General features: G+C 46.0%; 1 protein-coding gene and 1 pseudogene across 2 annotated transcripts; both read left to right on the top strand.

Annotated features, from left to right (window-relative positions):
- Nucleotides 1-14,846: 14,846 nt before the first annotated feature.
- On the top strand, nt 14,847-380,010 carry LOC138580291 (pleckstrin homology domain-containing family G member 6-like). 2 transcript variants are annotated; one of them, XM_069650704.1, is made up of 16 exons: nt 14,847-15,204; nt 71,075-71,705; nt 199,996-200,145; nt 223,293-223,457; nt 298,301-298,396; nt 299,567-299,617; nt 301,017-301,166; nt 302,341-302,451; nt 304,290-304,439; nt 308,115-308,252; nt 319,970-320,089; nt 321,211-321,343; nt 324,609-324,724; nt 326,927-327,075; nt 333,403-334,686; nt 377,116-380,010. In XM_069650704.1, exons 2-16 carry the CDS (start codon nt 71,421-71,423, stop codon nt 377,123-377,125), a joined length of 3,108 nt encoding a protein of 1,035 aa, XP_069506805.1. In that variant the 5' UTR covers nt 14,847-15,204; nt 71,075-71,420; the 3' UTR covers nt 377,126-380,010. The 2 variants fall into 2 exon arrangements, with proteins under 2 accessions (XP_069506805.1, XP_069506806.1); XM_069650705.1 differs by lacking the exon at nt 333,403-334,686.
- Nucleotides 227,380-227,497, top strand: LOC138581561 (U2 spliceosomal RNA; annotated as a pseudogene).
- Nucleotides 380,011-501,880: the final 121,870 nt, after the last annotated feature.

Genomic DNA, 501,880 nt, shown 5'->3' with positions numbered 1-501,880 from the left:
CGGACATGGGTTCATTTGCTTCATGTACATTGGGGGTGTAACATGTGATTTCCATTTCCATGTGGGTGAATGGGTTACTTGGTAGGTCTTTTTGGCTGTGGAGGATGACCATTACGCACATGATTGGGGATTGTGAGGACCTGGTGGGGGCTGCACATGGTGGCAGGGGGGTGGGGGTGCAGGGGGACATGAGTGGGGGCCTGGTGGAGGTTGAGCCTGCACTGCTGGGGGGTGGGGGTGGTGGGAGACATGAGTGGGGGCCTGGTGGAGGGTGACCCTGGTGGCTGGGGGGTGGGGGTGGTGGTAGACATGAGTGGGGGCCTGGTGGAGGGTGACCCTGCACTGCTGGGGTGTGGGGGTGGTGGGAGACATGAGTTGGACATGGGTGGGGGCCTGCTGGCAGGTGCCCCACAGTGCTGGGGGGTGGGGGTGGTGGGAGACATGAGTTGGACATGGGTGGGGGACTGCTGGCAGGTGCCCCACAGTGCTGGGGGGTGGGGGTGGTGGGAGACATGAGTTGGACATGGGTGGGGGCCTGCTGGCAGGTGCCCCACAGTGCTGGGGGGTGGGGGTGGTGGGAGACATGAGTGGGGCCCTGGTGGAGGGTGACCCTGGTGGCTGGGGTGTGGGGGTGGTGGGAGACATGAGTTGGACATGGGTGGGGGCCTGCTGGCAGGTGCCCCACAGTGCTGGGGGGTGGGGGTGGTGGGAGACATGAGTTGGACATGGGTGGGGGACTGCTGGCAGGTGCCCCACAGTGCTGGGGGGTGGGGGTGGTGGGAGACATGAGTTGGACATGGGTGGGGGCCTGCTGGCAGGTGCCCCACAGTGCTGGGGGGTGGGGGTGGTGGGAGACATGAGTGGGGCCCTGGTGGAGGGTGACCCTGGTGGCTGGGGTGTGGGGGTGGTGGGAGACATGAGTTGGACATGGGTGGGGGCCTGCTGGCAGGTGCCCCACAGTGCTGGGGGGTGGGGGTGGTGGGAGACATGAGTTGGACATGGGTGGGGGCCTGCTGGCAGGTGCCCCACAGTGCTGGGGGGTGGGGGTGGTGGGAGACATGAGTGGGGCCCTGGTGGAGGGTGACCCTGGTGGCTGGGGGGTGGGGGTGGTGGGAGACATGAGTTGGACATGGGTGGGGGCCTGCTGGCAGGTGCCCCACAGTGCTGGGGGGTGGGGGTGGTGGGAGACATGAGTGGGGCCCTGGTGGAGGGTGACCCTGGTGGCTGGGGGGTGGGGGTGGTGGGAGACATGAGTTGGACATGGGTGGGGGCCTGCTGGCAGGTGCCCCACAGTGCTGGGGGGTGGGGGTGGTGGGAGACATGAGTGGGGCCCTGGTGGAGGGTGACCCTGGTGGCTGGGGGGTGGGGGTGGTGGGAGACATGAGTTGGACATGGGTGGGGGCCTACTGGCAGGTGCCCCACAGTGCTGGGGGGTGGGGGTGCAAGGGGACATGTGTTGGTGTTCAAGGAGACATGTGCCTTTGCTGGGGGGCATGCCCATGTTGGGTGGGCTGCCTGCGGGACATGACCAGGGATGCAGGGTAGTCCCCTGTGGTGTGGGCTGCCTGCAGGGGCCGTGGAGGGTGTACAGGGTACACCTGGGAGGACCCACACTGTCAAATCACATGTGGGACTCCCCGGCACCCCTGAAATACACGTACCGTGCAGAAATCGCGTGTAAAACTTCCCGCGCACCCCTGAAATACACGCGCCCAGGCTATTCGCGTGTAAAACTTCCCGCGCACCCCTGAAATACACGCGCCCAGGCTATTCGCGTGTAAAACTTCCCGCGCACCCCTGAAATACACGCGCCCAGGCTATTCGCGTGTAAAACTTCCCGCGCACCCCTGAAATACACGCGCCCAGGCTATTCGCGTGTGGAACTTCCCGCGCACCCCTGAAATACACGGGCCCAGGCTATTCGCGTGTGGAACTCCCCGCGCACCCCTGAAATACACGCGCCCAGGCTATTCGCGTGTGGAACTTCCCGCGAACCCCTGAAATACACGCGCCCAGGCTATTCGCGTGTGGAACTTCCCGCGAACCCCTGTAATACACGTAGCCTGCTCCCCCAGGCCCGATCGCGTGAGGAACTTCCCGCGCACCCCTCAAATTCACGCGCCCAGGCTATTCGCGTGTAAAACTTCCCGCGCACCCCTGAAATACACGCGCCCAGGCTATTCGCGTGTGGAACTTCCCGCGCACCCCTCAAATTCACGCGCCCAGGCTATTCGCGTGTGGAACTTCCCGCGAACCCCTGAAATACACGCGCCCAGCCTATTCGCGTGTGGAACTTCCCGCGCACCCCTGTAATACACGCGCCCAGCCTATTCGCGTGTGGAACTTCCCGCGCACCCCTGAAATACACGGGCCCAGGCTATTCGCGTGTGGAACTCCCCGCGCACCCCTGAAATACACGCGCCCAGGCTATTCGCGTGTGGAACTTCCCGCGCACCCCTCAAATTCACGCGCCCAGGCTATTCGCGTGTGGAACTTCCCGCGCACCCCTGTAATACACGCGCCCAGCCTATTCGCGTGTGGAACTTCCCGCGCACCCCTGAAATACACGGGCCCAGGCTATTCGCGTGTGGAACTCCCCGCGCACCCCTGAAATACACGCGCCCAGGCTATTCGCGTGTGGAACTTCCCGCGCACCCCTCAAATTCACGCGCCCAGGCTATTCGCGTGTGGAACTTCCCGCGAACCCCTGAAATACACGCGCCCAGCCTATTCGCGTGTGGAACTTCCCGCGCACCCCTGTAATACACGCGCCCAGCCTATTCGCGTGTGGAACTTCCCGCGCACCCCTGAAATACACGCGCCCAGGCTATTCGCGTGTGGAACTTCCCGCGAACCCCTGAAATACACGCGCCCAGGCTATTCGCGTGTGGAACTTCCCGCGAACCCCTGTAATACACGTAGCCCGCTCCCCCAGGGCCGATCGCGTGAGGAACTTCCCGCGCACCCCTCAAATTCACGCGCCCAGGCTATTCACGTGTGAAACTTCACGCGAACCCCTGAAATACACGTAGCCCGCTCCCCCAGGCCCGATCGCGTGAGGAACTTCACGCGAACCCCTGTAATACACGTAGCCCGCTCCCCCAGGCCCGATCGCGTGTGGAACTTCCCGCGCACCCCTCAAATTCACGCGCCCAGGCTATTCGCGTGTGAAACTTCACGCGAACCCCTGAAATACACGTAGCCCGCTCCCCCAGGCCCGATCGCGTGAGGAACTTCACGCGAACCCCTGTAATACACGTAGCCCGCTCCCCCAGGCCCGATCGCGTGTGGAACTTCCCGCGCACCCCTCAAATTCACGCGCCCAGGCTATTCGCGTGTGAAACTTCACGCGAACCCCTGAAATACACATAGCCCGCTCCCCCAGGCCCGATCGTGTGAATAACTTCACGCGAACCCCTGTGATGCACGTACCCTGCAAATCGCGTGTGACACTTCCCGCGCACCCCGGTATACATGCACACGTATTTTTTGTCAGCGGGTGTCCGTGTTTGTGGGTACCCCTTTGCACGTCATTTTTCCTGGAGGGCCACAGTATGGGACATTCATCATGGCAGTATATAGGTGCTATTTGTTGGCGCACCTTTTGGCGCACATTTCTTACAGCCGCAGAGACGCTACCGCCTCCTTTCTTGTGGCGGTCGTGTTTGTGCCTGTGCGCTGGTTTGAGCGTGCGCTTTTTTCCCCTATTCTATTCCATGAATACGTGTTGTAGGCGAGCGTGTGGGCGTTCCGCGCACTTGTGCCCTGTACTTCCCCCGTGACGCCCACGTTTTGGCAAGTTGTTCCCCATTCCGAGTGTTACGCCCGTGTTCCGCCTACTTTTATTGCGTGCGCCGCGCTATGTGCGAATTTCGCTGTGGCCTGTGCGATTTTCGCTGTGACCTGGCACACGCTGTTAGATGGCCTGTGCGCCAACGTGCGCCAACGTGCGCCGCGCACTTTTTTTTCGCACATCCGCTGGTTTTCTCGCGCACGGCCTTCCATGAATCGACGTGCGCTGCTTTTCGTGCGATTTTCGCACGTTCACGCTATTCCACTGCGATTCGCACGTTTTTGCCCACTTGCGCCGCGCTAATTATTCCATGAATCGGCCTCACAGTCTTGTTGTGGCTTGCTCACACATGGGTAGTGTCATACCATGTACGTCTAGTCTGTCTGTGGCACAAATTTCAATTATTGGTTGCATTTCTTTATTTAACATTATTTCATTGAATGTGACACAGCTTGCAAGAGTTGGCATTAAGGCCATACAATTGACATTTTTGTGCGCTAATTGTTCCATAATATCAGTAGCACATGCATTATCGCTGTAAGGTGCATGAATGTGCCGGTTTTTCAATATTGCTTGTGCTTCCTGCGATAGTACACCAACTCTAATATTTTTCAGCATGTTGGCATAAGTGAGATCTGCAGATTGCCGCATGTTTTCTGTTAATTCTCTGTATTGGAAATGTTGCCAAACGTTGACATTTCCTATGATGTCAACAGTTTTACGGCAGAGTTTGTGTCCTACGGTTTTAAAAATAGGTTCCCCTTTCACTGGTGTCAATTGTAGAAGATCTCCCAAAACGATAATGTGTTTTCCTGCAAAGAGTTCTCCGTAGTTTGTTTTAAGTACTTCTTGCAATCGGAGGTGAATTAAAGCTAACATTAGGTTGGAGACCATGCTCACTTCATCTATTAGTAGCATTTTTATTTGTTTTAATACTCTGCGTAGTTCCATTGCAGCTTCTGCAGAAAATGTGCAGTAGTCTAATTTGTTTTGGTGTTCTACTGGAAGAAGTAGTAATCGGTGTAAAGTGACACCGCCTATTTTGTAGGCAGCTAAACATGTGGTGGCAGCTACAACAGCTGATAGTTTGTTGTTTGTCAATTGCTGAAGGAACTTGCTGATGATTTTGATTAACAATGTTTTTCTGACCCAGCTTCACCACTGACGTACAATAGTATTGGTTTGTAATTTTGGCAGGTACATTCTTTATTTTCGTGTTCTACACCATGTACAATCTGTTTTGTTACGTCTTCAAAAATGGTGCGCTGCTCTTTGTTAAGTTTTGTTTGTTGTACAGTTAAGTCTTCTATATTTTCTTGATAGTGACACACGGTGTTTTCCACTTCTGTCATAGCTAATTCTGCCTCATTTGCTATTAGTGGCTGTCCTAGTGGTTCTTGACTTCCTGTTACAGAAGGATGACTGCTGTCGGAAGAGTCCTTATCTAGTTGGGCCTGAAGTTCTTCTTCGTGTTGCTGTTCGTTGTGCAACATTGCTTTGTACGGCGTGAAGTTCACATCAGTGATAGTACTTCTGTTTGCTTTGAAAGCATCTTCATAGCAGTCATAGTTATCTAGTTATCTTCCTCTTTTCTCCATGGTTTAAAAAGTTGTAGTAGAGACATGTAATACAGTTCTTTCTGTTGAGGAGTTTTTAATGACAATTTAACATGATTAATCAAGCTTCGTTTTGTATGTTTCACTAAGCTGCCTTCACAATCTGTGACTGTATATCTGCCTTTGCTTTCATCGGGTTTTACATTATTTTTGTATCCAAAGTTTTGAGCTATGTGGTATAGACACATGCTTTCCAAAGTGCTACTCCTGTTCGGATAGTATGTGTCCAGTAAATTGTTTTTGAAAATGTCTTGCCTGTTGGGATCATTTCTGGCAATTGTTTCTATGTCCTCATATGATTTCAGAACTCTTTTTCTAGATTTAGCAGGACCAAGACTTAACCATACTATGTTGTCTGATTTTCCGTACAAAGCAGTACGAGTTAAATGATCTGCCGCTTCATAGGTCCACATTCTCTATGAGAGAGCATTTTTATGCCTAGGCTGTACAATTTCTGAGATAGTGTTTTGTCTGAAAAGTCATCCCAGAGATGTTGAAGCTCTGTTTTTTCAGCTTTTGTTAAGTAGGCTGTAACATATCGTGCCACAGCAGTGGAATTGTCTGCAATGTACTGCACATCTATGTTTGTATTCCATAAGAGGGCAATGATTCATTGTAATCATTGATATATTTACATTCTTTGGTTCTTTTTATGTAGTACGTGTTTTTAGGTGATTTACCTTTCACACTATGTCGAACTGAAGACATGAAGTTGTTCACTTCACCTGTTTCTGTAACTGGTCTAGGGAAACTAAACCGCCATTTGGTGTAGTATTTCCCTTTGTGTTTGTATTTGCAATGACAATATTTGCTACATTTGTGTCTTTGAAATTGCAAAATCTGCCCGTGCAGGTCACTATGTGTCCGTTTTGAAGGGATTTCACAAGTGACATATTTTTGGATGAACTGCAAAACAGTGGCATCAGTGTCCTGACCAAATTTAGGTGCACCTTTGATCCATAAAAGCATGTGAATATGTGGTGCTTCTCTCGCTTGGTATTCTTTTCTCCCCGAAAATTGCTGCACTTCTCCGAGGGAAGGAACAGTTTTATTGCAAATAAAGTGTAGCATAGCAATGAAACAATGATGGAAATATTTTGGCACATTAACTGGATCTAGAGAGCAAAGTTCTCCAGGTGTTAATAAATGTATGTTGGTTTTGTTTTTGTTTGATATGCGTAGCAACTCATGTAAATCTTCCCATGCATATTCTGCACAACTTAGTGTAACAAACCAAGTCGGTGGTACAAGGTTTCTGATCATACAACGTACATCTCTGTGTCGTCGGAACCAGTATTCTTTTTTACCACGCATGTTTGCAAACAAATTTGTTATACTTGACTGTAAACCTTCATCTTTATCTTGTATTTTTTGTATTAATTGTGTAGCTGACATATTTTGAAAGTGGGTTCCACATTTCAAAATGTGTGCAACTCCGTAACATAGGGTTGCTAGTTCACTTTCGAAGAGTAGGTGGAATATGTATTCCACATTTTGTCTAAACCTGGGATCCTGGGAATATATTCGTAATGAGGGGCATTCTCATGCCGTAATCTGAGTGGGTCTATCATCGTACCTTCCACCTTTGCCAGTAGGAAATAGCAGTGGAAAAGCACGTGCTTCTATATTTTTTTCCCATATGCTCATTGGTGAACCTTTGGTTTGTTGCATTTGGTAAGTTTCTAGTGCATCATCTATGCTTTCCTTGGAATGCAATGGATGAATTTTGTACTTGTCCAAAAGAGTGGATACTGCAGCAGGATCCATAAGTTCAAATTGTCAAGTTTCTGCTGACTGTTCAATTATTTCAGTTGTTTCCCTTAAGCTTTCTTCAATATGTATTTCCTTGTAGTATTTGTTATTGTCTTATAGATATTGCAAGGCTTGTCTAACTTTATGCAAGTCCACCAGTTGTTGCCAAATTGTTTTGTCTTTGGTTGGTACACCATTTACCAACACAATTAAAGAATGTTCTTTTGAACGTTGCAGTCCTAGAGTGTGCACATTTTCTGTATGATCTAATAGCAAATAAACTACTTTGCCGCGAATGCCTTTCACCAATTCGGAGGGAGGTAATTTGGCTGTGTTTGGGTGAAGGTGTATAATTGCTTGAAATGGATGAACTGTTTGAATTATGATGCTCTCGTACAAATTGAGTTGTTGCAAGGTTTTTGGTAGTGGGAACAATTCCAAATTATTTGTGATAGCATGTGAAGGACTTTGATTGTTGTCTAGTTTTGTAGTAACTACAACATATTAGGGGTTAACTTATTTCATATTTGTTTTTGGCTAAAAGGTAGACAGCTAATTCAAACCATTTGAAATCTTCATTGTCTTCTATTCTGTATGCTATGTCTACATGTTTTGTGTTCCTTTTGTAAAACGTTCTGCGGCAACACAAACACACATGGTTTGGTATTTCAGCCGATGCACTTTTAAATTTTAGTATTTCTTTTTTGTATGTGTGTAATAGAAGGTTGCTATGTGCAGAAATGTTGGTAGTCCGTTCTAAAACTATTGCATTTTGTAAGTGACTTCCACTTCCAAAATATTTTCTCTGGATACGGTCAATTTCTTCTTGTAGATACTTGGGTGTACCATGCAGAAGAGTCTTATTTAAATTGGCTAATTCTGAAGCTGGACTTTTAGCATAGTATATTTTATACACTAGGTTTCTTACTTTTGAATGATGTATTGATATCCTTTTGATATCATGGAAGGTGCTTTTGCAAATAGGTCCAGAAATGCAGGCTAATTAATGTCCTTGTAGTCCTGCGTATTTGCGCACTGGACAGATATCCATATTTTGCAGCACTTTCATTTTAATTTTCTCTTTACCTTTCACATACTGATTGAGAAACTGACGTAAAGATTTGAAAGATTTATTAGGAATGGCACACATTGACGTGCATGGCCATTTGTACACTGGATGGTCCGATTCAGTTGAATCGAGAGGTAATTCTGAGTTTTGAGGGGATACTTTTGTAAGCAGTGTTTCTTGTTCCATGATGGTATTATTGTTTTTTTTCATATCCTTGTCCACTGCTATGCATGGCAATTGTGTTTGTTTGATTTTGTTTGTATGCTTCTTCATTAAAATATGGTTCTGTGGTAGTTGTTTGACGCCATTCACCTCCACAAATTTTTAAGAAGTTGTTTTTGTTCACATTTCTTTTATTGATAAGTTTCTTTTGCAGTTTGGTACTTAGTTTTGTTAGTAGTTTCATTCTATTTAACACCAATATAAACAACTTCCTTTTGAGAATGATTGCACTGTCCACGAGAGCTTGTGAGATTGTTTTTCTACGGTAGGTTTTAAGGGGTGTGGATGATTTTGGTCCTCTTCTTATTAGATCCTGAAGGTCTCTGTGGTGAAAATGTTTTGCTAAAATATTTTTTTTTACTATAGGTTCTTGTTACTATATCAGGATTAATAGGAGCATTGTTAGCGGTACTGGTAGCCGATTTTTTGTGAAGAGTTTTGTGCTTTGTGCCACATTTTGTTGGAGGAGGTAAAGTTTCGGTAGTTGAGTCTTGCTTTGTTTTGGTAAACGAATGTATTTGCTGTTTTGTTCCAACATTCTCTAGAAACTCTGCTACAGATTGATGCTTAGGTTGGAAACTATTATTTTTATTTGCTCTACTCTGCGTTCCTTTCTACGAACTTGTTTTGGTTGGCATTTTTTGGGGTATGTTGAAGAAAAAAAAAGGCATGGTTCGGTCTGTTGTACAATGTATGTGTGCTGCGTGGTTGTGTGCATGAGTTTGCTGGGTAAGCACTTTTGTGGTGGTGTGTGAATGTGTATTGGCCTCTTAAAATGATTTGGGAAGTCTAGTTTTCTCTTTACATACTACTACAATGTGCTTCAGATGAGAGTAGAAAGTGGGCTAGTGGTGAGGAGAAGCATTAATAGTGAACGTAGTGGCATAAAATTGAATCATAGGTGGAGCTATTGTATGGGAAGTGTCAAATGGTGATGTTATACTGAAAAATACTTTCCCATTTATGTGTCAGTTATTTTGTAGAGCTGCGGAAGCAGACAAAGTGCACAAATTAGTCCACACACTCAGCGTGGGTGTGGTCACATGATGACGTCCTGTACACATCCGCGAGGGAAAAGCATGGCTGCACAACAGCAAATGCAAACTAACACACGTGCGCATGCGCGCTAGTGTTCTACAAACAGTGGTCGGGTCTTGCAACTAAAAGTGTGCCACAAGTGAGATGGACAGTTAGGGACAGGCGGGATGTTCACAGTACTTATGGGTGTATAATTGAACTGCAGTGCCAACACATGCTGGGGCCAAAAGATCCCACTGCCGAACTGGTCGCTCCCAACAGGCCGCGTCAAACTGGTCACGGCGAAATGGGGTGTACCGTGCTTGATTTCCTTAAGGGCGCAAATTTGGTTAAATGTCATCCCCTTGGTGACAATATCACTGTATACCAAAAAAAAAGAACAAATGTGGCTTCCTTGCCGTTCTGAAACCATGTTACAGGTATGGGAGCAATGGTGCACTTCCCAAAAAAGCAAGGGAACGTTATACCATTTAGTTCCGGACTTCTAGCCTCGCTAAGTGTTTTTGACTACAATGTCTATCAGCAGTAGCAGGCATAGCCAATAGACAGGGATCTTGGGATTCATAGACCAAACGCTGCAGAAGAGCCGCAGGTGGCAGCCAGGGCCGTCACCGGGGGCTGTTGGGGGATGGGGGGCAGAATGGCAAACTGCATCTGAGCTCCGGCTTTGGAGCGGACTTGTGGCGCCCTCACTGCATCTGAATGGAAGGCAGCACAGTCCACCTGTGTTTTTTATTGACATGGGGGGCGTCCTGCCTGACTCTCAGCAGTGTACCGTTCCGGGCAATTAATTTGTTTTGGTTTGTTTGTATGCTGAGCCGTTTGGCTCTGCAACAAACTAAGAAATAATGAGAGATGGCGGGGCTCAGAAGTGAGCTCCGCCACCTCTCATTATTGTGCCAATGAATGACAGGATAGATGCCTCTCCTGTCAGTCAGTGTGTTCACGTTGCACAGACCATGTATGTGCATGTATATGTTGCTGTCAATGGTGTGTTTGTTTTTATGTAAGGGTGCATCCAGGGGGCCACCAAATTTAGGGGTGGGGACTGCTGAGTTGCGTTAGCATGGTAAGTGTGTGTTTTTTAGGTTTAGAATTAACTGTGTATATGTGTATTTAAAGTAACTGCGTATGTATAAGTGTGCGTATGTGTGTGAGTATGTATGTGTCCATGGTGTGTTTCATTTTATGTATGCGGGCATGGAAGGAGTTGTATGACTGGTGGGTGAAAACGTCGTTGAAAGTGTTGTGTGACTGGTGGGTAAAAGCGTGATTGAAAGTGTTGTATGTGCCAGTACCCACCCCTAAAATTAGCAGCCCCAGGCATCACTCAATTTAGTGGTGGGGGCTGCTGGACCCTTGATGCACAGATCCATGCATCAAAGGTAAAACAAACATAAAGGTAGAGAAAGGGACAGCATCAGGACCTTTCAGCCTTTTCAGTTGAAAGGGGTCCTGATGCTTGGGGACCCTCAGCAACTTCCCCATGTTGCCAGACAGCAGTCTTGTAACACAGCAATATATTCCTGTCTGTATTACTTTTGTTCTGGGGCTTGAAATGAATGCTTTGAAGTGCTTGCATTACAAGCTGTGCTTCCATGAGCTCTTCAAGCCCTTCAGGCTGTAACTTCCCTATGGAATAGAATTGTCATCACCTTGTTTTCTTTTAACACTGGTTCCTCCACATCAGCCACTTGCTGACAAAGAAAGATTTAAGGTTTTTCAGTGGGCATTTAGTATTTCAGCTCCCTTGCTGGCTGGCCATCTCGTGATAATCGGCTATTAATGGCTGGCTGTATTTCTTTGTCCCCACAGTTCTTCAGACTGTTTTTTGCTTTGAGCAACAGGGGGCCTCCAACCATCATTTTCAAATGGCCCCTGCCCACCTTCAGCTAGGTCTGGGTAAGAAAAAACAAAGATGTTATCAGGTGGCTAGACTGGCCTATATTGAATATCGTCCACTCTAGCCAGTAATAGCACTTATGGTGCACGGCCAGACTGGATATACTTTCTGTGGCATGGTATTTATTACTTGCTGTGAGTCCTTGTATGACAATACTGGCATATATTGGTGCAGCCTGCATGGACATGTATGGGAACAGCCAACATGAAAATGTGTTTATACTGGCACACGCTGGGAAGGTTGGCATGAAAAGCATTAGAAAACGCTTCTGGCACAGTTGGCGACTTGCATCTATTGGGTTTTACCCAGAATTGCATCTATTTACATGTTTTACCATGTGCTGCCATACAAAGCCAATTGCTTTTTACCCAATTTGTCAAGAAAGTGATGTAAAATGCACCATTTTAATCCATTCTTTCAAAAATGTTCTCAGAGTGAGAAACCCTCTCAAGCACCCCTTGCTTGGTTTGGGCTCAGTCACTGTGCCCACAAAACTGGTACAAACATTTAAGCCTCTCAAGTTCAAAAATTCACCAACCGCCACTGAGCATCATCTACCTGTCACTGTGTATGATGACTGTTTTAATGCACACACAGGGGCAGGGCACTCCTTAATGATGGCGTCATGCACCACTCGCCATCATGCCATCCCACGTTAATTGATTCATATGACAAAACATTAGTCTCTCCGAACAACCCCTGCCTCCATTAGTCTAGAATAAACCATTCTTCAGTAGAGAAACATACCTTTGCTGTAGCTGATTTGCTGTCATGATAAAACATATTTGTTTTTCCCTGCGCCTCTAAAACTTGAGCCGGGCCATCTGAAGTTCCGGAAGCAGCTCAAACCCTTCCTAGTGTAGAGGAGGTGCCAAGCTCGATTCACACTCCAACCGCCCATTTGACGTACCACGAATGTTCACACCGAAACATGTGACGCATGATGAGCAAATAAACCAGCAGAGAGCGCAGTTGGGCTCTGTCCAGGACTCATCAGACTGACAGCACCTATTGAAATACAAACACCTAACAAAACCTAGACAATAAGCTATCCATTTAGAAAACCATATCGACACATGAGACAGAATGACGATCGTCAGAATACAATACCTGAAGAAGATAAAAAGATACTAAAGGAAGACGAATGGTGACATCATAAGAACCCAAACTGACTCACATATAGAAGATATGACGATCTGAGAATGATAAAAGAGACGAAACACCATGGATAAGTGACATCCTGAGCCTAAAAGTGAAACCGTTGATGTCAAGATGTAAGAAATTATGCCACATGCACGATGAAGATATTCAGTTAGTTTAAACGTGTACATATGCAAGGAACCGCAATGAGCACAGAAATCGTGAGGCTTGCTTATGCTTAGTAATAAGATATAGATTGCAGCAAGCACCCCCTTTACATATCTACCTCAAAAGGAGCACTTTATAAAGTATACTTCCACTATGCACAAGAGCAGAATCGGCCAAAGGTTACTAAAGGGCTCAAGAGGAGAGCTTTGCAGCAAACAAATCGAGAATTAAAGACGCAGAGAAACTCAGATGAAGGAAATCATGCCAAGAAGCCAAGGTCATATTGGATGAAATAGACCAACAGTGGATACCATTAATGAGAAGAAGAACAGAGTATCCTGTTCAGAAAGGTCAAGATAAGCCACAGATGGCAGACGACTGACAGAATTAAATCAAGCAAGAGGGGATGAAACTGTCACACCTACGCATGGACCTTTGCCATGCACAGATGCCTTAACTTTCCCAGACCAAGAAGCAGACTCGAGGACAACCACAAAGAAATAATTGACATATGACCACTGAAGTGATGATTGATTGTAGCAATAATTGGAGGGAAGCTGGGAGCGCAGACAAACTCCCTGCACCTGGCTGGCTATTCTGCACGCTGCTAAGCAAGTGGAAACGTATTAGTGGGGTTGATGCCAACCCAATCATATGGACCATGTAATCTAGGGTCCTATAGTTATTTGAACCAATGAGACATCATAGATTTAGTGACATCTACAGTAGCCATTTTTTAAGGAAGGGCTTAGATGCCCCACCTGACATTGTTTATGCAATCCCCTCTCCCCGTTACCATATACAGATATAGTGCCTATATTAAAGTTACCTTCCTAGAACCAATGAAGTTGCATGCTAAGTTTTGTGCGTTACACGTCAGTAATGACAGGTTTTTGGTATAAATTATGTGTTTTTTCTGAAATTAATTGGAGTTGAAGCGAGAAGGAAGATCGAGCTAATGCTGATATTCATGAACTCCCCGTTTTTTGTACTTGTCATTAAATGGGCTCCCTTTGCCAAACTATTGAGTTGTCATTATTGATTTGATGTGAGAGTATTAATCTGCATGCCCATCCATCTCAAAGGTGCTGCTACTCATCTTAAAGTGCTGTTTGGGAAACCCACAGTCCTATGGGCCAGCTGGGGTCCCTACTGCACACTTTTCTCCTCGGCTTTCTCTCCCTCCCCTGCTGACCTACCTGTCTGCTGCGCCGACTGGTTGCTTGGTCACTCTCCGAGTCTCACTGGGTACCTGGCTCCACTTGACCGGTCTCGCCTGCACTGCCTCCGGGCCTGCCGCACACGAGGGACTATATCTGTAACCTCTACAGTACCCGGCCCCCGAGAACCAAGCTGTCCTGGCTGCACTTATTCAGAGCAACGCTGCCCTGATTGCAACCCCCCCTTGCACTTTTTTCGTCCCCTTCCCATGCACTTTGCGTTCTGCACTTGCACGATCGGAATGACACAGGGCATAGTAAGATTGTTTGTCTTGTCCTCCGTCCGTACCCTCCCTTGTCTTGTCGCACCTAGAAACACTTGTGTACAGGTGCGTTATGAATGACTTATCACATCATTTCTCCACACCAACTCAAGGGGAGATTTCTCGCATCTCCTGTTTGCGGCGGCCCCGCTGCTGGCCCAGTGCAAAAAATGGTATGGGGGCCTCACCAAATGTTATGCCCCCGGCCTCACCACACCTTATGACAGCCATACTCCTCTGCTCTTCTCTCTCAAAACATACTCTTACTCCCACAGATAATCCACAGTGTCTGGTGTTCTCACTCCACAAAGAACAGACACAACCCTGCCCTTGCTCATCAAAGTTCCACGCCCTGCACCTTTCTAAAGTCAGACTCAGACCTCACCCTGCTCATTCTCTTACGTTTTCTATACTGTTTTCTTCGGAAGAGTTTCCACACGTCACTCCTTCCAGGCCACAGTCTCCGTGCCGTTCTTCCTCGTCCCATCCAGTCCATTCGACTTCTATTGGAGCACACACCATACCACCCTGCCTCATACTATGATACACAACCTCTGCACTGTCCGCCCACCTGCGCTGACAGACGTGTTCTGCACCTCCCCAGAGCTCTCCTGTCGCTGCCTCCTCCCTGTGTGGTGAACGCCCTCCCTCCCCACCTGTCACCGGTGATGGGAGGGAGCGCTGTGACAGGAGAGCCTCCAGCAGATCAAACAAACTTAGACAGAGGTGTACAAAGACTGGGGCAAGCGGCCACTGAGCCAGGACACAGCACAGGGAGACCCAGGACCTAACACTGCAGTCCCGAAATAGCCTCGGCGCAGGGACGCAGCACAGGGGTGACTAGGCGTCGCGTCTGCGTCCTGAAACAGCACCGGGGAGCAGGGGCTTCCGTACTCAGCACCAGCCTCGGCGCCCAGTGCAGGACACCGGCCTTTGATCACCTTGACGAAGGCCAGTGATTAGGGGTCGTGACCAGCCCCTCCTCAACATCCCGGGAAGCGTGCAGAGGGGGAAGCTGAGGTGAGCATTATAGGTCAAGCACAGCTGTCGCTGACTCCGCCTAGTTACCTGCTACCGGTTCTGTGGGACTTTCAACTGTTTTCATAACACCGCGTTACAGGGAAATGGAAACCGCCTGTGCTACACCCATGGCGAAAGGAGAGTGATACCGGCTGTGGGTGCGGGGTGTTTCTGCGTCCTCATCCCTTCCCTGCGCCCTCGGCCCTCTTGACTGGGAGGTCGCCAGTATCTGGCCATTCGCAGACCTGGCAATGTGTCCTCTTACACATCAATTTCTCATGTAGTCCTGGTTGTTTCATTGGATTCCGCAACTTGTAGTTTTGTTTTACACAAATTCAACGGGGGGAAAAAAGTTCGGGGTAAAATCCGTAATGGCCCAGAACGGTACCAGGAACCCATGTGCTCTGTGGCCCTGGGTTCTCCTGGCAGCGGGGGCTCTTGGCTATGGGGGCACTCTTGGTTTATCACATTTTACATAAGTTCGTTTCGCCCTGAATTCAGGTGCTTCTGTGTCCTGGTTGTGGGTGCTACTGGCTTAGGACCCTCTCGGGGTGCTGTCAGCAGAGAATACTTCCCCAGGACCCCCCGACTGTGGATGCATGCTCCTGGTTCCTTCTAGCACGCAGATTCTCCCTCGCTGTACCTGCTGGGAGCTCTTGTCTGTGTGTGCTTTTTTTGCCGGTGCTTCCAAGGCACTCAGCTGTGATTTCTCCCTGGCAGTGGGTGCTACTGGCCTAGGACCCTCTCTGGGTGCTGTTGGCAGAGAATGCCTTCGCAGGACTCCCTGACTGTGGATGCATGCTCCTGGTTCCTTCTAGCATGCAGATTCTCCCTCGCTGTACCTGCTGGGAGCTCCTGTATGTATGTGGTGCTGGTTTTGGGTGCCTTTCTCCCCGGGTGCTTCCTAGGTACTCAGTAGCTGTGACTGCTCCCTGGCTGTGGGTGCTACTTAGTTAAGGCCCTCTGTGGGTTATTTTGGCAGAGAATGCTTCATCAGGACTCCCCGACTGTAAATGCATACTCCTGGTTCCTTCTAGCATGATGATTCTCCCTCGTTGTGACTGCTGGGAGGGAGCTCTTGTCTGTGTGGGCCTTTTCCCCGTGGGTGCTTCCTCAGTAGCTGTGATGCTGCCTGACTGTGGGTGCTACTGGCTTAGGACCCTCTCGGGGTGCTGTCAGCAGAGAATGCTTCCCCGGGACTCCCTGACTGTGGTTGAATGCTCCTGGTTCCTTCCACCATGCAGATTCTCCCTCGCTGTGCCTGCTGTGAGGGAGCTCTTGCATGTGTGTGCCTTTGTCCGTGGGTGCTTCCTAGGTACTCAGTAGTTCTGATTGCCCCCTGGCTGTGGGTGCTACTGGCCTAAGACCTGCTCTGTGTGCTTTTGCCAAGAATGCTTCCTCTGGCCTCCCTGACTCTGGAACATGCTCCGGGTTCCTTCTAGCATGCAGATTCTCCTGTGCCTGCGGGGAGCTCGTGTCTGTGTGTGGTGCTGGTTTGGGTTCCTTTGCCCGTGGGGGCTTCCTGTTCACTCAGTAGCTGTGATTTCTCCCTAGCAGTGGGTGCTACCTGCCCTCTGTGGGTGCTGTTGGCAGAGAATGCTTCCCCAGGACTCCCTGACTGTGGATGCATGCTCCTGGTTCCTTCTAGCATGCAGATTCTCCCTCGCTGTGCCTGCTGGGAGGGATCTCTTGTCTGTGGGTGTTGCTGGCCTTGGGTGCCTTTGCCAGTGGGTACCTCATCAGTTCTGCTCTGCTCTTGCTCCCTGGATGTTGTCGGTCGGTGTGCCTTTTCCTAGATGTCTGAGTCGCTTGCTGTGGCAGGCTATGGCTACCTTATGCCGGGGAAGTGCCTCCTGGATTGCGTCCCTGGTTTTGGCTGTTCTGGCTTTACTTGCTGCTGTGCTGTGGCTGCTTCTTGCCTGTGGTTGCACTGTGCCAGTGAGAGCTTCTGGTTTTGGGTGCTCACTATGCTTGCTCGCTGGCTGCTTAAACATCATGGGTGCAGTGGCGCTTGGTAGCTTTACCTTAGTGTCATAGGGGAGGCCACATGTGCTGCAATATATGTGCAATGCCACAGACAACTTGATAGGTGTCATATGCCAAGTCAAAACTATTCTGTGATTTCATACACGAGGCCAGTGGTGATCTCCTCAGGGGCGGTGCTTGGGGTGCTGTGTGTGGAGGATTGTTGGAGGTATTGCTGTTGCGTTGCTACACAAAGGGTTGTCCTTGTATCTAGTATATTCACTGCAACCTCAACAGCACTTATAACAATATTCTAAGAAGCATTTTCTGTAAAGGAACGGTGGGTTTTGTACAATAACATCTTTATATGGTACGAGAGCAGAGGTATATTTTTATGAACACACAAAACTGTGATTTGTATCCAATGGCAGTTCAAACATGAAAGCAGTCATCACAGGCACCACCTTCTGGAATGTTTACCCATGTATTCCTGTTTGAAAGTTCGAAATCTGAAGTAAGTTTTTAAGAAACTGAAAGTGCCAAACTGAAAGTTGGATTTCAGTATTTTTTTAAATGTTTTCCTAATCTTCCCGACGATTTACATCTGAAGTTTTTTTTGTTCAAAATTCTAACATGAAAACAGTTTCAAAAATCATGTTTACGATTATTTTTACTTTCAAATCTTCCCAAAAGCTTCCACGCACAGAAACCATACCTGAATTCCGAGTCTTCATATTTCTAGACCGAAAGTTTGCCAGAAATGAAATTTCAAATATTGTGACCGTTGACTCGAGAAACCTTCCTGCAATTGCTGACTTGCAGAACATAATCATTATAGTAAACAAAAGCCATAGCAATGGTCGCTGAAGCAGTAGTGGGGAAGCTTTTGGTGCTGGGACTGTGGACGTTGGGTGGGGGGGGGAAGGGCGCCAGCAGGAGGCTGGGTGGCGCACTGGGCTTCATAGGGGGGCAAGCATTGGCGTGGTGGGGGGTGGGCCAGGGGAGACGGTGGCTACCCCCAGCCTGGCTCCGCCACTGGGTCAAAGGCCTGCAGGGATTACTATTGCAAAGCACCCTTTTCACACACTTCGAAATACCATGCATTCTCTCCATGCTCACACAATATAGTAACGTCCGCAGGAGCTGGGCACATGGTGTTTCTAGTGTGTGTGAAGATGGGTAAAGGATTTCAATTGATATAGGTTGGGGAAGAATGTAATAGTCAGTGAGGGCTCTGCTATGACGTTAAACCTCTCAATGAATGATCTTAACGTGGCTCGTGGTGGGCTACTTACGGACACTAACCTCCACACCCAACCGGAAGTAATGACTCCAGCCTCCTTCTCCTTCTGTTTTTATTGACCTTCGCTTTTTTTGATTTCCTTTTTTTGTCATTTCCCTGGAAGATGTTTTGGCCAAGGTTTGCTTAGGTAACTCAGCCTTTCTCACCTTTCTTCTGTGCACTCCTATGATTCCTCGCTAGTTCTGACAAAAAATCCTACTGTTCTAATCGCATATTTCCATATGCTCCTCATCTACGTCGTCATTTCCGTCTCCTCAATCAAATCCTCTCTCTCCTCCCGCCCCCTTGTCCCTCCTCGCTTTATCTCTGTCAGACTTTGACATGTTCTTTTCTGACAGTCACTAAGCTTTGCTGTTCTCTTTCCACCGTCTACTACCCCCTTCATGCTAGCCAGCCTGTGTCTTCCTTTTCCTCTTTCTCATCTCTCTCAGAATCCAGAATACTGCTCGCTTTCTTCCCGTGTTTATCCAACTGCATCCTCTTTAGATCCTATTCCATTTGTACTTGTTCTCAAAATCCATCCTTTGCTTCTCTCCTGCATGACTGTGTGTATCAATTCCTCCCCCTCCTCTGCTATTTTTACTTATTTCTTTAAGAAGGCAATTATTATTCCCATCTTAAAGAAACCTCCCCTTGATACTCTTTTGCCGTCTCTTTATCGTCCTATTTCTCTTTTTCCCTTCCTATCTAGGATACCCGAACATGTGGTCTATACCCAAATGTCCTCTTTATCTTGATTCTACTTTCTCGTTCCCAGTTGGGTTTCCGCCCCCATCATTCTACGGAAGCGGTTATTAGTGTTTCCAACTCCCTTCTCGGCATTCTAACCTTAGATCAAGGAAGATAAGACGTGAGCAATCAGCTGTTTTCGACAGTGTGGACCATCTCTCTTTTCTCTGTACTCTCTCTTTTTTCAGTTTCTCTGCTTCTGTTCTACACAGGTTTTCCTCCTATCTTGGTGGCCGCTCCTTCTCTGTCTCTTGGGCTGGATAATCTTCCCCAATCTATTCTCTTTTTCATGGTGTCCTTCAAGGCCCAGTCCCTGGCCCTCTTCTCTTTTCCCTCTATGTCACTTCTCTGTGCTCTCTGATCTCATTTAGGTTGTCATCCCACTTGTATACCAATGACTCCCATATCTTCGCTTCATTGTCTTAATTTTCTGGTTCTCTCTACTCGACTATATCATCCTGTCTTCTAGTGGTCAAGTCCTGGATGAATTATCACTTTTTTTTATCTCAATGCTAAAAAAAAACAGAAATACTTTTATTCCCATCTTCCTCTATCCCCCCTCCTCCAATCTCCTTCCCCCACTCTTTTCTCTTTTTCATTCATTCTGCTCGTAACCTAGGCATCATCTTTGACACCTCTCTTTCTTTTGCTCCTCATGTGTCCGCCATTGGTAAGTCTTGCCACTTCCAGCTTTACAATATCCGCAAGGCTCGTCAATACTTGACTTTTCATGCAACAAAAATGCTATTTACCCTTCTTTTCTCTCTGCTAGACTGCTGCTCCTCCCTTCTTCTCGGTCTTCCCTCCCACTGTCTTGCTCCTCTATGCTATTTTTTCAACTCTACTATCCGTAATCTTTGTCTCCGCTCACCGCACACCGGACTCCCCTTCTCTTCTCTCTGTGTCCTGGCTTATTTTGCATATCCTTTCACTTTCTTACTATTGTTTATAAAAGCACATATGGTCTTGCCCCTCCTTACCTTTCTTCTGTACTGGCATTTCATGTTCCCTCCAGGTCCTTTTGTCCCGGAAACCAGTGATTTGTCGCATTTTATTACATGGTCACACCCAAGTCAGGGAGCTTGTTTCCCTACTATGAATGTGTTTGGTAAGGCCTCCAACCCGTATCACACACAACCCAAACAAATACCTGGTGCCAAAATGGACTAGGAACCAGGCCGGTGTGTATTAAGAATATATTTATTTATTTATTTAGCCAAGTATCACAAATAGATGACATCATCCACCAATGTTGTGGCAAAACAAGAACAAAAGGACTTCCATAAAAGGCACTAACATAGAGACACGCTGTCAGAATTAATTTCTTTTAAATCACCAACCAATACAAGAAAAGAATAATTCAACAGACACAGTGATTTCAAACAAGGTTATGCTTTTCTCCCAGCAACCCTCACGCTCCAAACATCAATTTGACTTGACTCCTCTGAATGGAAGGCAGTGGCTGAGAGTGGGAACACAATGGAAAAATTGGATTTGGGGTCTTAATCACAGAAACAATATGAAAGAAAGAAAAGCAATGGAAATTTGTTTTGCCACACCTAAAAAGCATAGGTAGGGGTTTAGGGTTTTAGTCAGAGCCCAATGGGGAAACTCATTTTTTTAGATTAAGCAAAGCTGCAATGTGACAGAATGAAAATGCAAATGGGAAAATGTGTTTTGTCACACCTACCAAGAACAGGTGGGCCTTATGGCATTTTCGTCAGAACAGAATGGGCAAATCGGTTTTGGGTTTGAATCACAGAATCAATATGGGTGACAGAAAAGCAATGGGAAAATGTGTGTTGCTACACCTAATAATAACACACAGGGATTTGGGTTTTTTTTCAGAACAGAGTGGGAAAATCGGTTTTGGGTTGGAATCACAGATTCAATGTGAGAAAGAATGAAAAGCAAGGGGACATTTGTTGTGCAGAGCACAATGGGTACACAGGGGCAATTTCGTTTTGCAACTTGCATATGCACAGGCACTACTAGGCATTCCACTTCTGATTTAACATGAAGGGGATCAATGGCGAATTTCATTTTTACACCATGCTCACACACGTGGAACAGGGCTTGGGATTAATTATTTTGGCAGTTCTTTGTCTATACGGGTTCAAAACACACTGGGAAAAGATTATTGGTTTTGAATGCCAACAATACAGATCCTGTTCATTCAATAGGGGAATTAATTGATTTACTTTGATAAATAGGATGGGGATATACACAAACAAACATGATATTTTCAATGGGGAGATAACTAACACAACACTGGAAGAATACAGGGCCTACACAGACTATGGCCTTGAGGTGGCTCTACTTACAGGAGAGGCCTTGAACTGGGCATCAGGAAGCTCAGTGTTCGCCAGATTTTAGCAGCAGGTTGCCTCTTGGAATTTTTGGAAGAAGTCCAGCTCTCATGCAAACTGACTTATTTAGAGGGCAAATGACATCAGAAATTTGTCATGATTCTCGCAAAAGGGATTGGTTGATTATCACTACCCCCCTTCCACCTGTGTGCTGATAGGACAAGGGGATGGGGAGTGCTTTAGGTTAGCTGTGGGAGGAGAAAGTTTCATCATCCCACATTGACAGATGAGCTCAGTCAAGTTGTTGAACTCAAAATATCTCAACATGGCAAGTACCCTTCATTTTCAAATGTTTACATGTATGAATACATTTTTGAGAACTATATTTTAATAATCAGATGAGACTAGTCTGAACTCTACATGCCCTTTCTATGCAGATATACCATTTTTCTTCATTTACTTAGGAACCATATAAGGGACAAATGTGCTAATTTACAGTCATCATATGAATTCTTACCGGCAAGCTTTTACCAACTTTCTCATCTCTTGTAATCACGGGACGGCCCAAATCACATTTTCATTAATAACTTTAGTTGTGTTTATCCCACCCAAATCGTTTTAGCATGATTAGAAGGGGGTGACTGCCCCCTTTTAATAAATGCATGGAATGAACATAGTAACATGTACACTGCCCATGTTATGCAATAAAATGTATTTCTCCCATTTTCATCAAGCTGCAGTTTCGCAAGTCTCTCTCACTAGCTACCCACCTTTTTTAAAGTTTCATTTCACTTTAGACATGTGACTAAGCAGAGCCTGGTGTGTGTTTAGGTTTCAACTCCCCCTTCAAAGCCCAAGAGCCACTAATGGATTTTCTTTATGGGACTTGTGACCAGAACAGACCTGACTTAAAGGTATTCTGCTTGTATTTTTAAGGAAGGGTCTGATGGATGATGACAAGCAGGCCTGTCTTCAGGACAGCAGAGGGAGGTCCTGGAGTTTAGTTTCACATCAGGAGAAATGATCAGCAGCACCTGACCTGTAAACTCGTACATAATTGTAACTTTACACAACATTTTATAAGGCTTTCACAGTTTCAACCTACATGCATGTTGCTTTGAAATTGTCCATGTGGATGAGCTGGTTATAGGCAGAAACCATGTCCACACTTTGAAAAGTGTAGTGAGCATTTTGCTGCGCATATTATCAAGTTGGAGGGAAAAACGAAAATGACATTCTTTTATCTAATACACATGAAATGCTCTGTTTCACTGTAGCTGCCTGGAGCATTATCTGGTATCCCATTGAAGATACTGTGCACTGTGCTTTCTTGATTTCTTGTAAGTGCAGCTCTCCACGTCTTTCTTTTCCTTCCTGAAAGGCGTTGCGCACATCTTTTCACTTTTTGGAGTCAGGCCCACTTTCTTTCCTTAGATTTTAGGCCTGTTTTTGGTTCCATAGGCCTTGTGTCAGACCTCATTTCTGTGCTGGCCTCTGTATTTCGGGTGGGCATGCACAAGTGACTCTAGCGTCTTTATTTCTGGCCTTCAGGGGCTATATTTAACCCCACATACTACCGTCTGTTCCAAAGCCTCCATGTGCCCAACCCTGCTTCCGCTCTTTCTCTTTGCTGGCTCCAAATCTCAGGAACTCTCCTCCTTTTGATGTCAGATTTTCTCCATCATTCCATCTTTTCCATTCCCGTCTCGGACCTTCCCAGCTTAGCTCTGATTTGTAGTCCCTTTATATTTTCATGAACTTCAATAATATTTCCATTCCCTGAATTTTCTGCCGCTTCTTGTTGTGCAGCGCTTCAGTGAAAGGGCTTTATACATTTAATAATATGCAAATAGCCGTTTTTCCCTGTTCCCACCTTTTTACCCCTTTCCTTCTGTGGGTGCTTTGGTGTGCAGCACATTATAGAACCCTGGAAAGTAAATCAATGACTTTGGAGCAGCTGGCGATCATGCGTGTTATAAAAACAAACAAATCCACCCCTCGCCACAAACCAAATGCAATAATTGCAAAAAATTACTTGGGGTGATGATTACAGGCAGCGCTCACGATAAGCAGCATATCTGTACGTTGTACTTATGGCCAAGAAAAGAAAAAAAGAGGGGACTAATAACCCCCAGGCATCTGCCACTTGATGCCACCTGTGCTGCTCTGTTGATGCGTTCAGCCCATCGGTATCCAACGAGCAGATCACACTGAGGGCCTCTGCAGATGTGTTTCATGGTCCTAAGATGGCTGTGCATTATTGTACAAGAATAGCGGAATTCAAGGACGGCATAGATTATATTTGGGATAGAGAAGTTTTTGTTTAAACATTTCAAATGCTATCGCTTCTTGATGCTCCATTCAATCATTTTAACAACTTTTTGTATTAAGTAAAATTCCCTTCTAATTTTAACAATAAGTAAAATATAACTGCCTGAAAATCGTATCTGGGGCACCGATTGGAGTGTGGCACCCAGATGAGGGCTACATACCAGCAGGGGTGGGCAAAATAACTACAGGCGAACGGAATTGTCAAAATTCACCAACAATACCGTTCCTCCAGCTGGAAGACACATCTTTGGCTTGATTTTTTGCGTACATTTTGTTGCCCCCCAAAATCACTGTTTTAATGGTGCCCGAAACACATTTTTTGGGAAAAAACGAAACTTAAAAGGGTTAAAACAGCCAAATGTTCTGTTTTCACAAAACAAAATCTTTAAAGATGCATTTTTGGTAAGGAAAAGGTCAAAAACTGTGAAATCCACGCCGCAGGTGAAATTGGGAATTTTGCCTGGAATTCTCTAATTTTCCTGTGGGATGAAATTGATCAATTTTGCCCATGTCCTTTTTTGTATTTCCTTGTAGACCGTGTTTGTAGTTTATTTTCATGGTCGTCCGGTGTGGGACTGTTGCTGTACGCTGCTTTCACATTAGAACAAAAGGCCACAATAACTTACCACCAGGGAGGAAGGCTCAAGAGTGTAAATTGGCCCTGAGCCCTCATCCAGGCCATTGCTCCACTTGAGCCTACATTAAGCATGCGGCGGTGGGCGCTCGCATGCCCTGTCTGCAATAATACGAACTCTCTCGAGAATCGCCACTTTTAACCACGTTGTGTTCACATTTTGCGTATACTATGTGACATTTACTTGTCCCACGGCCATCATACCCTGCTCACTGGGTTCTGAATTTGCATTTAGGAGTGTCAGCCGTGAACCCGGTACTCTGACAGACATACGTGGCACGTGCATGGAGACCTGGAGCCAGCCCCCCACCTACATTGGCAGCTGTGTGTATCTGCCAGAGCCAGTAACCTTAAACAGTTTTTTTAAGTTCTACCTCAGATGTGAAAAATGTACTGAAAAATACATGCTGTGTATTATCATTTCCTTTCTGGGCCCAACTGTTTGAGAGGGGGCATTTCAGATGCATAGGAAAGATGCCATAGAGGGGGGCAATCCCACAGTGCACCCCTTTGTGAATATATATATAACATGCACTCTGCGATGCACTTTCCACATCGCTACACATCCATTAAACTAACAGTTAGCATTAGGGACAAAATATATTCCCTAACACAAAAAGCATTTGTGTTTGCAGTTCACACACAGGTGATAAAATCTGCCCCTGTCTCAGACCATATGTCTCTCCCCCACAAGTATCATGCCAGTGCCCAGAACCCCCTCAGAAGACCTATATCTGCAAGGCACCCTCTTCTGATGAGCTGTGTCCCTGGTGTGTGCACTTACATCAATAGGCCAGAACCAGTGGCCAACTATTAGAAACATGCTTTATTCTGTTCCCAACAGGGGAGGAAAAAACAAAAGGGGAGATTTTACTGGACACTGGGAGGAGAGAGTAGATTCAATCATATACCTGGGGACCTTGTGTCAATCGGAGTATAAAAGAGCGAGGGTGGTATTTAACCCTCAGAACTAATGTTAAGAGTTTGGCTGCCCAAAGGGTGGTCTTACATAAACGTTATGGTAAATATACAACTACCCCAATCCTAAACCTTTGTAAACGGAAGGTGGTACCAGTGTTAATTTATGGAGCCGAGGCTATGACAAATCTGCCTTGGCAAACATGGCGGATTCTAGAAGGGTGGTTTTGGAGGCGTGTTTTGAGGCTCCCAAAAATGATGCCGGTGGTTATGATTCGAAATAAGCTGAGACTCCAAACCATGGAATCCATTGTACTAGGGAAATCCATTTCTTTTTTTAGGAAATGTATTATGGCCGACCACTTAATCCCGTTTGAGATTTTGAGGAATCCAAATAAAGGAATTTCGGATTGGGTTTTGGTTAAATGGGAAATGGGATGCATGGGCTGTTTGGAATTTGTGTATGTTTCAGTAGATAACATTAAAAAAAAAGAACTTCAGGATTGGATTGGCACCCAGGACAGAAGATCAAAATTCAAATTGGCTTTGGTTCTAACATTTGAAAAGAGGGCTTTGAATCAATTACCAGTGTATCTTTCCAAATGTCCATGCCCTCTCTACTCTGACATGTTCATGAGACTGCGCTCAAACATCTTGCCAACAAGAGAAGTAGTACGTGCCCGGAAACAGCACCCGTTGATGTCTCCAATATGGAGATTCTGTGGAATAGACTGTATGACTGAATAATCATATCACCTGGTGCTGGGTTGTGGAGAATTATCAGAGGTGGGAACTCGATACTTGGAGTACTTCATTAAAGAAGTAGAGACTCTATCGTCTAAAGAATGGTGGGAACGTTTTTAATTGGGGAGAGTCCGAGTTTGATTTATGCAGCTATGAAAATTATAGATGAAATTCTAAATACTGAAGTGGATAAGAATGGTTGAAATGTATTGGAAATGTTAAAGATGAAAGGTGATAAGTGAAATGCTGTTTTTGGAATTATGAAAGGTTTGTAATCAACCAAATAATAATAATAAATATATGATTTGTACCGGACACCACTGCCATTTGCACAGTCTCCAGGCGCTCACATGGCTCTGTAGGCAATGTGCGTTGGGGGGGTTAGTGAGGGAAGAGGGATAGGATTGAAGATGTGCTCTCCTGTTGATGCTTGCAGAACCAGGAGAAACTGGCCTCTGTGCATGGCAGCTTTCTGGCTGTGGTTTGTTGTGTGCACTGGCCTTGTTGTGTCTGGAGGGGTAGCGTCCAGTGTCTTGGTTGTTTATTGTTTACTACTGTTTGGTCTTGTGCCGTGATTAGCGATGGGTGTGTGTTTTGTGTGTTTTTGAGTGTAGTTTTGGTGTCCCTTTTGGGCATGTGAGGTACATGAGAGGCATGCAGGTGTGGAAAAGAGGGGGGTGTTAGATGGTTTCTATTTGAGTCTGGGTGTGTCCAATAGGAACTGACCCGTCACATCACTCCGCATGCAGAGTCAATGCGCATACATGCCCGATTTTATTCTGAACTGCAGGTAGCGGATGGGAGGCTACTTAGGTACGGAAGCCAGCGGAGAGCACTTTGTCCATGTTTGAATTGGGTACAACTGGTTGAGTATTAGCCGAAGGGAATAGGTGGGAAAGGATATCAGTCGCATATTTGTAACCATCTCTGCTCTCCACTGCAGGCATGTTAGGCCTCTTAGAAACACCACAACACTGGTCTTAATCCTTTTAATCAGTGCTGGAAGTGGAAAACAATTATTCTGAGAAACCCCACACACCCCTTTCTGTCAGGGGAGAGTTATGTGTGAGGGCCGGAGGGGTGAAGCCCTAGCCCAAGTCAAGCAGCACCCTATCTCTTCAAGGGACCTAATCGTGGAGATTTACATAAAATCTAAGAACATTTTGGGAGCATAAAATGACCACTTAATACATTTTAAATATCTTTGATAGTGATTTAGCATGAAACCCTTCTGAACAAGCAATGCAAATTAGGCGCTCTGTTCCAACTCCACCCCCCCCCCTTTGTCTTAATACTCACACTAACAGAAAATGTCTGTAAATAGCAAGAATTATATACCCATTTGGACAGCTTGCCCACGGTGAGGCTTGGACTATTTTTGCATGGAGCTCATGAGTTAAACATTCAGTCCTGTTTGCCTGGAGTCTTCTGAAGCCTGCTTGTGGCTGAGAGATACTAAGTCCAGGCTCCAGAGCAAATTTGCGGACTGCTGTACTATCCTAGCCCAGGGCATTTGTGTTGTGGGAACAAACAGTGCTCTGGCAAGACACATTTTGCCGGTTCTCTGTGTTGTTCCGGCCCGTTTCCTAACCTGCCTATGATTGGCTTTTGAGCAGAGCTTCTGTGGAACTAAGCAACATTTCAGGACAGGTCCTGTGCCTAGGGTGATTCAATCTGGACAGTTTATCAAAGTAAAAACCAACGTAAGAAGAAGGACCTCAACGGCTGAACATGCGGCATGATGGGTGGGTGTGTCAGCATTGTCTAAATGTCAGGAATACATGAGGTATCCTTTCATTGTACCCATTCTTCTTTGTATCCTCCCCTCCTTCCAATCGTTGTTTCCCCTTTTACTATTCCACCCCATTTAGGGTGAACAGATTTTCAAAATAAACTAGCATTGTCAATGCCAACAGTTTGGGCTTTTGTGTAGGCATGGGGATGGCACTGTGGTACTGGTATTAATTGGCTAGAGATGGTAGCAGCTGCAAATTGGTGCGAGTACACAGGCATACAATAGCAGTGCCTGGCAAATGCCCACTACTTATACACAAGCCAAAATTGCTGTATTTGCCAATGCTTGTTTTTAACATGACTTCTTTGAAGGGCAGGCATAGTACTTATATATCGAGTGGCTGAAGGCAGACCTGGTTAATATTCCTATTACACCAGTAGCGCATTTACAACTCCAATTAAGCCATTAACTCGCAGAAGACTGCTTTGAAAAAACACTGGCAGGCACTTTGAGTGCAAAGTTGGATGGTAAGGTTTGATTAAAGCAAGTTCAAAGAGTTCCATTCAGGAGGTGTTGTGAGTGGGAATGGCCATAGGGATTAGCATGGCCAGGCACAGTCAGTGGGTGCACAAATAACCAAACACCTACAAGCTTTGTGTTCCTCTTCCTATGCTATTATCCTTATCTGTAATGCAATAGTTTCGTCTTATAGGTGGTGCTGAAGCTCCACCCAATAGCCAAACTCAGAAATGTGAAAGGGCAAGACCATAAAGGTTGGACTAAAATCTGGCAGTGGCTGCCAGGATTATAAAATCAGTAGTGGGAATAGGAGTGGCGGTTTGGGTGGGGGAATTCCAGAGATTGCGCTGGACATAAAGTGTGCAGATTTAGGACTGACTTTAAGCATACTAAACACTAAAGAGCTTTCGGATTTGATATTCTAGGCCTGGCTGTGTATCGATGTGGCAATCATGTCAGAAACAGTCCCTGTTTTCTATGGACAGGGTTTTGAATGAAAATAAAGAGTTTTCGAGACAGGGGATAGAGGACTTGATCTATTCCATCCCATCTTCTCCCCACCATGTATTTGATCTCTTGTTTTCCTGTGTTGTGTATAGACACATGATTCGCAGCCAGTGATCAGGGATGTGTTCTTCTGTTGCATTGCCTCTACTTCCCACCAGGCTTTCCCGACTCCTGCAGCTGGAAAGTACTGGTCTTCAAACTTTGTTGGCCTGGCCCCCCCCTGAGAAAAATGTGGGCAGGCCCTCCAAAAATGCCAAATGGACAGTATGTACTAATGGATATGAACTATCGCGTGCTGTCCCTGCACCCTACTCCAAGTATAGTCCCTGGGCTCCCCCACCTGCTCCGATCACAGTCGCTAGGCTCCATCATCCCACTCCTACCCAGTCCCAGCCTTTTCTTAAAACTGGGACATTTGACTATTTCGCAGAAATTTGTTTGGCACTGGGACATACAGTAAAAACCAGAACTGTGCCGGCCTCCCACAAACTAGGACATCTAGTCACCCTATTTCACTTTCATATTATCCCTGCTAAAACAAGAATCAATCAAACTTAATGAAAGCCACAAAGTAAGCTAGACCTTGACTGCTGCTTATTAAAGTCCTTGAAAAATCAGTGAAATGTCTATGTACCTTACTGACTACCCTGCACTGGATCAAGGGTGCATAGATGGTGACCTTGCTATCCATAGTTTGGGGTTGTGCCGCTTCGCTAAGCACTCGTGGCTTTTGCTGTGTTCCATATGTGGTCACAACCATACTAGAAGTGTACACTGTTGGTGCTCTCCGGCCAGGTGCCACGCTTTGGGGCAGAATGGTCAGGTGGGCAGAAGGAACAGCTGCTGTAGCCAGTGGGGTGTAACCTCCAGCAGCTGACACTGTTTCCTCCTTGTTGGGCTTACGTAATAAGCCACAAAGCTGTTACATGACCCCATATGTACTTGTAAAGGGTTTTGTGACATTCTCCCTCTGCCAGCTCCCACAGGCCGGCTATATCTTTATTCCGGAGCCATTGGTTAAAACATTATGGCGACTCATTTTGTTCTTCCCTAATCCAAACTCCATGCTTCCCATTGCTTTTAGATCTCCATTTTGGTTGGATTGCCCATAGGGGTATCATGTAACTCATCTTGTGATCAGGAGCAGTGCTCAAGAAATGTGTGCTTGCACTGGACTCTTTTTGAGCGTACGCTTAGAGAATTGATTGTGTGTGCTAGATCCCAGATTGCAATGGCGGGACTCAGTCTACTCAGCTGCCACCTGTGGGGGAACGAGATTTGACCCGGAACCTCCAAGCTTTTGCTGTTTTGAACGCAAGTGTCAGTTTAGTGTACTCCGGAGACCCACAGCCGGTCCATAGAGCCGAGGTTTGCTCCGAAGTACTTTAAGACGAGATAGCTGCACCCTTGAGATGGATGGGGGTGCATATTTATTACTCCAACACCAATCAATAAGGACAACTCAATGGTTTGGCAAAGGGAGTCTGTTTAATGACAAGTACAAAAAACAGGGAGTCATGGAAATCAGAAGTGATGCGATCCTCCTTCTCGCTTCAACTCCAATGAACTTCATAAAAAGCAGAGCATTTATATTGAAAGCTCGTCATGATTGACGAATAACACTCAAAAGTTAATATGCAATTCTATTGATTAGGAAAAGGTAACTTTAATATAGGTACTATATCTATATATGGTAACGGAGTGAGGGGATTGGGTAAACACTGTCAGGTGGCCGTCTAAGCCCTTTCTTCAAAGATGACTACTGTAGACGTCACTAAAAGGACGATGTCCCATTGGTTCTACTAACTATAGGACCCTAGATTATTTGGTACATTGTGATTGGGTTGGCACTTTGCTTAGCAGCACACAGAATGGTCAGCCAGGTGCAGGGTGCCCCCTAGTTACCCGGCCTTTTTTTCCAATTAAGGTTACAATCAATCATTGCTTCAGCAACTATGTGTCAATTATTTTACTGTGATTGGCCTCGAAACTGCATCTTCTGTCTGGAAAAGTTCTGATATCTCTGCCTGGGCGGATGCCAAGCGTAGGTGTGAACCCGTGCTTCTCCTCGCTCGGCTGGTCACGTGCTTCCCACACCATGAATTCGTCTAGGTTCTCTCTATATGTGCATTTGATTCTTATTCAGCTTGCCACCTGCTTACGCCTCCTTATCGTGACCTTTCAGAGACAGGATATTCTGTCCTTAAGTTTCAATTATATGTAGCTACTGTTCATTCCTTCCATTGGTATGACCTTGGCTCTCCTGGCACAAGTTGCATCTGTCGAGTTTCGATTCAGCCGTCTCTTCTCGTTTTGCTAGAATATGAATCTCTGCTCATTTGGCCTTTAGTAACCTGGGTTGATTCTGCTTTGTTTGCAAAGTGCAATAACACTTAAAATACTGTGCTTCGTTTTGAGGTAGATTATGTATAATGGCACTTGCTGCACTATTCTTCTACTTAGCATTGCAAGCCACATTGTTTTCTTAGCTTTCTTGTGGTTCCAAGAATATGTACAGGTGTTAGCTGGTTGAATATCTTCATCCTGTTTATAGCTTAAGCTTATTTGTATTTCAACATCGTTCTCCCCTTTTAGGTTCACAATATCCTTATTCATGGCGTTTCATCTCCGAGTGTCATTCTCGGGTTGTCATTTCTTCTACTTGTACGCAGTCCGGGTCCTCATGACGTCACCATTCATCTTCATTAAGACCTTTTTGATTTCTTCCGGGACTGTACTTGGGTAATCTTCATTTCGTCACATTTGCTAGTAAGGTTTCCTTAATGGATACCTTACTGTCCATGGTTTTATTGGTATCGGTACTTCAATAGGTATTGCTCTCTCAATAGGTACTGTGAAGAGCCCAGCAGCGGCTCTCTGCTGATTTATCTGCTCATCATACGTCACATATTTTCATATTTTGGTGTAAACGTTCCTGGTACTTCAAAATGGGAGGCATGGAGTGCAGGCTTTATTTGGGACCTCCTCCACACTAGGATCTCAGAGTAGTCAGGCAGCGCCCTGAGAGATAGATTTGGTAGGGTGACTTGTTGGGTTATTGTGACTCTGAAAGGAAGCAGATGCTGGGGCCTTGCTGTGCGGTGTTGGATGCCGTTGAAGCAATACAGTGTCATAGATCTGTCCAGAGCAAGCAGTGTGAAATATTGTCAGTGATCTTGCAAGCACAATCTAGTTATGCTGTGCTGTGAGCCCGCCGTTTAGAGTCCACTTGAGTGGTTTGGTGGACTCCTCCTGTCATCTCCTCATGACAATCTTCTACAGAGGCTTCCAAGAGCTTTGGAAACGAGGGAGGGACAGCCTCTGGTCTCCAATCAAGTTCTAGGAGACCTCATCTCTCCTGGAGACCCGTTGCGAGGCTGGGTTTCCTGGACAGTGGAAATCACTCTTCTGCAAGTTGAGGCTACTTGGTTTGAGGGTTTATCCGCCTAGCTCACTGGCAAGTTATGTATGCCTATAACCCATGCTGCCACAACACTTATTTTCCACAGAGAGTAGCGTCAGGTAATTTCGAGAAGGGTCACTTCATGCTACACAAAATCTCCAAGTGGATTTCCTGCTCATTCAATGTGTTGACTTGAAGGCCTCCAGTGACAGACTCATTTAAAGTTCTATCGTTGCCACCATTAGGATCAACTGTGAGACCAAAGTACCATCAACTTCCTGGTAGGGTGGATCCAGTAGGTCCGTTGAATGGGTTCACACAGTACTACACACCTTTGCTTGTGCCAGTGGAGCAATAACTATCTTGTCAAGTGGCATACATAGGGGGATGGTTATCTGGTAGTTACCACAGGACAGGAACAACTACCAGGACTTTCCAAACAATCCAATGTACATGAACCCATTGGGGCTGGAATTAAGCATTACATTATTACCTGGCTGTCTTGGTATGCAGTCATTTCAAAAGGACCAATTTCAATGATGGTCCATGCTGCCTAGTTGTGTACCCATTTGTTGCTGCCATAGTATGTACCGGGATGAATAGCCAAGTGGAGGAGCGGGGGAGTTAATTTTCCCATTTTGTGATTTCAGAAATGAACAAACGCCAGCAAAAAAATAAAATTAAAGCAGATAAGATCTGTATCCATTCAAGAAATAGACAGAGCCTTACCACTGAAGTATTAACCCCCTTTTTTTAAAACACACTGCACAATCTGGCCCAGTGTGAGTCAGCGGTGGAGCCGGCTGAGTTAGACAGTGGCACCCCCACACATTTTTCATAGGGGTGGCCAAACTAGAAATCTTGGGGTGGCACACCAAAACCATTACACATAACTGAATGGGCTGGTGGGGGCGGGGACAGCTTTTTTATAAGGGTGAACGTGGCCCCACCTGGCCTGCCCTTGGAGGCGCCCCTGGAGATAGATCAGGACATGATGCTCCACGCAGCTGACACTGTGGCTCCAGAGAAAACTAGGTTGGTTTGGGAAAAGAACTCCAAAGTTTGGTATTCTCCTGAAATCCATGATCTTGCGATCCTCAAATGCAAAGCCTTCAATACTTGTAAAAAGACAACACAGCTGGAAATAGATCCCGCTACACTCTTGCAGTCAAGAAACATTAGACGGCTATCATACTAGCAAAGAAAATTATGCATAATCATAGGATCGAACACGCCAGATCTAATACTAAAGAGCTTTTAAAAGTTCTTCAATAACTGGAAGATCCATGCCCTTTGGCACTAGTTGTCAATAAAGACAAAAGCTGGTGTACGTCCATCCAGGATGCTATGGCTAACAATAGTGACAATATCCAGAAGGATATCGCTAACAAACGAGCTGCGTGCATCACACCACGGTTACGTCCAGAAGTGATTGGGGCGGACTGTAACATCCCCATGTTTGAGTTCTGCCAGGTTACAGAAGTGTAACTATCAGTTATACTTCAACAACTAAAAGCCACTCATTGCAAGGGAGATGTGTGTCCCACCACGACTGTTAAGGCATGTGCAAACCAGCGTGTTCCTCTGATTACCAAATGTATTCATGTTTCATTCAGGGAAGGCATCATGCCATTGTGGACTTAGCCGGCATGGGTATCGCCTCCGATTAAGAAACCTTCACTGGATCTTAATGTCACCTCCGACTATAGGCATATCACCAGCTCCCCGTTTTTGTTAATCATTCTGGATAAAGCAGCCCATATTCAGGTGTAGGATTTCTTATCCAAATATAACATCCTGGGTGTGAGGCAATCCGTTTCCCGCAATGCCCATGGAACAGAGTCACCACTGTTAGATCTGAAGGCTAGCATTCTCCAGGACTTTGAGAAAGGCGGAACAGATGTCTAAATGCTTCTGGATTTATCAGCAGCTTTCGACCTGGTTGGCCACTAGGCTATCACACTCTGCTGCTTTGCTGTGTCAAATCTTTCCTAGCTAGACAGTCAGCTAGAGCATTGAATTTGATCCTTGCGGTCACCGGCAGCCAGAGGAGAGATTTTAGGGCTGGAGAGATGCGGTCCCTGGACTTAAGGCCAAGGATAAGTCTTGCCGTCTTATTCTGGATTAGTTGAAGGTGGTGAAGGGAGGATTTAGGCTGTTTGAGGAAGAGGCTGTTACAGTAGTCCATCCTAGACAGAACCAGGGCCCTGGAGACGTTAAGGTTCGGGGGGAAGGTGAGGACATGTAGAATGCCCCTAAGGAGGTGGAGCTGAAAGTTGGACTTCTTGGCAAGGTCCGTGAGGTGTAGATAGAAAGATAGAGAGAGGGGCTCAAAGATGAACCCAAGGTTTTTTGCCTCACAAGTGGGTGAGAGGAGGGGACCCAGGGAGGCTGGCCACAGGGGAAAGACTCGAGGGTCCTTCCCCTATGTTGCAATGCTGGAATGCTCTTCCACCTGAGCTGAGGTCCTGCTGCTCTCTTACCAGGTTCAAGCGTGGCTTGAAGAACTTGCTATTCCAGTAACTCCTCATGTTCCTCTCCTGCTGTCCGTTCCACCCTCTTTCACTTTGATGGTTTATGTTCTTCGAAATCTGTCTTGTCAGTGCTCCGATTCCTACGGGTCTTGTCTCAGTTATATAAACAATAAATAAATAAATAAATAAGCTAATTGGATATTCTAGCTACCACTATGCCTTGTGGCGGTTGGTAGGTCATGGCTAAATGGGAGAATGCAGTGCACCTGTCTGATTGTTTATGTGCCAGACTCCTGTGCAGCATATGCAAGGCAACCTGTACCAAGGCTAGAGACCGCCCAGTATCCTCAAGGAAGACTAGCTAGCTACAAGGCTTCTGTTTATACAGTTTGTCTGACAAGGTCTGCGAGGCGGCACAGCACTAGATATCTGCCTCGGGTTGCTTTTACTGGAATGTGTGTACTTTTTTAATCATGTATGGTGGCAACCCGAAATACTGCTGCATCTACCCTTTGCCAAGATCAAAAGGGGTGCAGCAAAAAACTGGGGGTGGGCAGAAGAGCAGACGTATCTTCAAACAGAGGCCAAAGTGCACTTCTGGCTGGTGCTGTATTTTTTTTCCAGACTGGCAAGTGTGAGTGGGCAGAGGAAGAGAAGATCGAAGGTGAGCAGCCTTCAGCCTGCATGTCATGTGTCCACTACCTTCACAATCTAATCCGGGGCGTTTCCGGGAGATTTGGGTCAGCGTGGGATTTGTAGGGTGCTAGCCAATCGCTCTATGCAATGCAAACTGGTTGGTACGTGCAGTGATGGGAGGCTCACAGTCCACCCCTCTGCTCTGGACGCAAGTTCATTGCCCGCAGAACTGGACTTTGAGCCGTGGAAGGGAGGCAGAGCAGAGGTGGGCGTGGCACCGGCCCTCTGAGTAAACACTGTGCACGGCAGCGCCCCGGTGTTGTGAACTGATGAAGCACAGAGCAGTGAGTCAAAGGACCTGAATGTGCAGCTGCATCGGCGGAGGACCCTCCCAAAACAAGTACTGACTCGCCTGCAGCCCAGGGAGGTCCCGATCTGCGACCCTTTCCACATGTAACATAACGAGAAAAGCGAGCAGGACATACTCACTCTCCCCTTAAAGCTGCAGGGCCTCACACCCGACCCGGATGCCGGTTTTCTCGCGAGATGATGGGGAAACTAATCTCTGCCTGGCGCATTCTGTTTCGTCTGAAAGATGGGTCCCTTCTTTAAGAGGAGGAAAAATGGCCTGCCCGGTGCTTCCCCAAACACCTCCTTCCACTCCATTTAAAACCTATGTATAATTTTTTCATAAAACAAAGATATAAAAAAATGGAAAAACATGCATTTGAGTAGTACAAAACGCGGGCATTCTTTCATGCATCAACGCAATGTTTTGGGGGGCTCACATAGGTCACAATTGTACCTTAATTTAGAACAGGGGCGTTGGGGTCTATTTATCCCAATGTGTTTCATCCTCCCTGGAATTATAGTACTGTAGTTGGAAATTATTCTCCTTTTTGGAGGTGCATTGAGGTTGTGCACCACATTCTGGCATGCTGCGGACGGACCTGTCTCATGCAGCTCAAACACTAGCCAGTCTTGTGTCTCCATTATGAAGAATTGTTGGGCTGTGTTAATGCAGACTGTAGAAGCCGCTTGCATGCAGTGCATATCAATCTTTACTCTGCAGGCCCCACAGGCAGCCCCGCCGCAGTTCGCAGGGAACACGCAGTCGTCTGCTAGTATTATGCAGTGCAGTTTCAGATGTGATCAGGCTCGGACCGGCCTATAGGGATATAGGGCAAGGCCCATGCCAAAAAAGCATCATTCTGGTGTGGGACAGTTTTTGTTGGTCAAAGTGGGCCACTTCTGGCCATTGTGGGCCAGTTTGATAAGTTACTTCACCATGCAGCAAGTAGTTTTGACCAGTGTTACTGAATTAATATTCTTTAAAATGCACAATTTACATCACATTTGATCAAAAACCTCCCCCTTGGGTAGTACTCAAACAGTCTGTCACAAAAGGACTGAATTGCCACTTGCAACTGTGGGCCACTTTTTCATTGGTAGCCAAGAAAATGTTCTGCCCCAGTCTGACCCTGGCTGGGATGGTGCTATCTAGAACCCCAAACAGTTAGTGTGGTATAGACCCATCTTCTGCAAGTATTAAGGATCCCCAACATGAGTGAATATGCTGCAGGCCCACCATCGTGCAGTAGGGGGGAGCGCGAACACCCTTCAGCCAGTAGTGTGCCATCCTGCCATGATCCTGTGTGCAGTCCCCCCCATCAGCCTACACTGTGCAGTTCCCCCTTTCGGTCAGTAACTGTCCCCAACCATTGTTGTGTAGGCACACCCACCAATAAACCCCTGCCGCCCCTTCATTCGGGGCACTCCTCTTTCACACCAGCCATTATTATTTTGCACCCTCTTCGTCCAGTATGGCACACCTCACCTTTATTCAGTTTGATCAAGACCCTGACAGAATTGACTACTTACTAATAGACAAACAACTCCTACCACAAGTAGAGACGGTGTCTTACTTGGGAAGAACAATATCGGGCCACTCCCCACTCCTTATGGAATGGACAATACGGGGGCCCAAACCACCTATACCGATGTGGCGAATGCCAACAGAAGCCCTCACAGATTGTGCTTTCAGGGAGGGCCTCCGGGACAAGATACAGGAATATCTAGACATTAATGTGGTGAGTGTAAAGGGATGGGACACAATATGGGAAGCAATAAAAGTGGTGATCAGAGGGGAAGCCATCGCCAGTGCCGGGGATATCAGGAAAATCCTGAGGGATGAACTAGAGGTGGGAGAGAGGCGGATCACACAGCTTGAAACCATTGCACTTAAAACAAGGGAGGCAGAGGAAAAACTCTCAGCAGCTAGGAATGATTGCCAGAATGTGTGGGCCAGATTAGCAAAGTTCGATTACATAACCAAGACCATTAGAGCACACGCAAAGTCGATAAGCCAAGTAGACATTTATCGTGGCTATGTAAAAAAGAACACCCCAAGCTCCTGATCACTGAAATTAAAGACCCCACTTGCGGATCCCAGACATCGCAACTAGAAATTAACAAAGCATTTGCGCAGTTCTACTCCTAACTGTACAGCCATGCAACAACGGTACCACAGAGGGACATATTAGACACACTAGAGGAGATAGGCCTGCAAACACTGAACGAAGCCCAGAAAGCCACTCTAAATGGGGACCTGTCTGCAGAAAACATAACCTAAACAATTAAGTTGCTGTCCACTGTTAGGCAGAATCCTGTGCAGTGCCCTTAGGGACCACTACACACAATTAAGACTACAAGTGGTAATACAAGTTCACCTTTGGTGCAAGCCCGTACTACACTGTTAAAGTGGTAGCAGTAGCGGAGCAGTCAGACTTATCTCAAGAGTAAATGAGCAGTAGTAGAGATTACACAAAGGACCACAATTACTGTGACTCAAGCAAACACTGACTCAAGGTTTCAGGTATAAAATACAAGTACATTTATTTTAAACCCTCTGTTCACAAAACACTTCACTTCTATAAATTGGAAACCACACATAAAATGCATGGTTCTGAACATGATAATCTCGACATATCTTTCATTGTTAAAGTTTCAAAATGGGCAGCCTCTGGTGATGATTTAGAGTCAATGATCATTGTAGCCAATGTGTAATCCCCAAAAACAGACTGGGCCAAAGGAGAAGCAACCCCAATAGTATTATCACTCCAAGACAGGTGATTTAGTGACGAGGTAACCCGCAAGAAACAAGTAGGAGCAGGACTCGAAAATGTAGCTCTGAAAATACAGACTCGCACTAATGGGGAAATGGTCACTTTCCTGTCGTTGAAAGACACACATATCTGTGATCAGGGATGGGGCATTAGAAAAAAAGATGTCATCTATAATACAACAGCAGTTGTGCCCGATTCTCGTGAACTGAGGAGGTGAGTCAGAAGGATAGGCACCATTAGCCATACTAATCCCAGCCATATATAGCAAGTGAGCCAGCCCAGTTAGTCCCATGTTACAAACTTTATGTAGCCTATCAGGTGGTGGGGGTGAGGATGAACAGTCCATCTCTTGCTCCCTCATGCTGACTTCTCTTGGAACCCTGAAGTTAAAATCCCCACGGATCATAGCAGGTGCCGTGCCAACCGTGGTATAGATACATCCTTCCACTTCCTTAGTTATAGCCTCATGGAGACCTAGGTAAGGTGGATCGTATATGTTGATGAATATTATTTCTCTCATTGTGGGCTGAGAGGATTCCCATGAGTGCAACACTCTACCAAATAAGACATTCCGAGATACACTAGGAATTGCAACCAAGCCTAAAGGTTTCCTAACTCCCAGCGCCAAGCCGCCTTTAGGGCGACCCCTAGGTCATCCTAAAGACGACCTAATGCTCACCTTTAGGGGCTTTTACCAAACCGAAGTATTCGGGTCAAGCCCTAAAAAAGGTGGGGGACTCATTAACATACGCAATGGGATGTGAGGTCACCAGAAATTAGCACATCAAGGTGTAATATGCACATTTCATACAATCGGCTTTGCATAACCATAAACATTGCACAGGACGAATGGGCATGTATTTGCCTTTCATAAAATCAACACAAACAAAAAACCAAGGGAGTGTCTTTTGTTCTAATAGTGTTCGAAAATGCAAAAAAGTGTGCAAGTTTTAAACCCCATGAATCAATGCCAATGCTTTCCCTGGTGAGTGCTCTCCTGAAATTTGACTTTTCACCTTTAGTTGTTCGATTTGTTTAACCAGATATATGGAGCAGTGGTGAAGGGCATGGTGTCTGAGCCTGGAGACAGCAGTTCGAATCCCCAAGCTGCACTAAAAATAATAAATGCAAAAAAGACATCAAAGTGTACAGCTTTACACATGGCATCTAAAATACCAGAGTGATGACGTCCGCCCTCTGAAAAAAAATGGTTGGACGTGGGCACTTACCCTCAACTTGAGCCCTGATCAGGATGATCCATCTCCTTAGACCAGTGATCTTTAAAAAAGTGTTGGCCTGTGCCCCCTTCAGCAAAATGTGGGCAGGCCGACCATCCCCCAAATAAAATGCCAAATGGACAGTAAGTCCAAATGGCTATGAACTATCGCTCTCTGTTGCCGCACCTTGCTCCCAGTATAGTCCTGGGGCTCACCCACCTGATCCCATCACAGTCTCAGGGCCAGCGGCGGCTGGTGAATTTTATAAGTGGAGGGGCATAAATATTTCCACCAGATATGTCATAGTGACCAAGCATAGTGAGGGAGCTCTAACCCATCAAGGAGGGTTCTTCCCAGGAAATTTATTTTTTAAATAATGGGTTAAAATGTGACATTTTAGAGCAAACATTTTACAAAAATTAGGTAAAAATCCAAACAGTTTGCAATTTGCAATTAGTGCTGGGGAGGGAAATGTTGGATATGTGTTGATCAGAGCGCACAACGCTTATTGGTACATTCCTGATTTTGATGAAACTCAATTTAAACAACATAAATTCAATCAGGAGAGCACCGTTAGGACATGTGCCTGCAGTTTCGATCAATATATGTCCATCTTTGTTCAATTAGGCTCATTTTTCCTAAATAAACAGCTGTGTTCCACAATATTTTACATTTTTTATTTTAAAATAGGTATAATGAAAACAGAATCATTGAAAATGTCCTAAATTCTGCAGGCTTTAATCCCTCTTCCACCTTTACCCAATACTATTATGCACAATACTCACAAGCCCATAGCATGGCTTCCGACAATATTGGACCGCTGGAAGGGTACACCAAAGTACAGTGTGTGAGTCCTTGAACTGTATAAACATTACACGGCGCAATGTATCTCAAGTTCCTTTCTTACACACTGCAAACAATCGTTTGCCTGTGAATCCCTAGTCAAGCAGATGGGTAGATGCATATTGCAAAGGCATGATGCAAAGGCAGTGCTTGGCTGTGTTGCGCAAGCGCTGCCTTTGCATCCTGCCTTTGTCAGACGCTGCTTTCAAGATGTAAACACAGCATCGAAAGTAGCTTATTACTGAGAGTCTGAAAGCAAAGGCCTGCCTTTGCATTGCCCCGCCACTGCCGATAAACGCTGATCGGCTTGTAATTGTTCTTCAAGGTGTGGGATGGGCCGGCCTCCCCTTCCCCCAGCAAGGTGAAAGGTGCCGCACCCCACCAGGGGGGCGCGCCCCACAGTTTGAAGAACACTGCCTTAGACCAACCCAGTTCTTTCATCCACCTGGGTGATGCCCTCAAGATCTTTCCTTGTTACCCGGGGCTCACAGGCCTTCCTGTCCTTTTGAATGTTCTACCCAGACCTTACAGTTCAGAAAGGTGTGTTGGTACCCTTTCCACTTCTTTGGGAGTTGCAGCCATTGGGGCTTCCTGAACCCTTCTGATGGTTGTCCTGTACGCCAAGTTGCACTCTGGTGAATAGCTTATCCAGCCAGCAGAACAGTTGGAGTAACTGGCAGTGAGGGTGGGAGGGGTGTCTGTTAAGGTCATCCTTAACCGGGGACTTGCCTACTACTCTTCTTGCCTCTTGGATCTTAACGTACCTCGTTGGCCAACTCTCGTTCCACCTTTCACCATCTTCTCTTGCCTAGGGTGGACATGACCCATGGGAACATTCCTATCCAGCAAACCAACTAGACTATTCTTCTCCACTCAGTCCCGCCTTCACCACCCACTTACTCCTCTTCTGTACTACCCTCACTTCTTGGTGTTACCACGTCCTTCTCCTCTTGTGATGTCACCACCTCCTTTATCCGCTTTGCCACTTGATGTTTCAAGTTCCTCTCTGCCACTGCCACTACCATATGTTACCACCTTTACCTCCTTTGAACCCCTTCCACTCCTTGATGTTGCCACCTCCTCCTGTCCCCACATCTTACTCTCCCCACCTTGGGTCTCTTTGCTCTTACTACCTCCTCCTGCTCTCAACTGTTGTCAGGTCTCCAAGGTTCTCCATCTCTACAACCTCCCTCTTCATGCAACCCTCTCATACCACTTCCAAGCTTGAAACGCCTCCTCCAACTGACCCCTACTGTCTGGTATCTCCACTTTTATAGTTTTCTCCGTCCTCCCTCTGGTTTAGGATTCCGGTGAGGACCGACACCTGTGTTTTGTAATTCAGACATGTTTAGGATTTGCTGCTGCTGGCCTCATTTTGTGAATATGGGCCCAGCCCAAGCCCTCGTCTGGCCGTCCATCACCTTGGAGCACACTGAGAAAACTCTTAATAAGATGCGTACATTCCCTGCCCGTCTACAGAATATTGTGCCATGGGGAATATGCAACATTGTATCTCCAGTGAGGGAGATACGATGGTCTCGCAGTGGACAATGATTTGATCTTCTTTTATATCAGATAATTAACTCTGCAGCTGGGAAATTGTGAGCTGCCAAAATAGTTTCGAGCATTGATCTGTGGACCTCCTGGAGTGTCTCACTGGGGTACAGCAATGACTTCTCCGGCTCAGCAATGACTTCTCCGGCAGTTTGTGTTAAACTGTAACACTATCAAAACGAATACCACTGGCATTCAGCGAATGACACCATCTCTGGTTGAAGGGTAGTGTTGTTCTTCCTCTCTATGATTTTGATTCAAACTAGACTTCGCGCACTCTATTATGTGGAGCATCGTAGATAGTGCGTCTGCCTGATCTGGACTGCAATGGGCCTGGGAAAGGTCCGGGCTGGCAAGACTGTTTGGTACTGGTCTTCTGGAATGCATGGCATGAGCAGGGCTACCCAGGCTGTGATTGTCCCCTCCCCTGTGATGGGAACCCCCCCAATACCACCTCGACCCAACATGCACTGGCACGGTGTGGCACCGGGCACGCTAACTCAGGCCCTTGGGGGTCCTTAAAACTGGGTAGGGTCATTATCACAGTGTCCAGTGGAGCTTGAGCTCCAGGAAGCTGCACACAGAGAACCAACACTAGAGGCCTGCCATTTAAGTCAGTGTATTAGTGGGTGGGTGCACGTCATTTTTCTGCTTTTGTCATTAGCTGTCTTCACCCCCACTGTAGCCTATAAACCTCTGTCTGCTGCGTTCACGGGGCTGCTGCTGCTGGGATGTAGTCAAGGCTGTGGAGGCAAATCTCAAATGCAGACTCTGATCAGTTCTCCTCTGGGTGCTTTCTTTCCCTGGATGTCTTTTAAGTCCCAGGGATCACTGGCCAAGCCTTCAGGCACTTTGTGGCCTGCCCTGACTGAAAGTTCCAGTCCCACTCTAAGGCAATTAAACACATTAATAACTTTTCTAACCCCCCACCCCATAAACGTACGTGAAGATTCAGGAAAACTTATTTTATCCCAGCCCCCATTTACTTGCATTATAAAAAGTAAGGAGACTTTTTTGAACTTCTGTTCTATAGATTTCACCTAAATTCTTCTTAGTTGATAAATGTTCCCTATTTATATACATAAATGACATACATTGAGGAGCCCCATTATAAGTAGAGCAGTAGCTGTAAAAATCGCCAATAATGAATTTGCCTCAATTGTTACTTAGTGCCATATTCCAACTTTGGCGTTAAGTTGGTGGGTACAACTTGCAGCCCTTTGCTGGAGGATTATCTTTTGAGAAATGAAGGAATTATCTCCTGTGAAATTGCTTCAGCCTCCAAAGGAATGCAATGGGTTTATATTACTGTGAATAGGACCATCATCCCACCATTCACAACACGGCACATTGACTGCCAGAATGAGTGATGGTAACAGTGAACATGTCTGGCAGCATTACCCCTGGTAGAGCTGCCAAACTGGTAATGAGAGCCCACCTTCTTTATTCCTACACTGCTTTTCAGTTCTGATTGCCATCCTTGCGTCCCCTAGTCCTCTAAGCCTTGAAATTAGCCCATGCATTCATGAGTGACGGAAGGGTACCTCAACACAGTAGTACATGGATTGTAAGTGTTTGGATGGACAGTTGTGGGGCCTGCACTATGGTGTGTTGAGTCAATAGGCAATCTCAAAATTTTGCTCTCCCAGTTCCTTCCTCGCGTCCACTATGTGATGGCAAATCTTCATCTGGTATCATGCATCCTCCATCTCTTCAGGTGTTGCTCAGCTGACATTATCCCCTATTGCTGTGCTTAGCTTCAGCCAGCATTCTAAGGCCCTCTTCAGCCTGCACTGTGGAGCCCACCTTCAGCTAGGAACTTTATTCAGTGTTTTGCAGCACTCTATAGCCAGGGTTGTGAAGGCTTTGTGCAGCCCCATCTTCCCCACGAATCGCATGCGCTATAGTCTACCCACACAGAGGCCCCACTTCCACCCCCAACGATTCCTAATATTAAACAGCTGATGCCTTGTGGACCGCTGTCAATGACTGAATGATAGGTACTCCTAAACAGAATTACTCATGATTGCCCTCAAGAACTTTGTATCCTCGACCATTATGTGAAGTATACCCACACTAGTTTCTCCACTGGCACCTGGATTGCGAGCACCAAGTCCACCTTCTTAGCAGGGTCAAACCCTTCACCCACATAACCTCCGAGAGTGAAGGTTCTTGGTCCAATCACTTGCACTCCTTAGACTCCACTATGGAAGTGCCTTGTTTTCTGCCCTCTGTGGCGTATGTGCCGCAGCTCAACCCTTCGACAGATCCTCATCCTCCAAGCACATGGCCACCATTTTGATCTTCCTCCATCTTGGTGCCTAAGCTCTCCTCAAATGTGATAATTTCTGTGCAAAGCCAACCTATGCAGGTGAAAGAAAACCTTGACATTCATGGCACAAAGGCATACTTCAAAGAGACAAACCTGCCATCCAGAGTCCAGTTTTAGCCCATTCTAAGCACCCCAGTCTTTTAACGGATGAAGGAAGAGCGTCACTGGGTTAGAAAGTGATTTGATTTGTGCCCCACAAATGGAGAAGGCTAGTTTAGAACGTGTGTCCTGTGGTTCCATTGTTGGCAATTATCTCTAGGTCTTGCTGCAATTGCAAGACTGGCACAAGGATTCCCTAGAATTCTCCTCTATTTGAAGCTTTAGACTTAAGAAACCCTGAATAAAGGTTCGTCCAGGCTTGGTCTACTCATTAGCCACGAGCTAGAACTGGAGCTGGGTCACCCAGGAACCATTGCTAGATCACTGTGATAGTAAATAGAAGATATGACAGTGAGACCCACTCTCTGCAAGGAGCCGCAACACCAACTATAGATTATTGATGAATTGTCCTTCATGAAGAGTACCTTGGGCAGGCAGCAAGTTGACGACACTCTTCATAGTGCGGGACTCCCAGACGATTACTTGGAGTTTCTGTAACTGGGCACACCACTGTACAAGCTTAATCCAGCCCATAAAGCAGTCATGACTTTGGCCGCCCATCACTCCAGCTCCTTCCCAGGTCCAGGTTTTGTGTGGGGGCAATGAGGGAGCCTGATGCCTTTGTCCAGCCCGCTGGAACCATCCCTTTCTTTGGCCAGCCATAGAATTGTATTTCTGCTGGTGTCGCCAGACCCACCATCATCTGGGCATGCCTAGACTCTTGCTTTAATGACTGTTGCCAAGCTATCTGTTGTTGTCGTTCTTCCACAGCTGAGCTGAGCCACCTCTGTAAATATTATTTTCTAAACTCCAGAGAAAAGAAAGAAACTTTGGGTAATCGCATCATCTTTCTCCTGGTCTTAACACTTCATGGTTGTCCTTTTACCTGGGACTCCACAATCACACCCCTGCACTTTTGCTTTTCCCTGGCATGCATGGACAGACTTTGCTTGGCCAAGTGTCTCCTCGGTGTGTGTCTTAGCCCGAGCGACTGCCTATACTGCTTCTCTCTTATATACAAGAGCCTTTGACCAACTGCTGCTTTGCTTCCTTGTACCTTCCAAAAGCTGGAGTGTCTGATTAGTTCCCCGCCTTCTCTTGAGTAGAATAATGTCTCCTTTGCCGCCATTTTTATAAGTTGATCATCAGTGGAGTAACTTTGCTGAAAATGTTGGTGGGGACATGACATCTCAAAATGGTGTGCCACAAAAGTTGGGGGGGCAAACACCTTCGCCCCCCTAAAATTGCCCCCATGTTAATCAAGTTTGAATATAGTTTCATTATGCTCTTTGGTACCATCCACACCACAAAGACTATTCTCTCTTAATAAAAGCATTTGTCTGCAACCTCGTGGCTCTATATTTGCATTGGACAACAACTCCCTTCAGTCCTAGCCAGCATAGTCAATGGTGAGAGATCATGGGAGTCATAGTCTAAAACATCTCGAGAGCCACAAGTTGCAGACTTAGTGTCCTCAGGAAAAGTTGCCATCTTTGCAAAGCCATGCCACTGAATTTCAGGGAATTAGCAGACTATATTCGAAAGCGGGGCGCCTCCACTTCTGCTAGGTCAGGGTTTCATGTTCCTCTGGCCATGGCTGCCGAGTATTGGGGGAGGGGCAACTGCCCCCTTAATTCTGTAGCAACAGCGGACAAGAAGCACACTTTGCCCCCATAGAGATGTTTCCACATTTCAGCTGCTGACTGCACTTCCCAGTTTGTAGGGCACACGCCGAGGATGGGGGGATGGCGTCCTCGCACTTGTTCAGAGGGCGCACTCCATCCCTTTTAGGGGTTTCAGGCTTGGAGTAAAAAAAAAAAAAAAGCAGAGTGCACCCAATGGGGAAGTACAGAGCAGGATTCAAATCCAGATTGTCTTGTCGAGTTTGCAGGTATGAGATATAAACCCTAAATTAGAATTATTTTGTCAATAAAAACTCGTATTACAATGTTGGTGTGAAGGGACCACTGCAGTACAGATTATTGCTTTAAACATGTTTTGGGTCATTCATATTTTGCGAGCAAAGTTATAGGAAAAATCTCATCTCCCTGCGTAATTTTTTTTAGTGTTAATTATTCGTTTGATGAAAGAAAGGCACTGGTTTCTCCTGGTGCACGTTCGTGCATTAAAGTCCAATTCAATAAACTCCACTACACATTTCACTCGAAGATGGGTTGACTTCCTGTGATGTCACTTTCCATTTCGTATATTAATAAGGCCCGTTACGTTTGGGGGACTTGGGTCATGTTGCAGGCCTTGCCAGTGCTGCAGGAGATAAAACACGAGTGGCTTTTTAAACCATGCACTCGAGCTGCACTCTTGCTAATGCTGCGCGTTTGCGCAATATCACGGATCCACATGCAATTCTGAAATTTTTTAAGTTGAATGACAATCCCCAAAGACGAAAGCTGTTGGGTAGTACAGCAGTTAGGTGACTAAAGGTAGCAGAGATTTCTGTTAACTGTGTAAAGTACTACAGGAGGTTAGATAACTGTAGCTGAGATGTCTGTAAACTGTGTAAGGTAGGACATCAGGTTAGGTGACTGTAGCTGAGAATTCTGTAAAATACATAAGGTAGCACAGGGGGTTAGGTGACTAGCTGAGATGTGTGTAAAATGTGTAGTGGTGTATGTTGAATGGTGTATTTTATTAGGTCCAGCTCCACGTGCACAATCTCAGCTACAGTCACCGAACCTGCTGTGTAAGGTAGTACTTGAGGTTAAGTAACTGTAGCTGAGATTTGTATAAAATGTGTAAGGTAGTAATTGAGGTTAGATGCCTGTAGCTGAGATTCTGCACGTGGAGCTGGACCTAATAAAATACACCATTCCCCTTGGGGGAAGGGACACGCTGCGTTGCTTGCTCATAATTACGGACGATAGTTGTGCATTTGCGACGGTAGTTAAAATCAATGGCAGGCACGCGCATGCACCTGGCCTTGTAAGAGATTCTGATGGGGATCCCAGCAGCCCAAGAGTGGACGTTTTGCTCACCGAGCCGTCAAGTGCAGCTGCTAAGCGGCCGGATGCCAACACACCAAACCTGACCTACTGGTGGGGCTGGGTGTGTGCCTCCCAGGAACTGGATGGAATGCACAGTGGCTATAAAAAGCGCAGAACTTTGTGACGTCCCTGTCACCCTGGGCCCTCCAGTCTGTGACTGCGGCGAAGCGGCGCAGGCCTCGCCCAGGGGCAATACCCTGTGCACGCCTGCATCTACTTTCTGGGTCATTGTTGCGCGCACCGCGCGTCGCAGTTGCGTCATGTGACTGCTGCGCCTTCTCCTCCAATCGGCTCAGCTTGCGCCACAGGGATTGGCCAAAGTTTCCTGCACATGTAGGATGCAAGCTGTACAGCCCGTGCAAATGCAGAGTCACGAAGGCATCATGTTGGCGGGTTAAATGTCACGTTCTGCAAGACTTGACGGGGTGGGCGAGCACGTTCAAGGGATCGTATAGAAACCATCATGCAGGGACAGGAGAAAGTGCAAAATATGCACAGATCCGTAGAGAACTGTCCTTTCAAATCCTGGAGTCGGCCTCTTTAATCACGGGGCCAACATAAAGTTGGGTCCTTTCAACACTTGCAACTGAACTGGGCTCTACACCTAGAGTGGGGCTGTGTTGTGGCTCAGACAAAGTTTAGAAGAGGTCTGCAACATGGGCTGTCCAGTTTAGTTGGACTACACCTCCTATGATCCATCACCATTGAAAATGCTGGGCAGGGTTGCTGTTTTTTTTGTCCCAAACTTCTGGAGAGACAACAGTGGCATACCCCAGTTTAGGTGGCCATTTAGGCTTCAGCTCACCACTGTCTGTCTTCGTTTGTTCTGCTGCGCAGAGGCAGATGAAAGTGTCCAGTGATAATCCACCGCTAATGACTCCTTCCCGCCATTCCTGTACCTAGGTTTTTTCCACAGAATGAGATCACAAGGTGGGGATTTTGGTATGTGCATATTCTTAAAAGAGGCACAAGAGTTCACAAACAAGTCTGCCTGCATTTGCTGCACAAAGTCCAACCTCTACAAAAGGCTTGAAAAAAGGCACTATACTCCCCACCCCATGGCAAAGTGGAGTGAAGTGGTGTTTGCTGGTGTTGGGGCTGCTTCTTGCTGCTGTCCCACCCTGCTATATTGGAACTGCTTCCCCTTTAAATCTGCAGCCACTGCCCAGAAAACAGGAAGACCAAAGGGTTAAAACCCAGCCTCCTACGCGAAGCGTTGCGAAGCGTTGCGAAGCGTTGGCAAGTGGTGTTTGCTGGTGTTCGCGTGGGGAAGCAGCTTTTCTTCTACCTTAACCCTCATGTTGTACGCAGCGTTCGAACATGGTCATCAATATAAACAACCCGGCCGGGGCTAGAACGAGACAACAGGTGAGACGAAATGCCGTACCAACCGTAAACATAGACTCCCCCTTGGTCCCGCCTCCACTCTCCCTGATCCACTCACTAAATCAGGCACTTCTAACCGTGGGGAATGACCGGGTTTGTGAAGGGCTGGAAGACCCAGTGCCTACGGAAGTTTGTGAAATCGTTAAGAATGGAGTGGAAGAGGGGATGTCGGAGGGACACCTAAACGGCATTGCATGCAGCGATGTTGGAGGAGAGGCGGCAGCACATAAGGCCGGTGCTGCATGGGGGCTAAAATAACGGTCATTGCAATTAAACCAGCAATGCCACTGCCCATTTTACAACCGAATGGCGAGGATGAGGTAGACGTTTTTTCGGTGCTCCAAACATTACCGAATGAGGCTTTCGCAAATTTGTTATTAGTGAGTCAATATTCCTTAGAAGGCTGGGTAAGCGCCTAATGCCTAAAAACTGTGAATGAACTACATCAAATAGATGCCAATCCACAGGTTGAGAGGAATATGGATAAAAGGGTGGAATTGGGCCTGGAAAAATACATATCACTGCATTTGGGAAGGTACAAAGTGCGAAAATTCTGATGTGGTGGTGCAGCGGTCAAAAGAGCTCACGGAACTCACTGAGAAAATTAACTAAGAAAGGAGGAAATGTCTCTCGACTATTAAAGATCGCTTGGCTGCATTAAGTTCTGAGCATCAAATCCCAGAGAGCTGTGTTAGGCAGAATCACCTGCAGTACCCTTTGGGAACACTACAGGCAATAAGGACCACAAGTGTAAGCACAATTTCACCTTTGGTAGAAGCCTGTACTACACAGCAAAATGGTAGCGATGGCTGAGCAGCCAGACATATCTCAAGAGTTTAAGTGAGCAGTAGAACAAGTTACACAAAGGACCAACCAATACAGTGATTCAAGTAAACACTTACTCAAGGTTTCTTAGTAAAAGAATATACAGTTATTTACTCAATCATTTGTAAAACATTACACTAGCACAAGCAGCTCAATATCACACAAAGATACACCACAAAAATCCAACCGGTAAGTAACTGAACAAGTTTAGCTCAGAAATTAAGTAGGAGCAAAATGGCACTTCAGAGACTTATAAAATGGAGGAAATTACAAGGTTATAAGAATATACAGCCAAAATACATTCATAGGCAGGGCAAAGGGTTTCAGTTAAATACAACCAGCAATTCTTCTCAACAGGACTGAGCCAAAGTCAATGGTTCAAAGTCTTTTGTATAGGACAGCACTGTTCTGGTATATAACAGTTAAGTCTTTGCCACAGATTTTTCAAGAATTTGGGTAGGCAAAAAGTTTGACGAATGTTTAGGGAAGGACAAGCCTTTGCAGTTGAGGAAAATTTCACACACTTTCTCGATGGCCGAAAAGATTTCCGGACCGCGTTTGCACAGTACCTTTTTAAACGAAGAAAGCTGTAGCTGAGGCAGTTGTTCCTGGCAGTTCGAGCAGATCTCGCTGTTCCATTGCTTCAGTCGTGGGGACAAGAAGGAGGCCGTCGGGAGGTTCCTGCACTGCCCTGGGAAGACGCCAAAAGCTGTAGCAAGACGTTGGTTTTAAGGTTGGAGTGCCTTAAAGTCCCCCTGGTTTCCTTCCCTATGGCTATCCGGTTTTCAACAGCACTCTGCTGAAAATTTGACCAGAATAGGACGGTGTCCAGGTGGCTTGCAAATTGGTTGTTCCCACCAAACTCAAGGGAAGAAGTTAACCTTGAAGAGCTTCTCTGTCGTCGGAGTTTCAGGCAATTCGAACCTGCAGCAGGGCTTCACCAGTCGTCCAGGAGTTGCAGCTATCCTCTTCCTTCCTCTCCTCTTTGGTTCTTTCGTTCCAGTGATCGACTCTGCTTTCCAAGTCCCAGAGACCCGCTTTAAACAGTTTTCCCCCATTCATTCAGCCTGGCTGTCACTCACCCAGCAGGGTTAGCAGTCCTTGCCAGACAGTCAGCCAGCCTATCATACCAGAGTGCATTCAGGTCTCCTAGGAGACTAAGCACAGGGAGTTTCGGGCACCTCCCTCATATCCTGTCCACCTCAGACACTCTGGCACCAGAGGAGGGCTTCAGCACAGAAACTCACCAAAGGGCACAAACAAAGGGACCAAAACTGGTTTGGCGCGCAGAGTTACACACAAGAAGGACTTTTCCTAAAAGAAATGGCAAAAAAAGATGACAAGGGTCTGTTTTTTACAGATAGGTGTGGGGCACCATATTGAAAAACATGGCTACCCCTGATTTTGAGTTACTGTTGTTAGCGGTCGCGAAAAATCACGGTAGTTGATCGAAACCACTGCCACCAGCCATTTAAAATAGGAAAATGGTAAAATGGTACTGTTACATAAGTTTTTAACTCAGGGGAAGCTAAGCAACCCCTCCAGCACTGTATAGTAAGGGTAAATTTAAAGAGACTAGTAAAGTCAATTTAACTTTACATTTCCTGAGAGACAGTAGTCATTCTCAGGGAAGGTATTTAAACCTTTGGGGAGTCTGAAAAGACACCCCTGTGGCAATGCACTGAAGGTGCTGTGTGACGCACAGAAAAAGATGATGCCACTGGAGTTGTTTAAAAACTCCATAACCAAAGAACTCAAAAGTAAAACACACACAAAATACATGGAAGAGTGTGAAAAAAGACTCACACTCTTCCCAGGTAAAAAATCAAATTCTAGAAAACCAGCAAAGTTGCTGGGGGTCTCAAAAGGTAAGGGAAATTAGCACATTTGGAGAATACTTCCTAAAAAGCTGCAACACTGATAGTACACAATCTCCCACAATAGATCTATTGGACAGATTACCAATGAGCAACGTACCAAGGACAGCAAACTGTGAAGACGAAAATGACCACCTACCACCCAGTATATCAGAGAAGCAAGATGAAAGAAAAAGGGCAAACGAGGGATGGAGAGGAAGTGACGAGAGACATGAAAGGAGACAAAGATCGGTGGGTGAAGACCCGTTCTACGAAATCACAGGAGTTAGTCACAACTCTGTCTCATCTGACAGTAGACCCCAAAATCAATGTAATGAAGCTGGGGGAGGCCAGAAATGAGGTGGAACCTTAATTATAAAAGACCTGGGCGACATCCAAAACACCATGATGGCCACACTCGCTATATCGATGGTGCCCTTTTGCAAGCTATTTGAAGCAATCAACTCTACATTGCAAGACCAGGCTACGTTGATTGCTATGGTGCACACAAAAATGACAACCCTAGAAGCCTTTGTAAATAAGGGAGAATCAAAGTTAAATACAGAAACCAAAACTTCCTCTTAGTGGCAGTCCCGTCTTTGTGATTTGGCTAGGCAGGAAACCATGGTTAAAACCACATTGATGGAAGCCATAATGGAAGACAGTAAATGGATGCGGACCCAATGGAAGGAGAATCAAGGCCAAAGCAGTGATAGAGTTCCACTGAAACATACAGAAAAAAAAACAACAACCCAAGAGGTTTTAAGTTCAGCGCTGTATTTGGAAGAGGAGTTAGAAAATAGAAGTATAGTGGCCGAAGTTACAACGAGCCAAGTCAATACCTTCTTGATATTTAAACCAGCTAAACTACAAGATGTTGGAGATGGAAGCCAAAAAAGGACAAGACTAGCTGGATAAGAAATCTAAAAACATAAAATCAGTACGGAAACGAAAATCAAATGGGTCTAGAGCGTTTCTGAGAAACATATAATAAAGCCAATACGAGAGGAGCTTAATCAAACATCTAGAAGGCCTCGAAGAGAATTAATGATACCTAAATAAGCGCACCCAACCAAAAGTCACCAATCAGCCGCCATGTGTCAAAGCTTAAATCAGACAGGGGAGAGAGATACCTCCTAAGAGACATGTTTAATAGAGATTATGGACAGAAAGGGTGACGAGGGTTGGAACAATTTGAGCAGATCAGACTGGATAGTGATTGAGAGACAAGAATCTCAAATGGTCCCAAACCCTGCAGTCATAAAAGGTACTACAGAGGTGGAAAAGGGGGGCGAAGACCACCGCTAAAAAAATAACACCTGTTTTCCAAACCCTGGAAGAAAAAGGGCTTGCCCAAGTAGAGATTGGCCGCTCTCAGAACTGTATCAAACAAGGTGTGATGTCCCAAATGGTACTAATAAAGTCCAAATAAGAGAGAGAAAACATTGGAATATGAAAACCTCTGTTCCCCCGTATAGAAATAATGATCTGAGAGTATTCTTGGAAACAATATTGAACTGGAGAAATGTAATGAAGCTTTTGCAACATATCCCGGCACTGAGGTATACATCAACAGATGATGTCAGGGTGGAGGAGTTTGTTATCGAGAAGCACACTGATTCGATCAATCTTCATCTAGATTCCCATTTAATCAAAGAAGCACTACTGGAATGAAGCAACAAGCTATTACCCATGGGCTACGAACTTAGTGATTATCAGAAGAGTGAGAAATCAAATCGGAACTGCCCTGAAGTCAAACTTGCTAAGCATATTCAACCGAAGCAAGTGAATGAAGGAGTAGGAAAAAGGAAGGTGAAATCTACCAAAGTAATTCAACTGAGATCTGCAATCAAAAACCTCTCATTTATTTAATTTACTATGGAAGGTCGACCCCAAAATAAAGGTACTGAACCGCCTCAAATCATCATCAACAAGGATATATGGAAACAACTAACTGGAACTAGCTTGCAGGATCTTTGGGGAATCCGAAACAAAAATATACTGATGGTATCCAGAGGAAGTCAAAAATCTGGATAGGATCTTGGAATTCAAGAGGTTTTAAATTCATGTTCACTGAGGAATCAAAGGTTCTGGGCCAATATGATACTCTTTGCTTTCAGGAGATGAGGTTCATGTCTAAACCCTGTTGCGGGGGCTATGAATCATTCTTAAATCCTGCCTGTAAGGGGATTTTGGGCAGACCATTTTTAGCCTGTTAACATTGATTAAGGTGGACAAGGGTTTTATGATGGCAAGCCAAACAAACCTAAACCCCTATGTGCAAATGCTAACATTGTGCAGGAAGTCTCAGTTGGGGGAATCTAATCTTTTGCTGATAAATGTTTATCGAAGTGTCAACAAACTCCACATAGATGTGTTCATTAAATCAATTATGCATATGGTGGATGAAGTCCTAATCGAACGGGCTAGAAAATGGTTATGCGAAACAGTGTGGCATGAACTGTTAATGCTAAATGGACAGACAGAAGGTGACAGGCCAGGGGCTTGTACATGGGGAAAATGGATCTCATAAGGCCTGTCTAGATTATAGTTTTGCAACCGGAAATATTGTGGAGAGGGTGGAGAGGTTTGAAGTGGTGAAACAAACCCAAAGTGATCATGATCTCTTGTCCATCACACTTATAATTACCCAATTTTGCACAAGACAGAGAAAATGCCCTCAGTTGATCTCTCCTGGGGGGAAAATAGATTAAAGATAAACCAGAAGGAAGTTGCTAAAATCCCGAGCCTATATGAAGATCCCATAGTCAGAAATCCAGACAAGGTGGAATATGTATGTGTCTTGAAAGATTTTAGACAAGTAGTAGGTAAGGTGGGAAGGCCTTCATTATACCCAAACATGCCTATGACAAAGATCTAGTGAGGGCAAGAAAGGCTTTCAGATCGGATGTTAAAGGGCTCAAGAGGGAGAGAGGCCCAGGGATGCACGAAAGCAGACCAGCAAGGAAGGAACCTCCCTGCTGTACACGTGGCTGGAGCCAGTTTCCGTGGTACACCTAAGAGAAAGGTAAGCCCACAGGGGCTATTAGAACAGCAATGTGTTGCAATTGTCCGTCCGCTACACAAGAGATGGAAAATTGAAAGCAGCATTGCCTCCGTTCTGCGATAACACCCTATTATTCTGATATCTGTGCGTAAGCCCTGCACACACTATATCGGGAGAAGCTGTTATTTTCCTTCATTGCGATTTCAGTAAAAAAACCCGCTCCAAAATGACTGCCGCCGTGCTAGCAAACGAGTGATAACTATATTGGAGTATCAGTAGCATTGTGATTGAGCAGCATCTACTTTAAGCTGCCCAATCAGTGAGCTGGCAGGCGAATGCCGTCCCCCCACCTAAGACCCACACTCAAGGCCCTATCCCTAGCCCGTCTGCGCCAGGAGAGCCCAGAGGCCATAGCCCCTTAGGCTGTCCACGTCCTGTACTCGCCGACAACTCACTTCGGTAAGGCCCAGATCATCCTGTCTTGATCCTGCCTACCTACCCCCACCACCACATTGTTAGATCATACTGCAACCCCTGGCCCACACCCCAAATGACTCCGATCACACCGGACATAACACTGAGCATGTCAAGCCCCTCAAACACTGTACTAATGCAGCTGTTACCATCAGCAATCTAATGCCCCTCTGCCACTATTGGCCTCAAGTAGTGTGCCCACTGGCACCGCTACAACCACAGGCACAGGCAAGGATAGCATCACGTCCACCACCACATCTAGCAGAGCTCCATTAAACGTTGGTCAACTCACTTACATCAGCCTAGCCAACCCGTCACCTCCTACTACCATGCTCACCTCTCTTAAATGTGCCCTCATTAATGCCTGTTCCATCCCTGCCTATGCTGCTGACCTACACAACATGATCCTCAACCATAACATGGACCTATGTGCTGTTACAGAAACATGACTGAATGTAGCCGCTGGCCCTGCCCTGGCTTCTGCTCTCCCCATTGGCTACACTATCTACCGTCAAGATCGACCACTTTCCAAAGGTGGCGGGGTAGCCCTTATAGCCAAAGACAGCATTCCCATTAGGAAAATAGAACAACCCAACACAGGCAACTGCAACCTCTTATTCCTCAAAATCACAACATCTCACAACTGTACTATTACACTGCACATTGTCTACCGTCCCCCAGGTCCTATGACCAACTTCCACTCCAACATCACACACCTATCAGACAACCTCAAGACTTCCTCCAGAGTCATTCTGGCACGCAACCTCAATTTCGGACTACACAATCCTAATGATGCCCCACTGAAAGCACTAGCCAAAGCCTTAGCGACATTGGGTTGCTCACATGCCATAACCAGAGCAACACACAGTAAAGGTCGGACCATCGACTAGCTATCACACCACAACTGCCCGCCATTTGTAACAGCCAACTCTCCCCCCCCCTTGGACAGACCACCACCTCATCCTCTTCACACTCACCCTACCGAAGATCCTACAACCCATCGTCTCACCACTCACCCCTTCCTCAACTAGAAATGCACGCCTCCTCACTAAATAAAGGCTAATCCTGTACCGCTCGGTGCCTGCACTATCAGCACCCTTCTCCAAAGACCACAATGAACTAGCCACCTCCCTCAATTCCATACTCTCGATTGCAATTGAAGCCATTGCCCCCCCTAACTATCCGCAAAGCCAAGCACACCAAGCACTCCAATTTGTGGTTCACACCCAAACTCCCGGATCTGCGGACCAAAAAACAAGCAGCCTTATCAAAGTGGCAATCCAACCAACTTGCCTCTGACAAGCTGGAGCTCAACAAACTATCAAACAAATACAAAAAGGCCATCATCCGCGCCATGGCTCAACCAACTACCCACACTGACGAGACTCCCCCACCCCCCTTCACAACACGCTTCTCATTCAGAGAGGTTAATGAGACTGAGGTAGCCACTATCATGAAGAATTTCAAACCATCCATGTGCAAGGGGGATATCTGGCCAGCCTCCCTCAGTAAGGAATGCTCAGACCTGCTTGTCTCATTCATCACAGCTTTCATCAATGCCTCCTTTGCTTCAGGAGTAGTTCCCCCCCCTCAAAGAAGCATGAGATCACCCATAGCTAAAGAAATCCTCTCTCAACACTCTCTTGATCCTTCCAATCCCAATAACTATAGACCCATAACCACCGTTATTTGCCTTGTTAGACTTTTCGCATTTGTATGCTGCTACTGCCCTGCAACTTGGGGTAGGCACCGTGTATTTTCTTTGATGTACCGAATGTAGTTCCCTGTAACAAGTGGCAAGCTCTCCCAAGTATATTCTCTGCACCCATTATGACGTAATTTGTACCAGATGTAGCTCCCTGCTACAAGAGGCGAGCTTTCCCTAGAATATTTTGTTCTACATATCATGTCTTCATATGTACCTGTTGTAGTTATTTGCATAATATGCAAACTTTTCCATGTGTGTATTCCATTGCACTACCCAGGCCTAATGTATGCCTGCTATATAATTGTTGTACTGCACTTATTGTAACCATATTCTTAAGTTAAGAGCCTAGATGCCCCAGGGCTTTGTGTGCTGTACAAATAAAAAACCAAAGCAAACAGTCCTCTTCCTACTTAAAATCCTTGACAAAGTAGCTTACCTGCAAGTCCAGCAATTCCTTGAGGCAAACAAAATCCTGGGCTCTCGACAATCCGGATTCCGGCCGTGACACGGAACTGTGATGACACTACTGGACCTTAATAACCAAATTGACGATATCAGAGACACAGGCAAACCTGCCCAGCTCCTCCTCCTAGACCTCTCGGCAGCATTTGACCTGGTGGATCACAAAATACTGTGCCAGCACCACTCCACCTCAGTCTTATTCTCAACAAAGGCAATCACTTGGATCACATACTTCCTTCAAGGAAGAGCTACGCGTGTCTTCTTTGACCAAGCAGCCGCAACCCCAGCCACCATCCAATTTGGAGTCCCTCAGTGCTCTTCCCTCTCCCCACTCTATACAACATATTCACCATCTCCCTTTTTAACCTACTTGACTCGCTCGGCATCATGTACACCAACTATGCCGACTACACCTAAGTCCTCATTTTCTTGTCTGGTTACTATGAGGCTGACTCTAAAACCATTAATTCCATTTACAATACTATCCACACATGGATGGCTGAAAACTGGATCTGCCTCAACGGGGACAAGACTGAACTACTACTACTAGCTCTAACCGACTCTCGCATCAAACTTGACGACCAGTATCTATCCTTCTTCATTGACAACACCATCATCCCTGTATCCCAATCAGTCAAAATCCTAGGATTCTATCTAGATGCCAACCTAACTACGGCCAATCAGTTTAGCGTAATTGCCAAATCGTCAGCATACTACTCCGAACTTCTCAACGCTGCAAGGCCTTTCCTCTCCACCCAAAACTGCCTACCCATTGCAGAGCCTTGATAGGCTACAGGCTGGACTACTGCAATGCCTTATTCACAGGAACTTCGGCAAAAAACGTGGACAAACTCCAAACTATTAAAAATAACGCGGTGTGCGCTGCCTTGGGCATCCCCAAAAGGGAACACATTACAGCAGCCAGGCAACAAGCGCATTGGTTGCCTGTTCGCCAGCGCATCCTCTTCAAAACCCTTGCAATCATGCACAAATGCATACACCACCAGGCACCCTCATACCTTTCACACAGAGCCACCCTACACCACACATCCACACCACAAGAACACCTTATCCCAACCTACTGCCCGTTTCTAGAATCAAACGTGCCAGATGACGGGGTTCAAGCTTCCCTTTCATTGCTGCCAAGCACTGGAACTCCGTGCCAACGAACCCTCAGAGCTGATCCCTTTCATCTAATCTTCCGTAAAGGAATCAAAAACAGACTGTTCGCACAAATCACCCACCTCATACTGCCACACATAGCCACCTGATCTTCGACTACCAACACAAGTTGCCTACTGACTTAGAACGACTTGTAAGGAATATACATGTATCTAATCACTCATTGTCAGATACACTTAGCTAGGGGCCTATGTAACCCAGCCTCCTACCTAAGCATCACAACTCATACCTGCAAGTCTCGGCTAATGTAACCCAGAGCCCACAAGTCTGTATAATGTAACTGTGTGTAACTAGGACATCATCTTGTAACGGCGCCTCGATGCCCCTGGCTGTGTGTGCGCTATACAAATGGAAAGAAAGAAAGAAAGAAAGAAAGAAAGAAAGAAAGAAAGAAAGAAAGAAAGAACGAAAGAAAGAAAGAAAGAAAGATGAAAGAAAAAATAAGGATGCGTAGACAGAAATATAAAAACTGGGCAAAGGCAACAAGAGTGTGGAGAATGCAAAAAGATGCGGAACAAATGTTGAAAGCTGTCTGTGGTAAAAACACAAGAAATATGTGAGATCTGATTAGTAATGGGGGAACTTTGGAGAGATGCATATGATAGGTCAGGTGACCGAAGAGGGATGGGTAAACCACTACTCTACACTTTTTTCCAGAGGTGAAGTTAGGACTCAAGCAAATGTTACTAAGAATAGATCACCTACCGGTGCTCGCAGTAGTAGGTTGTGAAAGAAAGATCAATAAAAATGAATGCTTCTGTCATGTATGTAAGAACAGCAAGGTGGATGAAACCGCTAAGCACGTGCTTACAGAATTCCCTGAAATGGGCAAGATCTACATTAAATACTACAGTGGATTTGTCCATCAATTAGAAAAAATTACTGGTCCTTGGTTTTGGTGGCAAAATATTAATAGACGAAACCGTGTTTTTTTGATGGCACTATTTAATGTCTGGTCTGTGATTGAAAAATCTTTAAATATATATCTAAGTGCAAGGCGCTAAAACTTCAAACCTTTTCCCATAACATATGTAACTGTTGGATTTTATCAAAGTATCAACAGACACAGTATGGCAAAAAGATATGGCTCTTATTTCCCTAATGTATGGGCTGATGAAATGATCTATGATATGGTGGGAATAATATGATATTACTTATATATTGATTATATTGGGTATTGCATTTTGCATACTCCAATCAATCTTTGATAGATACCTGAGTCAGTGATTAAGCTTAGAATTGAGGGTAGCAAACTATGTTGATGCTATTAGTTATGATTTTACCAGATATGATTGTATTAGTTATGTATGAACCTTTTGTTGTGTTAGATTGTATATGTTTTATATATTCTGTAAACTGGTTTCATTATATGATTAAATTATATGATTTATTATGTGTAAAGTTTCTTAGTAAACTAAATCACATTAAATAAATAAATAAAAAATAAATGTTTGGGTAAGTGTTGGTCATTTGAGTTTGACATGACGGAGGCTAGGTGGATGTTGAATAAGCTTAGCTCATCTAAGGCGGCAGGCCCAGATGGCTTATCAAACCATATCCTGAAATTAAATATATTTGGGCAAAGTTGGTGGTAGCATTGTTTAAACAAATAATGACAAACAGACAGGTTCCACGGTCCTGGAGAGAGGCCATTGTGGTTCCCAAATTCAAGAAGGGCGAAAGGGGCAATCAGAAGCACTTTTGCCCGATCGGCCTTCTTGATTCTTTGGGGAAGCGTTTTTGGCCGATAAACACTGGCATATTAGATCCCAGGCAGTCGGGGATTTGTGAAGGCATTAAACCTGTTTATCCTCAACATGAAACAAAGGGCGGTGAAGACAAAATCCTGCATATTTATATGGCCTTCATGGACTTAGAACAGGCCTTTGATAGGGTACACAGAGCGCGCCTGTGGGCCAAATTTAGGAGTTGGAATTGTCCGACAGACGTGTTACAGGCCATACAATCACTCTACACGGGTACATCTATTCAAATAAGGCTATCAGCCGAAGGGACACTGTTAAGGAAAATCTATACCTTTTGCGGGCTAAAACAGGGGTGCACCTTAGCGCCTCTGTTATTTAGTCTGTATATGTCGGACCTCGGAAAATCACAGGAGGGAATTTGAGCTTTTCCACCTAAGATAAGTAATTCTGAGGTCCCTTGGATCCTATACACCGACAACATAGTTTAAGTATTAACATACGGCGCCAAAGCCTTATTAAGTCTCCCATGGAAAGTGTGGGTGTTGTTAAAAGGCCATTTTTGGCGAAAAGGTTTGAGGCTTTCAGATTCGCTCCCAATGGTTGACATACGACATGAACTTCGACTTCAATCTATGGCTTCCATAGTGCTATGGAAAACAATATTGCTATACTGGAAATGTGTTATGGTGGATGGCATGCCCCCCTTTGGCATCCTGAGAACGCAGGAGATTAAAGAAGAAAGGGCCTTGAAACAATGGAAAATTAAAATAAGCTTTTGCATCACCATAACATTGAAAAATGATTTACTTGCTGGCAATCCATATAAAGTGAAAGATAAACTTGAGAAGTTAGATTGGATTGAAACGATTGAAGCCAGAAGTAAGGATATTGAATTATCTGCTGTGGAAAGAGGAGAGAGGCTTGAATAACTGTGACGGAGTCAGTCTCTACATGGGTAGTAAAATATAGACATTAGTACATTCAGGAAGACCAGGAAGCCACAGATGTATGGACTTTCCTCTAATGTTTTTCACTCTGTTTGGGGTTGCCTAGGTAACGGCTCGTGAGGAGGAAAAAGCGGAGGACGACGGTTTTGAGTGGGCTTACTGATCAACGTGAAGAGAAGAGAAGATAAAAGTTATAAAAAGTTAAAAGAAACCAAGTGGCGCCGTTGCGCTGAATTGGGAGTTTGGTTATTGTGCAGCTTAAAAGCAATCGTCTGATTAGTTAGTTTACCGAAGGGACGGAGAAACGAATCCTCGGATGCAACTGGGAGGCACAGTGGCAGAGCCGTTGAGGGAAGGCGTTCAAGGGCTGGTGACTTGAACGGAGCGGCGAGAAGCGACCAGACCTTCAATCCCGATAGGTCTCTGTGTGAACGGGAGAACCTAGTGAGCGACGCCGAGGCAGGAGACACGGCTTGTTTGTTTACTCAGCTGAGGGGGCGGAGACGGAGAGCTGACATCGCTGACGATCGCTTGTTCCTGAAGGGGGTGGAGTCGCTACCCCTTCAAAGGCCGTTGCCTTAACAGCTGTTCGCCGGACGATCACGGGTGAGCCGTGTATCGACAGAGAGAGAGAGAGAGAGAGAAAGTGCTGTAAGGGAAACGGAATGGGTGAGGACTGGTGAAAGCAGAAGACTGCTCATGAAGGAGGGAAAAATATACTGTAAAGTGAAAATAGAAAAAAAAGACCCTTACAAGGCAATCTGGTATACAACGTGAATAAAGAAAGAAAGATTGAGGAGAAAGGTTTGACACATCAGCCCAGAGAGTCATGTTAAATGGACTGCAAATAAAGGAAGACCTCTTACTCGAGAACGTGATGCCACAAGACTTAAGAAACACTGTCATATTGAAAGGACAAGAGAGGAGAGATTAAAGCCTAAAAAGATGTGAAGGAGTTATAACATAGAAAGTACTAATTTAATAGAGCAAGAAGAAACCAAAAGAGACATAACAAGACGTTGAGTTGCAAAAGAGGAGAGCAGAAAATAAAGTAAAGAAAGAGCGAAAGACCTTGAAAAGGCATTTAAAGACTTACCTGAGAAGAACAGTCCAAGAGTGTTCTATAAGAAGGTCTTGGGTTTCAAACCTACTGCAAGGGAAAACGTATCCTTTTCAACCTAAAAGAAAAGAGAAAGAAAACACTTGTTAAAAATAAAAAAAGAGGATTCTCGTTGTAATTCTCACCACCTACGTATTGGCTCTGAGTCTCATTCATGTTTTAAAACTATATATTGTTACAAGTGGTGTCAGAAGTGGGATCTTGAGAACGTCATGGAGGACCTCATTAAGACCCTTTCCGAGGGACAACAGATGCTACAACAAGCCATACAAATGCAGAATCAGCAAGCACAAGCAGATAGATTAGCGTTTCAACAGGCATTACAAATGCAGCAAGCGCAGTTGTTGGAAGTCACAAATATCAGGAATAATCCCCAAGTCCCTACTTCCGTACTACAAAAATACTCAGTAGGAGAAGACCCATCCCATTTCTTCGTAAACTTCGAGAGGGTCGCTCGAAATGCCCAATGGCCTACCGAGAGATGGTGCCACTACATCGCACCATTGATGACCGGTGAGATGCAGTCAGCTTATCAGACCGCAAATCCCACGGGGGATACCACATATGGAGACATGAAGAAGGTGGTCCTAGAACGTATGGGACAAGATGAGGAGACCTATCGTATTAAGTTCAGAGAGGTTAGACTGGGGGGAGAGGAGACCCCAAGACAGTTGTTCTACCGAGTGAAGGAGCTGGCCGAGAAGTGGTTACAACCCACTGTGTCTTCACCGGCTGAGATATTGGAAAAGGTCATCTTGGAGCAATTCATAGAAGGACTACCCGGCCCAGTACAACGATGGGTCAAACAACACCATCGATTGTCGTTGTTAGAGGCAGTGGAAGTAGCGGCAGCGTATCAAAAGGCAGGACAGGGCCGGGTGTTGACCTACGCATCAAGTTCTAAACCACACGTCATGATGAATAAACCCACACCCCAACCAAGATGGCCTCATTCTATGTTGAGGAAACCCGAAGGGGAGAACCTCCGGATCAGACCTAGCAGTGAGGGACCCTCGAATTATCGTACAGCGACAACGTCTATTCGAGGCCCACAATGCTTTGATTGTGGAGAATGGGGGCACCTCACCAGATTCTGCCCAAAGAAACCAAAACCAGAACCAATGGATGTGAGTGTACTAGAATCTATGAAAGAAAGAGACTACCCGGAAACTATACACAGAAGACAGTCTCAATATTTATATACCTGTGAGGCGGAGGTCGACGGGAAGCCTACCACTGCCCTAGTTGATTCAGGAAGTCTACAGACAGCGGTGACATCAGAACTGGTAGGTGAAAGTCCTCATTCAGCAGGGGAAATTCCTATTAGATGTGTGCATGGGGATATAAAAGCGTACCCTGCAAGAAAGATACAAATTAGGGTGGGTGGAGAAACAGTCGGAGTGAAAGCAGCGGTACTACCCAGTCTACCGAAGCCCTTACTGATTGGCTCCGATCTGCCGAAATTCTCTAAACTAATTCATGAGATTGAGAAGAGCTGGTGGGAAATGGCCCCTTTTCATGGTGAGGAAATAACCACCCCGTGCCCCAAACCTCAGAAGAGTCGGAAACTAAGGAGGAAAATGAAGGAGGAGTGGAGAACTAAGAATGTGTGTCCAGTATCCGTAGATTGGAGGTTGGATGAGGAGGGCGATAGTTTCAGAACCGCTCAGGACCTAGATCCATTACTCCAATATGCACGAGAGCGGGCTAAAGAGGGTTCACCTGGAGAAGGACCTCATTTCATCAAGGAAAAGGGGCTACTGTATAGAGTGAGTAAATCTAGGAGTGGGGAGGTGTTGAAGCAGTTGTTGGTCCCAAGCAAATATTATACAACGGTTCTAGAAGTCGCTCATTTACAGATCGGGGAGGGACATCTCGGAACCGAAAAGACTTCTAAGAAGATTTTGGATAGATTCTACTGGCCAGGGATATACCAGCAGGTGGCTAGATTTTGTCAGTCATGCGAGGAGTGTCAAAAGAAAAATAGAGCGAACATCAAGAAGGCACCTTTGCAACCTATGCCGTTGGTACTTGAACCCTTCAGCCGAATAGGAATTGATGTTGTCGGACCCGTGGAGCCGACCAGAAGAGGTCATAAATACATACTTGTTATCGTAGACTATGCTACAAGGTATCCGGAAGCTTTTCCCCTAAAGGCAACAAATACGCAACAAATATGTGATGTCCTAGTTCCCTTCATTGGACGAGTGGGAATTCCTAGAGAAATTGTCACGGACCGGGGAACCAACTTCATGTCCAACGTTATGAAGCAAGTCTGTGAAACCTTAAAAATTGAACATTTAAAGACAGCAGTATATCACCCACAGACTGATGGTTTAGTGGAACGCTATAACCAAACGATCAAACAAATGTTACGGAAGACAACCTCGCCAGAGAACAAAGACTGGGACAGAATGCTACCCTGGATATTGATGTCCCTGAGGAACACTCCCCAGTCGTCAACAGGGTTTTCCCCCTTCGAACTGTTGTTCGGGAGACCTGTAAGGACTCTATTAGATGTGTTGAAGGAAAAGTGGGAAGAGCAGTTGGATAATGAGGTGTCGTTGACCGAATATGCCTCCCAATTACGGGAGAGGATAGAGAAATTGCAGGCTATAGCTAGCAATAACCTTCTCCAAGCCCAAATAAACCAAGAAAGATATTACAATCAAAAGGCCCAGCTCCGTACCTTTAATATAGGAGATCAGGTCTTGGTACTACTACCCACTTCGGACAATAAGATGTTGGCTACCTGGAAGGGGCCTTTTGAAATTCAAGAAGTTTTAGGACCATTAACATACAAAGTGAAACAACCTGGTACGAGACTGTCGTGCCAAACATATCATGTCAATTTACTAAAAAAATGAATACCACCCATTCAACCTATAGCTATGATTTCTAGTGAACCCTCATCGGAGGAACATTTTCCCCAGCTTAAAGAAAGAATAGGAGTTGAAAGTTTGAATATCAATCCTGAACTGAAGTCTGCCGAAAAGTCTGAGCTGGACCATCTCTTGCAAGAGTTTGCGGAAATCTTTTCTTCTCTTCCAGGGAGAACTAATCTAACATGTCATCACATAACCACCAAACCCGGCTCTATCGTTCGTCTCAGACCCTACCGAATCCCTGAATCAAAGATACAAGCTATCAATCAAGAAGTGAAGGAAATGTTAGATTTAGGGATCATCGAACCTTCATATAGTGACTGGAGTTCTCCGGTGGTCTTAGTACCGAAGACAGACGGCACCGTAAGATTTTGTATGGATTTCCGGAAAGTAAACGAAGTTTCCAAATTTGATGCCTACCCAATGCCACGAATAGAGGACCTCTTGAATAACCTGGGGAAGGCCAAGTTTCTGACTACCATTGATCTAACCAAAGGTTATTGGCAGATTCCTTTGTTACCATCGGACAAAGAAAAGACGGCGTTTGCAACACCTACTGGGTTATATCAATTCACGGTACTACCCTTTGGCCTACATGGGGCTCCGGCAACCTTTCAGAGGTTGATGAACCACCTAGTAAAAGGACATGAAAGTTATGTCGGAGCATATCTGGATGACATTATCATTTACAGTCAGAGCTGGGAGGAGCATCTAATACATATAAGGAAGATGTTTGAGACTCTGAGAGGGGCCGGATTGCACATAAACCCCAAGAAAACTCATGTGGCAACCTTTCATACGAAATATCTGGGGTATTATGTGGGTCAAGGGATGATAAAGCCACAAGAGGAGAAACTGAAGGCCATAAAGCAATTAAAATTCCCTGAAACCACGAAGCAAGTAAGGGCCCTTCTGGGGTTTGTGGGGTACTACAGAAGGTTTATTCCACATTTGTCCACGTTGGCTTCTCCTTTAACAGACCTATTGAAAAAAAAACGCTGGGAACCGAAAAGCTTGGAAAACGGTTGAAACCCTAAGGGCCTTCAATGGCTTAAAAGAAGCTCTAACTAATCAGGCGGTTTTACACTGTCCTGATTTTAGTGCACCATTTGTTCTACAAACGGATGCCTCAGGTACAGGTCTTGGGGCAGTACTTTACCAAAAGGAAGAAGGAAGAGAAAGGCCTATCCTATTCATAAGTAGAAAGTTGCTACCTCATGAACTAAGCTACCCAACCATCGAGAAGGAATGTTTGGCGGTCAAGTGGGCCATTGAAACACTTAGGTATTACCTACTTGGTCGAGAGTTTACACTGATAACTGACCATGCACCGTTAGTTTGGCTAACCCGAAACAAGGACTCGAACCAACGAGTGTTGAGGTGGTTCCTTTCCCTTCAGCCCTTCTCATTTAAAACTATTCACCAACCGGGGAAGATGCTTTCACGGGCTGATTTCTTGTCCAGAGCAGAAACCCTTCCCGAGCGTAAGGGCTTAGTAGAGGGGGTGTGACGGAGTCAGTCTCTACATGGGTAGTAAAATATAGACATTAGTACATTCAGGAAGACCAGGAAGCCACAGATGTATGGACTTTCCTCTAATGTTTTTCACTCTGTTTGGGGTTGCCTAGGTAACGGCTCGTGAGGAGGAAAAAGCGGAGGACGACGGTTTTGAGTGGGCTTACTGATCAATGTGAAGAGAAGAGAAGATAAAAGTTATAAAAAGTTAAAAGAAACCAAGTGGCGCCGTTGCGCTGTATTGGGAGTTCGGTTATTGTGCAGCTTAAAAGCAATCGTCTGATTAGTTAGTTTACCGAAGGGACGGAGAAACGAATCCTCGGATGCAACTGGGAGGCACAGTGGCAGAGCCGTTGAGGGAAGGCGTTCAAGGGCTGGTGACTTGAACGGAGCGGCGAGAAGCGACCAGACCTTCAATCCCGATAGGTCTCTGTGTGAACGGGAGAACCTAGTGAGCGACGCCGAGGCAGGAGACACGGCTTGTTTGTTTACTCAGCTGAGGGGGCGGAGACGGAGAGCTGACATCGCTGACGATCGCTTGTTCCTGAAGGGGGTGGAGTCGCTACCCCTTCAAAGGCCGTTGCCTTAACAGCTGTTCGCCGGACGATCACGGGTAAGCCGTGTATCGACAGAGAGAGAGAGAGAGAGAGAGAGAAAGTGCTGTAAGGGAAACGGAATGGGTGAGGACTGGTGAAAGCAGAAGACTGCTCATGAAGGAGGGAAAAATATACTGTAAAGTGAAAATAGAAAAAAAAGACCCTTACAAGGCAATCTGGTATACACGTGAATAAAGAAAGAAAGATTGAGGAGAAAGGTTTGACACATCAGCCCAGAGAGTCATGTTAAATGGACTGCAAATAAAGGAAGACCTCTTACTCGAGAACGTGATGCCACAAGACTTAAGAAACACTGTCATATTGAAAGGACAAGAGAGGAGAGATTAAAGCCTAAAAAGATGTGAAGGAGTTATAACATAGAAAGTACTAATTTAATAGAGCAAGAAGAAACCAAAAGAGACATAACAAGACGTTGAGTTGCAAAAGAGGAGAGCAGAAAATAAAGTAAAGAAAGAGCGAAAGACCTTGAAAAGGCATTTAAAGACTTACCTGAGAAGAACAGTCCAAGAGTGTTCTATAAGAAGGTCTTGGGTTTCAAACCTACTGCAAGGGAAAACGTATCCTTTTCAACCTAAAAGAAAAGAAAAAGAAAACACTTGTTAAAAATAAAAAAAGAGGATTCTCGTTGTAATTCTCACCACCTACGCATTGGCTCTGAGTCTCATTCATGTTTTAAAACTATATATTGTTACAATAACCCACCTAAGTACCTCCAGATTTTTCCATCAGCATATTACAGAGATCGTTTGCTGAGATGTTGTTTGAAGAGTATGCCTACAAAAGAAGTACAACTGAGGAGACGACAAATAAAGGTGGAACATTTGCTCTGTAGTTACTGTGAGGAAAAGGGATTGGTGGAAACACTAGCCCACTTAGCTACCACTTGTAAGGCACTGACTGAGCTCAGAACACTCTATTTAGGAGATCAATTGATCCAAATAAGATCATTGACAGCAGAAGAACGGTGGAGTTGCTGCTATTGGGGGAAAGGGTTAGTTTGGTATAGGCAGCAATGACATGTGTTGAGATAATCTTAAGAGAAAAAAAGACCAATTGAGGGAATGGCTGATATTTTTAGGAAGAAGTTATCTTTCTCTGTTTTTAAAATGTAAATAGGATGGGATTTTAGATTTTTCTTAATTAAATTTTTCCTGTTGGGTCTGATTTTCTCTTCCTTTTTAATTTTTTTGTAAATGATGCTAGGCATTGGGAAGTGTTGTTATGGAATATATTGAGGAAGTGAACGTGAACAAAAATGTTAAAGATTTCTTTTTTTTCTTCTATGTATGTTTGTGAGAAACCAATACAACAATAATAAGAACAAAAGGCGTTTAATGATCACAGACATGTTCAGCTCCTTGTTGCGTTTAATGATCACAGACATGTGCTGTCAGCTCCTTGTTGCGTTTCATGCTCTCAGCCCGTTGTTGCGTTTCATGATCACAGACTTGTTTTACCCTGCTCCCAGCCCGTTGTTGCATTTCATGATCACAGACATGTTTTACCCTGCTGCAGCTCCATTTTGCGTTTAATGATCACATACACGTCTGCCCTTCTGTCAACTCCTTGTTGCGTTTCATGATCACAGACATGGTTTACCCTGCTGTCGGTCACTTGTTGCGTTTCATGATCACAGACATTTTCAGCTCCTTGTTGCGTTTAATGATCACAGACATGTGCTGTCAGCTCCTTGTTGCGTTTCATGATCACAGACATGTTTTACCCTGCTGTCGCCCCCTTGTTGCGTTTCATGATCACAGACATGTTTTACCCTGCTGCAGCTCCTTGTTGCATTTAATGATCACAGACATGTTTTACCCTGTTGCAGCTCCTTATTGCGTTTAATGATCACAGACATGTTTTACCCTGCTGCAGCTCCTTGTTGCGTTTAATGATCACAGACATGTTTTACCCTTCTGTCAGCTCCTTGTTGCGTTTAATGATCACAGGCATGCTTTGCCCTGCTGTCAGCTCCTTGTTGTGTTTAATGATCAGACATGCTTTGCCCTGCTGTCAGCTCCTTGTTGCGTTTAATAATCACAGACATGTTTTACCCTGCTGCAGCTCCTTGTTGCATTTAATGATCACAGACATGTTTTACCCTTCTGTCAGCTCCTTGTTGCGTTTAATGATCACAGACATGCTTTGCCCTGCTGTCAGCTCCTTGTTGCGTTTAATGATCACAGACATGTTTTACCCTTCTGTCAGCTCCTTGTTGCGTTTAATGATCACAGGCATGCTTTGCCCTGCTGTCAGCTCCTTTTTGCGTTTAATGATCACAGGCATGCTTTGCCTTGCTGTCAGCTCCTTGTTGCGTTTAATGATCACAGACATTTTTTACTCCGCTGCAGCTCCTTGTTGCGTTTAATGATCACAGACATGATTTACCCTTCTGTCAGCTCCTTGTTGCGTTTAATGATCACAGGCATGCTTTGCCCTGCTGTCAGCTCCTTTTTGCGTTTAATGATCACAGGCATGCTTTGCCCTGCTGTCAGCTCCTTTTTGCGTTTAATGATCACAGGCATGCTTTGCCTTGCTGTCAGCTCCTTGTTGCGTTTAATGATCACAGACATTTTTTACTCCGCTGCAGCTCCTTGTTGCGTTTAATGATCACAGACATGTTTTACCCTGCTGTCAGCTCCTTGTTGTAGGGTAGTGAAAATAGTTGGAGAATAACAAAGTTCAGGGTGGGCTCATGTTCTGCAACCCCAGGGATAAAACCATAGAAATCGCCCATTGAAATGTGCCTTAGGAAGCATTGTCCATTATCAGGGTAAAAATGTCAAGGCACAAGCTTTGCCAGGCATGAAATGTCACTCACCCCCTAAATTCTTTGCATATACCATTTCCCACTTAACAAGAGTCCGTCATCACTCACCAATGGCTAGTTAAGTGCACATATTGAAGGCCGCCATTACATGTGCCACACAATTGTCTCCGCCACTGACATCCTTCATCTACCCTGCACTAAATTCATTCTTCCCATTCCCTATATTCTATATTGATTGGGGGCTTCGATGTGTGCTCCTGGGATACAAAACTGCACCAAGTGTAACAGCTCGTGCCCCAACAACCTAGTTACCCTTGTCCTCTGCCCTGTTGCTTTTGCATCCCTTGATCCACGCCAGGATAATGCAATGTTACTGTAAAAATATGCAGGCGGGTTTCCCCAGGAGTATGAAAACGTCCATTTTGAAATGGGATACCACACGCCCCATATCTTTACCCATCCTGACCCTCCGGTGTCCCTTTCTTCCAGCCCATCTGGTGAGCTCCCAAGGGGACCAAACCAAAAGTGAACGCGAGAGCCATCTTCTCGGCAGAGCCCCTCCCATTCTTGGGTCTGGCTGGTAAATACTTGGAAACACTTGACCTGAAGTTATCGGATGAAAGAGAAATAACAGTAAGGGACGATTGGGGAGTTCGGGGGTCAACCTCTTCTTCCAAGCCTTCAACAAATGAGCAGCTGATTATTCTCGTTAGTGACGGGACACGTGTTTACTGAACAATACAAGTGTAAGCGATGTGCTAAATCATTATTATCCCTGTCATTCACGTTCCTTTTTCATGACCAAGCCTTCATTCAGTAGTTCATTATACATGACCAAGCATGCGCAAAACCACATACCATCATGCAGGAATGCAATAAACGGCCAGCCTCATCTGACTAGGCATGCATTAAGCAGCAAACACCCTTTGACCTAACATGGCCAAAAATAGTCTGTAACCAATGAGTAGTCATGAGCGCAAAGGTGTGGTTTGCATCTGCCGTTTTAGCTAATGATGTGTTCTTTGTTTCAGGGAACCTCGCTAACTGTTATGGATGAGGATGAAAGGGAAACACCTGACAACTCTCCGTTCCTGGTTGGTTGTGTCGAAGACCTCCTGCCTGGGGCGTTGGCCCTTCCAGCACAACCTTTGTGACGGGATCACTGTGCTTTAGAAAGGAATTGTGATTGGTTCTCAGGACTCTCGCTGCTGTGGTCAGACCTTTTGATATTGGATAACTGGAGCCGCTCCATTGCAGCAAGGACTTCCATAATTGAACATTAGGAGCTTGGGCCCTCTTCCCCAGAGTTGAGGCCTCTATGATCGGAACTGTGGACCATCTTGGCCAGAAATGGAGTCTCTATGATCAGACCACATTATGTTGGGTTTCCACAACTCGAAGTCCTGGAATGTTCCTCAGGAAGTTCCCAAAAGCCTATTTTATGATGTGGGTATCCTGGGGTCACCGACACAGCAGGAGGGCGAGGACAACCTGGATCTCGAGGTGAACCCCTCCACAGCTGAGCAAGTGGCAACGGGGATTGGAAGCAATGAAGGATTTGGAGAATTTGGGTCAAAAAGTGCCCCCAGCACCCCCCGGCTAATCCCAGGTGATGACCTAGTCTTTAGCCATCGTGCCAAAAGCAAGACACTTGAACAGCCGGTAAGGAACATCTTCCTAGGAATACATGTTGTTTTTAAGTTGCCTCAAAGATTCTTTGGGTATGTTAAGGTTCACAAGATGTTTGGTGAATCAATATGTAAGAACTTCCGACCCTTGCGTAGCCCCCATTGTTGGCAGGCAGCGCTGGATAAGTATTGTGGTTGATGCGTGACTAGATGCGTGTGCTTGCCTTTATAAGAGTTAGTAAGGGCGGTCTGAAGCATCGGATCAGCGAATAAGGAGATGTAAACTGAAGCTTGAGATGAAAATGCAGAACATGAGGTTAAAGCCCCTGTGTCAAGAAGGTGGAAATGAACTGATCAGACAGGGGCGTACCCAGGAGCTGATGGTAAACTATGCCCAGCTAGTTGGGCTGCAGTCTTCCTTTGATTAGGAGAAAATGTAGTGACTTCCAAGCAGGGCTGACGTGGTTGTGGTGTCTTAGTCTACAGATGGGTCAGGCTGTGAATGTTTGGACTTTCCAGCACTTGGAAGTGACCTCACGGGCCTTGTTAGATGGTGTTACTATAGTCCGTGTGGGAGGAGAACATTGTGAAGGTTAGGGCAATTAAGGGTAGCGCTTCAGCGGTGCGAGGACATCTGTAGAAAGGAAAGGCGATGAGCCTCTCTTTTAAGTGTTGTCTTTCTGTGTAAAGGAGGAGTTGCTGTCAAACAGAAGGGCTTTGTTGCATGCAGTCTTTAAGTATGCACCCAGGGGAAAGCTCCATATATTCTGGACCCATGAAAGGGAATAGCCAAAGTTCATCACACAACTGCGCTTCCACTAATTCTGGTACTTTTATTTCCAAGGCACTAGAAACCAGCACCCTCCCTGGGGAATGCTCAATACTACAAGATGGCTTTTTGCCCTCTTTCTAGATCCATCGCTTCATCTGATGCACTGGCTAGCATTATACGTTCACCCCATTGTTATGGCTTATTTGCCCTCTTTCTAGATCCATCGCTTCCTCTGATCCACTGGCTAGCGTTATACGTTCACCCCATTGTTATGGCTTATCTGCCCTCTCTCTAGATCCATCGCTTCATCTGATGCACTGGCTAGCATTACACGTTCACCCCATTGTGATGGCTTATTTGCCCTCTTTCTAGATCCATCGCTTCATCAGATCCACTGGCTAGCATTATATGTTCAACCCATTGTGATGGCTTATCTGCCCTCTCTCTAGATCCATCTCTTCATACGATGCACTGGCTATCGTTGTACGTTCACCCCATTGTTATTGTTTATTTGCCCTTTTTTCGAGATCCATTGCTTCATCTGATCCACTGGCTAGCATTATACGTTCACCCCATTGTTATGGCTTATTTGCCCTCTTTCTAGATCCATCTCTTTATCCGATGCACTGGCTAGCGTTATACGTTCACCCCATTGTTATGGCTTATTTGCCCTCTTTCTAGATCCATCGCTTCCTCTGATCCACTGGCTAGCGTTATACGTTCACCCCATTGTGATGGCTTATCTGCCCTCTCTCTAGATCCATCGCTTCATCTGATGCACTGGCTAGCATTATACGTTCACCCCATTGTGATGGCTTATTTGCCCTCTTTCTAGATCCATCGCTTCCTCTGATCCACTGGCTAGCGTTATACGTTCACCCCATTGTTATGGCTTATCTGCCCTCTCTCTAGATCCATCGCTTCATCTGATGCACTGGCTAGCATTATACGTTCACCCCATTGTGATGGCTTATTTGCCCTCTTTCTAGATCCATCGCTTCCTCAGATCCACTGGCTAGCATTATATGTTCAACCCATTGTGATGGCTTATCTGCCCTCTCTCTAGATCCATCTGTTCATACGATGCACTGGCTATCGTTGTATGTTCACCCCATTGTTATTGTTTATTTGCCCTCTTTCTAGATCCATCACTTTATCCGATGCACTGACTAGCGTTATACGTTCACCCCATTGTGATGGCTTATTTGCCCTCTTTCTAGATCCATGTATTTTGCGGGCAGGAAAGTTGTCGCACTTGTATGGATTTCAGGGGGTAGCAGATATTGATAGGTTAACGCATGTGTTGCACTCAGAAGACATTTTATAGATTAGCAGATGTATTGCATTTGAAGAACTGTGAAGCCTAGCAGATGCACTGCCCTAGAAGAAGTTGGGAAGGTAGCACATACATTGCACTCAGAAGATCTGTGAAGGTTAGACGGATCTGAGGGTGGACAGTGTGCTGCACTTAGATGGACTTGGGTGTGGGCACAAGTGTTGCACTTTATAACGTTAGCCTGTTCAAGGCATTTAAAGATTTATGATGATAACCTATCCATTGCACTTAGAAGATCTATTTGTTAACCATTGTAATACATAAAGATATATGCAAGTATCCTTCATACTGCACTTAGAAGAGCCTGAAGGAAGCCCAATATAGAACCTAGAAGATATATAGTAAGTCTATAAGGGTAGCCTGTCTATTGCGTTTAGAGAATACTATGATCACAAGATCTTATGGTAGCCTGTCTGTCATGCCTAGAACATGTACTAAGATGGCCGGTCTAGTGTGCTTAGAAGACCTTCAGGGTAGCCTGTCCATAGTGCCTAGAAGAACCTATGAGGGTACATTCACTTTTTACACAGACACTAAGATCACACAGTGAGATAAAAGAAAAACTCCATCTGAGCTTAAAGTACGTATAACAAACTACTTAGTTGAACACTTGCCGTATGCACAGCTATCCATCCCCACACATTAGAATGCAGCTACGTCTTTGACACATTCGGTCTAGCTGGACACTTAAGTCTTCGCCTCCTTACACCAGACTTGCCTCAACACCTGTGCCATTAGAATACAGCGAGAACCTAAAATAAATTCTGTCTGTCTGGCCCCATCACGTGTCTCTTGTAATAGTGCACTCTCGTGATCTCCCATCTCCCTCGGCACCCGTGCACGTGCCTGACCTCTTGGGTTCCTTACTGAAGCCTAGCCAGACAACCTAATTCCTAATCTTTGCCAAATGCGCTCATGCATTCTAAACCTCTGTGAGAATGTCCTATGCTCTGCACTGCTGTCCCCAGGGGCGTTCTCACCCACAAGCGCGTCGAGACTATAGTAATGGTAAAATGGGCTATATAAATGACAACTGCAATACAATACAGTATTTGTTCTCATACATTTTCTGTGGATTTTTTCAAGCAAATCTTGGGACAAAAGAGGCTGATCTCATCACACAACTTTTAAACGTTAACGTATGTTTTATCGGGAGTTGCTGTGTCACAGAATGTCGTTTGCATGCAGTTTTGAAATGAAACTAGCCAAATGTAAAAAGTGGCATTTCCTGAATGCTCTAGGCTGTTTCAGCATGCACGGAGTATTCTTGGAATGTATGTGTCACCTTTTGACATGTGAAGTTTAGGCAATGAACGTGCAAATAGGCGCCACGGTGAATTGTGACTAATGTACGGAGAGGAGCGAAGCTGGGGCTAACAGAAATCACATTGTTGACAACTCGGTGGGGAAGGCAAGGAGCCTTCCTGTGGAACCACTGGGACGAGGAAGAATAGGAGAAACGAAGAGTACCGGTAAGTAATAGCGGCAACCTGGCGTATCGAGAGCAAGGCAGGTGGCATCTGTGTGGGAAGACGGACACATTGCTGCTGGCAACAAAGCGGGTTGGCATCTTGGCTTACAGTGACATGTGACAGACAAATCCTGAGGAAAAGGCTGGTAACTTCAAAGGTTAGTGCGATTGCCTACAATTCTAGGCAATGGTCTGCAACGTGCGGCTGCCCTAAAGCTCTGAAGATCCCTTACCATTGGCTATGCTGGATAGGGCTGATGGTAGTTGTAGTCCGAAGACCACAGAGCATGCTATGTACCAGTAGATGGCTTCATGGCATGTCTCTTCTCTCTCCCCTTTCTTTTTTCTTTCTCCGTCTCTTTCTATCCTTCCTTTTTTCTATCCCTTTATCTTCTTCCTTTTTTCTCTTTCTCTCCCCCTCTCGCTCGTATTCTCTTCTTGCTCTTTCTTTATGTCCTTTGCTCTCTTTTTCTCTTCTTTCTTTTTTCTTTCTCTCGCTTTCTCTCTCCATGTGTCTCTTTTCCACTCTGATTCTCTTCTCTTCTTTCTATCTTTTTTCCTTTATCTTTCTCTCCCTTTCTCTTTTTCTCTTCTTTCTTTCTCTCCCCTCTCTCGCTCATATTCTCTTCTTGCTCTTTTTTGTCCCTTTCTCTCCTTTGTTCTTCCTTCTTTCTCTTTCTCTCCCCTTCTCTTTTTCTCGTCGTTCTTTTTTCTTTCTCTCATCCTCTCGCTCGTATTCTCTTCTTGCTCTTTCTTTTTGTCCTTTTCACTTTTTTCTCTTCTTTCTAGTTTTCTCTCCTCTCTGTCTCTTTTTCACTCTTATTCTCCTCTTTCTCTCTTCTTTCCTTTTTCTTTCTCTCCCTTTCTCTCCTGCAGCCCAGTCAGCAGGGCCGCCAGCAGGCTGGACACTGAGAAAGAGATGGCTGCGGAATGAACCCGGCAGGAATGCGGAGAGACCTGAAACCACAGGTGGGGAGGAGCGGGATCTCTGGGAATGTTGCCTGAGATCGGTCTACGGCGGGGGATGCCTCTGGGATGTGACCTTAGAAACTGCAACATAACTCTAAGCTCTCCCTCACTTGGACGGGTTGCCCTCATTTTCTCTTAACTCACAAGCTTAAATAGGAACTATTCTGCTGTGACCCACTAGTCGTCCAGTCCAGTTCATTCCTGTGATGACACTGATACTGCTCTGCTGCAGGAAAAGGGCGTGCAAGGGCTTTGAACGCTCTGCCCAACCCTGTACTTAGCACTACAACAACTGGGCCAAGTGGTGTTTCGGTCTAAAGGTAAAAGTGGTAGAAAGTGAAGTTCACCGCTCATTCATAACAGGGGCCGAGGGACGATCAGAGTCACCAGCAGAGGGCTCTACCCAACAATAGTACACTAGATGTCACAGAAAAGTAATATCTGAGAATAAGTGTGTACTTTACTTGAACACAGGCAACTTACTAAACCCGACCCCTCAGGGCAAGTACACAGATAACGCAGGCAGGGGATATGTAGACTATAGACTCTGGGTAAAATACATCAGGCTCCCGGTGTTATGCTATTTATGCTTGCACTATGTCTGTCTGTATTTACCTGCATGTATTCTGTGGGCATTTTATCTCCATGTATCCACTTTCATTTTTTTGCTGTGCAGAAAATTAAGTTGTGACTAGTATTTTTGCACATTTATTTTCTTGAAAGTTCTGGTTTTTTTGCATTTTATACATAAATACTGAAAGGAAAGCGACTGATCTGTCTGTATTCATGGCTAAAAATCAGTAAAAACAGAAAGCAGCAGAGAAAACCCTGAAGGCAATAATGAATATAAGAGTGGAAACATCAAATAAATTGGTCACTTTTAGAAGTGTCTTTGGGAAAGGGAGTGACATGGCACCTAACCAGTCTCTAGTGCTCAACCTAAAAGGCAAGGCGGGTGTGGGGGTTGGGGGGGGGGGCTAGGGAGGGTCCAGTTTCCTCGAGTTAGTAATGGAGCATCTAGCACAAAAGTTCACCGCCTTGGTCTCTTCAAGCAGGCTCCTCGGTGTACCTCCCTCTGGCAGAAGTCGAAGATTCTGTGCATCCCACTTGGGCACCAATTGCATGTAGCGTCGGGCAGTTCCATCAATGGTCCAGAGGCGGCATTGCTGCTCATCTTTCTAAATGAAATGCTGACTGACCGCATCAGCCAGGAGTGGGGCCCTTGGACTGAGAGAATGTCCTGGGTCCTTTTGCCACTCTCCTTGAAGTGCTGGGGCTTTTTTCTGCTCATGCCACACAAAGAAGGATGCCCAAGGTGCTTGGGGAAAGCTTGCCGCATGAAAGGCACCTGACTTCCTGGTTACTACTATTCTCAGCAGCAGGCAGGCTCTTGGTCTTCCAGCAGGTCACCTCCCCTGTACAGCGGAAGTCAACGGGGAAATATGTTTCCACTCTTCTGCGATGCTTTGATTCAGCCTTGCAAAGGCCTCAAGAACTGGATTGCAGCCAACAAGGTTCTACGAAATGGAAGAATCTCATCTCTTCTATCGGCAAAGCCTGTCAGGAGATTGGTGTGTTTCCAGACCTCTCGCCAGAAGCCAACCACAGTTATTTTAACACAATGATTTATCTCCTTTGCTATCTTACTCAGAGCTCCAAGTGTGCAGAAAAGCAGGCGAGGCCAGGTTCAAAGCGTAAGAAAAAGGCGAACTCCCGGATACCTTGCACTTCTTGATTGAAAGGATGGGTATCTGACACCTGTTTCGACCTCTAGGGTCCTTTTCAAGGCTGTCATTGGACATATATGTGTTATAGCGGTGATTGTGAGAAGTAGAAATGTGTGACATATGTGCACAGCAGGATGGGGACGGACCCATTTGTCATAACAACATAGAATGGATTAGAGTAGATCAGTCAAACAGTGTTTGACATATGTTGCAAAACCAGAGATATCACATCTTATAAACATCCAAGTTTTAAGGTTCAAAACCAAATCAATTTGCAGGAGTGGTCATGGGGGAGAAAGAAGAGGAGGGGAGAAGAGAGTGTATAGGTTATTCTCTTGGGGTTTTAGGTGCATGTGCCAATATAAATGAGATTGTTTAACCTGGTGTTCTGTCTTTGTCTTACCTAAAAGTTGCTTTGTCGTGCCCAATATGATTCCTGAGCTGGTTGGCCTCCTGAATAGGCTAGAGCAATGCTATTTCTGCCCTCTGTGATTCTGGGCTGGTAGCTCTTCTGGATAGGCTGGGAGAAAATGTGCAAACGTCGGGTCAAATGGGTGGAGGGCTATTTCCATCCTCCTTGCCCGTGTTCACTGGTCCTCCATGTGCTGGTGTGGTGACAAAGATGTGTGATTAATCCCGGATGAGATCTAGAGCGTCATGTTAATGACCTCCTTTACAATGAACTGAGGCGGTGATAGTGGTATAGTGGTGGGGTGCTGGATGTGGGTAGTAATGCCCTATGCCGTGATAATGTAGTGCCTGAAGTGGGACGTGAACGTGGCGCCGGTGGCGAAGCTATAAATTGTGCCCTTAACCTGCATACCCATGTCTAAATTGAAACGTGTATGTCACGGACATCCATGGCGGTGAGTCAGGAGGCATAATGGGTGGAAGGGGCAGTGTTTCTCAGTTCAGGTTTTTGTTCAGCATACGGCCAAAGTATTGGGATCATCCAGATTGTAAGTGCTGCCATGCTTTCGTTTATGGGAAATCAACCTGTAGAGTTTGTAGTACACGTGCAGTGTGCCTGGTGCCGGCAGGGAGGGGAATTGCTTAGTGTGGATCACTGGGGCTTACTTTTGTGTTTGCTGCTCCGTCGCTATGTGTTCCTACTCCTGATGAGATGACTACGACTAAGGTGCCCTGGTGCACCAAAAATTGACATTTGACATGCGCGAGCGTGACTACACACACCCACATGCGCTGTTACTCAGCTAGTGTGAGTGAGAGCGCACATGCATGTGTGCCAGGTCAGGTATTACAGCGGAGACAGTCCTCCTATGCGCTTGCCTGTAGGCGTTATATAAATAACACATCATTATCATTATTAGTAATACCTGATATTAGGATGAGGTGGGGATGTGTGGGATGGACAAGGGTTGGGGGCGGGTTAATTATGTGTGGTGCAGATGCTCCTGGGGTGGGAAACAATGGAAGCGGGATTAAGGAGGAGGGGGTGATTACTCGAGTAAGGGTCGCTTGGGCAGCCATGAGTAGTGAAAGAGGTCCAAGAGTAGCATGAGATTTGATTAATCAGTCCAGGGAATGTTTCTCCTTTTCTATTGTGTGGGTGACCTTGTCTGAAGTGGAAAAAATTATCGGGTCTGGTGAGGTGCAGGTAGTGGTGGTCCCCATAAATGGTTGCATTGGGGCCTTCCCAGTGTGGGGTGGTTAATGTACTAGTTAAAGGCCCATTATTGCCGGAAGACAGACGTTTGGGACATGTTGACCTTATGCATGAACATATCTTATAAAAATACATTAAGGTCATGATCCGTGTTCAGTCCTTGCATTACACATCTGAATCTATAAATCATCAGCTTGCACTCGCTGTTGCCACCCCTGGTTCTACATTTTCACAGTTTGTATTCCCACGAAGCGGATCTTCCTTTTGTCATCAAGCTGATAGTTCTGTTGCCAATGGGTCCCCAAATGGAGCTTCTGGTCTTGTGAGTGTATACTGTTCAGTTCAGATGTTCTCTAATCCTGATGTGCATTTCCCTGATAGTACTCCCAATGTATACTTTCTCACAAATGCAAATGATAGCATAGATCACATATTTGGTCCGACAATTAATGTGCTCTTTAATAACAAAATAATTTACAATCCTGAGTTTTTCTGCATACCCACACATGGAACATGTTCCACATTTTGTGAATCCTATTTGTATACTTTCACTACGCCAGTCTGTTGCAGAGATCTTTTTCTGAGCCATATAAGATGGGCTGAGGATATTGTACACGTTTGGAAGGAAGGTAGCAAGTATGAAAGTCGAAGGGAAAAGGGATCAATCCCTAGCACTTCAATCAAAAAGCGAAGAAGAAAATCTGTTCATTCATGAATGTAGAGCAATGTCCTTAAGTAGACTGAACTTAGACAAATATGAGGAAGATAATAGTCACACTAGTTGGGGACAAGACATATCAGATGAGGAAAGAGAATCTACCCTTGAGGTAGGAGGAGGGACCACGCGCGCCCCTGAAGGAAGCCTGCAAATGGAAAAAGAAATAAGATGGTCAGATCTGGAATAACTTAAGGATAGGATGCCAGATTCCATAACATATCCTTAGCGTCCCCGAGGACGATCGTATAGTGAGAAGGGAGAATCGCACCATATGTGAGCAGATTAAGGTTGTTACCGACAAGGAGACAGACAGGGATGATCGTTCCTGCCATGGATAGACTAATAATGGGATCCGACTCTGGGTTGGGGTTCATGAATGAAAGGCTAGAGTAAGGTGTGAGGTCTAATCTAACATCTTTGTTCATGAGTAGTAGGGACCAGTGTTTATTCAAAACATTTTGTATTCCGTCACTATTGCAATTATTTCTGGTTACAAATCTAAACATTCTGTCATCCCATTGTTTCTTTTCCTTTGGTATAAGGAGGGTCTGCCTTTCCATTGGTAAAGTTTTCTCTTTCGCAGGTTTCAAATTGCTCTCAGTGTAACCTCTGTCCCTGAATCTTTGGTCAGGTAGTTTGCACTCCTGTTCCAATCCCTCCTTAGTATTGCAATTGCACATCACTCTGATTTATTCTCCTTGCGGGTGGTTGGTGATGACCAACCTTCTGTGGCAGCTGGTTGCATGTAGCACCAAGTTTACTTCTGTTGGTTTATGATAGATTTTCGTGAGAAGTTAGTTGTAATTGACCATGATTGTTAGGTCTAGGGATTCCAGTTGTGCTTCGCTTGTATGGCTAGTCAGTTCAATCCCGAATTTGTTGTTGTTTAGATATTGGACATATCCATCCAGTTGATCTTTCGTTTCTTTCCAAATGAGTATTATGTTGTTGATATATCGATACCATTCTGCTGTGTGAAGTCAGTATTGATCATGGCATGCTTTTGTTCATGAGAATGCATTAAACAGTTTGCCAGTGAGGGGGCATAGATGGCTCCCATTGCTATGCCCGCGGTTTGTCTATAGTATTCACCTTTGAACAAAAACACATTTTTGGTTAGTGAGATTTGTAGAAACAGTAGTGCAAACTACTTGACCAAATATTCAAGGACAGAGATTACATTTTCAACCGCCCTCTAATTATTCCATTGAAAGGGTCAAACGTTTAGGGGTTGAGAAACCCATAGAAGAAGAGAGAGACTGCTTTCACATGCCATCAAGATGTTAGCTAGCTCCAAAGGACACATGGGCACTTTTCACTGGGGGCTATGCCCCCGTTATTAGACATACATGAGTCCCAAGCATCTCCCTGGACCTGCCTTCGGAGTATTCCTTATCTTTGTGTGGGTTTGATCTACTGGTCCATCTACAGTAGAAGGACAAAAATGAGCTTAAGCGATTTCAGGTAGATTGGTGCCCATATTCCTCAAAAGGAAATGCCACAGCTGCAAAGACCCCTGACCTTTTTAGCTTCCTGTCCTGTCCGTTCCACTCCACCCCAATGACTGCCTGAAAAACATGCAACTGTTCTGTACTAGACATCAAAATACTAAACCACTATATCATGCAAATAATCCACATTCCACTCACAGAGCTCAATAGCTCCGGGCTATCTGCCAATGGGTGACATGTGTTTGACAAATGATGAAGTTTAACATTTGTTTAGAGTTCAAAAAGTGTATTTATAAACAGATTGTCCATTGACTGTAAAGGTGAATCTGTGTTTCTGGTTTGGCACAGTGCTACTTAACAGAAACCATTATTCTTGAACTCCCAACCTATTGTATTCTTCAAGATTGTCAATGTAACAGACTTTTGGTCTTCATTTTAAGTTGATAAGCCTTCTCTATATGTTCAATTTCTCAGGTTCTCTGGGGGCTTCGTACTTCACGTCTCTGTAAGCAATGTTTCTCTGTATGATCACTTCTTAATGCCTCATTGGACTGGACTTAAAGTCCACAAGATCCTGTGCTTCTGTGCTTGCTTGGATTCTCAGTCTGTCTTGATATTCTGGACTGCAATGTGCCTCTGATCACTGCACTTCACTATGGTACCAGGCACCTGAACCTCAATTTCCAGCATGCAGCACTTTTTGTCATGCCGCGTTTATCCTCTGGAAGCCTCCTTTCTCTTTCTCAGTCCCTTGCTTTAATTTCTTTGCCAGGGTAGGCATTACCCTTCTTCAAGCAGTGCTGAGGGATTTGCTCCTCTGTGGTGTCCGGTGTGTTCAAGCCTCTCTCCTACTCCAGGGTTTCCACTGTACTCCATCTCTCCTGTTCCTTCTTACATACCTCCTCCACCACTCAGACACTGCCCTGCTTTGGAACATCCTCTTCTTCTCGCCTCAGCGGCTTTGCATCGCGTCATAGCTACTACACTGGGATTCATTGTCGGACATTAACCATTTCTTCTTCTTGCAATCAGCATAGATTTACCCTTCACAACTTCCTCAGATTTTCAAGTCCACTTTATCAAAACTTTGCTGGGCTTCTCTCCCTCTTTGCTCCTCCTGCTCACTTCCCCTTCCACTCAGAACAGTTCTAACCCAGGGAGGCCGCAAACTGTATTACATGTCCATGACCAGGCAGACAGAATCCTACTTGACCTTTCTTCTCCGCCTTGTCAAGGACATTCCACTACACGCTCTCTGTAACTTCAACATCTCCTCTTCATTTTCAAAGAGAGTGGGGAGGTTAGACAAAAATATATATATTCAGGTGTTTACTTCTGCTCCAGTATTCTACAGAGGATTTAAATTGTGCTAAATGTATACCAGAAAAAAGAAGGGGAACTGGTACTCTAGGGAGGGACTGGGTAGACTGGAGGGGAGCAAGGTGCAACACATGTGTCATCCAGTTGCTGCTGAGGCAGGTTCACAGCCAAGTAGGTGGAACAGTGTTTTCCATTTCTTTTTGGTCAGGCAGTTGGAACATTTATATATCGCCTTTGTGAAATCAATCACCTCTACTCGCTGATCTCAACTCCGCTGGAACCCATACTTGATACCTGTGTGAAGATGCTGCTTCAACCGGGGCCATCAACTAGAAAATCCTGCCCTCTCATATAGGGAATATGGTCATTTATTGCGAACACTAGGTCCACTTGAGACTCATACCACCTCTGGTTTGACAGCGAGTTCTATGGATGAACTAGTCCGTGATCCTTAATAGGTCAAAGGTTCACGCGTGGGATATACCATGTGATATTATCCTTCAGGGAGGCAGAGGCTGCCCATGGAAGCATTTGAAGATGTTGCAGGTCATTTGAAGCTGAATCCTCTATTGGAAGCTAGAAGTTCCTGCAAGCATCTTGAAAATGATCATGTAACCAGTAAACCAGTAAGATCTGAGCCATCTGGAGTCAGCTAGTAAGTTTCCTTGGCGTATCCCTAGGAATGCATTACAATAGTCCAAGCAATGAGTTGCTAAGTTTCCTCGCACCTAGAAACACTTGTGTACAGGCATGTTATAAATGACTTATCATATCCTACTAAAACTGCACACATGCACTTATCCAGTGGCATAAAGGGGGAAATTCCACATACTCACCTGATTAAAACAGCGTTCCTTGCAAATGGCCTTCATTCTCTATAAACATTAGTGTCCAAACATTTAACCTGGGAAAGCGATTTGACATGATTTTCAAAAATCGGAGGGCGATGGTGTATGAAGAGAGACAGCTTGGTGCAAGCATGACCTTTTCCATCGTCCCCTGGCCGAGACAAAGCCAGCCAGAGTCCAACTAGGCGGAGACTGACCATACATTCACAAATCCTGGATGCAGACATATTTCAGTTTAGCTGTAATGCTGTAGTGTGTTCAAATGAAGCGGTACGCTTTAACTTCAAAAATAGCAGTTCAGGAAAGATGGTCAAAAATGGTTCTTAAAAGTGTACACCTGTTAATAGTAAAAAAAAAGTGGAACTCTGTTCCTGATAGTAGGCATTCACTTCTACCACTTGTTCCAGCTGTCGTAAACCATCGTAAAATCCAGTTGTTCATATATTTGTTCCACTGTTGGTGAGATTTAGGGTGATGATTTGGCCAGAAGTTGAGCATAATGCTTCCACCGGCCTGAGCACCGATGTCCTACCTCCTTTATTGCTTTACTGCCGCAGCCTTGCATGCTGCTTACAGCCCAGAAGGCATGAGTTTCATAGTTGGTTGGATCCCTTCCACTGGTTCCATGTCATTTCATCGACAGAGATTGCTTTGTGGTCATTTACTACAAAGTAATTACTCCGAAATCTTACTTCAAATGTTTAGATATTTCTTTTATTTTGTGGGGGTTTTCTCCCCTCGTCCTCTTCAATACTACCAATACCAAAACACTCCCCATCCCCTTTTCACCCCTTAATCCATAAATACCCATATTTGTCAAAATAATTTTGAAGTAAATTACTTTGTAGTAAATTACCCTAAAGTAATTACTGTCGAGAAAGCAATGGGATACACATCTATTGTGACCCAGCATACTTTTCAAAACACTGCTGGATTGGTATACTGCCAACGGTGATAAAGTTACCCCATTGTTCACATAGAAAGTGTAGAAACAATATTCCTTTCCCTTTTCATGGAGACCCAAGCCTGCAAGCGGAGCCGTGGGTCAGAGAGATGGAAGTAGACAGAGTTTGAAGAGGAAACTTCTCACAGTCAAAATAACAATCTCCCACTCTAGTACCCTCACCATTCACCTCATCTACAGGCCCCCCGACCCCCCGGAGATTTCGAGGAGGACATAGTTACACTGCTTTCTGACAACACTAAACCTACGTCGCAAATCTTAATACTTGGTGACTTTAACTTAGGCCTATCTGACCCTAATGACCCGGCTGCTAAATCACTGGAACAATCGTTAAATGAACTGAATTTCATACAGAGAATTAATGAACCTACTCACATAAAAGGTCAAACATTGGACTGGTTGGCAGACCACAACTGCCCTACGGTAATTACTACCATTGAACCACAATCCTGGACTGACCATTCCCTCATCACCTTCACCATTAACGCTAATCATTCAGCCTTGAAAACCAAGCCTATTGCGCCTCCTTTACTTACGCAAAACAAGCGTAATATAACAGCTGATAAATTAGCACCTCTACTGATCCCAATACTTAATGCCAACAAATCCAAGGATGCTGGGGAACTAATTAACCTCTTCAACAACACTATGACATCAGCCATCGATGCTATTGTCCCTCTGAAATTACACAAAAGTAAACCCAAAGAACACCTTAATTCTTGGTATACTTCACAACTCAAAGCCTTGAGGGCAAAAAAAAGAAAATGCGAGACAACATGGAAAAACCTACCCTCTAAAGAAAACAAAAACATAGGGCCTCATTACACGGTAGGCGGTAACCATGGCGCTATTAGCGCCATGGTTGCCGCCGGTACCGTACCGAGTCCGCCTTGGTGGATGGCGGAATTACCGCCCTACTCCAAGGTGAGCGGGGCGGTAATTCCCCAATCCCCATTAACCCTTCCCCATTCCCATTTTTGCCCCATAGGCCATAATGGGAATGGGGAAGGTGCTAATTACGGTACCGCAAATTGCGGTACCGTAATTAGCTCTGAGGTCCCTTTGCGGGTCCCGTCCTTAACGCCTGGAAAAACCAGGCGTTAAGGGAGGACCCGCAAAGGGACCTCGTAGTAAGGCGGTAAGGGTTTACCGGTACCGGTGCCCTTACCGGTACCGGTAAACCCTTACCGCCTACTGTGTAATGAGGCCCATAGTCACAGAAATCACTGCTCATTACAAAGCAGAGATTATCAAAACTAAACAAGAAACTTATAATGATAGGATCCAAAATGCCAGTTCCAGTATTAAGGAACTATTTGGAATCCTAAATCCCCTATAGCTCCTGACGACTCTGACCCTAAAGACAAAGCTTGGTGCACGGACATACAAAACGCCCTTGCCAATAAAATCACTACCCTCCAAAAAAGATGTGCCTCTAAAAGACTCAATATCAATGGTTTCGACACAGTGCAAACCTTAGACACCTCTACCCTCACTAACACTCTACCAGCATTCAAATTTGCTCAAGTCTCATGGGCCGAGGTCGCTAAAATCATTAACTCTCTGAAACCCTCACGTTGCCAAGGAGACATCTGCCCTGCACAAATTATAAAAGATTGCAAGAGATCTCACTCCTTTTATCACTAGACTAATAAATGCCTCTTTTAAATCATGTCAGGTTCCCACTAACCTAAAAGATGCATGGGTACTACCTTTGCTCAAAAAAGCCTCTCTCAATCCCACCATCCCAACCAATTGCAGGCTAATAACCACTGTCCCTTTCCTCCTCAAAATTAACGATAAGGCAGCCTACCTCCAAATACAGTCATACCTAGAGATCAACAATCTACTAGGGCTTAGACAATCAGGATTTAGACCCTTGCATGGGATCGAAACAGCCTTGCTAGACTTGAAAACACAAATAGACCTGATAAAAGACAATAGACAATGTGCACTACTTTTGCTTCTAGACCTTTCTGCAGCCTATGATCTGGTTGATCAAAACATACTCTGTGAACACCTATAATCGGCAGCTAACTTCTCCCCGAATGCTGCAACCTGGGTCAAATCATTCTTAAACAACAGAATGATGAGAGTATTCTCCCCTTAAGACGCAGCTGACCCTATCCCCGTCTCCTGTGGTGTCCCTCGAGGCTCCTGCGTCTCCCCCACACTATACAATGTGTTTACCAAACCTGTATACAACATACTGGACCTTCTGGGTGTCATCTACACCAACTACGCAGATGACACCCAGATACTGATCCCACTTTCCAGCAACTACGACTCTGACAATGACAGACTAAACAAAATCTATCGAGTCATTTAGGCCTGGATGGCCACCCACAGCCTGTGCCTGAATGACGATAAGACCGAAATTCTTATATTAGGCGCCCCTATTCAACTAAATAAACTGAACCCTAAATACATCTCGTTCAACATAGATGGGAACCTGCTCACCACGGCCAAGGAAACTAAAACACTAGGCTTCCATCTTGATTCTGCCCTGAACCTCAAAAAACAAGCCAATGCCACTGCCACAGCGACCGCCTATATGTGTAAACTGATCCTTGCATGCAAAAATTATCTCTCCACCAATAGCTGCATGATTTTAGCTCGAGCATTAATCCTGTCCAAACTCGATTACTGCAATGCTCTATATGCAGGTGCGAACAAACAAGTTCTCAACGAACTCCAAACCTTGCAAAACAACACACTAAGAACTGCCTTATGCATCCCACGGAAAGACCATATATCTGAAACAAGAAGAAGCTACAAATGGCTATCCATCAAGGATAGAATCTTCTTTAAACTCGTCTCCATCTCCCACAAATGCCTTCAGAATGCTGCCCCTAAATACTGGAGTGACAAAATTGTCCTTAAAACTTCAGCTAGACCTACAAGATCAGCTAACTCCCACTGCATCATTACGCCTCGCTACAACCTAAAAAGAGCCGGAGGGACCAGCTTCCCAGTGCAAGCAGCCTTAGCCTGGAATGCCCTCCCTCTTAATCTACGCATGGATGACAATCTCAATAGTTTCAGGACCAACACCAAAGAATGGCTCTTTACCAAAGACACTGTACTCATTGCCTGACATGACACAATCTCGCTTGTAACTGCCTCTGCACTGACAGATGTATTATTGTATACTTTGCTGGCGAATGTAACCTTGATTCCAATGTTTTTTTTTCCTTCGTTTTACCGTGATTAATACCTTTTTTATCGTAACCTCTATTAATACCTCTTCTTATGTACGTATGTATACTAAATTGTCTTGAAAAGCGCCCAGATACCCTAGGGTGTGGTGCTCTGTACAAATAATAAACAAACAAACAAACAAGCAGGAAGAGGACTTGAAAGGATGCAAAGCAGTGGACTATATTAAAATCTGTTGAAAACACTAGTGGGGATGGCAGTGGCAGTGCAGAGGCATCAAGGATGTTCCCTATCACTGCAACTGTGAAAGAGCAAGGGCCTAATTTACAGAAGCATTTTAAAATGGCAAAACCCCATTGGAAACCGTTCTGTGAATCAGGGCCCAAGAGTCTGTATAGTTGCTGATTAGGTTCCAGTCCATTGAGGTTCTGAAACACCGTCTGCTTCCACAATAGCAGGGAAGGGGAGCACAAACTCTTGATTTTGTTGTCCCATCTCTCTTTCTATGGGAAAGCAACTCGGCATGAGAATGGCCCAATGTCCCCATTTCTATTTCCATTGACTAGCGGTCGGTTGGGAAGCAGGGATACGTTGGAGTGGGGGGCTGGGGGGCGAACGTGGTCCATGCCACTGTCTGAAGAAGACACAAATGGCGACCCAGAGAGAAGCGCTGGAGGTAGTATGGAACACTTGCGATCATTGACAGGTTCAGTCTGTATTCCCAGCCTCCAAATTGGCCAGCGCCTCTCCCCAGGTGCTAACATGTGCTAAATAAAGCTTGGCAAAACTTGTCTCATGTCCATGCTTCATCCCTTGCCTGATTTTATCAATTTCGCACAGAAAAATACACCAAGGAAACCAAGGTATTTCAAAATGTATTCATCTATATTTATCAGCACAAATGGGAAACGGGCAGCCATAATTTTCTATAAAGAATTAGTGCCCGTGTCCATGCTCTATGACAAAAGTCTGCTTCGTGACAGTCCTCTTCGTGTTCCACATACGAGAAAGTAGGCTGCTAATGCAGTTAGTTAACAATGAATTGTGCTGAAATAGTAGTCTTGCTATCAGGACCACTTCAAAGCACTAGGACAGGGAGTAAAGATAGAGGGGAGAAGATCAGAGTAGAACATGAGATTCTGGACGGTAGACAGAGCCAACGTGATGGGTTTTCAGACCTCTTCTAATCATCATGTAGTCCAACTCAAGGCTGAAAGGAACAGGAAGTGAGGCCTCTGGGTAGCGTGCACTGCAGAAGATCAGACTGTAGTGCAGGTCATCGGAAGCAACGTAGAAAGCTGCATGCAGGAGGCGGCAGAGGCATTGTTGTTAAAGGAAAAGAAGGGGCCACCGCCTTCCGGCAGGGGGCAGTAATTAAACCTGAAGGGAAAGACAGGAGGAGGTGAGGTGTTTGGGGGGTAGCAGAGGGGTTGGTCCTCTCTATGGATCTGAGGCATTCTAGCTGACAGTCGGGAAAGTTGAATGCCAAAGACATAAAATAGCGATGAAAAATAGTGAGGGACGTGAGGTATCATAGTACAGAGCAGGGCTAGGCGATTGCAATAGGGAAAAGTGTTCCATGCAGGAGGGAGGACGACTCATCCAAGACTGAGAGCAAGAGGTTCACTACATAGTATGGGGAGAGGGGGGGGTGATGGAGGAATGCAGCAGAGAGAAACAATAATGCAAGAGACCTGCGGGTGAGCGAATATGCATAGCAAAGGAAAGCATGACTGGCATGCACAGCAAAAGGCTGAATACAGAAAAGAGTAAATCGGAAGAAGTTAAGAATGAAGATGAAGAGGTGTGCTCCAGTGAGGCCAAAGACAGTTTGCCACCAGAACTTGCAACCACCGGAATCTGCAGGGTAATTGGCGAAACTCACAAACTCTTAAGAGGTTTGGATCTAAAGTTCAGATTACGTTCATGTCAATTGCAGATAGAGGATGATTAGTTAAAAAGTGGGTGGAACCAGTTTTTTTATTTTATTTATTTATTACCAATGAAGTTAAAAAAAAGTGTCAATTGCTGAGCTAAACGCTTGCTGCTCCTTAGCAGTAAGTCTCAAAAAACAAAATGAGCTCTGGGCTGTCAGCAAGCAAAAATAATTATTAAAAATTCACTACACAAATCTTTGTTGTGCTTTCTCAAATCTCTGAGGCCCCTAAATACAGTCCTCGACACCTCAGCTTCTATAGCCCAAAGTGGAAAAATAACCTTGGGCTATAGAGAAAGTTGTGTAAATACAAATGTGTGAAGGGCCGTGAGGATAGCTCGGGGACAACGCATTCCCAGTCCTGCGCTTAGAAACTGGTCTCAGGTATTGAGCACGTAATAAAAAGTCATTAATTAATTAAAGGATACCAGTACACTCTCAGTTTGATGTGATAAACTTTAAACAGAAAAGGAAATGTAAACTGAACATTTCTGCAAGATTATTAGTCCTGGAAAAATTAGTAGAAAGGGAAAAGGGAAGCTATGCCTAATTGGGAAAGGGAAAGGGTAAAACAAACCTGAAGACAACCCATGGAAGAGGTTTAGCACAAGTTTGTTTGTTTGTTTTGTTTATTTATAGAGCGCACCGGACACAAGGGCATCAGGGCGCAAGCAGTAAGGATATGTTCAGCTTGGTTACATGGTTACATGAAATGCAAGAATATGGATAGGTACATGAGATACAGAGGTATAAATACGATAAGGATACAATCAGTTTGGTTACATAGGAACAAGAGAAAACATAGACATGGGTAGGTGCCCGAGATATAAGGTATAAGTACAATGTGCATAGCGTGAGCGGCTGGATGCAAAGTTAACGCGTTACAGCGCGACACGGAGAGGGAGTCCAGAGGGACTGACACATAATAGGTGACTCAATGTGTGGAGGGATATGCGGTGACGGGGCAAGTGGATAGTCGAGTGAGTGTTAATCAGGAAGTTATTTATCATTTGCTTTGAACCAGTCTGTCAGGTTCTGTCTAAATGTCTAAATTTAGAGAAGGATGGGTGTTCTCTAAGGCCGGGGTGTAGGGAGTTCCACAGTTGCTCAGCCTTAACTGGGAAGCTGTGACCCCCGATGGTAGAGAGTTTGAAGCGTGGTACTTGGAGGCAATTGGAGTTGGCTGTTCTTGTCGGTCTGAGAGAAGTTTTCCTACTGATTCTGTTAGTGAGGTTTGGTAGTGCTCTATTGTTGAGGCACTTGTAAGTAAAGGAGGCGATTTGGACTTGGATTTTATCAAAGGTGGATAGCCATTTGTATTTCCTGGAGGAGATGTGTTCATTTCTGTTGATCTTACGTGCTGCTCTCAGAGCATTGTTCTGGAGAACCTGTATTTTCTGGATAATCTGTTTGCACCAATGTATAGTGCATTGCAGTAATCCAATTTGGAGAGTATGAGTGCTCTTGCAAGGATCAGGCAGCTGTCAGTGGAGAGGAATTGTTTGCTAGCTCTGATTAGTTTGCACGTATATGCGGTAGCAGAGGCTAGGGAGTTGACCTGTTTCGTGAAGTTCAGGGTGGCGTCCAGATAGAAGCCTAAGGTCTTCACTTCCTTAGCTACTTTTATGTCGTTTCCATCAATGGTGAAACTGGCGTAATCTGTGCTTGGTTTGGAAAGGTGGGTCGGGTGCCTAGGGTAATAAGCTCAGTTTTGTCATCGTTCAGACATAGTCCATGGGTGGCCATCCATGACTGAACGATGCAATAAATACTGTTCACCAGAGCCAAGAGCCAAGTCTGCTACGTAGTCTCCGGTAAGAAGAAGGAGGATTTGGGTATTGTCTGCATAATTTGTGTGTGCGATACCCAAATGGTCCATTTTGTCAAAGAGGGGCTTGGTGAATAAATTGTAGAGTGTTGGTGACACACAGGATCCCTGAGGTACACCGCAGGTTATCGGGATAGGGTCTGCTGAAGCCGATGGTGAAAAGACTCTCATGGTCCTGTTGCTCAAGAACGACTCAATCCATGTAATGGCCTCTTTAGAGAAGTGAGCTGCAGAGTCTAGGTGGCTGCATAAGACTTTGTGGTCAACCAAGTCGAATGCAGCCGAAAGGTCTAGTAGGAGGGGTAGGGCTGATTGGCCCTTATCTCTAAGCTCGTCTATTTGAGTCTTTAGATCAATTAGAGCTGTCTCCGTACCGTGTTGGGGACGGAATCCGGATTGGCGAGAGCCTAGTAGGAGGTTGGATTCCAGGAAGTTTTGTATTTCGATGTAGGCCACTTTATCTAGGATTTTAAAGAGAAATGGCACAGTCGTGATGGGTCTAAAGTTGGTGGGTATGGCTGGGTCCAGAATTTCCTTTTTGAGTAGCGGTAGTACCCATGATTCTTTTAAGTTGTTAGGCACAGTGCCGGATGTGAAAGAGGAATTGATAAGTTTGGTTATGAAGGGAGCAAGTTCTCTCGCAGCGTCCTTAATGAGTTGTGGCGGGCATTGGTCACCCTTGCAATTGGACGATTTGAGTCCCAGTATGACCATCTCCACCCCAATGACAGAAACTTTGGAGAAGCTGAATCGCGTTTCATGTTCACTGTGTGTCAGAGGGGATGTACTGTGAGTGGTTTGGGGTGCTAGGGAGGCTTTCTTGTGGGCAATTTTAGTTTGTAGGTTGAATACTTTGTTAGTTAGGGCGTGCTGGATACTGGAGCACCACTTTTTATCTTTGGTACAGTTTTCTTGCGGTACGATGGGTGTTTCCAATTCTTTAAGAATAGTGAATAGTTCTTTGATACTAGATTTGGATTGTGCTATTCTATTGTCATACGTCTCCTGTTTAGCTAGGAGGATGTCTTTCTTATATTGGGTTGAGATGTTGGTGAGGTTTAGTTTGTTTTCTGCTGAAGGTGAGAGTCTCCAGGCAGTTTCCAGTTTTCTTTTGCGTAGTCTAAGGTTTTTTAGGTGGGGGTTGAACCAGGTGTTAAGGTGTTTTTTGGGTTTGCTCTTCCTTAGTTTGAGGGGTGCAATATTATCAAAGGCCGAATTCATGATTACGTTGTACTCTTCAACTAGAGAGTTGGGGTCCATGTTGTCTGGTCGGGAATTGAGATTAGGTAGTTTGTGGGGCAGCAGTTTGTCAGCTGTCATAAGTTTTTTATTCCTCGTGAGGGTGGGTGGAGCCAGCAGGGAGGTCTGGACTGTGGCAGGATTGGTTGCCAGAGAAAATGTTAGGAGATGGTGATCCGTCCAAATCTGGGGGGCGATGGACGTGGTATTGACCTTACAGTTGTGCTCTGCGATCGAATCTAGGGTTTGACCTTTGTCGTGAGTGGGTAGGTTTACTTTCTGAGTGAAGCCAAGTTCTGTCAGAGTTGTGGCGATGACAGAAGAGTGGGTGTCCTTAATATCATTATAGCCCAGGTTGAAATCACCTAGCACTAGTGTATGGGAGGTGTTTTTTAAGTTGTTGGATAATGCTGTGGATAGGTCTTCCGAGAAGGATCCAATATGGCCTGGAGGTCTATAGATAAGAAGGATATTCAACGTTTGGGAGTTAGCAGTGGGTAGTTTGACCGTAAGGCATTTGCAAGATTTCAAAGGGGGTGTTGCAGCTATTCTCATATCTAAGTTGGTTTTAGCTATAATTGCTAGTCCTCCACCTCGAGAGCTGAGTCTGTCTGCTCGCAGGATGGTATAGTTATCAGGGGCTGCCAGAGATAGGGCAGGGCCTGCAGCATCATACAACCATGATTCTGAGATGGCCAAGAAGTCAAGGTTATCTGTTAGGATAATGTCAGATATTTCAGTTGCATGAGCAACTAGGGACCTGGCATTTATAAGAGCGCCTTTGAGATTTAGTGGGTGGCTTTCCGATGCAGAAGTGGCACTGGGGCTTTCTTGGGTCATTTGTCTAGGATGGTTAGGTTTCGGTTTTTTGCAATTGGTAGGATAGTAGTGAGCTCTAATTCTGCTTTATGAGGTAGGCTTCTTTTTAGGAGGTTTAGTTGCTCAATCTTTTTTGCTGGTAGTTCATATAGTTTGGATAGGCGAGCGCGCAACCTGTGTTTCTATCGGTGGTGCTGCATGGAGCCTCTGCGATAGAGTATTCTTGTTGCAGGCTGGTTCTGTGTGCAGTTATGCACTTTTGTTTGCCTGTCATTATGGGGCAGGTATGAGTATAATGGGGGGTCGTTTTACAGGAGAGCGTGTTGGAGCGAGTGTTGGCAACCAGGCTATTGGTCTGTGATGCTAAGAGGAGGGAGAGGGCAGTGTAGAGTAATAGCCAGGCTAGCTTCGGTAGGGCACCGGTTAGGAGTTTGTATGACGAATGGGGGTGCATAATGACAGTAGGTAATGAGCCTATGTCCTGGTTGGGCCTGAGAGGCTAGTCGTAGGCAAGTTCAAGGTAGGGGCTTGTGAGCTATTGGATGCAAAGTGGGCTAGCCGCAGTCGGGTACAGCCATTCGCCTAGGCTAGGTTAAAGCTAGCAGCACAGTCGATGCTGGTGCAACAGGAGAGCACAGCAGTGGCCACAACAATCATGGGAGGGTAAGGATAATGCAATGGAAGCAATCGTCATGGGGAGGCAAAGGCTGGTGTAATGGCAAACAATAGTCAATGACAAAGGCAAAGGCACAAAGTCGAAAGCAAAGGCTAATGCACTGGCAGCAATGGTCATGAGGAGGCAAAAGCTAAGGTGGTTCCAACAAGCAAAGAGCATGGCTAGTGCCATACATATGGCTGGGCAGTTGTATTGCTAAAGCTCAGCAAGTTAACTTGAGACAGGGTTAGAGCAGTGACTGCAGCAGAGGTGAGGCAGGCTGTTGCTATGTGGCACAGCTGCTGGTGGCAACAGAGCACACTACAACGCGATTAGCGTGGGCATTATAGGCCAAGTAAGCAAGGAGGAGGTGGTATGCACTAGTACATGAGGCAAATAGAGTTTCATATATCGCATAATAGAACTAATACATAGCATATGATAACGACAGGATAGAGTGTAGGCACATATGCAATAATCAGAAGTTCAAAAACTGGCCTCTACCAGGTCTCAGAGTTCGTGTTTGATGATGTCCTGAACGGGCGGGTGTTGCACTGCTTGGCTGTGGGTCCTTTGGTTTGCAAGGATGGCGGGTGGGCAGGGCACGGAGTAGGACTTGTGGCCCAGGGCACAGAGAGGCTCACGACAGGCGCTGAGCCTTGGTGAGGGCCTTGGTGTGGGCCGGCCCTCGAGCCTGCCGGCTCACTATTGGCTGTATAAGGAGGCTGAGGGCCAATAGGCACGTAGGATGGGGCTGGGTGCTCTTCACAGCAACAAAGACATCAGGCAGAGATGCGGACGGCCATTTTGTAATGGCTATTTCCTCGTGGTGAGGAAACTTAATAAAGGATGTGCAGATGGTTGTGGCACTGTCTGCACGCTGTTAGTGACATCAGAACGGCTGCAGAATGAAGGTAAAGGTGCCCAGTAAATTTAGAAATATTTTACCAGGATCGGGCGACGCACCTCCTGAAGTGGCACGGGTGGGCGGGCAGCCAGGTGAAGATCCGTGTGCATGCCTGATGCACTATCCGGCGGTCCATTGCTCCTGCAGTTGGATGGGAGCTCCAGCTCCAGTTGAAGCAGGCAGAGCTGTGTGAGCAAGTGAATGGCGAGCTAGGCAAAGACTCCAAAGGAGCTGAAGTCTTTCCAAGGGATCCAGCAGAGAGATCTGCTCAATTCGAAATCTGACAAACAATCCAGGTAAGCAAGCCCAAATTATCCAAAAAACACAAGGTCCAGTGTGGGTTGGGTGGGGGGAGAAGCTAAGTCACCCGAAGCAACATAAGGAAAATCCAGGAGAGCAGGTGTGCAGTAGCAACATGAACATCCCACCCTGGAGTCCAATGCAGGTAGTGGCCTCCATGCAGCAAAATGGTCATCATTGCTGCAGTTTAAACATTCCAAATGGTCATGCATCAAATGGATGTCCTCATGGGAAAGCAGTTTAACAGCAGTGTTTGCGTATTGTGTCGTTTTTGTAAATATCATGTTATAGGTTAAAGGTCCTTGTACCGGGCACTGTCTGGGCGCACTTATGGGGAAACACCTGTATGGCCATACAGCAGCTCGAATATGAAGGGGCACGCAGAGGATCCTGCTTGGTAAATGGCATCACCTGCGTGTTTATTAACATCACTGCCTTCTCAGAAGGTGGACATGATGCCAAGATAGGCACACTTACTGGGCAGTCACAGGTGCAATGCATTTCTAATAGTTCCTCTTTAAATTACATGCCTCCCTCCCTGTAAGGAACGTCGGAGGGGGGGGAAGGCTACCCACTACATTCTTGGCATGTAACTGACTCTACTCCATTGCAGCCAGTCTTTGCAGTGATATAAACTCTTCTACTTGTAATGTTCGCGATTTTAATGCTCAATAAAAGCAGCCCTCTGGATTGAAAACAGAGATGTTATAAAATGGCATATTAATCCAAATGGATTCTGATACAAAACAGGTTGCCCGAAGTGTATACTGTTTTTTCTTGAATTTGTTTTAGTTAGCAATTGATTGCCTATTACATATTCCTATGTTTTTCTTGTGAAGTTTTGTAATCTTTGTATTGTGGACCGCTGAATTTGATCATGTTTTTTTCAACTTGCCCATTTATTATTAAAAACTGTGTGGTCGTTTTTTATATGCGTCAGGTCCGTTCTGTAGGTCATATTTCTTTGTGACCAGCACCTGTACATGTATATCTGTCTCTTACTTATATATTGACTCAATAAAAGCAACCTGGGACATGCAGCTAACTCTTACTTGGCACTACTGGGCTTTTCAAGCTAAATGCTTGCCAGCCGTTTACTATCAATATTGTAACATTGCCCACCTTAATGGCACCTCTTCACGAGGATGAAAAGCTGCATTACGCCGCGTGTTTAGCATGAGTGATTGCCCCAGCCTGTCCAAACCTTTTACAGGTAAATGCCAGCTCATCTGTATCAATTGTACACTCTTCAGTGGTATTCCTTTAATTACCCACGAAGGATAAAAATGTTACCCCACCATGCCTGGCATTTGGACTCTCCTTCAGATCTTGCCATGAAAACGCATAATTATCCTGCTCAGCTGTGTTTATTTTGTCAACTTCATAGGGATACAATCTGATGTTTTCCTGCCTGTATTTGAACCTCTGAACTGAAGGCTACATGCATCTCCTTGAAGCAGGTACCTTAATCTCCTGAGATATCTTTTTTTTTTAAAGAATTTTATTAAGATCAATAGGCATGTAAGATAATCAATTCATAACATAGAACAAATTAGACTATACAAGACAAATAAGAAATAACGTATCTAATATATAGCTATACATTACAAGAGTCTTATATGGTGGTAAAAGCCATAGGTAGTCTAATGCACAAGGTGCGGTGTATAATGAACTAATAGTTATAATATAAATTGTTTGATGAATTTTAACAGAACGGGTGACTGACAGGACAAACATGAACAAGAGGGATAAGGCATTTACTAAGATAAACAAAGTAGGAAGGTGTAATCATATCAATTAAATGGACGTATTTTCTATAAATGTTAAGAATGGCTGCCATTTCAATTCGTATTTGAGCTGTAAAGATGGAGATGTCGCATAACAATTTTCCATTCTGTGGACCTACATACAGAGTACCACCATATTTTAAAGTGTAGAAGCTTAACATATTTCCAATTGGAAGTGACAGCTTGAATTGCTATAACAATGAAGAGATCAAACAAGGGACATTTCTTTTTTTTATCTAGCAGTGGTTGTACAAATCCACTTCTAAGATACAGAAATCTAAGACAGAAATCTTTCTGTATGTTAAAAATGCTTTTAAGAATTTTCCAGACTTTTTCATAGAAAATGTTAGTATACGCAAACTCAAAAATAATGTGTTTAAAGGATCCTTGAGTATGAAGGCAAGTCCAACAATTATCATTTTGTAAGACCCTTTCTTTAAACAGCATTACTGGAGTAATAAAGGCTCTATGATGGAAGAAGTACAAAGTTTGAAGTAATTCTCTTGGTGATGTTTTTCCATAAAGGGGGTTATAATAATTGGGTATCCGTTAAGGAACAGTCTTGCTTCATTGTTACTAGGCATTTCCATGCATCTTTCTTAGTTAACAGTGATATAAGAATCTTATTAAAAATGGAGGCCATAACATTTGAGTTTAGCATATGTTGCACTCTTATCAGCCTGAACGATGGTAGCTTCACATATTAATAAATCATAATGTTCCATAATAGCATCAGTCAAACTCAAATGTTGTTACATATAATACATCGGCAGATGGAAATGAATTACAGTCTCATTGAAAGTGAGTGGAGAATCTTGAGTAAATCGCTGTTTAACATATTTAATACCCAAAGAGAGCCATGGTTTCCAACAGATAGTATTTTTATTAATTTTTATTAAAGGGTACATCCAAATATATTGTGAAATGAATATATTGTGAAATGAACTGGATGTTTTTGTGATAGATGGGCATAATTAAGATCAACGATATTGAACAGAGATTAATGCTAACACTAGCAAAGAGTTTATTATTTCTCTTAAAATTGGACCAATAAGTTAGAGTATGGGGGGAAACCAAAGCTCTCTCTAACAGGAGCCAGTTCGGCACATTAGAAATAGTAGGAGTAAACCACAGTTGAACATGTCGTAAAACAAAAGCCATATGATATTCTTTTAAATCTGGGAGGCCTACCCCACCATGAACATGTGGTTTTTTTAAGTTTACAAAGCAAAATTCTCCTTTTTTTTCTAATATAAATGTGAGAATACAGGCATCTCGTGATTTAAAAAAAGGGGGGAATGGATTGGGAGCATGTATAAACAGTAGAGTACAATTGGGGAGATCATTTTTTTTTTTAATTTAACTGTTTGAAGCCTACCCCGCCATGACAAGAAAAGAGGGGACCACGAATTTGTAAGATCTTTAACTTTATCTAGAATAGATTCAGTGTTTTGTTTAATGATATCTTTTGTGGAGGAAGATATGTGAAAACCCAAATACTTGATTCCTGTGGGGCACGATTTCATACTTAAGAGTTGAGTGTGGTGCTTAGTACAGTGCGAGTTGAGTGGTAGGTTTTCTAACTTATCAATATTGAGCTTATATCCTGAAGCTAGGGAAAACTGTGCAATGATGTTAAGTAAATATTGTAAACATGTGTTGGATGTATTCAGAAACAATAATATAGCATCTGCATAAGCAGCATCCTTAATCTGAATGCCCCTAAACTGTATACCTGTTATATTATCCTCTTCTCATAATGCTTCTAGGAAAGGCTCCAGCGCAAGTATAAAGAGAAGTCTAGAGAGGGGGGCACCCTTGACGCGTACCTTTTTGTATAGAGAAAAGAAAGAGGACATTTCACCATTTATAAAAACTGCTTTTTTAGGATTAGAGTACAATACTTTGATCATGGATATGAAAGGATCATCAATCCCATGCGATTTTAACGCATTAAACATGTAATTCCACTCCACCCTATCAAATGCTTTTTCTGCATTAAGGGATATGGCCGCATTCGGGTCAGTGGATTTCTGGATGATATCCAAAAAGTCAAAAGAAATCTAATGTTAGATGATGATAATCACCCCTTAACGTACCCCACTTGATCATTTTTAATAGGATTTGATAGAATAGGTAGAAGTCGATTTGCTAAAATCTTGGCAAAGATTTTGCAGTCCGTATTGATTAGGGAGATCGGTCTGTAATTCTGGGCAAGTTCAGGATCTTTATTAGGTTTAGGGAATACGATTAGCATAGCTTCTGAAAAGGTAACTGCAGCTTTCTCATTGACAATTAATGAAGTGAATAGTTCATCAAGTTTAGGGATTAAGAGATCATTAAAGTGGGCAAAGAAGTAACTGGGAAAGCCATCTGGCCCTAGAGCTTTGCCTTTCTTGAGGCTTTTAATGGCTTTATATATCTCATCGGAGGTAATGGGGGCCTTTAGCGCACAGAGATCTATTTTTGAATATGAGTCATGGTGAAACTGGTGAAGGAAATCTTTATCATGATTATTGTTTGGCACAGCTTCAGAAGTATATCATTTTTGGTAGAAATCTGAGAAAGCCTGTGAGATTACTTCATCTGATAAGACTCTATTACCATTATGGTCTTTAATAACAACAATCTTAGCTCTATCCTTTTTAAATTTAAGATACGCTAGATTTATTAGCAAAGTGATATATTTTAGACTCATGGTTTAGAAGATTGGTGCAGGAGTATTGAGTGGCCAAATTATTATATTGTATTGTAAGTTTAGTGATTCTCTGAAAGATCGATACAGAATTTGTTTGTATATATTTCGACTCTAGAGATATTTAACAATCTTCAGTATGTCCTCCATTTCTTGTCTAAGTTTTTTCTTTTTATTGGGGGCATAGGAATTTATATGACCTGTGAGAACAGCTTTATAGCAGTCCCAGTTATTTGAAATGGAGGTGACAGCACTTGGATTTTCTGATAAGAAATGGGAGTGTTGTTCTGGATATACTGTGTTAATTGTTCATCTTTTAAGAGAGCAGGATTACATCTGCATCTACATGATTTATTTACTTTTCTTAAATCAGAGAGTTGAATGTGAACAGGTGCATGATCCGACAGGGAGTTAGAATCCAAGATAGAATGTAACAGATAATCTGTCAATGAATTGGAAATTAAAACATAATCAATTATCGAGAAAGTGTTGTGAGTATTGGAATAAAAAGTGTATTCCAAGTCGGAGGGGTGAATTATGTGCCACGCGTCAGTTAGACCTAATTCAGGAATAAAATTGGCAAATTGTGAGTGAGGTTTGGTTATCTTGTACAGTACAGTGGATTTCCTATCTAGATAGGGATCTATAATCTCATTGCAGTCTCCATAGACAATGAGATTGTTGGGATTTGCATTAGTTGGGCCATAAACATTTAAGATAGAATATTCTGTGGAATCAATGAGTAATATTACAAGACACCATCTACCCAAATCATCGGCTTCAGTCGAAATGACTTTACATGGAAAGTGTTTATTAATAAGCGTAATGACTTCATTCTTTTTCCTGTTCCCTCCAGTAGGGAAGACCTGGCCTACCCAAAAGCGTTTCAGTTTAGCAGCTTCGGGATGTGACAGATGATATTCTTGTATACAAGCGATAATTGGTTTAGCTTGATTAAGATGAGACAGAACTTTCTGCCTTTTAATAGGAGTATGCAGTCCTTTAACATTCCTGAGGTTATGATAAATGACATAAAATACAGACGAGTAGTATACACAAAAACATGGTCTCCCAAGAAAAAGGATTATGCACCGGCGTATGCAATTTCCGATAATGGAAAGCAAAACTAAGTGATAGCCATTCAGAGAGTAATGCTAGATTAATTAGCTGTTGCGTTAATTGACTAAAGGGAGAGATACATAAGGAAAAGGGGTAGACAAACAAAAACAACATGAATTTGAATAACTTCCATATAGAGTCGATAACTTTAAGAGGTGTAGTGGCTAACAGGAAACAGCCACTCCAATCCATGTTAAGATATAGACAATGTAAAGTGGGGGTGAAGGCCAGATCCGAAAGGGCACCCTCAACGCCCCTCTCTGATGATATCGTTGCAAGTTGACGTTAGCTTCATACAACACAATTATGTTCAGGTAGTTGGTTTGGAGATATCCATTCCCTCTCTTCTGTGGCTTTGGATGAAGTTGTACAGATCCATTGGATTTTGAAAAGTGAAAGTATGCCCAACCTTAAGGATAGCTGGATTCCATGTCTGGTGTTCAATTGTCTTAGAGGAGGTCTAAAGTCAATAGTTCTTTTCTTCTCCCTGCAGTGGCGTTGGATACATCTTGAGTAATAACAATGTTGGAGCCCTCCCACACAAGCTGCCTATTTTGCTTTGCTTTATCCATAATAAGTACAACATCAGTATAATCTAGTAAGGAAAGATTAGAGTTCTGGGAGCATTTCGCACAGAAATTATGGGTCCAACCAGATGAGCCCTTTGGATGTTGAGTTGAAGGGATGCTGGAAGCTCCAAGAGTATGGGAAGCATGTAGTATAAAAACTGAATGGGGTTATCTTTTTCAAGGCCTTCCGGAAAGGTCCACAATCTGTTGGTTATTTCTCCTATCCGTATTTTCAAGATTTTCTGTTTGTTTCTGTAGGGTGCTAACAGTGATTTTAAGTGAGACCACTTTACCTGTAACATCCTCAGCGTCACAGACTCTTCTCTCAACTTCATTAATGCACGTTTCAAATGTGGCCCTTTTTTCATCCATCATTTGCAATTTTTCATTCGTGGCTTCCATGAATGGTTTAGGAGCTCTTATCTCTGTTAAGATGGTTTGCATAACTGGGTCCTGTATGTAATCCTTAGGGGTAGGCGTATCACTTTTGTTCCTTTTTGGGGCATTACTCATGGAAGGTAAGGGCACTTCCTTGGGTTGCCCTTTTGTTGATGCCATACTGGAATAATAAAGTGGCACTAATACTGGAATAATAAGGTGGCAGTAAATTCACACACTGTTAATGGCTAAAACTTAGGTTAAAAACCTAAAAGCCACGTAATTTGAAAGCTTTTTATTTCCAGTTACCACTAAATAATAAAGGCAGCTGTGTGCCAAAAGTTCCTTGTTTGCTGTAAGTCACTTAATAGGACCCTGCCACAATGTAATACATTAAATAGGCTTAGCCTGCTTATAATTCCCTGTATTCACTCAATTAAATGTTAGCCATGTGCCAAAAGTACTTTGCTCACTGCAGAATGATTTAAAATGGCCTAAAATGATCCAGTTGCCATGTAAAATAGTTAAATAAGCTCAGCCCACTTATATTTCTTATATTTATTCAATAATAAGGGCAACCGTGTGCCGAAAGTACCTCGTTTGCCGTCATTATGGGTTGAAAGCAGCAAGTGTGGCCTTTCTATGAGAGAATTGTACTCCCATGAGATAAGCGGCAGCTTCTCCAACGCTTAGCCGACCAGCTGACGGGAAACGCTGGCCTCCTTGCTACGCCACTCCGCCGCTGCAGGCCGCAGCTGTGGCCGCTTTCACTTTCCCTCTCAGGCTCTGCTGCAGGATGAGGTAGGCTCCTCTGTGAAGCGCCACCACCAGCAGGCCCAAAAAGCACAAAGAGCACGGGTAGCGCAGCGTTTATTTAAACTTGTGGATTAATTCCGCAGAGCGGAAGCCCAGAGCTACGTGTCCATTCCGGTCGGCACTGAGCCACGCCCCCCTGTGCTATCTTATCAGGATAACACCAACAACTATGTCACCCTTTATTAAACCCTGATCCAGCCTCAAAATGTGTTTCCTAACCTCTTTTACCAACTTTTGGAGCTTTTCACCCCTTTTGAAATGTCCCTTTCAGTTTTTTTATTTTTTAATATAAATCTCAGCATGAAATCCAAAACACCCCCCCACCCCCCTGTCAGCTAGAGATTCCGACCTCTGACCTGGAGATTCGGGTGTTGTACAAATGCGTATCTTGTAAATGGATCCGCGGGTTAAACGCTCGTTGCTGGGATCTGTGTTTGATCTGCAGAGTGCAGGTTAGAATCCCGGCAAGGCCAACTCAGCCTTTCATCTTTACGAGGTCGATGAATGAGTACCAATTTCGATTGGATAATAATAGTAATGTATGCAAAATATATCACTTTATATTAAGGAACTTAATAAATGTAATACTTCATAGTTTCATGGCCAATGTTGCGTAAGCAGACCTGGTAATGCCAAACTTTTCTTTAGTATGGGCAACTTCTTTCTTAGCAGCTAAAAATGTAATTCCCACAAGGTTTGTTTTATATCAATCAAGAGCAGGTTTTTAAAAAATACACCCTAGATTAATGCGGGAAAGGCGAATGGCTAATATATGTACACTTCTAAATTCTCTCACTCCTTCTTACTCTGTGAATTCCCTATAGAAGCCCACAGTATCATAGTTAATTACAGGAGTGTGCAATCGTTGGCTCATCGTTAGTTGTGGACTACAACCCCCATGATCCTTCACTATTCACTATTACGGATTGGGTTATTGGGAGTTGTAGTCCAAAACATCTGGAGGACCAAAGGTTGCAGCGCCCTTACAGTACCACGTCAAGAAAAGTAATCAACAGTCTGCATACACTGAAAGTGGCACCACAGCGACCCCACACAACGGAAGACTGGAGTACATCAGAACAACTCAACTACAGGAGATGATGGAGAAAGCAAAAAAAAAAAACAGGTTTCTTAACTACGCTGACAACTACAGCGCATGCAGTCTGCGACAAGGCATACACATCTTGCTGCAACTGCAAGCATGGTGTGCAGGAGCAAAGGCAGCAAACGTGTAGCCCCCAACGAAAGCCATTCATACTCTCCAATTAGAAAATTGCACACCGGAGGCTGTTAGCATTAGGGCTAATACAATTAATTGTAACCTGACTAAAAAATATTTCGAATATATACTTTTCTCAATAACACCACGCACAAGTATCTTGCTCCAGTGCAAATGTGATGTGCTGCCCCTTCTTCCTCAAATAAAATGCAACTGTTCTAGTTTGGATTGCACCATTCCCTCGCAACAATTATACAACAAACCAGGGCGAGGAAAAACTAGAACACCCGGCTCCTCCACCCATTATCCCCCCTGTAGCCGGCAGTGGCAGCAAGTTCGTTTTTAGGGCACACCTGATGACAAATTGAATTCCGGTGATGCAAATCTACAGGCAAGGACGGGAAGATGGTGCACCCTATGCTGGGCTGGCCAATCAGTGGTGGAAACGGACTATTGTTTACTAGTGTAGGGTTAAGGGGATGGGCTCAGCGCATAGGGGTGGGGGGGGGGTTGTTATAGTCACCCCCATAAATATCTGCCTCTAGCCCCTCAGAAGATGAATCATGCACACCTGGAAAATGGCCACGAAAAATGCACATCAATATTCCCAGTGTAGTGCAAAACTGGCCTGGGATTTCGAGCACTACTGCTCAGACCCGCAAGTGGTCTTGTGAGGCAGTGTCTCGCCTCTCAGCCTGGCGACCTCGGGTCATTAAATGTAAAGTGCACTTGGATTCCCCTGGAGAGGGGAGCCGGATCTGGGATCCGTGCAGACATTGTTTGCCGGATCCCAAATCTGGGAAGATCTGGCCCAATGACAGCACTGGCAGGCTTGACGACCAACACCTAGGGGGTACAAGGACAGGCTTACACCGGTGCTGATGTCCCTATGAAACACAAGAATATCTTTCTAGAAGCAGCAGAGGGGATGAAAGTAAAGGCGATAGAAGTGACAGAAACATCTATTCCAACCAATCACAAAGTCCGGCGAGCTTTACGAACTCCTGGTGAGCCTAGGCAAGGACAATGCCTTTGAACCCGTCGAAACCACTGAATGGCTCAACCCGAGAGTTACCGCGAGGACAAACAAAGAGAAGAAACTAAGGCTATGCCTCCTGCCTAACAGCACAGAGTTAACATGTATTCTGCAAAGTGAAATGTTACACCAAGTTGAACTCGAGGAATGCGCACTACCAGGAAAAACTACATCCCAACTCCAAACACTTGGTGGCTGCGTTTTCGCCAAAGGAGTGAGTGTTGGCAGACTGCCATCAGGGCTATTATCAGCGTCTGTCTTCATCACATTGACCATTTAATCAAGGGCATTGCCCTTCTGATATACTTTCAGGATGACATACTAATGCACAGTATTACACAAGAAGAACACAAACAGTGCTAGGCCAGGTCCTGTGCAAACCCCTTGACAGTAGACTAGCACCATCTAATCTGAATTCCTACAACAACAAACTCAGTATCTGGATTACTGCATACAATATGAAGGGGAGGTTTAAAGGAGATCTCTGTAAGAGGCATTAGCAATGCACTCTAACCCAAGGAAATTGAGAAATTGCATTCCTCATGGGGCTAACTGAATACTACGCAACATGTGTATTAAACATCTCTACCCAATATTAGAAAATGCTCGAACTATTGCAGGAAGAAGATGGGATTATCACCCAGCTTTCAGACCTTAATCAGATTCACCCTCATCACAACCCTTTAAGCTGAAGCGGGAGACCTAGATCATTTGATGCCATTGAATTGGCCTGTGAACATAGCCCTGCAACTAGTACACTACAAAATTGCAGTGTTTTCTTCCAAATTCATGAGTTCCCATATGAGAATGAAATGTAACGACGAAGTGGGGAATTTAGAGCACTGGGGTATAAATATAGGGCACAGCCAGTAATCCCAAAACAGGACACTAAGACCTTCATATACCTTCTGGTCCCAGGATGCACTAGGAATGCAACGTCTTGACTAGCAAGGGTGGAAGCCAATTTCCAGGAATTCATGGATCAGGTTGAGTAGGACCCTAAGGCTGAGACTGATCTGATTCATTGGATGACTTGGTGATCAGCATTTGTTATTGAAGCCTTGTGACAAAGTCCAGAAAGGGGAATAGCTTGCCAGAATATGGATGGATGGATGGAACCGTGAGCCTATGAATGAAACACCGACAATTTTAAGGCCACTCGAGGGGAATATGTCCTACCATCTGAAGGCACACCTCTGAGCGCTCACTCAGGAAAAATACAATACGCTAGGGATAAAAGGCCTAAGTCGCTGTTGTAAGGATGCCTACTTTTAATCTCACACAAAGATGAGAGCAACAGCAAAGAACTCTCACACAAAGATGAGAGCAACACCAAAGAACTCTGCTGCCAAGAACGTTCTGTCAAAAAAAGAGTACATGCAGAGGCGGAAGAAAAGACACATAGGGCCTCATCACGACTTTGGCGGTAACCCTTACATCCGGCGGTAGCGCTATTACCGCCGGATTTAAGGGTCCGCCAAATCAGGACTTTGGCGGATTTCGCCCCAGCTCTTAGCTTGGGGGAAATCTGCTGAAAATTCGTGCTCATACCGCCGGCGGGAAATCCGCCGGCGGTATTAGCGCAAAATTTCCCCATTGAGCCCAATGGGGAATGGGGCATTCCCGAATGGGCTCAATGGGGAATGGGGATTAACATTACTGCCGAACTCGTGATCCGGCGCTATTAGCGCCGGGGAGTTCGGCGGTAGGGCTAATGCCGCCGGCGGTAATACCGCCAGTGTTACCGCCCAAGTCGTGATGAGGCCCATAGTCATCATGACGCAATACCATACAGTAAAAACCTGTGTGACGTTGTTGTGCGCCTATACAAGTTCTGCCTGCCAGGTCATTGGTTCAATTCGAGTCCATATGTCTTCCATCACTTGGGTGCTGCAGAGATCATCTTCTTCTCACCGACAAAATTCAAAGAACAAATTAACTACACTCCTAGCACAATGCTCCTTCATCATTATACTTTGCACCTGGCAGGTTTTAAGACTGGCACAAAGGAGGTTCTCGGGCAGTCTGACTTCCACACACAGATTTCACTCACTCCCTTTTACTCCATCTGGCTCCAAGGTCTCCACCCTCATTTTGAACTATAATGTCCGTTCTCTTTGAGCATTCAAGTCTTGTTACTTTTAGGGTTGGTGGTCGAGGATCACCTGGTGCCATGGAATTCAGGGATCTTGAGGCTTAGTCAGTTATATGGGCTATAACTCGTGTTCGCCTGGGAGTGGGCCGGGTCATGCTTTGGCCAGTGTGAGATAACATGCACATCAGGCATTGGTCTATGATCGTGGCCTTGTGCTCACATTCCTTTCAGGTAAAAAACAAACATCTTTGCAACACTCTTGGAACAATGAATGAGCTTTATGGCGGTTGGGGTTGTGGGTTGTCCTCATGGGAGCTTGGGCATGGCTGGAGGTTTCTCTCATCTCACAATTAGGGCCTAGTGCATGAAATGCCATGTTTTGCCATGCAGGCCTTGTCTCCAAACTATGGTTACTAACATCTACACAAAATGGCAGCCTTGCTGGCGCCCCGCGCTACACTATGTGGGTTGATTATATTGGGGTGGGGTCCTAGCGTCCTATTTCCCCATCATAATGCTTCAAATGCAGCTCACCTTACTCTAAAGCACTTATGGGGGGGTCGCCCCTTCCCAACGTTCCTCCATTTTGTTACTTCTACAGTAACAAACTCCTTAATACTTCTATGCTCCCGCTGCCGTCTCTCTGCTTCCATGTACGGATGTGTTCCCTTTATTGGCATGCAAGCCCAGCATACTGACCGCAAATGCTGCCCCCTATGAGCATATTCCTCAGGTGAGCAAGTCATAAATATGTATCGCACATCCCCGCCAGGTCCACCCAAAGCTTTGTGTAATTCTCTAGATCCGGGGATGGAGTATTGATAGTGTGATATAGGCGGTCAACTTCATCTCCATACTGGATGGGGAGCATTTCATACTTATGGCCACTCTGTCGGATATCAGTCTGTACTTCACTATCTTGTCTTGCGAGGTGCTTTTGGAACTCCAATTGATACCATCATTCTTGCGCTATTGGGTGCTGCGCTGGCACAACATCGGAGGCCCAGTGGCAGGTGCAGAAGATAACGAAGGTGAACACGATAATGGGCATCAACATCTTCATGATCGCCCCGAGCCAAGAAGGGGCCCAGTTAAAGGCTAAGGTGAACCAGTCACTCTCCTGTATTCCTCCCTAATTCTTCATGCGAACACCCATACAATGGATGGCTGAAATGATGAGGGCTAGCAAAGTATTCTCTGCATCTTCTGAAGGCCCAAATGTGCAGCAGGAATCAGCAAACCTTTTTTTTGCAAACCCCTCCTTCCATTGCTGTTAACATATCCAGCACATAGCGGTTTTGCATCGTCATAAATCCTAATGCTCGCAGCTTAACCTTGATCACGTTGAACGCGTTCTCTGTGTCATTTGCAAGCTGGACCAGCTCCCGGCGCACCATTTGCAGCCATTTGCAGCCATTTGACATGGTATTTCAGCCAGCAATGCGGAGGGATCTTTGGATATGTAATGCAATCTTTTCTTCCTCTTTAGTTGTTGCCAGTGCTCCCCCTTCAGTTGTTCTTCTGGGATTACTAGTAGCGCTGAGTGCAGCATGGCTAGCGAGCAATAGCCCCTCCATAATGGGGGGGAGGTGGAAGTAAACTTGTTGGCCACAGACCCAGTAGTAATTCATCACAGCTGCCATTCCCCTCTTCATGTCTGGAATAAGGAGAGTCTTATTGCAACGTTTGTTCAAGCCGTCAAAGACTGTCCCCTTGCTGCAGAAACAAAGTTCATATGCTTCTTCCCTGTGCACTCGCACTAGCTTTTCCATTGTTGCAATCCACGTCAGATCTGTGATATGTTCTGTCCATTTTTGTGCACAGAAATTGTCCACCTGCACTCACTTCCTCGTCATAGGTACAAGTCCTTCTCCAGGCAAGTTAGTGTGGTGTCCTGTCATTTGTTAATGACATAGGTACGCACTTTCACCATCAAATAGGGTAGGTCCATACACTTGATGGTTTTTGGATCGTCGTTGCACTTCAAAAGATCTGGACCCACCATTTGCAGTTGCACACTGTGTGCCTGGAACGGTCCTTTTATACTGCATAGCGCAAGAGGAACTATAATATTTTAGACTGCTTGCGGTACTAACCCCTTGTGAGCCTCTGAATCGTGTGGAATGAGTGAACACACATAACAGCTTCCATTCACAATGTTTGTTCCCATGCTACACATGTCAGTATACCAACTGTTGGTAAACTGGGGGTGGCGTATATCCTCAATCGCATCCAAACTCAGCCTTTGATATATATCATACGTCTTTCATATGTCCCTTTTTATTCTTCTATGCACGCTCTCAGGGGTGCCAGCCTTAACATTGCTATCAAAAATGTCATATTGTTTTGAATTATTAAACAGTCCGTGAATTACTGGAAACAAACTCTTTACTATTACCCACATTGCCGTTTGTGCACACACGCTCGCTGTCATGTTGTTCCTGCTATAATCAGCACCAATACTTGTATCGCTGCTATCCCTACTCCTATATGTATTTCCATAATATTTTTAACATTAATGCTGCTACTAATATACATAAATCCCCTAATATTGTTAACATTTATATGTATTGTCCCGTTTAAGTATACAGTCCCATTCCCCTCTTTATATGACCTCCCCCTTTAACATACTGTCTCCAATAAAACCCCAAGAATACCATCAATATCTAACAAAACCTGAAATAACGGCCATGCCACAGTAATAGGCACAGGCCCATATATTATCAATTGTGCATCTACACTTTGGATCCCTACTTAATGAACAGTTATTTATATTGATGAGGTTCATCTTCCTCTCTCCTGAAATAGACGTAGAATGCACAGAACAAAAAAAAAAGGAGAGACGTACGAGATATACCTTTACACAGAGCGGGACATGGAGAGGGAGAGGGAGAGATGGAGAGGGAGAGAGAGAGAGAGAGAGAGAGAGAGAGAGAGAGAGAGAGAGAGAGAGAGAGATATGGAGTTAGCCGCTGAGCTTTGGCCCGTTAGAGGAGTCTGACACCACACACCTACTGTGCTATACAGGCCGGTGAAGTAGATAGGGTGCAGGTCTACTGCCACTACTCTGAGATAACTGAAGTGACCACATGCTGTCTTGAGGTGCCCTGCAGACTTAGGAGAGGTGAACCCAATATCGCAAGCCATTTACCTTCACAGCAAGGGGAGTGCAAAACACCACCTCGTAGGGCCCGTGCAACCGACACGAAATTGCAAATGTACACAAGTCACCAGACAGAAGTGGTTATGTGGCCATGCACTCAGATCTGTTGCTGTTGTGGTTGCTACATCTGGTGTGTCTGCTGTCTCAATTTGGGGAGGCGCAATCTGTTGGGAGACACATTTAATTTCCTGTACTAGTGTGGTCAAATAACCTTTTAACTCGTCACCTAACACTGCGGCTGCCCTCTGTGCATCTGAAGCTCTTCTAACAGAAGATAGGGGCGTGTGCATACGCTGACCAGTGACCACTTGTGAGGTGGCAAATGGTCAGTGGTTGAAGTGGGCAGGAGTGGTCGGGAGCGGTGCTCCTATACTTATTTTAATTAAGTTTTACCGTTCCTATACTTTTATTTTAAAAAGAAACCGTTCCGGAACAGTTTCGTTTTAAAATAAAAGTGTAGGAAGAAGTTGAAACTTGCACTTTCAGTGCACTGCAGAGGACATTTCCTTAAAGAGCATGCACATGTTTTTGGGGTTTTTATTGTGCATGAGAGGGGGCACGGCAATGGGGTCTTTGGGGAGCGGTGCAGGCCAGTAGGGAACATAGTTCCACTACTTCTTTTTGTACACTTCGACCACTGCAAATGGTGGTCTTTGCTGGGCTGTGTGCGTAAACTGGAGAGGGCCAGGGACAAGCAAGGCACCTGTTTGGACAATTTGCTTTTGAGGAGCCCATTGGTCCTCTCTGAAATGCCTTTGCCCTGTTTAATTTGAACACATACAGGGCCTAATGCCCAGTAGTATTGTGACGTGATGAAATGGTGCATTGATTAAATGTGTGCCATTGTCTGACCTTAAAACATTTCACACACCCGATATAGGGAAAACCTTGCGTACCACAACTCTAGCATCACATTTTGCATCTGGATGTGCAGAAGACCCTGCTTCCACCCACCTTGAGAAAGGGCAAACCTTTACTATGAGGTACCTGGTCCCAATCTATGTGTAATTCATGGAACAGCCCAGTAGAGTTGGGCAATGTGCCCTGTATCGTCCGTAGTGTCATGCCTGTACTGAAACCTTGACATGTTGTGCAATGTACAACCATTTTGGTGATAGTCTCCTGTATGTGTGGTATCAACCAGTCCTCCTGTATGTCTGCTGCGATGTGCTGCTTAGAACTAATGGATGGGTAGTGTAACTGTTCAAATGCTGCTGCTAGCAGCTCCGGGGGCATTACTGTCTTCCCGGAGCTCTCTTCTCTCCACAATAGATCTGTTGGGGATTGCTTGCATCCCCATCATAGCTACAATTCGTTCTCCCTTTCTGGCGCCCTTCCTTTTAATTCAATTATCTGGGGGTTGGGAATGATGTGTAAGGTACTGGATGTACGCATGCTGGTGGGGTGGTTACAATCTACTCAGCAGGCATTTTATTTGGCAGACACGCCACCATTTTGGCTGCAGTGCCGGCGGCTGCATTCCCAATAGATATTTTGTCTGTCCCGTTACTGTGGGTGGCACACTTGATGACCGCCAAAACAGATGGTTGGGATAGCCAGGCAATAGCCTACTACTTCTAGCGTACAAATACATTAGTATTAAAAAAGGAAAACTAGTCATGCCGGATCTACTCCGAGCGCTAGTTTACATCCTAACCTGCATCATCCAGTGTACTCCAGTGCCACTAGTAGCCACCTTAGTCCAGACCTTCCCACATACCATGGACACCTTGATAAATCCTAGGAACTCCGTCACCTGCCTTACCATGGCATCTTCACATCCAGCCTCAGCCACCATACCACCATCGACCTTCCTACAAACAGGCCTGTACCAGGACCAAAAATACCCTACTAGGTCACACTCTGCTATACCAACACAACAACACACATGCCTGCCCCCATACACCTCACAACCACCGCAAACTAACATACTCACCAGCCCACATACCACTCCTTGCCCACTACCACTTAGAAACTGCAGACCTGGATCCCGTTTCACTAAATACCACACCCAGACCAGCAACAACTGCTCTAGCTTAGAACCTTTAATCACAATGAATCCTGCCCGCCCATCCCAAGCAACCAAGACAAGACCATCCTCACCAAATAAAACGCTCCCATTGCCACTATTAGAGCTGGCCTCATCAATGCTAGATCACTACCCGCACATGCACTAGACATCGCTGATTTCATTACACTTCATGACCTCGACTTCATCGCCATTACGGAGACATGGCTCCATGCAGCATCTGGCCCCTCCCTGGCTCTAGCCATCCCAGATAATTACTCATCCGAGCGGACAGAGAGGCCAACAACACTAACCATACCAAAGGAGGTGGCACCGCCTTTATATACAAAACAGCCCTCGGCCTAAGAAGATCTAATAGCCAACATATACCATCAGCAGAACTACTCTCCGCTAAACTGTCCACATTTCCAACAACTACCACTACGATACATCTGATCTATCGACCACCTAGCCCATTATCCTCATTCGAAAATGACATATCAAACTTATTATCAACTAATTCTAAAAGCAATTCCCAAGTCATTATTATGGGTGACTTTAACCTAGGCCTCCTAGATCCAAAAGGCCTCAAAGCTGCTGCCCTTATGGATACTATCACCAAATTGGGTTTTACACATATGATGCAAAACCCAACCCACAAAAAAGGAAGAACACTAGATTGGATAGCGGACCCAAATTGCAATATTGACATTCTCTCTAATACATTGTGTGCCTGGTATGACCACCACTTAATCACCTTCTCTATCAAAAAGATTGAGATACAAAATACACATACCCTTGCACCGGGCATGATGACAAGAAACAAACACAATTGAACTTTGGAGAACCTCCTGCCTCTATTGACACCTATCACCCACCCCACCTCTTCGTATACAGACATGTCTATTTTAGTGGACCTATACAATGAGACGCTGCTCAGGGCGATTAATACCATAGCACCTCTGAAGCTATGAAAATCCAAACCCCGCACACATCTCAATAATTGATATACTCCACACCTAAAAAGTCTTATAAAACTGAAAAGAACAGCTGAAACACATCGGAAAAATAACCCCTCACCCATCAATAAGGATGCCTTTACTGCAGCCTCTGTCAACTACAAGATAGCAATTATCCAAGCGAAAAAAGATAACTTTAACAAACACATCTTTAAAGCAAAATCTAGCACAAAGGAATTATTCAATATTCTGAAAAGGCTGGAATCTCCAGCACCACCACCAGACACCTGTATTAAAGACACCCATTGGTGTATAAATATACAAAATGCATTACAAGACAAAATATCCTTAGTCCAGAAGAAAATAGAACACAAAAGAAGGCTCATAACTGACTTCGACCCGAGCCTTGAGGCTCACAGAGCCACTACAAATGACCAGCCGCAATTCAAATTCACTCCACTCACAAATAAAGAGGTCCAAACCAGTATGCAGAAACTCAAACCTTCCAATTGCAAAGGCAACATCTGCCCAGCCCATCTTATCAAGGAGGCCATGAAAGAGCTTGCCCCTTTCATTACTAATATCATCAACGCCTCCTTTAAATCCAGTAAAGTTCCAACCAACTTAAAGGATGCTTGGGTACTCCCTTTATTAAAGAAACCATCACTAGACACAAACAACCCCTGCAACTACCGGCCGATCACTACGGTACATTTTCTATTAACAATTTTAGACAGGGCATCCTACATACAGATTCAACGACATTTGGAATCTAACAATTTGCTAGGACTAAGACAATCAGGCTTTAGACCCAGACATGGGACAGAAACAGCGCTCATTGACCTAAAGACCCAAATCCAAAACGCTGAAGGACAAGGGCAAACTAGCATTGATTCTCCTTCTTGACCTATCAGCGGCATTTGACTTGGTGAACCATGATATCTTATACAAACACTGTTCAACTGTGGCGCACTTCTCGGTCCAAGCGAATCCCTGGATTAAGTATTTTCTTGACAACAGATCTATGAGAGATTTGCACCCTCAGCATCTGCCTCACCTACTCCAGTTACATGCGGAGTACCACAGGGATCCTGCGTGTCCCCTATTCTCTATAATGTGTTCACAAAACCGATTTTTCATAGACTTAATGATCTGGGAGTCATATACACAAACTAAGCTGATGAAACCCAGATACTAATACCTATCACTGGGGACCTCATTACAGACAGTAAGACACTTAATAACATCTACACCATCATACAAGCCTGGATTGCGAAACATGGACTGTTTTTGAACGACGAGAAGACCGAGTTGCTCCTTTTAGGGTCCCTTTCTAAACTAAACAAATTAGGAACAACTTTCAACTCCTTTAACGTCGATGGTAACCTAATCAAAGTTGTCAAGTCAGTGAAAACATTAGTAATCCACATCGACGCGGCACTCACGCTAAATAGACAAACTAACACATTGGCTTAATCCACAGCACAGATATGCAAGTTAATCACAGCCTGTCACCCATATTGGTCCACACCCAATTGCACCACAATAGCCAGAGCTTTAGTATTATCCAAGTCATGCAAAATAATGCTGTCAGATTCCTAGGAATCAACATATCACTGCAGCAAGACAAGACATCAAATGGCTTAACATCAAGCAAAGAGCTGATCTAAAATACTTTCCACTACACCTACGTGCCTAGCTAACGAAGCTCCCATACCTATCCAATACTATCAGCAGACATGCCTCCACCAGACCTATCAGATCTGCCCAATCTCATTGTGTCACTATTCCTAGATTCAATCAACAATGCGCAGGAGGGGCTAGCTTTTCAGTACTAGCGGCTAGAAAATGGAATACATTACCTGTACCTTTGAGAGAGGAAACTGCTTTCCTCCTCTTCCGCAAAAAAGTTAAAACCTGGATGTTGGTGCAAGCGCAGGCATAATATACAGGCTCACCCTGTAGATATGTAAATGCCGTCATTACCTGCCACAGTAGAAATAGGTTCTACTGATACTGTCATGCCTATGTAAATGTACATATTGTATATACATGTGTAAATCACTGCATGTTTGTAACTAACTACTATGTTCTATAATTATGCCCCTTGTTTGACTGCTTGACTGTAACATGTACAAATAGCGCACAGATGCCTCCGGGCTGGGTCCGTGCTTTACAAATAAACAATCTATTAACTATAATGCTTCTATCAGTGTTTCTAGAAGTGCTGCATGCTGCACTGTAGACCCATCCGCCCTCCAAAACCCCCTCCTCTTGCAACGGAATAGATCAGCGTGCACAGTTGTTGTGACATATACTGAGTCTTAATATATTGTGACATGGTACCCTTGGGACACTCTCAATGCTTCAATGAGCACTATGAGCTCTACCGCCTGTGCAGAATAATGCATGGGCAGTCTTTTCATAACCACTGTCGCGTACTCCCCTTCTTTGAGTTGTACCACTTCTGCCCATGTATGTCTCTGTCTAGTCTCTTGGTCAATTATTGATAACCCGTCAACAAACAGTACCCCATCCTCCATAAATGCGCAATTTTTTGCTTTGGGGATGTCATCCTCCTCTCACTCGTATGTGGCACAATCGTGCACCGTTAGATCTTCGGCAGTGGGCATATCTGTCAGGAAGGTGGCAAGATTCACTGTTTTACATATAACCACATGAATGTGGGGCTTTGAAATAATCTCATACGCAGAAGATCTCTGTGTAGTCGGGGGGATTTTGACCTCTCCAGGATGGCAACTAGAGAGTGTTCCACTTACAATGTAACCGAGGACCCCCATTACAAAAGTAGAACATTTTTCTATTGCAAATAATGCAGCTGCTAGTGCTTGTTCACATGCAAACTGCCCTTGCATCACAGAATCCGGTGTGTCGCTGTAATAGGCCAATGGCTTATGGCCGATAGCTCTCCTCTGTGTCAACACTGCAGTCATGAGCTTGCCATCTGAATGTGAGAACAAGTACAATTCCTGTGTGTAGTGTGGGTTGGCCAGTACAGGTGCTGAACTAATAACTTCTTATAAATCCTCAAACTGTTTGATCATATCTGCAGTCCACTGTAGTTTATGATCCTTTGTTTTTGTGCTTCCTTAAGGGCCTTCAGAAGTGGCCTTGTGTATGCCGCGTAATCTAAAATCCATGCCCTACAATAGTTGCACAGCCTCAAAATCTCCTGCATTTCTTTAACTGAGGCGGGTTTGGGGGTGGCGGGTACTGATGCTGCCATATCTGGTAGTATTCTTTTACCATTCGCTGATATGAGCTGCCCCAGATAGAGCACCTCCTGTTGGAAGTATTGCAACTTAGCCTTTTTGACCTTGTACCCTTATGGGCCGGCAATTGTAGGAGTATGATGGAATACCTTCGGCAGGGCTGCTCACTGTCACTGCACACTAGCAGATAATCCACATACTGGATAATTGTGCTGGTTACCTGAATGTTCCATAAATCAGCATGCAGTATTCTGTTAAAGGTGCTCGGGCTCTCACAGTACCCCTGAGCTAACAATGTGTGTTTGAAATGCAATTAGCCTTGTGTAAATGCTGTGAGGTACCTTGACTCAGGATGGAGTGGAATCGAGAAGAATGCATTCCTCAAGTCCACAACAATGAAGTATGTGAGTTCTTTGGGGATACTGCATAGAATTGTCGCCAGATAGGGAACGTGAACACATCATTGAGGCAGCATAAGTCCTGAATCATTCTCCAATGATTAACCCCTGTTGATTTCTTTGTTGGGACGAACTCCCAGGTATTCCAGAGCAATGCTTGCAGTCTGCAGACTTGGAGTGTGCAACTCCCTCCCCCAGTATACACAGAGGACTCGGTCAACAGCAAGTTTAAACTGCGGTTTATTACAAATACAACCACCAGGTATCAATAGAAGAACACAGGTGGATTCCAGTACTTCACGACGTCTCCTGGCTCACAGGCCAGTTTTACTCTGTATTCTAAAATTACGTCACTACTCAGTCATCACTTGGAGCCTTTCCCAAAAACCTATCAGTGTGACGGATTGGCCATCGGGAGTCTAATAACCTTTATGGTCACCTATACGTGTTATTATATTGGCTCTTACATGTCAGGTGGCTGACCTGTCCCATCGCCAATTCACTATCTAGTGCATTGTTGCAGAGTAGCGGGTTTACCATTGGTTCTTGTCCATCGCCATCCACCCCTGGGATACTAAACTATGATTGGCTAGAGCTGATCCCCCGCAGGCCTGAGACTCGAACGAGTTCTCAGCTCGTGGTGTACCTCTTCAAGGAAACGTGAACGATTATGTGTCTGTATTGTAACTTGTGTACACCACCTTTGCCTTATGAGAATATTCTCCTAACGGTAGCAACACTTGTTGCAATCTGCATCTGGCTTCTGGGACTGGCTTCTCCTTCCCACCATGGAAGTCTGTCCATTGTTTCATTCAGTTGTACCACGTGTTTAGAGACCACACAATCAAGCTCCTGGCAGGTGGTCCCTTTGTTGTCTTGTCTGGGGATTGGAATGTCTTCATATCTATTGACCTTAGCTGTGGGGCTTGTCTCACGCGTCTTGCTCTCTGTCCAGCCTTAGTCAGCTCTGTTTGTCTTCTGCTCATGGATTTGAGAATGCCAATTTGATCATCAAGGAGGCTGACAAAGGGGGCAACATTGTTGTTATGAATAGGAAGGATTACATCCAGATGGCACAAACCCATCTGGAAACACCAGGATGCTATCAAACTCTACCCAGCAATCCTATCAACAAAATCAAGGAGCAGTCAATCACATTGATTAAAAAATGGCACACTAGAGGTCTCCTGAAGGATGATGAAGAGAAATATCTAAAAACGTATCATCCTAGTATCCCTACTATATACTTCCTCCCAAAAGTGCACAAACTGTTTGTCAGCATACCAGAGGGCAGACCAATTATGAGTGCAATAGGCTCTATCAACGAACCCTTAGCCAAATATATCAATAATGTTATTGAAAAGGAAGATCCCAAAATCCCCAACTATCTGCGGGACACCATGCACACCCTGGCTGTGCTACAAGAAATTGCATGGAAATCCAATTACTTATTGGTTACCCTTAATGTCAAAGAGCTGTACACAGCAATAGAGAATAAACATGCTTTGGATGCAATTGATTATGCATTTGCACAAATCTCTGCCTCTCATTACCAACACCTCACAATGGTCAAGGAATTTCTTGAATTCTCTCTAGCCAACAGCTTTTTTCTGTTAAATGGAACATACTATAAACAAAAGAACGGCATCACTATGGGGGCAACCTATGCACCCCCATTGCGAATCTATTATGCACAAATACGAACAGATTCATGCTTTCAGAGAAGACAAATATAAGATTCACAATTTAAAATGGTATCACTTTATAGATGATATTCTACTGATTTGGACAGGTGGTAAAACGGCCTTAGATGAATACAAGGCGTATTTGAACTGCAACAGCTTTGGAATAGAGCTAATTGAAACGGAAAGTGACCACACCATCGACTTCCTTGACATCAGGATAACGGCTACAACCGCTGGCCTAGAGACCAGAACTTTCAGAAAGACCACTGAGGTGAACTCGGTCCTCTACTCTACTAGCTGCCACAAAAAGAATGTGATTGAGAACATAACTAAAGGTGAAATAATAAGGGCTCGAAAAAAACTGCTGCACAAGCGACTCTTATAATGAAGAATGTGAATTACTACGTGACAGATTTCTGAAAAGAGGATACAAAGCATCCAACATTTTGAAAGCTATTGACTAAGTGACCACATCCCCAGAAATGAGCTACTGCATACGAAACAGCATGAAAACCCTGGCAAAACAATGAATGACACCCGCTTTGTAACAAAATACAACAGGGATAGCTCACAAATCCCAAAAATATTCCAAAAACATTGGCATAACCTGGGAGTAGACCAGGACAGAAGAGAATGGATATCGGAGAAACCTAAAATCTCCTATTGCCGGGCACCCACACTAAAAAGCATGCTCAGTCCCTCATTTATGGAACCCAGGACAAGCCCAGAAGGGAAGTGGCTGACCAAACAAACAGGGGCAGGGTTCCATAAATGTGGAACCTGCACAATGTGTCATCAAACCATCACAACCGACCGAGTGCTCTTTGGAAGTATCCATGAGAAAAGTATAGGCCAATTCATAAACTGTTGAACTAAATTTGTTGTCTATGTGATAACATGCATATGTGGACTCAAATATATAGGCAGTACTATACGTGAACTGCGGACAAGAATAAGAGAACATCTGCACTCCCTGAAAACCACAGTAGCAAGATATCTGCTAGCCACACACTGGCAAGAAAAACGCCAAATGGACAATCAAAGAGACATCAGATTTGTCGGCCTGGAGACGATCAAGCCTGATGCCAGAGGAGGGAACAGAGCCCTGAGACTTTAACAAAATGAAGCTAGACTCATCTGCAGAACTAGAAACACAGAGCTTGATTTAAATACTGAGCATGAGTTAAATGTTTTCCTGTCAAATGCAACTGTAACTTTCTTTTTCCTGACAGTAGCATATACCCAGAGCAACCCAATGACACAAGCCTTTATGCACAAACGATTTGGCAACCTGTCACATGTCCATAATCTCATAACGCCATGGCGCTCCTGCTGATGACCCAACAGTAACCATCATTGACCATTAGGCACCCGGGGCCCCAACATATTCCTCAGAACTCCCTGGCACCCGCCTTGATACTCTTACATGCACAACCAATGTTTAGCCCCTAGTCACGCACTCACCATCAGGTGACTCCATCCAAGCCAACTATCACCAATCTGGGGTCACCTGGCACCATAGCGCAAGCTTTATGCTTGTCCACTGGCAACCTTATGAAGCCTATCAGTGACACCCATCTAGGAGTATGCAGGATTTTGCCACTGTGCTCCCAAAGTATGGCCAATTACCACATGCCTACCATCCCCAAAACCATACACCCGCCTACCCACCCAACCACCCAGGCCCTCCGGGCACTGCTACATGATCGATATGCACTCACAATTGGACATACCTGTTTGCCCACAGTAATACGGACTAACCTACGTGCACATGTGTGCACAATACCTTGACAACATTAGACTTTCACAAAAAGAAACGCCACAGCCGCATTCAGCTGTGCGCAGGCACCAATCGGGAACACTAGCTCAATGACCAATGGGAAATCATTCCATCAGGCCAATCACTCAGGGTCTCTTTAAAATAACAAAACCTCCGGATTATTTATTCATTTGGAGCTTGCTCAGTACGCGAACCAAAGGCGTCAGCAGACCATGCACGCAAGGTAAGAATTGCTTTAGAATATCCTCTACATCACTGCCTTTCAGCAAAGGCCACTTGACATTAGAGATCTTGCCGCATTTATTTTTGGCAAGAATTGTCTATGCAAACCCGCTCGCAACAATTTCTCCCGGGGGGCAATCCCCTCTCTCTCCCCCCGCATTCCAAACCACTCTAATGCTTGACCCTGCTCCCCAATCTAATTAGACCTGGGAGGTTCCAGGGAAATAGGCACTAGGATACCCACTGAACTCTCTACCACCACCCACCATGGACCAATGTGTCAAAAACGGTGGGTCCGCATAGTTACCTGTATATGACTAACTAGAATGCACTGTCCAATGTATTATGGGCAACTAGCCCACCAAGCTAGCACAGTCAACAGCCAAGGACCCTTCCCGCATCCTTCTTAGGGGCACACTGAGGGAAGGGTCCCCGGGCACCTGTGCCCCTATTTTCAGGACCGCAAATGGACACCACCCTAATCCAATAATGTCTCTGCTTTATGGCCCATGAATTACTGCACCCAACGGCCTAATTGTAGCAGCACTCAGCCAATCTGCACCACCAGATAGGATCACACCAAAGCACGGACCACTCACAGGTGGGAACCAAAATGGAGGCACCTAGCACGCAGCTAGACTATCCAAGTCTCATTCTGCTGTACCTCCTGCCCCAGCAAAAGGGCGGGAGCTCCTGCCAGCCATTTACCCAAAATATTTGTTCTAACTTTCTAGGCATTGACCTATGAGGACTATACAACAGGGCGTTCTGCAGCTCCCAACCACCCTAAAACCCAGGACCAACTGGGATAACCAGACGCATTTGCAAAATATATATACACAGACCCAGATAATCACCCACCAGGTGAGACCTACCTATATATAGATGCTGTCAACCTTTAAACAATGCCAATCCAGGACCTATCCTAACAATCATGTGTAAATATTCTTCTCTCCTTTTCTACCTCTTGTTCACGAATCTTTATTATCACTGAATTATGACCTATAAATATTAAGCATGTATAAAATATGCAATTGAATATATGAATAATAAACCCTGTATTAATACAATGTTATATTGGACACTATGTCACCTCACTGGGAATGGCCACACTCACGTAATTTTTAAACAATTCACACCATGTCAATGTAATCACAAATGGTGGATGCCCAACTCGGGGTCCATACACTCACCATATATTTATCCATTGTTATGTACAAAAAACTAAATTGGTAGCCTAGAAAAAGACCTTTTTAGGTTGAAACACGTGTCGGCATCACTTGCTAAACCATCATTGGATGGACTCAGGAGAATAAACTTTTGAAACAATGAGAACCAAAAGCTTTGTGGGCCTACATTCTTCATGCACTTGAAATAAAAAGCAAAAGAGTAAACCTGAATATACCAAACAGCACACACGCCCAATGAGTGGAAACTAAAACAAAATCTCTCTTGATATACACAATAGGCACCGTGAGTATGGGCCTTTTTTGTGTTTCCACCAACTGGCTGCTAGTGCCCCCCCAAAAACAGAGATGAGGGCGTGGCAACCCATGGTTCCTGGTGCTCCTAAAAATATAACGTGATCTGTGAATGATATTGTCATATATAATTTTCTGCGCAGGTCCATGTCTAGCAAATTAACAGGGGAACCTTCAGAATATAGTAAGGGAGCCTGCACCACCTTCCCTCCCACCTTTATGTCCAGCTCCTCAGTGTATGGAACTGTGGAAATAGCCCCAGAGAATCCCTGCATATCAAGATATTTGCCTGATGATGGGAAATTACCGTCCATGATACATGATTTTGTTGCACCTAAGTCCACCATAAATATGAACTGCTTGTTTCCTATCTCCGTCCCCATCAATGGTTCCTCTTCAGGGTGATCGTTGACAAGACCGGACACATGCGTGCTCTCTGTGGGCTGTCCTAAGCAGGATATGTGTTTGTTCCGGGGTTCAAAAAGGGGTTACCCCCATCACTGTTGCTCCTCGAAATGGGGTGCCCCCGGTATTGACCGGGGGCAACACCAACCAGCAGTTGCTGTGGCATGTGCTGCACTTGGATATCAGATGCTTGAGGCTGCTGGTTATATGTTTGGTGTTGCCCCTGTAGATACCCTTGATTCTGATACCCTTGACCCTGTTGCACATACCCTAGCCCTTGGGGCCCTTGTCCCTGCTGCTCTGACCCATAAGTATACCCCTTTGCAGACCTGCTCCTGCATTCCCTTGCAAGATGCCCCCATGTCAAACAATTCCAACATTGTGATGGTCCAAACCCACCCGTCTGGGTCCAAATCCCCCTCTTGCTCCTAAGAAGGCCCCTCTTCCTTGCTGGTATCCTCCTTGCTGCCACTGTGTGCCGGGATACTGTTGCCCCTTGCTCAACTGTCCTTGTCCTCCTTCTGTCCAGAGTGTAGCAATGGTGGCGCTCACAAGCTGTTGGGTGCTCTCTGGCCCCTCTCCTGTACTGGCGTTAACACAGGTGCCTGGACAACAACATTTGCCAATTTCTTTTCTACCAGTTTCACTTCCTCAATTTGACGCCTTTGGGCTGTTTCCCTGTTCTGCTCCTTGATTCTTTTGCAATGGTGCACTATTATACTCTGTATCTCTGGCCACCTCTTTGCTTTGATACCCACAACCTTATTTAATGCATTCTGCACTTCCTTTGGCATGCCCCTCTTTATAATAAAACAAAAAACGGTATTGAACTATCCCACGGCCCTCCCGTTTCAGCTCTCCCCATCTCTTGTAATTTAATAATAAATCTAGCTGGGTCCTCATGAACGCCCAATGTACACTGCATCAGAGACTGTAAATTGGGGGTATCTCGGAAAGCCCTTCGTAGCACATCCCACACCTGTGCTCCAATTCCGTTAAACAAACTTCCATCGTGTGCATCATCCCTCAGGGTTATTCCCAGATATCCAGCTTTCACCCACAGATCCCTGGCCTGGTCCCCAATTATAGCAACCATCAAACTCTTGATATCATCCACTGCCAGGGCACCCCTGCTGTTTGCTTTTCAAACTCATATATCCACTTACTCAGCCCTGCCGTGAGCTGTGGGAGAGCCTTAATCAAGTTGGTTTTATCCATCTGGGGCCCCTCCCTGTCACCTTATGTATGAGGGGCATCTGCATCTTTGCCCTTCTTCATACTTCCCCTTTTCCTTGCTAACGCCATCCGGCCGACCCTATTCCTCAACCACCCCACCCCACAAGCCTCGTACTTGGGGGTGGAGTGGGGTATTCTCAGTCACCTCTTCACCCCTTCCTTCTTCTTCACCCTGTCCCACATCAAATGTGCCATTGTCATATTCCCTCTCATGATGTCCCAACACTGTATTCTCCTGTCCCAAGAGTACCCACCCATGCTTTCTTCCCACCTTTTCAATACATACATTTCTTATTTCGTCTTTATACATCCTGAGCAAGAAGTCGCCTGATTTCCATTCTTCTGATTTGTTTTCTGACAGCCCTACATCCCTCACTTCTCTTGAGGATACCCGCACCCTGTGTAGCTCTGCTCACAACTCTGCCAACATTTCTTCGAACTCTCTATGCCTGACACTCACGTGTGCTGATATTTCAGGTGGGTGTGATAAAGTGGGCACATAGGTTGGATTTGTGTACCGTTCTGCGAGACACGCTGTCAAGGGATACAATCCCCTGTGCTCTGCTGGCACCCCACCCTCTCCTTCACCCCTCTTGCACTTTCCTTTTTTCTGTGTCTGTGCCCCCCTCCTTCCCCTTGGTGCTCTATGTCCTCCAACATTTGCCAAAAGTCCAAAATGTATTTTCTCTTCTATAGCAGTTTCCCCTTATACTTAGCTACTAAGAATGTGTACATATGTTCCAAGACGCTCTTATAGTGGGAGCCATGCTCTGGTCACGGGTAGGGCATCCCCCTCCTCCTGTCTCCGCGATCCACTGCTTATGGTATTTTTCTACCCTGTCATGATACAGTGGCAGGGCCCTGTACACATACCCTATTGGTGTTTCTCCCCCCTTGCTGGTGATGTCTATGTCTTACTGAGCTTGCAGAGCCCCACTGACGCGCCGCGCAAGCTGCCGCTGCTTGTGATAACAAACAAAAGAAAATTAACCTCCACCCATTTCTGTCCTCCTCCCCATGTAAGCACACTACTTCACACAACCATCCAATGCCACAACACGCTGCGACACACACAATTAGCTCCCCTCCTAGGGCCTGTTCTTCATCCAATAAAACATGGATACAATAAACTAAAACAACCAGCCAAAGTAACAACAACTACTTATTCCAGGCACTGGGCCACTACTTTTATTCTCGTATTCCGCCTTTAAATAATATATTTTATCATGGTACCACCTTCCCTCCTCCTTTGAGGAAGGTCTCCCTGCCTTACCTTTGCCTTACCTTGTAATTCCTTACCAAAATAATCTCCTTACAATCCAAACACCAATATGAAATAAACCAAACCACACCCACATCACACCAACAACCTCTCTCACCACCTGTTCACGCCTCTCACACTTCCCCATGCATCTGTCCCCCACTTGTTATCGCTTATAAGAGTCTACTCACATGTGCATTCTCACCCGAACTCCTCCGTTACAGGGTTCCAACACCGGCCTGCACTCTCCTCAGAGCGGCACCAAAGAGCAAAGAGGACGTCTCTTAAAATGGCTCCTGCTAAACCACTCGGAACACGTGTTTGTTTCAGGATTGGGTGCTGTAGGTGGGCGCAGCTCCTTTTGGAGAAGTGGCCTGGAAGCCTCTGCAAATACGGGGGGTGCTGGAATCACGTCGGGATCACCAATTGAAGACATGCCCCTGAACATTCACACCAGGAAAAATACAACCCGGTAGGGAGAAAAGGCCCAAGTCACTCTTGTAAGGATAACTAGTTTTAATCTCACACAAAGATGAGAGCAACAGCAAAGTACTCTGCTGCCAAGAACATTCTGCCAAATAAGTGTACAAGCAGAGGTTTGAGAAGAGACACGTCATTGTGATGCAATACAATGCAGTAAAAACCCACGCAGCTGGTTGGTGTGCGCCTATAAAAGATCTGCTTGCTCCATAATGGATGCCAGGTCATAGGTTCCAGCCCAGTCCATCTGTCTTCCATCACATGGGTGCTGCAGAGATCATCTTCTTCTTACCGACGAAGGTCAAAGAACAAATTAACTACACTCCTAACACAATGCTACTTCATCATTATTCTGTGCACCTGTCAGGCTTTAAGACTGGCACAAAGGAGGTCCTGGGCACTCTGACCTCCACACACACATTTCACTTACTCCCTTTCACACCATCCGGCTCCAAAATCTCCACCCTCGTTTTGAACACTAATTTATCCCTCCCAGCACCTTGCAATACAAATCGGATGATTGTAACTCAAAGATGTGCAATGTCTGTTCTCTCTGAACTTTAAACGTTTTTACTTTAGGGTTGTTGGTGGAAGGTCACCTGGTGCCATGGAATTCAGAGATCTTGGGGCTTAGTCAGTTATATGGGCTATAACTCGTGGTTGCTTTGGGGTGGGCCGGGTCATGCTTTGACCAGTGTGAGATAACATGCACACCATGCTCCGTTCTATGATCGTGGCCTAACACTGTTAGAACAATAAATTAGCTTTATGCCGGTTTGGGGTTGTGGGTTGTCCTCATAGGAGCTCGGGCATAACTGGAGGTTTCCCTCATCTCGCAATTAGGGCCTAGTGCATGAAATACCATATGTGCATCACAGGCCTTGTCTCCTAACTATGGTTACTAACATCTACACAAAATGGCAGTCTTGCTCCCGCCCTGCGCTACACTATGTGGGTTGATTATATTTGGATAGTGTCCTACCACCTTTGCCCCTCCCACTGGCCCATCAAAATGCTTCCAATGCAGTTTGCCTTACACTAAAGTGCTTAGAGGGGTAGGACGGGGCCACCCCCTTCCCAAGATCAAACCAGAACTCATGGTTGTGTCAGACGAAATTCCATATTCACCAAGGTCGTGTGAACGCCATCTTTGTCAAACAATCTTTTCTGCCCGATACCTTTCAAATAAAGCTTGAATTGGCAGCTGTAATTCAAGGCTAAAAAAACATCTCTTGAACCACCTGTCCCTTCAAACTTTTCCCCAATGGCTGTATTTCCATACTGGCCTTAATCTGTGCAAGGAATCATCCAAGATACAGAGAGGTAGGATGTCGGGCGAGTATGCAGATACTCCCCCTGGTTGAACCAATGAGCCACTCCTAGCCTTTTACTTTAATTTGTAGGGCGTGTATGCCTATTAGTATAATGGGAGAACAAAACGAAACATCCCAGAATCGGAAGTGAAAATCCAGGATTGGCTCAACATGTCACGCATGGCATGGGCCACTTTACAACTAGGACTGTTTTGATAAAGAGTACTTTATAAGTGGAAATAATGTTGATATGTAGACCTATGTTGATTTGCTTAATGTGGACGACTTCTTGTTCAGTGAAAATATTAGCTTTGTCATGTATTTCTAGTGATGTTGCCTCTTTGCTGAAAAATTATAAAATCATATTTTATATGGTGCCTTGTGCCAGATTTCTCTCCCGTCAAAGTTCTCTGATACTACCCAATGTAACGGCATGCAATGGATGAGCCGTGATTGGGTGAAATCTGTGTGTGTCTTCCTTGTGTGGTGTAGTCTGAAAAATGAAGTCTGGGGCCAGAGCATAACTCATTTGCCATGATACATGTGGGTGAACTCAATTTCCTATATCTGAGGGTCAGCTTTTTTTTCTTCTTAAGTTCTGTGAGGCTCCAGGAAGCTTTATTTCTGGACCAACGCATGTTTCAGCCATTTTATCGAAGCAATCAATAACAGTTTATTTTGGATTGCATGATCCCTAAAAACTTGCAGTAAAGCATACAATACATGCTGTGTAAATAAAACTCTTAAAAGCCAAAATCTAAATCTGGAACACATACATTCTTTAGCAAAACCTAGACTCCAAATGGAAAATTATCAAGTGCCCGCTGGTCTCCTCTCCTCGAGCAGGAGCTTTCTAGTCGCTACGTTATTAACAGCAGGAACAATTACTGGGCCAATTAGAGACTGTGCTGAGGCCTGGGACCTGCGAGATGCTGCACTAGCCCTTGTCTTCACTGCCCTCAAGAACCCATTCTTGCCCCCCAGCGGGAAGATTGACAAGAAACACTGCTCATGTGGTCATCCTCGTCATGTACCCCCTCCAGAAGGTCTTGTGCGTTCGGAAAAACACGGGGCCCAGCCCGTCCCCAACCACCCGTGCTTCTACCCAAGCTTGGAAGCTGGTCAGCAACTCAGGTTTATTAACCTTAGTGCTGTGGGGAGGTCCCGCCTCTTGATATAAAATGTGCAGGACATCCTTGGTCATGCCTTTTATAGTCTCCATGTCAAGCTCCATGGCTTTTACTATTACCTAGCAATGACTAAAAGTTGCCTGTAACAGTCCTTCTATTGTTGGGTTACTAAGCTTTGTGCAAGGCTCCAACCGATCCAACCGCTGCCACCAATGTGATGAATCAACTTGGTCCTTGGATGAATATCGGTTTCTAAACCATCAATCAACCCCACATCTCTAGTCCACCAGAACGGATCCAAACAGATTGGAATACAAGTGAATTATAAGACCTCCTTGTCCAATTTTGTTAACGTAGATGGAACGTAGGCTTTTCTCTCCATGGTTGTGGATTGTTGGATAGTTGCAACACAACAAATATACAATTACCCAATGATAAAAGAGACTTTCCAGTTGAAGTTGTATAAAAATATCTACTTTATTATTACTACAACAGACAGTTCTAGCACACTACAAAATACAACCACCCTGTAAAGAAACACGGAGGACAGACAGTTTCACGAAGGAAAGGGATGCACTCTGGCTACTGACAGGAGAGTAGTTGGTAAAGTAATCAGTCTTACAGTTCAAGGTTATTCAGTTTCATCACCAAGTGGGAAAAGGGTTGTAATTGTCTCTAGGGGCTATTGGAGAAGGACCAGGGGGGGGCAGAAACACAATGTACCTGGTGCTGAAGAAGTTCTTGGTGCGTGACAGCATTGAGGCGGTTCTAGGGCGCTTCACAGCCCTTGAGACATAGTTAGTGGTGGGAGACAGATGCTGGTACCAGGTGGCAGGCAGTTAGGCAAGCAAGGCCAAACGGACGTCTGCAGGCTGTCTGGTGCAGTAGCTTGGGTCCAAGAATCATTGTCTCTGTTCTGGTTGGAATGCTGGTCGAGGCAGATTGGACAGCTCTTGTGACTGAGATGTGACACAGACAGCAGTGCTGCCGGATGCGGTTTGAGGACTCAACTTTCTCGAAAATGTCCTTAAAAGATAGCCACTGGATGATGCTTGTGTGGCACTACTCCTAGCTTCTTTGCAGGGTTTGTGTCCTTTCAAGGCAGACGGCCAAGGCTCAGGAGAGTGATTGCAGGCAGCGGCCTTGCCCTTTGTCTGTAGACTCTCTGGCATTTCCCACATGGGAAGCTTGCTGGCAGAACCTAGCGTGCACGCTGTGTGCTGGCTGGATACTGGTTCTAGAGCTGCTGGACGGGTCCTCTGAGTCTGGTATCTCCCTCTGTTGCCTGGGAGATGGTTAGGGGAGGGATATTGCTTCCCTCTTGGAACTCTTGGCTTTCCTTCACTGAGGGACGATTTAAGGTAGACTGTACCTTCAGCTCTGGTCCAAATGAGTCATTCTTACTCCTTTCGAGGTCTTCAGATGATCTGCGAAGTGAGGGGTTCAGCCTTCTTTTAAAGTCAAATGGGACCCAGTGATTGGTGCAGGCTAAGCCCACCTTGATGAACCAATCCTGGGTTCCCACAAAAAATCTTCTGTCACACATGAGGTCAGGACCAGGGTGCTCGGCAACGGGACAGACAAGGGGTGACAACATATACCAAAGTCCCACCCATCTTCCTGTCTGTTGTAGATCAAAGTGTCTCCCTGGTTAACTCCCTCTGTGACTCTTGACTAAAGTGCAGAGTTTCCTTGAAGTTTGTACTGGCAGCAGACTTACTGTCTCCCCTAAACTACATACTTCTCCCCTCTGAAAGGGGTCAGCTCTGCAGGGGTTTTTCTACGGTAAGTGGTGGACCCAGACATGCATTTTACTGCCTTTCATACAGAGGGGTGGGATCTAGGTTAAAGTTGACACATTGCATGCCAAAGGGGTGATAGTCCCTCTTTCCTGTTGTCTCTTCCGGTAACCAAGCCCCTCCAGGCTTGCTTCAATTATCTCTCATTAGTATGCACTGCCACCAGCTGAAGGACAAAGGAAAGCAGAACAATGGAGCCTTTGATATTTACATTAGGCTGCTCATGGCTGGAGGAAGGTGTGCCTTCCCCCTTCTGGAGATGCTTTAATGCTGAATATGACATGATAAGCCTGCACCTCTAGGCTGTATCTTTCAGAGTAGAAGTGACTTAGTTTTGTGGGAAGCAGATGGACTGTGTGCAGAATGGCCTTACACAGTCCTTGGAGGTTGATCTCCCATCATTTATTTTTATTTATCAAAAAATCAAAAGGCCCAGGAGAACGTGCAATCCCCGTGCGGATGGCTGATTTCCTCACACACCGGTAATGAGGGCATATGGGCAGAGGGGGAGAGGATGCACCCGGATGGCCTCCAATGGAGAGCAGGACAAGAGAATGTTTTTTATTTTTACCCACATCATCCGTCATGGAGGGCATGTGCGCCTAATATTCAGTGGTTGAGCGAGGAGCACCGGCTGCATGTGGGATGTTAGCGCATGCCAGCGCTGCCTGTTGGGGACGTGGAATTTGATCCTTTCCTTCGTTGCCAGTGTTGTAGTGGGGAGTTTCCCTGGAGCTGCGTACCTCGTGGTAAGTAGACAGGAGACAGGTTGTAGGCGTGGATGGCATTCCCTGTCTCGTACTGACCCAGAAACCCAGAGCTGCCTTTCTTTTATTCTCAAGCACCACTGCCTATGCACAGCGACATGTCAGAAGTGATTGAGGGGACGAGGGATACAGCATCATAATATATCAGCTGCCTTCTGTGGCGCTGGCTCTCGCGGTACTTGAGAACACTCAGAGGACTTGGCTCTGTGGCAGTGTGCTTGATATGATATGATATGATTGTTTATTTATATATATAGCGCCTATACACAATGTGTTTCAAAGCGGTTCAAGGCAAGGGAGGGAACAAGGGAAAATACAACCACATTCTTACAGGCCATGAACAGTAAGGATGTGAAATTAACTATCGTACTCGGCCTGACGACATTTCAGATAGTGCAAGAACTAAGACATAGATAAGGAAGGGAGGGGGAGAGTGGGAAGGAAATGGAAACAGACAGGCGACTACCGTACTAGGCCTGACGACATTTCTGGTAGAGCCGGAGAAAAACAAAAGGTGAGGGAGAGGGGTGCAGAAAGGGAGGGGAGGAACAAAACAAGCGACTATCATGCTAGGCCTGACGACATTTCAGATACTGCTGGAGGCGTGGTGGGGAGGAAAAAAACAGTAATGGGAGGGTGGAGGAAACAGACAAGGTTGCTATCATGTTAGGTCCAGGGACAATTCTGATAGAGTAAGTGCATAGAAGAAAGTAAGGGGAGGAGATAGGAAAAGGGAGAAGGGAAGGGAGGAGAGAAAAGAGAGTAAGCAGTCAAAAAGAGTGGAGGAGCAAGAGTGGAGAGTGAATACAATTGCAGAAGTCATTAGTAACACATAATGTTGCAAGCCAGGATACAAGATGAAGATGGGAACAGCATGATTCAGGGCCACCATGAGTACAAGATGCAAAGGAAGTCCAGCATAAGAGTTGAGAAAGAGTGACGCACCGTGAATGAATGAAGTCCATAAAAGTCAGATCCAGCATTGGCCACAAGACAGTGATGGTGAAGGAAGGCACCTGGTGGGCGGGGCTTGCTAAGTGGTGAAAAAGAGCAGCAGGTAGGAAGGTACCAGGTGAGCGGGGCTCAGGCCAGGTGACCTAGATCCACTTGCACCTGCTCCCCATCTGCAAAGGAAAAGAAGCTATTGACAGCAATACCGACACTTATTGCCTTCTTTGGCAGTGTGCTTGACACCAATACCGACACTTATTGGCTTCTTTGGCCTTATCGGTCAGGTGCATGCCTAAATACGGCAAATGGACTGCCACCCCTCCAGGTGATGGATGATATGCTTTACATTGATGATGGAAGAGATGCCTGTTTGAAGCTATTGCTGTATCTCTTGGCAGAATTTAACGCGGTGGCCCATCAAACCCTGTTTTGCACATCAGTATTGTGGGTGTTGGCCTCGAGTGGTTTAAATCTTTTCTCTCTAGCAGGAAGCAAGCTGTTTAGATGGAGACCGGTGGCCTAGTGGTGCCAAAAGTAGGCCTGAGAAAACGTTTTGGCAACAGTCCCGGGTTTAATCAAGTGCAGCACTGTGCATTTTTTTTAATGACCTAAACACCTTTTGTATTTCAAAAGCAAATGTAATGTAATTTTAGGTTGCAAATGTGCCTTTTGAAGGTCTATTAAAGATGTTGCTGTCATGAATTTAATATGTATAGTCAATCTGAAAACATATTATTTTACACAATATTTTAAATAATACATTTTTACATTCCTGTCAGGCAATATGTGGTCTGCATGATATGATATGATATTTAAAATGCGCCTGTACCCAACTGTTTCTAGGCACGACAAGGCAAGGATAGGGAAACAATGGAGGACAAAATAACAATCTTACTAGGCCTTATGACATTCAGATGGCGGAAGTGCGGGGAAGAGGGAAGGTGAAAGTGCCAGGGGGGAGCAGAGGAGTGCAGTTAACACACAAGTGCAGTCAGCGGGTGGCTCATAAGTGCAGAGAGAAGGGACTGTAGGGTTGCAGATACAGACTATCAAGTGCTGGGGAGCCCAGATGCAGTGCCAGGGCAACTGGACATGCAGGAGCCTGGGCCTGAGTTCAGAGGGTGACCAGGTGACCAGTGCGCATTGCAGCCAGGTGCATCAACAGGGGAGAGGAAGACAGAAAGCGGAAGCGAAGAGGAAGATACTGAGTTGCTTCCGGAACCAGAGGAGTTCTGCTCAAGTTTGAGAGAGGCTGGGAGGATGTTCCAGAGGGAGGCCCCAGCCGAGGACATAGATCCGCCCACAACTCTCTGCTTGGAGAAGCGTCTGACCCTCAGAGAGTTGGAGGTGGATGAGCGGAGAGCTTGAGAAGGAAGATGTTTTGGAAGAGAAATTTGGAGGTAGAGTGGGCCCAGGCTCCAGAAAGCCTCGTGGACAATGCACAGGGTCTTGGAAGTTGATTTTCGCCGCCACAGGAACCAGTGAAGAGATTTCAGAGCTGGAGAGATACGGTCCCTGGTCTTGAGGCCAAGGACAAGTCTTGCAGACCTGTTCTGGATAAGTTGTAAAGGTCGAAGTGTAGAGGCAGGAAGATTGAGAAAGAGGCTGTTGCAATAGCCCAGACTAGAGAGGACCAGAGCTCTGGAGAAATGAGCTTCTGTTGGAAAGGGAGAAAAGGAAGAATACCTCTGAGGAGGTGCAGATGATAGTTTGACTTCTTAGAGACGTCGGAGATGTGAGGAGAAAAGGAAAGCATGGAGTCGAAGATGACATCAAGGTTCTTAGCCTCACAGGAACGAGCAGGAAGAGGGCCCAGAGTGAGTGGCCAGAGAGAGAGGAAAGGAGGGATAGGGTGTCCCAATGAGGAGGATCACAGCCTTACTGGCATTAAGGCAGAGATCATTGGTGGCACACCATTCCTGAATTGCAGCCAGACAGTCTGGTATGGTAGAAGAAGCAGAGGTGGCTGAGGGGAGCCTGAAAGAGAGCTGAGTGTCATCTGCATAACATTGAACATTGGAGCAGGAAGTAGAGATGCAGTGGGCAAGAGGTGCCAGGAAGTGGTTAAAGAGAGGTTAGACTCCTGGGGAACACAAGAAGAGAGAGGGATAGAAGAGAAGAAAGACCCCAGTTGGACCTGAGAGGGTTGGTCGGTGAGAAAGGAGGTCAACCAGGCCAGACCCTGATTAGTAACGCCAAGGTTGTCCCGTAGACGATTGAGCAGGATGGCATGGTTGACCATGTCAAAAGCAGAGGCTAGATCAAGGAGAATGAGGACAGATGGCAGGTTAGAGTCAAGATTGGAGAGCAAGTCTTTGCGGGTGTTCAGGAGAGCAGTTTCCATGCTTCTGGCAGCTCTGAAACCAGACTGGTCGCCATGTAAAATAATTTTGGTTGAGGGTGCTCAAAGTGGGTTGGAAATCATAAAGATATTCTGTAGATTGTGTGAGAACAAAGAGCATTTGGAAACACTGGAGTGCTTACGGAATGCTCGGCAACATGGTCTGTTAGATGCAAGTATTTTAGCGCATTTATTTTTGAACAAAGAACCTATTTGCGTGAGCATTTCTGGAATAAGATATTAATTAGTTTCGAAGTCTCTGTAAATAGCAATAGATATTTTTGTTAATTTGATGTCTGCATGGTCTTGATGTTTTATGGTTCTGAATATTTAGGAATGTTTCATGTGATAATTCTCTTAAGGACTTGACATTTTATGACTTTGAGTATCCATGAATGTTTTGTATGATTACTTTTTACTTGTAATTGTAAATATGGAATTGGTATGAATTGCATGAAATTATAAGATGAGATGTGTAAGGTTTATATTTAAGCCATATGCTCATCATTTCTGTGTTGTCAGGTATTTCAGTTGAACGCCCACCCAGGTACTCGCATAACATGTGAAGTATTAAAGGTCAACTAGACATTTTTTGGGAGAATTCTCAAGAATGTGCTAATTTCCCTTACCTTTTGAGACCCCCAGCAACTTTGCTGGATTCCTAGGATTTTATTTCGTCTACCTGGGAAGAGTGTGAGCATTTTTTTCCCACTCTTCCATGTATTTTGATATGTGTATTTCTTTTGTGTTCTTTGGTTATGGAGTTTTAAAACAACTCCATAGGCATCATCTTTTCCTGTCTGGCACACAGCACCTTCAGTGTCTTTCAGACTTCCCAAGGTTTAAATACCTTCTCTGGGACAGACGACTGTCTCCCAGAGCATGTAAAGTTAAATTGACTTTACTAGTCTCTTCCTATAGAGTGCTGGAGGGGTTGCCTAGCATCCCCTGAGTCAAGACACTCATGTAACAGTTACATTTTCCTACTTGAAATGGCTGGTGGCAGTGGTTTAGATCAAACTACCATGATTTATCCCGACCGCGAACAACGGTAGTTAATAATCGGGTCAGCCAGGTTTTTTCAACATGGCGCCCAATACCTATCTGTAACAACTTTTTTTCACCATTTCTTTTTGGAAAGGACCTTCTTGTGTTTAACTCTGCGCATCAAACCAGGTTTGGTCGCTATGTTTGTTGGCCTTTGCCGGGCTTCAGTGCCAAAGCCCTCCTCTGGTGCCTGAGTGTCTGGGGTGGACAGGATGTGAGGGAGGTGCCCGAAACTCCCTGTGCTTAGTCTCCTAGAAGACCTGAATGTACTCTGACGTGATTGGCCGGCTGACTGTCCAGCAAGGACAGCCACCCTGCTGTGTGAGTGGCAGCCAGGCTGGAATCAATGGGGGAAAACAGTTTAAAAGCAGGTCTCTGGGACTTGGAAAGCAGTGTCGACCACTGGAACAAAAGAACCGAAGACAAGCTGAAGGAAGACGACTGCTACAACTCCTGGACGACCGGTGAAGCCCCGAATTGCCTGAAACTCCATCTACAGAGAAGCCCTTCAAGGTAAACTTCTTCCCTTGAGTTTGGTGGGAACAACCAACTCGCAAGCCACCTGGACACCGTCCCCATCCTGGTCGAATTTTCTTCAGAGTGCTGTTAAAAACTGGATAGCCAGGGGGAAGGAAACCAGTTTGTGGACTTTAAGGCACTCACACCATAAACCAAAGTTTTGCCAAACTTGTGGCCTCTTTCATGGGCTAGGCAGGAACCTCCCAATGTCCTCCTTCTTGTCCCCATGACTAAAGCTCAGGAACAGTGAGATCTGCTCGAACTGTCAGGAACAACTTCCTCAGCTACAGCTCTTTACACTTTAAAGCAAACGCGGTCGGGAAATTGTTTCGGCTGCTGTGAAAGTTTGTGAAACTTTCCCAACTTCGAAGGCTTGTCTTTCCCTAAACCAACATCTAACTTTTCGTTTGACCAAATTCTTCTAAGATCCGTGGCAAAGAGTTAACTGTTTACTAACAGAACTGTACTATCCTATACAAAGACCCTGAACCATTGACTTTGGCCCTTGCCTATGAATTGAATTTCTGGTTGTAGTGAACTGAATCCCTTTGCCCTGTCTATGAAAGTATTTGTGCTGTTGATTCTTATAACCTTGTCTTTTTACCCCTTTTTAAAGTAACTGAAGTGCCATTTTGCTCCCACTTCAGGGGAGCTGAACTTGTTCAGAAACTGATGGTGGTGTATTGTAGTATATTAGATTGTGATATTGAGCTGCTCTTACTAGTGGAATGTTTTCCAAATGACTGTGTAAATATATGTATATTCTTTTACCAAGAAACCTTGATTAAGTGTTTGTTTGAATCACTGTATTTTCTGGTCCTTTGTGTAACCAGTTCTACTGCTCATTTTACTCTCGAGAAAGTCTGGCTGCTCAGCCACTGTTAACACATTACTGTGTAGTACAGGCTTGTACCAAAGGTGAAATTGTACTTATACTTGTAGTCTTAAATGTGTTTAGTGTTCCCAAAGGGTACTGCACATTATTCTGCCTAACACTGGTGTACAGTGGTGAGGGTAAAGTATACTTGTTACATTTAGAGTGCTACTCTTACCTTTGTTCAAATAACCCTCAAAAAGCTAAGCAACGCTAGTAAAGCAATTTTTTTATCATGACTGATACGGAAAGCTACAGACAGGAGACCCTAGTGATTTTAACAGTTGATCAATTGAGAGATATGTGTAAAGCTAGGAATCTCACTGTAAAAGGCAAAAAGGTTGAATTGATAGAAAAGTTGTTAGTATAACAAAGTCTGAGGACTCGGTCTGAAACCCCCACCCCTGCAGCAAATGTGGAAAATGTTGATGAGGATGATATGTCAGAGCCCATCTCTAATATTGTTGATGATTTAGATGAGGCAGAGGAGTCTCAGAATGTAGGCCCTGTCTTACTTCTACCTGCTCATACACCTCAACCTTTGACCACAGGCACCCCATCAGGTCCAAACCTATGTCCTGATTTTGTCTCACTTGAAAAGATGAGACTGGAGTTAGGATTTAAAAGAATCCAAGCTCAAAATGAAACAAAACATCAAGAACTTAGACACAGAGAAATGGAATTGAACCATGCACTAGAAATTAAAAAGTTGTCTCTTGAAACTGGTTCTCTCCCAGAGTCCTCTAGGTCTTCCAGTCCTAAGAGGCCTTGCATGCCCAAAGATGCAGTAGGTATGTATGAGGTTAAGGTTGATATTTTGGATTGGTTCGCTGCTTTTGAATATAACCATGGGATTCAAGACATTACAGGGAATCCTTTGAATCCTTGGCTTTTTTCTAGGCTACCCCCTGCTGCAACTGATGTGGCAATGGAGTTGGGGGATATAGACAGAAAGGAGTATGGAACTGTGAAGCTAGCTTTGATAGCTAGATTTGGGAAGACCCCTTCTCAGTATCTTAAGAAGTTTAGAACCCTCAAAAAGCATGATGGTACCCCTTGGGCTACCTGGATGTGTGAATGTTTGAAAAACGTAGATGTTTGGGTTAAGGGTTACAGAGTTAACACTTAGGAAGGTATAATAAATCTATTATTGTTGGAAACCATGTTTGATGCCTGCTCTGCTGAGCTGCGACAGCACTTGGCTGACTCTAAGGAATTAGATCAAAAAAAGTTAGCTAGAGCAGCTGACTCATAGGTAGCCAACAGGGCCACTCATAAGGATTCTGAGGCAACTCCCAAAAAGGATGGGGGGAAGCAGCACAAAGGTGAGAATCTAAATCCACCCAACCAGAAGAGGCCCCCCAAAATAACCAGGGTAAGCCCTATGGGAAACCAAATAGGGCTAGTGAGTCCTCTGGTGCCCAACCAGAGGGAGGTCAGCAGAATCTCCCATTTCAGAGAGCATTTGGGTCAACTGACCATGTGAAAGGAGATCCCAGATGCAAGGGTAAACGTGCAGGAATCAGAACTGCCTCCTTAGCCTTCTCCCCAGAGGAAGAAGTACAAATAGCCAGTGCCCACTTTCAACTATTTGCTGAAGCACCCTTGGGTCTTCAGGCCACTGTATCCTTAGAGTCCATTGGTCTGGGTAAGAAACAACAGAATATGGATGTGTACAACTCCATTCCAGAGAACTTTAGAGGGTTTTATAATGACAGTGTTCTTGTCAATGGCCAGGATACACTTGCCAGGAGAGACACCGGGGCCAGCAGCAAAGTAGTGGATGAAAACTTTTTCAAGCTTGAGGATGTTGCTAAGGCACCCAAAGGTCCCACTAAATTCTCTGGAGGCCCTGTCCAGTTGGTTCCAATTCTACGAGTTCTCATTCAGTGTAATAATATGACAGTGAGGATCCCTGTCAGAGTCTAGAATGAGGTGCCTGGGAGAGGCTTGTTGGGGGTAATTTAAAATCTCTAGGAGTAGTCCAGTACCCCCAGGCCTCCCAGTGAGAGAGAACAGAACAAAACCAAATTGGCTAGAGAGGCAACCTTAAGAGGCCACTCCGAGCCCGTGGGAACCTCTACAGAGAACCCCACTGCAAGCCCTGGTGTTAGTAAGTTGACCTCTAACCCAGGCAAATCTGAGGCTTGTATAGCAGGGAAATGGGAGCCCCAACCAAGCCCCACCATTGCCCATCCATTTGTAAAGTCCTTGACCCCCCCTGTGCTTCTGAGGAAGAGGTGGATAGACAAATTGGACCACTCTCTAGTCCTGTGAGAACTGGTAATTCTCGAAGCTGGTGGGAAACCAGGAAAATGGTTCTAAGGCTAAACACCTTAAGACTGTTGGAGCTTCTACTGAAGACTCCAATGTAAATCCTAGTATTAGGAGGGAAACTTCTAAAATAGGTAAGCTCACATCTCAGAGGAAGTGGCAGCATGTACCTTGCTTGACCACAGCCCCTCCAACCAAGATACCTGAGACCCAACCTGCTCTTGAGAGAGAGGTGGTGAGGAACCATGGAGGCCCCTCCATATCTAAGGGATTCCTTTCTAAGGACCCCTTGAAAAAAGCCCATTGTAGGATCAGAGGTTGTTACAACTTCTGAGGGACTGTTACATTAGATCCCCTATACCTTAAAAAAGAGAGATGTACCACAGCAGGTTTGCAGGTCCTATAGCTTACAAAGGAAAACCACTGATAGAAAGTTTCATAGCAAGGGTTATAAAAAAGTTGCTGGTGTACTCAGCAGGCCATTTAACCGACTTGCAACAGGAGATCCATCCTGGTGGGGATTAGATTCTCCTGTCCCTTAGTCTTGTGGGGACAAGTGTTAGGGAGATTTCTCACACAAGTGCTGAATTCCCTCTACCTTAAAGCCCTCGAGCTATATATATATTTTGCTATATTTTGGGGCTTTGAACTTTTCATTTTCAATGTGTTTTACTTTTGTGTTCTTTTGGGTATGGTGTTTTAAACAAATTCCATGGCATCATCTTTTTCTGAGTGTCTCATAGCACCTTCAGTGCAGTGGCAGAGGGGTGTCTTTCAGACTTCACAAGGTTTAAATACCTTCTCTGGGACTGACTACTGTCTCCCAGAGCATGTAAAGTTAAAATGACTTTACTAGTCTCTTTAAATTTACTGACCCAACACTCACTATCTTCCTATAGAGTGCTGGAGGGGTTGCCTAGCTTCTCCTGAGTCAAAACACTCATGTAACAGTCAAATGATACCCTTTACTACTTTAAATGGCTGGTGGCAGTGGTTTAGATCAAACTACCATGATTTCTTCGCAACCGCAAACAACGGTAGCTAAAAATCGGGTCAGCCATGTTTTTGAATATGGCGCCCAAGACCTAACTGTAAAAACAGACTCCGGCCATCTTTTTTTGCCATTTCATTTAGGAAAGGACGTTCTTGTGTTTGTCTCTTCGCGCCAAACCAGGTTTGGTCCCTATGTTCGTTGGCCTTTGGCGGACTTCATTGCTAAAGCCCTCCTCTGGGTGTCTGGGGTGGACAGGATTTGAGGGAGGAGCCCGAAACTCCCTGTGCCCATTCCACTAGGAAAAGCAGCTCAATTTCATAATCTAATACACTACAATACACAACCAATCAGTTTCTGAACAATTTCAGCTCCCCCGAAGTGGGAGCAAAATGGCACTTCAGTTACTCTAAAAAGGGGTAAAAAGACAAAGTTATAAGAATCAACAGCACAAATACGTTAATAGGCAGGGCAAAGGGTTTCAGTTCATTACAACCAGCAATTCAATATAATAGGCCTGGGCCAAAGTCAATGGTTCAGAGTCTTGTATAGGAAAAAACACAGTTCTGGTAGTAAGCGGTTAAGTCTTTGCCACGGATGTTAGAAGAATTTGGTCAGATGAAAAGTTAGATGTTGGTTTAGGGAAGAACAAGCCTTCGAAGTCGGGGAAGTTTCACAAACTTTCTTCGCGGCTGAACAGAGTTCTGCACCGCACTTGCACTGTACCTTGTAAGCGAAGAAAAGCTATAGCTGAGGCAGTTGTTCGTGCAGGTTCCTGCAGATCTCGCTGATCCTGACCTTCAGTCATGGGGACAAGATGGAGGAAATTGGGAGGTTCCTGCACTGCCCAGGGAAGAGGCCAAAAGCTTGGCAAAACGTTGATTTAAGGTGTGAGTGCCTTAAAGTCCATGAGCTGGTTTCCTTCCCCCTGGCTATCCGGTTTTCAACAGCACTCTGAAGAAAATTTGGCCAGGATGGGGACGGTGACCAGGTGGCTTACGAGTTAGTTGTTCCCACCAAACACAAGGGAAGAAGTTAATCTTGAAGGGCTTCTCTGTCGATGGAGTTTCTGGCAATTCAGACCTGCAGCAGGGCTTCACCGGTGGACCAGGAGTTGCAGCAGTCGTCTTCCTTCAGCTTGTCTTCTGTTCTTTCGTTCCAGTGGTCGACTCTGCTTTCCAAGTCCCAGAGGCCTGCTTTTAAACAGGTTTCCCCCCATTCATTCATCCTGGCTGTCACTCACACAGCAGGGTGGCTGTCCTTGCCAAACAGCCAGCCGGCCAATCACAGCAGAGTGCATTCAGGTCTCCTAGGAGACTAAGCACAGGCAGGTTCGGGCACCTCCCTGACATTCTGTCAAAAGTTTGTGTTGTTTTACACCCAATTGATTTGTGATGCAATACGCTAGCCCTGATGAAGGAATTGGTTTTTCCGAAATGCATTGGCATATTATGTCTGTTTTACACAAGAGTTGTGATAGCCACTTCCTCACTAAGAATATATTAGTGACCGTTCTTTATTGAGATTGTTTCTTTGATAAATGTCAATTTTTTGAAATACTACAAAGACTCATTTCATTTGAAGATTTGCATTTTTTTGGATACTTTATTTATACATTGAATAACCCCAGGTTGAAGATCCTGTGTAACTCCACAACCCAGGTTGGGTCCAACGGAGAGCGGCTGTGTGACTTGGTATTTTTCCCGGTCTCCTGCTTCACATATTTTTCGAGTCAGGGTGTCCCCAGACTCTTCACATGTGTTCTCTGAAAGACACAGGGGACCCCACACTCTGGGTAGGAGTATTAATATAACAATTAATCACGGAAAGACATCCAGAGGATATAATTCAAAGGTGTGGTATCAAGGATTTTTATTGAACCTGATAAAATTTAAATATATGAATCAAATCATGATTTTAATCTGCCCTTACGGCAACAATTTACATCGCAGGAAGAAACATTTTAAGAACACATCTAAGTAATAAAATTCACACTAGTCAATCATTCAAGCATTCATCCACATGCATCCGTCATACAATAGTCCACTCATACCAAACTTCAATTGGTGTACAATATAAAATCTATAAAAAACCATGTCATATAATTCATCAGAAAGGATTATTTATAGACAGAATGTTGGGTCAATATGTGGGGCCACAATAGGTACTGCAGGTGGCCGAAAAGTTGAGATGGGTCCCAGAAGTCTCCGGACCTCATCACAAGTTTCACAGCCAGCTCCTGTATATTTTCTTTATCAAGTTGTAAACTATAGCATTTTTGTACTACTGAATTTAAGCAGATTTTTACCAAGTGGTGCCCACTTAATTTTTTCTTTGCTCCTTCTTTCTCCCCCTGCGAGACACACGGAAGTGGAGGCACACATTTGTTGACTTTAATACTATATCTGAATCAATATGTCGTTTGAAGATATCGAAGGACTTTCATCAAAATGTACTAAAACCCTAGGGTTCTCAACAGAGGAAGCAATTGCAATTCTCAAATTGATCAGCGAAACGTCAATTGGTGCACATGGGACTACACCTAAAGATCCAGCAAAACGGATCAAACAGTTAGAATATTTAATACGCAAAGAGATTAACAGGAAATTACATGCAATCACTTTAGGTCGCTATTTCAAGAACCAACGGATCACAAAAGGTCCACGCATACACTCTGTCCCACCTTATGTAAGCAGAGCAAAGAATTTGTTCGCAAGTGGGAGGCCATTTTGAATAAATGCTCCTTGGACCTGATTTTATTGACCATTCAAGAGCTTTCAAAAAATGTGACTTCTCTAAACACGGAAATCCAAGACATTGAAAAAGAACTGGTCAGCTCACTGGGGAAAGAGGAATACGACATTATTTTGGCAGATATCAACACTAAACTGGAAGACAACAAAACCGAGTTGGAACAAAAGAAAGTCAAGAAATTGAAACGTGATACTTACGATTACATCAACAAAGAAGTATACACGTAGATGGATAGATATGGACCAGTAGCACTCAAAAAACTCTACAAATATCCATCGGACAACACATCCAGCTCTGACTGAGAGGCACAGAGGGACTCTGAGACTCACACAGGACAAACAACGGGTAACTCCACCGTAATACTAGTCCTTCGACGCAAACACCCTCAAATTCAGCTTTTTTAGGGGCCCGCCCAAAAGAACCCAAAGGGGGAGGAGGAAGTCTAAGAAACAAACCTAAAACAAGACTGCAACTAAAGAAAACTCGGAAGAAGACACACTACAGAAAGGATTAAGCTTTGTGCCTGCGTATGGCACAACATTATTCGAGACAAAGGTCGAACTGTACAAATTTGTCAGGAAACTAAAACTGAAGGTCTTTTTTAACGAATTAGAAACTCAAGAGAATCCAATAAATATCCCTGACTTCCAAGAATTCGGGGCAAAAAGTGGATTTATACCACCCATCACGGTACCATCAATTGACATTTTCCAGAAGCTTGTTACCAGGGACCTTGAACGTATCAGCTACAAAACTCCTCCGCATAAGAATCTCAAACCTCATGAGATGAAACTTATTAAGGATCTCTACAGAGACAAGAACATAACGATACGCCCAGCCGACAAAGGTGGCGCTTTGGTTATCATGAACACTGTTGACTACGATCTTGAGTGCATGAGACAATTACAAGACCGAACTACGTATGCTACTTTGGATTATGATCCTACCGTTTCAATCAAGCAGAATTTGGAGACACTATTAGACTAAGCCATGGAATTAGATTGGATTAATGAACACACTCACACATTTCTGAACAATAATCATCCTAGAATTCTGAATTTTTATACATTACCTAAAATCCATAAAGATTCAACCAAACCACCTGGAAGACCTTTGGTCGCAGGCATGGGCAGTATCAATCAACCACTAGGAGTCTACATTAATTTCTTTCTTCAACCTTTGATACAGAAAACCCCCACTTACATCCGCGACACCACTCATTTCTTGCAGAAGGTTAATACCACGACTTTTCAACAAAACCATCTGATGTTCACTATTGATGTCAAAAGTTTATACACATCCATACGACATGATCTCAGCAATGAATCCATTGAATGGTTACTACTACAAGTACCAGAAGTTTGAGTGCAAAAATAATTCATATTGACCCTTCTTCAATTTATTGCTGAAAATTCATATTTCCAATATCGCAATCAGTTTTTTCTACAGATCTCCGGAACATCGATGGGTGCCATCATGGCACCAACATATGCAAATTGTTTCATGTACAAATTCGAAATGGATTATGTACTTAACAAACAGAAATGGAGTAAGAACATCCACCTCTGAGCACAATACATTGTCAAAATTATTGGAGTTTGGACAGACACTGAGGCAACATTTAATGTTTTCTTTGATTACCTGAACAGCATCGACAGGCGTATTCAATTCACCAAAGAAATATCACACGACATGATTACCTTCCTTGATGTTAAGATAGAGAAGAAAGAAACTGGTTACAGCACTTCCCTTTTTCGCAAAACTACCGACCGCAACAATTTGCTGCATCGTCTGAGCTCACCAACCAAGCTTGCTCAAGAACCTTCCGCACAGCCAATTATTATGTGTCAAGAAGATCGTCAGTGACCCGGAAGACTGAATTGCGCAACAACTTGAGATGAACGAAAAGTTTTTGGAACGTGGCTACAAGAGAGAGCAATTGGATTCAGCAACCTTAAAGGTTAACACTCTTGACCGAGATACTTTATAGTCTACTCCCAAAAAAACTAAGAGAGAACTCAAATCGCCAGTATATGTTTCTAAATTTTCGGTCCAAAGTAACAAAATCAAAAAAACTATTAGAAAGCATTGGAGCATTTTCAAGAATGACGCGAGGGTACAAAATCTGAATTAACTACCGGTGTTTCCTTATCAGAGGAGTAGGAACCTACGGGACAAACTGGTACACACAAGACCGCCAACCAAAGAACCCATCACACAACGAACCGGAACATTCCCTTGTCTACACTGCACCAACTGTAACTTGGTAATCAAAGGCAACGTCATTTACCATCCACATACAGGCAAGAAGATTTTCCTCAAAACATTTGGCACCTGTGATAGTGCCAACATTATTTATGGTATCAAATGCACGTGTGGTAAATATTATGTGGGCCAATCCACCAGAACGGCCAAAACACGTTGGAATGAACATCGTTCCTGCATTCGCAATGCAAACCCTAACTCTGCAGTGGCTCGCCATTGAGTCGAAAAGAGCCACAACTTAACACAAATAAGGTTCTTGATCCTCGAGGTTCTGTCTGAACAAAATCCACACGAAGATTTGGGCTTACGACTGAACCGAAGGGAAACATTTTGGATTGATAAGCTCGGCAGCCTGGCTCCTAATGGTCTCAACGAGGAAATCAACTACCATTGTTTCATTTGAAATCTGATGTATCGCCTGTTGTTGAATTGTATTTCGCTGTGCATAATGTATGAGCATTATTTTTACCTTTATTGCATTTCATTTATTGCAACTACTATTGTTTCATTTGATATTTGATGTATCGTCTGTGTTACTCACTGTTTTGATTCAAGCTGCAACAGAGGTCATTATGTTACCATATTGTGCAGTTTTTTGTTGTTGAATTGTCTCCCACTGTGCATAACGTTTGGGGATTGGTTTTTACCTTTATTGGATTTCAATTTTTCTCCATGGAGTGTTAATTGCATGACATCCGATTCATGTTTTGTTTCAGCATTATTATCACCAGTACTCCACTTTTTGCTCACTCATTTTCCGTTTCCATTGCTTGATTCCTATATGTAGTACAGTAACATGATTATGCTACCGCACCATTGTCGCATATCCTGGACTTTCAGTTAGGACCCAATGTGCCTCCTATTGAGGCCACCACCCGCGACAATGTTGCCTCTTTCTCACCTAACCTGCTATTAGGGTCCCGCCCACTAGCATCATCTGTACCAGATTTATCCTCTACTGACACGTTTTCTTATTAATTATTTTTTGTATATTAAGTATCTCTTCTATTTCTATGATACCGTTTTTTTCAGATAATCCATCTACAATTGGCAGAATAACAGTACTGACACATATAAATGATTGCTTTGTTTTTAGAATAGCTATTGACTTCTACAACAGCATTTGTACTGTGACTCTGATTCGCGCCATTCCGGAACGCGAGGCGGTCACATGGTATTTAATAACTCCGTTGCCTTAGCAATGTTTGCATGGCAGACCTTGGCTGCAATCACCCGCACACCGAGGATCTTCAGCTTAGATCACTCGCGGATTTCAAGATATGTCCACTACAGATTGATTCATTCAATACATTGAATAACCCCAGGTTGAAGATCCTGTGTAACTCCACAACCCAGGTCGGGTCCAACGGAGAGCGTCTGTGTAACTTGGTATTTTACCCGGTCTCCTGCTTCACAAAAGCCTAGGCACTGACATGTTCTCCTCACAAAACCTCCCCCAGGAAGACGGTGATCTCTACTGCAGTCAGTCAGCAAGAGACATGCCTATACGGCAGCTGATTCAGATGGTGTAGCTATAATATGAACCAGCACCGTAAACGGCAGCCTTTCTTCGGACCCATCGTCCTCTCCCTTCTTTCTGTGTGTTACTATCAGTGCCCAAAGCTCGAGTGAGTGCTACAATCAGTGTTCATAGCTCACGTGCCTACTACTATCAACCCTCCAAGCTCAATGGAATTATTTCACCCCGCTACTCAAGCCTTGAACCTCATTCTACTGCTGGTGGAGAGTGAAACTTGGACCCTTATCCACCATTAGTATCAGTAGGCACAGTGCTTTCCCGCGTCCATTCCTGCGCCTACGCCGTTAACGGGCACCAGCCCCCAGCCAGTGACAAAATAAACTGGACAATGCGTCTTTTTTGTCGTTCAGCAGCATAGCCTTTCTTATGCAGGATGATGAATTTCAAACTGAAAGACCACCAGTCACCTTGCAAATCTGTGACAGTTAAAGCCAGCAACACAATAAAGCACCATTTGAAATATTTGTTCATACCCATAATGTCTAATAGCTTGATTTGCTAAAAAGTAAAGTTTGCGTTGATGTCCTTAGTTGAATGGTCTTAAAACCATGCATAACATGCTGGAGGTTTTTGACGAATCTCCAAACTTAAGTGTGTTTACTACACAACTTCTTTTGTTGTGAGTCTTAAAGCGCTGAAAATAAAGTGGGTAAATAGTTTGCCTTTTGCATCTTATAGTTTTCCATTCAGGATGTGGAAAAAAAAAGGTACTGTGATATAATTTTAGCTCAACATGCTGATATAAGGATTTACATGCTGTCATGATGCTATATTAAGCAATTTCTGTATTTTGCAAGTAAACTCTACAAGACAGTATTATTGTAGGCCTCGACTCACAAAACTTTATTATTTCTTCCAAGTAAAGTGTGGAAGAAGGTGGTCGTGCCTAAATTGGAGAGTGGGTTTAACTCCCTGCTTCGCTGTTTAGCACAAGCGTGTGATCCTGGGCAAATAATGCAATCTCACACTGACTTCAACTGCACAAATTGGAGTGCTTATCAGTGATTATGTTTCACCCTTACAATAGGACAGTTTTAATAAGTGTAGTGACAGATTGGTATACCCTGGTTCTCCTCTGCTAGTGGCTCCAATACTGTCACATATCATGCTGCACTGGCCCTCCTCCAGTCTCCAATCACTTCATTTGACAGGCCGACAGTCTCACCAGCCAGTCGATGCACCAGAGTTTCTAGTATAGCAGACTAACTATGGTTTAACCAACATTACATTTTCTCCCCTGTTGCTCCCAGCCACTGGAGTTGCTTGTGCCATCCAGAGTACTGCACCCACACTCTGCAATGTCCTGTTATGATATGATATTGAATCTGTCATTGCACACCCAGGGACGTCATTTCACCAAAATGCCAGGGGTAGCGTAAGTGACTTCACACGACACTTAACCGCAGATGGCATCACAGGAAGTGATGTCATTTGACCCCACCCTAAAGTGACATCACAGGAAGCAATGGAACACAACCTTTCACCACATGACCAAACAGGAAGTGGCATCACATTGCATTGTTTCTAAGTACACTACGAAAAATATGGTTATGATATCACTGTAAAGTGATATACATTTATACAAGAATGGATCACCATATGTACCATTAATATCAGCTTGTATAGGCCCATATTACCAAATTACTGTGAATGCAAGCAGATGTCCAGGACCAAAAGATAATGATGTGTTATTATATAGCACTTAGACGTAATCACTTCATAGAGAACAAATATACATACAATATTACCCAACCTGTGTTGGTACTCATTTATCAACCTCAGCAGGTTGAAAGGCTCAGTTGACCTTGCCGGGAGTTGAACCTGCAACCTGCAGATCACACACACACATTGCAGCAGTGAGCGCTCAACACACGGAGCTATCTTAATGGCTATAGCTATCAGAAAAAAGCCACTACAAAAAAAAAAAGAGCTACATGCTGCTGGTACAGCCCAGGAGCCTCCATTTAATTGTTATTTTAAAGAAAAAGAACACGTTTTTCTTTTTTTTTTTTAGAGGTAGCAAGGGAGACCTCAGGAGACCCCTGGCAACGCCTAAATGACATCCGTGTGCACACCATCTACCATTTTCACACTTTCTAGGAGCTTCAGAATCTGGAAGTAATAGGGTAGGGGGCTAATGCAATAGCAGATTGCTTTGTTACAATATTGATGTTTGCAGATCTTAAAAGATATGGCTCTGTACTGTGAACGTTCCAGATATTTTGTTAGCTGTGTGGAGCACTGGTTATGTGGATTTCAGGTTGCTAAGGTACTTGTTTGTATGATTGACAGAAAATGGAAGCGTGTTGCTTCTCGTTTTTGCCACCTACTCACCAGAGAGCTAAAGACCAAAGGAGGGAGGGACCAAAGGTTTGCCTGCAAGGGAGCCAAGGACCAGAGGACAGTTCACCAGAGCAGCCAAGGACCAGAAGGGCAACTGACCAGAGAGGTTCACTTTTACCTTGGTTTTACTTCATTCTATTTTTTTTTTGTTGTTGCTGTAAGCTAAAACTATTGAACTGGAGTACAATTAGGAAGGACAGGACTTGTGAGGAGGGACACTTGAGGGCCTTTCATTTACCAGCCCACTGACTTCACATGGCCATGCTAATTTCCATGGCCAATCCCACCCACTACCCGAAGAGTAAGAGTATTCCTAAAAAAGTCCAACTTTTGAACTGCCTGGGTTTTTTTATGCACACTGGCAGGTGGTGACTTTATGTGGGTTGTGTTCCTCAGTGAAAATGAAAATAGTAAAGGAAAGATGTGTTGCTCAAACTTACAAGTAACATTCTGAAAACTAAATTGGGGATAGCAGAAGAGCTTCCATTTCAGAAACTGAAAATAAGCCTTTTGGTAGACCCTCATTTTACCATCAACCTGACTTCCCTAAGATTCTTTTGCGGAGACCAATGCGTAAACAAAATGTACCACTGGGTGCATTCCCATCATAAATGCAGTCCAATGGCAAGATACATCTAGTATTCTATTCCTACATAAGTGAAAACCCTGCTGAGTGTACCATATTCGATAGACATGTTGGCAATTAAAAACTTGTGAGTGAGGATTTAGAGGATTATCTGGCATGATATGATATTTTATTTGTATCCAGTGACATTGAGAACGTGCAAGTGCAGGAGGAGGCAAGTGGGGAAAGTGCAAGCGAGAGGGGAAAAGTCGAAAGTGCTGAGCAAGGGGTACAACAATACAGAAGGTAGTGCAGCCAGCAAGGTGGCAAGTGCAGGTTTTGAGCGAAGACAAGGGGTGTCTGGTAAGTGCAGGTAAGGGGAGTGTAGTGTAACAGATACAGACACAAGTGCAGGTGCTGCCACGGGCAGTGCGGTGAGTGGCTGGGTGGGCAGGTACCTGGGCCCGAAATCAGTGGGAAAACCAGGTGCATTTTGCCAAAGCAGACAAATCAGCAGGGGAGAGGGGGGGTGAAGGTAGAAGCACAGAGGAAGGTCTTGAGGTGCTTCAGGAACTGGAGATGGTTCTCCTCAAGTATCAGAGTGGCAGGGAGGCTGTTCTCCTGCTGAGGAAAGGGATCTTCCACCAATTAGTTGTTTGGAGAAGCGACAGACCCTGAGGGAGTTGGAGGTTGAGGAGCCAAGAGCTTGAGTGGGAAGGTATTTACGGAGGGAAAGTTGAAGGTATTTTGGACCCAGGCCTCAGAAAGCCATGTGGACAATGCAAAGGGTCTTGAATTTAATCCTTGCAGCCACTGGGAGCCAATGAAGAGATTTCAGGGTCGGAGAGATACGATCCCAGGGCTTGAGGCCAAGGACAAGTCTCGCACAAACAGGATTGTGGAACTCAAAATGTTAACTGTACTGGTGCTAGTCTATGCGCATCAAATATATACATAGTTTTCAACTGGGCTATATAATATATCAGCATAATAGATTTCCTGAAATTCAGTTATGTGTTTGTTTTGGTGTGCCACCCCAAGATTTCCTGTGGCCTCATCAGGCCACCCCTATAAAATAATTCTGGGGGTGCCACTGCAGGGACCCCACCAGGTCCGGTCCAAAATTATGTCCTGAATTTGTCTCTTTAGAAAGAAAGAAACTGGAGTTAGAGTTTAAAAGAATCCAAGCTCAAACTGAATGCAACCATCAAGAACTTAAACTCAGAGGGATGGAATTGAACCATGCACTAGAGATCAAAAAGTCGTCTGTTGAAACTGGTTCACTCCCAGAGTCTTCTAGGTCTTCCAGTCCTAAGAGGCCTTGCATGCCCAAAGATGCAGTAAGTATGTATGAGGTTAAGCTTGATATATTGGATTGGTTGGCTGCTTTTGAATATAACCATGGGATTCAAGACATTACAGGGAATCAGTTGATTCCTTGGCTTTTTTCTAGGCTACCCCCTGTTGCAACTGATGTGGTAATGAAGTTGGGGGATATAGACAGAAAGGAGTAAGAAACTTTGCAGCTAGCTTTGATAGCTAGATTTGGGAAGACCCCTTCTCAGTATCTTAAGAGATTTAGAACCCTCAAAAAGCAGGATGGTGCCCCTTGAGCTACCTGGGTGTGTGAATGTTTGAAAAACTTAGATGGTTGGTTAAAGGGTTACAGAGTTAACACCTTTGAAGGAAAGAGGAATCTGTTTTTATTGGAAGCTATTTTTGATGCCTGCTCTCCTGAGCTGAGACAGCACTTGGCTGACTCTAAGGAATTAGATCCAGAAAAGTTAGCTAGAGCAGCTGACTCATGGGTAGCCAACAGGGCCACTCAAAAGGATTCTGAGACAACTCCCAAAAAGGATGGGGGGAAGCAGCACAAAGGTGAGACTACAGATAAACTCTAAATCCCTCCAACCAGAAGAGACCCCCACACATAACCAGGGTAAGCCACATGGGAAACTAAATAGGACTAGTGACTCCTCTGGTGCCCAACCCGAGGGAGGTCAGCAGAAACCCCCATTCCAGAGAGCATTTGGTAAATGCTATGTTTGTGGGTCAACTGACCATGTGAAAGGAGATCCCAGATGCAAGGGTAAACCTGCAGGGATCAGCACTGCCTCCTTAGCCTTCTCCCCAGAGGAAGAAGTACAAATGGCTAGTGCCCACTTTCAACATTTTGCTGAAGCACACATGGGTCTTCAAGCTACTGTATCCTTAGGGTCCATGGGTCTGGGTAAGAAACAGAATATGGATGTGTACAACTCCATTCCAAAGCCCTCTAGAGGCTATTATATGGACCGTGGTCTTGTCAATGGCCAGGATATCCCTGCCATGAGAGACACTGGGGCCAGCAGAACAATAGTGGATAAAAGCATTTTCAAGCCTGAGGATGCTGCTAAGGCACCCAAATGTCCCACTACATTCTCTGCAGGCCCTGTCATGTTGGTTCCAATTCTACCAGCTCTCATTCAGTGTAATAATATGACAGTGAGTATCCCTGTCAGTGACCAGAATGAGGTGCCTGTGAGAGTACTGTTGGGGAATGATTTAAAAACTCTAGGAGTAGTATCCAGTACCCCCAGGCCTCCCAGTCAGAGAAAACAGAACCAAACCAAATTGGCTAGAGAGGCAACCTTAAGAGACCACTCTGAGCATGTCGGAACCACTACAGAGAACCCCACTGCAAGCCCTGGTGTTAGTAAGTTAACCTCTAACCCAGGCAAATCTGAGGCTTTTATAGTAGGGAAGTGGGAGCCCCAACTAAGCTCCATCATTGCACATCCAATTGTAAAGTCTTTGAATCCCCCTGCTTCTGAGGAAGAGGTGGATAGACAAATTGGACCCCTCTCTAGGCCTGTGAAAACTGGTAATTCTCAAAGCTGGTGGAAAACCAGGAAAAATAGGTCTAAGGCTAAACACCTTAAGACTGTTGGAGCTTCTACTGAAGACTCCAATGTAAATCCTAGTGTTAGGAGGGAAACTTCTAAGCCAGGTAAAACTAGATTTCAAAGGAAGTGGAAGCATGTACCTTGCTTGACCAAAGCCCCTCCAACCAAGATACCTGAGACCCAACCTTCTCTTTAGAGAGAGGTGGTGAGGAACCATGGAGGCCCCTCTAGATCTAAGGGATTCCTTTCTAAGGACCCCTTGAAAAAGCCTATTGTAGGTTCAGAGGTTGTTACAACTTCTGAGGGACTGTTAGATCTGATCCCCTATACCTTAAAAAAGAGAGATGTACCACAACAGGTTTGTAGGTCATATAGTTTAAAAATGAAAACCACTGATAGAAAGTTTCTTAGCAAGGGTTACAAAAGGTTGCTGGTGTACTCAGCAGGCCATTTAACCGACTTGCAACAGGAGATCCATCCTGTTGGGGATTAGATCCTCCTGTCGCTTAGTCTAGGGGTTGGGGGTGAGTGTTAGGGATATTTCTCACACAAGTGCTAAATTCCCTCTATCTTAGAGCCCTCAAGCTTTTTTCCTAGATATTGGGGCTTTGAACTTTTCATTTTCAATGTGTTTTACTTTTGTGTTCTTTGGTAATGGAGTTTTTAAAACAACCTCCATTGCATCATCTTTTTCTGTGTGTCACACAGCACCTTCAGTGCAGTGGCACAGGGGTGTCTTTCAGACTCCCCAAGGTTTAAATACCTTTCCTGGGACTGAATACTGTCCCTCAGGGCAAGTAAATTTAAATTGACTTTACTAGTCTCTTTTAATTTACTGACCAAGCACAAACTATCTTCCTGTAGAGTGCTGGAGGGGTTTCTTAGGTTCCCCTGAGTCAAAACACTCATGTAACAGTAAAATGTTACCTTTTCCTATTTTAAATGGCTGGTGCAGTGGTTTAGATCAACTACTGTGATGTTTCCCGACCACTAACAATGGTAGCTATAAATCAAGGGTAGCCATGATTTTCAATATGGCGCCCAAGACCTACCTGAAAAAACAGACTCCGGTCCACTTTTTTTGCCATTCTCTCTCACTATACCCACCCACCCACACTACCACTACTCTCTCACCCCACCCACCCAACCACCACCTAAAAAGGTCCAGAGGCTCTAGCTTCCCATGGTGGCCCAACTATGGAACACCCTCCCTCATAACATTAAATCTACTTCTACATTCCTTGAATTTAGAAGAAATGTCATTACCTGGATACTTAGCAAGAACCAGACAACAGTAACATAAGACTTATCACCCTAACACCTGATTTCGTTAACTTCTATCCCACTTGTGGACTCCTATCTCTGACTGCATATGTACCACTTACCGTATGTGCACATGGTAACCTTTATTTGCAGCCCTCATGAATATATCTTTGTATCGCGACAATGCATCCATACATTCTGCAAATGTATTGTTTATGTATTCTTCTGTACATGCCGGTTATTCTTTGCATATCCTGTATACATGTTATGTTGTTATGTTATTTTGCAGTTGTATAGTGCCTCATGTATCATTGGTATGATCTCAAAGCGCTGGTAGGTTGAATGCCCTCGGGAACCGCAGTTCAAGTCAGGTGAGAGAGAGAGAGAGTCGTAAAGTGCGTGGGTGCACCAGGTGTGTGTGCAGCTGGTGTGGTTGTTGCATGATAGCTGATTCTTAGCGGTAGGTGTGGTGCTGAGGAGATCAGTTGAATGTGTTCAGTCTGGAGGGTGGACATCCAGACTGAATTCTTGCTGCAATAGGCCTGAGGAGACGCCTAAGCTAGCCAGTATGTGCTAGCTAGCTGTGTTTTATTAGGATGATGGGCAGTTTGATGAGTCATGTTAGTATGAGAACAGCTTTACCGAATGTGTCATAGTACTGCTGTGTTCTAGTTGAGTGGTGGTGTGTAGGAGAGAGTAAGCATAGTAGTGTGATATTGTGGTAATCCGTAAAGTGTATGCGACCAGGCACAATCAATGATGTTGGGAATACCTTCTAAATTCAACTTTTAACACAGTGACACTATTAGGGAACAGTTAGTGATGTTGGGAATACCGTCTAGATTCAACATATCACAGTGACAATATTAGGGCACACTTTCTAAATTCAACTTTAACACAGTGACGCCATTAGGGCACACTTTCTAAGTTCAACTTTAAACTGTGACGCTGCTAGGGCGCACTTTCTAAGTTCAAATTTAACCCAGTGATGTTAATGGGGCACATTTTGTAGATTCAACATTAACACAGTGATGCTATTAGAGCATACGTTCTAGATTCAACATTAACACATGACTATACCATTACTGTATCACTTTGAATGTATTCCTTTGCCTGTAACCTCCTATGCTTTAAAAGCGCCCAGTTACCCCAGGGTCCGGCTGCACTATATAAATTCAATAAACAAACAAACACGCAAACTCTCTCTCACATCACCCAACCACCCTACCACCACTCTCTCACCCCACCCACTCACTCTCCCACCCCTCTCTCTCCCCACCCACCCTACCACCACTCTCTCTCACCCCACCCACCCTACCACCACTCTCTCTTGTCCCAAACCGCCCACCCTACCACCACTCTCTCTCACCCCACCCACTCACCCTCCCACCACTCTCTCAACCCATCACTCTCCCACCCCTCTCACTCCACCCACCCATCCTACCCCCACTCTTTCTACTCCCACCCACCCCCTCCCAATTTTTCAATCCCACTCCCTTACCCCCAGTTTTTTGACCCCCACTTACCCTACCTCCAGTCTTTCAACCCCCCACCCGCCCATCTTACATAAAACCCACCTGACCCCCCACTCTTTCTATACCCACCCACCCAACGCTGACTCTCTCTACCCTCAGCCGCCCTACCCTACTCTTTCTACCCCCCCCATCTTACCCAACACTCTCTGCCCTCACCCACCCCCTTCATCAACTTTCTCTACCCGCACTCAACCAACTCTCTCTACCCCATCCACCCAGACTAGCAACTCTCTAACCCCACCATTTCTACCCCCACCAACCCACCCCTACTCTTTCTACCAACACCCACCTGCCCCCACTTTTTCTACCCTCATCCACCATACTCGCAGTTTTTTTACCCCCACTTACTCTACCCCACACTCCCCATCCACCAAACCCCCACTCACCCTACTCTCTTGATCCCCACCCTACCCCAGTCTCTCTACTGCCACCAACCCTAATCCCACTCTTTCTACCCCCACGCAACCTACCCCACTGTCTCTACCCCATTCACCCACCCTGCCCCCACTTTCTTGCACAACCCACCCGCCCTACCACCACTTTCTATCGCAGCACCCACCCACCCTACCACCACTTTCTCTCACCCCACCTACCCACCCTACCACCACATTCTCTCGCAAATCATGGCGTCCAGTTAAAGTACCTAATAAAAAAGGATCGAATGCCAAAGGGTTGCATTTTTTTTTTTTCAATATATTTTTTGGGGGTTTCTGTTTTTGAAAAAAAACAGTTGTACCACAAAAATGGGGGTTTGAGGGGACCCCACAAAAAAAATATATTTAAAAAAAAAAAGAAGAAATTCAACCCTTTGGTTTTAGGTCCTTTTGATTCGACCCTTTTGGCATTCCATCCTATGCATTCGAAACTTTCACCTATAACCGCAAACCACCACTTTGTCTCGCCCCACCCTGCCACCACTCTCTCACCCCATCCACCCTACCATCACTCTCTCTTGTAGCACCCACCCACCGTACCACCACTCTCTCATCCCACCCACCTGCCCTGCCACTGCTCTCTCTCACCCCAACCACCCACCCTACCACCATTTTCTCTTGCCCCACCCACCCTACCACCACTTTCTCTCACCCCAATACCACCACTTTCTCTCACCCCACCCACACTAACATCACTCTTTCTCTCACCCTACACCCATACTAACACCACTCTCTCACCCCATACCACCACTCTCTCGCCCCACCCACCCAACCACCACTCTCTCGCCCCACCCACCCAACCCCCACTCAATCACCCCACCCACCCAACCACCACTCTCTCGCCACACCCACCCGCCCCACCACCACTCTCCCGCCCCACCAACCCACCCACCACCACTCTCCCCACCCACTCCACCACCACTCTCTCCCCACCCACCCGCCCCACCACCACACTCTCACAAAACACCCACCCATCCCATGACCACTCTCCCGCCCCACCCATGCACCTCTCCACCACTCTCCCGCAGCACCCACCCAGCCCTCCACCACTTTCTCTCACCCCACCCACCCACCCTACCAACACTCTCTCACGCCACCCACCCTACCACACTCTCTCTCGCCCCACCCACTCACCGTACCAACACTTTCTCTTGCCCCACCCACCCCACCACCGCTTTCTCTCGCACCACCCACCCACCCCACCACCGCTCTCTCACTACACCCACCCACCCCACCACTGCTCTCTCGCCCCACCCACCCCACCACCACTTTCTCCCCACCCACCTGCCCCACCACCACTCTCTCAACACCACCACTCTCTCCCCAACCACCCACCCCACCACCACTCTCCCAACCACCCACCCACCCCACCACCATTCGAACCATCACCCACCCGCCCCACCACCACTCTCTCGCCACCCACCCGCCCCACCACCACTCTCTCATATAACCACCACTCTCTCGCCCTGCCCAACCGCACCACCACCACTCTCTCGCCCCACCCACCTGCCCCACCACCACTCTCTTGCCCCACCACCACTCTCTCGCCCCACATACCCACCCCAGCACCACTCTCTCACCCCACTCACCCGCCCCAGCACCACTCTCTCACAAAACACCCACCCACCCCTCCACCACTCTCCCGCCCCACCCACCTACCCCTCCACCACTCTCCCGCCCCACCCACCCACCCCTCCACCACTCTCCCGCCCCATCCACCCACCCACCCCTCTACCGCTCTCCCGCAATACCCACCCACCCCTCTACCACTCTCCCGCAACACCCACCCACCCCTCTACCACTCTCCCACCGCACCTACCCACCCCTCTACCACTCTCTCATACCACCCACCCACCCCTCTACCACTCTCTCATCCCACGCACCTGCCCTACCACTGCTCTCTCTCACCCCAGCCACCCTACCACCACTTTCTCTCGCCCTAAATACCACCACTTTCTCTCACCCCACCCACACTAACACCACTCTTTCTCTCACCCTACGCCCAAACTAACACCACTCTCTCATCCCATACCACCACTCTCTCGCCCCACCCATCCAACCAATACTCTCTCAACCCACCCACCAGCCCTACCACCACTCTCTCACCCCATAACCACCACTCACTCGCCCCACCCACCCAACCCCCACTCAATCACCCCACCCGCCCAACCACCACTCTCTCGACACACCCACCCCACCACCACTCTCTCGCCACACCCACCCACCCCACCACCACTCCCCGCCCCACCAACCCACCCACCACCACTCTCCCCACCCACTCCACCACCACTCTCTCCCCACCCACCCGCCCCACCACCGCTCTCTCACTACACCCACCCACCCCACCACTGCTCTCTCGCCCCACCCACCCCACCACCACTCTCTCCCCACCCACCTGCCCCACCACCACTCTCTCAACACCACCACTCTCTCCCCAACCACCCATCCCACCACCACTCTCCCCCCACCCACCCGCCCCACCACCATTCGAACCGCCACCCACCCGCCCCACCACCACTCTCTCGCCACCCACCCGCCCCACCACCACTCTCTCATATAACCACCACTCTCTCGCCCTGCCCAACCGCACCACCACCACTCTCTCGCCCCACCCACCTGCCCCACCACCACTCTCTTGCCCCACCACCACTCTCTCGCCCCACATACCCACCCCAGCACCACTCTCTCACCCCACTCACCCGCCCCAGCACCACTCTCTCACAAAACACCCACCCACCCCTCCACCACTCTCCCACCCCACCCACCCACCCCTCCACCACTCTCCCGTCCCACCCACCCAGCCCTCCACCACTCTCCCGCCCCACCCACCCCTCCACCACTCTCCCGCCCCATCCACCCACCCACCCCTCTACCGCTCTCCCGCAATACCCACCCACCCCTCTACCACTCTCCCGCAACACCCACCCACCCCTCTACCACTCTCCCACCGCACCTACCCACCCCTCTACCACTCTCTCATACCACCCACCCATGCCTCTACCACTCTCTCATCCCACGCACCTGCCCTACCACTGCTCTCTCTCACCCCAACCACCCTACCACCACTTTCTCTCGCCCTAAATACCACCACTTTCTCTCACCCCACCCACACTAACACCACTCTTTCTCTCACCCTACGCCCATACTAACACCACTCTCTCATCCCATACCACCACTCTCTCGCCCCACCCATCCAACCAATACTCTCTCAACCCACCCACCAGCCCTACCACCACTCTCTCACCCCATAACCACCACTCACTCGCCCCACCCACCCAACCCCCACTCAATCACCCCACCCGCCCAACCACCACTCTCTCGACACACCCACCCACCCCACCACCACTCTCTCGCCACACCCACCCACCCCACCACCACTCTCCCGCCCCACCAACCCACCCACCACCACTCACCCCACCCGCACAACCACCATTCTCTCGACACACCCACCCACCCCACCACCACTCTCTCGCCACACCTACCCACCCCACCACCACTCTCCCGCCCCACCAACCCACCCACCACCACTCTCCCGCCCCACTCACGCACCTCTCCACCAATCTCCCGAATCCACCCACGCACCCCTCCTCCACTTTCTCTCGCCCAACCCACCCACCATACCAACCCTCTCTCACGCCACCCACCCTACCAACACTCTCTCTCCCCCCACCCACTCACCGTTCCAACACTTTCTCTTGCCCCACCCACCCCACCACCGCTTTCTCTCGCATCACCCACCCACCCCATCACCGCTCTCTCACTACACCCACCCACCCCACCACTGCTCTCTCGCCCCACCCACCCACCCCACCACCACTCTCGCCCCACACACCCGCCCCACCACCACTCTCTCCCCACCCACCCACCCCACCACCACTCTCTCAACACCACCACTCTCTCCCCAACCACCTGCCCCACCACCACTCTCCCCCACCCACCCGCCCCACCACCACTCTCCCCCACCCACCCGTCCCACCACCACACTCTCATATAACCACCACTCTCTCGCCCTGCCCAACCGCACCACCACCACTCTCTCGCCCCAACCACCTGCCCCACCACCACTCTCTTGCCCCACCACCACTCTCTCGCCCCACTCACCTGCCCCAGCACCACTCTCTCACCCCACTCACCTGCCCCAGTACCACTCTCCCGCCCCACCCACCCACCCCATGATCACTCTCCCGCCCCACCCACCCACCCCTCCACCACTCTCCCACCCCACCCACCCACCCCTCCACCACTCTCCCACCCCACCCACGCACCTTTCCACCACTCTCCCGCACCACCCACCCACCCCTCCACCACTTTCTCTCGCCCCACCCACCCACCCTACCAACACTCTCTCACGCCACCCACCCTACCAACACTCTATCTCGCCCCACCCACTCACCGTTCCAACACTTTCTCTCGCATCACCCACCCACCCCACCACGGCTCTCTCGCAAAGCAACCCACCCGCCCCACCACGGCTCTCTGCATCAACACCCACCCACCCCACCACGGCTCTCTCGCATCACCCACCCACCCCACGACCACTCTCCCACCCCACCCACGCACCTTTCCACCACTCTCCCGCACCACCCACCCACCCCTCCACCACTTTCTCTCGCCCCACCCACCCACCCTACCAACACTCTCTCACGCCACCCACCCTACCAACACTCTATCTCGCCCCACTCACTCACCGTTCCAACACTTTTTCTTGCCCCACCCACCCCACCACCGCTTTCCCTCGCACCACCCACCCACCCCACCACCGCTCTCTCACTATACCCACCCACCCCACCACAGCTCTCTCGCAAAGCAACCCACCCGCCCCACCACGGCTCTCTGCATAGACACCCACCCACCCCACCACGGCTCTCTCGCACCACCCACCCACCCCACCACGGCTCTCTCGCGCCACACGCCCACCCCACCATGGCTCTCTCGCTCCACCCACCCCACCACGGCTCTCTCGCCCCACCCACCCACCCCACCACGGCTCTCTCGCCAAACCATCACACACCCCACCACGGCTCTCTCGCCCCACCCACCCACCCCGGCTCTCTCGCCCCACCCACCCACCCCGGCTCTCTCGCCCCACCCACCCACCCACCCCACCACGGCTCTCTCACCCCACCCACCCACCCCACCACGGCTCTCTCACCCCACCCACCCCACCACTGCTCTCTCACGACCACGGCTCTCTTGCGACCACGGCTCTCTCGCCCCACCCACCCACCCCACCACGGCTCTCTCGCCCCACCCACCCACCCCACCACGGCTCTCTCGCCCCACCCACCCACCCCACCACGGCTCTCTCGCCCCTAAACCATGGCTCTCTCACCCCACCCACCCACCCCACCACGGCTCTCTCAAACCACCCACCCACCCCATCACGGCTCTCTCGCCCCACCCACCCACCCCACCACCCCACCACGGCTCTCTCGGACCACCCACCCACCCCACCACGGCTCTCTCGGAACCACCCACCCACCCCACCAGGGCTCTCTCGAACCACCCACCCACCCCACCAAGGCTCTCTCGCGCCACCCGCCCACCCCACCACGGCTCTCTCGCCCCACCCGCCCACCCCACCACGGCTCTCTCGCCCCACCCGCCCACCCCACCACGGCTCTCTCGCCCCACCGGCCCACCCCACCACGGCTCTCTCGCCCCACCCGCCCACCCCACCACGGCTCTCTCGCCCCACCCGCCCACCCCACCACGGCTCTCTCGCCCCACCCACCCACCCCACCACGGCTCTCTCGTCCCACCCACCCACCCCACCACGGCTCTCTCGCCCCACCCACCCACCCCACCACGGCTCTCTCGCCCCACCCACCCACCCCACCACGGCTCTCTCGCCCCACCCACCCACCCCACCACGGCTCTCTCGCCCCACCCACCCACCCCACCACGGCTCTCTCGCCCCAAACACCCACCCACCCCACCACGGCTCTCTCGCCCCACCCACCCACCCCACCACAGCTCTCTCGCACCACCCACCCACCCCACCACGGGTCTCTCGCCCCACCCATTCACCCACTCACCCCACCACTGCTCTCTCGCCCTACCCACCCACCCCACCACCGCTCTCTCACCTGACCAACCCATCCCACCATCGCTCGCCCAACCCACCCACCCCACCACCGCACTCGCATACCACCCACCCACCCCTTTACCACTCTCCCACCCCACCCACCCCTCCACCACTTTCTCTTGCCCCACCCACCCACCCTACCAACACTTTCTCTTGCCCCATCCACCCCACCACTGCTTTCTCTCGCATCACCCACCCACCCCACCACGGCTCTCTCACTACACCCACCCACCCCACCACGGCTCTCTCGCAAAGCAACCCACCCGCTCCACCACGGCTCTCTCGCATCACCCACCCACCCCACAACCACTCTCCCGCCCCACCCACGCACCTCTCCACCACTCTCCCGCACCACCCACCCACCCCTCCACCACTTTCTCTCGCCCCACCCACCCTCCCTACCAACACTCTCACGCCACCCACCCTACCAACACTCTCTCTCGCCCCACCCACTCACCGTTCCAACACTTTCTCTTGCCCCACCCACCCCACCACCGCTTTCTCTCGCGGCACCCACCGACCCCACCACCGCTCTCTCACTACACCCACCCACCCCACCACTGCTCTCTCGCAACACCCACCCGCCCCACCACTGCTCTCTCCCCCCACCCACCCGCCCCACCACCACTCTCTCCGCCCCACCCACCTGCCCCACCACCACTCTCTCTGCCCCCACCCGCCCCACCACCACTCTCTCAATACCACCACTCTCTCCCCAACCACCCGCCCCACCACCACTCTCCCCCCACCCACCCGCACCACCACCACTCTCTCGCCCTGCCCAACCGCACCACCACCACTCTCTCGCCCCACCCACCTGCCCCACCACCACTCTCTTGCCCCACCACCACTCTCTCGCCCCACATACCCACCCCAGCACCACTCTCTCACCCCACTCACCTGCCCCAGCACCACTCTCACAAAACACCCACCCACCCCACGACCACTCTCCTGCATCCACCCACCCACCCCTCCACCACTCTCCCGCCCCACCCACCCACCCCTCCACCACTCTCCCGCCCCACCCACCCACCCCTCCACCACGCTCCCGCTCCACCCACGCACCCCTCCACCACTCTCCCGCCACACCAACCCCTCTACCACTCTCCCGCCCCACCCACCCACCCCTCTGCCACTCTCCCACCCCACCCACCCACCCCTCTGCCACTCTCCCACCCCACCCACCCACCCCTCTGCCACTCTCCCACCCCACCCACCCACCCCTCTGCCACTCTCCCACCCCTCTACCACTCTCCCACCCCACCCACCCACCCCTCTACCAATCTCCCACCCCACCCACCCCTCCACCACTTTCTCTCGCCCCACCCACCCACCCTACCAACACTCTCTCACGCCACCCACCCTACAAACACTCTCTCTCGCCCCACCCACCCACCCCACCACGGCTCTCTCGCCCCACCCACCCACCCCACCACGGCTCTCTCGCCCCACCCGCCCACCCCACCACGGCTCTCTCGCCCCACCCGCCCACCCCACCACGGCTCTCTCGCCCCACCCACCCACCCACCCCACCACGGCTCTCTCGCCCCACCCGCCCACCCCACCACGGCTCTCTCGCCCCACCCGTCCACCCCACCACGGCTCTCTCGCCCCACCCGCCCACCCCACCACGGCTCTCTCGCCCCACCCGCCCACCCCACCACGGCTCTCTAGCCCCACCCGCCCACCCCACCACGGCTCTCTCGCCCCACCCGCCCACCCCACCACGGCTCTCTCCCCCCTAAACCACGTCTCTCTTGCCCCACCCACCCACCCCACCATGGCTCTCTCAAACCACCCACACAGCCCATCACGGCTCTCTCAAACCACCCACACAGCCCATCACGGCTCTCTAGCAACACCCACCCACCCCGGCTCTCTCCCCCCTAAACCACGTCTCTCTTGCCCCACCCACCCACCCCACCACGGCTCTCTCGGAACACCCACCCACCCCACCACGGCTCTCTCGGAACCACCCACCAACCAAACCAGAGATCTCTCGCCCCACCCGCCCACCCCACCACGGCTCTCTAAGCCCCACCCGCCCACCCCACCACGGCTCTCTAAGCCCCACCCGCCCACCCCACCACGGCTCTCTAAGCCCCACCCGCCCACCCCACCACGGCTCTCTAAGCCCCACCCGCCCACCCCACCACGGCTCTCTAAGCCCCACCCGCCCACCCCACCACGGCTCTCTCGCCCCACCCGCCCACCCCACCACGGCTCTCTTGCCCCACCCGCCCACCCCACCACAGCTCTCTCGTAAAACCAGCCCACCCAACCACGGCGCTCTCGGCCCAACCAACCCACCCACCCAACCACGGCGCTCTCGGACCACCCACCCACCCAACCACGGCACTCTCGGGCTACCCACCCACCCCACCACGGCTCTCTCGAATCACCCACCCACCCCACCACGGCTCTCTCGAACCACGGCTCTCTCGCACCACCAACCCACCCCACCACCACTCTCTCGCCCCACCCACCCGCCCCACCACCACTCTCTCGCCCCACCCACCCGCCCCACCACCACTCTCTCGCACCACCCACCCGCCCCACCACCACTCTCTCGCACAACCCACCCGCCCCACCACCACCCACCCTCCCCACCACCACTCTCTCGCCCCACCCACCCTCCCCACCACCACTCTCTCGCCCCACCCACCCGCCCCACCACCACTCTTCCGCCCCACCCACCCGCCCCACCACCACTCTTCCGCCCGACTGACCCGCCCCACCACCACTCTTCGCCCCACCCACCCGCCCCACCACCACTCTTCGCCCCACCCACCCGCCCCACCACCACTCTTCGCCCCACCCACCCGCCCCACCACCACTCTTCGCCCCACCCACCCGCCCCACCACCACTCTCTCGCCCCACCCACCCGCCCCACCACCACTCTCTCGCCCCACCCACCCGCCCCACCACCACTCTCTCGCCCCACCCACCCGCCCCACCACCACTCTCTCGCCCCACCCACCCGCCCCACCACCACTCTCTCGCCCCACCCACCCGCCCCACCACCACTCTCTCGCCCCACCCACCCGCCCCACCACCACTCTCTCGCCCCACCCACCCGCCCCACCACCACTCTCTCGCCCCACCCACCCGCCCCACCACGGCTCTCTCGCCCCACCCGCCCACCCCACCACATATCTCTCGTCCCACCCGCCCACCCAACCACGGCGCTCTCGGCCCAACCAACCCACCCACCCAACCACGGCGCTCTCGGAACCACGGCACTCTCGGGCTACCCACCAACCCCACCACGGCTCTCTTGACCCACCCACCCACCCCACCACGGCTCTCTCGAAACACCTAACCCACCACACCACGGCTCGCTCGAATCACCCACCCACCCCACCACGGCTCTCTCGAACCACGGCTCTCTCGCACCACCAACCCACCCCACCACCACTCTCTCGCCCCACCCACCCGCCCCACCACCACTCTCTCGCACCACCCACCCGCCCCACCACCACTCTCTCGCACCACCCACCCGCCCCACCACCACCCACCCTCCCCACCACCACTCTCTCGCCCCACCCACCCTCCCCACCACCACTCTCTCGCCCCACCCACCCACCCCACCACCACTCTTTCGCCCCACCCACCCGCCCCACCACCACTCTTCCGCCCGACTGACCCGCCCCACCACCACTCTTCGCCCCACCCACCCGCCCCACCACCACTCTTCGCCCCACCCACCCGCCCCACCACCACTCTTCGCCCCACCCACCCGCCCCACCACCACTCTTCGCCCCACCCACCCGCCCCACCACCACTCTTCGCCCCACCCACCCGCCCCACCACCACTCTTCGCCCCACCCACCCGCCCCACCACCACTCTTCGCCCCACCCACCCGCCCCACCACCACTCTTCGCCCAAGCACCCGCCCCACCAACACTCTTCGCCCCACCCACCCGCCCCACCAACACTCTTCGCCCCACCCACCCGCCCCACCAACACTCTTCGCCCCACCCACCCGCCCCACCACCACTCTTCGCCCCACCCACCCGCCCCACCACCACTCTTCGCCCCACCCACCCGCCCCACCACCACTCTTCGCCCCACCCACCCGCCCCACCACCACTCTTTGCCCCACCCACCCGCCCCACCACCACTCTTCGCCCCAACCACCCGCCCCACCACCACTCTTCGCCCCACCCACCCGCCCCACCACCACTCTCTCGTCCCACCCACCCGCCCCACCACCACTCTCTCGTACCACCCACCCGCCCCACCACCACTCTCTCGTCCCACCCACCCGCCCCACCACCACTCTCTCGCCCCACCCACCCGCCCCACCACCACTCTCTCGCCCCACCCACCCGCCCCACCACCACTCTCTCGCCCCACCCACCCGCCCCACCACCACTCTCTCGCCCCACCCACCCGCCCCACCACCACTCTCTCGCCCCACCCACCCGCCCCACCACCACTCTCTCGCCCCACCCACCCGCCCCACCACCACTCTCTCGCCCCACCCACCCGCCCCACCACCACTCTCTCGCCCCACCCACCCGCCCCACCACCACTCTCTCGCCCCACCACCACTCTCTCGACCCACCCACCCGCCCCACCACCACTCTCTCGCCCCACCCACCCGCCCCACCACCAATCTCTCGCCCCACCCACCCGCCCCACCACCAATCTCTCGCCCCACCCACCCGCCCCACCACCCTCTCGCCCCACCCACCCGCCCCACCACCACTCTCTCGCCCCACCCACCCGCCCCACCACCACTCTCTCGCACACCTACCCGCCCCACCACCACTCTCTCGCCCCACCCGCCCGCCCCACCACCACTCTCTCGCCCCACCCGCCCGTCCCACCACCACTCTCTCGCCCCACCCGCCCGCCCCACCACCACTCTCTCGCCCCACCCGCCCGCCCCACCACCACTCTCTCGCCCCACCCGCCCGCCCCACCACCACTCTCTCGCCCCACCCGCCCGCCCCACCACCACTCTCTCGCCCCACCCACCCGCCCCACCACCACTCTCTCGCCCCACCCACCCGCCCCACCACCACTCTCTCGCCCCACCCGCCCGCCCCACCACCACTCTCTCGCCCCACCCGCCCGCCCCACCACCACTCTCTCGCCCCACCCGCCCGCCCCACCACCACTCTCTCGCCCCACCACCACTCTCTCGCCCCACCCACCCGCCCCACCACCACTCTCTCGCCCCACCCACCCGCCCCACCACCACTCTCTCGCACCACCCACCCGCCCCACCACCACTCTCTCACCCCACCCCCCGCCCCACCACCACTCTCTCACCCCACCCACCCGCCCCACCACCACTCTCTCACCCCACCCACCCGCCCCACCACCACTCTCTCACCCCACCCACCCGCCCCACCACCACTCTCTCACCCCACCCACCCGCCCCACCACCACTCTCTCACGACACCCACCCGCGCCACCACCACTCTCTCACCGCACCCACCCGCCCCACCACCATTCTCTCACCGCACCCACCCGCCCCACCACCACTCTCTCACCCACCCATCCGGCCCACCACCACTCTCTCACCCCACCCACCTGCCTCATCACCACTCTCCCCCACCCACGACCACTCTCTCGAAACACCCACCCTACCACCACTCTCTCTCGCCCCACCCACCCACAGTACCACCACTCTCTCTCCCCCCACACACCCTACCACCACTCTCTCTTGTCCCACCGCCCATACCACCACTCTCTCTCACCCTGTTAGGGAGAATTCTCAAAATGTGCTAATTTCCCTAACTTTTTGAGAACCCAAGCAACTTTGCTGGATTTCAACGATTTGATTTTTTTTACCTGGGAAGAGTTTGAGCCTTTTTTTCCCCTACTCTTCAATGTATTTTGATGTGTGTTTTACTTTTGTGTTCTTTGATTATGGAGGTTTAGCACAACTCCATAGGCATCATCTTTTTCTGTGTGTCACACAGCACCTTCAGTGCAGTGACACAGGGATGTCTTACAGACTTCCCAATGTTTAAATACCTTCTCTGGGACTGACTACTGACTCCCACCGCCTGTAAAGTTAAATTGACTTTACTTGTCTCTTTAAATTTATAGACCCAGCTATCTTCCTATAGAGTGCTGGAGGGTTGCCTAGCTTCCCCTGGGTCAAAACACTCATTTAATAGTTAAATGTTACACTTTCCTACTTTAAATGGCTGGTGGCAGTGGTTTAGATCAAACTACCATGATTTTTCCTGACTGGGAACAACGGTAGCTAAAAATCGGGTCAGCCATGTTTTTGAATATGGCGCCCAAGACCTATCTGTAAAAACAGACTCCGGTCAACGTTTTTCGCCATTTCTTTTAGGAAAGTCCTTTTTATGTTTGTCTCTGCGCGCCAAACCAGGTTTGGTCCCTTTGTTCGTGCCCTTTGGTGGGCTTCTGTGCTGAAGCCCTCCTCTGGTGCCAGAGAGTCTGGGGTGGACAGTATGTGAGGGTGGTGTCCGAAACTCCCTGTGCTTAGTCTACTAGGAGACCTGAATGCACTCTGGTGTGATTGGCCGGCTGTCTGTCCGACAAGGACAGGCACCCTGCTGGGTGAGTGGCAGCCAGCCTGAATCAATAGGGGGAAAACTGTTTAAAAGCAGGTCTCTGGGACTTGGAAAGTAGAGTCGACCACTGAAACAAAAGAACCGAAGACGATCTGAAGGAAGAGGACTGCTGCAACTCCTGGTCCACCGGTGAAGCCCTGCTGCAGGTCCGAATTGCCTGAATCAACCCTTCTTGGGACAGTGAATCATATTTGAATGGGTTGGCTGATTTCCAGGAAGAGAAAGGTGTACACTCAATTTGGATTAAACCGTTGGCCATTTTTACTGTGAAATGGATTACAAATCAATGTGACAAATGCTGTTTGCAAAAATGCTGCTGAAGAGGCAATATGTTTTCTTTCAGTGTCTTCTCTAGCAGCAAGTAAGGAAGAGATACCTTCTGCACTTTATGATTGTAAATAGGATTTTATTTTCTGTTGAAGCACTGTTTTTTTTAATGTTTTTTTTTAATTGGCCTTTCCCCTGGGGTGTTATCGGCAGTTGCAAATGTACCATAACTCCTCTTGGCACCTTAGTGAATCACATTAAAGTTGCACCTTAATTTTACAATATATGTAATTACATTCAGATATCATTGAAAAAATAAGCAATAATCATTTTCATTTCTGTAACAAATTTGTATTTGTGAACTGCAAAGTCTATAGTGAATTGCTGAGCTTGTTTTGTTATTGTTATTTGTAGTATGTTAGCAGAAAGGACACTAAACTACTGTAAAATGCATTATCTTATTAAGTCCTCAAGATGATTTTATCTAAACAATTTCGGAGACTATTTTCTAGTTTGGTAAGTTGTGTTGTCATGCCGTTTTTAGACATGTAATATTTCTGCATCAACGGGAACTGAATTTTCTATCAAAAGGCGGGCTCTACAAGGCGCGCCCCGCGCACTGCCTACTACCCTGCGTTACTGACGTTTGCTAAGGCTGTTGTCAGGGCGTAAATCAGGGACATGTACGAGTGGATACTTTGATATCAGGGAGTCACTTTCTTTCTCTCACAGAATATGGTGCTTCTAGAAGGAAAAACAAGTTTCTAATTTTACACAGACCTCTGAATCAGGACCTCATTCGGACCATTAAGTGTTTGCAAGACCAAATCCATACATGCCAAAATTATCCATTCCATTCAGGAGATGCTAGTCCAGTCCTAATTTAAAAAATGCATTTTAGGGCTTGTAGTCCTGGATTTAGAAAGCACAGTTAAAACCAGGACTCGACTAGCATCTCTCAAATGAAATATGTTGGAAGGTATGACAGAACAAGTCATTGTCTGCAAACCTTTTTAACACAAACATGCCTGGGATTGACTGGAACAATCCCTGGGAGACAGTCAGACATATCGGACCCTCAGCAAATCTTCCAAATCGCGAAGGGCCGGTCCACCACTGATGGAGACCTCAGAGTCGTTACCCCAGCTCCGCTCCTTCGGCGTCAGATGCTACTCGTATGCCGACGACACTCAGATACGGCTCCGATTAGACCCCGATCAGGCTGGAGTGTCGTTGTGCCTGCGAGAGTGTCTGGCAGCTGTTGGAGATTGGATGAACTGCAATTGGCTCAAGTTAAATGGAGATAAAACTTTAGGATCTCTTCCGATCCGGTAAGGAAAGTGAAAAATCTGGGTGTTGTTCTCTCTGCATCACTCTCTATGGACCAACAAGTTACAGTGGTCTACCAGGCTAGCCACTTCCATCTGAAAATATTGAGGAAGGTATTTCCCCTGATTCCTGCCATATTACGTCCTCCTGTTGTAGCGGCCATGGTTATATCAAGGCTAGATTATTGTAACTCTGTACCTGGCCCAACCTAAAGGCTTGATTCAATGGTTGCAACGTTTACAAAATCTAGCCAGCCGGGTGTCCAATGGCACAACTTTCAGAGCACATATCTCCCCTGTGCTTCGGACTCTCCATTGGCTTCCGGTGGCCCAGTGGGTCGAATTCAAGTCATTATGCATATTTTATCGCGCCCTCCACTATCAGGGTGCTGAATATCTTCAATCCAAGTTCACCCGCTACTATTCCACCCGTAGCCTTCGTTCCGCAACGGCCGAACAACTTGTAGTGCCAAGATACAAACGGTCTCGGGTTGGAGGCTGTGCTTTCTCTGTCGCTGCAGCAGTTTTTTGGAACGACCTTCCACTTTTCATCAAGAAAACATCTAATTATTTAGCTTTTAGAAGGTTGGTGAAAACCTACTTATTCTAGTCTTGCCTGAAGTTCTCAGTTCCCACTCTCTCTTAAAGCGCCAAGATACTTTTGGGTGACCGTGCGCTCTACAAGAATTGGTAACATAACATAACGTGTTGGACAGCGATCCTGGTGTCCATCCTATCGCCAATAATTTTTAACCTATAGCTAGAGATGCTGCAGGATCTTGTCGCCAATTTCTGGTGTTTCCCTTTCCTTTCCCATTTTCTTCAAAGTTACCCCACTGCATTGCACCTGTGCTGGCAGAATCAACGGGCTCGGATTTCTATTATAGTCTCGCCTCTCTCTGAGGCCCGTGCTGCTATGGAAGCCCAGTTTGCACAATATTCTTTTTCACTGGAAGGCCTTTCCTTTCAGTCGCCATGTTTAGATTGACAGCTCAAGCGCTTGTGCTGTCGCATGTCAATGATGGGAATACAGTAGATCAGGAAGCCATAGTGGGGAGCCCCCTCCTACAGGGGGCCAACTGTTAGGCAGAAACCTGTGCAGTTCCCTCTGGGACCGCTGCAAAAGATTTAGGACTACAGGTGTCTAGCAGTAAACCCACTTGGTAGCAGTCTGTACCACACAGATTCACTTGGTAGCTGTGGCTGAGCAGTCAGACTCCCCTCAAGAAGAGTTAGGCAGTATGTGGAGTATACAATATAGGGCAATCTACACAGTAGAACAAGCAAACACGGAACAAGGCTTCGGTGTAAAGATATAAAGGTATTTATTTATAACAACACATCTATGGAAAACACTCTGGCACTAATACGGCAAACAACTTCACTCACAATTACTATACGAAGAAAAAGATCAATCCTCCTAACAATAGTTTAACAAGTCTAGGTTCACCGGCATCACTTATTTGCAGACAGAGGTGTATGCTTTAACCTAGATGGTATTCTAGTATTCGTTAGGACGGGAGAGAAAAATAAGGCAGGTTATGAAGTCAACTCGGTACCAATACTTTTTGGACAAATGCAAGGCAAGTAAGGCAAGGTCTACTGCAGATCACAAAGTTCAGAGGCCATGCCCACTCGGAGAGAGGCAAGGCGATATGTCCCAAAAGTGTCTCAGTGGAAATGCGCTTCGGGTCTTTATCGCAAAATTGTTATGGAAAGATTGGACCAGTTCAGAACAACACGTTAAAGAAAGCTTGGAGGCGACCCAATGGAAAGGCAAGGTTTAAGACACCTCACTCGATCCGGCAGAAAGGGAAGCCAGGCGGACACGGTACCTTGTTTGTGGGGAGACAGCTCCGGCAGAGGCAGTTGTTCCTGGTGGTGGAAGCACGTCGGGTCTTTGCCAAGAGTAGAGATGATCTCGTCGTCGAAGAAAAGTGAAGTCCGGTGCACCACCAGGGAAGAGACCAGCCGTGGAGTGCTCCATCACAAGGCACCACCTTTTGGTCGCGGTACAGGGGTAGTGGCTATCCGGTTGCTGAGGTGCTCTGCACGGGCAATTCGACAACTGCGTCCTGGATCGAAGAAAAAGCAAAGGGGACTGGTTGTTCCCACCAGTCAGGGGAAGAGACTCTCCGGCAGGGAGATCTCCTCTGTCATCGGGAAGTGGTGAGTCGGTTCCGCAGGGCTCCACCGGAGGTGTCGTCGTTGCAGGTCGGCTCAGCGTTACCCTCGTCAGATTCTTAGATACTGTGGCGACTTCTGAAGATCCAGTCCCAAAAGCCCTGCTTTTATGCAGAAAACCCTCATTCATTCAGCCTAGCTGTCAATCACAACACGCTAAGTGTTGAGCGGGGTGGCTCACCACTTGGGCCAATCACACCAGAGTGCGACCGGCAACTCGGTCCAGGGTGCCTAAACCCCTTCCCACACCCCTGTGGTAACCCAGACAGAATGGCACCACTTTGGAGGGTCTCTGTACAGAAGCCCGCCAAAATTGGAACAAAGGGCTCACCTTTTGGTTTAGTAGTCACAGAGACGAACACAGACGCCATTTTAAAAACCGAGTTCTGGCAGAAAATACCATCCGATAGACTTATTTAAGATAAGTAAATCGGTGGTATGTTAGAGATTAACGAGAGAAAAAGTATTAATCTCCAACAATGGGAAGAATCCCATAGGGTTATATTCGGGGTCGAATATAACAAGTAGTTTCCACTGCCACCAGCCAAAACTCGGCGAGGGGGGACGGGACAGTGCCCCCTCGAATAACAGACCTAGGACTAATCGAATTACCCCTACTACCACGTCCACAATAAGATGGTGTGTACTAGTTCTGTTAGTAAATTTAGATCTAGTAAAGCCAATGGTGACTTTACATGCCCGGGGAGACAGTAGTCAGTCCCCGGGTATGGAGTCTATGATGGAGGTCCGCTAGGACGCCCCAGTGCTACGGCACGGAGGGTGCGTTGTAACACACATAGCAAAACATATGAGACCCTATGGAGTAAAAGACCCCATAGCCCATAGAACACATTGACATTCACACATTTATGTCCAAGAGTGGGAGAAAAAGAGTCTCACTCTTGGCAGGATGGAAAAAACAAACTCCAGAAATCCAGCAAAGCTGCTGGGGGACTCACTAGGTTAGGAACTTCAGCCTAAACAGAGAAGTCTCCCTAACACTCGCCCCCCCCCAGACTAAGGGACAGGAGGATTTAATCCACTCCTGGATGAATCTCATACCTCTAGTCGATGACATACATCCTAGAGAGACCATCAGCATTTTGGTGGTGACACCCTGACCTGTGCTCAATGGTGAAATCAAACCCTTGCAGGCAGATCGACCATCTGAATAGTTTCGGGTTTTCCCCTTTCATTTGCATTAACCATCTCAAGGGTTGGTGGTCAGTCTGAATGACAAAAGTAGAACCATACAAGTACGGCCTAAACTTCTTCAGAGCCCACACGATAGCAAAGCACTCTCTTTCGATTGTTGCTCACCTTGTTTCAGGATCCTTCAGCTTGCGGCTGATGAAGCAAACGGGGTGCTCCCTACCTTTCCCATCCAGTTGACTGAGTACGGCACCTATTCCTACATTTGAAGCATCTGTCTGCACAATGAAGTGTTGGCGGTAATCAGGAGCTCTGAGTACTGGGGCTTGGCAAAGAGCCTTTTTCAGGTTTTCAAAAGACGGATTGCACTCCTCGTTCCATCTAACCTTTTTAGGAAATTTGGGCGAGGAGATGACATTCAGTGGAGAAGCTATGGTCCCATAGTTCTCGATGAAATTCCTGTAATACCCAGTGAGACCTAGGAAGGCTCTCACTTGGGTTTGAGTAGTGGGCGTTGTCCAATTTTGCACAGCTTCAATCTTACTGAGCAAAGGCCTTATTTCTCCACCTCCTACCTCATGTCCAAGATAGACTACCTTACTCTGTCCAATTTGGCATTTACTTGCCTTTATGGTCAGATTGGCTCGTCCAAGAGCCTGCAAAACATCTCTCAGGTGGGTTACATGTTCTTCCCAGGAATTGCTGAACACTGCAATGTCATCCAAGTATGCCATGCAGAAGTCCTCCATCCCATTCAGAACCTGGTTTACCATCCGTTGAAACGTAGCAGGTGCATTCTTCAATCCGAAAGGCATTGCAGTTTTCTCCTTGGCATGGTCTGTCAGGGCTATTTGCCAATATCCTGACGTCAAGTCAAATGTGCTGAGGAACTTGGCGGCGCCAAGTTTATCCACCAACTCATCTGTTCTTGGCAAAGGGTGGGCATCAGTCTTGGTGACTGCATTAAGAGGTCTATAATCCACGCAGAATCTAAGCTCTTTAGATCCGGCCTTTGGTACTAACACAACTGGGCTAGACCATGGACTAGTAGAGGGCTCTATTACCCCAAGATCAAGCATCTTGCTGACCTCACCTTTGATGTGGGTTCGTACGTGTTCTGACATTCGGTATCCTCTGCTTTTGACTGGCTGTAACGCTCACCTGACTCCCATGGAGGCGCTGGCCTGGTTCGCGCTGCTGTGACCTCTTCTAAGGTGATGCGCAGGGTTCGGAAGACGGACTGGACCGGGCCCCCAAATCTGGCTTGTCTGGCTTGCAGAAGTATCCTTCTGTAGGCGAAAATAGGGGATTAACTGTCTGCGGGGTAATGCAATCGGCCTCCCACTTTCCCCTCTCACCCTCCTCCAAACCCTTCTGTGATTCCTCGTAGAGTCTCACCTTCGGGTCTGGAAGGACGAGCTCTCCATCCTGCTTCTGATGCAGGGGCGCGTTGGTATCCAATTACTTCACTGGATTTTCGGATTGGTGAGAACCAAACTTGCTTGGCTTCCAGGTAAGTTTTTTGATAAGAGGTTCCCCTTGTGTCCATGCATTAATGTACTAATGCTAGTGTCTTTTTCCCCATAGGGGCCGGGGTACGGAATGCCGGGGAACAGGCACCGACCCGAGATGAGAGGTGAAATCCTTGTAGAAATCAGGTAGGTCTTTAATGAGCGTTTTTTGGTAATGTCTTTTCATTCGCTCATTAATGCTGATGTCTGTTTTTTCCCCTTAGGGGCCGGGGTCCGGAAATGCCAGGATGCGACGCAGACCCGAAATGAAGAGGGAATGAATCAACAGGTAAGTCTTAACATGGAGATTTAGCTTTCCTTATTCCCTTCTCTCTCTCACCTTTTGTTCTGGTCTTTTTTCTCCCTAGGTGCTGGGCGTGGCTGCGAATCCGGATGATCGCTGCTGAACATTGAGGCGCCCTATAAAGGTGAGTGGAATGCGGCGCTGCAGGGATCAACGCGATGAGCTTTTAAATAAAAGTCTTCCTTTTCAGGATTGTCGGCGAGATGTCTCTGGGATGCGGATTTAGCAGGTAAGGACTTTTCCTTCTTCTGTTCTCTTCTTCTCTTCCTTTGCAGGTGATCCAGGATGCTGGCAGGCGTGGCAGAAGTCAGGATGCAGGAGCAGACACGGTGAGCGTCCAGCTGCTAGATGCAGAACAACGCGAAGCACGTGTGGCTGTTCGGGTGGGGTTTAAATAGCCTTGGAAGAAGTTCCAGGTATGCTTCCTCCAATCAGGTATGTATCCTTCCCTGACCACGCCCGGATAGTAAATTAGTCCCACAGGTAAAGTAGTTCCTGTCAGGCCTCAAGGAGGCCGGGATCCTGCAGCATGGTCTGCATCAGGTATGTGCACCCAAGCACTCCCATAATGAGCCTGGCGCCTATGGCGCCAGGACTGATGTCTTTTATTAGCCTGGCGCCATAGGCGCCAGGACACTGTCCAAAGGGCCCCTATATGGGGTTGCTGGGTCCTTCCTTGGGGACTGGATGTCCGCTTTCGGGGACTAAGGGCTTGAACCGGCTCCCCGGGAGCGGGCATCATGACAGCACTCCCCCCCAAGCCCCCTCCCAAGATTGGTCCCTCCGGGGGTTTTGGTTTGTCTGGAAAGAGTTGGTGGAATTTCCTGACTAATCGAGGTGCATGCACAAGGTCGCTGGGTTTCCACGACCTCTCCTGAGGTCCGTACCCCTTCCAATCAATTAGGTAGAACAGTTTTGACCTAAACATTTTTGAGTCTAAAATGTTCTTCACTTCGAATTCGGGCTCCCCATCTATTAGAATAGGTTCTGGAGGTTTGAGTAGTCGGGTTCCGGGTACCACTGGTTTCAGAAGTGACACATGAAAAACAGGGTGAATTCGCATACTAGCTGGTAAATCAAGTTTAACAGCCACTGGGTTAACTATTGCCGTAATAGAATAAGGTCCCAGATATTTTGGGTTAAAAGTTTGAGGCCCTTTGAGTGGTAAATGTCTGGTAGCTAACCACACTTGATCCCCAATCTGATACGGAGGTGCTTCACTCCGATGTAGATCAGCATTCTCCTTGTATTTTCTCTTGGCTTGTTGTAAATGCGTAGTTGCCTCTTTGAAGGCTTGGGTAATTGTAGAATGCAGATGTTCTACTGCAGGCATTCCGAGGTTCTGAGGTGAGTCAAGGTTTGAGGTTCGAGGGAGATGCCCAAACAAAGTATAAAAAGGACTGTGGCCAGTTCCAGAGTGTACCAAATTATTATATGTGTATTCGGCTATCCCAAGAATGGCTTTCCAGTTGCTTTCAGATTGCTGTAACATACACCGTAAGTACTGCTCAAGGGTCTGATTTGTCCTCTCGGCCTGACCATCGGTCTGAGGGTGGTGACTGGTCGATAATCTTACCATTTGACAACATTTGCGCCAGAAGTGGGAAATGAATTGGCTTCCCCGGTCAGAGATTAGTATAGATGGGAATCCATGTAGCCGAACAATATTTTCGAGGAATTCTTTGGCTAGGGCAGAAGCTGAAGGTAAACCTTTCAAAGGAATAAAGTGGGCCATTTTGGAAAACATATCCACAATTACCAGAATAGTATTGTACCCCGAACAAGGAGGCAGGTCCGTAATAAAATCCATCGATAGGGTGTGCCAGGGTGCTGGCGGTATGTCTAGAGGTTGAAGGAGACCGGCTGGTCTTTTCTTTTGACTTTTATTTTGGGCGCAAACACCACAGGACATCACAAAAGATTTAACATATTTTCGCCAAGAGGGCCACCAAATTTGTCGTTTCACCTTTTCCTCTGTCTTGGCAATACCGGGGTGTCCCTCTATTAATGTATCATGATAACCGGAAATAACTAGTTCATGTAATTCCTTATGTGGCAGGAATAAGCGTCCTTGGAAATAAGGTAAACCATTATCTATGGTAAAGTCTGATCCCTTTTGTATCCTATTCTGTAAGGTTGTAGGGTCCAGGAGTTGTTTCAAACTGGCTTGAATGTCTTCAAGCGTCTGTAACAAAGTCATACCTAGAATCCTCTGTTCGGGAATTATTGGTACTGGTTCTGAGTTTGTATCAGATTCTCCCATTCCAATTCGGGATAAGGCGTCTGCTTTGCCATTCTTACAGCCAGGTCGATAGGTAATCACGAAATCAAATTCAGCAAAAAACAAAGCCCATCGGAGCTGCCGTGATGACTGAGCCTTGGAGGTTTTCAAATACTGTAAATTCCGGTGATCAGTGATCACTGTGATGGTCTGTCGAGCGCCAAGCAGATAATACCGCCAGGCTTTAAAAGCAGACTTAATGGCTAACAGTTCTTTGTCCGTGATTGCATAATTAACCTCGGGTGCCGAGAATTTTCTGGACCAAAATGCTACGGGATGCAATTGGTTGGTTTCGGGATCTCTTTGGGACAGGACAGCTCCCATGGCTAGGCTGGATGCGTCAATCAGTCTCGACGACATAAGGGAAATCTGGACGCGGGTTTTTCAATATAGGTGCGGAGGTAAACTTAGCTCTTAAATCCTGAAAGGCCTGCTCAGCTTCTTCAGACCATTCAAAACATTTATTTTTCCTCAGGAGTGCAGTAATGGGTTGTACCACGCGTGAAAATTCCGGGATAAACCTGCGATAGAAATTGGCAAAGCCGAGCATGCTTTGAACCCCTTTTACAGAGCTAGGTGATGGCCATTTGAGGATGGCATCCACTTTTCTTGAGTCCATTCGGACTCCTTTGGGTGTCAAGATGAAACCTAGAAACTCAACTTCTGTGGTATGGAAAACACATTTCTCTAATTTAGCAAATAGTTTGTGTTGGCGCAGTTTTTCAAGTACTGCCCTGACATGTTTTCTGTGATCAGATTCCGAAGAGGAGTACACCAGAATGTCATCGATATATACGACAACACAAACATCGATGAGTTCCCGAAGGACATCATTCATGAAGTATTGGAAGGCAGCCGGCGCGTTACACAATCCGAAAGGCATCACCTGATACTCGAATAATCCGTATTCAGTACGAAAGGCAGTTTTCCATTTGTCGCCTTCTTTAACTCGTACCAGATGATAAGCCCCCCGGAGATCTAACTTGGTGTATATGCAAGCGTCCTTCACCTGGTCAAGGAGTTCAGGGATCAGAGGCAGAGGATACCGGTTTTTAACCGTTATCTGGTTCAATGCGCGGTAATCGATAAAAGTTCTAAGGTCGCCTTCTTTTTTGGGCACGAAGAACAAAGCCGAGGATGCCGGGGACTTTGATGGGCGAATAAAACCATTAGCTAGGTATTGATCCAAATATTGTCTCAAATACAGATTCTAAGGTTCGGTAAGGGCATAAATCCTGCTACAAGGGGGTTGTGCACCGGGCACCAGATGGATTTGGCAATCGTACGATCTATGAGGAGGTAACGTGTTGGCCTGTTCCTTTTGGAAGACGTCCTGAAAGTCTTGGTATTCCGGAGGTAGTTGCATGGAGGTAGAGGTTACAAATGCTAGATTAATCTTCAGGTTTTCTGGGTAGCAGGTTTGTGTACAATCCGGGAAGGTTATTCTCTTAGCTCGCCAATCAATTTGAGGATTATGTGTCTCTAACCAAGGGATTCCAAGAATAACCTGAAACTGTGGAGCCTTGATTACATCAAACACAACACCCTCCCGATGGCCGTCGGGACCAATAAGAGTCACCTCAGTAGTGGAATGTGTTACCGGTCCAGAGGCAATTTCAGTTCCATCGACTGTGGTGATGACATCTTTGCTGGTTTTAGGACGAAGAGGGAGGTTAATCCTAGAGACCAATTCACGATCCACATAGTTTCCAATAGCCCCACTATCGATGTATGCCTTTATTGCATGCAACCGCTTAGGCTGCTCTGGATCTACGAGAACCATTGGCACAATGAAATGCGAGGTCTGAGAGTTAGTTTTCAAGCTCGGCAAGCGGACCCCTACACGTGTCGGGCGGAGTCGTTTCCCAAAACAGAGTCTTCATGGTTTTTATCAGCAGTTCCTACCGCCTTTCGGGCCGGTTTTGCCGGGCAATCTCGTAGAAAGTGTCCAGAATTCCCACAATAAAGACATCATTTTAACTGCCGCCTCCTTTCACGTTCCTTTTGAGTTAAGGGTCCTTTAACCCCTCCAATTTGCATAGGCTCAGAGGCATCAACTCCCTTGGGATTAGCATGGGTCTTGACCAACACCCGGGTCTCAAACCTGGACCGATCTGCTTTACTGTTTTGAAGTCTGTGATCCAATTGGACCACTAAGTCTATATACTCTGTGCATTCTTGGGGCGGATTTACAACTTGGGCCAAGACATCTTTAAGTTCTCCGCGTAGGCCTCGATAAAACAACGTGACTCTTTTATCCTCTGGCCATCCCGTTTCCACAATTAGTCTATTAAAGGTTGCAATATAGGATAGGAGGTCCTGATTGCCCTGTCGCAGGGATAGAAGTTCGTCATCCAGAGCCAGCCCCTGAGAGTGTCGAGCAAATAACCTTTCCATGCTTGCTTGAAACCTTTGAAAATCACGAGAGAATCGGGTCATCTTGAGTAACCAGTGGAACTGACCAATCGGCAGCGCAGCCGCTGAGATATGACAATACAAAGGCTACCTTGGTCTGATCATTAGGGAAGGCCCCAGGTCTGCATAGGAAGTGCAAACGACACTGATTCATGAATACGGAAAATCGTTTGGGGTCCCCAGCAAAGCGTTCGGGTGGGGCCATCGGCATGTTTCCAGGTCGATTAATCTGCACAGGGTTACTGGAAACCACAGGAGCGGGGTTCCCTCCGGAACCGGGTAGAGGAGTTTGCCCAGCTTGACCTTGCAAAAGCTGTCTGGCCAGGTCATCAGTTCTTTCCTTTGATATTATTAATTCCCTCCTGAGGGCATTAGTCTCTTGACGAGCGGCATGTACTTCGGCCCGTAATTCCCCCAGTAATTGGGCCAACTGATCAGTCTCAAAACTTTCCATAGCGCCTGGGTGGGAATTTGTAGGAAAGCTTCACGTTCTGTAACGCTCACCTGACTCCCACGGAGGCGCTGGCCTGGTTCGCGCTGCTGTGACCTCTTCTAAGGTGATGCGCAGGGTTCGGAAGACGGACTGGACCGGGCCCCCAAATCTGGCTTGTCTGGCTCGCAGAAGTATCCTTCTTTAGGTGAAAATAGGGGATTAACTGTCTGCGGGGTAATGCAATCGGCCTCCCACTTTCCCCTCTCACCATCCACGAAACCCTTCTGTGATTCCTCGTAGCGTCTCACCTTAGGGTCTGGAAGGACGAGCTCTCCATCCTGCTTCTGATGCAGGGGCGCGTTGGTATCCAGTTACTTCACTGGATTTTCGGATTGGTGAGAACCAAACTTGCTTGGCTTCCAGGTAAGTTTTTTGATAAGAGGTTCCCCTTGTGTCCATGCATTAATGTACTAATGCTAGTGTCTTTTTCCCCATAGGGGCCGGGGTACGGAATGCCGGGGAACAGGCACCGACCCGAGATGAGAGGTGAAATCCTTGTAGAAATCAGGTAAGTCTTTAATGAGCGTTTTTTGGTAATGTCTTTTCATTCGCTCATTAACGCTGATGTCTCTTTTTTTCCCCTTAGGAGCCGGGGTCCGGAAATGCCAGGATGCGACGCGGACCTGAAATGAAGAGGGAATGAATCAACAGGTAAGTCTTAACATGGAGATTTAGCTTTCCTTATTCCCTTCTCTCTCTCACCTTTTGTTCTGGTCTTTTTCTCCCTGGGCGCTGGGGCGTGACTGCGAATCCGGATGATCGCTGCTGAACATGGAGGCGCCCTGTAAAGGTGAGTGGAATGCGGCAATGCAGCAATCGACGCGATGAGCTTTTAAATAAAAGTCTTCCTTTTCAGGATTGTCGGCGAGATGTCTCCGGGATGCGGATTTAGCAGGTAAGGACTTTTCCTTCTTCTGTTCTCTTCTTCTCTTCCTTTGCAGGTGATCCAGGATGCTGGCAGGCGTGGCAGAAGTCAGGATGCAGGAGCAGACACGGTGAGCGTCCAGCTGCTAGATGCAGAACAATGCGAAGCACGTGTGGCTGTTCGGGTGGGGTTTAAATAGCCTTGGAAGAAGTTCCAGGTATGTATCCTTCCTCCAATCAGGTATGTATCCTTCCCCGACCACGCCCGGATGGTAAATTAGTCCCACAGGTAAAGTAGTTCCTGTCAGGCCTCAAGGAGGCCGGGATCCTGCAGCATGGTCTGCATCAGGTAAGCACTCCCATAATGAGCCTGGCGCCTATGGCGCCAGGACTGATGTCTTTTATGAGCCTGGCGCCATATGCACCAGGACACTGTCCAAAGGGCCCCTATATGGGGTTGCTGGGTCCTTCCTTGGGGACTGGATGTCCGCTTTCGGGGACGCAGGGCTTGAACCGGCTCCCCGGGAGCGGGCATCATGACACTGGCAGACAGTCACCAGTGAGTATGTCATGCTGGCCCCAAGGGGTCAAGCCTGGTGAAAGCGAGAACAGAGAGGCAAACTGATTCAACATGGATTTGCACTCTTCTTGTTGCTCGGGTGTCAGATTGGAGGAGAGATTTACTCCTTCAATTTGTTCGTCTAAAGGCAAGCCTCTGAGGAGATCCGGAAGAGCTTCACTCTCTTCTTCTTCCTCGGATGATGCTAGAAGCAACGCTCCTACATCAGGTCGTGAGACATACGCTTTGAGTCGGTTGGTGTGGAAGACTGTCAGAGCCTCCTTGGGATTGCCCAAGTCCACCAGATAGTTAACCTATCCGAGTTTACCCACAACTCAGAAGGGTCCCATCCATTTGTCTTGCAAGGCCCTCTGCCTTGTTGGGATCATAACGAGAACGAGCTGGTCTTGAGTGAACTCAACCATGTTAGCCTTTTGATCGTGCCAGTGCTTGACCAATGCTTGTCCAGCTTTCAAGTTATCGCTTGCTTCCGTCATCATGTGTGACATTCTCCTACGGAGACCTATCACGTAGTCAGTCACTCTGACTGGCTTGGGGGAAGGAGCACTCTCCAACCCCTCCTTAATCAGGGCCAATGGACCTCTGACGGGATTACCATAGAGAAGTTCGAAGGGAGAATAACCTACTCCCTCCTGAGGGACTTCTCTATAAGCAAAGAGAAGGCATGGCAGTAGAAGGTCCCACTTACGCTTAAGGGGTTCCTCTAAAGCACCTATCATGCTCTTCATGGTTCGGTTGAACCGTTCTACCAACCCATTGGTTTGTGGGTGGTAAGCTGTTGAGAACTTGTAAGTAACTCCACAGGTTTTCCACATGGTTTTCATGTAGTGGGACATAAAGTTTGACCCCCTGTCAGAGATTACTTCCTTAGGAAACTGGACCCTAGTAAAAATACCAAGGAGGGCCTTAGCCACAGCCGGGGCTGTAACAGTCCTCATAGGAATTGCCTCAGGATACCTAGTAGCATGGTCTACTACAACAAGTATAAACTTGTTGCCTGAGGAGGTTGGAGGATCAAGGGGACCAACAATGTCAATCCCCACTCTCTCAAACGGGACTCCCACAACTGGGAGAGGCGCTAAAGGTGCCACATTCTTGGAGCCAACCTTACCAGAGGTCTGGCAGGTGTGGCAGCTCCGGCAGTGTTTTTCCACTTCGGCCCCCATCTTCGGCCAATAGAAGTAGAGAGAGAGCGCCTTTCCTTAGTCTTCTTGAAACTCAAGTGACCAGCCAAAGGAATCTCGTGGGCTAACTGCAAGAACTGTGGTCTGTTCTCTTGGGGTACTACAAGTCGCTTGTAGTCTCCAGGTGCAGACTCGGTCGGTTCACTGTAGAAGAGGCCATCTTCCCAGTGCAACCTGTATTTCCCAGGCTCTTGCCCTTCAGTCTAAGCTCTGCCTGGTGGCGAAGACCTTCCAGAGTTGGACAGTCTCTCTGTCCCTTACTGAAGTCTGCCCTGCTGAGTCCACCTTCTGCCAGTAAAGACTGCAGCTCAGGATGGTCAACAGGATCCAGATCTCCAATGAGTTCCTGGCCTTCCATTAGCTCTTCCTCAGAGTCTAATTCTACCACACAGGGTTGTACCTCCCTCTCAGCCTCAGCTGGAGGTGGAGTTATGGGTGTAACTTTGGACAACCGCGGGGAAGTCCGTGTTGGCTGCACTGAAATGCTGGCTGCTGGTTTCGGGGTAGAAGTCTTAGGTTTCCCTTTCGCGTCTGATTTCTTTGAGACAGCGGCCGACAATTCCAGTGGAGCAGGAGTGAGTTCTTTCTTCCTCATCTCCGGGAGAGTACCGCGCAAAGTCCTCTCTCTTGCGGGTCTGGTTAGCTCCTGTAACCGTTTACTAGGAGGTCTGGGAGTATGCGATACAACTCCGAGAGTTTTCAAATCGTTACCCAACATTTCGCGTCCTGGTATCTCACTCTGTATGCTGACAGGTATCTTCACAGTCATGTTGTTACACTGGATGAGAACTGGTAATTGGGGAAGCATCTGCACAGGCCCTCCAGCTAACTTGGTGAGGCGTTTGGGTGCCTTAGCAACATCCTCAGCCTGAAAAAACGATTTATCCACCACAGTTATGCTGGCCCCAGTGTCCCTAATGGCGGGAGTCTCCTGACCATTCACCTGGACACTGTCCTTATAATACTTTTTAGTATTATCGGGGATGGAATTATAGACATCTAAATTCTGTTGTTCCCACAACCCCAGAGATACTAAAGAAACGCTGGCTGAGACTCCAATGGGTTCGTCAGCTAGCAGTAGAAAGTTTCCACTTGCCATTTGGACTTCCTCCTCTGGAGCGAAGGCTAAGGAGACAAGCTGGACCCAGTAGGTTTACCCTTACATCTGGGATCTCCTTTCACGTGGTCAGTCGAGCCACAAACAAAGCATTTACCGAATGCTTTTTGGAATGGTGGCTTGTTCTGGCCTCCTTCCGGTTTGACACCAGAAGAGACACTATTCTGCTGCGGTTTTCCTTGTGGCTTACCCTTCTGGTTTTGTTTGGGGCCCTCTTTGGAATTTGAGTTATTCGAATTCTCTTTTGAGTCTTTTTTAGGCTGTTTTCCCTCATCCTTCTTCTGAGTTGCCCCAGAATCCTTATGAGTAGCCCTGTTGGCAACCCATAAGTCAGCAGCCTTAGCTAGCTTCCGGGAATCCAATTCCTTCGAATCAGCCAAGTGCTGTCTGAGCTCAGGAGAACAGGCATCATAAATCGACTCCAACATAAAAAGATTCTTCATACCTTCATAAGTGTTCACTTTGTAACCCTTAATCCATCCCTCTAAGTTTTTCAACCCTTCACTCACCCAGGTAGCCCAAGGGGTACCATCATGCTTTTTGAGGGTTCTAAACCTCTTAAGATACTGGGAAGGGGTCTTCCCAAATCTAGCTATCAAAGCTAGTTTCACACTTTCGTAATCTGTCTTATCCGCCTCCCCCAACTCCATTACCACATCAGTCGCAACAGGGGGGAGCCTAGAGAACAACCAGAGAAGTAAATCATTCCCGGTGATGTCCTGGAGCCCATGATTGTACTCAAACAGTTTTAACCAATCCAACACATCCAATCTCGGTTCATACATACCCACTAATTCCTTCGGCATCCGGGGTCTTTTGGGACTGGAGCTCCTAGAGGAACCAGAGGAGATAGAAGCATTTTCCACAGAAAAGTTTTTCATCTCTAACTCATGATTAAGTTCTATTTCCCTGAGTCTTAACTCAGCTTGCTTCTGCTCAGCCTGGGCATTCATCCGTCTGAACTCAAGCTCTTGGTTTCGTTCAGATTGAGCCAAGAACCGTTTGTATTCTAATTCGAGCTTCATTTTTTCAAGTTCAAAATAAGCAGGGTTACATGTGGGACCTGGTATGGGCCCCGTAGGTACAGCTGGTAAGGCAGGTAGAGGAGCAGGGGAGACAGTTTCGTTAGCCTCTCCTTCCTCGTCAGCCTCTTCATCACTATCGTCAGAATTACGATTAAGATCAACACCATCACTGTTATCTACATCTGCTGGAGAAGTTGGTTCCTCTGAACCAGTACCCAGACTTTGGTTTTCCAGCAATCTCGCTATCAGTTCTAACTTCTTGCCTCTTACAGAAAGAAACTCTTGCCTACAGAGAGCTCGTAAACCCTCAGTATTTTCACCTGACAAGGATTCTTGACTGTAAGCTTCCATAGTAGACATGTTTTTTGAAAGTTGCTTTTTAGTGCTAAGCTTTGTGGTTAGTTATCCTAAAGTGTCGAAAAGCACTCTAAACTGTATACTCGATACAAATCCCACCGCTGCAACCAGTGTTAGGCGGAAACCTGTGCAGTTCCCTCTGGGACCACTGCAAAAGTTTTAGGACTACAGGTGTTTAGCAGTAAACCCACTTGGTAGCAGTCTGTACCACACAGATTCACTTGGTAGCTGTGGCTGAGCAGTCTGACTTCCCTCAAGAAGAGTTAGGCAGTATGTGGAGTATACAATATAGGGCAATCTACACAGTAGAACGAGCAAACACGGAACAAGGCTTCGGTGTAAAGGTATAAAGGTATTTATTTATAACAACACATCTATGGAAAACACTCAGGCACTAATACGGCAAACAACTTCACTCACAATGACTATACGAAGAAAAAGATCAATCCTCCTAACAATAGTTTAACAAGTCTAGGTTCACCGGTATCACTTATTTGCAGACAGAGCTGTATGCTTTAACCTAGATGGTATTCTAGTATTCGTTAGGACGGGAGAGAAAAATAAGGCAGGTTATGAAGTCAACTCGGTACCAATACTTTTTGGACAAATGCAAGGCAAGTAAGGCAAGGTCTACTGCAGATCACAAAGTTCAGAGGCCAGGCCCACTCGGAGAGAGGCAAGGCGATATGTCCCAAAAGTGTCTCAGTGGAAATGCGCTTCGAGTCTTTATCGCAAAATTGTTATGGAAAGATTGGACCAGTTCAGAACAACACGTTAAAGAAAGCTTGGAGGCGACCCAATGGAAAGGCGAGGATTAAGACACCTCACTCGATCCGGCAGAAAGGGAAGCCAGGCAGACACGGTACCTTGTTTGTGGGGAGACAGCTCCGGCGGGGGCAGTTGTTCCTGGTGGTGGATGCACGTCGGGTCTTTGCCAAGAGTAGAGATGATCTCGTCGTCGAAGAAAAGTGAAGTCCGGTGCACCACCAGGGAAGAGACCAGCCACGGAGTGCTCCGTCACAAGGCACCACCTTTTGGTCACGGTACAGGGGTAGTAGCTATCCGGTTGCCGAGGTGCTCTGGACGGGCAATTCGGCCACTGCATCCTGGAGCGAAGAAAAAGCAAAGGGGACTGGTTGTTCCCACCAGTCAGGGGAAGAGACTCTCCGGCAGGGAGATCTCCTCTGTCGTCGGGAAGTGGTGAGTCGGTTCCGCAGGGCTCCACCGGAGGTGTCGTCGTTGCAGGTCGGCTAAGCGTTAACCTCGTCGGATTCTTAGGTCCTGTGGCGACTTCTGAAGATCCAGTACCAAAAGCCCTGCTTTTATGCAGAAAGCCCCCATTCATTGAGCCTAGCTGTCAATCACAACACGCTAAGTGGTGAGCGGGGTGGCTCACCACTTGGGCCAATCACACCAGACTGCGACCGGAGTTGGCAAGGCAACTCGGTCCAGGGTGCCTAAACCCCCTCCCACACCCCTGTGGTAACCCAGACAGAATGGCACCACTTTAGAGGGTCTCTGTACAGAAGCCCGCCAAAAGTGGAACAAAGGGCTCAACCTTTTGGTTTAGGAGTCACAGAGACGAACACAGATGCCATTTTAAAAACCGAGTTCTGGCGGAAAATACCATCCGATAGACTTATTTAAGATAAGTAAATCGGTGGTATGTTAGAGATTAACGAGAGAAAAAGTATTAATCTCCAACAATGGGAAGAATCCCATAGGGTTATATTCGGGGTCGAATATAACAAGTAGTTTCCACTGCCACCAGCCAAAACTCGACGAGGGGGGACGGGACAGTGCCCCCTCGAATAACAGACCTAGGAGTAATCGAATTACCCCTACTAGCACGTCCACAATAGGATGGTGTGTACTAGTTCTGTTAGTAAATTTAGGTCTAGTAAAGCCAATGGTGACTTTACATGCCCGGGGAGACAGTAGTCAGTCCCCGGGTATGGAGTCTATGATGGAGGTCCGCTAGGATGCCCCAGTGCTACGGCACGGAGGGTTCGTTGTAACACACATAGCAAAACATATGAGACCCTATGGAGTAAAAGACCCCATAGCCCATAGAAAACATTGACATTCAAAGGAATTACACACATTTATGTCCAAGAGTGGGAGAAAAAGAGTCTCACTCTTGGCAGGATGGAAAAAACAAATTCCAGAAATCCAGCAAAGCTGCTGGGGGACTCACTAGGTTAGGAAATTCAGCCTAAACAGAGAATTCTCAATAACACCAACCTCTTGCCAGTCAGCATGGACACCACAGCCAAAGAAGAGATTTCTACCCTGCGCTCATGCTTACGTACCCAAAACTTCAAGAACTAGCAAGGTTGGATTGTGAAAACATGTAGAGGAAGCACAGAATGACAGGGAGGACTCCCGCCCCAAATGCAACCCTCAATATTAGTTAGGGCTGCATACTACAGCTCCACCTGCAAGAGTGTAAGAGAAACAGACCTCCATTTCCCATAATTCATTTATATTTTGTATTTTATTTGTGTTTTATAAAGCACCTTAAGCCAAAGCGCTGAATATTTTAAAACAGGGTAGGGTACAAAAAAAAATGGTTAAGCAGTTGAACAATCAAATCCAGGTAACAATCATTCAGGGATGTTGAAGGAGGTAGGCTTTCAAGGAAGTATGAAAGAGAGAATAAACAGTGATAGAAGGAAGGAGGAGAAGTAGAACATTCTAGTTTAGAGGAGTAAGAAGCTGAAAGGATCGGAAACGAGACTGGGCACCCGGAGGACGAGGACCACAAGTCTAAAGAGAGAGAGGGAGACCGGAGAGAATGAGACGGAGTATAGACAGATAAAAGCTCTGCAAGGTAGCTAGGTGCAAGTCCATTGAGGGATTTGAAGACAAGGCAGAGGAAGTGCAATTTGATTTGAGAATGGAAAGGTAGACAATCAAGTGTAGCGAGAGAGGAGCAAACAGAAAGAAAACCCTGAATGGATCCGGATGGTTCCAAATGGGGTTCAGGAATGGAAAATCACTGCCACAGAATGACCAAATGAGGGAGGGAGGGGGGATACAACTCTTTCCCATACAATGATGGTAATTGCAGGGAGAAGCACCATTCCTTCTCTTTGCTGTAACACACTGAAAGAAGCCACAGCCCTCTCCCTCACTCAGACCAACTTGTGGATAGGAAGAATGTTTCTCCCCTTTGTAACCACGTCTCAGATACCCCTACAGCCAAGAAAGCCCTAGTTGTTCCTACCCCATTGAAGTCAATGGGAGAAATATTTCCTTTCCCCCCATGTTACAGAATATGGGCTTCCTGCTACAGAAACTCGCCTTAAGTGGACTCAGAATGCAGCAGGTGTATTTCCCGGGCATTGGGAAAGGCCCACATGACCTCAGAGCATGGAACACCCACCGTGAGCCTCAAAGCAGGGGAGTCGGTTAACACACACTGTTGTCCAGCCACACCTTAGTCACAGCTTGGAAGCATAGAATTGGGGAAATGCGGAAATGCATCTAGGATTGAGAATAACCCTTATAGGAACTCTCTTTCCTTTGTTAATGTTAACGTTAAAGGTATTTGTACCGCACACCCTCACCAACGGAACTGGTCCCCAGGCGCTCTAGCGGATGTGATAAAGGGTAACTGGCCGGTTAATAGGATGTAGTGGGAATAGGACGGTGAGAGTTGTGATTTTCTGTTGGCAGCTTCAGTTCAGTTTTCACCGTTCGCTGAGCTTGGATGCAATTTTCGTTCGGTGCCAATTTCCATGTGCTATTGTGTCGGTTTATGTGTTTGTCTGTTGTTACCATGTGGTGAAGTATATGCGGATTGCTATGCAGAGAAGTGGTCATGTAGGCTTCTGTATGAAAGGTGTATGCAGAAAGTTTACATTTTAGAGTTGGGCAGGGTTGGATTGGCCCCTCAGCCTTTCGGCCCGTGGCCGGGCCAAAATCGTCCTTGGGGAGTGGGGGCCGGTTTCTGGCCATGCCTGGGCCAGTTTGTAAAAAAAAAAAGAAAAATGAAAAAATATATATTTTTTCCAATTTTTTTTTTTTCAAAAAGCGTATCATCAAACTTAGGTGGATAAATGAGTACCAGCAGAGGTTGGGTGATATTGTATGCAAATTTGTTCTATAAAAAAGAGCTTAAGCATAAGTGCTATACAATAACAAATTAGCATTTGGCCATGGACCTCTGCTTAGATTCACAGTAATTTAGTGTACTTGGGAACAATGCTATTTGATGCTACTTCATGTTTTGTCAAGGGGTGAAAGGTCGTGTTTCATCACTTCTTGGGACATCACTTACATTTATGTCATCAGAGGTCAAGGGTCGTGAAGAGAGGGGTGGGCCACTGTTTTGAGGCAAGGGGTGGGCCACATTTTATTGTGTGACCGGCCCTATTTCTTGTCCCAGTCCGACCCTGGATGGAGTTGAGTTAGTTTTATGTAGATGTCACGCATGCTAAACTTCAACAGCTCTATATAGATGTAACGCATGTTAGACTTCAACAGTTCGTTCTAGATGAGACGCATTCTAAACTTCACAGTTCTATCTGAGTGGCGCATGATGAACTTCACAGTTCTATCTGAGTGGCGCATGATGAACTTCACAGTTCTATCTAGAGTGGCGCATGATAAACTTCACAGCACTATCTAGATGTGACGCATGCTAAACTTCAGTTATAACTAGATGTGACGTATGCTAAACTTCACAGTTCTATCTAGATGTGACGCATGCTAAACTTCAGTTATAGCTAGATGCCAAACTACAAAGCTTCATACCATTGGGATTCCTCTGGTAGCCCAGCTGACTAATCCAACCAATTAACAGATGCCTGGAATCAAAGTGGGGCAAAAAAGGTACAGCTTGAATATCAACTGCGGGCCATCATGTTGAAGACCCTGTGAAACCAGCTGTACTGTGACAAGTCCACACAGATCATCCAGAAATCCAACCAATGACTACACATTCAACCTGAGAGGATGGAGTAATGAGGCTCAAGCCTCGGTATCCAATAATCACTGCTGATGGATAAAATTTGTCAGAAAAAGAAGAAAGAAGCAGCCTCAGTTTGTCTCAGCACCAGGAGGAGGATGATAAACTGCAGATCTCAAGAAGTGACAGGAAGAAGAGGCTCAGGAGGAAGCATGCTGCCAATGTAGCACATCGTCACTATCTGCTGGTTGTACTACCCAGACAGGTGTAGACACCGCAGGAATAGCTGGCCAGTGACAGAAAACCATTTGGCCTATGAGTTCCTGCCCTGTGGCTCAAACACAAATTCGGTCTACAAGGGCAAACCCCATGGCTGGAGTGGGAAACCTAAGCCTAACCAGAATACCAGAAGGTAAAACAGCCCTGCCCATCCTCCCTGAACCCTCCCTCCGGGGCGTGAAAAGACGACTTCTGGCACAGAAGAGCAGCCTTCTAATTGGCAGAATACCGTGAAAGAAGGAGACTTTAAAGGATGTGAACTTTTCTTTGTAGATTGAGAATTTAGGGGTGGACAGTACTGCAATGGTTAGGCTTTGGCGACTTTTGTTTCGTGAGACTGTTCTTTTTCCCGGACTTGCGTGCATAGACCCTAAAGACACTATTATTTTATCCCTGCTGTCACCTTCATTAAGATATAGTTGCATCCCTGGTTCCTTTCGTAGGTACCCACTCTCTTCTGGACACCTTTTCGAGCATTTACTCAGTTTGGTCCACGCTTATTCATTTATTGAACATTTGTGTAGTGCCTATACAGCAAAAAAGTGTTTTCAGGCGCCACAAGACAAAAGGGGGTGGGGCAGAGGAGAAAATAGCAATAACGGTTCTTCTAGGCCTAGCGACATTCGGATCGAAAGTACAGTAACAGGAGGTGCAGGGGCAGGGGGCAGATCAGGGCAAAGGGAAGGGATGGGATAGGGAGAGGAGAAGAGGGAGCAGTGCAGGGGGAGGGGCAGGGGCTGGTTAAGTGCTAAGGGGAGCCCAGGAGGGCATGTGCTCTGGGAAACTAGTGATGGGGATCTGCTAGTGCGATGGAAGGGGTGGACCAGACTCAGTACACTAGTTGGGGAAAGATGCCAGAGGGCAAGTGCTTGTAAAAAGGGATGAGGTGGAAAGCCTGGTCGGAAGAGGACCTGGACCCAGTAAGGCTCCTAAGGGATACAGGCAACCAGATGTAGCAGCAGGTGAAGAAGCAGAGGGAAGGTGAGAGAGAAGGAGGAGGAGAAGGAGAAGTTGAAAAGAAAGGTCTTGTGAAGCTTCTAGAACTTAAGGAGATCCGGCTCAAGTCAGAGAGCGGCAGGTAGGCCTTTACCAAGGGAGGCTCTTGCCAATGAAAGAGATCTACCCCCACTCTCTGCTTGGAGAAACATCTGATCCGCAGAGCAGTGCAGTTAGAGGGCTGAAGCACTCTAGAAGGGGGCATTTAGGGAGAGAGAGTTGGATATAGTGAGGTCCCAGGCCCCAGAAAGCCTTGTGGATGATGCAGAGAGTCTTGGATTTGATCCTTGCAACCACAGGGAGCAAGTAGAAAGATTTTAGGGCTGGAGAGATGGGGTCCATGGGCTTGAAGCCAATGATAAGTCTTGCAGTTCTATTCTGGATTAGCTGAAGAGGGCGGAGGGAGGTAAGGGGTAGATTAAGCAAGAGGCTGTTACAGTAGTGCAACCTGGAGAGAACAAGAGCTCTGGAGACATTGAGTTTCTGGGGGAAGGTGAGGAAAGGAAGAATGCATCTGAGGAGGTGAAGCTGAAAATTAGACTTCTTGACCAGGTCAGCGATGTGAGGTGAGAAAGAGAGAAAGGAGTCGAAGATGACACCCACGTTTTTAGCCTCACACTAGGGTGAGGGGAGGGGGCCCAAGAAAGGCGGCCGGAGAGTAAGAGGAAAGGAAGGGCAGGGGTCCCAATGAGAAGGATCTCAGTCTTACTGGCATTAAGGCAGAGATTGTTTGCAGCACACCAGGCCTTATTAGCAGTCAGACAGTCAGGAATGGGAGAGGAAGGAGAGGAGGAAGAGGAGGGAAGCTTAAAGGAGAGCTGTGTGTCGTCAGCATAACATTGGAAATAAGAAGAGAAGGTGGGATCAGGTGGGTAAAAGGAGCAAGCTAAATGTTCAAAAGCCACAGCAAGAGGACAGAGCCCAGAGGGACGCTGCAAGTAGAGAGTGAGATAAAGGAGAGAAATGGGCCCAGTTGCACTTCAGAGGGCCGATTTGAAAGGAAAGAGGTCAACCAGTCCAGTGCCCGGTCCATGATGCCCAGGGTATCATGTAGCTGATTTATGAGGGTAGAATGATTGACTGTGTCAAAGGCAGAGGACAGATCAAGAAGGAAGAGGATGGGCGAAGAGTTGGAGTTGAGGTTTGAGAGCAAGACATCACAGGTGTTCAGGAGAGTTGTTTCCATGCCACTGGCTGCTCTGAAACCAGACTAGTGGTTGTGGAGACAGCCAACAGATTCAATGTGATGGATTAGTTGGGAGATGACCAACTTCTCCAAGAGTTTGCCCAAGAAGGGGTAGTGGCGATAGGGTGATAGTTAGCCGGGCAGCAGGGTCCACGGGTGGCTTTTTTAGGAAGGGGTGCACAAAGGAGTGCTTGAGGGGTGATGGGAAGGAGCCAGTGGCAAAAGAATGGTTACAGAACTCTGCCAAGGGGGAAGTGAGAGAGGCGTTGTTGTCCTTGATAGTTCTAGAGGAGCATGGAATCGCCTGTTGGAGGAGACTTTCATAGAGCACACTGTATTGGTGACCACATCTGGTGCTATGATATGATATGATATGGCATTTATAACGCGCCTATACAAAAGTGTTTCAAGGCGTGACGAGGCAAGGGGGGGAACAAAGGGAGGACAGACAACGATCCTACTAGGCCAGGTGTCATTCAGATCGCGCAAGTGAATGGGAAGGGGGGAAGGAAAAGTGCGTGGGGGGAAGGGAGAGGGGAAAGTGCAGTACATGGGAAGTGGAATAAAAAAGATAAATAAAACACATAAAACAGCCAGCTGGTGGCAAGTGCAAGGAAGTGCAGACATAAGTGCTGGAAGGGGGACTGAAGGGATACAGAAAAAACGGTCCCCAAGTGCAGGGGTTGCCAGGGAGGCAGTGCAGGTGAGCAGTTGATGGGGCCTGGGCCAGAGATCAGAAAAGGGTGGCCAGGTAACCAGTGCAATTTCAGCATGGATGAGAAGGAGGAGAGTATGGGGAAGGAGAGGGGGGGCAAGGGAGGCCTGGATGCAGGGGAAGTAGGGACAAGGGTAGGGTAAAGAGAGGACAGGAGGTCCTGAGTTTTGGTAGTGAAATGGGTGGCCAAGGCCATGCAGATGGCCTGGGAAGGAAGAGGAGAAGTGGAGACTGCAGTCGTATTGGCAAGTTCCTTACAGATTTTGAAAAGTTTCCGGTGTTGTATGTCGACAGGTCAGTTTGTCATAGGATGTGCTAGAAGCCAACTATTTCTTTTCAGTGACTGAGTACTTAAGTTTCAGCAAAGCTAGATCGGAATCATACCAACTATTTCACTTGGAAGCAGGCTTCATGCGGATCCTCATGGCAGGGGAAAGGATGTCATGGGTGTTGAAGATGGAGAGGTGAAGGTTAGCAAGGGCTAAGTCAGGGTCGGAGTCAATAGCAGGAGTGGGGGGGAAATGAAGGAGGTGGCAAAAGCAGCTACTCACACTCGCTTCATCGGTCGAATGACAGAAAAGGAGACTGGCAGTGCAAGCAGAGGCTTAGTCGAGGATCCCAGGAGCTCCAGATGGGAATATAGGAGAGAATGGTCAGACCAGGAGAGAGGTGTAGTGAGAGGGTTAGAGAAGGAGATAGCTGAAATGAGCACATCTGAGGTGTTCCTGGCTGAGTGGGTTAGACCGGAGGGAAGAATGGTGAGGGAAAGAGAGTCACAGAGGTTGTGGAAGAGTAAAGTGGCTGCATCAGGAGAGTCTAGTTGAATATGGAAGTCTCCAAGTAGGAGAAGATTAGAGGTAGAGGTCAGAAGAGAAGAGGCAAGCTCGGCCGACTGCGAGAGAAAGAGGGCGATTGGCCCAAGGGTCCTGTAGATGGTAGCAAGAGTGAGCGAGAGGGTAGGTGAGATGCACAGCTTGCAAACAAGACATTCAAAGGAGGAGTAGGATATGACGGAAGCAGGGACTCATTCAGGGAAGACAAGCGCCACTCCGCCTCCAGACCGGTTAGACCTGGGCATGGAGAGGATATTGTAGCCCTCAGGAAGGAGAATGTCAAAAGCAGTGACAGAGCTGGCACTGAACTACGTCTCAGTGAGAGTGAGGATGTCAAGGTCAAAGTCATCAAGGAGGTAGCAGATGTCAGAGGAGTGTTTGACAGCAGAGCGAAAATTGAGGGGGGCTAGGTGAAGCAGGTTGCCAACTTTAAAGCTCTTCCAAGGTGGGGTACAGGGACGAGGTACATCGTTGGTGGGGGTGAAGAGAACCGTGGGGTGGCAGAAAGAGGTGTGGCAATAAATGGGAGGAAGTTAATGAGAGATGGAAGACTCCTGTCAAGTCGGAGGAGGTTGGGCTGAGAGCCCTGGGCCATGATAGTGCCAATCTGGTAGGCATGTATTTATTTATATTTATTGGTCATTTATATAGCGCCTATACACAAGAACAAGTGTCTCAAAGCGCTCCAACGCAGAGAGGTGAGAAGTTAAGAGTTAAAGGTGATTGACATTCTTAATAGTCATTGGAACATTCAGAATGGTCAAGTGCTATGCATGTAGAGTTACAACATAATACAATGGAATACATACATTATTACAACATAAAAACAAACATTATTGTACGTGCCCGATGGTGGTTTCAATAATATAAGAGCTCTACACACAGAAAGGAGAGGGGGAGGGGGTTAGGGTAGAGACGAACAGAACAATAAGACTAACATACGGGCCTGACAGCGTTTCTGATGGTGAACTGTCATGCTAGGCCTGAAGGCATTTCAGAAAGTGCAAGTGCCATAAAAAGAGGAGAGAAGGGAGGAGGGAGGAGAGGGGGACGGGACGGACAGGATAGTGAGATAGAGAAGGGTAGCGAGTTGAACAAAGGCAAATAGATGATGTGCAAGAGGAAGTTGCAGAGATGTGAAACACACCAAAATTCGGATGTCCAAGATCACACAGATGCAGTGCATGAGGAAGGTGCAGAGAAGTAAAACACACCAACATTCTAATTGTAGTATGAAGGAATATAGACCAGTGTAGGTTGGTGACCACCGAAGAATGAGTGCAGTGAGGTACTGATGTGAATTGCAGTGAAATGAAGTACTGTAATCCAGTGGAGGAGTGCAGGGCATCATGGAATGGAGGTGGGTGGAGTCAAGAGGGATAACACATGTGGCACTCTTACCTTGTGCAGCACTGAGACAATAGAAATGCATAGGTGCGCCTCAGAACAGTTAAAGGCTGCCAGATCCGGTACAGAATGATTAGAGGGCTATTGAGGCCTCTCAGGCCTGGACAGGGCCAGACAGGGAGAGCAATGGCCCTTAAAGGAGGACCTTTGAGGGGGCCGGTGGTTGCTTTCCGACCTTGGTTCACCATCTACTGATGTTGTAGAGTCTGGCCAATCACGGCAAGCCTCCTCTGCAGGCTGGGAGGAAAAAAATAGTTGATGAAAGTTACAGCGAGGGGCGGCCATTCTGGAGGGTCCCTCGGCGGCAAGTAACAATGGTGGATGCACCGGAGTGTGCACATGGTGGTGGGGGTAACAGCAGAGCAGAAGGGGAAAAAAGGGGGCCCACCCATCAGGGAGCGAGATTTTATATGCACGGCTCTTGAGCAGGCCGGCAGTCACCTGCTGGCTCTGGTTCTCCATCTGCTGATGTTGTGGAGGCTGGCCAATCACGGCAAGCCACTCAAGAAGTGTGCCAAGAGCACTTCTCATCCGGTTCCACCATTAATAGGCGAGGAATAAAAAGGGGAGAGGATAGAGACCACATGGGGAGTCCATAGGTCAGGAGATGGGACAGCAAAGAGGATGTCTGTGATAGTCAATGATAGTCTACCTGGAGGAAGCATTGACGTGTCAGCAATGGACAATCCTGGGTTGGAGACTACACTTCAAGAGAGGGATTGGAAAGATGATAGAGTAGCAGTTTGAGTAGAAAGGAGAAATGGAGAGCACCATCGTTGCACGGGGGGAGGGGGGCTGGAGAGCAGACATGGGGACTGCACAATGAATGCAGAACTCCTCAGGCAGCCAAGCAGTAAACCGGGCAAAGAAGAGTCAAATGCAACAAATGAAACAGTAAATTAAAGATTAAAGAGGGATAGGGCCTAGGTTACAATAGGCAGCAGAGAGCACACTCATTTCACAAGTATGGAAGCACAGCCAGTACAATGAGCAACCACAAATGATAGTCAAGTTAAAGGAAGGCCTAGCAATTGACAGAGCATTATTTTACAAATAGTACTCACATTTGAATTTCACAGAAAAAGAAAGCCTAGAATGTTAATGCAGCTAACATGATTTCATTTACAAAATACAGTCAAAATCCAACTTTTGGGTAAAAAGCCAGCAGATTCAAAACAGCTATACTTGATACTCCACAATACAGTCAAAATGCAGGCAATTGAACAGAGCCAGAAGGCCCAGCTTTGGCATTGGTAGAGAGGTACTAAAATTAAAATCAGCCAGTAGATTGAGGTACCCAGAAATGTGCTTAATAGGAAAGAGGTGAAAGGCATCAAGGATTGATTTAGATGTCTACAATAAGCACGTTAAAGGGCTGAAATGTAGGTAGGAATGAGAAATGGAAGAGTGAAAAATCATGCCCATGAAAGCAAATGGGATGAAGTATATTGTCAGGTGGGCAGTGAAAATAGTACAGAGCAGTCCGATGTGCACGCATAGTAAAGCAGGTCCTTCAAGACTCAGCGTAGACTGTCAGGGGGGGTGTAGAGACTGGTGGGAGTTAGCCGGCATGTCAACAGTTTCTCCTAAACTTCTAAAGTCACAGTTACTAGCTGGCATGTCGCCAGCATCGTCAAGGCCTCTAAAGTCACAGTGACTAGCTGACATGTCACCATCCTCTTTTAAAGTCACAATTACTATCTGGCATGTAGCCACCTCTCGTAGGCCGCTAAAGCCACAACTACTAGCTGGCATGTTGCCAACCTACCCTAGGACTCTAAAGTCACAGTTAATAGCCGGCATGTTGCCAGTTTCTCCTAAGCTTCTAAAGTAACAATTATTGGCTGGTGTGTCACCAGCCTCTCCTAGGCCTCTAAAGTCACAATGACTAGCTGGAATGCCACCAGCCTCTGCAAATGATAGTCAATGATAGGTCTCTAAAGTCGCAGTTACTATCTGGCATGTAGCCACCCTCTCCTAGACCTCTAAAGCCACAACTACTAGCTGGCATGTTGCCAGCCTACCCCAGGCCTCTAAAGTCACAGTTACTAGCCGGCATGTTGCCAGTGTCTCCTAAGCCTATAAAGTCACAGTTACTAGCTAGCATGTCGCCAGCCTCACCTAGACTTCTAAAGTCACAATTACTGGCTGGCATGGAGCCAGCCTCTCCTAGGCCTCTAAAGCCACAACTACTATCTGGCATGTTGCCAGGCTATGCCAGGCCTATAAAGTCACAATTACCGGGATGGATGTAGCCAGTCTCTCCTAAGCCTCTAAAGTCACAATTACTGGCTGGCATGTCGCCAGCCTCTCTGAGGCCTCTTAATCCACAACTACTAGCTGGCATGTCACAGCCCCTTCTAGGCCTCTAAAGTCACAATTACTAACTGGCATATCACCAGCCTCTCCTAGGCCTCTAAAGTCACAATTACTAGCTGGCATGGCGCTAGCCTCTCCAAGGCCTCTAAAGCTACAATTACTAGCTGCTATGTTGCCCGCCTCTACAAGGCCTCTAAAGCCACAACTACTAGCTGTCATGTTGCCAGCCTCTCCTATGTCTCTAAAGTCACAACTACTAGCTGTAATGTCACCAGCCTCTCCAAGGCCTCTAAAGCCACAATTACTAGCTGACAGGTCATCCGTCTCTCCAAAGCTTCTAAAGTCGCAATTACTGGATGGCATGTTGTCAGCGTCTCCTAGGCCTCTAAAGTCACGATTACTGGCAGACATGTGGCCTGTCTATCCAAGGCCTCTAAAGGCACCGCTACTAGCCAACATGTTGCAGCCCCTCCTAGGCTTCTAAAGTCACAATTACTAGCTGGCATGTTGCAGCCTATTCAAGTCCTCTAAAGTCACAATTACTAGCTGGCATGTTGCCAGCCTATTCAAGTCCTCTAAAGTCACAATTACTAGCTGGCATGTTGCCAGCCTATTCAAGGCCTACTAAAATCGGTCTTTGTGCGGCATCCAAGGTTGTCTGTCCTCCGTCCGACCCTTAGCTTCCCGTGAATGCTTGCATTCTGTTTAAGCTGAGATGCCTGGCGTTTTACAACAAGCCCATGCCATACCTTTTCTGGGGAAAGTACTGCGTCTCGGAGTAAAGGTTCTCTACTCCTTGAAATCTCTGGTCTGAATAAGTCGAGGATGCAGAAACAGGCCTTTCCATGGGTAATGCCTCGATTTTCGAATAACTCTCAGTCTTCTGTTATTCGGAGGTCAGTAGAACATGTTTTTGTTCTGTGAAAAACGACCTACTTTGCTCTTTCCTGCATGTTGTTCCGTGATGTTATGTGTGTGTTTTTTTAATGTACAGTTTTATCAGCCGTGCTTGTTCATGTATGTGCTTCGTCAATACTTTAATTACATGGATTTTTTAAAAAGATTTTAAACAATTTATTTTATTCAAATACTTGATTACAAATTCCCCACTGGAATGGAATGCGCTCTATTGATTCCTCCAAATCCGAGTTTTTTAAAAGAAAATCTATGTTTTGTTTTGCATCTAGTTGCGGGTAAAAACATTTTTTTCACTTTTTTTGCAATATTATTTGCAATATTTTTTTTTTACACTTTTGCAACATTAACCTTGCGTTAAACTTATTAAGACCCCCATTTCTCAAGGTTTATTGAGCAGGTCCAATAAGCTTCAGACCGGCCAGGCCCCTCTTGGCAATCCCTGCAAGACCCAGAAGAGCACTTTAATGCACTTGAATGAATCTGCAGCTTTTTCTAACCTCCCATAAGCTTGCATTGGGACTGGATGAAATGAATGTTATCACTGTCCGCTCTGGCTTATATCCTAAAATGCTTGGCTGTGTTTTTGTCCTATTTCTTTTTTGGATTTTACATTCTAAGCAAAACATGAATAAACTGTGCAAAACTCAGAATGCATTCATTGGGATAGGCAGGCTGCAGGAAAGAGCGCTGGTCGGTGCGGTCTCGCGCTTTCATGCACTTTTCATCTGTCTCCAAGCACTTGATGGAGACGGATCATTGAATGACTCTTGCATGCAGCGTGGCACCTCCTGGATTTCTGCATCCTTCACTGCATGCAAGAAGTCATGCCGGGCTGACCTGTCCATCACAATTTTCCATTGGTTTGCACGGATTGCTGCTAGTTTTTGCATGCACAAGAAAACAATCGTGATGCCAATCCCCAGCGGCATGAGGCAGGAAGCCCACACGCTGTTCCATCTGCCATGCAGACATTACTCATGGTTCAAAATCTTGCTTTGGGTCAACCCAGAGAAAATGTGCCACATTCAGCAAGACTCTTATTTTGTCTAAGACCCTCCATCACCATTCTTTGTTCTGTTAACAAAGACTATGTTGAGGCTTGGGAGGATACCATCGGTAGGCAAGGGGTATATACTAAAGGTGCAGGACCACATTCAGGCTATCAATCCCATGGTGCTCTGTGTTCGCCCTTTCTGTAATATCATGTGCCGTACAATATGTGTCTATTCACAATATTCACTTACCATCTCTTGGTGAAACTGGAATGATGAACAATGCCTTGCTTGTGGGTGACTGAAATAAAGTGGAGACAATGTGACTTCACCTATTTGGAGCTGTTGTAGTCTTCACTGACATGTCGTCTTTTCTTGTGTTAAGGGGGCTCAGAAGCGAAGGAAACGGTTGCCTGAATATGTGACCTTCTCCCGGGGAAGCTCTAAGGGTCTGTCAGTTTCCAACCCATCGTTCAACGATATGGAGTCGGAGAAGAAAAGAGACTTAATGGAGCGAAGGTTCACGCACAGCAAGGTAGAGTATTGAGTTTCTCTTTAAAGTCTAACACTATGAAAGTCTTGCGTCCGACAGATCATTTATACCATGGCGACACCATCATTGAAAAGATAATCGGATGAAATCATCACTGACAAAATGCCCAGTTGACCTCCTTGCTGATAAACCACCCTAGTGTCAAGAAGGCTATCTGACTGCAAGTCACCATTAATGAAGGCTATGCTTCAGAGTAATCTGACCTAGTAGAACCCCACTCAAAACAAGTCCCGGCCCGTAACAAGTACAGGGAAGTTCTGGCTCTTTTCAACATTCATACACTTCTCAGAAAACAGATCATACCATCAAGAAATAAGTGTTACTGGATGTTGGATCCTTTGTATGCTTCATCAATGACCTCAAATCGCTTCTATTCTCCAACTCCTTCTCATACAACGAATCAAAACTCCAATTTCCAAATGAAATGTAAAAATCTCCTAGAAACAAGGCCTATCCTGATGCACACAACCCTCCCAAGGACTTGATGCTTACACATAAACTCTTTGGATGAAGTTTCCCATTATAATCACCAAGTCTTAGAACCTGCCCTCTGAACTATATGGGATGGGAACAATTCATGGCTCGATGTAACTACTGACAGATGGTAATGATCATTCAAAACAATACACAATCAAAGATATGAGATTTGTTGTTTTTGTTTTTTTATTGTGAAATTGATCAAATTTTGATCTTACACACATTTACAATTCTTCATTTCAAATACCTAAATGAAAATTTATTAAAAAGAAAAAAGAATTAATCACAGAATACATCACATATTTTTAAAGCAAATTTAAAAGTTATCAAAATTTCCACAGGGCAGAGCATTTCATGGGATTCTCTGCCAGAGCCTTCCTAGCTTGAGATCTTACAAAAATCACCAAGAAATATAGAAACAATTGTCCCTTCCTCCATGGACAACTTCCCTCCACTCTACATGTCTTGCATTTGGCTCCCCAGCCAGTCCAGCTAGCATCTGAATTGATAACATAAGTGTTTAATCCAAAAATGGCTTGCCCATTCTGAGACTGAACTGCCACTCTAACACTGTGAAAGTCTCCCATTAAGGAAAACAATGCTCTGTGCTCAGACCATGCAACACATGTTGCACCTGATGCCTCTATAGTGTCATGTCATGGTCCCCAGAAGATGGCCTAAATCAATTACGATAATAGTCCCACAATCCTGGCCAAGTGCCTACACCATCATCCCCTCAATGTGGCTGTATACTTTTGTGTTTGACCTTCATTTGAGATTACAGGGCTCCAAAGGATTGTCTAACAATGAAACATAGGTCAAAGGGTAGGAACTAGTTCTGCCTTATCCCAATTGATCAAATACCACCTCCTAGAGGGGGGCAGTGTGTCTCTAAGCAGAGATGAGCTTTGCGCATCTGAGAAGCCTGGGACATGAAGACCATTTCATTCAAGCAGATGCGTATCCTTTCTACCTACACTTTGAGTGCTGCTACCATATTCTTCAGCTTCTTGAAACTCCAGCTGGAAGAGGAGACAACAAAGAAGGAATGCTTGCAAACTCTCAGACGCATCCCTCCTTTGGAACTGTATTACGCTCCTTTAGAGGGCGTGAATGGCAACTCTCAAATAGCCATCCTTTTGATCGGAGTGCACTAGCCAGTCCCGTTTTTGAAAGACATCCCTGAGCACATGGATGCCATCTATCTTGAAATGGTACCAAATAGTCCAGCTGATAAAATCTTGCAGGTCCAACCAAGCCCACATTCCCTTCATATGGAGCAGAAAGAAATCGCTGGGACGTCCCTCTGTAAACCCAATAGGCCCTTCCCTTGCAAGGCCTGCCACCTTCTTGTCCAGTAGTTCTCTTTCCTCCTAGAACGTGTGCACCAACGTGGGCACCTTTCCAGGAAATGTGAGCCTAGAAGGCCATCTAAAAACTGTCCAGGCATGCCACAATATAGCCCCAATTTATTTCAAACATCCTTCTCTGACTGTCACCGGTTTGCACAACCCAGCTAACAAGTGCCTCAGCTTTATCTGGGACAGCAGAAGAACCTAAGAATGTAGCCATTCCTTCTCAACAGGGGCCCCTAACAGAAGCCCTTGAGTTCAGGCAGCCTGCCTCTAAAGAAGTCAGTTCACCCAATGATTTTATTCCAAATACATATGCGCTCCATGTAGAAATGTCGCAGCTGCCATTGACCAGAATGCATACCAACTTACATTCAACTTCAGACCATCCCTTAACTGCGCACAATTAGTTTCTTATTATATACTTCACAAATTCCCCCTATTTCCTAGGGAATTTTCCCCCTAACTTATAACATATCTGCACAAATTCCATTCCTTTTGTGAAATGTATTTGAACAACTTCATCTTATTTTCTTTTGCAATACCACAAATACATCCACTGATTTACCAAATGTATGGTGTACCTCAGTTTCTGCCTAACAATACATACTTAGCCAAGGCATGTATTTACCGTGCATTTGTTTAGTCAATATATATCATGCCTAAATCCCTGCCATTACCTGTTCCACTAAAGTGTCCCATTGATTTATGTGGCCCCTTGTGAGCTTCTTCAAGGCCGATTTAGGTTTAGCACTTGAATCTGTATAGTTAAATCTCTTTGTATCTTTTCTCAAAATTAGAATCCAATGTTACTTCCACCTTTTGGTATTCTCACGCTTTACTTGTCTTAATACTTTGATACACATAGAGCTATCACACTAATGTGAAGAGTCTTCTTTGTTTCCCCATTTACATATCTTCCTCATAGCTGATCCACTGTGTCTTGAGAAACACGTGTTTTCAGCGTTTGCTTCCAGAATGCATACTGCCCTAGATACCCACCACGCCAGGATCATCAGATCTACCATTTCACCTGTATCCCCTGCCCTTTCAGAGAGGCCATCATCTGGGCCATAAGCCCCAACAGGTCAGAAACGCCATTCAAATGTAGACTAGTAAGCGGGAACTCCTCTGCTGGAAGATCGGCCAAGAAAGAGAATAGGCCAGGATATGAGGTTATGGGCTAAGTAAACAGAGAGTTGGTCATTCAGTAGCACATGTTCTTTGATGTTAAGAATTAACGGTTCCCTTTTGGGAAGTGTGTTTGTTTTTCACGCTGTGCTGCTGAAAGCTTAAGTTAAGTTATCAGACTCCATTCCTTATGTTTAAATAGAATGAGCACTTCATCAAGAAAGTCATTTGGGGTAGCTTAGGGTAGCAGCTGCTACCCGGGGAGACTCCCTTATGAACCCTGGCACTACCCTTGCATTCCCTAGATCAGTGTTTACAGGGGCCGGGCAGTAGAAATGAAGATAAACCTGGCTCTGATTAGATATATTTACTGGTGAGAGTTTGCACCCCATGCCCCTCCCATGGCCCCTCATCAGCTTCTTATTGGCTGCTAAGACTGGGGTATTTGAGGCTGTGCTTGTTAGGGAGAATTCTCAAAATGTGCTAATTTCCCTTACCTTTTGAGACCCCCAGCATTTTTGATGGATTTCTAGGATTTGATTTTTTACCTGGGAAGAGTAGGAGGCTTTTTTCCCACTCTTCTATGTATTTTGATGTGTGTTTTACTTTTGTGTTCTTTGTTTGTTTGTTTGTTTATTACTTGTATTGCGCGCCAGACCCGAGGGTATAAGGGCGCATAGCATAGGATCATACAAAGCTTAGTTACACAAGAAGTATCCAGACAAAGTAGTTACAAGGAGTCAGATACAGAGTTTCAAATATACAGGGTATTTACAATTTCAAGTATACAGGGTATTTACAAATAATGTATTTACAGGTCAGACATACAAACTTAGGGCTTATGTCAGTGTGTGAGGTGGATGGCAAAGCAGGTAGAAAAGGGTTTATGCAGTGTATGAGTGACTAGTGGATAATGAGGAGAGTTTGACAAGGTGTCATAGGTTCGCTTGGAGGTCGGAGTCCTTAAGCCACTTGATTGTGCATTGTCGGAATTTATGATAGGAATGCTCTGTTCTGAGATGGGGGGCGGGAGCGAGTTCCAGAGCTGTGCTGCCTTAACCTGAAAGCTGTTGCCCCCCCACTCTGGTTAGTTTGAATCTGGGAATTAGGAGGCAGTTTGCATTGGAGAGTCTGGTTATTTTAGGCACAGGTTTCGTGGCAATTCTGTCCAAAAGGTAAATTGGGGCTACTTTGTTCATGCATTTGTGCGTGAGCGAGGCGACTTTTAGTTTGATTTTATCTACGGTGGATAGCCAATTGTTGGCTCTTCTTGTCTCAGAGATGTGTTCTCTCCTTGTGATTTCTAGGGCAGCTCTAAGCATTGTTTTGCCGGACTTGGATTTTTTGGGTAATTTGTTTGTTCGATCCTATGTACATGGCATTACAATAGTCGAGCTTTGAGAGTATGAGTGCTCTGGCCAGGGTAATGCAGCTGTCATTAGAAAGGAAGGCTTTGCCTGCTCTTATTAGCTTGCAAGTGTAGGCTGTCGATGAAGCCATGGAATTTACCTGTTTGTTGAGGGAAAGGGTGGCATCCAAGTAGAACCCCAAGGTTTTTACTTCCTTGGCAACTGTAATGATGTTATTGTTGATATTGAAGGTTGAGTAATTGGGACTCAATTTTTTGAGGGATGATGGGGTGCCAGGATAATGATCTCAGTCTTGTCATCATTCAGGCATAGTCCATAGGTGGCCATCCATGCCTGGATGATGGGATAGACCTTGTTCACCAAGGCCAAATCCTTTTCATAATCGCCAGTAAGGGGCAGGAGGATCTGGGTATCATCAGCATAATTAGTGTAGGTAATAGCCAGATCATCCAGATCATCGAAAAGGGGCTTGGTGAAAATGTTATATAACGTGGGTGAGACACAAGATCCCTGGGGCACACCGCTTATGATAGGAATGGGGTCGGCTGCTGCCATGGGGGAAAAGACGGTCATGGTGCGATCGCTAAGAAAATATTTTATCCATGCTATGGTGTCAGCGGAGAAGTATGCTGCCGTGTCCAGGTGGCTGCATAGGACCTGATGATCGACCAAATCAAAAACCGATAAGTCCAAGAGTAGAAGAAGGGCTGAGTTTCCCTTATCTCTCAATTCATCGATTTGGGCCTTTAAACCCAATAGTGTGGTTTCTGTCCCGTGCTTAGGTCTGAACCCCGATTGTCTAGATTGTCCAACTATAGTGATGGGACGGTAATTGGTGGGAATCAGTGGGTCTAGTCTGTTTTTTTAGTAGGGGAGCACCCATGATTCCTTGAGGTTGGTTGGGATGGTGTTGGTCATAAATGACACGTTGATAAGTTTAGTGATAAAAGGAGATAGATCTCTGGCGGCATCTTTTATAAGTTGAGCGGGCCAAGGGTCGCCCTGACAATTGGATGGCTTAAGTGATAGTATGTTTTTTTCTGTTTCAATTATAGTGACTTTGGCAAACTTAAATCTAGGTGACTCGTTGTTAGGGAGGTCTGCTGAAGTTCTGCTAGGCATATTGCAAGTTAATGAGGCTTTTTTGTTAGCATTTTTTTCTTTTAGAGTCGCAACCTTATTTGCTAGTGCTTGCTGAATATTTGAGCACCAGAGTTTATCTTTTGTGCAGTTATCTGACACAGGGATAGGGGCTTCGAGCTCTTTAAGGATAGCGAAGAGTTCTTTTGTGCCGGATTTAGCTTGGGTTATTCTCGCATGGTAGGTTTCACATTTTGCCAGGAGTATTTCATTTTTGTATAGGGAGGTGATGGCAATAAGCTTGGACTTATTTTCTTCAGACGGTTGTGTTTTCCAGGTTGTTGCGCAAAGCCTTTCTTTAGTGTGAAGTGTTTTCAGGTAAGGAGTGTACCATGAATTGAAGTGGGCCTTGGGTTTGCTTTGTCGCACTTTGAGTGGTGCTATATTGTCTAAGGATGAAGTCTTTGGTTATGGAGTTTTAAAACAACTCCATAGGCATCCTCTTTTTCTGTGTGTCACACAACACCTTCAGTGCAGTGACACAGGGATGTATTTTGGACTCCCCAAGGTTTAAATACCTTCTCTGGGACTGCCTACCATCTCCCAGAGCATGTAAAGTTAAATTGGCTTTACTAGTCTCTTTAAATTTACTGACCCAACACACCCTATCTTCCTATAGAGTGCTGGAGAGGTTGCCTAGCATCCCCTGAGTCTAAACTCTAATGCAACTGTCAAATGTTACCATTTCCTACTTTAAATGGCGGGTGGCAGTGGTTTAGATCAACTACCGTGATTTTTCGGACCGCTAACAACGGTAGCTAAAAATCGGGTCAGCCATGTTTTTCAGTATGGCACCCCAGACCTATCTGTAAAAACAGACTCCGGTCATCTTTTTTCACCATTTCTTTTAGGAAAGGTCCTTCTTGTGTTTGTCTCTGCACGCCAAACCAGGTTTGTTCCCTTTGTTTGTTGGCCTTTGGCGGGCTTGAGTGCTGAAGCCCTTCTCTGGCGCCAAAGTGTCTGGAGTGGACAGGATGTGAGGGAGGTGCCCGAAACTCCCTGTGTTTTGTCTCCTAGGAGACCTGAATGCACTCTGGCGTGATTTGCTGGCTGTCCAGCAAGGACAGCCACCCTGCGGTGTGAGTGATAGCCAGGCTGGAATGAATGGAGAACAACTGTTTAAAAACAGGTCTCTGGGACTTGAAAAGCAGAGTCGACCACTGGCACGAAAGAACCGAAGACGAGCTAAAAGAAGTGGACTGCTGCAACTCCTGGACGACCGGTGAAGTACTGCTGTCGGTTCGAATTGCCTGAAATTCCAATGGACAGAGAAGCACTTCAAGGTTAACTTCTTCCCTTGAGTTTGGTGGGAACAACCAACTCGCAAGCCACCTGGACACCATCTGGTCGAATTTTCATCAGAGTGCTGTTGAAAACCGGATAGCCAGAGGGAAGGAAACCAGCTCGTGGACTTTAAGGCACTCACACCTTAAACCGACGTCTTGCTAAGCTTTTGGCTTCATCCCCGGGCAGTGCAGGAACCTCCCGACGTCCTCCTTCTTGTCCCCACGACTGAAGCTCAGGAACAGCAAGATCTGCTCAAACTGCCAGGAATAACTGCCTCAGCTACAGCTCTTCTTCACTAACAACATACTATGCAAACGCGGTCTGGAAATCTTTTCGGCCATCACAAAAGTTGTGGAACTTTCCTCAACTTCAAAGTCTTGTCCTTCCCTAAACATTCGTCAAACTTTTCACCTAGCCAAATTCTTCTAAACTCTGTGGCAAAGACTTTACCATTACTTCCAGAACTGTGCTATCCAATACAAAGACTCTGAACCATTGACTTTGTCGAGGCCTATGAGATGAACTGCTGGTTGTAGTTTACTGAAACCATTTGCCCTGCCTATGAATGCATTTGTGCTGTTGATTCTTCTAACCTTGTCTTTTTTACCCCTTTTTAAAGTATATGAAGTGCCATTTTGCTCCCACTTCAGGAGAGCTAAACTTGTTCATCTGCTTATCGGTTGTGTATTTGTGGCTTATTCGTGTGTGATATTGAGCTGCTCTTGCTAGTGTAATGTTTTCACACTGACTTTGTAAATAAATGTATATTCTTTTACGAAGAAACCTTGAGTAAGTGTTTGTTTGAATCACTGTATTAGTTGGTTTGTTTGTTTGTTTATTTATTTGATAATGCGCACCAAGACCTTGGGCAGCTGGGCGCAACAGTACAAGTAGACTCAAAGCTTAGTTACAGTGCCTGACACAGGCTATTACATACAAAAGTAAATTACAACAAATAGTACAGTGCATGCAGGGTCATATAGGGTCAGCAATAGAAGAAGACGATCTTAACATATGCATAGCGGGATCAGACTGGGGAGGGGAAGTTACATATCGTTGGTGTGCAGCCATTTGAGAGCGTTGCTTCTAAATCTGGTGTACTTTACTTTACTTTACTTTATTACATTTGTATGGTGCACCATAAACCCATAGGTGTGAGGGCGCATACAAAAACATAGAAAAAATAGAGATAGAGAGGCCGAACAATCTAACGGAAAGAAGAACCGCAAACCAGGGGCAAATATTTGAAGAGGAAGGTTTTAAGGCCCTTCTTAAATGTATTCAGGGATGATGAGTTTCTCAGTTGGTCTGGCAGAGTGTTCCAAAGCGCCGGTGCAACAGAGGCAAAAGCACCACATTGTGCCTTTTTGCCTTTGACTCTGGGCTGCTGGAGCAGGTTCCGGTTGTTGGACCGAAGGTTTCTGGCTGAAGATTTTATTCCAATGTACCTTTGCAGGTAGGTGGGCATCTTGCCCTCAAGGCATTTAAATGTGATGACCATAAGTCTAAAGGAGATTCTTGAGTCCACAGGCAGCCAGTGTAGTGCTCGACGTGCCTCCGAGACATGTACCCTATATGCAAGACCAGATACCACTCTAACTGCTCCATTCTGAACTACCTGAAGGCGTTTGATGATTTTTTTTACTGGAGCCTGCTAATAAACTATAACAGTAGTCTAGTTTGGAGCCGATAAAGGCTTGGGCGATGGTCTCAGCGTTGGATTGGGAGATGTACGGACGCAGGTGGGACAGCAATTTAATATAATAGTTGGCGGAAGAAACGGTACTGGCCACATAAGAATTAATCTTGAGTGATTGATCCAAAACCACGCCCAGGATTTTAACCTTAGGAAGTGTGGAAATTAGAGCGTCTCCCAGCTGGAAATGTTTGTAAATTGGGTCTAGTTTGGCTAGGGTAATGGGCGTCTGAGGTCAAGTGGGTCAAGTGGGAGTGTATTCCATGATTGTGCAGCTTTGACAGGGAAGCTAGATCCTCCCGCCGTGGTTAGTTTAAATGTAGGGATTTCGAGCAGGAAAGTGTTGGCAGATCTCGTAGGTCGATTTAAGGGTCTCCTGTTGATTGTTTCAGCTAGGCACGGGGTGCTAGATTATTTAGGCATTTAGATGTGAGAGAAATAGTTTTAAGGAGGATTCTGTCCTTTATCCTTAGCCAGTGGGCCTCAGTCCGGTATTTAGAGATATGCTCTCTACGTGGGATATTCAGCGCTGCTCTTAGGGCGTTATTTTGTAATCTCTGGAGTTTGTCCATTACCGACTTGTTGGCTCCTGAGTATAGGGCATTACAATAGTCCAGTCTAGACATGATAAGAGCATTGGCCAAGGTGAGGCAGCTGGCACTGGACAGGAATGGTCTGGCAGCTTGGATGAGTTTGCAGGTGTAAGTAGTTGTAGAGGCGAGAGAGTTCACTTGCTTTTTGAGTGTGAGAGCAGAGCCAAGGTAGAATCCTAGCGTTTTAACCTCTCGCATAACCTTAATAGTATTGTTATCAATATTAAATGATGCATAGTCTGGGGTAAGTTTATTTAGGTTATGGCCTGATCCAAGGAGCAGGATTTCAGTTTTATCGTCGTTCAGGCAGAGGCCGTGGGTGGCCATCCATGCCTGAATGAGGATGCATATTTTATGCTCCAAGGCCAGGTCCGCTTCACAGTTGACCGAAAGGGGTATGAGGATCTGAGTGTCGTCTGCATAATTTGTGTAGGTGACACCCAGTCTGTCCAACTTGTCAAACAATGGCTTGGTGAAAATGTTATACATAGTGGGTGAGACACAGGAGCCCTGTGGGACTCCACATGTGATTTGGATGGGATCAGCGCAGGTAGAGTAAGAGAAGACTCTCATGGTCAGGTTGGCTAGAAAGGATTGGACCCAGGCTATAGCTTCCCCTGTGAAGTTGGCAGCGAACTTGAGGTGGTTGCATAAAACTGCATGATGCACCAAGTCAAAAGCTGCTGACAAGTCTAGTAGGAGTAGCAGTGCTGTTTTCCCACTGTCCTTGAATTCCTCAATTTTAGTTTTAAGATCTATCAGGGCTGTTTCAGTGCCATGGAGAGGCCGGAAACCCGATTGGCGCGAGCCTAGTAGATGGTTGGCTTCCAAGTAATCTTGAATTTGAAGATAGACTACTCTATCGATAATTTTTAGTAGGAAAGGTATGGTGGTGATAGGCCTATAGTTGGTTGGGATAGATGGATCAAGCGTTTGTTTTTTAAGTAGGGGTAGGACCCAGGATTCTTTTAGGTTGGCCGGTACTGTGTTGGATTTGAAGGAGGAGTTGATGAGCTTCGAGATTAACGGGGCTAAAGCTCTAGCTGCGTCCTTTATTATTTGTGCTGGGCAGCTGTCGCCCTTACAGTTGGATGGCTTCAGTGAGAGGATGACCTTTTCAGTGTCGATAATAGAGATGGGTTTGAAGCTAAAAGGCGGGATATTATTGGGCTCAGTTGCTGATGGTGCTTGTTGATCAGTAGGGGGGAGGGAGTCATTTTTATTAGTTATTTTGTGTTGGAGGGTGGAGATTTTATTCGATAGGGCATTCTGTATGTTAGTACACCATCAATGGCCCTTGGGGACAGTGTCAGTTGGTTGAATGGGGGATTCCATTTCCCGGAGGATGGCGAAAAGTTCCTTAGTGTTTGATTTGGCATTAGTAATTCTGTCATTGAATACATTTTTTTTTTTGTATTGATAATTTCTGTCTTTTAATGTTTGGAGAATTGGTTTAAATTGGCTTTATTATTGTCAGTGGGCGAATTGCGCCAGATAGCTTGGAGTTTTCTTTTCTGCTTTCTGAGATCCTTACGTTGGGGTGTGAACCAGGCATTAAGGTGGGCTTCTTGCTTGGCTTTGCGTAGTTTGGGTCGTGCAATAGTATCTAGTGTGTGAGACATAGCTGTGTTAAAGGTGTCTACTAGGGTATCTGGGTCAGTATTGTTCTACAGGCCATTAATAGTAGGCAGGAGGAGCGGGATGAGTTTTTCTGTAGTAATGTCTTTTTTACTTCTAGTGGGGAATGGTGGTATCAGTTTGATAGTTTTGGGGCTGAGGAGATCAAGTGTGGCAGTGAAGTTTATTAGATAGTGGTCCGTCCATGGTTGAAGGATGATGTCAGTAATGGTTATGTTGCAGTTAAGTTCAGATACCCAGTCAAGGGTTCTACCTTTAACATGTGTGGGGGAGAGGACTTTTTGGGTAAGCCCATGGTCATTTCGTAAGGCTGTTATAGAATGGGCATTTTTGTTATCTGGCTCATTAAAGCCAATGTTAAAGTCACCCAACAGCCGCGTTTGAGAGTGGTTTTGGGTATTATTAGCTATGAGGGTGGTAAGGCCATCTTCGAAGGTTCCCAAAAGACCTGGGGGCCTAAAGATCAAGAGGATGGTTAGCGTGCAGTTATTAGAGAGTGGCAATTTTGCTGAGAATATTTCACAGGATGCACAAGGAGGTGAGGTGGTTGGTCTGATAGGCAGAGTAGTTTTAGAGATGATGGCTAGGCCACCGCCTTTGGTGTTGGGTCTGTCTACTCTGTGGATCTGGTAATTGTCAGGTACAGCTAGCATCAGGGTGGGTCCTGCTGCCTCGTGGAGCCAGGTCTCTGTTACGGCAAGAAGGTCGAGGCTGCCGTTGTTTAGTATGTCAGCAATTTCAGTGGCATGGGCTACCATGGATCTGGCGTTGATGAGGGATCCAGTTAATGTCAAAGTACTCTTAGGATTGGGGTTGCTTACAGGTTTGTCTGTGTGTTTATTTCGACTCAGGTGTTTCTTTTTGTGAAAGTGAATGGACATTGGGGTCAGAGTTGAGGATTTTGTAGCTTGAGTTTGCTTATCCAGTTGAGTCTGTGTAATCGGGAGTCTAGCAGTCTTATTTGCATTATTTCTTTTCGGTTCATATATGCAAGGTAGTTTTGCCCTAAGTCTCAAGTTTCTGTCTGTAGGAGGGCTAGTGCTATAAGGAGCAAAGTCCATGATTGTAATGAGGCCAAGTGTAGTTAGGAGGGTCAGGGAGGTCGGGATTCTACTCATGGTAGTTAGTGTAATTATAGGTCTAGGTTACTTCACTTACTTCGCTAAGGGTTGTCTGACTAGGGTGTCACAGTGTGGACTGAGGGTGGGTAGTTGTAACAAAGGGGTTCACCCAGTAATATAGATAATGGAGTATGCTAATAGGGCCGCGTTACAGGTATATGCTGTTTCAGCATTGGGTGTTTGCTTAGATAAAAAATAAAAATAAATCACAGCAGGGTTCTTTGTGTAACTTGTTCTGCTGCTCAGTTAAACTCTTCATATAAGTCTGGCTGCTCAGCCATCGCTACCACTTTACTGTGTAGTACAGGCTTGTACCAAAGGTGAAATTGTGCTTACACTTGAAGTCTTAATTGCATGTAGTGTTCCCAAAGGGTAATGCATGTGATTCTGCCTAACACTGGTGGCAGCGATGGGATAAAGTATACTTGTTACATTTAGAGTGCTACTTTTACCTTTGTTAAAATAATCCTCACAAGGTTAAGCAACACTAGAAAAGCAATTGTTTTATCATGACTGATATTCAACGCTACAGACAGGAGACCCTAGCCATTTTAACAGTTGATCAATTGAGAGATATGTGTAAAGCTAGGAATCTCACTGTAAAAGGCAAAATGGTTGTATTGATAGAAAGGATTTTAGAATACCAAAGTCTGAAAAGTGGGACTGAAACCCCCACACCTGCAGCAAATGTGGAAAATGTTGATGAGGATGATGTTGTTTCTGAGCCCATCTCTAATATTGTGGATGAGTTAGATGGGGCAGAAGAGTCTCAGAATGTAGGCCCTGTCTTAACTCTACCTGCTCATAGGCCGCAACCTTTTACCACAGGGACCCCATCAGGTCCAACACAAGTCCTGAATTTGTCTCTTCAGAAAAAATGAGACATGAGTTCGAATTTAAGAGAATCCAAGCTCAATTTGAAAGCAAACACCAAGAACTTAAACTCAGATAAATGGAGTTGAATCATGCACTTGAAATGAAAAAGTTGTCTCTTGTAACTGGTTCTCTCCCAGAGTCTTCTAGGTCTTCCAGTCCTAAGAGACCTCACATGCCCAAAGATGCAGTAAGTATGTATGAGGTTAAGCTTGATATTTTGGATTGGTTGGGGTTGGCTGCTTTTGAATATAACCATGGGATACTAGACATTACAGGGAATCAGTTGATTCCTTGGCTTTTTTCTAGGCTTCCTCCTGTTGCAACTGATGTGGTAATGGAGTTGGGGGATATAGACAGAAAGGAGTATGAAACTGTGAAGCTAGCTTTCATAGCTAGATTTGGGAAGACTCCTTCTCAGTATCTCAAGATGTTTAGAACCCTTAAAAAGCTTGATGGTACACCTTGGGCTACCTGGGTGACTGAATGTTTGAAAAACTTAGATGGGTGGGTTAAGGGTTACAGAGTTAACACTTATGAAGGTATTAGAAATCTGTTCATGTTGGAGTCTATTTATGATGCCTGCTCTCCTGGGCTGAGACAGCACTTGGCTGACTCTAAGGAAATTGATCCAAAGAAGTTAGCAAGGGCTGCTGACTTATAGGTTGCCAACAGGGCTACTCAAAAGGATTCTGGGGTAACTCAGAAGAAGGTGGAGGGAAAGCAGCACAGGAAAGAGAACAATGAGAATTCTAAAACTTCCCCTCCAAAAGAGGGCCCTAAACATAACAAGGGTAAGCCACAAGGGAAACCGAATTAGGCTAGTGTACCTCCTGGTGCCAAACCAGAAGGAGGTCAGAACAAACCCCCATTCATAAAGACATTTGGAAAATGTTATACTTGTGGGTCAACTGACCATGTGAAAGGGGATCCCAGATGTAAGGGTAAACCTTAAGGGATCCACACTGTCTCCTTAGACTTCTCCCCAGAGGAAGAAGTACCAATGGCAAGTAGAAACTTTCACTTACTGGCTGAGGAACCCATGAAAGTCTCAGCCAGTATTTCTTTAGTATCCCTGGGTCTGTGGGAACAGAACTTAGATGTCTATAATTCCATTCCAGAGAATACTAAAGAGTATTACAAAGACAGTGTTCTTGTGAATGGTCAGGAGACCCCTGCCATCAGAGACACTGGGGCCAGCATAACTGTAGTTGATGAATCATTTTTCAAGGTTGAGTATGTTGCTATTGCACCTAAATGCCTAACTAAGCTTGCTGGAGGCCCTGTCCAAATGCTTCCACTGTTACCAGCTCTCATCCAGTGCAATTACATGACTGTAAAGATACCTGTTGGGGGATGACTTAAAAACTCTTAGAGTTGTATCAAGCCCCCCCCCCCAAGCCTCCCAGCTAAAGGAAACAGGAGCAGACTAGGAAGGCCAGAGAGCGTACCTTAAAAGGCTCTCAAGAGGAGATTATAGAAGAGAATATAACTCCCAGTCCACAGGACTTACTGACTGCAATTTCAAGGAAGAAGGAGGAAAAGGGGAAACCTAAAACCTCCAGGAAGAAACCAGCCAGCACTCCTGTGCTACCAACCAGGACATCCCCGAGAGGACTGTCCAAAGTCACACCTGTGACTCCTCCACCAGCGGAGGCTGAGTGTGTGGAACATGCAAATAACAAGGGGGGTCCTGTGAGACTCTCATCCAGACATGAGTCCTGGTTACAAGAGCCTTACCCAGAGTCTTTAGCTCACTATCCTTTACAGAGAAGAAATATCCCAAATATATCAGTCTTTGTCCTGCCCTGGGGCAGTCCAGCACCGAAATGCTAGCCAATTCTCCTCTGAACAAGAGTACCAACAGCAACCCCAGACACGTGTTTCAGTCTGGTTGAACCTCATCAGTAGGGTGTAGCTGTGCCTCTCTTAGAATAGTGAGCAAGGGGTCCACATCTGGATTCCCATACTAACTTAGGGTCAGACCCAAAGTTACTTGAAATATGCAAATAACAAAGGGGGTTGTGGGAGAATCTCTGTACCAACAGCAACCACAGACATGTGTTTCGGTCTGGTTGAACCTCATCAGTAGGGTGTAGCTGTGCCGCTATAAGAATAGTGAGCAAGGGGTCCACATCTGGATTCCCCTAGTAAGTTAGGGTGAGACCCAAAGTTACTTGAAATATGCAAATAACAAGGGGGGGTCCTGGGAGACTCTCTGCCAGACATGAGTCCTGGTTGCAAGAGCCTTACCCAGAGTCTTTGAGTGTGTGGAGTAACCTTGTGTGGTTGAATCAGATGCTGAGGAATCAGAGCTGGAAGATGGCCTTGCTCCTGTTGGAGATATGGATCCTACAGACCATCCTGAGCTGCCGTTTTTACTGGCAGAAGGTGGACCCTGTAGGGCGGACATCAGCAGAGGTCAAAGAGAGTGTCCTACTCCTGAAGGTCTTCGCCAACAGGCAGCTTCCCAGCTGGATGGGCAAGAGCCAGGGAAGCATAGGTTGTACTGGGAAGATGGCCTCTTCTACAGTGAACCAACTGAGTCTATACCAGGGGAGTACAGAAGACTTGAGGTGCCTCTTGAAAGCAGACTCCATTTCCTACAGTTAGCCCAGGAGATACCTTTGGCTGGTCACTTAAGTTTTAAGAAGACCAAGGAAAGGCTCTCTTTATATTTCTACTGGCCTAAGTTGGCATCTGGTGTAGATAAGTACTGTAGGAGCTGTCAAACTTGCCAAACCTCTGGCAAGGGTGGAGGCAAGAATGTGGCACCATTGGTGCCTCTCCCAGTGGTTGGAGTGCCTTTTGGGAGGGTAGGAATCAACATTGTTGGTCCCTTAGACCCTCCAACATCTTCAGAAAACAGGTTCATCCTGGTTGTAGTAGACCATGCTACTAGGTATCCTGAAGCCATACCTATGAGAACTGTTACAGCTCAGGCTGTGGCTAAGGCCCTACTTGGTATTCTTACCAGGGTAGGTTTTCCCAAGGAAGTTATCTCTGACAGGGATCTAATTGTGTCCCACTACATGCAGGCCATGTGGAAAAACTGTGGAGTAACTTACAACTTCTCAACTGCCTACAATCCTCAGACAAATGGATTGGTAGAGAGGTTCAACCATACAATGAAGACCATGATGGGTGCTTTAGAGGAACCTCTTAGAAGAAAGTGGGACCTTCTACTGCCATGCCTTCTATTTGCTTATATAGAAGTCCCTCAGGAGGCAGTTGGATTTAGTCCCTTTGAACTTCTTTATGGCCATCCAGTTAGAGGCCCCTTGGCCCTGATTAAGGAGGGGTTGGAGAGTGCTCCTTACCGCAAGCCAGTGAGAGTCACTGACTATGTGATAGGTCTCTGGAGGTGAATGTCACACATGATGGCAGAAGCATCAGATAACTTGAAAGCAGGTCAAGCTCTGGTGAAGCATTGGCATGACCAAAAGGCCAACATGGTTGAGTTTTCTCAAGACCAGCTTTCTCAAGACCATCTAGTTCTAGTTATGGTACCTACAAAGCAGAGGGCGTTACAGGACAAATGGATAGGATCCTTCAAAGTTGGGGATAAACCTAGAGAGGTTAACTATCTGGTGTACTTAGGCAATCCTAAGGAGGCTTCCAGAGTCTTTCACACCAACAGTCTAAAAGCTTATGTCTCAAGACCAGAAGTAGGAACTTTGCTTCTAGCTTCAGCCCAAGAGGAGCAGTAGGAGGAGAGTAAACCTCTACCTGACCTACTCAGAGGTCAGCCTTTAGATGAGAAAATACCAGTTAATCTCTCTTCTAATTTGACACCTGAACAACAAGAGGAGTGCAAGTTTCTGTTAAATCAGTTTGCCTCCCTGTTTTCGCTATGACCAGGCTTGACCCCTTGGGGCCAGCATGATATTCTCACTGGTGACTGTTTACCTGTTAAAGGCAGAGGTTAGAGGATGTCAGATCATGTAAGAACCCACATAAAGGAGGAGGTTAACAAGATACTTGATCTCGGGGTAATAGAGCCCTCTACCAGTCCATGGTCTAGTCCAATTGTTATAGTACCAAAGGCAGGATACAAGGAGTTGAGATTCTGTGTGGACTATAGATCTCTTAATACAGTCACCAAGACTGATGCCCACCCTTTACCAAGGACAGATGCACTGGTGGATAAACTCTGTTCAGCAAAGTACCTCAGTACATTTGATCTCACTTCAGGCAATTGGCAAATAGCCCTGACATACCATGCCAAGGAGAAAACTGCATTCTCAATCCCAGGCGGCCTCTACCATTTTAAGGTAATGCCTTTTGGACTAAGAAGCACTTGCTACATTCCAAAGGATGGTTAATCAAGTTCTGAATGGAATGGAGGACTTCTGCATGGCATACCTGAATGACATTGCAGTGTTCAGCCCTACATGGAAAGAACATGTTGACCACTCAGGCTCAGGTTTTGCATGCTCTTGAGCAGGCCCATCTAACCATAAAGGCTAGTAAATGTCAAATTGGTCAGAGTAAAGTGGTCTACCTAGGACATGAGGTAGGAGGAGGTGAAATCAGGCCATTTCCTAGCAAAGTACAAGCTGTACAAAACTGGGCCACCCCTACTACTCAAACCCAAGTGAGAGCCTTCCTAGGTCTCATTGGGTACTATCGGAACTTCATAGAGAACTATGTGACCATAGCTTCTCCCTTGAATGTGGACTCCTCTCCCAAATTCCCTAAAAAGGTCAGGTGGAATGAGGAGTGCACTCAAGCATTTGAAGGCCTAAAGAAAGCCCTTTGTCAAGCTCCAGTCCTAAGAGCTCCTGAATATAACCAAACCTTCATTGTGCAAACATATGCTTCAAATACAGGTATTGGTGTAGTCCTTAGTCAACTGGATGAGAAAGGTAAGGAGCACCCCATTTGCTTCATCAGCAGGAAGCTGAAGAAACCAGAAACAAGGTGGGCAACCATTGAGCGTGAGTGCTTTGCTATTGTGTTGTCACTGAAGAAGTTTAGACCATACTTGTATGGATCTACTTTTGTGATTCAGACTGACCACCAACCCTTGAGAGGGTTGATGCAAATGAAAGGGGAAAACCCAAAACTACTGAGATGGTCAATCAGCCTGCAAGGGTTTGATTTTACCATTGAACACAGGTCAGGGTGTCACCACCAAAATGCTGATGGTCTCTCCAGGATGTTTGACAGACTGGAGTAAGGAAATTCATCCAGGAGTGGATTAAATCCTCCTGTCCCTTAGTCTGGGGGACGAGTGTTAGGGAGGATTCTCAAAATGTGCTAATTTCCCTTACCTTTTGAGACCCCGAGTAACTTTGCTGGATTTCTAGGATTTTATTTTTACCTGGGAAGCGTGTGAGCCCTTTTTTTTCCACTCTTCCATGTATTTTGATGTGTGTTTTACTTTTGTGTTCTTTGGTTATGGAGTTTTAAAACAACTCCATAGGCATCATCTTTTTCTGTGTGTCCCACAGCACTTTCAGTGCAGTGACACATGGATGTCTTTTGGACTCCCCAAGGTTTAAATACCTTCTCTGGGACTGACTACCGTCTCCCAGAGCATGTAAAGTTACATTGGCTTTACTAGTCTTTTAAAATGTACTGACCCAGCACACACTATCTTCCTAGAGAGTGCTGGAGGAGTTGCCTAGCTTCCCCTGAGTCAAAACACTCATGTAACAGTCAAATGTTACAGCTGTGGTGGTCTCTTTTTCAGGCTTCTCGGTGCAGGTTTAAAGTGTCCCGAACCCTATTTCGGTAAAGCCCAAACTGTTTCCTTCTGGGCCGCTGAAAGGAAGTGCTGTTTCTCTAGCTGAGGGTCTGGCTCAGGGTAGGCCCTTCCAGGCATGCTGGGTTCTTTATCTTGGTTCGCCAGTATTTCCTGCTTTTGTCCAACCCTGTCCCAGTCACCTCCCTATGGTAAGATCCCTCCTCATGGTTTCACCATGGTTCATTCCTTCTCCACTTCTAATGCCTCCCTGGGGCCAGCCTAACCATGTTGAAATCTCCTGACATGCTTGGATACTTAGGGAGATCTAAATCCATCTTCTACTCCCCAGCTCTCCCAGTCTCGCCACTGCATCCTTCTGATATCTTTTCATTTGTTCTGTTTCCAGCTCCTTCAACCTTCTAATCTCCACATTCTCTCTTGAGCTCTTTCAACATCCGTATGTTCTCCTCTGCTTTTTACCTCAATATCTAACATCTCTTGGTAATTCCTCCTTGAGCTCTTCCCCAATCTCTTCCTCTGAAAACACAGCACTCTCCTCCCGCTCCTTCTCAAGTTATCACACTAACTCCTCTTCTATGTTCTCCTTTCCCACCCTGATAGGTTTTCTTCACCCACCTCTACCACTATCCTCAACCTCCTGGTTATCTCCTCCAACTACCACCTAGAGGTCTTCTTTTATTTATCTGATATGTTCTCTCACAAATGTTCTCTCTCCTTTCTCGTTTTCCTCAACCACAGGTTGTGTCTTATTACCTCCTGTTCCTCAGTCACTGTTTCCTCTTTGCTCCTCTGAACCTCCCTTTCCTCCTGCCTGTAGACGATCTCTTCAGTAATTTAATTCTTCACCTGCTAACTCCACTGCATAACCTCAATGCTTCTCCACCACTTCTGTAGGGCTCTTCTCCTCCACCTCCTTCAATAACATTACCTCTTTAGTCTTGTACTTGGTTTGGAGTTGAAAGACAGAGTAAAAAATATTCTAGGGAGAAAAGACCAAAGATTATTTTTTCAAAATAACCTTGGTCTTTTCTCCGCTGAACATTTCCGACTTAGCCAGACCACCACCCACACCCCCACACCCCTAGTTACCTTGCCTCCGACTTGCTGGTCCCTGCAATGCCAGTTTCCTTTCTCTTCCGTGATCGGGAAACAGCCCTGCAGGGTCCTTTCCTTTTTGTTTTAATTTTGTTGTTTTTTTTAGACTGTGACAGCAGCAGGGGACACCCCCACAATTCCTGCTCACAGTATAGTTTGCAGGGGTTGTGGGGAAAACACTGGCAGCCCTTTCTTTGGTCTTTTTCTTCGGGACTGCAGGACACCCCCGCAGCCCCTGCAGCCCCTCTAAATGTCGAACTTTTAGAAAGTAGAACATTTGGTAGTATCTTATTTAGGACTTTTGGTTTGGTAGGTCATTTCTTTTTTGTCTTTTTGCCTAAACCTTCTACTTTATATCTTTACCCCCAACCTTCTGGCCCACATCTGCCTCCTGCTTAGATTCCATTGAGACTTTTCCTGGATCTTTCACACCTCCTCTATAACTTCTGAAGGCTACACAGGCTCTTTTGCCACCTACTCCAAAGTAACCTACTCCTCCACCTCTTTACCCTCACCAATCTCCACCAGGGCCATCTCCACCTCTGGGCTGATGGCTACTCCTCGGCCAGTACCCTTACCCAAACATTTTCTAACTCCTGCTCTGACTGCCTTCCTCCAAACTCCCATACTCACAGACTGAGACTGTGGATTTGTACCATGCCTTGGCCCTGCCTTCTAGCATTTCTTTGGGGAAATGGGCCTCCGGCATGCAGGGTATAGGAGGATTGGGAGCTGTGGTCCTCCATTCCTGGATGCGTCTCCAGTGCATGCTGGACCTCAGCCTCTGGAACTTCATCTGCCATCTTGGAGTTTTAAACTCCCACTTCCTGTCTAGATTGCTGGTGTAGACATTGGTTGGTAGGTCTCTCCCCTGGTGGTAGCTTCCAGTTCCGAGGTAGAGCTTGGGGTTGGCTGACTGCCTCCCAGGTTCTGCAGCCTAGCTCATGTTCCTCTCTTTGTAGACTTAAGAGCGGATCCTGCACCTGCGGGAAGGTTTCCAAAAGCTTGCAGGTGCTGTAACCTCAGCAGATCCACTGTTCCTCGATTCTCTTAAAGGAGCCCACCAACCTGCCCCTTTGGTTGAGCTGGGGCACAGACAGTTGCTGCAATAACCCCCTGGTTGGTGAAGTGAGATCCTGTCTTCATTTAGCCATTAATGGGCCAGCGTCAAGAGTGGGTGCTTGATTAGCCCTCGGGTGGTCTCCTTAATCAGCAGCTTGGGCAATGAGCATAGTTGCATAGGGTAGACATTGTATCTTCTTCCTTCCATCCAAATGGATTATTGGACTTGTGGCCATGTGACTGTCCCCTACTATGCAACCAGGATTCTGGGTGGTTTCCAAGTAGATACTCTGTATATTTCCTCAAAGGCCACCAACCTGGAGCCTCAGGGTGAGCCGCTTCATGGCTCTAGAGCCACCACACTGCCAGACCTCATCACCAAGAAATTGTATTAGTGTATGGACTGTGTATGCAGTGTAGAAATCTAATATGTATATTGTGGTAATGTTTGCTGAACAATAACTAGGCATAGAAAAACAGACTCCCTGTGCAAGTACAAGCTAAGCACTGCAAGAAATACATGCACATTGTTTATACGGAACATACAATATTAAACAGAAACATAGCATAGGTCACAAAGAAGACCTACAATTCTTTGTCATAGTTCAGTCCTTTATGGATGGCTCTGAGGTGAAGTATCCAGAAAGTTTCTCTATTTCTGGAGTACCGCACCCCATTGCCTTCTCTGCTGGTCATTACTGTAATGATTGATTCTTTATATTTTCTAATAAATGGTGGTGTCAGATATATTTTCTATGCATTACCTGATCAGTTGTTTTGCCAAGTTAATAATAATTAATAATTTATTTAATGTGTTACAGTTTAGTTAATAAACTTTACACATACAAAGTAATAATTAGTCAAAAATTAATTCTAAAGTCAAACTATTGTAACATCAAATTAGATGACAACAATACCGTAAAATAACAATTAATATCTACTTATAGAAAAATAAGGTTAAACAATAAAATATGTCCGGCCTAAACCTAAAACATGTCCAAAATATAACACCTTAACTAACAAGGAGTAGAACGTTAACATAGATTAAAAAGCACAATACAGAATATTAAAAGAGAGTGATAAAACAAAGCAAAACAAAACATTATGATACACATATTGCCACGGTCTTCAGAGATCCTTGGAATAGACAGGGACAAAGGTTGTAATGTAATGTGGACAACCTATTCAAATCTTGATGCCTAGTTTTCCCTCTTTCCTAAACCAGATGTTATAAAGAGCGGTCAGGACTCGTATATTCTCTGAATTTAAGCAGTGATGCCAAAATAATGATTCAGAGATTGCTGCCAGATCATGAGTATACTTTCCAATATGGTGATGAATTACGTCAGTCATACTTCCACATTGTGTCAAAACATGTTGTACTGACTCCAAAACATTGTCAATTTTACACAATCTGCATATACGTAGTTCCGCCAGCATTCGCTCTCTCCTGCCCGTGACCCATTGGGTCGGGAGTTGGTCCAATCTTAATAGAAGTATAAAGCGTTGCAATCTTTTGGAGGGGCATAGGTTGAGGTAATCCTGCGGTTTCATGAATGAATAAAGCCTATATTGCACAAAGTCGTAGCTTTTCAATGAGCTAAGGTGGGCAAAATTCTCCAGCCAGTCCCACATTTCAATATGCTTGTCAAGAGCCATCTGGATCTGCTTAGAATACCCCCCTTCTCGCCAAGACCATCCTACATCTGCAAGATATTTTAACATTTTGACAGCGGGTGAGAGGGGATTTTGCTTCTTGCATATTTCCTTGTTAACTGCAGTCAGTAGACGGTTTGTTGTACCACTGCGCATTTTCATGAATAACCCAGATCTGTTTTTCATGACAATAGCTTTCAATGATGGTATACCCAATTCCAAACGTATAATTGCCAAGTTAATGCTTGGGACTGTTTGTAATGGTACAATTTTATGTGCGTTTTTTTTTCTTTTCAAGGCATTCTTTTATCACTATATGGCTCCTTGGTGTCAAGCCTTCACAGAAGCTGTGGGCCACTGCAACGTGCACAGATTTCAATTAAATGGCTGAATTAACCATTAAGGATTAACCACGTATAATAATGTATGGGCATGGAGATGTCTCTCCATAGAACACAATACTAGGGGAAAGACATTTTGCCATAACTGCGAAACTGTTCACCCCCTCCCACCTCAATGGCCTTACATAGACATGTAACATTTAACAATAAGTATTGATCTGATCTCCAACAATGTGTAGGACTGTATGTTGTAAACTTCATTGAAAAAGTGGGAATGTATTGGTGGTCACACTGCGTGCCAAGGGAACTGTCCTTAGACTGGGTTAGTGAGCAGCTGCTGTCAGAAGTCAGGCCCTAGCATTCTGGAAATGTTTGAATGGACTCCTGGGCCAATTCCTAGTCAATAGTCGTTGCATCGCCCATCTGCGATGTCATTCGAGCTGGGGTCACTCTTGCTCCACTGGAGGCCAGAGACAGAGGTGCGGCTTTGAACGGAGCGTTCAAGTTAAAGCATGCAGTTAGAGACAGAACTAAGTCAGGGTCTTCAACTTGTAGATTCTAAAGGCCTTATTTCTTTGCTGCAGGACTCCAGCGAAGCTGCACAGCTCCGGAACAAATTGTCCATTTACAGCATGTATGGCCTTCCGCGACTATCACGAGACATCCGCATGTTCTGGGAGATCAGAGAGGGCAACGAGACCAGCATCCGACTGGAGAATTCGTGGAGAGACATTGTCAGAGGCCACGAGGTAAGAGGTGTTGTGGGGAGTATGCTTATAAACCTAAACACTATACACAGCAATATACACACACATGCATATTTACACACCCAGCAAAATATACACACACAGCAATATTCATACACACACACACACACCAACACCAAGATATGCACACATACAGCATCAATATGTACACATATCCTCACAGATATTAAAACTCATAACTGTTCTGGGAGAACTAAGCCATTCAAAATGCCCTCATTACATTGAAGTCCTGGAGGGAAAACCTCATGTCACCCACAAGTACTCACCTCTTCCAGATCCCTGCATACTATCACCACATACATATGCACCCAATGGCCAAAGACTGCGTTAGACTAGTTTCGACATTTTTAGTGTAGCTTACATCTGCTGTGGCCTCACTGTCCAGTCTACCTGCTCTACTTGTCATTACGCCATCGCAAGCGTATCCTGTCCCGTCTCCACCCCCCATTCCCACCACACACTCCCGGCACTACCCCCCTACATGTGTTCCAAAAGTCTGAAGCCCTCCACTCTAGCTGTGAACTCTGCCTAACCTAACCGACCCTTCTGTTGCATCTTGATGTGGAAACGCTTACTTTCAACTCGTTTGAACATTGTGTAATAATTTTGTTGATGATTTCAATTACAGTTGCTAGTAGAAAGTTGTATGATTGAATCTCAAACTTTACTCATTAATTTGAGGAATAGGAAATCAAAGTTGGCAATTTGGTTACTATTTATAATTAACACATTGTGATTATCGGAGAGGATGACGTAAATCTTTCCTTTTTACTCAAATTGAATATCATGTGGTATAATTGAAAAAGATTGACTAAAAATTGCACGTTTGTTTTTACAATACATACTGGGTGTGCAGGGGACGGGAGCGCTCCAAAAAGGTGTGGGCATCTACTGTTTTCAAAAAACACCCACTTTCCTGACATGGCTCAAATCAGATATAAAGATTCCACTAATTCCAGTAGAGGTCTGATTCAGAGTGAAAATCCTAATGTTCTGGACCCTTTGAAGGGCGAACAACTATGTTGCTCCACCCCAGAAATCCGACCGTGAGGCGCGGGCTTTAAGCCATTGATCTACTCGAATATTTTTTACCTTTGCACCAATGTATAGTTGATCCCACAGGCAGTTTTGGGCGTACACTGCACATCGGGGCTGCACTTAATAATGCAGAGTTTGAGGGTGTTACCTTTATTGCCATTGCTGATGATTGGGGTGAAAGGGGACCAGTCATGAGTGTGCTGTCTTTTCAGTGGGATCCTGCACCAACTCAGAACTTGCGTTCCCCTCTGGGAACAGTTTCCAAGGCCAAGCTTATCCTCTGAAGCTGTGTCCCTAAGCTTAACAGGTGGTCTGGTTGGTGCGCAGGAGCGAGCCAGTCACAGGTGAAAATTAAACAAAAGGCAGGAGAGAGAGAAAAATATGGCTGCCTGCAGGAATGTGGAATCTGTCGGGTTCTTTCCCACATGTCTCCGGATTCTTGCTGCTCCACATTAGTGAACTGCTTCTCATCAGCGGAATCACCAGGGAATTTGCCAAACCTTATACGCAGAAGTGGTTGTGCCGTTCCCAGAGTTCTTGGATGTGGGCAAAATTACAAGAGAATTCAAGTCTCTTATCCTTGTGAATCTGCCAGAAGAACAACTGTGGCTGCACTTTATGCAGTCAGCATGCCGCCCGCAGTTCCATTCTGGTTGTTACGCTTTGCCCATGGTCTTGCATGCACAGCCACGGACCTGTGTCCACAGGGATGTCTTTCTAGCTTTCCTCTTACCTTGAGCCCCAGAAGCTGCCATTCTTCCACCCCTACCCTGAAAATCAACGTAACCGTGTGTGCGTGTGTGCGCCCTCGCATCTCTGCCTGCTTTCCCTCCTGGATGTTTCTGGTTTCTCCACACACCCCAGGATGCAGGCTGTTGGCATTTGTTAAAGTGTGACTGGTCGAATCCCATTGACAGTTTGCCAGTTTATTAGGGTGCTGGTGTATTCACACCAGTGTTTTTTCGCTGCGATCAAAGCTTGGTTGCAGTTGAGGCAGTTTGTACATTTTAAAAACCCTTTGCATTTAATGAGAGCCATATATTTGCCTGTTGCTATGCGGAGAAACTAGTCCATCAGTCGTTTTAGTTCAATAGGTTCCTATATTTCACCCCAGTGGTTGGGCAAATATAATTCAACAAGTGCCTCTCTGACCATAATGAGGTATGTTGCTTTTTTCTGTTAGACCTTTGGCTGCACCAACTTACTCTAGTTTATACTTTGATTAATCGTATTCTGAAAGTTTTCTGGTTTCCTGCATTATCTGAATTTTAGAATTCTTGGCATTTGGCGACGCCGTCAATGCTTTGCCATGGATGGATTTGCTGTTGCCCCTACTTCAGACTTTGGTGTTTTCTGATATATGATCAGCTTTATAAAACTGTTAGCATCAATGGCATCTGCCTACATTTCAAATTGGCGTGGTGCAAATACCTGCATTGAACCCGAGGAAGCGCCCGAATGTGTGCAGTCTGCCCCATGAATATTTATCAATAGCCTGAACTTGGGCATTTTGCAGCCCACTTTTCAGATGAAACCTAATAAAAAATCTTTTTTTTATTTTTTATTTGCATTAAAATTGAAACAACCATTTCTTTTAGCAAGACCTAAGAGGATGATATGAGATACTACAAGTAGTGTGTTTTGTGTTCTCTGTATGGTGTATGGTGATTGCAGACACTACCGTTAAGAGAATCGTCTCTATCTTTCCTACCACTAACTCCCACTATCGGGCTGATTTTTGATGTGTAGACGGGCGACGAACATTGATAATGATTCGTCCGTGACAAGGGCGTCCCAACAGTGTGGATCTTTTTTCGTCTCGCCACCGCTACTATCCCCTGAGCTTTGCTAAATAATGCATACACTAGGCGTTCGAAATGTGCTCTGCCGAAGTCATACGCGGTACACGTGGATGATTAACGTTGAGCTGCTGGCAGAAGTGTCTGTTTGTTTGTTTGTTTATTCATTTCTAATGTGCACCAGACCCGGGGGTATCTTACTTAATCGTCTGTTGTGACTTTGTTGTCTACTGCACACGCGGCAACTGTTTGCTTTACATCTCTGAAGTACCATCGAATTTCTTTATTCTCGGAACCTCATAATTCCCTACCCCAGCTGGTGACTCTGGACATTTTTCTTTGAGCCATTTGAGGAGCTTTTTGGGAATACATGTTCTTTCTGACCCATCTGGTGACTGTTGGTTTACTATCTTTGAGCCCTTTGGGGAATCGGCTGTGACCACTTGGCGACTGCGGATTAAAATCTTTGAACCATTTGGGTTTACAGTTTTGAGGCCTATTACTGGGATCTGAGTTGCTCATAATGAAGTTGTGCAGCAAAATAAAGGGGAATAAAAAGAAGGGGTCTGTCAACGAGGTTGCGGATACCGTGACGACTAATGTGAAAGAAAACAAGATCACAAACATCTTTCCTGGCAATAATGCAGTGGCTGATATACATGAGGACCCAGCATCCCATGCTGCCCCTTACAATGATTCTGCATCTACCTCTGCGGAATTTGATAATAATAATTCGCTTTTGAACCTATGTTACAGCCTAGAGGGACACATTTCAAATATGACCGCCCGGCAGTGATAACATCTAGCAGTTTTCTTGCTCATACTATTGAGCCTTGTGCTCCTACTGATATATCTATCAATGCTAACATACCTGCCTCTGGGAGACTGTCCTGCTCGCCTTGTTTAACAGGTTTGGCCAACGGTACTATTGGTGCTAGTGCTGAAAGCCACGAGCAGCGTACGATGCTTGGTAATCACGATTGTGCAAATTGTACTCTTAGCACCAAAGTTCAAAGAACTTGATGCACATAATAGTACTACAAGTTTTGCGTTAAGAATTCTGATGAATCGGTTCTCTGCCTTTTGGCTAAGATCAAGAGTAGTATCTGTTCTTATCAGTTTAATATCAAAAAAGGGAAAAAAATAAAATAATAATTCTGTTTAAACTGTCACACAGTATCTCATGTCAGGTTGAAAAGAACGTTGTAATGTTGAAAGCTATTGTAGAGGAGGTCCCAAATAAAGCCTGCACTCCCATCGCCCATTTTGAAATACCAGGAACATTCACACCAAAATATGTGACGTATGATGAGCAAATAAACCAACAGAGAGCCGCAGTAGGGCTCTGCCCAGTACCCATCAGAAGAGCAACACCTATTCTGGTACTAATTACCAGACAACCATGGACAGTAAGGTATCCATTGAGAAAACCCTACCAACAAATGAGACGAAATGAAGATTGCCGAAGTACCGTCCCGGAAAAAAACAAAAAGGTCCTTTTGGAAGACGAATGGTGACGTCAAGAGAGCCCGGACGGACTCACAGATGGAACAAATGATGAACCAAGAATGACACAAGTAGACGAAACGCCATGAGAAAAGAGATTGTGAGATTAAAGTGATAGGAAGCTATCAAAGCGTAAGAAAGTAAGCCGTAAGCAGGATGAAGACATTCAACCAGCTAACGCCTCTACATATGCTTGAAACCACAAGAAGCTAAGAAAACAGGGTGGCTTGCTATGCTCAGTAGAGGAATAGCGCGGCAAGCGCCATTGTACATAATCTATCTCAAAACGAAGCACATTATTATAAGTGTGATTCCACTTTACACGAAAAGCAGAATCAACTCAGGTTAGTAGAGGCCAAACTAGACAAGATTCATATTCTATTAAAATGAGAAGAGACAGCTGAATCGAGACTCAGCAGATGCAACTTATGCCAAGAGAGCCAGGGTCATACCAATAGAAGGCACGAATAGTAGCTACATCTAATTGAAACTTAAGAACAGAATATCCTGTCTCTGAAAGTTCAAGATAAGGAAGCGTAGGCCGGTGGCAAACCGAGTATGAATTAAATGCACAAATTGAGAGAACCTAGGAAAATTCAAGGTGTCTGCCTCACGTGACCATCTAAGCGAGGAGAAGCACGAGTTCACACCTACGCGTGGCATCCACCCAGGAGAAGATGTCAGAACTTTCCCAGACAGAAGATGCAGTTTTGAGGCCAACCACAGTAACATAATTGATACATTGTTGTTGAGGTGATGATTGTAACCTTAATTGGAGGAAGGCCGGGTAGCTGAGGGGGGCACCCTGCACCTGGCTGACCATTCTGCGTGCTGCTAAGTGAAGTGGAAATGTATGCGTGGGGTTGGTGACAACCCAATCACAATGGACCACACAGTCTAGGGTCCAATGGTAGTAGAACCAATGGGACGTCGTACTTTTAGTGATGTCTACAGTAGTCAGTTTGAAGGAAGGGCTTAGACGCCCACCTGACAGTATTTACCCAATCCACTCACTCCGTTACCATATACAGATATAGCACTCATATTAAAGTTACCTTTTCCGAACCAATAGAAATGCTTATTAACTTGTGAGTGTTACAAGTCACTTATGACGAATATTCAGTATAAATGATGTGTTTTTTTATGAAGTTCCTTGGAGTTGAAGCGAGACGGACTATCGCATCACTGCTGATTGCCATGACTCCCCGTTTTTGTACTTGTCATTAAACGGACTCCCTTTGCCAAACCATTGAGTTGTCCTTATTGATTGGTGTTGGAGTAATAAATCTGTACCCCCATCCATCTCAAGGTGCAGCTATCTCGTCTTAAAGTACTCTCGGAGCACACCTCGGCTATATGGGCCGGCCGGGGGTCTCCTGAGTACACTTGGTAGCAGAGATTTGATGGTTATTGATTATTGATTTGAATAAGACACCTCTAGGTCTTCAACAATATCACGAGTTCTTTGCCATTCGGCTGAGTAGACCGTAAAGCTCCCCGTAGACAATGGTAGCATAAAGAGACTGCAGTCAGGGCCTGAAGGGACCCATGTATCCCACGCATCCCTTCCCATTCCTACAGGCAGCTGAACAGGCGAAAACTGAAGAAGGCAGTAACAAAGGCTGTGATCCCGAGTGTCCATAGAAGAACCATGCCAACAGTGAGTGAAAAAGACTAATGTTCTTGCAAAGGTGATTGCTATAGAACAAGTAACGGGAAAAGGTAAAGGAGGGAGGCGGGAGAAAAAACTAAATATAGTTAGAAGTAGAGAAGACTGTATATAAAGTAAACAAAAGGTTACCGTAGCAGACACCCGAGAAGAGAGAGGTTGCCGGGGCAGACACCCGAGAAGTGAGAGGATTCACCTTATACCTACGCTTCAACATAGCGGGTAGAAGAAACATGTACCCAGAGTCCCACATAATGGGGAACAGATAGACTACCACAACGTTTAAAGACGTTGTGAAAGGGGTACGTTTACACTCCATGAAGGGGTAATGATTAGAGGCAGAGATATCTGTGTCCAGCTGGTGTCTGTCTAGTCTGTCAAGCAAGCGTCTGTCTTACATGTTTTTGTTGTGACATCATATGTAAAAAAAAAAATCTTAGAGAAAACCGATTCAAACTTTATGCGATTTAATAGCTTAGATAAAATTGCATGTGAATTGATGTTTTTTGAATAAATCAGAAGGTATAAACGTTTGTGAAAATTTGGATTGGAGCTTGCAGTGTTTGGTGCTCGCTCATATTGTTAGAAGTTGTTTAAGCCACACGGAAATGTTGACAAGTGTTATAGAAGAGAAAAGAGAGCAGATTTAAGCATTGAAGACATGACTCCATTGGCACACTTATGCAAGCAGTTGCCAAAACACGCACCCAAGCTAAAGAAATATAGTACCGAGTGGGTTGAAGGTACCGCCCACAAGATGTTTATGCCATGGGCACAAAATGGGTCCTTATCTAAAGCCGTCTTACAACATATGACGACATATTTGCATGCCACATATACAGGCAAGAAGTTAGAAAAATGCCTTACTGTTCTTGAGTTGTGGAATAAGTATGAACAGGGAAAGGAGGAAGAGCCGCCAACAGATTGTATACTTAATGTATGCACAGAGGCGGGTGAGACACCTACCGCTAACCTGCCCCACCCAAAACGAAAATTGAAGAAGGTAAAGACGAGGGATTATACCCAGTGAGAGAACTCAAAGCGGCCACGTGTATAGCAACCACGCGTATGAGTTACGAACACATAGTAGTGACGAAAATCAAGGGAAAGATAAGAACAAGAATATTACCTCCGCAGTCGAAAGGGCCAGGGAGAGATGTGATGACGAAAGAAGAGATCAGGCACAGACAAGTGCATCTCTCGACAAAGAAAGAGAAGGGAAAAGATGGAAGGGAAGTGAAGATAGAACTGATGAGCTAGCATTCGCAAAAGACGAATGGATGGGATGACACATTTTATTGAAACTCGATGGCAAAGGCATTGATGACACTAAACAAAAGGAGAGGTTAGATGAGACATGGCGAAAGGGGAAAGAGAAGGAGTTAGGAGACGAAAGGATAAGAAAGAAAGACAGACAAAGGCAAGAACAGCTATATCGCAAAGAGCAAGAGAGACAGCTCGATCGCAACTCAAGAGCAGCCAATGACCAAGACAAACAGAAACAGCAAAGGTTGGAGGAAGAGCAAAGGATACGTGAGAAAAGAATAAAAAGACAAAGAGATGAGGAAATTCAAAGGGCAGATGAATGTAGAAATGAAAAGAAAAAGGAATAAGATAGGGTCAGAGAAGAGGCAAGGAAACTCAAAGAATTTGATGACGACGTAGAACCTAAGCGAAGACAGAGAGCATGCAATCGTGAATATCTGGGGAAAGAGGTTAAAAACCAGCTCCAGTTGTAGACTCGGAAGACATCGAAGAATTCTTTCCTGAGTTTGATTCAGTACCAGGCATGTCTAGGGCAAATATTGACGATGGCTTCGACACCAGAAGCATCGGAGAAACAATCGATAGAATATATGATGAAATGAGGCTAGTACAAATACCCCAAGGGGAGGGGAAGACGAGCGCCTGGAAAGCACTCAGCTGTATGACACTGAGGATGTCTCCCGAAGTAGTGGGAATATAGAGCTATCCCTGGATAGATTAAAAATAAGTAGGAACAAAGAGGACAGACAATGTCTGACTCTGAAAGGGAGGAGCGCGAGGAAAATGAGGAAGAGGGAAGGAGCGAAAGACGACTCTCAAGGGACAAAGGAATAAGGTGGTCAGACAATAGTGAATCTGAACCGAGAGCATCAGAGTCCGCCACGCAGCCTGACCGATATGAAGAAGTATCTCACGGTCAGAGGTGGGTGTCTTCACCACCCTATGTGGACAGACTAAGGCATTACCGGGTAGACGGCGATGCAGGAATATTACACCTGCAATAGACAGGAGAACAATGAGAGAAGATAGAGAGGGCTACACATTCCAATTTCCGTTGCTCCAGAAGGGGGGGAGTAAGACCGCAATATATACCATCGCCACACATGGATCTAGAAAATCTGAAAAACAAGCTGCCAATGCTGACATCGGGAGCTAGAAAATGGATACAAGAGTTAGAAAAAATGACAGGAGGAAACACCATAGCCATAGGGGACATCAAAGGTCTCCTGATCACCATACTTGGTGAGAGAGCAGACGACGTGTGGGCACGAGCAGTCTACCCTGGCATAACCACAATTAATACCGCGCACGACGGAGGTCCATTCAACAATTGTAGAGCCGCAGTATGGAAAGCGCTACGAGTGCTTTACCCAGACACTTCTGATATGGGAGCTATAATGACTCGAAGGATGAAGGAGTCTGAAGATCTGTTAATTTACATACAGAATTTTCAAGAAGCATGGGTGCTCGAGACTCAAGAATCTTGGACGAAATCTATACCTGTGTTTTACCATATATTGTGCCAAAGGCTGCCAGAGCCGATACAGAAACAACTCAAGAAATTGGTGGGAATTGAAGCCAAGCATTGGGCTGAAATACAGTTGACCATCGCACATTATTGTAGATTGCTGCAGGAAAAGAATCGCAAAAAGGAAGCAACTCGAAAGGGTGTGGAAGCAAAACTGGTGCAAAAGAAATTGTCAAAATATGCTCTTGAGGGAGCCATGATAACTAGCACAGCTGATTCAAGCATGCAGCAGGTGGCTAGTACACAGCAAAATAATCAAGGCAATACAGGGTTTTATCCCAGGAGAAGAGGATTTAGGGGAAGAGGATGGCAGAGCATTCAGGGAGGTTTCCAAAATAATCAAGGAGACTTCCAAAATATGCAAATTGTAACCAAGATATGTCAAATGGGCAAATGATTCGACCACCGCCAGTATGTTGGCTGTGTGGAATGACAGGGCATTTGACGCACACATGCATAAATCAAAGCATGATGCAGAATGGCCAAGGAACAGGAGCAGGCATGCCAAATCCACCTGTAATTTTACAGCAGGGTGGTGCACAGAATCACACTGTGCAACAACAAGCACTAGGAGTGCAACAAGGTGTGCAACCGCAAAGCATGGGGAATTTTCCACAAGGACAATCCCAACAGGCACCGCTGCAACTATCGCAAACGATGAGCACAGAGCAGACCACGAACTCTGGAATGGGGAGTAACAATGGGAATGGGGGAAATCCACCAGCACATGGTGGGCCAAATTTGGAAATAAACTAGGACAGCTCACTGTGAACCCTGATCCTATCAGTGACACCAGACCCCCACAGGGATCCTAGGGTGGATGTCGTTATAGGGGATAAAGAATATTCCTTCTTAGTTGACATGGGTGCAACACGCTCGTGCATGCGTGAAGACAGGTTTTCCTTGTCCGGCGAGGCAATAGGTACTCAGAGTTTTACAGGAGCTACCAGTTGTGTTCCCTTCACAAATGTACTTCCAGTCTCCATAGGAGAATGTGAAATGAATGTACCTTTATTATATTCTCGGCAGACCCCAGTAAATATTTTGGGTCGAGATTTAATGACAAAGATAAACATGACAATCTCGTTCACGGCGAAGGACATAGTGTGTTCCACTCCAGGAACGCACTACTCAAATGTATGCAAAATGATTCGAGCATACTCAGGACACATAGCCATGAGGGCCATACCATTAGAGCCAGACATTTTCACATATGGTATGCGTGTGCTTATGGCAGGATTGCCAGGCCTTGCAGACAAAATCATGCGAATCCCCGATGAGTTCTTATTCAGACCCAGAATACCGATGCATGAGGAGAAGGGACAAGTATTTCCCTTGATGATACACGCGGCTGCAGTGAAAGGGAGAGTGGCCTTGATTGACGGTTATGATGACGAAGGCTGACAATGGTGAGCAGTAATCGCCATTGAAGAAGGATATCGATTGACTGATGTCACTGATGACGATCTGTTTGAAGAGCAACCAAATATAGGCGAGACAATGGTGGAAGTGAGTCTCACCTTTTGGGTAAAGATGATTAAAAGAGAAGTACCTCAGAGAATGATGTTGGCACTAAATAGCCAAAGTGCCTGTCTCATTATGGACTACAGGACCCTATGACGTGTTCCTCTTGAAGGGGGTTGGAGAAGTGAAGATTAAATTGAAACCAGGAGCAATCCTACCAAGAGCCCGACAATATCCCATGTCCAGAGAGGCAGATGAGGGGATTTTTAAGACAATTTCTGCAATGATAGAGTGGGGCATCTTAGTGACATCAGAGTCGTCATGTAATATGTCAGTTTACCCTGTGAAAAAAAGTAAAGGGGGGTCATGGAGGCTAATTCAAGATCTGAGGCCAATGAACGATATTGTTGAGGCCGAGTTCCCTCTAGTCCCAAACCCATCTACAATTCTATGTAACATACCCGCTGAGGCAAAATATTGCACGGTGATTGACTTAAAAAATGCATTTTTCTCAATCCCGTTGCACCATGACTCACAAGATCTGACGTCATTCACGTTCAGACAAATGCATCTGAAAAGCACGAGGCTGCTACAGGGGTACTGTGAGTCTCCTTCTATTTTCAACTGAGTCCTGCAGATGGGCGTGAGCAATATTGCACTATAAAGTGTCTTCCTGCAATACGTGGATGACATCTTAATTTGCAGCACCACAGAAGAGCAATGCAGGCACGATTCTGTTCAGCTATTGACTATACTGGCTGAGAAGGGATATAAAGTTGACAAAGAAGTTTCAATATTGTCAACAAGAAGTGCTGTACATAGGCCAGCTGATCTCACATGAGAGAAAGAAGGTGACCCCAGAAAGGGCTGAAGCCATATTTAACACGGCTAAGCCACATACAATAAAGCAGATGCAGAGCTTTTTAGGCCTATGCAACTATGTCAGGGCATGGGTCTTCGACTACAGCTCTTACACCAAGCCTTTACTTCAGGCCCTAAAGAAGGCTCAAGTGAAGAAGGAAAAGATCGAATGGAGTGTTTAGAGTGCTACTTAATGCACGATTACCATAAAATTATTCAGCACAGGCTGCAGAATTTTTGACGTTAATACTTGCCATTGAGCATCACGCAGCCCAGAAGTAACCGTGTGCAGTGACTCCGCCTATGTGACGTCGAAAGTGCACGCAGGCTAAGCGCGCTGGAAAAGGAGTGCTACCTCCGAGGAGATGGCACGCCAGTACAGCACGCAGCCTTATTGGATCAAGGCACTACAGCTCCCAGTGGGCATAGCGGTTGTGAAATGCGCCGCCCACACGAAGGGGATAGATTTTATCTCGCGCGGGAATCAAGCAGCAGACACGGAAGTCAAGCGTATGGCATCCAAAAGTGAGACTATCATGGAAGTGAAAGTTATCCCTGCCAACGAGCGAACGATGGTTATGCGAACTGCACCTGAAAGTTACAGTAATGTGGGGCAAACACAGCTAATGGAACTCCAAGGGGAGGCACCACAGGAAGAGAAGAGCCTGTGGAACCATTGAGGGTGTTCTTTAAACCCCTCTGACAGCTTGTGGCGACAAGACAGCACTGGTAAACCAGTAATGTTTGTAGCCCTATTAAAAATAGCGCTGGAGCAGTTACATTACCCGGCGCACATGACAAAAGAGAACTTAGCAGCAACACTCGCAGAAGACTGGTTCATGCCGAATTTAGCAGAGCACGTTGCATTCTTTATGGTGAACTCTATAATTTGTCAGCAATTTACGGCAGGGCAGACATTAAAGGTAATGAGAGGAATCATCACAAGGCCAAATGGGCCTTTTCAACATTTTCATGTCCATTACGTCGACCTAATTCAAGTATGCAACGGGTACAGATACTTACTTGTTGTGGTGTGTCCATTCTCTAGATGGATTGAGGCAGGTCCATGTGCACACCCATACTCTACCTGTGCAGCCACATTTCTGATTAGAGAAGTGTTCCCCAGGTGGGGGGGGGGTGCGAGGTCATGATGTCAGATAATGGCCCTCATTTTGTCAATTGAGTGTTCGAGCAGATTAGCTTGCTGATTGGTATGAAGCACAAGTTCTCGGCGTATCATCCACAAGGTGATGGGATCTGTGAGAAGCTCAACGGCTTGTTAAAGGAAAGGATAGCCAAGTTGAAGCTTACTTTAAAGAAGGGATGGTTGCACTGCCTTCCACTGGCACTGTATGCACTTCGGAACCAACCCGGGTCAGACCATCATCTTACGTCAAACGAGATAGCCACAGGAAGAAGAATGAGAACTCCTCTGACACCCCGAGATAGAACTAGATGTGATGCCCAGTCAGCAGGCTGAAATGCAAAACTATCTGAATTGCATGACATCTTGCCTTACTTTAATGTCAGACCAGCTGCAGTGACGACGAAAAGGGTGCAGAGCAGCACAGAACACAGAAGGAGACGCTACAACAGACCAAGTTCAAGGTCTATGTGTTCCACCCGTCTTCCCTGGAGACGCCGTCCTTGTGAAAAATCATGCAAGGAAAAAATGGGACGAGCCAAGGTTCAACGTTCCTTTTACAGTAGAGGACTGCACTCCGTCCGCAGTGAAACTACAAGGCAGTGGAGCTTGGATTTGACTCTGCAATGTTAAACCCTACATCGGAGGAGGCCTCCTGCCTGAACCCCAATGAGAGGAATTGGCATAATCGAAGACTGTACAACTCTTATTGGGAGAACAACAAATACCCTCACATTCCGCAGAGACCCAGCAAATACAAAACATTTCAGCCATCTTTTAAATTAAATCATAATTCTAGTTGCACTCCATGCGACTATACAGTGCAGACATTGTTCACATTTAGGAGAAAATATATAATCCTGAACCTCAGCAAGACAGGACGGATGTCCCTGTCACCAGAAGAGACCAGATTGGCCCATAATGTTCTCTTTCACCTGGTAACTGACTTTCCAGATCTAGTGGGGAGATTAATCGATGTTGACGTCCTCACTTTCATCAGAGACCCAGCTAATATTGCACAGATGGGAATGTTCTTACACGGAATTATACTCCAAGATGAAATGTCTAACCATCAGAGGAGCTATCTGAGGACATTCTAAGAGCCTTCCGCCGAGGGACAGATGAAGGAAGTGGTGCCAAGAAATCCATGTGTCGTATTTGTTGTTATTTTTGTCCCTAATCCTCTGTACTTATCAACGTACACTATGTCCTCAGATCTGAAGCAAATCAGAGGAGTGGATTGGGAGCTTACCTATTTTGAACATGCACAGTAAGGGGACTCACTAAAATATTATTTTATTTCTGGCTTTTTCCATAGTCTAGCAAAGGAACTGTATCCTGACAAAAGAGACAATTTGAAACTCGCGAGAGTGCGGACACTTGTGGAGTACCGGACACTCTTAAAACACAAAAACAATAAACACTGCCATTTTGTTGAATTATCGAGATGGGGGTCCAGAACAGCAATCGGGTCCTCCCACAAGAACAGAGGCAACCCTGCTTCTCTGGAAGAAAATACTGTTGCCTGACCTACAGGGGCATAATGTACTAATGCATCATATTCATTATTGTTTTACTGTCATTAACGATCAGAACTGCATTCTTTATTGGTGCACAAAGTGTCCCAATTTCAGTGCACCCACCTAATGATGCACGCATAAAACCCACAAAAGCACCCAGGCCTTATATAGTCATTCCTGTCCCTAGAAGATCTGACGGTGAAGTGAATGAACTTGAAATGGATGTAATTAGCAATGATACACACACACTTGTGGTAACGAACGAAAAGAAAAGCCAGAGACAGGATCGGCAAGGGATGAATGAAGTAACATCACTGACAACTACACACATGCAAACACTGAATGCACACGAAACAGGCCTAGTGTCAATGACTGCAGAACCACAAACCAAAGCAGCATAGAAGAAGAGACTGCCTGCCATAAGAAACTCCAAAGCAGACGTTGTGAGAAAACGAGAATTAAAGCAAAAGCCAACAGAAGCAGTTATATCAGAAACTCTTAAGAAAACAAGAACCAACACTGAGAAACTCTCTGCGCAGACACAACTGATAGTAGACTCATTAGTTCCGGACATAGCCTGAGCTAGCGAACTACAAGAGGAACTGAAGAACAAAATCACAGAGACTGTATTACCAAGCATATACATTCCAATGCAAGGAACAAGTACCAGTTCTACAATAAAACCATACACCGGACCAGTGTCAGGCTGGTTGGCATGAGCATTTTTAACCAGCAGGAGAAAGATGTATGAGGAGAAGGAAAGAGCTACCAGGCTTTTGTCCACTCAATTGGTGCAGATGAGGAGGCCTGCACCATGGACCAGGATACCTGAGAATCCTCAAGCAAGAAAAAGCCATACCGATGCATTCAGGGATGTAGTCATAGCCAACTACAGGAAAACATTAAGAATCAAGGGAAGCATGCATGGAGATGACAATGAACTGAATGACTACCTGGACAGCACAGCACATCTGGGAAACAACATTTGGTACCAGCACATGAAAGAAATTGATAGACGAAGTTCAGAAGGGGAATGCTTTGTTTGCGCACTCCTACCATACAGCAGGGGAAGTCCAAGATCTTCATAGCTGTAGAAATCGACGTCCAGACAGCACACTGTATGTCACACGTAGCAATGTGCAAGACCAGAGGCCAGTTCATGGGTAGTGATGCCTCTCTGAAATGGGCAATTGAAGCAACTGATCTAAATGAAGATGATTATGTCCAGGACATAAAGACAAGAAACAATGGAAAGATGAAACAAATTGTGATCCGATATGAGAAGCCTGGAGTTAAAGGAGCAGAGATCAGAAGAGAAGCAAACCAGAAGCTAAATGTTCAAGGAAAAATTCCAGAAGAAGCTTGGAGATGGAAGAATTGAGGCCAATTGCAAATTTGGGGAACAGTGCTTTCAGCAGACGGATGGGAGAAACGAGTAGTGATATGCCGATCATGGATGGTCTTCGGTCACTACGAGCCAACCATCAACATAGTGCGAAACGTATGCAAGCCATTATGGCCAAAACTTGCAAACTACTCACATGGGTCAAAGACAGAGGAGGACCCTTGCAGATAGTGCCACTAGAAAGCCCAAAGTTCTGTTTCAGGAACAATGGCACAAGGAAGATGGGAGAAAATCAGAACTGTGGACAAGTTTTCGATGCTCCAGGAATGGTACATGGAACAGCAGTGATAATGGACCATTATTGGGCATGTGGATACAAAGCATACATCAGACTGCCAAGAGACTGGGGAGGCATATGCACGATAGTGAACGTCCATGTTCCAGCATTGGTAATCCCGAAAAGTGACCTGAATATCGACATTTTCCCAAAAGCAGATGCTCACCTGAGGAAGAAGAGATCTGTGGAACTGATAACTCGGATGAAGAGAGAGAATTACTTCTCTGCTAAATCAGAAGAAGCTTTTCATGCAATCCCATATGAACACAGGCTGTTCAGCCTCACCTCATCAGTGTTCGCAAAAAATTTTAATGCCAAGATTCCAAGTTGGAGCAAATACTAAATGGTTACAGATAACCAGATGGGAGTTACTGCAGATCAACATGACAATAAAAAGATTCAATGCAATAAAGGAAGAGTAAAGAGCCATCCGACTGATGACTCTCCAGAACAGATATGTGCTTGACATGATCACAGCCATGGATGGAGGAGTTTGTGCAAAAATAGGAGAATCAAGTTGCACATTTATACCTTCTCATGACAAGGAAAATGGAACCTTAACAGAAGCCATAGGTATGCTGACAAAGCTACACAGCCAGATGATCGACGAAACTGAGGAAGTTGATGATGACAGCTGGTTTGGATCACCATTCTCTTGGGTCTCACAATGGATGGCAGACATATTCAAGTTTCTAGGAGCCCTGCTAGTGATGATATTACTAGGATTTTGTGTTATTAAGATAATAAACTTGCAATGCCAGAAAACTGCGAAGAAAGCCATAGGGATGAAGATCATGATTGATGTCAAACCAGAATGGAAGCCCAAAGACCTGACTGATGAAGAAATAAGAGACTTTGTGAAGGCCAGCAGGCACGCGCCAGAAGGTACAAAGTTTCTCTATCCCAGGAAGCACAGAAATTATGTGGGAAGATGGGTTTATTGCAGCCCAAATGGACAATGTCATCTAATAAGATGGCATAAAGACGAACATGTAAGGACAACAGGAAGCCCGAAACGAGTAATAAAAATATGGACTCCAAAGAGACACTTCTTCAAACCATCATGTATAGATCCAGAAGATGAAGAAGGAATGAACCCAGGCGATGGAGTGAAGATAAATATAGAAGAATCGAGTGAATTGCATCCAAAGGAGGAGATGAAAGTGGTCGATGAATCGCCCAGAGGGGGGAGTGTAGAGGAGGTCCTAAATAAAGCCTGCACTCCCATCGCCCATTTTGAAGTACCAGGAACATTCACACCAAAATATGTGATGTATGATGAGCAAATAAACCAGCAGGGAGCCACTGTAGGGCTATGCCCAGTACCCATCAGAAGAGCAACACCTATTGAAGTACCAATAACCAGAAAACCTTGGACAGTAAGGTATCCATTGAGAAAACCCTACCAACAAATGAGACGAAATGAAGTTTGCCTAAGCACCGTCCCGGAAGAAACCAAAAAGGTCCTAATGGAAGACGAATGGTGACGTCAAGAGAGCCCGGACGGACTCACAGATAGAACAAATGACGAACCAAGAATGACACAAGGAGACGAAATGCCATGAGAAAAGAGAGTGTGAGCTTAAAGTGATAGGAAGCTATCAAAGCGTAAGAGAGTACGCTGTAAGCAGGATGAAGATATTCAACCAACTAACACCTATACATATGCTTGAAACTGCAAGAAGCTAAGAAAACAGTGTGGCTTGCTATGCTAAGTAGAAGAATAGTGCGGCAAGCGCCATTGTACATAATGTACCTCAAAATGAAGCACATTATTATAAGTGCGATTCCACTTTACACGAAAAGCAGAATCAACTCAGGTTACTAGAGGCCAAACAAGACAAGATTCATATTCTAGCAAAATGAGAAGAGACGGCTGAATCGAAACTCAGCAGATGCAACTCTTGCCAAGAGAGCCAAGGTCATACCAATAGAAGGCATGAAAAGTAGCTACATCTATTTGAAACTTAAGAACAGAATATCCTGTCTCTGAAAGGTCAAGATAAGGAAGCGTAGGCAGGTGGCAAACCGAATAAGAATTAAATGCACAAATTGAGTGAACCTAAGAAAATTCACAGTGTCTGCATCACGTGACCATTCGAGCGAGGAGAAGCATGAGTTCACACCTACACGTGGCATCCGCCCAGGAGAAGATATCGGAACTTTCTCAGACAGAAGGTGAGGTTTCGAGGCCAACCACAGTAACATAATTGACACATTGTTGTTGAAGTGATGATTGATTGTAACCTTAATTGGAGGAAGGCCGGGTAGCTGAGGGGGGCACCCTGCACCTGGCTGACCATTCTGCGTGCTGGTAAGTGAAGTGGAAATGTATGCATGGGGTTGGTGCCAACCCAATCACAATGGACCACACAATCTAGGGTCCTATGGTAGTAGAACCAATGGGACGTTGTACTTTTAGTGACGTCTACAGTAGTCAGTTTGAAGGAATGGCTTAGACGCCCACCTGACAGTATTTACCCAATCCCCTCACTCTGTTACCATATACAGATACAGCACCTATATTAAAGTTACCTTTTCCGAACCAATAGAAATACTTATTAACTTTTGAGTGGTACTGTGGGATGTATTTACCCATGCATCCGAGCACTACCTCAAAACTGTGCAGTACTGGCATTGAAAACATCATAATGGCCAGAGCTCCCCAGAAAATGCACAGGAAAATCCCATTTTGCCTATATTGTTCAGAGGGGCAATGCTGGTTGCCAAAAGCAAACCCATAACTGTTGGGAATTCATTTTTCTTGAATGTCAAATATGGCAAAATCATGGGCACAGAATTACTTTACTGCAGAAACACACCAATGCCATGTCCTGAACATGGACAATATACTCCATGCAATATCACTTGCTGAAATGAATCAATCTAAAAAAATCCCAAGGAGGGATGCAGTAACCGCAAAATCCTGAGGGTGGCGCTGGCGGTCTAAACTCTGACAGGAGAGCTGTCTTGCAAAACTGTCTAGTGCAAAGAAAGGGGTCTCATTTCATCAAAAGTTCAAAGGGGTTGCCTGTCCTGAGAACTCTTGACACTTCAGAACTCAACACAAGAAGCCAGGAAATCACAGGGTTCTGTTAATTAAATGCAAAGTGGCTCCCTGGCCTCCTGATGTCAGCTTCCCAGAGACCACACAATGGCCCCTCTCCTCTGAAAGGAATATGTTGATTTTTACTGTTTTACTGTCAACAAAGGCCTGCCTGCCCGGAGGACACATGTGACTGAGCCACCCAAGTCTTGGAGGCGGACTCCAACACTCTGAGGACTGAATTGAAAGTAAAATATATATTTTACAAAAACACTGATAACTCTTTGTAATCAAATGACAGAAATGTATAACTTTGAGAGACTTAATTTAAAAAATGTACCTTTAATTCAAGCCCAAACTCCAAATTGTGGGATATTCTGGGACAAAACCCTGCTGTTTATTAATATTACAGACTCCCTGTTTCAGCTAGACAAACGAAAATGCATTGGTATGTGGGTAGATATGTGAGGAACAGTTGTATAAAATTTAATGAAGATCCAATGTTGTTTAGCACATTAAAAACTGCTAAAAGTTGCCATTTTTGAATGCAAGCTCCCAGGAAGAGCAGAGTTTGAACAGGGTATACCTCCTGTGATATGTGATGGGTGCATGTAATTTCAAACCACTGTGTAGTTATGAAATATGTATTTGGTTCAAATCTAGATTTGTGTGCAAGTTGACAGGAGGAGTGGACTTTCTGCAGGCTGTAAAATGACATCACTCTGACACAACTTAGCTCCCCCAATCAGGGGAGAAATGAAAGCTTGGCCAATGATAAGTGGAGAGGGGCTGGCTAGTGATGCTGCTCACACACACCCATTTTAAAAACACATAAAAGCAGAGAGACAGGACAGATAGGGACCTTCAAATCCATTTGCAGCTGGAAGCTCTGCCGGGAAAATCCATACTTTACCTCCATCAACCTTCAGAGAGCAGACATAGAGACTTCAAATCTATCAAATCTCCAGAATCCAGAGAGAGAGCAGACCCAGACCAGACCAGCAGAGTAGAGCTGACCTGTTAGCAGAACCAGAGAGAGCTGACCCAGATCACTGTGAAGTGCAGAGACCAGAGTGCAGTCTAAAACCTGACCAGATCCGTGGCGTGGCCCATTTCACTCAAGAATATAGTGTGAGTACCTAGAAAACTGTGCAGAACCAATCTCTTAGTTAAAATAATATAATTCAATCCTATTTTAATCTAAGTAGAACTGCCTCCTAACTGTCACCTGTCATTTGTAAAGCTGTCACCTGTGATTTGCTAGTTGCAAGCTGCACTTGTCTTTGTGAACTTTAAAATTTCAATCTGAAAAACGACCTTTATTCAATCGCTCATATCTCCGTGACCGTTTGTGCTAGAGACTTGCAGTAACTTTCATCCGGAAGCTGAGATCCTAGGCTTTCCTAGGACCTCAAAACGATCGTGATAGTCCTTGTAGTTCCTCTGTAATCGCCCCAGACGCATTCGCGAATTTTGCCGCGATTTGCAAATTTCTCCACGTGTGAAAACAGAAGCTTCTTGCTTTCATTTGCCAGAAATTCGTTTAACCTGCTAATCATTCCTAGGACATTGCTAAAGTAAGCCTGCAACTAATTTAAACCAACTAATCCTCAACCTGAACCTCTAGAGGGAATTAAAAGCATTTTAACGTATTTTCACTCCATTGCCAGCACATATCAAAGCATTTTGCCTGTGTTTTCAACTTCTGTAGTCTAAGTTGCTGGGTGAACTGAATTACATTTGAATTGCATTTCTGAGAATTGTGTGCCTTCCTTCCATTTCCTTGCATTGCATAAAAGGGGGGGTGAATTGTTCAAGAAAGTGATTACATTGTCTTTTGCTGAAATCCTATCAAGTTATTTTCTGTACTGCATTTCATTCCACATTGCATCCATTTGAAACCATAAAAGTATTGTTGCTATCCTATCCATTTCATGTCAACTCCTTAGTGATTATAAAGAAGTGTGCTAGTGCCAGATTCTCCGTTGTTAATCTTTATCATCTCAGATTAAGGGTGCTATTCAATTATTAATTTATTCTAAAGTGTGATATCTATACCTATTGTTTAATTTATCAAATAAACCTTTAACTTGCAAAACAGAACTACTTCTTGGCTCAGTGGGGTCAGGGGGATTCTGAGAGAGGGGTGTTATATAGGGGTAGTCATCCAGAACGCATGAACTGGACATAAAGATATATCAATAAGGGTTTTCATTCAGTATTCTAGACTAGGCGTTGACTTGGCTGTAGTGCTGAATTGAATCCTCTTACAAATTGGGGGCTCGTGCCGGACGTTTGGATTAGATCTATCACTTGTGCAGATTAATACAGCGTGCCAGCTGACCAGATACACATATCCGGTCGGAGCACACGCTGTGTTACGCTGTAAAGCACTTCTCAAAGGAACGCTCTAAGAAAAAGGTCTGTTTTGCAAAAATAAAATACAAACTTCTGTAAGTCAGGACAGAGACCAATCTCTAGAATGACGACCTTAGTAGACATGAAAATAGCCAGAGAGCACTTCTTACATAAGTTATTTGTGAGAGGTGAGTGGACTCACCAGGACCAAACAGTCTGGTTGCAGGCCATCACACCCCAAATCACAGAAACAGGGTCAGATATATGGAGAGACCAGGGTCCCTTACATGTGGCCCTGAGTGAACTATATATGTCCTCTAAGGCCAAGGATGAGCACAACAAGATTGCCAGGGTAGCGGCATATTTATATTTACATATGGGAGCGATACAGAATAAATGTGCTTAAGGCCATGATCTGGCAAAAAGGCAACAGATGGCGTTAGAGAAGGCCCAATCTGATCTGGACTCTTCTGAGCAAAGGCTGCACAGAAGCCAGGAGTCAGAAAATGAGACCAGACAGTACATCACTAAAATAAAGGAGGATATGGATGTGCTGCAAAAGGAAAAGTCAGAACAGGATACCAGATTTCGGGCCTTGCAGAAGGAACACCAAGAAGGTTTGGACTCCCTACTGCAAAGCCAGAAAAAGCTGGAGCAACAACTGGACTTCAACAGGGTATGTGCTGAGCAGGTAGTCACCCTGCAAGGCCACCTAGATAGGGAAAAGGCAGAAAGCAATAAACTGATTCTGAAAGACCTGGATACCCAGGCAGAGTTTGATGAAGAGCGCCGGAAAGCTGGTGCCCTTCAAAGGCAGAGGGACGACCTGGCAGCACAGATGCAGGCTCTCAGTCAGGAAAGAGACACTTTAGGCCAGGAAGTCTGCCACTTAAAAAAGGAAATTGAAGAAAATCACCTGGCCCTCCAGGGGCTGGGTGACCTCCAAAAAGAAAACCAGAACTTGGTAGAGCACACCAGAAGGGTGGAAGATGCTCTGGCAAGAAAGGAGCAGGCCAATAGGGACACAGTTCAGGAGGTAACCCTCCTGCAGCAAAGACTGGCCCAGTGCTCCAGGACCAATCAGGAAACACAGAGAGAGAATGAGGCTCTCTGCCAGCACAATGATAGGCTCCAGCAACAGGTAGCGATGCAGGAGAGACTGATAGAGTCTAGTAAGGCCTTAACTGAGGAACTGAAGGCACAAATGCAGGCTCTTGCATTGCAACAGGGAGCAGGGGCGGATAGAGATGAGGTTCGCTGGGAAAGGGAAGCTCCGGAGCATAACCTCAGGAGCCCTAGTACCAGAGGCCCTCATACCTCTCAGTCACTGGACTCTGCCACCCCCATATTCCCTGGCGCACATGAGCACCGGGCCACAGGGATGGCAGACTACTATCCAGATAAAAGTATGGGGCTCATAGGCCAGTACCACTCAGGAATGGAGGGGTGTGCATCCGGGTATGGGCACCCCAGCATGGTGCAATTTAATGGGGAACCCCAGGAGAGTAGGCCCATTAAGGGCATCCTGAAAACCTCTGCCCAGTTAGGTCAGTGGGGGGGTACCCATCAAATCCTGGCAGCAAGGAGGAATCTGAAGACTCCTCTGAACTGCGCAGGACACAGGAGACCAGGTCCCCACATTCGGCCAGCCATTCCCAGGCTCGCAGAATCCGGGAAAACCTGGAAGAGCAGACAGGAACCTCTGGGAGCAGTGCCTCTGAGTCAGAGGATGAATGGACAAGGGTTACCCGAACCAAAAAGGCCAATAAGGCAAAAAGGGCCTTGCTTAAGGACCCCTTAAAGCAGATTAAGGTGATCAGGAGCGTCATCATGCCTTACCATAAGAACGCTAAGTATTCTGTTTGGGAGCACTTAGAGTTGTTTGAGCAAATGATGGAGACTTTCCATTTGAAGGACAGCCAAAGCTGTATTCAATATGTAAAGTGGACCTTCTCCCCGGAATACTCCAGTTTCTTTGCGGGGCTGGCGGACCAAAATCTTTTAAGATGGTCCACCTATAAGGCGGCCATCTTGAAACATTTTTCTATTCATAGAAATCCTCAAGAGGCTCGCAAGGCAGCCTACAATTTGCAATGTGGGGAGGATCAGGCCCCACAAGAATTTGTGCAAGAACTGAAACGTGCTTTTGCGCAGACCACCAGAAGGGTGCGCACAGACAGTAGAGAATTCATAAATACATTTTTTCATGCCTTGCCCAAATACATAATGACCCAGCTCGTGAGGGATTTTCACGAGAAAAGATCTTTAGACTGGGTCCTTGAACAGGCTACCCGCATCTATGAGGTGCAGAAACCGGTAGATAGCAAAAATAATGCTCAGAAAAACCCCAAAGCCAACAGCACCCCTGCTGCTGCCAAGGTGGCAGAGGTAAAGGTCACCCCCGTTTTGGATTTGGAGATGGGGGGGCCTAAAAACCTACCTGCACCTAATAATGCTAGGCCCAGAAGGTCCTCGGGCCAGTCACAGACAGGGAGCCAGGGAGGCAGCCCCACAAATGGGGTCCCTCGCTCTCCTGATTATGTAAGCCCCCGTTACAAGGGAAACAGACCTATCCTGGGTTATGTGTGGACTCCTCCAGCCCAAGGGGGGAGATCCAGCCAAGAACCTAACCCAGGGAACTTTCCTCCTAACTTCCCACCGGAGGGCAGAAATTCTCCGAATCCTGGGCAGAACTTTTTCCCCAGGTATCCACCCAATTTCCAGCCCCAAAATCCTCCACCCTTCTTTCCCCAATTCCCTGAGCCCAGACAACCTAATCCGGGAGAGGGGAGGCCAAGGGTGGAGGGGTACCCAAATCTTCCCAACCCGGGGTATTACCAGAGGAGGGACAGCTACCCTTCCCGGGATCAGCCCAGGGGAGAAAACAGGGCCCCGTATCAGCCTGAGCGGGTTTCCCAGTTAGAGCGCCAGGTTCAAAACATGGCGCGGGATCTGGGTCACATACTGAGGGCTCAGCAGAACCCTAAGATCGGCATGCCGGCGCAGAACGCACCCAACTCTGGACCTGGTGCTCCAGAACAATGACGGGGGCAGCACCCCGATAACACACCGGTTCCCAGGGAGGAGGCACAAAGGGAAGGGGGGTGTAAAGCCTTGGAGGAAGCTTCCTTCCTCACTTGTAAACAGCCCCTGGAAACCCAGGAACCGGAAACAAAATCTCTTGCCCCTGAAAGTCTGCCTCCTAAGGAGCAGAGGGGGGGTAGGAGAAACAAAAGACCCAAACAGACTCAGTTTGAGGAGGAGGTACAGATATTCCAATTTGAGGGAGAGGGATCCTCAGAGGATCCTGGGAAAAGGATCTTCTCCTTCAGAGAGGGGGGAACTCCTCCCAAAGAAAAATGGGTCCCTAGGGATGCAAATCCAGACTGGGGAGATGTGGAGACTGAGCTACCGCCGCCCACCATCTCATCCCAGAACCAACAGCAAGAAAATCCCCTGGTTCAGACCCATCCTGGTGACTGCCTCCAAAAAGGGGGGGGCGGCCCGGAACTGGAGCCAGGGGAACCCACGATGGCTCTGATCTCCAGTTGCCAACTTTTTCTTTCAGATTCCCAAGGCTCTCCACAGAATTCTGCCCAAATCTCTTCGCTAGCGATGTTCAAAACCAGAAAATTAGCCCACCAGTTGTCCAAAAATGTACATTATCTGTGCCCCCTTGAGGAGAAGGAGGGAAGATACTATGCCCCGGTACAAGTACAGGGGCAGGCTACAATTTTGGCACTGGTGGACACTGGATCTCAAGCTACCCTTCTGTCCAGAAGGGCCTTTGACGAACTGAATGCAGGAAGGGGAGAGAATTACCAAATTCCTCTCACCTCACTTCCTGGACAACTCCAGAACTTTGACGGGAAGGAAATTCCCGTTGAGGGGACTGCAGATTTGGACATTAAAATTGGGCGACACAAGTTGAAACACCCGGTCATAGTTGTGACCCCAGAGGGCACCCCTTGTTTACTAGGGAATGACCTCCTGAGAAGGTTGTCACCCCTAATAGATTGCGTAAACAGGGTCCTCTGGACCCAGACTAGCCGACCAATAAAATTAAAACAGAGTGTCAACCATGTTAGTTTAAACGGCACCTGCCACATGGTTGAACAAAAATCTGACCAAGTAGAATTTCACTTCCAGAATAGCCAAATTCCAGACGTGACAGTAATAGCAGTAGGACAACAGACTGGTGATGCAGGGTCCTCTCTATTTCTGAAAATCAACCTTCCTTCCAGTCTAAAGTGGTACTCCACGCTGGAAGTAAACACTCTGAAATTCTATACTAATCCACAATCAGAAACTCCCACTCCTATAGTCCAGAAAGATGTGAAATCAGCTCAGAGCCTGGCTGATATTCAGCAAATTGGAGAGCAGTTGTTCATCCCTGTTCAGTTAAATGAGGGGAAGGACTCTGTTCTCGCTCGAGTGTGTGTGAACAACGGTAAGAGCTTCATCAGCGAAGCCATGTTCCGCCAACTCCCAAAAGATCCAGCCATTCCCACATTCAAACTGATAGACAAATGGGAAATGGACCTGGAAGCACCCAATTCCAAACATCTCCTGCCAAGCAGGTGTATGCTCAAAATCTCCATTGGCAACAAGAGCATAGTCCACAATTGTTGGGTCGTGCGAGACGTCCCTGCCGCCTTTTATTTAGGCAGTGACATTCTCAATCGCTTTGCCATTAGTTTGGACCTAATAAACTTCAAAGCTTGGTCCCGATTAGCGGATAATCCCATGGCCTTTGATGATCCAGAAAAAGCATTTAGGTCAGCTCAATTGCTACCTTATGCAGTTGAGATTCAGATCAAAGAGGAAGTCACCATCCCAGAAAGGTCCCGACAATTCTCCCTGGAAGTGAAAGTTAAAAGGGGACAAGAGTTGAAAAACCCTGATGCTTACATACATCTAAATGCTTCTCTCCAACAGCAAGGGTTGGGGGTAAACCCAACTCCATTAGTCAACATAGAACATGACACCATTCCAATAGAGGTGGATAACAGCGACTTAAAGAGTATTACTCTAGCCGCAGGCACCATTATTGGAATGGCGGTTGATGACCGACATTTTTCCATCGACTTAGTAAATGAACTGTTAGGGCCAATCCCCAAGGACTGCTTTGACAGTGACAGTGATGACAATACAACACCAGACAGGATTTTTACCCGGCATGGGGGGAACTTCCTGGTGTACACTTCTTGCCCTTATGGTAAGGAAGATGTGACTTGTGACTTCAGGAGGGATGAGGTGATTTTCCAAGTCCATGAGGGCTGCCTTTCCCACCTGAAGCCTCCAGTCCAAATCAGCACTCTGACCAGGGACTTCTCCACCCAGCTGGAGGAGGCCGCTGAAATAGCCAAACAAGAAGTCTTTCCAGGCTTCAGGCAGATGGTGGAAGAGAGAGTCAACCTAGCTGATGCCTGTGTGACTCTGGAACAAAAGCAAAAGTTGAAACAAGTTTTCTTGGATTTCCAAGATCTCTTTGCGGTAGACTCATATGACTGTGGTCGCACCGACATCCACACAACCACAATCCCCACGGACCCTGGCATGACTCCTGTGTTTGTGAAGCAATATCTCTTGCCTCTCGCATCAATGGAGTCCCTTACTGAAATAATTAAGAACCTTGAGTCCAGGGGAATAATCCGTCCAGTCCACAGCACCTTCAATAACCCGGTGCTGGGAATATTGAAGCCAAACGGCCAGTGGAGACTCTGCGCCGACCTCAGGGAGCTCAACAAACGGGTCCACACTTCCCGATGGCCTCTGCCCTACATTGACCAAGGGCTGGCCCAGATCCAGGGGTCACAGGTATTCACTGCAATAGACCTGACCAATGGATACTGGACTGTGCCTGTCAGCAGGGAGGACCAATACAAACTGGCTTTTACCTTTGGGGGCCAGCAATACACATGGACCCGGACTCCCTTCGGATACCTCAACTCCGGCAATGAATTTAACATTTTTCTACACAAGGCCATGCCCGACTTGGGTGCGAGGGGTAACCTGGCTTATGTAGATGATGTCCTCATCAAAAGTTCATCTGTGGAGGAACACATAGCGGAGATCCGTTATGTTCTGACCCAGTTGAGGGCCGCCGGAGCAAAACTTTCCTTTCAAAAAGCACAGTGGTGTAGAACCCGTGTTAATTTCTTGGGGCATGAGATTACTCCTCAGGGTCTCTGTCACCAGGAAAAGAAAGTGGAAGCACTTCAGAAACTGAAAGACCCCACAACTCTGCGGGAACTAAGGAGCCTTCTTGGACTGACTAATTACAGCAGAAAGTTCATTGAGGGCTACGCAGAGATCACCAGACCCCTGATTCATCTCCTGAAGGGGGGGTCAAGTGGGAATGGGGTCCAGAACAAGCCGAGGCGGTAAAACAACTCAAGAGAAGCCTCTCACAAGCGCCTTGCCTAGCTTACCCTGTCAGAAACAAGGAGTTCTTCCTGGAGACAGGGTTCTCTAATACGTGCTTGACGGCCGTATTATACCAAAAGCATGACAAGGTCAATAAAGTAATCTCCTATGCGAGCAAAACTTTATCCTCTGTGGAGGAAAAATTCGACGATTGTGAGAAGGCACTCCTGGCAACGGTGTGGGCATTGAAGAATTACCGCCCGTTTATCCAGGGGGAACACATCATAGTGGAGACTCCACACCAGCCTCTGCAATATCTCCAAAGTGACAGAATCCGGGCCAGAAATGTGAGTAATTCCCGAATTACTTCCTGGATTCTGTCAATGCAAGGCTTTCCTGTGGAGGTCAGATAGGCCAAAACAAGAAGAGTCCCCTCGCGCAAGGCCTGGCTGACTTGCATGATTGTGCCAGAGAAAACTGTCTCGAGGACGAAAGTCTAAAAATCAAGGACAACACGGAGGCATACCTTAATTCCCCACACAAAGTCTTTGAAGAGGACAAGTGTGAGGGAATGCCCACTGTCTATGTGGATGGATGCTCTTACCATGTTGACAACGACGGGGAGAAAGAACTGGTGGCTGGCGTAGGGAATGCATGGGTGAATGAGTCCCCAGAACCCTCCGCTGGATACAAAATTGGTCCCCGAAGTAGTCAGGTGGCAGAATTGATGGCTGTGCATCAGGCCATCCTCACTGCTGTCCAGCATCAACTCCACGAACTGGTCATAATCACAGATTCGGATTATGTACGGAACGGGTTCGTGGAGCACCTGGTTAATTGGAAAACCAGAGGCATGTTATGTGCTAACAACAAACCCTTGAAACATGGGAAGTTGATCCAAAACATTGATGATCTGGTCACCTCGAATGAGATGACCATCTATTGGAAAAAGATCAAGGGTCATTCCAAAGTAGAGGGACCAGACAAAACTGGAAATGACTTAGCTGATCAGCTGGCCAAAACCGGGGCCATCCAAGGGGATCTAATTGAGATTGAGTCCCTGTTGGGGGAAATCCAGGTCACTGCTATCACTAGGTCCCAGACAAATGCTCACAACGACCTTTCAATTGCACAATGGAGTAAGGAGACCCCTGATGCTGATTTGATTACCGCTCAGAAGGGGGATCCAATTATTGGTAAATTTTACCAGCACCTTGAGGACCCTGAGAACTTTCCCCTGACGGATACCGATTACAATGGGAAAGAGGACCTAAGAGTGTTGATGAAATGTCCAAAAATGTTCCGGATCCAAGACGGTTTGCTGGTAAGGAAATCCAAAGCTGGCCACGATCAGTGGGTGGTTCCTACCTCATTCCGAAGCCTGATGTTAAGTCACGCCCATGATGCGGCCACCGCCGGTCATAGGGGGTTTCACACAACACTGGAAATCTTAAGAGAGGTTGCATACTGGCCACACATGGGGCAGGACCTCGACCAATACTTGAAGGGGTGTCTTGTGTGTGCACAATTTCAGCCATCATCCCTCACGCACCGTGCGCCTCTCCAAAAGAGGGGGATGACACTGCCATGGTCAGATTTACAAATCGACTTTGTAGGCCCTGTGATTCGCTCTGCTAGGGGGAATAAGTACATGTTGACTGTGACATGCTTGTTTACCAAGTGGGTGGAATGTCTCCCAGCCCCAAATTGCAAGGCAGAAACTGCAGCTGCCTTGATGATTAACCACATCTTTTCCCGTTTTGGTCTACCTCAAAGGATTGAGTCAGACAGGGGTAGCCACTTCACCAGTGAAGTAATGACAAAGATGTGGGAGACACTGGGGGTCAAAAGGAAGTTGCATATTGCTTATAGACCAGCTTCTTCTGGGGCAGTAGAGAGATATAACCGGACAATTGTGAGCATATTAAAAAAGTTTGTGGCAGATTCTGGGCCAAGTTGGGATATCCGATTACCTCTGGTCCTAATGGCCATCAGATCTACCCCTTCATCTGCAACCAAAATGTCACCATTTGAGTTGATGACTGGACGCAAGATGGTGCTTCCGCAGCATTTGCTCTATAGGACCCAAGAGCAGACACTGATAAATGCCTCCACTACTCATGAGTATGTGGAGAATTTAAGGAAACACCTTCAACATGCTTTTGCTTATGCTCAGCGGAATCTAGAAAGATCAGCTGATAGCATGAAGACCCATTATGACCTGAAAACTTCCAGGAAGGAATATCAGGTGGGAGACCGGGTCTATCTATACAACTTCCAAAGGAACCAGGCCAAGCAGCGCAAATTCTTGCCTACATGGAAGGGACCCTTTGAGATCATCGACAAGATCTCCCCTGTGGCCTACAAAATCCACATCCCCAAAGGTCCTTTGGCAGAGGGGGAAGACAAGTGGGTCCACATAAACCAGTTTAAATGTTGCCATCCCAGGCACACTCTGCAACAACTGGAGGAATCCTCTGGAATCCTAGCGGGTACTGTCTCAGACTAATTCAGTTCCAACCATAAAACATACCACATCTAGTCTCTAAAATATTGTGATTTGCATGAAACTGTCTCTTAGTTATACTGTTTTTTTTCAAAATAAGAATGTAATGTTTCATTATGATGAAATGCATATGCTGCCCCACTATCTCAACAGTGGTGGAAAAATGTCTATGAATAGGTATTGCCGCTCTTCCTTTGTCGTCCTAGGAGAAAGAAAACCTGGAGACGGGACAAGGAGGACGATCCGGAGACCGGGAGCAGAGACGCAACGGGCCCGGGGTACCGCCCAATCCTCCCATCAGGACCGGCGAGGAGAACTGATCGATCTGACCGGATGGAGAGGAAGATGCTGAACTGTGCCATCTACCGGAAGAAGATGAGAACTACATCCCAGATCTTGCGGGTCCCACCAGTGAAGGATCAGATGCCCACCGCAAGAAGGGGGGCTTGTGGGATGTATTTACCCATGCATCCGAGCCCTACCTCAAAACTGTGCAGTACTGGCATTGAAAACATCATAATGGCCAGAGCTCCCCAGAAAATGCACAGGAAAATCCCATTTTGCCTATATTGTTCAGAGGGGCAATGCTGGTTGCCAAAAGCAAACCCATAACTGTTGGGAATTCATTTTTCTTGAATGTCAAATATGGCAAAATCATGGGCACAGAATTACTTTACTGCAGAAACACACCAATGCCATGTCCTGAACATGGACAATATACTCCATGCAATATCACTTGCTGAAATGAATCAATCTAAAAAAATCCCAAGGAGGGATGCAGTAACCGCAAAATCCTGAGGGTGGCGCTGGCGGTCTAAACTCTGACAGGAGAGCTGTCTTGCAAAACTGTCTAGTGCAAAGAAAGGGGTCTCATTTCATCAAAAGTTCAAAGGGGTTGCCTGTCCTGAGAACTCTTGACACTTCAGAACTCAACACAAGAAGCCAGGAAATCACAGGGTTCTGTTAATTAAATGCAAAGTGGCTCCCTGGCCTCCTGATGTCAGCTTCCCAGAGACCACACAATGGCCCCTCTCCTCTGAAAGGAATATGTTGATTTTTACTGTTTTACTGTCAACAAAGGCCTGCCTGCCCGGAGGACACATGTGACTGAACCACCCAAGTCTTGGAGGCGGACTCCAACACTCTGAGGACTGAATTGAAAGTAAAATATATATTTTACAAAAACACTGATAACTCTTTGTAATCAAATGACAGAAATGTATAACTTTGAGAGACTTAATTTAAAAAATGTACCTTTAATTCAAGCCCAAACTCCAAATTGTGGGATATTCTGGGACAAAACCCTGCTGTTTATTAATATTACAGACTCCCTGTTTCAGCTAGACAAACGAAAATGCATTGGTATGTGGGTAGATATGTGAGGAACAGTTGTATAAAATTTAATGAAGATCCAATGTTGTTTAGCACATTAAAAAGTGCTAAAAGTTGCCATTTTTGAATGCAAGCTCCCAGGAAGAGCAGAGTTTGAACAGGGTATACCTCCTGTGATATGTGATGGGTGCATGTAATTTCAAACCACTGTGTAGTTATGAAATATGTATTTGGTTCAAATCTAGATTTGTGTGCAAGTTGACAGGAGGACTGGACTTTCTGCAGGCTTCTCTGTCCTGTCTCTCACGGCTTCGCAATTGCAGTAATTTCAGCACAGCAGGAAAAGCCAAAGTGATGTGAAAGGAAGCAGCCCCTAGGGAGAGAGTTTTCTGGCACTGTCCTTCATTCATTTTATCTTAGGTCCCATCTCCCATTTACAGCCTCGGATGAAGAGTCGGTTTAGACTCGAAACACGTGTCAGGCTACTTTGCAAATAAATCCATCGGACTTATAACCACATCTCTCTTCAATTACTTGCAACACATGCCTATATTGCACTCTTGGGCGCAGTGCGACTGAGAATTGCCCGTGCTCTCATTGTTTTCACAACAGCGGGTTGTACTTGGCAGTACTCCCACACCTCTCAGGCACCTGCAGCCTATGTGCCCTCTTAATATGTATTCATACAAGCACTGTGGTTTTGTGACTTTTTCTGCCAACCCTTTTTTTTATTTACTTTGTATGATTGATTCTTCATTTTATATGTTTCCTTTTTTTCTCCTTCCCTTTCCTTTTTTTCTTTTCCTTTGTGTGTATAATAGGATTCTTTTACTTTGTAAATTAATTGATGGTCTAATCTTGTGAATTTTATTAAATATATGTGTAAAGTTTGTGTTATATATTTTTGTGTTCAGGTTTTACATCTAAACACACAATTAAAAAAAAAAGATACTATGATCTTCAGATTCAATCTGTGCCACACCTAGGTTTTTCCAAAGTAATCCATCAACTTCCTTCCACTAGAGGCCATACCTTGGACTCCATTCTGTCCCAGAGCCTGCCCCCGTCCATGAGTGTCTGAAATGGGAAGATCAGTCCCTGTTCCTTGGAGTACTCCGGCTGGCCCTCGAATCAATGGCTTCAAGGCTCCCTCGAAGACCCCCGGTAGTCCAGAGCCTGGAAGGTCAAGCGCTGCAAGTGACCCAGCAGGGCATGCGTGGCATGTGGGAGAGAATCCTAACCTGACAAAGACCCTCAGCGAGGGAGGACATTTATTTTTTAGATCAATGTAATTCAAAATAATGCCCTAAGCAAGCTTGGAGGAGCTACTTTGTTAAACGTTGGCCTAGACGTGACTATGGTGATTACATCAGTTGTAAGAAAACGTTGTTGGGGTCAACAATGTTTTTTCCCCTCCAAGTATTCATGGGGCCCAAACTATTCTAGGCCAGTATAAACAAACCCCAGTCCTAGAATGTGTGTAGGTCGGCTGCAAAGTGCTGGGTAGTGGGAGGAACAAAGCAGTTTCCTCAAAAATATAACATGGTATGCAAGTGCAATTGGCATGGTGTTACAGCCCTAGAACGACAAATGGGCGAGCAGAGTACTATGTCTCTGGGTCTGTGAAGTCAAGAAGTGAGTAGGACACTATATCCTTTGGAGTGCAAAGAAGCGAGCAGGGTGCTATATCCCAGGGGCTGTAAAGTCAAGAAGCAAGCCGGGCACTGTCACCATGGGAACTGAGAAGGCTAGAATTCAGATGGGTGATGTGACCCTCAGATTGTGAGTTTTTCCCCAATAAATAAATGGGTGCGGTGTCCCGAGCACTGTGTCCATCTACCCACATGCCTACTAGACATGGGTGCCTATCAGGGACTTGCCCACCCCTTCATATTATCGTATTGGCTACAATGCACACACGCATTGGCACCTCTTTGAACTTCCCATACCTTGGACTTCGGTCCCCCCTAGGGCGTTCAACCTGCAGCACGTTGTGACCATACAAATGGTGAAAGGCGCTATACAAATGACACATTACATCACTAATATTTGGCAGGTCTCTTTTTACAAATATAGACAAAAATTAGAGACAAGCATTGGCAATAGCAATAGTGTGGGATTTTGTGTAGGCATGGGAAAGGCACATGCCAGGAATTGGCATAATGGTAATAAATGGCCATTCACATTCATTGTAGAAGCTTGAAAATGGTGCACACACCCTGGCATAGGATAGCAGTGCCTAGCAAAGGCCTGTTACTTATACACAAGCCACAACTGTTGGCTTTGCCAGTGCTTGTTTTTAGCAGGCTTTCAGTGAAGGACATGCATAGTGCTTATAAATCGAGTGGCTGAAAGGCAGACCTGGTTAAGACATTTATATTACACCGCTACTTGGTTTACAGCTCTAATTAACTCATTAAATCTCAGAGGACTGCTTTGAAAAAACACTGGTAGGTCTTTTGAGTGCAAAGTTTGACAGTAAGGCTAGAGTAAAGCGAGCTGAAAGAGTTCCAGTGAGGAGGTTTTTTTTGGGCAGGGAGAGGCATGAACTGGGTGGGAATGTCCATAGGGAGGGCCATGAGCAGTCCATGAGTGGGCAAATAACTAAACACCTTTAAGCTTTGTGTCCCTCCTCATATGCCATTGCTCCCTATCTGTACTCTAAGGCAATAGATTCGACTTATTAATGGCTCTGCCACTTAATGGCTAAAACTAAAAAAGGAAGCCAGTTACAAATATTGACTTCAAGCGGACGGACGGGATGTGTTAAAAAAAAAGTAGAAGCCTACTTGAGTTACATGGTCCTCTATCGCCATCTATTGGACATTGTAAATAACTATTTCATAGTACTGCAACTTCAAAAACAAGCATAGACGTATCAGTTTGTGGGCCATTGGGATCATATGCTTAGGTGCTCCTACCATTTGCCAGCTATTAACATAATAAGCTTAAGAAGTACCATCAGTTTGTGGGCCATTGGGATCATATGCTTAGGTGCTCCTACCATTTGCCAGCTATTAACATAATAAGCTTAAGAAGTACCATAGTGTGGGCCTCATCACGAGTTGGGCGGTAACGCCGGCACTAATAGTGCTGGCGTTATTAGCCCTACTGCCAAACGCACCGGCGCTATTAGCGCCGGATCACGGGTTTGGCGGAACGGGAAATCCCCATTCCCCATTGAGCCCATTCGGGAATGCCCCATTCCCCATTGGGCTCAATGGGGAAATTTTGTGCTTTTACCGCCGGCAGATTTCCAGCCGGCGGTAAACGTGCCGAAAACCAGCAAAATCTCGGCAGATTTCCCCCCAGCTGAGAGCTGGGGGGAAATCAGCCAAAGCTGTGATTTGGCGGACCCTTAAATTCAGCGGTAACAGCGCTACCGCCAGATTTAAGGGCTACCGCCAAACTCGTGATGAGGCCCAAGTATACCTGGCATTCTCATTATATAGCAAGCATTGCTAGCGTACATCAGATATTCCCAACAAAGTCCCAGATACTCGCTCTGTCTCTATCTGTACTATTCAAAGCCTGTGTACTCTTTCCATTAGCGGCTATTTCCATCTGAAGCCCAGCTACCCACATCCTTGTTTTTCAATTCCAAGTGCCTGAGGTGGGCAGACTCCCCATCTTAATATGTGAGCGGGGCTAGGTGCTAGGGACTGTCTTGGGCAGCTGTTACCCGATCTGCCTCCACAAGGGTGGAAAGAGTGGGGTCTCGCAGGCTCATCACCCCCATGAACTCTCTCATCACCTCCAACTCTGTTTTCGAAAATACCTTCCTTCCTGAGCACTCTGCTGAGCTACCTCCAACTCTCTAAGGGTCAGATGCTTCTCCAGGCAGAGAGTGGGGGTAGATCTCTCTCCTCTGCAGGTGCCTCCCTCTGGAATGGTCTCCCTGCCCCTCTCAAACTTCAGCACGACCACCTGACGTTCCAGAAGCAGCCCAAGACCTTCCTTTTCTCCTCTTCGTTCTCTCTCCCTCCCCTGCTGACCTACCTGTCTGCTGCGCCGACTGGTTGCCTGGCTACCCTCAGAGCCTCACTGGGGTATCAGGCTCCTCCATGATCAGTCTCCATTGCACTACCTCCAGACCTACCGTGCACTTAGGGGCTGTAACTGTAACCTCTTCAGTCCCCAGCCTCCTTGAACTTACCCAGAGCCGCACTGTCCTGGCTGCACTTACTCAGAGCAATTGCTGCCCTGATTGCACTTCCCTCCTCCATCTCACTGCCACTTTGCGATGTCGCACTTGCACAATGTGAATGACACATGGCCTAGTAAGATAGTTTGTCTTGTCCTCCCTCGATCTTCCCTACCTTGTCTTATAGCGCCTTGAAACACTTGTGAATAGGCGTGTTATATGTTATAAAAGACATATGTCATTTCATTTCATGAAAGCCTGGTATTACAGCGCAGCAAGGTCACCAATAGTGGCAGATGCGTGCTATACAAGAACACTTGCATTCTATACCCTTACATACCAAAGAGTGATGAAGACCTCTCAAATATCGGCACCAGAAACATATCACCAGGGGTGAGTAGACCCTCTCACCATCTCTTATAAGGGATTTCTGACATGCCCTTCCCACCTCACATGCAAGGTGAGGATAATGGGATTCCTGACCCTTGGAGTTTATCTGCATAGAAATTCATTATAAGCCCATCTGAGAAAGGCCTCTCAAGGCCACAAACAGACAAACGCCTGTCAGACCAGCATGGCATTTGTTAATAAGAGCACAAGACTCAAAGAGAATGAAAGACGTTCCCGAGCTCTCCCACCGAATGAGTGGTGCGGCCACGATACACGCAGCTGAAAGGTGATGCAGCGGGATGCAGGGGCCACTCTACTGGAGCCACGGAACTGTGCCCGCTGACGAACACTCGCAGGAAGAATCCTAAAATGGCGGCCACATCCCAGGCTGCGTATGAAGATGCAGGAGAAACAGGTGAAATGATTCACATAATTGCTTAATGTGGACAGACTTATTTAGACAGATTCGGAAATTCGTTTTCGGGGAAAATGCAAAGCACGGACCAATCTAAATAAAACCAACTATATAAACCTGTAGTGGCCCCATCCAATCCTAAAACGCCTGTACAACTGGCAAGACCCCTGGGAGAGTATAAAAGCAAAGGGATGAAGCTGAAAGTGGCGGAAGATTGGAGCGCAGGTGACGGACCCCACAATTCCCTGGATAGACGGGCAAACCACTGCCTGCCAGTACATGTTTTAGCAGCAGTGCAGTAGCTAATCTGGAAAAAGGTATGCCTGAGAACAGACCCACAAGAGCGTAAGCCAGAGAACAGACCCACAAGAGCGTATGCCAGAGAACAGACCCACAAGAGCCAGGGCCATCTTAAGCTTTTTTGGGGCCCTGGGCATGGACATCTTTGGGGGCCCCCCTCAATCAAACCGAAGGAATTAAGTGATCAAGTATATCTGGTGACACCCCCCCCCCCCACCGTGAGCAAAACCCATAGGTAGACATGCCCTCTCGCAGCATTCAAAATAAGCATCTTTACTCCCTTTAAATCCCCGTACCCTCATCATTCTTGCTCTGATCAGATTGATAACCAAGTAGCATTTGAAGGCCAGCATTAGCAATCTACGAAGAGGTTACTTCTCTTCTTGTATAGAAACAGAATACTTTTTATCAATATTATCCGGGATGGTATGCAGCCTGTATTATTAATGCAGTACTGTATGTAAAAGGTACATGTAACCCAGAAAAGGCAGAGAGCACACTTTGACTGACTCAGAGAATGCACAAGTGATCAAGCATGGATAGAGTAGACAAATTGTAAGGACGGAGAAAGCTACACATACCATACCATGGATAGTGGAGGCAGATTAGAAGCTACCAGGAAGGTGCCTCTATCCAGACAGACTGAGATTAGAAGTGGGACATGGTTTTCAAATAGCGTCGCCATTAGAGATCAAGGGAACAAGTGCCTGTGGTGTGCAGTATATCAATGCTCACTATTATAGTGGAAGCAACCCTATAGCCAGTGAAACCATGAGTGAGGCTTTTATGAAGATCATACCCTGAGAAGGAAATCACACTGAGGGGCTGACAATTTTTGAAAGGTTTATGGACTGGCAACACAGAGGTTAGGCAATACAAGATTAAATGAGATGCCCAGGATCGCATATTGCTTTACGGGGTGAAGCTGGGATTTGTGCCAACTCTGCAATTTCTGCATTTGAACACTTTCTTTTCCAGCTCTTACCATGTACTAAAACAATCTCATTTTATAAAACTGACTTGCAAAGTACATAAATCACATTTCCAAACCTGACAATTTTTAAAACCAAAGTATTACAGAAGGGTGTTACGCAAACATGGGAATGATTCTAGCTATATTCTCTAAATCAAGGGAAGTATATAAGTACCAGCATACCAATCAATGTGATATAACAGATTTAATCTAGGTATGTTTTTCATACTTTTAAGCTTTAAATACTTCCAAAACAATGGCTTCTGAAATGTCATTCATAAACATGCAGAAAAACCTTTGACTTTTATACAAAAAGCAAAACGTTGTTTGTGTCAAACGAACAGACTTTAAAATATGCTTGCCGAATGCCTACAACATCTGGTCCGCTTTCTCCTGTCTACCACCCCTTCCACTCAAAAGGCCTACAAAAGAAGAAAGATCAAGTAATGAGCTAAACAATGCCACCAGCATGCAAGAAGGCAAACCTCACAGAAGACAGCACAGTAATGCAAGAGATATATAATTTGACCAGGATCACTGTATCGTCTGCTGGCAAATCCTGGATACAAGCAATGAACACTTTGGTCGCACAGTCTTTTATTCACCTTTTGGACTAATAGTTTATGCTCATCATTGGAGGGGATTGCCTAGGTTTTAAAACACCCCATCTGAACAAACCAATTTCTAGGCCATCACCATATGAATGACATGTTAGTTTTTATAGCAACCCCTATCTGGTGCAGGAGCATTGTTGATAATAGCACCTCTTATGTTGCAAAACCGAGTATATATGCAGGTAAGTTTATAAACTTCAGACATAGGAAAGGTTCAGCCAACCTTGCTGGAATGTGCTCTTCTAATCTTTCATATGAACACACATCTTTGCAATGCGTGCTTAACACACTGAGCTAACGTCTGAACCATTGTGGCACTCAATTTATCAATATGGATTTCAACTTTGGCTATTGCACATTATCAACATAATTCCCACAAGAAGGAAAGAATGCTACAGAAGTTGTGCCGTATGAAACTCACAAACTTTGTATTCCACAGTGAACATAGAAAGCATTACATGATTAATTGATCAAGGCAGAATGTACTTGTCAAAACAGACAGACGATAGGTTTAGCGCCTCAGCAGCATGCCATGAAATCTCCTGGCATGTGCCATTTGTCTGGTGAACAATGGAATCTTACTTTAGATCGGCAGCCTTGTGGGGGCCCCCTCCAAGGTGGGGGCCCTGGGCAAGTGCCCCTTTTGCTCTCCCATAAAGACGTCTCTGACAAGAGCATATGCCAGAGAACAGACCCACAAGAGGGTATCCCAGAGAACAGACCCACAAGAGCGTATGCCAGAGAACAGACCCACAAGAGTGTATGCCAGAGAACAGACCCACAAGAGCGTATGCCAGAGAACAGACCCACAAGAGGGTATGCCAGAGAACAGACCCACAAGAGTGTATGCTAGAGAACAGACCCACAAGAGCGTATGCCAGAGAACAGACCCACATGAGTGTATGCCAGAGAACAGACCCACATGAGTGTATGCCAGAGAACAGATCCACAAGAGGGTATGCCAGAGAACAGACATGCCAGAGAACTGACCCACAAGAACGTATACCAGAGAACAGACCCACAAGACCTTATGCCGGAGAGCAGACCCACAAGAGCGTATGCTAGAGAACAGACCCACAAGAGCGTATGCCAGAGAACAAATCCACAAGAGCATGAAAAAGAGAACAGACCCACAAGAGGGCATGCCAGAGAACAGACCCACAAGAGCGTATGCCAGAGAACAGACCCACAAGAGCATATGCCAGAGAACAGACCCACAAGAAGGTATGCCAGAGGACAGACCCACAAGAGGGTATGCCAAAGAACAGACCCACAAGACCGTATGCTAGAGAACAGACACACAAGAGCGTATGCCAGAGAACAGACCCACAAGAGGGTATGCCAGATAACAGACCCACAAGAGGGTATGCCAGAGAACAGACCCACAAGAGTGTATGCCAGAGAACGGACCCACAAGAGCATATATCAGAGAACAGACCCACAAGAGCATATGCCGGAGAACAGACCCACAAGAGCCTATGCCAGAGAACAGACCCAGAAGACCGTTGGCCTCATTACGAGGTTGACGGTATAGGTTTACCGGCACCTGTAATGGTGCCCGTGCCGGTAAACCCATTCCGCCCTATTACGAGGTTCCCTTGCGGGACTCGCACAGAACATCTGGTCAGACCGGACGTCCTTAGCGGGTCCCGCAAGAGGACCAAGGAGCTAATAATGGGCCCGTTATTAACGGACCCGTTATTAGCAACATCCACATTGAGCCCTATGGGGGCTCAATGGGAATGGGGATTGGTTGTGTGAATGAGGAATTACCGGGTCCTCCAAGGTTGGAATGACCCAGTAATTCCTCATTCACAGAACCGGGAGCTGGAACCCGGTATGGAGGTAGCCATGCCCTTATTAAGGGCTAAGGGCATGGCTACCTCCATACTCTTAATGAGGCCCCGTATCCCAAAGAACAGACCCACAAGAGCGTATGCCAGAGAACAGACCCACAAGACCGTATGCCAGAGAACAGACCCACAAGAGCGTATGCCAGAGAACAGACCCACAAGAGCGTATGCCAGAGAACAGACCCATAAGAGCGTATGCTAGAGAACGGACCCACAAGAGCGTATACCAGAGAACAAACCAACAAGAGGGTATGCCAGAGAACGGACCAACAAGACCGTATGCCAAAGAACAGACCCATAAGAGCGTGTGCTAGAGAACGGACCCACAAGAGCGTATACCAGAGAACAAACCCACCAGAGGGTAATGCAGAGAATGGACCCACAAGAGCATTTACCACAGAACAAAACCACAAGAGCTTATGCCAGTGAACAAACCCACAATACTGTATGCCAGAGAACAGACCCACAATAGTGTATGCCAGAGAACGGACCCACAAGGGCGTATACCAGAGAACAGACCCACAAGAGTGTGTGAAAGAGAACAGTCCCACAAGAGGCCATGCCAGAGAACAGTTGCACAAGAGCGTATGCCAGAGAACAGACCCACAAGAGTGTATGCCAGAGAAAGGTCCCAGAAGAGCGTATACCAGAGAACAATCCCACAACAGGCCATGCCAGAGAACAGTCCCACAAGAGCGTATGCCAGAGAACAAATCCACAAGAGCATGAGCAAGAGAATAGACCCACAAGAGGAAATGCCACAGGATAGACCCACAAGAGCATATGAAAGAGAACAGACCCACAAGAGGTTATGCTGATTCAAGGAATTGGCCTAGAGCAAGGTTCCAGAGTCAATCAGTGAAAGCCAGAGGGTACCCTGAAATCAAAGAACATCCTTGAAATGTCCAAGAGGAGAGACCCCTGGCAGGTGGGTACATTCCTGTTTGAAAGGGACTCTGAATCTCGGGGAATTGGGAGATTGGGGGCTAACCACTGTTTCAAAGTGAATGCTGTGACCCAAGATCTGAAACCAACCCAGGGTCAGGTAGAGACCCACAGTGAAAGTTAAGAAATCTAAGGTCTGGAGAAGACCCAATGTGAATATTGAGGAACCCATGGTCTGGGAGATGCTTCAGTTAGAGTGAAGTCTAAATCTGTGGTCTGAGAGACACCTATCTGATAATTTGAAGTATCATAGGTTAGGGAAGGAACCCAACATGTGTAGGCAGAAGTGTAGTAGAAAACCCAAGTGACAAGCTGCAAAACCCAGAGACTGAGGTGCAGCCTGGAACCTGCAGGAGATATTTAGAGGCATTGCGAAAGCAGGAGGACTGAAGAAGTGCCCAAACAATGAGTAACCCTGGAAGAGCTTTCCCAGGCAAACTTTGTAGTGTTGTGTTAGATTTGGTCTGGTCATTCATGAGTAGGGTTTGTGAACTCTTTTGTAGGCCACACTGTGGAACATTTTCTGGTATAGGATAGGGTAGTGTGAAGGCATCATGAAGCAGACACAGACAGCGCAGGTTCAAGTTTGGTCTACAAACCTTTATTAACTAAAAATGCAGGATGGAATAATGCCTAACTTGCCCTATGTTAAGGTCGGATTTCCCTACCTAAAGAAAACTAAGGATAGTCTGTGTCAGAAAGTCCAAAGCAAATGTCTGTCTGTGTCCAAAACCTGTACTTACCCTCATGTCTAACTGTATACAATGTTATCAGCATCAAAATAAGTAGTGTTCAAATAAAAGTTCAGAGCTTCTTCCAGCTCCTGGCTTGTAATCAGCTTCCCCTTCCCCAAGTTCAAAATAGTTCATAAGCCACAGGGGTTCTCTTCTCCGAGGGTTCAACATCTTGCAGCTTTTCAAAACAACACAATTCCCTGGGACACTTCCCAGCGTGTCTTATATTGTTACTGTTCACTTGTTCACATATGTAGTTCTTGACTTCATAAATCACATAAGAGCTCTTTGCAGTTCAAACACAAGCTTCTTAGTGGATGTTTTTAGTGGCTTTTCCATACAGGGGTGCACTTGGTCTAGGCGCAGTTGTTAGACCACACAGTCCATCCATTACAGGTCACACAACTGACACATCTTACGTGATGCTTTCCCATCAACACTGACCCACTGCTTCAACTTGACAGTGATGCTTGATTCATTCACATATGTCACACTCTCCTGACATTGTACCATTGCTGGGTTTGCCACAATGCACTTGTTACGCTTTCCTGTATTCTACTGGCTGTTGCCAATGCTTGTTTTCTTATTACATACAGTTCCTCGAATTATCTTGGATTTTGCAAATGCTTTTTGTAATTGTAATTGGTTAATTATAATACGCTTAATACCCAGAGATTTTTACGCTTGGACCTGGGGATCGAACCTTTGTTGCTCTGCATTGTCTTGCTAGCAAGGTGAGCGCATTGCCCTGAGCTATCCTCCCGAAACAATGCTTGGTTTCCCATATAATACAGTTCCTTGTATCATGCAGACTCACAAACTTTCATTCACCCTGATCAATATTTAAAAAACTTGCTTTTATTCCAATTGGTATTCAAAAGTGCTTAAACTTGCTTTCACTCAAATCGGTATTCACAAAATTGCTTGCTTCCGTTCAAATCAATGTTAATTGCTCACTTTGCATGTTCGTCTGCCAGCTCGGTGTTCCCCCTTCTTTGTACACTTACCGGTCGGAGCTTACGGCTTTCCTGCAAGGTCCTCTTCTGCCATGAGTTCTCTCTTTCCCGTGCAGGATCTCTCTTAGTCTCCCAGTGTCTCTCTGCGGCTATGCAAACCCAGTGATGCACCTGTTGCTGCTCAGGATTCAGATGACCGCTTTGCTCGATCTCCCTCTCATGGTTTGCCACCGTCCTCCAGTGTCTCTCAGCTTCACTTCCTGCTGCATAAGCTGTGCATCTTCCAAAGAGTCTGGGTCGCTCCGATTGCCACGCTGCTTCTCTGGAGAGGTCTGGTTCCACCCAGCACTCCATAGACCTGCTTCCACAGCTGACACCATTTCCACAATGATTCCAGCTTTTAAAGCTCCCGCCACCATGATTACTTCAAAAGTACTAGACCGCTCACTGATGAAATGGAAGTCCTGCTTTACTCTTGATGGGCTCCTCCTCATCTCTCATCTCAGTACACAACTGATGCATGTTGTGTGTGTTAACAAGTGATGATGTCTCTCTAGTTGGTCTCTTCCTCATCCCAGTACCAAACTGGAGTTTCTTTGGGAACATTTTAAGGGAAAAACAGGGAAAGGACTGAAAATACCCAATAAAGGTTTGAGGGATAGAAGGTTTATTAGGGGTAGGAAATGGGGGATGCCACTTCTCACCTAAGGACGTCTCCTCCCCACTCCCCAAGTCTCCTGCACTAAGGTGAACCACCCTCGCATATCCACCCCAGGGTCAGGATCCAAGAGCGATGGCCTTTCCCTGGCCACCTTTAGATGAGGGTACAGGGGAAAAGAAGTGAGGACGCCCTCTGTTTCCTCACAGTAACCAGGAGGCTAAGGACTAAAGTATAGGGTTTTTTCCTTTCGGTTGGCCACATCCTTCCACTCATTTTTTGATGCTTAGATAAGTATATGATTTTGACGTGTGCCACAGGAAGTGGAGGACACTGGAAAAACCAGTCACTACACATTGGCCCTTTCCTGACACTTTGTTTGAAGGTATACAGGTTGTCACATATCACCTCAAGAACACACCAGCTCTCAAAAGTGGTTCAAGGGTTTTCATTCAAATATTTAAAGATGGTCTCACTAGAGGCCGTTCTGCTCTCTCTCATCTCCCATGGGCATTTCCCTCTCTAGCCAATGGAATCCCAAGAGAGATCAGTAACCCCTACTATCTATGTGCTGTCTACCACTAAAGATAGCAAAAAAAGAGCTCATGATTGAAAGGTTTTGAATTAATCTTAACCTCTGGCAAGTGCTCTGGGCAAACTTCCAGACCATAGCTCTTCCAGCCTGCAAAGCCATTACAGAAAGGGGAGAGATCATATGCAAATCAGGCTCGAGTCGGTACCACCCCACAAGGGGCAGCTCAGCCTGCATTTCTTGATCACATTCCTTCTGCTCCTTTTTATAGACACCCCGAGTTGGACGGGTAAAAAGGTGATAGAAAAGGGCATCTGAAATCAGATGCCCTTTGTGCATAGGGCACATCTTTTCTTTTGGTGCAGGTGTAGAGATGAGTGAGCCCAAAGATATGGGACTCTGGACCTTAATTTTTCAGGTTTTTAGAGTAGTGCAGAACGAGGGAGAGGCCGGCAGCTTTGTTTAATGCAGTAGCAGGTGGGAAAGTTACAGTAGTTGGTGGGAAAGTTACAAAGGCACACGAGCAATTGAATATTATGGAGAGGAGAAATCATATGAGTTGAGCTAGGTCTGTCAAGCGTGTCTGGAGTTGCTAATGGTACTCCTGTTCATAGAATTGCCTGGCATTTCAGTGCTGCACTGCCCTCAGTGGGACCAGACTGATATGCAGATAGATATCTCTCCTCTGCTAAATCACAGTGGTATAAAACATGGTTGTAGATCCGACTGAGAAGGAGCCATCTGTGACGAATCCAGGGAGATAGTCACCTCTCTCCAAGTGGGAGCCACCACCTTTCAGACTAGGGCAAAGATCACCACTACCTAGGACACAGGGAAGTGGTATCCCTCTGGCGGTGTCTCCCCCTTAGGGTGTACAGGAGAGGGAGTGACCCCTGACCAGCCCATAAAGTCAGAGCTCACCCTCGAGTACTTTAAGACAAGATAGCTGCACCTTGAGGTGGAAGGGGTGCAGGATTTCTTACTCCAACACCAATCAATAAGGACAACTCAATGGTTTGGCAAAGGGGAGTCCGTTTAATGACAATTAGAAAAAACGGGGAAACATGGAAATCAACAGTGATGCGATACCCGTCTCGCTTCAACTCCCAACAATCTTCATTCAAACAGTAATAGTTATACCCAAAATTCGTCATCATTGACGTGTAACACTCATAAGTTTGGCATGCAATTCTATTGGTTGGAAAAGGTAACTTAAGTATGGGTGCTATATCTGTATATGCTAACGGAGTGTGAGGATTGGTTAACCCTTATCAGGAGGGCATCTACGCCCTTCCCTCTAACATTACACATGTAGACGTCACTAAAAGTATGATGTCTCATTGCTTCTACTAGCTATAGGACCCTGGATTACTTGGTCCATTGTGATTGAGTTGGCTATAACCCCAAGCATACATCTCCACTTCAATTAGCAGCATGCAGAATGGTCACCCAGAGGCAGGATGCCCCAAGATTCACCGAGCCTCCCTTCCATCAAACAGGGTCTGCTCGACTGTGGTCGGCCTCGAAACTGTACCGTCTTGTCAGGAAAAGTTATGGTATCTCCTGTTTTGGGTGACATCAGATGTTGGTGCCTCTTCGTGCTTGGCTAGTCACATGTTAGTACACCGTGAATCTGCTTCGTTTTCCTTCTATTTGTGCATTTATTTCTAATTTTGGCCTGCCACCTGCCTGGGCCTCCTTATCTCGACCTTCACAGGGCAGGCTGCTCTGCTCTTATGTTTTGATTCTCCAAAGTCACTGTCCGCCTCCCTCTCTTGATTTGACCTCGATTTCCCAGGCACAGAATGCTCTTTGCTGAGTTTTGATTCTGCCGTCTCCTCTTGTTTTAGCTGGGATACGAATCCTGTCCTGTTTCAACCTTGGCAACCTGGGTGAGTTCTGCTTTTGTATAAAGTGGACTCGCACTTATATAGTGTGCTTCGCTGAGGTAGATATATTGTTGGCGCTTGCCGCTCTATTCTTCTACTAAGCATAGCAAGCCTCACTGTTTTCTTAGCTTCTTGCGTTACAAACATATGTACAGGCGTTAGCTGGTTGAATATTTTCATCCTGTTTGACAGTTTAAGTTTCTATATGTTTCAACATTGTGCTTCCTTCTAAGTTCATGATATCCTTATTCATGATATTTCGTCTTTGTGTGTCATCTTTTGGTTGTTGTTCGTTCATCTGTGAGTCTTTCCGGGCCCTTGTGTCTTCACCATTCGTCTTCAATTAAGGCCTTTTGAGTTTCTTCTGGGACAGTGTTTAACCAATCTTTATTTCCTGTCATTTGCTGGTAGGGGTGTCTCAATGGATACCTTATTGTCCATGGTTGTCTGGCTATTGGCACTTCAATAGGTGTTGCTCTTCTGATGGGCACTGGGCAGAGTCCTAATGTGGCTCTCTGCTGGTTTATTTGTTCATCATACGTCACATATCTCGGTGTGAACATTCTTGGTACTTCAAAATGAGTGGCTGGAGTGCAGGCCATATTTGGGACCTCCTCTACACTCTCCCCTCTGGTCGGTTTATCGACCACTTGGGCTTCCTCCTTTAGATTTGTCTTACTTGGTTCTTCTGTATCCATTACTTCTTCGTCCTCTGGGTTTGTACATGATGGTGTGAAGGAGTGTCTCTTTGGAGTCCATATTTTTATCACTCCTTTCAGGCTTCCCGCTGTCTTCACATGTTCATCCTTGTTCCATGTCATTAGCTGGCATTGTCCATTTGCTCTGCAATAGATCCATTTTCCTTCATCATTTCTGCGTTTCCTGGGATACAGAAACCTTCTGGTGCATGTTTGCTTGCCTTCGCAAAGTCTCTTATTTCATCATCGTTAAATCTCTGGGCTTCCATCCTGGTTTGACATCAATCATGATTTTCATCCTTATGTCTTTCTTTGCAGTTTTCTGGAATTGCAAAATGATTATCTTGATGACACAAAATCCTAGTAATATCATTACTAGCAGGGCTCCTAGGAACTTGAATGTGTCTGCCATCCATTGTGGAACCCATGAAAACAGTGATCCAAACCAGCTGTCATCTTCAACTTCAGTTTCATTGATCATGTGGTTCTGCAGGTTTGTCAGCATACCTATGGCTTCTGTTAAAGTTCTGTTTTCTTTGTCGTGAGAATGTATAAATGTGCAACATGATTCTCCGATTTTTGCACAAACACCTCCATCCATAGCTGTGATCATGTCAAGTACATATCTCTTCTGGAGAGTCATCAGTCGGATTGCTCTTAACTCTTCTTTGATTGCGTTGAATCCTTTTATTGTCGAATTGATGGTTTGCAGTAATTCCCAGCTGGTTATCTGCAACCATTTGGTATTCGCTCCAACTTGGAATCTTGGCATAAGGATTGTTACGAACACTGATGAGGTGAGGCTGAACAGCCTGTGCTCATATGGGATTGCATGAAATGCTTCTTCTGAGTTGGCAGAGAAATAGTTTTCTCTCTTCACTCTAGTTGTCAGTTTCACAGATCTCCTCTTCCTCAGGTGAGCATCTGCTTTTGGGAAACTGTCAATATTCAGGTCACCTTTCGGGATCACTAGTGCTGGAATGTGGACATTCACTATCGTGCATATGCCTCCCCAATTTTTCGGCAGTCTGATGTATGCTTTGGATCCACACGCCCAATAATGATCCATAATTACTGCAGTTCCATGAGTCATTCCTGGAGCTTCAAAAATGTGTCCGCAGTTCTGATTCTCTCCCATCTTCCTTGTGCCATTGTTCCTGAAGAACAATTTTGGGCTTTACAGTGGCACTATCTCCAGGGGTCCTCCTCTGTATCTTCGACCAATGTCAGTAGTCTTGTGAGTTCCGGCCATAGTGGTTTGCACAATCTCTTTGAGTTTTCTATTGCTTCCTTGCAGGCTCCAAGGACCATCCATGCTTGGCAGATCACCACTCCTTCTTCCCATCCGTTTGGTGAAAGCACTGTTCCCCAAATCTACATTTGGCCTCTGTTTTTTCCAAATTTGACCCTCTTCCAGAGTTTTCCCTTGGACGTTCAGTCTCGGGTTTACTTCCCATCTTGGTCCTGCTCCTTTGACTTCAGGATTTTCATACCTGATCACGTGATTCCTAATATGAGCTCTGTTTCTAGTCTTAATGTCCTGAACATAATCATCTTCATCGAGGTAATCTGTCTCAGTTGCCCATATCAATGAGGCATCCCTTCCCATGAACTGGCCTCTGGTGTTGCACATTGCTACATATGACAGGCAATGTGCTGTCAGGACATCAATTTCTACAGCCACGAAGATCTTGGATTTCCCCATGCTATACGGTAGAAGTGCACAAACGAAGCATTCTCCTTCTGAAGTTCGTCTTCCAACTTCTTTTCATGTGTTGGTACCAAATGTTGTTCCGTAGATGTGCTGTGCTGTCCAGGTAATCGTTGAGTTCATTATTATCTTCATGCATGCTTCTCTTGATCCTTAATGTTCTCTTGTAGTTTGCTATAACTACATCCCTAAATGCATTTGTATGGCTTTTCTTTGCGGGAAAGCTCTCAGGTATTCTGGTCCATGGTGCAGGCTTCTTCATCTGCGCCATTTGAGCGGACAAGAGTCTGGCAGCTCTTTCCTGGTCCTTGTGCATTTTTTCTCTGCTGCGTGCAAGAGCCCATGCCAACCAGCCTAGCACTGGTCTGGTATATGGTTGTATTATAGGCCTGGTACCTGTCCCTTGTATTGGAATATGCGTGCTGGGTAATACAGTTTCGGTTGTTCTGTTCTTCAGTTCCTCTTGTTGTTTTCTCACTCTGCTCAGGTGTGGAAATAGGTCTACTAATATTTGTGCGCTTACGGAGAGTCTTTCTGCGGATGCTGCTGTTTTCTTTAGGGCTTCTGACAGGACTGCTTCTGTTGGCTCTCCTCTTAATTCTTCTAATTTTTTCTCACTATCTCCTGTGAAAGCTTTTTCCGGTAGGCAGTCTCGTCTTCTCTGCTGCTTTCGTTTGAGGTTCTGTGGTTCTTGCCACCGGGCCTGGTTCGTGTGCATTCAGTGTGTGTGTGCGTTTAGTTGTTAGTGCTCTGTTTTCATTCATCTCGTGCTGACCCTGTCTCCAGCTTTTCTCTTTATTCATTACCTCAAGTGTGTGTGTGTATCACTGCTAATTACTTTCCTTTCCAGTTCATTTACTTTACCATCAGATTTTGTCGGGACTGGAATGACTATGTAAGGTCTGGGTGCTTTTGTGGGTTTCATGCGCACATCATCAGGTGGGTGCACTGAAATTGGAACGCTTCGTGCATCAATATAAAATGCAGTTCTGATCGTCAATGACAGTAAAATAATGATAAATACAATACATAAGTACATTACAGTTCGATACGTAAGGCAACAGCATTTTCTTCCAGAGAAGCAAGGGTGCCCCTCTACTTGTGGGAGGACCAGGTTACTGCTCTGGGCCCCCATCTCGATCATTCGCCATATGTCAATGTTATTGTTCCCCCACTCACTATCGTTCTCCGAGTTTTGTGTCAAAAAGTGTCAAGTGCTTCACAAGTGCCCCCCTCTTGCGGGAAGTAATTGTTCTTGATACACAATACAGTTCCTTTGCTACACTATGCTACACTATGGGAAAAATAGATTAAAATACTACTTTTCCATGAGACACTTTTACTGTGTATGTTCAACATGTGTGAGTTCCCAGTTCACTCCTTTAATCTGCTTCAGTCCTAAGGACATGTTGGACACAGGTCAGTATGAAGAGATAGAGAAAAATTACAACAATTATAACAAATAAGGTTCTTGATTCTGCTCCCCCGATCTGTCCCTCGGTGGAAGGTTTCTTCAGAATCTCCTCAGATAATCTCTCTGATGATTTGAAAGATCCACTTGGATACTTATTCCATGCAAGAGCATTCCCAACTGTGCGATATTAGCTGGATCTCGGATGAATGTGAGCATGTCAACTTCGATAGGTCTCCCCACTAATTCCGGAAAGTCAGCAACTATGCGGAAAAAGACACTGTGCACTAATCTGCTGTCTTCTAGTGATAGGGACATTCGTCCAGTCTTTGTTGAGATTCAGGATTATGTGTTCTTTCCTTGACGTGAACAATGTTTGCACTGTTTGGTCGCGTGGAGTGCGACCAAAATGCAAATTTTATTTAACAGATGACTCAAATGTTCAGTGTTTGCTGGATCTTGAAGAAATGTCAGTGTATCTGTTGTTCTTCCGACAATAGATGGGCACTCTTCGATTATTTGAAAGAAAAGTGTATTGATGAGTTCATCTAGTATCGCCTGTGGTGGAAGCATTTATGTCCTTCTCAACATACTCGGGGAGTACGATGAATGCTTCGGCAATGATAGTAAGCAGGTGTCTGATTACCTTTTCATTGTCAGGATCTTGAAGAAAGTCTGTGACACTGGTGAGCCTCCCTACCAGTGACGGGTGGGATCTTAACACTAAGTGGAAGTATGTGACCACGTCCTTTTGATATCTCTACTGTGGGACACCATAAGTGCTGTCAAACAAAGTCTCGGTTCTGGATAAATCGGGATGCTGTGTTTGTTTCCAATGTAAATATCTGTGATCAATGTTTGCTATAGTCTTTTTCTTCATCAAGGCTTAGGTGTGATTTGGTTCAAAATTTTGTGTCAGCAAACCATGTTGTGGCTTATATGCGCAATTTTCTTCTTCACAATGCAACTAGGATGCACAGAGTGTCCTTTTTTATGTCCTTATCTCCTTTTTTGCTTAGAGGAAGTGTCCAAGTTAAGCCACAACTTGCAAAAGGGTTCTTTGTATTTGCTTTGCTGGTCATGCGTCCTTCTTCCTCGTCATGGACCTCGTCTGCACGTGCTGTGGTTCTTCCCCGCTCTTTGTAGTTTCTTCGCGGTGGGGTGCAGGCAGGGCGTTTCCTCCGACATATGGCTTGATATCACCCTGGAAGATCCACGCTCTTGTCCCTTGTAACTTGACTGTGGATGGAGTAACGTCTTCAACTGTGAATGGTCCATTGAATCTTGGCTCATCCCACTTTTTCCTTGTGAAATTTCTCACCAAAACAGTATCTCCAGGGAAGACAAGTGGAGTACGTAGACCCTGAGCTGTGACTGATGTATTGTCTTTTTCTGTGTCCTGCGCTGCCTTGCACAATGTTCGTCGTCACTGCAGCTGGTCTGAAATTACAGTAAGGCAAAATGTCATGCAGTTCAGATAGTTTTGCCTTTCAGTTGCCAGAATCTCCCTGGTCGACTGCGCATCACATCTAGCTCTATCTCGGGGTGTCAGGGGAGTGCGCATTCGTCTTCCTGTGGCTATCTCTTGTGGCGTAAGATGATGATCGGAGCCGGGTTGGTTCCGAAGAGCATACAATACCAGAGGAAGGCAGTGCAACCGTCCCCTCTTTAGAGTAAGCTTCAACTTGGCTATCCTTTCCTTTCATGTGAGAGGCTAGTTGAGCCTCTCACAGATCCCATTAACTTCTGGATGATACGCCGACGAGAACTTGTGCTTTATACCAAGCAGCAAGCTAATCTGCTCAAAGACTGCATTCACAAAATGAGCCCCATTATCTGATCTCATTACTTCACACACCCCCCACCTAGGGAATACTTCCCTCACAAGGAATTTGGCAGCACAGGTAGAGTTTGGGTGTGTACATTGACCTGCTTCTATCCATCTAGAGAATGGACACACCACGACAATTAAGTACTTGAATCATGTCGACGTAATCGACATGCAAGTGTTGAAAAGGCCCATTTGGCCTGGGGATGACTCGCCTCATAACTTTTAATGTGTGCCCAGCAGTGAATTGCTGGCAGAATGCAGCTCACCATAAAGAATGCAACATGCTCAGCTAAATTCGGTATAAACCAGTCTTCGGCGAGCGTTGCTGCTAGATTCTCCTTTGTCGGGTAATGCAACTGTTCCAACGCTATTTTTAGTAGGGCTACAGGCATTACTGGTTTACCAGTGCTGTCTTGTCACCACAAGCTGTCAGAGGGGTTTAAAGAACAGCCTCGACGTCTACACAGGTATTTCTCTTCCTGTGGTGCCTCCCCTTGGAGTTACATTAGTTGTGTTTGCCCAAGATTGCTATAGGCTTCTGGTTTGGTTCATGCTACCATCATCCTTTCATGGGTGCACTCCACTTCCATAACCGTCTCACTTTTGGATGCCATACGCTTGGCTTCCGTGTCTGTTGCGTAATTCCTAGCGTGACACAAAATCTGTCCCTTTCGTGTGGGCGGCGCATTTCACAACTGCTATGTCCATTGGGAGCTGTAGTGCCTTTATCAGCCTGTCCAATAAGGCTGCGTGCTGCACTGGCATGCCGTCAGCTCGGAGGTAGCCCCTCCTTTTCCAGCGCACTAATCCTGCATGCACTGTTGACATCACAAGGGCAGAGTCACTGTACACCTTTGCTTCCTGGTCTGCATGATTCTCAATGGCGAGTATCAACACCAATAATTCTGCAGCCTGTGCTGAGTAGTGAGATGGTATTCTCGCACTAACAAGTACTCAACATTCTCCATTCGCTGTGTGTTTCATCTCAGCGACGCCTGGGTATCTTTGTCCATTACTTTGGTCGATTCATTAAGAACCGTCAATAAAGACAATCTCTCCTCTCGCCAAGGCATTTTCTTTCACCCTGAGGATTTCATCATAGAAGTCTTCATAATTCGTGCAGTCATGTATCGGCTCTCCTTCAGTGACCGGCTCTGATATAAACATAGCTGGGTTCACTATCTTACATCGGACTATTTTAATCGATGGATTTGATATGATCACTCCATAAACAGAAGCTCTCTGAGATGTCAATGTGCCCTTTGGTTTCTCTAAAATGGCAAATATTGAATGCTCGACGTATAACATCATGGAACATCTGCTTACAATGGTTGTCGCCTTCTCTATGGCGAACGCTGCAGCAGCTAAAATTTGTTCGCATGGGAAGTGACCCTTCATGAATGGGTCCAGGTTCCCGTTGTAATATGCTAAGGGCTTGTACCCCAACGACGTCCTTTGAGCGAGCACTGCCGTCATAACGCTGCCATCTGTATGTGAAAACAGGTAAAATTCCTCTGCATAATTGGGAACTCCGAGAACTGGAGACATACAAATCGCTCTCTTGAGTTCAGTAAACCCTTTCTCCATCGCCTCAGACCATTCCATTTTTTCCATTGTCACTTGGGCCTTCTTTAGGGCCTGAAGTAAAGGCTTAGTATACGAGCTGCAATCGAAAATGCATGCCCTAACGTAGTTGTACAGGCCTAGAAAGCTCTGCATTTGCTTTATCATGTGTGGCTTAGCCATGTTCAATATTGCTTCAGCCCTTTCTGGGGTCACCTTCTTTCCTTCATGAGAGATCAGCTGGCATATGTACAGCACTTCCTGTTAACAAAATTGTAACTTTTCCTTGTCAACCTTATATCATTTCTCAGCCAGTATAGTCAGTAGCTGAACAGAATCGTGCCTGCATTGCTCTTCTTTGGTACTGCAGATTAGGATGTCATCCACATACTGCAAGACGACACTTTCTAATGCAATATTGCTTAGGTCCATCTGCAGGACTCTGTTGAAAATGGACGGGGACTCACAGTACCCCTGTGGCAGCCTTGTGCTTTTCAGACTCATTTGTCTGAACGTGAATGACGTCAGATCTTGTCAGTCACGGTGCAACGGGATTGAGAAAAAGGTATTTTTCAATTCAATCACTGTGAAATATTTTGCCTCGATGGGTATATTACATAGAATTGTAGATGGATTAGGGACTGAAGGGAACTCGGCTTCAACAATATCGTTTAATGCTCGTAAATCCTGGATTAAATGCCAAGCCCCCCCTTTTGATTTCTTGACAGGATAAACTGCCGTATTACATGGTGATTCTGACGTCACTAAGATGCCCTGGTCCATCATCGCAGAGATTGTCTTAAAAATCCCTTCATCTGCCTCTCGGGACATGGGATATTGTCGGACTCTCTGCAAAATTGCTCCTGGCTTTCGTTTAATTTTCACTTCTCCCACCCCCTTCAAGAGGCCTACGTCATAGGGTCCTGTAGTCCACACTGAGACAGTTACTTCAACACTGAGACAGTTATATCCTCATCAAAACATTCCAGGAGTTTCAGTGCCAACATCATTCTTTGGGGCACTTCTCTTTTGATCATTTTTACCCAAAATACGAGACTCAGTTCCAACCTTGTCTCTTCTGTGTCTGATTGTTCTTCAAACAGATCGTCATCGGTGACATCAGTCACTCGATACCCTTCTTCGATGTCGATGATCGAGCACCATTGTCTGCCTTCATCATCGTATCCGTCAACCAATGCTACTTTCCCTCGCACTGCTGCAGTTTGTATCATCAAGGGAAACACTTGTCCCCCCTCCTCATGCATAGGTATTCTTGGTCTGAATAGAAACTCATCAGGGGTTCTCATGGTTCTGTCTGCAAGGCCTGGCAATCCTGCCATAAGCGCACGTATGCCATATGCGAAAACCTCTGGCTCCAAGGGTATGGCCCTCATGGCTATGTGTCCTGAGTATGCTCTAATCATTTTGCATACATTTGAATAGTGCATACCTGGAGTGGAGCATACCAGGACCTCCTCCGTGAACTAAATTGTCATGTTCAATTTTGTCATCAAGTCTCGACCCACAATGTTTACTGGGGTCTGCCATGAATACAATAAAGGTACATTCATTTTGCACTCTCCTATGGAAACTGGGAGAGCATCTGTAAAGGGAACTCCACTGTGAGCTCCTGTAAAACTCTGAGTATCTATGGCTTCGCCGGACAAGGAAAACTTGCCTTCACATATGCATGAGCATGTTGCACCCGTGTCCACTAGGAAGGAATATTCTTTACCCCCTATAACAACATCCACCCTAGGTTCCCTATGAGGGTCTGGTGTCACTGATAGGATAGAGCACATCAGGGTTCCCAGTGAGCTGCCCTAGTTTCTATATAAGTTTGGCCCACTGTGCACTTGCAGATTTTCTCCATTCCCAGTGTTGCTTCCCCTTCCAGGGTTCTGGACCTGCCCTGTGCTCATCCTGTGTGACACGTGAAACGGTGTCTGTTGGGATTGTCCTTGTGAAACATTCCCCATGTTCTGTGGTTGCACCCCTTGTTGCGCACCTTTCTGCACTCCTGGCGCTTGCTGTTGCACCGTGTGATTCTGTGCAAAGCCATGTTGTAAAACTGCAGGCGGATTCGCTGTGCCTGCTCCCATTCCTTGGCCATTCTGCAACATGTCTTGACTTCTGCACGTGCGCACCAAATGCCCTGTCATTCCACGCAGCCAACATACTGACGGTGGTCAGATTATTTGTCCATTTGACATATCTGGATTAACATTCTGCACATTTTGAAAGCCTCCTTGATTATTTTGGAAACCTCCCTGATTGCTATGCCATCCTCTTCCTCTAACTCCTCTTCACCTCGAGTAAAATCCTACGTTACCCTGGTTATTCTGTTGTGGGTTAACCACCTGCTGCATGTTTTGTTCAGCTGGGTTAGTTAGCATGGCTCCTTCCTCACCCTTTCGAGTCGCCTCTTTTTTCCGATTCTTTTCTTGCAACAGTCTACAGTAATGTGTGACAGTCAACTGTATTTCCGCCCAAGGTTTAGCCTCAGCCTCAACTCCTACCAATTTCTTGAGCTGTTTCTGCACTGGTTCTGGCAGCCCTTGGCACAATATGTGGTAAAATACAGGTATTGATTTCATCCAAGATTCATGCGTTTCGAGCACCAACACGTCTTGGAAATTCTGGATATAAATTAATGGATTTTCTGACTCCTTCATTTTTTGAGTCATTATAGCTCCCATATCGGAAGTGTCTGGGTAAAGCACTCGTAGCGCTTTCCATACTGCTGCTCTGCAGTTGTTAAATGGCGCTCTGTCATGCACAGTGTTCATTGTGGTTACACCAGGGTAGCCTGCCCGTGTCCACACATCATCTGCTCTCTCACCAAGTATGGTGATCAGGAGACCTTTAACGTCCCCTATAGCTAGCGTGTTTCCTCGTGTCATTTTCAATAAATCATGTATCCATTTTCTGGCTCCCGATGTCAGCATTGGAAGCTTGTTCTTCAGGTTTTCTCGATCCATGTGTGGCCATGGAATATATTGTGTCCTTGCACCCCCTTTTTCGAGTAGTGGAAATTGGAATGCACAGCCCTCTTTATCTTCTCTCATAGCTCTCCTGCTATTGCAGGGGTGATATTCCTGCATCGCCATCTAACTGGCAATGTCCTTAATCTGTCTACATAGGGTGATGACGACACCCCCCGCTGACCATGGGGTATTCCTTCATGCCGGTCAGACTATGCAGCATACTCTGATGCCCTCGGTGTGGACTTGCTAGCATCTGGCCATCGTACCCCCTCTTTCCCTTGGGAGTCATCTTAAGCACTGTCTCCCTTCTTCATTTGCCTCATGCTCCTCCCCTTCGGAGTCGGACATTGTTTGTTCCCAATTCACGCAACTCCTTGTGTCATCATCATTTTGACTGATTTCTAATCTCTCCAGGGACAGTTTCCTACTCCCATTACTTCGGGTGACATCCTCCGTGTCATATAGCTGAGTGCTTTCCAAGCGCTCATCCTCCCCATCTCCTTGGGGTATTTGTTCTAGCCCCATTTCATCATATATTCTATTGATCGTTTCCCCGATGCTTCTGGTGTCGAAGTCATCTTCAATATTTGCCCTGTCATGCCTAGTACTAAATCGTATGCAGGAAAGAATTCTTCAATATCTTCCCAGTCTACAACTGGATTGGATTTTTTAACTTCCCTTTCCAAATATTTGAGATCGCGTGCTCTCTGTCTTCGCTTACATTCGATATCGTCATCAAATTCTTTGCGCTTCCTCGTCTTTTCTCTGACCCTATCTTCTTCCCTTCTCTTTTCATTTCTAAGTTCAACTGCCCTTCGAATTTCCTCATCTGTTTGTCTCCTTATCCTTTTTTCACATACCCTTTGCTCTTCTTCTAACCTTTGCTGTTTCTGTCTGTCTTAATCATAGGCTGCTCTTGGTTTGCGATCGAGCAGTTTTTCTTGCTCTTTGCGATATAACTGTTCTCGCCTTTGCCTATCTTTCCTACTTATCCTTTCATCCCTTAACTCCTTCTCCTTTCTCTGTGCCTCATCTAACCTCTCTTTAGGTCTCAGGTCATCACTTCCTTTAACATCGAGTTTCAATAATATTTGTCCTCCCATCCATTCGTCTTTTGCGAATGCTATTTTATCAGTTCTGTCTTCACTTCCTTTCCATTTCTTTCCCTCTCTCTCCTTGTTGAGAGATGCACTTGCCTGTGCCTGATCCTTTTGTTCATCATCACGTCTACCCTTGTCCCTCGGGACTGCAGAGGTAAGATTCTTGTCCTTAATCTTCCCTTGATTTTCGTCACTACTATATGAGGTGACTCATATGCGGGTTTGCTGTACCCTGTGACTGCTTTAAGTTCTCTTAAAGGATAGAGTCCCTCAGTCTTACTCTCTTTGGTTTCTGTTTCAGGCGGGGCAGGTGGCACGGTAAGCGTCTCACCCCCCTCTGTGCATACATTAAGTATCCAATCTGCTGGCGGCTCTTTCTCTTTTGCTTGTTCAAACATCTTCCAAAGCTCTAGAACAGCAAGACGTTTCTCTAGCTTTTTGCCTGTATATGTGACGTGCAAATATGTTGTCATGTGTTGTAAGGCCGCTTTGGATAAAGACCCATTTTGTGCTAATGGCATAAACATCTTGTGCGCAGTACCTTTAACCCATTCAGTGCTATACTTCTTTAGCTTGGGTGCGTGTTTCGGCAACTGTTTGATAAGTGTGCTAATGGAGTTATGTCTTCCATGTTGATATCTGTTTTCTTTCCTCTTATACAACAGTTGTCAATACTTTGTGTAATTAAAACACCTTGAAACAATATGAGTGAGCACCAAACACTGCAAGCTCCAAACCAAAATTTCCACCAGACAAAAATCTCTTATATCACCACTCTGCTCAAAAAACATTTAGTTCAGGTGCGATTCAGTCTCAATTATCGAATCGTTCAACAATTTTTCAACCCGTTTTTGTAAGAATAATTTCACAAATGATGCCACACAAAACATATAGGACAGACACTTAACATACTAGACAGACACCAGCTGGACACAAATATCTCTGCCTCTAATCATTACTCCTACATGGAGTTTAAACAAACCCCCTTCACGACTTCTTTAATTGTGGTGGTAGCCTAATTGTTCACTATTATGTGGTACTCTGGGTTCACGTTTCTTCTGACCGCTATATTAAAGTGCAGGAATAAGGCGTATCCTCTCACTTCTCAGGTGTCCGCCCTGGTATCTTCTCTCTTCTCGGGTGTCCACCCCGGTATTCTCTATTTGTTCAATTATTCTCGAGTCATTATCCCCTTATATATATATACAGGCCCTCATTACAACACCGGCGCTAAACCATGGCGCTATTAGCACCATGGTTGGTGCCGGTGTTGTAATGGGTCCGGCATGGTTCAATGGGGAATTACCACCCCATTCCAAGGTTGGTGGGGCGGTAATTCCCCATTGAACCATTGCCCTTCCCCATTCCCATTTTCGCCCCATAGGGCTCTATGGGAATGGGGAAGGCGCTAATTACGGTACCGCAAATTGCGGTACCGTACTTAGCACCAAGGTCCCTTTGCGGGTCCCTACTTTAACGGCAGGTCTAGACCAGCCGTTCAGGTCGGGTCCCGCAAAGGGACCTCGTAGTAAGGCGCTAAGTGTTTAACGGCGCCGCAGCCTTTTACGGCGCCGTTAAACACTTAGCGCCAGGGTCCTAATGAGGCCCACAGTCTTCTCTAATTCTGACTATTTTGTTTTTCCCCTCCTCTCTCCATTACCTTTTCCCATTACTTGTTCTAAGGCGCACGTCGTTTGCCAAAGCACTCCATTTTTTGTTTCACTCACCGTTAGCACCGTTCGTCTCTGGACCCTCGGGATCACCACCTCCGTTACCGCCTTCTTCAGGTTTTTCATCCGATCAGCTGCCCGTAAGAATGGGAAGAGATATGTTTTTAAAACAGTTCCCTTCAGGCCCGACTGCAGTCTTTGGTCAGTTACACTACCATTGTCCACGGGGAGCTTCACATTCTACTCAGCCGAATGGTGAAGGACTTGTGATATTGCCGAGGACCTAGAGTTACTTTGTGTCGACGGTCAATAGGTGTCTTATTTTTATCAATAATCAATAATCGATGGTTTCCAACCATCCTCTGCTACCAAGTGTACAGGAGAGGGAGTGACCCCTGACCGGCCCATAGAGTCAGAGCTTGCCCTCGAGTACTTTACGACAAGATAGCTACACCTTGAGGTGGAAGGGGTGCAGTATTTCTTACTCCAACACCTATCAATAAGGACAACTCAATGGTTTGGCAAAGGGGAGTCCGTTTAATGACAAGTACAAAAAATGGGGAAACATGGAAATCAACAGTGATGTGATAGCCCGTCTCGCTTCAACTCCCAATGATCTTCATTCAAACAGTAACAGTTATTCCCAAAATTCGTCATCATTGACGTGTAACACTCATAATTTTGTCATGCAATTCTATTGGTTGGAAAAGGTAACTTAAGTATGGGTGCTATATCTGTATATGGTAACAGAGTGTGAGGATTGGTTAACCCTTATCAGGAGGGTATCTATGCCCGTCCCTCTAACATTACACATGTAGACATTACCAAAAGTATGACGTCTCATTGGTTACTTGGTCCATTGTGATTGGGTTGGCTATAACCCCAAGCATAATTCTCCACTTTAATTAGCAGCATGCAGAATGGTCACCCAGATGCAGGATGCCCCAAGATTCACCCAGCCTCCCTTCCATCAATCAGTACTCGAATAGCTATGTGTCAATTAGTTGGCTTGGTCAGCCTCGAAACTGTAGCTTCTTGTCAGGAAAAGTTATGGTATCTCCTGTTTTGGGTGATATCAGATGTTGGTGCCTCTTCGCGCTTGGCTAGTCACGTGTTAGTACACCGTGAATCTGCTTTGTTTTCCTTCTATTTGTGCATTTATTTCTCATTTTGGCCTGCCACCTGCCTGGGCCTCCTTATCTCGACCTTCACGGGGCATGCTGCTCTGCTCTTAAGTTTCGATTCTCTGAGGTTACTGTCCGCCTCCCTCTCTTGATTTGACCTCAATTTCCCAGGCACGGAATGCTCTTTGCTGAGTTTCGATTCCGCCGTCTCCTCTTGTTTTAGCTGGGATACAAATCCTGTTCTGTTTGACCCTTAGTAACCTGGGTTAGTTCTGCTTTTGTATAAAGTGGACTCGCACTTATATAGTGTGCTTCGTTGAGGTAGATATATGGTTGGTGATTGCTGCTCTATTCTTCTACTAAGCATAGCAAGCCTCACTGTTTTCTTATCTTCTTGCGTTACAAGTTTCTATATGTTTCAACATCGTGCTTCCTTCTAAGTTCACAATGGGCCTCATTCCGAGTACGGCGCTAACCAATGGCGCTATTAACGCCTTGGTTGACGCCGTACCCGGACCGGCAGCGCCTTGGTGGATGGCGGAATCACCGCCCCATTCCAAGGTTGGCGGGGCGGTGATTCCCCATTCACCAAGGCTCTTCCCCATTCCCAAATGAGCCCCCATAGGGCTCAATGGGAATGGGGAAGATGCAAATAACAGTGACTGTTCATTACGGTCACCGTTATTGGCTTGCAGGCCCCTTTGCGCCCTCGACTTTAACACCTGCTCAAAGCAGGCGTTAAGGGCTAGGGCGCAGAGGGAACTCAGAGTATGGCGGTAAGGGAATACCGCCACCGGTCTCGTTACCGGTGGCCGCTATCCCTTACCGCCATACTCGGAATGAGGCCCAATATCTTTATTCATGATATTTCGTCTTTGTGTGTCATCTTTTAGTTGTCGTTCGTTCACCTGTGAGTCTGTCCGGGTTCTTGTGTCTTCAATTAAGGCCTTTTGAGTTTCTTCTGGGACAGTGTTTAAGCAATCTTTATTTCGTGTCATTTGCTGTTAGGGTTGTCTCAATGGATACCTTACTGTCCATGGTTGTCTGCTTATTGGCACTTCAATAGGTGTTGCTCTTCTGATGGGCACTGGGCAGAGTCCTAACTAGGCTCTCTGCTGGTTTATTTGTTCATCATATGTCACATATCTCAGTGTGAACGTTCCTGGTACTTCAAAATGGGTGGCTGGAGTGCAGGCCATATTTTGGACCTCCTCTACAAGGGAACAGAGACCTCAGTAGCGATGTAGGTCATAGTCCCTCTCGCCTTATTCCTAATTCCTTTGTAGGGTATCTAGGGACCAGTGTTTACCATGATCTCATTCAAAATTTAGTAATAGTTAACCTGACTACTGACCTTACCTGTGCCCAAACTCCTTCGACGTATAAGGAGAAACAAGTGAACCGGCCCCCTGGAGGAGCCTGCCTTGCTCAACCGATCATAAGAGCCTTCAACAGGCTCAAAAGGAGAGGGGGGTGAGCAAAAGAGAGAGAAAGAAGAAATGTCCCAGAGGTGAGTAGAAGCAAAGAAACCCCAGAGCAGGTAGTGATAAAGAGAAGTACCCCAGAGTGGGGAGTGAGAAAATGAAAAGCCCCAGAATGGGGAGACAGATGAAACCCTAGAGAGGAATGTAGACGTGGAAAATGCCCCAAAGTGTGGAGAAGCTGAAGGACCCCAGCATAGGGAGTGAGAAAGAGAAGCACCCCATAGTGAGGAGAAAGAAAGAGCAAACCCCCAGAGTGGGGTAGTGAGAAAGTGAAAATCCTCTGAGTGAAGAGAAAGAAAGATTGACAGTACGCTCAAGAGGGAGAGACGGGAAGAGTCCCAGAGAAACTCGAAAGAGACGGCAGAGAGTTGCGACTGGGACCTTTGGGCAGCAGTCCAGCTTACCAAGGACTGTCTACTCTGAACTATTACTTTGACTAGATGCTTTGTTATGAATCCAGTATTCTTGTTGCCTACCCCACAGGAGGGAGAGCTACACGGTTCTCCCCCCACATGACTGTGTGTCAGTGACTAACTGGTGAGGCCCCATACAGACCTCTCCGATGTACCCCTGCCTGAACCAGATCTTGAGTATTTCATGGACGGCTTGTGTTTTAAAAGTCAGAGTGGACATGTAGTCACAGGGTACATTGTGTGTGCCACCCGGGAGGACATGGAGAGTGGTAAACTGTCCCAGATGACGTCAGCACAGGCGCCAGAATTAGTGGTCCTACACAAGCCTGCAGATTGGCACCTCAGTAGTCTATTGATGTTTATACCAATTTGCGATACAGGTTTGGCATAGCCCAAAATTTGGTCAGGTCTGGATACAGAGAGGCTTCATGCAGTCAACTGGTACCCCCCTGTAGAAGTATTTACTGGCCCGTGTAGATGCCATAATGCTGCCTGAGCAGATTGCTATCGTTAAGTATGCTTCCCACCAATGCGCTGGATGATCCTATTAGCTGTGGGAATAGTTTTGCTAATCAGACTGCAAAATTGGCAACCACTTTAGAGGGCAGTGATGTGTATCTTTTACCAGTTCAACAGTGAAGGAGGTGACTCTGTACAGAACATTAGAAGACATTCTGCATATGCAAGAGAATGCTCCATTTAATGGGAATGATAATTGGATCAGAAATGGTTGACTGTTGCATGGATGTTCTGATGATAAACACTGACAGTGAGGGACGAGAAACCATTCAAAACCCAAAAAATCTTGATGTACTCAGTTTTCCTTTATAAATTTCAATAATCTATTTTTTTAATGAAATTCATTTTAAAATCTGGTGATGGGAATTTATCAGGGTTTGGCAAATCCCTATATACAAACTGAAACACAAACAAAATGAACCCCAACAAAAATGGAGGTTGTACTCACACTCTACCTGGCGTAAAATACTCTCCCAAGACAATTTGAAAAATATAACTAAAAACGTCTTTAATTACAAAAGTAAATTTCACTATTACTCAAAGGTTACTAAAACTTTTGGAAAAGTAACATAGATTCGTAATCACAGTAATAACATCCACCAACTCAAATATACATTGTTTAACCAATATTATTGAATTCCTAAAACTAAGATTTATTTTGGAAAGAATAAAGCCATATTTCCAGCATTCATTGTACATTGATTGACAGTTAATCAACATGTATTACTAAAATGTAGATGCACTACAACAATAGAGGCTTCCTGAACTCGGCCAATTCCAATTGTTTATCTGTATTGTGTCCAATGTGTTGTTAATTTACAATCTTCATCAGGGAAGATAAACCCTTGTCTAACAAAACATAAATAGGATATGTGTCAAAATTATTCTCTAATGTGTAAGTATTTTCCATTGCTACAGGATTTACTCAAAATACTGACCTTCCACCCATTTCTTCACTAGAGGCACACTGCCTCTATGTCACTGATGTCCAAGTCTGTACAACTAAATCAGCATCAATGAAGAACTTGCAGGCTCAAGCACCAACTTGCGTGTAACCGAATCCTTCAACAGCCAAGTGTATTTAAAAGATAATGGCAAAATCCTCAATCAGTCCTAATGACCACCTTTAGTCCTTTTAGAGTGATAATAACGGCACATAAACACTCACGGTTCAATCTTTACCGATATCACCTCTGGGAAATATACTCACGCTATTGATACTTTTCAGCTGGTGGTGCCTGAAAGTAATCGTCAAATATCAGTCTCAATCGCTGACTAAAACCTCTTGAAAATGGTTGTTTCCACGCTATAACACTTCTAGCAACTACTTGATTTCTTGCATCTTCTGTAGACATAGTGGTGAGTTTATGTCTACAGAAGATGACAGAATTCAACTTGTTTTAGGAATTCAACTATATTGTTTAATAAATATATATTTGGGTTGGTGGGTGATTTTACTGTGATTCCTAATCAAAAACTTTACTTTTGGAACTAAAGACGTTTTTTGGTATATTTTTCATATTTACTTGGAAGAGTATTTTACTCCAGGTAGATCGCGGGGAGGACAACCTCAATTTTTGTTGGGGTTGATATTCCGTGTGTTTCGGAAGACAAACCATTCCCAGGAAACCTGCAATAGTGAGGAGGTGGCCGATGGAGAGAGCCCCTGACACGATACCAGCGAGACGCAACGCACTAAGACTTTGGAGCAGAGAGACAACGAACAGGAGTTAAGAAGGGAAACACTGAAAAAAAAAATTGAAAAAGTGTGAAGGTCAATTGCCCAAGGGGGGACGTGGTTCGAGCACTTCGGCACCCTAGCACAGTAGCGCGTAAACGCTAAGTAAACTGGGGATGAATTGCGCACTGGGATTTCTTTCACTCAAAAGACCAGCCCAGTGGTGCTGACAAAGCCAAGAGGGCCAAAGATGAATTGCCAACTGGGAGTCGCGCTGTTAATACTCAAAAGAGCAGCCCAGTGGCATGGGCGACACAAAGAGAACTCGGAGCCTAACAATGTTGTGTGTCAAACCCAAAACAACTTAGTGATCTACTCATGGTTTTGGTTCTAACACTACAAATGCCTGGCGCAGTTGCACTGATCAAGACGAGATAACCAAAGAAGGGTGCATACTGGGCAGTGTGGTTCCAACACTCCAAGAATCAAGCACAGTGGCACCATGGAAATCATCTGGGGGTAGCAAAGGGTACCAGCTGCTGACCCTGGCCATCTTCTTGGTACCCGTGGCCTACTGGCTCTCACACCTAGATGTATGAGTGGTGTATTGCTCATAGAAAATATTCTGTCTGCTCAAAATAAATTCCCTTGGTTTTAGCACTCTGTGTGTTTGGTCCCATTCGTCTTTTTTTTAATGATTATTATTTGTACAGTGGGCTCCACAAACATTTTCTGAAGTCGTACAGCTTTCACCATTTGCACAAGGAAACTAAACATTTTCCACAACGACACTGCCATGACATCTTCAGAATAATTATAAGGTGGGTCGGGGGTGTGTGTGCCAATTATGTGCTTGCAGTTTACTCCTGTGTGATGTGCTATACCTCAATTCTGACACTTCATTGAAAACGGTGCAAAGCATTTTGTACATTTAGTAAATTTAACTTTTTTATCCTGTGTGTAGAAATGGATTGGGATAGGTCGGTGAAATATGTGATTAGCACTAGTAACTGTGTTCATCCTGCATTGACCACCTAGGCCCTGATTCATGGAATTATTTGCGTGTAAAACGGGGATTGTCGTGCCATTTTGCCCGCAAATCCCTATTGGACCGAATGGGGATTTGCTGGCAGAATAGCACGCAAGTACCCGTTTTACACTCAAATAATTCCATGAATCAGGGCCTAAAAGTCATACTTGTTTTACTCAATAGGCTTCGAAAAAGAGGCCTTTTTATATTTTCAGATTCATTTAGAATGTGTTTTTTTTGCTTCACAAATCCACTTTATTAAACACAAAGCAATGTGACTTCTCATGAAAGAACACAAAGCAGAACTCGTAGTGTGTTGGTGTAATAACTAAGATGGAATGGTAGGCAATATGCTCCTATGGGTACATTTGAGACAGAGTAATAGGCTCAAGTCCCAGGTTCTACACCTGACCAACATGTGTGATCCTGTACAAATCACGTTAATTCACAGGACCTTTGTTCCTTGACTTCTCCAAAAAATGATTCATGTAAGTTTGCACTGAGAAAAAAGAGTTGCATCATGAATCATCCAGAGCATGCCTTTCTTGACATACAATGGCAGTATCTTGCAATTGATTCTGCACTTGCCAATGATCACAGCAGGTGGATTGGTGAAGTTGTAGCTTCCATGTGATGGCTATGCTTGTTGCATGTGGCTTCACCTGGTATAAGATGGGACTAGAGGGTATGTGAGGTTTCACTTAGCATTGTATAGTAGTGCCTGACGTGTGAGGCAGTATTTAGCACATTATGGCTATATCTGGCTGGCGTGGCATTGAGAAATATAAGATGCCCGTGACAGGCTATATGAGTCAGTACTGTCATAGCATGCACCATTCCTGACGAGTTATGGCTCTGCTGCGTGTGCCCCTTGGCACATAAAGACTGCAAACATTATGTATTGTAACCAAGAAGTTTGTAAGTGTTCATGTAACCATAAGTCTGAAAGTATTCTTGTAAAACTACGCCGTGATACCCTTTGGGTTTGGGGCGTACAATCAAATGAAATAAATAAATTAAATTAAATAAATAAATATTGGGACAATGCGGTAGTTAATGGATGGCTGAAAACTAGATGGCCTTCTGTCCACTATAATACTGTGGCAATAAGCCCCGAGGTGGCGGGCCAATACCGGCCCAGGTAATGCCCGCGGGGCTTCACTCGGGCCTATAACTCGCCCCGCACGCATTACCTGGGGCGGTATTGGCCCGCCACCTCGGGGCTTATTGCCACAGTATTATAGTGGACAGAAGGCCATCTAGTTTTCAGCCATCCATTAACTACCGCATTGTCCCAATATTTATTTATTTTATTTCATTTATTAAATAAAACGGCCTGGGTAAACAGGTAACGGCCTGGCGAGAGCCAATCAGAATGCTTGTTGCATTCTGATTTTCTCTCGCCGGGTACTAATGTTTGTTATTGTATTAATCATACACCAATCATTTTAGCGATGTCACTTTCTGTGATATCATTGGATTTCTGATGTCAATTCCACTACCTCTGGCATTTTGTTAACTTGAAGTCAGTGAGTGGCACTGGCAAAAGCAAGAGAAACAAGGGAATGATTGACAGACAGTGATGTTGCTTTAGGAATGACATCACCTAACCTTTATGACCTCATGCAAATTAATGTCATAGAAATGGATACAAATGAAATGAGTTAAAAAATACCATAAGAATTGTTATATGATTGCAATATAAATCTGACCCAATACATTATAGTGCACTGCACAACCCAATGCTATATTACCTCACACAAATTGACGGTGAATTTGAGATGCACCTCAGACAGGCAAGAGATGTATTTGAGTGGATAAGTCTAGCTGCGGAATCAGGAGACCAGAGTTATAATCTTGGCTTCTCCAGTGAACAGATTGTGTGATCTCTAAGACAGTTGGCCAGATCCAATACTCTGTGTGGTGGTGGTCCCCATCACCTGCACTACCACACACTATAATAGAAAAGGCTATACGTTTTCTGGATGACCTGAGAGGCTTGGTGTGGGAGGGGCCTCATTTGGCGGATCAATGGTAGATCCAACACAGTGGAAATGACCTGCAAAGCATGGGGACATCTGGAACGAGTGGTGGATGTGGCGGTCTGCCACTCCCCCGGACTTCCAATATATGCATTGAGAGGAGTCCCGATCACCCATGAGAAGATCTTCCATCAACATTTTGAGAACATGGGGGTTTACACACTAGGAGTTCTCATAGTAGAAGGACGATTCATCACCTGGGATGCGCTGAGGGTGAGGGGAGACTGGAACTCAATCACAATGCTGTTATATTTCCGATTACGAGCAATATTCCAATCTAAATGGCCTGATTACCCACGAGCACCCTCCCCATCACCACTGCTTCAATATATTTCTCAACCTACACATGATGGGAAGCTGGTCTCCTCTATATATAAAATCATTAGATCCCTAAAATCCCCCTGTATACACAACTATAGAATCCATTGGGAGGAAGCATTGGGCAAGGAGCTTGCAGACTCTCAATGGAAACATATTTGCATGCAGACAAGGGGCCTCTCCCCGAATAACCAGCTACGCCTGATCCACTTTAAATTCCTGCATCAGGCCCACTATTCTATCGATTTTACCCAGACAGATCCTGCTCATGTAATAGATGCAATATGGATGGGGGGAATATTTGCATGTGGTTCGGGCCTGCCCCTACGTACAGCGGTTTTGGGAGGTGGTGGAAAGGACGGTAATGGAAATGCTCCCCACTCTCCGGAAGTACTCGGCTGGATTATGGCTACTGGTCCCAATAGAAGATAGCCCGAACCTGAAAGGAGGTTTCTTGCATGGCATTAATGGTGGGCAGGTCACTAATCGCTAGAGCTTGGGGTAAAGCATTGAGTTTCCAGGCATGGATAAATTGCATGAATATGTGTGAGCGGAGGGAAGCAGCGAATGCCAAATTACTACCGACCAGTGGCAGACCCCTAGACTGCTGGGCCCCCCTCAGATCCTACATGTCTGGGAACATAGAGGACACCGATACAGACCTGAGCGGGTAGACCTAACGGGGCACTTACAAATGGCTGTAGCTGAATTACGATATTTTGCTGTACTGCTTCTCCCACCTATGACCATTACTTTGTCTATTATACAATTGCTTGTTACCTCCTGTCCACATGTATGCACCCTCAGTGGGGGGTGGGGGGCTCACTGTATGCATCCATCGCCCAGGTTTTTTATTTTGGTTGGGATGGGGGGTGGGTTGTCGGGCCATGTGTGCCTGGGTTGGGAGTTTTTGTTTACTGTATCAAAAAAATAATAAAAAACAGTTTTTTTTAAAAAAAAGAATTGAAGATTGTACAGTTTGGAATATAGACTGATTTATTAAATGGAGATGGAATGAGAAACAGATGAAGTTGAGCGGTTTAAAGAGGAAGCCGATGGATGTGTGGATGGAAAATGACCTGGGAGAGTTGGTGAGGGAAGTGAATGTTGATAGAAGGTTTAATAGTGTCACTGATGCAAGAAACGTAAGTGAGAGGGATGACAAGGTTAATGTTTCTGACATGGGTTGTAGAGTACGTGGAGCTCCTGTGTGGAGCAAAGAGTATGCTATGAAATGATATGTCACACCAGGCTTGTTTTGTATTTGTATTGCATAGAATGTTGATTGGAGTGACTCTCATGCAGAGCACCTGGGCGGACCAGAGTATGTTATGGAAAGAAATGTCACCCCATCTTGCTCTTTATATGGCAGTTGGTTTATTGTAGTGACTCTTTTACAGTATTTTTGGTTATCAAAGTTACATGATATTTGGAGTTCGCCATGTTTGTTTTTTTCGGGTTTTTTTTAATGCTTTGTTGTGTGGGGGAGGGAGGGTGTGTTGTGGTAGTTTAGGTATTGGAATTAGGGGAGGTTCTGTGAGGGATGGTTGAAGGGATTGCCAGGGGGTGTGAAGGAAGGAGCTGTGACTACTGCTGGTAAACAAATAAAGAGACATATGAGTTACTTCACAACTTTCCCTCGCACTACGCATAGCCTAAGGATCAGACACGTGACTAGAAACCCATACACCGCATCCCCTTACCATGCCACGGATTACAATATGAACAGGCAGAACCATGGAATCGATACGTACACTTAATTTTACAATGAAAACTAAATCCTGTGTCTACATGGTCCCCCGATGTGTCAGCTTCCTGAGCTCCTGTCGTGTTCACAGCTGTAAGTCGATCTTTCACTTTCGTTTCTGTTTCAACACAACCAGATCTAACAATGTCTGAACACCTAGTTGTTTCTACACGCCCTAGAGCACAAAAGGATCCCGACAAAGCTCCGCGAATGACAGGCATGAGACATGTCTGACCAGGCTGGAGGTGTAGCATGACTGCACTTCTAGGGATCCTTAAACAAATAAGCATTGGACTCTGGGGAAGTGACGTCACGGAATGTCCACGTGAAATATCCACATTTGATTCAGGCTGGTCTTATCGCGATTGAAACGAAAACAAACACGACAAAAAAAAGCATTTGCCAGGGGAACAGATGGTCATATTACCTTGTGCTTAAGTTTTAAATGCACACACCTTTTAAGTTTTAAGTCTCAGAACCTTTAAGAAAACATGCCCGTATAGAAAATGAGGCATTGTACGACTGTACAATCTACGATTGCCGCGGTCTTGCAATTAAGTGCGTTGTTTCAGAGGCTGGAGGCCAAGGTTAGATTCCAGTCCATGGGTCGAAACCCGGCCAGCCCTGCAACCTATTGTTACTGCTAATTTATTGTTTTAATTTCTTGAACACCCAAGGGGAAGGCATCCGGCCTCTCAAAAAAGTGGGCGGATGCCGTCCACCCGCGTGGTCACTTGATTTGAGCCCTGAAGAGGTGCTCATTGCTTGCGTGGCTGGGCCAGGCTGAGCCCTGAAGAGGTGCTCATTGCTTGCGTGGCTGGGCCATTGCTTGCGTGGCTGGGCCAGGCTGAGCCCTGAAGAGGTGCTCATTGCTTGCGTGGCTGGGCCAGACTGAGCCCTGAAGAGGTGCTCATTGCTTGCGTGGCTGGGCCAGGCTGAGCCCTGAAGAGGTGCTCATTGCTTGCGTGGCTGGGCCAGGCTGAGCCCTGAAGAGGTGCTCATTGCTTGCGTGGCTGGGGCAGGCTGAGCCCTGAAGAGGTGCTCATTGCTTGCGTGGCTGGGCCAGGCTGAGCCCTGAAGAGGTGCTCATTGCTTGCGTGGCTGGGCCAGGCCAGGCCTTGGGCCATGAAGCCCACCATAAATAGTCAGACTTCATGATTAGATCATTCCCACGCATGCCTTGGACTCTCGCTGTGACAAGTCCTTGTGGTCCCGTGTGTGTGTGTCGCATGCCGGCACTCGCATCAACCAGACGGCGGCCTTGCATATATTTTTTCTCCACCACAGTAGGAGGATTGGAAAGGCGCCCCAGATCTGGGCTCTCCCTCATCCACTGCGGCCGGTGCACGCTCGCAATATTCACAAACTGAATAATAATTCTAAAGAGAGCATCTGCTTTCACTGGCTGCCAAGATGGTGGCCACCTCAATGGAGGAAACACCTGTTTGTTGCCCTGAATGCATCGGGTGTCCTCTTCCTGGGTCTACCTCTGGTTCTCCATTCAATTCTAGTTTGCATTCACTCAACAGGATTAGGTGGCCCAATAGGAACTCCCAGACCGGGATAATCGTGATACTCGGCTTGTCGGTTTGGGTAGCTCGACGTGCCTTATCATGATCCGTGCCCAAAATAGAGCTTACAGACTCAGTAGCAGCTGATGTCACCAGGTGCCCGAACTGGTCCTTCCACGTGCCACCACCTGAAAGATCTTGACTGCATGTGGCAGGTCTTCAAGAAATCGGCTGACCTAGGGAGATGATCTCACCACACCCGATCATTTGACGCCGAGTATGTGGGAGGAAACGGGGCAATTGCGCCTGTTCTCCTTGAACAACGGGGGCAGTAATGTCATTTTGCCCCATGAATATTCTCCTAAATCATTGGCAGAGATTATGGCTCGTCACCTGCTGGGCACAGGCTTGATGAAGTGTTGGCATGCAAAATGCAAAATGAGCAAGTGCTGCAAACTTGAAGTTGGGAAGGACCCTCATCATCACCTCAGCCTTGATTGGGAGGTGGGTGGGTTTCTGACGGGGCAATGCTGTTTGCATGCCGTATGCGAAAAGTAGGGGATCCTAAAATAGAATGCCGCAAAGACAACACAGCAGGTTAGGCAACTGTTGCTGTGATGTCCTACGTTCAGACCTGCTTCAATTCCTGCTGCTACGTGCACTTTAAAACGTGTTTCGACCTAGGGATGGTATGACTCCCTCGCTTCGCTTGGTGTGGGAATTTCTGCCTGTGTAGCGAAACTCAAAATGTGAGTTATGCGACAATTAAAAGTTGGCAACCAAATTTGTGCCCCTACATCACCCCAGTTCACAGGGTCACAACAAATCATGTGACCCTGAGGGAGAGATTCTTGCGTTCATTTGTGTCCATTCCCCCAGGCCTTGGGGCCCACGTAATTTTTAGGGAAATAAAACCTTTTTCCCCCTGTTTTTTCACATTAGCCGGAGAGCTGTACATTCTGGCGTTGGGTTACAAAAAACAAGACACTCCTCCCCTAATTGGCTGAAAAAATTATGTTTCGCAAGCCAAATTAAGCTACAAAAAGAATTTCGCTCATAGTGGCGAAATTGGTCGGAATTTTGCCAATCTGCAAAGCGTAAAATGCCAGTTGCGCTTCGCTAGTGAATATTTCACCCACCCTCCTAAGACAGCTGCTCGGTCTCCTGATAGGTATGTAACCTTTTCTCTGACTCGCACTTACTTAACTCCCAAATGTGTATCCAGAGTGCAACAAAACCTACATTTCGGGGGGAAGGGGGGGGGCTAACTGGTTATGGTTGTGGCAACTTTAGAAACTGGGTGGGGCAAACTTAGAGGCTCCGGTCCCTCTGTTCTACCCCCAGGCTTGTCTGGCAGGGAGCCCATATAGCCTATCGCTTTCCCCAGCCGACCCGCTCCTACCAACCACCACTCCCCCCAACCCTCTACCTGCCGGAATCAGCTCCTCGGTCCAGCATTACACATAAGTGCACACACATATAGATAAACACACAATTACACATTCACTCACTCATTTAAACAACCCATTGACCTGACGCTCACTCATTTACATACACACCCAGCCCCCATACATCATACACTCATTCACACACACTCATGCATACATTAGATACACAATCCTTGCGCTTGCTTGCCCCACATACAGACAGGTTTGACAAAGGTGGGCGGGGCCCGAACTTGGACACGGTTATGAATGTGGGTGGGCATCATGTGTGGAACGTCACGTGTGGAAGGGACTGTGGGTGTCGACCGATGCCGGATCTGGATGGAGGTGCAGAGATGTTCGCACCGATGCCGGATCTGGATGGAGGTGCAGAGATGTTCGCACCGATGCCGGATCTGGATGGAGGTGCAGAGATGTTCGCGCCGGTGCCGGATCTGGATGGAGGTGCAGAGATGTTCGCACGCCCATCCTGGAGGGAATATGGAAGTTTAGCATTTCACCTCCAGGCAGCAATGCCAATTAACCAACCACTAGCAAAGTCCCCCCTCTCCATACACCTCTCACACTCTAAACAAACAAAACCACAATCCTATAACACAACAATCCGCATTAACTTCACTACACTCCAACAACAAAACAAACCACACATAGACGCATACGACGGCTATCGACCGGAAAACACCCCATTGAGGCGGCACATCACTGCTCTCTTGCACTTTTCCTGCTTATTCCCACTAACTCACCGCCCTCTCCCTTTTCAGAGCCACCAGAGCACCAGGGGACCACTCCGGTGGTGATAATGTGTGGTATAAATATCCTTTAACATTAACATTAACATGAACATGAACATGCATACATAATAAGCTAACATGCAACACCCTTTCACACTGCTAGTTTCAGAAAAGACTTCCCTTGCCTCTCTGCCAAACAAAAAGCAAGTGTGCACAACAGCCCCCTCCCCTCGGATATGATAGAGCACATAACCTTGTTGGTATGTTGATAGGCAGTGCAGTGATGGAAGCCTTTCCCGCAACTAGCATCTTTAAAGTTTTGCTACGTTCTGCACGAACACAGTAACACTTTAAAGCCGCGGGTTTTAGGAAAGGCTTCTCTCCCCTAAGTGACAAAAAGCCCCGCCCCTTACCTCCAATTTCAGGGGTGTGGGGGGGAGGGGTGAAGCCAGCCAGCTTAATGGCGTTGCGTGCCTGACGTGTACCCTAAACCACATCCACGCAACTCGATAACGTGCTACATCAGCCGGATTTTCGCTTAAAAGCGACATGCATCACCAGGAACGGCGTCTGGGCCTTTCAACCTTTTGAGTTGAAATGGCCCTGAGTCTCTGACCCTTCTCCCCAGAAGCTACCCCATGTTAGAAATCTCACTCCTTTAATACGTCCAATAAACATACAGAGCGTGCACGTTCCGCGCCGCTGCCTTTGTTGTCCTCGACGTTAGCACCACACTGTCAAAGAGTGATGAATAGCTTTTCACTGACATGTTATTGTTCATCTCCCTGCCCCATGATAATCTACAGCTACTCACCGCCTCCCTGCATTCTTGTGACCTCGTTATAATGTCAGCACCCACAGTGCCTCAGACTGTTTTTCCCAGCTGTCACCGCCACCCAACCATGCATCGTCAACAGTTCTACACCCAAAAAGCTACCACTGACGTCTACAATCTCATCACGCCACCTATATTAGCAAGCACCCTGGCAACGGGTTACGACCTAACAAACACCTAAAACCTATGACAACTTAATGGCACGCGAGTCACGCCCTACCATCACCCACTACGCTGGCAACAGGCTCTGGCATGCAGGACACTGTGAAAACTCTAGCACTGCACAAGCCTACGTGCAGGTGAGCTTAACTCCCTGCCTGCCTCACAGAACCAACCAAATAGCAGTCTCCCCTCCAAGGGCCCGTTCAGACTCTTTTGACTGGGATGTCCCAAGTGTGACACTGACTTATGCAGGGGTGGCATGAAGTACGAGCGCGCAAACACATAATGATCATAGTTTAGGATAATGGGGTGGCACCTGGGGTGGCCAATCAGATTCCAGGGGTAGCACGTGCCTCCCCAGGCCACTCCCTGGACACGCCACTGCTCTTCTCCTACCAACCCACCATCAATCCCACACTTTTTCCTTGCAGATCCCAAAGGGCCTACACTCTGCTATAATAAGATAAAACAAGCATTGGCAATGCCACCAGTTTGGGCTTTTGTATAGGCATGGGAAAGGCACTTGCCCGGCACTGCCGTAGTGGTAAATGCCTAATACTTCTACACAAGCCAAAACAGCTGGCTTTGCCAATGCTTGTTTTTAAGAGGACTTAAAAACTTAAGAGCTCCAATTAAGTGTTCAACTCTCAGAAGACTGCCTTGAAAAAACGCTGACAGGCACTTCTAGTGCAACGTTTGATGGTAAGTCTTGAGTAAACCGAGCTCAAAAAGAATCCCATGAGTAGGTGTTTTTGGCAGGGAGGGGCAGGAAATGGGTGGGAATGGCCATAGGGTTTAGCGTGGCCATGGGCAGTCCATGCCGGGTGGGCACATTCCCAAACAGCACGTAGAAGCGTTGTCTCCTTCCTCTCCTCCTTTGCCATTTCCCCATATCTGTACTCTAATGCAATAGTTTTGGCTTATAGGTGGTGCAAGTGCCGCCTAATAGTCTGAACTAAAAAGGACAGCATATGCAGCTATATCCATACAAGGCCTGACGTGCAGATATAAACACATATCCCTGAAAAGCAGATGCACACACAGGTACGCCCACTCATAGTGACACATGTGCAGCTACAGATGCCCCATGCGTGCACGGGTGCACAATGATACAACTAGCAACACATAGCGATGCCTCAGAGCAGACATGACTGGACACCTATTACTAGGCTTGTAACTTTGCAAACACTTCCTGGAGTGCTTCTGCACCCTCTGACTCTAGTGAATGTTTAAGTGCCAAGGACGAGTATGCTCGTCCTTTTTGCATAGACTTGCATAATAGCCTGGCACTCAAGAGGTTAATTCTCCTTCTTTACCCTTGCAGAACATGAGCCGGAAGTATTCCCACCAGCAGGAGGCGGTGTGGGAGCTGCTCTGCACGGAGCTGTCCTACATGAAGAAGCTGAGGATCATGACTGATGTAAGAACCGCCCACCCCAGCAGCGCTATGCCTCCCTTTTGCCCCCCCCTCCCAAATCAGTCGGCCTCTCCCGGATTGGCTGTAGTTGCTGTTCTTTCTGGAAGGGCACCCCGGTGCCCTAGGTCTACCTGAATGTCTTCACTATCACCCGAAGTCAGTAATCTGCCACCTTTGGCTCCACAGCTGTTTTGCACTACAACTCCCATCAGCCCTTGGAGTTCCAGTCCAAAAGATCTGGTGAATTCCGGTTGCAGATCCCTGCTCAAAGCAACGTCGCTTTGTTTGTATCCCAAAAATAAACCGATTCAGATGACCCAAGCCTCCTTTAATGTAGAGCTTTGTCAAAAGTTTAGTTTTCCAGTTGATGGTCCATGAGAGATTTGATTATTTTGTAAACTGTGCAACCTTTTAGTGGACCAAAGCAAAAAGTGCACAGATCTGCCGTGCATGGCCTGAAAATGCACCTGGTTCTTCTACCAATGGTCATCTCGAGAAGATCGCCTTGTGGGTCAATTCTTACCCTAGTTACCTCCCTTGATCCTTCTCTGTGGGTACAGCTGGTCAGATCTGTGAGTGATGAACATTTAGGAAAGGGATTGAGAAGGGAGATATTGGCTGTGTGCCCCAAACACACACCCTTCCCACCTCCGTGTCCACCAGGATCCCAGAGAGGTGATGAGTGGGTGAATGTTCATCACTAGCGATCAATGGTTCAAATGGACAAGTCCCCCGTGACTGGCTGACCCACAGGGCTGGACTGGGAACTAAAAGAGGCCCTGGAAATAATTACTGGGTCTGAAAGAGGCCCTGGAAATAAAGTTGAAAGTGGCCCTATATGACACTTTTTCAGCAAGCCCAATGCTTTTCCTATGAGAAAATTTGGAAATACCACAGAAAAGAGGCCCAGGGTGCAGAGGCCCACCGGGAAATCTCCAGAGTTCCCTAAAGGCCAGTCCACCCCTGCTGACCCAAGAAAGCCCCATTTTCCTGTGCAGTTTCAAGGGTGTAAATTCCGGCTCTGGAAATATTACTGACTTCCTCTTGGAAGAAAACCCTTTCCAGACCTTATGCTACAGATGTAGGATAGTGTCCGCTACAAGCCTATTCTTAAAGTAGAGTCGGTCTGTTGACGAAAAGTCCACTTTGCAAATCATTTCTCTTCTCTTGCAGCTCGTGATCTGCACGCTGATAAACTTGCATGATGCCAAATTCCTTACTGAGGTAAGTGGTGTTACACCTGCTCATCTTGCTTTTTAAAATGTTTTCTTTTATTTTGTATGGATACATTTATTTAAAAAAAAAAATCGACCTTTACGATATTATCACAATGTACTTGCAATTCATGATCACACATAACTGTTCAGTTTCATGACCACAATTTCACCAAAAATTCATATTTTGCAATCGAGTTCCAAGTATAGAAAACATACAAAACACAGAAAAAACATGCTTCAAAAATAGTTCTCTCAAAAATGCAATCACTTCATAGGTCAATCACTTAGTGTACACGTTAAAACAATTGATGAAGCCCCAAACAGCAAATACAATCTTCGAATGACCAAGTCCCACAAGCATTTGCCAAAGTTTCAGTAGCATTTGGTCAATAAACAAACTGCCTCAAGTGCAACATTCTAAAAACCAAAAGTGCCCTAGAGTGCAATAACAAGTTTACTTTTCGTTGTGCACCTCCAATCTAAGCCACTCTCGGACTCTGCTGTAAAAGCACCGTGAAGGCCACATCTGAAGCCGGTCCTGGTCAGAAGAGGCCAGTTGGGTATTGTGTTCAGTTTGGGAGGCCATGCCCGCTGCATTGCACACTTCTGGAGGCAGCATCTGAAGTTGACAGGACCACCTCTCCAGAGGATTGAGTCCAGTTCTGCCATCATATCTGGAATACTGATTCCACCTATGGAAACCACGCCGTGAGGCGTGTGTCCAGCTGAGGAGCCTAGATCTTGAGCAGTGTGTTCCCATCTGGAGCCCATATCTGGAGTACTTGGTCCAGCTCTGGAGATCGCATTTGGAGGTGTGTTCAGATCTGGGGACAATGCCTCTAAAAGGAAAAAAAAGATGCATCGCTGAAAATCTGGTGGAGGATACCACTATGGTGACAGGTTTGCACAAGAAACCTGAGGATGAGAGCCGCAATGACTTTGATCTGAGTAGTCGGGAGGTGTTGAGTGGGAGAGAAGGTGCAGTGGTGAATGCAATACCTTGGAGATATGAGGTAGGCCTAGAATTACAGATGACGAGCAAACACTGTCATGGGAGAGAATGAGGTGTGGGGAAAGTTCTAGGGAGTAATGTTATCAAGTTCTAAATGTATCCAGAGGCTATTCAACAGGAGGCATTGAGGTACATACAAAGTATCCGAATATGAAGATGGGGAAGGCAAAGGAGAATAATAGTGTGTGATCAAAGATGGGTTTGATTCCACAGTGAGTTCTGGGGCATGGCGGGGCTGGGAAATCGGAATGCCGATGTGGTCTGGTTGCCATTACCGTCCTCAATATCTCTCTGGACCCAAAGCGGCACTGTACTCCTGCTCACACTCTGCTGGTGAAGTGATCTCATGACAACCAAGAGGAAATCTATAACATTTCTTTTGTAACCCACACAGATCCACCCGGAGTATTTATTCAGCAACATCCCCCACATCATCCGTGCACATCGCTCCTTCTGGCAGGAAGTCATATCCCCGGTACTGGAGCAGGCACGGCGGAGCCGGCAACCATTCGATCCAGTGAGCTTCTACGACGGCTTCCAGACGGTGAGACTTGTTCTGTGGGGGGTTGAGGGGCTGGAGAAGAAGGAAACTGGATTTCTAGACACTGAATCTGGGGGAGAGGGCCACCAGTGAGCTGCTAGATTGGGGGTCTGGGAAAAAAAGGGACCAGTAAATAAGAGTGATTGGAAAATTATTATGTACAACTCGTTTAGGTTAAATTAAAAGGGGGAGGAGCTTGGGACATGGTCAACCAGTACGTTTTCAGAAAGTGAGACAAACGGTAATGACTTAGGGGGGGCCCCGGTGAGAGCCCAGATATTTAGTCTAGAGGTGGCTTGGGAAGGGGCTGAGGGAGGGGCCACCAGTGAGTCTGGAACCTGAGATGACTGAGTGAGCTGCCAGGCAACAAACCTGTACATTGGTGGTGGGGGGCTTGCAGAGGGTACTACGTGATCTTCCAGGTGGTGAGTCTGGACAGGGATGATGGAGTGCACAGAGGGCAGCAAGTGAGCTTCTCAGCCGCGCGTCTGCACCTGGGGCAAAGGAGAGGGGGCCACCAGTGAGCTTCCAGGCAACCTGCCTGCAGCTAGAGGAGAATGGAACAGGGAAGTGTGAGCCTTGTAGTGGGGAGCTTGGAATGTGGCGGCAGCCAGTGAGGTTAGCGAGAGAGAGTTGAGGTCTGAGGACACTGGAAAGGGATATACAATGATCTTCCATTTGGTGAGTCTCATACTTGTGATACTGAGAGACACATAAACTGGCTGGTGTAGGGGTTTCTGGGGGATGGGCGCAGTGAGTTTGAACTAGTGAGCGCCTCAAACTAGATTAACTAGAAGAAGACGGTCATAGGCCCACCCAGCAACCACCATCGAACATGCGCAAACCACCCTTGGGCTGCATCCTCATGGCACCTCTACCTGCCTGCCCCTCCATGGTTCTTCCGTTCTCATTGTGTTCTGTACACCTCTTTTCTAGCTGTCATATTGATCTTACCACCATTGCCTAGTAACCTTCCTCACTCCCACCTCCGGTTCGCTTTGTCCTCCATGCTACATCGTTGAGCATCCACTCACGCTCTTCTCATCTTCTTGCTCTTTTGTCTTCTTTGTTACTCTCTCTCCCTCTCCACTGCCCTTCTTTGCCCCTCTTCCTTCTCTTTTCACTTGCTCATGAATCTATCACCCCTTTTACCCTTATCTCCATTCTCTCACCGCAGTTCCCCGAGCGTTTCAGTGCCTACATCCACTATTGCCTGGAGGTGAAGAAGAAGATGGAATTCGCCCGAGTCCAGTACAAAAACAATGAGCTCTTCCGAGTCTTTGTGTCGGTGAGTATCCAATGACCAGCGCAACTCCTCCAGAGTGTTTGCAAAGGTGGCCCAGAAGGGTCCATGACACATGAATGAGTCTTCTCTAAGGCGCTTAGTGAGATATTCAGGTAGAAAGGACCATTATTCATCTCCCATTTTATAGGGAGAGCAGGGGGCAAGGAGGTGGTATAGTCCAGGAGGATGTATTATGAATTAGGCTTCCGGTTTTATGGTATTTATTTTTCTGCCATTTCTGTCTGTATCTATGCATATTTATTTGTTCGCCTTTTTTTCCAGTATTTATTCACGTTTATTTATTGTCATATAAAAAGATCATTCGGAACCAGTATTTTCTGCATTTATTCTAATAAAAAATGCATTTATTAAAGCACATATGCAGCCATATAGGAAATAAATGCTAGCTCAATTGATTTTCCATAACAACAAACGGTTGCTCCTGTGACTGCTGCTGCCTTAAGATATATGCTGTCAGCAATTTAAAAAACTTAAATACTACTTTTAGACAACTTGTGTAGTCGCCATGCTGCCAATCTGCAATGCAATTGGCCTACGACGCATGATTGACATCATGGAGAACCAGACAGAAAGACCTGTTTTTCCGTTTTTTCCATTTTTATAAATAAATACAGACAGAAAGCAGATTGATTTCCATCTGTATTTATGTGTAAAAACTGAAAACTGGAGGCCTTAATTATGACTGATCTCACCTTCACTTGGGTGTTCACCTTCAATGGAGGGTGGGGTCCTGAAGGATGGCTCATGAATGATGTGACTACCCACGGAGAGAGGGTATGAATTGGTTGTCTGCCTCAGATGAATATAACAGGAAGAATGTCCCACCTCTTGGGGCAGGGTGGGTGGGTTGGTATTGTACAGCTGGATTGATCAGAAATAGCATCCCTTCCACTGGGAGTGGGCACTTGGTGCAGAATAATGGATCTTAAAAGAAGTTCCCATCTCTGATGCATGTTTGTATTGCATGGTAAGGAAGGATGGTTTACGGGTGAGCTCTACTTCTCTGCGGGGTTTAGTGCATGGTACAGAAGGATCAATTGACAATGTTCTCTTTCTATAGGGGGTTGGTTTTGAATGATTTTATTCCTTCTTTTGGGCACTTGGGTGATATCATTCAGAAGAATGGATCACAAATACTCTCTTTTTTAGGATGGGTTGATAACGGAGAGCAGAAGGGTGGATCACACACGATTGGTTTGGGAGAATAGATTAAGTCCAAGTTCAGAATTTGGAAGCAGACTACAAAAGCATGGAGCCATTGCTGAAAGTTGCCAATTGTCAAGCGATAAGTCTCGTTCTTTTCAGTGGGGAGTGAGAATTGGAGAGATAGCAAAAGAAGGTGGAGAAAAAATGGATGTGATGCGAAGCTCCCTTTGGAGAAGTGGACATTTGGGGGGAAAAGGGCCCTGTGGTATGATTGAATCCTAAAGAAGGATCAGGTCCCAGGGTGGATGGACTACGGGGGTATATTGGTTTTCTGGTAGGAACCCCGGTACCAGTAGAAGAACTGGGTCCCATGGAAGATCATGGTAATATGGAAGTGGATTGTTTGAGAGAAGATGGCAGTGCCTTGAAGAAAGACACAATCCCCGGGAAGGGTAGGGTCCCCTCAAGTTTAAATACTACAGCCATTCGATGAGTAACGACAGCATGGTAAGCGATTGTCGGCTCACGTTGGCTGGTTGAAATCCATGTTCAAGTGATGCAGTCTTTGACGCTAGTCCATGAAAAGCTTCTGAGGCCTTACTCAAGGGTCCGAAGAGCTTGGCCGGAAGCACCGTTGTGCATGCTCACCTTTCTCGCTGTTTTTCTGTTCTCAGTGGGTTGAGAAGCACAAGCAATCACACCGCCTGCGCCTGAGTGACATGCTGATGAGACCTCACCAGAGGATCACCAAATACTCCTTGCTGCTGAAGGCAATCCTGAAGAGGACTGAGGATCCTACCAGCAGGGAGGCCCTGAACAACATGGTAAGAGCCCTACCTCAATATGACACCTCCAGAGAGACCCCTCAACCACGTGAGGAGCCAACCAAAATAGGGTGGCTGAAGGCTGAATAGAATAGTAATGGCACGCCGAGAGTCCCACCCACACAGAGACCACCAGAGCACATGAAGACACACATTTTAGGGAGGGGAAAACTCTTAAGGCACCCCCCACCACTCATAGTGAAACTATGCCAGCTGAAGCGACTCTTGACTACTGGAGAGCATCACTCGACAAACCACAAACAGAATGTTAATAGCTCCCATGTGGACAAAGTGAAGCGGATCTATAGATAATAGAACCTCATCAGATATGACATGGAGCATGGTAACATGCCGCAAGGGCTTCCTTAAAAGGGTCCTTAAACACATAACAACCCAGCCAATGAGTTGCCTGAGAATACCCAGGCACTAGGGTGGATCTGCATAGCATGGTAGAAGACCACTAAGGACCCTGTTACAAACCTAAAAACTCCAGCATAGGTTGGTAACATCCTTGTTGTACCAATCAGACCACCCAAATAGAAACCACAGTCAGCCAGAGACAAATGAAAGGCCCATAACATTATCCAGGATAAGACACACCATGAATCCTCTTTAACCAACTAATCTCCACCAAAGAAACCAAAACTACATCATTGCAAGAGCTCACCTTCCCTGATGTGACAGAGAGAGAGAGAGAGAGAGAGAGAGAGAGAGAGAGAGAGAGAGAGAGAGAGAGAGAGAGAGAGAGAGAGAGAGAGAGAGAGAGAGGCCAAACAAATACCACTTAAAGTAAGGCTACAGCCAGCACGGCATGATCCCTTTATGATCCCCAAAGACCCATCCTTGACCACCTGAGAACCACCCGGACAGATGCTGAACCAGCATGTCACGAGTCCTCCAGCTGGCATATCTGATTAACAAGCTGGGCAAGTCCAGTGGGGGCGAGTGTATAGACAAGCAGCTGTCAGAAAAATAGGAAAAGACGCTGTTTTAATGTTCCATTGGATCGTATTTAGGAAACGCATGCAGATTGTGATAAAGTATTTATAAAAATATATGTTGTATTATCCTGCAGAGAGTATTTGACAGTAAAGTGGGGCGAATCAGGAGTACTTTCACCATGGCCCTTGAGGTGGGTGCGTCACTGTTTGCTTCTTCATAGGAAGATAAATAGAAGGAACCTCTCTGTGTACCCCTATAGATCCTTTTTATGGTGTCAGGAGTGTGATCCCTTTTGGCATACACTGGGATGGATCTGCCCCATTAGGAATGGAGTACCTGCTGTGGTCACAGCACCATGTGTTTTTGGAAATGTGCACAGTGCAATCCCATAACATAACAGGTGCATTTGTAGAGCACACGTTCACCCCCAGATGGGCATCCTGGCCCTATTGACAGATAACAGATGTGTATTGTTAACAGACCTAATAGTACCCGAGAAACAGCATGAATCCTCTTTAACTAACTCAATGGCATGAGATATTGCTGACTGGGTTGCCTTCATGGCCACAGTGGTGGTGGACACCCATTTCGAGATCACCTTAGTAACAAGGAGTATAACCGAGGGCAAATCACATTGCCAGAGTCTTGAGTTGGAATATAATGGGGTTTCCTTGGGGAAAATATCTGCCTGTAGTATTGCGACATAGGATGGGGGATCCTGGGGCAAACAACATATGTGTCCAGAGTTGGATTATATTCAATGTTCTCCTGCTAGAACCACACATGCGGCTGGATCCAGGTTCTTCTTGGTGCAGCCCTGGGTAACCTCTGTTTGGTTCAAAGGGATACAGGGGCACACGATTAGCTTAGAGGGCCCCATGGCACTCTTGATAGAGACAGCATAGAGGCAGGGCGCAATGGGAGGCGGCAGAGACTTGATCCAGAAGAGGGCTCTGTTCAGCTGCACACATTGTCTGGCAATGTTTTTTGGGGATCAGACTATGAAGGCACTTTGTGAATTGGATTTTGTGCTCTTCAGGCTGCCAATATTTGAGAAAGTTAGGAAAGGAGTTCTGGGCGTGATTTGTGGTTTGTTTGGCTACACAAACAGTAGCCAAGCCCCCCCCCTCCCCTCTACCTTCAGAGGCTTAACTATTCACCTGAGGGTCCACTGGTAAAAAGAACCGGTGCTCTGAGTGTCATTGGAGGAGGACCCCTAACTTCTGGAGACACTCTGCACTCGAGGGCTGGAGTAAATGGGATGTGTGTGTTTTGAACACAAGTGATTCCAATTCTAGTCGGGTGCAGAGGTGGGTACACATGCAATGCAGAACCTGTACCAGCTCACTAGCCGGGGGGGGGGGGGGGGGGGGAGGGGTGGTGGGAGCCACAACCACCTCATGCCTGCGTGAGGTTATGGCTTCGGGGGATACACACAGTGATGCTGTTGCCCATAACGTGCCTTGTGGTGGGAGACAGTGTGATGGGGCAGGACAGCTTGCCATGCTCTTGTTTAACCTTATTTCACGCCCCTTTCCGCCTGGTGGATACGCGGGAGCTGTGTCCAAGGGCTCCTGGGAAGGCAAATGCCTTTACTCCTTGTTATCCATGCATTTCGAGTGCATCACCGCCCCTGAGGCACAGGGGCTGCCGCACAGGGCGAGAAAGGATGCAGTACATGCATAAACACTGGCATCCATGGAGTGCAGATGGGCCTCCTGGAAGACCTGCACGCTGCTCAATAAGAGCCCCCCAGACCTCAGCAAGGCAAAGTTCCCAAATCCCATTCGCAGCTTTCACCTTCCAATAGGGATTATATGCTGCAATGGCCACAAACATACAGGTGATGTGCCGGAAGGCACACGCCAAATGGGTAGCAGTGTGCTGCCTGCGCTGGCCGGCTTTGGCAGTCATGGTTAGTGGTACAGGCTTCTACACACGGTTGGGGGGGGGCACCCTTGCGTCATCTATCTCAGTCCACTGGAGTACAGTGTGCTTCCAAACACAACAGGATGAAAATCCATGAGGCACAAAGGAACCATGTCCAAGTAGGTTTTGTACAGCTGGATATCCATCGCAAAAGGAAGCCAATGCTGATGGGGTTCAATGTAATGGCACAAGGGGAAAAAGCACACACTGTGTCTACAATAAACATCTTTCACGTGGTCTCCAACACACACGCTCTGCAGCTCTTAGCACAGGGATGCCACCATAACCCAGGCTGAGCTTTGATCTGTGCCTGTGGACAATTGCTATGTGGGATGCCCACATTTCCCCTTCATCGACCCCGATGCAAGGATGCCAGTCAGTCCCACAGTGCTACACAAACGTGTCTTTCTGTGTTTGCTGAAGTCCATTGAGGATGTGTTGATGATATTAATGATGGGCATAACTACAGTGTTTATCGATAACTGAATTGTATTTAATCACTTGAATTTCGCAAGCTCTTGTCTAAAACAGTGGTCCTGGTCTTAATGACCTCTCAAGGGCTCAAGACACAGTGAGCTCTGCTGGGATTCGAACCTGTAACTTACGCTCTCTCTCGACAGGAGCCAATTTGGCTGGGTCATTGTACCAATGCGAAAGGTTTGAGGTAAGCCGAGTGCTTTTGTTGAGCGTGATGAGATTCTAATTCTGTTCTTTCTCTCCCCTCCATCTCCCCCCCCTCCGTCTCTCCCCATCTCTCTCTTTCGTCACTACTGTCTCACACTCTCCACCTCTGGGTGTTCTCAGACGTCCTCTGTGGAGCACTTCCTGCAGCATATCAACACCCAGATGCAGCGTGGGGAAGACTACGAAAAGCTTCGTGCCACCATGGACCGCATTGGGGCCTACGACGTCCTGGAATTCAGTTCAGAGGAGATTGAGAAGGTGATGGAGCCAGGGGTTGGGATGGCTCTCGAGCAGGGTTGTCCAGCTCCAGGCCTCGAGGTCTGGGATCCTGACAGATTTTTGGGATATCCCTCATTAATATTCATGAGAGAAAATGTGCATACATTTAGAATCATTGCATGAAAATGTATCTCATGAATATTAATGTGGGGTATCCTGAAAACCAAATGTATCCGGCCCTCGAGGCCTGGAGTTGGCCAACCCTGCTGTAGAGGGACTATGTCGTGGAGACAAAACCACACACGTAAATTACTTTACTTTAACTCTCTGTGGAGTTCAAACATTACAATAAATGATATGGTCGGTGGGAAAAACAGGTACCTAAAATAAAGATAATATCACCTGTGAGATTAATACCACTGCCCAAAAATACTCTGGGCAATCAATTTCAGTAACCCGCAATTTAGTGGCCATGGTTCAGTGACCGGGTAAGAGTGACGCATTTAGTGCCAGGATACAACACATGTGGCACTAAGGGGTCATGATTACCATGTATCCTGTAAAGAAAGCAGGTGCCATAGTTATATGTGTTGTCATTAAATGTGCCCTGTTTAGAAAGTCAGAATATAGTGCCATGCTACAATAAGCCCCGGTTACAGTGGCCGTATGCAATGTGTGCAAAGTGCAGCGTTTTGTTCAATCGTGCATGCAGGAAGAACTGCATAGTGGTGGGGACAGCAGGGCATGCGTTGGAGTGGAAGGATGGGAAATTGGAAGACACCCGGAAAAAGAGTGCATGATTCACAGTAAGCCTGAGGCTTCATTCCTCAGGGCCCGTGCCGATCCCAAGGTAAGATCTAGTAATGAAATTCTGGTGGGTCCCGGTAAAAGGTGGGATGGTTGTTGTCCTGGAACACTGTGCCTACCCCCGGCCTCCCTTGATGAAATGCAATATGATGTACCCACGGTTCAGGTTGAGGATTTGGCCAAATTGGTAAAGATTTCCGGAAAAGATGGGTTTGCAAGGCCTTCCTGGAATGCAGAAGGTTCTCAATGAGTCTTCGGTCGCAAACTCTGGAATGATCACCAAGAAATCCTCTCACCCTAATCCTTTTGTTTCTGCAACAGACTGTATTCATAAGCACTACAGGGATACATCCATTATTGTCGACTAGGTTTCCAGTAGGTAGATTTTGTTTCCCAGTAATTAGGTAGCTTGTTCCAGAAGGCCGGGTGGACATTGAAAGTGCCTTCAATTTCACTCCAGGTTTAAGTGTGGTGCTGTTCAAGAAGCGACGACAGCTTCAAGCTCGAATAAGCTTCTAAACAGCAGGCTCTGTGAAGTCTGTGTAGCTCTAAGGCAGCGGGCCACTGAGCTTTCTGGCAGCCCTGCACTCTTCTTATGATTCAGCCATTTTGAAGCGGGTTGGTTCAGGGAGTTGCTTATCCATTGATTGGGCTCTCACATAGTTTCTTTCTGGAGATCTTTTTTTATGATATTAGGTCTAAGTCAGTCTTCCAAGAAATGGTCACAATACTCAAGTGGTCACTATGCCAGGACGATATTGACATTGAATGCTATCTGCTTAAATAGCAGATGGTGAACGGATACCAAATATTTGTAAATGTTTCATGGCATTAATACGTATCGGGGTACTCCAGTGGCAGTCCTTTGTTGTTTTGATGTTTGGTCTGTTCTTTACAGTGATTGTCAATCCTTTTGCAGTATGGTCTCAAGAGTCGCGGTGTGGGAGCCGTTGAACCAGATTTCTTTCATCCCTAGTAGTATGGGGGTCATAGTTTCAGGACTCCTAAATGTTTGTTATCTGTCCTACCAATAGTCACCGGTTGTATGCCTGTTAACTCTGCTAAGGATTTCGATCGGGCAACACACACCTTGGTCTCAGCCTAATATGTATTGGACAACCGAGATGCCTTTCTCTTTATTTTATGCAGATTAAATTTGAGATGGTACACAACTCGTCTCACACCCCCTTTTTCAAATACCCCGGTTCACAATGGACCATGAACCAGGATGGTTAGTGAAAATTATATATTTTATTTACTTTAAGATTCAAAGGAAATCATACAATTTTAATGTGGGGCAGCAATCACCAATGGAGTGATAATTACAATGGAAATGGAAGCAATGCACTTGGTTAACCTTCTCCTGCAACATATACAAAGCACAAGTGAATAGGAGCACTTTTTGAATTAGGATAGATAGCACCCAAGGTAAAGTTTCCCCCGGCAACGTTCCCTTAACCCCCAATTAATCAGATTCTGAGTGGATAGAAAGAAGCAGCAGGTAGTCAGGAATAAGGGGCAGAAAACAGCATCGAAATCCGACCTTAAACCCTTTGCAAAGGCATGAAATGACAGTCGGAAATGGACAAATATATAATTAATGTGCGGTTGAATGTGTGAGGCAAATATGATTTCTTCCAACAACAGGAATGCAGAAACACTAGCAATCACAATGCAATGGATCAACAAGCAGCATACAATTCGAAAAATTAGTCGAAAGTTAGAACATGCTGCAGCCGAATGACACATTGCAACGTTGCAATTTTCTCAATTCCCGTTTAAAATGACCCAAACGTTTTTTTATAAAAATGGGTGAAATACTGAAAATCGCAATGCGGTTTTTGGCCTGGGGGACAGATGTATATCACAGGGACAATATCAAAGTGAAAGAATGGTGGTAGATGAAGATTTGGATGAGATTTTCGGGGGGGAAGTGGGGTTCAGTTTTAGGAAAAATAGAGCAGTTAAAATTAAAACTTTGGTTTTGAAAGAAAGGCAAATGTTACTTAAACTAAATTATCTAGACTATACTGTTACAGAGGAACACAGTAAGCTCCAAGGTTTATTTGCGAGGTCAACTTTATCACCCCAGTGCTCATCTTTAACCCGGAAATTTGTTTGATTACTCAAAATATAACTAAGGGCTTATGAATTACACCAGACAGAAATGAAAAGAGAGATGGCGCTAGCACTTAGAAATAAAGGACAGGGTGCACAGAGAATTCAAACAGTTTTAACAAGTTACCAGGGTATAAATATCATTGCTTAGAGAGTGTAAAACAAACAAAAGGGTCAAGATGGGGAGCCTATGGGCCTCATTACGACCCAGGCGGTAAGTTACCGCCTGGGTCGTACCTTTACCACCATGGCGTAAACTATGTTTACGCCATGGTGGTTGGCGGACTTACCGCCCCATTCCGAGGTGAGTGGGGCGGTAAGTCCCCATTAACCCATTTACCCTTCCCCATTCCCATTTTTGCCCCATAGGGCATAATGGGAGTGGGGAAGTCGTTAATTACGCCACCGTAAATTACGGTGGCGTAATTAACAACAAGGTCCCTTAGCGCCATGGATTTTAACACCTGCTAAAAGCAGGTGTTAAAACCTCCATGGCGCTAAGGGACCTCGGAATCAGGCGGTAAGGGTCGGTGCTGTTTACGCCGCCGTAAACCCCTTACCGCCTGGGTCCTAATGAGGCCCAATGTGTTTCTTTGTGATGGGGAGATACTCACATTCCACGCTTAGGTTTGGAATTATGGAACAGCCAACTGGGTCTGGTCACCACACAGTGGGCTAGTCTTACAGCTAACAGCTGGGTAATTCTGGTCACCGGATGGCAAGTACAGCTGGGCAATTAGGGTGACTGGATGGCAGGGTGGCAGCGGGTGTGCAGTTAGTGGGCAAGCAGTTGGTAGGCAGCAAGCCGGCTGGTTTCAGGATGCTTCCCAAAAAAAATACCACTGTGTCTCCCTTTGGGTAATGGGATTCTTAGTGAGGTTTCAGGATTGAGGCCTTGCTGGGATAGGATCAGCAATGCTTTGGACTTGCTTTAGTCTGGAATCAGCAAGATGAATGCAACAGATCAGGAACGCAGCCGCAGGAAATTCAGGAGAAAGTGTGTAGTCTTGTCAGGGACTCTTATTTATAATGCATAGTGACATCATAGAAGTATATGGTAGGGCAGGCTTAGCTAAGCATGCCTCTAAACCACTGGATTGTACAGGGGTGGTAGTCCCTGCCTTGCTCTCAGCTAGTTGGATTTCAAGGGCAGGATGTCAGATTTATGATGTGAGTTTTACAATGTTCAAAACCTACCACAGTTAGTTTAGCTAAAATCCAATTTTGCCATATAACAAATTACATAAGCAGGTTACATATTTTGTGTAGAGCATAGCCGTCCAATCCTCCAGTTTGTGAGACATTGTTTCACACTTTTAATACTTTTTTGTCATTTTGAGTATGAAAGAATCAGCCTAGAATTCTATAACTTTATACATGGGTGTGTATCATCATGAGGGATGTAAGTGTTAAAATTCGCAATGGCATCTTGGATACTTTCCTTATGATACCCAATTCTCTGCCATTTCTATTCCGCAGGTGTCAGTGACGTCTATGACGTCTTAAATGAAAGCCCATAAAATCACATTTAAACTGTTAACTTTTCACATGTTTGCAAAGTACTGTGGCAAACAAAATAGTCTTACAAGTTTTATTTATGAAATAGTATTTGGAAACAAATGTTCAGTATTGTTCCCCATATATGGGCAGAGCTTCCAGGCCATCCCCCTAAGTCCAGGGTTTTTCATGGAGTTTTTCTTTGAAGCTTCTTGTAGAAGTCACAGGGAGGTGTGAATTTCTTTTTCACATCCTCGTGTCCCAAAATATCAATTGTGAGAGGCCCCTGCCCAGACCAAAGTCTGATGAGTATGTGAAGTGTCTTTGTCTTGGTCAATCGAAGTTTTCCAACATAGCTATTATCACTTTCTTCTCCTGGAAGTTTATGGTGGCTCCATTCTGGGGGAAGCCTTAGCTCTGACCAACTGGAATAACCTGTTTTGGGAGCTTGCAAAATTCAGCCCATGCAGTTTAAATGTTTTATTTTCTTTTAGTTTGTCCTGAATAAAAAAAAGCCTGTTGAATAAACCGCACATATATGTTTCCCCAGCAACAAACCCCTTTACATTGGTAGGCACGAAAAAGCTTTCATACAACCTTGTACTTTTTAAAACAGGTATTGTTTTTTCTTATTTGTCAAAGTCCATTCTGACACATGTGGTGAAAGCTGGCATATTCCTTTCAAATTCGGTTTTGCTCTTCCATCTGGGTTCCCACATGGTTTTGTAGCTGTATTTGGCTTGTTTTACACAACAGTCTGTAGAAGGCAAAAGTCTTCATGAAATTGACATGTGCACAGAAAGCTATGATTTTCTTTTCAAGCAGAGATTTTTTGACGTTTTGTAGCAAAATATAAGCATTTCCCGTGTAGCTGAAGGAAAGCTTTTGGTGATTTTCTCAGGTTTGGCTGGCACAGCCTGTTATTCAGGAATAAGGCTATTTTCTGATGGAGCACAATGTGAATATGGCTCGCATGACAGGGTCTTTTTGATAAAATCAGTTTGATGACAACAGGGAAAAATAGCATCAGAGTGGCATCATTTTAAACGTGAAATATTCCCTTTTTCAATGGGAATTTTGCGCTTGCAGCAAAGCAGCGCTGCTTTTTCCCTCCATTTCTTTAAGACAAACAAGAACACACCCTAGTAGCCTTTCTCAGGGTGCTTCCAGTTCCTCCTTGCCCAATGGCGCTTGGCAAAACAGTGCAGCCCTCCTTTTGTCGCTGCAAAATGCAGTTTTGGGTTGAGGCAATGGGGCTCACAGGAGCCAGCGCAGCCATTTTGCTGTTTATGCTGAAATGCAGCTTGGTGATGTGGGAAAGTACTGCTAAGTGGGTAAATATATCCCACGACTGTGCAGAGGGCTCCTTTATCTATCTGCCTGGAAGATGGCAATGATGGTGGGTTGTTTGCAGTGTGGTCTAGAGATGTAGTTTTTGCTTTGTCATTGAGTGGGCTGGTGGCCTCTTAGAGATGGTGTGTATGGCTACTGGTCGAGAGCCAAGTGCAGGCAGGCAAGGGAATCACTTTACTATAAATAAATATATATATATATATATATATATATATATATATATATATCTGCCTTATCTGTCTCAAGCAGCCCCTGCTCTACCTGCACCCTGGGTCATGCCGTGATGGAAAGGAGCAGGAAAGGGGGATAGCAAGAGTAGAGCCCCAATCTCCTAAAGGAAGCAAGGACGAAACCTATACAGTCATTTTAGGGTTGGATGGTGCCAGCATGTTGGTCATATGCTTGGGGGTAATGGATTCTTTGGCACCCATGAAACCGGGCATGAAAGATCGACGGATCTGAACATTGCTTTGCCTCATAACAGTTCTATTGAAGCAGACCCTGATGGTGAGCGATTTCTGCGAGGGGAATATTCTGTGAACCACTTGCATGGGTGCTCAGGTGAAGGTTGTGAAGTAGCACTTGAAGGCTGCTAGCCATGGCAAGGGTTGAGGGGTGACGGAAGATCAGAGGGCTGCTGCCAGATCTGGTGCAGTGTTCAGTGTCCGCTATCAAGCTCTGTGGGTAGGGAGCGCAGGACCACCTATCCTTTCTATGATGCCAATTGCAGGTAGATTATCTTGCATGGGCTGCACCCCCGATGAGACGTTTGCATGCCATAGTTAATCACTGAAATGGATAAAGTGGAAAAGAACTTCAGCTTTAGTGACCTGTATGAGCATGGGTGCCGACTTCTGCATTTCCTTAGGGGGGGGGTTGATATCATTTTTTATTTTGCACTTAAGAAATCCTTACCCCTATTGCTGCAAAAGGTATCACAATTTGCACCAACAAGTTGTAAACTCCTTAAAATCGTTGGTTAAAACATGGGATTCTGTTGCAAGGTGTCTGAACGAGCCCAACCAAATGCTTTGTGTTTCCTTCACGAGACAAGTACAAACAAAGCATTCTGAATATAAAAAAGTTTATTGAAGTTACCACTATTGCAGGCAACATTTCCATGCAATGTGTTTTAAAGTTCAGTTGCCGTCTGATGAATTCATCCATAATGGTGTCCATGTCCGAAAGGTCGAGTATATCACAATTACAATTTCATATCAAGAAATGCTAGAAACCCACAATCTTCCCAAACGACGGGTTTGAGGAAGGCCATAATGCATGCCCATTCAAGCCATGGCCTCCCAGCTGAGAGAGCAAACCACGAGGTTACACTCTTCACAAATGTGTTGCCATTCAATATAAAGCCCAGGCCTACCTGCTGAGAATGGAAGCTTGTCACACTGGAACCATTCATGAGTTTTGATCGATACCTGCATAAATTAGAGTAGAACCAATGACCATGGGGTGGAAGCGCCAGGGGCTTAGGAGAAGTAAATACAAAGCAATTGAAAACTGCAGGGCATTTGAAAATGTATTAGGGCTGGTGGGGGCCCATTCCAAAAAGATGTTTTGGGGGCCCCCTCACCTATAGTTGGAAAAAACAGTCCAAAGCACCCGAGAGGTGCTTACATTTTATTGCAATCAAAAGAATTCAGCAAGGTGTTAATAGCTGCAGATTATCATGGACGGGCAGCCAGCTGGGAGACGAAACACTAAATGTCCATTAAAAAGCTATTTATCGCTATTTGACAGCAGGGTGCCAATGTAGAGGAAACCAGAGTAAAAATGCAGCAAAGTTACAGAAGATTGCTGACTACTGCAAGAGACCTGCGGGAGGTGATGGCCTGATGGCGGGAGCATATGCAACCTTTAACATGTGCGCTGCCAAGCACACATTTATTTCCTAAATCAAAGCACCATGTTGATAAGTTATGAGACTGCCAACATGGGCTCCCCCTGAGGCTCTGGGGTCATTTCAACTGAAAAGATTGAAAGGCTCTGATGCTGTCCCTGGGAAACTGACAAGAATCTCTGGCTGTCACAGTAACATTCAGGAAGTGGGGTGAACACCACAATGATTGGTTGGCCTTCCCTCAGCCCTGTTAGGAGGGCCTCTGAGTGGCCTTGTGCCTCAGAAGGCCTGTTGTTCTGATGCACTTTTTGGAGGGTGGCAAATCTCCTCCTGGATCCTTGTAACTTCTACAGGGGTATTGATTATTTTTCTGTTGTTTCTCAGGATTTGTGTCTGTGTGTAAATGCCTGGAGGCAGAGGTCCTGCACCATGAAAGATTTGCATATCTACACTATCCCTGTATCTGCCCCTCCGCACTTGCATTCCCATGCCCCCTTCCATCTCACTCCACCTTCCAATATGCCTCCATCTACCCACTGCCTACCCGTTACCCACTCTCCCTTTATCTTCTCCCATCTGTTGCTCCATTGTCTTCCCTTCCTTTCTCAAACCTCAAATGATTTTTTTTTCCTTTCCTCCATCCATCTTTCAACTCACACTCTCTGAATCTCCCTCTCATCCCGACTTCACTCTCTACACATTTTACTTCCTGATCCCTCCCTCATTCTTTCTTCTTTGCTCACCGCTTCCAAAACCCAGTTACCACCGCTCTTTCTCATCGCCCACACTGCCCTCCTTCCTTTGTTCTCCACATTCGAATCTCTAGATCACTCCCTCCCATTCTCCCCTTTCCTCTTTCTCTCCATGTCTTCATCTACTTTCTTCCCCTCCTTCTCCCCTTAATGCCCTCTGTTCCATTCCTCTCTGCCAGTCTCTTAAGCAGCTGGACACTCTGGTTGAACACAGCATTCCACGGCAGGTGCATTAACACGCTGAGCCATCTTATTCAGTTTGGATCAGTGGCCTCCAGTTTAAAACAGCTGGGAGATGTAAGCTGAAAGCTGGTGGTGACTGACTCACCACAAGAGAGAGAGAGGGAGACAGAGACAGCAGCAAAATCACAGGGGTGATGGGAGGCTGAGAAAAGAATCAAAGAAAAAGGGTGGGTTGATAGGTGAGATGGCTGGAAAAACACCTTCATAAAGAAGGAGAAAATCAGGAAAGAATTACAGAAAATGCAAAAAAAATCAAAGCAAGACAAATTAAACAAATTAAAAAGAAAAATGTAAGAAACAGCAAAAGGATAACAGCGAGCGCGGCATGTCCAGTGCCCCCGGAAGTGGGCAGCACCTGCTAATTTTGCGAGATGCGGGCCAACACTGAGCACAGCAGGAGAGGAGTGCCCAGTGAGAGTGTGGACAGTCACAACTTGCTTGCCCTTTTGTTATTTTAGTTTTTGGTCGCACTTACACAGATCCCCCCATGCAAATAAATACATAATGTCCACAGGGGCAAACTGGCACTCCTGCCCCTGTTGTTCAAAGAGAACGGGGGCAGCTGCCCCCTTTTCCCATCTGTACTCGGCGCCTATGTCTATGAGTGCGTGAATGAATGGTTGCGTGGTAAGGCTGTCATGGAATTGGGATGTTGGCCATTAAAATGAAGGAGGACAGAGAAGGTAGGGGAAATGTGAGCACAGGGCTGCTCAGCATCGCAAGCGGGCAAGGGGGAAGATAGCGATGGCCTTGGGATCAAAGTGGGCTGGCAAGTAGTGAAAGGACAGCCAACAGGCGAGGTGGCGGTGACAGTGGGCAGGGGGGCTGGTAGGAAGGGGCAGACTGTCCAGCAACAATAGGCTGATCATAGGGTGAGGTGGCATTGGTTGCAGGGGAAGAGAAGAGTGGCTGTCCGAAAAGGGATACAGTGTGCCCTGTACAGTGGCTGGATGTAATGTACACCACACAGTGTGTGTGGATGTCAAGAGAAAATTAAGCGAGTGTGGCTAAAATGTATTTTCATAACAAACATTTGTTGTGGTAAAATCGCCATTTAAAGAAAAAAAGATACTTTGGATGATGGCTTCAAACTGAGCACTGCCCTTGAAATGGGTTCTGCCCTCTTCATTTTGAATGATCAATGTTTCTCCTATCTTAGAATTCTCTCATTTGACTCCAGCCTTTACTCCACCTGGGTTAGTTTGCACCGCCACTGAAATTACAGTCATGCTTAAATTGTCTAGGATTCTGGACTCTTCAGTTGCCTCCTGGAATATCTGTTTCGATCTTTCTGTCACCGCTTCATATATTCTCAATGCAATGGCGTTCCCTTGTGTATTTTGAAATGATGCTGAGTTCCTGGATAGTTTTTTTTTTCATTATATATAAGTCTAAGGTATATGCCTGGAGAAGGCAGGACATGGGCGATGCATTGGTTTCTCCAAAGAAAGTACCCTTGAATAAATTGGATTTTTACAAGGACTGGTGAGACTCTGAATACTTTTACTTTTTATTTTTATTTGTTTAAATCTGAAGTCTGTGTGTTCTTCCAATCAGTTTATTCCTGAAATCTGTGCAGCCTCGTTCTTGCACCATGTCTGCGCCCCATTCTAAAGTGAGCATGGGAAGCTCAGAGTGGAAGCATGACATATAGGGTCAGCCTAACTCTTTTGATTACAGTCTGATGACTGAAGGGACAAGTGGATTGGGCCTAGTACACAGTTCTACAACCTTTGGCTCTCTAGATGTTATGGACTACAACTCCCATGATATCTAGCCATTGACTATGTTGATTAGGGATGACGGGAGTTGTAGTCCAAAACATCTGGTGAGCAAAAGTTTGCAGACCGCTGGCCTAGTATATTTCTCGTCTCCTTGTGCTATCTTTCATTATCTTGTACCTCCTTATTCAACCACTGATGTGTTAGGCTCATCTGTCCTCACCTCACAGAGCATATTTCCATTCCATACATGATTATTCTTTAAGACCAATTGAATGAGGTTCCTTATTGATTGAGATTTCATTTTTCACCTCCAAATTCTCAAGTTGCCTGCAACCTGATTCGGGTACTTTAGCACAGTTTTCTGTATCCTCACTGTACTTGGCTTAACTACTACCCTTTCCCTAGGACAGGGCTAGCTATATTCCAGAACACTTCAGTCTACTGGTTGTACTCTGGATTGCCCTCTGTGTAGTTTGTGTGTCTTACTTGCTTTCAGAGTCTACCAGGTGCATTGTCTCTATTTGGTATTTCGCACCTGATCAGTAACTCTCTGAACTATGACGTCCAACTCCGCTAGTCCTGCCTTTTAGTTCTTTCTCAGCCTCAAACCTGGGTGTGGTACAATGCAACCCCAAATCCAAATTCCATACTCCAACGATTTTGTCAGTATGTGATTTGTCAAAGATACATTGCAGGCAAACAACATATTTCAAGATGCAATGCTATATAGGGTTTAATTCACAGAGCGCGTTCCCATGCTGATTTGCCATTATAAAATGTGTCTGTGAATTAGGCCCATAATGTCCTAGACGCAGTGCCAGTATTCTGCCCCCATGTTCAGTGATATGTTACATGGGCTCTGCATATGAAGTTGCAGATGTAATATGCCCTAGATACAGTTCCAGGATAAAACATGTACAAATACAGTGCCATGCTAATATGTACCCAATTAAAGTGACCGAATAATACATGTGCCTGTTAGATACACTGCCACAATACTGTCTGCACCAGAGGAAAGTGTAATGAAAAAGACGGTGTCTTCCATCACTGGATCTTTCATAGAGGAACATTATTTTGTAAATCCAAATACTGGTGCATATTCAAACCCGGTGAATGCTTGTAAGACAATACTGCAGAAATAGTGTTACTGGCAAGTAACCTTCTTCTCCATCTCCATCTCCTTTCTTTTTGATCAGTCATAGTTTGCAATGCTTTGAATATTAAACAACCTCCAGATATATAAAAGCATGTTGTGATTATATAAAACGTACCTGTGCTGGAGAACTACAATGCCATTGTGTATAGTGCCAGATTGTCCCTGGACTGAGTTCCAACCTCTCCTCTAAGTTAGTCAAACCTCAACTTATAGCCACCTCAATCCTTGACCTGACACTTGTGCTCCCTTTACAGAAAGTAAAGGCATTTTCAAGCCTGGACCTGACATGCCCAATCCTAGGAGTTGCCCCCCACAATATCCGCCAGCTGCTGAAGGAGGGACCCCTAAAAATGAAGGAAGGCAGAGAGGCAAAAGTGAGTATGGTACCACCACCAGACAGCCGAAATGTGTGAACCTTGTGTACAGATTGAACATGTGCAAATACAAGTATTTCTTGTATATCTGCAGATTAGGAATAGGCCTCTGTCATGCCTATGCATGTGCAAATATTCCCCAGTGTTGTGGGCAACACGCATGTGCAAGGCTATGGCCTGGATTGTTTTATATTCCTCATGTGTAGTGATGTGGATTTAACTTCTGTATTCCTGCACATATAGCGATGTGACTCAGTTGTGTTAGATCGACAGAACCTGACCTTTGTATGGACCACATGTTCATAAATATTTAGAGATTATTCACAGACTGTAAATATGTACATATGGATGGCTTGTACCTGTGTTGATGTGTACCAGATCTGTGTACATATTATATGTACAATTATATATATTGGGAATTGTGTGCCGCTTGCTCATGTGCAGTAATTAGTTAAGCCTGTGTAGAGGCTCCAAATGTCAAAATGTGGACCGTTATTTTTAGTGCACATTATTGCAGATTTGCACTGGACCACTGTATGTCCTTCACCTGTAAAGATATAACCAAGACCTTTGTCCAGCGAGTTTATATAGAGATGAAAGGGGACTGGATGACTTAATGAGCTGCACATGTTAAGATATAGACCGGCTGAGTCAATGTCCCGACAGGTAGAAATATGGACAAGGACCTATGCGCAGCTTGTGCACATTTGGACAAGACTTGTTTATAATTGAGAACAAGTTGAATGGACACTATCACAATACAGCTGTGCTATGTGCAGATATTCACCAGGCCCAGTTCAAGTAAGCACCTCTGCAGATACAGGCCAGACTTGTGCAGTATTTGTTTTCATTTGTACTCTCCAGTGTGCACAGATATTGAACAAACGTGTATACAGCTTTAATTTGTCCAGATATGGACCAATTATGTTCACAACCAACACATGTGTAGACATGGGTGGGGCAAATGTAGAGTATGCAAATATGCTAACCTGGACCAAAATAAGCATACAGCCTGCAGATGTTAGAAGTGATCTCTGTATTTTTAGCTTCAGGGTGTGTCTTTGTTGATCACATCCATATAAGGACACTGTCCACCTGATCCTCTTTTTCTCTCTCCCCAGACCGAGGTTCATGGGTTTCTCTTCACGGACACATTCATCATCACGAAGATGCACCGGAAGACCGAGCTGGCCAAGGTGGTGCGGTCCCCTCTGATGCTGGATAAGATAGTAGTCTTCCCCTTGAAAGACACAAGTAAGTATACCTGAAATCACACCCCTATCGGTGAACGGGACTTACACTGAAATCTCACTGATGCTCCGCTTACATCAGCTGCATAATTATCAGACTTTGCTGAGTACTTTACCTCAAGGTTGTCTTCTCTCTGCTCTTATCACACCCCAGTCTGTCCCTCTACGAATCTTACTTCCGTTCCCCCACCTGCTTAATTTTCCTTATTTGTGATGCTCTCTGTCTGATATTGCTTTCCTCTTAATTTGAGGCCACCTGACAATTCCCCTCTTGACCCTCTCCCCTCTTGCGTCATTCAATTAATCTGTCCAGAGTTGGTACCCTATTTGCCTTGTCTTCTCACAATGTATCTCTCTTTCACATGCTTTTTGTCTTCTTTTAAACCCTCTCTGGTTATTCCTTTACTCAAGAAACCCACTCTTGACCCCACTGCTGCTGTTAATTTGCGGCCTGTATCTCTGTTTCCTTTTCTTTCTAAGCTACTAGTGTGTGCTGTTTGGCGTCAGATTTCTTTGTTTCTGAATTTGCTCTCCTGTCTTCCTCCTTTACAGACAGGCTTTCGTCCTACGCACTGAACTGAGACTGCTTTCTTCATGTATCTAATGCTCTCTACTCGTCATTGGGAACTTTCCTCTATTTTGGATGTTTCCATCCTTTTGGAAGTCTTTGACACTGTTGGTCACTCTATCCTTCTATGCTCACTTGCTTCACTTGATCTATCGGGTTCTGTTCTCCAGTGATTCTGCTCTTATCTCTCAGTTTGTTCTTATTCGGTTTCTTAGGCTGAGCACAGATCCCTTTCTTGATCTCTTCTTTATGGTGTCTCTCAAGGCTCTGCACTGTGTCCTTTACTATTTACTCTATATACTACTGCTCTTTATGCTCTCATTTCCTCATTTGAATTATCATGTCACTTCTACGCAGACAACACTCATATCTTTCAATTTGCTCTTTCAGTGATTCCCTCCACTTTAAGATCTGTGAGAAACCTGAAGATGCTCTTACATCTACTCCCCAGGGATCTTCTATTTGGGTGGCCAGGGAAGGGCCATTGCTTTTGGATCCCAACCCTGGGGGTGGACAAGTGAGGGAGGATCACCTGAGGGGAGGGTCCTTGGGAATTGGAGAGATGGTGTCTGAAGGCGAGACATGGTATACATCTTTTCCGATATTGACCTACCCTCACCTCCCTTAGCCTTTATGGGCTATTGCCAATCGCAAACCATCTTCCCCTGTAGTATTCCTTTAGTACTGAGAAGAAGAAGAAACAACTAGTAGTAGTGCAATGCTCTTATTATAAACACCAGTCTGGTACTCGGATGAAGAAGAGTGATCTGGAGGCATGTAGTTACAATGATCAGGCATGTCACATAAATAGGCTTAAGCAGGGCCAGGCAACTGACTGTACCTCATTGCACCTGCAGCCTGTTAGTAATAGAGAACAGTATAAAAAGTGGAAATCAGAAGCATATGTGATTGCAGTCGCAGAAGGAACGGAGAACTGAGGAGTTGTCGCGCTGAAAAGCTCTTGCTGAAATGCTGAGACACCGACTGAGAACCTGGGAGTCTTGACAAGGTGGCTGTGCAGGGCAGGGAACCCTTGTGAGGGAGGAAGACATACAGCAGGCACTGCCAGGGAGCAGAGGCAGAGCCAAGCATGAAGGCTGCGTGTGTGGAGTGGAGCACTCAGAAAACTGGTGTGTTGATTTTCCTGGTTAGGGAGAAGCCGCTGAACAGAGCTGCAGAGACCCGGTAAGTGTCGGGCGACACTAGGAACAACGGAGCGCGTCAATGGACCATGGAAATGGTAACGGTCCATGGAAGAACTTCAAAATAGCAGTTATTGAATACTGAACTAAATGAAAGGTGTTATTTAACACACACACAACTTAAAACTGCATTTATTGTATAGCAAACTAAATGAAAGGGGCTATTCAAGTCGGCACAGCTTAAAACTACATTTATTGAAAACAAATAAAATGAAGGATGTTATCCTGACAAATACTATGGAATATTACATTTACTGAATATTGGGCGACAAGAAAGTCATGGTTTGAGTGAAACCAAATGAATGCTGCAATTATAAAGAATTAAATGAAAAGAAAGTTGTTAATTGATCAGACTATGAAACTCTAGAGACTGCATAAACATTCTGCGACAATCAAGTGTATCAAGTAACCCACTGCCGAAAAGACATGTTAAGAATAATCTGCAAGTCACATAAGGACATTGAAGAGTTGTCTTGAACATTACTGAACAGCCTTTGAGAAACCGTATGGTTGCGTGACCTGTGATGGGTGAACCGTGTGGTTTGATAAATGCACCTAGACCAGGACTTTTCCTAAACACTGATATTGGCAATATCAAGAGTCAAATTAGAGACAAGACATGTGGTTGCTGGTTGTGTGACCTGTAGTGGGTGGACCATGTGGTCTCACAACTGCCCCTGAATCAAAAACAACTAAATATTGGAAAAGCAGCAAATAAGTGTGTGTCCTTGGTGAAGCTACCCAAAGGAAGGGTCAAGTGGACCGTGTATTCTTTTGTAAACCTGTGAATAGAGGAAACAAGTAAACTGCTCAGTATGAGTCTTGGGAAGGGAACCCTGAGAACCAAAGAACCAGAGAGTGTTCATCTCAGGGAAGGGAGTCCTAAGATCACAATGTTGTATGAACTTAGTTACATTTGAACTTGGAAAAGGGAAACCCAGTACCCTCTTTTGAGGTGAACTGTGACACCTGTGATTCTACAGAAGGTACCTCTAGAACGTGATCAAACCTCTTTGAAGCGAAGTTACATTAGAATTGTATTGAACTTGAACACTTATATTTGGTTGAGAACATTTCCTCACTAGATTTTGTTGAAGTTGTGAGGACAAGCCTAGGTTCTGCCTCAGACAGACTTTTGATTTGGACTTGTAGACACAGACTTTCCTTAGATTTTGTTAGGCTGGGAAAATCCCACCAAAGCGTATGGTTAGTTAGGGCTACACCATCCTGATGATCATTAATAAAGCTTTGTTTAGAAATAAACACCTGTTGTCTGTGTCATCTCTCTGGATGCCTGGCTCACATATCTCAAATGGTTGCTCTGCCATCCAACACTGGATGTCCTTATAGCTTGTTAACACCACCAAAACGAAGGAGGTACTATTCTCCCCTCTGCAACTCCCGCACACCCCCAAATATTTTTCACCAGCTTTAAGAGGTATGTTTCTCTCATTCCACTTGTGTATCCTCTCACACCTGACCATGCCGCTCTTTTTCAGGTACCTTTCTCCTCATTTACCTCAACGAGTTCCGCTGTGTGGCGCTGGCACTGAGCTTCCAGTGCACAAGTTCAGATGCCTGTAAGGAGTGGATGGACAAGTTCACAAGAGTCCTGGTGAGTAGACGGGGAGGGCTAACACTGTGACCACCAATGCCTGTGAGGCGATGTGACCAATTCATCCTGCAACCTCTTGTCCCAGATTCCACTGACAAACTTCTGTGGGATTTGGAATGCCACAGGGAGCCCTAAACCAGGGGTCTGCAACCTGTGGCTCTCCCGATGTTTTGGACTAAAACTCTCCTGATCCCTCGCCATCGACTATATTGGTTAGGGCTGATGGGAGTTGTAGTGCCAAGCATATGCAGAGCCAAAGGTTCCAGAGCCCTCCCCTAAACTCTCCAAGGCCATGCAAGCCTTGGCCTTTAAAACTCACTTTAATTAGTTTATGTTCAAGACCCAGTGTCAAGACAACGGAGAAAACAAAGCATATCCCAAGATATATCACATTTACATTTGGAAGACATTTAAATCATGAGGGTGCAAAGCAGTAGGTCGCTCTGCAATTGTCGTCCCCCATAAAAAAAATCATTACAAAAAAACGAGGCAGAAAATGTTTATTTTTGTATCGAATGTTGCTTTTTTAGCACTTTGTTAAGCAAAACTTAGATGGGGGTGAAGTAAGGGAATAAAATAAGGAAGGAGGGATGTGGCGCAGGCTGCAGGGGTCACCCGCTGCATTTTGTTTTAAAGTGAAAACAAAGAAAAGGCATTTTCGAAAGCCACCAAAGAAAACCTCTGCCTTTTCAGCCTCTTTGTTGTAAATGAGGTATTTCAACGCAGAAGCCCCTGCAGTGGGCGGCCAACAATAGCCAGGAATTAACTAATAAGCGGTAGGGCACGTTGGCTGACATGATCCTATTTAGGCAGGCAGTGACCCAGGACTGGGTTGTGGGACACCCACTTAAACAATCTGATATCATCGACCCTCCCTGTGTTCTGCGGAGCATATGAACCGGCCCTGGGGCACCAGGCCTACCTGCATTACCTTCCCTGGGATCACATTGGAGAGGAGAAAGATGGCGGAAAAGGGTGAATTTCTGAACCAATGCTTTTGTTTGGTGTTCAGTATAGACAGCAAAAATGAGGGGGCACAGGTGAGCCCAGGAGGAATGAAAGGAATGGGGAGAGCCATGTCAACTAATTTGCAAAGCAAATTCCACATTCCGAATGGGATTTGTAAACCTCAAGGTGAATTTGTCTTGTGGAGCCCAAGGATACATCTGGGAAGATAATGAAGCTTAGAGGAGTGGTGACAACACCCACCAATAACCCTGTTAAATGAAATGATGAAAATGAGAAGGGTTCGGGAGGAGTGAAGAAAGAGATAATCCAACTCAGGAAGAGCAAGACAGGGGACATTGCAGTCAGGTGGACCTTGCTTTGAAGCCACTGTAAGAAGGAGAGAGGGGCAGCTTTTAGTGGGATAATGGGGGAGGCGATGCGAAACCTGTGGTTATGATGGATGCAGGTCAGAAGTACCCGAGACTTGAGAGAGGTTCTGCTTCTATGGGATTAACAGAGACAATTTAGAATATATGATATGATGGGTTATTTATAACGCACTTAATACCCAGAGGTTTCTAAGCGCAGACCCAGGGATCGAACCTGTGTTGTTCCGTGATATCTTGCTTCCAAGGTGAGCATGTTGCCGCTATGCTATCCTCCCGAGACTGGTAACTGAAGGCCAGAGCCCAAGATCTGACAGTCTGCATCGCTTAGGCTCTAGGTAGCCGCTGATCTCTGGGAGTACAATAGAACTAGGGAGGTGAGTTTAGTCGAAGCTTGGTTAATATCCATGTAGTAATGGGTAGCCTTCCACAGTGAAGGGGTGGGAACCAAGCCACAAAATAGTGTACTGCAGGTTCAATAGGCTTTAGAAACAAAACGTAAATGCTGTGCTTCAAGTGTGACCACCAGAAGAGGACACAACTCTCATGATGGAGCCGCCAAAGTTGGGTAAAATGCTCTTGATGGGGCCTTGAAAGCTTGACTACAAACTCCATGGATGGCCACCCAAGTTGGGGACACTGCAGCTAGGGCTCCATCACCTGTGACTCCTGACAGGTACTGCAACATACAATAGCATGATCATCTGCATTCATTGTGGACTCCATCACCCGAGGCCCGCATCACTTCCACCAATGCAATATGTCTCCGTCTCCTTGGTTCACTCAACCCCCCACACCTAGCCAGCCCCTCTCTGCACACTTGGGTTGTATCTCACACTCACCTTTCTGTCACCTTCTCCCTCACAAGGATTCGCTGAAGACGTTGAAGGTAGAAGAGGCTCGCCGCCAGGAGCAGGAGCGCAGGACTCTCTTGGGCAGTGACTCTCAGAATGACCTTGCCACCTTGGACACCAGAAGCCTCTCTCGCTGGAGTGACGACGCAGCACAGGATACAAGGTGGTACCCCGCGTGTGCACTAGGGACATTGCCTTCAACATCAGGAAAAAATAGACCATTTCCTGTCAAGGCAACACTTGATGTAAAAAGCGATTCCCCAAAACAGGTTGTAAGGCCCACACATTCTCTTTCACCGAACACTGTCCTCAACATGGCATATGCACCTATGGGGGTGTGCTTTGCTCATTGAACGGGGATATCTCAGGACTCAACCCAACATGTTTCCTTAACGGGCAATCTTCCCCTCACTGCACAAATCTTCCACCATGATTACATGTCTTTATACCGAAAACGTGTATATCGAAAGACAATGGGCCTCATTACGATTTTGCCAGTCTGGGAACTACGGTAACAGTAAGCTTGCTGGTACCGTAGTTCCTGGACCAAAAACTACGAGTTGTGCTCGCGGGTGCCTTTCTGTCCGCCAGGTTGGACCTGGCGGGCAGAAAGGCACCCGCGAGCCCAGCATATCCTCCCCATTCCCATTCAGCCCTATGGTGCCGAATGGGAGTGGGGAACATCTTTTTTCCGGCGCCCGCAAATGGGCAATTACCGGGTCCGGCAGGGCCTTAATGACCCGTTAATTGCCCATTCGCGGATGCCGGAAAAAATGCAACTCCAGCGGCAGCCACAGGCACGGCTACCGCCAGGGTTGTAATGAGGCCCCATATATCGAAAATATCTCCCCAAACCCCTGTTTCCCATCCCTAAAAAAACAACTGACCGTTTCCAAAAATATTTAACCCTTTACCCCACCCCTAAATGCATTCACTATAAAGGTTTTCGTTGTAAAATATTCGATATAGGGACATTCAATATAAACACTGTATACCTTCCACCACACCTCAGCACAACTTTAAGGGATAGTTTTATCTGAACAAAGCTTTATCCTGAACGCAGCACCTTTTAGGTCACCATGTGGCAAGTTTTTATATCACTAAACAAAGCATTCTCCAGAACCTCAAAGCCTCTACGTTCGGGGTCTCAGCACTGGTCCTTCACTACATATATAAGTATATAGTGGAGACATTGCGTGGTGAGGGTTCATGAAGATCAGAGGTGGGGTCCTTGTCTGTGTCACTATCGGTCAAGTGTTTGTTTTCCAGACCTTGACTCTTCCAAAACTCCACTGACTTGAGGTCAATATGGCAGAGATCCAGGGTCCCAATTCCATAAGTGCGAAAGCCACCGAGTCGCGTTTGTTTATTGCAATTCTGGTATTTGTAATTGTACTATGATTAACCCCTTAAGTGCCAAGGACGAGTATGCTCGTCCTTTTTGCATAAACTTGCACAATAGCATGGCTATGAAAAAGACAAACCAAGTCCCAGAATTCCAAGATAAAACCGGCCCGGGTGGCTTTCTAATGCGTGGAATTGGGGAAACTTGAGTGTTCAGCTATGGGGCAGTTGGTTCTCTAACCGAGAGCTTTCTCCGAATCGCAAGACCCAGTGCCCCAATCTTGCTTCGATCCCTGGTGCACATAGGCCACTGTATGACAGGCAGCACACGGTTCATCTAATGATTGAGTATAATGAGTGACTGGTGTTGTACTCCTCACTGGGACTACCATGTGGGGCCAACATGCACCTCTGCGCCTGCAAGCCCCGAGGGGGCCATCTCGTACAAAGACACACAGGAGACAGTTTAGGAAACAACCTCCTTTATTGCCCTCTACACGGATCTCCCTTTCCCGGGCTCTAGTAGCCCCTCCTCTTCCTCCCTGTCCCTCGTGTCAGGTCCTTCCTCTTTAACTTAAGGTGGTCCAGTATTTAAGGTGGCACGCTCGCTTTCACCCTGCAACACCTCCCCCCTGCTTAACATCTTTGTGGGGTCGGCGACTTGTGTTGCGTTCTGGTGGTCGCTGCAGTGTGCGCTTTAGTCTTGTTAGCCGCTGCTCTTATGTCCTCCTCCCTGGGTCTCTCCGTTCTGGCAGATCGCTCCTTTTCTACTGTTGTCCTGCGGTGCTCCTTGCTGATGTGATTGCTGTGCAGTAGTCGCGTATTTGGGCTATCCTTTGTGGTATTCAGCAGTCGGTCTTGTTCTTTCCGGTGACTCCCTTTTCTGGGTTCCTTTTGTTGCAGGTGTCCTACTCCTTCCTGTTCTGTCCTCTGGCCCTTCCACCTGGGCTTCCTTTCCTGTGTGCCTCCTTTTCTTGCTGCCCTCTTTTCTGGGCTCTCTTTTCTGCTGCCCTCCTTTCTGGGCTTCTTTTTCTGCTGCCCTCCTTTTGGGCTCTGTTTTCTGCTGCCCTCTTTCTGGGCTCCGTTTTCTGCTGCCCTCCTTTGGGGGCTCCCTTTTCTGCTGCCCTCCTTTCTGGGCTCCATTTTCTGCTGCCCTCCTTTTTGGGCTCCGTTTTCTGCTGCCCTCTTTTCTGGGCTCCGTTTTCTGCTGCCCTCCTTTGGGGCTCCCTTTTCTGCTGCCCTCCTTTCGGGGCTCCATTTTCTGCTGTTTCTGCTGCCCTCTTTTTGGGCTCCCTTTTCTGCTGCCCTCTTTTTGGGCTCCCTTTTCTGCTGCCCTCCTTTCTGGGCTCCATTTTCTGCTGCCCTCCTTTCTGGGCTCCATTTTGTGCTGTGGGTCTCTTGGGCCTTCCTGCTACTTGTGCAGTGGGCTGCCATCTATGTGGGCAAATTGCCTTCCTCTCATTTCTTGCTGTTGGGCGGAGTGTCCCCTTTCCACTGTGGGTGGACTTCCCCCTCTTCCCTTAGCTTTTCCTTGCCCCCCTCCTTTTGGGTAATTTTTACTTGATGCTGTCTCATTTGCTGTTGCCTCAGGGTCATCAAGATCTTCCTCCATCACCTGCTCTTTGTGGTACTGCTATCCTGTCGTTCTCCGGTCCCGCTGTCAATCCGCTCTCCTCCTTGTTCTCCGGCGGTATGCTCCTGGTTCGTAGCCGGCCATTTTACGTCCTGGTCCTCATCCCGTCCGTGGTCTGTTACATGCTGTATGTGCCATAAATCTCCTGTGGCAATCGTCCCTGTGTTAGTTCCTCTGTGACAACGCTGTACTATAATGTTCGTGCTTGACCCTCTATGTTGTGTTTCACTGGGCTAGCTGCTGGCCAGCTGAGAGCAGCAGGTCTCAAGCGGTATCCCTCCACAGGGTTTTAGTTCTGCATGAGATCTCTTGATGCTCCTTGGGTCCTCAGTGGGTGGTGTGTGGCGTTGCCAGACCGCCTTTTCCCATTGCCATCTCCCAAGTCGTTCCCGCGTTGCTGGTGGCACTCAGAGGAGCAGTCTCTGGTAGTCTCTGTTGTGAGCATGTTCTTGTCACCATTGCAGGTGGTTTGTATGGGCTGCTACGTGTGTCTATGGTTCCCTGGGCTGTGGCTTATGGCGTGGTTTTGCTCTTTTGGGGCTGTTGGCAGTCTACAAATGCGTGCCCTTGGTCCTCAGCAGTGGTGTGAGCGACGTGATGGCTTTCCACCTTGTGGTTATCCTCGTGGTGTTGCTCACTCGTGTTATTGTCCTTCTGTGGGCTTGGCAACTTGCAGTACCGGTGGTCTGCGTGGTGTGGGGTGGACGCTGTAGTGGTGGTCGGTGATTGGCCCTTATGGCTTTCTTCTGGTTAACCCTCTATGAGCCTGAGGATTGATGGCGCCGGTGTCCTCCGGAGTCTTGTCGTAACGCACTTGTCATGTGTGTCTTTTATCACTTGGACACGTGCTCTGCGGTTTCGTGCTGCTTTTATGATGTGGACCCCTTGGGTTGGCACAATGTCGTGTCCCGGTATGTTAGTTTCGTATGTTCCCTTTTGATATATAGAAACATTCCTTTCTTCGCGGGAGCGTTTTGGCGCTTTTGCGGGCAGTTCGCTGCCGTCATGGCTGGCGGGATGATGGTGTCCCAGTTAGTGTGCTCTGTGTTTTTTTTTTTTTTTTTTTTTTTTTTTTTCGCTCACAGGGGTGTTTTGGCGCGCTTGTGGTGCTTTCTGCTGGCGCTGCTCTTCGTTTGGCAGGCGGCGGTGGGTGAGGGGCGCGGGCCTCTTTGCGACGCTTGCGCAGGCCTTTGTTCTACATGCCCCGATGGGGGAGGGGTGTGGACTCCTTACCGGTGTCTGGTGCCTCCCATTCTGGGCCGCTACGGTCTTCGTTTTGCAGTGGGGCTCCTCTGTGCTTCTTCCGCCTGCTGGGCTCCCTTACTCTCCCGGTGGACTCTCTTAGATGTAGCAGCGCATGCTACACCTCCGCTGCTGGGCACACCGGGGCCACAGCCTTCCTTGGCTCTGCAGGGTCCGATTACCCTCTTCTACCACAGGCAGCGATGCCTGCTCCTTGTGGCCACTTCTGCTGGGCACACGATCCTCTTCTTGGCAGCGTCCTGTGCCGCTCCTCTCCTTGCGCCGGTCCTGCGTGCTCTGACTGGTGGCACACGGGCCTCTTCTGCCTCTCGCGCCGTTTTAGCTTGCACGGTGCAGTGCCTCCTTCAGTGTTGTCACCTAAAAGAGTGGTGTTCACTGATGTGCTGTCTCACTCAGGTGGTGTTCCCTCACTTGTAGTGCGGGTTTCTCTGGTACTGTGATGTGTCTCAGCCATATAGTGTTACTCCTCATGGCATTCGGGTGTCTCTCCCTCTGTCTCGTAACGCTGGTCGCTGGATCACATGTGTGCAGTGGACCCTCCTGCAATACTGTGGTCTCTCTCTTGTGGGTCGATCTCGCCCACGGTGTTGGGTCTCACGCTGCGCTCTGCCAAGCTTGGCTTACTCTCACTCAGCGCTGCATCTCATGTAGTTCCGGTTCTCATGCAAGGGCCAGTGATGTCACACGTGCAGTGCCGGGTCCCTTGAAGACACGTGTATCTATTCGCCTGCTTGGCCTGTACTCTTGATGGCGGGTGCGCTGGCCAGTGCGTCGTGTGTTTCTCCTCAGCTGGGCACTCTGTGTCCTTCCCTCTGCTCCTATCCTCACATCATCTGGGGGTCTTCACGCATTGCGCATAGGGTCTTCAGTGGGTGCTCCCCACGACCGTTGTTCCCCCCTTGGTGCCGTGCTGCTGGGCTCTTGTCCCCGTCGGTACCAATGTCTCTGCGCCGCTTCTGCTCTGCGGCCTGCTGGTGCGGGAAGCGCACCTCACCTCCTCTGCAGCCTGCGACGTTGGGCTCACTGCTTTATCCTGTCCCCTGGGCTCCTCTCGCACTCAACTCTTCGCTGGGACGTCACCTGCACCTCACGTACTCTGTGGCCTGCATAGCCGGGCACTCTTTGTGGGCTGCTCCTGGGTTGCGGTACGGGCTGCTGGGCTCCTCAAACCCACCTCTCCTCCTGCGGGGGCACCTCTCACGCGGCAGAGTAATCCTCCTCTCCCGTGTTGCTATCCTGTCCGCTCGGCTCTGCTGGACGCTCCTCGCCTGTCACGCTGCTGGGCTCTGCGCACCCGTCTTGTTGGGCTCACTGTGACCCTCCGTCATCGACTGTGCTTCACACAATCAGTTCAGTTCCATCAGCCTCATAGCGTAGGGTTCGAATCGCTTCGTCGCCAGTTGTTGTACTCCTCACTGGGACTACCATGTGGGGCCAACATGCACCTCTGCGCCTGCAAGCCCCGAGGGGGCCATCTCGTACAAAGACACACAGGAGACAGTTTAGGAAACAACCTCCTTTATTGCCCTCTACACGGATCTCCCTTTCCCGGGCTCTAGTAGCCCCTCCTCTTCCTCCCTGTCCCTCGTGTCAGGTCCTTCCTCTTTAACTTAAGGTGGTCCAGTATTTAAGGTGGCACGCTCGCTTTCACCCTGCAACAACTGGGTGTCGGAATGAGTTCCCTGTGCGAGCTAAGAGAATATGTCATTCAAATATTGTGAGCACTCACTCTTTTCGTTGTGAGTTGTTTCGGGGACAAGTGGAGTTTGTGCATGTCCTGGGAGTAGGGAGAAGAGACAGCTGTGATTCTTTAACGCAGAATGGTCGACTCAGAGTGGCATTTGCAGAATTAATTTAGCTGCATTGGTGAATGCACCAAGATAGGGGAGATCATTAAATGGGGTGTGTCGGGTGCAGGTGGGGAATTTAGCAAGACTATGCCAGTGTGTAACCAGGGGAGTTGCTAGGTCTGGAAAAGACCCGGGGCTACGCTGATGTCGGAACTGTTGGGACTGGGGGCTAGGTAGTCTTTTGGCTGTAGCTCCTGAGATTCTATCCGGGGCTACAACCAAAAGATCAGGGGCTATAGCCCCTTTAGCCCCCCCCTAGCAAAGCCCCTGTGTGTAACGTTCACTGTATGATCGAACTGTGTTAATTGCACACATGGTGAGAGTGTGAGTGTGAGTGGAGGGTTCGAATAAGTGCAGTTCTGAACGTTTCCATCTTCTCTTCCGTATCTTCCCGCTGCAGTCAGTCCGACTTCTCCATCGTTGTTCCACGCCTTGTGACCACCGATGAGGACCACACACCGGGGAGAGGAGCCGCGGTGCCTAGACTCGCTTCATCTGGAACAGTGGACGAAGGAAGCAGCGCAGACGAGCACACCGAGGTCTCAGACCCTGGCTACGGGACGCTTCCCCCCTCCACAATGCCCTCGAGACCAATGCAAATGGGAGTTGCTCCCCCCGAGGGTCAGGTCAACGATCGAGGGGAGAGGGGAAACCATTCCCGGGCTGGCAAGGACCCCAGGGTGACTTTGTCTACTTCAGATCTTCGCCACAGGCACCGCTCAGAGCCCCTTGATGGAGTTGTGACCAGCACATCATATAGCGGGGGAACCCCATTAAGTACTCCGGAATTGCGTCGAAGTATGCCACAGCTGAGCCAAACAGAGGATCCCGCCACACCTAGCTTGCCCCCGAAGGCCCAAGAGACCAGGAGCAGGCCTCTGCCAAAGATTCCGGTCTCTGCATCTAGGTCATTCCTGAGGGTACCAGGCTCCACCATTGGGTCAGATCCAGAGGAAGAGAGCTCTGACTCTGGGTTTACTGCAAGGCCACTGTCGAGGCCCTTGCGGGGGCCAAGCCTGGTGATGGAGACCCTGCGGCGTGCCAAACACCGTGAGAGGAACTGGCGCAACACAGACTCTGTGGATCTCTACAGTGATAGCCAGTCCGATTTGTCCGATGCGGAGGAACTGGAGGTAGACAAGGTCAATGCCCAAGGAGGGCCAGACCAGGTAGGGGAGGAGAATGACATTGCCTTGGAGCCTGGCCTCCCCAAACTGTCCCTCGAGGAGCCAAGGGAAGTGAACAATGAAGACGCCAGAATCTGCAACATCCAGGTCATTGGAGACCCGTCAGGCTCTAGCGAACCGGTCAACACTAGTTCATCAGTACACACAGAACATTCCTTGGACCCAGCGGACAAAATAAATGCCTCGCCAAATGGCATTGTGTTCAGTTTCGAGAGGTCAGACAGTCGTGACTTTGATGATACGTTGCCTGTGGTGAAGTACTCCACCGTCACCATGGACGATGTTGAGCCTCCCACTCCCTGGCTCCTGAGCCATGAGGGCTTTCTACAAGACCCTGATATCTACAGGGATATTTCACACAGCATCATGCCGTCGCTGCTGACAGAAGAAATATTTATGGACATTGTAAGTGACCCCAACCATGAACGCCGCCGGCTGACTAAGGCAGAACTCCGACGGATTCGCAGCATTACGATCGACAGCACGACCACTGTCTCGTAAGTGATTAACAAATGGCAGTCTTTACCACCCTCCTGCATCCCTCTTCCTCGCTCTCTCTAGTCTTTTGGGATTTCTCAAAGCCCCATCATCTCTATCAAGCTTCCACATGGAGGATATTCATGTATTTTCTCATGATATTGATGCTTTACTGTCTCCGTCCTTCCTACTCTCCTTTCTTTTTCCTTGGTAGCTTTAGTCTTTGCCGCCCCTCCACTCACTCTTCCTTCTATTGTTTCTTTTCAACTTTTTCAACTACCAACACCTCCTTTTTGTTTCTCTTTCTTGTCTATTGATTTCAGTTTCCCTACTTGCCCTTCAGACTCCTCATCTCTGCATTCCCTTTCCTCTTAGTTGATCATCTCTTTCTATCATTTTTTTATTATCTTCCTTCTTATTCTACGTCACATATTCCACTTGTTCTTTCCTGACATGACCTCCATCACTTTGATGCAGCTTCATTTTCTATCACTCTTCATCTGTTCCTTCTTTCTATTGTTGACTTCTCTTCTCTAGCCCTGTTGCTTGTGCTCGCCCCTTTTTTCTATGCCATCTACTCTTGATTCTTTCAATCCCATCGCTTTATTTGTTGCATCTCGCAAACATCCTCATCCATGGATCACTTCTTCTTTGTAGATGGACGTGTACATTGGAATAATTCCATGAAAAACTCGAGTTCCCTCTTTAAGTTTACTGCACTTTCTTCACTTCATTCTACTTATGATATTAACTTATTTTGTGCAAGAAGATCTATTGGCAGCCTCTTATCGCCACTCTCTCCTCCCTATTGTCGTTTTTTCTCTCTTCTTAATTCCTGTCTCTACGCCCTCCTAATCTTGCTTTGCATTCCTCTTTCTGCATCAGACTTCTCTTCTTACTTTACATAAATTAACAATCTGTTCCCCTTTTTCCTCCCGTATCCCCATCCAGCCCCTACTTCTTGTAAACTGTCATCCAATTCTTCCTTCATCCCTCTTTCTGAAGCACCCAATCTCTCCCTTCATTGGGCTAAACTGGCTACTGCTCAACCTATCCTATTAGTTTGGGTCTGATTCCTTGGGTGGTATCTTCACTTTCTTTCTTATTCGACTTCTCTTTTTAACTCCTCTCTTCCCACTGCCTTTTTTCAGTCTTCATTGAAGCATGCTGATATGTTCTGTACTATAAAAAAAATCTGCTCCAGGCTTTTTGTTTTCCTTCTAATTATTGCTGTATCTCTCTTCTTCCTATAAGGTTCTGGAATGCTCTGTCTGCTCTCCGCCATTTCCTTATCGGGAATATATCTCCCGTGTCCCCTCTCTACTGTTGGGCCTTCGTTCTTCCCATTCTTGAGGCCGTGCTCTTTTGCAAGTCTACTTTCTCTCAGGCTCTAAACAATCATCTCCTTCTTATTCTTCTTGACTTCTTCATTCGACTCTTTGCTCTTCTGTCTTCTCTTGGTATGTCCATATCTGCCCTATCCCAGTTTTCCTCTCATCTTCCTAAACACACATGAATGTGTTTCATGGTCTAGTGACTCTTCCTGTTCTCTACCTTTGTTGCTCTGGGGTTGCAGAAGGCTCTGTACTTGGCCATTTACTTTTCTCTCTCTCCGCTATTAATCTCTCATTTGGTTTTCTTTGTCACTTGTATGTTGGGGACTCAGTTTACTAGCGCAGAATAATGGGTTTTAAAGGGAGCGCTGGTGAAAATAAAATTTCTATTAATCTCTGCATCTTCCTCAGTTAAATCATCTTCCTACAGTCCTTTCCTACCATGTTGCCAATTTCCATTGGTTCTTCTTTCTTATTGGAAGGACAGTGTCGGGCCAGATGTCCTAGTTACTCACACGAGAAACACACCATTGATTTGGGTTTTGGGATTCGTCCGTCTGAAGGTCTTATCTCTCAGCTTTACCTAATTAGCACAGACTTCCTTTATCCCTTGGGTAGATCCACCACCATGGGTTTGTAAGAACCGTCTTGGTTTCTATCTTTACCCAAAAAGGGGAAAGGGGAGATGGGAAAATACTTGTGTGTCCTTTTTAGGTTCTTCAGCTTTATGGACACTCTTTAGATGACGAAAAGAGTTTGTGGAAGTAAAGCCCTAATCAGGAATGCGCACAACTGGAATTATATGAAAGGAAGTTGAGTAGTGGTTGAGCTGCTGTCGTTTAGGTGGTAAGGTGATCTACCACTATCACCTTAAAGTAAGTCAAATTGTTGTGGATTACCATCTACACAGGCTGCGCCTGGTAACCATCTGAAAACCACTGAGTGTGTGAGTTTAAACAGAATGGATGGGGAAGTAGTCACAAATATGTTCAGCTAGGTTGTTAGTTCAAAGAACAAGATTGTACATTCACAGGTAAAGTATCTCGCATTCAATGTGTTTATTAAATCAAAACGTAAATAAAGTAAACGTCTGTGTGTACACCGTTGTGTTTATACAATTGTAAAAGAAAGTGTTTATACTTAAGACACAGTATATTTCCATGTAATGTCAAAACACATTATTTGAAGCAGGCTATCTGCCAGGTAGCAATAATCAACTTGTATACAATTGCGAAAAAAATGCTTTGTACTAAAGAAGTGCTATAATCGCATGTAAGTCCTGCCATGTAATGCCAAATGATGCCAAGTGTTTTATACTGAAGAAACGCCTTTTGCAAGTAGGGAGGCAAGGGATTTATTAATTGCTCTATAGCGAGTGTTTCTAACTTCTTCGCAACAGACCATAGAGAACAATGGGCCTCATTGGAAGTTGTTTGGTGTGGTATAAATGCAGTGGTAATAGTGTCACTGCTGCATTACCACACCGCCCAACTATTAGTTGGGTGGAAAGTTGCAGGATTCACCTCCAGCTCTGAGCCAGAAGTAAATCCGCTGATTGTCAGCCCATTTTCGGTGCAATTACTGTGGCGCAATTACCACCGCAGTAATTGCACTGAAAATGCCCCATTAAATCCTATGGACTAAAATAAATGGGGACTTACTGCCACTTGTGATCCAGCGGTAATACTGTCGGACCAAGTGGTGGTAACGGTAATTGCATTGGGCAGTATTCCGGCGGATTTACCGCTGGGATAGCACCCAACATGTGAGTAGGTCCAGTGTTTTGCACTCTAGCCCCTAGCTCCACTGGTGGTTCATCGGGTTGCAACTTAATACTTCAGAGCGTCTGTTTATAAAAATTGTCAGTTTGGCCCACCTTTTTCAACAACCCTTGTTTGATGCCATCAAAAGTCGACATTCCTAGAGGATTTAACAACTGATAGCAGTTCTGGATTTCTCCTCTTGGTAGGGTTGCCGGGTAATAGGTTTTTAATTCATCCTCCCAGTGAAATTGTCAGGCCAAATGCTCAAAGTTGAGGAAAAAGTTTCCCAGGTCTTCCCCTTCTCTATAGGGTTGTAAGACCCTGTGTGATAATATGGGCCTGTGGGAAGATACTGCAATTCTATCCAGCCCAGCTTGGAATCAGGCCTCTGCCTGGATCTGCCGGGCAGTCAGCTGGGCTAAAAGATGCTCTAGGGATACCATCTCGCTATTCTTTTCTGGACCTTTTCCTCAAGTTCAAATTGGAATTTATTAAGGTCTCTAGCTGGTTGGTCAAGGAAGGAAAATACCTCTTCATCTACCTCAGGAGATGGTCTACCTTTATTGGTTCATTTATCCCTAGTGGAGGAACAGAATCTAGTAGCTCTTCCGGCTTTCCTGGGACTCGGGTGGGTCTCCCAAGACTAGGGTTGATATTTCTAAAAGGGCTCGGAGGCAGATCTATCTCTGATCAATGACGCTTAATTTACTGTGGAGTCTAATATTGTAGTCCAATATCTTGGAGGTATCTAACAAGGGTCGACCATGAAAAAGAGCTTTTGATGATGGATGGGAAAAGCAAATCTTGTCAAGATCTATTGTTTAATGATTAAGACTGTTTTGTGGGGGTTAATTTCAAGTGTCAAATGTTCTTCCTCTAACTGCTGGATAGTAGGCTGCATTAGAGAGTAAAGATTCTGGTATTGGGTTTCCAGTTTGTGTCAACTCGTCAGCATTCAACTCCTGACCCCATATGTGAGAGGTCAGAAATGAAAGCGGGACACAAAGTTGTCATGTTTTGATATAAAATCATTTATTAAATTAAAATGGTTTGGGGAAATGCCTCTCTGGCCATATTATAAAGAGGAACGTCCCTGCCTAGAAACTAAAAACTATGCATCTGTCTGTGTCCAGATGTCAATAACTGAAAAGCCATCCTTGTGTCCAAAACATCCTATCCTGACCTTAACACTACATTCAAAACAATACAGTGTGCAAGGAAATATCTTTGACTTGATGTTGGCAAAAGTGTTCAAAACCAAAAGTATAGGAATGACTCCAACAAAAAGGTTCTCCAAGGAAACGTCCATTGGATCCAGAGGGCAGTCCATTTCCCTGGATTCTTAACTAGGATGGCAAAAAGGTCTCTTTAGATAACAGCTCCTTTGTGTCTTCACTGGACTCACAAAGTTATTGGCTAAACAATCAGTTCTGTAATAATCTTTCTGTAGAATTTCTTGTAACTTTGCAGATCACTTGGTATACTCCACTGCCACGAATCTTTATACAATTTCAACTGCCTGGTGTACTCACCTGCCAGGACATCTTATGCATTTTGCAGTTATTTGGCTATACCACAATAGCATATACCGTGAGGTGTTTGGCATATCTGTCTATGGTAATATTTTGTTCACACTTCTGCCCCCACACTGGCATTTCATGGATTTGTACTTTGCCTTGCCTACATTCAAACATTCTTCTCATTGGGTTTTGAATTTGTACTTTGCCTTGACTGAATTCAGGCATTCTTCTTTGTGGGTCTTGAATGTGTACATGGCCTTGACTGCATTCCAACAAACTTTGGGTATTTTCTGCATTAGCAATTTCATGCCTTTCAAACATTTGTTGGCATGCTTGTCGGAATGCCCTGGGGTCCCAAGCTGCATTGGGCAGACTCACTGGTTTCTTCCAGTGTCTCCCACTCTGCTTGCTCCTCTGCAGTGTGGTTCCACCTGCTTTCCAGTTTGGAGTTTGCAGACAGGGTCGGATTGGCTCCTCGGCCTTTCGGCCCGTGGCCAAGCCGAAATCGTCCCTGGGGAGTGGGGGCCGGTTTCTGGCCATGCCTGTGCTGGTTTTAAAAAAAATAAATTGAAAAAATATAATTTTTTTTCACATTTTTTTTTCCAAAAAGCCTTTCATCCTTCTTAAGTCGATAAATGAGTACCTACACAGGTTGGGTGATATTGTATGCATATTTGTTCCATAAAAAAGAGCTTAAGCATAAGTGCTATACAATAACATATTATCATTTGGCCTTGGATGTCTGCTTGGATTCACAATAATTTTGTGTGCTTAGGAACAATGCTATTTGATGAAACCTCCTGTTTCGTCAAGGGGTGAAAGGTTGTGTTTCATCACTTCCCGGGATGTCAATTTGGGGTGGGGTCAAATGGCATCACTTCCGGTGATGTCATCAGAGGTCAAGGGTCATGAGGCGAGGGGTGGGTCACTTTTTTGAGGCAATGGGGGGGGCACTTTTTTTTGGGTCACCGGGCCTATTTCTTGTCCCAGTCCGACCCTGTTTGCAGATGTTCTTTCAGTGTCTTGCGTGGCTCCGCAGTCACACGCCAACTTTCCTGTTTGGTCCGGATTGGAGAAGGCTTTCTCTTCGAGCGGCCCAAGCACCAGCAGCTCCCGCACAGCCCCCAGTGTCTCCACGGTGCTTCTTTCTCACACAAAGAATTTCTTCTTCTGTCCCTGTGGCCTTCTTCCTTTTGCCACAGTTGTCCGCGTGCCTTGCGTTCGAGAGCCTCAGCCTAGGGTTCAATGTTTACTCCTGCACTGTTCGCACTTCTATTTCAAATTGTGCAGTTTCCATCTTTAAATGTCCTTCGCACTAAAGACTTGGAAAAATAACTAGACTGCATGTTGTACATCAAGCTCCTGTCACTTTGCACAAACTCCCTCATCCTCCCCCTTGTCTCAGTACTTGGATGTTAATGGGAGATGGAGTCAATGGATGTCTTTGGACTCTTAGATGGTTTTTCTCAGAGATTTCACATAAAGGCACATCAGAAAAAAGTGTTATGGGTGTTTGGGTCAAAGATGGGGCCCTGACCAGAATAGTGTAAAGAAAAGGTTTCTTGACTTCCTTTAGAGGCGGGATCAGTTGGCAGACAATATGCCATTAAGGTCTTGGATTTCTGGCGGTCTTCCTTATGGGTAAGAGGTGGATACTGTGGTGTTTCATCCAATGAAGTCCTAACATATCCCGGGTAGTTGTCCCCTCCGTTGTGATGCTCCCTCAGAAAGCTGACCCAGGGTCAAGATCAGGTAATGAATGCCATCCCCTGGCCACATGGAAGGAGGTTCCCGCCGGGGAATTAGTGGTGACTCTATTGAATTCATTACAATACCTCCAGGCTTGTCAACTGAGAAGGAACATGTAGAAGAGTAAGCACTGTGCGAGCATTGTATTCAAGTCCAGGTCACTGCAATTATGTGACACTCTGTGCTCTTCTGCAGAAAGGGTAGAACAATTATGTTGTGTATGGGTTCCATTGGAAGCCACTAGCAACAGTTTCAAATTTCAAATGCTGTTTCCCCTATTGTGAGATCGCACCAGTGAAAAATGAAAGCCACTTTGCAAGGGCTTGACATCACAGTAAGGGAACGTGGCATTTTCTCTGGCTCCCTACAGTCTCCTTAAAACAGAGGAAAGCAGGGAATGGTAAGCATGCTTTCCACATTGCCTTCATGGTCCTGTGACATTGAGAGGCCAATTGCCGAGATTAGCAAAGAGACAGCCCTGAGCTGCAAGCAAGACATAGAAACATGCCAATTACTGCCACGCTCTGAAAGAGTAGGGCAATATGGAGAAGATGGCCTCTGTGTAGGAGGCCTCCTGCAGAGTGTGGTTTTCCTTAATGTCGTCCCTTTGGGCGGCGGCCATGAGTGCTCTATAGCTCCAGCACTTTAATTTAGGAAACCGCATTGAGCAGCTACAACGAGGGGAGGGAAAGCTGAGGGTGGGAGGATGTCAGATACTTCTCTGCTACTTGGAGGGGAGTGGCAAAAACAAAGAACTTTTGTTATGTTGACAACACACCAGATAATGGGATTCATCACGCGTCTGGCGGTAACCCTTAAATGCAGCGGTAGCGCTATTACCGCTGCATTTAAGGGACCGCCAGATCATGGCTTTGGCGGATTTCCCCCCAGCTCTGAGCTGGGGGGAAATCAGTGACAAGATTGCCGATTTTCGGTGCGATTACCGCTGGGTGGAAATCTGCCGGCGGTAATAGCGCAAATTTTCCCCATTGAGCCCAATGGGTAATGAGGAATTCCCGAAAGGGCCCAATGAGGAATGGGCAATAACCCTTCCGCCAAACCCGTGATCTGGCGCTAATAGCACCGGGGGGTTTGGTGGTAGGGCTATTAGCGCCAGTGCTAATAGCGCCGGCGTTACCGCCCAACTCGTGATGAGGCCCAATGTGTCTCATTAAATGCAGCTGTATTGCTGTATACCGACGCATTACTGCACCACCAAACTATAGGTTTGGTGGAAAGTTGGATGATTCACCTCCAACCATTAGCTGGGGGGAAATCTGCCAGCTTTCTGGCAAATTTCACCGGAATTACCACAGTGGAATCACTGTGGCAGTAATTCCAATGAAAATGCCCCATTGAGTCCTGTGGACTAAAAACCAATGGGGATTTAAACCGCCATCACCACTTGTAAGCCAGTGGTAATACCGCCCAGATACCACCAAACTCGTAATGAGGCTCAATGTTTTGCTTTCAGGGATGGGGCGCAAACAAGAGGGAGGTATAGGAGGATGGCAGACCACCAGGGACCTCTTTCCCTTGGAGTTGGACTGGAGGACAATGATGATGGCAGGGGGTTAAGTCTTTTTTTGGCTTTGTGGGTGGGGGTAAGATAAGTGGGTGAAGTGATGATAAAAATTGTCTTTGCTCTATGGGGACAGAGCAGAGGGTAACACTGGGGGCATACACAAGATAAAATTAAAGATGTGTGACTATCAATTAAATGAATATGTTCCTCCTCCGGATTCTAACATTATCGACAACTCGAGTCTTGATCTCAAAGTCCTTCAGATGTCACTCAGAAGCTTCAGTGATAATGTAGATGGTTGTTAATGTCTACCCCTCCAAAATTCTATAGGCAGCACACTGTTGGCATATGGGGCATATAATTGACAGCCATTAAGTACTGATTTATTGTGTTCCTTGGTGATTCATAAGAATCTGCACACTCCTTTCAAAAGATAATTGTGTGTATATATGTGTATAAATATATATCTATTTATATAAATATATATTCACTCCAAAATACTTAGTTAAGGTTCAGTTAAGTTGTGCAGATTTAACGCAATACAACCCTTGAAATTTGGCAGATGGTCGAAGTCTTGGCCAGTTTAACTCGGCTCGTTCCCGTTGCAAAGCCCATGAGTGCATACATATTATAAGATAAGGGTTTCATAATGACATACAAAATGGCATTATTGGGGACATAGCATTATGGGGGACATCAACCGTTTTTTTCAGTGAATTTCAAGGGTTTGTGATCACCTATATTTTTTTACAGGCCACTAGCCATGGCCAGCACCCATGGCCTTCAGCCGTATCCATGGTACACGTTCCTCAATATGTTTCTTTTGGGCCAACAAGGTGTCCACGGTCTTGTCTTCGGTCATTGGCACTATATATGGCTTTCGGACTCACTAGCCATGGCCTTCAGCCCTAGCCAGTAAGCACAGCCTTTCTGCCTTGTCCATTGTATTTGTTAAAACACTACCAGCCACACTAGCCAAGGCCTTTGGCCGTGTCCACTGTACATGTTCCACCAATATGTTTCTTTTGGACCCACTCCCCTATACATGTCGCTCGGGCCCACTGGCCACTACCAAGACATTAGTCATGGCCTTCGGGATGTGCCCACTGTACCTGTTCCCCCAATATGTTTCTTTTGATCCCACTAGGTGGCTATGGCCTTAGGCCATGGTCACTATATATGTCTTTCGGGCCCACTATCCAGGGTTTTCAGCCCTGTCCAGTGAGCACAGCCTTCGTGCTCACTGGCCAGGTCCATATTGCACCCCGGGACATGTTGCCCCAATAGGTAACCCCACACTTCACTGTACCTGTACAATTCCAATTGCTTTTGTATTAATTACATTTTTATAACTCTCTCTTTAAAAAAAAAAAAAAGTTTTCCCATAAACGTGGTTATATTAGCAATGGACTACAAATAACCCTGAATATTTTGAGAATATTTGCAGCTATTATACACGTGACACACCTCAATTCCTGATCTCGTTTTCCGCTTCACCGAATATGCAAACACAAACAGAATGTGAGAAAAGAACCCTGAATACGCAAAAATGTTTGAGCGCTGAACTTGGTTCCCAGCTCCCCCCACACCCGAACTCCCCAATTTCACATGGTGTCTTCTTTCCCCCTCCCCACCTCTAGCCTGATTCCATTTAATCCCTTCCCCTCCTCCAAAAGGCATTTTTTCCACTTTGTTTTTGAATATTCACGGAAATGTCGAAAATATCTGCAAATGTCTCTCGCACCTAAACAAAATGATCAGTGTTTTTTTTCATTTCTGAACAGCCTCTCTGCTGCAAATGACCATGGTAGATATAGCTATAATTTTGGGAGTCGGGGCAGCCCCTTCCGCCAAAAACTGCTAGATGGAATCGGACCAGGTCTGAAACAACTTGGGCATGAAGCGTTGTGTGACGATTCTATGAATGGCGTCACTTCTCCCCAGCGGGGATCCCTCTACTCTCAGGCCAGGGCTGTGCGACCGCTATTCAAAAATCTCCCCTGGGGGCAGTGCAATGTGCGAGGTTCTGTCAGGGGAGGATTTCCCCGTTGGTGACAGGTATGTCTATTCTGAGTAGTCACACCCGTTTTCCGTTCCAAATCCCATCCCCAATATGCACAACATATCTACAACTTCCCACATGAAATATCGTAACTCCAATCTAATTCCAACTACTAAGATTAGTAGAAGTCAAGGAGGTGTGAGGCTTAATCCTGGGAAACCATTCAGAGACTCTGAACCTCATTTCCAACCAGCAGACCTTAAAAAACCAGAGGAGAAACCAACATGGCCGTCAAACTGGCCCAGCCGGACCTCGAGGACAGCGGGGAAAAGGGACGTTCCAACTGGATGGCAGAGGAAGCCGGCATGACCGCAGCAAGGAAGGCTTACAGCGGAGTGTGTAAGAACGAGAAGCCAAAGGAAGGCGAGGCAGTGGTAAAACCTTGAGCTAGAGGTGAGTTGGGCCTCCATATACTGAGACAGAAAGGAGCCGCGACAGTGATGGTTGACGAGGCAGCGGAACACCCTCAAGCTGGAGGTGGGTCGGGTGGACCTGTACCGAGACTCCAAGGAACTGTCACAGTTATGACTGGTGTGGCAGTGGTATAGCCTCAAGCCGGAGGTGGGTCAGGGAACCAGACAATAGATGTTTGGCGAGGCCGTGGCATAATCTCGAAGCCAGGATGGGCCTTTGGTCCCCTAAAAATGCCGAAAATGCAGGCAGCCCCAAGACACAGAGATGCCACAGAAGTAACCAGGAAGAGAGAGCGATCAAGAGGTGCTGGACCACCACAATAGTCGACCCATGACTGAGAGAATACCATACACAGAGGTCCTCAGAGGTAACAGGGAGTATGGGCACTGTAACGAGGGTGGGCGTGTGAGAGACGGGGTCCAGGCCCATTCACACTCGTAGGCAGGGATAGGATCTTGGGTGGTAACCAGAAGACATTGTTGTCACAATAAGGAAGTAGAATTGGGAGCGAGAGGCCTCACCCTCAGTGACAGACATAAGTCCACAGAACTGTGCAAAAGCAGGAACATATTTTTGGCGGACGACAGAATGTGTAAAATTCCTTTACAGAAACTCCACGATGAACTACATCATTTGCTTGAAGAACTGAACTGGGAGAAGGGAGACATTCTCCCTGGTCAAGTCTATCATCTCAGTAGAAAGGAACGTGTGGAAAGGAAATCCTGATGCATGTAGGAGGGAGTCATCCTCCTAGAAACACCTTTTTGGTTTCGGTTTTCATATAGTTTGTACTAGGGCTAGGGTACAAGTTATGGATGAAGACGTGGACAGTTGCTTTGGACATTCTGATAATGTGCACCCAAGTTTTCCTTTTCTTTTAGGTACATTCCCTTAGAGCTAAGGACGGTTATTAATTTTCTTTTATTTTAAATAAAGATCATTGTTAAAATGCCACCTCTGAGTTCATCTCCACCTTCTGGCATTGTGTCACGATTGACTGGCGATCCTTTTCTGATTTGGTGTTATTGCATCCAGTACTTTTTTAATTATTTGATGGAGAAGGGGGAGCCCCCGTCCCCAAAAAAATAGATATATCTCCCATGGGGTATGCAATGATTATATCAAAAAGAAAAATAACGAATGAGATAATTCCTAAAAATTATGAAAAATAAATATAAGGGGTTATAAAGTGGGGGGGGTGGTTCGGGTGGGGTTAAAAGCATGTCGAACTGGGGGGTTTAGGCAGGGCCCACCAATTAAAAAAAACATTATTTTTTCAGTATTATTTCATTCACTATTTTTTGATTTGTTGTAATCACATGTAACCATCCCATAGTGCTTTGCAGGATGAGGCTTTTCAGAAATGGAATATCCGCCAAGGATAGTGACTTCTAAACCCACGCTTGTTGGAAAACGAAAAGCAGAAAAATGGCAGTTGTAGGAGGAAAAACAGTGAAATGGCTTCAGGGAGGAGGTGGGTTGAGAGGGAGGCAGAGGCCACCATGTGAAGCTAGGGACCGAGTTTGCAGCACGTTTTCCTGTAACCGTGGTTATCGTGTCCAAAAAATGCAGCTATCAGAGAAAACGAGATTGGGAAAGCAATTTGCATCAAACGGAACAACAAGTGTATTAGGGGTATGGGAGAGGGTTGGGGAGGCAAATTGGGAGTTGTTGGGAGTGGGGGGGGGCCTTGCCATCTGCATAAGGGCACTTGGTAATTGAGTAGGGGTTGTGAGGCATCAGAAATGAAAGCCGGACACAAAGTTGGCATGTTTTTGGTTAAAGACTTTTATTAATATAAAACGGGTTGGGAAAAGGCCCCTCTGACCTTGCTCTAAAACCAAAAACTTAGGATGTGTTTGTGTCAGGATGTTGTAGCATCTGTACTACGTTTCTGCTCTGCTGTATTCTCCGCTTGGAGCGTGCTGCGGACACCTGCTGCGTGTTGGAATCAGAACGGAGGTTTGAAGGACAATAGCTGGGAGCCAAGGCGGCTCGGCGGACGCTTACTCCCTCCTCCTTATATCCCTCCCATGTTAATGTATTGACGTGTACAAAATAAACATAGTTAACCCCGCATAGCCCCCCGACTCCGTAATCATTTCATGCCAGACAGTACAGATGTCAAAATCAAAATCTGTCCTTGTGTCCGAATATTCTATCCTGACCCTCACACTACGAGCCAAATAATAAGATGAGAAGGGAAATGTCTTTAACTTGGTGATTGCAATAAGTGTTCATAAATGAAAAATAGAACAGCTCCAACATAAATGTTCTCCAAGGTAATAGAACCTTGGTTCCAGCGGGTGATTCCTTCCCCTGGATTCTTCAATGATATGTCAGTGTATCTTGGTCTGGTCACATGTGATTATAACAATTCAAACAATAGTGAATGAAATAATACTGAAAAAAAAATATTGAATTTGTTTTGTTTTTAAATTGAGTCCCACCCCCCTTACAAGCCCCCTATTTCCCCACGTGTTTAACCCCACCCCAAACCACCCCCACAATTTATATCCCCTTACCCCCACCTCCCACATATTTAATTTTTGTTATTTTTTCAGTATTATTTCCTTTGTTTTTCTTTCTTCGATATAATAACTACATACCTCTTAGTCTAACAGTTCTTTGTGTCTTTCTTGGCACACAACAGTCCTGTTAGTTACAAAGGTCCTTAGCTGTATGGTTCCTTCTTCAAAAAGTTCCTTCTTAACACAAAATTCACCAAGAGTGACAAGAGTTGGTTCCAAAGGTTTATTCCCTTGCCCTGGATTCTTCTTTAACACCAATGATTCTTGGTTTGACAAACGCAGTCCTTTCACTGGACTTCCTGTAGAATTGCTCCTGTGCCGGGACTCTTTATCCACTTCAGAATGCCTGTTATACTTCCTTGCCAGGACTTTGTATATTCATAAGTAGCAATTCTTTTTACTTCCACAACCTTTGTTCAACAAGCACAGTCCTTTCTTGGGAAGTCCACTGGATTTACATCTGCATGGTATCCCTGCCAGGACTTTGGTCCTGTTCACGATACGCAGCTTAACTTTGCCAAATGCTTTCCGCTCTGAACTACTTCCACGTCTTTCCGGTTGTCTCATAGCTCTGCTTCTGCACACCTGCCTTCCTTCAGATCCCGGTAAGTGTAACATTGCTTTCTCCAGCTGCCGAACTCCCAGGAATCTTCTCTTGCTTCCTGTCGTCTCTGCGTCAAATCCTGCTCTCAAAACGTTCCTCTTCCGCTTTGCTGGCGAGCCCCTTGGCTCTGCCACACTGGTTCGTGCTTCCATCTTCCACGCACCTCTGGGAGAGATGCAACACCTTCTCCCAAACAGCAGGTTCCAATAGTTTGTTTTCCATCTTTAAATGTCCCTCACACAGGTGCCTTCTGAAAGCAATTAGCATGCCTAAGGCTATTTCTGCTCTGCATCGTTCCTTTCTTCGTCCTCGTCCCAGTACTTGGGTGGTTGTGGGAATTGGAGTCCATTGTTGTTAACTAATGCAGATTGCTTGAGAAACCACTCTCAATGGTTGCATATGATAAGACAATTCTATATGTAGGCAAATTAGAACTGGAAAAGGTATTCTTGGAGTTTTTACTTTTTAGAACAGGGATGGAAATTTGGCCTAAAGGTTTTTGGGAAAATGTTTCTCTATTTTCCCTAAAGGGGCGAATATATGCATGGCAATAGGCCATTAGGGTATTGGGTATCAATAGGTCATCTTCATGAGCAAATGGGATATACCATATCTCATCCAATGAAACCATGACATCTCCCCTGTGGCTGTCCTCTCCAATGAGTTCCTCCCTCATATAGCCGTAGTGGCTGCCTTCGCCTGGCACATGGGAGGAGTTCACAGACGGGGAATTTGTGATGACTCCATTGCATTCATCACAGGGTCCAAGGGAACATGTTTGATTTCTGCAGTTTTTCCCAATAATCATGGCTATATGAAAACTATGGATGATTCCGGCTATCTGTATTGCATTGATATTATAGCTGTGGATCTGGAGAAAATATTTTTTTTCAAATTGATATTTATACAGCTACAGTGTGGTCAGGGGTGATGGCCATGACCAGTGGCTTGATAGCGTTTTAAAGGACTGAAGGCTTGGAAGTGTTGTAAAATATAAAGTGGGCACAGCCAAAGACCATGTGGCTAGTGAGCAGGGAGTGATTTCAAAAAAGTACAGTGTGTATGGCCTATGGCCATGGTTAGTGGCCACGCTGAAGGCCATGGCCCGTGCCACCGAATAAAATGTACAGTGGGCACGGTCGAAGGCCATGGTGTCAGAAAGATCCGTTATGTCCTCTTCCTCTTGTGAAGAGTCTGATTCCCTGTCCTCCCCTTCCACCTCACCTCTGAGTTTCCGGCGTAATGTCAGCTCCGGGTTGTCCTCGGTTCAAGTCTTCACCTTTTTTTTATGTAGGTAGGGACGACCGTGGAAGGACGCCACAGTGACACCCAATGGGTGAGCTGTGGCTACCCTCCTCGGCCGTCGGACAGTGGGGAAAAAGCCTGTGGCACGAAAAACCCCAGTATGGTACTCCTCTGCTGAAGCGAGGTGTCACGATCAGGAAACTCCAGGGGCAGCAATCATAGAGGAAAGACTGGTAACAACAGAGTCCAGGAGATGAAGGAAGACGTGATCCGGTGTAGCGAAGTACCAGGGTCATACAGGATAAAGTTCCGGTAGCACCAAACCGCTAAGGAAGAGGCAAAGCAATCCGCTGGACAGGCAGAGGTCGGTACACAGAAAGGCAAAGGGCTGAAAAAGGGGGGGGGCGCAGTAGAAAAGAGAGTAAGTATACGAGCAAGAGGGAAAACAACACAAGACGGGAGGAAAGGACGGGAGGAAGACAGGAACGGAAAAGTAGAAGGAGGAAGGGCGAGGTAAGCGGAAGCGTGGAAGAGTAGCTGGAAAACAGAAAGGGAAAAATAACGGGAAAATAGGGAAATAGCCAAAGGTCTGAGGAGAGAACTCGAAGAGTACGGCAGCGCAGGCGAACAGGAGTAACTGTACGTTGCAACGCATCCGACACCGGAAGTGGGAGGCTAAAGAGCCGGCATCGGAGTGCGTTGAACAAAAAGACTAGACCCGTACTCTGCGTTTCGCCGTACGTGATGGAACCAGCAATGGAGGGCGCAGCTTCCATTTAGTCCAAAGCCGCCAGGTTCCCTGAGGTGTGACACATGGCTAGTGGCACTGGAAAAAACTATGGTATAACAAAACCCTTGAAATTCAATGAAAAATATATTGTTGGAAGTGCAGTTAACGTGACTAAACTTAAAGCAACAAAACCCTTGAAATTCAGTGCATTGGGAAATGCACGACTGGCTTAACTGGGTGCATTCCTGTTGGAATCCCAAGAGCACACATATTATAAGAGAAGGGATTCACAATGCCATACAAAATGGTGTTATGGGGTTTATGGTATTATGAGGGGGATCAACGAGAATGTGCCAAGTTAAACCGGTCCCGAGTTTCCCAATGCGCTGAATTTCTAGTGTTTGTTGCATTAGGTTTGGTCATCTTAACTGCACTTCAACTCAGGTATTTTCCTTAAATATATATACATATGTATATTACAAAACCTAATTGTAAAATTGGCAATCAAAATGTATTGGAATGGCAGTATATCGGGGTTGCTCTTTTTTTGGATGGCTACAAAAGTATTTTTTATTTTTTGATATTTGAATTTCTCCAGGGCCTCTTTCTTGCATACTGAAATTCTACTAACTTTTAATGAATCAATTGTAAACAGGTGGCTGCTTACTTTGCACATTGCATGACATTATTTAGTCTGTTGTTCTGTCTTTTATTTTCATGAATACCTTTATAGTTCTTTCTGCCCTGACTTATATGGCTTTCATGCCGCAACGGGAGTGTGAACATAACCGGTAACGGCCCGCCAGCCCGAGCCATGATAGGGGCCCGAGTAAAGCGAGGGCCTCGGCTCAGGCTCTGGGCCATTACCGGCCATGTCCGATCTCCTGCCGGGGGCATGAAAGCCATTAGCCCCCGGGGTTCATCTGGGGTGCAAACGGCTCTGGAGACTGGCAATGTAAGTGATGACAATCTCTGAAGGAAAAAAAAAAGAAACTAAGCTCCCCTCCCACAGGTATGTGGGAAGGAATTGAGGGGGTGAGGAGAGGTTTTGTTTGGTTGGGGAGGCATGGGGGTAGGGAGGCAACAGGGAGAGGCTCCCTGTTCCCTCCTCACATAAATAAAAAATATAAAAATGGTGCCTCGGGTGGCTGGAACAGCAGGCAGAGAATGTATATTCTAGCCTGCTGTTCCAGCCACCTGATTGGTCAATGGCTCTTCACCGAGTGAGAATGTTTGTTGATGGACCCCCTGAATTCTTTGAAAAGAAGTAAATCAGTATTAATGTAAGTCTCCCATACTAATAAGAAGGCCCTCTAAGTTTATCTTGTTCGCTCTAAATTGTGTTTTTGCTGTAATCAGCAAATTTCATTCCAGATGATGATTTGTTTGCAAGATCTCCACCTCTGCAATATCTGGCAGGACATCACATAATTCAAGAGTCCATGATCATTTTCAGCCCTCCTCTTGATGGTTCATGGTGCTTTCGGTAGGTAGAAAGAGGAGCTGTTATGCCACCTTTTTTTTACTAATCTCCAGCTGAACCCCTTTTCCCAGGACCAATGTTTCATATTCTTGGCGCCCCATCAAACTCCTCCCATGTGGATGTCCTTGCTCCGACCTATCCATATTGACTTCAAAGTATGCCGCATCATAGGTCCTATTTCACCTAAGTCGTGAGTACAGTTGTTATTTCCCGAAAGATTCCACTTGCTTTATCACTGTGTTTATTTCACTTTACAATCTAGAATCTACCACTCGTTATTCACCGTCTCTTCCTTTCCACTGTTACGCCCAGCACACCCGATCACTACCAGTTCTTCACAATACGTCTTCTCAAGTATTCTCTATTCAGTCTGCGGTTTGAGATCTGTTCTGCTGCTCAGCTAGCGGATACAAGTCTTTCAAATGACACTTGGGAAGGGGGAGATTTATTTTCTGCAGAAGACATATGTCAAAAATCAAAGGTTTCCAGCTTTTGGGGCACTGTTACCTCAAGTTGAGCTGTCCCCAATTGCTTTGTGGAAGAAAGATACTGGATGCCTTTCAGGACCTCTGGCTCAGGGTTTAAAACTGTGATGTCTACGGAGAGGCGCCACAGCATGTTTTGGGTATTCATTTAGGCGAAACTGTTTCGGGGATATGGTGCCTCACCAGAATATCATTGTATTTTATAATCTAGCCGTATGGAACCTGGATAGAGAAAACCTGTGTTATAGCGACGTTCAGAGCCCCTAAAATAAAGACTGAAGCAGGCTGGCCTCATGATTATAACGCTCTGGTATATTTCTCTCTGCATCCATCTTGGATTCTGGCCATCCTTCTGTTGCTACTGTGTTTATTATCTGTTCGGTCCCAGAGTCGCTGATGGGTCGTGGTGCCTCATCTTCCTCCAGAGGCGTACACTGTGGGTTCTGTATAAGGGCTCAAGAAATGCTTCATTTAAGCAGGGGACCTCTCTGTGTGGCAACAGTGAGAGAGCACTCATACTCCATAATAAGAAGCCCCTCAGTCACAGGCTATTCAGAAGCCTCTCTTATTTCCCCAGGAACGTGGTTGACTGGTCACTGATTAATCTCTATCTGTGTTAATTCTTAAATACCCATGGGTAGAGCTACCAGTCCCTGCTTTTCCAACACTCCCCATGTGGCACCTTCTAGTTTATGGGCTTTTACCAGAGACCTTTTATCCAATTTGCAGCTGCGCAACAGTAAGCCTCGTGGGACACGGTATGTCTTCTAAAGAGCACATCCAAACTGACCCTTCTTCTCAACAATTAGTTCTGCAACCATGGGGTCAAGGCTTTCCTGTAGGGTATGTCGCCCAATATGTTGGTGACTCCCGGGGAAGGGGAGAGGATTACACATAGGCCATAGAGAACCCAAACCAAGCAAATTACAGAAACAATTTAAGAAACTTGAACATGACAAGCGACCAGACCATACACTTGTGAAAAAGATGATTGTAGGTGAGGAGACAAAGGCAGAACTGTGTTAATGGGAATGCTGAAGGGATATGCAGCCTTTTAGGAGTGGAAGAGATGTGGAAGAGTTGGTTAATGGTTATTGGGAGTGATATGATTGGGTGGGTGAGTTTGTAGTTTTAAGATAATTCATTGTTGGTTGGGTGAATTAATGGAGGTTAGCTGGACTCAACATATTGCCTGATCTGCTCGATGAACTCATCGGGCAAATCTGGAAATACTATGGGATTGTGGGAGAGCTTGGTGGTGTTAAAGATTCAATAGATGTTGCATGGCTGAGTGGGTGAACCCATGGGTCTATGTAGAACTTGAGATACATATGTTTCGGCTGAGGAGCTCATGGATTGTAGTGAGACTGGCGACAGTGCATGGTTGGTTTGTTGAGCTCGTGCAGGGTAGTGAGAATGGAGATAATGCATGAGGGGGTCATTGGCTTTCAAATGTATGTGGGTTGAGTTTATGGTTCTCAATTTGAGGTGACCTGCTTGGCTGAGCAGCGATTTCAGGGGTGGAAGTAAATGGTGAGGTGGACGGTGATGCAGAGTTTGTGTTTTTACTTTGCAATTATTGACTAATTAGGTCTATTTATGGATGTTGTCTGCAGGTATAAGGGCTCGTTTTGGTGACAGTGAGTTAGGCAGGGCGTGTAAGGTGAGGGCGCATTAAGAGTGAGTTGCATCATTGAATGGGTGATTTTGCACAGGTGACCTTGTGGGTTAGTAAGATCAGGTTGTGCGGTGAACTAATACTTTTGTGGTGAGAGGGATGATGTTTGCATGTTATATAGTGAGTTTGTCCATGCTCTACAGCAGTGTGGCTTGAATTTTTGAGTGTTGCAATCGTTAACCTTTGAGTCATGTGTTGGCTACCTTGCCAGAGATCTGACAGTGGATTTGTGGGTGACGTGACAGTCAAATTGAAGGTGGTTTAATAGTCAATACATCTATGGTGTGCACTGAATTTGCAGGGAATGTGCAGTGGATGTTTGCGTGCTGTATTGTTCCTCTTGTGGATGAGGTGTTGGGGATTTTATATATGATGTAATGGTTGGTTTGTAGTGATGTGATTTTTCACATTGTCAGTAATACGATAGTGGTTATGGCCAATGTCAAATGATTGGGTACATAATGTGAAGGCGAGTAGCAAGGCATTTTGACAGTCAACACGTGATGTTATGGTCATCTTACAAGTCTGATGTTGATCAGTTTCACTGTTTCAGTGCTAGAACGGTCATTTTCTGGGTAATATGACTGTGAACATGTGGGCGACATGCCAGAATATGTGGGTGATGTGACAATGAATTTGTAGGTAGTCATATGATGGGTTTGTATGTTATGTGAGAGGGAATTGGTAAATCGTGTGCAAGTACATTTGTGAGTTAAGTACAAGCAGGTTTGTGCTATTGCTACAGTCAGTCTGTGAATAATGCGGTCATTTTGTATTTTATGTGACAGTGAGTTTGCGGATGCTGAGGAGGAGGTGACCGTTTGTGGGGGATGTGCCAGTTTTGGGGTTATGCGACATGGAGTTTCTAGGTTATGTGACTGACACTATGTGAATGATTGCTCTTGGTTTCGGTATTTACTATGTTCAAAGAAAACCTGTGAGAAACCATTGAAAGTTCTAGGGTGCTGATCAGGTCACTTAGATGTGTTGATTGTGGGACCCCACAGATATTTTGCGTGGGTAACAGTAGACAGCAAGCAAGATTGTAGCAAAGTATAAATGTGGCTCTCTGCAAGTTAAATTAAACCCCAATGTAAGGCCCCATATCTCTACCACAGTAGTAACACACTGGGTATATTTGAATAGAATTCAACCCTCGGTTTCCCATGTTTTATTCCACAGAAGTCTATGGCATTCTCAGAGCTACAGTGATGAGAACAGCGTGTTCATTAAAGGAATGGTTCGGTCAGAAATATTATTGTCCCTATGGTTCGCCCATGTGTTTTTAACCATAAGTCGATCGATCGTCCAAACATTTCCTATGCACCTTACCCGAGTTTTCGTCTCTTGAACACAAGCGAAATCAGGCAGCAGGGCACGGCCATCTTGTCATAATCTTATCACTTGCCGCATCGCCCTGGATGACCTGCCTTTGCAGCACTAAATCATATCCCCCGCCCCTGAGCCTGACATCACCAAATCATTGATATTCTCCTCCTCTCTCTGTGACGTTACTGGGCAGCATAGCCAAACGTGCCCAGTTGTCACCTACGCGACTAGACGCGGAACCCGGAAAACAACACACATCGTCTCACAGCACAGCACGTCACTATTAGGAATATGAAACTGTACTTTAAAAGGAAACAGAAAGACTGTATAATTGGTAAAGTACATTTATTTCACATTAAATGTTTTGATAACATTCGGCGTCTGACATATTCAATCAAAACAGGACTTTTTTCCTTTGCTCTCAATCCACAAATCCGCAAATGTTTATCGCGAGTCACGCGCTGTTCCTTTTTGGTGCACAGGGTGTTCGTTTTGGCTAAATGAAGCACTTCGGTTGTACAGTGAATTGCAAGGCTGGTGCATCAACTTGGCACTAGACCACTGTAAAATGTTGTTATGTTGCTCCTAATCGCTGGTACCGCGTAGGGGCATATTGGCCCTTGTCTGTCATCCCAAAAAGTGGTCAAGTAAATACAGTGATTGACATGTAGCTGCAGCTGTCGATTGAAGAATCCATCGGTCGGGGTCTGGAATAGAAGACAATCGCAGAATGGCACGATGTACCTGTTTGCAAAACATAAAAATAGAAATGTGTCTCAGTAGCCAATCTTTATTACAATTAATCAGTTTCTTTATTAGCACAGAGGTGACACAATGTGAAACAAGAGAATACAACGTGGAATATCAAAGTACTACGTTATTTGCTTCCGAGTATAGTGCAATGGAGTATGTTGCACTCTAAACGTAATGCGTAAACTGGGGCAACAATTCGAGCTGCACACACAATGTAATGATTTATTAACATAGAACCAGGGGGAAACCAGTGGTGGTCTACATGCGTCTCGATGCTGGCCTGCCCATGTGCCCGGTAGATAGCCCAGCACACAAAGGTTGTACTAGCACTTCATTGCAATATTCCACACAGAACAATGTAACCCAGCAATAACGGTCAGCTATTCGTATTTCGATATAAAATCGTCTAAAGAGAAACTTACATTATATTCGGCATTTCCATTCTCTTGGCGTAAAGCAGACCGTAATGCAGACTCCTCCGTTCGTGTCAACGATTTTTCATGAACTGAATTTATATGTAACTAGGTCCAGTTTCGGAATGGACAACTTTAACATATCATACGTTATTACACTCCCCTTCGATTCAATCTCTTTTGGAATGGTCCCTGTCTCTCAAGGTCAAAAAACCATAGAAACTTATACTGTGCGTGGGACGCGTGGGCCTCCGAGCTCCCAAGCAAAAATTCAAAGCTGGTGACCTTCACTCACAATGAACATACTTTCTTACTTTGCAACATCCTGTGTCAACGCATCCATGAGAACATGAATTTTGAAGCACAAGCCCAGGAGGAAAACAATGGGGGCTGTCACTGCTCATTGTTTGTGGCGCTACTGAGGGGTAGGGGAAACTTTCCAATGACAGAATGCCCCCTACTCCCAAATTATAGTTGATGCAACACAAAAACTGAGTCAAAATGTGTCTAGTAATAGGCCCACCTCTGCTTATCTCATGGCCTCCTACCCCATGGCATGTTTTCACAGTCATTACTTCTTGTGTGCTTAGTATGTTATGTAGCCTAGGTCTAATCCCTTTTGTGTGACAAGCAGATATTCAGCTGTTTGGGGAACTTTATGGCAAGGCAACTGCCAAAACCCAAAGATTCTTACACACTGTTATCCATTGGTCATTAACACGAAAAATGAAGGTCCCACAGGAGCTCGACTAAACTGTGAAATGTGAAAGCAATCGTAATAATTGTACTATTTTCTTTAAAAAATGGACTAAGAGGATAGATTTCAAAAGACAAATTGCATACTTTATTTGGACACTTTATAAAAAACAACCTTTGGCAAAAATAAAAACAGATGGTAATCATTTATACCGGGATTTGAACTGTTCAACGAGCTCTGCTTTGAGTGGACATGACACGCTGGCAATGTTCTGTGGCAACGTATGTGTCCTCTGAACAGATTTGTGCGCAATTCCATGAGTATGCATCTCTACGACATCACAAAATCAAATTGCATTTTCTCATATACTCGTTTGACAACCCATTTTTTGCTTCTTTTCGTAAAGGCCATAGTGTAGCAAATCATCCCTAAGTTTCCTGCAGTCCTAGATTGTTCCCGGCCTACATTCTCGTTATGCGCTAATATCGCTAGTAAAGTCCTAGATTTCATCCCTTGGATGCCGAAATTCAATCTCTTTGGCCTGTATTTTCGGCACATATTGTGGAACACCTCCAAATCTCCTGTGTGACAGAATTCTGTGAGTCCCTTCAGATCTCTTGATAGAGTTTTATCAAACACAATCTTATCAAGGGCTTTGTGTGGAGGTGAAGATGGGATCAACCACTTCTTCTTCCGTGCCTGCTCTGGGGACAAAGAGCCATGTTCACATTGGTGGAAATGTTGGTTTTCTGTCCAGTGGTGAACGTTGGAACAGTGGTGCATTAGTGACCGCCATTTTTCCAGTAGAATTTCCATAGACCCATCACATGTTTTGGAGCTCCACCAAATATGGTTGTTGAAAGACTGGGACCATTGTGAAATACTTTCCAAACCTTTTTTTTCCCCTGCAGCCGAGATGTTCTATTGATTGATTTGGCAACATGCCATACATCAACTTGATGTTTAACATTTGGATACTGCTCTCTCATTGTCTTGGCTATTGAAACGTGTCTGTCCGTGGCCATGAGGTCGATTTGCATTCCCCGCGATTGGAGATCTTCCAGTGATTTTATAAAACCAAGTTTCTCCATGGCCACTGAGGATTTACACCACAGCAAAACCAGTGCAGCGAGGGCGGCTGTATTATAGGATAACTTTCACAAACAATTCATTGATGTGTTGAAAATCAGAACATGTTACTCGTCCCTTGAATGTTCTATTGTGCATGAAAAGGAAACATGCTTATACTATAAACATGGTCCGCAAGGGATGCAATTTGATGCCAATTGACACTGATACAAATTGATATATCGAAAACATAACAAAAGAAACTCAAGTCAATAGCAATGAGGCAAATTAACATAGCACTACTGAGTACGTTACTTCGAAATAGATATAAATTTACAAATGAAGGAGATATGAGTAGGGTACATGCCCTTACCTTGACAAACAAACAGTTAGATTCAGCAAGCAGAGTAGTTAGTGGCAGGGGAACAGGGAGACGTTCACAGGTAGCACACTGACGAGTTCACTCGAAGCGGTCACAGAACTTCACAGATAACACGACGAAGAGCAGATTAGCATCAGTCACCGGGCTTCTCGAGTAGCACGTTCACGAGTTGACTTGCAGTGCTCAAAGATGTTCTCATGATAAATATCAAGTGGTTTATAAAGAGTTACAAAAAGGGGTGTGTTTGTGAATGAGTGACGTGTATATGTCGTGGTATTATGTGTATTGCAAGGGCGCGGCCTGCTTGAAGGGGAGCCTGCCTGGAGATACGGGGTCTGAGGAGGCCATGTGAACAATGACCCCTGTGCGAAAGATAGCTTTGATGTGTACATGGTGTTTGGCACCTTGGCCGTTCCCACCCCTGCCAGCCCCCCTGGGGAGGGCACGGCCACATGTGCTAACAGTCATTGATTCTGGAGGGGTGGATGGATGGGCCGGGGCATGCAGGCAAGGCACCGGAACACTGCTGAATGGAGACTCACTTATGTGGATTGCAGGGGTGCAGCCTGCTTGAAGGGGAGCCTGCCTGGAGACACGGGGTCTGAGTAGGGCATGTGAACAATGACCCCTGCGTGAAAGATAGCTTTGAAGTGTACTTGGTGTTTGGAACCTTGGCCGTTCCCACCCCTGCCAGCCCCACTTGGGAGGGCATGGCCACAGGTGCTAACAGTCATTGATTCTGGAGGGGTGGATGGATGGGCCGGGGGTGTGCAGACAAGGCACCGGAACACTGCTGAATGGAGACTCACGTATGTGCATTGCAGGGCCGTGGCCTGCTTGAAGGGGAGCCTGCCTGGAGACACAGGGTCTGAGGAGGCCATGTGAACAATGACCCCTGCGCAAAAGATTGCTTTGAAGTGTAGATGGTGTTTGGCACCTTGGCTGTTCCCACCCCTGCCAGCCCCCCTTGACAGGGCATGGCCACAGGTGCTAACAGACATTGATAGTGGAGGGGGGATGGATGGGCCTGGGGCGTGCTGACAAGGCACCGGAACACTGCTGAATGGAAAAACACTTGATTCACTTAAAAACTGAAACAACCATTGATAAAAAAATATGTTGTTTTATTTGGTTTCTTATTTTGATGGCACAAAACTACTACACATTGTAAAGCTCTGGTTGCAGCACAGCGAGGGAAAATCCCCTGTACTGACCGCTGTCCCTGGGGAAAGTTTCTCTAATGGCACTAACGACCCAGGCAGGTATTACTCGTCGAACGCGGTGTCCAAGCCTCCCATGAAGCCACCATGTAAAGGAACGATAGGCCACCAGCCTGTACCACCTGTGAAAAAGAAAGATAGAAACAGTTTTTAAATGACCAATATAAGTGTATTAAAACGTAGTTGTCAATGACAATTCTTGTATCCAATGGCATTTTTGCCAGGACAAATGCTAACTAGACACTGCACAATATTGAACGACTTTTATGCGACTATTACTAGAGAATTGCAAGACTAAATTAATATGACAATGATATATTGAAGTTACGAGAATATAGGAGACAACCATGTAATCGTAGTGGCCTGACTGACATCACAACCAGACTATAATTACTCGTTACTTGGATTATGAGGGCGAATTGTTGCGCAAAGTTTGTGCATAAGCACCATCAAAACCCTCAACACGGACCGTGTCAGGCAGGCTGCCCTGAAGTCTGGCAGCTCGGTAACGCATTGCGGCTGTGGATCGCCTTGCGATATGTAGGACAAGCATCCAGAGTTTTCTCGGCAGCAGCAGTTCTCCTCCCTGGTTGGCATTAGCGCGCACCGATTACAGGTACACCTGGTGGAAACACCGTCCATGCGACTAGGCCCAGGCTCTTCATCTATTGAATCGTCCTCCCAACTGTTGTCCGAAGCCCCATCATTTCCGCATCTTTCTCTTTCCAGTAATTCCTCTTCTGAATACTCGGGCTCGTAGAGGTAGGGCATTATTGTTGCCATTGTGTGGTACACAAGTGAAAATAATTTATAGCGGTGGTACTGGTATCTGTTCACACGGGCTACAAGCAACAAAGGTAGCTGACCAGAGCACAGAAACAAGTCACAGAAATCTCAAAGAAATACATTGAGAGGAATCGAAAAGAAACTCTGCTGTTGTGTGTTGTGAAAAGGTCTGTTTATACTTATCGAGGAAAGAGGCTTCCTGCCGTTTCCATGGCGACACATCATTAGCTGAAGCACAGAGAATGTTGACACGGGACGTGCTTTGGCATTGTGAAATGGCCGGTGGGTGTCTAGTGATGTCAGGCTCAGGGGCGGGGGATATGATTTAGTGCCGCAAAGGCAGGTCACCCAGGGGGATGCGGCAAGTGATAAGATTATGACAAGATGGCCTAGCCCTGCTGCCTGATTTCGCTTGTGTTCAAGAGACGAAAACTCGGGTAAGGTGCATAGGAAATGTTTGTACAATCGATCGACTTATGGTTAAAAGCACATGGCCGAACCATAGGGACAATAATATTTCTGACCGCACCATTCCTTTAAAGTTATCTTTGTAGGGATCGGATGAAATAGACATGTGCGGTATCACAAACATTCCAATGAACAGAGGTTATTTGACAGTGTAGACTTAAGGGAAATAAAACAATTTAGCATGAAACCAGGAACCTAGAATCGTGAGAGCATGAAGCAGTCAATTACTCCTGTAACCAGGAAGTATGGCTCAAATATGCACAGCAGTGGATGAAAATGTATTTCCTGATGGGTAACATAGTCTAAGAGCAGGTCTTTGAGCAAGGGGTGGACTTCAATACTTTCTAGTCTTTCTCTCGGTGGGAAATGGTTCCTGGGAACTATAGTATTACTTCAAGTGGGACATTGAGATGGTGTCCAGATCCCAACTGCCTGGACACTGGACTCTACATGGCATGGTCTCTGGTGTGGAAGGGTCTACTTTTTCAAGAAGCCCATCAAGGTTATTGCCATCAAATACCCCTTTGAACACAGCTCACCCTGCCTCCTTATGGAACTGAAAACTCTTTGGACACAAACAGACTGTACTAAATCCCACACAAGAGAGTGGACACTCCAATGCATTTACACCAGCTATCGGGCAAGAAGCTACCCAGTCCGTGGAAAACTGCTAATTGCAGGCTGTCTAGTACTCCTTAGCCCAATGCTTCTAACCGAGCTCTATACCAGTGGTAGAAAAGTAACAGAACAATTAGTAGCACTGTCAAGTCATCAGGTCTCAGTGTCAAGTAGGTGGGGGGTGTATGGTCTTTCAAAGAGCAAAAGGGTAGACCGCCAAATCGGTGGGATGGGCAACAGAGGAGGGGGTTCCTACTTAATAATTTATTTTTATGTTATACACTTCAGACAAACTGCATTTCAGGTGTAAGGACTATTGGGACTTTGGAGGTTTTTTCTCTGACACATTCTAGACATTATAGTAAAGGTGCTTATAGGGGTGGGCCATTCAGACGTTTGGTTTCATTGTCAATGCTAATATGATATTGTATATATTTGTACAAAAGATCCACACTCCTTTCAAGGAACCACCTTGAGGCCGATACCACTGGCGATGGCGCGTGGGCTGATGGCATCGGTCCATGACAAATGCAGTGCTTGAAAGTCATACTAGGATTGAGGATGGCACCCAAACTGAGGAGTAAGTGAGTGCTCCAGCTGCCCCATGCTGATCACCTGATCTGTAGTCACTTACCTGTGCACCCAGGGGCCTACACGCTGGATGAGCACTGTGGAGGGGCCGGTGCTGAGACAGCCGGTCAGAGATCCAGGAGGTGGAGTGGCTTCAAAATATGTCTGTGATACCCCGACCGGCTCCAGAAGCAGATGCCTGTACTCACCAGAGATGCGGGCCACTTGCCCATATGACGCGTAACTGGGATGCCACGTGTGCACCCTTTATGGGGCATTCAACGCTCCTTTGCAGAGATCTTAATATCATCCTATCCCCAACTCTGGATAGGCACAGTGTTATTTTATGTTATGTTGATTTATACCGTGCACCACTACCATCCAAGGGCAGACTTCATGCGCTCATGTGGCTCTGTAAGAAAGATAAGAAAGAGAACAGGGTTAGTTAGTGAGGAAAGAGTGATAGGATAGGTCCAGAACCAGGAGAAACTGGCATCTGTGTGTAGTGGCTTACGGATGGTTGGTTGCGTGCACAGGCTTATTGTATCCGTACAGGTACGGTCCAATGCCTGGGTTGTTTCTATGACTGTTATGTAGGGGTGTGTCAGTGTGTTTTGTCTGTAAGATTGGATGGTATTTCAGGTTGTGCGCACTGGCTTGTCCTTTCCGTATGGGTGAGGTCCAGTGTCCAGGTTTGTTGTTGTAAGCTTGTGTTACATGTGTTTGGTGTGTGTTAGTGTATAGGCTGGCAAGTACAGTGGGCGTTTATAGTGGATTGTGGTGTGTAGGACGGAGCAGGAGGGGGGTGGTTAGTGCACTGTCCTATCTCTAATTGTCACAGTGTGACAAATATTGGGTTACAACCATCAAATAAATCATTGAGACGCCTCTCGCTGATGAGGGGCCTTCGGCTGGTTGATATTTGGAGACATATATATAGGGAAAAGAGGGACTACACATTTTATTCACATTGCTACCATAGCTACTCCCGCCTTGACTACTGGCTTCTCCTATGTAATGTTATGCATGTGGTTAATGAATGCAAAATTCTACCCGTGACACTATCCGACTATGCACCGGTCCTCCTGCAACTAATATTGTCAAACTAACTACAACACACCACATACTGGCGCGTCGATATGATGGCCCTTGGGCATTCTGATTTTGTACAATGCCTAAAGAAGGTAATCTTACAGTGGTGTTCCAACCTGGGACGCATAAAAAGACTATGTCACGGGACAGTGCATATTGCGCTTGGCACATAAACGTTGCACCTGGAAATCCCTGGAAAAAACTCTTACCGGCAAACTACTGACTGCGGGGCAGAAACATAAACATACACGAGACCGACGGTTTATGCTACGATTGCACGCACAAGAGCCGCACTGACACATATCACTACATTAAGAGCTCCAAATACCTTTACTAAATGGGCACACACACTGTAAATTGAGGGGGACTGATCGCTCCGCAGGCTGGCCTTGGCACTGTGAGGGAATCAGCGGGCACAGGTCATCAAAACTGTGAGGGAGGATGGCAGGACTCTCTTACTTGGGGATAGGACCATTAACCAACAGTTGCAGGGTACTATTGGGGTCTATATGCCTCTCCCCCAAACAGGGAACTTGGCATGGTGCATGATTATTTACGCCCGCTTTGCCTGCCATCTGTTCAGCCGGCTTATTAAGACATGTTAAACGCACTGATCTCTGACAATGAGGTCCTAAGGGCAGTTATGGGACTTGCTTCTGGAAAAGTGTCGGGCCCAGATGGCATACCCATAGATGTGTATATATTGTTGTGTGATGTTGGCCCCCAGAAACGGTCAAATGTTTAGAGAAGCGACTGAATCGGAGAATCTCCCTAGGACCCTGCTCTCTGAAAATATACTGGCTAAGTACCTTTTGAAGTGCCTTGAGGGGCTATTGCGGGGCCTGGTGCATCAAGAACAAACAAGCATTATATTGCAGTGCCACTCTTCTGACAATTTATGTCAGCTGTTACATATTATCGGTGCCCCTCGGATCCAGTGGACATGGTATTGTCGCTGGATGCCGAAAAAGCTTTCGACAAGATACGGTGGAATTATATGTTCACTGTTCTTGGTAAGTTTGGCCTCTCGGGACAAAAAATAAGGATGATCCAGCTCCTTTATGATGAGCCTCATACCATTGTGGTCACCAATGTCCATATATCTGAACACTTCCCGTTATGCACTGGCACGCAACAGTGATGCCACTGGTTGCCTCTGCTCTACGTGAGGGATCAGACATGGGAGACGGACACATAGGCGGAGTTGTCTTACAAGTCGCCACTAATTAAATAATAAGGGATGAGACAAACCCATAGCTTTCCCTAACCTAACAAGGAGTTCCCTACCTATCAAATTAAGGCTAAAAGAAAATGACCTAAGGTCTGAAAAATGTCTGTCCCTCACACTAATACATACAACAAAAATCATACAGGAATCATTTGGCTGTTTCAACTTTACAACATAACACAAGAATTCAAACATAAAAGAAAACAGGAATCGTTGTTGACCAGGGTTGGATCCCCTTCCCCTGGGTCAATTCAGGATGTTTCGAAAACCAAAGTTCAATTGCATGAAAGTTCCACTCCAAGTAGAATACACAGTTTGTTTCATCCAATGTGTCCTTCACTTAGCAAAATGACAATCTCAGTTCCAACACAGGTTTCTCACTCTTAAGATAATTTACAGTTTTTAGAACCTTCTACTTGACAAACCACAATGATTCGCTCTCCAAATATCAAGTCAAAAAAGAGGATGTCAAAATGTCCTGTATTGAAAGACAAATTACTTTGTAACACATAGCACTTCTTCACAAGCAACACTTTAGTCTGGATGGTTCATTCAACAGTATATCAAAACACGGTAGTGTAATTGCCACCTCATTTCCACCACAACCTTCCACCACATTCACAATACTTCAAAACATCTTCTTCCTGTTCCACTCACCTGCCAAGACTAACCACTATTTGTCCCTTTCCTGGTATACTCGCCTGCCAGGATACAACTCTTAATACTACAACTTGTACTCTGTGGTAAGGTTTATTCCAAACTTTCCACACTGCAATTTTCAATATGGAAGGTGGAACCAATACTGGCTTCTTGAATAGGACATTTGACTTATAACATAATTGGCTTACAGTTTCTTTCACACAAGAAATAATGATTCTTACATTGATCTGCACATTGGTCTGTTTGCCATAGGCAATGCAGGTTACACTTCTCGCCCTCTTCATCCCTTCTACAAGGAGGGCTGTTCTCCTGCAGTATCTGATTTCTTTCTACTAAAGGAAATAATGTCTCACATTGATCGCTTTGCCATAGGCAATGCAGGTTACAACTCTCTCCCCCTAGATCCTTTCTACAAGAAGGACTTTTCTCCTGCCGTCTCTGATTTGCACAACTTATTGGCTGTTGACAATGTAGTTCTCAACTTCCGCCCACAGGGTATTCTACTCTGGGACTTTCACCTTCAAATTATCTTGGTTTCACTCCCAGCTTTCTTTGGCTTCGGCAATGTAAGTAACCCCTTGATGGATTTCCCTCTGTGGGAAAATTGTATCCCCTTTGTGTTATTCTTTCCTTGTTTTGACTGTGACAATGTGTGTCGCCAAAGTTCCATACTGGATATATCCCCTTAGAGAAGTTGCATTCACTGTTCTTAATTATTGCCCCGGTGTGGATAAGTAACACGCCTCTCCTGACAGAGTCACCACATTCCCATGACAGCCTTATCCTCCCATGTGATCTCCCCCCCCTGATGTCACCCCCAGGAATAGGATCGGGTAGCCTCTTCCTTTTTCAGGCCACATGGGAGGAGACTTTAGGCTTGGATTCTGTGATGACTCTGTAGGATTCATTACATCTATGCGCTGTTGATTGAACCCTTTGCCGTAAAACTTTGCACATATACGTAATGGACAGGTATTGTGAAAGGGGGTGTGGAGCATAAGGTTTCACTCTATGCTGATGATATATTACTAAAAATTAGTAACTGTTTGCGCTCCTTACCCAGAATATGTTCGATCCTGCTTGGTTTTGGCCCCATTGCTGGCTATAGTGTCAACTGGGACAAGTCTGAGATCATGCCCCTGCGGCCAGAAATTCCTTTGGACCCGGGTGGAGTTGCGCCATTCATGCTACAACACCAAAATATCAAATACTTGGGAATAAAGTTGAACGCTCGCCTATCTGACCTGATCAATCTGAACTATCCCCCGCTGAAATGCAATATAAACTCAGATCTTGATAAAAGGCAGACAATACGGCTGTCATTGACCAGCAGAATCAATGCTGTTCAAATGAATTTGATCCCAAAACGTATTTTCTTAGCTAACATGAGCCCAAAGGCCCCACCGAAATGCCTCTTTGATAATTTGGATAGATAATCATGAAATTTCTGTGGAGGGGTAAAAAGGTAGGTCTCAATACATTCGTACTCCTGACTTCTAGGGCTAGTTGTTGATTAGCCCTCCCATCTTGGAAGACCTATTACCTTGTGGCTCATATCTTCTGAGATAAATGCTGACTAAACACTGAGGACACTGCCAGCTGGAGGGCTGTCGAATTGCAGATGGTCTATCCATTCACATCGCAGGAAGTATTGGCTATACCACCCAAGAATCTCCCAAAAATCGTAATAAAACTAACTCTGTTATAGGCCCTGCCATTACACAATGACAGCGCATGCGTATGTTGACTGGCTAGGATGTATGCAACATCGTGCCATGGATTAGTCTGAGGGCTCTGCTCTCCTTTGGTAATCCTGCAAAGATACACAGCCGACAAACCAATGCATGGCACACACTGAGGGTCATGGATCTGTGTGATGATGTGAAACTGCTACTGTGTTCGAATGATAAGAACCTTTTGGGACTCAGTGATGCGGACTGGGTGGTCTATAAAACCATACAGGTGACTATACTTAAATTCCCCACTACTGAAACTAGGACCGTGGGCCCCTCATCTCTTGAGTTAGAACTCAGACAAAACCTTTTAGAATTCCCCAATCTCACAACATGTTATGGCTTTTGCATACAAACAATCTCAAAAGAAATGTGACATTGGTGGAAATGTGGTCAGAGGAATTCCACAACCATCTTTACGCTGCGGACATATATGATGCTTTTGTTATGATTAAGGAAGTGTCCTATAGTATGAGATGTAGGGAAATACAATGCAAGATAGTAAAGAGCGTACACTACACACCTTCTAATCTTTACGTTCATGGGTCTCTCACGATCTCCTTATTGTTGGAGACAATGTGGTGAAGTTGGCTCCACATGACACATTTTTTGGTCATGTTCAGGCATAGGACCTTTCTGGGAAATGGTCTCTAGACTCCTGTTGAAAGTCAAGAACTCTACCGTTCATCTTGCACCCATGGCCATGATCTTTGGTCTTGGTTCAGAGGAGTTGCATGATGATCCCCTAACACGTAAGCTTATACACACTACGTTATTCTCTCCGCAGAAAGCTATATTACTAAACTGGAAAGCAGTAACTCCACCTGATAAACATAAATGGCAGACCCTACTGTCAAAGATATGAGATGCTGAATTAGCCAGCCCGAGATGACTGCCGACTCTTCCCCGGGAAAGTGGTGGAGGCCTTTGTTTAAACAAACCAGCACAGGTGCAGCCCGCATGCACTGTTACAGTGGGGAGGCAGTGTCGTCACCCGGTCAAAGCACTGGGCAGGACTAGCAGTTCACAAAAGCGGGCAAAGACTGACGTTTTACTATCTGTGGTACTTGTGGATGCCCTTGGTAGGCAATCCAGGATATGTGGACAAATGTAATTCGATATGTGATTGGTTATTGCACTCATAGGGGAGGGTGGGTTCATGGGTGGGTCTGTTCGGGATGGGATGTTATATGATATACAGGGCAGTGTGAGGGGTCAGAAATGAGAGACGGACACAAAGTTGAAATCTTTTCTATATTAGACTTTTTATTAAAATAATAGGGTTTGGACAAAGGCCTTCCTATCCCTATCCAAACCAGAGTTTCCCTGCCTACAAAATCAAAACGAGGGATCAGTCTGTGTCTCGTCATCCAACTTAGGCAAACTGTCCTTGTGTTCAAAACATATCTGACCCTCACACTAAAAATGAACAACATGTGCAAGATAAATGTCTCTGCATTAAAATCATCAAAATAAGTGCAAAAACAAAGTATATAAACCCAACAAAACAATCCTTGTACCCAGGGGGTGATTCCCTTCCCCTGGACTGTTACCGGTAGAATATTAAAAATATTCAGTTCAAGCAATAGTTCTTGAAGAGTGGTAGAAATGTCTCTTTCACATGACACTTCCTTAAAGATGATGAAAAAGTGTATTTTCCAAACAATGGTGGTTTTTATAAGCATGGCAAAGGTGTCTTCTCTACTCTGCAATTCATCAAAGATGAGCTCCTGGTATACTTGCATGCAAGGAACCCTTTCACAATATCTTTTCCTTGTACACAATCTGGATGGATTACCTGGTGTACTTCCCTGCCAGGAATCCCCCTCTGGGCTTGGTAGGTCCCCTGGTATACTCTCCTGCCAGGTATCTTTCCTCCCAAGTCTCACTGCCTGATGCAACACTTTCACCAGGTTTTCTTAAAATCTTTCAGGTCTCTTTCTCTTTGAGTATGACAGTTTCACTCCTTCACTGTTATACACTATTAGCTTCAGATATGACTTGTTCCCACTTCCCCCATGTTGCCATCCCTTACATGGAGACTTGTTCAAGTGTTGATTAACTTCAGTGTTAGTATTCATTGGCTTGTGGCAATGCATGTTCCAATCTTCCCCATATTGACTTCTCACATATGAAGAGTTGTACAGATCTTGCCTTTCAGTTGCTTCATTAAAGTTCATTTGCTTATGACAACATTTACTCCAGCTTTCCCTATGTCAACATTTCATATATGGAAACTTGTGTAAATACAGTCTTTTTATATTACTTGGCTGGTATTCAAAACCGTTTTTCAATTTTATGACGGTGGGTACACCCCAGGAAACCCCAAAACTCCTGGGCAATCTGACTGGTGTTTGCTGGCTTACCCGACCCTTGGTGTATGGCTGCTGCAAAGTCTGTGCTGCAGGAAAGCGTTCCCCGCTCTGCAGACACTTTTCCGATTCTCACACCAGCTTCTCCTTCACTCGCTGGTGATAGGGTTGCTCTTCAGCATGACCGCATCCCCGACAGCCTTTCCCTGGCTACTGGCTCCTCAGTGGTCCCCCTTCTGCACCTGCTATGCTGTGCCCTGTCTCTCTCCACTCCAGTAGAAAGCGCCTGCTTCCTTCAGCGTAGATCACTCGCATGTATCCACCTTTGGTTCTGCTTCACACTGCGCCCGCTTTGTATCTCTTTTCCTTCTGATCTACTCTTCATTTTGCAAGGCACCCCATTTTGAAATGTCCTGCACAGCTGATTGGTATTGCAACAACTCGTCTGCGCATTCAGCTTTCTCCTCTTCCTCGTCCCAGTTCTGTGGGTGTTAGAGGATTTGGAGGCCATTGGAGTTTGAGACTCTCGAAAGCTATATTGCTTCGGATCGTTGTTCAAATCAAGACTGTCAGACATAGAAGATGCTAAGTGGGTATTATGTGTAATGTTAATTTGCTCAGATTGACAATATGCCATCATTATTTTGGAGGATGTTTCAAGGGGGCGGGGAGGATACTGTGTCTCTTCCATTGGAGCTACCACTTCCTCCTGATAGTCGTTCCCTCCCACATGATCCTTCCTCATAATAGCACCCCCAGGGTCAGGATCAGGTAGCAGCTCTTTCTCTAGCCATGTGGGAAAAGATCATCACGGGGGAATCAGTGATGACTCAGCATGATTCATCATAGAACCTAATGTTTATATATTACTGTTTTACTTCTCCTCACAGAGATGTGCTCTGTCTCGTTTTGAGGTTCTCTATTTTGCATTGGATTGAATGTTTCAATAAAAGGATTAAATTAAACAAAAAAATTCAAGATAAATATTGGTGCAGGGACCTTTGCCTTCCAAAACCTCTATTCAAGAGCAAGAGGAAAGATCCAGATGTTTCAACATAGCACAAACATTTTGTGAAATCTGTCCCTCTACCTGGGTACGTGTTCGGTGAGAGGATGTTGGAGATGCTGTTAAAGCCATGTGAACAATACATATGCACGTCTTTGAATCAGCATTAGTACCCGGCGGGGGTGAGGGTGAGTGTGGCAGCCTCCCAGCCAACGAGGAGACTCGGAATGGGGGAGTTACCACATGGTAATCCCCCCGCTCTGAGCCTCCTCACAGCCAGAGGCTGCCATCTTCCAGTGCCGGGGATTCAGGGAAGTGCCCCCTCCATCCCTCTCCACAGATTCCCCCCCTTCCCTCCACTTCCCTGCTTTTTTGCTCCTAATTGGGAGCAGACGTGCTGGAAATACTTCTGTTTCCAGCGCGTCCACTCCTGATCTGCGACAGGCCGCCATGGAAAGGAAGAAGTGACTACATGGAGTCCCTTCTCTCCTTTCCATGGCGGACCTGTTTTTTGTTGACTCTTTCCCTATTTTTTTAAATGGCTGCCATGGAAAGGGAGAGGAGACTAGGTGTAGTCCCCTCTCCCTTTCCATGGCAGGCATTTTGTTTGTTTACTTTTTTTAAATTATTGCCAATGTCCGCCCTGGAAAAGGAAAACTGATTTTTTTTTTGTCATAGCCAAAAAATATTGACTTTATACACACATCACAATAGAACATTCATACAAAACACAGACATTAAACAGTACAAATTAGAACAATACACACCTAAGTTACAGCGTAGCAAAATAAAAAAGTCTCCAAAAAAATGGAAAACACTCGCGGTTGTATTTCTTTAGGCCATAATTCAACAAAAAATAAAAAAGGTAAAAGAGGGGATAAAATAACTAAGGTTGTACTAATCAAGTCTCAGAGGTAGATGTCCCTCCAGGAAAAAAGATCCGGAATCAAATGATTGTTTTGGAATCCTCGTTTTTCACAAAATGTTATACCATTACTTCCTTTCAGGCCCAAGCCTTTTAGAAGATTCACAACTTGATATGTAAGAAAAAGTCTGTGTCCTGAGACCAATTTTTCCCAGAATATGTTGGAATCTACATTTTGAACAAATCTTTTAAATCTTTTAACTCTTGTGGCCCAAGTCCCTGGACATTTTAATAAGAGGTGTCTAATAGATTGTTTTTCAGCACTGTCACATTTATCACAGTTATCAATAGGATAAAGCGCCTTGTCCCTAGCATGCAGGATCTCTAATGTAGGGAGTAAATTTAATCTAAGTTTAAGAAAATCCATTCGAGGGCTCATAGCAGGGAATTTCTTTAGGTAAAACGGTAGGAAAGATCTCGATGTATCTGTTGGATTGAGTGAGGAGGATAATTTAGCCAATCTCATCCTGTCGATTGTCCGAATCAAATCCATTTTCTTCATGGATTCCTTACTCTTTAGAGGAATTTGGATCAAGGTTTCAATCAAACTATCAGACTGTATTAATATCTCGTTGCATTTTAGTTTGTTTGTTCAAAAATGGAGTATCTGCGTTCACCATCGCCTTTGCAACGTTTTCATATAGAGAAGAAAAGGGAGGATCAAGAATCAATCGTTATGCCGAAACCCATTTCCATTCCAGTCAGGCACAGAGCGAAGCGAGGCCCAGCTCATATTTTATGCTGCCAATGGGGATGGAGGTGGGCAATCCAAAGTTATTTTCCAGAGTTTAGCCTCAACCCCATCCCATTTAATGTCAAAAGCTTGTACATTTGATTCTAGACCAAATAAAAGTTTGGGTACCACTTTTTCGATGTAATATTTAATGACTGGAACAAAGGAAAATTTACAATATTAATTAAAAAAAAAATTCATTTCTAGTCCCAATTTTGAGATCTTTAGGTCCAACACTAGAATGAGCAGGGCCCTAGTCGGGAAAGCGTGGATCTGAGAGTCTAGATAGGTTACCTCATTAGCGACTGGAATCAGCTGGATTTATTATGATTAATTCTTAGTTCATTCACTGTAGCATAATCGACTAAAGCTTTCAATAGCCGCTGCAGACCAATTTGGGTTTGATCTAATACGATGATGTCATCGGCGTAAGCCAACCAGTTGATGTTTTGGGTGCCCAATTACGGACTAATGATACCAGTTGATTCCAGCCCCTGATGCAAGTCTGATTTGTAAAGGATAAAGAGCATGGGTGCAATAAGACAACCCTGTCTGACCCTTCTTTCGATCTTAATTTCACTGGATAGGCTGCCTTGTTTGTTTAATCTTACTCAAAGAGTTGAATTATGATGTAATTCAATTAGGATATTCAAATGATTGTCAAGCACTCCCCACTTCCTCAATTGTCCCCATAGCCGATCTCGATTGATGGTGTTGAAAGCCTGAGATAAAACTATCCAGGCTCTGAAAAAGGGAGTACCGTTCTTCATGAGAGATCCTGAGGTAAGGCAAGTTAAAACGCGGCCATTTAAGGAAGTAGATAAGCCTCACCTGAAGCCTGTCTGCTGCCTCGAAATGATCCCCTTGGTTTTTGCCCAACCTTCCAGGTCCCTCAATAATAATCATGCAAATATTTTTCCATCTGCATCTAGGAGAGCGATTGGCCGATAATTAGAGACTGCCAAGCGGTCCCCTTTTTTGTAAATCGGGATGATGATGGATTTAGTCCACGATTTAGGGATGTTCCTTGACTGAATTATGTTGTCAAATAAAGATTTTAGGACATTGGCCCATAAAGTTGGATTGAGCTTTAGAATCGCATTACTAAGTCTGTTGGGACCCGGGGCGCGTGAAACTGAAGATTTTTAAATAAGCGTTAGTATATATTCCCTTTCAAAGGACAGACCCCATTTGGTAGACGATATACCCTTTGGCTCTTTGGTGTCAATTGGACCATAGACCTTAGAAAAATGAGTCACCCAGACTTGTTCTTCTATAATGGTGTTTTGGGTATGTTCGATAGGATTTTCCTTTGAGCCAATAATGGACCAGAAGCTACTCGAGTTTTTTAAATAGATAGCTTTTAACATTTCTTCTCCTGATTTTTGAAGTCTCATGAATTTATTTGATCTGACCCAATTTCTGTAGCTTTTGTTAATTAGCCTAAAACCCTCCTCATACCTTATTTGATCTTTAGTTGTTTTTTTCAGTAATGCCTTTTGTAATCTTTTATTTTTTTTCTCATATATTTCAGTATCAAAAGGCTGTTTGAGAGGGGGGCGCATGGTTTGGATCTTAGTACTAGAGGGGTCAAGGTCCCACAAGGGTTCGACAAAGTGGGAGGGACCACAGAGCCCCGACAACTGCTGGTGTGTTAAATGACTTGTCCTATTACTTAGCTTATCGGTCAAAATTTGCCCCCCTTTATTAAATCTAACCACCCGATTCCTGGCAGTCTTAACAGAGAGTTCCTGGTTCTAATGGGAATCCGGGCCGACCCAATCAAGTTCAAAGCTCATTTCAAGCATTGCATGGTCACTACACTTTCTATTAACAGATTTAACTGCACACAACTATCAAAAATCTTCTTAGAGGTGAAAATGTAGTCGATTGTCGAGTGAGAAATTCCCCGCATCCATGTGGAGGAGGAGGGGATATCTCCCTCGACATTCCCATTGAACATTTGAAGATCCCATTTCCTCATGTAGTAACACCATAGGTAGCCATTCATGGTCTTTGATTTACGGTTTCTCAAATGTATAGAGCCAATTGTAATACATTGGGGGTCATTACGAGTTTGGAGGTAGCCATGGTGCTACTAGCACCATGGCTGCCTCCAAAGTCGTGTCCGGGTTCCCTGAATGGGGAATTACCGGTCATTCCAACCTTGGAGGACCCGATAAGTCCCCATTCAAAAAACCCATACCCATTCCCATTCAAGCCCCCATAGGGCTCAATGGGAATGGGGAGGGAGCTAATAACGGGCTTGTTATTAGCTCCCTGGTCCCTTAGCGGCTCCCGCTAAGGACGGCTGGTTTTACCAGCCAGCCTTAGTGGGACCCGCTAAGGGACCTCGTAATGCGGCGGTAAGGGGTTAACGGCACCGGTCCCCCATAATTAGGATCTCATCAGTCAGGAAAAGGGATATATAATCAGACATTTTATCCGACAGATTTTGGAGAAATTTCAAGAGGGGACAGTGCAGGATTCCAATATATATCAACTATAAGCCAATTAGACTTGGATTTATGGCCCTTCCTCTCCACCCTAATCATCAATATGCCAGGGATCTCATCTAATAGAAATCTAGAGGCTGGAAAAACCTCATGTCGACAAGCAATACACAGACCCCCACACCAGGCGTCCCTTTCCACTGAGAACTGCAAGATGATGGTGTATAGAGAAGCCATCTAGTCCAAAAGGGAATTGAAGCCAGGTTTCCTGTAAGAGAATCAAGTCAAAGCTGTTAAAAATATAACGCTTCATGGTCTCTTCACAAAAGGAGTTATAGCCTCTAGTATTCCAGGAGAGAGGGCGAATAGATGTATTGGCTAGAGCTTCGTATGGGAATAGCCCAATTTAAGAAATATCTGTAAAACAATCTCTGGAACCATGTCCCAGACATTTTAAGTAGGGGGAACAGTCTTCCCAGAGTCCAACTGGACTACACTTGATTCTTGAGGTAGGTGTTTTAGTAATGTGGTTTCACTTATTGCAGGGAGGTTTCTTGATATCAAAATACCCCTTTTTGCTCAGTCGACTTTGGCACCTAGGATAGCTTCTAGGCACAGTCTTGACTTAAGTCTGATTTCCGTAGTATTTGTGTTTGAAGAAAATGGGAAGCTGACCCGGTCAATGTCAGTTGTTGAAAGATATTTCAAGATCGGTATAGATTCCATCTTTGACAAAACTTTTGCCCGATTCAATGGAGATTTTGTGGTGTTGTCTTTATTGGTTCTTGACAAATAAAAATGTTTTTTTACATCTCTAGGATCTTCGATCTTGTCCATAGTTTTGATTGTTAATAATCCCTCTTGAGTGAGTAAGTGAATTTTTTGAGGGGAATTCTATGAGTTCCTTTGAGTTCCTTATTGGATTTTTGACTTTTTGAACATCTGTTTCCATAGGATTGACCATATTTTTCATTTCAGCTTTTTGTTTTGCAGACCAGAAATTTGGGGCAATTTTTCGAGTTTGTTGATTTCAATATTTCTGGATCCCTATCGTAGCTTTTGTTATTACGAGGACAGAGGTCACAGGCTGGGGTGTTTTTGCTTTATCTGAAGTAGTTTTTCCTTCTTTCTTCCTATGATCTGATTTATTGTTCTGCCTTTTTTTGTTCGTTGGTCTTCCAATTCTTGTCTTTTAAGATTCTTTATAAATCTATTTGTGTCGGAGCTTTGTTTTTTCTTTTTTCGCCTCGATTTGGGCCCTCGTCGTTCTTGTCTCCCTCAGATCAATAGGAGGTTTTCCTCTTGTCCCTCTGTCAGTTTATTTAGTCTCTTCTTTGTCGTCTCATTTCTTTTTTTATCTCCTTTACTTGTGAGTTCCTTCAAAGCTGGAATGTCGTTCCCTACCAAATCACCATTCACTGGTGTGGGAGGGTCCAACTGCTCAACCAGTTGTGCGAGCCAAGCAAATTCTTCCATTACTGAAGCCAATAAGGGGGGTATCCTTCCCAATATTTCCATCAGGGAACAGAGACATTGTTTGTGCACCTTTTACACTTTCTCCTAGAGTTGCATTGAGGATAGATATTACCTCCTTTGTCTCCCTCCACTGGTTGAATAAGTGATCGATCTTTTCAGAATTAATCTTGGAGGCTAGATTAATTTGAGCGTGAAGTGTTTTGAAAACTGACTTAATTTTCACTTCCCCAAAAGTCATTTTCTTTTCATTTTTTTCTTCCTTTCCGAAACGCCAAAGCATTTCAGAAAGGAAGGGTACCAATAGCAATAATTTGCTTGCCTGGGGGGCATTATCGAGTCAGGTAATGCACCGGGGCCTTCGTTAACTATGGGTACCAGGGTATTACCTGACTCAGTAATTTCCCCCCCCCGCCCCCTGCCTCCGGCTCAGGGATTATTGCTTAATTAAATGGAAAAGGGCCCAACATTAACACTGAAATGATATATAGATTCAACACAGTAAGCCATTTGTTAAGGCCAACAAGTCATCCACATTTATTAAGAAGAACATAATGGGACAAATCCAAGTAATTTGTCCCTTTCCCCCACCAGGTAGCCAGCCCCCTTAGGACTAGAGAGGTTAGCCCGCTAAGTTTAACACCCCTTAGGAGACAGTGAAAGTGGGATACCATTGGGGTAACCCACCCAAAGGGGACAGCAGATCCCTAGAAAGGGGTATAAGCCATCCTCCCTTGTTTCAAGATCCCAATATCTTTGTTGGCTATATGGAAGTGATACTTTTAACCTTCCTGTAAAAATGACTGTCAAGGTTTCTGGTCCTTTGTATTCACTGTCCTCACCTGGGATGGGAGGACAGTGGATGGTCCCACCCCATAGCAGAGTGGAGGATGAAGAGCCAATCAGAACTGGAAAAGAGAACCCCTATGCTAGAGAAGCGCAGGAACCTCCTCCTGGGAGGTGGTGCAGGACAAATGGAGTGAGCACCAGGCTACTTAACTAGCCAAAGTAAAGTGGTTAGATTCAAAGGCGCTCGTCAAGTAATATGACGAGATATGCTTTAACTGCAAAAGGAACAGTTTGAGGCCCAGTGAACGTTATTGCAAACAGTAGTGAATGTATTAAGAGTACAAAATAAAAGTATTGGCTCTTCGTTCCCATTGGTTCAGTCTATTGCGACCTCTGACTTGTCCGACCGTATGCCACTTATCATAGAACAGGTCTTAATAGCTCAGCGATGATTGCAACAGGTTGAAAAGTAAAGGTGCAATGTGAAAAGTAAGACTTTTAGTAGGGTCTGTGATGTGTACTCTGTTATCAGTAGATGTGAAAAGAACAGAATATATGCTTTCTATAACTGATGCTCCTGACATCTCTCTCTCTCTCTCTCTCTCTCTCTCTTTCTAGTGAGGTGTGAGCTTCTCTTCTGTGCTCTCAGCACCATGGACCATCTCAGAACGCATCAAGAGACAACACACTCGAGCTCCTTTTGTCAAAACCTGTGGTTCGGTTTACAAATGGTGTCTGCTAACGTGGTGTGTGTACACTAACTTTACCAAGATTTTACCATATCTGGACACATGGACACGGACCATAAGATTCTTTCATCCTCTCAGCTTATGTGGACACCAAGGATGCCTCTCAGTTCATGTTTACGCTGACTTTGGAAAGTGTTCAGTTTCTCAAAATGTGTAGACATTTGCTATGCCAAGATTTGCAAACTCATGTGGACATGTGCACATCAACTATGCCATGCTTTCAGCCCCTTCTGGACTGTGGGCACTTAAGTCCACAAGCTTCACACCCCTCTAAATACATCAAGCGCTTGACCACGCCAACCTTCGACCTTGGATGTATGTATTTTGCTCGAAAAAACTGATCAAATTATTCTTGCTCATTTTTATTGCTTTGTTTGCCCAATGTTTTTACCACAGAATGTGGGGGGACCCCCACTCACCGCCTACGCAGCCGCCCGCACCTCATCAATGTTACCTGACCCCAATCCGCCATCTACATTTTGTTGGGAAAATTGGAACAAAATAAACAAATATAAATTGGAGCCGTTTTTGTTCGGGAAATAGACGCACTACTCCTAAGCTCATGTGCAGGGTTTCAAGACTTTGATTTAATCACCTACTGCCTTCTGCGCAGTAAAGATAACCCAGTTTGCCCACTCTCTGGTCCTATCATGGATCACCATCCAACATTTGCTCCACCTAAAATCATGTAGAGGTCCACAATCACAAACCTTGAACTTGTAATTGCAATCATAGGTTTCCATCATTTTTCATTGGGTGGTGGGTCGCCATTCTGACCTATTGCTGTATTTGGGTGTGTGGACATTCATGCTCCCGAAGCTTAGCTTCAAAATATTGCTTCATATAGAGGTGCATCATCACGCGCTTCCTCTATCTCAGGTCATGTAGTGGCTCAAATAACCTTCCATCATCTTAGGTGAAGTGAATGTTTACCATTCCAACAGTCCCTGTCTCATGTCGTGTTGAATATTATTGCAGGCTTCCTCCATCTGTCATCTTGAGAAGTGTCTCCATCACTAGTTTCTACCACCCAAAGTCATGCTGAGGCTTCCATCCTAAGCTTCATGTTTGGTTCATGTGGGCAGTTCACACACCTCGGATCAGGTGGAGACAAATTATATCAGTGACCCCCCACCAAAGAGGATGGGACATATCAAGCTGTGTCGGCTTTGGTCTTAAAAAGCTCAGTTACTCATAATGTCTCCTGCCTAAAGTTTTGGACTACATCTTCCATGATCCTGCGCCACAAGCTGTTAGTCAAAACATTGAAGGGCCTTCCTCTCCAAAGTCTTACACTCAAACAGGGTTGTCCAACTCCAGGCCTCGAGGGCCAGAAACGTGTCAGATTTTCAGTACACCTGTCATTAATATTCATGAGAAAAATTTGCATATAATTATTCTAAATGTATAGACATTTCTTCTCATGAATATTAATGTGGGATTTCCTGAAACCCTGTCAGGATTCCAGCCCTCAAGGCCTGGAGTTGGACAACCTATACCTTCCTTTCTCAACATCAGCTACTGCAGCACTAACCACGCCAAGCCCCGCCATCCTAGAGCATATAAAGACTCAAAACCCCAAACCTCCCTTCTTTCTGGTCTTGTGGACACAAGTAATAACACACTTATAGAATATTAAGTTGTGTGAAGAACGTGACCAAATTCTGAGTTTTTCATATTTTGTAAGCAATGATACCAGATATCAGACGGTGGCAAGGGAGGTTCGTACTTATGTAGATTAGGGCACTTTCTAGTACACTTTGGAGGGTCAGATTGGTGGAAGCCCACAGAAATATAACTTCAGTAGGAGCTCCACCAACCCAGACTGTGTCAGCCTTTTCTCTCTGTCCCGCCCGATTCCCTCTCCACATTGCCTTGAAAATTGATCCTTAAAAGTCTACCATTCTAGTTGTCTCTCTATTATTGTGCCCTACTGATGTATCACATTGTCATACAGCTTTCCTTTTGATTCCCTGGTAAAAATACAACACACACATGCCTCACCATCTTGTGTCTTACAAACAGCAACCAGACCAAACTACATTTTCTGCCACGTTAACTTTCTTCACTCCCCCACACAGGTCTTTTGAAGACAGACTCTATAAAGGGCCACCATCACAAGCCTTTTTATATAATGCAATGTAAGGGGTCTTTTATACCACAACTTCTGCCATTTTGCCAACTAACTTTCCATAACATCTTCCATCTTAGGCCTAAAGTGACAAAGCTAGCAGGCAATTACCAGTTCAGGTCTTGTGGGCACTCACCAGACCAAACTTGCATTTTAGACAAGGTGCAGGCACACCATCTCAAGCATCCAACGTTGGTTCATGAAGAAACTAATTTCTCCAAGCTCCTACCTCATGATTGACTCCATCCTTCTCCACTGCGTGGGATCATTGGGTCTGACTTGAGGTTGATTGGTGTCTTGGCTAATATGGTGGTGGGGCTCTCCAATCTAATGTCACTCATTTACAGTTGCAACCCTCTGTGTCACGCACCCTTTATCTTTGTATCACTTTATTCCTCGTTCCTGTTTGGTCTGGATCTCATGTCCTAAAAATGATGGCTGATACAATCAGAATCGATGCTGAAGAGGTCCTTCCCATGGCAGTGTGTATGTTGATACTGAGATTCGCTTTGGCATCAGTTTCATTCTTCTAACTTTTCAATATTTCCATAGATAATGCTAATTGTACAATCCAGTCTTCTAATGTAAACATTTGATGAGCATCTCTCAAATAGATAAAATGCATCTCCTGTCCATCACAGTGTCTCTCCTTCATTCCAAATGCCAATGTTGACTACATCACTTCCCGTGATTGGGCATCTCTAATAGGATCTCGTCATGTGTCTCAGTATATGAGAGGGAACTCACTTCCTGTTTGGCATCCACTCCTGGTTGGAGGGAAGTGTTACAACTCACTCAATGACCTCTCTACTCGAAGTGGATGTGTTCAGTTGTTCAGAATTGCCTGGCCTTGGTGTGTGACTGTGTGGGCCTTTTTAAGGTAGGTGGACCTGAACAACAAAAAGCTGTATACAATAGATGTCATAACTGTACTGTGTGTCATTATTCTGCTTATGGTTCTTGGGAAGAGAGGTATGCAGGATTTATGTTTCATGTCAGGGTGATGATGGGCCACACAAGCCATCGCCACAAGCCCAACTGGGATGGCCCATTGTGGGCATTATTTATTTTATTTTATATTATTTCATTTGTTACACGCGCAGACCCTTAGGTATCACAGCGAGGTTACAGACAGCTTAAAATGTACTTATGCAATGTTACAATAATACAGATAAAATGACATTTGGCCTAGTGGCTCTGATAACAAAATGGTTACATCTTTTTTTTAGAAGACAGAGAAAGTTCATAGGAGGTCATAGTTCATGGATATCATGTGGTCCTATATTTACTAAATAGAGACAGAATATCTTGGTCCATCAATATTGGTTGAACAACAATGTTTTCAACGATTTGATGACATTGCCAGTTGCCTCACTTCAGACCCATTAAATGATTTCCAGCAATGGATCGAGCAGTCACCTCAAACCACTGCAGCTTGGTCTAGAGTCCGAAACCTGGTGCTTGATCGCAGATGAGTTTCCATGAGCCAATCCAGTGTGCCAATTCATGCTACTTAAAACAGGCCTTGCCTGGCCTGAGATTGTCACTCTGCATTTAACACCATTGTCCCACAGTTTCTGTTCCAAGGTCGTTTTAGGATTTACTGTTATTGATTCCACCACCTATGCTGAGAGATTGCTCCACACATAAGCCACTGTTTCAGTTAAAAGAAAACACTATGTTCTTCTGTGGCTCCTGGTGTTGTGGATTACATTATCCTAATATGCCACCTGAAATCAAACATTTGTATGTGATCTTTCTCTTGCTAGTGAGCAAAGTTAAACACCCCACACCGAGCATCCTTCGGACCAGATCATGCATGTCTCTGCAGCCTTTTGGTTAGGGCCTTGGAAGATGGACCTTCCTGTCAGGCAAACAGACCAAAGGGCCTCATTACGAGGTCAGCGGTAACCCAGTGGTGCTACCAGCGGGTTACCGCCAACCTCATAACTTCGTGTCCGTCGCCTGATATCCCAGTGACACTGGGATATTGCAGGTGGCAGCGGACCTGCCAGGGGATCTTTGGCTCCTGCCAGCATTGCCGGCATTGTCGTAGTATGGGCGAGTGAGCAGTGTTTGAACTTTTCTCCCTCCAAACTACGTCTGTTTCCTGGGTTTTTGCTAATCAGTTTGTGGCACCTGGAGGTGTCTGGAGGTGCGTGTGCCTTTAATCCCATCAGTGGGTTAGCCCATATAAGGCCGCCTCCCACGCCTTTGCGGCGTAAGCCCTCAGGAGCAAGGGCGAGGAGCATCTGTTTGGCTGTGGCGAGTGAGCAGTGTTTGAACATTTCTCCCTCCAAACTACGTGTTTCCTGGGTTTTTGCTAATCAGTTCGTGGCACCTGGATGTGTCTGGAGGTGCGTGTCCCTTTAATCCCATCAGTGGGTTAGCCCATACAAGGCCGCCTCCCACGCCCTTGCGGCGTAAGCCCTCAGGAGCAAGGGCGAGGAGCATCTGTTTGGCTGTGGTGAGTGGCGTGTGGAGTGGGGAACTTTGGAAAAGATGGAAACTGTTACACCATCTTCAAGGACTAGAGCTCAACTAAAACGAATGGCTCTACAGGACGAGCACCCAACCAAGCTGGCTCGTCAGCAACAGACGAGCCTATACAACTCCTGTGGTTCTATAGCGGATATTGTGGAGGAACCAGAGTCGCTGGTCGTAGAAGAGGTATTTGAAATACTTCCTACATCTGCTACTGAAATTGTCAGAACGAAACCCACAAGAGAAGTACACGCCGGTACAAGCAGTACTGATGCAAGACCTTTCTGCATCAATGCAGTCGGAAACACACAAACGCACCAGTACTGTTGGGGGTGGTGAGGCTGTCCCTGCAGAGGCTGGGGCTGGTTCGACCTGCTCGCAATGGTCTGGTGGGTGTACTGGGGACCCGCGGGGCCTTGGTTTGCCGTCTGCGGTAGCTCGATTAATGAAGCCGGTGGGCTCTCCCACGGTCGCGCCCGATGACATCAATGGGCGGGGCTGTGACGCGGATGCGTTGTGCTCTGTTGAGGTAGCCGCGGCATTACAGCGTCGCTTAGACTTGGAAGAGGCGCGGCAGGCTAGGCAATCAAGGGGCTTGGCCGCGGTGGCGCTGTCTGCCGATGCCGCGACTGCTGTGAGCCCAGGAAGGGACGCAATCTCATCGGAGACACCTGGAGAAGGGGAACACAAGAGCGAGGTAAGCGTGACTGCTTTCCCGCAGGCAAAATCTAACACAAGCAAAATAAAGGGTATTACCGAAATTGTTCGAACACAATTGTTCGAATGACCCAATTGATCGAAAGTCAAGGGTCCGAATTGACCTTTGCACAATTGGCCGCATATATATATATGTATATATATATATATATACATATACAAAGGGGAGTTGCGGGGGGTTTCCCCCCGCAGATATGTAACAATTGACCTTCACAATTCGGTCAATTGTGCAAAGGTCAATTGTGATTCGAACAATTGTAGTTCGAACAATTCGTATACATCCAAATAAAGAGCCCGATGATTTTACAGCAACAGGAAAATGTGCACACATTGAGCTCAGTAAAAAGCACGCCTAGTGCCTCATGTCTGACGGACTCAAATTTAAACGACACAGTATTCAATGAAGCAACAAGGGTGCAAGGTGAAATTGTGTTAGGACAAGAAGTGTGTATCACACCTACTAAAGGCAGAAGAAACTCCTTAGAGGTGGTCTCATCAGTCCTACAAAATCTAATTGATTTAAATAAAGTATGTGCTAGCAAACAGACCTCTGAGAGTACTCCAGCTCCAAAGGAGATGGCAAAGATATGCCAGAAAAGGCAATGCCTTAATATGACTAATGTCAACCAGGACATTTGGGGATCTGCTAATTACAAAAGAGTAAGAACACTAAAGGACGGGTCCTCTGACGATTCCTCAAAGTCATCAAGTGGGAAGGTGGTGGACTCTCAGAAACGCCAGACACCCTACCACAAGTTAAATCAAGGTACTATTTTGTCACAATCAGTCCAAATGCCGTTGAACGTAAACAGTGACGACCCCACGGATGACTCTACGTCCAGAGATTCCTCATTTGTAGAGCGAGATTTCCCGAAAGTCCGAAGAAAACAGTCAGCATTTAGTCACACTGCACCTGGCACGTCAAGGCTAGGTAGAGGTGGCGGACATACCCCCTGTGTTCATGTGCCTTCGAATGAGCTATTAATAGCTGTGACCTCTGCAATGACTTTTTCATTGGCTCCTTTTACTAAACTTTATGAGTCACTAAATGAAAATGTGAAGGACGTTACAACTTTGCTGGCCTTAATGAATTCAACACTCCTACATATAGAATCAATGCACATCTGCCAAAGCTCAAAACAAGATGATGTAACTCAGAATTTATTGGCAGATCTGGCGTTGATTAACGATGGCAAACGTAATGACATGCTTGATAAAAAGTTGCTTGCAGAAGTAGCAAAGGAAGCTCTGTCTCTGTTTAGCAAAGTTCTGCCTGACTTAAAAGGCGGAGGGTCACCCGGAGTTGGTACTGGGTTACAAACGCCAACGAATGAGTTGACAAGTGTTGTGCCACAGTCGGTGAAAAGAGTAACGACCAAGGAGATCGGTTCACCACAAAGACAAACAGGGCACCTAGGAATGAATGTTGCTGAAACTAAAGCTGATACGGAAATTGAGGAGTCCGTGCTCCCAGTTGTAATTGACGTCGAGAACTATGCAAATATGGAGACGTTTATCGTGAAGCTGGTGAGCACAGCGAAACACTGGACACATCTTTTCACACAGCATTTATACAAGCCAGAAGTTTAACCAATCCGGCCCTGTTGGATTCCCAAAATGCGTCTGACTCATCGTCCCAATTGCCAGGTGGGGAGCAAACTCCTGGTCCAGAAGCGGCTGACAGTGTTAGCGCAAAGTCTGAAAGTTTGTTTCCAATCTTTGGAGGGCCAGATGTAGAAGCACAAAAAAGGGCAGGAAACAAAAAAGGAAAGGTTTCGCAAAGCAAAAAGCAAAATAACATGCCAGGACGCAAGCAGAGTAAACAAAGAGGTGCCCGAAAATTTCTCCGCAACATTAACATGTTACAATTTGTAGATAAAGCAATCACCACTTGTCTGAAATTGAAAGAACCAACTAATGAGCCGATAAAGACTCCTGTAGAAGAAACGGCACATAATTTGAAATGGGCAAGCCGTTGCCTAAGCAAAGAGGAAAAGGCAAACCAAGATGAGCTGCTGGACCTATCGGTGTATGAGGATTTTGTTGGGGAAGAGGAGGCTGCAGGGAACCAACCGCCTGAGGTTGCAGCGATTACAAAAGAGGTCACAATACGTCACAATACCTTGCAGGCATGTGGAATTCACCTCTCCTAAGAATGCTGAAACAGACCAACTTCATCCTAAAATGTCTGGGTTACAAGAGCCCCTGAATCAATTAAAAATTACAACATCAGAGTTAGGGGGCAGGATTTGTTCTATTGAGCAGGTTGAAATAGCGGCCGTAAATGAGTTGACTCCAAAAAGTCCAGCCTTTGCCACCTTACAAGAAAAAAGAGAACGTCTAAAATGTATTGTTGAATTAAAACATGCGGTGAGTGGATGTAAGAGCGAGTTCCCGACAAACTGTTCAAATTTTGAAGGAAATCGCTTTGAACCAGAGGTGGTCTCGAAAAAGGAGGTTGCATGTCCATCACGAAAAGCTGAGTATCAACAACCCGGAAGCCGGGCGATTACACAGAAGAATAACAATAAGAATGAAACAGTTTGTCCTTTGGATGCTACTTTGATGTTCAAATTGATGTTGAGGAGAGGATTGAGTCAGGTGATCAATTGATTTTGAACCGCACCAATGTAATAAGATTGCTCCATCATGTACCCCGTCTAAGAGCGCTAGGTTTTAAAGACCTAAAAATAGTGGAATTTCTCGATGAAACTTGCAAGGTTAAATATAGGTTTATAGTCATAAAACCGAAAACAAAAATCCCGAATACAATAATCTCGAATCCAAAATCTCGAAAAAAAAAAAGTCGAATTTTTTTTTAATGACGTTTTTTGTTCGAAATGGGGGGGTTCCCCCCCCAACCCCCCTTTTTTCTATTTTTTTTTATTTTAACCCATTTTTTTTACTTACCTGACCCCAAAAAAGCATATAATTAAATAAATAAAAAATTCGACTTTTTTTTTTCGGGATTTTGGATTCGAGATTATTGTATTTCGAGATTTTTTTTTCGGTCTTTTGACCGACCACCTATATTACATGTAGTATCCAGCATAATTGCAAATGCTATTTTAGAAGCTGGGGAAGATCTCTTGTCTTTGGGGTTTGATATCTATAAAGTAATTGACCCTCCAAACTGTGACACACGTGTGGGTATGGCAGACACAGGCGGTGCCTTGCTTACTCATAACATCAATTCCAACTCCAGCAAGCTGTCATTTAAAAATAGATCATCTAATCAAACTTCGAAAGGAGAGTTGTGCGTGATAGAGGCATCTCCCAAAACAAGCTGTGCTGCTCTGACAGGTTTTAGAGTGACGTCGGTTGACCAGAAATTGTCACCCCGCTAAAAATCTAATGGAGAATATTCAGATTACTTTAAATAACGCTATTTCAGGCAACAGGAGTGTTTCCAGTCTGGCAAACAACGCTTTGGATAGAGAAAGCAGCCAAGACTGGAATTGGCTGGCTAGTGCTTTGAACACTAAAACTTCAAGTTAATGCCCAACGAACGAGGAATCACAGCTCTGCTCTTTTGCGTCATGGAACACATGTGGCTTCATGCACTTGCTAAATAACGACTGGCTTCTCAATTTGCAATTGGTGTGTCTGCAAGAAACCTGGATGTTAGAAACACCAGTGATCTCAGACTTTGAATGTGCACGGAATCCTGCCACTAGAGCCGAAAAGGGGAGACCGATAGCTGGCCTGCTAACTATGATTAAGCGATCCTCAGGGTATCGGTTACTAAACTCAAAAAATTACACCTCATACATTCAAGTCTCTGAGATTTAATCATGCAGGAAAGGAGGTAGATATAATCCATTTAATAAACCTGTACTGCAATCATCGTTGGACAGGCTCTTACCCGTTCCTTGATCAAGTTACAACAATCATTGACAACCTTCTTGAAGCAAACAAAGGGGCGGGAATGATAATCTGTGGTGATCTAAACATCGATTTCTTTAAGCCACAGAATCCAGCTAAATCACAACTGGCGATAGACTGGTTGGAAGAACTGAATGTAAGAGGCTTATCTATGGCAAACGGCTGCATGCATGGGGACATTCCAGCAAAGTCTACGTGGCATTGTGATGATCAATCGTCAACGATTGATTATATTTTCATTTCAGATGCTATGCATGGCAGGATAAACTCCTTGAAAGTTCGGGCAATGGTTCATAGTGACCATGAACTGTTAGAGCTGAAATTTCAAAACTTGATAGTTGCTCAACCACAAGAATGGAGAACTAAAGTGCGGGTTGAATCTAACCGCTTAAGAGTAAGGCTGGATGAACGAGAGGTGTTAAATTTATGCAACCAATTTAAGAGCAGCCCGGAGGAGGTCGAATATGCTTCGCTACTGTGTAGTTTTAAAGTAAAGAACATTGGTTTAAAACACCTATCATTTCATAACAAACATCGCTTTGATTTAACAGTGATGCAGCGCAAAAGACGAATGTGAGCCGGAATTCGGAGTAACAACCAAGGGCCAAAGTGTGAAATAGCGTCAAAAAACAGAATTACAAAACAAGCCTATAAAAATTGGCTAAAAAGCCATACATTTCTATTACATCAGCAAGACTCGTAGGCCATGCTGAAAACCCTAATAACCAAAAACAGTGGAGAATTTTGGCTTGTCATTAATCGCATGGAATCATCACAAGAAGCGCTGCAAGTGTGTCCGGTAACCGAACTCCAGTGAGTGAAGCATTTTACAACACTTTACAACAAAGAACCGTTGTTGCAGCCGCTAACAGTGATTGACCCTACTCCATGGGACTTACATTTCCCAAGAGAAGACATTTGCGAGGTGATCAAAAAAGCCAAAAACTCTAGGGCACCCGGTCCTGACGGGTTGTCGAATGTAATGATCAAACAGTTTCCTGACCTTTGGGCTGACTTATGTGTGGACTTATTTGCACGAATAATCATGTCTTGGCAGTTGCCAAGTTCCTGGAAAACAGGGATAATTGTGCCAATTTTTAAAAAAGGTGACAGAAGGTCACCTCAAAACTATCGGCCAATTGCATTGCTTGATGTTTTAGGCAAGATCTACGCAACGTTATTACAAAGGAAACTGGTTATTTGGGCTCAATCAGCAAAAAGGATCGATGAAAGACAAGCAGGTTTTGTCAAAAATGTTGGGTGTTCGCTGAACGTACTCATCTTTAACCTTTTAAAAATGGAAGCACAGCGCACAAACAGCAAAATATACCTTGCGTTTGTGGACTTCTCCTGCGCCTTTGATATGATTGATCGAGAGCTTCTCTGGCAAAAGTTAGTTGCATGGGGCTGCCCTGCTGGTTTATTAGCTGCCATCAAAGAACTACACACGGATACATCGATCACCATTCGTTTGGACCAGTCTGGCTCTGTATCTGCCCAGATTAAGACACATAAGGGTGTCAAACAAGGTTGCCCACTGGCAGCAGCAATTTTCAGCCTCTTCATATCAGATATTGGTGATGCAATATCATCAGTGAGGGCGTTTCCACCTAAGCTCAACTCGTCACCAATAAATTGGATGTTGTATGCTGACGATCTGGTCATCTTGGATTTGACTCTGATCGGCCTACAACGCAAACTAGAGGCCGTACAGAGGTATGTGAATCTAAACAACTTGAAAATTAATGCCACAAAGAGTGAAATACTTATATTCCATAACTCTAGCGTTACCTTGAGATCATTGGAGACAAAATTTGTGTGGAAATTTGGGCAAGACAAATTACGCATATCAAAAAGCGTGAAGTACTTGGGCATGATGGTAAATTCCAGCATTTGCGATGACCCTTGGACACGTGAATCAAAGAGGAAATGTGGTCAGTTAGCATGCCAGGGCCTTTTGATTCACAAACATTTTTGAAGATTCTCGATGCAACCCTTGAGAAACTTTTACGAACAAAAAGTGTTGCCGATCCTTACGTACGGAGCAGAAAATGCCTTTGGATGCCCATCAAATCATTGGGCATCGCTCGAACATATGTTCTGGACTAAAGCTCTAAGTCTTCCAATTGGAATTTCAACAGCATGCATAAGATACGAACTGGCGTTAATTTTGTTGCATGCTCGGATCATATGGAACCAATTGGCTTTATACCGGAAAACTAGAGCTCAGGAAGGAATTCTGCAATTTCGGATACTCCACAACTCTACCCCGAGGGGAACGGATAGGGTTTCCTTATGGACAAAACGCTGTGAAGATCTTTTCCTCGCATATAATATTAGCCTGGTCACTCTACATGGAAATCCCACGGCAGCAAAAGTAAAGATCTGGCGGGCAGACTGGGAAGCCGTGTCTCGTAGCTAGAGCAATGAAAAACTCACCTGCAGAAGCAAGAGGATACAATGTGCTACAAAAATATTTGCACTTATTTCCGAGTCCAAAAGCCTGCAGACTTTTTCTGCTGTTTCGCTTAAACGCCTTCAAAACCAAAGAGCGATACAGTCACTGGGCCGGCAATGCAGGAGTGAATCCTGTCTTCCGGTTCTGTGAGAAGGAAGTGGAATCACTCAAACACTTGGTGTTGTTCTGTCCAGGTCTAAAAGATGTTCGATCAATTCACCTGGGCCATTGGAATGACGAACATCAATTTGTGTGCTCAGAAGAATGGTGGATGAGAATGTGGAATGGTACCGACATGAAACTAATCTTGCCATTAACATCCTTTTTGGCGGCAATAGAGGAGAGGCTAAATATGGATGTTCAGCATCAGACTGTTCAACCCCAAACAAAGCCACGTGGAGTCACACTAGCTGACTAGACTGGAGTAGGACGACAATGGAGTATGGGAGGGAGGTGGTGTTTGGGGTTTTGTATTTAAGTTTATGGATCTAATTTGATTTGAGATTGTTTTTGTAATATTTTAAAGGTTTGAATTTAAACCAATAAAATAAAAAATAAAAAAATAATTGTCGTAGTATGGCGGACCAGAAAGAGTACCAGTACATTGATTGCTACTGGCCCCCTTGTTTCCGGACCGCCATGCTTGTAATGAGGCCCACAACTTTAATAATGCGAAAAGTGTGTATTTAGTTAGGTGGCACTAAATAGCAATGAGTGTTGTATAGAAAACTTCGTTCATTATGAGGTTGGAGCTAAGTATCTGTCCTTACCGGCATTGAGCAAATGTTGTGTCCGTGTCGTAAAGAGCCCGCTAATAGAGGGCTATTACGACTTCGCAAGCATGAGCTTTGCGCCATGCCGGTAACGACATTACCGGCATGCCGCTAAAGTGCCCAAAATGGCCCTTAGCGGCATCATGTAAAGCGCAGATAGCACTACTGACATGAATCAAGACGGCATTAGCGGTCACCGCTATTACCGGTGACCGCTAATAAGCGGAACCGGAAATCGCGTCATCGCACAGGAACGGGAAAGAGCACAGCGGCCATCTTTAAAAACACAATCCATTGCCATCCTTAGCACCCTGGACCTGGAGTGAGTTGCTGTGTACCCACATCAAACCACAACAGGAATATAATGCCCAAGGCAGTGAAAAAAGGAGCCTCCCGTCTGCGCAAGGAGTGCTTTAATGAAGAAGAGCTCACCATGCTTGCCGAGACCCTGGCTGAGAATGCCGACGTTGTATTTGCTCAGAGCCTCAAGAGGGAGGCAGTCATCAGGAAGAAAGAGATCTGGGCACTAGTTGCACAGAGAGTCAGCGCGGTTGGGAACATCCCACACACAACGAAAGATGTCAGGAAGAGGTGGGATGACCTGCGCCTGCACGTCAGGAATATCCTTTGCAGCAATCAGGAGCCAGGCCATGGCCACTGGCAGAGGATCAAGCTTCCCAATAAAGCTGTTCCGGTGGGAGGAGATATGTGCCAGCACGATCGGCATGGAGGCCATTGAAGGCGTGGGTGACATGGAGTGTGGCGCAACATCATCGGCGGAAGGAGGTGAGTGACCTAAGAAAACACTGTGATGCAGAGTCTGATGATAGTCCACCAATGTTTCTGTCTGAAGAGGCAAGCCATGCCCTAATACACACACATTCCAAGTCTACTTGTCGTCCGCAGCACAGACACATGCAGATGCCTGCAGCAAGGCAATGCCATACCTAACACAAACCACACTAAGATGTTAATGGCATAAGTCGCACTGCATGCAGGCCACAACAGATATGCATGTCAAATAGCATACGTCCGCCCCAACATGAGTGACCCCAACGGATGCTTGCATTACCAACCCAAATAGCAAGCAACATGATCATCCTAACTTCACTGCCTATTCCCCTCTATTGTGTAGATGAGCAATTATACAAATGTATGCATGATGCTTCTCAAACCATCACTCATGTCATCCATCTCTTCGACCCCGACAGGCTCAGGCCCGGGACTCACCCCCACAGCCGACCACACCCCGGAAGTGGGCCTGTGATGAAGGCAACAGGCCTTCCACCTCCAAAGCCCCACAGAAGCCACGGCAGGCACCTATGAGCAAACTACCCCAGGATGCCACGGCACTGGTGCTGCCAAGCCCCGTCACCGCTGAACCCACAACTCCAGTGACACTGGCACAGGAGACATTTGAAGGTGCACTCTCTGCAGACAACAGTTCTGTCGAGGAGGCGGCAGCTACCGCACCCCTGACTGATGAGGACGTGCAGGGACAGGTGTGTGTGCCTGTGGAGGACGACTACCCCGACCTGCCTGCCACACCAAGTCCAGGACCATCCCCCCAGCTCACATCAGTCGACTCTGACCACGGCACCACCCATGAGCAGTCGGAGGGGTGGAGTATATCCAAGGGAGCATGAATCCCATAGAGGACACAATCGAATTTCAGCATGACACACATGGACCCTCCACCTCCACTGGTGTACCGGCGGGGGTGCAGCAGGCAGGGCACGCTTCGCAGCGGCAGGAGGAGCTAACTGCCCTGGTGAGACAGTTTGCCAATGACAATGCCCAAGCAAGGCAGGAGTGGGGCGAGAACACTGCCTCCCTGGGGAAGATCATTGCGGATAGCACCAGTAGACTGTGCGAGGAGGTGTCAGCCCTGCGGCAGGTCCTCAGCCGCATTGCCGATGCAATGGAGGCTGAGCGTCCGGGCCCCCAAATGGAGCAGGCGGCCACTCCATCGTCCTCGAGCTCCACACAGACCAGCCCACTACACAGGTCGGCGCGCACCCTGCACTGCCTGGACATGCCGCCACCAGGTGCAGGGAGTGGCAGGATATAGACTGGCCAGCCTGATGAAGGCACAAGACAATTGTTTGGACACCATGTGTGAGGGAGTTGTGGGGGTGGTGGAGGGGGGTGAGGGTGTGTGGGGGAGTTGTGGGGGAGGGAGGAGCGTATGTGGGGGAGTTGTGGGGGGAGGGGGTGAGGGTGTGTGGGGGAGTTGCGTTGGGAGGGGGAGGGAGGTGACTGTGTGTGGGGGAGTTGTGTGGGGAGGGGGAGGGAGGTGAGGGTGTGTGGGGGAGTTGTGGGGGAGGGGGGTGAGGGTGTGTGGGGGAGTTGTGTGGGGAGGGGGAGGAAGGTGAGGGTGTGTGGGGGAGTTGTGGGAGGAGGGGAGGGGGTCTGTGTGGTGGAGGGTTAGTGCACTTTCATCTTTGTTGGACAGTTGGATACACCTGTTGTGTGACATTCCTCATTGCGCATGTGTCATTTATTCATATACAGTGTATATACATGTACTCCCACACCCAGTGCCCTCTGTCCAACTATCATGTCAGCCTCTGCAGCCATGTGTGTCAGAAATATTTTGCAATCACTGACTGACGCACAGCACATCCCACCTGTGCATCGGCATCGCGATGATGTGAAGCCACATCTTCTTCATCCCCTTCATCATCACCAGGTGGTAGCAGTTCAATGTCAGGGGGCAGGGACACGTTCCGTCGGATACACATGTTGTGCAACATGACACATGCCATGATGATCTTGGCCACCTTCTCATGCCTGTAGAGGAGTGCCCCACCCGACCGGCTAAGGCAGCAAAACCGTGCCTTCGACAGTCCAAAGGTCTGCTCAATGACCACACGGGTACGGGTGTGGGAATGATTGTAGTCCTCCTTGTGCCTGTGCTGTGGGTTTCAGATAGGGGTGAGGAGCCACGGCTTCAAGGGATAGCCACTATCACCTGCATGGGAGGGAAAAAAAGGTATTTGTCATTCGATTCATGATGGACAGCTGTACTAGCCACACATGCCTGCAGATTATCATTGATCACATGCAGATGTCCCTGGTTGTATGCACGCCATTTTTATGCCCTCAATGTGTCCTGTGCCATGGACTGATGGTGTGGGTTGCATCTTCAAGATGATACACGGTGTGCACTGCCTTAATGTTGCTCATGCATTGTGGGCACATACAACTGTGTTTGTGTCAAATTTGTGATGTGTTGCGTTCTGTAAGATTCACTGACTGGTAGCGTTGGCTGTAGGCTCTGCAATATTAGGCATTCAGCGCTGATTTTTCCCCTTGTGACGTGCTGCACTCCTTTGGTTGTGGTGGCCCTGTGAAAGACAGTGGATTCTCTTGATGGTTTTGTTCAATGCACTCCCATGGATGCTTGTCCGGGGAGGTGATTTGCTGGAGACAGCAACATATTGCATATTTACTGCATGTTGCTGGATGGTGTTATGGAGGGTGAGGTCCGCTGATGAGTGGTGCACGTGTTGTGGGATGTGGGGTGGTTTACTGTTTGGCATGTTGTGATGGGTGTGGAACTTACTTCAGTCCTATGGGATTTGATTGTCATGTTCTGTTCGGGATGCATTGGGGCACAGTGTTTACTGATGTGCACATTGTGCTATCACACCAACATTGACAGCATGGTGGTGTGTGCATCTTTCCCCCCATTCCACTGCCATGTGCCTGTCATGCAACTTACCAAGCAGCCAGGCACGTTGTCCTGCATGTCGCTCCATGTAGCGTGGTAGCGTGGAGTTGCGCAGGACCATTGAGGCATGAGTTGATCCGGGATATTGGGCACACAATGTGTGATGATCTTGCTGGCATCACATACCATGTGCACATTGATGGAGTGGTATTGCTTGCGGTTGTGGTACACCACTTCCATGGCATGCGGGACCACCAACTCCACGTGGGTGCAGTCGAGGGCACCTATAGAATTTGGCATGCCTGTCAGTGCATGGGAGGCAACTTTTGTGTCAGAGATCTCCTGGGGAGTCCGTGGTAGGGATATGTAGTCCCTTGTGTGCTTGAGGAGGGCATCCAGCACTTGGTTCAGGATGCGAGAAAATAAGGGTTGTGATATGCCAATCATGTGCCCCACTGTGTGCTGGTAGGTGCGTGTGGCTGTCATAAATGATGATTGTCACAATAATTATTACAAATTTAACAACTGGCAGGTTACCCCAAGGACTCACCGTTACCTCTCTTCCTGTCCTGTGACTGACACCTTCCAGCAGGGGAAGACTCTCCTTGTTCCAAGCGGGGAGATGAAAGCGAAAGCCTTCCAAGTACCTCTTCCCCCTCCCAGATAAACCAGGTAGGAGAAGAAGCCCCAGGGAAACCCTCTGGGGAAGAAAACCCTGTGCCGAAGGTTGCGGAAAGATGTCTTCAATTGCAGGCGGAGATTCAGGTGAAGTCCGGAGGACGTTCGTCTTGAAAGAGAAAGAGACTGGTAAGTATAAGCAGGTAAGTGGAAATATGGAAATGTAAGATGTTTAGGAATGTTGATTACCCTTAAAACGGAACGATGTGTGGGAAAAAGTGCCAGTCAGAATCTTCAGAAAACGTCTACGATAGTATAAAAGGTTTTGATTAGAACTAGTAAGATAACTAGATTGAATAGGGGAAAGCCACGGGGAAATCTTTACCTGAGAGGCATGAAGGGCGGAGCTAGGAGTTGTTTTGATAGTGCAGAGTTTTGCACTGGCGGTCGCAATACCGGTGTGCCATAAGCCTGTAACTATGCGAAGGAGGATAGAATGGTGAGTTGGGAAAGGTAGAGAAACGGGAATTCAATATACCGGAGAATCCCGAATGAAGCTTACCGCGCTCCGGAACGAGACCGGCAGGCAAACTTGGGTGAGAAAGAGATGGCGTCCGTGGAATCGGGAGACAGAGAGGCGGTGAGGAATGCACTGAAATTGAGACAGAGCAGGAAAGTTTAGAAGGCTGAAAGGTTAGTGTTTAGCAAGCCGTATCAGGATCCCTAGATGCGAACTTACGTAGCGTTGTTGAAGCAGAGTAGCAACGCATTCGTGTGCTGATCACAGGAACAGATATACCTACACTCGGGTAGGGAGACAGCTCTTCCTGGATACCGAGTCGTGCAGAGGCTAGACCCGCATCTCCAGTTACGGCGGCCATCTTGCTAGTAAAAATGGCTGACACCCACCGTCCTAAGGTCCATCGATGCCACAAGGACCACCGCCTTCGAAGGGCAGTGACAGTATGCCCCCTCAAATGCCCCGGGCCACCCGGTTTATTCGGATGGGATCGAAAAAATCGGCGGACCAGAGCCGGAGCATGAACAGCCGATGCAGGTTCCCATGAGCGATCAGCCGGAGAATACCCCTTCCAGTCAATCAAGAACTGCAGACATCCCCGAAAAAGACGAGAATCGCAAACACCAGCCACTTCATATTCGGGACCCATCGGGGTGATGACAGGAGGGGGTGCACCCATCCGTACTCGGGAAAAACGATCCACCACGTCCTTCTTCAATTGCGACACATGGAAAACAGGATGAATCCTGGACCAAGACGGAGGGAGCTTGAGCTTGTAAGCAGATGACCCCATTCGTTGCAAAACGGGAAAGGGACCGAAGTATCTCGGGGACAATTTGGACGGTACCAGATGACGAGGCAGAAATCGGGAAGCCAACCAAACTAAATCTCCTGGCACCAATCTCGGAGCTGGAGTGCGATGTCTATCAGCAGAGCGTTTGACACGGGCCTGGGCTTCCAGAAGAGAGGTCCTGGCTGTTCGATGTCCCATCTGAATAGCATTGATGAGATCGTCCACATCGGGAAACCTAGATGTGGAGATTGGACCGCTGGGAAAACACTGAGGGTGATATCCGTAGGAGCAAAAGAAAGGGCTGAACCCCAAGGCTGAGTGTCGAGAGTTATTATATGCAAATTCTGCCAAAGGTAACAAGGAACACCAGTTGTCTTGCGAGGAAGAGATGTAACAACGCAAATAACCCTCCAGGGTCTGATTTAGACGTTCTGTCTGACCATTCGTCTGTGGATGGAATCCTGAACTCAATGCTCGGGAGATATGCAAACTCTTGCATACTTGCTGCCAATATCGAGACGTATATTGTGAACCTCGATCAGAAACGATGGTCTCAGGAAGTCCGTGAAGAGAGAAAATCCGTGAAAGAAAAATCTTTGCCATCTGGGATGCGGTAGGAATCCGCGGAAGTGGAACAAAATGTGCCAATTTCGTAAAGTAATCGATTGTTACCATGATTACAGTGCAACCGTCCGAGATTGGCAGATCTACAATAAAATCTGTTGAAATCATTTGCCAAGGACGGTTAGGAACTGGCATTGCTTAGAGGAGACCTGAAGGGGCAGATCGCGGGCATTTAGATTGCAAGCAGATGGCACAAGCGGAAACATAATCTATGATGTCTCGAGTCATCTCCGGCCACCAGAAATTACGCTGGATCAATTCTTTAGTATTAGCCACACCTCTGTGACCAGCTAGGTAAGAGTCGTGACAAAGATTCAGAACCGTTCTTCGTAGTTCACTTGAAGGGAGGAAGAGCTTTTTGTTATTATAAGCACATCCATGGACCAAGGTAAGTTTCCAGGTTGCCAGAAATCTTGGATTCAACTGGATAAATTGCAAAGTCGAGTTAGCCACGTTTTGAAGAAATGTGGTAACTACCTGCACGAATGTGGCTCTGGGAAACAGAGGCTCTGTTCGGAAGGGCGTAGAGGAGTTATAATCCTTTCTAGACAAAGCATCTGCCTTGAGATTGGCTCTTCCGGGAATAAAGGTGAATACAATCTCATACGGTGAAAAGAAGTGTGCCCAACGTGCCTGTCGGCTATTTCGGGTCTGAGAATATTGTAAGACGCGTAAGTTACTGTGATCTGTTCGGACCTCAACTGGGTGTCTTGCCCCCAATAGCAGGTGTCTCCACTCTTCAAATGCCCTTTTTATAGCCAGTAGTTCCTTTTCAAGCACTGAATAATTTATTTCAGAGGGAGACAGTGTCTTAGAAAGATAGGCTATAGGACATTCTATTCCTTGATCATTTTCTTGAAGCAGAACGGCCCCAATTGCCTGATGAGACGCGTCAGATTCAATAATTAATCTCTTGGCTTGATCTGGAGTAATCGGGAAGGGTCCTGTGAGGAAATGTTGCTTCAGTCTCTCAAATGCTAGTTGTGCCTCCTCTGACCAAAAGAACCGTACATTCTTTTTAAGAAGAGCCGTCAGTGGGAGAATTTCTTGAGAATAATGTGGGATGAAACGTCTATAAAAGTTTGTAAATCCCAGAAATCTCTGCAGTTCTTTGATGCACATCGGTATAGGCCAGTCAGTAATAGCTGAAACTTTCCTAGGGTCCATGGCTACCCCATTTGCAGAAATTATGTATCCTAGATAGGCAACCTGGTTCCTGTGAAACTCACATTTCTCTAGTTTGCAATAGAGATGATTGTTAAACAGTCTCCGTAGGACTTCCTTCACATGCTGACGGTGTTCCGATGGGGATGTAGAGAAAACCAGAATATCATCTAAGTAGACAATAACTGTGTGAAGAAGAATGTCTGAAAATATGTGGTCCATAAAGCGTTGGAAGACAGCGGGGGCGTTGGACAGACCAAAAGGCATTACTTTATATTCATAATGTCCCAAAGGAGTACGGAAAGCCGTCTTCCACTCATCGCCAGCTCGTATACGGATGAGATGGTAAGCCCCGCGGAGATCTAGTTTTGTGAAGATGGTAGCTCCTTTAACGGCTTCGAGTATATCTGGTATGAGAGGCATAGGATAGCGATCAGGGATTGTGATCTTGTTCAAGCCCCGGAAATCTATACACGGTCTGAGTTCCGTGGATTCTTTCTTGGGGATGAAGAATAAGGAAGCTCCAGCTGGCGAGGTGGATTCTTGAATAAGTCCATTGCGAAGATTCTTTTGAAGATATTCCCTAAGGACTTCACGTTCTCGTCTTGATAGGACATACATGCGACCGAAAGGAATCGGTGCATCTGGAACTAGTTCCAAGGCACAGTCATCTCTCCGATGTGGGGGTAGTTCGGCATATTCTGAATCGGAAAATACTGTCTGAAATTGCCTGTATTCGAGGGGTAATTCCTGAATATGGTTCAACATAGAGATGGAACCCGTATTTTCCAACATGGAGATAGTAGGACGAAAACCAACAGCTCCGTCCAAGAGACAGTGCGTCAAACAATGTTCAGAGCCCAGAAAGACAGTGCCCGCCTTCCAATTGATATAAGGATTATGGGCTCGAAGCCAGGGTAACCCTAAAATTACTGGATAGTGTGCTGTACGAATTACATCAAAGACAATAGATTCTTGATGGGAGGAAATATTCATCCGTAAGGGTATTGTTTGTTCCTTTATGGGTCCTGAAGTTAACGGACTACCATCCACCGACTCAACTGGTATTGCCAAGGTCTTAACTGAACACGGGATGTTATGAGTGGTCTTCCAGAGGGTATCAACAAAATTCCCTGCGGTCCCACAGTCTATTAAGGCCGTGACCGGAATGGGATCAGAATCTCCCCATTTGATTTGGACTTGCAAGGCCAGCATAGTAAGATCGGGGATCTCTGTTACTTGTGATGGTATCATAGAGGATGAGGAACCTGTTACTGATTCCCTAGCCGCGGTTCCCCTTGCGGTTGGGAAATGGCGTTTCCCTGTCTTTTGACTGGGATGAGAGGACAATCTTGAATGGTGTGTTCCTTGGAACCACAATACATACACAGCCCCTTGACTCGAGGTCTATTGCGCTCTTCTGGAGTAAGACGACCTCTGGTAGTTCCTATCTGCATAGGTTCTTCAGTCTGAGATTTCCCTAAACTAGGAGAGTAAGTAACAGGTTGTCTCACGGGACGACCGCGACGTCATTCCTTTAATCTTTCTTGCAATCGGTAGTCCATCTGCATGACCATGGTTATTAATTCTGCCAGATTTGGAGGTTTGGGGACTCGGGAGATCTCATCCTTTAACTCCTCGTTTAATCCCCTGTGGAATATAGTGATCAGAGCATCGTCAGCCCATGACGTGCCAGCTGCTAACTGCTTGAAATTGGTGATATAAGACAACAGATCTTGGGATCCTTGTTTGAAATCCAATAACTGTTCTTGGGCTGAAACCGTGATTTCTTGACGGCTAAACATGGCTCTAAGACTGTTCAAAAAGGCGGGGTAAGAATCTAGCAAGGCATTATTTGTAGTAACAAGAGGTGTGGCCCATGCTAAAGAGGGAGCTGTTAAATTTGCAATCATGTTTCCTACTTTATCACGGTAACTTTGAAAAAAGGCTGTCTTGAATGAAAACTGAACGGTACAAGCCTCAATAAAGGCCTTGAGTTTATGAGGATTACCATCGTATAAACCCCCCGGAATTGGGTCAGGAGGTATCTCAGAACAACTAGGGACTCTGCCTACCTGTTGTCGTAGATAGGCATTCTCCTGTTTTAAAGCCTGCACTTCAGCCGTCAACGCTTGTACAGCAGTAACTAATTGCTGTTGTTGGGCTGCGTCCATATTTCCTTGTAACCCTGAACCCCTGAGATAACCTGCTCAGAATTCCTGATAACTCAGGTTAAATTTCGAAAACAATAATATTTTTGGCCGTTGCTAACTGTCATAAATGATGATTGTCACAATAATCATTACAAATTTAAAAACTGGCAGGTTACCCCAAGGACTCACCGTTACCTCTCTTCCTGTCCTGTGACTGACACCTTGGAGCAGGGGAAGACTCTCCTTGTTCCAAGCGGGGAGATGAAAGCGAAAGCCTCCCAAGTACCTCTTCCCCCTCCCAGATAAACCAGGTAGGAGAAGAAGCCCCAGGGAAACCCTCTGGGGAAGAAAACCCTGTGCCGAAGGTTGCGGAAAGATGTCTTCAATTGCAGGCGGAGATTCAGGTGAAGTCCGGAGGACTTTCGTCTTGAAAGAGAAAGAGACTGGTAAGTATAAGCAGGTAAGTGGAAATATGGAAATGTAAGATGTTTAGGAATGTTGATTACCCTTAAACAGGAACGATGTGTGGGAAAAGGTGCCAGTCAGAATCTTCAGAAAACTTCTACGATAGTAGAAAAGGTTTTGATTAGAACCAGTAAGATAACTAGATTGAATAGGGGAAAGCCACGGGGAAATCTTTACCTGAGAGGCATGAAGGGCGGAGCTAGGAGTTGTTTTGATAGTGCAGAGTTTTGCACGGGCGGTCGCAATACCGGTGTGCCATAAGCCTGTAACTATGCGAAGGAGGATAGAATGGTGAGTTGGGAAAGGTAGAGAAACGGGAATTCAATATACCGGAGAATCCCGAATGAAGCTTACCGCGCTCCGGAACGAGACCGGCGGGCAAACTTGGGTGAGAAAGAGATGGAGTCCGTGGAATCGGGAGACAGAGAGGCGGTGAGGAATGCACTGAAATTGAGACAGAGCAGGAAAGTTTAGAAGGCTGAAAGGTTAGTGTTTAGCAAGCCGTATCAGGATACCTAGATGCAAACTTACGTAGCGTTGTTGAAGCAGAGTAGCAACGCATTCGTGTGCTGATCACAGGAAGAGATATACCTACACTCGGGTAGGGAGACAGCACTTCCTGGATACCGAGTCGTGCAGAGGCTAGACCCGCATCTCCAGTTACGGCGGCCATCTTGCTAGTAAAAATGGCTGACACCCACCGTCCTAAGGTCCATCGATGCCACAAGGACCACCGCCTTCGAAGGGGCGTGACAGTGGCAAGGAAGTGGAGCCCTGACACTACCCTGAGTAGAGGAGGGATGGCGGTGCGTATTTCAATGAGGCTGACAATGTCATCGTGATCATGTCCACGATGGTGGTGATGGTGTCCTGGTCCAGACGGTAGAGGGTGTGGATCTGCTCAGGGGTTAGGTTGAATGGACTGGCTCTGATGCAAGGGATTGGGGGCTGCCTGTGTGGTACCACTGGCTGCACTGGTGGGGCATGCTGAGCCTGGTCTCACCCTCCTTCTCCTCCTGCGTCTCCTCTGTGGTGCCTGCTGTTGTTTTTGTTATTTTGCTGGTGTTCCAATGCAAGCATGTCCTCCATCCCCAGTATTGCTACTACTAGTGGAATCATTTTGGTGTGGGAAGGGGTATGGTGTGTGGGTGTGCTCCTTTTGTGCTGGCTCAGACTCCATTGACTCCACCTGTGCTGATTGTGTGCACCTGTGGCACTTGGGAACACTGCACATAGCATTTTATGGTTGGTTCACGATGCTGGTATTGCCGGCATGCCGGTAACCCCCATTAGCGCCTTCATGATGCCGGTATTTGCATGCCCGCCTGACTTGTAATGTCCTCCCATTAGCGGCATGCCGGTATTGCCGGCATGATAGGCCGCGTGCCCGCGCCCTTGCCGCTATTAGAGGCACCGTTATTAACGTGCCGCTAATACCGGGGTCTTAGGTTGGAATAGCCCAGAGTGGTATGTGGTGCCGGTAATCCTTTTCCGGCATCATTTTTCCATTTCATCCAACCTCGTAATTACCCCCTTTATTCGCATCTGTCCTATTACAGAAGCGGACCAATCACATGCAAATCGGTCATATTCCATCTCAATACGCTAGGCCGCGTCCCCTCGGTACAGAAAGGCAAGCAAGGCCAGATATGTTTCAGACTTGCAGGGCATCAGTGAGGTAGCCTGATCCCTTTAGGCACACCATTAAAGTGATGGCGGGCAAGCTTTGACTCAATCATAATCACTGAAATTCATTTGGGCAGATTCCATTTCATTGCTTAGTGTGACGAATCCCGAGGTATCGTCACTGCTTTAGTTATGGAAGCCCCTTCCCATGAGGCCAGGGAGGTGAGGCCTGATAGTGTCCCTGGGGGGTTGTACTCAATGGGAGAATCTCATGGGGAGGGAGGACCCCATTGAGAGTAGTGACAATTCCGGGCAAACACAGTATCCATTTGGCCCTCCGACCTTCCCTCAAAAACCCTCCAATCCCACACTACCTAGTGCCCCATGTACTTTTGCAATATATCTCAGGCAAGAACTACTGGGATGAGGAAAAGGCCACGAGTAATGAAGATCACTGACAAGAACTAGTGCACAGTTTCTGGCCTTTCTAACAATCCTATTGGTCAGTTGTCATTCAAAGGCAGCGTGGGAAGAGAAGGATGGCGTCTTCATTGTTGGCTTGTCATGAGACAGGAAAGTGCCCAGGTACGCCAGGACAACAAAGCAGAGAGGCAGACGATGTCCAAGGGAGAGACGCTCTTGCAGAAGGCAGACCGGGGAAGAGTAATGATACCTACTGGTGACCGATGCCACTGAAGTCCACGGAAACCACTTCTGAACTGCGGAAGAGATGCGTGAAGACTGAGGGAGGGTCCGGTGAGCCATAGAAGTCACTTAAGCTTGTGGGAGACCCACAAACAACTGGATGGTGACGGCCAAGGCCCTGCAAGTACAGGAGTGGCTAGTCCCAGGGTTGGGGAGACCCAGAGAGTACTGAAGGCCTGAAGCGGAGAACAGAAGGAATACTCACCAGGGCAGAGTGACATAGTTAGGTGGGTCTGGGACCCATATGAGCTTTTAGAGCCCTTTTGGTAACACCCATGCAATGGATGGGATGCAGAATAACTCTGACACCAAATAATAAAACCAACTCTGGAAGATGGCAGAGTTGTCTGTTTTATTATCAATTGTCTAAAACAGGGAATTACAACAGACATCAACAGACGTTTGCCCGAGTTCTCATTGCATTTCACATAAAAACATCCTTTTATACAAATAATCCATCAGCCATGTTGTCATATTACGTGGCAAATACAAGAAACCTACAAAGGATTGTGATATGCTGGCGGGGAACATCTAAGTATACTTTCTATAAGGGGTTGTGTTGTGATTGGGTCTCTGTCAGGTGGACATCTTGTGCTCACCTCTGGTGCAAGCCATCTTCGACTTCATTAAGTACACGGTATATCATTGGCTCTCACACTATAAGTAAGACCCTTTGTTTTATGGCTCATTAGCAGCACATACGCTCATACTCCAGGTGCCAGGAGGTGAACTTGAATGTACCTCCCCACCCAATTAGCCCAACGTCTCTCATCACCCATGCCTTCTGCCATTAAGATTGTCTTTGGACTTGGCCTTGCAGTGTATTCTTGTCTGTGAGAAAATAAGGGAGGGTGAGCATGTACTATCACTTTTTCTAGAACTCCATGCCCAACTCTATTTCCATCCTTGTCCCAGGTGACCGGAGACCATGATTTTGACAATTTTCCAGCATTTAAATGTCTTAAACGAATAGAACATGCCACACCTGGTGTTCTTTTTTTGCACCTTAACAATGGATGATTCAGCTTCTCACGTTCACTGCCTTCAAGATTAGATAACTGGCCTTGGCTGCCTTGACTTTGATACCAGGCCAAACAGCCTCGCCATTCGTATCCACTATCTCAGCTAATTCTTGCTGCGACACAGTTCTCATTACTAAATTCATGATACTGATGTGCAGTTTCTATACAATGGTGGCTCTGCCTGCAGTCTATTGACTACGTATAGCCAGCTTCTAAGATTACTTAGTCTACTTGCGTTACTGTTACAGCATCTGCACAGTTATTGAATGCATCACACGCATGCAATCTTCTTTTCGCATATGACAGTTTACTTGATTCTTTACATCGCCGTCAGTATCTATAAGTTCCATGCATTCTCTTCAGCCAGTCTTCTCCAAGCATCACGTTTATCTCTTGTGACATCACCAGCTCCTCTTTCTCTAATTTTCATATTTCTTCAGGGACTTCCTCCCTCAGATTGTCATCTCATTGGGAATACCTTTCATAGGGTTTCCTCAGTGGGTACCTTCTTTTGAATATTCGCCGTGGTATGATCACAACTGCTGGTGTCAAGCATGACACAATCTCAGGTTTCCAAAATGCAGGAGGTAGGGTTTGGGATTACCTTCAGAGGCATGCAGCTGCTCCTCTACAATACCATCTCCAAGAAAGTGAGTTGCTTGGTATGATTTCCGTCTGGGAAAGTAACCACAATTGTGCTTCTCTGTCTTCCTCATTTCCCTTCATTGAGGAACCCACAGACTGTTCCAATGGGAATGGGATCAGCCCAAAGGGAACAGTTCCCTAACCTTAAACTGTCCTCCCACCTCTCCACCCAACAACAGTGTCAGTGAGGTTCTGAAAAACTTAGAGACAACTACCCCGAGAACAGTAGGGACCATCAGGGAGAACCCACCTCCTGGGAACGAGACGCAATAATTGTATTCACCCAAAAAGGAAACTGAGGTAAACCTTGATCCTGAGGGGGAAGAACCGAATGTAATGCTTCCACTGGCAACACAAGCCCCCCCCCCCCGAATCCCCACCTTTTTGTGTAATTGTGTAAATGTTCCCCTCCGAAGATAGAACAATGGGAATCTTCCGTGGACCCAATCCCTATACCTCCCTCCCTCCGGGACAGTGACCCTATAACATCTGAAAGGGAACAGGGGAGTAACTTGTTCCTGGGACAATCTGACAGGGCAGAGTCTTCAGTCCCCTCTTCAGAGGTCTCAGACCCGGATAGCTTTCGGGATGAACAGGAGGAGTGAGAACCATCCATCTCAGGGACACCAGTTGTTGATTGCCAGGGATCGGAGACACCCAATAGACCTAAAGGTAGTAGCTGACCAGGTTCGGACGCTATAGTGATAGGGGGTGAAAAAGGAGATATACCATTCATTATTCCCCCATCTCCTTACCTAGACCAGAAGTACTTCTCCTGTGGAGACGTTGGCAACCCTGCAAGACATTGTACCTTGAATGTCTAACCTCTGCATTGATTAACATCTGAGGAAGAAGACCCCATGGGTGATCGAAGTCCCAATAAGAGCAAGAAAATCCAAGGAAAAAGTTCTAAGATACTTTTCCCCAACATCCTTTGTACAGAGACCACCACACTAAACCCAGAATACAAAATCTGAGAAGGTTCCCTTAGAATGAAAAAACAATCCCAAAAAAGAACAAAAACAACTGCCTGTTCACAAGTGTGAGTAGCCTTTATAGGGTACCCGTCACTATTCAAAGGGAAAAGATCTGGGCAAATCTAGATAGTGGAAGTAAGGGTTGTTCCATTTATCACCAATTTCTGCCTGAAGGCCAGAAGGGGAGTCTTCCAGAAGGAAGTTCAGTGTGTACACAGCCCTACCGAGGCCTACCCTTGTACAAAGATACAGTAACCATACTGGGGAAGGAACTATGGATCACGGTGGCAATCATTCTCAGTTTACAGGCCAAGTAAGTCTTAGGAAGTGACTTGCCCCAATTCAATCAATGGATTTCTGGGGTGGCCCAAATAGGGATCAAAACAAAAACATCAATGGGTCAAGAGGCAACCCTGATCAAATAATACTTAAGGAAAGCTCAAGGGACCCTGGCATTTGCTTTAGGGGAGGAAGCAACTGAAAGCATAAGGGGAAGGGTATGTGATGAATCCTGAGGTATTGCCACTGTTTTAGATGGGGGAAGCCCTCTTGAAAGGGGCCCCTAGGGGACCCTGACGTTTATGGAAACAAGGAGAGTCACCACAAACGATAGATACACCAGACACGAGGTTGTATTCCCAAAGCTAGGGTTTTATTGCAAAGCAAAAGTCTTAGTTGGCCAACTCGGTCTCACGCCCCGCGACATGTATCTCTAGACCTCGAGGGACGCAAGAGAGTGAATTACGTACATCAGTTACATATATACAAAATGCATATCAAACAATCAGCTATGACATGTTTAACACCCCCCTTTATTGGGTTTCTTTGAACTTGGTGTGATGATGGACATCTCTGACCACTATGACACCTTCAAACATCTATTCTAGTATCAATTTGCAATTTGTGAGTGCGAAGGCATCTTTCAGTTGTTGAATAGAACACAGCGCTTCTGTTCTTGGAAGCGAACTACATACGGGAGGAGTTGCATTCCGGACCTTGCTATCTATCAGGTGCTATTCGCGTCCTGGGAGCCGACATGCTCAAGCGGGCTCAGCAAAGGGGGGGTGAAGGAAAAGCATAATTCAAGCCTTCAGCAGTATTATTCTAACATATTCTACCATATAACGAGACTGTCTGGCAGCTGTGAAATGATTAGATGCCCTGCAGCTCTGCTTCAAGGCTACATTCGGGAGGGAGCCGGGCATTCTTCCTGGAGCTGCCTACGTTTGTGTTTCAGCGAACTCTTGTTATCCTCACGGCCCTGCGGCCTTGTCCTTTTCACATACAGACAATAATGTTTCACAGTTGAGCAGTGTAAGCGGAAAATATACTGCGAAGCAATAGGAACAGAAAGCAATGAGCAATGATTAGAAAACAAAATGGCGATTCTTGTTACATCAAAATGGCCGTTCATTGGTAAACTCGAAAACCAATATTTTGTCATATCGTGCATGAGACGGTTGGCCCACAGCCACCAAAATGCGTTTGCGGTCTCAAAGTAGAGGTATCCGTATTTCTAGACTGACACCTTCTCATGAGGCCATGGAGGTGAGGCCGCTACCTGATAGTCCCCATGGGGGTGGAACTCAGTGGGAGAATCTCATGGGGCAGGAGGACCCTACTGAGAGTAATGATGATTCTGGGAAAACACAGTTCACCTTTGACTCTACCACCCTCTCTCATAAACCCTCCAATTCCACACTACCTAGTGCCCCATGTATGTTTGCACTATATCACAGGCAAGAACTACTGGGACGAGGAAGAGGCCACGAGTAATGAAGATCACTGACAAGAACTAATGCATGCGTTTAACCTTTGGAACAATCCTATTGGTCAGCTGTCATTCAAAGGCAGCGAGAGAAGAGGAGGAGGATGGTATCTTCATTATCAGCTCGGCATGAGCCAGAAAAGTGCCCATGTACGTGTAAGACAGCAAAGCAGAGAGGCAGTTAGTGTCCAAGGGAGAGCCACACTCTTAGAAGGCAGACTGGGGAAGAGGAAACCTTCCCGTGACCAAGGCTGCTGGAGTGCAAAAAAACCCGTGCCGAACTACAGAGGACACGCGCTGAGACCAGGGAAGGTCCTGTTGAGCCAGAGAAGCTGCTGAAGCTCCTGGGAGATGCGCAAACACCGGATGGTGACAGGCAAGGCTTTACAGGTACATGGGTGGCTAGTCCCAGGGTTGTTGAGACTCAGAGAGTACTGAAGGCCCAAAGCGGAGAACAGAATGAACATTCACTGGGGCAGAGTGACCTAGGACCCATATCAGGAAGGCATATCCTGACCAGTCATAAAGGGGAGTACCAACTTTGCATATGCAGATGATATTCCCAGACCTTAGCAGGGGAGTAAAGCAAGTCTGTGGCTTAAAGTAAGATCATATATACTGAAGGGTGAAACCCCTACTCTGTGGGAGACTGGGGAAAGAATGCAACAAAAATCACAAAATTGTGTCCCCACAGGGAATAAAGTAATGGTGATGCGGTATATCCATTACCGATGCTCACCTTATTTTCTCTAACCTCAGTTTGTGTGTTAAACTGTTTTAAACAAGGATTACCACAGACTAAATCTATTGCTCCTAAGTTATGTGTGTTTAACCTCTTCTTTGCATATAATTATGTCATTAATGTTATCAGAAGATCATTGCTTTGAAGATTTACATTTGACGCAATGCAGAATCTTGATCATACAAAAATTAGTATTTATCGTTATTTTAATGAAAAACATAAAACAATCTTTTGTGCATGAGCCTCAATGTCATTTAACAAAATATTATCTGGAAGCAGGTTCAATTTTGAATACATAACATATTATAATCATGTTAACGGCATCAGAATAAATCATGCACCGTAAAAAAACAATAATAATTGGAAACAGGTAAAGAAAATATACAAAAAATTAAACAATTCAAAAGGACAAACCACTGAAAAAAAGACTTTACATTTAAACAAAACAATTCTAAATATCACAGGACATGAATTCTATCCTTATAGGCAGAAATATATTATAAAGTTATTTAGTTTTCACCCTGTTTTATTTATGGGAGTCCACCTGTGTACATTCTAAGGAAAACCAAGGAACGAAAGAAACAATTATAATTCCTAGTGGGGTGTGGAGATGTATGGCTAGTGTAAGCTTGGTTTATACATTCACACTTGCCAACCGCTTCTTACAGTGCTGCTCAGGTCTACGTATGTGTGAACTGGCCTAATGCATATAGGCACAGTGGCCACCGCTGTCAGCCAAAGAGTTCAGTCAGGTGTGGTCAAATACGTTTCGGTGTAGAGGTCTAAACAGAAAACGCCTTCCTCAGGACCAAAAGTCAGATGTATACGGTTTTTAACCCCTCAGATGGGGTAATAGAAGAAGTGCCTGGAGACAAATCTCGGCTCGGCTGGATTGGAGTATTCTGGTGTCAACTAGCTTGAATGCAATCAGGTGCAAAGGGCCCGATATTCGCATCGCTTTTCTGAAGCCGTGGTTAATGCTGGTCATTGAAAAGTAGCGTGTATTCTTGTGTGCACGTATCAGATGGATCGTTCGTTACTCGTCTTGAATCTGTGCATCTGTGGCGCGCTGAATCATATACGAGGAGGGCCGGCCTTATGGTAAGTAAGATCAGACATAGGGAAGAGTAGGAGTAATCAAGTGAAGGGGGTCTGGGACCCACGCTGGGGAAACAGACCCCAAACAGTAATAAAGAGGAAAACAAACTTTACAAGTGGTCCTCACATACCTTGGCAGGAGAGTAAACAAAGGCTGTGGGCTTAAGAGAGAACTGAGGTGGAGAATTATGATAACAACCAAGTGATGTGGGTCTGGGACCCATGGTGTGGTCATACACCTCAAACAGTGATTAAGAAGGGTGGCATTCAGAGACCTTAGGGAGAGAGTAAACCAAAGTTGTGGGTGGAAGTGAAGAGGGAGAGAACTGTGAATCCAAGAATGTTGAGTACCCTACTTGGCAGGAGGATGGGCCAATAGGAGTGGTACTGAGAAAAGGTTGGAGACCCTCAGCACAGCTTAGGAGAGAATCAGGATATTCTACGGTGTTGCAGTACCTGGGAACCAGGCCTGCTCAGAAAGGGTCAGGGAACATCAGCACAGCTTGGGAGAGACAACAAGGATATTCCTCCTCATCGCATTACCTTTTAAGGGTACTGAAAGTAAGGTATGGGACCCATACCAATTGAGAGGAAACTCAGAACACCACCTGGGAGAGAGAACATGGCTGTACTTTATCGTTGCATTACGTGGGAGTCGGGTCTACCCACCAAAGGGCTGGGACCCTGAAGACGTCTTGGAAAAGGTATCCAGGCCATTCTTTCTTGTTGCAGGGCTTAGGAGCCAGGGCTGCTAAGTAAAGATAAATACTTATCCTAACCATTAAAAAAACAGAGACAATCTTGAATAAAGTGGAAATGCTCAGGGGAAAGGGAATCAACCCCTTGAGTTGTGTGGGAGTTTTGCTTGCTTTCATACACCTTTTCTGAACTTTTCTTTTGTACCACAATGCTGTGCTGCAGGTCGGCAGTCAAAGAGAAATTTCCCTTTTCCACCTTAAATTGAGTTTAGCTTGTGAGGTGTAGATTAGTATTTGGACACAGGACGGCAAACTTTACTTTGGACATTTTGACACAGACCGTTTCATTAGCTAGATTGTTGAGATATGATATGATATGATATGATGTGGCATTTATAACACGCCTATACACAAGTGTTTCAAGGCGCAACGAAGCAAGGGAGGCGAAACAGAAGGAAGACAAAGACAACAATCTTACTAGGCCAGGTGACATTGAGATCGCGCAGGGGAGGGCGGAAAGGGAAAGTGCGGGGGGCAGGAGGCAGTGCAATACATAGGATAAAAAAGTAAAGAATAAATAAAACAATCGGTAAACTGCAGCCAGCTTGTGGCAAGTGCAGGGGTAAGTGCAGACATCAAGTGTTAAGAGCTGGGGGACTGTAGGGATACAGAAACAGCCCCCAACTTCAGGGGTTTCCAGTGAGGCAGTGCAGGTGTACAGCCGGCCGAGGAGGGGACCTGGGCCCGAGATCAGAGGGTAGCCAGGTGACAAGTGCAGTTTCAGTCAGGAGTTCAGCAGGGGAGAGGAGGAAAGAAAGCAGAAGCAAAGAGGAAGGTCTTGAGGTGCTTCCGGAACTGGAGATGGTTCTCCTCAAGTTTCAGGGAGGCAGGCAGGCTGTTGCAGAGGGAGACCCCACCTGAAGAAAGAGATCTACCACCAACTTGTTGCTTGGAGAAGCGACTGACCCTCAGAGAGTTGGAGGCGGATGAGTGAATAGCTTGAGAAGGAAGATATTTAGGAAGAGAGAGTTGGAGGTATTGAGGCCCCAGGCCCCAGAAGGCCTTGTGGGCAATGCAGAGGGTTTGAACTTAATCATTGCAGCCACTGGGAGCCAGTGCAGAGATTTCAGTGCTGGAGAGATACGATCCCTGGTCTTGAGGACAAGGACAAGTCTCGCAGTCCTGTTCTGGATAAGTTGCAGAGGTGCCGATGGTGGAGAGTAGACACAGGCAGATTTAGAAAGAGGCTGTTTCAGTAGTCCAGCCTAGAGAGAACCAGAGCTCTGGAGACAGTGAGCTTCTGGGAGAAGGAGAGGAAAGGAAGAATACCTCTGAGGAGGTGCAGCTGGTAGTGTGACTTCTTAGAGACGTCAGAGATGTGAGGAGAGAAGGAGAGTGTGGAGTCGAAGATGACCCAGAGGGTTTAAGCCTCACAGGTGGGAGAAGGAAGAGAGCCAAGGCATGCCAACACGAGACAGGGAAACCTCTCAGAGGTAGTTAGGATCCCCCCGCTTTTGTTAATAATAATTGTGTTTGCCACCCTTGTGTCCGACTCCTACTCCTACAGCCTCACATCAGCTTTTCTGCAACATTGCAGAAAAGGGACCAAACATATGACAGGATATCGGGATCCTGCTCCCAATAGAAGCAGTCTGGCCCGAACTGCTAGGCCACACCTCCACAAGCCCAGTGGTTATAATTAATTACAATCTTTCCTCCCATTGCTTTTTGGTGCACACTATAGGAATGGCCTCATCCAATCTATCTTCTTATGAATACTGTTCTTATCTATACTGGTACTAGGTGCACTATCGTAGGACATCCAAAACATCATCATTCTTCAGTGTGGCATGTTAGGGGAGATAGGGAGCGGCCACACCAGTGGCTGATTACAATCGAAGATGAAACCTGCGAACCACGAGGTTGGCACACTTCTGAGAAACGGCATCATTGGACTGCTTCATTCATGGCTCATAACAGAATCCATTGTGGACGGGTGGGTTTATTCACACCTGAGGTAGAGCACCCCCCATGCCTGTACTGACAGGTGTTCTTTCTAGAATGGTGGGCTGTGGCAGATTTCAATGTTTTATTGGTAATCTCCCAGCTTTCTGGAGCTTTAGGAGCTGCACTAAATGGATTCTGCCATGAAAGTCAGATCTGCTAAACTGTCTTTCAGCCTGCGCTCTGCGTTTTAAAAACTGGTGTAGGTGGGTTGTTCCCATTGGGTGCATAACTGAACTTGCCAGCATCTGTATATAAGACACTGGATATATGCTTTCTGCTGGGCATCCGAAATTGGCATGCCAGCCACTATTAGGCCACACAGTACCCAACATAACAGTATGCACAGCCATAAATGGGCACATGCAGAAATCGAGTAACCATTTCCAATGATGGTTTCCTTTTAAGCACGTCATTGGCACCAAGGAAACCCTTTCACACCATAGAGCTGTCTATTGACACATCATAAACTAATATCTCAAACTAATAACCTCTTCAACCCCAAAATTGAAACCCTAATTGAAACCTGATTCCTATATTTTAAGGCCTTCTAAAGGCTGAGAACTCTAAGCGCAACACACCCACCAAAACGGGCATTCCCCCGAGCTACAGCGTAGTAGAGCAGTGTGTATAGTAGGTCGTGCCCAAACTTTTTTGTTATTGGGGGACTGTGTTGTAAGAGGGCAAAATCAATTTGAGATAAAGGATGAAACACAGACTACCCGGTCTCCTGTTTATCTATTAATGTATAAGCCACACACTCCATGACATATACATTTATGGCATTCTCAAATTACTATAAAACACCCTGACTCAGGATTCTTGCTCATGTATCAAATAAACATATCAAATAATTTATTTTATAATGGTAATTTTCCTTATATTGGCATTTTATACAAAAACATCACATAACAGAACATAACTAAAAATATTTCAAGGGTTATCGGTAGACTTGATTTTCTTAATGTTTCATCTAGAGACAATTTAACATTTATTTTCACAGAGTTATTAAATGCAAGTGAGTTGTTTCTCAAATTGCTATATCTGCGGGATTTATTGTCAACGCGTTTCGGCCTATTTTCAAAGAATAAACCCCATCCTAGAAAAAAAAATTCAGAGGCCTTCATCATGACAGATGGTTATCTTTGCTTCTGGTCACTAATAGATCTTCTAACCCTTATTTTTTCCTATTCTTGTTCTAGTAGACTTGAAACAAGGACATCTTTTGGAGGGTCTGGGGTTGAATTGGTTAAGCTAGTTTGGTTAAGTGGCGGATCAAAGGAGCAGGAGCAGAAATGAAGTCATTGGGCGGGTGACACAGGGGTTAACAAGATTGCTAAAAGTTGCTTCTGGGGGGCTATGTGTCCAGTAATGCCAAAACTGCAAGGTAAATTGGGGTAAGGCATCATTCACTAAAGTAAGGGGTTAGGTGATGCATTGGGGACATCGTTAGCATTGGATCTGGGGTTCTATGGGTGAACAGGTCGGCAACGCCAACCCAGCCGTTCAATCCTTCGAGGGTCAATAAACAAATAGCATGGGCTGGGGGACGTCCGGTAGGTAGTAGTCTGGGTTGGTATGACGCTACTATGGCTAGGAAGCGTTGGCCTTCATAATGAATGGGAGAGAGGAAAGGGGTCTGTTTTAAGGGTAAGACCTTGGCCCAGCAGCTCGCGGTCCTGAATGGCTCTCCCCCAGGCCGTTAAGACTCCCGCAGGGTAAGGCAAGACACAGAGGACCAGGGTAGGGGAGATTGGGCCTACATGACAAGTACAAAGGGAATTGGGGAGCCCCTTCACCCCCTCCCCTTTTTTGAAGGCAGGGCGGCAAAGGGGACTTTTTACTAAAGGAATTAAAAGGTCCGCTTCTCCCATCGGAAACGGCACAAGAATGGGGATTCAAGTGGGGCGAGTTTAGTCTGATAAAAATGGGAGAGGACTGATGAAAGGGGAAGTAAGGCAAAGGTGGTGCAGAAATTCTAACTAAGGAACAAGAACTCTGCTTCACCCGTCAAGAACGGGGCTCCCCCTGCATGGTAAATTCTGCAAGGGCAGGCAGAGTAAGAGTAAGTTGGTGGGGGAGCTTTAGCCTAATATAATATGGAGGAACTTACTGCGGGTAAAGTATGACGAATGAGTTCACCGGACAGCTGGGTTAAAAGCAGGAGCCGGTGGATGAGCCATTGCAAAGCGGGAAGGGTCTTCACTCCTTCGGACCAGCGCCTCTTGGGAGCCTAAATGGCAGGGGCATTTGGTGGTAGCAATGAGGGCTCAGCTTCCCCTGAACAAATGGTGCTCTCCCAGCCCAGGCACACCTGCAGGGGCAGGCTGGTCTCAGGCAAGAAGGGTTGGGAGAGTTGTGCCTATTATGGAAGAAAAAAATAAAAATAAAAAATAAAATAAAAAGGGAAGCAGGTTTTGGATGGGGCATGGACTTTTTTGCAGAAATTGTGCACAAAATGCACTAAGTTTCTGGAACTAAGAAAGAGTAAAAGGGGGGAGCTGCAGTGGGCGGTAACCCACCTGTGGCGCGGCAATGTTGGGGCGACCAGTGACAAGAGACAGACTCCGAATGAGCCATTGCACAGCCAGAAGGGTCTTCGCTCTTCTCAGACCAGTGCCTCTTGGGAGCCTAAACGGCATGGGTGCCTGGTGGTAGCAATGAGGGCTCAACTTCCCCCGAACAAACAACGCTCTCCCGGCCCACGGAGCAGTCGCCACACCTTAGGAAGTATTTTCACAATTGTTTGCAGTGTTTCTATTATGTGTGAAATTAAATCGGCTGACTTTTATGCCAAAAGAAGACATGTCTCATTTTGCACCTTACTGGTGGGGAAAATAAACGGGCTGAGAGGAATGAGCAAGACTAATGTATATTGGTGTAATAATGGACAAATGCCCAGGTTATTAAGGTGACGACGGAGAAGACAGAACAAGATAGAGGAGGCATCCCCGATAACCGGGGCAGGGTCCTCCTCCTCCCACCTCACTGGGTAAGGGGGAGTGATAAGCCCGAAACGCGCCAAAAGCGCTGCAAAAAGGGCAACAAAAGAAAGGGGCGGACCAAACCCCATATAAGCAGCGGGTGCCCGCTGCACAGACAACAGTCTGCAGCAGAAGGATGCCCGCCAAACCCAGAAGGATTTTCGTTTTCCACCCACGCATCCTGCATAAGGGACAGCTACGGCAAGGCCTGGCCATTGATGTTGCAGGGCGGCGAGGCAGTGTTGTGGCGACCAGTGACAAGAGACAGACTCCGAATGAGCCATTGCACAGCCGGAAGGGTCTTCGTTCTTCTCGAACCAGCGCCTCTTGGGAGCCTAAACGGCAGGGGCGCCTGGTGGTAGCAAAGAGGGCACAGCTTCCCCCGAACAAACAGCACTCTCCCAGCCCAGGAACACCTGCAGGGGCAGGCTGGTCTCAGGCACGAAGGGTTGCGAGAGTTATGCCTATTATGGAAGAAAAAAAGAAAAGAAAATAAGTTGGGCCTACTGTGGACTTTGTTAGGAAAAAGGGGGAAGCAGGTTTTGAATACGGAGAAGTTGCCACACCTTTGGAACTATTTTCACAATTGTTTGCAGTGTTTCTGTTATGTGTGAAAATAAATTAGCTGCTCATGCCAAAAGAAGACATGTCTCATTCTGCACCTTACTGTGGGGAGAAGAAAGGGGCTGAGAGGAATGAGCAAGACTAATGTATATTGGTGTAATAATGGACAAATGCCCAGGTTATGTCCATTTCACCTTTATGATTGAGATCACTCCTGGTTTTCCATGTTTCTCCTGGTTTTGGGCTACAGTGTGCATCACTTTGCCATAGCGGTATCCTGTGTGATCCTTCTACTTACATTGTCAGGTGTGCAGCGAGGATCACTTTTCAGGTTTGCACCAGTGGTGTCTCCAGAAATCACATTTAGGGGGGGTTACAGAAGGGGTCACAGGTAAGTAGGGGGGCCCGCCTGTAAAAGGGCCGTTAGTATGCTTTCCCAAAATGATGTGGGCCCACACCTGACATCTGTCCCCCGCCACCCAGAACCTAAGCCCGATACCTGGTATCCTGCCTCCCTACCACTAGAACCTAGGCCCCATACCTGGTATCCTGCCTCCCTACCACTAGAACCCAGGCCCCATACCTGGTCTATTTGCCTGCCCATTATCCAGAACCCATGCCCCATACCTGGTATCCTGCCTCCTCACCACTAAAACCCAGGCCCCATACCTGGTCTATTTGCCTGCCCATTACCCAGAACCCATGCCCCATACCTGGTATCCTGCCTCCTCACCACTAGAACCTAGGCCCCATACCTGGTCTATTTGCCTACCCATCACCCAGTACCCAGGCCACATACCCGTCATTGTACCTCCCCACCACCATAGCCCAGACTTCACACATACCATCCTGCCTCCTCAACAGCCAGAGCCAGAACGCAAGCTCCATACCTGGCATCTTTCCTCCACACCACCAGAGAACTAGTTCCATACCTGCCATCCTTCCCCCAACACCTAGAACCCATGCACAATAGCAGGCATCCTACCTCCCCACCACCAGAACCCAAGCCCCCTTCCTGGCATCCTGCCTCCTCAACAGCCAGAGGCCAGACGGCAAACCCCATACCTGGCATCCTTCCTCCACACCACCATAGCCCTAGTCCCATTCCTGGCATCCTTCCCCCAACACCTAGAACGCATGCACCATACCAGGCATCTTACCTCCTCACCACCAGAACCCAAGCCCCCTACCTGGCATCCTGCCTCCTCAACACCCAGAGGCCAGACCACAAGCTGCATACCTTGTGTCCTCACTCTCCACCACCATAGTCCAGGCCTCTACATGGCATCCTGCCTCCCCACCAACATAGTACAGGCCCCATATCTGCCGTTCTGCTGCCCCACCACCAGAACGCAAGCCTCAAACCTTTCATCCTTTCCCCCACAACACCACAGCCTAAACCCCATAATGATGTTTCCATTGATATAAGCAAATAAATGACTGTGGTTTTTCCAAAGTGAAAAATGTTGCACCCAGTTCTTATTAGGTGATCTGTTGAGCAATGTATAGTAACAGTAACTACCTGAAATCATTCTACACCCCCCCTAACGTACAACCCATCTTCACATACAACTCCTCACTGAATCAATACGGATTACACAACAGAACGCATACCACACAAAGGAATTCCCTAAATAGCACACTAACATACCACAGACACGCCAATGCAGCGCGCCACACTCCTTAAACACCACGAGGACAGGCACAATAATCACATAAACAATGTAAGTTACCAACCTGGAGCACACATTAACCACTGCTCCAGACAACTATTTATTTAATGGGATTTAGTCTAAGCAACTTAAACTTTACACATATCAAACAAATATTTAAAATACAAAAGAAACAAACAATGTCTGTACATACATCATATCATAAATACTAAAACAACATTAAAATAAATCTTTCAATATCGAGCCATACTCATCACAGAAAGAAAATGTTTTGAACAAAAAACAAAATACCTATTGCCTGTCCAAATTTGCAGGATGCACTAGGACTGAATATTAATGTGGGAATTTCCCTATAACCTTAAGGAGAATAAAGTGCTATATAGCACACCTACACACAGTAAATTGCCAGACCTAATATTCTACCATACACAATCAAATTGTCAGCTGGCAAAAGTAGTAAAATTGCTATTTTAACATATTTTCATAGCAAAGGACCCAAGCTGGATTCTATCTTTATCCATATATTGTATATGGCCACTAATAAACTCATATTCCCAGAGTTCGTACAATATTGCCAAAAGGACAATTCACCAATGGTTTCTGAATTATGTACATATTTGCCTAATAGTGACTGAATAGTATTGACCATAAAATGGCACTTGGTTAATAAATGCCTGGCTGTCTCAGGGGTTTCTGCTTGTTTACAGAGACGGCAAATTCGGTCATCTATCGGAATTTTTTCTCTGCACCCCAGATTCATCCTGGTGGGAAGTTGTTCCAATCTTAATAAGATAATGAATCGCCTGAGTCTTTTGGCTGGGCAAAGATTTAAATATGCTTGCGGCTTCATAACGTCATAGGGCCTCATTACAACAATTGCGGAATGTGTTTAACGGCGCCGGTAATGGTGCTGGTGCCGTTAAACGCATTCTGCACTATTACGAGGTTCCCTCGAGTGACCCGATGTGGACATCTGGTTTATCCAGACGTCCATAGCGGGTCCCGTGAGGGAACCAGCGAGCTAACAACAGGCTGTTCGTAATCGGCCCGTTGTTAGCTCCCGCACCCATTCCCATTGAGCCGTATGGGGGCTCAAATGGGAATGGGGAAGGTCCGGGCCCGGGTTCCCTGAAGGAGGAATTACCGGGCCTCCGAACTCGGAATGGCCCGGTAATTCCCCATTCAGGGATCCCGGACACGGTTTTGGAGGCAAAGTCGTAATGAGGCTTATAGTGTCTGTGTTGAACCAACTGATATCTCTTTAGTTTACTCAAGTGAGCACAATTTTCGAACCAATCACATAAGGCAACTCTTTTACTGAGTGCACCATGCATTGGTTTCGAATAGTTGGCTCCTCTGTGTGTCCAACCAATCTCTGCTAAAAATGTAATCATAGGATCATATATAACACTAATGGAAGGACTTTTGCCTAGTTCTTGCTGAAACGCCATCAATAGCGGATTTGTGGTACCGCTAGTCATCCTCAGGAAATGAAATCTGCTCTCTTTTTTAGAACAATCGATTTTAGGGAGAGGAGCCCAAGTTCTAGTCTTATAAGGGCCATTTGGACACCAGGAGGTAACCCAAGATCCAATGCCAAAATTTGCCTTCAATGAGCTGTAACCAGGCCAGGTCGAAAGTCCGAAGGGCCTCTAAACCGTAGGTAATCATTGGGATAAACACTTGGATGTATAAATGCCGGGTAGCCCACAGTGTAAAACCACCCTGTTTGCTAGGAAATCTAGCCATCAGGGCAGTAACTTGGGCAGCTCTAGTAGTTTGTATTTGTCTACAAGCATTATAGTCACCAAGCGGTTCGAATTCAATACCCAAATATCGATAAAACCGTGTATATGCAATTATTGTGTTATTGGCCATAAGATTGACACAGCTGACTCTTTTATAAGTGTATCTTATAACCTTGGTTTTATCTAGGTTGATAATCAAACCGTTATTTTTGGCATAGTCCCATAGTGCTATCGCTGATCTTCTAAGTCCACTTATGGTGTTGTCTAACAAAACCAAGTCATCAGCGTAGGCTAATACGGCACAGGGGGAGTTTCCAATTTTGGGGGGACAATTATTAGCAGCCTCAATTGCTGCTGGAATATCGTATACATATACATTGTAGACTAGTGGTGCAGTAATGCACCCTTGTTTGACTCCCCTGTTCTGGTGAACCATATTAGTCAGATGCCATTCTTGGTCCAAGACAACTATATAAAATGTGCACACCGCAGAGAATCCAACCTTTTCAGACCATGCACACATCAACATTGCAACAAAGCAACCTTTCCCTGCTACTGCATTAGTCTCCTACCCCACTTCTTGAAGATCCTGCAAAACCCAAGAAACCCTGAAAATGGTGGACTGTCTAATATACAAAACTCAATAATATAGCTGAAGAAGGCATGGCAATATGTGTCACTCATTCTCCTGTGGTGTCATACTATGGACGACCCATGCCATTTGGTGACTAGCAGCAATAGAAGAGGAAATAATTGTTGGCTCTGCTGCGGTCAGTCCACTATACATGAAGTGATTACTTTATTTGCCCAGGAACACACACTTTGGTTAAACAGTAAAACTAGGATTTTAACCAGGGATGTCATTTGGGGGTGACCAGGGGTTGCAGATGTGACCCCTGTGGTCTTCCTTGCTATCCCTGTGGTCTCACGTGCTACCCCAAAAACAAAATGTGTTTCTTTTTTTTAAACAGAAGCTCATGGGCTGGCATTCTTGTTCAGGCTATAACAAGGGGGTTGTCCTCCCCTCTATAAATCTAGGAGGTGTACAGGGAAAGTTCAGTGTACACTGGTTATTTGGACCCTAGTGGGAACATATATCATTCTGAGCAACCACTAAGAAAAACAACATACTTGCTGATGCTGAACACATGACTCAAAAAATAAATGTAAAATGAATTTTAATTTATCATTTGACTTTTTATTATGAGCTTTTTAAATAAACTTTATATTTTCAAGAAATTTCAGTTGTTTCATTTCATAACAGTCCACGATGTCCATTCATGGAAAAACATACATAGATAAAAATTCACTGTATAAAGGAAACTGTACTCGGTGACATAAGAAGTAGGTTCATCATTTTTGTGTCTAACCAACAACTTGAAAATCAAAATGTCCTATGTCGTTGAGAATGGAGAACACACTGTGAGAATGTAAGATGAGGAGACGATTGGATATATGTCTCCTATGCCCGGCTAAAGTCTGACCTTGTATTCGGTCTGTATTCGGTCAGACATTGCTCAGAATGATATATGTTCCCACTAGGGTCCAAATAACCAGTGTACACTGAATTTTCCCTGTACACCTCCTAGATTTATAGAGGGGAGGACAACCCCCTTGTTATAGCCTCTCCAGCCCTCTAGTCCTCCCCGCTCCAGGGCAGCCTCTTTTTGTTCAACGATGGCATTCTTGTTCAGGCTCCTTTAAACAAAAAAAAAAAGGAGTTTCTACAAATGCATTACTTTGAGCAGTGACCCCAAATAAGAAAGAATAGGAATAAGAAAGAATTCTGGAATTCTATGCAATCATTGCTAGACTCAAAGGTTTATTTTGGCACACTTCAGGGGCGAGTCACTGATTTAGTCTGTTCTTAACACCTCAACTTCACAATGCAGAAAAAAAGTTCAAAAAACATTTAGAGTAGAATAAGCATCTGTTTCGGACTATGTATTTTGCAAGTTACAGGCATAGCATGTTTTTTCTGCCGTCATCTCTGTTACGATCATCACAAGGCATTCATCTCGGTGTCATTGGTCACTTGACAAGATCCTTGTGCCTAAAAGCTGGTGTACAGTGTAGAAATGTTTGACAATAGCACGTGAAGACGGCTAAATAAATGGGTTGCCCCGTATAGTGGTACAGCTATGGTGGGGGACTAATAAAGTGAGAACAAGAAATCCAAAATAATTGTATAATGTATAATAAATTAAAAGGTAAATCCTATTTCTTATTCAAAATATGGTATCCAAAGATATCCTTATTCAATTTCCTTAGGAACATAACTCAATCAGGAACAGAGGGCAAGGAGTAGAAAAAATGATAATAATACACACACCTGAACTCAGGAAAAAAAAAAAAAAGAATATATAGTGCTGTATTCCGTTGGACATATACTGATTAGAAGAAAACAGAAACAGTGGTGCTTCACAAAATGAATCTCAATGATGTTCAAATGTATTTCAATAATGAGTGAATAATGAAAAAGCAAACATGAAAAGAAAACAATTGCAATATATAATGTAATGTAACAAATGCATACATTTGTAACTATGGAATCAGTTCGAAATCAGTTTGCAAGTCTAAAACAATCAAGAAAATATATTTCCACAGTAGATGAATGAATAGTAAAGAACATGGAAAAACATGAAATCACGTGAAGAGGCCCTTGATTTCATTGTGCCACAATTCATTCTTTGTTGTAATGTGTCTTTCTTTCCTATCTCCATCGCACGCTGTTCAGGATGTTTGTTTGCATGTATGAGGTAACGAGTGCCCAGAGTTCGGGATGCAGTGGGGCGAAGATTCCATGATCTGCTCTGCCTCTTGGAGCATAGATACAGAAATGTCATTGGCTGTTTGCCAGCCAATGACATTTGAGTCGGGGTCTCGGGGGGGGGGGGGGGATGATGGCACACTTTGGATCATCATTTGCTCGACTGAGTCGTGACTCGTGTAGCTGATATGCCCACTACAGCAGGCCGAAGTAGTTTGCAACAACCCTCCGCCCACCAAAGCCAGTAAGTAAACTGTTTGTTGTCCATGTCATACATGGCACACACCTGGCCTTCAACATTCCCCCAGGAGTGCTCCAGGTAGGAGCCTCTGAGGAGGACCGTCCGAGCAGTGCCCTGGGGAATCCAGGGCCTAGTTGACTGTCCGTGCCGCATTTCTACTACTAGGCCCTTCGGCATTCGGCTGTGTCTCTCTCTCTAGTGCTAGCCTAGCATGACAGGAGCCCAGCCGAGCGGCGATGGCCTGGGCTGGCTCTGGTCACAGTCAGAGCCGGACCTTGACTGACAGTGCTCCAGATTAGGAATTGGCAATTGCTGCGGTCTGTGGTGGTCACCCACTGCCAGTGAGTGACCACCACAGATCGCGGCGTGACGGTTGCAAGAGTTATAACCTGATTGAAGGCGTCTGAACACATTAATCACCAAACACACACATGAAACGGTGCCAGATCCTTAATAAATGGACATTTCTTCAAGGAAATAAAATGGAAACAAGTGAATCTTACATTATGCGTTCCTCAGAGGTGAAGGATGGTTATGCCTGCTCCCGTACTTCTCGGATTAATTAAGCTATTGAAAAACGATTTAACACAGGCTAAATAACCGGAAATGAATGTGAAATACTAGAGCAAATGCATCGTTAAATACTCGGCGGGGTTATTAGAGTAATATGGTTTGCGTCCATTGTCTAACAAGAGTAAAACAGGTTTTCTGCACAAGTGCGTGTGGTTTCTTCCCAATAGCATCATTTGTTATTCATTTTCTGTAAAATACGACTGAGCTATAAACTGATCCGAAATAACAGATCTAATAGCAGGTTCTAGTATTACCCACTATAAAGGTACCCACATATTTACCTCGGAAAGATGAAGGGCTGTGTCAACTCTGCCTCTCTCTTTGTCCTTGCTACGTGCAGGGTGGCACCAGGTCTGAGTGGAGCGATTAACTCACTATCTACCCGCCCAGACAAATGGCAATCGGATTCTTTTCATCAAAACAGATCGCTGAGGCGAGCATTATATAGAATAGGAAGTTTGGCCCTGGATTCTTCTATGTTTACTAATGTTTTGATGATACTTATTTGAGCAAAGGATTTTAACTGGAACCCTCTGGGCCTCAACCTGATTGTGACAAAATGGCTGCACAGTCTAGCCCATCCGAAAACTTTGTCAGATGATACCTCTGTCAGTGGTTGGGCAGATTCTATGTGCGGGGGGTCTGCAACCTTTGCATCAACAGATATTTTGGATTACAATTATCATCAGCCCCAGGTGAATGGTGAGTCATAGTCAAAAACATCTGGAAAGTCATAGATTGCATGCCCTTATCCCAGGGCAATGCAAATCAGTGTTACACATAGCACAGGAATAACAGATGTGGTGAGTGGCAGCCAGTGGCATAACACAAAATGTGGGGGCTCCCTGCGAGCCATTCTGAGGGCCCCCCCAACTCGACAACAAATCACGAGTCACGCCACACTCTGGGCCGGCCTACTTTGTCACGCTTGCACAATACCCACAAACATGCTGCTGGAGGGGTATGCCGCACACTGCACGAGAGGAAAGATATAAATATGTGTTTTAATGCAATATACAGCACACTTTCTGGGAAAGATTGGCTATAAAGCCACAGTGTTCGCAATTGTTTTGTAGGGTAACACCAATCTAATACATGCAAGTCACCAACAGTGTACAGGAACATGTATGCTTTGCTATTAAAAATGCCATGCCCCAAAGAAAACATGTCCAACTGGCAGCACAATGTAGACCAGCATAGACACGTAATAACATTACAGCATTCCATGCCACAATTAGACATACCTAGACAATACAAGCTGCTGTAAAATACACCATCACACTTGCACACGTAAGAATAACGTAGCACCATTAGTATGTAAAACCTAATGCTTTTTGTCATATTTCGGTGTTTTTTTTGGACAGTAAATTAGCACATTTTGGAGGCAATTTTTCAAAGAATTTTGTGGGGGGAGAGCCCCCGCACCATCCTTAGGTGGTGTGGTCTTGCGCGCTGAGCGGGCAAGCTCTAAAATTCACCCTGGGAAATGTACGTCCCACCAGCTGTCAAACTCACCAGCCACCACTGACGGGATGCCGAGTGAGGGAGCTGCTTTCCCTGTACTACTCTAAATTCTTTAATACACAGTTGTGAACCCTTCCAATGGTATGTATTTTGCCAGCATCTGTAGCCTGAAAAGTAGATCCATGCAGGCTTGACATGTAGCCAAATTTGCACCAGACCTGCAGATGAACTGGCCGGCTGTTAAATACCAGTTGCCAGTTTAATGGTATCCAATACATAGTGTAATTTGCTTTCTGACTTTGAGAATATTCAGACATGTAGTTGCTCATTTTACTATAGCCGGTAAAATAGCTATTGCCAGAGAAATAGTTCAGTGGGTTGAGCGCTTGCTGCAGTGATGTGTGTGTGATCGGCAGGTTGCAGGTTCAAATCCCGGCAAGGCCAACTCAGCCTTTCTTTCTTCTGAGGTTGATAAATGTGTACCAAGGTTGGGTGATATTCTATATATATTTGTTCTACATAAAGCGCTTTATAATAACACATCTTTATCATTTGGCCTTGGACTTCTGCTTGCATTCACAGTAATTTGGTAATATGGGTCTATACACACTGATATTAACAATACATATGGTCATCCATTCTTGTATGAAATGTATTTCACATTACAGCGATATAAAAACCATATTTTTCATAGTGTCTTAGGAACAATGCTATGTGATGCCACATCCTGTTTTTGTGAAGGGGTGAAAGGTCATGTTCCATCACTTCCCTTGATGCCACTTTGGAGTGGGGTCAAATGACATCACTTTGTGATGTCATCATGGGTCAAGGATTGTGTGATGTCACTTCCGCTACCCCTGGCATTTTGGTGAAATGACGTCCCTGATTTTAACCAAATCTAGAATTTAGGCATTTGAACACAACCTTCAAGCTCATCTTTCTACAAATATGTTCATTTGGAATTTCAAAGTTGACAATAATACTACCTTATAGATCAGAGTACTCAAGTTTCCCCTGGCCATGCGTGAGAAGGCAACCCAGGCCTGTTTATGCCTGTAATTGTGAGATATGTAGTTTTCCTAAATTTGGAATGGGATAGACACAAATACAAGTCCTGGCCTTCTTACCAATCGTCCGCAGCATCCCCCCATGCACTAACCTCTGGGCCCACACCCGCCTGTCAGGTGGGTGCATCCGCTCTGCACTTAGGGATGTCTCTGCCCATGAACTTACCTGGTAGCGCCCCAACTGGCACATCAGACACTTCCTCCCCTAGGGAATCCTAATATGACTTACCTCCATACCCCCCCCATTTTTCTTTTTCTGCACTTGCACGCTCCGAATCTCACAAGGCCTAGAAGGACCGCTTTGCTTTCTATTTACTCACGGTCAATTTCATTGTTTATTTGCTCTCTTGTTCCCTTCCCTTGTGCAGGGTGGTGCTTTAAAACACTGTCTTACTGTATAAGTGCCTTATATATATATATATATATCCAATAAATAAGTCCCAGAATCCAGAGGGGGGTTCAGGGGGAACAAGACTGAGTGGCCTTCTCATGCCTGGCCACTGGAAAGTTCCAAGTTCTGATAGCTTACTTGCAAAATATGCATATCTCAAATGGTGGTTGGTGTAGACCAGCCGTTAAGGTCGGGTCCCGCGAAGGGACCTCGTAATCAGGCGCTGATGGGTTAACGGCAACGCAGCCTTTAATGGCGCCGTTAACCCATTAGCGCCAGGGTCGTAATGAGGCCCAATATGTAAATCCTTAATGAAACATGTTAAGACAAAAGAATTTTGTTGTAGTTTTGTTTTCCACATCCTGAAAGGAAAAATAGAAGTCGCAGAATGCAAAATAATGCACGCCTGAAAAATGCTTTCCTTTTACACAACTGTACTTTTCTCACTTTAAGAATCACTAAATCAAGTTCTGTACTAAAGTCACTAAAATATTTAAGATCTGATTGTTCCATGTTAAAGTAGTAGACGTAATTGCTAACTTAGAAAAAGTAAGCTTTCTTGTGTAACTTTAAATATCTTGTAAGTGTACACCCATGCACTAGGTAAGCCAGCTGTTAGGAATCTCTCCGATGGAATACAGAACCCATCAGATGAGACAGGAGAGTTATTACAGGCCATTAAGACCACAATAAAGAGCAGGGCTGCGTGAAGGTCAGTCAAGGAGCTATGGGATGTGATGGGCTTTGCTACAAAGCCACCAAACCCACTTTAGGGGGACTTGGCAACACTCCTGTCCCTGGGGAGGGCAAGGGAGGACAGGGCCCCCACTGGCCCTACCCTAGCGTTGCCAGTGGTCTGGTCGTATGAGAAATGCAATCGCATATGCATATAGTGGCTTCATTCACCACAGTGTGCGAGTGGCATGTGGTTCGACTTGTTTGGGTAGTTTCATCCAAACATATATATGTGGAGAGTATGGGGGAGGGCGGGCTGTAGGGGAGTGGATTAAGGGTGGCTATGGTGGGACCCCCTCCACCATTAAAAAATAATAATAATGGTAGAACAGGAACTACCCAGCTGTAGGCTATTTTACTATTTCAGTATGTCGCAAAGAAATCTTTCCCGATTGGATGGGGACCATTGCTCCGGCTTGCAGCAAATGATGAGCGCCTTTAAATTGAGCAACAGGGTCATGTGGGCGCCTAAAAACGCGAGGCTGTGTACACGGGAGCCCATAGTTCCGATCCAGTTACAAACTAAGCCGAGCATAACAAGCACTTTCGTAAATGGCCGCAAGAGGGCAGTCGTGAACCACATTGCCTCCCCACGCGGTTTGTAATCATCATAGGTGATCACATGTTTAGTTTTAAATATCAGGTGGTGCTTTAGCGCCAACTACAAGCAGAAACGAATGCATTGGGGTACAGCTAGGGTGAGATGGCATATGAGGAAGGGCAAAATGCTAGTAGGCATTGTTTGGTTATTTACCCACCCTTTGACTGCCCATAGCCACCCATGCTAAACCCTACAACCATTCCCACCCAGTTCCTTCCCCTCCAAGCCCAAAACGCACTCTCCTGGGATGTCTTTTGACCGAACTTTCCCCAGCCTTAAATTCAAACTTTTCCCTCGAAGGACCTGGCAGGGTTTATTCAGAGCAGTCTTCTGTGAGCAAAGGGTTTAATTGGTGTTGTAAAGGATCTACTGGTGTTATGAAAAGGTCTTAACTAAGTCTGCCTTTAGCCACTTGATTTATAAGCAGTATGTGCGTCCTTCACTAAAGTCCTGTTTAAAACAAGCACTGGCAAAGCCAACAGTTATGGCTTGAATATAGGTATTAGATAGGCAGTTGGGAGGCACTGCTATCATATGTGCAAGCACATGGCCATTTTCAAGCTGCTGTCATTAATAGCCAGTTAGTCCCATTACAGCAACGCTTAGCAAATAGCTTTCCTATCTCTGCACAAAAGCCAAAACGGTTGGCATTGCCAATGCTTGTTTGCAAATGCCACTGTGAGCCCACAACCTTCTCCAATAACGGGGACCTGGGGACAAAGGGTCTAATTGTGGGACAGTCCTCGAAAAATTGGTATATCTAGGTTGGTCACCCTAATCTGCTTCAAAACCACCAGTCATACCAATAAAACGCGAATGCGATCCCCAACAGTCCCACATTGTAATAACCTGGCCCTCCCCTACCCCACGAATCCAAAACCCTGAAGAGGGGTGCCTTCCATTAAAGCCCCCGAACATGAGCTACTGCCTCTGTGACCAACTTCGTCGTGGACCCCTGTCCCAGCATGTAACCGTGACTTCTCTCTGCCAGGTCTCAAGCTTCTTCATCAGCACCCATCATTCGCCCATCCTCCTTCCACGGTGCCATTCACTCCTCCCTCCTTCAAGCTCTTTCTTCCGGCGGAACCTCAATGTTCTTTACGTAAACCCGCGTTTCACTGTAGTAATGTTTCCTTCTGGCTTCGTTCATTTTCCATTCCAGCTGACTTTTTTACCTTATAAACTTTTACTATATCGGCTTTGGCAATGCTTGTTTTCTGTCGGTCGGGAATGTGCAGTCTTGCAGGAACTGAAGCCAAGGTCTTTTAGGCCAGTGTGGCTGCATAAACTGGTTATGTCCGGAATTAAAGGATCGCTCTGAGAACATGGCTGACGCACGATGTGAGAGGTACGAATGCGCCTCAGAAGGACACTTTTAGGTAATGTTACTCAGTAAATGGACCGGGATATCAGAGGGCTAGATGTGAATGGAAGGCTATATCGTGTGTGTGGGAGGTAGGATATTTCTGCTGGAAGGCCAAGTGATGGTTTCCCGGAATGTTCTACGATGGCACTCTATCATATGACTAGTGACCTATCTAGGACTCTGGTCTGGAGGACAGGGCAGATTAGAGCGGGTAGCTTGCTGTGTTCTCGTCTTTCAAGACAATGAAGCTGCCGCTCTCTCTGTTTCTGCTGTGGACTCTGACCCGTCGCGCACCACCGGGGCACCGACGACTTGTGGGTCGCTTCTCCGGAACGCCTACAGTGTGCCTACACGATAGGAAGCCCTGCTTCTTAAATTGATATTTTTTATTTTCAAATATCAAAACAAAGTCCATAGAAAAGACCATGAAAAGCCGTCCTGTGTGTTGGACTGTCACCTCAAATCAATGCAGTCAAAACGCATCCATTTATGCTGCGGGAAGATTCTACAAGCCAGGCGTCTTACTTTTACAAGCCTCCATGAAATTAGCACTGAATAGAAAAAGGGTAACCTGATAAATGTTCCTGAGTTTGACACTACAGTGCAGAGGATAGCTGCTATGCAAACATGCAAACGTCTCCAATGGAGGTGCCTGGAGGTGGGGGGGGGGGGTGTAGACCGGAAGCCTGGGGGACCTTGAGTGCACAACCGGTAATGAAGAAACATCACAAAATGACTGGCACAAATGAAACGCATTCCCAATGAAGTGAGGTAATGGGAAACGTAAAGTGGATGTTCACTCAGGAATTTTATTGGCATAATGGATAGGGAATGTATTTTTGAGCATATATCGATCAATCCGGTTTTTTTTTCCAATGCATCTTACCTTCAGTTTTCTGATATGTACACATGCGAAGCTCATAGGTTGAAAACTGCCAACCTTTAATAATCTTATCTTTTGATCCATTGCCCTAAATTGAAGTTCCCATGCAGCAGTATATCAGATCGCCTGCCCCTCAAGTTGACATTAATGCATCAAACTGGTATGCTACTATGATACGCCACTTCTCATGATGTTGGTGCACAGCAAAGCCAAACGTATCCTGTCAACATCATCACGCTACCCAACGCAAAATCCGGAGGATCAACACACAGACAGACATGCACACAGTAAAGGTTTACTCTCTGTTTGCAAAAAGAAGAAAACAACGTACACTGTTCAATAAATACTCAGTTGGGAATTTACCGTTATATTTCTTCATTCCATGGAAAAACGTGAATAAATCCAATGAAACATTCAAACCCTTGGCACACACAATCAGTGCAAGAATACAATTTTTAGTACTAGCCAAAGTTCGAATCTTTGTGTCGATTGTTCCATTCATTGCAATGTTTCTGATTCTGTTCATCAATGGCCAGTACTTGGATAGTGAAAGTCAAAGTTCAGTGTAGTAAAATATAATTAAATTGTGTTCCATCATCTGGTTTCTGTCGAAGCACATACCGTTCCGGTGACAAGAAAAAAAGTTCCATTACACATTGACAAGAAAAGATCGATATCTGCGTGTGTTCAATGAATAAATGCTGGCATGTTGGGTCAGACAACAGGCACTGCAAATGGGCATATCGATCATTCCAGAAGATACTGATCATTGTCCGCTCGTGATGGCGAAATTCAAATTCTGTTTCAAGAACCCATCAACGGGCAGATGATTGTCAGGACATACGCACATCTTGATGATGTAGCTCTTTACATTTTAGAAATAGAAAATACATTTTAGTTCCAATTGGCATTATACACAACACATGTCTCTAAATCTCCATAACAAAATATTGTTTCTGTATACATTATACTTCAATAAAAACAAAATGGGCTGTCTGTGCATCAACTTGAATATCAATGTGACACATCATTTCTAGCCATGCGCACATTTGCACTCATATTATTGTAATACCATCAATTTTGCCTACATGATTTTTTAAAAATGAATATATGTTGAGCCAAACACTGGCTTTGTATATCGGCGTACATAATACAAAGACGTAATCAAAATCCATTCCTCATGCTCAAAAGTAATAGCTACACTATACAAATGAAGAGTAACACGTCACATTTAAAATGTACCCTCTCCAAGAAAGTCCAACATTTTCATAATTTCCACATACAATTTTAACATATAATAAATACGGTTAAGATCATTACCTTCCATAAAATCATCCCACAAAGTTTCAGGACTTGGTACAATGCAGTTACATTTTCCATATTTCCCCGCAAATATGATCTAATCTAGAACATTTTAACAGCATACGTTTAATAGACTCCAAACAGTCCTTGCCACAGAGTCATCACCAACTTTCTTTTCAAGCAAAATTCAATCTTGCTGACAGTATTTGTAGTGACCTAAAAACATTAAATATGATTCTCAGACAGTGGTGTAGAGTATAACTTGTTGGAAATGCCTTTATGTAGGTCGGTGGTTCACTACGCAATAATCTATATTGGGTGTCATTTTCACTGTTTACCTTAGTGCTCAATTTCACAAGTTCCACCTCTTCAACTAAGATTTCTAAAGTCGTCTTGAAACTTCATTTCAATAATTGCATAGTGATTTCTCCCTTCTGCAATCAACATTGAGAGGTTCATTCTATGAACTTTTTAGAGATTGAACTCATACATCCAAATTGGTCCACATCATACTGGGGTAGATAAGAGTTACACAATTGTTTAGGGATGGTTTTATCATTCAGCATCTTTACGGCCCCATAGCGCATCACTTTCCTATAAGTTGTCCAGAATTCCACCAACCACAGATCGGATTCCAGATGCAGATAGCCCAAAGGAACAAACTCGGTTGTCTAAACAATATTTCAAGATTTTCCCTTCCAGAATCTGAAGTCGTCTAAGATGTTTATCAACCAAAATTTCCATGGAATACAAAATCACTGGTCACTGTGAGAAACCAGAAGGTGTCTCACCCACTAGTCCCCGGGGATCTGTCATCCAGGTGGCCAGGACATGGCCATTGCCTTTGGATCCAGTACCTGGCGGTGGACCAGTGCAGGAGGATCACCTGGGTGAGAGGTCTTTGGGGAGTGGGAGTGGGACACCAGATGATGAGACGTGGTATCCCCTTCCCTGTAACACCTTTACCCCATTCTAACAAGAAGGATACATAGCAACCCCCCCTTTTTTAAAACACAAACACTTTCTCCTGGGCAGCCCGCTATGAGAGAAAACGGACTAACACCTGAGCCGTATACCTGACACGTCCCAATACAATGGTCAGGCAAAGTCAGGCAATTACTGATCATCACACACATCTGACCTCCATTACACTTCCCCACACGGATAAAAGCCAGAGCACGAGAGCACACTATGAGCGAGGCAAAGCACACGAGGAAACAGCAGTTCCAAGATGGAAGTTTAATGAGGGCAGAAAGATGGCAAAACATTGTTATGGGTGATTTCAATTTTTGGCTTGGCCACCAGGGTGATCCCATGGGTCTTGAACTGGAGAAAGCCCTAGCCAACCTAGGCCTGAGCCAAATTAATCACCATCCCACACACTGTCTCGGACACACCCTAGATTGGGTGTCGGCAACTAATGTGTTCATTAGGAATCTCCTGGTCACCTCCTGCCCATGGACTGGCCCCCATTTTATCAACTTTTCCACCCAATCAGCTTTTACGTTCAAAAACAGATGCAAAGACCTGTCTGCTTCCAAGGGCAGAAATCCTAGACTTCTTATTCTGGAAAAAATTAACCCCTTGCTGAACACAGCTATTCATTTTTCACCCTCATGTTCTGTGCAGAAAATGTCTAAAGCCCTCACTACCACTCTCGCAGATATTACTAACCTTCTGGCCCTTGAGAAAACAAGGAAAAATAGACCTCTCTTAAAAAATAAGCCATGGTTTTCCCCTGCTCTTCCTAAACTTAAATCTACCATGCTCAAACAGTACTATAGCTGGAAAGATAATCCCACTTCCAGTCTCCTTATTGCATACAAAGGGGCTGTCAGAGCCTATAAAGGTGCTTTACTGGAAGCAAAGAAGAATTTTCTTAACAACAGAATCATCTCTGCCAAGTCAGAGACTAAAGAACGTTTTAAAATCCTAAAAGAGCAAGAGTCTACCTCAGCCTCGGGCTCAGTGGTGAAAGACACAGGGCCTCATTACAACTTTTCCGGTCCAGACTGCGGTGATTCCACGGCGGCGGAAATAAAGTTTCTGCGTCCGCAAGGTTGCGGAAAGACCGGCAGATTACGTGCTGTCGGTTGCGCGCACCACTCGGACGCAGAAATGGTGTAACCGCTGCCACAGAAAAACCCACGGAAATGGACATGGCGGCGCCACAAGTAGAGTAAAAACTGTCCACCACCGTCACCACGGACACGGAACCGGAAATACCATGATCGCCAAAACAGGAAACAGAGGCCGCCATCATATAAAGCACAATCCATTGCCACACAGAGTCAGCACAAGCAGGATCCACACTGTGAGAAGCCCAAAAGGACCACCAGCATGTCTGCCAGTATTCAGCACAGAGGCAACGGAAATAGCTCTTCAGTGAGACGGAGCTAACTGTCTTGGTTGAACACATAGTGGAGCATGCTGAGATGCTGTTCAGTGCCGATCAACGGCATGCTACACAGCAGCGCAGGAAGGACGTGTGGGCGGAAGCAGCACGCAAGTGCATCGCTGTGGACATGACTGTGAGGAGTGTAAAAGACTGCCACAAGAGGTGGGACGACCTCAGGCTGAGGGTGCGGAACTTGATCTCCACACACCGCCAACGCAGCAGTGGGACAGGTGGAGGGCCCCCTTCACCACTGAGGCTGCAAACATGGGAGGAGCGCTGCAGCAGTGTCCTCCACCTTGAGGGCGTCCATGGGATCGGGGATGCTGAGGCAGGAGTGGGCCCACCTGCATATACTGATAAGTGCGCAAATATGAATATGAATGCCATATGAGTACATGTTGAGGCCAGGAGTGGGTCAAGGACCCATTAACAACCCCCCCAGCCAGTAAATGAGTGGCCCAAAGGACCCAATAACAACCCCACCCAGCCAGTGCATGAGTGGCCCAAAGGACCCAATAACACCCCCCCCAGCCAGTGCATGAGTGGCCCAAAGGACACAATAACAACCCCCCCCCCCGAGCCAGTGCATGAGTGGCCCAAAGGACCCAATAACAACCCCCCCAGCCAGTGCATGAGTGGCCCAAAGGACCCAATAACAACCCCCCCCACCAGCCAGTGCATGAGTGGCCCAAAGGACCCAATAACAACCCCCCAGCCAGTGCATGAGTGGCCCAAAGGACCCAATAACAACCCCCACCCCAGCCAGTGCATGAGTGTCCCAAAGAACACAATCATGATCCAGATGGTGAACCATGTTTACTACAATACATGTCCGATGACAGGCATATGCATGTAAATGCTACCTTTAACTGATCAACCTGTATGATGCATGTGATGCACCTATCTGGCACCACCACACAACTAATTGCATACCCTCTGTGTCCCCACAGCCGTATCAAGTGACAGTGGTACTGCACAACAGGCCAGGCAATCGGAACCTGCACGTGTGCAAGCCAGCGCCCCTGCCCAAGAGGATGCTGCCAGCAGTTCGGCATCTCTGCCCCCAGTAGGATCTGCAACACATGTGCCGGCCACCATCACCAACATCTCCACCATCTCCACGCTGCCTGATGCAACACAGGTGCCACAGGCACCCATCATGCCAATACAACCCACCACAGAAAGCATCTGCACTGCAGAGGAGGCAGCATGTAGCGACAACAGTGCCCCAGCAGTGCAGTCTGATACAGGGCCACAGGGGGAGGTGCCCACCCTGGATGACTTGGAATCGTTCCATCAGCTGGAGTTCAGCCCCACATCACTCCACAGTCCTATGAGGTCACCTACCCCCTCAATGCAGCGGATGAAGGAGCAGCAGGCTACCCTCACCCAGCTGGTGGAAAGGCAGCTCGAGGAATCCAGGCTGCAGAGGGAGCGCTACAGCACATCTGTACGTCGCCTCTCAAGGTCCATTGGGCCCTTTGCCAGCACTATGGTGACCCTGGCACGCCATGTGCGGGAGGGCAATGACAACACTTTGAGGATTCTTGAGTCCATGTTGATTGGCCAACAGGCAAATCTTGCACATTTGCCACCTATTCCAGATTCTGTGCCATCCACTGCTACCACCCCATCCAGCTCCACCACTACCAGTCCATGGAGGTGCTTGAGTCTACTAACAGGGCTCTCAGGCAAGAATGCACAAGCGCAGGAGTGTACATGAAAATGATGGCATGTGTGTCGGGCACTGCAGGACACATGGGGACTAGAAGTGTGTGAGGAGGTGGGTACGTTTGGGTGGTGGGGGAGGTCCATTAGGGGGTTTGTGTATTGGGACCTGGTTGGGGGTGGGTACGCTTGGGTAGTGGGTGGGCATCCATCATTTCATTGGCAGTACAACAATTCATTTACTGGCATATCCATGCAATGCTGTGAATGTGCAGTCTCTTAAAAGTAAATGCGAATAAGTGCATCCTGTGCTCGTTGTCCATATAGTGGACCCCCAGGAGGAGGTTGAGCCATCCCATCCCCATCCCCATCCCCATCTCCGTCTCCGTCTCCATCCCCATCTTCATCATCTGCGTCTGTGGACATTGGAATGTTCCTGCGCAGGCACAGATTGTGCAGCATGGCACAAACAAGCATAATTTTACCCGTCTTCACTGGGCTGTACAGCAGTGATCCGCCAGATCTGCTCAAACAGCGGAACCGGGCCTTCAGTAGTCCAAATGTCCTCTCAATCATGCCACGTGTGCGTACATGTGCCCTGTTGTACGCCTCTTCATGCCTGTTCCTTGGCCTCCCTACAGGCGTCATCAGCCATGGCGTGAGTGCATATCCAGCATCACCTACATGGGATGTATATGTGGGGGACACGTCAGTGTTTGTAGTAACATGTCTTCATCAGATGCAGTGCGAACCTGTGTCATTGTTCATTCATGCATATGTGGCATGCAGTGGTTGGACCGGTGGGTGGTTCTGTTCTTTGGCCATTATAGAGGACGTTGGCAACTGGACATTGACCAACGCATTGGTGTGCATGTGTACTCTGCCCTGCGGGTGACATTGGCTTGTAAGTATGGCATTGTGCAGTGATGTGCACACATGGCAGAGTCAGTCCACTGTGATGATGTAGTCGATGCAGGACGTCTCATGTACAGGCATCATGTGAATTGGGGGGCAGTGTTGCATATTGTGGGTGGGGGTTTGCAGTGGCTCCAGGTGTATGTGCCAATGGCAGTTCAGGCTATGTGTGTCATGTGGCAGGGTGTGTACGGGGACACTGTGGCAACCTGTCATGTGTTGCTTTGTGATGTTTGGGTTCTGCTGTCTATTCTGTTGATGGGCGGGGGTGATGCATGTGCAGTCGCAGCGGCACACTCACATTGCTCATTGCCCTGGACACACACACACCGCTTCCACAGGGCCGGTGCATTGGCAGCTGTACTCACCCAATAGCCATGTGCTTTGTCCAGCATAGCGTTCCATGTACCGTGGCAATGTGGAATTCCGCAGTACCATTGAGTCATGTGTTGAGCCCAGTAAACGTGCGCAGGAATGTGTTATCACTTGTGTGGAATCATATACCATCTGTAAATTCAGTGAGTGGTACTGTTTCCTATTGCGGAACACCATCTCAATTGCACATGGGACTGTCAGCTCAATGTGGGTGCAGTCGACTGCACCTATGCAATTTTGCATGCCTGCAATGGCATGGAAGGCCAACTTGGTGTCAATTACCTAGGGGAGGGTACGGGGTAGGGCAATCTGTTCAGACACATGGTGCAACAGGGCATTGAGTACCTGTACCAGGATTTTGGAGAAACAGGGTTGTGATCGGCCGTCCAGCTCACCAACTGTGTGTTGATAGGTACCGGTGCCAAGAAAATGCAGTACAGACACAACCTTCAGGAGAGGGGGGATGGCGGTGTGGGTGTCTATGTGGCTGCTGATGTCGTCCTCTATCATGGCGGTGATGTACAGGATTGTTGGACGGTCCAGCCGGTATAATGTGTGGATCTGTCCTGGGGTAAGGTTCCAGGGTGAGGCCCTGAAGCGTGGTATTGCAGGCTGCCCTCGGGGTGGTGCCGGCTAGACAATGGGGTTTGCCATGGGTACAGGGTTAGCTGGTTGCCGCCTGCACCTCCTACGTCTCCGCCTCCTCCTCTGCAACATTACTGACATCATGTGCAGTGCTGCCTGTTGGTTGAGTAGGTCCAGTCCCAATACTACTAGAGCTGCTGCCTGCATGGTTCTGTTTTGAGTTGGCCTGGGTGTGGCCCTTTTGTAGGCTCCCAGTGGCCTGCTGAGTCCAGCTGGGCTGATTTGGTGCACCTGTGCCCTGATTCAGGTCACCAGGCACTGTTTAACATCATGTTTGCGGTGGCGGCGGTACCGCCACCGTGATCACGGTTTTAATGCCATATTTCTGGTGGTGTTTCCATGTTCGCGCTACTTGTGATGCTCGCAGTGTTTAGTATTGCCGGTAACAGAGGGATTTCCGTGCAGGCAGAGTTTACGGGAGCTTGAACTCTGCAGTGGCGGTTGAAGGTGGTGCTATTTCCGGGTCCGCAGGTCATGATTAGGCGGACGCGGAAATGGTGCCGGTATAGTTATACCGGCAGTATTAAGTCCGGACCGGTGTACTTGTAATGAGGTCCACAGCCTGGTGCCAGGGTATCAGAATGCCATAGGTATGAAGTTACAGGGTATCAAGGCCAACATTCTCAGGAAAAAAGTTGTTGCCTCAAAGGAGGCCTCTCTAATTAGCTTGGAGGGATTGAAAAGATGCCCTACAGTTCCTTTTATTCTCTTTTTCTCCAATTTCTTTGGAGGAGCTGGCAGAGGTTGTGCCTCATCTCAAGAATACCAGCTTTAAGGGGGACTCGTATACCACTATCATTATTAAAACCTGTCCTCCCGCACTCCTCGCAGTGTGCAGTAGGGACCCCAGCAGGCCCAAAGGACTGGGGGTTTCCAAACAGCACTTTAAGATAAGTAGCAGCACCCTTGAGATGGATAGGGATGCAGATTAAAACTCTTGCATCAAATCAATAATGACAACTCAATAGTTTGGCAAAGGGAGTCCGTTTAATGACAAGTACAAAAAACGGGGAGTTCATGAATATCAGCAATCGCTCGATCTTCCTTCTCGCTTCAACTCCAATTAATTTCAGAAAAAACATAACATTTATACCAAAAACTCATCATCACTGACGTGTAACTCTTAAAATTTAGCATGCAACTTGATTGGTTCTAGGAAGGTAACTTTAATATAGGTACTATATCTGTATATGGTAATGGGGAAATGGGATTGGATAAACAATGTCAGGTGGGGCATCTAAGCCCTTCCTTCAAAATGGCTACTGTAGACGTCACTAAAAGTACAACGTCTCATTGGTTCTACTAACTATAGGACCCTAGATTACACGGTGCACTATGATTGGGTTGGCATCAACCCCACTCATACTTTTCCACTTGTTTAGCAGCGTGCAGAATAACCAGCCAGATGCAGCGAGTTCATCTACACCCCCAGCTTTCCTCCAATTATTGCTACAATCAATCATCACCTCAGTGGTCTTATGTCCATTAGTTCTTTGTGGTTGGCGTCGAGTCTACTTCATGGTCTGGGAAAGTTAAGGCGTCTGGGCATGGCAAAGGTCCATGCGTAGGTTTGAAAGTTTCATCCCTTCCTGCTGGTCTGGTCACGTGATTCCGACAACGTGAAATCGTCTTACTCTTCATGCAATTTTGTGTATTTGATTTAATTCTGCCAGTCGTCTGCCATCTGTGGCTTATCTTGACCTTTCTGCTCTGTTCTTCTTCTCATTAATTGTATCCACTGTTGGTCTGTTTCAGCCGATACGACCTTGGCTTCTTAGCACGATTACCTTCGTCTGAGTTTCTCTTTCTCTTTAATTCCTGATTTGCTTTCTGCGAAGCTCTCCTCTTGAGATCTTTAGTAACCTTTGGTTGATTCTGCTCTTGTGCATAGTGGAAGTATACTTATATAAAGTGCTCATTTTGAGGTACATATGTATAGGTGTCGCTTGCCGCAATCTATCTCACTACTAAGCATAAGCAAGTCTTACGATTTCTGTGCTCCTTGCGGTTACTGTGCATATGTACACGGTTAAACTAACTGAATATCTTAACGCGCATATGCATAGTTTCTGACATCTTGACACCAATTATTTCACTTTAGGCTCATGATGTCACTTATCCATGGTGTTTCGTCTCTCTTTTCACCATGCTCAGGTCATTATATATTCTATATGTGAGTCAGTCCGGGTTCCTATGACTTCACCGTTCGTCTTCTTTTAGTATCTTCTTGGCTTCTTCAGGTATTGCATTCCGACAATCGCCATTCTGTCTCAGGTGTTGATATGGTATTCTCAATGGGTACCTTATTGTGCAGGTTTTCTTAGGTGTCGGTACTTCAACAGGTGTTGTTCTTCTGCTAGGTACTGGACAGAGCCCAATTGCAGCTCTCTGCTGGTTTATTTGCTCATCATACGTCACATATTTCGGCGTGAATGTTTCTGGTCCTTCAAAATGGGTAGTTGGAGTGTGAATCGTGCTTGGCACCTCCTCTTCACTCCCCCCTCCGGGTGATTCATTGACAACTTTCACTTCATCATTTGTATCCACCTTTACTACATCTTCTGGATCCACTTTTACTTCATCCTCTGGGTCCAGACATAGAGGCCTGAAGAAATATCTCTTTGGGGTCTATATCTTTATGAGCCCCTTCAAGCTTCCTGCTGTTCTTACGTGCTCATCTTTGTTCCATGTCGTTAATTGACAATGTCCACTTGGATTGCAATAGATCCATCTTCCCACATCATTTCTGTGTTTCTTTGGATACCGAAATGTTGTTCCTTCTAGTGCATAGATGCTGGCTTTCACAAAGTCTCTTATTGCTTCATCAGTCAGGTCCTTGGGTTTCCATCCTGGCTCAACATCAATCATGATCTTCATCCCTATGGCCTTTTTTGCAGTTTCCTGGCACTGACATATTATTGTCTTGATAACACAGAATTCGAGCAATATCATTACTAGCAGGGCTCCTAGGAATTTGAATGCATCTGGCATCCATTGTGGAACCCATGAAAATAGTGATCCAAACCAGCTGTCATCATCAACTTCGTCAGCTTCATCAATCATTTGATTCTGTAGTTTTGTCAGCATACCTATGGCCTCTGTTAAGGTTCCATTTTCGTCATCGTGAGATGGTATAAATGTGCAAAATGATTCTCCAATTCCTCCACAAACACCTCCATCCATAGCTGTGATCATGTCAAGGACATATCTGTTCTGGAGAGTCATTAGTCGAATCGCCCTTAGCTCTTCCTTGATTGCATTGAATCATTTTATGGTCGTGTTGATGATCTGCAGTAACTCCCATCTGGTTATCTGCAACCATTTAGTATTTGCTCCAACCTGAACTCTTGGCATCAGAATTGTTGTGAACACTGATGAGGTGACACTGAACAGCCTGTGTTCATACAGGATTGCATGAAAAGCGTCTTCTGATTTGGCAGAAACATAATTCTCTCTCTTCATTAGGTTCATCAGTTCCACAGATCTCTTCTTTCTCAGGTGAGCATATGCTTTCGGGAAACTGTCAATATTCAGATCACTTTTTGGAATCACCAATGCTGGAACATGGACATTCACCAATGTGCATATACCTCCCCAATTCTTCGGCAGTCAGATGTATGCTTTGGATTCACATGCTCAATAATGATCCATGATCACTGCAGTACCATGTATCATTCCTGAAGCGTCAAAAACACATCACAGTTCTGATTCCCTTCCCATTTTCCTTGTGCCATTATTTCTGAAACAGAATTTTGGACTCTTCAATGGCACTATCTGCGAGGGTCCTCCTCTGTCCTCGACCCATCTCAATAGTTTAGCAAGTCTTGGCCATAATAGCTTGCATCCATTCCGTACTATGTCAATGGTACCTTGGTAACGACCCATGACCATCCATGTTCTGCAAATCACTACTCCTTTCTGCCATCCGTCTGGTGAAAGCACTGTTCCCCAAATTTGCATTTGACCTCTGTTCTTCCAACTCCAACCTTCTTCTGGAGTTTTCCCTTGAACATTCAGTCTTTGGTTTGCCTCTCTTCTGATCTCTGCTCCTTTATCTCCAGGCTTCTCATATCTGATCACAATGTTCTTTGTTTTTCCAATATTTCTTGTCTTTATGTCCTGGACATAATCATCTTCATTTGGATCAGTTGCTTCAGTTGCCCATTTCAGTGAAGCATCACTTCCCATGAACTGGCCTCTGGTCTGGCACATTGCTATGTGTGATAGACAGTGGCTGTCTGGACATCAAATTCCACAGCTGCGAAGATCTTCGACTTCCCCATGCTGTATGAGTGCACAAACAAAGCATTCTTCCTCGGAATTTTGTCGTCCAAAATCTTTCATATGTTGGTACCAGATGTTATTTCCCAAGTGTGCTGTCCAGGTAGTCGTTCAGTTTGTTGTTGTCTTCGTGTGTTCTTCACCTGATTCTCAATTTTTGTCATGTAGTTTGCTATCATCATGTCCTTAATCGCATCCATATAGCTTCTTCTTGCTGGAGGATTCTCAGGCATCTCCATCCATGGTCCAGGCATGTTCATCTGTACCATTTGAGTAGCGAAAGTCTGGTAATTCTTTCCTTGTCCTCTTATCTTTTCCTGGCTCTGGTTATGAACGGCTCTATTGATTCTGCTATCATCTCTGCAAGTGATAGTTTTGTAGGACTTGTACTTGTTCTCTGCATTTGATCAGGCGTGCTTGTCAATGCTGTCTCTGTCTGTTTATTCTCCATTTGTCTTTAGCCTTCACTTGGTTTGGAACTTCTCATTGTCCAACCTTCACCCCTTCTTTGGACTGTAGTTCTGCAGTTATTGACACTAGACCAGGTGTGTGTGCACTCATCGTTTGCGTGTGTGTGTTTTTCATTAACGCCCTCTCATGTTTGCTCTGCCGACCCTGTCCCCGGCGGTTCAATCTATTTTTTTACCACAAGTGTGTGTGTATTATTGCTCATTACATCCATTTCAAGTTCACTCATTCCGCTATCAGACCTTCTGAGGACTGGAATGACTATGTAAGGTCTGAGTGCCTTTGTGGGTTTCGTGCGTACATCATTAGGTGGGTGCACTGGAATCGGAACGCTTTGTGCACCAATAAAAAATGCAGTTCGAATCGTCAGTGACAGTAAGACAATGATTAATACAATGCATAGGTACATAATTCCTCTATAGGTTAACCTACAACACTTGTTTCTGGGACAATACGAGTGTCTCTCCTCCTGAGGGAGGACAATATTACTATTATGGTTGCCCATCTCGATCATCTAAGGAAAGAAAACAAACTCCTTAATACATTCTAGGTAATGTCGTTATAACCGGGTTCTGCTGTTTCTGCTTGTAGGTTGCAGATTCTGGAACGATTGTCCTTCTTTGCCTGAATAATATATTGTCTCTTGTCTCTGGAAACAGTTCTCTTTTCTGTATACGAAAATGTCAGGTAAGGTAATAAGTTCAGCAAGTCTCTTAGTTTGCGTGTTTAAAATAAACAAGCTCCCAGTCAATGCCTCTTATCTGTTTCACTCCAGAAGACATGTAGTTTTGTTGTCAGCATGCGCAGGGGTGAAGTTCTCTGGCAACACTTTCTCGATCTGTCCCTTGGCAGAGAGTTTACACTCTTCTGTGATTTTGATGAGCTTGAAGAGCAACCTGAATTATGATTCCGTTCAGGATTATACTCAGACATTCTGTGTTTGCTGGATCTCGAAGAAATGTCAAGAGATCGGTGTGTCTCCCGACAAGACCTTGACAGTCTTCAATTAGGTGAAAGAATAGCACGCTGACAAGTCTATTCGCTGCTTCTTCTGCTGGGGACATTTGTCTTGTCCTCATTGTATTCCTGGAGCAAAAGGAACTGCTCAGCAATCACAAAGAGCAGCCTCCTTATTGTCTTTTCGTTTTCAGGATCTTGAAGAAATTCGTAGATGTTAGTTAGCCTTCCCACTAACGACGGGTACAATCTCAATACTAACTCGAAGTAGGTCAAAACATCCTTAGTGATGTCACTACTGCGTGACACCATAAGTGAGTCCAAATAAGGCACCTGTATGAAGAGAGTCTGGATACTATATTTGCTTCCAATTTATGTGTCCTCAATCACAATTTGGCAAATCCTTTTCTTATCAAGGCTTCAGTGTGCCTCAGTCCAAAGTTCATAGTCAACAGACTATGTTGTGGCTTACACGTGTCATTTTCTTCTTCACCCTGCAACTAGGATGCAAAGAGTGTCTGTGTGTGTGTTCTTATCCCCTTTTTTGCTCAGAGGAAAGGTCCAAAATAAAGCCACAGCTTTGCACAAAAGTTCTTTGCCTTTGCTTTGCTGGTCATGCGTTCTTCTTCCTCGTCATGGATCTCGTCTGCACGCACTGTGGTTCTTCCCCATCGACTGTAGTCTCTACGCATTGGGGTGAGGGCAAAGGGTCTTCTCCGTTGTATGGCTTGATGTCCCCCAAGAAGATCCAGGCTCGTCCTCCCTGTAACTTGACTGCAGAGGGAGTGACGTCCTCCACTCTGAATGGGCCGTTGAACCTTGGCTCGTCCCACTTTGTTCTCGTGTGGTTTCTCACCAGGACCGTGTCCCCAGAGAACACTTGTTTAACACGTAAACCCTGAACTTGGTCTGTTGTAGTATCTTCTTCTGTGTTCTCTGTTGCCCTGCACCCTTTTCGTACTCAAGAAAGAATTCTTCTCGGGCGTGGCCAACATGCAAGCAGGCCGGACGTGAGTCCCAACTTCTCCGGTAGACCGCCGACATCATCCTGCCACATATCCTCATTGGCGAAGCCAACAGTTGCCGGGAGCTGAATTGTGATAACCGTGGGCGTCTCCGTGTGAAATTGCAGAGCTCGAAATGACACTGAACCACAGTTATACGGCGCTGTCTCTCTGCATCTTAGAGCGCGGACCCCCTGCCAAAATGGTTGCCATAGCCTGAAGCCCATCTAAGAGGCAACCAGCGTGGGGGGAGCCACGACATCCAGACCGCTGCACCCCACGGGCAAGACAATCAAAGTCAAATCAGCGCAGCGCACCCGGCCTGATAAAGAAAGTGTACCGGCAGAGGACAAAGAATGGAACGGTACTCATGGGAAGGCTGGAGGCACTGGCTGCAGGCATCGGCGGACAGAGGCACTGGAGTGGGCCGGGGGTCTGAGAGGCAGAGAGCACACCAGACTGAGCGACCTGGGCCGCCTTCCTTGGACCCGAGCGAGCAGCACCTTCCCCGTAGTGCTGGTGGCGGAAAGCAGTGATGGTGGCCACCCGGCATCGGAAAAAGTATGCATCCACCCACTCTGGGCCCGCGACTCTCCACCTGGTGCCGCAAGGATCGGCAGTGCCTGGAGCACACCATTAAGCAGACAGGTGAAGAGGTGAGATCCGAGAAGCAGGAGCGCTCCGGACTGAGCAATCGGGACCACCTTCCTTGGGCCCGAGCGACCGGCACCTCTCCCGTGGTGCTGGTGGTGGGAAGGAGTGCTGATGGCTGCCGGGTGACAGAAGTAGAACGCCCTGGGTACGCGACTCCCCACATAGTGCGGCAAGGATTGGCGGGTAATGTTGCATGCCAGAAAGCAGATGGGCAGAGAGGCGAGGTAAGACCCTCCCTGGAAAGGGGCCCCAGGTGGATACGTGCTGGAAAGGTGACTGGACCACCTTGCACTGGTCGTTCATCCCTTGGCAGCCGGGGGTAGCCATCTTGTCTCTCTTGGCCTGGGGAGGTCTGAAGCGGCATCCATAAAAGGCAAGGTGCTGCTAGGCACCCGTTCTAGGAGATGTAACTGCCTTATAAGCGAACCACCAACCAGATATGTGGATTCTTGTGGGGGACCTCAATGATGTGATGTGCAATACTCGAGACCGGACTCACATCCGGAGTCCCAACCCGAATACAACCACCAAACTGGCGACTTTTATGTCTGCATTAGGCCTCTCTGATGTGTGGAAAGAACTCGCTCCCACAGAGAAGGGTTTCTCCTTTCATTCAGGCGCCCATGCATCCCTCTCTAGATTAGATTACTTCCTTCTCCCTACCTCGGAAGCATACAGGGTAATCTCAGCAGAACTGCTCCCCCACGGTATCTCCAACCACTCACCCATGGAGGTGGTGCACCGCACGGAGCAGCCATTGCCCCCCAAGACATGGAGGCTGAACAACTACTATCTGGGCCTCCCTGAATTCGTAGAACACATTACAAAGAAATCTAATTCATTCTTTGAAATAAACGCAGGCACAGTAGACAACCGTGTCATACTGTGGGAGGCACATAAAGTGGTGCTTAGGGGGGAGATGATCACCTGGATCGCCAACAGAAGACGAAAGCATCACAGGAAAGTTAGAGAGGTGGAGAGGAGGTAGAGAGATGGGAAGTCATGTATGTACAGGATGCCACCCCAGGGACACACCGCTTCCTTGTGAAGGCTAGAGAGACCCTCCACAATACAGCGTTAGACAATGCGAAACAGGCACACTGGGAATCGAGAACCAGGATTTATGAATGTGGAGATAAAGCCGGAAAACTACTGGCCTGGTTGGAGAAACATGAGTAGGGGCATCAACACATCCAGCAGATTATAGATAGCCAAAACAGTCTGGCCCAAACAGACCCAGATATAGCGGAAGTATTTGCCAATTTTTATGCTGCTCTTTACAGGGCCCCGGAATCTCCACCGGACCCGTCCTTTCTGGATGGGGTTGTGCTCCCGCACCTGTCAGAGCAGCAACGGGCACATCTTGATCGAGATCTAGAGGAAAATGAAATTGCGGAGGCCCTGTCCCAGCTCCAATCTAGGAAGACACCGGGCCCCAACGGATTCCCGCCCGAGACGTGGAAAAAGCTGGGTGGCGACAAGATGGCGGCCCCTCTCCATAAAATGTTCCTCGCAGCCAAAGAACAAGGCACCCTTCCACCGGAACTATGGAAAGCTAGCATTGTAGTCATTCCCAAACCAGACAAACCTCCAGATTTATGCACATCATATAAACTGATCTCGCTTATTAATAGCAAGGCCAAATTCCTAGTCAAATTACTAGCTATTCAACTCCAGCTGGTTATTTCCTCTTTAGTGCATCCTGACGAGTGTGGCTTCATGCCAAACAGGTCAACGCGAATGAACATATGGCATCTCCACCTACTGCTGGAATGGAACCCAATTCTCGATCCGCCTCTCGCTCTCCTTGCAATTTATTTCGAGAAGGCGATCGACTCAGTGATATGGGAAAGTCTCTGGGCGACGATGAGGTGCGTGGGCTTTGCAGAGGCTTTCCTGAACTGGGTTAAACTCCTATACGAAGCTCCAAACGCAAAGGTTAGAGTGAACGGCTGGTCCTCCAAGACCTTCCCTCTGGGCAGGGACACACGGCAGGGCTGTCCCCTCTCTCCCCTCCTCTTTTCCTTGGCAATTGAGCCGTTGGCTCGGTGGCTTCGACAAGTTGCCACGTGGTCTGGGTTCCGGTGGCCAGAGAGGAGCAAAGACAGAGTCTCTATCTATGCGGACGACTTGCTAATCTATCTGAGTGACCCGAACCATGCCTGCCTGATAATAACCCGAATGCTGACATCCTTCAGCAAATTTAGTGGCCTGAAGGTGAATTGGGGTAAATCGTTTTTTTTTCCCAGTAAAGGGAGGGGACCTGACAATTCCTCAGGACTGGCCATACCGAATAAAGAGGGAAGGTTTCCGCTACCTTGTAATATGGGTCTCCGGGAATCTCCCGGATTATGTATTCCATAATCTGCACCCACTAACTGATAATTTTGCAGAAGACGTGAAACACTGGATGCTCCTCCCCCTCACGCTTATGGGCAGAGCGGCGCTCTTTAAGATGTTGGCTCTCCCACACTTTGTATATGTGCTGCAGAATGCCCCATTAGGGATACCAGACCCGAAATTCATACGAGTCGAGCGCCTCCTCAGGAAGCTCTTGTGGAAGGGCGGGCAACCCCGCATTGCACTAAATAGGCTACAGAGATCCGTGTGGGAGGGAGGTATTGGGGTCCCGCACCTCCAGTTTTACTACTGGGCCAGCCAATTAACAGTGGTCAATGACCTGCTCCACGGGAGCCGGGAGCTCCCACACATTAGGGCAGAGACACCTGATACCCCACCACTCTATGTACTGTATCAGACCCTCCCCAGATCCCCCCCACTAACAATTATGGCACATATAGCAGTCAACTGGAGCCAGGCGCACAAACACATAGACTCGAGGAATAGAGGAACTCTCGCACAACCATTATGGCATAATTATATACTCACTGAACTACATAAGCTCACAGCCTGGGACCGGTGGGAGAAAGCTGGGTTAACTACAGTAGGTGATGTAATAGTTGATGGTACTATTGCCCTCTGTGACACGCTGCAACAGAAATTTGGAATTCCTGAGGTGGAACACTACCACTATACACAAATGACACACGCCCTTAGAAAACACCTGCAGGCACTCACTGACGCTCCCGACTTTACACCCCTGGAACGCAATGTACTCACAGAACACATTCCCACTAGAGTCACCTCCAACCTATACAAGGTTATAACTGCCTTCTCCACCCCAGAATTGGCTAGCCTGAAAGCTAAATGGGAGAGGGATGTTGGCACCATAGAACTAGAGGACTGGATCCAAGTTCTTATGCACCCCCGTGTAATTGCAATAGACTCAAGAATCCAGTTTGTACAACTTAAGACACTTCACCGGGTTTACTATCCCCGTGTGACCCTGTACGGCTGTGGGCGTGCGACTGATCCTAACTGTTTGAGATGCCATGGGGAGGAGGGCAATTTCTTTCACATCCTCTGGCAATGCCTCCGAATCAAAAAGGATCCTAGGTCGGACAGTCCCAGTAGAACCAGCAACATTGTTACCAGGGGTCCCAGATGAAAATACTGCGAACAAATGGGAGGGTATGTTCCTGTCTACAGCACTGGGATTGATAAAGTGGGACATTGCACAGAAGTGGGGAATTCCGGAAATCCCGACCTTGGCTCAACGGTCTGCGGAAATGGACAGTTGTTCAGCTAAATATCACTGAATATACACTGCAAGAGGATGCCGGCTAAAGCCGCCAAGATATGGGGAAAATGGGAAGAGGGAGCAGACTAAGAATTCCTTCAGTAAGCAGGGAGGGCGACTGGGAGTGTATAATGGGTTATGGCAAGGGATCACGCACTTAATAGGACGAGTGTATAGTGGCAAGAAAGGGCGGCTTGTAGGGCCCACTCAGGGCTTGGAAGGTGATGGGGAAAGTTGTTGATGTTGTATGTTTTGTAACCAAAACAATAAAATATTTTATTTAAAAAAAAATAATTCTTCTATGACTTCCCAGTCTACTACTGGATCAAGTCTTTTAACCTCTCTTTCCAGATATTCAAGATCGCATGCTCTCTGTCTTCGCTTGCGTTCTATGTCGTCATCAAACTCTCTGAGCTTCCTCGCTTCCTCTCTGACCCTATCCTCTTGTTTCCTCGCATCTTTACGTTCATTTGCCCTTTGTATTTCCTCATCCCTTCGTTTTTTTATTCTTTTCTCCCGAATTTTTTGTTCTTCTTCTATTCTCCTTTCCTGTCCTGATCATTAGCTGCTCTTGGCTTATGATTGTGTTTCCTTTCTTGCTCTTCGCGATACATCTGCTCTCGTCTCTATCTGTCCTTTGTTCTGATTCCTTCGTCTCTCAATCATTTTTCCTTTTCCTTCTCTTTCCTTTTTGAATTGTCTGACTCTCCCCTTTGTCTCACATCCTCAATGCCTTTACCATCAAGTTTCAATAAAATCTGACCTCCCATCCATTCGTTCTGTGTGAATGCCATCTCATCAGTTCTATCCTCATCTCCTTTCCATCTCTTTCCCTCTCTACCTATGTCTAGAGATGTACTTGCTTGTGCCTGGTCTCCTTTTTTTTCTCGCATCTCTCCTTGTCCCTCGGGACTTTGGTGGTAATATCTGTCTCTGTCCTTATCTGGGCTTTCATCACAAATTTGCGTAGGTGACTCATATATGCCGTGGTTACCGCCGGACTCGTAATGAGGCCCTTAGTCTTTTTTCACTCACTGTTCGCATTTATTTCCTCTCTGGACGCTCAGGATCACCGCCTTCGTTACCGCTTCTCCTTGCTGTTCGTCCGATTAGCTGCTCGTAGAAGTGGGAAGGGGTTTTCACTTTAGACTAACCACTATCTTCGGGGAGCCTCTTGTTCTACTCAGCCGGATGGCAAAGGACTTGTGATATTGCTGAGGACCCTGAGTTACTTATGTCGACAGTCAATGGGTGTCTTATCTAATCGATTCTAATTGATAACCATCCTCTCAGCTACCAAGTGTGCAGTAGGGACTCCAGCCGGCCCATAGGAATGGGTTTTTCCAAACAGCACTTTAAGATGAGTAGCACCACCCTTGAGATGGATGAGGATGCAGATTAATATTCTCCCATGAAATCAATAATTACAACTCAACAGGGGAGTTCATGAATATCAGCTATCACTTGATCTTCATTCTCGCTTCAACTCCAATTAATTTCAGGAAAAAACATAACATTTATACCAAAAACTCGTCATCACTGACGTGTAACTCTTAAAGTTTAGCATGAAACTTGATTGATAGGAAGGTAACTTTAAGGTAACTTTAATATAGGTACTATATCTGTATATGGTAACAGGGAAAGGGGATTGGATAACCAATGTCAGGTGGGGCATCTAAGCCCTTCCTTCAAAATGGCTACTGTAGATGTCACTAAAAGTACAACCTCTCATTGGTTCTACTAACTATAGGGCCCTAGATTACACGGTCCACTATGATTGGGTTGGCATCAACCCAAATCATACTTTTCCACTTTCTTTGCAGTGAGCAGAATAGCCGGCTAGGTGCAGGGAGTTTGTCTGCACCCCAAGCTTCCCACCAATTATTGCTACAATCAATCATCACCTCAGTGGTCATATGTCAATTATTTCTTGTCGTTGGCCTCGAGTCTGCTTCTTGGTCTGGGAAAGTTAAGGTGTCTGGGCATGGCAAAGGTCCATGCGTAGGTTTGAAAGTTTCATCCCTTCCTGCTGGTCTAGTCATGTGATTCCAACACCGTGAAATCGTCTTATTCGTCATGCAATTTCGTGTATTTGATTTAATTCTGCCAGTCGTCTGCCATCTGTGGCTTATCTTGACCTTTCTGCACAGGATACTCTTTTCTTCTTCTCATTAATGATATCCACTGGTGGTCTATTTCAGCCGATACGACCATGGCTTCTTGGCATGATTACCTTCGTCTGAGTTTCTCTCTGTCTTTAATTCTCGATTTGCTTTCTGTAAAGCTCTCGTCTTGAGACCTTTAGTAACCTTTGGTTGATTCTGCTCTTGTGCATAGTGGCAGTATACTTATATAAAGTGCTCCTTTTGAGGTGATATGTATAGGTGGCACTTGCTGCAATATCTCTTACTACTAAGCATAAGCAAGCCTCACGATTTCTGTGCTCCTTGCGGTTACTGTGCATATGTACACGGTTAAACTGAATATCTTCATCGCGCAAATGGCATACTTTCTGACATAAAGACATCAATGATTTCACTTAGGCTCAGGATGTCACTTATCCATGGTGTTTCATCTCTTTTCACCATTGTCAGGTCATTATATCTTCTATATGTGAGTCAGTCCGGGTTCTTATGACGTCACCATTCATCTTCTTTTAGTATCTTCTTGGCTTCTTCGGGTATTGCATTCCGGCAATCACCATTCTGTCTCATCTATTGGTATGGTTTTCTCAATGGGTACCTTATTGTCCAGGTTTTCTTAGGTGTCGGAAATTCAACAGGTGTTGTTCTTCTGATACGTGCTGGAGAGAGCTCAACTGCATCTCTCTGCTGGTTTATTTGCTTATCATACGTCACATATTTCGGCGTCAATGATCCTGGTACTTCAAAATGGGCGGTTGGAGTGAAAATCGTGCTTGGCGCTTCCTCTTCAGCAGCAATACACCATTTTGTAAATGCCTCATTCAGGGAGTGCATTGTGCTTGATGACGTGAAACGCTCTTGGGTGACCCCTCTATTAGAAAAATCTGATCTCCCTAAGGGAGACCCTTTGAATTACAGGCCCATCACAAACACTGCCTTACTGTTGAAGATTTTCGACACGGTTACATATAAACAGGTAGCCCTTCACCTTAATAATTCCTCCATCTTAAACTGTAGACAATCGGGTTTTAGAGCTGGCCACAGCACCGAAATGGCACTGTTTGAACTTAAATCTAGGCTTCTAGCACTTTCCGACAACGGCTGCACTTCCATGCTCATGCTCCTGGATCTCTCTGCCTCTTTCGACCTGGTAGACCACACTTTGTTGGTCTCAGGCTCAAAGAAGGGGCTTTCCTTTCCACAGCAGCTTCCAGTTGGGTTTCCTCATTTCTCCACAATCGGGTAAGCAGTGTCTGTTCTGAGACTGCTGAGGCGGCTGCAATGCCGAGTGAATATGGGGTCCCCCAGGGAGCAAGTATTTCCCCCTGTTTTTATAATATTGTCACTGCCCCCTTTTTTGCCATGTTGGAGCAGGAAGGGATATAGTTTACTAATTTTGCTGATGATACTCAGTGAATTATCCCGCTGTCAGGCTCCCACATGCAAGATGAAGCCAGGCTGAATAAAACCTACACATGTATTGACAATTGGATGGCCTTACATGGCCTGGCTCTCAACAGGTCCAAGAATGAGCTTATGATTGTGGGGTCCCCTTGTACCCTCGGTAAACTGGGGTTAGCATATGGGGGGTTTCAACTTGGTGACGTGAAGAGCAACACATCAAAGAAAGTTAAATCCATGGGGGTTACCCTAGATCAGCACTTATCCATGAAGGCCCATGTGGGGAGTGTGGTCTCAGGAGCTGCCTGAGGCTCTTCACCCACATGCGTCCCCTCATCTTGCAGGACAACACAGAAACCCTATCCAGAGCCTGTGAGGGCTCTAAAATGGACTACTGCTGTAGACTCCTGACTGGCATCAGCAAAGCTGACACTAACCCCCTCCAGGTGATTCAGAATGGGGCCGTGAGGTTGGTAATGGGTCTTGCGAAATGTGATCCCATCTTGGCAGCCAGAAGAGCCCTGCATTGGCTCCCAGTGGAGGCGAGAATTTGTTTTTCGCCTCCTCATGATCACCTTTAAGTGTCTACAGGGGACTTTGCCCTGCTACTTGAGAGAACTGATCAGGACCAGGGCCCCCACTAGAACTCTCAGATCTAATAATTCTAAAATGCTAGTCATCCCCAGAAGCAGATCCAGAAAGGCTGAAAAGGGAGCTTTATCAGTGACAGCACCAGCTGCATGGAACGGTCTCCCGGTGGACCTCAGGCTCGAACCGAAACTCGAGCCATTTAAGAAAAAGTTAAAAACTTGGCTGTTTGTTTAATCTTAGCCACTGCTTAGCTCTGAGACTTTCCCCTGGCTTTGACTATTTGTTTATGTGTTTTGTCTATTCTTGTTATGTCAGCACCATCATGCCTCTGGGTCCATTTATACACGATACAAATAAAGTCAAGTCAAGTAAAGAAGTGGGTTGCAAGGAGGGAAGTTCCCTTGAACTTTTTGACAAACAACCGTTACTTTTACAAAACCTTGAGAACAGAAAGCGTAAGACAAGGAAACCAGGCTGAAGAATCCTGCATTGTGTGTCGGAGGTATCTTACGCCCTCCTGCGTCAATGATCAAGGTGGGAAGAAGCACCAGCGGCTGTGGTACTCTACTTGGCTCCAAGAACAAAGCTGCTTCACTGAAAGTAACACAGCCAGTGAGTTGGGGATACCGATACAAGACCGGTCTGTGTTGAAGCCAAGGTTGCAAGGAGCAACATTGTATGGCAAACGCTGGAATGAACATTGTTAAAACATATGTGAGAAGAGACGCAAATTAAGTTAAACTGCTAATGAGTGATTGAACTTTTAAAGCAAAGTACAAAACCTTTAAGAGAGTGATCCTGCACCGCATGGGTGCTCAATCGAAGGTCTCTGTAAGCTACCCAGCTGAAAAGTGAGAAAAGTAGATATAGTTGGTCTGAGCCCGGTAGAGGGAGATCAATTGAAAGAGAATGAATAAATGTGAATCGAAGTGTTCCTGCAAGGGGTCAAGTCAAATCCCACATACAGTCGAAAGGCTTTGATTTTAATGAAGTAGAGAAAGTTGGAAAAGTACATGAATTTGGTCCGAGCCTGACAGAAGGAGATCAATTGAAAGCTTTGTGTTAAAGTGGGGTTGAGCCTAGCGGAGAGCCTCAGGTGTATCAGAAATCACCCAAGAAGTTGTACATGAGAATCCTGAGGAGAGGAGAAAGGTACTTTTGAATGTTTGCTTGTCGCATCAGGCCCTCTGAAGTAAGAGACTTTGAATGGCAAAGAGACTTTGACATAAAAGGCACTGATCCTGAGATTTGAACTGCATCCTCATGCTAGAGAAGCCAGAGCCTGTGCTAAGCTCGAGTGTGCCGCCTTGTCCCGTGCTGAAAACGTTGGGAAGGGAGGCCAATGGCTTCAATATCCTGAAATATAATTTCTTGAACACTTTTCTTTTGCATAACATTATTTCCCACACTATTTGTATTTAGACGTAAGGATTGGCAATAGGTTTATTAGTATAGGCCCTTATATTTTGACAAGACACCACTAGGACTGCATTATTATTTATTGATTGTCGTAGCCTGTTCCCATCTTTAGATTTAGGATTAGATAGGTATTTTTCAAACCCAGTTGAAGTTCAATAAACACCCTCAAACTGTGATCACTTGTGTCTGTCTTACTGTTTGAAATCGTGCCTTCCTTACACTACATGTAGAGCAATAGAATTGTTTGTACCGAAAAACCTCTGTTTCTCCCATTACATTTGTTAATGCAAAAAGCCTGTTGGAGTGTCTTTTGTGCAAGGTATTCACAATGCTTAGACCACCATAGCTGATCGTCTGTTAACACCCCTAAATATTTATACACTGAGACTTGTTTAAACACAGTATCAGTCAATCTCCATTTGTATTTGTGTTTCCATTTGTTATTGCCATTGAAAACCATGGCATTAGTTTTATTAATATTTATTCCTAAACCATTCTCCTTAGAATATTTACCAGGAGCCTCTATCTGTATTGGTAGGCCATGTGTAGTATGGTCAATTATTAAAAGATTGTCTGTGTAGCTCAGCCAACCTACTCTAAAACCTTCCAATTTGACCGGGAACGCAGAAGAGGAAGACAGCACATTGTTTATATCTACCAAGTACAGATTACACAGAGTAGACCCCAGGATGAAACCTTGCTTGACCCCCCTGTTGGTAGTAATCCAATCTGTTACTTTGCCAATGAAAACATTGGCAAATGTTCCTACGCATTGTGATCTACTTTCCCAATATGATTACAGTATTATATGACACTGCCTTTCTTTGGTATTTTTGTATTGTTTCTATTTGCTTTGCCTTACAGGTACAATGGTTTTTAATGTATAACCTGGAACATTAAGTGATGTAACAGCCCTATCAAAAGATATGAAGTAATTTCCCATCTCAAAAAGATTCATCCGTTGGTTGCCTGCATTCAAGAAACCCATCACTCTCTCACAGTAGCCATGAAAATAAAATCTCTCTAGCTCAAGGATGTTATAGCCAGTCCTGCAGTGGGTAAAAAGATTGCTAGCCATATTAATCAGTAAAAAATGATGGTACAAGATCCTTAGTCAAGATGTGGATACCAATGGCAGATGGGCCTGGGTCAAGCCGCTTATGGGTTCTGGCAGTGTCACTATAATGAACACCTATGGTCTGACATTGCCTGACCCAGAATTCTGGAATTCCACTAAACAAATGATTCTAAATCAAATTTCTCCAATATAATTCTGTGTGGGGATGTCACTCATGTCTTAGATCCATTTCTGGACAGGAAATCCAGTTATATTTTCAAAAGTTCCAAGTCCCATAAAGCTTTTACCCAGTGTCTGACAGAAGTGGGGCTTCTCAACATGTGGAGACTCACCCATCCTGTTGACTTAGAATGCACATTCCATTCTCATGCCCATAACACTCTCTCCCGCCTTGATTATATCTTCACAACTAAATCCCTCACTAGCACTATCATCGACTCTACCATCTCTTATATTATAATTTCAGATCACACCCCTACCATTACATCCTTTCATCTTTCTGATATTAAGTAGCCATCTTCAAGATGTAAATTTAATAATAGTTTACTTCATGATCAAAAATGTATTCAGTCCTTCCAGTCCTTCAAACAAAGTTTCTTTTCTGAAAATTTAGATGGAAATATCTCAGTGGTCACTAAATGGGACACATTTAAAGATGCCCTAAGAGGACACATAATTGCATATTCTAGCATATTCCTAATGCAATAGAAATGGTGTGCTTGCCAAGATTTCTATACCCATTCCAAATGCTCCCACTGAAACTCCCAGATGTATTCTTTCAAGAAGTAAAAAGGGCAATTTTCAGTTTTTGTGGCAAGGGAAAAAGGCAAGGATAGCTTGTGAGGTCCTCATTTTACCCAAAGAAAAAGGAGGGGTGGGTCTGCCTGATCTTAAAAAAATATTACTAAGTGGTACAGCTAAGGGCCTTGGTCCCCCACATGAGAGGAAGAAGGAATTTCAGTGGTTACAGCTTGACAATTATAATCTTGCTCCCGCCACTGTCTCCGAATGCCAATGAGGCCTGAGAGATAAATTACTTCGAAGACTCCGGAATGACCCTATATTGGGCACGATATGGGAGATCTGGAGGGAGGGGGCAGACATGCAAGGAATCACCACGTGGCCTTCTCCTTTGAGCCATATATGGGCACCGGGAGTTTTTGAAGAGATCGCGGATCATGGGCGGTGCCAATCCTGGTTTGACGCAGGTCTCAAGTGGATGGGTCAACTGTGGAAGGAGGGTGATTTCCTCACGATTACGGAACTGGAAGAGGCACTGGGGATATACTCCTTACCGGTTTTTTCCCTTTCTCCATCTCAAGGGCATTCTTATGAGAAATAAATTGAAGGAGAAGTTACAGAGATGCCTCACCCCTTTTGAGAAGCTGCTTGATACGAGTATAGAAACTAAAGGTCTGATCTCGTCCATGTATAAAGCACTGATAGATGCCAGGAAGGGGTCAACTGTCAATTTGAGGAACAGGTGGGAACGGGATCTGAACTTAGAATTAGATCCTGAATTGTGGTCAATGATATGTAAAGGGACCTCGCAGGTGTCAATAGCTACCCAGTATAAATTGCACACCATCAAGCTCCTCCACAGGTGGCAATATGATCGTCACAGGCTGTCGAAGATGTTTCAATCTATGAGCACCCTATGTTGGCGGCGATGTGGTGAGAGAGCCAACTACTGGCATATGTGGTGGGGATGCTCCCGGGTTAAGGTGTTCTGGAAGTAAGTTCTGGGTTGGATCAAGCAGGTGGACGGGTTTTCCTGTGAGGCTGTATCCCTCCTAGTACTGTTTGGTTTGGAAGAAAGTAAAGGTGAGATGAGGAGACTTACTGTAATAGTGGCCCCGCTCCTGCTTGCAGCGCTGGCCCCTTTAGTGATCAAGTGGAAGGCAAACTTGGTCCCGAGCAAGAGAGAATGGATCAGCGTTGCAATTAATATTTGCATAATTGAAAGTGTTATGGCAGCCCTCCATGGGAGAATTGCGCAATATGACCTTCTGTGGGGTGACTTTGTAAATGAATACATACCCAACCCATAATTAACAGCAACGCTGAGGGAATGAAAGATGGACCTGTCGCGATTGCATGCCCGCAATGGCTAGAATGGGAATATAGCACAGTGGTCAGGCTTTAGAAGACCCCCATAAACTGATGCCATTTGCGCTTTAATTGGGTGGTCCGAGCTATTGAATAAGAACGAACGTTTTGTAACTCTTAGATGCCACTACTGAGAACACGATAGACGAGTTGACATATGAGACGAAACAATGTCCCCTGGGGGGAGGAGGGAAGGAAGGAGAGTTTAGTTTTATGAATAAAGTTGGAGTATTCTTGAAGGGTGGGGTGGTGGTACAAATTTTGATAGCTTTAAAATGCTCCAAATGATACCTGTATGTTACTTAATAAAAAATCAACAAAAAGAAAAGTATAGGTGCAATTCAGAGAGAGAGAGCGAGAGAGAGAGAGAGATGGTCCGGGACAGGGCAATGTTCCCTGCAATGTCCTGTGAGTGATTCCAGAGCTGAATGTTTGGCATGTTATACACTCAAATGCTAATTTATTAAGGTATTCTTGGAAGTTCGGGATGAACCAATCCTCCTGGATGTCTGCCGCAATGTGTTGTTTTGATGTTTGAGCAGGAAAGTGTAATTGTTGGAACGTGCAAAAATTCTATCAGCATCACTACTTTCCCTTTTGTGTCCTGTCTCCAAAGGAGGTCTGTAGGTGACTGTGTGCAGCCCCGGTTTGCCCAAAGTTCTTGTTCTGACTGGGGTGCTTTCCTTTGGAGCTCTATTATTTGCGCTCTTGGGATGGAGTTATCTCCATTGTCTTTAGGCTCTTGTATTCTTTCTTTTACTAAGCATTCTGTTGCTAAGTCTTTCTGGAAGGATGCTGCTTGTTTTGCAGCCCTGTCCATCGCCGCGTTTCCTAGTGATATTTCGTCTTTGTTATTAGTATGGGCTTGGAATTTTACCAGGGCTACTATTGATGATTCTGCAAGTGATTCTATCAATTCATTTAGCAACCCTGCATGTTCCACTGGTGACCCATCTGCTCTCCTGAACCCTCTTCTCCATGATCTAGATAGTCCAGCATGTACTGTGGTGGTTACATATGCTGAATCTGTGTATATCGTCAATGCACATCCTTTGGCTGCATGGAGTGCTTCAATTAATGCTACCAATTCTGCTGCTTGAGCTGAATAATGCATGGGCAATCTCTTATGTATCAGCACCTCATACTCCTCTTCCTCCAATCTTACTACTGCCACACCAACATGCTTTTCACCAGTCTCCGTACAAATAGATGCTGACCCATCTACAAAATATAAATCTTCTTCACTCAGGGGAATTTCACTTGCTTTGGGAATGTCGTCTCCTTCTGCCTCATATGTGGCACAGTCAAGCATTTGCATATCTTCCAATGTACATGGCTCTGAGAGGAATGTGGCTGGGTTCACTGTTTTGCAGCATATCACATGGATGTTTGGGCTTGAGATGATAATCTCATAGGCAGTGGCCCTTTGTGTGGTGAGTGTGGACTTCAATCGTTCCGTTCAAGTATAGCAAACAGAGAGTGTTCGACAAATAATGTGACAGAGCATCCCATCACAATTGTGGAACCTTTTTCAATCACAAAGCAGCTGCAGCAAGGGCTTGTTCGCAAGCAAAATGGCCTTGCATTACTGAATCGAGAGTACTGCTGTAGTAAGCTAGTGGTTAATGGCCCAATGATGTCTTTTGTGTCAATACTGCAGCTATCAATGTTCCGTGTGAATATGAGAACAATACAAATTCTCGTTCATAATCAGGTGTGGCGAGGACAGGTGCTGTCCATATCAGTTCTTTTAATGTCGTGAAGGCAATTTGTCTTTCAGGTGTCCATGTTATTGCTGTGTTTTCTTTCTGTGCTTCCTTTAAGCCCTGTAGTAGGGGTTCTGTGTATGCAGAATAATATAAGATCCATGCCCTGCAGTAATTACTTATGCCAAGGAACATTTGCATGTCTTTCACTGTTTGAGGTCTGGCTGTTGCCCGTACTGTCACTGCTCTGTTGGGTATTATCCTCTTACCATTTTTGGAGATTAATTGGCCCAGATACAACACCCCTGCCAAATAGTATTGAAGTTTGTTCTTATCTACCTCATACCCCTTGTGGGCCAGTAATGTTAACAAGGTTACTGAGTCTTTCCTGCATGTGTCCTCCCCTTCACTGCACACCAGGAGCTCATCAACGTATTGAATGATGGTGCTTTGAACATGAATATTGCTGAGGTTCTCATGCAATATTCTATTGAAAATGCTAGGGCTTTCGCAGTACCCCTGGGGCAGTCGACAATGTTCGTATTTTTCCCCCCTAGGGTAAAGGCTGTCAGGTATTGAGATCAAGGGGGACTGAGAAAAGGCGTTTTTCAGGTCCACCACTGTACAGTGTGTGGCCTGTTTGGGATGCTACACAAGATGGACGCCGGGTTTGGGACAAGAGGGAACTCTCTTTGGACAATGTCATTAAGTGGGAGGAGGTCCTGCACCATATGCCACGACCGCACTTTCGCTTCTTTAATCGGGTAAATTGTGGTATTGGATGGGGAATTTGAGAGGACAATGATGCCCTATTGTAATAATGCATATAAAGTGTCTTTTATGCCTTCCTCTGCTTCTCTTGATAGAGGGTACTGTCTTACTCTGGGCAACACTGCTCTTAGTTTAATCTTTATTTTTATTGGGGTCACTTCCTTAAATAACCCTACATCATGGGGGTTCGTAGTCCATAAATTGGGTGGCACTAGTTGTAGACCTTTGTCACAGAAAGATGGCGGTGCACTGAAAATGGCCATGAGGGGTTTGTCACTCGTCTGGTTTGTACCATACATATTTCCATTATTATTTCACCATCAGTGTCATTGTCAGTGAACAACTCTTCATCAGTTAATTCGCGCAGCGCTATGTTCGGGTCAATACACAATACTGTCCTCCACTCACAGCCATGCATGTCTAGGCCAATCGCCACAATTCGTTTTGCAGGAATCTGAACCCCCTGCAGATCAAGAGACAAAATGGTGCCAGGCAATATCTCAGGAGTCACTACTAGGCAGAAAACAAAATCAGAGGGCACTCTCCAATCCTTACGTGTAATCTCTTGCTAACCCCTGTATGCCATTGACAAACATGTCTGCATTTGTTGATACCCCTCGGACAGCCGTCTCATTTGCTATTGTTTGTATGAAAGCATAGCGCACATGGAGCGCATGCCCAGGGTGGTGCACACTATCTCTTGGTCTGTAAACTCGATGGTCATGTTTAGTCTGCTTAACAAGTTGTGTCCCAGTAAATTCACAGGTGAGTCCTCATGATACAGTAGGGGTGCTCGTACTGTTCTTCCTCCTATTTTGACATCTACATCTTCTGTGTAAGGAACCATGACCACAGCACCATAGAATCCTTGCGTCTCGAGATTTTTGACACATAATGGAAAATCATTGTCACATAAAGATGATTTCTCCACCCGAGTCCACCATAAAGATGAACTGTTTGTTTCTGATCTCTGCCCCCACCAGTGGTTCCTCGTCTGGATGTAAGGTAGTGGATAGGACTGGACACGCAAGTGCTCTCTGTGGCCCGTCCTAATCTGGGTGGGTGTTCATTCGTGGGCAAGAGAAAATATTTGCACTTAGCACACACGTTCCTTGATAAGGTGCTGGGGCGCTGTTAGCTGTGGTGGTGAATGGATTTGCATGTGTGTGCGTGATGCGATTTTGCTGAGTTGGGCGGGTCTGTAAACAATGCGGTGGGTGTCTGGGTGCAGCATACCCCGGTGTGGGTCTATTATCGGGATGCCCATCCTGTTCAAAGGGGACCATGGGGAGTCCATACAGGCTACCTGGGTGTCGGGGTCCCCATGCTGCTGTTCACTGCTGTACCTATGGGTATTCTGGTAATTGGTTACAGGTTGGATTCGACATTCCCTTGCAAAGTGTCCCCACCTCACACACAACCAGAAGGGTCCAGGTCCACCCGACCTGGTCCTTTCCCTCCGTAGGCCTATCCACCCCCTCCTCCTAGCTGTCCTCGATACTCACCTCTTCCTGTTGCCGGTCTTCCCTGCCATTGAGGTCCCATGTACCATTCCTCTCCACCCCATTGCTCCTGACCATTGTTTACCCTTGTAGCTGCCATCCTAGCCTGTAACATTAGCGGCCCCTCCCCGTCTTCTCCCTGCCGTTCTGAGCCCGGTGCAGCAGCTACTGCCACAACCTTCTCTAACTTACTCTGTACCAGCATTGCTTCGTCCGCTAATCTCCTCTGAGCTATTTCTTTTTCCCTTTCTTTGATTCTCCTGCAGTGGTGTACTATAATGCTTTCTATTTCTGGCGACCCCCTGGCTTCTATCCCAGCAATTTTATCAAGGGCCTTCTGTACCACCTTTGGGAGGCCTCACTTGATGATAAAATAGAAGAGGGAGGTAGACTGGTACCAGGCTGTGCCCGTCTCCCCCGCCACAGCTCCTGCACCCAAAGAATGAACTGCGCAGCCTCTTCCCCCATCGTACATTGCATTACTGAGTGTAAATCTGGGGTGTCAGGGAAGGTCCTCTGCAGTTCATCCCATGCTTGCGTCCGCACATGGTTAAAGGATGCCCCGTCATACATGTCATTCCCCATGGTCACTCCCGGAAACCCCGCCTTCACTCACACTTCATCTGCCTGATCTCCCACTGCAGATATTAAAAAACTTTTTATGTCCCCAATTGCTAATGGCACTCCCGCTGTATTCTTCTGAAATGTATATATCCATTTTTCCGCACCCCCTGAAAACGGTGGAAGTGTTTTGAGGAGATTGCTCATGTCCATCAGTGCCCAAGTTATATAATGACGTCGTCCTGCTCCTTTGTGAATGAGGGGCATCTGTAATTTTGATCTCATCTTCCCCTTACTCACCTTTACTACTTTCTTTTTTACCAATGCCATTCTTCCTAACATGTTTCGGAGCCTTCCCTCCCATCCTTCCTCTGTTGCCGTTATTTGCAGAGTAGCCCATCATATTTGCTGCATGCCTCCTACCGCCCCTTCATCGGCCTCATCAAAGTCACTCCTGCACTCCTCATCCCTTTCTCAGACTACTGTATCATATCCCACACTTTCTACCCCACCTTCTAGTTACACCCGTACTGCTTTTATTGGGGTAATGTCTATTCTTTTTTTTGTTTAATGTTTTTATTGGTTTTGCTTCTTAACATTACAATCAACATTTCAACAACCCTCCCTCTTCCCTCTGCCCCTCCTCCCTCAACCCCTCCTCCCCCCTCCCTGAACCCTCCATCTACCCTCAGATGGTGGGAATCTTGCTTGCTTTCTTCTTAAATCGTCCAATTGTTTTTGCTATAATATGTTCAGAATATGGATCTTGGGCAGGCTCCATTGGAGCATGTAGTCACTCCATTGGAGCATGTAGTCACTCTACAGATACGTCAGGATGGATCCCCAGGTTGGTTGGAATTCTTCCGGAGTCCCCTGGATTTTGTACATCATCCATTCGAAGGAAATTAAGTTCCACACCTTCTGGGGCCATTGCAGTTGCGTCGGGGGATCTTTCTGCTTCCAGTGTTGGGCTATAGTTAGCCATGCTGCTATGATTAGCATCATTATACCTTTCTGCTGCTTTCTGGTGTGCGTTAGCCTTGTCAGGTTCCATAGGCCTGCCACCCAGACTCTGTCTTCTAGGCTTTCTGTTCCATGAACCATTTACCCTACTTGATCTTTAATGTCCTTCCAGAAGATTGTTAGCGCAGGGCAGCTCCACCACATGTGTTTCCAGTCGCCCAGTTGTTGGCAGCCTCTCCAGCATTTCTCATTGGAGGTGGGATAAATCGTATGTAGTCTTTCTGGGGTTAGGTGCCATTGGAGAAGGATTTTCTGCCATGTTTCTCTTAGTTGTATAGACTGTGCCAGTTTAGGGATTTTGTGCCAGACCTCTTTCCATTGGTCCCTCTGTATCGGTTCCCCCAATGTTTTCTCCCATTTCTTCATGTAGGTCCATTGCACCTCTTCCCCTTGTTTGTTCAGTAGATTGTATAGATTTGATACCAGTCTGTGAGACCCTGTGTCCGTTGTCATGAAGGTTTAAAATCTTGTCAGTTGCCTTGTGGCCACCTCCTTATTGGCTGGGGTCGCCAGTCAGTGTGCTAGTTGAATGTGTTGGTACTCGTCCATTTATTTTATTCCCACTTCCTGGATACAGTCCCGGAATGTCCTGATTTCTGACCCCTTGTACATATCACAAATTTTGGTACATCCCGATTGTTTCCAGCCGGTGAATGCGTTGGGGTCCATCCCTGGTGGGAAGTCGGGATTCATAAACATCGGTGTGAAGGGTGATGGGTGTGTCGTCAGGCTTCCGTGCTTAACTGCCCCTATGACTTCACTGACTCTGGTGTTTAGGTGCCTGTATCTCTTGTTTCTCCAGAGTTGGTTTGAGAGGGGGGTACCGGCCACTGCCTCATCTTGTTTTGCCCAGATGTGAAGAGCGGTGTTTTCCACCCATTCCTTTAATGCACATAGTTTTGCTGCTTCATAGTATCTTCTGAAGTAGGGGAGTGCCAGCCCATCCTCTTGTTTATCTGCTGTTAGCGTCGTCATTGCTATCCTTGGCTTCTTGTTCTGCCAAATGTAATTGCATACCATCTTGTTTAAGGACCTGAAGAACGTTTTTGGGAGATTTATGGGGAGCGTCTGGAAGTAGTATAGGAGCTTAGGTAGGATGGTCATTTTGACTTCCGACATCCTACTCCACCAAGATGTGTTGAGGGGGTTCCATTTCTGCAGGGACACTTTAAGCTGGGTTAATAAGCTTGGAAAGTTGGCAGCGTATAGTTGAGTCACCATGGGTGTCAGCTTGATTCCTAGATAGGTGATATTGTTTGATGTGTTTTTTCACCTTGTGTTTACGGGAAAGTTCATCGAGGACTTTATGGTCCATTGTCAGGTTTAGGATCTCTGACTTGTGTTTGTTAATTTTCAGACCAGAGAAGGCTACGAATGTGTCTAATTACCGGAAGCAGTGCTGGGAGAGATTGGTCTGAATCTGAGAGCGCCACAAGCATGTTGTCTGCGAAAGCCATTGTTTTGTGTTCTATCCCTCCCTTCTGGATCCCCATGATCTGTTGTTGCATCCGTATTTTCAATAGTAGGGGTTCCAGGAACAGTGCATAAAGGAGGGGCAACAGCGGGCATCCTTGTTTTGTACCTCCGGACAGTGCAACACTCAGCGATGGGAGGCTGTTTATTGATATCCTCATAGATGGATTCTTGTAGTTGGCTTTTATCATTCACATGTGCGATTGCCCAAGCCCCATTCGTTCCATCGTTGACAAGAGTTGTGTCCATTTGACTCTGCCGAACGACTTTTTGGCGTCGAACACGACCAGTATTGCCTGTGTGTTTTGTTTTTTCTATAAGATGACATACCCTCCTCGTATTGTCCGCCGTCTGCCCTCTCAGGATGAAACCTGCTTAGCCTGGGGCCACCAATGTCGGTAAGTGTTCAAAGAGCCTGTTTTGGTGTATAGCTTGGCATCCAGGTTGATTAGAGCGAATGGGTGGTATGACCCTGGTGGGGTCGGATCCTTTCATGGTTTGGGAAATATCACTAATTTTGCCTCGTTCATTGTGGGTGTTACATTGCCTTATACTTTGAAGCTCTCAGTGAACCCATCTGGTCCCGGGGCTTTGTTCTTTGGTAGCTTCTTGATTATCTGGATTACCTCCTCCGGTTGGATCGCTTACTTTCTTCCGATATTTGGGGTAGTGTAATGTTGTCGAGGTATTTCTTCTGGTCCACCTCATTCGGATTCTCCGATCTGTAGAGGGTCTGATAGTATGACCTCATTATCTCTCCCATTTCTTCATTTCGTGTTTTGGTATCCCCCTGTGGGGTTTTTAACTTCAATATTGTCATCTTCCGTCCCCTCTCTCCGAGTTGTCGTGCCAGGAGTTTATCTGCCCTGTTGGCAGACATGTAGTACCTCTGTTTCGTTCTCATTAGGGATAATTCTGCCTTTCGTGTCTGGAGCAGCCCCAGCTGGCCTTGGATGTGTTTCATGGCCAGTTTCTTTTTCTTGCTGGAATTGTTCACTTGTTCCTTTCTTGCATCCGCCAGTTTCTCCTCTAGATACTTTTCCCATTGTGCCAGCTGTTTGTCTCTCCTGACCTTAAGGGCAATTATTTCACTCCTAAGTACTGCTTTGAACGTGTCCCAAACCATTCCTTGGGGGGTCTCACCCGTATCGGTCTCCTTGAAGTAGGTCTCTATTCTCCCCTTGATTGTTTCCATAATCACGCTGTCTTGCAAGATATCTGATGTGAATCTCCAGGACCACATTCGCCCTCTCTCACTCCGTATGTGGAAGCAGGTTATTATCGGGGCATGATCAGATAATGAGACCGACCCGATTTCTATCTCTGTCACCCTCCCCACCAGGGCCGTTGAAGTCCACATGTAGTCAATTCTCGATTGAGTCTTATTTATGTGGGAATAATGTGTGAAGCTTCGTTGTTGCCCATTTTTTACCCGCTGCAGGTCATGTAGCGACAAAGTTTCAAACGCCTTCTGCAAAGTCTTCGAGGGCGCATTCGCCTCCGTGCGTGTTTTGGTGCTTCTGTCTAGGTTGGGGTCCCACGCCATGTTTAGGTTCCCTCCCAGAACTATGTTCCCTGTGGCGTATTCTTCTAGCGCCGCCAGGGTTCCTTTGATGAATCCCTCCTGTCCTGTGTTAGGGGCGTATATTGATGCCAGCGTTAGGCGTTTTCCTTCTATCGTCAGATTCATGAAGAGATATCTTCCCTCCTTGTCCACTCGAAAGTTCTGTACTTGCGCCTTCAGCCTATCTTGGATGGCAATGAGGACACCTGCTGTCTTCCCCTCCAGATTGGACTGGTATACATGCGTGGCCCCTCTGATTCTTGTCTTGGTTTTCACACTCTTTTTTATGTGTATTTCTTGATACATGATTATATCCGCTCTTAATCTCCATGCTTGTCTATTGAGCTTTCCTCTCTTCATCAGTGTGCACCTCTGCACCCCGGTACCCATAAACCTAGAGTCTCCCTGACGTTCTGCGATAAGATCTTTATCTGGACTAAATTCTTCTTATCCATGATCATTCCGTTCTATCGTTCCTCTATTTCGTGTCATTTGGTCTTTTCTGTTCCAACGCCTTGATTCCTTGCCGCCATCCTTGCCCTCCCCTCTCACTTTTCCCTTCACCTATTACCGATACCCTTTGAGGAGGCGGGGCTGGGATCCTAGTTGCACACAGATGAATTGGCCTGTGCTCCCAGCCCCCTGTCCACCTCATAGTCCCATTGTGGGGGATCCTAAACCCCACTGTGGATTCCATTCTCACCCTTTTCTCCTCTCCCCGGGCCTCAGTTTGTCTGTTTGGGCGAGTCTCAGTCCTGTCATACTTGGTGACCTGATAGATGTGTGGTGTGACCTCGACATCCTGCAGGATCCCACATCTTAATGCTCTCTATTTATTCTTCGCTCCTTTGCCTCGTTGTGTCACTGTTGTCCATCCTACTGGTCTGTTTGGGCCCCTGACTCGCTTTGTGGAAGGTCTTTAGTGTTGCCCCTTTCGCTCTGCAGCCCTAGGATACATTCTCCTTCCTTGCACGATGTTACCCTGTGTTGGCTCCCTTCCCATGTAAACAGGAGGCCAAAAGGAAACATCCATTTATACTTTACTTAATTAGCTAGTAGGTGCTGGACCACTGGGCACATGGTTTGTCTCTTCAGGAGGGTTGACTGTGTCAGGTCTTGGTATAGATGAACTTCTTGGCCGTTAATTCTCGCGGAGGCTGTGAACCTTGCCTTGTGCACAATCTGTTGTTTTTGGGAATAGGACGCTATGGCTGGCAGGACATCCCTTGGTCTGGTCCCCTGTTCTGTTGTCCTTTTGGGACCTACCCTGTGGAGCCTGTCAATTTTCACCTGTGGTTCTGTATTGTCTGCTAGGATTTCTGCAAATAGTTGTGTCACCGTCCCATGTAGATTTCTGTCTTCAATGGATTCGAGCAGGTTCTTTATCCTTATATTGCATTTTCTTGACCTGTTCTCCAAATCTTCACATTGGAGTTCCAGGTTGGTGAATACTCGGGAGAGCTGTTTCAGTATTTCACCTGACTTTTGAGTGTCCTCCTCTACCTGCTGGACTTGTCTCTCTAGTGTATCCATTCTTTCTTCCAACTTCGTTATGTCCCTTCTGATCTCCTGGAGTGATTGTTAAATGCCTTCACGTAGTGTTGTGAATTATTCTTGAACGGACGCTAGTAGCTGTGATTGTAGTTATTTGAAACAGTTCTGCATATCTAGCTTGCCCATAGTGCCCTCCTCCACGGTGTGCAGGGTGGGGTGTGGGTTTCTGTTAGTGTCTCCTGTTTTTTTGTGTTGGGTGTGTCTTGTGCACTCCAGAGCTGTCTCAAGTTCCGGCTTTGGTGGGGTGGGGGCCTGCGCCGGGGTCTTTGTCCTTGATTTGGACATCAAAGCTAGTGTTGTTGGTTGCAGATGGGCCTCACTTGCTACGGAATTTGTTGCTTGTGTCGTGCTTGTTGATCTACTTGGATGTCCTGAGGGCTCTCCACTCTGCTGCCCTCAGGTGGGGGGGGGTTACATACATGAAGTGCTCTTTATATGTATCCAAGTGTATCACACCACATTTAAAACACAACTGTCTCTGGCCCCCATGGCCCTTTTGTTTTACGGCCTGAGTTATGCGGTTTCCTGCTGGCCGTGAGCCTTGTTCCTGGTCTGCCAGACTATGGAGTATTACACTGAATTAGCCCCTTCCTTCACTAAAGCACCTCTCCCCCTCCTTTGCATGCACAATGGGATAGTCTGAATGTCTGTGCCGTAGGGTCCTGTGACGGGCTGGGGTGTGCCACGTGTGAAGTCCTCCCCCCAAAGGGTATCGGGTGGTGGGTTAATTGTACTTACTGCACTCCCACTCTGCCTGATGGTCCTGATCTGGGTCTCCTCTGTGTGTGCTGCTTGCTGGACACCGGGGGGCCTGGGCTCCAATTGACCCTTCTCCGCAATATTTCTAGTAGAGTTCTTACTTTCCTCTTATTGCTGGCGTTCCCAGTGAGGGATGGGTGTCTGATGCGCTGTGCCCCGTATCTTGATACTGACAGGGGCGGGACGATTTGCCGAGTGCTCTCTTGTTTTAGATCAGGGGGTAGACATGGGCCCTGTTCGTGGGTTCTTTTTGCACCCTCCTCCCCTTATGATCCTGCTGCCCGCTTTGTTGTGCTCTGTGCTCCGTTGGGCGGGCGCTGGGGGACGGGCACTTATGCTGGTCTTGCTGCCTTGTCCGGTCCGGTGTAATCAGTGCGCCTTGTGGTAGGCAATGGGGAAGTGGGGGCCTGGATATGCCCCCCTCGTGTGCGCTGGTGGACGGTGTCTTCTTTCCTAGCACCGTCGGGGGCCACCGAACTCTGCACATGTCTTTGTGGCCATTGGCACGCTTGGTTCCGGTTGCTACGAGCGGTGCCCTCCGGCGCTGAAGCAGAGAGCTGGGGAGCTCTGCTGTTCACCACTCCATCTCTCGAAATCTGGTGCTCCGGTGTTCCGTCTGTTTTCCTCCTGATGGTCGCTGGGGACCCCTTACAGGCCGCACCGGTGTCCTCCAGCGGGGCCGGGCTGTCTTCTTCCTGCGTAGCGGGGAATTCTCTATAGGCGCCACGGAACAGTGTCCTCATTCCGAGACCCTGCAGATACTTTTGGGCTGAAACACCCCCAATCTGCACATTAATTGCTTATTTATGAGGTCCGGCAGGGAGAGACATTCACATACGTCCTCCTCTGCCAGCCACCATCTTGGAATCAGGGTGCTGTCTATTCTAAAAAGGAAATCCCCGGATTTCCATTCATCCTCCGGTAATGCAGCAGTGCTTATTGGCATGGGTTGTAATGGTGGCCGCCCACCCCCGGACAAGGGCAGTGTTGTCTCGCACAGTGTTCGTAATCTGGCCAGTTCTGCATGGGTAGATGTTAACACTACTTCTAGATCTCGAGTGGTGGGCACTGTGGGGGCAGCAGTTGTGCTTGATGGAACGTATGGAGGAGGTGGTGCAGTGACAGGAGTTACGGCGCACTGACCCCTGGTACATACACCAGGTCCCCGTAGCCCTCTGTGGGTCTTGTAAGCAATGGGTATAATTTCTTTGGTTCTTCCCTTTCTTTCCCCTTATTTCCTCCTTCGTCATATGACACGGCTTTGTGCTATATTTCCATTTCCTGTTTATTTGTAGGTGATGTTTCTCCGAACATCCTTCACAAATCTAGCACCTCTCGTCTATTTTGAAGCTGTTTCCCTTTGTACTTTGCCATTAGATAGGTTTCTACATGGTCCAAAATCCTTTCATCAAAAGATCATCCTTATGGCCAAGCTACAAACTGGGCATCATATTTCTTTATTCGATCACTGTACAAGGTGAGATGCTTGCAAATGCGTGTAAGTGGCGCATCTAGAGCCATATTTGTCAAAGGGCCTTTTCCCTCTGTTCTATTTTCTCTGTACTGTAACACTTCAACCTCTAACGTATCAATCACAGTTTTCAATTGTTTATTTTCAAAACATTACTTATGCATTTTAATGTCATTTACATGAAACATAAACCAGTGAACATTTTCACAGAACAAAACAACGATAACATCAACAACATCAAACAGAGAACATAAAGCTCTCTAAAATAAACCCATATGTCCCTAATCCCCTTTTTACACAACCTTGGGTTTTCATTTCTCACACTCAACACTCACATCACCCCTGCCCCTCCTCGGCCTACCTTCTTAAGAGTTATAGAACAGTATAGAGACTAAATACTATTCATTCCTGAGCCTACTAAATATACAAGGCTCCTACATTATTCCATTTCCTCACTTATTTCCAGCACTGGTCGGGACAGTGCTTCACGGTGCCGCCTTCCACCACCTTTTAGAGCTAGGTTCCCATAACTCCTCTTATTTCCTCAGTGTCCTCCTTTATATAAAAAACCTAATGGCCATGAAAAGAAAAAAGAGGGTTTTGTTCTAAACAATCACTCCATCCAGTCACACTCAACCCAATCCTTGTGTGTGACCCTTAATTAATCTGCTCCACATCTTCCCTTTCCCTCCTTTACTTCCCCTTGCAATCAATACTCACATGCCCGTGGTATTCCGAGAGCCTCCGTTGGCAGTCTATCCCCAAGTGGGCCCCCCCAAACCATGGTTCTGGTTCTGCCATCTCCGACAAGCAGTTGGAGATTTGCAAAGCTGGGACCCACAAAACCTTCCTCGCTGCGTACGCGTTTTTGTTTGAGTCTGGTCAGCTGTAGGTGGGGGTCAGCCTTTCTGGGTAAGCCCTGGATCTCGCTGCAGTACGGGGGACGTCAGGTAATATCATGTTGGATGGTCACCAAATGAAGGTGCCCATTCCCTGACACGATATCCAAAACTCCGAAAAATGGACACCCCCCCAGTAGGGAATGAGACCAGGAGATAGATTGCAAGTAGAACAAAGTTTATATAAGATAAGTCGTGCACGCAAAGAAATATTACACGGGCAGCACAGTATAAGGGAAAGAATAGTCACTGACGACATCATGTTACAAATACACAATTCTGCAATGCAATTGGGTTGAGTCGAAGTACTTTAGAGAAGTGTAGGCTCTGACCACGTAGGATTGGCTGTTGCTTGGGTGTCACTCCCGCAACACTCGGGTCAGCTGAGCTCATCTCTGCGAGGTGAAGGTCAGGCCAGCAAAAATGACACTTTCCCTGACTAACTGATCTTACAATAACAGGATCTGAGAGCATGAGACAAATGACAATCATACAGTCTGCTAGGAACGTGGGTGCTTCCCAGAGTTCATAGACAAGTTATAGGAATGCATTGTACCCTCTGCACCCCGGTACCCATAAACCTAGAGTCCCCGACCCAGTTGCCCACCTTGTAGGTTTTGATCTACCTAATGTCTCATGATACGAATAGACACATGTTAGGATTAGAAAGAATATATGAGTGTTTGGTGTCAGAGCTCTCCGGGGTGTCTTCATTTGGCCGCTACGAGAGGTCAGATGTGTATCTGTATCAAAGAGCAGAGGGGCATGGGCCTGGTAGATTACAGCTTAGCAGGGTGGGGGTCAGAAAGGGCATGGGCAGGTTAGTGGAGATGGATGGGCACTCAAGCGGGGGCCTGTTCTGGTCACACACGGTGCAGTGAGCTCATCTGTTCTGGGACGGCACTAAAAGTTGCAACAATGAATGGCTGAACTTCCGTGAGAACAGTGTTTGTGCAAAGCTGGCAGGAGGCAGTGGGATGGGTGCCTGGGCTGGTGGTGTGAGGCGCAGGGTACAGGGAGAGACAGGCTTTTAGAGGTAATTTTCAGGCCTAGTGAAAGATGACATTTGGTTGATTACCTAAAATTGAGTCTTTGCATGTTAATAAGGCTTAGTTACATGCTTTCCTTGTTAGTAGTTAGTAGGTGATTAACACAGATTACAGTTGGGGGTAGGAAGGGACGTCTCCCCTCTTCAGCACACGTGAGATCTGTGCATGTGGAAGTGGTGAGAGAGGCGGTGTCATGATGCCTACCCCCGGGGAACCAGACCAGGTCCAGCAACCCCGGAAGCAGGCATCAAGTTATTTTGAGCACGCCCAAAAACCCCTGCTTGGGGCTGTTTGGGTGCGGTCCTGGCGCCTATGGCACCAGGCTCATATGGGGAGTTAGTCCTGGTGCCATAGGTGCCAGGCTCATAGAGTAGAACTTACCTGATGCAGACCATGCTGCAAGCTTACCTGATGCAGACCATGCTGCAGAGCTCCAAGCCAAATGAGGCTTGGAAGGGACTATTTTACCTAGGGACTATTTTTTACTCGGGTGGGGCTGGGGAGGAATACTTACCTGGGACTACTTTGGAGGCTATTTAAACCACGCCCGAAGAGCAGCACACGCTTCCCGTTATTCTGCATCCAGCAGCGTAACGATCACCTTGTCTGCAAGTCTGCATCCAGTCTTCTGCCACGCCCGCCTCGAGTCTGCAGCTCCTAGAAAAAGGGAGGAACTGAAGGAGAAGAGGTTAGAATAAGAGCAAAACCTTCGATCCTTACCTGAATTCCGGAACCACCGCGCCTTCGAACTGAAGAAAGAAGCATTTTACGTGCGCCGCCTCGCCTGCTGCAGCGCCGCGCTGAACTCACCGGCCTTTGCAGCATCCTCACGATCCACGACATCCTTCTGCACGTTCCCGCCGCACTATGGCACCTAAGGGGAACACAAGAACAGCAAAGGTGAGCCAAGGGAATAAACAGAGGCAATAGTAACTACCCCCATAGACTTACCTTTTTACCGCCGGCGGTACTATTCCTCTTCACGGGTCGGTGCAGTCTCCATTGCATCCTCGCCGTACCCCGATCCCTAAGGGGAACAAAAGGACAACAAGGTGAGACGAAGGGACAAACAAGGGGAACTCTTCTCACCACAATAGACTTACCTAATTTTACCGCCGGAGGCATTATTCTACGAACTTCATATTTTCTCTCCACACCTGAATAAGGGAGCAAGCCACAAGTTACATTCTGGCCTTATTTTATTGAACTGTGTAAAATAAGCCAAATTCTTACCTGAACTTCGTCAGCTACCACGAGGAACTCTTCGGTGGGGTCAAGCTGCAAACTGCAAGGAATCGGACAAGAGTGAAAGTCAGACATGTGAAGTCTTACGAACTACATACTTTTCGGAGTCAATGTTGTTCTGGAACTCACCAATTCCTTCGAGCCAGTGAAGCAACAGGTTATCAACGCGCCCCTGCGCTCAATGCAGGATGGAGAGCTCATCTTTTCAAACCATCAGGTGAGACTATAAGAGGGGACATCAAAGGTGACCTGTGGGGAGAACAGCGGGGGTGGGGGGATTTACGCTCAACCCCAAGGGTGGTTAATTCCCTTTCTACATTTACAGAAGAATATTCCTACGGCCAAGCAAACAAAGCTACGTGGGCCAGTCCAGTCCGTCATCTCGGCCCTACGCGTCACACTGGGGGAGACCGCAGCTGTCCAGTTCAGATCGATGCCTCTGTGGGAGCCAGTTGAGCGTAACAGGCGGGAAAGACCACCTCTCCCCAACAGGAGCAAAGCAAACCGCTGAAGAAGTTGCAGGAAGAGGACTAGCAGGCCCACCAGTACCCTTATGTGAGCGAGACTGAGAAGGAAGCCGTTTCAAGCACACAGTGGACTGCCAAGGAGGTGTATGATGAGGTAGACTGGAGAAGACGTGCAAGAGAGATTCCCCTCGACACAAGGACAGTGGGCCTTTGAAGAGGACAGTGACATGACACTGAGACGGTAGGTAGCGACATAATACACTTAAAAGCCTCTGAACTCCCAGAGAACCAGCCTCTTGCTGGAAGTTCTAGGGTTTTGATCACAACTGCCACACCTCATCTTCTGCTTTTGTGATCTTCTGTTATGGACGTTGGTCCAAGATGGCTCTTGGGGCAGCTATTTTGATATTGAGAATGCCAAAAAGGTAGCATAAAGCACCATTGGTCAGTTAACCAAAAACGGACATATTCTGCTGTAATCTCTTATTATTTATTGAACCCTTTCATGGGTGAATAGAACCCATCCTTTATGACTTGCTGCACTTTCCTATTCCAGATATATCCATCAGGACGTAACTGCGCTGATTGTGGTTAAGCATGAACTATAAGGTTGTTCGAGTGAATAAGCGTCAAACTGGGTGAATGTTAGAAGCAGAAAAGGCCATACTTCAGTCTTTGGACTGGAAGATTGGTGTGAAATTTTGTATTGACACTCTGACCCTAAATAGCTGTGAAGAGGTCCCTCGCTCATTAATGTCACTTCTGCAGTGGGTCAAAGTTACCTTCGATTCCACACAAACCTAAGGAAAGAGTGCACACAAACATATTCCTTCAGAGAGAAAAATTATTAGAGGGATAATTTGCCATGACTCAGAATTAATTCTATCACAATAAATCAAGATATCTTTTCTTATTATCATTGAAAGCTCCTCTACAATTAGACTACCAGAATAAGACCTAACTAAAAAAGTGGCTGGAGTGAAGGACCGCAGACATTTTAAATGAGATGTTGGTATTTGCCTTCTCTGTACCTAGAGAAGGCTGTGAAGCAACTTTACAATCCTTCTTTGGAAGAGGCAATTCAGGTGGTCAGACGGTCCACCTTCCGAAACCTCCACTAGCATGGTTCCACTTCCTTAAACAATCAGCTAGTTGCCCAAAGAAAGAGGTTTTGCCTTCTTTGGAGGGGTGTGGATGACCAGGCGTCAAGAAGGCCAAGACCTAGGGCCCAAGTTTAACATTGAACCTAGATAAACCAAGCCCTTTATACCATTTGGGAAAAAGGTAAGGCAGGATTGGGAGACATAGCCCTACCATCACAAACCAAACGCCTCCTTTGTGCTACGTCTCTGGTACAGGTGTGCTACTCCTGTGGTACAGGGGTAATTTCACACACACATAACTGGATGACCAGAAAAAGGAAACTTTGGATACCATTCACACATGGCCTACAGCGGCTCCATAGCGAGTGATCATCTTATGGCGGACGTATCAAGAGAGGGAACATGAGGAGGAAGATGGAGAAATGGTGGAGATGCTGGCCCAATTGCCCAGAAATCGGAGCATGAAATGTTGAATCACCAAGGTGTAGAGGGCCTTGTGAGAATCTGACACCCACCAACGCTTCTGCAAGATCTTCCTTTGTCCTACCCAAACAGATAATATTTGCCACAGGTATAAGAAGATTTACCCCAAAACGTCCCTTGCCTCAGAAGTGCCAGGCCAAACCAACTCATCAAAGTAGCCATTTTGCTTGGACTACTATAGACTGTGGCCTTGGCAGCAAATTTGCCAAAGTGTACATGCAGGCTTTTGCAGTTTGGGATACAACCAAAAAGTTAACCAGTTTATCGACCATCCCCATCTCCCATCCCCATTTGAAGCAAGGAACTTCATTTTGGAATGTCCTGCCCCACTGCATGAATTGAACCATTGTAGATGACATATACACTTGCTGTACATGGACATGAGGGTAGAACCCGCTAGGAGCCACCAACTCCCAAATATCTAGGAAAACACCTAGGGAAATCCATCTTGGAGTCAAACTGGGCTCTACGAAGCAGAAAAACAAGATCGGTTGGTGGAAAACCTACAGGTGTAGCAGTCAGAAGGATATTTAGTATGTCACACTGTCCCCAATGAAGGGGTCTACCTAGGGGCATTGAAGGTTCTGGTAAATGTAGGATCCCCCTGAGCTCCTCTATTCCCCTTTCAGGACCCTCATCCCATACCCTACAGACAACCCTGAATGGAAAGAACTGAATTGTCTCTTTGGGAACTCAAGGAAATGATACAATGTAGACACTAAGGTAAGGTTCCAACAGTACCTTTATTTGAGTCAGAATAGATGGGGTTGCGGATTCAAGTTTCACAGACCTCTTAAGGGACGAAGGGGAAACTAAAACTAAATAGGGATTTCTGAATAAGACGGTGCTAGTATGTCCTAAACTAAATGGTAATATCCTAGTGCTCCCTATGTTATCCTTGAGATGGACATTAAAAGTCCAAAGCCTATTCCTATATTATTTTACCCTTTCACAGATGCCACAGTCCACAAAGTAATGTCAAAACGATTTGGCCAACAGACATGCTGAACCTGATCTTTCGAAGGCTGCTGACTCCTGGCTGCCATAAGCTAATGTCGGGTGATCTCCCAGGGGCCGGCAGAGCCGTCCGCGCACCTCCGGGGCTGGGGAGGCCCCAACTCCTCCCACGTCCCAAAAGGAGTATGAGGCACACACAAGAGCAAAGTAATTACTGCTGTTTATTATAGTAACGGCAGGGATCGTTCTCCGCCCGTATGCATCCGGGGAGACGCTCTCGTTCTTAGTGGGGCTCGCAGGCCCTTTTTACCGTAATATGATGGGCTACTCGCGTCACCTGGGAAAAACCGTCACAAAACCTATCGCCACTTCGGGTTGGCTCCCCGAGTGGTAGGGTTAGTATAGATGCTCATATGGAGGAATATTAGTGGATAAGGACGGGTCAGGTGGCACACTTGGGTTGTTCCTAAGACTTGTTACAATAAATTGGTTACGCAGGGACCCTTGGTGATTGGCTAACTGAAATGGCGTCAGTGAGGAGCACCTTGTACTCTGATTGGTTCCCTCGTGAGCCCCCAAGCCTGGGACCATCGCTGTTCCCATCCCGGAGGTACCTGGTGTTGGCAACATTCTGCAACTATGTGTTAGTGATGGACAATGGACAGGTCTTTGCTAGTGGCTGATGATCACGCCTTTCCCATCGGTGTAGGTGTCCAACTTGTTGCTTCGTTGTTGCAGCCTGCGTCCCAGACTTGGGACCCCAGCGACTTTCTGTCTTGCGAGCTTGGCATCTTGTCAGTTTGGCTTGGTCACGTGTGTAGAGACCGTAGCTGGAGCAGAATTATGAGCATTTGATTTGTTTTTCTGCCCAGAGGGGTGCTTGGCGGTGGCAGGTGTAACCCTGGTACTGAGAGCTCGGCATGTGGGTTGCAACATTGTGGCCTTGGTGGTGGGCTCTCGCTGGGACTCGTTCTACATGATCAGCGCATTGTTTTTCGTCTCGAGAGGGTTTTTGCCTTAGAGGCTCCGGCCTGGGGACTCTTACTTTGCGGCCTACTCGGGCCTAGTTTCTGGGAGGTGGTATATAATCCATCACATTGGTGCCGTAGGGCGACAGAGTGTCACAAGTAGCAGTGGATATATACGAAGGCGTCTCTATGAGGACAGGGTAGCATGAAGCGTCTGCAAGCATATATACAAGTTCTTCAGGCATCTTGCGTTTCTGCGGTGCTGTAGGAGGCCTATGTGAAAAATAACAATGATGCATGTCCGTGAGTGTGTCTGTCCGCTATGTCATAGCACTGAGTATTTTCTTTGTGTAGGTTGGTGTGTGAGTGACCAGTGTGCATGGTGGCACGTGTTTTCTTGTCTGTTGGCTATGTCATCATGGCATCTCTAACGATGTGGATACTTGTGGCTGCCGTTTTAGTCGATATGGTCCATATCGCAGGCATTGGCTTGGCCAGGGCATGGTAGTGGACATGCTCCTTGTGCATGTGGAAATTAACAAAATTAACAAGGGGGTCCTGGGAGTCCCTCTGCCAGACATTTGTCCTGGTTACGAAAGACTTACCCAGAGTCTTTAGCTCACTATCTTTCACAGAGAAGAAATATCCCAAACATATCAGTCTTTGTCCTGCCCTGGGCAGTCCAGCACCTAAATGCTAGGCAATTCTCCTCTGAACAAGAGTACCAACAGAAACCCCAGACACGTGTTTCGGTCTGGTTGGACCTCATCAGTAGGGTGGATCTGTGCCTCTGTAAGAATAGTGAGCAAGGGGTCCAAGTCTGGATTCCCCTAGTAACTTAGGATGAGACCCAAAGTTACTTAAGTATGCAAATTAACAAGGGGGTCCTGGGAGTCCCTCTGCCAGACATTAGTCCTGGTTACGAAACACTTACCCAGAGTCTTTAGCTCACTATCTTTCACAGAGAAGAAATATCCCAAACATATCAGTCTTTGTCCTGCCCTGGGGCAGTCCAGCACCGAAATGCTAGGCAATTCTCCTCTGAACAAGAGTACCAACAGAAACCCCAGACATGTGTTTCTGTCTGGTTGCACCTCATCAGTAGGGTGGATCTGTGCCCCTCTAAGAATAGTGAGCAAGGGGTCCACGTCTGGATTCCCCTAGCAACTTAGGGTGAGACCCAAAGTTACTTAAGTATGCAAATTAACAAGGGGGTCCTGGGAGTCCCTCTGCCAGACATTAGTCCTGGTTATGAAAGACTTACCCAGAGTCTTTAGCTCACTATCTTTCACAGTGAAGAAATATCCCAAAATATCAGTCTTTGTCCTGCCCTGGGGCAGTCCCGCACCGAAATCCTAGGCAATTCTACACTGAACAAGAGTCCCAACAGAAACCCCAGACACGTGTTTCGGTCTGGTTGGACCTCATCAGTAGGGTGTATCTGTGTCTCTCTAAGAATAGTGAGCAAGGGGTCCACGTCTGGATTCCCCTAGTAACTTAGGGTGAGACCCAAAGTTACTTAAGTATGCAAATTAACAAGGGGGTCCTGGGAGTCCCTCTGCCAGACATTAGTCCTGGTTACGAAAGACTTACCCAGAGTCTTTAGCTCACTATCTTTCACAGAGAAGAAATATCCCAAACATATTAGTCTTTGTCCTGCCCTGGGGCTGTCCAGCACCGAAATGCTAGGCAATTTTCCTCTGAACAAGAGTACCAACAGAAACCCCAGACACGTGTTTCGGTCTGGTTGGACCTCATCAGTAGGGTGGATCTGTGCCTCTCTAAGAATAGCGAGCAAGGGGTCCACGTCTGGATTCCCCTAGTAATTTAGGGTGAGACCCAAAGTTACTTAAGTATGCAAATTAACAAGGGGTTGCTGGGAGTCCCTCTGCCAGACATTAGTCCTGGTTATGAAAGACTTACCCAGAGTCTTTAGCTCACTATCTTTCACAGAGAAGAAATGTCCCAAACATATATGTCGTTGTCCTGCCCTGGGGCAGTCCAGCACCGAAATGCTAGGCAATTCTCCTCTGACCAAGAGTACCAACAGAAACCCCAGATACGTGTTTCAGTCTTGTTGGACCTCATCAGTAGGGTGGGTCTGTGCCTCTCTAAGAATAGTGAGCAAGGGGTCCATGTCTGGATTCCCCTAGTAACTTAGGGTGAGACCCAAAGTTACTTAAGTATGCAAATTAACAAGGGGGTCCTGGGAGTCCCTCTGCCAGACATTAGTCCTGGTTACGAAAGACTTACCCAGAGTCTTTAGCTCACTATCTTTCACAGAGAAGAAATATCCTAAACATATCAGTCTTTGTCCTGCCCTGGGGCAGTCCAGCACTGAAATGCTAGGCAATTCTCCTCTGAACCAGAGTACCAACAGAAACCCCAGACACGTGTTTCGGTCTGGTAGGACCTCATCAGTAGGGTGGATCTGTGCCTCTCTAAGAATAGTGAGCAAGGGGTCCACATCTGGATTCCCCTAGTAACTTAGGGTGAGACCCAAAGTTACTTAAGTATGCAAATTAATAGGGGGTCCTGGGAGTCCCTCTGCCAGACATGAGTCCTGGTTACGAAAGACTTACCCAGAGTCTTTAGCTCACTATCTTTCACAGAGAACAAATATCCCAAACATATCAGTCTTTGTCCTGCCCTGGCGCAATCCAGCACCGCAATGCTAGGCAATTCTCCTCTGAACAAGAGTACCAACAGAAACCCCAGACAAGTGTTTTGGTCTGGTTGGACCTCATCAGTAGGGTGGATCTGTGCCTCTCTAAGAATAGTGAGCAAGGGGTCCACGTCTGGATTCCCCTAGTAACTTAGGGTGAGACCCAAAGTTACTTAAGTATGCACATTTACAATGGGGTCTTGGGAGTCCCTCTGCCAGACATTAGTCCTGGTTACGAAAGACTTACCCAGAGTCTTTAGCTCACTATCTTTCACAGAGAAGAAATATCCCAAACATATCAGTCTTTGTCCTGCCCTGGAGCAGTCCAGCACCGAAATACTAGGCAATTCTCCTCTGAACAAGAGTACCAACAGAAACCCCACACACGTGTTTCAGGCTGGTTGGACCTCATCAGTAGGGTGGATATGTGCCTCTCTAAGAATAGGGAGCAAGGGGTCCACGTCTGGATTCCCCTAGTAACTTAGGGTGAGACCCAAAGTTACTTAAGTATGCAAATTAACAAGGGGGTCCTGGGAGTCCCTCTGCCAGACATTAGTCCTGGTTACGAAAGACTTACCGAGAGTCTTTAGCTCACTATCTTTCACAGAGAAGAAATATCCCAAACATATCAGTCTTTGTCCTGCCCTGGGGCAGTCCCACACCGAAATGCTAGGCAATGCTCCTCTGAACAAGAGTACCAACAGAAAGCCCAGACACATGTTTCGGTCTGGTTGGACCTCATCAGTAGGGTGGATCTGTGCCTCTCTAAGAATAGTGAGCAAGGTGTCCACGTCTGGATTCCCCTAGTAACTAAGGGTGAGACCCAAAGTTACTTAAGTATGCAAATTAACAAGGGGGTCCTGGGAGTCCCTCTGCCAGACATTTGTCCTGGTTATGAAAGACTTACCCAGAGTCTTTAGCTCACTATCTTTCACAGAGAAGAAATATCCCAAACATATCAGTCTTTGTCCTGCCCTGGGCAGTCCAGCACCTAAATGCTAGGCAATTCTCCTCCGAACAAGAGTACCAACAGAAACCCCAGACACGTGTTTCGGTCTGGTTGGACCTCATCAGTAGGGTGGATCTGTGCCTCTGTAAGAGTAGTGAGCAAGGGGTCCAAGTCTGGATTCCCCTAGTAACTTAGGATGAGATCCAAAGTTACTTAAGTATGCAAATTAACAAGGGGGTCCTGGGAGTCCCTCTGCCAGACATTAGTCCTGTTTACGAAAGACTTTCCCAGAATCTTTAGCTCACTATCTTTCACAGAAAAGAAATATCCCAAACATATCAGTCTTTGTCCTGCCCTGGGGCAGCCCAGCACCGAAATGCTAGGCAATTCTCCTCTGAACAAGAGTACCAACAGAAACTCCAGACATGTGTTTCTTTCTTGTTGCACCTCATCAGTAGGGTGGATCTGTGCCCCTCTAAGAATAGTGAGCAAGGGGTCCACGTCTGGATTCCTCTAGCAACTTAGGGTGAGACCCAAAGTTACTTAAGTATGCAAATTAACAAGGGGGTCCTGGGAGTCCCTCTGCCAGACATTAGTCCTGGTTACGAAAGACTTAGCCAGAGTCTTTAGCTCACTATCTTTCACAGAGAAGAAATATCCCAAACATATCAGTCTTTGTCCTGCCCTGGGGCAGTCCAGCACTGAAATGCTAGGCAATTCTCCTCTGAACAAGAGTACCAACAGAAACCCCACACACATGTTTCGGTCTGGTTGGACCTCATCAGTAGGGTGGATCTGTGCCTCTCTAAGAATAGTGAGCAAGGGGTCCACGTCTGGATTCCCCTAGTAACTTAGGGTGAGACCCAAAGTTACTTAAGTATGCAAATTAACAAGGGGGTCCTGGGAGTCCCTCTGCCAGACATTTGTCCTGGTTACGAAAGACTTACCCAGAGTCTTTAGCTCACTATCTTTCACAGAGAAGAAATATCCCAAACATATCAGTCTTTGTCCTGCCCTGGGCAGTCCAGCACCTAAATGCTAGGCAATTCTCCTCCGAACAAGAGTACCAACAGAAACCCCAGACACGTGTTTCGGTCTGGTTGGACCTCATCAGTAGGGTGGATCTGTGCCTCTGTAAGAGTAGTGAGCAAGGGGTCCAAGTCTGGATTCCCCTAGTAACTTAGGATGAGACCCAAAGTTACTTAAGTATGCAAATTAACAAGGGGGTCCTGGGAGTCCCTCTGCCAGACATTAGTCCTGGTTACGAAAGACTTACCCAGAGTCTTTAGCTCACTATCTTTCACAGAGAAGAAATATCCCAAACATATCAGTCTTTGTCCTGCCCTGGGGCAGTCCAGCACCGAAATGCTAGGCAATTCTCCTCTGAACAAGAGTACCAACAGAAACCCCAGACATGTGTTTCTGTCTGGTTGCACCTCATCAGTAGGGTGGATCTGTGCCCCTCTAAGAATAGTGAGCAAGGGGTCCACGTCTGGATTCCCCTAGCAATTTAGGGTGAGACCCAAAGTTACTTAAGTATGCAAATTAACAAGGGGGTCCTGGGAGTCCCTCTGCCAGACATTAGTCCTGGTTACGAAAGACTTAGCCAGAGTCTTTAGCTCACTATCTTTCACAGAGAAGAAATATCCCAAACATATCAGTCTTTGTCCTGCCCTGGGGCAGTCCGGCACTGAAATGCTAGGCAATTCTCCTCTGAACAAGAGTACCAACAGAAACCCTAGACACGTGTTTCAGTCTGGTAGGACCTCATCAGTCGGGTGGATCTGTGCCTCTCTAAGAATAGTGAGCAAGGGGTCCACATCTGGATTCCCCTAGTAACTTAGGGTGAGACCCAAAGTTACTTAAGTATGCACATTTACAATGGGGTCTTGGGAGTCCCTCTGCCAGACATTAGTCCTGGTTACGAAGGACTTACCCAGAGTCTTTAGCTCACTATCTTTCACAGAGAAGAAATATCCCAAACATATCAGTCTTTGTCCTGCCCTGGCACAGTCCAGCACCGAAATGCTAGGCAATTCTCCTCTGAACAAGAGTACCAACAGAAACCCCAGACACGTGTTTCGGTCTGGTTGGACCTCATCAGTAGGGTGGATCTGTGCCTCTGTAAGAATAGTGAGCAAGGGGTCCAAGTCTGGATTCCCCTAGTAATTTAGGATGAGACCCAAAGTTACTTAAGTATGCAAATTAACAAGGGGGTCCTGGGAGTCCCTCTGCTAGACATTAGTCCTGGTTACGAAAGACTTACCCAGAGTCTTTAGCTCACTATCTTTCACAGAGAAGAAATATCCCAAACATATCAGTCTTTGTCCTGCCCTGGGGCAGTCCAGCACCGAAATGCTAGGCAATTCTCCTCTGAACATGAGTACCAACAGAAACCCCAGACATGTGTTTCTGTCTGGTTGCACCTCATCAGTAGGGTGGATCTGTGCCCCTCTAAGAATAGTGAGCAAGGGGTCCACGTCTGGATTCCCCTAGCAACTTAGGGTGAGACCCAAAGTTACTTAAGTATGCAAATTAACCAGGGGTTCCTGCGATTCCCTCTGCCAGACATTAGTCCTGGTTACGAAAGACTTATCCAGAGTCTTTAGCTCACTATCTTTCACAGAGAAGATATATCCCAAACATATCAGACATTGTCCTGCCCTAGGGCAGTCCAGCACCGAAATGCTAGGCAATTCTCCTCTGAACAAGAGTACCAACAGAAACCCCAGACACGTGTTTCGGTCTGGTTGGACCTCATCAGTAGGGTGGATCTGTGCCTCTCTAAGAATAGTGAGCAAGGGGTCCAAGTCTGGATTCCCCTAGTAATTTAGGGTGAGACCCAAAGTTACTTAAGTATGCAAATTAACAAGGGGGTCCTGGGAATCCCTCTGCCAGACATTAGTCCTGTTTACGAAAGACTTACCCAGAGTCTTTCACAGAGAAGAAATATCCCAAACATATCAGTCTTTGTCCTGCCCTAGGGCAGTCCAGCACCGAATTGCTAGGCAATTCTCCTCTGAACAAGAGTACCAACAGAAACCCCAGACACGTGTTTCAGTCTGGTTGGACCTTCACAGTAGGGTGGATCTGTGCCTTTCTAAGAATAGTGAGCAAGGGATCCACGTCTGGATTCCCCTAGTAACTTAGGGTGAGACCCAAAGTTACTTAAGTATGCAAATTAACAAGGGGGTCCTGGGAGTCCCTCTGCCAGACATTAGTCCTGGTTACGAAAGACTTACCCAGAGTCTTTAGCTCACTATCTTTCACAGAGAAGAAATATCCCAAACATATCAGTCTTTGTCCTGCCCTGGGGCAGTCCGGCACTGAAATGCTAGGCAATTCTCCTCTGAACAAGAGTACCAACAGAAACCCCACACACGTGTTTCAGGCTGGTTGGACCTCATCAGTAGGGTGGATCTGTGCCTCTCTAAGAATAGTGAGCAAGGGGTCCACGTCTGGATTCCCCTAGTAACTTAGGGTGAGACCCAAAGTTACTTAAGTATGCAAATTAACAAGGGGGTCCTGGGAGTCCCTCTGCCAGACATTAGTCCTGGTTACGAAAGACTTACCGAGAGTCTTTAGCTCACTATCTTTCACAGAGAAGAAATATCCCAAACATATCAGTCTTTGTCCTGCCCTGGGGCAGTCCCACACCGAAATGCTAGGCAATGCTCCTCTGAACAAGAGTACCAACAGAAAGCCCAGACACATGTTTCGGTCTGGTTGGACCTCATCAGTAGGGTGGATCTGTGCCTCTCTAAGAATAGTGAGCAAGGTGTCCACGTCTGGATTCCCCTAGTAACTTAGGGTGAGACCCAAAGTTACTTAAGTATGCAAATTAACAAGGGGGTCCTGGGAGTCCCTCTGCCAGACATTTGTCCTGGTTACGAAAGACTTACACAGAGTCTTTAGCTCACTATCTTTCACAGAGAAGAAATATCCCAAACATATCAGTCTTTGTCCTGCCCTGGGCAGTCCAGCACCGAAATGCTAGGCAATTCTCCTCTGAACAAGAGTACCAACAGAAACCCCAGACATGTGTTTCTGTCTGGTTGCACCTCATCAGTAGGGTGGATCTGTGCCCCTCTAAGAATAGTGAGCAAGGGGTCCACGTCTGGATTCCCCTAGCAATTTAGGGTGAGACCCAAAGTTACTTAAGTATGCAAATTAACAAGGGGGTCCTGGGAGTCCCTCTGCCAGACATTAGTCCTGGTTACGAAAGACTTAGCCAGAGTCTTTAGCTCACTATCTTTCACAGAGAAGAAATATCCCAAACATATCAGTCTTTGTCCTGCCCTGGGGCAGTCCGGCACTGAAATGCTAGGCAATTCTCCTCTGAACAAGAGTACCAACAGAAACCCCAGACACGTGTTTCAGTCTGGTAGGACCTCATCAGTAGGGTGGATCTGTGCCTCTCTAAGAATAGTGAGCAAGGGGTCCACATCTGGATTCCCCTAGTAACTTAGGGTGAGACCCAAAGTTACTTAAGTATGCACATTTACAATGGGGTCTTGGGAGTCCCTCTGCCAGACATTAGTCCTGGTTACGAAAGACTTACCCAGAGTCTTTAGCTCACTATCTTTCACAGAGAAGAAATATCCCAAACATATCAGTCTTTGTCCTGCCCTGGCACAGTCCAGCACCGAAATGCTAGGCAATTCTCCTCTGAACAAGAGTACCAACAGAAACCCCAGACACGTGTTTCGGTCTGGTTGGACCTCATCAGTAGGGTGGATCTGTGCCTCTGTAAGAATAGTGAGCAAGGGGTCCAAGTCTGGATTCCCCTAGTAATTTAGGATGAGACCCAAAGTTACTTAAGTATGCAAATTAACAAGGGGGTCCTGGGAGTCCCTCTGCTAGACATTAGTCCTGGTTACGAAAGGCTTACCCAGAGTCTTTAGCTCACTATCTTTCACAGAGAAGAAATATCCCAAACATATCAGTCTTTGTCCTGCCCTGGGGCAGTCCAGCACCGAAATGCTAGGCAATTCTCCTCTGAACATGAGTACCAACAGAAACCCCAGACATGTGTTTCTGTCTGGTTGCACCTCATCAGTAGGGTGGATCTGTGCCCCTCTAAGAATAGTGAGCAAGGGGTCCACGTCTGGATTCCCCTAGCAACTTAGGGTGAGACCCAAAGTTACTTAAGTATGCAAATTAACCAGGGGTTCCTTCGATTCCCTCTGCCAGACATTAGTCCTGGTTACGAAAGACTTATCCAGAGTCTTTAGCTCACTATCTTTCACAGAGAAGATATATCCCAAACATATCAGACTTTGTCCTGCCCTAGGGCAGTCCAGCACCGAAATGCTAGGCAATTCTCCTCTGAACAAGAGTACCAACAGAAACCCCAGACACGTGTTTCGGTCTGGTTGGACCTCATCAGTAGGGTGGATCTGTGCCTCTCTAAGAATAGTGAGCAAGGGGTCCAAGTCTGGATTCCCCTAGTAATTTAGGGTGAGACCCAAAGTTACTTAAGTATGCAAATTAACAAGGGGGTCCTGGGAATCCCTCTGCCAGACATTAGTCCTGTTTACGAAAGACTTACCCAGAGTCTTTCACAGAGAAGAAATATCCCAAACATATCAGTCTTTGTCCTGCCCTAGGGCAGTCCAGCACCGAATTGCTAGGCAATTCTCCTCTGAACAAGAGTACCAACAGAAACCCCAGACACGTGTTTCAGTCTGGTTGGACCTTCACAGTAGGGTGGATCTGTGCCTTTCTAAGAATAGTGAGCAAGGGATCCACGTCTGGATTCCCCTAGTAACTTAGGGTGAGACCCAAAGTTACTTAAGTATGCAAATCAACAAGGGGGTCCTGGGAGTCCCCCTGCCAGACATTAGTCCTGGTTACGAAAGACTTACCCAGAGTCTTTAGCTCACTATCTTTCACAGAGAAGAAATATCCCAAACATATCAGTCTTTGTCCTGCCCTGGGGCAGTCCGGCACTGAAATGCTAGGCAATTCTCCTCTGAACAAGAGTACCAACAGAAACCCCAGACACGTGTTTCAGTCTGGTAGGACCTCATCAGTCGGGTGGATCTGTGCCTCTCTAAGAATAGTGAGCAAGGGGTCCACATCTGGATTCCCCTAGTAACTTAGGGTGAGACCCAAAGTTACTTAAGTATGCACATTTACAATGGGGTCTTGGGAGTCCCTCTGCCAGACATTAGTCCTGGTTACGAAAAACTTACCCAGAGTCTTTAGCTCACTATCTTTCACAGAGAAGAAATATCCCAAACATATCAGTCTTTGTCCTGCCCTGGCACAGTCCAGCACCGAAATGCTAGGCAATTCTCCTCTGAACAAGAGTACCAACAGAAACCCCAGACACGTGTTTCGGTCTGGTTGGACCTCATCAGTAGGGTGGATCTGTGCCTCTGTAAGAATAGTGAGCAAGGGGTCCAAGTCTGGATTCCCCTAGTAATTTAGGATGAGACCCAAAGTTACTTAAGTATGCAAATTAACAAGGGGGTCCTGGGAGTCCCTCTGCTAGACATTAGTCCTGGTTACGAAAGACTTACCCAGAGTCTTTAGCTCACTATCTTTCACAGAGAAGAAATATCCCAAACATATCAGTCTTTGTCCTGCCCTGGGGCAGTCCAGCACCGAAATGCTAGGCAATTCTCCTCTGAACATGAGTACCAACAGAAACCCCAGACATGTGTTTCTGTCTGGTTGCACCTCATCAGTAGGGTGGATCAGTGCCCCTCTAAGAATAGTGAGCAAGGGGTCCACGTCTGGATTCCCCTAGCAACTTAGGGTGAGACCCAAAGTTACTTAAGTATGCAAATTAACCAGGGGTTCCTGCGATTCCCTCTGCCAGACATTAGTCCTGGTTACGAAAGACTTATCCAGAGTCTTTAGCTCACTATCTTTCACAGAGAAGATATATCCCAAACATATCAGACTTTGTCCTGCCCTAGGGCAGTCCAGCACCGAAATGCTAGGCAATTCTCCTCTGAACAAGAGTACCAACAGAAACCCCAGACACGTGTTTCGGTCTGGTTGGACCTCATCAGTAGGGTGGATCTGTGCCTCTCTAAGAATAGTGAGCAAGGGGTCCAAGTCTGGATTCCCCTAGTAATTTAGGGTGAGACCCAAAGTTACTTAAGTATGCAAATTAACAAGGGGGTCCTGGGAATCCCTCTGCCAGACATTAGTCCTGTTTACGAAAGACTTACCCAGAGTCTTTCACAGAGAAGAAATATCCCAAACATATCAGTCTTTGTCCTGCCCTAGGGCAGTCCAGCACCGAATTGCTTGGCAATTCTCCTCTGAACAAGAGTACCAACAGAAACCCCAGACACGTGTTTCAGTCTGGTTGGACCTTCACAGTAGGGTGGATCTGTGCCTTTCTAAGAATAGTGAGCAAGGGATCCACGTCTGGATTCCCCTAGTAACTTAGGGTGAGACCCAAAGTTACTTAAGTATGCAAATTAACAAGGGGGTCCTGGGAGTCCCTCTGCCAGACATTAGTCCTGGTTACGAAAGACTTACCCAGAGTCTTTAGCTCACTATCTTTCACAGAGAAGAAATATCCCAAACATATCAGTCTTTGTCCTGCCCTGGGGATGTCCAGCACCGAAATGCTAGGCAATTCTCCTCTGAACAAGAGTACCAACAGAAACCCCAGACACGTGTTTCGGTCTGGTTGGACCTCATCAGTAGGGTGGATCTGTGCCTCTCTAAGAATAGTGAGCAAGGGGTCCACGTCTGGATTCCCCTAGTAATTTAGGATGAGACCCAAAGTTACTTAAGTATGCAAATTAACAAGGGGTTGCTGGGAGTCCCTCTTCCAGACATTAGTCCTGGTTATGAAAGACTTACCCAGAGTCTTTAGCTCACTATCTTTCACAGAGAAGAAATATCCCAAACATATCAGTCTTTGTCCTGCCCTGGGGATGTCCAGCACCAAAATGCTAGGCAATTCTCCTCTGAACAAGAGTACCAACAGAAACCCCAGACACGTGTTTTGGTCTGGTTGGACCTCATCAGTAGGGTGGATCTGTGCCTCTCTAAGAATAGTGAGCAAGGGGTCCACGTCTGGATTCCCCTAGTAATTTAGGGTGAGACCCAAAGTTACTTAAGTATGCAAGTTAACAAGGGGTTGCTGGGAGTCCCTCTTCCAGACATTAGTCCTGGTTATGAAAGACTTACCCAGAGTCTTTAGCTCACTATCTTTCACAGAGAAGAAATATCCCAAACATATCAGTCTTTGTCCTGCCCTGGGGCAGTCCAGCACCGAAATGCTAGGCAATTCTCCTCTGAACAAGAGTACCAACAGAAACCCCAGACACGTGTTTCGGTCTGATTGGACATCATCAGTAGGGTGGATCTATGCCTCTCTAAGAATAGTGAGCAAGGGGTCTACGTCTGGATTCCCCTAGTAACTTAGGGTGAGACCCAAAGTTACTTAAGTATGCAAATTCACAAGGGGACCTGGCAGTCCCTCTGCCAGACATTAGTCCTGGTTACGAAAGATTTACCCAGAGTCTTTAGCTCACTATCTTTCACAGAGAAGAAATATCCCAAACATATCAGTCTTTGTCCCGCCCTGGGGCAGTCCAACACCGAAATGCTAGGCAATTCTCCTCTGAACAAGAGTACCAACAGAAACCCCAGACACGTGTTTCGGTCTGGTTGGACCGCATCAGTAGGGTGGATCTGTGCCTCTCTAAGAATAGTGAGCAAGGGGTCCACGTCTGGATTCCCCTAGTAACTTAGGGTGAGACCCAAAGTTACTTAAGTATGCAAATTAACAAGGGGGTCCTGGGAGTCCCTCTGCCAGACATTAGTCCTGGTCACAAAAGACTTACCCAGAGTGTTTAGCTCACTATCTTGCACAGAGAAGAAATATCCCAAACATATCAGTCTTTGTCCTGCCCTGTTTTTGCTTTGTCACCCCGAGTGGGACGGGTATGCCCAGACGTGGGTCCCGTGCCTGCTGGGCCTAGAGACCCAAGCTACTCCTCACTGATGAGGCCCAACAAGGCCGAAACATGTTTGAGGCTGCTTGTGGTCTCGTGCAGGAGGGATGTGACCTAGCAGTTCGGGCTGCACTGCCCTTTTTGGGTGGGACCAAGCCTGATTTGCATATGGTCTTTCCCTTTCTGTAATGGCGTGGCAGGCGAAGAACGAAGGTCTGGAGAGTTGTTCCGAGCAATGCCAATGGTTAAGATTCAGTCTAAACCTTCCAGCCATCACCTCTTTGTTTTTGCTTTGTCACCCCGAGTGGGACGGGTATGCCCAGACGTGGGTCTTGTGCCTGCTGGGCCTAGAGACCCAAGCTACTCCTCACTAATGAGGCCCAACAAGGCTGAAACATGTTTGGGGATGCTTGTGGTCTTGTGAGGGTGGATGTGACCTAGCAGTTCGGGCTGGACTGCCCTTTTTGGGTGGGACCAAGCCTGATTTGCATATGGTCTTTCCCCTTTTGTAATGGCTTGGCAGGCGAAGAACGATGGTCTGGAGGGTTGCCCCGAGCAATGCTAGTGGTTAAGATTCAGTCTAAACCTTCCAGCCATCACCTCTTTGCTTTTGCCTCGTGCATGTGGGCCACAAACACATGGTACCTTGTCGTCTGGTAAGGAGGTGAGTGGGTCAAACTCCTCTCGCGGGGGGTGCTTGGGCCGGGATCCTCTAGGCCAGGGTCTGGATGAGAATGGGGGAAGTGTGTTCTCCCATTTTCCCACTTCAGTCCCCCCCCTGGTCAACTTGTCGACCACAAAATTATCCGCTCTCTTCTCTCAGTGTGGTCTCCATACCTTTGTTATTCCTCCTAAGTGTCCATACTGGTTCACATGATCTTTCAATGACCAGTACATATACACACATCCACCACCGGGTTTGCAGTAGACCCACTTTCCACATAGCTCTTCGGGTTCCTTGGGTTTTCTACCTTCACAGTAGGGTGCCAGTCATTTTCTAATATTTGCTTGCGCAATCTCTCCTATATCTGTGTGTCTGTCATCTTCTGCTGGGATTAAGGCGTGCATGCCGATCATTTCCATCATTTCATCATTTGTCGTCCGTGCTGTCCAAGCTCTCCACAACCTTAATCCTAAAAGGGCAGCCATACCCATTATTATGCACCCAGCTATTATTTTAAGGCCATCTGACAACCATGATGGCATCCACGACCACAAGTAGGAAAACCAGCTGCCATCTTTCTTCACTCCTTCAGCTTCTTCTTCCATCACGGCATGCATCTTTGCAAGTTGTGATACTGCCTCAGTAAGTGTGCCGTTGTCTGCGTCATTAGCAGGGGTGAGTGTACAACATGATTTTACAATTTTTTGCACAAACTCCTCCTTCCATTGCAGTAAGGAGGTCCAGCACATATCTATTCTGCAGTGCTACCATTCGTACTGCCCTCAATTCTTCTTTTATTGCATTGAATCGGTTGACGGTGGAGTTTATTGTCATCATTAGCTCCCATCTTGTTATCTGGAGCCATTTTGCATTTGCATATGCCTGCAGTCCTGGATATATTATTGATGAGAAGAACATTGCCGCTCTGCTAAACAGTCTGTGTCCCGGTGGAATGTCACTGAGAGCTGTTTCCAATCTTTCCCACAGGTAGTTTCCCGTCAGTGGTTCTCCTTGTCTTTTCACTCTTAACAATATGTTTGTGTCGTTACTTTCTTTTCCTCCTCCATTCGACACATATCTTTTCCTCCTTTTATTCCCTTCGTCCATTTTAGGGAAGTTCCCCAAATTGGCATCTTTCTGTGGTACTACTAGGGATGGTACATTTATGTGTACCATTGTGCATAGTCCATTCCAATATGGTGGCAAGCTGTGGTATTGCTTATCTACACAGGCCCAATAGTGGTCCATTAAAACCGATGTACCGGCACCCTCCTTAGTTATGGTCACTATCCTTTTGCAGTTGCTGTTCCTTCTGACATGGACGTCTCGGTTGTGTTGATAACATAGTGTTGGTGCAGTTAGTGGAAGTATAGATACCGGGTCTTCGTCCTTCTCTAACCAGGTCACCAGTCTGGCTGTCTTTATCCATCCGTTGAAACACTTGTTGTTTTCTTCGTCTATTTTTGCTATATTTGGTTTTGTCAGTGTTATCATCTCGCTCCCCACAACCCCGTCTGTCCAACCTTCCTTCGTATATACTTTTACATATATTAGCAGCAGTGGTCTTTCCCAGCACCCCATTACTCCAGCAACTTCACTTGCGCGCCATTCACATGGTAGGTAATTCAACATTACTTCCTTCGTCTCTCCTTTGTCTGGGCCATCCGTCATGCACTGGAGGCCTTCTGTTAGTTACCAGTAGTTATTGTACATGTGGAGTGTCTTGATGAAGTTATTTTCATAGGGGTATGTGTCTCTCGTCTTCCACTTTATTATTGCCTTTCTCCCTTGCAAACGTCCTTTTGTTTGGAACAGGGCCAGGTATATCAGGCATTCTACTGATGTTGCTGGTACTCAGTAGCCACAAATGTTCTGGAGGTGCTCATGGCGTATGGGATCAGTGAGCACACATAGCAGTTGTCCTTAGTTGTCCCCTTACCGATTTTGGACATGTGCTGATACCACATGTTGTTTGAGATGTGTGCGGAATCTGTAAGATATGTGTCAACCCCATTATTATCAACATATGTGCTACGTTTAATCCTCTGCCCATTTAATCTTGTTCTTCTCGTACCACCTGACACCGTACCTGTTGCAGCCGTGGTAGAGGGTTCATTAGTAGGAGGTGCAGCCATGACATAAGATGCATAGTGTGTCTGCCAGACAGCGGCAGCAAGGAGACCAGTGATAAACAACAAACCTATAATTTTTAATACAATAGCTAATATCACCGGCATTTTCCTCTTACCTTTGCTGCGATCCTGCAGCTTATTATTTCACTATATAGATGCCCGCCTGAACATTTCTAAAAATAAGCATTCATTTGTTAGTTTTGTTTATTCAAGCTCTTCCTATTAAGTAATTGTTTAATGTCCAAGCGAAAAGCTGTTCCCGCACGTATCTTAGTGACCTATCTCTTAAGGCTGGTAAGTGCTCGTGGAGATGTGGGAATGATTGTTCTATGGCCAGAAGGAATGTGTTATAATACACACATATTTTTCTCTTCTTTAAATATTTTGGTCTTTTTATAACATATACAAATTGGTGTGACAGTGCTTCAGGTGTGTCGTCGTCTGTGGGCAGCATTTACCTTTGGGCAAAAACGCAAAGTTAGTTACTTCACTTTCCTTTATACATAAACAGTAATACGCAGTACCTGCATGTGCGAGACAAAAAGAGAAAGAGAACATGCATGTGTCTACAAGTGTGGTGCAATATGACAGTTTGTTGTACAATGTTCTTTAATTAGGTAGTGGCAGGGGCGGGGTTGGCCGGGGCATTGTTTAGTTTGATCTGGGACCTCGTGACCATGGGGTGGGCTGTGGGCAATTGTCCATTTGAGTCCTTAGGGGTGTCTGGAGTTTGGGAGGGGACAGGGGCTGTGTCGCTATTGTCTTTTGTTGCTGTTGCTGCTGCGTTGGCCCTGTCGTCGACGCAAGGGCGGGTCTGATCTTTATAGGGCTTGATGTCGTGTAGGTGAGTCCAGACCTGTTTATCCCTGAGCTTCACTGCTCTAGTAGTTACTTTTTTGACCTGGTGGGGCCCAGTGAATCTTGGGCTATTCCACTTTCTATTAAAATTGCGAAGGAGGACGTGATCCCCCTCTCTTACTGCCCACTGTGCTGCTTACTCCTGTCCTTCAATTGTTTTGTCTTCTTGTTAGGTGGTCTTCGACCCGCCCCACGTCCTCTCGAGAAGTTGAGAGATAAAGGTGACACTAGTAATCAAGGAAGATATATATTCATACATTTCATCACCAAAAACAGTTTGAACAGTGAGGCAATCTGTTATGGCCCTTGATGGTGGTGTCAGTGGGAGATGCATTTGGCGTCCGGTCACCACCTCGTGAGGTGTGAGGTGGTGATCCGCCCTGGCCTGTTTCTTGACTCAAATAGGGCTACGGGGAGACAGTAAAGCCAGCTTTTCTTGGTAGATTGCTGAATATTTGCTATTTCTTCTTTTAGGAGGCCATTGAGGCGTTCACAAACGCCATTTGCCTGTGGGTGGTACAGACATGCAAATTTGTGCTTGATGCCAAGGAGAGCAGTTATGTGCTGAAACATTTCATTGGCAAAGTGTGGGCCATTGTCTGACCGCAATACTTTGCACACACCCCACCTTGGGAACACCTCCCTCACCAGGAACTTTGCTGCTCTAAAAGCGTCTGCATGGGAGCATGGACCTGCTTCGATCCACCTTGAAAATGGGCATACTACCACAATCATGTATCTGTACCCTTGACATACGTTGATCATGTCAACAATGTGGAGATGTAGCAAGGGTCCTTCTGGCCGGGGTATAATAGCTTTGATCACTTGCAGCGTGTGACCGGCCGTAAACTGTTGGCAAGTGAGACAATTACTAATGAAATTTGCAACGTGTGAATTTAGGTCGGGAAAGAACCATCCCTCCTTAATTTGTGCTGCAATCACCTCTTTTCCTGTACGTGCGGGATGATGTAGTTGGGCCAGGGCTGTTTTCAAGAAGGCCAGGGGCATGACTATTTTGCCTGTATTGTTTTGCCACCATAACGCGTCTGTGGGGGACATTGTGCATCCCCTTTTGACCCAGAGCTCTTTCTCTGCATGGGTGCTGCGGCCTGTATCTCCATTATTTCATTCTCAGGGATATGAGTGTACCCATCCTTCATCAGCATTTGTCTTGCCCCCACTCTCCCCTTATCTTTTTCTTTTTTCTGGGGGGATCCAAATCTCCCCGTAGTACGCAGCATGTTTAGCATGTGCGTCTGCTGTTTCATTACCTTTGGAAATGTGATCATCTCCGTTTGTATGGGCCTGACACTTCACCAAGGCCACTTCATTGGGTTCTTCAATCACTTCCATTAATTCAACAAGCAGTAGGGCATGTTGCACTGGGGTGCCGTCTGCCCTTCTGAACCCTCTTCGCTGCCACTTAATTAACCCAGAATGTACAGTTGATGTGACATATGCACTGTCAGAATATATAGTTACTCTTTTGTCATTGATTTCTTTTAGTGCTAAAATTAGGGCCACTAACTCTGCTGCCTGGGCAGAGTAATGTTGTGGTAGCTGGACACATTTCACTGGGACATATGTCCAATTCTCTGTTAATCTTACCACTGCTGCAACTGTTCTGTGGACCCCATCACTTTGGTCAATTGTTGAGCACCCATCAATGTACAGTATTTCTCCCCCTCTAGGGCGTTTTCCTCAACTTTTCTTGTGCTTGAATATGTGTCAATAGCTTGTGTGCAGTCATGAGCATAGTTGCCATCTTCTACTACCTCTGCTATGAACCTTTCCGGGTTCACGTTGCTGCACCTTACAATTGTTAACTCAGGTCTGGACGAGATAACTTCGTACCCAGATGCCCTTTGAGTGGTCAGTGTTGATTTCGGTTTGTTCAGAATGGCAAAAAGGGCATGCTCTACGTACAGTGTTGTTGGGCAACCCATTGTTATTGAGGATGATTTTTCCGCCGCAAAGGCTGCGGCAGCCAGGCTCTGCTCACACGGGAAGTGTCCTAACATTACAGGGTCCAGGTGCCCGCTGTAAAATGCTACTGGTTTGTGCCCCATGCTAGTTTTTTGTGTCAGTGCTGCTCTCACCAATGCTGAGCTGCAATGTGAAAAAATGAAAAATTGGGCTTCATAATTTGGGGTGGCTAGTACTGGTGCTGTGGATATCGCATGTTTTAGTTCCTGAAATGCCACTGTCATTTCTGTGGTCCATCTCAATTTCTTTTCCCCTCTCTGTGCTTATTTTCGTGCCTCAAGTAGTGGTCCTTTGTATGAGCTGTAATCAAAAACCTAAGCCCTGCAGTAATGGCATAGGCCCAAGAACTGCTGTAGTTCTCTCACTGTCTGTAGCTGCGGTGTGTTCGTTATGGCGTGTGCCCGTTGGGGTGCAATGTTTCTTCCATTTTGTGAAATGAGCTGGCCTATGTAGAGCACTTGCTCTTGGCAGTACTGTAGTTTTTCCTTGTCTACCTTGTACCCTTTTCTACTAACACAGTGAGCATCTTGACAGAGTCTCTCCTACACTTCTCTTCTGTTGTGCTGCAGATGATTATGTCATCTACATATTGCAGCACTGTTCTCTCCATCTCAATGTTTCCCAAGTCCATTTGTGTTACTCTGTTAAATATGAATGGGGACTCACAATACCCTTGGGGAAACCTCGTGTGTTTCCATTTTGTGTTGCGGTATGTGAAACTTGTCAAATCTTGTGAGTCAGGGTGTAGCGTTATTGAGAAAAATGCATTTTTGAGGTCAATCACAGTGAATCGTGATGCCTCTGTTGATATTCCACATAGTATAGTGGCTGGGTTAGCCGCTTTAGGGTTTTTTGCCTCTACAATGTGGTTGAGAGGTCTTAGATCCTGTATGAAACGCCAAGGCCCTCTCATAACCTTGCGCACAGGATACACAGCAGTGTTGCATGGATACTCCGATAGTACTAGTATACCTCTCTCTATTAGTGTTGTTATTGTTTCATATATTCCTTCATCTGCCTCTTTTGATAGTGGGTATTGCTTCATTTTTTCAACTTTATTTTCACACCTCAAATGCTTTTGATGCAGCCCACGTCATATGGACTGGTGGTCCATAGAGATGCAGGTACTTTCACCAAATCCTCCTCATAAAACGGCAAAACTGTAGCGGCTGGTGCTTCTAGCGCCAGCGCCATCCTCTGTGCTACGTCTCTGTATGTTACCATCGCCCAGATGTGGACGCTCATTTGAAACACCATCTCCCCCTTACCATTATCATCTGAGAAGAGCTCCTCATCAGATACTTGTGTTAGTCGGCACCCCTCTGCCAGAGCTATAACTGCCCTCCATGCTCTCCCTTCCCTGCCTTGGGCATGCACCGTGATGTAGTCCTGTGTTGCCGCAATGCTCTCAATGCTCAGTGATATCCTTGTCCCTTCCCGTTCACTGGTTGGTGTTTCGGGTCTGAAAAGGTAAACTGCTGGCCTCCTCCAAACCTTCCCTTCAATTCCTGGCAGCCATGCTATTGCCATATCTGTCCCATATTGAAATAATTCTCCATTTATTGGTTCGGCTCTTGCTACTGTTTTGCTGCAATAGGCCTGCAATATTTGTCATGCTGTGAGCATGCTTATGCCTGGTGTAGAGCAAATGATTCTTTTGTCAGTGAAGGAGATAGTCATGTTCAATCTGCTCATAATGTCTCTTCCTAGTATGTTTACTGGTGACTTTTATGAGTATAGCAGCGGTAGTGACATATCATGATCACCTACAGACAAGCAGATGTTATCTGTGAAAGGAGCCAAACCTCGAGCCCCAGAGAATCCTTGTGTGTTCATAGCTTCGCCTGACAGTTGAAACTTCCCCTCTCTTATGCATGACCTAGTGGCCCCTGTGTCAACTAAGAAGGAGATTTTTCTGTCACCCATCGTCACCTGTATGCGTGGTTTCTCTGCAGGGTTAGGTGTTACTGATAGGATGGGACACATCAAGGACATCTGTGGGATGTCCTATTGTGGTTATAGTGACTGTCCATTTCCTTTGTATGAGTTGTGACCCAGTATTGTCACCCTTCCAAGCTGTGTCTGAGCTACAGGTGTGTCAGTAGATGTTATTGCATTGTCTTGTATTTGTGCCAATTGTTGGCCAGTTTGGACCTGTTGTTGCTGCTGTACGTTTGGCTGTTGCTGCATTTGTGCGTGTGTTTGCATGTGTGGTTGTTGCTGCTGTTGTGTTTGCAGTGTCTGCTGTTGTTGTGGCATTTGTGTTTGTTGTGGTGGTAGTTGTTGCTGTATCCCCTGTTGTTGGTAAACCTCTTGTTCTCCCATAGGCCCTTTCTGTCCCTGCTCCCTCCAGGCTGCCTGTGCTGGTCTCATCCTACATCTGCGCGACATGTGTCCTACTATCCCACATATCCAGTATGTCGGTGGTTCCAGCGCTTGCCATTGAAGTCCCCCCCATGTAGTCCCGATACCCCTTCTGTCCCTGTTGATTGTAACCTCGGAAACCTCCCGCTTGCTGGTGGGCCATATCCTCTCCCTCTCATTTGCCCGCCCCTCCCTCTGTAGTTGTTTGAGTACCCGTTTCCCATTTGCATATACCCTCCCCCCCATTTGTTGTATGTATGTCGGGGGAGGAAGCATTTGCTCTGTCACTACTTGTGCTTGCTGTGGTGGTGCTACCTGTTGTTGTGTCGTGTCTTGTGTCACCGTTGCCTGTGGTTGTGCGGGGGCTGTTATCAGTGCTCCCTCCATGGCATATTTCGATAACTTCTTCTGGACCATTTTTTAAAATTTATTTATTTATTTTTTTATTTAAAATTTTGTTTTTGATGCATACGCATCTTTACAAAATATTGATGCAGTTCGTATATACTTCCGTAAGTTACATCATAATGTAAGAAAATATTTCATACTTCCAATATTAAAAGAACAAATAAATACAGTTACTGTCCGTGCATCATAAAGAAACATTAAATGAAAAGTGTCTCTAATTCTAGAGAAATACATACATTAATAAAAAATAGAGTATAAATCTTACGCAGCAAAACAATATAATTCCATGATTCGCTAACATGATAAATTATAACATATAGATTCAAAATACAAACAAATATATAAATACGCAAACTTTATGTCACGATATACACATTTAAAGCTGATTCAATAATTTTCACTAAGCGCACAGTTTCAAAGATAATGGAATTACAAGATCCCCACATGCACCGAGACCATATTAGCTCTCTTCCAACTTCTGAATGTGTGAAAGTGAAGGACTTAAGGTTTAACATCCTGTTTCAAAAAAAGGACATGTCAGAAAGAGATGTTTTAAGGTTTCTAAAACATTAGTGTTGTTACAAAATCTACAAGAATCATCTTCAACATTATAAGCAGTTTTAACCCAGTGTTTTGTTCTTACTTTTGTTGGTAAAAGATCTAAGCGAAAGCGCAAATAATGTATCCGAGTTTCAGCACTCGGGCATAACAAAAGATATTGTAAGCGTGGAGATTGTTTGTGTCTAAAGGATGCGTATTCCGAAAAGGATGCGTAAAGTGAGATTTGATCACACGTAGCTGCCCAGTCATTCCAAAATAACCATTTATGTGCAGTGGATAATTTATCCTCTAACTCGTGAGGAGATATATTTATTCCAGATAAAATAGAGGAAATTCGCTTTTGAAAATTTCTTATCGATCTCGGATGTAGAGTTTGTAGCATAATGTACAAGTCTTCATAAAGCAAATTTTCAATCGGAAAGTTCATCTTTGCAAAGGTTTTGAGAATGCGCCAATTATGACGCACTGCCAACGAGTTTAAGCCTAGTTCGTGACGAAGGATGGCATTTGGAAGATAAAATGGTAATCCTAAGGTTGCCTTCCATAATTTAGCCTGAAGTTTGTTTAAGAAAATGGATACGTCTAAAAGACAAAGATCAAGACCATATAAAATGATTGCTTCCACCTTCTTTAAATAAAATTCAAACAATGGTACTAGAGAAAACATACAATATTTTCGAAAAATGATTTTCATTTGATTTTGTAAAGGAATATTTTTTTCACTCAATGCTTTATACCAGAAGGGAGCAGAGGAATTATTGGCAAGATTATATCCCAAGTATGTAGTTTGTGTAACAATTTGAAGATGATTTAAGTCGATATGCCAACTAAATTTCCACACTTTTTTTTAGATTTGGAGAAATGTATCGTAAAATTGTTTAATACACAGAAATGATTGAAGATTTCAAGTTTCTTCTGAAGGCCGGAATGCGTGCTATCAAATAGAAGCACATCATCAGCATATGCTAACCAAGAAAGTTTAAGTTTGCCAAGCCGAACCGCGTTAATTTGTGAAGACTCCCAGAGATCTTCAATGTCCGATAGATAGAGATTAAATAGTACTGCCGCGAGGTTACAACCTTGTTTCACGCCAATTGCTGTCGGAATGGCGTCAGTTAGCAACCCGCTATTAGAAATACGGACTCTAATAGATGTGTGGTGATGCAACAAGGCGATAAGTGCAACTACAGATGTTGGAAAATTTAATTTTAGCATCTTATCCCATAGTTTACTGCGAATGACGCAGTCAAATGCGGACGAAAGGTCCAGTGAGGCAATAAAAACAGGTCCACTAAGGGGGCTATGTGCTCCCGCTGTAAGATGTGCTATAATGGTTGCATTTAGATGTGTTCCCATGTTTTTTCTGAAGCCAGTCTGTGCTTTATTTAAAATGCGTTTTTCCACAATGTGTTTTTCAACCTCTTTCAAGAGAAGAAGAGCGAAAACTTTGGCTGCAACATCGATGAGTGCAATGGGCCTAAAATTTAATGGATTATTTAAAGGCCCTTTTTTATGCAGCGGGATGATAATGGAAGTTGTCTAGGATGCAGGAAGACTTTTTGAAACAAAAATAGATTGATAGATCCTCAAAAATAATGTAGCCCAAAAAAGGGAGTCGTCCTTTATGACACACGGCGGAAGGCCATCAGGGCCTGCGCATTTTGAGCTTTTCAACTTAGATATAGCGCAGAGGACATCTTCTGTGGACCATGGACAAGTCAAAGGAATCTGTAAAGCTAGGGCCAAAATATCAACCTCTTAAAAACTTTCTGGTAGGAGATATTTTTGTTTAAAAAAAGCAGCCCAAGAAATGCCATCCACGGCAGATTCAAAAGAGGGCTGAGTACTGTTATTCGCTCCCCTAAGAATTTTCCATATATCACGGATATTACGATTACAAATTAACCTCACCAGGTTTTGATTCCTAGTTATTTGGAATGAAAAACGTGCTGCCTTTAGTTTGTTTTTGTAATTCCTTAAGAGACATTTTTTTGTAGCCGTATATCTAGTGCTATCCATTGAAGCAAATTGTTTTTTCAGTGTTCTTAATGCATTATTTCTTTCATACTTTAAATTGCCTAACGTGTTTGCTAAAAGACTTTCAATGCGACAGGTATTGTGTTGTTTTATCAATGACTTAGCAATGGCAATTAGATGCAGTTTTATCATCTGAAGATTCCAGGATAAGATAGTCTGTGAATTCCTAGCTTCATATTTGGAAAGGGGCCACCAATCACGATTTACAAGAAAGGTTATTTGGCGGCAGGTAGAAGTATTCCACCTAATTGATAGAAGCTGGCGATCGCTATGAACTAGGGATAGTATTTGGGAGGTGGTAGAAGACGCTAATTCAACAATCAGAGTGCTTGACAATATAGCGTGATCTCCGTAAGAGGGGAAATTCGCGCTGATCAGAGAAATAAGTCCTGAGAGAAGTTTAGAGACCACAATGTAGTCGATAGAGGAGCGGAGGTTATCCGGCTGCCAAGTAGAAAAGGATGTATGACAATGTGGTTGAGTAACAGCAAGATCCCAATGTGACAAGAACTGAACCCATTTTTTACCATTTGCACAGGCAATCTTAAAGTGTTTAGATGGTGTGTTATGCAACGAGGAAGCTAAGGGTGCATAGAGGAGTGCATTAAAATCACCACCAATAATGACCATAATGTCAGGGTATTTGCAAATAGCGTCCAACAACAAATCGTTCAAGATGCAAAGAGCATTGTCTATGCAAAGAGAACTAGGATTCCAATATAAGGAAATTAGCATGACTCTTTTCTTTTCAGATAGATTGATGTCAACGATAAGGGCTAAACATAATTGATTAGAGATCGTATGAATTATTGTAAATAAAAGATTGTTGTTGAGTAAAAGAGTAATGCCGCCACTTGGATGACCAACTAAAGGAAGAGTGGCAGCATTGTGGACAGCAGTAAACCCATCAAATTGAAAATCATAACAATGCATAGTTTCTTGTAAAAAGAAAAGTGAAGGCAAATCAACAAGACTCTTATTGTTGTACCATGTTAACAAATTGTTAAAACCACAGCAATTCCAAGATTGAATAAGGAATTGTTTACATTATGACTTAGAATTAGAACTGGGATTGGAGGGCACAACTTGACCAGATGATGATGCTGATGGTAAAATCCCTAGCAAACCATTTAGGGCAGATGTAAGGAGAGCTAGGTTGGAGAGAATTTTTTCATTATCTGGGGATAAAGATGAAGCATTGTCAACAATGGAATTAATTTGAGGTAACGAAGGGGGTTTATATTCTAAAAATTGCATCGCCTTCTCCAATGATGCAAATGCTTGTACTTCAAGCCCCAGAAAAATTAGATCAGTTTTATGTTCCCAAATTACTTTCGCAATGATAGGTGACAAGGCTTTGCACAACATCCTATTATTGTTCAACAAAGGGAGCTTTATCCATTCAACGTCTTGTGAAATCAAATTACGCAAAGCAGGAACTTTATAGAGAGTATTCATCAAAAATGATCGATTAATTGGCACTAGGCCATTTATTTGTGGGTGACTGGACCATCCAATTAGTGTTTGCGTTTCTTCAGGAATGTCATTGAAGGAACAAAGCTCCCCATTGATTATACATGAGGTGGAAGGAGGATGAATGGTAGGCGGTTGTGCATCTAAATTCTTTAGTTCACCATGAGTACGATAAGCCATCATTGCTACTGTAGATTCCAGAAAAGGAGAGGAGTTTGACTTCAACTCAACAATGGGGGGAATAGAAATTTGTGAAGCTATGGGTGGGACTGATATGTAAGGAGCAGAATTCTGCAAGTGCGGAGTATTCGATACGTGTAAAGCTACAGATGGTGCCGATTGATGAATCAAAGCATGCACATTCAGAAGCTCTGGAGCAGACGATATAGTACTTACATTTATAGAGTTACGTGAATTGCAACTACTAGTTGTTTTTTTATTCTCTATTGAGGGAAACAATGAGTTGAGATTTGCTTGAGACATAGCAATACCGGGAACAAGGCCTTCAGCACAAGAAGTTATTATTGATTCCTTTTCATTGCTAGTTAGTGATTCGGCAATCGGTTTGAGAGAAGGAGCGCAAGCAAATTTCTTTAATCCTTTTTTAAATTTTTTAGATGATTTCAATTGAAGTGCACATAAACTCTCTTCATTTAATTGACTGACATTGAGTTGAAGGTCATCGTTACCCAATGAAGTAGAGTTAAGTGTGTCATCAGTGTTGACTTGATTCCCAATTAAATTGTGTGCAGGAACATTGTCCTTATTAATAATGACCATAGAGGCTTTATTTGCCTTGGATTTGTTTCTGCGTTTTAATGCCGTTTGGTAAGATTTTTTCATTCTACGAGAAGCATGATACAAATTTGGCGAAGTCTCAATGACTTCTGGCCTCTCCTGAGCGTCCTCTTCATCTAATAAATTGGTAAGAGCTGAAGGACTATTCGAAGAGGTTTCCAGGGGCGCGTTTAGTTGCGCTGTATTATCAGTTTGAAATAAGTCAACAGAGAATAACTGAGATTTATATAATAATTGTTCAATTTGCCGAATTCTTTCATGTTGAAGTTGAATCACTTCTAGCAAGTCAATAGGGGAAGCAGAGGCATCAGGCAATACAAGATTGCTTGGTAATGTGACAACATCCGCAAATGAGATTGGCTTACCCTTTAGGAGAAAGGTCATATCAGATGTTTGGGTACTTTGAGAGGATTTGATTGGAGTTGGGATTATAGACTGTAAACTCTTCCTTACAAGCTCAGCACTTTGCTCTGTGCAATTGTTATGAAAAGTGTGACAGGCTTCCTGAGCGAGCATAAATCCTTCAATTTTAGAAAGTTGCAAAGAGTTATGCATGATTGAGTCTTTAATATCCTTTAAATGTAAGTGTGTGAGTTTGTGACCTTTATCCAACAAGTTTAATATACGTGTAAGAACGGGAAAGGAGTGTAATTCTTGTTCCAATAGATGGGAAGAGTTTTCAGTTTGGGGAATAGGCGACAATTGAGAATGCGGTACAAAAGAATTAGAACGAGGCTCTTGAGGCAGCTGTTTATCGTAAGAGTCTAAATTTGGGGGATCATCTAAGTGGGTTTTCTTTAGAGGATCAAATTCACTATTTGGTGAGCTGCCCAATTCGTTTAGCGCGAAAAAGTCAGTAGTGGGTTTAAACAAAGTAGAGGGATGAACAAATGTGGGGGATGTAACAGATGGAATGGGGTGAAAGTGGACCTGTTCACGCAAACCACGAGACGCTGCTGCTGGAGTGGAAGGGCCTAAGGAAAGGCTAATACGTCTTTCTAAAGCGGCTATAATCCCGGGTGCAAGCATCGAAGTATCAGAGACTGGGCCAGAAGTTTTGTCCAAAGACTTAGGGAAAATATCAAAGTTATTATCTATATCATTGGCCATTTTAAGTGAAAAAGAGGCGTCTGCTTTTATTTCTGAAGCAGCAACAGAGGGGAATGGTTTAGAGTGTGTATCAGTGAGAAAGTGGGGTATCATAATTTCCTCTGCATTTACTGTGGAACTTTCCTGAAGGGGAATAGGAAAAGAGGAATTCTGCCCTTCCTCTAATGGCTGAGATATCTCCATTTTTGTTTTTATAAGTTTAATAGATAAGCACTTTTTACTGAAGTCTTTCAGTCTCTTCCCGTTCCTTAAAGTTAGGGAAGAAGTATCCATAGAGAATAGCACA

The sequence above is a fragment of the Ambystoma mexicanum genome, chromosome 3p (genome assembly GCF_040938575.1).
Source record: "Ambystoma mexicanum isolate Mex_15411 chromosome 3p, UKY_AmexF1_1, whole genome shotgun sequence".
NCBI lineage: Eukaryota > Metazoa > Chordata > Amphibia > Caudata > Ambystomatidae > Ambystoma > Ambystoma mexicanum.
The sequence above is the reverse complement of the archived record's forward strand: the minus strand, read 5'-3'. Positions and strand labels throughout refer to the sequence as shown.

Excerpts from the sequence above, each read along its gene's own strand:
- LOC138580291 (XM_069650704.1), top strand. The coding sequence starts at position 71,421 with ATGTTGGGTTTCCACAACTCGAAGTCCTGGAATGTTCCTCAGGAAGTT. Across the intron at positions 298,397-299,566 it reads AGCTGAGGATCATGACTGAT|CTCGTGATCTGCACGCTGAT; the intron begins GTAAGAACCGCC and ends CTTCTCTTGCAG. Across the intron at positions 308,253-319,969 it reads GTTCAGAGGAGATTGAGAAG|AAAGTAAAGGCATTTTCAAG; the intron begins GTGATGGAGCCA and ends CTCCCTTTACAG.